This window comes from Hyperoodon ampullatus, assembly GCF_949752795.1.
Source record: "Hyperoodon ampullatus genome assembly, chromosome: 13".
Lineage (NCBI taxonomy): Eukaryota > Metazoa > Chordata > Mammalia > Artiodactyla > Ziphiidae > Hyperoodon > Hyperoodon ampullatus.
The window spans coordinates 40,779,326-41,237,304 of record NC_136926.1 but is presented as its reverse complement, the minus strand read 5'-3'; the positions used below and the strand labels follow the sequence as shown (position 1 = coordinate 41,237,304).

At 44.1% G+C, this 457,979-nt stretch overlaps 4 protein-coding genes and 1 long non-coding RNA gene across 12 annotated transcripts; 2 read left to right on the top strand and 3 right to left on the bottom strand.

Moving 5' to 3' along the window:
• Positions 1 to 40,026: 40,026 nt before the first annotated feature.
• Positions 40,027 to 294,715, bottom strand: LAMA3 (laminin subunit alpha 3; the record flags this gene model as incomplete). Of its 4 annotated transcripts, XM_079717942.1 has the most annotated exons (75): positions 40,027 to 40,569; positions 41,563 to 41,682; positions 42,927 to 43,020; positions 44,817 to 44,947; positions 45,063 to 45,222; positions 47,808 to 47,948; positions 50,155 to 50,338; positions 54,504 to 54,673; positions 58,763 to 58,916; positions 59,740 to 59,871; positions 61,297 to 61,436; positions 63,903 to 64,043; positions 64,418 to 64,535; positions 70,399 to 70,532; positions 71,296 to 71,415; positions 73,471 to 73,615; positions 74,467 to 74,600; positions 75,030 to 75,192; positions 75,352 to 75,503; positions 77,404 to 77,574; positions 86,220 to 86,362; positions 86,913 to 87,092; positions 87,178 to 87,294; positions 89,255 to 89,357; positions 90,201 to 90,342; positions 90,621 to 90,775; positions 91,757 to 91,873; positions 92,923 to 93,119; positions 94,567 to 94,734; positions 94,946 to 95,057; positions 95,169 to 95,279; positions 100,446 to 100,597; positions 101,510 to 101,560; positions 104,435 to 104,541; positions 111,172 to 111,252; positions 113,687 to 113,796; positions 117,347 to 117,460; positions 121,460 to 121,690; positions 124,076 to 124,159; positions 126,366 to 126,464; positions 129,337 to 129,498; positions 130,978 to 131,118; positions 131,819 to 131,963; positions 145,108 to 145,312; positions 146,269 to 146,480; positions 147,620 to 147,735; positions 149,242 to 149,381; positions 149,464 to 149,590; positions 151,186 to 151,330; positions 152,212 to 152,309; positions 154,422 to 154,530; positions 157,480 to 157,640; positions 166,001 to 166,154; positions 166,656 to 166,753; positions 169,693 to 169,835; positions 172,320 to 172,452; positions 174,934 to 175,090; positions 181,957 to 182,056; positions 182,801 to 182,906; positions 183,118 to 183,170; positions 183,868 to 183,967; positions 184,910 to 184,956; positions 187,958 to 188,095; positions 195,440 to 195,574; positions 208,735 to 208,797; positions 210,152 to 210,283; positions 212,205 to 212,295; positions 228,541 to 228,659; positions 231,693 to 231,808; positions 235,092 to 235,183; positions 237,702 to 237,872; positions 239,098 to 239,216; positions 240,496 to 240,613; positions 274,914 to 275,066; positions 294,422 to 294,715. In XM_079717942.1, the coding sequence occupies 75 exons, from the start codon at positions 294,713 to 294,715 to the stop codon at positions 40,424 to 40,426; spliced, it is 10,017 nt and encodes a 3,338-aa protein (XP_079574068.1). In that variant the 3' UTR covers positions 40,027 to 40,423. The 4 variants fall into 4 exon arrangements, with proteins under 4 accessions (XP_079574068.1, XP_079574069.1, XP_079574070.1 ...); XM_079717943.1 differs by lacking the exon at positions 94,567 to 94,734; XM_079717944.1 differs by lacking the exons at positions 121,460 to 121,690; positions 124,076 to 124,159; positions 126,366 to 126,464; ... (33 more) ...; positions 274,914 to 275,066; positions 294,422 to 294,715 and adding an exon at positions 120,034 to 120,204.
• A 23,564-nt stretch (positions 294,716 to 318,279) lies between these two features.
• ANKRD29 (ankyrin repeat domain 29) lies at positions 318,280 to 361,747 on the top strand (the record flags this gene model as incomplete). Of its 2 annotated transcripts, none has more annotated exons than XM_079717754.1 (10): positions 318,280 to 318,313; positions 329,316 to 329,426; positions 332,886 to 332,984; positions 335,780 to 335,878; positions 339,303 to 339,401; positions 343,694 to 343,792; positions 351,764 to 351,862; positions 353,479 to 353,574; positions 356,005 to 356,103; positions 361,664 to 361,747. In XM_079717754.1, 10 exons carry the CDS (start codon positions 318,293 to 318,295, stop codon positions 361,745 to 361,747), a joined length of 906 nt encoding a protein of 301 aa, XP_079573880.1. The 2 variants fall into 2 exon arrangements, with proteins under 2 accessions (XP_079573880.1, XP_079573879.1); XM_079717753.1 differs by lacking the exon at positions 318,280 to 318,313 and adding an exon at positions 321,033 to 321,107.
• Positions 361,748 to 370,988: 9,241 nt separating this feature from the next.
• Positions 370,989 to 426,421, top strand: NPC1 (NPC intracellular cholesterol transporter 1; the record flags this gene model as incomplete). The annotated part of the gene is made up of 25 exons (XM_079718251.1): positions 370,989 to 371,045; positions 388,514 to 388,636; positions 389,560 to 389,666; positions 391,646 to 391,821; positions 399,494 to 399,661; positions 400,229 to 400,478; positions 402,696 to 402,769; positions 403,343 to 403,713; positions 405,143 to 405,369; positions 408,093 to 408,193; positions 410,617 to 410,719; positions 413,364 to 413,553; positions 414,010 to 414,192; positions 414,964 to 415,078; positions 416,951 to 417,078; positions 417,174 to 417,314; positions 418,498 to 418,587; positions 418,991 to 419,181; positions 419,499 to 419,614; positions 420,267 to 420,396; positions 422,364 to 422,564; positions 423,441 to 423,672; positions 424,638 to 424,751; positions 425,568 to 425,730; positions 426,339 to 426,421. The coding sequence occupies 25 exons, from the start codon at positions 370,989 to 370,991 to the stop codon at positions 426,419 to 426,421; spliced, it is 3,834 nt and encodes a 1,277-aa protein (XP_079574377.1).
• Positions 425,902 to 448,202, bottom strand: RMC1 (regulator of MON1-CCZ1; the record flags this gene model as incomplete). 4 transcript variants are annotated; one of them, XM_079718253.1, is made up of 21 exons in its annotated part: positions 425,902 to 426,166; positions 426,931 to 427,011; positions 427,751 to 427,976; positions 428,062 to 428,130; positions 428,217 to 428,321; positions 428,621 to 428,698; positions 429,011 to 429,130; positions 430,790 to 430,896; positions 431,388 to 431,516; positions 432,149 to 432,202; positions 432,455 to 432,499; positions 435,425 to 435,536; positions 436,349 to 436,454; positions 436,546 to 436,635; positions 438,210 to 438,313; positions 438,622 to 438,762; positions 442,219 to 442,305; positions 443,646 to 443,702; positions 444,549 to 444,633; positions 447,329 to 447,405; positions 448,101 to 448,202. In XM_079718253.1, the coding sequence occupies 20 exons, from the start codon at positions 448,200 to 448,202 to the stop codon at positions 426,932 to 426,934; spliced, it is 1,974 nt and encodes a 657-aa protein (XP_079574379.1). In that variant the 3' UTR covers positions 425,902 to 426,166; position 426,931. The 4 variants fall into 4 exon arrangements, with proteins under 4 accessions (XP_079574379.1, XP_079574378.1, XP_079574380.1 ...); XM_079718252.1 differs by lacking the exon at positions 425,902 to 426,166 and having other exon boundaries at positions 426,842 to 427,011; XM_079718254.1 differs by lacking the exons at positions 425,902 to 426,166; positions 442,219 to 442,305; positions 443,646 to 443,702 and having other exon boundaries at positions 426,842 to 427,011.
• A 1,842-nt stretch (positions 448,203 to 450,044) lies between these two features.
• On the bottom strand, positions 450,045 to 451,099 carry LOC307061884. The gene is made up of 2 exons (XR_013811204.1): positions 450,937 to 451,099; positions 450,045 to 450,454 (listed from the first exon to the last, which is right to left on the bottom strand). It is a non-coding gene; the product is annotated as an uncharacterized lncRNA (long non-coding RNA).
• Between the last annotated feature and the right edge of the window lie 6,880 nt (positions 451,100 to 457,979).

The window sequence follows — 457,979 nt, the reverse complement described above, 5'->3', positions numbered from 1 at the left end:
GCCTGCCCGGACACGCGCGAAGCCCCTAGGCCCGGCCCTTGACCCCCTCCTCCAAAAGGGCCGGACCCGGGAGTCGCACGGAAGCTGGAGAGGGCAGGCGGGTTCGGAGAGCGGACAGGGAACTCCGCCCGGGCCGCAGCGAGAGCGCGCCTCGCTTTTGCCCCGAGTGACTGAAACCCCATGCAGGCGGCGCCCGCGACCCGCAACTTTATCCGCACCCTTGGGCCGCCTACTAGCCCGCGGCAGCCAATCCCCGAGGAGGTGGGCGGCGGGGACGGGGCCTCCGGGCACCTGCGCGACAGCTGCTCCGAGCCCAGCGTTGAAGAACTGGAGCGCCGAGGTCCTGGGTGTGTGGCACCCACCCTCTCCGGCCCGCCACCAGCATTTGCGCGATGGGGCAAGAAGGCAAATGGTGGCCCAGATGGCATATACCTAAATATTTAGGAGTTATAAATTAAGCTGTTCTCGTGCGTTCTACTCTCACCCTGACAATTATGCTTTCTTACCAATGGAAGAGAAAAATAAGTGTAAAGCTGTGGTTTCCGTAAGACCGAATGTCAGTAAAACGCCAAAGATAACTGAATTTAGCCATTATTGACTAAATTCTGATGATGGGCTGGTGATGTGTGTGTGTGTGCGTAATATTAGGGAGGCAAACAATCCATAAATTGATTTTTGTCATTTTTCCATAAATTAATTTTTCTCACCTTTATCTTAGCAAAATCACTATGTATGTTGTTACAATCAAGATTATGTTATTCATGTCAAATTAAACCACCTTTCTTAAATCGTCGTAGTTCTTAAAGTGTAGTTTATTAAATTCAATTTGGAGAAACTTTGCTCTGCCAAAGCATTTACAATTGTAAATTACAATCGAAATTGTCTTTAAAAATTAAAACGATGTTCAGGTTTCGAAATAACCCATGAATTGTAAATATCATGTCCAGCATTATAATGGGATCAATAAGATAAATGATCCCAGAAAATATTACAAAATAATATAATTTCATCCTGTAAGTAGCTATCACTTCTTTTGTGATTTGTGCCATTCCTTACATGAATATCTCAATCTATTCTATATTCCCGACATTCATCTATACAAATTTAAGAGTAATGTGAATTGTTGTCACTCCTTCACTGCCGTGTATAACTGTAACAAAGCCATGCTAATTCTTGAGTACATCTGGAGCCACAAATTAGAACACCAAAAGAAGCATGATGGATGATTCTCAGCCCTGGGAAATAATACTTTGTAAGGGAGGAATCATTGCCTTCATGTGCTCTGAGAAGGATATGACAAGTTGACCAATATTTTTTTTAATCCAAGCACTACTGGATTTAAAATAGTGTTAGTTGCAAACATCAGCACTGCCACAGGTTATAGGTGCCACTGAGCCAGCACTGAGTGCCAGATCCCCAGTGATAGAGGTGCCTATGTGTTCCTTAATAAATGTGTGTGTGTGTGTGTGTATGTTGTGGTGAGCAGGGCCCTCTAACATGGGTGTTAGGTACCATACCGTCCATGGGGCTCACATGGGCCTCTGGCACAGAAAGGAACCCCACTGGAACATACTGCCAGTGGTTACGGGAGCTGACAACATGCCCAGTGCTTACAAGCTGCCTGAACTTTGGATCTGTGGAACCATCCACCCCCAAATCCCTGAAACAATCTAGTCAACAAGGGAGGGAAACCAGGAGAGCAATACCAAACTTAGCAGATAGCCTGTACTCCCCCAGCTGGAGAAGGGAGCCTCACACAGTTCTCTATGTCCCTCTATGTCCCTATGTCTCTATGTCCTATTACTTGAGGAGAGGGGGGAAACAGTCAAGGCATTGACGGCACCATGGGTGTTGTTAACAAGTTGTTCCTGGGACCCTGCAGCTGAGGATGGGGGGAGGGGTGAGCAAAATCAAAGCCACATTTGTGGGGCTAGTTCCATCTCAAGAACCTAGCACAATCAGTGACGCAGACTTAAGTGAAATTAAACTGTTGAAAGACTGAGGCAAGGTCCAGTGCAACTTCCCAGCACCCCATAATAGGCAAGGGAGGGGCAATATGGATAGAGGATAACTCTGCCAGGTAATATACACCAGATACGTGTCATGCTGGATTTAACCACATACCAAAACAATCAGATTAGCAGCAGCAGCATGAATGGACATTTTCAAATATTTGCTCTGTAATGAGGGACACAAAGAGGATTCAAAACGGGCCCCATGATCCTGAAGGGAGACAACACACGGACCAGTAATTATGCTTGCTGCTGTAGTTGGCAATGACACCTGCCCAAGGTTCACCTAGCAGGTGGGGAATTAAGGCTGATTGTGCTTTCTTCACTGGATAATAATGGCAGCTAATGATGGATATTTAAGGGGTCATGGTGTATATTATCTACAAAAGGAAAAGAAATCTAGATTACGAACACGTTAGGGCATGATGCACTTGAAATTGCGAGATTCTCAGCACCCTCTGCAGAACTAATGCAGTCTTCAGTGCGTTTTCCTCTCAAGGGGAGGAAAGAACCTATTTTCCTTCCATAGACCTCTTGTGAGCATTGTCAGTACTTTGTGGTTCCTCATGAGATTTCATTATTAAAATGAAACTCCAAGTTCAAATGATCACTGAAAAGTTTTAGACATGTGTATTATCCTTTACACGGTAGATTTTTAAAATAAGATGTCTTGGTTGCAAGTAACAGAAAAACCTGACCCAAATTGGCTCAGAATAGCAAACGTATTGATTCATGAATGGAGTTTTCCAAAATGAGGCTGTCCAGGGCTGAAACACTATGACTAGGACCCAGTTTCTCCCCCTGTCCACCTCTCAGCTCTACCATTTTGGTGCTTGGTGACTCTATTCTCAGACAGGCCCTCCTCTCCTGGTCCCCAAACAGCTGGAAGCTCCCATGGCTACCTGCTTGCCTCTTCACATCCAGTAGGAAGGCATTGCTTCTTGAATGCTTAACTACAACCAAAATCCCCTAATTGAACCACATTGGCTTTGATTGGCCTGTGGTCAGGTTCTCATTCTTAAACCAATCAGTGTGTGTATGTGTGTGGGGGGGTGGGGGGGAATGGCATTATAATTGAATTAAGCCAATCAGAGCCTTCTCCAGCATCTGGGAGGTGGAACCAATTCCATCCAAAGTCCTTGGCTGGGAAATTCCACATCTATTAGGAAAAGGAAGTCAGGAAATGGATGTCAGAAAGACAACCAACAAACATCCCTTAACCTTGTCTTCCTAAACATGTTTTGGGATTTTGGAATTACATTTTAAATGCCTTTAGAGACTATATTACTTTAAGAAAATCTTGCATGTGCTTCAGTTATATTCAAATTCTTTAGTAATGCTAATAACCATGCCTTAATGTATCTCTGTAAATCTGCACTACCAATTGAAATAAAGACAGGTTTCCAGAATGTCTGGAACTCTAAAAAGGAGGAGAGCTGGGAAATTAATGTCACTACATTTTCATGTTACTCTAGCTTTGATATCAAACTTAGTCTTTACTGAAGATTTAGTCGGGTAGCCTTGTGAGGGTAGATTTAGTTAACTGCTTTTAATTAGAAGGCAAATCAGGTCAAGGGTTGATATGCAAAACTTTGTGGCAGGTTCCTTTCTTTTCTGCTCACAGGTGGATCACTAGCTGGTCTCTAAGGGGGGGAGCACCCATGGGGGTCCACCTGGCTGTTTCTCCAGCAGGATGGATGACTCCGACAAGATACTCACGCTGCCCTGGAAACTACAGCAGTGACCACGGAGCAGAAAACCGTTCCCTTCTCATTGGATACCTTCTCATCTGTCTTTCCCCAAATCAAATACCCAATGGACCACATATGGGGCTTAAGCAGGTGTTTACTAGAGTTTAGATCATTGTTCTGCTGCTGTCTAGATTCCTCCCCTGGGTGGCTCAAGCAGTGAGGCCTCCTGTCCAAGCTCTTGATTGGGATGTGTCTTTGAGTGGAAATTCAGGTCCTCTCCTGGTCTTCAGAGGCTCTCCCTCTCCCTCCCTCCCCCATTCCTTTTGCCTTTCTTCCTGCGTCCCATCCCTTTAACCTCTCTGCTTGCTAGTCACTGGTTCTTGCTGTTCCTTAATCTACCATCCCTCTCTCCTCCTTACAGAAATAATCAAGCCTCCCTGTCCCTTAGTCCCTCTCATGCCTTGAGCACTCTGCAGCCTCTGGTGAACGTCCACGGCTTCTCTTCTCTGTCTGCCGACTGTTGCTCTATAGAGGGAGAGGTTGTCTCTGATTTCAAGGTCTGTGGGTCTGCTGAGTCCTGCAGGGGGGTTGGGCGTGGGAGGCAGAGGAGCTCTGGTCCCATGGATGAGGGAGGGGAAAGGTGCCAAAAGGTCAGGGAGTGCCCTGGTGGGTTTTCTCCTGGAGTACCTAAAACCAAATATACCTTCCACTGTGATTAATTTCTATCTGGAATCCCCATTTTTATCTAAATAAGGAAATTATTTGCCTTCACTTCATTTAACGTTACCCATTTCTTACTAACCATCCTGGCCTTATTATGCTAACATTAAGCCTTTCCTACACTAACTGACAACACATGGCATGGCTCAGTTCTCTCTAACCTCTATGCTTCTCCCCTGACTAGAGGAGGGAGGGGACTCCTTTCCACTTACATAACCAATGTATATGAATCTGTTTAAGTGGAAGCAGCAGCGGCTCATCACTGGCTTCCCAGAGTGGATTTGTTCCAAATCATAAAGTGTAGTCAGATTCACTTGGACTGTCTAGAGCATGCAGTAGGTGCTCAATCCCTGTTTGTCAATTGTATGGTGAGTTGGAAGTGTAGGGAGACTGAGATTGGGCTTAAATCATAGACTATGATTTGGGTTCTGCAAAGCATTACCTTTGTGACGTGGGGCAATTTTACTTAACCTCTTTCAGCCTCAGTTTCCCCATTTATGATATGAAGACAATCAGTACCTTCAAGGCAAGTAGCTGCAAGAGTGGGCACATGAATAAGCTGTAATAGCAAGATATTATCTGAATCCATACAATTAGTTTTCTAATATTAATGAAAGCTAGTGGATCCTTCTGTTCTTATATTGTCAATGGCATTATCTTTTTTTCCCAACAACATTATCTTGAAATATCCAGCTACAAGAAAACCTGTGCAATTAAATAACCAATGCATCATACGGAGATGATTAATTTAAACCATTTCTAATATAAACAGCATATGTTTGCTATTTTAATGCAGCCTGAGGAAGAAGTGTCAATTTTCTTCAGAGGGTATAAAAAGTATAAAGTAAAAATATCTAGGTCTTAGAGTTCTTCATTTGGGTCTGAATTGTGTTTGCTTTAATAACCCATTAATATGTTTTTGACACTGCCTGAATGGCTGGACAAGGAAATCAATAATATTTAGTATGAACATTTAAAAAACGCATCTTCTATATATCCTGTGTGTGTAACATGTTTTGCAGTCAGCTATGGTTGGTTTATCTCTGCAAGAAGAGACACGTTGTTAATATAAAGTAATGCCTTATTCATTTAATCACTTGTGTTTTGCTCTGGGGTTAAGTTAGCAGTCTGGGTGCCCCAACCGAGAACTCAGCACCACTGAATTCCCCGTGGTAAATTAAGGAACTAGTTGAAAAAGTTTTCTATCCATGTGGGTAATCCACACAGGTTTTACTTGTGCAATGTATGGACACCACTGAGTAGGGTGCCCTGGCCTTCTGGTTTTCACAGGGCACTCACTGTGTGTTCTCACTGTGTCAGAACAGGGGGAAGTGCTGGCAATATTTAGACAAATATTACAAGGCTTCTCAACGCTGAGGCTAAAACATATAGCCAGATACACATCCATAGTACAATATGGTAAGTATCATAGTAGACCTCACTATAAAGTTTGTCAGAATCCATTTAATTCCTGGATTTGCTCCTTAAATGGTTATAACAGATATTTACCTTATGAACTGATATTCACTGATTTTCTATTCATTTGTTGATTCTTTACCCCTTCAGAGTTAGCATATGGGCCACATTGGAATACCTCTATCACTAATTTCTAGCCAGTCCTTGATTTTTGAGCCCCCAAATAGTATTACCCAGTTTGGGTTCCCCCATTAGTTATCAAAGGAAGCTAATCCCTATTTCTGATTACTTTCACATCTTTCTTCAAAAGAAGATCCACCACAAGTGACGATATTTTTAAGAACCTAAAAAGGGACTTCCCTGGTGGCGTAGTGGTTAAGACACTGTGTTCCCATTGCAGGGGGCCCGGGTTCGTTCCCTGGTCAGGGAACTAGATCCCACATGCATGCCACAACTAAAGAGTTCGCCTGCCACAACTAAGACCCAGTGCAACCAAATAAATAAATATCAAAAAAAAAAAAGAAACTGAATACAATTTTGAAGACAATTCCAGAAAAGGAATTAGATGAAAAAATAATATCTTTAAAAAAAAGCTTCGTATGTAAAGGAGAAAACATCCACTACAGTATATAACATTGGAGATTTGTTTTTAAAGATTCTATTAAACAAGCTTGCTTCCCTATGAAGGGTACACACACACACACATGCTAAGAAATTTATTTTGAAAATCTTCTATAATTAGAAAACAGTGATGGCTGCACAACTCTGCAGATATACTAAAAACTATTGAATTGTACACTGTAAATGGTGAATTTTACAGTATGTAAATCATACCTCAATAAAGCTGTTAAATTAAAAATTTTTTAAGTCATTCTAAATGACAAAGTGAAAAACAGTAGGAGAAGGGAGTTCATGTTTTGAATCTTCGATTTCATATATCTGGGGCAGAAAAAATGTTTATTATTAAAAAAAAAGAAATCTCATCTTGAAGAGTGTCCATAAATCAGGATGGATGCTGGCTACCATCACAACACACCTGGTGCTGGGTTAAGACTTTACCTATGTTGTTCCACTTAATTCTCAAAGTAACCCTGTGAGGTGGGCTTTATCCCAAGTTTACGGATGTGAAAACAAGTACAAACAAGTCGGATAATTTTCTCAAGCCCATGCAACCAGTAAGAGTTCAAGTGAGGTTTAAACATGGGTCTTATTGCATAGAGTGGGTAAGTCTTAGTTGTTAAAGTAAAACCTAGTACCTGCTGAAGGCCTGAGTGAGGGAGTACATACATACATACATACACACACACACACACACACACACACACCATTGTGAGTTTCATATGGCCATTATCATCATCTCTTCCTGAAAGTAAGAATATCACTTACATTTAGAAGGTATTTTGAATACAGGTAAATATATGATCTCATATGTGATCTGAGTCACTAAAACTGGGGTGGAGCCCAGGTGTCTGCATTTATTGAAAACTCCAGGTGAGTCTAATGTCAGGGAACAGCCCTATGTGAAAGAGTCATCTGAGTGACAACTCTGGAAAGCAGAGAAGCTACTGTTCATCTTTGTGTACATTTCTTACCCGTAGTATATGTTTCAGAAATATTGCACAAATAAATGAATGAAAGTGTAGCTTAATGTATGATTTTGATGGTAAATCATCTTTATGTCCTTGGATATGAACAGTTGTGTTATGAACCTGAGGATAAAGGTATATACTTAGAGTTTTAAAACAAAAGCGTGTCATGTAATACCTTAAGAAATTCTGTGCATTTCATCAGCTAGTGGTCGATACATCTGGAGTTGAAAGACACACTCTGCAGAGGGTAACCAATCAGAAGAAGACAGGCCCTCATTAAGGAGAAAAGGAGGATGTGGACACCGAGAAATCACTTAAATCCTAACTCTTGACATTTATTTTTAAATGTGGTTGTAAAAGAAGACTCAGAACATTCAGCTGTGTCATGGCTAAAAATACACATTTCTTCACTTCTCCTCACCTTCTTCACCCTGCCATCTCCTCTGAGACAAAAACAGTGAAAACGGGGATAACTGTGAGATGGAAAAGGGAAAATGAGAACCAGTTTATATCCACCGATAGGGAACTGGATGCCCAGATACCACAGGGACTAGTTTCCTCATTCCCCAAGTCGGGCCAAAGAACAACCGCTTTCTGGGCTCAGGATCAATCTTCTTTTCTCTACCTTTCTGAAAGGAAACCACCTCTAGTGGGAGGCCCTTCACCTCTGCCCAATAGCAAAGTTATGGTTTCCACACCCCTGCCCCACTAGACTTGCCTGGGGAACAAAAATGGCCTTGTGTAAATAAAAAAAGCTTTCATTCCTCTAGACTTAAGATAACAATTCTATTGTTTTTCTTTGTTCAATTCAGTCATTCAAGCAATTCTAAAAACTATTTGCCTGTGAAGAGCTCTTTTTCACACATGTCATACCAATGGTCATAGGTCCACTAGTGATTCACTCCAAGAAGGACACTACATAAATTGCAGGTTATCCCAGATGTTGTCTAAGATGAATTAATTACCGGATACTTCACAAAGACTACCATATTTTTCTTAGAACAAGGACCCATTCAGTTCAACAGTATGTGCCAGCCACTGTATGCTAGGTGCACTGGAAGAGAAAACTGAAGAAGATACAAACCCTGAATCTGAGAACCTTCTAGTCTAGTGGGTGAGACAGACACACCAACAGAACATCTAACATAAAATGGTCATAAGATAGGGGTATATGGGTGCTGTGGGAGCACAGAGAAGAGGTATTAGTCCACTTGGGGGCTTCATAGGCGGCTTTCTGTGAGGGATTTGATAACTGAGAAGAGTAGAAAATGTATCCCAGGCAGAGGGACCAGCATGAGCAAAGCCATGGCCACGTGAAACAGCAGACATCTCCAAACAGTGTAGTTGCTCTAGAGTGTAGGGTGAGGCAGGGATGGGTGAGGAATGAGGCTGGGGAGGGGGGCAGGAGTCACAGCAGCAGGGCTTTCTATGCCTTGCTAAGGAACGTATGGGCAATGAGGAGCCAATAAAGAATTTGGGCACCCGAACGACATCACCCGACTATGAACAGCTAATTTAATGTGAAGAAGACTAGAGACTTACGAGAGGCAACTGCAGGAAACCAGAGCACTTGTTACTCCCTGGTAACAAGGAGGAGTAACAAGTGTCCTGAGTAACAAGAGTCCCAGTGTCCCTGAGCGAGCACCTGTATCCAGCTGCACCCTTTCCTTCAAAGGAAATGTTGATGTTCCTTCAAAGGAAAGGGTGCAGCTGGACACAGGTGCTCGCTCAGGGACACCGGGACTCTGCTTCTCTCTACAGGTTGACCTTTGTCTCTCCTGCAGTGCGACAGAGGGTAGCAGGGCAATTCTTCATTCTGTAGGACTGTCCTGTACATTGCCAGAGTCTAGGATTCCCGTCTCCCAATGCCAAAAGCACCTCCCAAGCATTTGTAACAACCCAGGATTCCTCACACATTAAAAAAAAAAAAGTGCTGAGAGTGGTACTGTCCCCCGTCTTGAACCACGGCTCTGAGGTATAAGCAACTCAAGGTCCCTGTTTGCCAGATTTGAGTTTTCTCTACCACCACCAGCCTTTATAACTAAACAGATGCTGGCCAATTCAATCTCTATTGACTTTGAGCTAGTAACCGACATAAGAGATCTTCTCAAGTTGTCTTTAAATCTAGATCCCACTCCCCACTTTTAGCTTTCTTCTGTCAGCATTGGTCTCCACACTTGCCCATTCCCAGAGGAAGAGAGACCTCCCTCTCCAGTTTCTATATAGCCATTGTCAAGGATGGTTCTGTTGCTTGAGTCACATGGCAATCCCTGACCCACTCACTGGAGGACAGAATACTCTGATTGGCCAGCCTTGGTCATGTGGGGAGGCAGCTAGGAGGGTAGAGCATCCTGGCTAATAGCCCCACATGCAATGAGGAGAAGTTGTTTCCAAAGAGAGAAGTGTAGGCCAGCAACTTATATCTGCCTCAGAGAATGAATAAACAACACAATATATTATTGCACACCTCACCCTCCAATGTTCCATTCCATAATAAAGGGAAAAAAAGAAACATTTTAAAACCCTAAAACCTCTTACTTCTTCCAAAAATTTGATGGATTTGGAAAAATGATCTACTTGAGTGGAACCCAAGAGTAAATTAAGCACAACTTTATTCAGTGTTTCTTTAGGACACTGATGATGTAACTGACTTGGAAATCTCCAGAGTGTGTTGGTGATGCTGGGGGCAGAGCTGTGAAGAACAGAGGGACAATGAGAAAACTGTGGTAGAACAGGGGCTGGGGGAAAAGGTAAGGAAATCAAAGGACAGTCTAAGGACTTTACTGAGAGCAGAGAATCAGTAAAGCAAGGAGAGAATAGAGGAAGAGAGGAGAAGGAGCAGGTAGGCAAGGAGAGATGGTGGAACTCCATGATACACAGTTTAGAAGGGTTGGTTTATCCTGGGAAAGCCAAGAGGCTGAATATCTAGAACCGAGCAAGAGGTCAATCAATTGATTCTTGAAGGTATTTCTCAATATCCACGACCAAGGGCACAGATCCAGTGGCCTGAGGTCAACAGTTTCTATCTAAACCCAAACTAGGTCGACCTGGGGCCCCAGGCAGACAAGAACCTGCCTCTTCAGAGATTCAGAATCTAATAGAAAAACAGATAAGGGTAGACTAAAGGGGACCAGCAAAAAAGACAGTATCACCAGTTGAGGCTGGTAGAGGAGCTTCTCAACTAGGAGACCATCAAGGGTCATCCAGAAGACACTGAGCCTGGCTTCGTGTGTTGAACCTTAGTCAAGATAACTGAGTGAAGACAAGGAAACTGTGTAAAGGTTTTATCTTCAAATTTTCTTGTTTTTCAGGCGAGTTCTAGAGTTAACAGATTCTCAGATTGGAGGAACACAGAGGTCATTGCACCAGAAACCTCAGTTCCTGATCCAACTCTGGGCAGTTCTGTTGACCGTGATCAAGCTGCTTAACCTCTTTCAGCTTCAGTTTCATCATCAATAAACACAAATCATGATAAAGTCCCTGTTTATCTCATAGGTAAACACAGGCTGCTGTGACATCCAGGGGACAGGAACAGCTACATAACTTGTAGGGCTCAGTGCAAAATGAAAATGTGGGGTTCCTTGTTTAAAAAGCATGAAGAATTTCAAGATGACAACAGCAGAGCATTAAACCGGGCTTCTGAGAGCAGAGCCCTGCGTGACTGTACATGTCCCAGCCCTGCCAGGTGGGATAATGTATATCAAAGTGCCTTAGCAATCTACAAAGAGTTCAGCAGAGTGGTGAGGATTTTCTTTCTTTTTTTTTTTTTCCTCCTCTTGACACTCCAGCATTATATTAGTTTGCTAGGGCTAACAAGGAAATTTATTGTCTCTCAGATCTGGGAGCCAGAAATCGAAAATCAAGGTGTCGGCAGGGTTTGCTCCTTCTGAGGGCCGTGAGGGAAGGCTCTATTCTAGGCCCCTCTCCTTGGCTTGCAGATGGCTATCTCTTTACCTTGTCTTCCCTCCGGGCATGTCTCTGTGTCCAAATTTCCCATGCTTATGAGGACACCAGTCATACTGCACTAGGGCCCATGCTAATGACCTCATTTCAATTTGATGAGCTCTGCAAACACCCTATCGCCAAATAAGGTCACATGGTGAGGTACTGGGAGGTTAGGACTTCAACATACGAACTTGGGAGGGGGATACAATTCAAGCCATTACAAGCATCACCCTTTCTCTACTATTTTGGAGGCATGTCTAGTGGTGTACAGTCTCATGGGGAGGCAGTGATGTTGGGCCATGGTAGGGGGACAGTTCTGCCACCGTGACAGGGGTGCACGGGCCACTGTTTCGGCTAACTGATGCAACAGGTCCCACTGCCTGTTCTATGACCCACTCTCCAGTCTCTGAAAGCTCTTAAATGTGCACCCAATAAATTCCCTTCTGGCTCAAGAAAGCTGGAGTATGTTCCTGTGGCTGGCAACCAAGAAACCCAATACTCAAACACTGTGTTAAAATTGGAAATGGTATTGTATGGGACCCGAGTTCTGTGCCCCGTCCCCAGATTTGCTTGGCCCTTTCTGCTGGCTGGGCCCTGGCTGCTAGCTTCCCACTGTGGCCTCATCTCTGCCACCATCGGCACAGGCAGCCTCCCCGAAGGCGAGGGCTAAGGGCCGGCTCCGGCACAGCTGGTCCCCTGCCCACCACGGGAGTGGCCGCAGCCCTGCAGCCTGACCCAGGCCTCTGAGGAGCCTGCAGAGAAGCTGCTCTTCCTGCCACTTGAAGGCTTACCCCTGCCACCTTGCTGAGGGCACAGAGGAGGGCTGTCCCACAGCTGCCTGGGGAGGAGGGGTGACAACCGGAAGTGAGGGAGCGCTGAATCCCCGTGGCACCAGCTTTGACCAGTGAGAGTCAAGAGACAGAGGGAACCAGCAGATAAACTCCGTGCCCTTCCTCCCCGTGACCAACAATTCCAAGATGCGGTGGTTCCATCTGACCTCCGCACGGAGTCCTGCCGGCTGAGCGTCGGGCATGGTTTTCGTGGCACGTGGCCAGCGCGGTCTGGCCTCCACCTGCACTTGCTTCCGCGCTCTCCTTTCCCCGTCACTCTTCCCTTCTGGAACAGAGCCTTGCACCTTAAGCTTTGCTTCAGGCTCTGCCTTCTATCCACTTTGATTCCCAAAGACCAGCTGCGGCCTTGCAGGAAGCCTTTGGTTTGGAACCTGGGGAGGCAGAGGAGGAAACCATTTCCTCACACCCGTATGCCCACAGCTCTCAACTGACCCGAGGCTCAGGGACACGGCACGCTCGAAGGCAGGCAACCGGGGATTACGAACAATGATCCTGGGTATATTATGAAAACACCAGTTATGTCAAAGCCACTCAGAGAACTGAGGCCATCATGCAAGATGATGCAGGATGTCAGCTGGAAAACAAAAGAGCTTTCACCTGAACCAGCCATGCGCAGGTGGCTGTGAAAATGGGGCCAGGGCCACATGAGTGTATTTAAAGGGTGTGGCTTATTCTCCCCTAATTACAGGTTCCTGAGGAGCAGGATGGAAATAATTTCTTCCTCTGTACAGTAGTTACCACCTCAGTGCCCCTGAGAGCTTCACTGCCTCCATTTAGAACCAGCTTGATGTTTACAGTCCACATTGCAGGGCTGCACCAGAGAGATCCTTAGAAATGCAACTTTTGTGAAGCATTTATTCTGGCTACACAAATGGTGGCCCGTTAGGCTATTCAGAGCTCTGTAGATATATTTATAAATTCTTAGTGCTTCTTTTTTTCCAATGAGGTTTAAGTAGGTCTGAAAAAATTTATAAAAACTGGAGTTTGGGGCTTCCCTGGTGGCGCAGTGATTGAGAGTCCGCCTGCCGATGCCGGGGACACGGGTTCGTGCCCCGGTCCGGGAAGATCCCACATGCCGCGGAGCGGCTGGGCCCGTGAGCCATGGCCGCTGAGCCTGCGCGTCCGGAGCCTGTGCTCCACAACGGGAGAGGCCACAACAGTGAGAGGCCCGCGTACCACAAAAACAAAACAAAACAAAACAAAACTGGAGTTTGGGACAACCAGGGACAAAAATAAGAGGGAATTCCAGAAGGAAAAACAGTTCTGTCATCTACTAGCTTTACGACCTTGGGCAAATGACCCGACCTCTCTGAACCTCAGTTTCCTCTTCTACAAAATGGAGAATATAATAACCTGTCTGTAAGTTGTTATAAGAATTAAGAGCACTAGTGTGTGGGAGAAGTCTAGCACATAATTAGTGCTCCATAAATGTTAATTATTGTTATTAATGTTATTGATTACTATAAGTGATTACTTCTCAACACAGAGTGAGATTACAGGTGAGAATTGCTTCTGGAATACCAGAATGGAAGTATGCAAACACCATCCTAGCTCTCTCGGTTCCCCCAGGTTTCTGATGGAGAACACAAGTTTCTATGCCCAAACTGGCTCAAGGGAATTCCTCTTGAAACCAATTTCTTAGTAGAAGGGCATCCATCCGTGCCCTGAAGTGCCCTCAGTGGAAAGTGGGGCCCCTAATCTTCCCTGAGCAAAAGGCAGGTCTCAAATTTTTGATAGAACAGCAACCACCTGTTCTATATATGCAGAGTCCCAGGCCCCATTCTTAAAAGTTCTGATTCTGTAGGTCCAGGGTTTGAGACCTGGGAATTACCATTTTACACACATGTGCACATGTGCAGGCATGCACAGTACATGCACACCATGATTCTGAGGCAGAAGGTATTATACTTTGTCCATATTTCCAGAATTATCCTTTGGAGCTCTCAGACACCCTTCCAGCCCTGTGGTGAGCATATGCAAAGAAGCTGAGCTCCCAGAAAACACTTCCAGCTCCCTTCCCTGGGACTTCAGGCATATTTAATCGTCCCATCCTGACCATACAGGCCTTATTTTAAGGTTACCACAGGTGCAACAGCTTAAGTTTAGCATTTACACCACACAGAGACGCTATGAGACAGTGTTTCCCAAACTGAGCTGCATATTAGAAATACCTGGAGAACTTCTAAACCTGCCTCCCACCCGCCACGTCCAAACCCAGCTGAAAAATGGGCCAAAGACGTAAAGAGACATTTCACTGCAAAGGATATACAGACGGCAAATAAGCACATGCAAAGATATTCAACATCACTAGCCGCAAAGGAAATGAAAATTAAGCCACAGTGAGATATCACTATACACCTATCTGAACGGCTAAAATAAAACATAGTGATAATACCAAATGCTGGCAAGAATGTAGAGAAACTGGATCTCTCATACGTTACTGGTGGAAATGTAAAATGGTACAGCGACTCTGGAAAACAGTTTGCCAGTTTCTAAAAAACTGAACAGATAATGAACACACGACCTAGCAGTTGTGCTCCTGGCATTTATCCCAGAGAAATGAAATCTTATGTTCACACAAAAACCTTTATACAAATGTTCTTGGCTGCTTTATTTGTAATAGCCCCAAACTGTAAACCACCAAAATGTCTTACAATAGATGAATATTAAACAGATTACATCCATATGATGAAGTACAACCTAGCAATAAAAAGTAACGAACTATTGATACACACAACTTGGATGGGTCTCAAGAACATTATGCTGAGTGAAAAAGCCAGTCTCAAAGGTTACATACTGCAGAATACCATTAAGATAACATTCCTGAAATGACAAAAAACATGGAGAACAGATTAGTGTTTGTTGGAATGGTAGGGAAAAACAGGGGTAGGTGATACCATACAGCGGTAGTACAAGGGTGATCTTTGTGAGGATGGAATAGTTCTGCATCTTAATTACATTGGTGGCTACACAATCTACACGTGTGATAAAATGTCATAGAATTATGCACACACGTTACACTAATGCCAATTTCGTGGTTTTGATATTGTAACTATAGTTATGTAAGATATAACCATTAGGGAAAACTTTGCAACCTCCTGTGAATCTAAAATTATTTTAAAAGAATAAGGAAAAAAAATCCTGAGGCCCTGGATGCTCCCCAGACCAATGAAATCAGGATCTCTGGTGACAGATGGGGTGGGACAAGTCCAGGAGCCAGCATGTGGCAAAGCTCCCAGGTGATGACCCAGGGCAGCCCAGGTTGAGGTCGACTGTAACAAGGCATCTCAGAGCTTCTGCTGCCACTAATTTGACATCTGCTCAGCACTGTGCTCGGTACAAACAGTCATCCAATGTACAGCAATGCAATGCGGGCCAACACTGGTTACATAATGATGAGGCTTTTTGAAAGCCCTGAATCTGGACCAGTTGATGATATTTCCAACCCGGCAATGGGACGTGCAGGGCAGATGGGGGCTGAGTGGCAAATGGCATTAAACTAGGCTACAGAAGACCCTGGGTTTCATTTCCCTTTGTTCCCCCAGATTTCTGGACAAATACAAAATGCTCTCTTGGTTTTCTATTTGAACTTCACAACAGATTCCCTAAGTGTTTGTAAAACATCTGCCAACCACACTGATGGACTCTGGCACAAGATTTTAGAGCTACAGACTGGTTTCCTTTTATTACTATAATTGGTTCCATCTCTGTAACTTTTTCCCTATCATCGTACTGTAAATAAATGAAAACCACTGCACAAAACAAACGGACAGTTCTTGAGGGGAACATATTTATTTTTCTTTTTGTGTCTTCAGCCAAAATATCTAAGGACTGATCATGAAAACAAAAGAACACTTTTTGCACTGATTGTCTTCCCAATTTTAGCCTCCATTTACTTCTTGCTGTTTTATTGCCACAGCTTCATATTGGTTCAGAGATTCATGTACCTAATAGTTGTAAATGCTTTCCAAAATGAACTTCTCCAGCTGAATCTCAGATACAAAAGCTTTGTTAAGTGTAATGTTTCATTTAAGATTAAAATGAAGCTTTCTGGCTGAGTCTTGGTGAAGTCATATGAATTACCAAAACCTCTGAGGTCAAACTGTGTTCCTTTCCCACTACATTTCCCCATATACTTAAACTGGTGTATCATTTTTAAAAAGTGGATTTCTGGTTTATAATATGAAGTGCCTGTAAATTATTATCCAGATTGGTGTTGCTAATTGTGACATTACTTAAATATTTATGAAAAGTGAACTTTGATCTGCCATTTCACTCACAATAGTTCAAGAAGAGTGGAAGATTAGATTCCAAACCTCACAGCTGGAGGGGTATATTTTGCTCTTTATATAAGCTTTAACTGGCATTCACAGTGAACATTTGGGTCGTTTTTATATATTCTCAATCAAGTAAAGGGTCAAGAACTATAAGTGGGGGTCTACTAAATTATTTGATGTCAACATAATTCATAATAATTAGACACATTACAAATGCAGTGGGCATTTGATAGATACACATTTAATATGTGCAGATATTATATGATAGTAGATATTTTCTGCTAATCTGATGTGAAAGCATGGTTAATGCAATCCTGCATGAGAACCCCTGGAATCCCGTAAGGTCTGGTATTTGTTCAGATATCAGCAGATGTTTTTAAGAATGGCACTGAGAAAGTCTTGTCACATTCTGTGAAATCCATTCTGGAAGCATCTCTTTCAATTACATATTTTGTCCATTTCATATTGAAAGGCCTTTTATCATGTCCTTGATTTGCAGTAGTATTTTAACATCAAAGATGAACGTAACTAGTGCAATGAGATGCGTGATAAAAACATAAAATGAGATAACAGTTTGATTTTTCTTAACAGTCACGCTTTCTCATTAAGCCACTATCACAAAAGGAACTTGGGACTTCTTAGGAGCAAGACAGGAGAATTCTTAGGACTCAAGCTTTCTGAGCTGGACTGCTCCTGCAAACGATACAGTGAATGCAGCTCAGGGGGAGCCAGGTATTCAGGAAGGACAAGGAAAGAACCTGAAACTAAATGCAGATATCTGCCACTATCTTGACAAAACTCTCCTTCCTATTCCTCAGTTTTGCTCAGAACCTGCTGACATCATTGTGGTTCACCTAGATGTGTTAGTGGGATTGAGAAGGCTACGTGTCTCTTCTGTGCTGTGTGCCCACGAGCACAGTGGTTGAAGAGGTTGGCTGCGGGCTCCACCCCTGTGCGTGGCACGTCGGTCTGGCCCGCCTGACAGGTACTCAAGAGTTAGCCTCGGGAGAAGCAGGCCGTGCTTGTTGAGCAAGTTGCTGCACTCCAAGCACAGAAATGTCAGCTGCACATTGACATTTCGAACTACTACTAATTTGAAACCAGAGAAAAGCTGCTACAATTAGGGGGCAGTGGAGCAATGCCTTTCTTGCTTCTGGAGAGAAATAAAATGACAGCGAGGCAGTGTATTGAGTTTTCTCGGCCACTTGTATACACACCTTTTTGACTAATTACGATGTGCAATTATATATTTCTTTTTGGATTTACCCTCGCCCCATAGGCTTCACGAGGGTAAAGACCATATGTCTGTTTTGTTTACCATTGCACACACCCAGGACAATGTATGAACTCAGGAACTGTTTGTTTAATGAATGGATGACCACAGTGTTTCATTTGTAGGAAGGAACTTCCAAATACATTTTCCCCATTCATTGGGACCTTATTCAACCAAGTTAACTGGACACTCAGTATAACCTCTACATTGTTCATGTTGACTTACTGGGCCAGACGTGGGGGAAATGACATGGTGGCTATTAATGTTTCAGGTAAGGCATGATGGCAAAAAAAGCTTGCATTTAAAAAGTCATAGACAAGGAAGCACCCTAGCTGGTAATCGTTTCCATTTCTTTGTCTCTCGAACGTTCTACACTTATCTCAATCTGATTGGGCATATGCCATACCAAATAATAAAGACTTCTTGGAAAAGAGATTTCATTGCCTCCGTAATTTACTCTAGTACATAAAAGTCTTAAAGATGACTGCCACACTGTTGGCACCTAACAGATGGTAAATAAATATTGTTGTTTTTGTGAATTGAACTCTGCAGTGAAAAACGTAAACTGCAGCTACTAAATATTTGGTGTGAGTTACAGCCGCTCTCTTTAATCTCTGTTTTTAGTTCAGTTGTGTTTGCATGAGTTAAACTGCTTTCCTTCTAGTAACCAATTTCCATGCAGCTTTTTACCAGAGGCAAGCATTCTCCCAACCATTTTGATTTTGCCCTGCTCAGCATTTTGAGGTAGATGGCTCCCAGCATCAAGTCAAATTCTGAGTCACTGGCTGGACCATTGGTCCAGGACGTTTTGCAGGAGAGGCCTTGATACGTGGTTCCTCCATTTTCTTCTTTGTATTTGGAAGAAATACATACTCTTGGCATATGCAGTGTTTCATAGATATCACCTCTTAAATAAAACTTATTGGAAAATCACATTTCTATACATCTTTGGTTAATGAACTTTTAAACCAATATAACTACTAAGCATGAAGTATTACTGTTACACACACGTTAAGCACTCCTAAGAGCCAGGGACTAGAACTACAGCTACTATTATGATTAAAGTGTTTGCTCACCACTTGGCTTAATACCAGAGGTGAAGGAGACATTGCCTCCTCTGCAGAGAATTATGTAAAAGAAGTCATCTTGGTTAAGGCGAAGGGCTTTAGCTCTTGGTACAGTTAATCAGTTTATCTGGATGGAAATTTCCGTCCTTTCTAGTTTTTCTCTTACAAATAAAGCTGCTGTGAACATTCATGTACATGTTTTTGTACAGACACATATTTCCTTTCCTCTTGGTTAAACACCTAGAAGCAGGATGGCTGGATAATATAGTAGGTGCATGTTTAACTTTTAAAGAATCTGTCAGTTGTCTTCCAAAGTGTCTGTATCCTTCTCCATTTCCAACAGTAGTATATAAGAATTCCATCCTCACCTGTACTTGGCACGGTTAATCTTTTTAAGTTTAGTCATTCTAATAGGTATGTAGTGGTACCTCATTGTGGTTGTAGTTTGTATTTCCCTAATGGATAATGATGTCGAGCATCTTTTCGTGTACTTATTATCAGTCTTCTTTGGTGAAGTGTCTGTTCAAATTCTTTGCCCCAGTTTCTACTGAGTTGTTTGTTTTCTTCTAATACAGTTTTGAGAGTTCTTTGTATATTCTGGATCCAATTCCTTCATCAGGTATATGACTTGCAAACAACTTCTCCCAGTCCTTGGCCTGTCTTTTTATTCTTTGGAAGAACAGAAGTTTTTAATTCTGATGAAGTCCAACTTACCAATTTGTTCTTTTTTGGACTGTACTTTTAGTATTGTTATCTATGGGATCTTTGTCTAACCCAAGGTTAAAATGCTTTTTCTAACGTTTTCTTATGGAAGTTGTCTACTTTTAAGTTTTACATTTAGATCTATGACCCATTTTGAGTTAATTTTTGTACATTATGTACAGTGATAGAAGAAATGTTCACATATTGAACATTTTTATACATGATTTAACTTAAACTTTAACTTTATACATGATTTAACTTAAACTTTATGCTAACTAGAACAGCCTGTTTTGTGGCCTGTCCAACAGGCATTGTACAATCTGCTTTAATTGAAGAAAAGGATGCATTTAAAAAATCATAATGGAGTAACTGTGGTTCAGGCATCCAAAATGGAGCTGGGTGGCCATTGTGGATGTGGTTTTGTACACATTCCTGCATCACTGGGAACTTGAATTTCATGAACTGTATCAAACTCAAGTACACCACCAGCAATTCTTGAAACAATATCCACTAGCGGCTGCCAGCTGTAAGCTGATGGTCTCAAGGTCTCCCCTTACAACTGTGCAACCACTTCAGACCCCGACCAATCCTTGCTTAACAAGCTCCCTTACTTCTTGCCACCTCCAATCCTAATTCCTGACAAGCAGCTGAGGGGTAAATACTGTTTCTGTCTACTTTTTATAGATGAGGAAACTGAGACACTGAGCAGTTAAGTAATAAGCCCAAGGCCATACTCCTTGCTCTGGTTAAAGGGCAAAGTCATTGAAGTTCATACCTTGACCACATATTCGATAACCATATTTCTTTTTATGGTAGTTAGTAGCATATTTATCAGCAGCAGACTATTCCTTTTGAAAGAATTTGCCACATACTATGTAGAATGCAAACCAAATAATCTGTACCTGAAAACAGTCTGCAATCTTTTTTCTTCCTAGAGCATCTTCTGGCAAAAGATAAATCCTCATAGATGTTTCTATTTTTATTCCAGTTTCCTCTTCTCTGTGGTAAAGCAAAGGTTACCCTTCACTTTCACTGAGTACTTGGTCCTCTGATCTCTTTCTCTGGCTATCTTGTTAGAATAACCACCGGCTTCTTTCCCCTCAGAATTTTCCCTTCTGGCCCTGGCTCTGCTGTAGAAAATGCTAGTCTAAGTTTTAGAGAATGGGAGATTTTACAAACCTCCAGAATTTTTTTTAGGTGCTTGAATTTCACCTGGAGAATGCAATTTGTTTCAAAAGACTTGTGATCTCCTCATTCATGCTATAGGTTTTCAAGTGCCTTCTATGTTCCAGGCTCTAATAATACAGCAGTGCACAAAGCAAAAAATAAATCATGCCCATAAGGAGCTTACATTCTAGTGTGTGTGGGGGGGAGGGTGTGTAGACTATGAATAAATAATTAATATATAGTAAGCTAAATGAAAAGTATGAAAAACAAAGAACAAAGCAGAATGCAGTGTGTTTGTGGGTATAGCGTCTTCATATCTGCCTATAATTATTTATTTGCAACAAACAGGCATAAATTAATTGGGGCTTCTCCTGATCTCAGATCTAGGTCAGGTGATCCCACAAGAAAAGTTGAGAAAATTGCTTTCATTAATGTTTTATATTTTATTTACCTCTGTATTTTCACTTGCCTTGAAATGTTTTGTTGTAAACCATTTAGACTCTTTTTACGGAGTTTCCACAATCAGCCTGAAACTCAGTATTTGCCTTAGAAATATAATTGAAGACAAAAATGCCCTGGATCACTTTATCTCTGGGATATTTTTGCCTATGTTGGATGAATCTCTTGAATGGTATTATTGTTCAAGTAGTAACTCAGTTGAGGGTAGATTAATGCTTACTTTGAGTATGTTCCTTCTTGGAGATTAAGATCAAGACTACGTAAATAAAAGGGTTGTAAACATAAGTGTGTCCAACCTTCTACTTTGTCTACTCAAAGTCTTAGGACTTCCCTGGTGGTGCAGTGGTTAAGAATCCACCTGCCAATGCAGGGGACACGGGTTTGATCCCTCATCCGGGAAGATCCCACATGCCGCGGAGCAACTAAGCCCGTGCGCCAGAGCTACTGAGACTGTGCTCTAGAGCCCACGAGCCACAACTACTGAGCCCGCATGCCTAGAGCCCGTGCTCTGCAACAAGAGAAGCCACCACAATGAGAAGCCTGCACACCGCAATGAAGAGTAGCCCCCGCTCGCCGCAACTAGAGAAAGAAAGGAAGGAAGGAAGGAAGGAAGGAAGGAAGGAAAGAAAGACGAAGTCTTCTTGGCTAAAGGGAATCAGAAACTTGAGGTAGTTATCCAAAGAAATTTGGTAAAAATTCCACTGATACTTGTACTGTTTCAGAAAATGGTGTAAATAACAAAGCATCCACTACTGGGCAGAGGAGGGAACCGAGGAGGGAAGTCAGTGGTTGGTGGAGTTTGTTTTCAGGACTCTCCTCCGCATTCCTCTTCCTCCACGCCCACGCCCTGCTGTCTGCACCCATGAAATGAGTGGGCACCTGTAGTGTGACTGCAGGGGAAAGAGGCATTTGTAACTTTGTACCTGGCCACCATCTGTGACTGACACTCAACGTGCCCATTTACTGAATCCCTGCTTTGCAGATACTGAGAATTCAGGTAACAAGAATAACATTAGCCAAAATACTCACGGGGTACATACTACGTGGTAGGTACCAGTCGAAGTACTTTACATATGTTAGCCCTCTTAATCATCACTACAGCAATGAGTTAGGTACTATCATCATCTTCATTTTGCAGCAAACCGAGGCAAAGTTAGCTTCTAAGTGGTGGAATTTGGATTTTACCCAGGGAGTCTGGCTGCTGAGTTTTACCTCAACTAGACAACGCTGCCTTTCAAACTGAAAGGTAAATAAGATACCACTTCTGCCCCTGAGGTGGTCCTAGTCCAGCAGGGGAAACAGATGCGGTCATCCATGCATTTGTTCCTTCCTTCATCAGTGTTTATTAAGCACCTGCTCCATATTGAGAACTATATGTCTTGAAGCTTGTCATACCCTCTGCCCCTGTGGAACTCACAGGCACACAACCTACTACACAACATGGCACATGCAAGATGGAGACGTGTACAGAGTGTTACGGGAGCCTCAATTGGGAGCAATTAATAAGGTGTTGGGGGGAGTATGGAGGGCTTCCTACAGAATGTGATTATTTGAGCTTCACTTCTAAGGATGGACTTTATGTCTCCTGTTTAAAACACAACTCCTGGGAGACTTGACATTTTAAGTTGGGTCAGTCATTCTACAACTGTGGCGATACATTCTTTCCCGGACAGCAGAGGGCGAAGAGGACGGGTGAACAGTAGATGAGAAAGAGATGTTATTGGCATTGGCAGCTGGGGCCAGGGAGACGGGTCCCGCTGGGTGGAGAAGGGGAGGCAGAAACTTCCGGAAGAGACTTCTCTTGCTCCTCAACTTCCCATTTCTAACCCCTTCTCCAACTGGTCCTCCAGGGACCCAAAGCTGTGTGGATCCACCCAGGCTTGCCTGCCCAGAGAATGGCTATAGAGCTCCAGGGTGGCTATGTCCCTTGCTCTTTATTCTTGGTCAAATTGTCAGTCCCTGATGGAGAAACCCACTCTTTTAAATCTGTATGGGCTTGTTTAAAAGTACTTTTTAATACTGTGTTTTGGGGATATGATCATCCCTTTGAAATCAGAGATTATTTTCAGAGTTCTAACTGTAAAAAGGCAGAAGTTACTCAAGAAACCGTTTGTCTATAACTCCAAGCTATCCATGGGTTGGGAACTTAGGCTGCCACAAAAAATCATTACTTTCTGATGAGAGGGATGCCAACACAGGGAGTCTTCTGCCCGAATTATGTGTGTGACCTCTCTCTTCTGAGAGAGGATAAGAAAGATGGTTTTCTCTCTTAGCTAAAGAGAGCATGTGGATTGTTACATGGAGCTTATATTCTTTATATTCTAGAGAGGATACAAACAGACCTTTATTAGCATATAACTATTTGATATAAAGTTAAGCAGGCATTAGTATAAGGAAGGAAAACAAAGCATGTCAATAAATATTACAACAAATAATAACCTTACACATCAAGGGGAAGGAATACAGATGGATGGGATGCAATTTTAGGTGGTGCAGACAGGAGAGTACCTTCTGAGGGGGAGACATTTAAGCAGAGCCCTGCATAAGGTAAAAGAGCAAAGCCATTGCCAAGACGTGTGGGGAGAAGGAAGAGTCAGGACAGGCCGGAGGCAGAGCCGTGCCTGGTGTGGGCCCTTCACTGCACAAGCTGTGGGGAGCAGTGTAACACGTTTTGTGTAGCTTTGCCTGAAAACAGAAACTGTCTTCTCTAAGAGACGTACCATCTTGGCCGGTTGCCAGTATGTCTTTATCTGCCCATCACTACTCCGCTGTTAGCAGGCAGACCTCAGGGCATGGAGAACAGATTCGGGGGTGCAGGAGAGGCTGATCTGGGTAAGGAGGAAAGGCTGGAAGTGGGACACGATCTGACTCAAATAAGGTTGCCACAGCTGTGGGCCCCGGGAGGGCTGCAAAACTCAACACGGTGAGGTGGGAAGGCAACGAAGACGAACTTCATATGTTTCAAAATTTCACTGCAGACTCTGGAGCAGAGCCGCCCTCCCTTTCCTTCTGCCTCCCGCCGTCCACTTCTCCTTCCCTGACTTTCCCTTGGGCGCACAAACATGTAGAAGTCCCAGCCTGTTCACGGCACTGTCTCACCACCGGCCCAGGCAGTGTCTCGGAGAAGAGCATTTCACAGGCTCGGCGTTTCCCTGCTTCTCTTCTTGCTCTTGAATGGACTGCCAGCTTTAGTTCTTCGGTTTCCTGAAGCTGACAGTGAGACAGACACGGACTGCAGCTGCCTGGTGACTGTGGATGGGGGACTTATATGCTTACTTATTTGTCATCTAATTCCGGGGAGACCTAAGTCTCCTCTGAATAACCTTTGCTTTCAGAGCCCACACTGTCCAAAGATACACTGTGTCAAGTCGTGAGAAGCGCTGGGTCGCTGCAGTGAGGCAGCTCCGCCAGGTCAGGGGCTCCCCACACCTTGCATCCCCGCTGCCCAGCTGTCAGTCCGAATGAGCCCTGCAGACAGCTGCCCACCGCCGCCGCCACTCAGGGAATCAATTGCAGAAGTCCTGCGTCACAGAAGCACTAAGGCAGAGCCCCGCCAGCTCCTGCCCGGCCTGCTGTTTATAGAAATCTCTCTCTAATGGCAGATGTATGTACACAAGAGGATATCCGAGCCAGAATTAGGTTTCCTGACATGAACGGCTTCCAATAGGCCTTTGTTACTAATCCTCCTGAAGAACGTGACCTGCACCTTTTCAGACTTTAGCAGGGTAACAAGTAGTTACTGGGAAAGGAACGTAAAGGGGGTAGGGACTCAGTTATACAGTTAAGGCTCTTGTACTGTGTCCACCACCAGATCTGCCGCAATCTCAGAATTCATGCTGCCTTGTGAATTACCACACAACTCCCTCATGTGGGTTAGAATTCCTTTAAAGACACACTAACAAACTCTTGAGGTTGTGAAAATAGAAGGAAGGTGAATCAGTGAACAATTGTGTATCACAAAGACATGTACTTAGAGGAGCCTGCAAAGCTCCCCGTGAGGACAACTTTTGATAATAGTGTTCTTTCTAATACAGGTGATATTTATTACAGGTGATCATATAGGTAATATTTCCTTTACAGTATCAATTCCATCATCAGGTAATATAGCACATTTTCAAAAGATCTTAGCTCATTAAAATAGCTGAGCTCCACTTCATTTTAATAATGTTTCTTTAGGGCATTGCGTTCCTTCCACATAGCATAAATCATGGTGACAGCATTTAGAAATAATCAATCAATAATATGTGTAATTTGGGGCTTCCCTGGTGGCGCAGTGGTTGAGAGTCCGCCTGCCGATGCAGGGGATGCGGGTTCGTGCCCCGGTCCGGGAAGATCCCACATGCCGCAGAGCGGCTGGGCCCGTGGGCCATGGCCGCTGAGCCTGCGCATCCGGAGCCTGCGCATCCGGAGCCTGTGCTCCACAACGGGAGAGGCCACAACAGGGAGAGGCCCTCATACCGCAAATAAAAAAAAATAATAATAATAATATGTGTAATTTGAAATGATTACATAATTCTTAAATTATGAGAAGCCAAGAGCATGTTAATTATTCATTTGAGAAAGCTGTGGGTTTATTACAACTTAAAAATTTGCCTAGAAGCCTGGAGTTTCAAGACTCTTAGCTGCCCTCTGAATCAATTCCAGAATCACTGAAGACTAGGAAGAGGGTTGCAGTGGGGTGAGGATATGAGAACTACAAGGTCAGTAAAAAGTGTATCCAGCGTCTTGGTTTGGGTGCCCTATTAAACAACACCTGAGACAAGTACTTGGCTGTAGGTAATTATCATCCTGGGAAGTAGGAGTTAAGGAGCGGGGAGAGACAGGGAAGAAGGAAAAATTGATATAAGTGCATGTGATTAAGGGGATGGAGTGTATTTGTTATCATTGTAGTTTGTGGTCAACTATAAGTGGCCATAGATACAGTGGTGGAACACAATGCAGTATAACACAATAAGACTGTACTATCCTATAGCTCTGAAGAGCAGAAGTCCAACTCGGGGCTCACTGGGCTCAAATCAAGGTCTCAGCAAGGCTACGTTCCTTTCTGGAGGCTCCAGGGGACCATCCATTTCCCTCCCTTTCTTTCCCAGAGGCAGGCTACATCACTTGGCTGGCGGCCCTTTCCTCCATCTTCACAGTTGGCAACATCAAATCTCTCTGACACTTCTTCTGTCATCACGGCTCTTTCTGACCACAGCTGGGAAAAATTCTCTGCTTGTAAGGACTCACGTGATGAGACCGAGTCCACCTGGATAATTCAGGATACTCTTCCCAGCTCAAGGTCTGCATTTAATCCCATCTGCAAAGTCCCTTTTGCCAGTAAAGTTAACATCCACAGGTTCTGGGGTTTGGAAGTGGACATCCTTGGGGCCGTTATTCTGTCCGCAAGGCGGGGCAGGGGGTGCCAGGCAGTGAGGGGAGGGCTCTCTTCCCCTGGAAATCTGAGGAGCACACGGAATGTCAGAACCGTCCACCTGAAGGAAGAGGCTGGAGACTCTGTCTACCAGCTCCCAAGCCCTGTTGGTTGCAGGTTCCTCCTGAAGATAACTCACCAGCACCTCCAGGCTACATACCTGGATGGGGCAAGTAGGCTCTGGTGTGTTGGGACATGGAGCGTACTGGACCCTATGAGCACAATGTGAGAAGAGCTTCCAAGGAAGGGTCTTGGCCCAGAAAACAGAGACAGCCAAGAGGATGTGAATCGAGCAGCTGCTACATCATGGAATGGTGGCATTTAGTGACCTAAGAATCACTTCCGCCTGGAGCTTGGCTACTAGCTCAAACCAGGCTCCACCACTCCCTGTGCGGTCTTCACAAGTGTTAGACCTTTCCTAAGCTTCAGTGTTCCCCAACTGTTAGATGGAGAGGCTACTCTGAACCCCCGGGAGTGTGATGAGAATGAAATGCACTAACATGTGCAGAGCTGCTGATGTGTAGTGAGTGGTCATAAAAATGGCAGCAGGAATTTTTACTTATTGATCCAAAGGAACACTTACTGGTTGCCAGACACTGGGGATGCACTGTGAACAAGACTGACAAGGTCCCCGCCCTCATGGAGCTTCTCTTCCGGTGGAGGACACAGGCAACAGACAAGTTAATAAATAAATATACAGGGCCTCACAGATTACAGTTGCTGCAATAAAGGACATGAATAGGGTGACACGATAAAAGTAAAGGGGCAGGGATGGGGCAGACGCTGTCCAGTGCCCCTCCACTGTCCCCCTCTTTCCCTTCTAGCAGAACCTAGTGCATCCAGGTGGCACATAGGGGTTCCTCGATTGTGGGAGGGTAGCCCCTACTCCAACCCCAGGGGTGAATCGTGCCTGGTCTAAATCACTGACTGGTGATCTCACTCCCCTGGCTGAGTAACTGGCATAAAAGCAGACCCGAGAGCCAGTAAGATTCAAGAAGCAGGCTGCGTCTGGGGGTAAGTGAGGACTTGCCCGGTGAGGAGAACGCCTTTTGTCTTTCCCCCCATTTTTCCTGCCTCAGACAAAATGAATGAGCCGTCTGGACTGGCAACGGCCTTTCTGAGATCACAAACCAGCAAGGATGAAGATAAAAGTCTGACAGAGTAGAAGCCTCTGAAAGGCTGCGTCCTTGATGACGTCATGGAGCAGCTAAACCACAGGCAGAAACTACCTCCCAAGATGGCTCACGTAGGAAAAATAAGCCTCTATTGTTTCTCTATTTTTTATAATGCTAAAACTAGCATTTTTTTGCTGTTGCCTGCAGCTGAACACGTTCTTAGCTGATGGAGGTAGTCCAGAAGGGATGTTTAATTTGAGGCCGGAAGGGTCAACTCTGAAAAGAGCCAGGGAAGAGCACTTAGGCAAGGGAAGAAGTGGAGTATGGGACAAGGACAGGGCAGACCTGTGGGTGACCTGGGGTCAGGGAAGAAGGGACGAGTGAGGTGGCCAGAGGGCACCCTTCCATGGCCTTGACTTCGGGATGAGGACTTTCAGAAACCAAGAGAAGCTACATAATGGCTTTAAGCAAGGGAGGAACATATGGTCACAGGAGGTTTCAAATCCCACATTCTCTGATGTAGAAATGGGAAACCATAAAGATCTATAATTCTGAAAAGGATTTTAAAATGGAGTTATTAAAAATTATGCTGAAGCCAGAAACTGCAGGCCGCTAATAAGCAGCTGTTAGCAAAGAACGTTGAAAAGGTAGGCGGCAGATGACTCAGATGTCTTTGGGGGGATGATGCTCTGAGCTGTAAAGCCTTTAACAGCCAATTGCTAAGGAGAAAGGCTAGCAATGTTTACAGGACATCTGACTTGGCCAGCCTTAGACTATAAATCCTAACTCAGCAGGGTGAATCCTAAACACCACTGTGTCAGACTCACTTGTTTTCATATTTGGTTTTATGAAAATGTGCTGTCTGGTTTCTAAGAACTATTCTAGAGACATCAGGGCTTTAAAAGTGTAACCTAGCTCCTTTAGAAACAAGCCATCAATCCTAAAGCAACATGTTAATTGACTGGCACAGAAAATTGTACTCAGCCCACTATTTATAATTCCTATGGGACTTGAATTCTTTTTTTTTTTTTCTCCTAAGAAAGTATCAAGGCTTTGGCTTTCTCCCTTCCACCTTGATTGAAATAAATGACTAACACATTCATTGGAATAGGTGTCTCTAACATTTATTTATTAATAAAGAATTCTTCTGACAGATGTGATCTGTCTGTTGCATTAAAAAAAAAAATCATCACTGGCCGCAATGTGAACAATGATTTGTAAGGGAGCCGGAGATTATGCTACTGTGATAGGAGGAAGATGGACAGCCTGATGTGGGGAGGGCGGGTAGTGAAGACACACACTTGTGGACAGACTAGAGATGTTTGCAGGAGTTAGAACTGAAAGGATTGGCTGGAGGAACCAAAAATGACTGAAGATGACTCAGAGGGTTTTGGCTTGAGCAACGAGCTAGATAGTGATACTGAAATTGGGACATTCAGGAGGTGCACAGCTTTGGGTGAATCAACAGTTCAGATTCGGGCATATTCGGCTTAAGGTATCGAGTTGGTATCCAAGTGGAGCTACAGAGTAGGCAGCTGGATGTACGTAAGTCTGGGGTTCAGCACAGAAGAAGCGTCTGCACAGAGAAAGGAGCTCAGGTGGGTCACCAGGACACTCCAGTGTTTACAGAAGTAACACCACCCTCATTTACAGATAATAGGCGTTTGATACCAAAAAGAATAATGCCCACCAATTTGTCTGGGCTGCTTCTCTTGGAAGCCCTGCACATGAAACATTTGGTTTAGGTGTACCCTACTATAGAAACTGCCACTCCATGGTCCCCAAAAGACACTTCATCAATTACTTAGGTACAAATAATACAAGCTCTCAATGACAGTGACCACCCAGGGTCAAACCACGGACGGCAAGGCCGTGTTAACGGTGTGACTCATGTCACTGAAAGCTGGCTCTGTCTCGGGTGACTAAGTCTCCTTTGAAAAGTGTGCCTTTGATAGAAGATGTGGGGTCTGGGTGGTGATTTAGTGCTTGGATTTTAGAGCATTATGTGGTATTTTTCTATTTGTGTACAGAAGTCACTTCAAGCAAGAGAGGATGAGAGAGATCAGGGCCACGCCAAAGCCTTAAGATCACTCGTGTGTCAGCTGCTTTCTTTCGTAGATGAGGTATTGGGTGAGAAGGGCTCCAGGAAGTGCACACTCCTGTGTGTGTCAGCCCAGAATGGTGTGGAGGGAACCAGGCTGAATAAAGTTATTTTGGTGATTAATTACTATTTTCACCTGAAGTCTTGGCTTAATTATCTGCTGTAAGTATGCTAATTTGGCCAGCTGTCTCCAGGTAGCTAACTTTACCCTTCATTTAAGAGCTTCCATCCAGAATGGAAGAAGCCTTTCTGGAGGAAGGAAGAATGCCCATCACCAGAGGGGAAGTATGACTTTGTTTCAGGGCAGTGTTCACTGTCTTTTCTAACCCCCTTTGGATGAATGTGCAAATCAGGGTCCCCCAGATATTCTGACACTCCCCTTCCCCATCACCATGATGCCACCAAAACAAAGGGGGAAACAGATGGCTGCCGTCTGGGGCTTGAGAGGGTTAGTGGGTGAGATTAGCAGTGGCCCTTCATGCCCTTGGAATATACTCTTGAAGGCTTTCATTTGTCTTTGAGCACAGCAATACTACTAACATACTCCTAGTACATGAGATACGATGTTTCTCTCTTGTGGTTCGGCCTTCTTGAGGGAAGTTAATGCAGGGATAACCCTGGATGTGTGTACTAAAATGTAGGTCTTAGTCTCTTCAGCAAGTGGTGTTGGGAAAGCCGGACAGTCACACATAATTCAATGAAGTTAGAATACACCCCCTCACCATACAGAAAAACAAGCTCAACATGGCTTAAAGACTTACACATAAGATATGATACCATGAAACTCCTAGAAGAGAACATAGGCAAAACATTCTCTGACATAAATCATACCAATATTTGCTTAGGTCAGTCTCCCAAGGCAATAGAAATAAAGACAAAAATAAACAATGGGACCTAATCAAACTTACAAGCTTTTGCACAGCAAAGGAAACCATAAACAAAGTGAAAAGACAACCTACAGAATGGGAGAAAATATTTGCAAACGATGTGACCAACAAGGGCTTAATTTCCAAAATATACAAACAGTTTATACAACTCAACAACAAAAAAACAAACAACCCAGTCGAAAAATGGGCAGAAGACCAAAAGAGACATTTCTCCAAAGAAGAAATACAGATGGCCAATAGGCAAATGAAAAGATACTCAACCTCATTAATTATTAGAGAAATGCAAATTAAAACTACAATGAGGTACCATTTTGCGCTGGTCAGAATGGCCATAATTAAAAAGTCTACAAATAACAAATGCTAGAGACGGTGTGGAGAAAAGGGAACCCTCCTACACTGTTGGTGGGAATGTAAGTTGGTGGAGCCACTGTGGAAAACAGTATGGAGGTTCCTCAGAAAACTAAAAATACAATTACCATAAGATCCAGCCATCCCACTCTTGGGCATATATCCAGACAAAACTATAATACAAAAAGATACATGCACCCCGATGTTCACAGCAGCACTATTTGCAATAGCCAAGGCATGGAAACAACCTAAATGTCCATCAACAAATGAATGGATAAAGATGTGCATATATACAATGGAACATTACTCTGCCATAAAAAAGAACAAAATAATGCCATTTGCAGCAACATGGATGCAACTAGAGATTATCATACTGAGAGAAGTGAGACAGAGAAAGACAAATACCATATGATTTCACTTATATGTGGAATCTAAAATATGACACAAATGAACTTATCTATGAAACAGAAACACGGACATAGAGAACAGACTTGTGGTTGCCAAGGGGGAGGGGGTTGGGAGAGGGATGGATGGAGAGTTTGGGATTAGCAGATGCAAACTGGTATATAGAGAATGGATAAACAACGAGGTCCTACTGTATAGCACAGGGAACTATATTCAATATCCTATGATAAACCATAAGGGAAAAGAATATGAAACAGAATGTATACATATATAACTGAGTCACTTTGTTGTACAGCAGAGACTGCCACAACATATTAATTCAACTATACTTCAAAGAAAAAAAATAATTGCTTAGTGGAAAAAACAAAAGCAAAAAAACAAGAAAAGGAGGTCTTATTATTATTATGCAGGTGAGATCAGGAGACAACTGCCACTGAGAACAGCTTGTTATACTCACGGATCCCAATAGGAGGGGACACAGGGGAGCCACATGAGGAAGATTCAGGGTCTGTCAGGAGGCAGAAGAAGGGAACAATGTGGGCAAGGACCCTTCACTGTGGTTTCTGTGGAAGAATGGGTGACGCAGATAAACACGGTTAGGATTGGCTAGCTTGAATAATTTCAGTAGACCCTGGGGCACAGGAGCTGTCCCTAGTTGTCTGCTACCTGGCCCCAAGGTGATTATGGTGGGGGGGCACGGGGAGGTGGGCAGGGAATGGCCGAGTGTGAGAGGCGCAGAGGAAGTGGTGAGGGTGTGGGCTCTGGCTTGGTTGGTTAGCATATGAAAGGCACAGTGCTCACAGCTGAGCCCTCCACTCTCTCTAGGAATCAGCTAACCATGGGAGGGGCAGCCCCTCCAGGGTCAGTCAGCAGGCCCCTACCTCCCCTAGGTCAAAGCATCAGAAATACACGGTTAACATAATGTGGTCAGCATTCTGTGAGGACTGGACGTGTAACCTTGGGGCTTACTCGCTGAGTCTCAGTTTACTTCTCTCCTAAATGGAGTAATAATACCTGACTCTACTGTAATTGTTGAGATTGAATGAGACTGTGTGGGCGAGAGGTTGGCACAGTGGCACCTGCCAAGTGCTTAATAAATGGCACACGTTTGTTAGTGGGGTGATTGTGAGCTCTGGTTACAGAGTTTGAGTTGTTCTGGTTACAGAAGTTTGGGGGTTGTTTTGGCACTGAATGAGGAAGGGTGGATATGTTCCTTCAACACCTGATTCTCCTAGTTGGAAAGCAGCTCCCATCTGTACCCAGAAGTTTCTTTTTTCTTTTTAATTATTTTAAATACTTGAAGGGATGCTTTGCATATAGGTGATGGTCTCACCTTCATGAATCCATAGGTTGAAATGAATCCGTTTACCCCAGAGAAACTTTGAACCCAGGAGGGTAAGAGGTTCCCTTAGTTTTCACCAAATAGATGAGTAGCCAAGTCATTTCTGAAAAGTCTTCCATGGATTGATTAATGGATCAATTTCCCATTAACCTTTAGTAATAAAATCCATGATGCTAGAGACAGTGAGGTTTGGGAATCTCTACATTTTTAGTTCATCTCCCACTTGTGTAATTTCTTTCCTTCCTTCCATGAGTATTTATTATGTCTGAGGCACAGGGAGGAAGCAATTTACATAAAAGAATTTTGTGGAAGGAAGCAGGGCAAACGAAGCTCAGGATGCCTCATATTTTCTTGCTATGTAACCAGGGTTTGCTTCTAGTTTAGATTTATCTCCATTTTTGTGAGTGTGTAAATGAAAATACCAAAAGAAGAAAATAAAGTCTGAGGCCAGAGAACGGCTGCCCTGAATAGTAATTAGTTTTAATTTTCCTTTCATTCCACCTGAGGGCTTTATCCAGCTTGTAATTATTCTGCAGTGTCTTCAGAACAAAGGGATGTTAGCTCTTGGATTTGTGGAACAATTGACAGCTCAACAACAGCAGATAATTAGGACTTGAAATAGTCCCCGCTCAGCTGACCCTGGCAGCCAGTCATCTTTTTCTGCCGCCCCACCTTCTCCTGATCCAAGGTCAGCAGCCGGTCAGGTTCAGATGCAGAGAGACTTCATACTACTACTTCCCTTCATGGACCCTCCGGCTTGCTCTTTCCAGTTTTTGTCCCAGTTCTATAACCCAGAACCTGGCTTTGAATTTGGCCCATCGCTCAAGCATTCTGAGCCTGAGCTTCCTGGGGCAAGATGGGGCTAACGCACCCACAGTCAGATGTACTCCTGAAAGAGATGAGGTCAGAGCGCCCCCGTCCCCCCGACTCTGGCCAAGCCTCCTCTTGGGCTGTGGTTGGGTCCCTCGGTGTACAGAGCACAGAGGGCGTCCTAGGCAAACGCACTCTCTTCCGTATCAGGCAGAGCTTTGACTTCTGCTCTGCTAACGCGTACTGTGTGAGTCTCAAGAAGTCTTTTGCCTTTTTTATCTTAAAGCTACAGGTGGGCCAGGTGAGAAAACCTGCCCAAGATTATAGCTCCAATCAGAACCAGGGCCAGGCCACCAGCCCTTCTGCTGAGCTCACAACCCAGCCTCTTTCCTCTGTATCTCCATTTTATCCCTGTGGGGGGCATGAAACCCAAAGGGACCCACTTTAGTGGTTGAGATATTAGTGAGAACTCAACAACAGAGCAAACACAAACAGTAACAACAAACAAAACGAGAACGCTCCAACTGACGCTGGAGAAGATGCTCCAAGGACCTTCCGCCTTTCGAACCCTTCGGTTTAGATCATCAAGGCAGACGGCCCACCCCGACCCATCTGCTCCTGGACTTGCTGGATCCTCAGCTACTGCATTCCCCACTGCAGCTCTGCCCTGTGGCCCCTCCCTCACCAAAGACTAACCTCTTGTGGCCAAAACGAGTGACAAGTGTAGTGGGACAGGGCAGCATCCAGCATGCACCTTGCTCGCTCTGCAACTCCTGGAGAAATCGGGATGGCGTCCGGGAGGCGGGGCTTAACGATGCTGCACAGCGCCCCCTCTGGTCACCTGTGGGACTGCAGGCTCAGCGGTGGGAAAGCAGGCAAGTTGCCTGCTCAGCTGCCTCCTCCTCCCCAACTGTCTCCAACCCACAGCCAACACCATTGCTCCCGCTCTCAGGGGATCCCGTGGTGGCAACTCCTATAAGCTCCCTGGTTACAGCCTTTCAATGTCCCTGAGGTAAAAGCAGAGCCTTTAACGTGCAACAGCGGTAGAAACTGGGCAACTACTTTGCAAAGAGCGCCCACAGCGGGTGGCAAGACATAGTCAAGGTCAGAGGAAGGCAAGGGGTCATCTTCCCCTTCCCTGAACCAGAGTAAGGGTCAGCCTGTGGTAAGGGTCAAAGGTGAGAAGAGACGTGAAAATGTGGTGTAAATGGTAACGCGTGAGACAGGCCCTCGGAATGGTTGTTATCCTAAAATCTTCAACTAAATCCTTTGCTAGGCAACCAGCCATGGAGGTGACTGCCACAAGGTCAGAAGCAGCTGATTCTACTCAGACGGCTGCGGAGTTCCCGGACCACATCCCTCAGCAGAGACAGGGAGACAATTTAGTGGCCCTTCACTTCCCTCAATTGAAACATAACTGCAAAGGGCACGTTCAGCACGTTCTATGCTCTCCCTGTCACACACCTCCTGTTTCCACTTCTGCATGTTGAAGGCCTAACCCCCAATGTAACTGTATTTGGAAATACTGTCCTTATGGAGGTAATTAGGGTTAAATGAGGTCATAATAGTGGAGCCCTGATCCAAGAGGATTAATCTCCTTATAAGAAGAGACACCGAAGGGCTCCCTGCCTTCCCCACCGTGTACACACACCAAGGAAGGGCCATGTGAAGACACAGCAAGAAGGTGACCAGGTACAAGCCAGGAAGAGCTCTCACCAGAAACCAAACAGGCCAGAACCTTGCTCTTGGAATTCTAGCCTCCAGAATTGCAAGAAAATAAATTTTTATTGTTTAAGCCAGCCAGTCTGTGGTGTTTTGTTATGGAAACTTAGCTGATTAAGATAAAGGTTAAAGGCGGGAGACACTTGTCCAAGTTGGGGGACAAGAAATGGGACTGGAGTAAAGACAGTAGCCTGTTGAGCAGATGGGAGATGGTAACCTGTTTTCAGAAAGACCTGGACACAATGAGGTACCATCACCCCACTCTGGGTCAGCGCTTTCTCAGAGGCACCCCGGCTTTCATGCTTTTAGACATTTGAATTCCTCTCCTAGAGTAACTAAAGCCATAAGGAAGTACTAACTTTGGATACCTCTGCTCCATGTTTTGCAGTGTTCTTAACAGTGGTAAAATTAACAATGATATTCTCCCAACATTCTTACATCTATCATCTCAGTTAACGCTGAGAGAAGACCTCTGAAGTAAAAGACTTAATTTTTTTTTTTTTTTTTTTTTTTTGCGGTACGCAGGCATCTCACTGTTGTGGCCTCTCCCGTTGCGGAGCACAGGCTCCGGACGCGCAGGCTCAGCGGCCGTGGCTCACGGGCCCAGCCGCTCTGCGGCATGTGGGATCTTCCCGGACTGGGGCACGAACCCGTGTCCCCTGCATCGGCAGGCGGACTCTCAACCACTGCACCACCAGAGAAGCCCAAAGACTTAATTTTTTATCCCTCAAACTTCTAGAATATTCGAAACCACATGACAAAAAGCTTGCATGCTTGAAATGCAACTGGAATTATAGGACTAAGGGAATGAGAAGTAGCTCAGAGCCAAGTGATTTCCAAGAGCAAAGGTTTTTCCTGAAGGTGGAGGTGGCTTTCCTTAGGGGCTTTGCTCTTATGGAGGGGAAGTGGGACGAGATGGATGACAAGGGAACAGTGCAGCAGGAGACAAATCCTTCTGGGGTCTGGTCTTGTCAGGAGCTATCACAGCGGCAGGTGGACTTTTTGGTCCAGAAAGCTGCCCCGAAGTCCCATGAGACACTTTCTTCCCTGTCAGGGGCCTGGCCCTCACCACGGACATTGTAAAAACATGACATTAAGGATCTCATTTTGTTGACAGCACTGCAGTTGAATGCTAGATAATGCAGTCACTTATTTTCCAGAATATAGACTTTATTTCTGAGGAAGCATATTTCCTGTAGGAATACTAAATTCCTACTGAGATTTGCCTTTGGAATGGACAACACACCAAGCTACATCACCAGACACCCAGCTCCATTATGACTGTCCAGGAATGCATGCTCCCTGAGTATGGAACGATTCGTTACTGATTAATTAGCAAAAGCCTTTTGAGCCAGGGGTGGTTTAATCAGTAAGTGTGTGCTGTGCTATCATGTGCATGCATGAAGACTGAAGTTCCAGCCTTTCCCCCCTGAAACTCCCAAGTCTCATTTTATCAAGGACTCAATGTAGAGCAAAATAAACCACACATTCAAAATTTATGGGAAATAAAACCTTCTGGCAATGGAAAGGTACGCTTTACATTCTGGGGTCATAGAACTCTTCATGAGCCAAGGAGAAAAAAAAAGCATTTTCAGTAAATAGTATTCATCATCTCAGGACCCTGCCCTTTACTCTGGGAGAATAATTGTTTCTCACTCTGAGAATGATTAACAGGGATATTCCAATTCTGTCTCTGCCTTCCATACAAAGGCATGAGGACATTATGCTAGAATTTTTATGCTGAGAAGTTATATTGTTTGGCAAATTAAGAAACTTGAGAAACCATGACACACCTGTCACCGACCACCACTGTTATTACCATAATCACTCATGTTAAGAAACACGAGTTCCTGTTTTGGATTTCTATTGGGGGGCAGGGTGATGGGAGGGGTGGGGACTTGAGCTTTTGCCCCGGAAATTTTGCCTGAGCAAATCCTTATGAACGTTTCAATCACAAAGAAAGCAAACTTACAAGGTGGAGGAGGAAGAAGCTGCTACGGCTGCGGTCTGGCGGCTGCTCAGGGAGCACAGTCCACTCGTCCAAGCCTCCGAGGAGTGCCCTGCTCCTTTCCAGAAGGACTGAACTGCTCCCTCCCTTAAGGCGTTTTGCGGAATCACCCATCAAAGCCCATCAGCTGCCCCTGTATTTCCAGGTGGTGTGCATTTGGCTCAGATGAGCCTGGAGCATGGCGGATCCAGGTGAGCTGACTTGATCCAAACACTGCTCCCTGTTTTGAAGACCATGAGCTGACCTTGGTGAGTTTATATTTAGTGATGTCAGGGGCTAAAGTCAGTTAAAAAAAGATTTGAATGTAAGGGGATAGAACATTTTAGGAAGCAATTTGACAATAGCTAACAACAAATATAAAAAGGTTCATGTATTTTGACTTAGTAGTTTTACTTCTAAGAATTTATCCTAAGAAAATAAGTAAGTTTACATTCCAGGACTTATTCATTATGGTGTTGCTTATAATTGCAAAAATTTGAAATGACCCAGTTGCCTAATAATTGGAGGTTGGTTAAATATATTATAATAAATTCATCTGATGGAATGTTCCACAAAGACTTGGGAAACACCATATAGTTTTAAAAAACATAAAAAGTAACATTTACAGTATAATTGTCATTTTGTAAGGAACTATACATGCATTTAGAATCGAATAACAGACATGTAACCAAATTCAAATAGAATTCTGAGTGATGAGATTATGGGTGATTTTATAATTTTTCTATAACCGATATTTATACCATTTGTATTCAGTATCATAATGTTATTTGAAAGTGGTTCCACTCATATGCTGGCTTTAAGTTCTCATTCCTGAGAGAGAACCTGGCCTTTCTGGGGCTAGCATGGACCCACCCAAAGTTGGAATTAGTAAAAAGAGAACCGGGGAGCTGGAAGAGAGGGGAGTGAATGTGGTGGGAATGGCAGAATTTGGGGTTCTTTACAGGGCAGCACTGGGCAGGGTTGGTCGGAGGGAGAAAGGTGCTGACTCAAAGTTCTCTGTGGGGAAGTGAGGTGACTTCCTTTCTGGGAGGATGGGAAGGTCAGCATGTTCTGCCTGGGGCCGCCGTCCTCTGACATGGGGTTACCATGAGTGTGGCAAAAACCCAACCGCCCTACATCCTGAGGAATGGGGTCAAGAGGTGAAGGAGGCAGCCCATGAAGGCACACGATTGCTCCATAGTCCCTGGGTGCCCCTGAAGTGACTGTCACCTCGGGAGATGTGAGTTGATTTTCTCACAATCCAGGCCCCACTCATCTGGACCAGAATGACACCAACTGTGGAGGTGTCGTGAACGGGTCAGGGTCAACCACCGGTGATCCTGCTGACCCCTAAGCCTCTCACCCCAAGGTCAGCCCAATTTGTGATAGGCTGTGAGCCACGAGGAAGATAATAGCGATGATATTTATATGCACTTCATGGTTTACACATAATTCCCGTGAGGGTCCAGGTGGGGAGCTGTGGCATTCCTTTCAGAGAACAGACATTTACAATCTGAGAAGAGCCACGCTGAGGGCTCTGGGTCTCAAACTCCATCTGTGACACCCTCTGCTGCCTTCTGGTGGCTGGGATTATATTCAGCAAACGGAGAGGGACAGCTGTTCTTTCAGCCACCACAAAATGGAGGGAAGAGCAGTGGTATTAATGAAGACTCAACTGCTCCTTTAAAATGAATCTGGGAAGTACTAATGAATAACTCTGTAGATTCACTTAAGTCAACACCAGGAACCCGGAACAGAGAATCAGCCATTTAGTGTAGACCTGCCAAAGGCAGGTGAAATGGATGTTCTTCACACAGACTCAGGGTCTGGGTGGTCATCACCTGGTTGAATTTTCATTTGAAAATCAATGATTTTGGAAAGCACATGACTTAAGGTCATGAAATTCAGCCTCTGACCCAGCATAGCATCCCTAAAGCCCACCAACCAGCCTCTGTTGAATACCCCCTGTGATGGGGACCTTGCTACCTGTCCAGGAGAACGGTTCATGTTTGCATAGGTATGGCAGGTAGAAAGCATGCCCACGAGACTGCAGTGTGAGGGTCATAAAAGAGCACTGGCTTGAAGGGAACGTGCCTCAGTTTCCCTCCTGGAGGTGGAGGGCAGGTAGCTGTAAGAATACCACATAGGATTACTACATCCAAATTTTAGAATTGTTGTTTTAATCCTGATGAGCAAATGCTATGTAGGAGATACAGAAGTGCTTGGATAGCCTTCTTTGCTAGTGAGAGTGGTGCTGGGTAATAATATTGGTCTAGTACATGGTTCATTATTTTGTAGATAAAACTAGATTCCTACCTCCCATTGACTTCTGTTAGCTTCTCATGCAAGGCTTTAATTATAGTATATACAGTACATCCATCTCAGCTCCTCTACTAGACAGTTTTTGCCCTCAAGGAATTGATAATCATAATCTAGACTTAGTTGGTAGCAGACTGTACGTGGGAAGCCAAGTGGAGTTACAGGTTCATTTATTCACTTTGTTACTTACTATTTTATGAATAGTATGTGTCTCCCCGATTGGATTGCATATTCCTTGACTGTAGATCCAACACTGAGCACACACAGTACCTCACCAGCATGTACTTGGTAATTATTTGTAGAAAACTGCATTCTACATAGCACATTGAACAGGTGCTGAAGAATTAATGCAATTAAAAATGACCAGCAAGCCAACCGTTTTATGTGAATAAAACATCATAATTTGAAGAGTACACTGCATTTATTTAACCCCATAAATTATAACATCTTAACACATGTAAAACTTTTGTATTTTTAAAGTGCTTTGAAAGATATTTATTTTTGTTAACAAGTGGAAAATAATGTTCTTTAAAAGACATCAAACTTTTAGTGGAAAATGATACTACCAGAAGCATGTAAGGATTTGTTCATCCTCTTCAAGAAATGGGATTTTTATGTAAAATATATATGTAGCACTGAATGCCAAAATGATGGGTATGTGTGGTTGGAATTAAAAATGAGATTTGCTAATAAACCCATCGGGATGGTGTCTTAAGTCAAGAACGACCTTGAGAGGGGAGAGGGAAGGGCGTTGGGTAATCAGTGCTTCTGCAGGTGAACTTCCCTGCCTTGTGATGGGTTTGAGTTAGTGGTCAGGACAGCCATTCAGACTCACAGTCCCCCGAACTTCTGCAGCTTCAGTGACAGGGACAGGAATGTGGTTGACTTGAATATTCTTCAGGCAGCCAAAAAAGGATTTCGACACGGGAAGCTTCAGGGTTTTCAAAGTAGCTGAAAGGCAAAAGGAGAGGCATTTGATGGCTCATTCATACTGTCAAGTGAACGCACTCCGTTAAGAAACGGTCTTGGGCTTCTCTGGTGGCGCAGTGGTTGAGAGTCCACCTGCCGATGCAGGGGACACGGTTTCGTGCCCCGGTCCGGGAAGATCCCACATGCCGCGGAGTGGCTGGGCCCGTGAGCCATGGCCGCTGAGCCTGCGAGTCCGGAGCCTGTGCTCCGCAACGGGAGAGGCCACAACAGTGAGAGGCCCGCATACAGCAAAAAAAAAAAAAAAAAAGAAAAGAAAGAAACGGAAGAAACGGTCTTATTAGAGCTAAAGGGACCCAGGCTCTCAGTCCAGCCAGTCCTCTCCTGCTTTAAGCAGGCACCCAGCACATCCCCTGCTGTGAAAGGTCAGCCACAAGGCTACTCTGCACATCCTTCAGAGAAGGGGATTCCACAGCCCAAATCAATAGATAATGACTCTGAACTCTAGTGCTTTTCATGGGTCATGGAAGACCTATAACATTAACAACCAGACCATTTGGAGGCACATAAATCAACGAAGGCTGACAAGGCTCTTTCCACGCAAAATTCCAGTCTTGAACTTGACTCCATCTCAGCCTGCCTGATTCCCCCACAAAGCTTAATAAGTCACCAAAACTAAGTGCCTGGAGGGGAGAGACCAGTTTCTCAGGCCCTTTTCTGATTCTTTATGATATCAGGCTTCTAGGTTCATGCAGCCTCTTAGGAGAGGCTTATAAATTATAGGCTTGGGACAAGAGGAAGCAGCAGCCACGTGGCCTGGGCTGCTGGGAAACGTTCTGTTGCTGGCACTCGGGTTTCCCCACAAGCTGGAGAAAGAGTCTCACTGTCTACACGGTCCAGCCAATGGCTGCCCTGCTGATAACCCAACAAATGTGATGCCCCCACCCACGGGTTAAGATGGAGATGTTAAGAGTTGACATGGGACAACATGGGTGTAGAAGTCAGCACAGGAGTTACCTGGGACACCTCCAATGTGCAGATGCTCCCGCGTGCGGGCAGTGGGGACGGGGTGCCGTACAGCGGTGGAACTATAGTCTGCGTCCAGTTTCAGGTGCAGGATGTGCTGTTTTATGGTGACTGCAGGGAAAGAAAGCAGGTCAGGTCTATCACCTGAGAGCCCTGCCCACTGTATAATGTCTACACCGTGCATCATCATCGGCTTCTTTCTCACTCCTGTTGGACCTGAGGGAGCGCGGCTCGCAGGAATTCCGTCAACCTAAACACAAATTCAACTAATTTCTCCCCGCCAGGTGCTGTTTAGGTGCTTCCACATATATTACAGAATTTAATCCTTAAAATGAATCTGTGAGGAAGATATCATCACTCTCGTTTCTCAGATAAGAGACTGTGACCCTCAATCATTGAGGAGCTTGGCAACATGGCTTGGTTATAAATTAAACAAGTTGGGATTCAAGCCCTGGTTTCCTGTCTCCAGAGGCCAGGGCTTATTTCACATGATCTCTGGTTCCTTCCAAGAAGACACTGACTGACTGCTGAAAACAGACTCCAAAGACAGTGGCTTTTGACCCTCCCAAATAAAACTCCTCCAGCGTCAACAATCTTAACCAACTGCAATGCAGTTAGCTTTCAAATTAGCCAAGAGGCAGCTACTTTTAACAAAAGATATTTTAGCCAATACAGGTTAATATATCTCCAAACGTGTATGCTCAAGTTATTCCTAAAATAGCAGATTCGACTTGAGAGTTTATGCCTGTTCCCCATCAAGTGGTTTGTCTAAATCGTTGGCATTAATATTAAATGTTGTTGAAAAAAACAACCCAACAATGAACTTTACCGATAGTAAGAGCAAATATTTACTGAGCACTTAGTATGTACTGGACACTGCTAAGCACTTCACACGCATTATCCCATTCATTTTCACAACCTTGGGAGGTGTACACTATTTTTACCTCCATTGTACAGATGAGAAAACTGAAGATAAAGAGAAACTAAGTAGCTTGCCCAAGGTCTCACAGGGCTGGAACTTAGACCTGACCTGTGTTCTCTTTGACTTCAGAGCCAAAATCTCAATCACAATGTTATGTTACCTTGAAAACAAACATAGCTTATCAGTTTGCTGGGTTCCACCCCCCCCCCCCCAAAAAAAAAAAAACTCAGTGTGTTATGGAGAACTGGAGCCATGAATTACATAAATACGACTGGAGTTGAGAATAGACATGTTCCCAGCACCTTAACCTGGTGGGCTGACCCTGGTCAGACGCTAATGGATGGATGAACTGAGGGAGCGTTTGGGATGTTCGAGTCCAGATGGAAAGGGAGACTGTTTCCGTCTGTGAACAATAGGCTACTGGACGTCGTACCTGTCACTGAGTGCCACTGTCCATCACACAGGGATTGCTTTGGTGTGACCGATGTCAGGATCCCACCTGCCACACTGCCCACAGAGGCCGTGACCTGAAACACACATGCATTTTCCTATTTCCTTCAGAAAGGCAGGTGGAGCCCACTTCCTGCCATCTTCCCTTCCCAGCCCTTGCACCCTGACCGCCCAAGAGCACTTGAAATATGGGTACACCCTCCTGCACCAGGTGACCATAGAGGGACTAAGGCTTTGCAGAAATCTCTCTGTTGCACCCCTTTCCAGGCAAGCGAGCTGCAAACCCAGGGCCTGGCCTGAAGTTACTGCCAAAGGTAAGGAGCCTTTCCCACCAACTCCCTACCCCAGTCCCATCAGGCCCGACTCAAAGGTTACTGATTAGCATCGAAGATCTGCCTTAGTTATTAGCATGTGACAGTAGCTCTGTTTAGGAGGACGTGTACAATTTGGAAGGCAAAAACGTTGGCTGAGGCCTACATCCAGCTGCAGGGGGCAGCCAATTATAATAATTCCACGAACGCAGGACTTAAAGAGGGTTCTCGTCCAAGGAATTCAGCAAGCTAACTGAGTTTGCACTGGGCATGTGTCAGGGGTCAGGCACTCAACGTGCTGTTGTGCAGAATCCCGCATTCCCACTCTGGGCCAGGATTCTCCAGGGGCTGAATCAAGGTCAATGAAATGAGAGGACTAAAATAAGCATGTTGATAAATAATTTACATCTAATTTGCATGTAAGCAGACAGTGCGGCCTTTTCTCAGGCAATTTTCAAGCTAAACGGTGTCACAGCTGTTAGGAAGGTTATCAGGTCTTGATTTCGTTTTGGGGGGATTATTTCCTATCCAGAAGCTCTCACCAAAGACGCTCCCCAAACCCTCCCCTGAAAAGTCAGCTTTGTCTGAACCACCATTAAGCGTAGTTCTTTGCTTCTCGGGCCCGCAAGAGGCCTGCTCAGACTTAAAGCTGTAACTTAAATAAAAAGTGTCCAAGAGTTTTGATTACTGTATTTTATTCTGAGAGTTTTCCCTCACATTCAATAAACTGGAAGGATGAAGGTAAAAGAAAATGCTATATTATCAATCTCTGCTTTAAGGCCTTAACTAAGAGAGACTTCCTGGAAGGATTTGGTTTGAAAGAGATTGTTTTGAAAAGGAAAGAGATTAAAAGTTGGTGGTGAACATAAGATATTGAGTAGGCCTGTGAGCAACAGGAAAGATGGAGCAGCAAAAGCACATGGCTGAAGAAGGAAGCCATGAAAAGCTAAAGGAAGGCTGGGGGGAGACCCTGTGGCCAGCTTGGCTGCACGGACCAGAAGGGCTTGGTGAGCTGTGTAGAGAGGATAAAGGGAATCTGAAACTGACCCAGCGGATGTGGGGCAGGGACAAGGGTGTGACATGGTGTAGACGGCTGGTGAGAAAATCCATCCCATGAATTCTGGTGCTGCCCTTATAAATAAAAGTAGAGGTGTGACAAGCGTGAAGGGGAGGTGAGAAAAATGAACATTTATTGAGTATATGGCAGCTTCTCTTCTCTTGACAAAAGCCCTTAAATATAAGCATCATTCTCCACATTGTAAAGATAAAGAAATTGAGTCTGAGAGAGGTTAGGTAACTTCCCAAGGGCCCTATAACTAAGTGGTGGAGCTGGAATTCAGCCCAACTTGTTTGAATTTGCCCAATTTTAAAGATGAAGAACAGAAAACATGATGACCAAATTACTTAAGGAAAAGGGTAAGTTAGCCCTGAAGTCAGGCCTCTTAAATACAAGATTGGATTCCATTCTCTACCATAACTCCACCTACCATGGTCTCCAGAAGTGGAATCTGGTTCTAATATAAATTCACACACCCTTCCCATGTCATCCGACAGCTACACACCTTTCCTGCCTCCATATAAACACATAAGTGCTCCCCGGGTTGACTTCCGATGTGAATTAGAATTCCAGTGAGACTTCTCGGGCGAATGCTGAAAACAAGCTTAAATTCTGGCCCCAAAAGCACGGAGTTAGCTTTCAAAACAAAAATAAACAAATAATAGTTTAAACATCATAATCCCAAAAAAAGGATAAGAGTTCTTCAGAATCAAAGCTATAAAGATATAAAGTCTTCCAAACTGCTCCTTACCTAGGATGACATGACCTCCTTCTTGAGAAAAATAGATGCCTTTCTCCAAAGAGCCATCCAAGCAGGGAGACACCCCAAAGCTTGCAGAAGCCGTGTCCAGGGGTTTCAAATCCAACTGAAAGTTCCTCAGGCATCCCACAAAGCTGTTTTGGGGGAGGGTCTGCAACCAAGCAGAAGAGAAAGCAAACTGTATTACCCACAACTCCCAGAAATCCATGCGCAGCCAAGGTTAAGGGCAGGGGCAGTTGTCCAAAAAAGGAGGAAGGAGGGGGATTCATCCATCCTGCTTCCAAGAGTCAGGTGGGCCTGACTGGCTCCATTTTGGCTCCCTCCACAGTGCCAAAAACCCAGATACCAGGTGTTTGGTGGGTGGTCGAAGTTTGAAGGTGCCACCAAACCAAGGGCAGGGGCAGTGGAGATGGCTACCTAGCGTGGAAACAAGCATACAGAGGGTGACTTGACCCTGGGCCACAGTCAGAGCTGCAACAGGGGATATTTCCACCTTGCTGTTCACAGATCTCACCGTCTCTTTGCAGGTACAAAATACTTCTTAGGGTTTCATGAGCCCGTGTGATAGCTTAATGCAGGGCGGCTGGCTGAAAAAAGAGGCCAAAACATTCCTAAAATAATGAAGTGTAAAAAAGCTCCCTAGGGCTTCCCTGGTGGCGTAGTGGTTGAAAGTCCGCCTGCCGATGCAGGAGACGCGGGTTTGTGCCCCGGTCCGGGAGGATCCCGCGTGCCGCGGAGCGGCTAGGCCCGTGAGCCATGGCCGCTGAGCCTGAGCGTCCAGAGCCTGTGCTCCGCAACGGGAGAGGCCACAACAGTGAGAGGCCCGCGTACCGCCAAAAAAAAAAAAAAAAAAAAAAAAAAAAGCTCCCTACACTGTTGGGCCCAGTGCACCATCAACAAATCATGAATGTCACAGGGTTAAGATCAGACACAGGGTGCGGGATCAGGGGGCTTGCGTGGAGCTCAGGGATGAGCTTCTGGGGTTCTCTGATCCCTTAAATTATATACCAGATGTCTGTGTATTTTCCTGGAGAAAGGGGCTATAGCTTTCATGAAATTCTCAAAAAAGTTAATAAATCACTGAACAAAATCCCTCTACTCTCTTCTGGAGTAAATGCCTTTAGGACTCTAGAATCGTACACGATGGATGCAAGCCATGATAATTTTAAGGGAATCTAGTGGTATTATAGATGCATGTGGTGTCAGCGTCAACTATAAAGTACTGATTGGGGCCCCTAAGAAATGTTAGTTTCTTCAGATTTGCCATCATGTATAACAAAGAGTCTGTATCTGACACCACGCTCCGGCTCTCCAGTTCACGCCATAACCCAACACGGAATCACCAAAGACTGGCTGCATGTTTTGGTACTTGGAGGCAGCCACTGGTTGATTGGATGTTGCCTGCCCTTTGAAAGGATATGGAGGAGGGTATTCAGTGGTTTGCACCCTCAGGTTGAAGGAAGGCTGCGAATAGGACCTTGCTTGTAAAGGATGTTGTAAATGGGGTGCCACTGATTGTCTCAGATTTTAGGATGTTGAGTGTGATTTACCCAAGTCAAAAGAGCACCCAGGGCTTCCCTGGTGGCGCAGTGGTTGAGAGTCTGCCTGCTGATGCAGGGGACGCAGGTTCATGCCCCGGTCTGGGAAGATCCCACATTCCGGGGAGCGGCTGGGCCCATGAGCCATGGCCGCTGAGCCTGCGCGTCTGGAGCCTGTGCTCCGCAATGGGAGAGGCCACAGCAATGAGAGGCCCATGTACCACAAAAAAAAAAAAAAAAAAAAAAAAAAAGAGCACCCAAATTGTGCCCCTGGATCACTACCCCATCCTGTGATTTCTCTGAGAGGGAAAAAGGTACAGAGGTTGCAGAAAAGCAAACATTGAGTATCCTCTTGAGCAATTATTAATATGTTATACGTTACATATGTATTAGAGACCATAATACATATACTATACTATGTTATATATTATTTATGATACATATATAAAAGTTATTACATACAACAAAGTAAAACAGTACTTTGACTTGCTGGGGCTTTGGCCCAAACCACAGTGCAAAACTCAAGTGGGCCAGGCTGAGCCCTGTGGAGACACCAAGGTCAAGGCCAGGTTAGCCTGACCGCCTAGAATCCACGCTGGCAGAAGTGACCTGCTTTGATTACATCCATTTCTGGCCCAGATTTGAGTCTCGGCCCTTCCCCCCAGCTGCTAGCACACATCACACCAGAATGGGCACCAGCGGAGTGGGAAGGGGCAGGAGGGGCTCAGCGCCTGGCAGCGCATTTGGAGGAGGACAGTTCCTGGGCTGGAGCTGTTGACGGGCCATCTTCACTTTGTGGGCAAAAAAGGCAAATTTGGGAGAAGAGTGACAGGTGGGTTCAGACACGCCAAGTAATCAGGGGCAGTGAGCCCTCTGGCCATGTGGAGAAGACAGGGGGAGGGCACCCACAGAACGCCACCCTGGGGCCACGGTCCCATCAGAGCCTTTGAACCTGACAAATCCTGGTACGCACCCCTCCTTCTTGGGGACAGACAGACTTGTGACTTTCTCCTTAGCCCAAATTTTCCCCAAGTTTGGTTCTTGAGATAATTTTATTTCAGTCACCAAATAACATTAAAATACAGATTCAGTTATTAAAATAATTTAAAGTATTTTGATATCCTTGAATATATGGTATAATTATAAAGCTTATAGGGAAACTTGTTCTTATCTGTGGCTCTGAAGCGTAACTATTTACCTTTGGTTTCCCTGATGGAGACGATCCCAGGTAAACTGGTCCTCTGAGGCTGACGGTGGAAGTTCCAGGCAAACTTCCCTCCCGGGCCCTCAGACCATCCACAACCAAGCGCCCCCTTTCTCCATCTTGCCCAAATGCCACCTTAAGGATAAAGAAAATACATTAATCATATTCTTACCTTTGACAACTAGCACTGTAGTTTATTAGTGGTCACAGGAAATTGTTTTTTAAACTTTTTCTGTCCCTTCAAGTAGCTTTGAAAAATCAGAGTTTTCTCCACAGTGTCATCATCATCATCATTTTGTGAGATTATGTCAGATATTAAACAGTGAGCTTAAAACATGAACTAAAAAAAGATTTCTCAGAAGTGAACAAAAATATATAAGTGACTGGAAACTTATACAAAAGGTAAATAACTGAAGAACCAAAGGATCATAAATAAACATACATCCATGCAACAGAGAGGAAGGAAGAGAGTGTACAGAGCTGAGACGGGAGAAAGTCACATGCTCCTCTGAGCAGGGGTCCTGGAGCAAGGGGCCAATGGCAACTCCTCTTCCAACAAGAGGATCAAGTGTTTTAAACTCTTTGCTAAAAGTCGGGATCCCTGGGCTCTGGTGTGGACTCTGCCACCTCATGGCTACGAGACTATTCACTAATGACTCCCCAGTGTAGATGCCCAGCTGTGACCTCTGGCCTCTACTATCTACTGACACCTGGGCTTGAATGTCTGATAGGCAGCTCAACCGCAGGATGTTGACAACAGAGCTCCCACTCTTGCCCAGCGACACCCACCTCCTGCCCATCTTCTCCCTCTCAGCAAAGGTTCCACTATTGACCCAATCACTGGTCCCAAATCACAGGACTTGATGTTGACTCCTCTCTTTCCATCAGCCAACCCTCTTGGCTCTGCCTTTAGAACACATCCTGGGTGGTCTACTCTCTCCCCCTCTACCTCAGCCTCTTGAACCAAAGGCAATAGCATCCATCTGGTCTACTTACTTCTATTTTTACTCCCTTTTAGACACTTTAGCTAAGGAGGGTTTTGAAAATATCAATCTGTTTGTGTAACGCTTTTTTAGTTTTAGACTCTCTAAAAGCTTCAGAGAGACTCAGAATAAAATCCCAAATCCTCACCTTGGCCTTCAATGCTTAAATGACCTGGGCCTCCCTCTTTTTTTTTTTAAATTAATTAATGTATTTATTTTTGGCTGCGTTGGGTCTTCGTTGCTGTGCATGGGCTTCCTCTAGTTGTTGCGAGTGGGGGCTACTCTTCATTGTGGTGCGCTGGCTTCTCATTGCGGTGGCTTCTCTTGTTACAGAGCATGGGCTCTAGGCGTATGAGCTTCAGTAGTTGTGGCTCACAGGCTCTAGAGCACAGGCTCAGTAGTTGTGGCGCACGGGCTTAGTTGCTTCGCGGCATGTGGGCTCTTCCTGGACAAGGGCTCGAACCCGTGTCCCCTGCATTGGCAGGTGGATTCTTAACCACTGTGCCAGCAGGGAAGTCCCCCTGCCTCACTCTTGAATCCCACTTCTTATCCTTTCTGTTCTGTTCATTCAGCTAATTCCTAACTTAGGGTCTTTGTACTTGCTCTTCCCTCTACCTGGAAATCCTTCCTATAACTTTATATGATTGTCATCTCTTGGAGGAGGCCTTCTTTTATTGCGCTATTTGAAACAGTCTCCCTACTCGGCCACTTCCTTACCTTGCTTTAGTGTTTTCTCAAAGCAGTAGCTGACATTATGTTGGGGATTTTTTTGTTTAAGTGCTCCAGGATGGCAGCTTATTACATATTTGTTGAATAACTGAGTGAGTGTAACTTATCAAGTCACTTAAGTTTTCTGAGTTCCAATTCCCTCATCAGTAAAAAAAAAAATATAGGTCCCTTCTTGCCTTAAACTGTATTTCTTTAACCCTGGGATGCCTTCAGGCAAGAGCTGAGATGCTAGGGATGTGGGTGCTTACACCTGAGCTACAGAGAAGGCATTCCAGACTCACAGGGGACCTGGAGACTGGAAACTGTCCTGAAGGAGAGAAATGGTCCAGGGAGCAAAGGGTGGGAATAGGCAAGGGGAGTGGTGCAGCCCAGGGAGGTGCATGGGGGGTTGGGGGTGGCGGGTAAAGAAGCAGGGAGGAAAGTCCGTCTTGGCATTTAGGATGACATCCACACACGGCATGTGCAGGAGTCTCTGGGGCTGAGGCGCTGGGGCGCTCAGTGCCTCTGACCCCATGAGCTCTCCCAGTGCTTGTGCCCTCTTGTTGGGAAGAACGCTGAGACTCCCGTCTTCAGCTATTCAGCAGTGAACTTGGCCCCAGCAGAGGTTCTAGGACAGCCCCAGCTCTCACCGTGTGCCACTTCCCGTCACTGTACTTCTCTTTGCTTTTGAGCTTCAGTTGTTTCCCTCCTGCCCCCAGTGCAAAGACCAGACGTCCTTTCGAAAGATAAAGAGCCATAAAGGAGTTCTTAGTGCCTGTGTAAAACACGAGCCCTCTGGACGCCGTTGTCTGCAAGTCCACAGCAAACTGTGACCTGTGGGGAAAAGAAAGCAAAAGGTGAAGATGGAAAATAAGAGGTTTTTAGTGTTTCTTCAAATCTCCATAGCTGGGAGAGACAGTGAGGAACAAAACCCTACAACCTCATTATTTAAATGAATAAACTAAGGCACTTCTTGATTAAACGGCCCATCTCTTTGGGAATTTTTAAAAGCCATTGTATTTCAGCTGCTAAAAGTTTTGTTGTATAATTTCCTTACCATATTGGGAGATAAGAGGAAGTTTTATGACAAACTCAGCTAGTGGCGGTAAGTCCCAGCACATGGCAAGAAGGAAGATGCCTTACTTTAAAAAAAAATCTACATTTTAGGGCTTCCCTGGTGGCACCATGGTTGAGAGTCCGCCTGCCGATGCAGGGGACACGGGTTCGTGCCCTGGTCCGGGAAGATGCCACATGCCGCGGAGCGGCTGGGCCCGTGAGCCATGGCCGCTGGGCCTGCACGTCCAGAGCCTGTGCTCCTCAACGGGAGAGGCCACAACAGTGAGAGGCCTGCGTACCAAAAAAAAAAAAAAAAAATCTACATTTTAGAAAATTATGGTAAAATATACCAAACATAAAGTTTACCATCTTAACCATTTTTAAGAGTACAGTTCAGTAGTGTTAAGTACCTTCACACTGTTGTGCAGCCAATCTCCGGAACTCTTTTCATCTTGTAAAACTGAAACTCTCTACACATTAAACAACAACTCTGCATTCTCTCCTCCCACCAGCACCTGGTAACCACCATTCTGCTTTCTGTCTCTATCAATTTGACTATTCTAGGTGCTTCATAGAAGTGGAATCACACAGTATTTGTCTTTTTTGCAACTGGCTTATTTCACCAAGCAGCCTCGATTGTTAAACCCAGTGAATATGCTTCCTACTTTGTATACATGCAGGGAGAGGAAAGTCGTGAGGAGAAGTCGGGGGACAACTTGAATAACAAGGATTTGATTTAAGCATCAGGTAAGCATTTTCTTCCCGTAAGACATATTTAACACAGTGGCGCAGAAGTCCAGATCCACCTTCTCCCACCTACCCTTAACGTTTCTCGGACCTTAATACCTCATCTATGGTGGAACAGGAATTAAGCAAGCATCATGCAGTAAAAGCAGAGAGTGAAAGTTAATATTCCTTTGCATGATGGTTACATATCATAGGTACATGTGGCTAAGCAAGCTTTACTTTCTATGAAAACTCACATCCATCCATCCATCCATCCATCCATTTATTCATTCATTCAACAAATATTTAATGAGTGGGCTGTATGTACAAGGCACCATGGTGGGCACTGGGAACGCAGCAATGGATGGTTCATTCTTTGAGTGGTTTGTGGTGTGTAGGTGCCTGAGGGGGTGCCTAAAAGTGTACTGGGAAAAGGTAATGGGAGATATGGGTGTCAACAGGCTACCATCAGGGACTTCCCTGGTGGTCCAGTGGTTAAGACTCTGCGCTACCACTGCAGGGGGCATGGGTTCCATCCCTGGTTGGGGACTAAGTTTCCGCATGCCACGTGGCGCAGCCAAAAAAAGAAAAAAAAAAAAAAAGGCTGTCATCACCCATTCCTTGTGGTTTGTGTCCAAGTGCACACCAGACAGAGGGCAGGAACGGGGTCTATCCTGCTTAAAGCTGTATCCCCAGTGCATGATACACAGGAGGCCCTCAAGAAATAGTTACTGAATTGAATTAAATGGCAAATGGAAAATGCGGAGGCAGAATCAGGAAGTGGAAGAAATAATTACACTGCTACATCTGTTTGCTTTTTAATACTGAGCCAACACGGACATGCACTTTCATTCTTCAGACCTGCAAGTCTCCTTGAGGGTATAGTTCTTCAAAATGCAAAAGAAATCTATATTTGTGAAATTAAACCAACCCGATGGTGACACGGCTCAGTAGTTCTCTTGGTGTAGCTGTGTATTAGTGCGGAGGTTTGGAGAACGAGGGTTAGCCAATTTAAGGACAGTAGAACTTGCTACAGAATGAAAGTACTTTACATATGCGGGCTTGGTTATTAGACTTGACATTTGCTTTCCAGAATTATTTCTTAAAGCAATTTTCTTTCAGAAAAGACTAACTGACTAACACCCAAAAATGACATCAGTAGCTTCAAATCCTGGCATATGACACTGTAGCTATGAGTCTTTATTGCTAGAGGATAGGAGGGAAAGGCAGAGAGCAAAGTAGCATTTTTATACATTCACCAAGAGGTTAAAATAGTGGTACAGGGTTTTACAGGAGAGGCCAAAAGTTTCTAGAATAGAAACCAGAATGAGAATAATAGAATAATCCAAATCTTGCAACATCCTGAAAATATACTCTGATTGCTACAATACTGGGGACTAAAATAATCTTTAAATTATATTTACTAAGGATTATTTTCTTCCTGCTTTCCTTTAAGAATGTTACTTTTTCCATTTATCATATATAATTCAGTTTTGGACAGGAAGATGCTGGGGTCGAATCATCAGAAGAAGCCGGATAACTCACCACAGTGAATGTGCTGAGAGAGAAGATGTAAGAAAGGGGCCACGGAGGGAGGGGGAGGGCAGAGGTGGGGGGGCGGAGGGTCGGGAGGCCGGGAAGAGGACAGCGTGGGCAGCATCTGCAGGGAGACTGTTGTCATTACGGTCATCTTGACCAACAGAGCAGTGATGTGGAGTGGAACAGTCCCGGGAGGGGCTGAGAGGGTCACCGCTTCTGCCATCTGTCTGTCTCCGACTAGCACAGTTTTGGCAAATCAGGGATCCCCAGAATTGCCATGGATCTACTGGAGATGCCAGCAGCTGGCCAAGGGTCTCCTTTAGAACTCGGCCCCTCCCCTTTCCAGCCTTCACACCTGCCTGTGAATCATGCACTTGCTTACTGAGTGCACCTCCAAGGGCCAGCTCATTACAAGCAATGACCTCTCCTCCCTGCAAGGGAAACATTATCAACCCCACTTAACTGATGAGAAAACTGAGGTTCGAAGAGGTGTGGCAATTTGCAAAAACAGGCATAATTATGCCAAGGTTATGGAGAGGAAGCTGAGGCTTAGAAAAGTTGAACAGCAGCCTGCGGCGGCCGTGGAGCTGCAGCTCAGAATTCCCTTCAGGAGACCCTGCTGCAGGGGCATGGCGGCCTGGCAGCCCGCAGCTGCCACGCTCTCAGAACCTCAGTGGCACACAGGTGACCCCCAGCCAAGCACCGAGCTCAGCGGCAGAACTAGAGCCGGGCCATGGTGCCCAACGCTGGACTCTTCTACAGGGTGATCTTTGCCTGTGATGCCCACCGGCCTGCCTGACTCCCTTGGAGCTTCCCTGCTGTCTGAGGCTTGTCCCACCCACGCCTGCCTTTCCCTCTCCTTTCACAGGCCTCAGGCCTGTGTCTCAGCTGAAGGCTCTCCTTGCCAGCTCCTGCTCTCCCCCTTTTATTCTGCACAGGAATAATAACTCCGTTGCACATCTGATCCCATCTTGACCTCTGCATCCCCAGGACCTGAACTGGCCTGTGGCCTGAGGTCATGCAGCCAGCAAGTGGCTAAGTGGGTGGATTGAAAGCCAAGGTCTTAAAGCCAGGTCTTTTGGACCGCTGGGCCATTCTGCCTCTGTAGAGAAGTCGTAAAGGAATTTTGGGCACCTTTTTATTTATGTCTCCTTCGAATCACATGAAAATGACAAGCCTTGTTTTCCTACTTTTTTTTTCTGACAGAATTAATATAATATCTCTGCTCATTCCCTCCTCCCCAAAAGAGATCCAACTTGTTAGCACAAAAAATCCAAATGTATTCTCTAAAAATGATGGATCTGGCACCGAGTCTTCCTAAAAGAATGATTTTCCTCTAACTGTAGAATGCAGGAGAAGAAAGGTGATTTATCATAGAAATAAATAGCACCTTTGGAAAGAAATATCAGCCTTATTTTTAGAACGCTGTCAATTCTAAACCAGAGCCGAGCTGATTGTTTCAGCCTCTGAGCAGCATGTGTCATGTGTGCCTCCCAGTTGCGGGGAGGAAGCAGGCTCGGGCCCCCAGGCTCTGTGTCTCAGGTAGGCCAGCACCTCTTTTCGCAAACGTGGTAGTGCCCCCTTCATTGGTGACAGGTGCCTGCTGTCGTGCTGGCTAGCCTGCCCTAGGGTAGAATCAGATTCTGAGTTGGCTTGGGACAGGAAAATGAAATAATACCTGGGTTTCAGCAACTCCTGGGGAAGCATGAATAGCAAGTGGCTGGTGGGACTGCCCCCAAACCTGAGGGCTCCGTGGCTGGCCTGGGTCTCTGGAAGTGGTGGGCAAGACTGGGCATCTCCCCTCACCTTCAAGCTCCTTGGGGAGGCGGCTGGCGTGTCACACAATGGCTGTGTGGGAGAGAAACAAAAAAATCAGGACAGCTGATTATCAGGGGCAAGAGTTGGAAAATGCCTATCTTGCTAAGTGCCTTGCTCAGTTTTGACTTTTGATCCTAAGAGCTGAATTCAATAGAGATGAATTCATCCTTAGGGAGGATGCATGTTATTCCCATCCTACACAGGTCTGCTATACGTAGGACCAGTGGACACCCAGAGCACCTCTCCTCCATGGAGCTTCGGAAGAACCACAGTGTCCCTCAGGAGGGCCAGCAGATGGCCAGCAGCACTGAGGCCCACACAGACAGCCAGGGGACCTGGAGCCGCCAATCTGCCATCTCCCCTCCAGGCCATTCACTTGGGCTTTAGCATCAGGGCCATGAAAGAACCCAGAGAACAGGAGGGGACCACAGCCTGTCCCCGCTTTCCTCAGAGTTGACCCACACACAGAAGTCTCTCCTGACCTGGACGATGCTTTGAACTTTTTAACAGGAATGAGTTTTAATGCAGAAAAACAAGCATAATAAACATCACATGAGACTAGAAAAGTTGTTGGAAGGAACTGAGACTCTCCAGCCCTTCCCCCTCTTTTCTCTGCTGCAAAGCCCAGATTTTGATGAGGGGTCCACGGTCCCTCCCATGGGGCTCAGGGCTCAGTGGGGCTCTCCATTCATGGAAGCCAGTGATGGGAATTCTCCCTGCTGGGGATTGGTTCAGGAATGAGCATGTGACACCCTCCTGGCCAATGTGCCTTAAGAGGTGGTCAGGGGGCGGGGCCTCTGAGAAATGTTTCCTTCCAGAATTGAGAGAAAGCCACAGATCTGTGCTTCTGGTGAGGGAACGCCCTGTCCGTAGCCCCGAACTGTGCGGGATGGAGCTGGGATGGAGCCAGGATGGCTATGGGGAAGCAGAGCCCAGTCCCGTGGGCCAGGCCTGCAGCACACTCATCCTCAAGCTGTCCCTTAATGTGACACTATAGATCCCCACAGAGGGTTAAGCCCTAGCAGCTGAAATCTTCCTAACAGATTCAGATTCCTTCAGGATCAGGTTTTCCAACCTGACCAGATTCCTGGATAGGGTGCTTGGGATGCAGACTTAATACCAGTTATCTGCTGAGTGGAGATGTTCCATCACCAGAAAGTTAAGTGAGTTGTTTAAAATCACAGCCAGACCTGGATCCTCCAGGAGCTTCCTGCCGGGGGCTCACACCAGTGGGGCCCACTCCCTTCCTGAAAGATTCTTGTGTGTCAGCAGCAGTAACATCAAGATGAACAGTTTTCATAGACACTCTTGGTACCAACTTCTCCTTAATTCTCTTAATGGCAGCATCATCCTTCAAGGCACCCAGGCCTCACACCTTGGTCATCATGGACACCCTCCTACCTGGCCTCTTGCACGTGCTCTGTTTCCATGTCCTACTGTTCATCTCCGGGACATATTTTGTTTCCACTCCTTCCCTTTCACTCCCAGTCCCTCTACCTGAAAGTCAGGCTGCTGACTGTCTTGCCTGGACCATTCCAGTACTTTGCCAGTTTGATGTTACGTCTGTAGAACTTTCCTAGGCCAAACCATTCCATAGGCTGCTGCCAGTTTATTAGTCTTTAAACATGGCTTAAAGCACTCCTTTCAATGGCTTCACACTGACTACAGAAAAAATGTCAAAATTACATCAGGCCACCTGAGGCTTGTCTGATCCGGCTGCAGCATGGGACTCTGAGCTTACCTCCCCCTGAGCAAGTGCCTATGAAGAGCACATTCTTTGGGGTTCCGTAGCCCTGAGTTTCAATTCTGACTCTACAGTTTACTTACTGGGTGCCCTTGGGCAAATTTTTCTTTTAACCTCTCTGAGACTCAATTTCCTGATGTGTAAAGTTGGCATTCTATTCTGCTCTCACAGGGGTGTGGTGGGAACTGAAAGAGAGAGAGTGAAGGCTTGTGAAGATCAGAGAGAATGCATGTAGAGCATCTACACCTGCGAGTTCCACCACACCCTGCCTCCCAGCTTTGGGCTTCTGCTCACGTAGCAACAACATTCACTCATCTAAACTCAACCCATGCTCCAGACCCAGTCTCTGTCTCACCTCCTCCAGAGGAACCCCCCTGATCTCTGTAGCAGGAAAATACCTGGCGTGCCACTCCTGTAGCACGTTTTGTCCCCTTCACTTAGGTTATTAGTGTGCATAATAATGATAACAGCTAATAGTTATTGCACGCCTACCGCGCGCCACGCATTTTATATTTATTACCTCATGAACCCTCACAACACCATGAGATCGTACTGTTCTACATCCTCATTTACGCTGCAGGAAATAGACCCACAGGGAGGTTAGATAATCATTCAAGATCACACACGTAGTAAGTGACAAAGCCAGGAAGTCTGACACCAAAATCCAGTACTTAACCACAAAGCTTAGTTGCCTTGTCTCTGTCATTGGGCTTTTGGAGGCAGAATTAATGTCTTATTCCACCTAATCTGGGGGCTTGCATGGAACAGGGGGAACATTAAATACAGTGTATTCACTGGGGCTCCCACATCAATAGCCCCAGTCCCACTCTCTCTGCTGAGGCCCCCAGAGACACCTGACAGTCTCCCACCAGCTTTCCACGTGGTTGAGGCACCTGTCACTCAATATGCCACAAACTCCACTCATTCTCGTTCCCTCCAAAGGCTTGTCTTTTTCATCTCTTCATAACTGGCTTCTCCCTCCATCCAGATGCCTCAGAATTATATTAACTCCCACCTCTCCCTTGCCGCCCACCTTCAATTATTATATGAGTCTCGTACATTCCATCTTCTATATAGCTTTGAATCCATTCCTTCGCTCCATCTCCACCATCACTGTGCTAATTTAATCTCTCAGTAACTCTCAGCATTACAGGGAAATAAATGAATCTATGACTTCATTCCTGAGCGGGCAGGTCTAAAGGTGTTCTTTTCCTAAGAGTAAAATGACAACCCTTTGGGATTTATGAAATATATTTCTTCTTAAAGCATAAAACACTTCTTTTTATGTACTATCTCTTCATCTCCCCAAATCATTGTGCAGCAGGAGAAATATTGGCAGACAAGCAGCATGTGATTGATGTTAAGTGAAACGTGGGTTGAATGGAAGTGCATTGCTCTCGAGAGGGCCTGGGCTTTGGGGTCAGGCTGCCTGGGTTTGAATTCCAACTCTGCCTTCCATCTGTGGGAGCCTGGGCAAACTGCTCACCTTTCTAAGCCACAGCATCCTTTTCTGTGAGATGTGGCTGGTAATAGTACTTCTCCTATACGGTTACGTGCGGATTTAGTAAGAAAATCCACTTAAAGAGCTCAGCGTAGCACCTGGCACATTGGAGGTATTCAGTGTTATCCATTAATCATATTAATTGTAACCTCAGGTATGTGGAGGTCACATTGTAGACCTCAGGCAGAGCAAGGAATTTTTTAAGTTCTAACCCTGTGTTCAGTGTATGACAAAGCTTGCACTCCTCCAAACAAGGAATTTCCTTTCCTTTCAGCCTCTCTTAGTTCTACACACTAGAATCACCCGGGAGCTTTACAAACTCCTGCCGCTTGGACCTACCCGAAGAGCATCTGACTTAATTGAGTGGAATGCAACCCAAGCATTGGGATTTTAAAAGCTCCCCAGGTGTCTCCAATGTGCAGTCAAGGTCAAGCCACACTGGTCTTGGCAAGGCCTGGGGGCATGTGTATATCTTGTCATAGGATGCAGGCAGAGGAATGTCTGTGGGCAGGAGAAGGGTCGTGAGCCCTGTATCCTAGAGACAATCATTGTACTTGCTGGAGACACAGCAGAAGTGTCAAAAGAGCAAGACATCAGCTGCAGACATTGAGAAACCGCAGTCAAGGTTCTATTTGTTCTATGACTGCAAAAATTGTCAGACGTTCAAGATACAAAATAAAAGCTAAAACAAAAACCACTTTGACCTTTTGGTGTAATCCAACTGTTGATGACCCATTATTCCTGGAGGCACTGGCCACCACCGGATCAGGTGACCTACATCCCTCCCTCCCCAACATCTCCGGTGAGGCAGGACTCTCTTATGAGAATCATCTGGAAAGAAGCAAAACCCAGGGTAAGGTTTTTTGATACTCACCTGGTGGATATTGAAAGTCTCGGCTTTGTTAAACCTTGTAGACCCTTTAAGCAACGTTAGAAAAGGTGATTCGTTTAAACTGCAGCCTCCCAGGGACACATCTCTCTTGGTGGATTTACTGGCCAAATCTAGGACTTCGGGACTCTCTGATAATCTGGAATGAGGGCAGAAACGAACGCTGACATATCAAGGAAAACACACTAGCGGGGAGGATTTGTTTCAAAACTACACATTCTTACTGTCCTGATTTCTGGATAAACTTTCATCTCCTCCCCGTACAGGATATCTAGAGGAAACACCAGGCTCATAGCGGATGAGAATGTGCTGTGCCCACCTCTGCCTTCCCTTAAATATCCAGCACCATGCCTCGCCAGCAGGGAAGCCCTGGGAAACTTTTATTGCCTTGAACAGCCAGTGTTGCAGCAAAGCCAGAATATTATAGTTCTTTGGAGTGGGAGCCACATAGAAGTATGAAAATGAAATATGCAGAGAGGACAAACACAGACACTGGATGACCTAGAATGACGGTGAACAAGAGGAAACCTCAGAAGTGAGTTTGTGGGAGGATTTATCTCACTGCATTTCAGTAGGAAAATCTCACGGGTAAATCTGCTTTATCTGATGATTATTGCTGAGCCCTGATGGCAGCTCACAAGCTTGTAACAGGCTGCCTAAGGTTCATGACCAGTCCCGGGCTCTCCCTCTGCCCAGGGTAGAGTTTTGCTCTTATCTAAAAAGGCCATAATCTGAAAGTAAATTTTAATTAAACCTCTTCCAAGGTTGTGTTCCAAGGCTGCTCCTACGAAGGTAGGATGAGCCCAGAAGCTTTCAGTTAGTTTGCTTTTAATGTGTGTATCGTGCCAAAGAGGGCATCTTGAAAGTCAGCGGGATGAGAGCGGCGTGCAGCCCGCCATGACAAGTCCCCTGGGTCGCAGGCCATTCTCATCAGCTGTACATGCACAGAAAACGGCACCCACCTCTGGATGAAAACGTTGCTGATGCAGCCCTCAAATTGACTCCCGCCCAGACGCAGGGATTGCTGGGAATTTGAAAAGCCTAGCAGCCTTTGGTTATTTTTCAGAGGCTGGTCATCAATGAGGAGCCGGAGCCTAAAAAAAGAGGAGGAAAACAAAACAGGAGTGAGAACAGCTGTGGAAAACGATTCTCGCCAGGTGGGCAACTGAGTGTCTTTGATTCAGACTCAAAATCTTTTACCTGAAATAACTCACTAAACTATTTTTAAAGAGCATTTAAATTTTTTTCACGTGTTTCATTTTGCACATAACATTTTTATTAAAGTACTCTACAGGCATACCTTGTTTTATTGCACTTCATTTTAAAAGTATGCTTCGCAGATATTGCGGTTTCTTACAAACTGAACGTCTGTGGCAACCCTGCCTCAAGCAAGTCTATTGACACCATTTTTCCAACAGCATTTGCTTACTCTGTGTCTTGGTGTCACATTTTGGTAATTTTCACAATATTTCAAACCCTTCACCAGCAAAAAGATCACAACCCCCTGAAGGCTCAAATGATGGTTAGCATTTTTTAGCAACAAAGTTTTTTTTTTTTTTTTTTTTTTTGAGGTACGCGGGCCTCTCACTGTGGTGGCCTCTCCCGTTGCGGAGCACAGGCTCCGGATGCGCAGGCTGAGTGGCCATGGCTCACGGGCCCAGCCGCTCTGCGGCACGTGGGATCCTCCCGGACCGGGGCACGAACCCGTGTCCCCTGCATCGGCAGGCGGACTCTCAACCACTGCACCACCAGGGAAGCCCACAACAAAGTATTTTTTAAGTAAGGTATGTACATCGGGGATTTTTTAAGACATGATGCTACTGCACACTTAATAGACAGTACAGTGTAAATATAACTTTCATATGCACTGGGAAACCAAAAATTTTGTGTGGCTTGCTTTACTGTGACACTTGCTTTATTGTGACATTTGCTTTATTGTGGTGCTCTGGAACCAAACCTGCAGATATCTCCGAGGTGTGCCTATATACGTACAGAAAGCACACATCTTAAGTGCACAGCTCAATGAATCTTTGAAATGTGAAAACACCAACATCGCCAGAAGCAGAACCAGCCAGCACCCCAGGCACCCCGCCTGGGCTCCCTTTCATCTCTAGACTTCCTCCCCTTCCAAGAGTAACCACTATCCTGAATTCTGATAGAATAGATTGATTTTGCTTGCTTCTGAATTTTGTATAAATGAAATCATGGGAGACAAACTCTTTCACGTGTGACCTGTTTCACTCAGGCTTTAGTGCAAGGTTCATCCGTGTCGTCGTGCACAATTGTAGATCTTTCATTCTCATTCTCCCATTTTGAATGTACCTCAATTTATTTATCCATCCAACTGTTGATTTTTTAAATGAGAAAATTGATATAAAACCAGGAAGAAGGCCAAGATTTACTAGTAAAATAGTGTCAATGCTAAGGACAAATATTTCTCAGAAAAGATACTAGAAGATTCCATTAAACAAAATAAAGTAAAATTCTTCGTGCTCTGGCAGAAGAGCCATTCCACTCACCCAGAGTTGTCGCTTATTACGGACACGTAATGCAGTAAACCATCCATGTACGTCTGTGGAGATGTGAAAATTGGGCTGCTGCTGTCCCTGCGGCTCAGTTCAATGTGGCCATCTTCCAGGGTGACCTGTAGGCTGCTTGCCTGAAATCATCACAGAACGTACCCATCAGTGCAATCCATCCGCAGTTAATGATTATGAATGTATTAATACTGAATATATGATCAAAACTAGGTACACAGGATGTTTTGACCCCAATGTTTTGACTTTGCTCTTTTGATCTAAAGATTATTTTTGGATATTTGGACTCCATATTTATGAATATAAAAATCTTAAGCAAATTATTCCAACACTGATGAATCTGTCAAAAGCATTTTATGGACCTACATTCATAAACCACCTTAATTTCTCCATCAAATTTTTAAAATAAATTGATCCAGGCATTCCTTTTTTAAAATTTTATTTATTTAATTGATTGATTGATTGATTGACTGGCTGCGTTGGGTCTTAGTTGCGGCACGCAGGCTCTTTGTTGCGGCACGTGGGCTTCTCTCTAGTTGTGGCTTGCGGGTTTTTCTCTCTCTAGTTGTGACACACAGCCTCCAGGGCACGTGGGCTCTGTAGTTGTGGTGCATGAGCTCAGTAGCTGTGGCGTGGCAGGCTTAGTTGCTCCATGGCATGTGGGATCTTAGTTCCCTGACCAGGGATCGAACCCGCATCCCCTGGATTGGAGGGCAGATTCTTTACCACTGGACCACCAGGGAAGTCCCTTAATTTCTCCCTCAATTATACAAAACAGTTAAAATATTTCTAAATTTTCCTATTTTCACTTTCATTTTGCTGAAGTTATTTTCATCAGCATCGATGTTCTTCTGAATACATTTTTACAACGAAGACTTGATTCATCAATTTTTTTTCATAGATAACTACAACGATAGCTTCTCTTCAGTCATGAATTTTTTACTTTCGGATCCTAATTTCTAGGACGTTCAATTTTCCAAGGTCAAACTCTGAAGATCCAAATTTTGGCAAGATGATTTGATTCTTTCTGTCAACTCTTTTTTTTTTTTTTTTTTTTTTTTTTTTTTTTTTTTTTTTGTGGTATGCGGGCCTCTCACTGTTGTGGCCTCTCCCGTTGCGGAGCACAGGCTCCGGATGCGCAGGCTCAGCAGCCATGGCTCACGGGCCCAGCCGCTCCGCGGCATATGGGATCCTCCCAGACCGGGGCACGAACCCGTATCCCCTGCATCGGCAGGCGGACTCTCAACCACTGCGCCACCAGGGAGGCCCTGTCAACTCTTAATTTTTAAAAATGTGTGTAGTTTTAGCAGTTGTCATTTTAATTTTGTTAATTTTTTTTCCTACCATGTACGATTTTTGCAGTTTTCAACCAGATGTGATTCGTCAGTGAGCTTTTAGCCTAAAACAATTTTTATAGTGTGTGGTTATAGCCATTGTCAATTTCACTTTATGTTGATTTTTTTTTCAATTGGCAATATTCATCATAAACTGGATAAAAGAAGGCTAATTGAAATGTATTCCTTAGCTAATCCATTAAGAAGTTGAGGGCAGTGTTCCTAGGATATTTGAAGGGTTCCTGCATTGTCCAGGAGTGATCTCATCTTTTTTTTTTTTTTTTTAATCTCATCTTTTGCTAAGCCCATTCTTCCCCCTGTTTTGGACCATTTTGTATATTGGGTACTAAGTGTCCCCACTCTTGGTAGAGGAAACAAGGAGTGTGTGTCAAAAGAGCTGGGTCAAAACATCCTGCTCTGATGGAAAAGCCACTCTCACAATCTAAATGTTGGCATGTGCTTTTTCAGGGGTATTTTTATTGGTTTTGTTTTTAAAAAAAGATCTCGAACTGCTGATGAACAAAGATAGCAAGAGAGGAGAAGCGTTCTACTACGACATAACCACAGAGGCAGCTACGTCCTTCCTTTCAACATATACTAGTTGTCCATTGTGCTGGCAATCCTGAAGAAACAAATCCAAGAAGAACAGTGTCCTACTTCTACTTCTATTTTAAAATCCCACTCGTTCCGCCAGGCGATTTCTGAGTATTAGCTGACTTTTACGCTTACATGACCACACCGGCTAAATCCTCTTAAGTTATAGAATCTCTGTGGCTTGTTGTACAGGAACAAAGAGCAAAGGACCTTACTCTCTCCCATTCTCCGATGTAAATATTGTCCAACTAGCTGCTGCTAAAAAAGGAATCTGAAGAGCTACCTTTTGTGGAATAACAAAGGAATAATGGGGGTACATTCTGATTTTTTTCTTAGATCTAAAAATTAAAGCTACATTATTACTTGTAACAGTTCTAATTCACCTTCACTCACAAAATATACCTAAAAGAATGAAAATGAGTTCAAGAATACACACAAATTCAATTCTGTAAACGATAATGTATTTTCTAAGCCTGATTTCTTTTAGGACCTACCCCAGGATGGGCAACAGCTTCCATGTTTGAAATCCACAATAGCCTTTACTGTGTGAGGATAGATAAAATGCCTAACAAATTTACCTTCAAAATCCCTCTATTGTTTTTGACATCAAACCTTGAGTCAGGTTTAAATCTTGTTCAGTATTCATGCAATATTTCATACCCCTGTCTGATGATTTAATAAGATGCCACTGGGTTGAAAGGTCTGAAACCCAAAGGAGGCCTGGAAGTGGCTGGGCAATGGGAAGTCCAAATTGGTGAAGCTCAAGTGTCCTCCCCTGGAGAATGAGGCAGATCGCACGAGCTGAAACGAAAACACGGAATAAATTACTGGCACTGTAATCATGTCATGGCTGAAATACAGTATCTTAACCTATGTCACCTCACTTGAACCAATCCACGTGATCCATGGGAAGAAATAGTTTGCTTGTCTGCATGATAATTTACCAATCATCTGTACGTTTTTGTGTGTACAGCTGGTATTCCTACTTTCCTACAAATTTAATATGCAAGCCTGAAGAGGTTTTGCAAGTACGTGGGGAGTGTAATAAATGAACCAGTTCACAGTAACACTGTGTGCTACCAGAAAACGTCAAAAGTTGGTGTGTTAACGAATGCCAAGCACGGGTTAGCTGGGGAGCATTCCTTTGCGAGGTTTTGAATGAACTCTTCACTTACCTTCCAGTCTTCCGAGCACTTTTTTGTTACGCCCACAGTATCATTCAGTCTAACGACACCAGTGGTCTTCTTCAGGTTTTTCACGCAGCCTCGGAAAGCAGGTGTAGAAATGTTAAACCTGATGTAGGATTCGAGAAAAGGGAGAGATGGACCACAGCAGGCTTGACGGGGAACTGGAGCTGAAACACGGCGCTCATTCCCTACTACTTGTCACCCACGAACAAGTACGTGTTTTACGGTTATCTCTTCTCATGGGATTTCTAGAATGCTACTTATTTTGTGATGCTGGGAAATCTATTTCCTTTCTGTGTGATTTGCATTCTCAGCTTTAAAAGTGAACACAACAATGTTGACAGAAGAATGGCCAGCGTCCCCAAAAGGTATAGAGACATAGAAGATGTACAATATCTGGAATTGCTCCTCCATCCCCTCCCGGAGTCATGGTAATGCATCATGCATTAAAAGTATATTGGGCTTCCCTGGTGGCGCAGTGTTGAGAGTCCACCTGCCGATGCAGGGGACACGGGTTCGTGCCCCGGTCCGGGAAGATCTCACATGCCGCGGAGAGGCTGGGCCCGTGAGCCATGGCCGCTGAGCCTGCGCGTCTGGAGCCTGTGCTCCCCAACGGGAGAGGCCACAACAGTGAGAGGCCCGCGTACCACAAAAAAAAAAAGTATATTAATAACTTAATATACTATAAATATTATATAAATATATATTCAATATTAATAACCTAATAAGTAACTTATAAGAGCCAGAAATACTGTGGAAAACTGTTTGCTCTTTTTTTCCTGTCCACATTTAAGTCAGCCACTGTAAATGCAGAAGAAACAAACTGTTACTTTTTGGTCCTAGTCAATTATGAAAAATGCGGCTTGGTATTTAATCAGTGCCAGGCTGGAACAATGGAAAGCATTGTCTGGCCTCATATGCTGTATCCACCACCTCCTAACTGTGCAAGCTGGGCAAGAGGTCATTGTGAGGATTAAACAAGTTAACATCCGGGAAGTGCTTGGAACCCTCCGTGGCATGTGGTCATGAACATGCACTCAGGAGGTGCTTCTAAGAGGGGCTGCTCTGGAGCCATGGACTCTGGAGCCAGGCTGCGTGGGTTCGAGTCCTGTCCCTGCTGCCTTCTCTGTGCTTCTGTTTCCTCGCTTATACAATGTGCATGTGGTCATCTGCTTCCCAGGGTTGTCCTGAGTTTAAATGAGATATTACGCATTAACACACTCAAGTGGTAGCCGGTACAGAGCAAGGACTCAGTGTGAGATGGCATAGTCTGTAACTATCCCCATATCAGCACATCATTATAACGAAACAATTTCTAAAGCAGCTCTTCCTACGTGGCTGCTTTGACATTTCCCCTTCTATTTGACTTTTGGATCTGTCTGGAGCTGACGTCACATAAAAACATTCACATACATGAAATGACTGAAGTCCGGGCAAATATTTGTGTTTCTTAAGCAAATGGTGTACTAAGATAAACACAAAGCTGACTTCATTATAAATCCCTAAAGCAGCTCACTTTTCTAAATGGAAAGGCGTCTGCCTTCATTTTTATTCAATTCTTTGTAAAGAGTTGAGCTACATGTAATATGCATAAAATTAAATTTCATTAAAAGGAAAAGGAAGAAATGAATCCTCACTGGCATTACAGCACGAGCTTGATTATTTTATTAAGTTGGCTTCCTGCCTCAGGAAAGGAGGAAAGTTCATAGCCATTGCTGGAGCTTGTCTATTTATACATATATTTAGATGCATTCTCTCTTGGGTTTCAACATGTTTTAGACTCATCAACATCTCCTGATTCCTTTTTTCCATAAAGCATAGGTTGGAGGAAGAATAAGGTGGCAGAAAAGTAAAGGGGAAAGAAAGGCCACCGACAGATATGGAGCACCTGTTTTGTGCAAGGTACTATTATCTGATCCTCACAATAAACTTTTGAGAGAGATATTTTCTTACCTGACATTATTAAGCACTTATCATGTGCCAGGCACCGCGCTAACTCCTTTACTCTGAATCTCACAACCACTCTAAGAGTTAGACCATCACTGTGCCCACATTACAGATGTACAAGGAGGCTCAGGAAGGTTAAGTGACTTGCACGAAGTCATACAGCAGGAAGCGGGCAGCACTGGGATCTGTGTGGTCAGGGTGTCGCACAAACTTGTGTGACTTGAAGCCCTTGCTCTTTACGCTTATACAGTCGTGTACCCACAGCACTGGGATGATCCTGACTCTTTCTTTAAGGAACAGTTATCTACAGCAGAGGTGTTAAGAGGAAAGATTTATTTCCACTATTTTTTGAGGTGTTCTTGTTACCCTGGCTCATCTGAGGGCCTAGAGTTCCACGTTTGCTCCAGGATTCTGGGTCTGAGCACACTTGCTAGGGGAACATGACTGCGGAGGAGTGCAGGTTGTGGTATGAATGGGTTAGTACGCTAGGGTATGTGTACACACCACGGGCCAATCGGTTCACAAAGGCTTAGCCAGGTCCAACCTGCCGTGGGCAGATCTCAGAGAGCGGAAGAGCAAAATCTAATCCCAAACTCCAGGTTGGATTTTAGTAAATGCCCAACAGATCCCTGCCTGATGTTTACTTTTTGAATTATTTTCATTTTAATGTTATATTATGATACTCTGTGATGCAATGATGTAGGTCCGCAGGAAGTATTTCTTGTTGGTCTGAGGCCCTCTGGCATTCTTAGGGAGGATTTGCTCTTCTCATGGGAAGCAGATGGGATTAACAGATTGTGACTTCTGACTGTAATCCTAAACAAGTCATTCCAAGATCTGGGTCCCCATTCCCAGAAGGTACACGACAGGGAGAGAGGAGAAAACACCACACCCACAAGCTCTCTTGTCAAAGCTACTGTATTTAGAGATTACACAAGGCTTGCTTCTCTCCACATTAGGTTCAAGCACTGACTGTCTTCCACTAACGCCAAGGGTCGGGGCGTCTCCCTCCTTTGAAAGAATTGCTGGGTTCTCAGGAGAAATCCTCTGTGACCCATGTCAGAGGGGGTTCTCAGGACTCTGAACCAAACCAGGGGGATGAAGCAGGGCCAGAAACAGCTGAATATTGTTTAGCATGTTACTTTTGAGAGAGTAAAAGCTCAGTGAAATCTTTCAATTGGCCTCTATCTCCTGTATGTTCCATGTCATTGTGGTTTGAATCAAAAATCGAAGTATAAACTTGCCCAGAAAAAGGAAACAGTCCCTGTTTGGAAGACCTTAAAACAAATGACTAGGAAGATTCTATATGTCTATCTGTACATATACATATAACGATAGCCATGTGTATTTCTTTAATGGACAGAGATAAAAAGTCAAAGAAAGGTTGAATGTTGACTTAACCCAAGGTCACCCCGCTATTTGGTGGCTGAGCCGAAACTAGATCCATTTCTTTGGATCCTCACCCATTACTTTTCTCTAGTAAACCTTGCTTGGTTGGCACCCACATTGCTGTCTGTGGACCTTCTGCTGACACCACACAGACGCAAACCACCAACCAGTGGCTCTCGTACCGCCGCTGAGATCCCTCACGGCTCTGGGAGCCCACCTGCCTGCCTAATCTCAATGGCCACCTGTTCCCAAGCTTCGTTCATCCTTTCTCCAGCCTGGTCTTCTCTGCAAAGGTCCAGGCCTTCTGTCCAACCCCTTCTTGGCATCTCCACCTGCTGTCTCCTGGGCTCTTGGGACTCAGCCTGTCTGAGACTGAACTCACTGCCCTGTTTCTCTGCTGGTGCTGGCCATGTGTCCAAGCACTAGATCAAAGCCCAGGTGTCCCTCTTGGGTGCTCCCCGAACCCAAGCAACCATTTAGCACTGCCCATCCACTGCCCTGAGTATATTGGGACTCCACTTCCTTTTCCCCAGCTGCGCTGTCATTTCCGTGGTCAGGCCACCCGCCTCTCTCACCTCTGTTACACTCACCTTCCAACCTTTCTACCTGCCTCTGCCTTTTCCCTCTTAATCCAGTCTCCTCCCTGCACCAGAACAAGCTACTGAAAACCCAAATCTGATCATGTCCTTTCTCTGCTGGAGCCCCCAATGGTTCCTTACTGTGACTTTCAAGATCCTCTGTGGTCTGGCCCCTGCTTCCCACACCAGCCATGCGTGGCATCCCTGGCCTGCTTCATGGTACCCTCTGGAGAGTTCACACTTTCTCCGATTCTTATCTCCTCACATATGTTGACTTTCATATGTCAGTGTCTTTCGGGTCTAGCCAGAGACCACTTTCCTGATACCCCAACTGCGTGGATTCCCTCTCCGGGCCCTCTATCACCCTGAGCTTCCCCTCTGATTGCACTGGCCTCAGCCTACTGTCTCCCTTCCGCTATACTTGAGGCTCTGCCCTGTTCATCGTTGTCATCCCAACACCGACCACACTGCCTGATGCCACTTGACACCCAGTGAATGCTTGTATAATGAACAAATAAATGATAGCCTCAGATGTGTGCCATGGTGCTACCTGAGGTAACTCTATTTATTACACTTCATTGAATAAAACCAAGATTATTGGCCATTCATAACTAGCTATTCATGGTTGAATTGCTATTTAACACTGATAATATTAAATATTAATATCACCTCTTTGACTCTCAATTTCTTCATTAAAGTTCAGAGGTGACATACCATGATCTGCACGGTCCCTTCCACTTCAAGTAATCTAGGGAGTAAAGACACTCACTCCCAAACTCTATCAAAGTGCTGAACTCTCTAACCCACATTTCTGTCTTGGGGGGCAACCCCTAACAACTGTAACACAAAGATTAGCGCCTCCGTCCTGAGGCTGGACAGCTGCTCAAACATAGAAGGAATTGAGAAGAAAGACCGCCTTTGCACAAGGCCTCATACATCACAGCCAGTGCTCCTTCCAACTGACTAATAACAGCAAGAGAGTTAACTTGCCTCAGATCTTGTATAAAAGTAATCATCACCAAACATTTTGGGAGTGCTCTTAGCTTAGTCATGAGGCTGTACCACACACATCATTGTCAGCTATCTAAAAGCCTTTTTTGTAGGATGCAAACATATTAATAAAATGTAGAAGTTATTTTTAAGTGTATCCTCAAAGTGGTGTTCGTTTTTCTCATTCAGATTAAGCTTTACTTCCATTCAAATTAATTTAATTCATTCATGTATTCATTCATCCGAGAAACAGTTAGGCCCCTAGTCCATGCTCAATAAACGTAAGGGGGCGGGTGATACAGATGTGCCTTCCATCCTAGGAGGTGCTTCCTGAAGGAGTGGCCCCAGCTTTCAGTGTCCAGGGCCGCCTGTCAGGCCAGGGGCTACCTGCTCTCTCCTCTGTGTCTTCAAGGGCCCCAGGCCACAGCCCCTGTTCTTACTGGCAGCGTTGTCAACACCAAGCCTACGCCTCGTGGATTCTCTCCTCCCAGGAATGACAATGGGGGGGTGGCACACAATTCCTCCCCCTGCCGCCCCCCCCAGGCTCTTTCAAATGGCCAGTCCAGTTATCCAGTATTCACAGCCTGTTCTACTCTGTTGGCTAACACTGTAAATACTGAAAAGTTAATTCTTTGTGTTTGCTTTTTGCTAGAATTAAAAAAAGGTAGACCCCACCACTTCCCTGGTGGCGCTGTGGTTAAGAATCCACCTGCCAGTGCAGGGGACTTGGGTTCAAGCCAGGGAAGATCCCACATGCCACAGAGTAACTAAGCCCGTGAGCCACAACTACTGAGCCCACACACCACAGCAACTGAAGCCCACACACCTAGAGCCTGTGCTCTGCAGCAAGAGAAGCCACTGCAATGAGAAGCCTGCACGCTGCAAGAAAGAGTAGCCCCCGCTCGCCGCAACTAGAGAAAGACCGCACGCAGCAATGAAGACCCAATGCAGCCAAAAATAAATAAATAAAATCTACGTTAAAAAAAAAAAAAGGTAGACTAATCAGTGTCAATCATAACTCTTAAGAGAAGTGATTTGCTTCTTTAAAAGAAAAAATCACCTTACCTTTCCCTGATTGTAATTGGAATTCCTCCCAGATAATATGTGCTGAAATCAAGTATATCACCTTCAATTTTAATGTTTTGAGAATCCACGTTTATCCGCATAACTTTTTGGGCTTTTCCAATTTTGATCAGAATCTGAAATAAAGGAGAGATGAATCAGCAAGCAATGAGAAATAAAAGAATCCTATTCACAGTGGTTCAGAGCTATTATGTGTTTGCCTTCCTTCAGGTTCATTTATATACATGGTATATATACATGGGCTCTGAGCAGTAGCTCATTTGCATAAAATTATACTATTAAAACACTTAAATAGAAATGTTTGCTTTTTTTTTTCAATTTTGTTATTTTGTTATTTTTGGCTGTGCCATGCGGCTTGCGGGATCTTAGTTCTTTGACCAGGGATCAAAACTGTGCCCTCGGCAGTGAAAGCGCAGAGTCCTAACCACTGGACCACCAAGGAATTCCCAAAATGTTTGCATTTGAAATTAATCATGTTTTATCTGTGCCACACAGATGTTACATATTTCATGCCCAAAATGTTCAGATTTTAAAAGGACGTGTCGGGCTTCCCTGGTGGCGCAGTGGTTGAGAGTCTGCCTGCTGATGCAGGGGACACGGGTTTGTGCCTCGGTCTAGGAGGATCCCACATGCCGCGGAAAGGCTGGGCCCGTGAGCCATGGCCGCTAAGCCTGCGCGTCCAGAGCCTGTGCTCTGCAACGGGAGAGGCCACAGCAGTGAGAGGCCCGCGTACCGCAAAAAAAAAAAAAAAAAAAAAAAAAGGACGTGTCTCTCAGTTAATAACTATAAGTTCATCTGGTAATAGAAAAGGGTTCTGAGCACTGACCTAAAGGACTAAGAACATTTAACAGTTCAAATAAACAGACTCGAAGGATATACCAAATGATCTTTCCCGTCGTTTATGATGCCTCTAATTCCTTTTTCTTTTGGTTGCTCTGAATTCAGTTTGTATCGCACCATGAGACTACCATCTTCTATATTGAGAGATATGAAGCGATCCTAGAGCACAGAAACAATGTAGATTACCATAAGACCCAGGAAGAGCTAGAACGCTGGAACCAGGGATGCTTTCAAATTCCAGACTGCCCTCAGCTTCAGCTGCCTCCTCAGTCCAAAGGAACAATAGTGCTGTAATATCCAACTCCGAGGACGGGTATGACAGTTAAATCTTGCAAATCATGTTAAACATTATATACAGTGGTTGGCACACAGGAAGGAAACAATAAATGCTAGCTATTGTCATGATTTTGTTTTATAACAATCTATACCCAGCAGGCAAAAATGGAAACTGAAAAGATACAGATCATTAATATCGTTTGAAAATATGACTGCTACCTGTTGGAGAGAGGTAGGGTCTTCCTCAAACCCCAAACATTTTCCACCATGTGTTTTCTGACATATTCCTATGTCTCCTCTAGCTTTCACTTAAGTGTTGCTTGGGGACCCCAAATAGGGCCTCTTCCCTCCCGCTACTCTCTTTGCCTTGGCAATCACAGTCGCTTCTGTGGTTCCAATTCAGGTGTGCCCATGAGCCCAAATATTTTTCTCCAGCCTAGACCTGTCTTTTCAGGGCCAGGTCTGTACATCTGATTGCCTATTTGCTATTGCTTGCATGCCTCACAGATATCTCAAATTCAGAATATCTCTAACAGAACTTATGTTCTACATGACTCCCAAGCCTGTCTCTCTGTCCTTCACCCTGTTCTCTTCTTCTTTTTCTCTCTCTCTCTCGTCACTAATCACCTTGCTTAGCCAGCCACAAACCTACTAGGGGTCATAATTGCATCCCCATCATGGTGTAAGGCACATACTTGAGCCAACCATTTCCTTAGTGGAAGGGTAAGCTGAGGAATGTCTGGTATAGGACTTGAAAGTTGGCTCTTACACAGTTTCCTAATGAAACTCTCTTTGAAGTCTACTTCCAGAGTCCTTACCTAAAAGGAAAATCAGTCCTTATCTGGACCCTAAACCTTGCTCTTAGAAGCCAGTGAGGGTTCATCACACTCATAAATAACAGAATAGCATCCTACTTAACAGCAGCACTGGAGATAATTTTCTCTTATCTGGTTCCTAATGGCATTTCATAAGTTTTCTTCTACTATAAGTAGTATTTCTGGTTCTTAGTCTCCCAGAACTTCAAAATGTAATACAAAGGAGACCTTGTTCTGGAAAACAACTGCCTTGCTCTGAAGATGCTGTGTGACTGCTCAGCTCTCTGCATTCTTCAGGCAGGTCAGGACCTCCCCAAACCATCACAACTGGTTCAGCCTTGGAATCTCCTGAGGGGTCCAGACCAACCCCAGAGAGGAGAGTTGGACCAGGTCTGTGTCCCTACCCTGCAGACAGAAGGGTCTGGTAAAATCCCAAACTCCATATCAATCCTGCATTCTCAGACGGGAGATCCCACGGGCTGATCCACATTTCTCCACAAATACTACCTACACAGCAGCTACAGAAGCACTCTACTCTCAGGAGAGGTTAAGTCCCGCACCACCTACCAGCAGATGGCGCTGACGATCACTCATAGATGGTCACTTTTGGCCTTTTCTAAACTAGGAGACTTAAGTATGGCCTCTAGGAACCTCAGCTGCTTGAAAACAGAGAAGCTTCCTAGACCTGGCAAGTCAAGGGTCAGACAGAGACAAAATCCCATACAGCCTGGAAACAGTCCGACCAAGAATCAAACAGCAGGAGGTCAAACAGTCTAGCTTTCAGAGACCCCCCAGGAGGTCTTAACGTTTTTTAGGCAGAAAATAAGTAGATTACTAGGCAAATAGTAGTTTTCAAAGAATAAAACTGACAACACAAAAGAATGGGAAAGGGACAATTTCTCCCACATTTTGGTGGCATCTTCTCAAATTACGGATTACTTGCCTTACTAAAACACACACTCGCACAGGCAAAGGAAGTAGAATTGGGCCAAGGAAAAGAATGCAGCTAACATTTGCACATTGTTTTTCAGATCCGTTGGTTGTTTGTAATAACCCAGTTACCCCCAAATTGCTCAAATGAATGGACATATTTGGTAGTATTTGGATGCTTGTTATAGATTACCTGGTTTTCTGCAAAGAACAGCAAACCTCTATCCATGGTGGTCTGAATTGTCTGTCCAAATATTGGGAAGGGGGCATTTGGTTGAGTTGGAACTCGAGCATAGCCTGTACCTTCAAAATAATTTTTGTCTGATTCTTCCTTTCTCCTGTGAACACCAATCATCGTAAGTTAGAACACAGCAGCAAAGGACTGCCAGGAAAGCACTCTTATTAATACGAGAGGAAAAAGGAAGCAAAGCCCATGCAATCGAGTTGCCACGATTTTGTTAAAGAGGAAACATCTTTTTTAAAAAATTTTTGTTGGAGTATAGTTGCTTTACAATGTTGTATTAGTTTCTACTGTACAGCAAAGTAAATCAGCTATACGTATACATATATTCCCTCTTTTTTGGATTTCCTTCCCATTTAGTTCACCACAGCCCACTATTTCTCCTGGATGTGCCCTTATACTCTATGATGATCAAACCCTAGCTCAACCCTAGAGATACTATTCAGGAGTCCCTTTTGAAAATGTCTACTTAGGAAGATGTGGCCCAGCAGCTGAAGATCTTGTAATATAAGGAATTATTAACTTGAAATATAATTTTATTCTGAGTAGCAAATACTCAGTCTGTCTCGTATTAGAATCTTCCAAATCTTTTAAACTATAGGGTAGGTCAGGAGCTCAAGGCAGCAACTTTCAAATAGGTTCATATGCCAAAGTCATGGTGTACTGACCACGATTTTTTTTTTGAAGTTTACAGTAAATAAATAGTCTGTGCCTAAATCAGGTACCAACTAATGCTGAATATTTTGTGGTAGGAGGCATCAAAAATTGAAGAAAGATTTATTTTTTCAAAATCGAGAAAATTCTATAATCTAATATTTTATACAAATAAGGAAAAGACTTTTTCTTATTTAATTTATATTCCTTAAATATCAATTACACATATTTAATGTAATATAACTGCAAGCTACCGAAATCACAAAGAGACACCAGTTTATAGGTTTTATTTACCTTCTACAAGGCTCCACTTTTGTCGTGTTGAGATTGAAGGTCTTTTTGAAGTTGTACAAGCTCAGAACATTTTCATTGAGGTCATCTAATTCAATACAACCTTTGTATGGAGGGAATCTCAGACTACTAGGAAGCTAAAAAAAAAAAAAAATCAAAAAATCTTCCACTAATTGAACAAAGGACAATGAACAGGCTGACCAGGAAACAGTATAACTTTTATCACTTTTAACCATCAACATAGCATAGGGGGTAAGCATGGGGACCCTAGAGCCAGATACTCTGGCTTTGTTATTTTCTAGCTGTCTGATCTTGGGCAAGTTATTCAACCTCTCTGTTTCAGTTTCCTCATCTGTGAAACAGGAATGATAGTGATGCTTGTTTAAGTTAATATACTTAAGCCTAGATCACTGCACATTAAAGAACTCAATAAGTGTTAGCCATTGTCACTGGATATCCTGTAAGAATACATAGTTAAATCCATTTTGTATATAATTGATTAAAACATCATTATGCCAAATTAAATTTTAAATATTTTCATTCCACGAAAAAACATTCACACTTACTCTAAAATCAGATGGGTAACCTCCAACATAAAATACAACATTTTCAGGATCCAAATCGAGGAGCGTGTTGCTATTCCCACTATCCATGTCATGGAACTGAGGAGTTTCTGGCTTACTGGATGTGGCTTTTCGGGTGTAATTAAGCCTTGCAAACTGATAAATTCTGTTTAAAAATAAATTAGATAATAAAGTTATATAAAAATTTATGAGATGAAAGAAATCAAAGCCAAAATACTAAAAATGGGGTTCAGCAATGCATACAATGAAAGTTTGGCGAGTGTAGGTCAGATGAACAAACAGCAGTAATCAATCAGACTCGCACCTCTGGAATTTCACCCGGTCCATAACTGCCTCCTGAGTTTCGCTCTTGGTCAACGTCTGGTCCACTTGGAGTTCAGCCTCACGTTCTCCCAGGTTGTAGACGCTCGTGAGCTGGCCATCTACGACTGCCATGCCTATGTAGTCCCTGGAGGCCTGGAGACAAAAAGGCCACCTCAGAGCACTTCACATACTGAATTCTCTCAACTTCCCATCCCAAGAGAGCGCATTTCTGATAACTAACAGCTTTCATTCAGTTCACCCTGGGCAGACAGAATGAATGAGGCGCATCCTGGTATAAGATAAGACAGACAGCACAGTTAATTAACAATGTCTGGGCTGTTCTTGCTCACGTTATCACGAGGGCACTCATTTATCCACTCCTCCATTCTCTCAATCTGCAAATATTTGCCAAGCACCTGACATAAAGATGAACCATATATGGGTTCAGGCCTCCATTTGATTTTGTTCTGGCAAGGGAGATAAACCATTTATGTTATTCCTGCCCCATACAAGGTCCCCTCAACACTCTGGGCACGCCTGTTTACCCTATGTTATCACGGTCAGCTACGTATGTACCTTACTTCCCTGTTAGAATGTGAGCACCTTAGGTAAAAACGAATTTTTGAAAATGGTGGTAAAATATCTAACAACATGAAATTTACCATTTTAACCTGTTTTAAGTGTACATTAAGTACATTCAGGAAACAAATTTTTGTGTATCATCAATACAGGGTATGGTACCTAGTAGGTATATGGTAAACACTTGCTGAGGGAGCAGAGTCATGTGCATTTTGCCGTAATACAGAGCAAAAGGTCACGTCGTAAGAAAGTTACAAGTGAAGTCCCAATACCTTGAAGCATGACCGGGTGACCAGTAACAGTGCTGATTTTAGGAATCCTTAAATACGAAGTCCACAGTGACAGCCAACCATTTCCTAATTGCCCAGAATTTTTTTTTTTTTTTTTTTTTTTTTTTTTTTTTTGCGTTACGCGGGCTTCTCACTGCTGTGGCCTCTCCCATTGCGGAGCACAGGCTCCTGGATGCGCAGGCTCAGCGGCCATGGCGCACGGACCCAGCCGCTCCGCGGCATGTGGGATCTTCCCAGACCGGGGCACGAACCCGCATCCCCTGCATCGGCAGGCGGACTCTCAACCACTGCGCCACCAGGGAAGCCCTGCCCAGAATTTTTGAGAACAATGTTTCAGGAATTTCTTTTCCAATCATGTAGAATAACCTAGTCAGTGATGACCTTTTCCTCTGACACTTAGGTGGAATAGATGTATTTTAAGAGGAGGGATTCAAAGCTAAAATAAACTATTTTAAATGCCTGTAATGGTGGTGGTTTAACGAATTTAGAATTATAGAGATGGGGCAACTCTATTTCTTACTAATGAGGCAGGAGAGGCTGCATTTCACTCCAGGCCTCATTCACAGATGGTCCCCACCCCAGACACATGGAAGGGTCTGCGGCTGGGTGCCCTGAGAAGAGGACAGAGTCCAGTGCTATGAGGAAAAACTACTCTGATCTCCATGAAGCCTTGGTACTGCTGCCCTGGTTTTAAGGGGAGGGGTGCTGATCTTCAAGCCCAGGTGTGGACATGCTCACGTGTACACACATGTGTGCCCACATGCCGGGCCCATCAGGCCAGGCCTCTAGATCCCCCAGCCAAGGACAATCGGTAATTGACGGGAGATCCCCCTGTGGAGCCATCAGAGGCGGCGGGATTTCCTCCTGCTGTGCCAATGGCAGTGACACAGTCGTGTCACGCATCTCAAAAACCATATTCTGTTTTTTTGTTTGTTTGTTTGTTTTTTGCGGTACGCAGGCCTCTCACTGTTGCGGCCTCTCCCGTTGCAGAGCACAGGCTCCGGACGCGCAGGCTCAGCGGCCATGGCTCACAGGCCCAGCCGCTCTGCGGCATGTGGGATCTTCCCGGACCGGGGCACGAACCCGTGTCCCCTGCATCGGCAGGCGGACTCTCAACCACTGTGCCACCAGGGAAGCCCCATATTCTGTTTTAAAAACAAGAGGAACGTCAAAGCAATACTTACATCTTTATTTCCGAGGTACATCACAAACATATTCTCGGTCCTCCCACTTTCTGTTGATTCAGGTCTTTGGAGAAACAAAGAAAGAGATGTGTATCCTTTCAAATCCTCCAGGTCATTTGGCAGACGCACTTCCACTCCAGATTTACCGTTGAACCTCATGGGGATGGCAACCTGCAAGGGACAAGATCCAGGGTGTTAGCTGTTCCAGATGAGGAAGGTGAGGGTGCTCAAGGTGGTGGCTTGTGACTGCGTAGCTGCTCCCAAGTTGCTATGATAGGGAGCAAAGGAGTGTGGATGCCTCCTAGGCCTGGAGTCTACACTCAGCTGCATGAGGAATAAAGCATTTGTGCTCTTCCTGCCTCGGCCGAGGGGCTTTGGGAAGCACGTTTAGTCCTCTGTGCCAGCAACAGTAATCATCATAATAAATTATTACTATTATTATCACTATGATGGTTATAATATTAATTTGTATTAACCCTATTGTTATAATATTTCTATCATAATAATAATATAATATATTAATATAGAGAATAATATGGGCTTTAGATAATATATTATTATAATATAGGGTATTATATTTATAGGGTTATAATACATATTAATAGGGTTAATATAATATTAATATTATAATCCCATTATTAATATTATTATACATTATAGTATAATATAAAACTACATTATATGCAAAGTATTATTAATAATAGGGTTATTATATTAATATTATATTAGCCTTACTAATAGGTAGTATAGCCCTATTAATATATAAGATTAATAGTATATAAATATAATAATTATTATTATTACTCCAAGCCTAGAAGATTTTTGTGCAAATGAGCTAACATATATGGAAGCACTTAGCATGATGCCTGGCATAGAGTAGATATACAACACATCAAAAATATTTTTTAAAAAAAAGAACTCTTGGGCTTCCCTGGTGGCGCAGTGGTTGAGAGTCCGCCTGCCAATGCAGGGGACACGGGTTTGTGCCCCGGTCTGGGAGGATCCCACATGCCGCGGAGCGGCTGGGCCCGTGAGCCATGGCCGCTGGGCCTGTGCGTCCGGAGCCTGTGCTCCACAACGGGAGAGGCCACAACAGTGAGAGGCCCACATACCGCAAAAAAAAAAAAAAAAAAAAAAAAACAACTCTTTAAGGAACCACTTGCCATTAACATATTACATGTTATGTCTGCATTTATTAAAGGCATTCAGTCCTTAAAAATATGTGCATCAGGGTTCTCTAGAATATGTTTCTTAAACTCAGGGTGAAGGACTATTTTTTTCCCTCTACTCTTCCCTGGATCAATACTTTTATAAAATATATGAGAAATTAAATTACTAAAAAATGAAATAAAGGAGGTATGCAAAATACACATCCACTGATCCCATGCTTGGATATTGAAGCAATTCAAATTATTGAAAGTTTCTAAACATTTACTCTCAATTTTGTACGTATATATAACGGAACAGTAATAAAAGTTTTCTGACTAGCTCTGGTCTTTGGAACCCCTTGGGTAGCTCTGCATTAAAAACACAGAAAATAAATATTCTCTAACAATCTAAAGAATAACTCTAGGAATGATACTTACACCAACTCTACATTTTATCTCCCAAGCATTTAAGTATTTATGGAGGACCTTGTATATGCAAGGCATCAGGCAGGGGGCTTAGTGATGCATGAGCTGTAGTCTCTCCAAGGTGCCCATGACTGATGGAGCTCCCCTCCCCTACACTCACAGGCTCATTTTATGCCCTTCTCTTCTACTAGCCCTCTACCCTCCATATACCCCACACATCCTGAGTCTATCCATGCCCTTCTGCTTTCTGTCACCTGGAAAACTCCTACTCATTAAAAAAATTTTTTAATTAAGAAAACATTTTATGGACAAGCCTCTTAGATAGCCTCATCCACCAGAGGGCAGACAACAGAAGCAAGAAGAACTACAATCCTGCGGCCTGTGCAGCAAAAACCACATTCACAGAAAGACAGACAAGATGAAAAGGCAGAGGGCTATGTACCAGATGAAGGAACAAGATAAAACCCCAGAAAAACAACTAAATGAAGTGGAGATAGGCAACCTTCCAGAAAAAGAATTCAGAATGATAGTGAAGATGATCCAGGACCTCAGAAAAACAATGCAGGCAAAAATCGAGAAGATGCAAGAAATGTTTAACAAAGACCTGGAAGAATTAAATAATAAATACCTAGAAGAATTAAAGAACAAACAAACAGAGATGAACAATACAATCAGTGAAATGAAAAATACACTAGAAGGAATCAACAGCAGAATAACTGAGGCAGAAGAACGGATAAGTGACCTGGAAGACAGCATGGTGAAATTCACTGCCACGGAACAGAATAAAGAAAAAAGAATGAAAAGAAATGAAGACAGCATAAGAGACTTCTGGGACAATATTAAATGCAACAACATTTCCATTATAGGGGTCCCAGAAGGAGAAGAGAGAGAGAAAGGACCTGAGAAAATATTTGAAGAGATTATAATTGAAAACTTCCCTAACATGGGCAAGGAAATAGCCACTCAAGTCCAGGAAGCGCAGAGAGTCCCATGCAGGATAAACCCAAGGAGAAACATGCTGAGACACATAATAATCAAACTGACAAAAATTAAAGAGAAAGAATAATTATTGAAAGCAACAAGAGAAAAATGACAAATAACATACAAGGGAATTCCCATAAGCTTAACAGCTGATTTCCCAGCAGAAACTCTACAAGCCAGAAGGGAGTGGCATGATATATTTAAAGTGATGAAAGGGAAGAACCTACAACCAAGATTACTCTACCCAGCAAGGATCTCATTCAGATTCGACAGAGAAATCAAAAGCTTTACAGACAAGCAAAAGCTAAGAGAATTCAGCACCACCAAACCAGCTCTACAACAAATGCTAAAGGAACTTCTCTAAGTGGGAAACACAAGAGAAGAAAAGGACCTACACAAACAAACCCATAACAACTATGAAAATGGTAATAGGAACATACATATCAATAATTACCTTAAACATGAATTGATTAAATTCTCCAACCAAAAGACACAGGCTCGCTGAATGGATACAAAGACAAGACCCATATATATGCTGTCTACAAGAGACCCACTTCAGACCTAGGGACACATACAGACTGAAAGTGAGGGGATGGAAAAAGATTTTCCATGCAAATGGAAATCAAAAGAAAGCTGGAGTAGCAATACTCATGTCAGATAAAATAGACTTTAAAATAAAGAATGTTATAAGAGACAAGGAAGGACACTACATAATGATCAAGGGATCAATCCATGAAGAAGATATAACAATTATGAATATATATGCACCCAACATAGGAGCACCTCAATACATAAGGCAACTGCTAAGAGCTCTAAAAGAGGAAATCGACAGTAACAGAATAATAGGGGGAGACTTTAACATCTCACTTACATGAATGGACAGATCATCCAAACAGAAAATTAATAAGGAAACACAAGCTTTAAATGACACAACAGACCAGAGAGATTTAATTGATATTTATAGGACATTCCATCCAAAAACAGCAGATTACACTTTCTTCTCAAGTGCGCAAGGAACATTCTCCAGGATAGTTCACATCTTGGGCCACAAATCAAGACTCAGTAAATTTAAGAAAATTGAAATCATATCAAGCATCTTTTCTGACCACAACGCTATGAGATTATAAATCAATTACAGGGAAAAAATGTAAAAAACACAAACACATGGAGGCTAAACAATACATTACTAAATAACCAAGAGATCACTGAGGAAATCAAAGAGGGAATCAAAAATGCCTAGAGACAAATTACAACGAAAACACAATGATCCAAAGCCTATGGGATGCAGCAAAAGCAGTTCTAAGAGGGAAGTTTATAGCAATACAAGCCTACCTCAAGAAACAAGAAAAATCTCAAATAAACAATCTAAACTTACACCTAAAGGAACTAGGGAAAGAAGAACAAACAAAACCTAAAGTTAATAGAAGGAAGGAAATCATAAAGACCAGAGCAGAAATAAATGAAATACAAACAAAGAAAACAATAGCAAAGATCAATAAAACTAAAAGCTGGTTCTTTGAGAAGATAAACAAAATTGATAAACCATTAGCCAGACTCATCAAGAAAAAGAGGGAGAGGACTCAAATCAATAAAATTAGAAATGAAAAAGGAGAAGTTACAGCAGAAATACAAATCATCCTAAGAGACTACTACAAGCAACTCTATGCCAATAAAGTGGACAACCTGGAAGAAATGGACAAATTCTTAGAAAGGTATAACCTTCCAAGACTGAACCAGGAAGAAATAGAAAATATGAACAGACCAATCACAAGCACTGAAATTGAAAATGTCTTTCAAAATCTTCCAACAAACAAAAGTCCAGGAACAGGGCTTCCCTGGTGGCGCAGTGGTTGAGAGTCCGCCTGCCGATGCAGGGGACGCGGGTTCGTGCCCCGGTCCGGGAGGATCCCACATGCCGCGGAGCGGCTGGGCCCATGGGCCATGGCCGCTGAGCCTGCACATCTGGAGCCTGCGCATCCGGAGCCTGTGCTCCACAATGGGAGAGGCCACAACAGTGAGAGGCCCGCATACCACAAAAAAAAAAAAAAAAAAAAAAAAAAGTCCAGGAACAGATGGCTTCACAGGTGAATTCTATCAAACATATAGAGAAGAGATAACACCCATCCTTCTCAAGCTCTTCCAGAAAATTGCAGAGGAAGGAACACTCCCAAACTCATTCTATGAGGCCACCATCACCCTGATACCAAAACCAGACAAAGACACTACAAAAAAAAGAAAATTACAGACCAATAGCACTCATGAACAAAGATGCAAAAATCCTCAACAAAATACCAGCAAACAGAATCCAGCAACACATTAAAAAGATCATACACCGTGATCAAGTGGGATTTATCCCAGGGATGCAAGGATTCTTCAGTATACGCAAATCAATCAATGTGATACACCATATTAACAAATAAAAACCATATGATCATCTCAGTAGATGCAGAAAAGCTTTTGACAAAATTCAACACCCATTTATGATAAAAACTCTCCAGGAAGTGGGCACAGAGGGAACCTACCTCAACATAATAAAGGCCATATAAAACAAACCCACAGCAAACATCATTCTCAATGGTGAAAAACTGAAAGCATTTCCTCTAAGATCAGGAGCAAGACAAGGATGTCCACTCTCACCACTATTATTCAACATTGTTTTGGAAGTCCCAGCCACGGCAATCAGAGAAGAAAAAGAAATAAAAGGAATACAAATTGGAAAAGAAGAAGTAAAGCTGTCACTGTTTGCAGATGACATGATACTATACATAGAGAATCCTAAAGATGCCATCAGAAAACTACTAGAGCTAATCAATGAATTTGGTAAAGTTGCAGGATACAAAATTAATACACAGAAATCTCTTGCATTCCTATACACTAATGATGAAAAATCTGAAAGAGAAATTAAGGAAACACTCTCATTTACTATTGCAACAAAAAGAATAAAATACCTAGGAATAAACCTACCTAGGGAGACAAAAGACCTGTATGCAGAAAACTATAAGACACTGATGAAAGAAATTAAAGATGATACCAACAGATGGAGAGATATACCATATTCTTGGATTGGAAGAATCAATATTGTGAAAATGACTACACTACCCAAAGCAATCTACAGATTCAATGCAATCCCTATCAAATTACCAATGACATTTTTTACAGAACTAGAACAAAAAATTTTTAAATTTGTATGGAGACACAGAAGACCCCAAATAGCCAAAGCAGCCTTGAGGGAAAAAAATGGAGCTGGAGGACTCAGACTCCCTGACTTCAGACTATACTACAAACCTACTGTAATAAAGACAGTATGGTACTGGCACAAAAACAGAAATATAGATCAATGGAACAAGATAGAAATCCCAGAGATAAACCCACGCACCTATGGTCAACTAATCTATGAAAAGGAGGCAAGGATATACAATGGAGAAAAGACAGTCTCTTCAATAAGTGGTGCTGGGAAAACTGGACAGCTACATGTAAAAGAATTAGAACACTCCCTAACACCATACACAAAAATAAACTCAAAATGGATTAGAGACCTAAATATAAGACTGGACACTATAAAACTCTTAGAGGAAAACATAGGCAGAACACTCTTTGACATAAATCACAGCAAGATCTTTTTTGATCTACTTCCTAGAGTAATGGAAATAAAAACAAAAATAAACAAATGGGACCTAATGAAACTTAAAAGCTTTTGCACAGCAAAGGAAATCATAAACAAGACGTAAAGACAATCCTCAGAATGGGAGAAAATATTTGCAAATGAATCAATGGACAAAGGATTAATCTCCAAAATATATAAACAGCCCATGCAGCTCAATATTACAAAAACAAACAACCCAATCAAAAAATGGACAGAAGACCTAAATAGACATTTCTCCAAAGAAGCCATACAGGTGGCCAAGAAGCACTTGAAAAGCTGCTCAACATCACTAATTATTAGAGAAATGCAAATCAAAACTACAATGAGGTATCACCTCACACCAGTTAGAAAAGGCAACATCAGAAAATCTACAAACAACAAATGCTGGAGAGGGTGTGGAGAAACGGGAACACTCTTGTGCTGTTGGTGGGAATGTTAATTGATACAGCCACTATGGAGAACAGTATGGAGGGTCCTTAAAAAACTAAAAATAGAACTACCATATGACCCAGCAATCCCACTACTGGGCATATACCCAGAGAAAACCATAATTCAAAAAGACACATGCACCCCAATGTTCACTGCAGCACTAGTTACAATAGCCAGGTCATGGAAGCAACCTAAATGCCCATCGACAGACGAATGGATAAAGAAGTTGTGGTACTTATATACAATGGAATATTACTCAGCCATAAAAAGGAACGAAATTGGGTTATTTGTAGAGATGCGGCTGGATCTAGAGACTGTCATACAGAGTGAAGTAAGTCAGAAAGAGAAAAACAAATATCGTATATTAACGCATATATGTGGAACCTAGAAAAATGGTACAGCTGAACCGGTTTGCAGGGCAGAAATAGAAACACAGATGTAGAGAACAAACGTATGGACACCAAGGGGGGAAAGTGGTGGTGGTGGTGGGGGGTGGTGTGATGAATTGGGAGATTAGGATTGACATATATATACTAATATGTATAAAATTGATAAGTAATAAGAACCTGCTGTATAAAAAAATAAATAAAATTAAAAAAAAGAAAACATTTTATGAACACAAAAAAAGAGACTATACCTGCATATGCATGACCTTCTTAAGAAATTAAGCATTGCTGCTATGACTGAATCCTATCATGTATCCCACCCTGTTCCCAGTCTGCTCTCCCTTCTCAGAGGTCACCACTATGCTGGATTTGGATACCCATGCCCAGCTTCTTATGTGTGTTTTAATATTTTTACTAAATATCATTTATCTATAAACTGTAACTAGTCTTATTTTCATAAGTGACAGAGCAGAGATCAAAACAAGGCAGCCTGCCTCGGTTAACCAGTTCTAAGCCACTGTGCTATTTACACACTTCAAATTATGTTCAGTAAATTAGTGAATGAACATAGAAGGGCAAAAGCTAGAAACATGCTTTTTCATTGGCTTTTTAAAAGATGTGTATGGGTATGAAGAGGGTAGTTTCTGCCAAACTGTGCCTTAGGCTCTTTGTTTTTCTGCTAAAAATTTTGGGTTGGGAGTCATTCTCTTTCCTAAAAGAAAAGGCAGATTTTGAGGCTCAAAAGACATAATATTGAGCCTGGAAATCAACCATGGTGCCTCCAGGGCAGTGATATTCTGACTTGGCCTTCCAACTCTCTATCTCCAAATATCTCATAGGGAGGCGGCTGAAAAATACAAGATATTTCATTTACATTATTTTAGGATAAAACAAATTGTGAGGGAGAAGCATAAGGAATTCAAGTAAATAATGTCAGATTAAAATTAGAAAGGCTGATGGAATTTTCCAATGAAGGAAAATTGCTGTAATCTCCTATTCAGAACACTGCTCATGTTGGTAGGAACCATTCCTCCATCCTCAATAAAAGTGGATTCTACAACTTCCAAGTTAAAATGAGAAGGTAGGTCTTGTTCAATATCATATCTGCACATTCCAATCACAGAACCCTTACTCAAACTTGCAATAACACTTTACCAACTGGAGCCTGGAGGAGAATCCTGCTTCCTGTCTGCATGAGTCAGTGAGAAGGAAACTGCTCCAGGTCCTTGATGTACCAGATCATCTAAGGGATGAAGATGATGTGTATTTTTGAAGGATGACAGGAGGAAATGAACTTGCACCTTGGGAGCAACCAAAGAATTATGGCAAGAAAGAGAACCAGGGGACTTGGGCGCAGTGGTTGAGAATCTGCCTGCCAATGGAGGGGACACAGGTTCGATTCCTGGTCCAGGAAGATCCCACATGCTGCGGAGCAACTAAGCCCATACACCACAACTACTGGGCATGTGCTCTAGAGCCGGTGAGCCTCAACTACTGAGCCCACGCACCACAGCTACTGAAGCCTGCGCACCTAGAGCCCATGCTCCGCAAAGAGAGAAGCCACCACAATAAGAAGCTCACGCACTGCAACAAAGAGTGGCCCCCGCTCGCCTCAACTAGAGAAAGCTTGCGCACAGCAACAAAGACATAACGCAGCCAAAATAAATAAATAAATAAATAAATAAATAAATTAAAAAAAAGACAACCGGTTCTTGAGTACATAGATACCTTTCCTTTCTTAATGAATGGAGTAACTTATCAAAGAATGATCCTTGGTGCCTGGCAATGTGGGGACACACCCACCTTATTCGCAGCATCTCTGGCCTGCTGAATTAGCTCCCGTATGCGGTCCATGTTGTCAGAGATGTTGCCCAGTGGCAACAGCTGTTGGTTGATACTTTCAATTTTGCTCAAAAGATCAGGCAGTTTGTTGGTTAATTTCTTTACTGTTGGTGAGATTACAAAACAGAAATTTATCATTGTGAGTTGAGAAAAGGTTAAATACAGATGTTCTCATTGATAGTACTTGTCAAGTGGTATGTCTGGGTCCCAAACGTTGGACAGGATGGCTCAGAATCAGGTAATACAGTTTCTATATTATAGAAATATATATTATACATATTTCTATAGAAATACAGCATGGATCTTATTCTGCAATCTAGATATCAAATCATCTTTCTTGACCACTATAAAAAAATAAATCTTTGCTTTTTGATCTTTAATATTAATAATAATTCAATTCCTCATGATTCAGGGACCTATATCTCCACTCTATAAAAGGGAAAATCAATAGCAATGTTCATGGATTTTTTTCAAAAATCCTACTTGGTCCTTTTAACTAACAGAATAGCCATACTCTTTGAATGGATTATGTGAAGTTGTTTTTAACATTTTAATTTCTAAGATCAGACTTTACCAGGGAAAAATTAAAACTGACCAAAGCACATACTGATGGAGAAAATGGATAATATGTCCTGGGCAGTGTATGCCTGCTACCTGAATTATCTGCATCAGTGAGAGCCTTGTTGAAGTCTTCACTCCCGGTGCTCCCATAGGTACCCTTAATTCTTTCCACGTCTGTCTGAATGGGGTTGAGCCCATCTAGAACATCATTTGTGATGTCGTTGGCATTTCTGACCATGCTCTTTGCACTATTGATTATACCATCGATGTCATCTAATGCACACACAAACAGGGAGGGTTAAGTATCTAAAATGTTTGACAAAAGAAGCCAAGTCCAGTGGGTTAGGGAGCTGCTGACCTCTCTGTATCCCACGAAGATCATCGCGGATGGTTGTGAGATTGGTGTCTACCAGCCCTTTCTGAATGGTCATAATTTTCAGAGTTTGCTGCAGGTTGTTGAGAGCCGGACTGATTTCTAAAATAAAATAAAGCAGCAAGAGGCAATTACCCTAAAGATCTTGATCCTCCGTGGGTATTGGTGACCCCTGAAGTAGCCAAGGTCTGCACAGCATTGAGCAGGCCTGCATCTTAGCAGTCATCCCCGAGATGCCCACTGCATGCACCTAGACCCACAGGTCCTCCAGTTACAGAGGCCAGGAGCATATAGAGCCTGTGGTACCAGTCTCCTTGGAAATGCACATGAGGAAATGGAGAGGCGTAATAACTCAGAGGGAGGCTTAACTTCCACTCTGCTCAGGGCAGAGTCTCTGCTTAGTAAAGAAAAGGGATGTGTCTGTCTTGTTCGCTGCTGTGTCCCAGCACATAGTGCCATGTCTGGCACTCACTGGGGCTTAATATTAGTGTGTATTTATGGAAGAAATGAATGAATGAACAAATGAATGAATAATGCATAAGGGATGCCCCTTCAGTCAAAAGTACAGTAAAGGAGTGTTGTTAAGAGAGCCTCACTGAAGCAAACTCACACAAACAGTAGGCATTGTTTCTGCTCATTTCCAAACAAATTTAAGGATATTTAGTGAAAGGAACAGAGTTCATAGACATTCCTAGCTGATAATATTGCCACTTTGGGGTCATGGAAAATGACCAGTGAATGCTTTAAGATCAAGTGGACGATATATGGCTTAAACTGTGATTCCAGGACTGGTTTAAATAACAATGTAGTTAGTATCCTAATCCTTTTCTTTTTAAGTTCATATGCATGCATGCATGCATTCATGCATTCATTTATTGGCTGCGTTGGGTCTTCGTTGCTGCCCGTGGGCTTTCTCTAGTTGCAGCAAGGGGGGCTACTCTTCATTGAGGTGAGCGGTCTTCTCACTGCAGTGGCTTCTCTTGTTGTGGAGCACGGACTCTAGGCACGCGGGCTTCAGTAGTTGTGGCATGCGGGCTCAGCAGTTGTGGCTCGTGGGCTCTAGAGCACAGGCTCAGTAGTTGTGGCACACGGGCTTAGTTGCTCCGCAGCATGTGGGATCTTCCCAGGCCAGGGCTCGAACCCATGTCCCCTGCATTGGCAGGCAGATTCTCAACCACTGGGCCGCCAGGGAAGTCCAGTATCCTAATCCTTTTAAAAACACATATCTTCACCTCTTAGCTCAAATTTTATAAAGAGAGCAAACGTCATACCAGGAAATTTTAATTTTTGAAATTTGCTAGGCAAATGACTACATATTGTTTTGTATTTTTTTTCCTGTTTTCATATTTATTTTTCATTTTAATTTTTAAAAATGAAAAAAGATAAATAAATAATTGTATTTATTTACTGGTAGAAGGCATCTAACTGCTTTGAAAGGATTAAGAAGGTAAGTGAGGGCTATGAGCTTGCATGGCTGCTCAGCTATGAATGACCACAGGAGACCAGAGAAAATCGACACAGCATTTTCTGAACACAGGAATTTGGTGAGATCGAAAGAGTTTAATTATTAAAAAAAAAAAATCAAATTAAATAAGTAGAAAAAGTTTAAAGACAAAAATTTTAAAATCTTCATGCTCCATAGTGGTAGTGATTTTTGGTACTTTCAGTTGCTAAGATTTTAGGGCTTAAGAAATTTTGAAGCATTTGCTCTAATGACCTGAAACTAATTACCTGGGCCTAAAGAAAAGAAAGCAGCACTGTACATACCTCAATGCTATGTGGGGCCACACGGGGTTAAACTAAGAATCCCCTCCCCCAAACCCAAGGCCAGGCCGAAGCAGGCCTATCAGCCTCAAGATTTACTTAGATTTATGAGGTTCTAGTTAATTTGGTATATGTTAGAATATTGGGTAGAAACATCCCAGCTATGAGTTTGCAAAGTATCATTTGCATGGACACTGAGATTCAAGAAGTGCGTTTGCTTCTAGGGCTGCCTCTCCTGGTCTCATAGGTTTGTTTCCAAGTCTTTGACTATCCCAGCCTCCACCCTAACCCTCAATACCTTGCTGTAGCTTCTTCTGGGTTATCTTGGCTTCATTTAACAGATTATCGCTGTTGGAACTCAGGGTTTTAGCTTTTCTTGGAACATCTTCCTTTATCACTGTCTGAAAGCAAAGTGTTTATCAGCTTTAAATGTGATACACCTTAGGAAATATAGTGTAAGAGTTTTCATCCTACCCCAAAGCCCTTATCTTTAATCTTTAAAGAATGAGGTTAGAAGGTAAGGAGGAGGTTTAAAAAGACTGTTCCTTAAAAGATACAGTCAGGGCTATAAGAAGACATCTGTGGCTTGGGGAGGCGGACCCATCTCTGCTGATATAATGACAAATTGTGTGACACCTTCTCCTTTTCTCACTGTCACTTGTACAATACCCTCTGCAATAATGGAGGACTGAGCTAAAATGTTTTTAGGCTTTTAATCTTCGGGAGATAAAAATCTTCAACCTTCTGAGGTCTGTCCCCTAATTCTCTCATAGTTAATAATTTGTTCTTTATTTTTAGACATAGGAATATTCTATGATGCATTTAAGATCCCATAGGACTCCACAGACATGCCCAGGTGTAAGACAAATGACAGGAAATAAATGGTTATAAAATTGTGTACAAAAATTTCTCTTCTTTGGTAAATGTTAATACTCAATACTCAATCACAGCATAAAAACATACCTGGTAAGAAGCAGGGTATAATACTTTCATGGTTCAAAATCAATAATCAGTGTGATTTCTATCTGGTTTTACAAATGATTTTTAAAAGTGGGCTACATTTATCAAACGGCCAAGTATATACAGAAATGACTTATATCTAGAGCAAGTCCGAGTCTATTCTATATAACAAATTCTAGTCTAAAATAATGCTTTTTTCTATTCCTTGGTGCACACAGAAAGAAGATAGGAAAATGAGTCGTCTCCAGAGTGCCTGGAGAGAAGGTACCAGTGCAGGTGCTCACCTGGAGGGCAGCCTCAGACGCGCTGGTGGCCTTGTCCGCTGCATCCTCGGCTGCTTTGATGGCATTGAGGATGTTCTCATAGGCGGTGGCAGCGTCCACGGCACAGCGTACCAGCTCATCCCCACTGGTGTTCCTCTTGATCCTAGAAAATGGTACAGGAGACGGCTCCAGTGGCCTCCCTGCCTGCAGCTGAGCCCCCTAACCTCCCGATTCATTTGACAGATGGAGACTTGGGGCTGCAGGCTCTGCAGCTCTGCCCCTAAGATGCAGCTGGGAATCAGGCCCCTGCGGCTGGTCGGGTTCGGACCTGGGCCCTGGGTGCCGCCCTCCACCCTGGTCTGGAGACCCCACTCCCCCTGAGAGGCCTTCCCACCAGGCTCCAGCGCCCCTGCAGTTAGACCCGTCAGGCCGGTCACTCACTCCTCCAGCTGCCTTGCCAGCTCCTGTAAAGACTGCGCGTGCTTCTCTGCCTCCCCCACCAGGGATGCTTTACTGGACGATTTGGAAAGTTCTCTCACTTTGTCATTTAGTTCGTGTCTTGCTTCATTTAAAGTGACAGCTAGTTTTTCATATTCCTATATTTTCCAAGTAAACAAGAGGTAGTGTCAACTTAAGCAAAGCATGTATATGCCATTTTCTTGACCTCTGTCGTAAATGACGTTTCCAGGAAGCAACAATGAGAAACTGTTTTCTGAGCCCACTCAGCACACCAATTACTCCTTGGTTACTTGAGATATTGACACTGATAATATTCTTCCAAGTTTTACCGCCATTTTGAACATTTTCCATATGGTGGGTACCCACTTTGATAGATTTTATAAAAGCTCATTATTATCATTAGTGTATAGTTGTACTAAACCAAAATACCTTTTTTCTGATTTAGAAATAGTGATAATAAAAGATATTTTCAAAATGACCAATGGGCTGCTAAGAAATGTTGTCCATCTTTTACCAGTCCTAAATGTCTTCTGTTAATAATGTATGCCTGATATTTTATTTTATTTTTTAATTGTTTTTCAGCTTTACTGAGGTATCATTGACATATGATTGTAAGATATTTAAAGTGCACAAAGTGATGATTTGATATACACATACATTGTGAAAGGATTCCCCCACTGAGTTAACACATCAATCAGCTCATATTTTATCCTCTTAACTTTTTTGGGAGTGGGGGTGAGAACATTTAAATTCTCTTCTAGCGAATTTCAATTATACAATATAGTGTTATTAACCAGAGTCATATTGCTTTACATTAGATCCTCAGACCTTATTCATCTTATAGATGAAAATGATATTTTAAAAACAGCACCACATTTTTTTTGTTATCACAAAAGTAACATTCACTCACTGCAGGCAAATTAGATAATAGAGATAGATATAAAGAAGATACATCATTCACCCCTCCCCCAAGGGACAACCACTCTTAACATTCTGGTATATTTTCTTCCACCTAAAAGACATTTATTGGAGAAAAAATTGGTTAGCCGATCTCATAGTTTCCTCAAAACATAATTTAAATGCTTTTTGATTTTCTAGAGAACAAGTTTTGCCTCTACCTCATGGCTTTTACTCATCAGCTGCAAGGCAACATTAGTTTGCAGTAAGGAAGAGTCTGCAGTGGCTAGATGCTTGGTGAAGTCACTCTGGAGGGAATTCATTTCTTTAAGTTGTCTCTGGAGAGAATAAAAAGAATGTCTGTGAGCTTCATGATATATTGTCAGAAGGCACAGGCATATTTATTGGACAACAGCATAGAAGTAATTTCAGAGTCAGAATGTCTTCTTGCACTTAAAGGTCATCTAGGAAACTCCAAAGCCGTGAGATATCAGTTCAATTTGTTGTGTAGGTGTGTTGTCATTGTTCCCACAGACAACATGCCAATGAAACAATGGTTGTCACCTTGGAGAAGGTTTCTACACTGGGGTCAACCAGGCCCATGAGGTGGATATATGATTAAGCTCTGGCTAGTGGATCAGAATGAGGGATTTTAACTAAGGAAATCAGCACCAACCATCAGCACACTCTACATGCCGGTCCCAACTAAGATGTTGGGACGCTTCAATAAGGAAACACACAGGACTTTAGGATGCCAGGGTGGAGGCTGCCAGAGTTCAGGGACCCGTAAAATTGGACCCTGCTCCCTTCCCCTTGGCAAAATCAGTGACTTCCAACAGAGGTGTTACTACCTGAAGAGGCTTTGGGAGTTAACCATATTACCATCTGTGAAGATATTAATCATTGTCTTTTACGAAATTCTTGGGGGTTTTTTTGGGGGGGGTGTTCAGTCCTATGTTATTCCACTTTGATCTTACTGTCATTTCATAGCCCCTCACACTTTTGTTGTTGTTTTAGCCTACGGTGTTCACCATTGAAATACACACTATAGGATTCGAGCTTTAAATCCTCATACATTGTACACTTTGAATTAATTATAACAATATTAATTTCTCACCTATTTGGCAACATTATTGGTCCAGCACTCTATCAGCCAAGGGTGGGGGTGAAGCGATTTGCTCTGCTTTCTGTGGTTTAAGTTCAGAAACTTTTCTGGCCGCTGAGGAGTACCAACTACTTTGATTTTGCATTTAATGCCTCGCTCCTATTTGATTAGGGCTTCCCGTACAGACAGCTGCCTGGCTCTGCCACTTTATTAACGATAAAGATTCCTGTTCCCTCATCCTTGTCATTAACCAAACCATGCAGATTCTGACCGTGACCTCACCTTGATGGATTCCAAAGCCCTCTCGTTTTCTCGGTTGAGGCCGGTGGCCTGCTTTGCTTGGGCACTGGCCTCCTGTAGAGCGGCACGGAGGTCACTGAGTTTGGCTTCGTATTCATTTAAAGAATCTCGTATATTCTTAACAAGCCCATTGTTCTCCACCTGGTGGTTTTCCAGCCAGCTCCTTATCCGAATCAGCACTGTAATACATCACCTTTTTGTTTTCCACTTGAGAGATGAGTACATTGGAAGCTAACTTATAAAGACTACAGAAGCAGAATTGAGTTTCTACTCACTTCATGGTTTTCCTTGAACTTGCAAGGGAACAGGAAAGGAAACTAGCATTTATATTATGTTATACACACACTGTCTCATTTCACTTTCGTGACAACCACATGAAAACAGTAATTATCATCCTCATGTTTCAGATAGGAAAATGGATGGCCTGAGAAATTGGGTGACAAGGTTTCAGCCTTGGGACTTGAACTTGACCTGCAGAGCACAAAGCACATGCTCCTTCTACTACTAACACCGTCTCCTTGCAGCTAAAAGCCAAGGCTAATATTAAATTTAAACAATACAAATGCTAAAAGAGAACTGCTACTATCTGTAACCACTGACACATCATTTTACTAGAGAATAAAGGTCAGTATTTGGAAAAATATACACCAAATTATTATTTCTTACAGTTTTGAGCTAATGAGGCTTTTTCCCTAACCCAAACCTTTAGATATATTCAGTTAATTTCTAGTATATTCATTTCTGGAGGTAACAGTAGTGCTGATATCAATGTATGATTCAAAAGTTCAATGGTGATAAGGTGACCATTAAAAACAATATGAGAGAGCTGAGTGGAGATGAATGAAAGAAGAATGAAAATGCAGTTAAAAAGGAACAAGAGGTATCAGTGTCTAATATCTAAGAAGAAACTTTTTTTTTTTTGCATGATGGTAAGATATTCTATTCTATGGATAAAGAAGATGTGGTACGTATATACAATGGAATATTACTCAGCCTTTAAAAAGAATGAAATAATGCCATTTGAAGCAACATGGATGGACCTAGAAATTGTCATACTAAGCGAAGTAAGCCAAACAAAGACAAATACCATATGATATCACTTATATGTGGAATCTAAAATATGACACAAATGAACATATCTATGAAAAAGAGACAGACTCACAGACATAGAGGAGACTTGTGATTGCCAAGGAGTGGGGAGGGAGGAAAGGATTGAGAGTCTGGGATTGGTAGATGTAAACTATTATACATAGGATGGATAACAACAAGGTTCTACTGTAGAGTACAGGTAACTATATTCAATATCCTGTGATAAACCATAATGGGAAATAACGTGAAAAAGAATGTATATATATGTATAACTGAAGTCACTTTGCTGTACAGCAGAAATTAACACATTGTAAATCAACTATACTTCAATAAACTAAAAAAAAATGTTGTTCTGTCCTACGGCTTCTCAGTAATCTGAAGGGGCTACCTATTTTCACCACATGATCCTCTACCAGTAATATATGCTGAAAAGACGAGCCCCTCCACCTGGCACCGGTGACTAGATATTGCACTCTGCACACTGTATTTCAAACCAATTAGAACAGATTGTATGTAAGAATTTGGGAGGGTCCTTACAAAGCTGAGCCTCTCTTTTTTCAGCTTCTGCTTCCCTCAGGTTCTTCCCAAAGTTGCGGTTCCTCAGTTCCCTCAACATGCGTTCCGCTTCAGCCAGCTTTCTGGAAAAATCTTCCAAAGGCAAGTTGTTTCCTTCTCCTTCTGTCCCAGAGATCTGCTTCACAAGAACTGGAAAACATCAAGCAGTTTATTAAACTGGGAATTCTGGACTCCAGCAGACTACTAAAAAAAAAAAAGGCCGAGATTTTTATGGAGGGTTCATATTGGTTTTTTAGTATCACTACAGGCTCTTTTTCATAATGTTGAACTTTTTCTTTGTACAACAAAGGCTACAAAGTAATACAAAAGATGTATAATTGGGCTGAGTAACTCTTCTTACTGTGCACATTCCGGATGACATTTTTAATCTTTGTGTCCAGCTCTTTGGCACTTTGGGTTATCCGATCAACATTGTTATATAATGTTTGAGCTTTTCTGGAATTTATTTGAACCTATATGAAAAACAAATTGATGAGCAACAAAGTAAGTTGATGGGAGGAAAAAACTAACAATATTCTGAAAGCAAAAAAAAAAAAGGTAATGTTATTGACCTAACACATTACCTTTTCTTGCAGAGTTTCAAATTCGCGATTCAAGTTACTCAGTTCTTTTCCCAAGCCATCCAGTTTTGATTTATGGTTTGAAATGGTGGAACTGTAGCTGAGCAACTGGCTCTGAAAGTAATATACAAAGTTAATTTCACTTTAGAGTAGAAATTTGGAGGGAAGTCTTACCAACTTGGTAAACCTGGTGATGATGTGAAAAGATTCATTTAGCAAGACCAATGCTGATCCTTCGGGAAAAAAATACAGTTCTTTGAAATAGGCCACATGAAGAATAAATTTCTGATGTAAGTTGCGATATGGCTCTAAAATAAAGTAGTAAAATTTAAAAACATGAAGAAACAAGAGATACTTTACTTGAATTAACGATCTAACCTTATAGAAATGAGGGTGATCCCACTTACTTGATGTATTAAGGTTTAGATTCTATTATAAAGAATTGTTCAGTTATTTTTAACCTATATGTTACCTGATAATACTAAAAAGAAGTGCCTATGGCTACTCCGTTCAAGGACTCATTAGATTCAAAGAATTATAGAGCAGGAGAGAAATTTGTAGCTCCTTTAATTGTATACCCTTATTCAATATGAAAAAAAATGAGAAAACAGAAGCCCAAAGAAGTTGGGTGACCTATCCATGCCACAGCAGTACAGGTGATTACTGACTGCTTCAGGACTCAAATCCTGGTCCCCTGTCCTTTTTGGGGAACTCAACATCCTCGTTACTTTTAGAGGGTGACATTGCCTCATATAATATCTAGAGTAGTAAATATATTCAATTTTTGGGAAAAAATATGTTAACACCTTGAGAATTTTTACAAGAAAAAGCAAAATTATTATCTCTATTTGCACACAAGAACCAGCGTTGGGTAAAAGAGCACAGGCTTTCCAGCTCAGGTCCACACCCTAGGTTCACCACTTAATAGATAAGTTCACTGGACTTTATCTCCTTCATCTGTATATGGGTGATTATAATATTAAGCTGCTGGGTTGTTTTCAGTGGTAAGTGGGCTAATGCATTATAAAATGTCACATACATATAACCGTTCAAAAAATTAGTTGCTTTCTCATACATATTCCTACTGAATTTTCATAGTGTTTGTGTGATATTGCAAGAAGATAGTTCTATTTTAATTTTGTTGTAGGCAAATGAGGCACATCGTTCTAAAGAGTGTTAGTAGAAGTATCAGAAGTAAGAAGTATAGTGGGTAAAGTATGGTCTTTAGAATTTCATCTTGTGTATGAATAATGGTTGACAATCAATCACCCTACTTTCAAAACCCTCACCAATCCCAGACATCAGAGGTAGGTTACAGAGAACAAAATTATCTGTTGGATCTTTTTTACACTTTCCTCAAGTTCATACAAATCTATAAAAACAGACTGACATTTTCCTGAGTAGATATTCTTTTAGTTTGTCAAAAAAAGTTTACAATTTTCTGTGACTTTCTACATTCACAGAGCAGGTTAACACGTGTAGATTTTACTAATTCTGTTTTATTATAATCTGCACTAGGGGACAAACTGGAATTTATGGGCAGGAATCAGGGCAACAATGCCCTGATTGTTTCAGATGTTTTATTTTTAATTTTTGCAGACAGGAAGACAAAAGTCATTCTTACCTTTGCTCCCCTTTCTGTAATGCATCTTTTTATTTTCAGCCTGCTTTTAAGTATGTCAACTTATTTTTGTTTTTAAAGCAATTAATTAATGGTGGGCTTTAGTGAGACTTTTATTCTGTATCCTGCTTGGAATTCACAGGACTTCTTAGAGCTGTGAGTTAATAGTTTTGCCTCAAAATTGGAACATTTTCTACTGTTAAATGCACAAATATTTTTCTGCCCCTTACTCACTTATTTTTTCTTCAGTGACAACAATTACATATAGGTTTGGTGACTTGATGTTGTCCCACAGGTCAATGAGGCTCTTTCTGTTTTTGTTCATTTGATTTTTTAAAAGCTTTACTGAGGTATAACTGACATACAACAAAAGGCACGTGTTTAAAGTATACAATTTGATATGTTTTGACACATGACCCATGAAATTATCTCCACAATTAAGATAAGAAACATTTCCTCATGCCCCTTGTAACCCCTCCCCCCGATTCTCCCTGACACACTTCCTTCCCCATCACCAGGAACAAACACTATTAGATTACTTGTCATTTTCTAGAACTGTGCACAACTTATGATTGTCACACATAAACACACACACACTCATTAGGATATGAACTTTTCTTGGTCTGGCTTCTTTCAGTTAGAGTAATTATTCTGAGATTCACCCATGCATCAGTATTTCACTACAATTTATTACAAACTAGTATTCTACTTTGTAGATGTACAGCCATTTATTTATGCCTTCACCTGCTGACAGACTTTTGGGATGCTTCTGATTTTTGCTTATTGCAAATAAAGTTGCCAAAAGAAAAAAAAAAGGAATTTCACCTTGGCTTGAATTCTTCTGGAACCACCACATACTAGCTGTGTGATTGAAGGCAAGTTACTTAGCTTTTACAGGCCTGTTAAATAAAAATAACACTATTTTCCTCATAGGATGTTGTGAGATGTAGAAAAGCACTTAGCACAGAGCTTGGCACATAGGTGGATACCAAAATGTTGGTTTCCTTCCCTTCATTGAAAAAATGCAGGGTTGTACTGATGACATCAAAGTAACCCGAGTGGCTTTTCTTTTTCTCTGAAAACTTAAAGACTTTCCCCTCTCCTCTCCATGTTAAGCCTGCAAACCATGCACTAAAATTACCCTAATGGGATGGAAAAGAACAAGTTTTCTAGCATTAGTTTTTGCTGTATGTACTCAACCATAGCCACTAATGGTTTACAATCAGCCCTGATTCCAAAAGCACTTATTAAACTTTTCCCAAACCCTCTTTCATTATGTCTAGCTTAGGGTTTATCTCATCTACTGATTTGTTTTACTTTGAGTATATTTTTTCATTTCCACGAGTTTTACTTAGATCTTTTCATATTTACCTCTTCTTGTTTGGTTTCTGGTGTTTTAAATTTTTTTCTAATTTCTTGTTCCTTCTACTGGATGTTATTCTTTAAAGTAATTTTCAGATTGTCCTATGATTTTCATTTTCTCTAAAGGGAACTCATCACTTGACTGTTGCTTCTGCTGTATGCCTTTCTTATTATCTGTCTGTTACAGTGTTTGCAGGCTCCTTCCGAGAGGGAGATTTCTTCTTCTCCCTGCACTCTCTGTGCCCTATCCAGTGATCTTGTGGTCATCATCACTCCCACCCCAGACCCCCCAGCCCAGGACCAAGTGTTATATTGATAGCTTAGGACTTGCACATTATGGTGATAGTGAGAATGTCACATTTCAGCACAGATCCTGGTTTGTGAGTCTTGTCCACATACTGCTGCAAGGCTGTCCTTTCTTAGGTTCTCATACAGCCATTGTCCAACAATGGGAATTGGAAAGTTTCAAGGTTGCTTTTTCAGCCTCCATTTATAGGCAGAAGAGCCCCCGTTTTCCCCCCAGGGAGCCTGACTCTGGCCCGTGGGGCATTTTCGGCCCTAGTACTTCTTAGGATACCCTCTTGACCAATTTCTTTCCAACTGTACATAGTACATGTTCTGAGCTATGAAACAGACATCAACACATTTAAGAGAACTGGAATCATAAAGTATGTTCTCTGACCCCAAAAGAGTTAAACTAGAAATCAATAACAGAGAGTTATCTGGAAGATCCCCAATTCAGAAATTAAACAATATAGTTCTAGTCACAAGAGGAATTAGAAAATTTTTCTTTTTTCTTTGGCCACACTGCATGGCTTGTGGGATCTCAGTTCCCAACCAGGGATTGAACCTGGGCCACAGCAGTGAAAGCCCAGAATCCTAACCACTAGGCCACTAGGGAGCCCCCTAGAAAATCTTTTGAATTGAATGAAAATGAAAACACAACATTTTAAAATGTGTGGAATACAGCTAAAGCGGTGCTAAGGGGAAAACTTATAGCACTAAAGGCTTATATTAAGAAAGGTTTGGGATCAGTAAATAAGCTTTTATCTTAAGAAACTAGAAAATGAATGGCAAACTAAACCCAAAGCAAGCAGAAGGAAGAAAAGATATGGATAAGAACAGAAGTCAATGAAATTGAAAACTGAAGAAAAGCAGAGAGAAATCAATGAAATAAAAAGATCAATAAAATTGATAAACCTCTAGCCAGAATAATCAAAAAAAGAGATAAGGGCTTCCCTGGTGGCGCAGCGGTTGAGAGTCTGCCTGCCAATGCAGGGGACACGGGTTTGTGCCCCTGTCTGGGAAGATCCCACATGCCGCAGAGCGGCTAGGCCCATGAGCCATGGCCGCTGAGCCTGCGCATCCAGAGCCTGTGCTCCGCAACGGGAGAGGCCACAGCAGTGAGAGGCCCACATACCGCAAAAAAAAAAAAAAAAAAAGAGATAAGACACAAATGACCAATAACCAGAATGAAGGAGAAAGCATCACTACAGATTTTACAGATATTAAAAGGATAAGGAAAAATTATAAACAACTGTATTGCAATACATTTGGTAATTTAGATGAAATAGAAAAATTGTTTGAAAGGCACAAATTACTAAATATCACTCAGGAAGAAATAGATAAATCCTAATTGTCCCATATCTATTTTTTAATTGAACTTATAGCTTAATTAAAAAAAAACTTTTGGGGCTTCCCTGGTGGCGCAGTGGTTGAGAGTCCGCCTGCCGATGCAGGGGACACGGGTTCATGCCCCGGTCCGGGAAGATCCCACATACCACGGAGCGGCTGGGCCCATGAGCCATGGCCACTGAGCCTGCGCGTCCAGAGCCTGTGCTCCGCAACGGGAGAGGCCACAGCAGTGAGAGGCCCATGTACCGCAAAAAAAAAAACAAAAAAAACTTTCAACAAAGAAAATCCCAGGCCCACATGGCTTCACTGGAAAATTCCATCAAACATTTAAAGAAGAATTAATAACAACTGTACTCAAATTCGTACGAGTCTTCCGAATGCAAAACAGCAAGCTAAAAGATTATGAGAAAAATGAGCCCAGAAATATTCAGTACGTAAGGAATGTTCACTTAGAAGTGTTAGTTTTGTGTGTTCACTGGTACTTTTCACCAGTAAAAATCTAATCTTCATTTAGATCAGAGGAAGGAGGACAGCCCCCCTGAGACTTAAGTGGAGTCAAGTTCCCCCCTTTCTCACATGAGGAGTATTCGTTCATGCAGCATTTCTCTCCACCAAGTATCTGCTCTGGGCCGGGCATCATGCTGGACCCACAGAGTACTTACCCTCAGGTCCTTGGTCTGGGTCTCCAAGTGCCTCATCTGTTCCAGGCTCCCCACGCTGGCACTCAGGCCCTGCAGCTGAGACTTGACCAGGAGGAGCTCATCCTCCATGGTGGCCAGGTCGTTCAAGAGCGTCATCACACAGCTGTCACAATCTGTGGGGGCCACAATCAAAGGCACATGTGCTGTGGGCTGGAGCCACAGGAATGCAAACAGAGCCCCAGGGCTGTGCCGCCCAGTTAATACACACATAGGCCATCACAGGCAAAAATCACAATCCTGGACTTCTCCGGGAAAGATGCAAATTCTGAAAAAGGAAGATCTCTAGACAGGGGGCATTTGACAAAGAAATGGTGGAATGTGGAAAAAGGGTGAGGGTGGTCAAAAGGCACAAACTTTCAGTTACACGATAAGTAAGTTCTTGGGATGTAACGTACAGCACAGTGACTATAGTTAACGACACTGTATTATATACTTAAAAATCGCTAGAAGAGTAGATCTTAAAAATTCCTAATGCAAGACAGAAAATTTGTAACTGTGTGAGGTGATGGATGGCAACTAAGTTAATTGCGGTGATCATTTCACAACATATACAGATATCAAATCATCATGTTATATACTTTAATACAACGTTGCATGTCAATTATATCTCCATAAAACTGGGCAAAAAAAGAAATGGTGAATCTGTTCAACTTGTTGCTTATTTTGTATGTGGGAAAAGAGTAATAAATAGTTTTTATTTCTTGAGTGCTTGCTATTTACCAAGAATCATGATAAGGGATTTATAAGCATGTTTTCAACAGCTCTATGAGGTTGGTATAGTTATTACCAACCTCAGTTTTACCATTTGACAGATGATGAAACCAAGGCTTGAAGAAGTAAGGTCATTTGCACGAGGTCATATGGATTTTAGTTGACAGAGGCTGGATGTGACTCTAAGTAGCCCTCCTTCCACCACCTCCCACCACTGCTCCCCCAGACTCGAAACTGCACGTCCCAGTGTAGGGCTCACGGATTTTAAGCTGAACCCCACAACTTGGAAAGGAGGGGGCCCTTTCTCTTCTCACCGTCACATTCTTCTCCAGGGCCACCATCTTTGGGTTCTTGGTTTATGCAGTCTGAAATGAGGAGTAACCAGAGAAGACAGCGTTATTAAACTAACTCTTCATGTGCTTTTTAACTTGGCTTTCGGGAAAGCTAGTTTTGTGTTCAGTCACCCAACCACACAGCATTGCCGGCTCTTCCCTTCTCCCTCCCTCCTCGGTGCCACTGCTTGGGGAGCTGTCTCATCTCCCAACAATCTTGCTACAGGAAGTTCGCTTGTGGCCTCTCTGATTATATATTCAGTTTCTTCTCTACAAAGGGTCATGCCATTCTTATGAAATGAAAATTCCTAATCGTTGGCGTTGTCCTCATTTGGTAGCCTACTATACAACTGCTGATGTCTCTTCTAATACCATTCAAGAACATGCAATAAACACTGAGCACCTTTGAGCATTCCCAGTGTGCCATGGCCCTGTGCTAGGGGCAGGAATACAAAGATAGCAAGGCCAAACTCTCTGGTGTCCTGTAGTTTAATGGTCCTATGGGGGAGACAGGCACATTTCACAACAGTGTGACAGATGCTGTAAGTGAGATATGCACACAAAGTTAGTGGACCGACTCCACCACCTACCGCTCACATATGCTGAATATTGAGGTTCTCAGCTATAGACAGGAAAGCCTAATGGTCATCCCTGGATATTCTTTACTCCTCCCACTTCTACTCCTTTCCCCATACCATGCATTCTTACACGGAAATGCCCTCTCATTTTCCTGTGAAAAATCATCTGACTTTATTAAAGGAAAACTCTAAGCTTGAAACTTTCCTAGACATGCTACAGGCAGGCTTTCAGGTGTGTTCTCAGCAGCCACACCTTGTGTGTATAAACATACGTTTTGAACCACATTTATATTTAATTGTAAAAAAATATATAAGTTCACTATGAAAACTTTGGGAAAATCAGCAAAATGAGATAAAACATTATCTTTGATCCTACCACTCAAAGACGATAAGTGTGTCCTCACAGTATATTTGTAGCCATTTTATTATATGTAATCATAGGTTTCTCTTACTCATCCTTTTAAAAAAGTCTTTTACTCACTCTTATATGGACATATAGCTGTGTCACTTTTATTTCCTCAATTAGACCGTAAATGCCTTACAGGCAGGAAACATGGTTTTATTTCCTTCACAAACTCCTGCAAACACAGTATATGGGGGACTTGGCTTATGAAGAGGACTGACTTATCAGTGCAATTTTCTCAACAAGTTTGAGTTTTGACCACCAAGGAATCTGTACGTTATTAATTGAAAGAAAGGATGAAAAAGAGGGAAAAAAGCTCACAGGAACAAACGTGTCTCACAGGTGAGCATTTTCTTCCATTTCTGGAACAAAGAGTTCCCATCCTCATTTTAGGTTGGTTACTTTTGCTATTAGAAAAAGCATTCATCTCGCGAGTACGATGTGTCTGATGTCGAAACTTCTCCTGAACACCTCCTGTGACAGTAGAACTCATCTCCTTTTAAACCAGTCCGTCTCATCTTTAAACATTTGACACTTCTTCTTCAGAATGATTTAAAATAGATCTCCCTCTAGCTTCCACTCCTGGATGTGAGTTCTCCATACCTTAAGCCACAGAGAATAAGACCCACCCTTCTCCCACACATGTGCCTTTCAGATCCATCCTTTCCAAGTCTCCTTTCCACCGTCCTGGTCTGTCAGTCCTTCCTCATGTCACAGGGCTCCAAGTCCCTTCACATCCTCTCACCTTTCTGAACAAACTTGTAGCTTGTCTATTGCCTTGTAAAGACACGGGCCCCTCGTGGGGACTTGCATGGGCAGCAGACCAGGGAACAGTGGCAGGCCACCTGGTTTTGGACACTAGAACTCAGTGGAGATAGTACAAGGCACCTAAGGGGCCACGTTACCCTCTTGATTCATATTGAACTCACCGCTGACTGAAACCTTAGCCACGTCTCATTTATCACAAACTTATTTTTTTTTCCATTCAACTATAGGACCGACTGCACGCTTACCCCAACATAATTTTGTCTGGTTAGAACTGGCTCCTCATTCCAGGCTGTTGAGGCCCTATTTTATTCTAAATGTGTCATAGGAGGCATTTGCTAGCTCCTCCAACTTTGTGTCACCTGATAACTGGGTGGGCAGGCCTTCTATATTTCCATTCAAGTCAATGATGTTGAACAAGACAGAGCCCAGATGAAGCCCCCAACATGACAACAGACACCTCGTTCTAGACTGATAAGGCTCCATTTACTCTGCATTCCTTTGGGAACAGTCACTTGACTGGATCTAATCCACACATCCAGGGTTTAGTTCTTCATCTTGTCTACGAGATGAGAGATTTTATCTAAGGATTTGGCATTACACTATATCAATGGCATTTTCCTGATAAACCACATTAATATTCTCCATCAAAGAAGGACGTGGAGAGTCTACCTGTTTTTCGAACTTCCTTTTTTTCCTAATGAACCTATACTAACTCCCAGTTAATGTTTTTTTTTTTTTGGTATGTAAAATCCATCTCAATTACACATCCACATCCTAGAACAGTTACTGCTTTAAGAGAAAGAACACTCTGACTTCTTCAGATACATACACGAAGGAAGCTAATGAGATGATTACCTTATAATGTCAAAGGGAGATCTCAGCAAAAATCACCAAAATAGGGTCTGAAATTATTTTGGCTATAATTAGTGAAGTTTTAAAAACAATTTACCTAAAAAAAAAAAAAAAACCTACTTGAAGTAAGTTATTCACCAAACCTGTGAATACTACCTAAGCATTCCCAACTTTGTCAAAACGAGGGGACAACTTGTTAGCTGGAATTGTGCATGTGCTTGCTGAAAATGTTTGTTTGGCTTCTTTGCCGGCTATTTTATACCAGTTTGAAAAAGGTAGGTTAACAGAGGTGTGAGACGATCTTACCTCCCGTCAGGGGGTCACAACTGCCCAAATGGCCGTTGCTGTTACAGCTGCATGGTTGGCAGCTGCCTCCAAATTTCTGGGGATTTCCAAAATATCCTGGTGCACACCTACACAGAATACAGAAAAAGAGGGGAAACACCCAAAGGGCTCATCATTTATTCCACCCAGTTTCTCAACTTCTAGCTCCCTGTTGGGATATTGTAACCCTATGAGAAGAAGGGCTGACATAGATTTGCAAGAGTGAATGTGTCTCAGTACTGAGCCATTTATGACTTGAATGAGAATGCTGAGGAGGGGGAGGCAGGCAGAGATTGCTCCCTTCCTCCAAAGGACACAGATGACACCCCAGATGACAAGGTCCTCAATCATCCCGACGGCCAAATGGCAGATGAACAAAATGCATACAGGAGCCACTGGTTTGACCAATATGGAAATCAGGGGTGGGTGAATTTTACGCAAGAGTTGTGTTCCTGAAGATATCACACAAATACACACTGCTTAATTTATGGCTAATTTCCTCCAAGAAACAAATTAAAGTAAAATTCATATAATTTCAATATTTTGCATAAAGGGGGATTTTATTAATATTTCCTATTGTACTATTTCAAGTCTGCATAATTCACATTTATTTGCACTAATTGCTGCAGTGATGTACATAAGAGGCTTAAACAACTGAGCAGTTACAACTGCCACCTTAGCCTGAGCCTTTACTATTCTAGATGATTTAGTGATGAGAACTCAGTTCCTTATTTATAAGGTAAAAGATCATATTTCCTTGATTGTGAGTTTCTGTTTTCTTCAAAAAATAACACAAACACATGTTAATGTTTCTGGAACTGGGATGTAAATTAAAATATTTCTGTTCATTAGCAAAATTCCACTTCCACTCTATCCCCCCTAAATTGTCATTAAATTTATGTGTGTGTGGTGTTTTATCATCAATGGAATTGATAGAATCAAGGAAATATGGCATTTGACTTTCTCATATTTAAGCTTTTCATCAAAGAACTTTGAGACAATTTAAATATGCTTTACCAATGGATAAACTGGTGATATAGTGCAAAGGACACAGATTTTTTTGGTTTTTTTTTTTAACATCTTTATTGGAGTATAATTGTTTTACAATGGTGTGTTAGTTTCTGCTGTATAACAAAGTGAATGGGAGATCTTTTTTTTTTAATTTATTTTGGCTGCACCGGGTCTTAGTTGCAGCACGCAGGGTTGCGGATTTCTTAGTTGTGGCTGGCATGTGGGATCTAGTTCCCTGGCCAGGGATTGAACCTGGGCCCCCTGCACTGGGAGCGCAGAGTCTTACCGACTGGACCACCAGGGAAGTCAGGACACGGGTTTTGAATCAGGAAGATCTGGCTAGACCTCCGTCTCCACCACAGTCCATGTAATATTGGGCTGTTATCTTAACCCCTCAAGCTTCCGTTTCTTCATCTGTTCCTCTTATGAAAATGTTAAGCTCCATGAGGCTGTGGATTTTTTTGGGTGGGCTGTTTTGCTCACTGATGCATCCCTAGCACCTGGGATAATGCCTGGATCCATATTAGGTGTCAGATGTAAGTATATGCTGAATGAATGAATGAAAAATTGTACTAACAATACCTATTTTGGTGGGTGGATATAAGATAAAAGATAATATAGTAAAGAATCTAGTACAATGCCTGCACATAGTAGACATTCAGTAAAAGGTAGCTACTGCTACTTTAAGACATGATAAAATATTCATATATATGTATGTATGTGTAATTGGTGTCATTTGGAATTCTACATTTCGGAAAATGGATAGGAAGCAGAAAACCCATGTATTCCCTAAATATCAAGAAGGTAACTAAGCTGAAGTGGCTTATCCAAGTCTACTAAGCAGGTTGTCCTAATAATAGGGCTTTATTTGAAGTGATCAGCCCCAGATTCTGCCTAACAAACCATGCTACACAAAAGATCTCGGTTTAAAATACTTTTTCTTTAGATGTCTCACCTACATCTAAACTTTCTATGTAAAAGATACATATTTAAAAAATACCTTATTTAAAGTTACATAAATATTCAGGAAGTTTGATTCTGCTTCTTCCTTAATCTTGCAAAACATTAGTTACCGATTATGAAATAACTGGTTCTTTTATTCTCATTTTATGGTAGTGCTAAACACAATGGACTAAACTAAAACTTCCTGATTTCATAGATGACATTGGTACAGCAAATAAAGAGCAGACAGCACGTCTGTCACCTGTGGCTCTGTGTGGCCAAGGGAGAAATGTGTCCCAGAGCACGGGATGAGGAGGGAAGCCTTTCCTATTCCCTCCCCACCTCTGCCCAGCTAGCTCCTGCATATATGCTTACTTTTTTTTTTTTTTTTGCGGTACACAGGCCTCTCACTGCTGTGGCCTCTCCCGCTGCAGACCACAGGCTCCGGACGTGCAGGCCCAGTGGCCATGGCTCACGGGCCCAGCCACTCCGTGGCATGTGGGATCCTCCCGGACCGGGGCATGAACCCGTGTCCCCCGCATCGGCAGGTGGACTCTCAACCACTGCGCCACCAGGGAAGCCCTATGCTTACTTTTCACCTTACTCTGTGCTTGTATTTATCATTGCATAGTTAACCACTAGTGCCAGATGACGCCTGGCAGCCTGGCACAGAGTGGATGCTCAGTAAGTGTTAACAAATGAAAAAATTCGACATTAAAATGGCATTAAGCTGTGGAAAAGTTTAAAAGAAAAACAAAAAAACAATAGCTTGCTTTCCTGAGACATCAAACTTAACAAACCTAAGCTGAGAAAACTGTTAATTAAGAATTTCCCTTTTCAGGGCTTCCCTGGTGGCGCAGTGGTTGAGAGTCCGCCTGCCGATGCAGGTGACACGGGTTCGTGCCCCGGTTCTGGAAGATCCCACATGCCGCGGAGTGGCTGGGCCCGTGAGCCATGGCCGCTGAGCCTGCGCATCCGGAGCCTGTGCTCCGCAACGGGAGAGGCCCGCGTACTGGGGAAAAAAAAAAAAAAAAAGAATTTCCCTTTTCAAATCAGTTGCCTGTCAAATGGATGTCTCCTCTAGCCTGGTGCCGTTTTCCACTTCACTGTCTGTGCAAAACCATAAGGAGGATTAAATTAGGAAGCCTCTCCCAGGTGGGAGTCGCATAGCTTTTAAATCATGGAGCCTGGAAGACCCTCCCAAGCCCATTCCCCACCCCACCTGTCCTTCCTGTCTCAGTGTAGCTGCACCTTCCGTCCCTCACCCTTCAGGGCTGGTTGATGCCCCTCCCGCTGCAGCCTGATGCAGCCCAGTTATGTTCTCTCTCTATTTTAACAGTTTATTTGTACATCTGTCCACCACTAGACTGGAAAACCCTTGAGGGCAGAGTCTGTGCTCTGGTTGCTGATGTGTTTCTAATGCTTAGCACAGGGCCAGGCTTACACTAGGATCTCCATCCATTTTTCATCGAAGGAAAAAATGAATAAGTGTGAGCAATTTTCCTCCGGCAGAAATGAAAAATAGAAGAACTTTGAATTGCTCCTTTTTACCATAGGATGGTATCCAGACTCTCAGCTGATGCCCATAACAAGGCACTGCCTCCTTCCGCCCGTGGCAGGTACACTCTAGGCCCTTGGACTTTCTGGCATTACTTCCCTGACCTGAGCTGCCTTCCCCCTCCACCTCCCAGGTCCACTGGGTTCTAGTCATCCCTTTGACATACCTAAGTCCCACCTTGTCCATAAAATGTTTCAGATAACCCCAGTCTAGAGTAGCCCTCCCTTACTATGAAATCCAGTTGAATTAATTTTGTTTTTTTTTAACTAAAATTCTTCTAAAGTTATCCAGAAAAATAATATGCCAGAATGGTCCAGGAAAAAAATTAAATAAGGGTTACGAGGGGAGACTTGCTTAACCAAATAGTCAAAGTCATTTTATAGTTTCAGAAATGATACAGAAGTGATAATGGCACAAGAACCAAATAAAATGTACAAAACAAATCCAAGTTTGTATAGAAATTTCGTACACATTTACAGGGCTTCCCTGGTGGCACAGTGGTTAAGAATCCACCTGCCAATGCAGGGGACAGGGGTTCAAGCCCTGGTCCGGGAAGATACCACATGCCGTGGAGCAACTAAGCCCGTGCACCACAACTACTGAGCCTGCGCTCTAGAGCCCATGAGCCACAACTGCTGAGCCCGCGTGCCACAACTACTGCGCCACCTAGAGCCCATGCTCTGCAACAAGAGAAGCCACCGCAATGAGAAGCCCGTGCACCACAGCGAAGAGTAGCCCGCGCTCACCACAACTAGAAAAAGCCTGCGCTCAGCAACAAAGATCCAACACACCCAAAAAATAAATAAAAACTAAAATATAAAATAAAATCTGAAATCAAACCCCTAATTAAAAAAAAAAATTCTGTACACATTTAGCTTTAGTGAATTCAACTAAAGGTACTTAGCCAAAGATGGATGAGAGGATGAGAGCATGAGTGTAAGGGAAAAACAGCTAGAGTGACTGTCCCCATCTCTCAGTGAGCACACGTCCTGCAGTGAGCATGACATGAGAGGTGTGAACCTGCTATTCCCCCAGCTGGTCTAGTTTCCCTGTGCATCTCCTAGAGTGACTGTTTCACCCTACAGGGTGTGATTCTGGGTGTAACCAAATGACATATGCATTTCATGCAACATGGCCCCTGTATTACTGAGACATGGGACACTGGGATACTCAAGGTTATGCCAGCTCCGGTCAAGGTTATGCCAGCTCTGGTCAATTTTTGCCTGACATGTAGACCCTAAATCTATCTGCCCTGTGAGATGCAACACCACAAAAAAGTTGAGGTTCCAAATTTTCACCATCAAGATTTGAATGTAAGAAATAAAACCAGAAAAGTACTAAAACAAAATATGCATAAACATTTGCATATGGATAAACCTCTCTAAGCATGACACTAATGGCTGAAACCCTAAAAAATAAAAGAGTAGGTACAAATATAATAAAACTTAACTACTGCAGATCTAGAATTGACAAAACCACACCAAAAAATATACAAATGAAAAACAAAACAGAGAAGTATATTTGCAATATATAGTATGAAGCATTAGTTTCCTCTAAAAGATTTGTACAAATCAACAAAAAAATAAAAGAACATTCCACTAGAAAAAAAATGGGTAAAAGACCTGGAAAGCAATTCAAAAAACATTTATAAACGGTCAATAAGCACATGAAAAAATCCAATCTAATTATTACCAAAAAATGTAAAATAAAATGACATACAATGTTTCCCTATCAAACTGGCAATATTTTAAAAAAGTGAACAGTCTTAGTATCCACTGGAGGCAGGCAGTTGCTTTTTTGCTGCTAGTAGGATGGTAAACAGATACAATCTTTCTGGAGGGCAATTTTGCAAAATGTATCGAAAGCCTGAAAAATGTCCCTATGCTTTGGCCCAAGGGATCGCTTCTATAATTACATCTTGAGGATTTATGTACACAAATATTTAGCTAAAAGGATTCACTTTTAGTGCTGCTTTGAATGGAAAACAGTAAAACTATTTCAAAGGCCAATAGTGGGGGATTATGGAACTTCAGTGGAACTTCCTGGTCCTGACATGATCAATGAACACTTATTGATATGGAAATATACTATTAACATACTATTAGATGAGAAAACAAAACAGAAAGCAAAATAGGAATCTACCTTTTTCTTTTAAGAAAAATCTGTGCATATAGAACTGATCTGTAAGAACATACAACAAGCACTGTAGGTGGGCAGGCATGAGCATAGGGCAATTGCAGGGGTATGGTACATATTAGTTCTTTGCTCACCTGTATTATATCATTTCTATAATAATTAAGTATTGATCTTATATTAAAGTTAATTTAAATTTTAAAATGTTATCCATATGATTCATTTGTTATATATACTGTTACGTAATTTTCCAGATATACGTGTGCTCTCTTCCCCTCTAGATGACAAGTACCTTCTATAGCCTTCACAATACTTGGCAGTGCCCTGGGCATAGTAGCTAATCATGAAATACTGTTCAGGAAAAACTAAAGCTTGGCTCTGTGGCCCTTTACGATCAAGTATGTACTTCCCATTTTGTAACATGAATTCTTTTGTTTCACAAACACCTATTGCATGAATAGTACCACACTAGGCACTGGGGGTTCAGAAATGAGTGAGACACAGGCTGTCCTCCAAGTGTCCATAATGTCATGTGGGCATTAAGAGGGGTGTGTGTGTGTAGGAATACCTAGGGCTGCTGATATGTGTGCGTGTGTAGGAGTATGCAGAGTTGTACGTTTGTGTACAGGCAAGTAGGGATGTGTATATGTGAGGATAGGAGTATGTAGGGATGAGTTTATATGGTGGTACAAGTATATAGATACATGTTGGGGGGGGTTGTAGGGGTGTGCCCGGGAGTAGGGGTATGTAGGGATATATATATAGGTATGTAGAGGGGTGTTTGCTGGAGCGTATAGGACTATGACATATTGGATCTCATTCTCAAATGGCTAAAACAGGTACAAAACAAGAAAGAGAAGGAAGTTAATGATTCACCAAGTGAGCACACTTGTATTTTTCCCAAGAGACTTTTTTCCAGCCTCAATGAAACCAGCAGCCCCAGCCCTAGCTCTGAGCCTCAACCCAGCAGAGCCCCACTTACAGCCAGGGTGCCTGCAGCAGCCTGCCGGAAGAGCCCACCCCTACCTGCAAGATGGGGGAGGAGAGAAGGGGGTGGGGGAGGGGTGGCACCCACCTTTCGCATTGTGTTCCTGTGTATCCAGCTTTGCAGGAGCACTTCACGTTTCCCCCAGTCACAACACAGCCGGTGGCAAAACTTGAAGACAGAGAAAAGCCCCAGTAAAAACGTAAGCTGATAGACTTTACACTCATTATTTTTTGCCACAAAGAACCTGACTTGCCTTAAGTGAAATTGGAAACCAAGTGTCTGGCTACCTTTTGTGTGAAGAAAATTTTGCCCATCAAGACTTGTAGAGATAATAATGAATGCCTTTAGCTGACATCAGGCAAATTTGGCTGAATAAGGACTGAAGGCATTTACTTTGTTTCATTTTTTGGCTTGGAGAAATACATTCCTTCCCTTAAGACAGAGTAAAGCAACGCACTTTGGAAGAGATGATTAGACAGCATTTTTCCAGAACTAACAAGGAAGGAATAAAACAAGTCTAGGCAGAAAAAAAAGAACAGAGAGTTCTGGTTCTTTAAAGAAAAAATTTTTTCTCCTTGTTTATTCTAGCTCTTTTATATTGGGCACAATCTCTTCTGGGAAGAAACAGTGGTAGGTGGGCCAGGCCCTCAGAGCCTCAGAGGCGACTGAAGCACAGAGCATGCTCAATGCCCAGGTATTTCTGTGGGCACAGCCGTTGGTGATTTCCACACTTTTCCAATCAGGCTGTTGGAATTTCAATTCCCTTTTAGTTCTTAACTGGTGTATTTTGAGAAGCTCATTTAAAAAAAAAATTAAACGAAGAGACCATGAAAAAGTCTTGTGCCTTAGGAAATGACTGTGACTACTGAACATTACACTGACCTAAATCTGAGGGGAAATAACTCCATTTATCTTTGGCTGGTAAAAGAATTCTTATTGCGGGAGCTTCTCTTGGCCAATTAGATACAGTTACATCTCTAAAGGGACAGTTAGAAATTTGTCAGCAGTATTAATATCGCCAGAAGGAGAATTAGAAAAAATAGTGTTTTACTGATAAATCTTAGGAACTGAATGTTACTTAAACTGCACAGACGCTAGAAGCTGACCTTGATGATAATATGCTTTGCAACTAAAGATGAACAGCTTTCCCCCCAAAATTTCACCCCGTGAAAATCTTGCTTTTTATTCTCTCTAGCTTCTGTTCAAACAAGCCTGGGCAACTGTCAAGTGATAGATCCCTTTACAAATAAAGCCACAGGACTGGGCAGGTTTAACGAGTATCAAATATACAGAGAGCAAACCAGGATGCACATTTCAAATATGCATCTCCAGAAAAGCCACATTGGCAGGTGACCTCTGATAATTTTGACTTGCCCAATTTCTCTGCTAACTCGGCTAATATCAGTCAGCCTTGTGGTCCATAACTGTTCCAGAGCCTGTGCACTACTGATACTTTATCAGCATCATTCTGATTTTCAAACCAAATCTTGCTTCACTTAGTTACCTGTTATATTTTGTTTGGACCCACAGTGAACATGTCATGATGAGCAAGACCATGACGAAGTGCCAAGGCCAAGCAGAACCTGGATTATCGTGAAAGGAAAATGGTGGCTTTCTACCCACAGCGTCTACTGGCCTTACTGGAGCCTGGATGACGATGCAGATCACACCTCTCTGCGGCTCAGAACTGTCCTGTGGCTTCCATCACACTGAGGATAAAATCCATAAAATCCAGGTGCCTTACTCTAGCCTGCAAGGTACAGGATCTGAATCCTGGTTGCCCCGCCAACCTCATCTCCTGGCTGTCTCTCTCTCACTGCCATCCAGCCACACTTGCTTTCTTACTGTCCACAAACCCATCATCACAGGAGCTTTCTCGTCTGTTTTTTTTTTTTCTTTCTTCCTTGCCTTGGACCCTCATCATAATGCCATGGCTTACTCCATCTCATTGTTCATTGGTCCCTGTCCAACAACTCCAGAAAGCCCTCCTACCACCCTCTGTAAAGAATCTACTCACTAGATAACCCATAACATAACCCTTTTATCAAGGGCATAACCTATCTCTGTCTGAAATTATACTTCAGCTTGATCTGTGCACGTATCTACTGAGTGTGATGGTTACCCCACCCCTCTCCCCATACTCTCCAGGTAAAGCCTCATGAGATCGGAGTCTCTGCCAGCCTTTTTACAGCAGTTTCCCCGGCATCTAGAGAAGGGCAGCCTCATGATGGGGCTGAATGAACAGCAAAAGAAAAGAGGAAAAGGCAAAACCCAGAAGCATACAACTGGGAAAGTCTGTTTTTGTCTTGGTTCTGGTTTGCATTTCTTGTTTATTCTTTTTTTAATAGAACGGTTTTATTAAGATAGCATTCACATACCATAAAATTCACTCATCTCAAATGTTCAATTCAATGGCTTTTAGTATGTTCACACAATTGTACAATCATGACTGCAATTTTTGAGCGTTTTCATCACCCCTCAAAGAAACCTCATACCTTTCAATAGTCACTTCCCATTTCCCTCCCACCGCCCCCTCCCCAGTCCTAGGCACCCACCAAACTACCTCCTGTCTCTATAGATTATTTTCAAACTCCCACAGTACCTGTTTGAATGAGGACACTGGCAGACCCTACAGGATCCGTGGACAGCGTTCCCATAGTAACCCTCTTTGCAGCGCTCACAGTGTTCCCCGGCAGTGTTATGCTGGCAGTTCTTGGGACAGATAAAGAGTAACATTAATAACAGCTTTACTGCTGTTTACCTTTACTGCTATTGAGATCATTGTCTTCTTAATTACTCACACAATTATAACTCAAATCTGCTGACACTACAGAGTGATATTGGTTTTGCTAACCACATGCTTTTCCTATCTAGCCAATGATGGTTGGTGCTAAAAAAAGGAAGTGCCCTTCTGTTAGCTATTTGGTGTTACCATCGGGAGGCAGGATGAAATGAAGTGAGACCAGCTGGGTTCAAATCCCACTCTAACATTTAGTAGCTGTGGGATCTTGGGCAAGTCCCTTCACCTCTCTGGGCCTCAGTGTTTTTTTTATAAATCAATATTACTGGTGTGTGATTTACATACAATTCTCATTTTCTTAAAATGTACAGTTAAAATAATACCCACTTTCCAAGGCTGTTGGGAGGATTTGTGGGATCCACAGGGGAGTCTCTCAGGGCATCAGGTGAGGGTGCTGGCAGCTTCCTTTACTTTGCTGGGCTGCCCTGACTCTCTCAGAAACATCTGTTCTTTTGAACTAAGTGTTTACCTTTCCACATTAGTTTCCTTTCTTTTATAACTCCAAATGACAATTTTAAAGAAGAACTTCCTGGAGAGAGCTATTTTAGTCCTGTCTCTACTTAGTTCTGAGCTGAAAACACTGGGGAAACAAGAATGTGGAGAAACAAGAATTGCAGTGAGGCCACCTGTATCCTAGGAAAAATCCCTCTGAACGCTGGTCCTTTATGGGGGCACAGGGAGAGGAGTGTAGGAGGGGGTTAGAACATGAGTTGCTTGCTAAAGTCCCATAAGAATGTCTGAAATGCCCCTCAACCTCAGGTGAAAGTATCTGCCCCGGAATCTGTCTTCAGCAGTCCTGCAAATTTGAGGCATCTGCCCATCAGGTTTCCTTGTTTTACTGTGAATAAGTAAATGAGTGAATGAATGAATGAATCCATATCCACTCCCACAGCATGTGCTCTCCGAACTCCATGGGACACCAAACATCTACTGGGCACGAACTAGATGCCCAACTATGCTAGGTACCAGGGATGCAAAGACGGATCAGTACCCTGACTCAGGGGTAGACAGAAGCCTGTGAATAGACATCTTCAATATAATGTGGGAAAGACGATGACAAACGTGTGGCAGCATGTCAAAAGAGCAGGAGGAACCTCAGGGGAGGTGATGATGCCTGCGTGGGGGACAGAGGAGAGGAATGAACTGGGTGGAGAAGTGTGGAAGGGCATTCTGGGCACATGGATCAGTGTGCACAGAACCTCAGTCTTGCAGGAGCGCAGCGGCGTGTGTGGGCAATGCGAAGCAGTTGGTATTCCCCAGGGTGAAGTGCAAGGGGGCGGGATGCGGCTGGAGAGGCAGCAGCGCAGATCAAGGGGGCCCTGAGGCCTCCCAAGGAGTGTGGACATCTGGCTGTGAGCCTCAGGGGAGCCCCGAGTCAGCTGTGAGTTTCAGATAAATCATCCTGGGGGCAGGGGGAGACAGGCTCCAGCAACAGGGAATAAAAAGGAGGAAAACTGAAGAGAGAGGATGAGAAGAGAAAGGGGAAGGGACTGGGAACCGAAGGGAAGATGAGGGGTGACTGGGCACAGAAGGCAGGGGAAGTGGGGAGAAAGCAGGCCAGGAGAAGAGGGCGAGGCAGGGCCTTGGGTGGAGAGAAGGGAGCCCGTCATCAGAGCTCCCTCCAGCCCACAGCACCCTCGGGATGCATCACCACCTCCAGCTCCCTCCCCACTGGACACACACTGCTTTACTGGCCAGGGGTTGGGCTGGTTTCTTTTCACACGTCAAAGCTTATATTCTTGAAACGACAGGGAGATTTGCACATGTGTGAAGGCCCCAGATTTTAAAATTGACTCTGGACCTTGAGAGGCAAAGGCCAATCTGCAGATCGTCCCATCTGCCAGTGGAAGGTGCTTGGTTTCCTCATTTCTGTTCTATGAGGATGAGGGCTGCATCCTCAGCTCCCACACGAAGGCCACGACGGAGAGCAGTGCCAGCAATCACTGCCTGCCACTGAGCGGCACCTGTGTGCCTGTACACGTGTGTGTACATGTGTGCAGGTGCATACATGCATGTGTGCACACAGGTACATCCCCCCACGAGACAGCAAGCCTCCTGAGACTAGGGATTATGGCCGACGGTTTTAACCCCCAGCACTTTGCTCAGTCCCTCCCACAAGAGCAAATACTGAGGAAGCGTTCCCTGAATGAATTGTTTCTAGAGGCTACATGGCCATTAGGGACAAGTGTAGACGGAGCTACAAAGAAAAGTGGGAAAGAAAATCTTGTTGTTTGATTAAAACATGAATTACGACTCTCACGAGTGATCTTTTCACCGGTGGCTGAACCACAGAGAAAACTCCCTTTTTTCTTAGGCAGTTTTTATAAAGTGGACTCGACATCTAGCAATGGTTTAACGACGAGATAAGTATTTTTCATGAAATTGTCTACCTGTGTTACACACATCATACAGTATGAAACACAAACTATTATTTGAGATACCTAAGAGCTGGAAGACAACATCACCCAACATCTTTTATTCCTTTTGAACTCATACGGTTAAAATCCTACAGAATATTCCATCAGGCTCTTTACAACAATTTCCTGTCCTGGCCTGTCCCGTCTTGCAGAAGAAGCAGCTCCCCGGGACATGCCAAACGCGCATAAAATAGTCTAGGAACTCAGAGAGCTGAAACACACTCTAGTTGCCTTACACAATGCAGAGGAAACCTGCGTCAGGAGAATGGATCTCCAAACGGCACAACGGAAGCGGGGGTTCTGGTTTCCTGGGGGCACCGGTGAGCTCTCCTTTCCTTGGAACTGTCCGTCCTCCCTCTAATGGGGAGGCCCTGGCCCCCAGGAAGAGGACCTCTGAGGACAGGGAGGAAGCCAGCAGAATAAAAACTGTTCTGCATCAGGATGCATGAGAAAAATCTCCTGAGAATTTAATTTCCTGTGCGAGAATTTTCTAACATGTTCCAAAACAAGAAAGTTTTCCGGTGGCTAAGTCGTAAACCACTGGGACTCCCCTCGCCGGTCTTCCCCCATAAACCCACTGCCTTGGCGGCCGTGGCGGTGAGTGAGTGTGTGCCCTCAGCCCTTCTTAGCATCTCCTCCTCCTCTCATCGCTTTCTGGAGCTACCTGACAGCAATGAGGTCTCCTCTCGCGACCTCCTGTCACCCCAGCAAAACTGGGGTCCAAAGTAGTAGCTCTGGTTTATTATACCCTGGCAAGAGTTAAGCCCCAGGATCTACCCACTACCATCATCTAATGAGAGAGATTTAGAATCTAAGGTATAAGTCAATTGCTCAGACAGGTGCTCTCTGACGGTACACGTTAAAATGGAGGGAAAAGTGAGTGGGAAATAATTCAGCTTGGTTACCTGGAGACCCCTGGGTTCACACGGCAACCTTTATCTAGGGTTTGGTAGGAGATGCGACATTTGATATCTCAGGGCCTAGTAGAGGGGGATGGGGAGACATAGATTGTCTGCTGGTAGCATGAGAGCATCAATTTACTCACAATGCATATTCCCGAGCCATCCTGGCAGCGATGTGAATGTCCGTTGCAACTGCAGGGAACACACCGTCCGGTATATAAGCCTTTGTTATCCCGATAGTATCCAGGGCTACAACCCTATTTTTCAAACAGAGCATTTAGTCAATACAGAGAAAGAAATTATCATCCAAAGCAGGTGACCATTCTGACTGCCAAGGATTCACCTTTCTATCTTCGCTCCTTTAGTTGGTATGTGGATTTCTACTTTCAAATGTGAGCCAGGTCCACTTGCTATTTTGGTCAGCTTCTCTGTTGTTTTCACACCATGGTAGGTGTGTGTGTTGGTGCCCGCGTTGGAGACGTGTGGTGGGGAAATCAGAGCAGGGGGAGGGGTGGGGGGGAGTATGGAAGTAGGATGCCTCTCTCCTCCCACCAGTGGTTTTGAGGGCCAGTGGAGGGGTGGAGCGCTGAAAAAGCAGAGGATCAGGACCTCAGTCCTTCTGGGGGAGGGCCTCTGAGCAAATCCCTTCAAGTTCAAGTTCTCTTTGGGCAGCCAGTCCCTCTCCAAGTGTGGGTTTGGGCTGGTGGGGAGCAGTATGGGAGGAGGAGGAAAGACGGGGTTTTCACTGGGATCTATACAACAGTGGCAGAACTGGTGGGACCCTTTCACTGCCACTCACTGGTCTATGGGCTACAGGGAACCCCAGGGAAAGCAACCAGCTTGCATCCTAGTACAGAACTTGGCAGGGATGTCTCGTTCCGATTGAACACCAAGACCCAGCCTGAGGAAATCTCCAGAGTGTGGTCTCCTCTTGTTCAATACTGCTTCGATTAATTCTATCTCCACGAATTGTCTTTCCAGTGTAACACACGTGATTATTTTTCATGTGGATGAAAAGAATTACGGTTTTCTTTTGATGAACAGATATTTTTTAAAAGGATTCTAGTGAAGAATGTCCCCAATAGAAAAAAAAGCAAGTATCATTATACCAGCCATTAAAAATTATTTAGATTTCTGTCTTTAAAGAGAATGATAGGCATTTTCTTTATTTTGGCAGAGCCAATCAGTGCACTGATTAAAGTCAGATGTTAACCCTAGTTTCTTTCATTGATCTCCTATACAGCTTTTTTTTTAAAGCATCAGGAAAAATTAATACTTCAACATAAAAGATCATCTTTTATCTAATCTCTTTAAACAGCATGTATGTCTATGAGACTCTGAGGTTACAGTCAAGGGAAATCTGCTCTCATTCATCCATGGCCTTAAAGGTCTCTAGCTGGCCAGGTTGGGGAGAAGAAGAAGCCAATGTGTTGGGGGAGAAAGAAGTTCACATCTTCCCTAGAGTGGAATATTCCAGTTTTGGCTAGAATCTCCTTCCAAAAATGACACAGTGATGCCAAATCGTATACAATAACAATACTATAATTTACAATATAATTTTCCCTTCAGCTATTAAGAACCATGTTTAGGCAAAAGAATGCATTGCAAAAACTTAGATTACTTTATGTGTTCTATGAATAGGCTTGTCTAAAGGAGAATCCAAATATGAAAGGAATGTTCTTGAGCTGAAAGCACGACTGAGAGATACATTTGAATGAAATTCAGCCAGTGGTGGTGTGATCCTATCTACAATCTCTACTAACAAGGGACAAGTGCCTTATAATTATCACCATATATCACATTAGATGCTTATAAAATAATCCAATTTGGTAAAGAACAAATTATCCAAATAAATAAATATATCTGGTTTGATTATGACAACATGTCCAGTAAAAGCCTTAATTAACTATGCTTTGGGGGGTAGGATGGTCTATCCTGGTTAAAGTAAATCACCCATCTTAATTTGCTCTTGATTAGAAACAGAAAAGTACTCTGCAAGTTATTCATCGTGTGACCCGCAGAACGTTTGTCAGTTACTGAAATATAATCATTTTCTCACCTCTATAAGGCAAACAAACTCCAGATTTAACATAAAATGCCATTCAACTAATTAGATTGTACTGAAGACTTATTCTAAGTGGAAAGGAATGTATCCTAATATATTATTTCAGTAAAGAGGCTTTGCAACTGATCATTTTCTTAAGTGATAATTTTTCAGGATAACTTTTCCAATAAACGTTTATAGTACAAATGATAAAATTACGTCTCTATCAAGTTTCCAGGGCTACTTCCACAGCCATACGATCTATTTCTCTGTGAATATACATGTACCATCCGGGAAGTTTAAAGACAGTGAAAGCAGAATTTATGAGTGTTTAATGCCTGGCAAATTGAAGCACATCTGTTAGGTATTGAAGAAAATTGATCTCATCACTTTCTTAAAAAGGGATTTCACTGATTCTCATGGTTAACTTTGTGGGTAATTTCTCTCCCAAGCAGAATTCGGAAGCCTATAGGCAACAGACTCTTTTGTCCTGAGGCTTGGGTTACTCTCAAAAGGGCACAAAGTTTCATAGATATTAACATCCCACAGGCATTCAAACTCTAGCTGTCTCAGTACTTCCAGGTGGGCTGATGTTTATAGGATTTGTGGTTAACAGCTCAGGAGAGCAATCTGTCAGGCACCGTCATAAACACTGCCTGTCAACGGGATGGGGAGCCATCAGCCCTTCCTCCAGCCCACCCTCTCCTCACTCATCGCGGTAACTTAAAATCTCACGGAGCTGGGAACCCTTCCCCATCCCAACCCAAAATGTAAAAGGGACGTTACCTGGCTGGGTTTAAACTCCACATAACTTGCTTGCCGTTGGCTTTGACCGGGAAGCTGAGGAAGCACTACCCTTTGCTGCTGTGAATTGTATCCCAGACACTGTCCCAGGGCTGCCCCAAAGATCCACAGCCATCCCGCGCTCCGGGTGGACCCCCACACTGCCGGGGGCATCCTGGTCTCTGGGTGTCCTGCTGGCTGCACGCAGACCTCTGCCTCTTCCTCTTATACCTGCCCTTCCCACTCAGTGCCCAGGCCCGGCTGACTCAGGTAAGGCAGGCTGTCTGCGGCAGGAGGCCCCACCTGTAAACTTCACCCATGAGTCAGCCTGTGAGAGAGCGCACATAACAGTCCCGTGGGGAAGCGCGCCGCTCTGTAATTCCTGCCAGGTGGGGCAGGCATCACCTTCTACCCACCTCACCCCCCAGACAGCACAGGCCGCTGTAAATCACAGGCTGAGTCATGCACCAAGGACACGCCCTGGCAGGAGGGTGGTAATCCAGAGGTCCCTCTCTTTCCCTTGGGCTCCGAATTTCTTTTAATCGGGCTAGAAAAGAGGGAGAAGGCAGGGGGAAGAAGAATAGAAGCACCTGTGGACTAAAAGTTACATGGTAGGGGTCCTGAGAAAACCACGGTGGATAGATCATATTTTAACCTGCAAAATATATTATAATTTTAACCTGCAAATACATTGTATTTGCAGGTTAAAAAAGAAACTGACGTGCAGATCACCTTGGGATTTTCTGCAATCCAGGGGTCAGGATGCAAAGTGAAGGTTGTCGCTAAACCCACATCCGAGGCATGTCTGGAATTCTCAGAGTGACAATGCCTGCTATTTCCTGTTAATTGTACTAACCACTGTGGTTTTTTCCCCTCTCTTCAGGAAGAGAACATTATTTGCAGTTTGAGACATGAAATGGTTTCATTTTGCGGCACCTTTTAATCACTTGAGGACAGTCAGGTTGACTGGGCCTCAAATGAGGATCTGCTGTGAGCTGGAAACTTGGACTGCAATTTCCTTTGAATAATCAGGATATTCAGTGGGCTGTAACTGTTGGGGTGGGTGGTGGAGGGAGGCTCTGGATTAGAGAAAGGCTTGAGAACCCTGGGTTAGCTACTGGGAAAGCAGTGGCCCACATACTGGGATGCCCATGGGCGGGGTCCTTCCTGCTTCCCAGAAAGTCCAGATTTCTGCAACCCCCAGGATCCACCGAGCTTCTGTGGCTTTCCGATGGATTTTGAGACATTTGTGATTTCTTTTTCATATTTAACACCTGCAAGTGGTCCAGGTAAGATAGAAGCTAGAGCCCAGCAGAAATTTGTTCGATGGTCAGGGGGCCCCAAATCGTCCAGCAGTGCTGGACAGCAGACAGGAACACCAGCCAAAGGAGACCCTGGGGGGATTTTATGGTTTAGGAGCATTTCCTACCTGACATGAGTCACCTGTGTAGTCAGGGGGGCAGGCACACATCTCTACGTTCTGTGCTCGACGTCCACTTCCTGTTTCCGAGGCCTCCTCCAGCCCCACCCCGCTCAGGGTGAGCCGCTGTGTCTCGGTGAAGAAGAGGCCCCGGAGATGCACACCTTGCAGTCTAGACAGCACCATCATCAACTCTTCCCGAGACACGGGGGCACCGCTGCTGGCGCATCTGAAGTTTCCCTGTATGTGAAAGCAGAGAGGCAAGGTCTCCCTGTGGTAAGCTCACTCCCAGGGCCTTCAGAGACAGCCAGCCAGAAGGAATCCAATAAAGCCATTTAAAATGCATCAGGGGAAAAATAAATAAAATGCATCAGGAAAAATACTAAAATAAGATAGGTAAGTAGACACAGTGGATTTATATTCAGAAGTCACATGTCCTGGGTTATTTCCAAGAAGGGAGAAGGCCACGAGGAAGGGGGAAGAAAGGAAGGCAGGAAATAAGGAGCAATAAAATGAAATCAGATTTCCCAGTGTTAGGCTTATTGTAAAATGCACTTTTATTTGTGCAAGCAGTGAGAGTGAGAAAGATACAGGAGAGAGACATGGAAGCTGAATAAGTCACACAGCTCAGATCATTCATTAAATGTTCATAATTGTGATAGTACAATTTTTTCTTGCACACACACATTCATATTATTTTATTTTTATGATGGTAAATAACATGTAACATAAAATTTACCATCTTAACCATTTTTAACAGTAGGGTACAAGAGTGTTAATCATATTTACGTCATTGTGCAACAGATCTTTAGAAGTTTATCATCTTGCAAAACTGAAACTCTGCACCTATTAAGCAATAACTCCCGTTTCCTCCTCCCGCAGCCCTTGGCAACCACCATTCTCCTTTCTGTTTCTATGAATCTGAGTACTTTTTTAAAATATAAATTTATTTATTTTTATTTTTGGCTGCGTTGGGTCTTTGTTGCTGCACGTGGGCTTTCTCTAGTTGCGGCGAGCGGGGGCTACTCTTCCTTCCATTGCACAGGCCTCTCACTGGGTGGCTTCTCTTGTTGCAGAGCACGGGCTCTAGGCACGCGGGCTTCAGTAGTTGTGGCTCACGGGCTCTAGAGCGCAGGCTCAGTAGTTGTGGCGCACGGGCTTAGTTGCTCTGCAGCATGTGGGATCTTCCCAGACCAGGGCTTTAACCCATGTCCCCTGCATTGGCAGGCGGATTCTTAACCACTTCGCCACCAGGGAAGCCCTGAATCTGAGTGCTTTAAATACCTCATACAAGTGGAATCACACAGTATTTGTCTTTTTGTGACTTGCTTATTTCACTTAGTGTACTGTCCTCAAGTTTCATTCATGTTCTAGCAAGTGACAGGATTTTCTTCTTTTTGAAGGCTGGATTATATTCCAGTGTATGTACATACCACATTTTCTTCATCCATTCACCTATCAATAGACATTTCAGTTGCTTCTACCTTTTGGCTATCGCGAGTAGTGCTGCAATGAACATGGGTGTGCAAATATCTTCAAAATCCTGTTTTCAGTTCTTTTGAACATAGAGTTGACCCTTGAATAATGCAGGCGCCAACCTTATAAGCAGTCAAAATTCTGCGTATAACTTCACAGTTGGCTCTCCATACCTGTGGTTACAAATTCGCAAAGTCAACCAACTGCAGGTCATGTAGTAGTGTGCATTTACTGGAAAAAGATTCAGCCATTTTTCTTGAATAAATGCTTTTCAGATTCCACAAGCCTTTGGTTAATTGTCAGAGTTCTAAAATAGTTGATTTTGACCATTTCTGCCACATTGCTTTTATGGAGGAAAAACAGGTTCTTCACCATTTTTGCTGGCATCACCTCTCTCATATAAACAGAATCACACAATAGATGGGCTTTTGTGTCTTGCTTCTTTCCCTCAGTATAATGTTTTTGAGGTGCATCCACAGTGTGGAAAGTATCCATACTTTGTTCCATTTATTGCCAAATAGTATTCCATTGTATGGGTGGACCAGTACAGAAATGTTACAGTGTGTCTGGGAGTTCAAGGTACTTGAAAAAGTATCACCTTGAGGATGTATTTACTAATCCTCACTGGACGTATTTAATAATATAATTGGAACACTCTAAAGGAATAATTGTAACCATGTAGGTTTAACACGATGCTTTATAATTTGATGAGCTTTCCTTTATTTAGCTATATTATTCTTACTTCTTTTGGTGTTAGATTAGATGTTTTTGTGACTTTTCTTTTTATTCACCCAAGCATTTGTTGGACAGTCACCAGGTCCCAGGCACTGAGGGAGGCCTGAGGATGACAGGGAACTACGTCGTAGCATTTACAGACTCACAGAGTTGACAAAACAAGGATATTTAGGTGTAAAACAGGAGAGACAGTGGTAAGAGCCATAAAGATGGTTCAACAAAGCCCTGTGAGGATGGAGCCCTGTATATTTTATATAATTTATATTTTTAATTTAGATATCTAAATTACATTTATATAAATATAGTTAATATTTTAAATTCATAAAATAAGTCAGAAAAACAACTCTTTGAAAGAACTAAATCGTGGGACAAAAAGGCTCCTCAAGAAGAATTTCATGCTTGCTTTTCCATTACCTCTACCACCTGCACTCGCCCATGATGCAGCCGGTCTGGCCGGGGGTGATTTGGCCCCTCATAGATGACGGACATGTGCTGACCCTGTTTAAAGAAACGCATGAATGTGTTAGTGGCTTGGTTGGGATATTTTGAGGTTTATGATTGATCTAGGAACAAATGTCTATGGACCTGCATTACGTGAGATGCCTGATTCTAAAAATGTAGCTGCAAAATGAACTGACTGGCCAAAGGAGTAGTAATGTGGAAATGGAATAATAAGCCCTAACACGGTTCATTTTCACAAATAGGAAACCAGGAAAATTCTCTTGACTGAAAGTGGCTTAAAAAGATGGAAACAGTTTTTCTTTTTTTTTTTTTTTTTTTAATGATGCTTTGTAGTCAATGCATGAGGTGCTGGTTTCCTTACTGCCTACAGGACCGCATGGGTAGCGAGAAAGTGCTTTGGGGGGTGGGTTAGTGGGGAGGGCGGGGAGGGTAGAAAGTTGGCAGGGCTGCCTGTGCAGGCTGCATAGATAGGGAGTGGCAGAGCTGGCACGTGGGGGAGGAATTAGCCCTGCAGCCCATACCCTGCAGGACCCAGCCCTGCTCACTTAGCCTCCGCACGCTCGTCCCCATTATGGTGGCTCTCGAGGTCCCATGGGAGGGTCAGCACCCACGAGCAGCACTCTCACCCCACACCCACACACACAAGTACAGCTTTTCTGTTGTAGCACCAAACCCCAAAGGGTTTCATTCATTAGAGCCAGTTTTCAGAAAGAAAAGCATTATCTGCGATCACTAATTGAAAACCTTAATCTAAGAAACATGCCCATAGGCTTTTAACTTCAGTGGTTTGGAACAAATCAGCGGAGTAAATGTTTCATGAGCCTAAAGTACTTTCCATGTTTGAAGATAAATTAAGAAGAAATTTTGGTCATCACTTCTCCATGAATTCCAACAGTCTGCATAACAATACAGGCAGTAAAATATAGGCATACTAATGGCCTGAATTTGAGATGCTCTGCAAAAATAATGAAGCTGAAATACAACTTGTCCTAACAGTATTTTTATCATGGAACTATTTTTCCTTAGACTATAACTCTAAAATCTTGAATGCTTCCTTTTCAAGTTGTTTTGCAAAGGTTCCTTTGAGAACCTTTTAAAACAACAATTCAATACACTTGGGTGCCAGTAGAAACAAAACACAACACGGCCATGCCTGAACACAAAAGCTACCAGAATGCGAGGCCCTCATCTGGGATGAGGCATGTGGGATTTTCCAGTCCCCTCTTATACCGTGAATGACACAAGAAAACCCTTCACGAAGCTGGAATTGCATCGCATTAATTATAGCACAAGTTCAGGCTATGGCACCTCACCCCATGTGCAAGGCTCTGTATATTGTAGGGGATTCAATGCAGGATGTGATATCACCCCTTACCTCAAGGAAATTTTCCAGATTGCAGTTCTGGACTGTGTGCCTGGCACATAGCATGCAGGTGTCACTTCTCTTCTCAGAAAACCAAAGGGGCTCTCCACTGTCTACCTCAGGCCAAATTCCTCATCATGGCATTAAACACCCGCCTTCCTACCCTTCCAGGCTTGTTTTCAATGGCCCGGCACATGCTGATCACACAGCCAACTTGGACTGCTCACCCCTGGAGCGCTGCTCCTCTGCCTAGGTTCAACTTACTCTCTGCCGGGGAAGGGGAAGGGTGTTTCTCCTCTCACGCTCATTCTTAAAGGCGTGGCTCAAAACTAACCTTTTCCATGAACTCTTCTGAGGGCACCGACTACATAAGCCCCCACTTGGACTCCAGCTCCCACAGAGTCTTGTCTGGACTTTGTCTCAAAGGCTTACTGTTCAGTGGACTGTAGGTCTTTGGTCATTTCTCTCATCTCCCCTCCTGGTTACACTTTTTTTTGAGGGCAGGGATCACCTGTCCTTTATGAGCCCAGCAATGTGACTTGGCAAACAGGGAGGTCTCAAAAATGTTTGTGAGACAAAATTGAAAGACAGAAACATAAAACAAGTTTATGATGAGGCAGTGATTGTGAGACTCCAAGTGAGAGATGGTTAAGTTCTCTGGAAGGGAAGAAAAGAGAAATCATTTGGGGCTGGGATGGTCAGGGACCAAGGATCCTGAGGAGGTGCCACATGCTCTAAACTTCCCTTTGAGTTTCTACAAAATATTGGAAATGACTTAATCCAAACTTTCTGTAGGCCACTTATCAAGATATCCTAAAATTGGACTGGCTCCAATTGCAACCGCCACTTTCTGCTACTTGGGTTGTGTCTGACACCTACGGTGAGCTGCACATCTGGCTTCTTTTCCAGAAGAACCATGTCACCAGGCAGTCCAAAGGACTTCATTTGGTAGGTGAGGTAGCCACCATATGAGGAAACCTGAAATTGAAATAGTAGGATTAATAGCACAAGCATTAAAAGAGAACATGGCAACATTAACTCATCTACGAAGTACACTGGCACATAGATCTGGAAAGATACACAATCAGCCTGTTAACAATGGTCATTTCTACTGAGTGGAATTGAAGGTGGCATTTTAACTTTCTACTTTATACCATTTTATATCAATTAAAATGTTTAATATGAACATGATTGAGTTTTACAAGCAAGAAGATACTTCTGTTAAAAAGAAAAATAATCACACAGAAACAAATAAGATCCTTTTATTCTAGATGATGACTAAACCAAAATGTCTATTTAATCCATGGCTATTCTAAGAAATCTAGGCCATTGCTTTCCTATTTAATGGAGAGAATTGGTTAATATCTATCAGTTACAAAATGAACCTCTAAAAATAAATTGTCAAAAAAAAAACTTCCCGGGCTTCCCTGGGGGCGCAGTGGTTGAGAGTCCACCTGCTGATGCAGGGGACGCGGGTTCGTGCCCCGGTCTGGGAAGATCCCACATGCCGCAGAGCGGCTGGGCCCGTGAGCCATGGCCGCTGAGCCTGCGTGTCCGGAGCCTGTGCTCCGCAACGGGAGAGGCCACAGCATACCACACACAAAAAAAAAAACCCAAAAAAACAAAAAAAAACCTTCCCCTGAGGGCAGATGGTGAATATTTCCTAAGTGATTCTGCATTCTCCTGGATGCATAGGCCATGTCCCCCTGTACCACCAGGTATACGGGCCTCATCTCAGGGCTGCCTCTGCGGCATGATGGTGGTGGAAACATGGAGGTGAATGATCATGGGTTTTTTAGACAGCGACTTCACCTCTGGTCCTGATATCTCCCACCCTTAAAGTAAAAACTGATCGAGAAGGAAGGAGTGACTGAAAGATGGAAATCAGAGGCAACATCATCTCAGGGAAGGCAGACAAAATACCCTTACTGGAGATGCAAATAAGCTGGAGCAGGGAGGAGGGGCAGCCCTTAAGGGCTCCCAATCCACTGAAGTTCTTCCCTAGAATCTACAGCCTACACAGCTTCACAGAGTTATGACCTTAGAATCTGGAAGTATTCCAAGGTAACATCTTGAATCATCTTATTGAGATTAAGTATTGTCTTTCTGATGGACTGAGGAGGTTAAAAATATGTCTACATATTCTTTGATATTCTTGCTTTCAAGAGGTGGAGCTTAATTCTCCTCCCAGAGTGTGGGCTGGGCTTTGTGACTGGGTTCTAATGAACAAAATATGTTAGAAGTGACGGTGTGTCATTTCTGAAATGAGGTTACAAAAATGTTGTTCTCCCTCCCTGTCTCTCTCTTTCTCTCTCCTCTCCTCTCCCACCCACCTCTTTCTCTCTCCCTCATTTGCTTTGGAGGAAGCCAGCTGCCATGTCATGAGGACCCTCAGGCAGCCTATGGTGGGCCTCACGTGAATAGGAACTGAGGCCTCTGACCACCAGCCAGCCAGGAACACTGGCCTGCTGACAACCACGCCAGTGAGCTTGGAAGTGGATCCTCCAGTCCCAGATGCCTGCAGCCCTGGCTGACATCTTGACCACAACCGCATGAAAGACCCTGAGCCATCCACTCCTGGATTCCTGATCCATGGAAACTGGGCAAGAAAATAATGGTCTGTTGCTTTAAGCTTCCAAGTTTGTGGGTCATTTGTTAGCCAGGACTAGATGACCAGTAAGTACAGGGCTCGCCATGTGGATGTGAAGAGGCATATCACATGAGGGAGAAGTGGGGATATATGAGAGGAGCAACATGCCCCATACTCAGAGGTCAAAATCCATAGTCCTTCAACCTGAAGACAGAATCAGAGAGCTCAGGCTGCCAAGGGATGAATATTTAGTCATTGTAGATGTGAGACTACGGCATCACCTGGGCTGGGCCCTGTGAGATCCACCCCTTCTCCAAAGCTCTATCCTGGGCCACCAGGTGCATATGTCACCTGAGGATGTCTCTATGGGATGCTCACACTTCTGTCCGTATAAATGAGTGTAGGTGGTCAGATCCTGGAATAATAATTTACGCAGCAAAGGAAAAGCAACTCCTTTATAAGCTCCCCAAGGAGCGTCTAACCACACGTGACTCCCAGTCTCCCAGTTTATCCCTCTTGTCCCCCTTCCCCCCTTGGTAACCATAAGTTTGTTTTTTACATCTGTGACATATACACACTACTACATATAAAACAGATAACTAGTAAGGACTTACTGTACAGCACAGGGAACTCCACTCAATACTCTGTAATGACTTATATGGGAAAAGAATCTAATAAAAGAGTGGGTATATGTATACGTATAACTGATCCACTCTGCTGTACACCTGAAACTAACACAACATTGTAAATCAACTATACTCCAATAAACATTTTTTAAAAAGAAATAAAATGTATTCATAACCACACGTGACTCTACTAATGAAAGCCGTGCTGTCACTGGATCCTGTGCTTCTTTTAATAAGCTCATGAGTCACTTCTCAGCTTTTGTTTTCCTGACAAGGGGCCCTTCTTCTGCTTTAAAACAAAGAATTCTCAGCATTGGCATTTAAATGCATACATGTGCCATTCGCGGCAGATATTATTTAAATGGTTATTTCCCCAGAGGAAATTTCTTTGGCATTAAGTGAAAATCAGGAAGAACGTGGTGCAGGATTTCCTTTGCTGGTGAGCAACCATGTGGGCCCCTGAGGCCCGTACACCCTCAGCCTCTCCATCTTCTGCATTTGTGATTAACTGAAGTTCTTCAGTTTTAGTAACCTGAACTTCCGGAACCTTCCTTCCAGACATCCAGTAAATGATGCCCGTGCAGTGATGGAGGAGATCCAGCAAGAGTGCAGGAGAACAGCAGGACATGGTTACCTTGTCCCCCAGGTAGGAAGCAGGGGCGACCCACGACACGCTGTGAACCGTTGAGGGCAGCTCCTGGAGGTCGGCCACCACGCTGCTGCTGCCCGGGTTGAAGGAGATGGGGATGTCCACTCCGTCTGCCGTCTCCAGGCGCCAGCCCATCATATCCACAAACTGAAACACAGAGGCAACGGATGGAAACGTGTGCCCATGGCGTCTTTGGCGATGGTTGAATTATGCAGAGTAGGAAGAGCTGTGGGGCAGCCACCTTACTTCAAAGGCTTCCCTCCGGTATCTCCTCTCGTGTCTGACTCCAGTGAGGGAGCCCACTCCCACTCAGCCCCCACCTGACCCATCGCAACTAGGAATTCTCAAAGGGTAGTGACCAGATGCACATGGGACTTATCCTTGTAGCCCAGCACACATCCTGGTTCCTGACATTTAGTAGGTGATATATTCAGAAAATATATTCAGAAAATATTCAAATAATACACAAATAAGGGTGTGAATAATAACGAGGACTGTGGGCGCATTTTAATGGTGAGCTCCTTAGAAAATGTGATGTGGAATACAGTGGACCGCTGTCATTATTTTTCTCTAAATGGAGCATCAAAATTATTATTATTTTTAAATATTTATTTACTCATTGGGCTGTGTTGGGTCTTAAGGTGCGGCAGGCAGGATCTTTAGTTGCAGCATGAGAACTCTTAGTTGTGGCATGTGGGATCTAGTTCCCTGACCAGGGATCAAACCCAGGCCCCCTGCATTGGGAGCACGGAGTCTTAGCCACTGGACCACTAGGGAAGTCCCAAGAAGCATCAAAATTAAATATTCCCCAGATCACAAAGGAAGCCAGGAGTTAAACTATGAGGGGAAGAAAAAGAAGGAACTGACAAGACATAGAGTCAGAATAATGCTTCCGGGTTCCCCTGAGGGTAAGAAGAGGAGACTTCAGGGTGGATTTACAAACTTTTTTCCCCCCCATTACAAGCCTGCATTCCTTTCAGGAGGCAGGCAGTAAAATAGAGAAAACAATCTTTCTCTGAATATTTGTTGGACATTAAGACATGTCACACAAGAAAGCAAGCATGAGACTAATGGTTCATGGAATCATGAAGGCAACAAAAGTTTTAGTTTCCTGGAGTTAATTTTAAAAGTGGCTAAAGAGAAGATGTGGTTAAAACAGGTGAGAAGGAAAGTAAAACCGGAAGATAAGCAGATAAGAAGAAACAAGGGCAAGAACAACTAACTCCATTTATTTAATGAGTTTTTATTGAGCATCTACTATGTTTCAGATCCTACTCAAGGCACTGGGATTGTATCAAGGAGCTTACATGTGAGTGGTGGAGAAAATAGATACGTAATAAACAACCTTTAGAACTGTGATACATGCTATGAAGTACACAGAGAAGGGTGAAGCCACAGAGTGAGGGATGGCATCTCTAAGCACTTGAGCAGAGAGCTGATGAACTGAGGGACATGAGGACATCTGGGGACAGAACACTGCAGGCTGAGGACCAGCGAGCACAACGCTTAACATTCTAACCAAGCAAGATGCTAAAAACCCCACAACCCTTCACGTTTCATGCCAATGCATTACTTCCTCATTTGGAAGTACTAAATAGAAACAAAGGAGTCTAATGCCCTGCCTACCTTAGCTCTTCTCTTATGTGAGCTGTGACAATGATGACTGACTCCGAAACAAAAGCAGCTGGTACAACCTTTGGGGTTCGCTGGGTCCAGGTAGAATGACCCTTCCTGACACACGTTACATTCTGTACCTTCCACATTTTCCTATTGAAGAAAAACATGAAACGTGATCATTCCTTCTAAAGGTTCTCTGATTGGAGAGAGCTACGTGCACAAATTTAAGTATCAACATAAGATGATAGAACATGGATGCTAACAAAGCAAGCACAGTTACATGGCTGTTAAGCTTTTTACCACATTCATTATTTAAACTTTTATACCATGTACAAACGGAAGAGAGGATTTCCTAAATTTCATAAGATGCCCTTTGGCAACCTGAAGGTAGAGAAAGAGCACCAGAAGGATTCACAATATGGGGGGAACTACCTTGAGAACATCCACTGGGACTCGGGAGCTCCCCTACACCCTGCAGAATGCCTTGGAGCAGAGATGATTAACCTGGGGTGCATGGGACAGGAATAGGCTTCAGGGGAACCCACAAACCTCTTGAGATTATAGACAAACGTTTGTGTCGAATTTTCTGAAGACAGTATATATCTGTCATCAGATTCTTAAGGAGGTCTGTGGCCTCTTCAAAGGACAAGAGCAGTGCGGGGGTGGGTGGGGAGGTCTTCGCTTCTGACTATTTCTATCCAATGAGAATGACTAGAAAATGCTATAGTCATTATGGAAATCTATCTTGGGTCAATCCCATTTCCCACCGATTTTTATACAATGACTCAGCATGAAGAACCTCCACAATGGTCAGTGGCCAACGTCCCCAGCGTTGCACATTCCGTCTTACCTTGCAGAGGCAAGACCCTGTCTCCGGGTCACAGCCTGCTGGCTCAGTCCCATCTCTGTTGCACTGGCAGGGGAGGCACTCAGGGAAGCGGTAGAAGCCGGAAGCACACCGGTCACACTGCCGCCCTGTGATTCTGGGCTTGCATCTGTACTTAAGCAAAGGAAGCAAACGTCCTCGTCATCTTTCTACACACACTTCTAAACCTGGCCTGCACTGCCGCAAAGCAGTTGCTGTATGAAGTCAGTTAAATAGACAAAGGGCCTGTCCACAGGGTGCTAGCGTCCAAGGCAGAATGGAGAGAAGCGGATACAAGGCACTCACACAAAGTAGTTCAAGGTGACCGTCATCCTGATGATGAAAGGGGTCAAAAGATACACACTTCCAGTTATAAAATGAACAGGTCCTGGGATGTCATGGACAGCATGGCAACTGTAGTTAATAACACCGCATTGCATATGTGAAAGTTGGTAAGAGAGAAAATCTTAAGAATAGTTATCATGAGAAAAAAAAATTTGTAACTGTACGGTGACGGGTGCTAACTAGACTTACCGTGGTGATCATTTCACAATGTACGCAAATAGCGAATCATTATGTATACACCTGAAACTAATATAATGTTACATGTCAGTTATACCTTAATTAAAAAAAAACAATGACCATCATTGATGTGATTCCAAGGGCCAGGCTTGGTACTAGGCTCTGGGGTGCACAGAAGGACACAGTCTCTGGGCCTGAGAGCTCTTGAGTGTTGAGGTGGAAATGTGAACGATATACACACAGGATCTAAACAGGGGTTAGAGGGCCAGCTCAGACCCAGCATCCCTGGGGGAGGTGATGCCTGAGCTGAGTGTAAAAGGCCAAGTGTCCCGGGGTAGGAGGTGGGGCAGGCGTTCCAGACAGCAGGAACAGGGGGACACGGCGTGGCATGTGCAGGGAACACAGCAGGTGCTCCTGGAGCAGGGCTATGAGCAGGGGTGCTGAACCACGAGCCTGGAGAGGCGGGAGGGGGCCGGCTCATGTGGACGGAGGTGCTGGCCATTGTGACACTGTCCCGGGGCCCTGGAGCGCGGGGCTGAGTCCTGCACACTGAACGCGGACTGGCCGGAGTTCCACCCCCGCTCTCACATGTATTAGAGACAGCGTCTCAGCAAGTTATCCAACTTCTCAAGGCCTTGCTTTCTCGTCTGAGGGAGACGGGAAGCAGTAGCCGCTGCCTCCCAGGACCACCGTCATCTTGAAAAGCTTTCAGAGAGGAAGGAGGGCGGCTGGCTGTGTGTGAAGGACTGAGCTGAGATCGGTTCCACGGCAGGTAGATGAGGGGCCCGAACGAGGGCAGAGGTTCTCAGTATGGATGGGGGGATGGGTTCCAAACTATCTTGGGGGAGGATGCTGGGGCCCGTCGTGATCTGGGTGAGAGGACAGAAGGCAAGGAGGACCCCCAGTGGTCTGGCTGGACAGGGAGGGAGGGGGGCAACGGCCTGTGTGGGGCTGGGCTCCAAGGAGGCTGCAGGGAGCTCTGAGCACAAGAGTGGCTGAGAAAACACTAGAGGCTTCTCAGGGCTGAGAAGCCCAACACCCGAGAGGTGAGGAGAGGAAGAGGCAGCTTGGTCACTGAGCTCCACAGCTGAAGCCTGATGGATCTACATACTGACTTTTTCTTGTGGGTCCGAAGAAAGTATTAGGAAATCTGCTTTCTATTAGACTGTTAGGAGTACAATCTGATTTGAAATATTTTCTCGTTAACTTGCTACCAAATGTAAGCTATCACCTATCTCACTCGAGGATGATGAAGATATGATATCTATATACAATGGAATACTACTCAGCCATAAAAAGGAATGAAATCTTGTCATCTGCAGCAACATGGATGGACTTGGAGAGTGTTCTGCTAAGTGAAATAAGTCAGACAGAGAAATGCAAATACTGTATCATCTCACTTATGTATGGAATCTAAAAAATACAACAAACTAGTGAATATAACAAAAAAGCAGCAGACTCCCAGATATAGAGAACAAACTGGTAGCTATCAGTGGGGAGAGGGAAGTGGGGAGTAAATGGTACAAACTATTATGTATAAAATAAGCTGTAAGGATATATTGTACAACACCAATATTTTATAATAACTGTAAGTGGAGTATAACGTTTAAAAATTGTGAATCACTATATTGTACACCTGTAGTTTATATAATATTGTGCATCAACTATACTTCAATTTAAAAAATAATCTCACCCCAGGGACCATCCCCAAAAAAGACAAATATAACTTTATATCCCAGTAAGTTTGCCTTGGGCAAATATCTGCTTATAATTAAGTAAAGAATTCTGTACGTGATTAAGAACATAAACTTGGGACCAGGTGGCCTAGGTTTGAATCCAAACTCTGCTACTTACAGGAAGCTCGAGCAATTAATCTCTTTACAACTGACTTTCCTCATCTGTAGCTCATAATACCCACTTCATAGGATTACCGTGAGAATTTAATAAAATAAAAATCTAAAAACCTTAGAAGAGTGCCGTGCACATGTAAGTATTTGCTATCATTACTCCTGTTATGGTATCAGCTAAGGGGAGCAGATGTGTTTCCCTTTATCCCACTCACCACACCTAAAAAGACAAAATCACTTTTACCCGCAAGGCCTGCTGACAGGTCAAATGTCATTCAGCACAGCCCCACCCCCTCATCTCCCTCCCTCCCTGATACCTGCAGGGACTGTTTCCGTGAGGAAGAAAAGTATTCTCCATATCACACCTCTAGTGGTTTAGGTGGAAGGTGGAAGCAGTCTCCTTGGAGCGGTTGCTGCAGACTCAGGACTGCAAACTCTGGAAGAGGTCAGGGACCCTCTGGGAAGCTGGAGAAACTATGGGCCATCTCAGAAAAGTACTTCCACCCACTCACAGGTTACATCACCTCTCTCTCTCTTTCTAGCGCACACAATTTTGTTCCTAGGCCCAGGTTAATAACACGTACTCTCTTCTCGTGAGTCCCAAACTAAATGCAATCACGGGCCAGCAGAAAATTGACTGTTCCCAGATGACTCCGTATTTCTGGAGCACAAGAACTCTGGTGGGTGAGAGATGGGAAGGCAGAGTACAGATAACCCCTCCAAATAAAATGGTCTGGAAGAAGAAACCTAGGTCAGAGGAGGAACTTTGGTAGTGACCCGACTCAGCCTGGGCGTTCCCTGCTCCTCCCACCCGGCAGTGAGGAAAAGGATGCTGTGCTCAGTGCTCTTGTCACAAAGTGCCATCCAGGCAGCCTGTCGTCCTGAAGTCCAGGACGCTTCTTTGAGCAAACACACACGGCTGCTGGCCATCAGGTGCATTCACGGAAGGCTGGTGCCCAGGAGCCTCTCACACCCTGAGTGCCTCCGGGGGACAAGTGACCCTGAGCGCTGACCTGGACCTGGGCCTTGAAGGTGAGGACAGGCAGACAGGAGCCTCTTTCTTATATTTTCACTTCACTGGAAAAGAAAGGAAGGGGAGTATTTTGCAGGGTGGACAGCTGCACAAGCCCCTTGTCGAGACCAGGAGAAACGTCCTTCTGTTTATTTCAGGGCGTCCGTGGGATGACGTGGTGGGAGGGAGAGCTGGGCAGAGAGGGTGTAACCGCGTCGGTAACCTGGGATGAAGCGCTGAGTCTCACTCAGCACGTAGGTAGCAAGCGAGCACAGAAGAGTGGATAGAAAAAAGCAAAAAGCTGAACAGAGTGATAGCAGCAGTGGCCTGGGAGCTGAACCCGGGGACCTCGGGTGGGACTGATGGGCGAGGGTTCACCACAACGTGGAAAACACGATGTCTGGATTCTGTGTAGTGCAACGCCGAGAGCAATGAACACGTGAATCCTGCGCCAAAACAGGCCACCAAAGGAGTTTTGGGTGGGGCCATGACAACAGGGAATAAAAAGGAAACTTCCTCCTCCAGGTCCGGCTGAATGCCTTTTTTTTTTTTTTTTTTTGGCTGCGCTGCCACACAGCTTTTGGGATCTCAGTTCCCTGACTAGGGATTGAACTGGGCCACAGCAGTGAATGCCCAGAATCCTAAGCACTAGGCCACCAGGGAACCCCCAGATTGGTGTTAGTTTTTTTGGTGGTACACGGGCCTCTCACTGTTGTGGCCTCTCCCATTGCGGAGTGCAGGCTCAGCGGCCGTGGCTCACGGGCCCAGCCACTCCGCGGCATGTGGGATCTTCCCGGACCAGGGCACGAACCCGTGTCCCCTGCGTCGGCAGGCGGACTCTCAACCACTGCACCACCAGGGAAGCCCTGGCTGAATGTCTTTTAAAAACGACCTAAAGTCAGCCTGACCTTGCACATGCCTCCAGGGAGACACTGTGCTACTTGGGGAGCTGGCCTTCCTGCAACGGCAAGGAGGTTCCAGTTGCTGCCGCCAGGAGGTGAGGAGGAGCAGCACTGAGCATGCGGGTCCAGTGAAGTCATCTCCACGGCAATGAGCTCAGGGCCAAACATTACGAAATGACACCTGCACGTGTGTGGGTGCTCGTGTGTCTCACAGGTCACCAGAACTTCAGGCGTTAGGGTGAACTCTACCCTTTGCTCATTAAATACCAGGGATCCCTTAATACTGCATTCCATTCAAGTCCAGTTTTCAACTAGAATCCAAAGTCTACCTTACAGTCATTCATGTATTCATCCTATAATTACTGAGTGCCTTCTATTGATATATTCACATCCTCGTGTTAGGGGACATGGGAGGGAGGGGAAAAAGTAGAATAAGCCAGTCTTGACCTTCATGCATTTTCACTGAGGACATGGGACATAGAGATGCAGAAAGTTAGGTAATCACGTGAGAGATGGGACGGCTAAGCTTAGAACTAGCTTTCGGCAAGGAGATGACAAGGGTACCTCTGTAGGCTTGCAGTGGCTTCATGCCTTCTTCGCATTTGTACCTTTCATACAGAATCCTTGAAGGATGTGGATAATTTGGGGGTAACAGAAGAGGGGAAAGGAGAGCTGATAACTGAAGAACTGAACTTAGGCAAATAGTGTCTAGAGAAAGTGAGAAAAACCAGAGAAGCTGAAAAAAGGCTTAAGTTAGGTAAGTGGAGGCCAGATCACCACGGAACGCTGGTCTTTATTTTCTCAGACAATGGAGACTCGAGGAAGGTTCTTATGCAAAGGGTAATGTGATGGACCTGGTGCCAGTCAGAGCCACTTCCACCCCCCAGCAGCCTGCCCACAGTATGGCACTCATTATGTTGCACTGTCATTATTGATTAGTAGAGGGTCCCCTACCAGACCATGACCCCTCGTTAGCAGGTATGTGTGCCTTCGGGACAAAGCACAGCACCCAGACTGGAGTAGGCGCTGGATATGGTTTGAGTCATAAAACATACTAACTGATAAAATAGAATTTAAAGCCAAAAAAAAAAAAAAATCACAGGGACTGAAGGAAATGTTTCATCCTAGTTTTTAAAAAACCCACACACCAAGAAGATGAAATCATAAACATACGTGCATTTATCAACATTCTCTATGCACTAATAAAAACATTATGGAGAAAAGCGATTTTTAAATCCCAGTATAATTGTGTATTAGCATATTCCCCTTCAATTAAGGAGAAAAGAAGGAAGGAAGGAAGGAAGGAAGGAAAGGTGAAGGGAGGAAGGAAGGAAGCCAGGAAAAGGAAGGTCAGTTTGGAGACTGTCAAGGTCATTCACACAGGAAGTGGTAATAAAGGACTTCACCAGGTGGAAGTACCTGCAGGAGGCCATCGAAGGAAAGGGGATAATACACACTTTGTTAGAAGTTGACACCCGATTGACTGTAGGAAAAAGGAATTGACTCTAAGGTGATGCTGAGATTTCAGGCTTTGGGGACCAGGAGGAGGCTGTCACCAATATGTAGAATTTTTTTAAAAAAATTCAAAGAGAGGAATGGCCTGAAAGGCAAGACAATGGCAAGGGTTTCAGATATGGAATCAGTGTAGAATTTAGGAGTTGAGAGGGCCCTTAAAGATCATCTCATCTAACACTTCATTATACATGTGAGGGGACAGGAGCTCAAAGAGGTCAGGGGACTTGTCCGCCAAGGCCCCCCCTAAGGAAAGCCAATAGGGGAACCCAGGTAGAACTGATTTTCAATGAATGTGGGATAAGACAGCCGTCAGGGACCAGAACTGGAGCTCTGGATCTGGGAATCATCAAGGGTCGGGTGGTTGAAGCCAGGAGAATGGGTGGGGCTTCAGGAGGACAAAGTATAAAGGGCAGAAGGCCAAGTGCCTGGCAAATAATAACAACAGCTAATACTGGGTGCAAGTGTGTGTCAGGTACTATTCTAAGGGTTTTTACACAGGATATTTAATCCTCTAAAGAACTTTAAAAGGTAGGTGCCTCTGGGACAGAGGAAACGTAAGTGAGAACTCTGAGCTCTGTCCATCCCCATCCGCCCTGCTCACCACCGTGTCCCAGCACCTGCCTGCACGCCGTCTGGAATTTACCATTCCTATTATTTGATGAGGTGCATCAAAGGGATTGCTTCTCCAGGTTGTTAGGGCTTGTGGATTTCTGCCGACCTGGAAGTACTTCTGTTCCCAGAATGCCAAGTCTACGACCTTTTTCTGGTATTTTGTTTCTCCATCTAACACATTTAGTAAATCTGTGAGACTGGCTGAGATAGAGGTCCCCCCAAAACGGCTTTCCTTTTGCTGCTGCTCTTCTGAAGAGGCACGTTTGCACATGTGGTTTCACTGGACGTCCAGGTGAACTGCCATCTCCTATAATGGATCTTAACATGACTTGAAAGTCATCGACGTAACGATAGTCTTTTTTTTTTTTTTTTTGTGGTACGCGGGCCTCTCACTGCTGTGGCCTCTCCCGTTGTGGAGCACAGGCTCCAGATGCGCAGGCTCAGCGGCCATGGCTCACGGGCCCAGCCGCTCCGTGGCATGTGGGATCTTCCCAGACCGAGGCACAAACCCGTGTCCCCTGCATCGGCAGGCAGACTCTCAACCACTGTGCCACCAGGGAAGCCCACGATAGTCTTTTAAAGCAGTGATTCCCAGCATCTGTGTATCTGATTGATAAAATCTTCTGAGGCTATTTTAGCTCTTTCATTTGTTCAAAGAATCTGATGGCACAATCATCCACTATTAAAAGCAGATGCAAATGTACTTTTTCATTGCTATTATATCTGATTCAATTACTGTGATGCTATAAAAAAATGAAATTTTGATCAATATAAGCATCTTTAAGACCACAATCCCGATTGAGTTGTGCCAAACAATGGACTTTTTATCATTTATACAATATACTTTTGTAATATTTTCCATGATACAATCAGAGATTGAAGAAGAAATAGAATCAGAGTTTTTTGACAGTTTTGCTTTATTTATTTATTTATTTATGGCTGTGTTGGGTCTTCGTTTCTGTGCGAGGGCTTTCTCTAGTTGTGGCAAGCGGGGGCCACTCTTCATCACGGTGCGCGGGCCTCTCACTGTCGCGGCCTGTCTTGTTGCGGAGCACAGGCTCCAGACGCGCAGGCTCAGTAGCCGTGGCTCACGGACCCAGTTGCTCTGCGGCATGTGGGATCTTCCCGGACCAGGACTCAAACCCGTGTCCCCTGCATTGGCAGGCAGACTCTCAACCACTGCGCCACCAGGGAAGCCCCAGAGTTTTAAATTTAGGTGGGAAGTTGGAGATGATTTTACCAAGCTTCATTTTATAGATTAGGAAGCTGAGACCAAGGAAGGCAAAGCAACTTGCCCAGAGTCTCCTGGCTAGTTCATGACAAAGATAAGCAAGAACTCAATTTTATGGCTCCAATTGAATTTATTTCCAATTGTGTCTAAAATTACAGCACTAGTTTTAATTATGAACAAATTGAGTATTGTGGATTGCTGCAATTATTTCTGTAATTCATTTTAAAGGAGATTAATATTTGTAATAGTTTGATTTCCCTTTAGTATGATAAACTTTAACACTTCTAAATAGTCAAATAAAATTTGAAAATTCAAATTTTTCAGCTTTGTGATTTGTGATAACTTGTACAACTGTAAGAGAGTCTGTTGTATCACTGAGAAAGGATATGTTTTTCTTTTTATTACAAGTTCCAGGTATCTTTGATTACTTCTTTTACTTGAATGTTAGGTTCCTCTAAACACATTCTTCATTTTCATTAGGATATTTTCAGGGGCAGCAGGGAGCATTCTTTCCTCTAATATTTTCTAAAGAAATAATCCTTTAGGCAATCAAAAGCTTTTTTGGCATCAACACTGGAATTATCATGGGTAATTTGTGCAATTTACAGTCATGTAATAAACTGAAGTTTTTCTTACATTACCTGCCAAGGCCCTTTCATGACAAATCCACTTTGATCATGGAAAGATGTGTCATCCCATTAGGTGATTACAGTCTTTTTGGTAATGTCAGGATAAATAATTTCACATCTTGGTTTGGGCGTCATACAGGTCAATGAGATTCCATTTCTGTTGATGTTCCCTCGGGTGTGGGCAAAACTACTATACAACATGTCTCAGTCCTGAGTTAGGAATTTTCTAGTCTACTAAACTGTCATTGGCTAGTGAAGGTTTGTTATATTCTCCTTAGAATTTGTACCTAACATCCTATGGTAAATCTCTCTCTCATAGATGATGCCTTAACTGATTTTTACAGTTTATAATACGTTCTCAGTTTCCTTTTTCTGTGGTGGCAGCATTGAGAAACTGTGTGTGAGGTCCTGTTTGCAGCAATTTCTTCTGCTGACCATCCACGTCCTTTTAAAACTCTCCCATTGGTTCTCGGACAGTGAATTCTCCTGCTTCTCTTCCTGCCTGAAAACTGCTTCTCCACCTCCTTGGCTCCTTTGCCTCCTATGATTAAACATAGGGACCCCCTCCAGGACCCACACCTGTTTTCCCTCCTGTGTGTCCACACCTTCTCCTTGGGGTCCTCCCTCACTCTAACCCATGTACATGGTTCCCCAACCTCTACCCCCAGCCCCAAACTCTTCACGTGGGTGTTCTGTTTTCAAAAGAAAAACTGAAGTAGTCACTATGGAAAAACAGAACTTTGTTGGACTTGTTGGCACTTATTTTGTGGCTTGGTGAGTTTTTATTTTTAATTAAATATGGAGGCACTGTAATGTTTTCAGTATTTAGGGCTCTGAGTGTCTTCATGCAGCTGTGATTAGAGCCACTACAGAGTCTTGGGCTTCGTCCTCTGCCAGGATTCCATCTCCCAATAACTGTTCCACGTCCCCTTGTTTATCTCCTCTCCTGTTCTGTCGTCTAGTTTTTTTCTTTATTTTTCCCAAGGTTATGTATGCATTGCTCATTCTGCTGTTCAAACGGGACCTTGTTCTTTCAGCCTTTCTTATACCCAGATTCCTAGTCCCTTGAGTCAGCAAAGTATTTTAATGCTAAGACCTCCCTCTCTGCTTATCCCGCTTATTTGTCAGACTATTCTTTCCTCTGAAGGATTCATGCAAACCCATTCCACGTAAAGACGTTGGATTCTTTCCTTAGACTTGTTTTTCAAATATATGAAAAGGAATATTATTCCTAGTTCAATCTGTTTCCCTTTTTATAACACCCTGGATTTCCTTTTCTGAAGCCAGTTCTAATTCTACAGTTTCTTTAGGTCTGGTCTCTCACTTCTTCTACAAAGTTGATTGGGTCATGACTGGCACATCTAGGTCCTTTGAGCTTCCCACTTATCCATCTTCTCCAGCCACAAGACAGCAAGCAACTCCTGGGCACAGTGCATCTTTTTGTTCTGTAGCATCCCTGCAGGTCCTGGTAGAAGCCTGTGCTTCCACACTAAGTGTCCATGAATCAGGAATTTACTGGAAATAGGTCAGACATTTTCACAAGCCTATTGGTGCATTCGACACCCAATGCAAAGTCTTTAGTAATGAACTAAGTGCCTGACTTCCTTCCAGAGCATAGCGTAAGCACTGGAGGGACCAGAACCAAATGTATGTGATGAAAACTCTCTGATAACACCTCAAAATTCTTTGTACCAGTCACATTCCATTTAGGCTCATAGTTGGAGAAGGATAGGCAACTGACTTGACTCACGGAGGACTCACAACCTGTGGTTTTAAAGACTTGGAATCTTCCATGACTCAAATTCTCACTCAGCTTCCTTCCCAGAGGACAAAGGAACTGTTAGACGTTGGGCAACAATCAGAAGTGTGGTTAAAGGTCCTTCCTCAGGAAAAGAAAACGTTGCTGCTATAGAGAGTTGAATTTTGTCCCCAGAAGGTACGTTCAAGTTCTAATCCCCAGTACCTAGATTGTGACCTCATTTGGAAATAGGGTTTTTGCAGACACAATCAAGTTAAGATGAGGTCATACTGGAGTAAGGCGGGCCCTAGTCCAATAGGACTGGTGTCCTTATAAAAAAAGAAAGACACAGGTATATACACAATGGAATACTACTCAGCCATAAAAAAGAATGAAATTTTGCATTTGCAACAGCATGGATGGACTTGGAGGGTATTATGCTAAGTGAAATAAGTCAGACAGAGAAAGACAAATACTGTATATCACTTATACGGGGAGTCTAAAAACTAGAACAAATTAGTGAATATGACAAAACAGAAACAGACTCACAGATATAGAGAACAAACTAGAGGCTACCAGTGGGGAGAGGGAAGAAGGGGCAAGACAGGAGTAGGGGATTAAGAGGTACAAACTACTATATACAAAATAAATAAGGGAACCCTCCTACACTGTTGGTGGGAAAGTAAACTGGTGCAGCCACTATGGAAAACAGTATGGAGGTTTCTCAAAAACTAAAAATAGAGTTATCATATGATCCAGCAATCCCATGCCTGGACATATATTTGGAAAAGACGAAAACTCTAATTCGACAAGATACATGCACCCTAATGTTCATAGCAGCACTATTTACAATAGCCAGGACATGGAAGCAACCTAAGCGTCCGTCAACAGATGAATGGATAGAGAAGATGTGGTGTATATAATATATGCAATGGAATATCACTCAGCCATAAAAAAAGAATGAAATAATGCCTTTTGCCACAACATGGACGGACCCAGAGCGTATCATACTAAGTAAAGTCAGACAGAGAAAGACAAATATTATATGACATCACTTATATGTGGAATCTAAAAAAAATAGTACTTATTTACGAAACAGAAACAGATTCACAGACATAAAAAACAAACTTATGGTTACCACTGGGGAAGGAGAGAGGGATAAGTTGAGAGTATGGGATTAACAGATGCACACTACCATATATAAAGTAGATAAATAACAAGGTCCTACTGTATAGCGCAGGGGACTATATTCAATATCTTGTGATAAACTATAATGGAAAAAATAGAAAAAATATAGAAATACATATATGTGTATAACCGAATCACTCCCCTGTACACCTGAAACTAACACAACATTGTAAATCAACTATACTTCAAAAAAGAAAAATAGGAAAAAAAGATAAAATAAATAAGCTACAAGGATATATTGTACAGCGCAGTGAATATAGCCAATATTTTAAAATAATTATAAACAGAGTATAACTTTTAAAAATTGTGAATCACTATGTGGTACACCTGAAACTTAGACAATACGCATTGCACATCAACTATACGTCAATCTTTTTTAATTAAAGTTTTAAAAAATTCAGAGGCTAAAAAAAAAAAAAAGAAAAAGAAAAGAAAGACACAGACCCACACAGAGAGGAGAAAGCCATGTGAAGACAGAGACACACAAGGAGAATCCATGAGACGACAGAGGCAGAACCAAGGAATTCCAAGGACTGCCGGCAACACAGGAAGGTAAGAGGCAGGCAGGGAACAGTCTCTCCTAGAGCTTTTAGAAAGAACAACACCTTGATTTCAGACGTTTAGCCTTTCGAACCATGAAAGAATAAATTTCTGTTGTTTGAAGACACCCAGTTTGTGGCCATTTGTCAGCAGCCACGGGAAACGAACACAGCTGCCCTGGAGCTGGAGAAGCAGGCGCCTGCCACTCATAGCCACGGCCCCTCCTGGCTCTCTCACTGGGATCACAGGCACCGACGCCTACGTCCACGTGCCTGGGTTGGGGGGAGGGGGGAGTGCAGGGCGGGGGCAAGCCTCACGTTTTCTGCTGCACAGGTCACACCGGCCTGGATGGCAGAAGCTCTGCTTCAGCTTTCCTGCCACATAACCCCTATCAGATTCTTTCCAACCTTTTCTTCTAGGAGACTGGATCCTGTTCTTCACCCCCTGTGGCCACCCTCTGGTCCTGCCGAGATCAGGCTGATGACCTGGTATCACGTGACAACACCCTCTGGTTTCCAATGCAGAGCTGACCTGCTGAGCGAACCTCTTGGCCCCCTGGCATCTGTTTGCGCCGCAGTTTGCCTCTTGTCTCTCAGCAGCTGTGTGCTGGACCTCGGTGGCCCCGGAGGCTGCCCCGCCTCTCAGGTCAGGCTGTCCAGCGGGTACTGCCCACTCTGCCGCCCTACCCAAATGGAGCCCCCCTGTGGAGGCCCCTGCACCGCCTCCGGCTCCCCCATCTGAGTCAGGGCAGCAGGCTAGGGATTTTAGACTACATCAAGCACCATCCTTAACAAAACTACCAGCCCTTGAGGATATGGGGAGGGGGAAGGGTAAGCTGTGACAAAGCGAGAGAGTGGCATGGACATATATACACTACCAAACGTAAAATAGCTAGTGGGAAGCAGCCGCAGAGATCAGCTCGGTGCTTTGTGACCACCTAGAGGGGTGGGATAGGGAGGGTGGGAGGGAGGGAGACGCAAGAGGGAAGAGATATGGGAACATATGTATATGTATAACTGATTCACTTTGTTATAAAGCAGAAACTAACACACCATTGTAAAGCAATTATACTCCAATAAAGATGTTAAAAAAAAAAAAAAAAAAAGAGAAGAGGAAAGATATACATGACTGAAAAAAAAAACAAAAAAACTACCAGCTTATGAGAGTGAAGGTTTGGAGCCCAGACCTCAGTACAAACGAACAGATGGCTCACCACCCGGTGACCAAGGAGATGGAACTGATCACGTAATCATGCACGTATCGCATGCACACGCGGAACGAGGCTGGAGTGGACGGCGAGGCTGCTTGGGCCTCGGGAGACAGCCATCTGCCCACCTAGGCTCTGCCAAGCCACCCGAGCCTGAGGGGACCAGACACTCCACACACCATGCCCATCCCAGGTGGGAGCAACACTCTGAGGTCAACTCAAGCAGTCTCGGGGCCCATGTGAAGCGGGAAGTAATGGGGACCGGTGTGGGGACGGACAGCATCTTCCCTTCCCACCGTAGGATGCAACAGGTTAGTCCTCCAGGCCTCACCTGCACTGTCCATGGTCCCTGTCACATTCTGGGATGGCAGCCCCGTCGGTGCCTGTCCTGGAACAGTTGCAGCCTTCGCAGCCGGCCAGCGGGTGGAAGCTGAAGGAATGTGTCTCACACGCATCACACTGGGGCCTGACCGTGCGGGGCGGGCAAAGGCACATCCCCATCGTCTCCTCACAAAGGCGCCGGCCGCAGGTGCATGCTGGCCAGGAATGAAGAGACACGGTGAAAGGGTTAGATGCCCCTGACCTCCAGCAGGACTGCACCAGGGTTTCCAGAACATTCCAAGGGGTCTGGGAGAAAGGTCTTGCTTTTCTTCCCTTATGGTATTATTGAGTGTGGTTTATCTGAAAGGCCCCTTTCTTGGGGCCAAGACCGACCACACCCAATGCTCATGGTGGACACAACGTGCAGAAGCTGAGTGAGGCACAGCTGGAGCTACTGACACCAAGGTAGACACCCTAAGGCGTCCCCCGACCCCGAGCTGCAGTTACATGTCATTCTTATGTGAGGCCTGTCCTCCGTCAGAGGGTCAGCTCTTCTCAGGCTCCCTGAAGGGCCTCCACGTCACCCCAGTGCACTGAGCCCAAGGTCAGGACAGGATGCAGCAGCGGGGCCCTTGTTAGGCAAAGGCTGGCCTCCATGCGGGGACTCTGCCCCCTTCACATGGCCTGGGCTGACCCTCATCAAGGGCTGCAGCACATTTCCTAGATAAAGATCCATGGCCTCCTCATTCAGTGAGGAGTACGCCCTGTGACCCTGGCTCTCCTCCCACCTCAGCTGAGCTTTGGTTAGGCTGCAAAAACTGAAGCCTAACCTATTCCACTAAGAAGAGAACTGAGCTGTCCAATATTTTGATGCTTAAGGCTATCTACCTTCACCTGCTTTACCAAGCGTATGGGTCACATAGCATGGGAAACATAAATATTTATCTTCTAGAACCTTGCTACTCATAGTGTGGTCCCTAGACCAGCAGCATGGGTATACTCTGAGTGGTTACTGGAAATGCAGACTCTCAGGCCTGAGAGTCAGAATCTGCATTTTCACAAGATTCCCAGGTGAGTCTCCAGCACAGTGAAATTCAAGAAACCTGGCCCTAGGTGAGCTTCATCCACCTGGGACCAGAGATGACCTTGGCTGACCTGAACATGCACTTACGCTTGCAGTGCGGGAATCCGTAGTAGCCCATCTGACAGCGGGTACACTGCCGCCCAATGACATGGGGCCGGCATGGGCACTGCCCGCCCTCTGGGCTGCAGTGATGGCCAATGGCCCCGGCGGCGTGGCACTCACAAGGCAGTGCACCGTCATGGTAAAGGGCCACCAGGGACCTGGCAGAATCCTTACAGAATCCAGAGGCTTTCTGGGGGCTGTGGAAACAAAAACTCATGGTGAGATCCTGGGAGGCGTGCCCAGAAACAGTCCCAACCTTCCTCTTCCCACATGCCTCACCAAGCAGTGTTTTGGGGGAGGGGCTCTGGAGTTTGGATGGAAGTTAGAGAAAACCCCACCCCTGGACTCACAGTGGGTGCCAGCCACCCCTCCTCCCATCCCCATCCACTCCAGGACACATCACAGGATGGTGGGTGGGAACTTTCAGTGGCTGGAATAAATGGGTGAAAATTCACCTATGGGATGAATTGTATGGTGTGTGGATTATATCTCAATAAAGTAGTCACCAAAAAAATTTACACCTACGTGTGTAATGATACACCAATTAGAATAATAATGAGGAGGAGGTGAATTGCCAACATTTATTGAACATGTGTGTTAGAATTTTTGCCTACACCTCACTTAACCTCACAACCACCCAACCAATTAGTCCCTAAGCCCCATTTCACAGATAAGGCAACTGAGGGTTCTAGAAATTAGGCAACATTCCCGAGGCCACAGAGCTACGAAGTGGTCGAGCAGGTACTCAAACCCATAGCTGTTTGACCTCAGAGCCTTTGTTCTTAATATTTTTTATGCAGGAGGCATCTGGCCCCCAGCAGCCTCAGTTCCTCGGGAAACCTACAAGGGGGCAGGGTGGGTCTGCAGAAAAGAATGGCAGGAGTTGATACTCAGGGCTGTTCTAGGCTCTTAGCATTCAGGGACCCACAGAGGGAAGACGGGGAGGTCCACCCCTCTGTATGCTCCCCACTCAATCAGAGGGCAAAGGAGAGTGGGAATCAGGGCTCACATGCCTCCCCGTGGAGGAAGCCCTGTGTGGTATCTTAGGAATCTGAGTCGGCCAAGAGGAAGCAGGGAAGAGGAAGAGAAACTCCCAAGCAGCCTGTGAATCCCAGCTTGGAAGGTGATCTGCTGAGATCAAAGTTGAGGGGGGAATCTCGCCCAGATGTGCACAACGGCTATAGCGTGTGCCGAGGACCCGGGACTCAGTGCCCCTCCCTCAGGCTCCCAGAGGAAGAGACAGACCCAAGGGCCACCCTTCCCCGGGCCTCTTGCTCTGGTCGGGAATGTGGGAGAGCTGCATGCCTCCCAGGGCCTTTCCACAAAGGATACTTACTCAATATAAAAACTGTCCCCTCCACAATTGGTGACAAACTCAAATGACTTGTCCACTGATTTTCTGTGAAGGATTTGGTAGTCGTAATTCTCCGCAGGCACCACTAGGACACGGACCTAAAGGGAAGCTGTCGGCATGTCTTTGGATTTCCAACAGCACGGCATACCTACGGCTCTGCATCACACTTTCTCTTCGCTAAGATCAACGTTCTTTATTGTTAAGCCCAAGACCATATGAAACAGGGTTTATGAAAAAAGAATCACAAAATAACCCTAAGCCAGTGTTGAAGGCTCAGGCCATGTTTCCGTGCAGGAAATGATAACAAGTTGGGGGCAGACCTCCTGGAGCACCTGCTCAGAGAAGCAACAGCCTCAGGTGCTGGGTGGGGACAGGAGACGTCAGGGGTGAGCAGGACAGCCAGGGCCCTGTGTGATCCATGCCTGGGATGACCCTGGATCTCCAGAGGTTGCATTTTGTGTTTTTAAATCTGAGCGAACCGAAATGGCAGGACCAATAGGGAAACTCACATGGTGGCTTGTCCCTGAAATTCATATCCTATCAGATACTCTATCATGAATAATTGTAGCCCCAGTCTTTAAAAATACTGCTCAATTCTCTGCACCTGTATAAACCAGACTGCGCCAGTAACAAATGTTGCAGGAAATTTCAAACATCTTCGTCAACTACTCACCAACTTACAGCTTACAGAGTCTACTGCTCTCATGTTATTCAGTTCAATAAACATTGCCAAGTCCCTGTGCCAGACGGTGTTTCAGGCACAGGGGATACAAAAATGAATAAAGTCAGGCCCCTGTCCCTAGGAGATGACATCCTCAGAGAGAGAAGAGGTGTGAGCAAGAACTGGAGGGCCACAGAGCAGTCCTGGGCAGTGCTTCCTGGCTCTCCAAGGCTTTACAGGCATTGGGTGACCACGATTCCATCAACCAAGGTAATGAACAGGGTAGAGGATGACCAGGACTGGGCTGGTAAAAGGCTAAGCTGGAGGGACTTGTGAGCTCTCTGGCTATGGGGATGTGCAGTAGATGGTCTGAGAGCTCAGGAAAGATGAGAAATGAGTTCACAGATGTGGGTGTCATTCTCACAGAGGAGAGAACAGAATCGACAGGCGCAGACGATGTTATTCAAAGAGAAATCTTAGAACAAGGGGGCTCACCATCGAGCCCAAGGGAACAGTGACATATGGGGATGAAGGGAAAGAGAAATCACTGAAGGAGCAGTGGAGAAAGTGGGGAAAAAAAAAAACAAGAGAAAGTAGCTATGGAAGCCAAAAAGAAAGAAATTTTCAAGAACAAATGAGTGTTCAAGGCTTCAGAGAGAGACCTGTCAGAGGAGACTGAGGAGGGGCTGAAGGAGAGGGCTCCGGGCTCGTGCAGGGACGTTTTTCTTCCCAGTCACTTCTCTATTATTCTGCTTTCCCTTGATTTTAATTGTCAAAGAAAGACGTTTTTTTTTGGTAAAGTTAGCTGCAAAATTTAAACACTTTTTTATAAATCTGGCTTCAATTCCTTGGAGGAATTATTGTCACGAGCCAAAACTGACACACAGAGCAGCCAACCAAGGCAACCACGTGAAGAGCAAGCTGAAAAATAAGCAGAACGCACCCAAACTAAGGACTTTCCTTCTGGAACCTTCACAGTCACGGCCACCTCCGGCTCCGAGATGTCAAACTCAACCTGATCTCCGGCGATCACTTGGTCCCAGCAGCCAAGCACATGGGGGCAAAAAGAGGCACGGAAGATGCCTGGGGGCAGAGAGAGGCATTCCTATCACACTCCTGCCAAGGCAGGTGAGCCCTGCAGCCCGCCCCGCTCCCCGCAGCTCACCTGGCTGCAGCCGCCCTCTGTCCACAGACACCTGTGCCAGGAACGTCGGATGCACTGGTTGATAAAAATGGACCACAATGACATATCGACCCGGACGCGGTACGAGTCCTCGCAAGGTCACTTGGTTCTGGGTGGGAAAAAAAATATTCCTCCAGCTGCAGAGTTATGAATAATTAGAATCACAGGATATTTTGAGGTTAAAAACCAAAACAACCTCAGTATTTACCCAAGAGAAGTGAAAATCCACATTCACACAAAACCTTCCCTTGAACGTTTGGAGCAGCTTTATTTGTGATCACAAACACTGGAAACAAACCAAATAACCCTCGGCTGCAGAATGGACAAACCAACCGTGGGACAACCATAAATGATGCTGGAGGGAGTGGCTTTTGGTAAAATCACTTTGGAAAACTATGCGGTGGTTTTTACCAAAGTTGAACATATAACTGAGCAATTGCATTCCTAGGTATTTAACAACAGAAAGGCACACTGTGTGTGCAAAAGGCCATACAAGAATGTTCCTAGCATTCAAGCACTACTTGTAATAACTGTGTAACAAAGGGTCAGACTCCATTTTTTATGTTTGACAGTTTTCAAGCTCCATCACTCACCTATTGCCTTTTGTCCTACACCTGGACAAGCTGATAAGCCCAGGTGTTCATCCCTTGGCACACGTGGGAAGTTCTAACCACAGAAATTCCAGCCCATCGGAGAGGGAGCCCTCACCCAGACTCCCCCCACCACCCCCTCCTAACCACAACGAAAACCAGATTCAGACCCCAATGCTTGCTCAGGTTTGAGTGTGAGCCCTGCTTTCCCCAGAAAGCCTCACTATGTGAGTAATAAGTCTTTTCAAACCGCAAAAAAAACCTACAGGAATAACAACAATAAAAGGTTATCTTTCAGATGAGAGCTGTGCCTTGGAGGGTGACTGACTAATTTTATAGCAAAACCAGGAGTACAGCTCTATTGTCATGATTTCAATTCATTTCCCCTACTATTCTAGGTTGCCTTGCCCATACGGGATCTTAAGAAATTTTCTCTCCCAAATCCTGTTAATTTCCTATCTTGATGCAATGTGAACTGACACAAGCCATCTCTAGGATTAGAAGGACATAACGGCATCAGAACAAACATTAAGTACTGCAATTCTGTAGTTTACAATGAAAAAAAGGTGTATTCCCTTCATATAATTCACCTTTGTGCTCTAGATGATTAATCAATATGTGTTTATTGGGAATGTCCTGCCTACAAGTTGGGGACGCAAAAATTTTGTTAAGAGTTCTAAAAGCGCTCATGTTCTGATTTGGGAAGATAATTAATGACTCAACAACGTTAAGTAGCACTAGCCCATGAAAATATGACCTATCCTAAGATGGGTCATGAAAAATTGCCAAATGACTATGTAGACAGCGATGCAGGAGGGAAAAGGAGCGTCAGGATGGGGCGGCCACAGACAGGATTAACTGGATGCCTCATGCCTGGGATTCTCCACAGTTGAGAGCAGAGGTGCTCAAACTTTAGGGGCATCCAAATCCCCTGGAGGATTTGTTAAAGCACAGATTCCTGGGCCCCTCTTCAGAGTTTCTAATTCAAGAGTTCTGGGGTGATGCCTGCAGATTTGCATTTCTAACAAGTTCCCAGGGGATGGGGATGCTGCTGGTTGGGATCACACTTTGAGAACCACTGGTTTACGAGCAACACACTGAGAGGGAGCCCTACCTGTGGGGCCTTCAAGGTGACTCCAGTAACAGCATCAGCAGAAGGTAAAGGGTCCTGGGGCAGGAGAGGGGAAGACCCACCACTCGGAACATCCAAAATTAATGCTGTTGGAGGAGCTTCAGGGACCAAGGAGATACAGGTGGCACTGAAAAAGAGAATACTGAAAAATAACCAAAACCCGAAGAACTGTCCCCCGGTGAAGATACAGAGTCTAAGCATCAAAAGGACCCAGAGAACCACCAGCCTGTGGAGATCTTTATACAAACATACTCAGTGCTCTGGATTGGCCAAGTGTATTCCGGCTGCCCGCTTAATACAATAAGCTAAGACAGAAAAAAAAAAAAATCTTAATTTTGAAGGAAAGTAAGCTAGATGGAAACTTTTTAAAACTTCCCTATCTAGGACTAAAATTCATTGTTAAATGAGATCAATGCAATGAAACATTATTATTCACCTCTAAACATCAATGTTGACGTAAAACTATACAAAAACAAAGAGAACACATGCCTATCATTTCTTTTAGGCACAGCCAGATTTCATTGTCTTGGTGGTTTCAACCATATGCATAAGATGTCATGACTGTATCCATAAATTATCTTTGAATCTACATCCAAACAACCTTCCCAAAATCCCAATAATCATTGGTTAGCTAATTCTCATAACAGAGTTATGAGATGGGTCATTATTTTCATGTTTTTTTAAATGAGTAGTCTCAGACATAGAGATTAAAGGATTGGAACAAAGTTGAGTCTTGACGAAGGCTCAGAATAGAACTTCAGAGTAACTGCCCTCAAGGGTGAGGCTTAAACATTTCCCCCAGTTGCTACTGTGTCAGCTTCCTGATATAATGGAATTCTGGAAAGATTGCTGGGATGAATGATTTAGCTCTTTTTTTTTTTTTAATGCATCACCAGCCTTTAGCACCTTGGCCTGTGATCACTTCTGAAGTCAAATATAAATCTACAGCCTTAAAAGCATTAGGTATCACTCAGCACAAACAAGGGATAAAGGAAGGAAACACATTACCTTTCATTAACAAATCTCCCATAACTGGCAATGCATTTGACATGAGGTCTCAAATATTCCACTGAGAATTCTTCAGTGGGTATGATACAAATTTGATGCTGTTGAGCAAATACAAGAAGGTACAACCCAGTTATCAGCAAAGTCAAGGTTATAGCCAAACACATTCTTTTAAAAAGCTGTTGAGGGCTTCCCTGGTGGTGCAGTGGTTAAGAATCTGCCTGCCAATGCAGGGGACATGGGTTCAAGCCCTGGTCCAGGAGGATCCCACATGCTGTGGAGCAACTAAGACCGTGCGCCACAATTACTTAAGCCTGCACGCCCGCAGCTAGAGAAAAGTCTGCACGCAGCAACGAAGACCCAACAACAACAACAACAAAAAGTCGTTAAGAATTCATCCAGAGGAATTATAACTATTATTGTAAAGCAGTAAAAATCATAGGAGAGCACTCCCTCTGGCATCATTACGTCCAACAAATCCTTTTTACTATTATGCAGGATCACTGACTAAATTGCTCTTGGAATAATTATACGAATAAATAAAATCATGTGAAAGTTCAAAAACAACTCTCTGTCAGTGACTTTTGACAGTTTTTTCTCTCCTGCCTTGGGCCGATGCTGGTTCTTCAGACCCCTTGGCAGGGAGAGGCAGGGATGTGGTGGGCAACCAGGGAGCCTGCTGTTCAGAAAGAGGGTTGCTCCTGCTACAAACAATCCTTCTCAATAGAGGATGACTTTATCTCAGGCACATTTGGGCTCTGTGTCCAGAGCTAGTTTCTGAGTCACACAAGAAATTCAGTCATTAACTTAATACCTTTTATTTTATTTTATTTTATTTTATTTTATTTATTTATTTTTGTGGTACGCGGGCCTCTCACTGCTGTGGCCTCTCCCGTTGTGGAGCACAGGCTCCGGGTGCGCAGGATCAGCGGCCATGGCTCACGGGCCTAGCCGCTCCGCGGCATGTGGGATCTTCCCGGACCGGGGCACGAACCCGTGTCCCCTGCATCGGCAGGCGGACTCTCAACCACTGCGCCACCAGGGAAGCCCATACCTTTTATTTTAAATCAAAACGATTACCAGCTTGATCACAAAGCTATTCGGTAACAACAAAATTTTAATTGAACAACTACTATATGCTAGGCACTGGGACGGTGGGATTCTGCAAGACCAAGATGGACACATTCCTGCTTTCATGGAGCTTATTTTCCAGTCAGCCTTGACTCTGAATGACATCTGACTATTTCAGAAAGGGCAAACTTATGCTTAAAAGAAGGACGTTCAGCCCCATTATAATTTCCAAAAATGAAGAGGTTAAGATTCACTTGACTTATTATGTTTAGTCATCATTTTAAAAAGTCTTAAATTATATAGTTTATATAATAATGATTAAAAACTAAACTCCAGATAGTTCTTAAGAGAAAGCTCAACATTTTTAATACTGTCAAGCACGAATAACTAAAACATATTAGAACAGGCTGGCCTGGCATTTCCCAGAGTGATACATGCTTAATATTAGCAGTATCAGGAAGTTGCTTCATGCTTAGATAATCTTATGTTCCCTGAGATATTTACTGTAAACCTGACCACTCCTTCATAGCCCAGATCCCACTGCCTCTGTTTATCACAATTTTCAATATTTAAGTTATGCTATTAAAAGGGTATTTAATCTGCCAAAGCTGGCATTTTAACTCTTAATAGTATATATCTAATTAATTGAAAATACTCTTCTTGGAATTGAGTAACAATGGTCTCAATGAAAAAAAATACCAGGTGATTACAACCTTGAAAATTCTGAAGGAATCTGCCAAGAAGCTAATAGACATAATAAAATAGTAAAGTGGAAAGAAAATAAACAGTAACTAATGGCATTTCTATACACCAGCAATAAAAATAAACTAGGAAATATAACAACAAAAGATAGTTCGTTCCTAATAGTAACAACAAATACAAATGAATGAAATGGCGTTTTGTGAAATGTGTTCAAATTTGATGACTAAACTTTATTGGATGCTATAGAAAAGGCTCCAACAAATGAAGAGGCAAAACAGATTTCTAGATGGGAAAATAAACATCATAACACTGGCAATTCTCTGCAGGTTAACTTTATAGATGTAACACAAACCCAGCCAAAACTTTAATAAGCTTTTAAAAATATACATGGTTACCAATAAAAATACTTCTAAAATTCAGTGGTCAAAACAGAAGCGTACCAGAAGGAATCGAGCCATCCGTGCTTTGAGCCAAACGTCTGCATCTTCTAACAGCTCGTACACAGCAAGGCGACTCCTGCTGTCGGTCACAGCGCTCCGGCAGAGGACGCTACAAGAGGAAACAGTTTCCTTAACCTTACTCCCCTGGTTTCCCTCACTTTATGCCCTGTGGGGTTGCTGATTGCGCTTCAGTTTCTCCTGTTGTCAACCAGGCCACTGACAATGAATTTCCCTGGAGGTGGAGCTTAGGAGGGATGCGGCCCATGATCAGCAGGGGAAAAAGAACCTTCCCACTGTGCTCTGAGTTGCACCTCTCAGGGCTGACGGCCTTGCGCACCTTCTCCACCCAGCTTTATAATACTTGGTTTGGTCATCTGGAGAAAGAGCCCCAGGGCCAGTAATGTCTGATGTCTAAGACACAGCCTTCTTGGAAATTTACCGATATCATTGGTACTGTTGGAGATTAAAGTTGCCTACTGACCTCACAATGACCATCTCATGCCGCGTCAGTAATGAGGCTGAGAAGCCCCGAGTTTGCCTTTAGAAGCTCGGTCTGTTTCTCCTAATGCTCCTTCCTCATTCTACCAGTGGCGCTCCTTCCCTCCACGGCATCAGAGGACATACAGAGCTCAGGAACGTTTAAAGTAAGATTTTGAACTAAAGAATACAGCCTCGTAGTAAAACCCATAAAGTAAGTATTATGTGAGGAATGCTTCTGACTTCATCCTCTAAAGTAGCAACTTTTCGGTCTATAAATATAATTTGGAACTAGAGACATACTAAAAGAAAATGACCATCTCTGCAAAACGTTTGAAATAATTAATGCAATACTTTTGAGCTGAGAATTAAAATGAGATAGCGTATAAAGATCCATGGTTTGTGGCATACATTAGAAACTCAATAAATAGCTGTTTTCTTTTCCCTTTTGTGCATGTGTGTGGGTGTGAATACATGTGTCAATTAAAATGCATTTCTATTGGATTCAACCATAACTCTGGGAGTTAAATATATCAAGTGATTATATTAAGTGACTCCCTTAGATTGAGTTTTATCCTCTATTCAGTTCTTACTAAGAGTAGACTAACAGTAATAACTGGATTGATTGGATCATTAGTGATCGCCTCTCTTATGGACGGCAGATCAGATTTATCAGTTATCACAGCACTATTTTGGAAAGCGGTGTTCCTACGAGCACCACTACTTTTCTGTTGGGATATTGTTTTATAACAACATAGTTAGACCTCACTTGAGAAATGCTGGGAAAGGTTCAAACCTCAGCAGGAGAAGCTGCCATGTTGAAAGGGTCTGTCATTGAAATAGGTTTTTATGGGTCAAATATTTTCCAAGTGCATCATATTTTTGGACTCTATTACTTGCAGCCTGGTCATTTTCACTTATCCACATGACATGCAAAGTAGAGAAAAAGGACATATTTTAGACAAGTGAAAAGATACCATGGGACTTCCCTAGGAGTGGTGAAATACAATAATAGTAATTCCTAGTCTAATGCAGTATTGTCTTGGAAATCTAATGATTGAGAACTTTGGTGTTGTCACTACGTCCAAAGTCCAAATGATCTGCAGAATATCAGGTACTTCTCTCCTTAAAACACCATTCAGACAAAGGTCCTGAAACAATGCTTATGGCTTGCAGAACCCTGGAAGGGTGTTCTTTCTTTCTTTAGTTTTGAAATCACTCCTCTGCTTGGCATAGATAGTCTCAGCCTCTTCTGAGATAGTCAAGAGTCATGAAGGTCATTAAGAATGTTTCCTCCTGTTTGCTGGGCCATCTCCACTTTGTACCCTGTGGAGCAGGGATCAAGCCCTGATCTGCAAGGTGGAAGGGGTCAGATAGCTGAACTGGAGGGTGGGTTTGGATGGATGGGGTATGGAGAAGCCATGCCCTAGGCCCTGTGGCCAACAGTCTCCAGGACTCAGGGGGTGAGTGTACATCCCAGTGGTGGCTGATGTCACCTATAGAGGAAACTAGTATTTTTAGAAAATGACAGAACATTCTAGGGAGCTTTTCTGGGCCATCTGGTGTTCCTATTAAAAATGCATATATAATTACGTTCTTTGTTTCTTTTTTTAATCATTATCCCAGAGAAAAGGGAAGATTAGATTTTTTAAGGTTTTGAAAAGAAACTTTCACAGTTTATTTTGTAGGGTTGCCAAGAGTGTGATATTAATTTAATAACCATTTCATCAAGTCTCATAAAATTTTCCATTCTAAGCTACCAAAAGTAATATTTTTCATAAGTTCTTTTATTTGAAAAACAGGGAAAATGTCCAACTACCTCAAGTCATCTTGGGTTTGACAAAAAGCACATAAACATAGAGGTTATAAAATGTTCAAGGTCTTGGCCAAGAATTGGGAGGGTTCACTGTAGTTATCGCCCCCTGCCCTCTCAGGAGCCTCTGCCTTCCAGTGCCATTTATTCTACAATTAATTTCATGGGGAAACATCCCTTGCACTGATTCTTTAATTAAAGTATACTCTGAACATTTGCATACATCTTTAAACATTATGCAAAGAAAACAATTTTTAATAAACCTTTGTCAGCGCTCTTGGAAGAGATGAACTTTGTCAGGGTGAATCTGAGATTCCTTTGTCAAATTATTTTTCACCTGACGATCATCAAACATTAATGATCCCCAGTTCTGAAGGGCGTGTTGTGAAGGCAGGAGTAGTGGAGAATGTGCCAGGCACCCATGTACTCTACACGGTGTTTGAGGGGAGAGCCCTGGGTTCACTGCCCCCCATAGGGTGACACAGAGTAAAGCAAAAAGGTTGTGCTGCTTCATGTGAATCTGAGCCAAAATGGTAAGTAGAACATATAGCTTTTCAAGAAAATGCAAGATTTTCAAGGTACTGCCTAGGGAGAAGCCTTCTGATACCACACTGGGGAAGATGCTGGGTCGCACAACTACTCCCCGGCTGGTTTTCAAGCTCAGCCTCCAAAAGGAAACAACTTTCCAAGTTAGATAAAAACTAAAGTCCCCACAGCTGACCTCCTGCCTGTCCAGTTACAGAGGACTCACCCAGGCAGGATGGTTACCTGTATTTGCAGCTGTAGATGTTCACCCGGCCTGCCAGGTCAGCCCCGGGGCCCTGCACGTGCACGTCGGCCTCAGACAGCTGGTCTGCTTCCGTGGCATACTCGACCACGACCACGTAGTGGCCGACCCTCGGGACCCGTAGCTGCAGGCGCAGCTCCACCTGTCGGAGAGCCCAAGTGGACAGATGTGAGACGTACTGGATGCGTTTCCATAGGCAACAGTGAAACTGGGGCTGAGCAGACCCCAGGAAGAGTTTTATATGTCATCAGACTAAGAAATGTGGTCCTGTAGGTAGGGATGCCCAATAAAATACAGGACGCTCCGTTAAGTTTGAAATGCAGATAAGAAACACACAATTATAGTTGAACTGCAATTCAAATTTATTGGGGCATCTGGTATTTTTATTGTCTAAATCTGGCGACCCTAGTCTCTACTCCTTCTACCCATATATTTGCCTTGTTTCCCAAGGCCAAAGATCCTCCAAAACTTGAAGTAAAAAGGAATTTCCGGGCCTCCCTGGTGGCGCAGTGGTTGAGAGTCCGCCTGCCAATGCAGGGGATACGGGTTCGTGCCCCGGTCTGGGAGGATCCCATATGCCGCGGAGCGGCTGGGCCCGTGAGCCATGGCCGCTGAGCCTGTGCATCCGGAGCCTGTGCTCCGCAATGGGAGAGGCCACAACAGTGAGAGGCCCGCGTACCGCAAAAAAAAAAAAAAAAAAGAAATTTCCAATGGGAGATAAAAGAAATGAAAGTATGCCTTGAAGCTCTTTAACTGTTCTTTGATTAAAAGAGACTTTTATGAATGCAAATAATGACTTGTATGAATGCAAATAATGTAAAGTGATACACACACCCCTCTCCTGAGATGATGACTAATAATAGCTTGGTTTTCATACTTCCAAACCATTTTCTACATCTGAAAATGCACAATGCACACATATGTACTTTATTTTTTAAAGAAAATCTGTAGGCAAACATGGATGCTTTCGTACCATCACAGCAGAGCTGAGTAGTTGCGACAGGGTCCATATGGGCCACAAAACTGAAAATACTTACTACCTGGCCCTCTACAGATAAAGCACATCCACCCCTGACATTGCCTAGTGGTTAGGAGCATGCAGTCTGGAATCACTGTGCCTCCAGCTGTGTGACCTTGAGCAAGTTACTTAACATCTGTATGCCTCAGTATCCCCCTGGGTAAAAATGAGGATAACATAGTACCCACCTCTGAAGATTATGAGGATTAAGTGAGTTAATATGTGAAGAGCTCTTAAAACTGTATCTGCATGTTGTAAGCACTATATAAACGATGATTACAACTCTGGTTCTTGCTTTTTGCCACGACTTCTTTTTTACTCAGTAGTATTTAGTGTGTCTATACCAGTACATACAGATATACTTCATTTTTCTAATGGCTGCCTACCATTCCATAGTATGAATGTAAAATCATTTATTTAACTAATCCCCTATGGATAGACACTTAGGTTGTCTCTAATTTTTCCTAAAACATATAAGGCTATATGATCATCTATCTATATCTATATATCTATGGATATATCTGAATCTATATCTATATTTATATCCTTATGCTAGTATTTCTGTAAGATTCCTAGAAGGGGAATTAGAATTGCTGGATCAAAGTGTATGTGCATATTTAATGCCTGAGCCAATATTAGAACTACACTCCTTAGCAGTTTAACCCACTTCAGCCCATAAGCGCAGGCCCAGACAAGCTTCACTACACTTAATTAAAATCCTCTTATCCCGTGCCTTCAGGAAATTCACATTTACTGTTCCTTCTGTACAGCTCTGAAGCCCACAACTGCTATTTTCCACAGTGATTTTTCTATCACTTAAATATAGAAAGACTTCCCTCAGGGAGAAAATGTGGATTATCCATACCACTTTTCCACTCTGTGTTTTACAGTGAAATATGATGCTGCCATTGGTCCATGTGGGGAGGTTATTGCCAGCATCTCTCCCCTGGGCACCTCCAAACCAGGGCTTGTCTGTCTTCACCCCACCATGAAACACACACAGGCCAATGATGAGCTTTCTCCCAGGAGTTATCATTGGCTGCCAGTTCTATCATAGCACTCTATTATAAATTTCTATTACTCTTCCTACTCTGAGTCCTATGGGTTGATTTTTGGAAGACTTGTTGGAAGGGTTTTGAATGTATTTGATGGTAATGGGTTTTGACAAGTCAGACAAAAGATGTAAATGATGGAAAACAGAAACCCTACTGTCGCTATTTGTTATCAGTTATTATCTTTGAAAAAGGGAACTTTAATGAAACCAGTGTCACTCTGGAGGGATCGTTCCCATTTTATGGCACAAAACTGTCTTCACCTAGTTATCAGTGTCTCAGGGTAAAGACATTAAAGGTGGGTGTATCAAATCTGTTGCTTACACAAAGCTAAGAGGGATAACTAACCTGCCTGATGTCAAAGTAAGGATTCAAAATGATTTGGTCAACATATACTTACTAAACACCTACTCTATGTTTGACCACCAGCAAAGTGATGGACATGCAATGGTAAACAAGACAGATCCGGTCTCTGCCCTCAGACAGACTTTAATCAAATAATTAGATAACTGGACAAATGCAATGTGAAATTACATGTATGACAAATGCTCTGAAGCTAGTCAGGAAGATGAGGGGGGAGGGGAAGACTTCCCTGAAGAAGCAACAACCAAGCTGAGTGCTGGAGGACAAGGAACAGACAGCCAGACCAAGAGGGGAGGGAAAAGCATTCAGGCATAGGGAACAGCCTACGACATAAAGGTAGCCTATAATGTACGTCCAAGTGACTGAAGGTAGGCCACAGTGACAAGGAACAGAGAGCAAGAGGAGGTATGATAAAATTGGGAGGTAAAAGGGGCAACCTTAGAGGACATTACAAATTTTTGTCTCTATCCTAAGAGCAATAAGATGTTATTGTAACGTTCCAACTGTGTATGTGTGAGGGTGGGGTGAGAAAGTCAGTGATGATTAGGTACTTCTATCACAATGAGCATGCTGACTACAGTATGGAGAATGAGGTGAGAGATGCAATAAGCAGAAGCTGATGTGAGTGAGCTAATGGGGAGGTTACAACAGAGATCTTTATGAAAGATGGCGGGGTATTGGGCAAGAAAGACAGATGGAGAGAAGTGGGGATTATTTTAAAAAGTTTGGGGAGTACACTCAGGAATGGGTTGGCTTTGGTGGGGGAGAGAATGGAAGAAGTCATGCATGACCCTGAGAAATCTGGTTTGTGCATTTAGATGGATGGTGGTGCCATTTACTTAGGTAGGAACACTAAAATGGAATTTGAGATCCCTCTGAGATATCTAAGAGGTAATGTCAAGAAGGAAGTTGGCTGTGCTACTCTGCATATAAAAGGGGAGGTGTGACTGGACATACCAATTTGGGAGTTATCTGTGTAGAGTTGGTACCTAACATGACAGACATGGAGGAGACTGCTTAGGGACAGACTACAGCATAAAAAGACAAGGGCTAAGGGGACTTCCCTGGTGGTCCAGTGGTTGAGAATCCATCTTGCAATGCAGGGGATGCCAGTTCAATTCCTGGTTGGGGAACTAAGATCCCACATGCCGCGGGGCAACTAAGACCATGTGCCACAACTAGAGAGCCCGTGTGCCGCAACTACAGAGCCCCCATGCAGCAATTACAGAGCCCATGTGCCGCAACTAAGACCTGACACAGCCAAATAAATAAACAAATATTAAAAAAAAAAAAGACAAGGGCTAAGACTGAGCCTCAACAAATTCTAACATTTAATGGCTAGACAGAGGAGGATAAGTCTGCAAATGATATTTTGAGGAGGCGGCCGGAGAGGCAGGAAGAGGCCCAGACTACTCTTAAATTCTGGAAAACAAGGCAAGAGAGTGGTTTTTTTGGTTGGTTTGTTTGTTTTTGGCTGCATCTGGTCTTAGTTGTGGCATACAGGCTCTCTAGTTGCGGGCTGTCTAGTTGCTTGCCCCGCAGCACATGGGATCTTCGTTCCCCGATCAGGGACTGAACCGGCATCCCCTGCTGTTCAAGATGGATTCTCAACCACTGGACCACCAGGGAAGTCCTGAGAGTGTTTTTAAATGGAAGGAGTATTCAACAAGTATTGAAAGCTGCTGAGAAGTTAAATAGATGAATAGATGAAGACTGAAAAATATCCATGGGATTTAGCAACAAGGGTATCATTGGAAACCTTGGCCAAAAAAAAAAAAGAAAAGAATTAATGGAGTGGGAGGTGAAAGCCAGAGTGGTGTGATTTGAGGTGTGAGTAGAAGGTAAACAATTAGAAATCGTGAGTCTAGACAATTCTTGGTTTTGAAGGGGTGAAGAGTTATGGAGGAGTGGCTGAAGGATTGTGGGAGGGGGAAGGAGGGTTTTAATCAAAATAGGATAGAATTTAGCACTTTTTAAAATGTAGGGTGGCTTCCAATTCAGATGGCACAGGAATTCACATTTGCTGTACCCGATCTGCTCCAAGACACAGCAACCATGGATAAAATGTTTTAATAGAAAAACAAAAATTATGTTTGGGATTAAAAGTAGACAGATAATGGAACATAAGTAAAAGAAAAACTTCAAATAGCATGGTCCTCTTGTCCTTCAGGTCTGGAAGCAGGCTGTTTGGGTCAGCAGTTCAGCATATGCAGAGTAAGGAGAATTAAAAATGCTTCATATGAGACAGTGGCCAGATCCAGGCTCATTTTTTGAAGCCAAAGGATGAGGGTTCCTTCAAATCATGAAAAGCTGGAAAAAATTGCTGAAAATCTGCCACCTGGGTTTCAACTTTATAAAAAACTGTGGAATTTGGGAACCAAAGATCAAAGATGAGGCTTCATGACCAAGAACTGAGTTAAGCACCCACTGGCTCAGTGTCTGAATCTGTACTATCCCCAGTATCACAATAATAGAGGTTGGCACATCATAATGTCTCACTCTGGGCTAAGGGTACAGAGGACCAGACAGACACTGCAAAACTACTAGGCTGAGATAGATGTGGAGAAAGACAGAGAAGATAAAAAAGAACCTCTCATTCAAAGTAAGCCAATAAGCAAACAAAATAAGCCTCCACAACATAAAGAAATCTAATGTTAAGAAAGACAGGCAGGGCTTCCCTGGTGGCGCAGTGGTTGAGAGTCCGCCTGCTGATGCAGGGGACATGGGTTCGTGCCCGGTCCGGGAAGATCCCACATGACGCAGAGCGGCTGGGCCCGTGAGCCATGGCCGCTGAGCCTGCGCGTCGGGAGCCTGTGCTCCACAACGGGAGAGGCCACAACAGTGAGAGGTCCGCGTACCCCCCCCAAAAAAAAAAAAAAAAAAAAAAGACAGGCAACAATATCATCAACTGAAGATGAGTTCACTTCAGATGAAATGAACTTTATGAAACAGTCTGACAAAGGCTTTAAAATAAGTATACTGGTCCCTTATCTGGAACCCCCAAAATCTGAAAAGGAAATCCTGTTTTTGTAACTCATTTGATGGCAAAACCTAACCTAACCCTAACCAGGCAGCACTTGGTGGCAAAATCTGACCTGAACTGATATAAGTCCATGTATATAGTCTTCATGTATCTCCCTTGGTGTGCCTACTCATGCTTTTCATTGGAGAAATATTAACCTGTTTGATTACAAGGTGCTGTCCCGGACCCCACTATGGATGTTATGCATGTGTGTATCATTTTATCTTTTTAATACCTTAAAAATTCTGAATTCTGAAATATACCTTGCTCCAAGGGTGTTCAGATATTCAAAAAGATCAATAGAGTAACTCCTCTTTGAAAAGCAAATGAAGCTATGAAATAAAAATTGGCAGCAGAGAAACAAGAAAAAGTAAATATGAGAAAGAGCCAATGAGAAATTTTTTGAGACTAAAAGTACAAATTACATGGAATTGGTAGGCTGAATAAAATCTAGACTGGAGATAGTGAAACAGAGCATTCATGTATTCTAACAGAGTCTTGAGGATGTCATCAAGAAAGCATCACAAAGAGCCAAAGAGATATAAAAATACGAAAGAGCAGTCTGGAGACAGATTGAGAGGCTCCAACATTCTTCCAGTCTGACTTTCAGAAAAGAAGATGTAAGGACAAGCAGCAAAGTAATATCTGTAGAGATACTAACTGATAATTTCCCAGGATGAAAGACATGACTCTTCATATTGAAAGTGCACTTTGAGTATTAAACTAATAAACAAAAATAAATCTGCACCTAAACATATCATAATAAAACTTCAGAATATCACAAATAGAAGTCCATCTTAGAACTTATGGTTAAACATACTGGATTTAGCACACATATTTATTGATCCTCCCTCTCAGAAATCCACAAAAATAAGAGTAAATATTTTTTGAATCATAAACCCACAAAGAAAAGAGAATTGAGAAAAGGAAAAGAACAGACCAGAGATATACAAAAGTTTGGAAGCTAGAAAGCAAATGGATGTTAACTAATTGAACAGACCAAAGAAAGTTGGAACCTAAGTGTGTGTGTGTGTGTGTGTGTGTGTGTGTGTGTGTGTAGGGTTGAGTTGGGGTTGGGGTTGGAAAAAAATCTAGGAAATCTCCCAAAACATAAAACTAGATAAAGAGATTGGAAAGGTAGACGAAAGATAAAGAAATAAATTATCAAAGAAATAACTCAAGAAAGTTTCCCAGAGAAGTTTCTAGGCTAAAAGGGTCTGCCGAGAGCCCAGCACACTGGCTGAAACTACCTATAACAAGGCACATCCTTATGAAATTTCAGAATACAAAAAAATAAAAAGATGATGCCAAAAGGTTTAGGAAAGGAAAAGAAGGTTGCATCCAAAGAGCTGGGAATCAGAAGGTACCACAGGTACTGGATTAGGCTACCTCTAGACGAAGTGAGTCCCCCATCAATTTAAGTATTCAACAGAGGATAAATGAATAAATATCTGACAAGGATAATGTAGAAAGAATTCTTTCACAGGAAGGGAAATCAGACGATTCCTAAGACCTCTTCTAACTCCATTTGTCTCTCAGTTTTAGCACAGTGATCTATTAATGCTGTGCAATAGAGCTTTCTGTGATGGCAAAATATTCTGTAATCTGTGCTGTCCAACAGGGTGATGACTAGACATATATGATTACTGAGCACTTGAAATGTGATTAGTGCAACCACGGAACTGAATTTTTAGCTTTACTTAAGATTAATTAATTTAAATGTATATAGCCACATGGGGCTAGTGGCTACTGCATCAGACAGCACAGGTCTGTAAGCACTCAGATAAAACAGTAAAAATGACCGTTAAATAAAACTGGACAGCCCAGGGCTTAGTTTTGTGCATCATGCAAATAGAATAGCTCAGTGCTGTAGCTCTGGGCTAAGTCAGAGGTAGGGACAGCCCTGATGAATCATCAGCATCACTTCTTGGAGATCAGCCCTTCCCAACTGTACCTCCCTGCTGTGTGGGGAACACACACACACACGCATGCTCACGCACACACACACATGTTTGTATATATGCGTAGGCATGTATATGCATCTGTATACACACAGAGCATGGGTAGGGAGAGAGACAGTGGACTGAATATTAGAATGGAGAGGAAGTAAGATCGCTTCGTTTTTCTTTATGCATATTGTTTTACTTTTTATAACAAGTATATATTTTTGTAAAATAAAAACTCAAATAAAATAAAATGAAATGAAGACTAAATTTAAGAAATATCCTTAAAATCCTATAACTTCTACCTTGAAAATGTTAGGAATGTAGTTTACAAAAAGGTACACATCTAAACGGTCAGTGAGAATACCATATATATTTTCATTCCACAGATTTAATCCCCCAAATAAACATTTTCCTCAAGGGTACGAAACAGAGAACATTGTAGAAAGTAAGGAATGGAAATATTGTGGAGGAAGTTTTCTTTTCAGTGTCTTCGTTTTCAGGTAATGAGTTCTAATTGTTGATACACAATACTTCTAACTCAATCTTAAAACAGTGTAGTCTTAAATTGTTTTGAGGCTCAGAGAACTCCCGGAAGGAAAGTAATGCCAAGATCTGTACTAACCGGTCCTCTGAGCCATGAAGGAGGTCCCTTTGGGAGTAGCAGTTCCAGATTATGAGCTCAAGGAATTCAGCTGCTACAAATCACCTAGCCTGAGGGGATGAACAGTCAGGGAGCATTGTATCCTTTTAGGGTAAGCTGTGTAATTTCTGGAAGCCTTGTAGAGAGATCTTGCCCTGAATCAGACAGAACAGGATGCCCCCTTATAAGCCCAGAGGATCAGAAGGAAAGGATTCTGTGGTCGTCCATGTTCCCCAGCACATCTGCTGCAGAATGTGCTCAGAGACTAGCCCTCTCATGGGTCAGTGCGCTGGACCACCCAGCCCCAGCCCGAACCAGAGAACTCAGCACACCTTTAATTAACACCTCTGAGGAAGTCTTCCAGGTTCCCCTGAATGTGAGAAGCAATTACAGCCAAGGGTTTTCAGCAGACGGACTGGGAAGTAATAATAGTTTTGACAGTAAAGAAAAGGTTGCCCCACCTCTCTCCCACTGAGGTCCGCCATGACTGGGTGTTCAGGGGTGGGCTGCCTCACTGCCAAGGGTCTTGGCTCCCCGTCAAGCAGGAAGTGTCTGGCCTCAGAAGCCAGGGCACAGGGGAATCGGGTCACTGGCAAGTGCTGGTAAAGCAAGCAACTTCAACAACAACAATAAAACACGACAGTTACGACCGAGAACAGAACACAGAACATCACAGTGCATCCCCGGTGCTCTTATCCTTTCCGTCTTTCATTCATTCACTCATCATTCTTCAACAAACTCTTACTAAGTGCTTACTACAGGAATCGGATGGTCCATTTTCATCTGCATGAGGAATGGGAGAAGCAAAGGTCCACAAACCTAGATACCATTTTAAGCGCTTCCCCTCACCGGATGCATGACCCTGAGGGTATTACTTGGGCATGCGTCGCCACTTCCTCATGCGAGAGGGTGAGTCACTCTTACTTGCCAGAAACTGTGTGCAAAGTACTTTGTGAATCTTACACAAAAGACAGTCACTGCCACAGAGAAAAACCACAATTAAGGAATTAACCAGAGCACTCTGTTCAGTCGTGACCCTGAAGCCTATTGAAAATCCTTGCACCCAAGGCTCCTGAGTTAGAGGCCCCCGACAATGCACCCGCTGCCCATACTAACTTCTCTCGGGGAGGGCCTACGTCGGCGCACGGCTCTGTGACCGACAGCTGCAGTGAGGGAGCCTCATAGTAGTCCCTGGGGAGCAGCACCAGGTAGTCCTAGGAAATAAAGACCGAAAGGACGATTACTCATTAGGAGGGTGGCCGTACGTTAGTAATAAAATAGCTACACATACTAGCTAAACTAATAATAACCAAGTGAAGCACTCTAGTTAAACTGTCCGCATCAACTGCTTTGTTCCGCCCCCTGATTCACCGGAACACACAAAGCAACCTCTCACAGGAGCTTCAAGCATTGGAGATAAGCGCCTTAGGCAAACATTTTTATTTTCAAATCTCAGGGGACGTTTTACCGGTTCTTCTGGGTTGTTAATAAATTCAGAAATAAAGACAATAATAACCTGTCAATTGATGAGACATTCCTTTGACATGCTGGTTGCCTTCATCCCTATAGAACCCTGAGCTGTAGGGTCATGTATTCTGGCTTTTTATTCCCACACCAGAGCAACGCTCTCCTGGTTTCGTGTAAAAAAGTGATGTTTTGCGATCCTGGTAAATCATAGCGTGAAACTGGCCCACTGCCTGTCCTAGGTCAGGAGAGGAAGAACATCTTCCACTGAGGGTGCCACGTGGAGCCCACAGCGGGAATTCAGAAGCAGCTCTTCCGGAAAGGGCAGAGTTTGGGCTTCTGCAAATCCTGGCATCACTGACTGTCTGCCGAGGGAAGAAGGGAGGGAATGCTTGCCACAGTAGTGAGAGACTTGTACACGGGCCATGAGGCTTTTGTCTCTTCACAGCCCTCAATATGTCTACAGCAGAGAGGAGGAGACTGTACAGGAGAGGAAAAGTAGGGGCTCAGCAGGCTTCTATCTGAGTGGGGTTTAATTTAATTAAAAAAAATTTTTAATTGAAGTATAGTTGATTTACAGTGTTGTGTTAGTCGCTGGTGTAGAGCAAAGTGATTCATATGTGTATTGATATATTCTTTTTCATATTCTTTTCCATTACGGTTTACTACAAGATACTGAATATGGTTCCCTGTGCTATACAGTAGGACCTTGCTGTTTATCTATTTTATATACTGTAGCTTGTATCTGTTGATCCCAAACTCCTCATTTATCCTTCCCCCACCCCCTTTCCCCTTTGGTGACCATAAAGTTTTCTATGTCTGTGAGTCTGTTTCTCTTTTGTAAATAAGTTCCTTTGTATCATATTTTAGATTCCACACATAAGTTATACCATATGGTATTTGTCTTTCTCTTTCCAACTTACTTCACTTAGTATGATAATCTCTAGGTCCATCTGTGTTGCTGCAAATGGCATTATTTCAATTCTTTTTTATGGCTGAGTAGTATTCCATTGAAAAAAATATATATGTGTATATATATATATATACCACATCTTCTTTATCCATACATCTGTCAATCGACATTTAGGTTCCCTCCATGTCCTGGCTATTGTAAATAATGCTGTTAGGAACATTGGGGTGCATGTATCTTTTCAAATTAGAGTTTTCTCTGGATATATGCCCAGGAGTGGAATTTCTGGATCATATGGCAACTCTATTTTTGTTTTTTTAAGGAACCTCCATACTGTTTTCCATAGCGGCTGCATCAATTTACATTCCAACCAACAGAGTACAAGGGCTCCCTTTTCTCCACACCCTTTTCAGCATTTGTTATTTGTAGACTTTTTAATAATGGCCATTCTGACAGGTGTGAGGTGATACCTCATTACAGTTTTGATTTACATTTCTCTAATATTAATTTTTAAATGGCTATTGCTCTATTAGTAAGCTTCTTTTGGTTGGGACCATATCTCCTCATTACTTTATGGTCCCAAAGATGCTAAAACAGTAAAGGTTGATAATAAGTGCTCAATAAAATATTTTTAGAGAAAATGAGATCATAATATGGAAGCATACATATGAATTATGACACAACTGCAGTGGCTAAAGGTCATGAACACTCTTTCATGCCTATGCAGTAATTTTACCATGAACTTCTTCTTTCCATTAGTCCAACTTTGTGCCTTGTTACTGGACTCAATGGAATTTTCCTCTTCCTCATGTCTAATATCTGTGAAACATTCAGAAACTTTAGTAAAGCAACAAACCTTTCTACCAAGAAGTGCAAGAAAAATAGGGACTGAATGAACAGCTTAAACCTTCACATTATAAGATCTCAGATTTGGAAAGGACCTACATGGATAAGCATGGTCTCTACTGTATGGGGCAGACTTGGAGTTAAGGGACTTGCCTGATATCTGCTCATTTAGCCAATCAAAAGAGTTGTGCCAGAAGGAAAAGCTTTCTGTTTTCCACTCTGAGTGCATGAAACCAAGTATTGCCAAAGACGATTTTGAAAAGACCTTGCTATAAGTGAAAGCAGACATCAAAGAGGGGTACCTGAAATAGCAGGTTTCATCCCTACAACTCCCCTGGCCTCTCTGGCTATTCTATTAATGCGCGAGGACACAGCCCTTTCCCTGATGAAGAGTTCTTTGTCCAAGGCAATCTGTTTGATGATGCTACTGCCACAGTCAAGGCAGAAGGAGGCAGGAAGCATGTCACAGAGAGGCACTGGCTCTTCGTCTCTCCCTTCGCTTTTCACCACCAAGAACTTCACTCATGTTAGGATCTTCTCTTCCTCTAGCTCCTTCTGATTCATTGTGAACAGTTCCCAGAGAGGTTAATTTTTTTCTTACTGCCCTTCTGATTCATGATGAAAAATCCCAAAGAAACTTTTGAAAGGCTGGGACATACGCCCATAAAGGTTGTGCATTTATTTTAATATCTTTGAGTCATTCTGAGTAAAAAATTTCTTTTTTTTTAGCCTGTGAGAAGTTGGCTGGAAGAATATAAAAGCTATTTTAAGTTGGCTCCTATGTCATTATGTCATGTGAGGGCAAATGTCACCATAGGTTCCTGTGTCTAAAAGGGAACCAGCTATGATTTTTCTATCTTCTGGTCACTGTGGGTCACTGTGGATGGACCCTCTCTAAGAGGGGAAGAATCTCCCCTCAGAACCATCTCTTACCAGGAGGACTCCTTCCGCCTTAATACAAGCGATCCATGTTCCTGGTACAATTGAAAATGGATCTGCAAAACCATTTCCGGGTACGGTGACAAAGGCCGGCTCCTTATTCGGCTGAAAGATGGTCTCTTTGCTTTGAGCAGCATCTATCAGAAATAAAAAGAATTGCTTAGGGCATTTTTCTAGCAGCCAGTGTTCTGACTTTAGATACTCAGCTTTGAACATTCAGTTGACATCTTAAAAGGTTTCAGATAGTTTACTGATCATATGAACTGATCAGATTTACTGATCTTATTTTCAACAATTGCATGAATGCATATATCTATGTATAAAATAGACTAGAAAGATATCACTGATAAGATGTTAGCAGTGGCTATCTATGCTGGGATTGTAATCTTTAAATTTATAAAGTATATTAAGACATGTAAACTGCTTAGAAAAGTTCTTTGCACATAGTAAGTATTCAGTATATTACATTAGATATTAAACTATTTTTTTCCTTTTTTGTTTATATGTAATTAAAATTTTTTTGATTTCTGTTGAAGAACAGGCAATCATTTTGAAATAAGAAAAAGTTTCGGTTTTCTTTTGTTTTCAGGATGCAATGTTTTCTTCTGCATTAAACAAACAGAGGACCTTCTGTAGAAGGTTCAGAAACAAAACTGTTGCATCAGAGTCCAATGGAGGCTTCTTCTTTAGAAGAAATGTTTACTCCAAATACCTGCATTCACTCTCCTGTTCTACAAACATCTACGGGGCCCACTATGTGTCAGGGCTGGAACTAGGTTCTGGGGACCAGGCAGTGAACACAGCCAGCATGGCCTTTGCTCCCTGACAGTGGGGACAGGGGAGGTGGTGGGTTGCAGACCAGAAGAAAATACGGTACAGCGTGGACAGTGGCATCTGGGAGGAGGCATAGGTTACTAAGGAATAAATACACAACTGGGCTCCTGACTCAGACATGGGGGCTTAGGAAAGGTGTCCCAGAGAACAAGAAAACAAACCTGTCTGAGTTAACGGAGGGCAAATTGCTGATGGCATTGTCCCCTGGGAGGCAGTGGGTCCATTAGAAAGGGTTTGGGCGTCCATCAACAGATGAATGGATAAAGAAAATGTGGCCCATATATACAATGGAATATTACTCAGCCATAAAAAGAAACGAAATTGAGTTATTTGATAGTGAGGTGGATGGACCTAGAGTCTGTCATACAGAGTGAAGTAAGTCAGAAAGAGAAAAACAAATACCGTATGCTAACACATATATATGGAATCTAAGAGAAAAAAAAAAAGGTCATGAAGAACCTAGGGGCAGGACGGGAATAAAGACACAGACCTACTAGAGAATGGACTTGAGGATATGGGGAGGGGGAAGGGTAAGCTGTGACAAAGTGAAAGAGCAGCATGGACATATATACACTACCAAACGTAAAATAGATAGTGGGAAGCAGCCGCATAGCACAGAGAGATCAGTTCGGTGCTTTGTGACCACCTAGAGGGGTGGGATAGGGAGGGTGGGAGGGAGGGAGATGCAAGAGGGAAGAGATATGGGAACATATGTATATGTATAACTGATTCACTTTGTTATAAAGCCGAAACTAACACACCATTGTAAAGCAATTATACTCCAATAAAGATGTTAAAAAAAAAAAAAAGAAAAAAAAGAAAGGGCTTGGGGTCTGAAGATTGGGTCTTGTCTACAAAGAGCAGCTGTGTGCTTAGAAAATTTACTACGCCTCTCAGCTGTTTCCCTCCTCAACCTTCTTCGGTTTCACAAAGTTCTTATCATGTGAGGAAATGGGTGCCAAAGTACTCTGTAAATGATAAAGCAAGCTTGCCAGTTCTTCCTAGTAGTTACTGTCTAATCAGCCTCCAGCCTTACAAGCTTGGCTGACACAACTGGGTACATCATTTCTTCCCCAAGTCCGACTCTGCCATGGATACTAAACGAAGGCGCTTAAATTTCGCACCTAAATTAGATTTCTACTGGCGCCATTTTGTGTCCTTGTGGAATTCCCAGTAGTCTGTTCCTGGACTAGTGGAAGCCCTCACTCCTTGCAGAGCAGACTTCCAGGCCTCATCCCTGACTGTGGTGAGATCTGCCCTCTGACTGCGGCTCCTCGTCTGCCCTCAGGAATCCCTCACCCCTGAATGAGGTTGGCATATTCCTCCCTGGAGCTCTCTTGGGCTTTATGCTTTACCCCATTCAACTTAAGAATTCCTGTCCTCACCTATTTCTCCTTGAATTACTTGGTTTGCCTGAAACAATGGGAGAATTTAGGGCAGTAGGCCAGGGGCTCTCAAGTAACACCACAAAGGTGACACCCACTTTACCTGAATGAGTTATAAATTAGCTTTGCCCTGTGGTGATATCATAACCCATGGGGTTCAGCCAAGGTACATAGGTTGTTACGCTGATTTCTTTTATGACAGTTAATAACAAATTTAACAGTAAAATTTAAATACTCAGAACATTTAGAGGTTGAAAAGGTACAAAGGACAGGGCATCTGTGTCTCAATCAGACTATATCCCAGGCTTCGTGTTTTCTAAAGATCAACTCTGTGAAAATTAGAGAAAATGTTTCACTAATTAATCACTTCTTTATCCAAAAGAGGCTTGAAAATTTACTCACCTGCCTTAGCCCAGGATGGATAAATAGTTACACGGCCAGATACTGCTTCAGCTCCAGGGTTAATATATCTCAGAACAACCCAAAACAAGGAGAGACTTGACTTCCCCACATTCAACACGATCCTTACTTCATTCTGAAAAATACCCAAAACCCATAAAGTATAGAAGAGACAGCTGGTTAAAAGAAATGTTAGCCAAACAGTGATGGCATTCCAGTTTCACTACTGAGCTTGTAGTGAAACCACACACACACACACACACTCATATACACACACATTCACACCCACTCAACAAACACCAAGTGACTAACTCTGCGGAAGATGAACACAGGCAAGTCAGCCAATAAATTAAAATCACTTACAATTAAAGGTTCAGTGAAAACACACTCCCTCAGCAACCGAGATCCTCTTTTGACCTTTTAGTAATCAGGCAGACAGAGCGGAATGTTAGATGGATTAGTTCAGGGAAAGAAGCAGTGACGGGGCAACCACCACTAGCTGGGAGAAATAAAAAGGCAGAACAGAAGGAAAAGAAAGTATGTTATTTAACACCACCAGCCCCAGAGAGACAGCACTCCAGAGTCCACTTCACATACGTAACGTCTGAAACAGTCACAGAAACCAGTGGTGGCTAAGGAGAGGTTATAAGATCCCAAACACATTAGCGATGAAATCTAGATGTAACTAAAATCTGCCTGCTAAATCATATGGAATTTATCTCAGTCCCTGTCTAAGAAGAATGTGGGCTCTCTGCTGGGGACAAGGGTTCTTGCTGGTCCCCAGGTCCCGTTGCCAACACAGTGCTCTGTAAGTGTTGCTGGGCCCATGATCTTGAAGGAGACACTAGACTATTTCAATTCTGAACCACAGACCACATGTCCAGATCCAGCTGTGGCCCAAGGAAAGTTCATGAAACATGGAAATTTCTAAACCAGTAGTTCTTTAGGTCTTTCCTCCAACTCCTTTGGTTGAAATGAAGGGGACTTTTGTTGAACAAGACATCCATGGCAATAAAGACTGGCATTGGGTAGAATCCTTTGCTCTGGAAGCAGGAGTTGCAGCTGACCCACACTAAGGAACTCCAACTGGCCCTCTCAGTTTGACAGAATTCATCTTTAAGGGTTAGTTCCACGTCGGAAAATAAAAATGCAAGAACGTATTAAGGGCAGAGTAAAGTAAGTGGTGATTCCAGGGAACACCACCCAAGTCCTCTGACTAAAAATACTTACAGAAAAATCCATCATTAGAAATTCATTCCTTTGTGTTTACCAGCTATTCTTTCAAACTGCAAACACCTGTGAGGAGGTATATACCTTGATTGGGCTCTTAGTCATTCGCATCCTATTATGACTCAGTGGAATGCACTGCTTTTTTCTGAATAATGAAGTAAAAGCAGAGAACTAAAGAAACTGAATTGCTGTATTTGGGGAGAAGGAGAAAACAGTCAAGTGTCTTAAGATCCCAGGTACTGTTAGCGAAAGGCATCTTAGATGGGGCACTTTGCCAGGCAAGAAGCAACATTAGAATCAATGGGGGCTCCTAGGGAACTGTGACCCCGCCCCTGTTTCTCTAAGGGCTGCCTGATTTAGAAATAGCAAGCACTAGTCCTGGATCTGCTAAGGAAACATACTGAGCTACCATCGTCATCAACTTGCCTCTTTTATTCTGAATTTCTCCACTGAGAAACAGCTTGAAGAGAGCAACCTCAAAGAGAAATTCTGAGGATAAAACTACTCAATGACTATGAAGAAATGTTTAGTTATAAATGTTGTATAAGTTCTAAAGGTAAACAGACAATGTGTAAATTCCTTAATTATTATTATTATTATTCCACTGCAAAACCAAGAGAGATGGATACGGTAGAGAAGACTGAAGGACAGGAGAAATATGGGAAAGAAAAATTAAATAGCACTGACTAAAACTCCTCCTTTATCTTAGTTTCTGTTCATATAGTAATTCGGAGTTATAAAAAGTAAAAAACAAAAAAAGCCTTGTTCAAAATTCAGCAACACAAGCTTTACTGGAATTAAGTTAACTCATTTTTTTTTTTTTTTTTTTTTTTTTTGCGGTACGCGGGCTTCTCACTGTCGTGGCCTCTCCCGTTGCGGAGCACAGGCTCCAGACGCGCAGGCTCAGTGGCCATGGCTCACGGGCCCAGCCGCTCCGGCATGTGGGATCTTCCCGGACCGGGGCACAAACCCGTGTCTCCTACATCGGCAGGAGGACTCTCAACCACTGCGCCACCAGGGAAGCCCAAGTTAACTCATTTTTATTCTCCACAAATGGCTTTAAAGAAAAATGTCTCTCATGTTAAAATACAGCCTAATTTCATCTGGAAAACTTCTTATAAAAAGTCTCCAGAGATAAGCACCATCTTTCTTTAGTCCCTTCATTTTCTGATTTGGTGACCAAATTAAAGCAACAATAAGCTGTGAAATCGATATATATGCTTATCAGTTAAAATCCAACCTTACCCAGCACCCCATCTACCCTCTCAAGAACAACAGTCCTGGAATGAGTTTTGAGAGAGTTCACCTTTTGGGGGTCTTGCTGAGAGGGCTGTGGGCAAGTGTATGGGCTGCTCTACCCGGAGGCTGCTTCCTCCTGGCTGCTCACCTGTACCGAGGTCATCTGAGCATACCCTCTCCAGCTGAACTCAGGAAACTCCAGGGGATCAAATCCAAACCGAAGCGCTCTTCCGTTGGGTGTAGTGCCATCTTCAATCTCATACCTCATATGATGCAAATCCGGGAAATAGTAGTTGTTTTCAGGTCTTTTATAAACAAAATGTAAATGTGGATACAGAAAGTGAGGTTCATTGATAATCTGGATATCCTTTAATCCCAATAGCTATCAGTGAGAGAACTCCCACCAAATTGACAGAGCACATTAAATAAGGACAAATTGGGGGGGCTGCTTTTTCTCTAAATTATTGCTTTCGCTCATGTAAACATTCACAGAAAACACCCAACACTACTCATTCCAAGCAGTCAAATGAGAAAAGCATTTAGAACAGCCCATAGTGGTAGCACCCTTTAAAATGTTTTAAATGGTTGCCAACGATTTAGCAAAAAGTCAAATTGGGCTATTTACCATAAATTCGTTCATTTATACTCATATTCACTGATTACACAAATATTAGTATCTTTGCCAGGCACTGTTGCTAAGCACTGCAGATATAATAGTGAACACGACATAAAATACGTCGTATGCCAAGTTTACAAATTAGATACATTTTCTCTACATATACATATATATTTTGATCATTAGAATGACTTTTCTATGTCTTGTTTTCTCTTAAACTATATGCTTATAAATGGATTCCTTTCAAGAGTCTGGTAATGGTGGTCACAGAGAGGGATCAAAAATATTCTAATGCTTGTGTGACATTTTATATTCAAACTACTTGAAGGTCTTCAAAATGGCACATTTTGACAATCCAGTCCCAAGCTAATAGCTGTTAGTGGATTTAAAGCCATAAAGACCAATTAGTCAAGGGAAATAAAAGGGCATGCTCCTATATTGCAAGTAGAATTAGGAGTGCTTACAATTTATGAAGGTAATTTATGAATGTAATTTATGGAGGTAATTTATGAAGATCCCTAAAAATGTTCATTCCCATTGACATAGAAATTCTACTTCAGGGAATATATTCTAAAGAATGCTTTCTATAGGGTCAAAAATTAACATAGGGCTTGCCTGGTGGCACAGTGGTTAAGAATCTGCCTGCCAATGCAGGGGACTTGGGTTCGAGCCCTGGTCTGGGAAGATCCCACATTCCATGGAGCAACTAAGCCAGCGTGCCACAACTACTGAGCCCACGTGCCTAGAGCCCATGCTCCACTACAAGAGAAGCCACCGCAATGAGAAGCCCACTCACTGCAACGAAGACAACAGCAACTAGAGACAAGCCCACGTGCAGCAAAGAAGAGCCAACACAGCCAAAAAAAAAAAAAAAAAAATTAACATAAAAGAATGTATACAACAGTGAAAACTTGGAAACAAAATATATGTACAATTATGAAATAAAGAAATTATTAAATATTATATAACCATTAAATATTTTGAACACTACTTAATTACAATGGAAAATGTTCATGATATGTGAAAAAATTGATATAAATTATATGATAAAATACAATACTAATTTTTATTCATAGAAAAAGCCTAGAAAATATACAAAATATATTAAAAGGGGTTATCTGCTCATGGAACATTCTCCAGGATAGATCATATCTTGGGTCACAAATCAAGCCTTGGTAAATTTAAGAAAATTGAAATTGTATCAAGTATCTTTTCCGACCACAATGCTATGAGACTAGACATCAATTACAGGAAAAGATCTGTAAAAAATACAAACACATGGAGGCTAAACAATACACTACTCAATAATGAAGTGATCACTGAAGAAATCAAAGAGGAAATTAAGAAATACTTAGAAACAAATGACAATGGAGACACGACGACCCAAAACCTATGGGACGCAGCAAAAGCAGTTCTAAGGGGGAAGTTTATAGCAATACAATCCCACCTTAAGAAACAGGAAACATTTCGAGTAAACAACCTGACCCTGCACCTAAAGCAATTAGAGAAAGGAGAACAAAAAACCCCCAAAGTTAGCAGAAGGAAAGAAATCATAAAGATCAGATCAGAAATAAATGAAAAAGAAATGAAGGAAACGATAGCAAAGATCAACCAAACTAAAAGCTGGTTCTTTGAGAAGATAAACAAAATTGACAAACCATTAGCCAGACTCATCAAGAAAAGAAGGGAGAAGACTCAAATCAGTAGAATTAGAAATGAAAAAGGAGAAGTAACAACTGACACTGCAGAAATACAAAAGATCATGAGAGATTACTATAAGCAACTCTATGCCAATAAAATGGACAACCTGGAAGAAATGGACAAATTCTTAGAAATGCACAACCTACCAAGACTGACTCAGGAAGAAATAGAAAATATGAATAGACCAATCACAAGCACTGAAATTGAAACTGTGATTAAAAATCTTCCATCAAACAAAAGCCCAGGACCAGATGGCTTCACAGGCGAATTCTATCAAACATTTAGAGAAGAGCTAACACCCATCCTTCTCAAACTCTTCCAAACAATATCAGAGGAAGGAACACTCCCAAACCCATTCTACGAGGCCACCATCACCTTGATACCAAAACCAGACAAGGATGTCACAAAGAAAGAAAACTACAGGCCAATATCACTGATGAACATAGATGCAAAAATCCTCAACAAAATACTAGCAAACAGAATCCAACAGCACATTAAAAGGATCATACACCATGATCAAGTGGGGTTTATTCCAGGAATGCAAGGATTCTTCAATATATGCAAATCAATCAATGTGATACACCATATTAACAAGTTGAAGGAGAAAAACCATATGATCATCTCAATAGATGCAGAGAAAGCTTTCGACAAAATTCAACACCCATTTATGATAAAAACCCTGCAGAAAGTAGGCATAGAGGGAACTTTCCTCAACATAATAAAGGCCATATATGACAAACCCACAGCCAACATTGTCCTCAATGGTGAAAAACTGAAACCATTTCCACTAAGATCAGGAACAAGACAAGGCTGCCCACTCTCACCACTCTTATTCAACATAGTTTTGGAAGTTTTAGCCACAGCAATCAGAGAAGAAAAGGAAATAAAAGGAATCCAAATTGGAAAAGAAGAAGTAAAGCTGTCACTGTTTGCAGATGACATGATACTATACATAGAGAATCCTAAAGATGCTACCGAAAAACTACTAGAGCTAATCAATGAATTTGGTAAAGTAGCAGGATACAAAATTAATGCACAGAAATCTCTGGCATTCCTGTACACTAATGATGAAAAATCTGAAAATGAAATCAAGAAAACACTCCCATTTACCATTGCAACAAAAAGAATAAAATATCTAGGAATAAACCTACCTAAGGAGACAAAAGACCTGTATGCAGAAAATTATAAGACACTGATGAAAGAAATTAAAGATGATATAAATAGATGGAGAGATATACCATGCTCCTGGATTGGAAGAATCAATATTGTGAAAATGACTCTACTACCCAAAGCAATCTACAGATTCAATGCAATCCCTATCAAACTACCACTGGCATTTTTCACAGAAGTAGAACAAAAAATTTCAAAATTTGTTTGGAAAAACAAAAGACCCCGAATAGCCAAAGCAATCTTGAGAACGAAAAACGGAGCTGGAGGAATCAGGCTCCCTGACTTCAGACTATACTACAAAGCTACAGTAATTAAGACAGTGTGGTACTGGCATAAAAACAGAAAGATAGATCAGTGGATCAGGATAGAAAGCCCAGAGATAAACCCACGCACATATGGCCAACTTATCTTTGATAAAGGAGGCAGGAATGTACAGTGGAGAAAGGACAGCCTCTTCAATAAGTGGTGCTGGGAAAACTGGACAGGGACATGTAAAAGTATGAGATTAGATCATTCCCTAACACCATACACAAAAATAAGCTCAAAATGGATTAAAGACCTAAATGTAAGGCCAGAAACTATCAAACTCTTAGAGGAAAACATAGGTAGAACACTCTATGACATAAATCACAGCAAGATCCTTTTGGACCCACCTCCTAGAGAAATGGAAATAAAAACAAAGATAAACAAATGGGACCTAATGAAACTTCAAAGCTTTTGCACAGCAAAGGAAACCATAAACAAGACCAAAAGACAACCCTCAGAATGGGAGAAAATATTTGCAAATGAAGCAACTGACAAAGGATTAATCTCCAAAATTTATAAACAGCTCATGCAGCTCAATAGCAAAAAAACAAACAACCCAATCCAAAAATGGGCAGAAGACTTAAATAGGCATTTCTCCAAAGAAGATATACAGACTGCCAACAAACACATGAAAGAATGCTCAACATCATTAATCATTAGAGAAATGCAAATCAAAACTACAATGAGATATCATCTCACACCAGTCAGAATGGCCATCATCAAGATATCTAGAAACAATAAATGCTGGAGAGGGTGTGGAGAAAAGGGAACACTCTTGCACTGCTGGTGGGAATGTGAATTGGTACAGCCACTATGGAGAACAGTATGGAGGTTCCTTAAAAAACTAAAAATAGAACTACCATATGACCCAGCAATCCCACTACTAGGCATATACCCTGAGAAAACCATAATTCAAAAAGAGACATGTACCAAAATGTTCATTGCAGCTCTATTCACAATAGCCCGGAGCTGGAAACAACCTAAGTGTCCATCATCGGATGAATGGATAAAGAAGATGTGGCACATATATACAATGGAATATTACTCAGCCATAAAAAGAAACGAAACTGAGCTATTTGTAATGAGGTGGATAGACCTAGAGTCTGTCATACAGAGTGAAGTAAGTCAGAAAGAGAAAGACAAATACCGTATGCTAACACATATATATGGAATTTAAAAAAAAAAAATGTCATGAAGAACCTAGGGGTAAAACGGGAATAAAGACACAGACCTACTTGAGAATGGACTTGAGGATATGGGGAAGGGGAAGGGTAAGCTGTGACAAAGGGAAAGAGAGGCATGGACATATATACACTACCAAACGTAAGGTAGATAGATAGTGGGAAGCAGCCGCAGAGCACAGGGAGATCAGCTCGGTGCTTTGTGACCGCCTGGAGGGGTGGGATGGGGAGGGTGGGAGGGAGGGAGATGCATGAGGGAGGGGATGTGGGAACAGATGTATATGTATGACTGATTCACTTTGTTATAAAGCAGAAACTAATAAAAAAAAAAAAAAAAAAAGGGGTTATCTCTGGGCAGCGGAATGAAGATTTTCCTTTGCCTTTTTACTTTTAGGTACTTATTAAAATTTTACAATGTAACACATATTACATTATCATAAAAACTATTTAGAAAATAAAGTGAATGTGAATGCTTTCTAAACTTGTAAGAAAAACTAAAAATACACAAATAATACCGTAAACAAACATTTGGAGGAATTTAGGACAAAAAGACGCAAGATTTATCTTGCATCTGGAAAAAGGTGCTGTGACATCCATGTTGTTGGTGTGCTATCCTTTTATGTCATTTATCATTTACTACTAAATCAAAGGATAATCTAAATTCCATATATATATATGTATTGACTGTAATGTCAATATTTTGGCCTCAGGGTGGGTAATTTATTCTGATGCATTATTTCAACCCCCAAATTAGCCAATCACCTACATAGTTGGAAGGAGAAAAAACTCATGCTGATTAAGTAGGGGGAAAGCTCACTTTATCAACAGGAAGGCGGGAAGAGGTAAAATATGGATAGAAAATGTTTCTGAGCCAATTTATGAAGTTCCTCTGGTCGATGGTGAACCTTGCTCATGTGCAGGAAAAGAAAACTACAGACGTGTCTTTCTTCACATACATTTTACTATGAGGCCCCTTTTACTGTCATTTAGAAACAATGGAAGAAAGCACAGCTGAGCTGCTCTGATCCTGAGAATTCAAATGTTGGAAACATCGAGGAAAAGGAGAGACGCGTCATTCTAAGTACTGGGTTGGCCAGAAAGTTCGTTTGGGTTTTTCTGTAAGACGTTACAGAAAAACATGAATGAACTTTTTGGCCAGCCCAATACATATGGTTCGCCTTGATTACATTAAAGATCTCTTTATTAACCTGTTGACAATGCAGAAGTAGTGAAGGTACTTGAGATTTAGAAGTTGCATTTCACAAGAGTTTCAGTGTATGATTAAAAGTCAGAGGGCTGGGCTTCCCTGGTGGCGCAGTGGTTGAGAGTCCGCCTGCCGATGCAGGGAACACGGGTTCGTGCCCCAGTTTGGGAAGATCCCACATGCTGCGGAGCAACTAAGCCTGTGCGCCACAACTACAGAGCCTGCGCTCTAGAGCCCGCGAGCCACAACTACTGAATCCCCTGCGCCTAGAGCCCGTGCTCTGCAACAAGAGAAGCCACCGCAGTGAGAAGCCCGCGCACCGCAATGAAGACCCAACGCAGCCAAAAATAAATAAAATAAAAATTTTTTAAAAGTCAGAATATTAAAAATTTTCTTCCTTCCACTATTGGACAATTATGGATGGATCATGGTTTCATATAAATATAGAAACTGCTAAACAGGCAGGACAGAGGCAGCGTGCTCCATACTTGCTATAGCCCCTCTGGGACCTCAGTCTCCACTTGGCTCCCTTGCTCCTTCCGTTCATTTTGATTTGCTTCTGCATGAGATGAGGGACTTCCTCCCACTTCTAAAGTTGTCTTAACCCCCAGCCCCACAGTCACGGATCCCGTGGGAGAAGCAGGAGCTGCATCTGCTGGGCTCCTCCAGGCTGTGACTTCCACGTGGAGGTTCAGCTGTGGGAACCCACCTCATGCATCCAGCCTAAGTCTCGCTCACCTGGCTTTTTGCACCTCTGGGAACTTTCCAGTGAGGCCACTCTGTGATCTACAAAGTGGAACCATTTTTAGGGCAACTTTACCTCCTGTTTTAATTGGCCTCACTGACAAGTGTCCAGATTGCAAACGACAGTACAGCTTCACTGGCCCTCTTACCTTGGGACCGCTTCTCTCTCCCCCAGAACTGTCGGCACAGACAGGACTCTGAGAGAGGCTTCACGACGTCAGTATGGAGGGGACCTCCGTGGAGACTCACCGCTGGCAGGTCTTCCCCATGATGTGCTCTCGGCACCGGCAGACTCCAGAAGGTCCGCTGCACACAGGGGTGACGGCTCCACCAATGTCACACTGACACCCTGAGAGTCGGGAAACAGCAGTGGTCACCCATCAAAGCATCTCCATGCTGGAGGCTTCCCCTCCCTCTACAAGAAGTGGAAATCAGGAAGCCCGGGGTTGCAGGGCTGCGCCTTCTTTCCCTTGCCACACCTTACATCTGGCAGGTATTTGAAATACGTAGGAACCTCCCAAAGTAAGACAGCAAGTCCCCCCAAGAGTCCACCTGAAAGTTGGAGGTGCACTTGTAGACCAGTTCCAACACTGTTGTCCCACGTAAGGCGACAGCAGCCCAGGAGCTAAACACGATTTCACAGCATAGTGCTACTGTAAACAGTGGGTGCTAAGGAGAGGCTGCTTGAAAGATACCAGAGTAGCCTTGTGGGGCTCCTGCAACTTCATTATTTAACACAATATTATCACACAATATTATTGTGTGAGCTTTTTTAATATTTCAAAATTTATCTTTAAAATCTCTAAGTCTTGATGTTATTTACATCTCCCCTATGGCTCCCCCGCATCCCAATTATGATTTTTTATAATTAAACCAACAGTGTGCTGGTAGAAGAAAAGTGGAAGCAGCCCTGTTTGCAATTTATTTCTAGTTTTAAGGGAATGTTTGGTCAATTTCCCTGGACAGATCTTTTCAGTCCCATCCCATCAGAAAGTCTGCAAGAAGACAGTGAACTCAGAAGCAAGGTTACTCTGCCAGTCTTTGTCCATCTTTTGTCCTTTTGCCTTACTCAGGACCCCCTGGAAGGATTTACCTTGACATCCAAAGTAACTGCTCTTTTCCAAAGCAAAATATCCATCTTCGCACGTGTCACAGGAATCACCACCGACGTGGGACTTACAGTGACAGTCACCATCTAACTGCAGAACAATGAGCGGATGACAAAATTTGGTGAGATTACAGAATTTGCTAATCTTCAAGATTTCAAACTGGCTCATTGTGTCATATGAAGCAGGGTAGCTGGGATCTGAAAACTTCCATGAAGATGGCACTAACACCCTCCTGCAGAAACCCCACCATTAACTGCTAGTATATTCTACTGGCATCCCAGGAAAAATAGGCCCACATTACCTGCCCGCACTCTCCAATTCCGCTCACGGTTCCTGCCACATGGCATTGGCATTCTGGGAAGATAAGAGAGCATTCTTGGACCAAGGTTACAAAAAGGACAGTTCCGGCTCTGGGAACAGGACACACCAGCAATACTACAATCACTTTCTAGCATGCTTCAGCAGAACTCCACTTTGCACCAGTCAGGCCTAAAACTGAATTGCTTTCTGGGGTCAGCAGAACCCAGGAGCCAGATCAATACCATCTACCTACAAGGAGTACTGGTTTGTTCATGAGCACTCATAAAACACAAAAGCTGCAACATCATGGGATTTTTAAATGATTCTTATGTCAAGGTCATTATCGATATGCTTACATGAAAATATACCCTATTAAAAGATATTCACTCGACTTAGCCGTCTTAAGCTTGGTATTTCCAAGTTCCTATACTGGCTTCAATCTAAGCATAAAATGAAAATAAAATTAAACTGGGAAGTGTGGATTATAAAAACAAGGCGGAAAAACCATTTATCAAGCAGCTGCCTTCTCAAACATGATACATATGGAAACAGGATATAAATCCCTTGCTGAGATTTTGAAAATGACAGAAGTTCTGCCAAAAGTGGGGGGAAAAAATCGAGACATTTATACAGAATTTCAAACAAACTGAACAGATTAAATCAATAGCTCTTTTGTGAGTTTAGTCATTGAGGTAAAGAAAATCAAGAGGAAGTTACAATATAGTAAAATATTGTTCGTAGGAAACCTCACCTGAACATCCACTGGGGTTTTCTTTGGCCAGATTCCAATATAATGGTTTGCAGATGCTACAAGTAGGACTTTCAACATGAAGCTTGCATCGGCAATGCCCCTTTAAAAGAATTTCAAACTAATGCTTGACATCTCAGAATTAAGAGGTTTCCAAACAAGTGTTCTGAACAAAGCTTGTCACAGAAATATATTTTGGTCACGAAATGTAAATTAAGTGTATCCAGGCGGAATAAAAGTACTGGGTTGGTTTCAACAGTCTGCTAATTGATTTTGTTTTATTATTTATTTATTTGTTACACACATAAGCCATATACGTGGTTAAAGCAAAATTGGAAAATTCAGAAAAAGAAAAAAAATTTTAACGACTCATTTATAACATTGTCATTATTTGTTGATTCTGTTACAGCATGGACTATAAATCTTAACGGAAAATATCTGAATATTTAACGTGCTGAGAGGTAGTAGAAAATTATGTTTATCTGCAAGTGTGTCTATAATATGCCAGAGTCACTGCCTTGCTTAAACATAGTGAAGCCCCACAGTGAAAAGGCAAGATGTCTCTCCCCTTTCCCTCCAGGGCCTGGAGTTCCAGCTTCTCCAAGCTCTGAGGCCAAGAAGACAGATAATTTCTAAAGTGCTTAGAAAATGAATCAGAATGCCATGGTATTGTGCTTGGAGTAATAGCAAATAAATTGCAATTACTTTGTACAGAGCTTAATTAAATGTGTACTGGCCTCTGATTTTCTTAATTTTAATTATGTATGGCAGGCTTATGTGCAGGTTTCCAGGGTGGCAATGCCCTCAGAGTAAAGCTAGGACTCTACAATTCAAAGTTTAAATAAACCATATTCTTTTTGTTTTGGGCAGAAAATCACAATATCACATATGCACTTTGAGAACGAGCAATGGTCTCTTCAAGCTATTTGGCCTCAGGTCTTATTTTAATTTATTTTTAATTTCAGGAAGCTCCCAAATGTGTCGGTCTCAAATAAGTATCAGAACAATAGTTAGAATTGCAACCCTTTTACAATCCTCTACTTACCAAACTGGAGTCCAAGGTTCCGGCTGGGTCACAGACACTGCTGGAGCCTGTATATGATTTAGAAGTGGTGTAAATGTCTGGGGTTTTAATGTTTGTTTGTCCCTTTGTTTTGATGTTTTGAGGGGTTTCTTTGTTCTGTTTTTATTTTTTAAGTTTTACTTGTTTTTAAAACTGGTGCATCTACATTTGTATTTTTTGATAGATGGGTGGCAAGGACTTTGCATGTAATTCAGAAAAAGACACCTTGAACAATCTTCATGGTCCTTAATCCCCAAATCACCCCTTTGGCCACTGAACAACTTTCTTCCCTGCCTACTACTAAAAGTTCACTTCCAACTGATAACAAAGGAGACTGGGGAAAGGAGTCTAGAATTTTGAACATCGTTAGGGTTATCCAGAAGAGGGCAGCATTGTACCAAGAGATTTTTCAATTGTCCAATTAGATGTCACAAAATTTGTGAGTATATTTTTTAGTTACTCAAGACAATTCTTTAACTATCACAGCCCCCTTGTTCTCCACTTGTATTAAAATTATTTCTAAAATTAATTAATTTTCTTTCTTGCCTTAGTCAATATAGTATTACAAACCCAATGTAATAATCTCCTTTCAACAAATTAGGGTCTTGCAGTGTCTCAGCATTACTATCACACGGCATTAAAAATGAAGAGGAAACTCCCTGCCGGTCCAGTGGTTTGGACTCGGCACTGTCACTGCCGAGGGCCTGGGTTCAATCCCTGGTTGGGGAACTAATATCCCACAAGCTGTGAGGCCAAAAAAATAAATAAATAAATAATAAAAATGAGAGTTTGGGTAAGCCTGCTCTGAGCCTTTTTCAAATAATTTAAATAAACCCATAATATGATCTTGTTTTCTTACATGTTGCTCCCTAGACTTTCTGCCTTTATTGTCTCCTCTCTGTTTCAACTTTCCCCTTGATGATATTCTCTCTCTGTCTCTTCCATTTTTTTCTTTTTACAAATTTATTTATTTATTTTTGGCTGAGTTAGGTCTTTGTTCCTGCACGCGGGCTTTCTCTAGTTGCGGCAAGTGGGGTCTACTCTTCGTTGCGGTGCACGGGCTTCTCACTGCGGTGGCTTCTCTTGTTGCGGAGCACGGGCTCTAGGCGTGCAGGTTTCAGTAGTTGTGGCTCGCGGGCTCAGTAGTTGTGGCTCACAGGCTCTAGAGCGCAGGCTCAGTAGTTGTGGCGCACGGGCTTAGTTGCTCCGCAGCATGTGGGATCTTCCCGGACCAGGGCTCGAACCCGTGTCCCCTGCATCGGCAGGCGGATTCTTAACCACTGCGCCACCAGGGAAGCCTGGGAAGCCCTCTGTCTCTTCCTTTTTTGATGCTCCTGAATTCTTCTGTAACAAGCCAACACAACCTTCCAGCTCCTTGTTGCTTTCCAACCTGGCCCCGCCCAGCCCTTGGCTCCTCCCCAAGCTGCCCAGCAGCCCATCCAGCTCCAGGGAACTTGTCCTGGCTGACCAGCCCCTCTGCCCACTGCTCAGCACTTCCTTCCACTCCCGACCCCGGGGAGGTGAGGACACCCAGCCTGGGACAGCCTCCCTCTCCAGGGACCTCCAGGCCTTCTCCAAAGTGAGCAGTCCCCTCTGACTGCTGGCTACTGTTGCCACCGGCAAGAAAGCCTGGTCTCTTGAGGATACTGGTCAGCGAGGTTCTGGGGAATCAAGTTGGAGCTGCAGCCCTGTCTTCAGATGGTCCCGCGTGCCAGGCTCCAAGCGCCATCAAGAGCAGGAAGGGGTGTGAGAAAACCAGTCTCCTGACGCAAAGTCTGGGTCAGCCTTTCACAAACACCCGCTTCTCAACAGAGAAAGGGTCTCTGAAAGCAGCAGTCAGGAGCTACGTGCCACTGGGGGCTGCACCCTCCAGGGGCACAAGGAGATTCCTGGGCATCTTTTTTTGTTTGTTTTTTTTTTTGCGGTACGCGGGCCTCTCACTGTTGTGGCCTCTCCCATTGCAGAGCACAGGCTCCAGACGTGCAGGCTCAGCGGCCATGGCTCACGGGCCTAGCCGCTCCGCGGCATGTGGGATCTTCCCAGACCGGGGAAGAACCCACGGGGCACGAACCCACATCCCCTGCATCAGCAGGCGGAGTCTCAACCACTGCGCCACCAGGGAAGCCCATCCTGGGCATCTTTGGTCTGTGCCCTGAGTCACCGAGCCTGGCACACTCTCATCTCTCGTCTCATTGCAGGCACGAGGACCGACCCAGGACAGTGTTTCAATCCTTGGCTCACTCTTTCCAAACTGAATGGACTCTGGTCCACCCCACTCCCCGGCCCCTCACACCTGGGCTGATGTGGGATGACACCATCCCCCAGGAGGCCAGGGGCAGGCAAGAGAGGGGAGCAGAACCCCAGCAAAGCCCTGCTCTGCCTGCCTGCAGGGGGACCTGTTAGAACACCTGCAGGAAATTACGGAACAGACATATCGGTGCCGCCACCCAGGACCAGAGAGAAGTCACTTTGCCTTGGGAAGGGGGACAAGATTGCTCAGCTTAGCTAAAAGGGGTCACCTCTGCCACACTGCTACACAGAGAATTTACTTGCAAATCAAGAAACACAAGTTTATGGGGACTTCCCTGGTGGCGCAGTGGTTAAGCCTCCACGCTCCCAGTGCAGGGGGCCAGGGTTAGACCTCTGGTCAGGGAACTAGATCCCACATGCATGCCACAACTAAGAGTTCATATGCCACAACTAAGGAGCCTGCGAGCCACAACTAAGACCCAGTGCAACCAAATAAATATTTAAAAAAAAAAGAAAAAGAAAAGAAGAAACACAAATTTATAGCACATGAAATAATTTTTAAAATTTTAGGAATAAGTCATTTTTAGATTTCTTTTAAGATGTATAACTGGTATACCCATTTTCAATGGACTCAAATTGGGGAGGAACCAGGCAGATTAGGGTCAAAAGTGTAGCAGTGACCAGTGGTGGGTCTACAGGGGTCTGCAGGCTTCTTTGGGATGCTGCCCACACATACTTTAGAGAGGAACCCGCCCTCCGGCATTCTGATGTCTTCCCTACTTTGGCAGTGGGGGAAATCAGAGGCGTCTGGGAGACACCTGTCACACCATTGTCCTGTGATCCCCAGCTGACACTCGCACTGTCCAGTCACTGGGCTGCACAGCGTCTGGTAGGAGCCAAGGGCTGAACACTGGCAGGCTGGATGAAAAGACCTCAGTAAGACCCAGGGCAGGGGGGCACAGGACCCGGATAAGAGTATGGAGGCGGGGCCAGAAAGACCCAAATGCAAGTTCCAGCTCCACCTCTTATCAGACATGGAACTTGAAACAAGTCGCTCAATTGCTCTAAGCCTCAGTTTCCCCTTTCTTAAATGGGAATAATATTAGCATCTACTTGACAAGATTGTTGCCAGGATTAGATAAAGATAATACTTGAAAGAGCTGGGTCCAATGCCTGTCTCATACCGAGCAATCAATAAATGCTGTTTTTTTTCTGTTGTTAATTTCGTACTGACCAAGACTGGCTGGTTGTGGATGAGGATTTGGGGGATGCTTCTTGCATTCAGTAACGGTGCTCATCAGAGGAAGACGCAGGGAACAGCTGACTGGGGATGTGAGTCAATGGAGAGGCCACATTAATTCTGCATCCCACTGGGGATCAAATGCAAACCATTCCAGCCCAGATTGGCCTACAGTGATCCCCTCCTTTTTCCCCTCGCCTCATACTTAGTTTCTCAAGGTGAGGTGTAACTGAATAATCACGAAAAAAGTGATGCAGGCAGGGTTGGGAATGGACAGGAAAAGCATCCCAGGTTCCCTTCTTCCCCCTCAAGCAGGTGACTAAACACGCGTGGATGGAGAGAAGAGATTCTGGACATTCCCCTCTCTGCTCCTTCCTACTGGGTCAGGTTCCTACCGGTCCCTGCAGCTAACCTCCCACAAGGTGGCAGTTACTCAGCGTCACTCAGCACTCACTCTGCGAGGACCAGCTTCTGGGGAAGAGGAGAGCGGTGGAAATGGCCCACTATTTCCTGAGCTGGAGGGTTTCACACCTTAAGAACTGGAAGGGACTGGAGAGATTATCTCGTTGAATTCCAGGGTTACATAGTGAAGTTCAGAAGTTCAGTGACATGTCTGTCCAAGGTCACCGAATGAGCCTGTAGCAAAGGGCGTCAGTCTCCGGGGCAGACACATCCAGATTCAAGTAACAGCTCTGCCACTTAACAGCTGTGTGATCACGGGCATGTTGCTTAGCCTCTCCAAGCCTCAGTTTCCTCTTCTAGAAACGAGCTGATGACGGTACCCACCCCATGAGGTCACTAGAGAACCAGCAGCCACAGACAAGAAGGGCAGTGTGCGCAGGGCTTGCTCAGGGAGCATTCACTCTTGCTAACATTCCTACCGTGACCATCCGAGTCCCCCAGTGCTCGGGATGTGCTCTGCACACCATCCCATGATGCATTAATGGGAATCAGTGGATTAGTGTTCCCGACTTCCAAATTTATATTCGGTGTATGCAGTAAAAAAAAAAAAAAAAAAAAACCTACTTAACTATATATATATATATATATACACACACACACACACACACACACACACACACACCCTTGTTTGCAAGGTTTCAAAATTTCCACACTTGTTGAGGCCTTGGGAAAGAAAAGATGAGATAAACTGCCAATTCCAGTGATCTCTTTGCAGGCCTCCTTAGGATCTGTAAAGGCCCACATCGTTAAGCCCTGGAGCCCAGAGCTCCCCCAGGGACGAGCCCATGCCATTTTCATTCTCTTTGACAGCACTCAGCCCAGGCCCGTAAGCGGTGAGTTACCCTGATAGCGCTTTTCTGTGATAATAACAGTGGTAGCGTTTACCCGAGTTGTCACTAGAATCACAAAATAAACTCACTGCTGGAAGGGAATTTGGCTCGTTTTCTCATTTACAAGTTACCTGGGACTTCAATGGGCTATGTGACTTGTTCTGAGAGGCCCAGTTAGGAAGTGGCAGGCCTAGGAGCGTTTACCATCCTTCCACCCTCCTATTTTACATGCATCCATCCAGCAGACCTTGATTGAAGCCCTATTGTGTTCTACGGCCCCGTGACCGGGTGTCAGGGTGGAGGCAAATATAAGAAACACACATTCCCTGACCACATCGAGCTAGAACTCCAGGAGAGGGGCTAGAGCATGACTGACACGGTGCCGAGAAACTAAACATAAGACAGAGGAAGAAACGGGCCAAGTGCCCCTCAACCAGCTCTTGGCAGGCAGCAGGACAAGGACTCGGCTCTTCTGCCGTCTAGGTCAGCATTCCTTCATGACCCCATGTTCCCCGCAGGCCTGTCTGCAGAGATCAAGTCCCTCCCCAGGGTCAGATTACTGAGGAAATGTTCTTGGGCTTTGTGATGGTTAATGTTTTCATGTCAACTAGGCTATAGGGCTCAGATGTTTGCACAACACCAGTCTAGATGGTGCTGTAAAGGTGTTTTGTTAGATGTGACAAACATTTAAATCAGCTGACCTTGAGTAAAGCAGGTTACTCTCCACGAAGTGGGTGGGCCTCATCCCATCAGTTGCAGACATTAACGAGAAAAGCGGGAGGTCCCAGAGGAAGAAGAAATTCCGCCTCCAGAAGGCCTGTGGGCTCCAGCTGCAGCATCAGCTCCTTCCTAGTCTCCAGCCTGCTGCCCTGCAGACTTTAGCCTTGTCAGCCCCCGCAATCCGGGAGCTGAGTCCTTAAAATAAATCTATCTATCTATCCCCACATCTATCTATATATACAGACACATATCCTGTGGGTTCTGTTCCTCTGGAGAACCCTAACACAGGTTCTTTCTGCTATTCTTCCTTTAAGGAAAGTGAAGGCAGAGAGGACCCACTCGTGCAGGCAGTCGGGGTAGCAGCAGCAGGAGCCTGGAGCACAGAGGTGGCAGCTCCAGCCAGCATCACGTGGGTGACACCGACCCTGACTCCCAGGGCCAAAGGGGTTGTCCAGGCAGCCTCAGGAGACGCAGTTACACTCCAGAAGTGAAAACAAAGATGCAGCCTTAAACGCAGGTACATTATTTTAAGTCCTGAATTCCTCAATCTGGCATCACACTTCGCATTTCAATCCAACTATCAGCGAAAGTTGCCAGATCCCAAACCCGAACCCCAACATTGGCAGCCTTTTCTCACTCTTGGAAATACTACAAGTCTTTGTGAATGTTTTAATTCTGCTCTTTGTTTTGAGCCAGGTCCTTCGGAGTTTCTGGAGTATTTTCTTCTCGTCTGCTCCGCATTGTGCTTTTGCTTTAAGACACTTTTATTCCCAAAGAGTATTAAAAAAAAAAAAAGATAATAAAGGTCCAGGGAATCAGGGAGCTTGTCTGCTGTGCTCCCCCCAAATCTTCCAGCATCAAGCACAGTCCTGGTCCCTAGTACATGCCAAACAGATGTCTGTTAAATGAAGGGATAAGAGCTATTGAAATGCTCTTCCACGTCCAGCCCTGTAGTTCTACTGATGTGCATTCTCTCCTTGACTCTTGCAGCGCTGCTGTGAGAGGTACTGCTCTGAGGGAGACCAGCTTCTTCCCCTGCAGTGAATAAGCTCACAGAGTGAGGCGACAGTACTAGACAACACAGAAATTGCAAGGGAAACAGAACTCCTTATTGTTTCAGGGGTGCTCTCGTCACACGTGATTTTAGAGCTTTTCCTTCTGTTGGAAAAGCAGGCTGGTGCCTTCTTTGGCGCTCTTGACTCAGAGCCGCAAAACCAACATTTCAGTTCCACGATACTTAGCACCCTCCACTTCTCTGGCTAACTGGGCTGAGAGCAGATCAGATCTACAGAAAATCCCAAGGCTTCTTGCAATCACCTCAATGTTCTCCTAGATACACGTTGAATTACAAAGCAAAATTGCACAGAACTTGGCCCAGACCTATGGATTTTGTTTTCCCCCTTGGAAAGGCCGGGAGGGCTCTCCCGGGAGCATCTCAGGTCAGAAACTTTCCCCTGCGGTGCCTTCTGCCATCTGCCGGTGCATTTGGCTTCTTCCTGGGGCCAGTTTGTCGGATTCATGAGAATATGCTGACACTCAGAAGGAGGTTAATCTTGCACTGGCAACATATGTTGCCAGGACTTTTTTAAGGAAAAGTCTGCAACTACAACCCAAGGACTAGAGCAAACTCCAATGGGGACAGTTCGGGCCCTGGGCCACTGCGGTTTGGGGACAGCTGCACTTTGAGTGCCTTCAGTGCCAAGTCATGGGAGGACTGCTGTCTCCACACTCCCACCCTCCTGGCCTCTGTTCTAAGTGCTGACTAGTTGCGACTTAGCAAACTGCACCAGAAGAAAAAGGGGGGAGGAGGAAGGAAAGAAGAGGAAGTGAAAGATGAAGGACAGGAAGGCAGGAATGACGATGGACAGGACGGAGAGGAGGAAGAGGAACAGCAAACCCCCAAAGGACCAAGTTCCCAGAGAGTCGTGCGTGGTGTGTTTTGTGGTTTCACATAAAGAGCTGAGTCAGACGTCAACACAAACATAAAACTGAAATACACAGAGACAATTCTCTATGTGGCCTCACATCTACGATTTGACTTTCAGCTACAAGAAAGAAAACTGCAGGGCACCTGAGTGAGTCAAAAATAAACTGAGGGCTTCCCTGGTGGCGCAGTGGTTGAGAGTCCGCCTGCCAATGCAGGGGACACGGGTTCGTGCCCCGGTCCGGGAAGATCCTACATGCCGCACAGCGGCTGGGCCCGTGAGCCATGGCCTCTGAGCCTGCGCGTCCAGAGCCTGTGCTCCGCAACGGGAGAGGCCACAACAGTGACAGGCCCACGTACCACCAAAAAAAAAAAAAAAACTGAGAAGGAGATGGCCTTGTGCTTAAAGTCTGGAGTAAATTAAGTTAATGCAAAACATAAACGCTGGACTGCAGTTGGCAAGCGCAACTGAGAAGGGTTTTAGACTTCTTTTTAAGAAGACTTTTTAAATTTTTAAAGCAACATAGAACAAAGCCACACAAACGTTTTTTGGCTAGAATATACCAGACCATCTGATGTAGCATTTGGGGCCACACTGGTTTGATTCTAAAACTCCATGGGCCAAGCAATCAACTTCATCTAAGAAATATCACAAAACACTGGGTCCGACCTTGATGCTAGACCAGATTCAGATTTCAGCATGTCTGGGCTTCAGCCACTGGCTTCAACGCTGCCCCCGAGGAAAAAATTTTAAAGATCACAAAAGCTGTTAGAAAAAGTAAGCACTAGAGAAGGGAGACCATCACTGACAGAATGTAGGAACATCCAAAACGCTTCCAGAGCCTAATGGTTCAAACCTGGAAGAACAAACTTTAGGGCACACCTCTACACCCCACCAGGAAGGAGGCTGACCTGAACCTTCTCCTCCTGCTTTTGTCCGACAGACCTCGTCTTCACTACTCTTAACCTTGCCTGCTCCCCACAGAGGTCCCTCTAGACTTGGCCCCTAGTGGACCCTGAAGTGGAAGGCCTCCATCCCGTCTCCCTCCTGATAGTTCTTCTTCATTTGGTCAATGAGAGATTCAGTGCCTCCAGCTTGAAACAGAAATGTAAGCACCCCCAGCTCGTGCTCCAAAACTTCATTATTTGGGACATCTTTCAACAGAAACAATATATGTACAAGGACAAGGTGACCACACCAGACCATAGCGCCAGCTCAGCACTGAATCTGCCTCTAGAATGATTCATAAAACTCCAACATAGGGGCTTCCCTGGTGGTGCAGTGGTTGAGAGTCCGCCTGCCGATGCAGGGGACACGGGTTCGTGCCCCGGTCCGGGAAGATCCCACATGCCGCGGAGCAGCTGGGCCCATGAGCCATGGCCGCTGAGCCTGCGCGTCCGGAGCCTGTGCTCCGCAACGGGAGAGGCCACAGCAGTGAGAGGCCCGCGTACCGCAAAAGGGAAAAAAAACCCCTCCAACATAAGCATCACCTGTACTGAGGTTTCCACAGGAAATGTGCTGGGCATTCCAAATTCTAATACTGAACTTCTCTGGTTGAAGTCAAGGCAGGGAAACAAAAGATACCCCTTCCTTTCCTTACCCTTCCACCTGCCAGGTGACCTAAATCTCTGGGCAGGGACTGCAGAGAGCTTCTGTGGCCCGAGAGGCAAAGGCTGAGAAGTGGGGCAGAGGACAGAGGTCCAGGACATGTCAGGGGATCAGGAGGAAAAAGAAGGGCTTGGGATACGGCACACAGGCATCTATGCAGACAGGGAGATCAACCAGGATTGAGGCTACAGGCTCTTAAAATGATGTAGAGGGAAGTATGAGGCAGAGAAAGGAGGGTTAAAGGAACAGCAGCTACCATACAGGTGAGTGCTTCCCGGGCTCTGAGAATTTTACACATCAGTACACACGTAACCCACACGACATGTCACAGGGCGGGCACTATTACCAGGAAACTGAGGAACAGAGCGGGTAAGAACTTGCCCAGGTTGATAGCTAGTGTGAACCTTGTTCTTTGCCACTTTGTCTCCTGCTTCGGGGAGGGACCTTCCTGCTCCTGCCCCACTCTCCCAGCTCCTTAGCGTGGCCGCCCTCATGGGTGACATGCCTCCGTACCGATGCTACCCTCCTCCTGTGCTCAGAAGCTGGAAGCTAGAAACAGCACTTCCCAGATTCTCCTGGAGCTGGGCTCTGGATGCCAATCGGGTTTTGCAAATAACTACTTGAATAAGATTAGAAAGGCTGAGCATTTCTGCTGCTGTGCCCTGGCTGGCTTCCTGGGGGCCTTGGATGGCCATGGAGGCAGAAGGACCGCAGTACCCCTGTCCCTGAGCTGCATGGCAGGAGTCTAGGCTTGACACCAGGAGCCTCCTTGGAAGCCCAGCCTGGAGGCTAACTGAGTCGGTCAGCACCTAGTAACCCACAGCAAGTCCCTGCTGGGTTTAGTTCCGGCCCTGAGCCCTGACTGATCACCTTCCCTTCTTCTCTCCCCTCGTTTTCCCTACGACATTAGCCACCGAGGAGAACAATGGCAGGCAATGGGAAGGAGGCGGAGGAGGAGAACGGGGGCAAATTCATTCATTCATTTGCCGGTCGCCCAACATGTACCGCACACCCATCATGCTCTAGGGACTGGGCCAGACTCCTCCCCTTCCCCTCCGGCGCCTTCAGTGACTCTTACTAGGATGGGGGACTAAGAGGCCAACCAAGTCTGTGGCTTCGTGTGTGCCGTTCCCTCTCCCGAAACACCCTGCTCCCTGCCCTTGTCTCCTTGGCAGTTTCCTCAACACGATCCAGGTACCACTTCCTGCCCAGAGCCTGGATTTGTACCCAGGTGCTGACTCCAGAGCCCATGGGCTTGACCACCTGGGAGGAGGAAGAGTAAGGCTGAAAAGGCAAAGGAGGGGAGGTGACATGGCCTGGCCCTGAGGACTGTCACGTGTAACATACATATATAGACCAGGGGCTCATTTATTAAACAATAGGCCACACAGCTCTGCCCAAAGGAGCCTCTGCATTTCCTCAGGGGGAAACTTACCTCGGGGGACTGATGATCACTACGAACGTGTGGCCCACTTACCTTGGCAAACAGGGAAGGAGTAGAAACCCCGGCGGCAGGCATCGCACCGAGGGCCCCCCACCCCGGGGCGGCACAGACACCGCCCGTGGGCATCACATATCTCGGGGAGCACTCCTGCCAGGTTACAGTCACAGCCTGCGAAGGGAAGAGGTTTTCAGAGGGGTCTCCATCCTCCATCCCCTCCCCCACAGATTCTGAGTCATCTATGGTCTACATACATTCCTAACCCAGAAGACTGCATCTTAAGGGGAGTAAAACAGCTCTCCTGGCAAGATCAGAGATACCATTCAGAAACATCCAGGGCAGGCACTGGTTTGCAAAGTACCTACAATCTTCTAGCATCTACCCCCGTGGGAACAATTCTTTTTCCCCAAACTGAGCCTTGTTTAGAAAAACTTCAACTTCATAGATTCCCAACGAATGACAATCTTCAATTAAACATATTCCTACCTCCATTTTTCAGAAGCAAAGAGATGAACATACATTTAGCCCTAATACGTGCCAGATGTGGCTTTGGGGGACCTCACTCGGCTTGTCTCAATCCTCCAGGCATGAGCCCTTCCCAGCAGGCAGGCTGCTTCCAGTCCTACCTCAGCACCTCTGCTCTGGCCGGCAGGTAACACGCCTCCCCTGGTTCCCTCTCAACCCTCAGGCCTCGGTCAGGAAGGCCCTCCCCACCCAGTCTGTACCAGCAGCTCCCCCTTCCCTCTCCCACTCTCTATTAAGCCGTGTTTGTCTTTCACACTTTAATTATTGAAACCATTTAATTGGCCTCATGACTGACTTTGACCAGTGGAATGAGAGGAAAGTGCTGTTGTGGGATTTCAGAGCCCAGGTCACAGCAGGCTTTGTGGTTTCCATTCTCACCCTCTGGGAATCCTGAGACCACCAGGGAGGTATCCTGTCTGACCTCATCGAGGATAAAAGGCCACATGGAGAGAGACACCGAGCCCCAGCAGACCTTCCAGAAAGTCCGGCAGAAAGACTGCCCAGCCAAGCCACAGGATTGCGAGAAATGAACCTTATTGTTTTAAGCCACTACATTTTGGGGTGATTTATTACATAGCAATAGAAGAAGGAAACACCTATCAAACTGAAAACTTAGGGAGAGCTCACCTCAGGACTCCCACTGCCATGTACAGTATGTCTCAATCAATCAATACTTCCCAAGAAGACAGGGCTCTTGCTTGACTTTATTATGGATGGATTAAATAATGAAGTCAAGCAAAAGCCCTGCAAGATAGGTAAGCATTTTATAGTTGAGGAAAAAGACACTCAGAAAGTTTTTTTTTTAATAGATCTTTCTTTTTTTTTTTTTTTTTTTTTTTGTGGTACGTGGGCCTCTCACTGTTGTGGCCTCTCCCGTTGCGGAGCACAGGCTCTGGACGCGCAGGCTCAGCGGCCATGGCTCACGGGCCCAGCCGCTCCACGGCATGTGGGATCTTCCCGGACCGGGGCATGAACCCGTGTCCCCTGCATCGGCAGGTGGACTCTCAACCACTGCGCCACCAGGGAAGCCCTTTAATAGATCTTTATTGGAGTATAATTGCTTCGCAATACTGTGTTAGTTTCTGTTGTACAACAAAGTGAATCAGCCATACGCATACAAATATCCCCATGTCCCCTCCCTCCCGCCCTCCCTATCCCACCCTTCAAGGTCGTCGCAAAGCACCGAGCTGATCTCCCTGTGCTATGCAGCTGCTTCCCACTAGCTATTGTACATTCCATAGTGTATATATGTCGATGCTACTCTCACTTCGCCCCAGCTTCCCCCTCTCCCCACCCTGTGTCTTCAACTCCATTCTCTATGGCTACATCTTTATTCCTGCCCTGCCACTAGGTTCATCAGTACCATTTTTTTTTTTTTAGATTCCATATATGTGCGTTAGCATATGGTATTTGTTTTTCTCTTTCTGACTTACTTCACTCTGTATGACAGACTCTAGGTCCATCCACCTCACTACAAATAACTCAATTTCGTTTATCTTTATGCCTGAGTAATATTCTATTGTATATATGTGCCACATCTTCTTTCTCCATTTGTGTGTCGATGGACATTTAGGTTGCTAGAAAGGTTAATTAAGTTGCCCAAGGTCACACAGCCAGAGGAGCTAAGTAGGGCTTTGAACCCAGGTCTGTCTGATTCTAAAGCCCATGCCCTTTCTATGATGCCAAGAATACAAGCTGATAACTGATTTTCAAAGCTGTGTTCAAGGTATGTTCCAGATTAGTGTATGTATTCAAACCATTCTCATATTTAAAACATCTACATTTCTATCAAGAACACTAGCATCAGTGGGAAGCAGCTGCGTAGCACAGGGAGCTCAGCTTGGTGCTCTGTGACCACCTAGAGGGGATACGGAGGGTGGGAGGGAGACTCAAGAGGGATGGGATATGGGGATATATGTATACATATAGCTGACTCACTTTGTTGTACAGCAGAAACTAACACAACATTGTAAAGCAATTATACTTAATAAAGATTTAAAAAAACCAAGAACACTAGCATCTAAACCTGCAACATGGTCCCTTGAGGAAGATCCTGAAAGACTCAAAGATTTGACTGGGTTCCCCCTACTTCTCAAGGAAGGGAAGTCTCATGCATTTCAGAAAGGTTTTCTACAAGGGTTAGAATAATAGATAATCTGAAAAGTTAGCTAAATCCCACTCCTTCCCTTTGTCCTTTTTCAGGTAAAAGGTTAGTAACAAAGTTGTGGAATTATTTTTTTTGCAATAATTAAGAAAAAAAGATGAGGTTAAATCAGAGCAACTTTACAGTCTTTGCATAATCTCTAACTTGTTTATACTTCAACAGTCACCTAACTTGACAAGAAGGGCACTGGATGTGTCCAAGGGCGTGTTCATCACAAGAGAAGCCTTGGAACCCAGGCTGGCACGAGCACCACCCTGACTGTCCATCACAGCAGCTGTCCACCACAGCAGCTGTCCACCACAGCTGCCATACAAGGTCCCAATGCCAGGGCCCCACAGGCTGAGAACACCGCAGGGAAATGCAAAGGTTTACTGTCAATTACAGTCTTGGCATTAGACCAGGCATTGGAATTCAGTAAGAAACTTGAAATTTACAATGGCATTGAAGTCCAAGGAATCCGGGTTTACAACCACTTGTAAACAGAAAGGAAGCATCTAGTGCCTATGCATTTCTAAATTTGTTTCTGAAATTCACTTTTTAACTTAGGCATGGTTTCCATAGTGTAGTGGTTACCACGTTCACCTGACACTTAACTTATCTGGCAAATACTCCTACACGGTGCAGAAGCCAGAAACCTCTGAGGTCCCTCACTTCTCCCCCACCCTCACCTCCCACACCTCCTCACCAGGCCGTAGTGCTTATATCTCAGGAAGGCGCCCGCAATCCTCCTCTCCTTCCAGACTTCCAGAGCCTTCCTCCAGGACCTCATCCTCATTTGCCTGGATTATTTCAAGAGCCTCCTGACAAGGCTGTCTGCTTCCTGTCTTCTTCCAACCCACTCTCCACACTGGTGTCAGAAGTGATCTTTCTAGAATGCCAATCTTTGCATATCAATTTCCAGATTAACCCCTCAACGGTGACCCAATGCCTTCAGTACACAATCCAAAGTCCTCGACATGTGTGACACAGCAGACCCTTCAAAATCTTCAGGCTGCCAGAGCCCATGTGGCACCTCTATGCAAACTAGAAAAAGGTGTCTCTTCCTCAAGATGCTTTCCTGTCACTTGCTGTAAAATCGTCACCATATATATACAGATCTGCCACATCCTCAATGCCCCCTCCTCCTGGTCCCAGGAAGCCCTTCTAGAACCTCTACCTTTTCCCTTCCTCCTTTCCTTCCCTCCTCCTTCCACTGTTCCTTCCATCCTTCCTTCTCTCCTTCCCACCTGCCTTCCTGCCTTCCCTCCCTCCCTTCTGTAAGGAGCTGTAAGGATGCCCCTTGTGTTTGCTCCCATGGCTCTGTGTTCTTGCCCTGTCATAGCATCAACTCCTGCTGTTCTAACTGTTTGTCTGTGTGTCTCCCACAGGCCTGGGGGCTTCCAGGGAGCAGGGACCGTGAGAGGCAGCTGCCTTGGCCATGCCTAGTATAGAGGAGGCACTTAATAGGAGTTTAATGATTGAAGAATATGCTAAATATTCAAGACGACAATTCTCTCGGGTAAACACCATTCCTTGAATTTTATTTTATTGGCACAGAGCTGCCAAACGGAGATATCAGAATTCACCTGTTCATCTCTAAGCTGTATCTGGCTTGTCTCCATGCCAACAATGAATGCCCCACCCTGCCAGGCAGGTGAAATGCCCAGCCTGGGGAGAGACAGCAGGAAGGCATGCCCTAGTGGCGGTCGCCCCATCTCTCAGAGTTCTCATCATTAGCGCGTGCCCCGGCCCCGATCACACTGACGCAATACTTCGGCAATGGCAAGCAGCTCCTTACAAAGTGATGGAGGAATCAAAACCTTTTCATGGTATTTGTCAAGAAACCTCTGGGCAGCCATGTCTTCAGGCCAAATGGGCTGCTTTACAAAATCATCCTAAGACTGTATCAATCTCCTAAGGTAAGCACCTGGATTTTTCCTGCAGCTGTTGATTTTGCATGTCACCGCTCTTTGACTGAACTTGGAGGAATAAAACTGTGCCCATGCCTAGAGGCCAGTGTCCCTCTAGAGTGAATGTTTTGTGTATCCTGTTATTTTCAAAAAGAGCCCTTGAAGATGTGTCTACTAAACACTGACTTCCTAACAATAAATGTTAAGTGGTTATAAATGATCACTTGGACCCAGAAAATCCAAATAATATCCAGTCATGAAATACAACGAAAAAGCTAAAAACATTCTGATCTGCAAAATTGTTCTGTCCTTTTGCTTCACGTCCCCTTTGGTTCAAGTGTCTGGAATTGAGCCTATGGATTTTCTAAACCAGTAGTTCTCAATTGGGGCTGCACACTGGAATCTCCTGGTAAAAGATCATTGCCTAGCTGTGGAATCCCAAACTCAGAGATGCTGATATAATCCCAGGATCTATAAACTATGGCCTGAGGGCCAGATCCATCCCTGTTTTAGTAAACAAAGTTTTATTGGAACACAGCCAAGCTCATTCATCTATTATACATACTGTCCATAATTCTTTTCATGTTACAACAGCAGATTTGAATACTCGCAACTTTGCCTACAAAGATGGAAATATTTACTATCTTTATCTTTACACGAAAGTCTGCCAACCTCTGAACAGGAATTTCTACTAACTAGAGCAGTTGTTCTTAACAAGAGACATATAACAGAATCATCCGGAAAACCTGTGCAAAATACCAGCCTAAACTTCACCCTCGAAATCTAGATTTAAGATCTGGGGGTGATATATGCCATCTACAAGAGACCCACTTCAGACCTAGGGACACATACAGACTGAAAATGAGAGTAGGGAAAAAGATATTCCATGCAAATGGAAATCAAAAGAAAGCTGGAGTAGCAATTCTCATATCAGACAAAAAAGACTTTAAAATAAAGACTATTACAAGAGACTAAGAATAACACTACATAATGATCAATGGATCAATCCAAGAAGAAGATATAACAATTGTAAATATTTATGTACCCAACATAGGAGCACCTCAATACATAAGGCAAACACTAACAGCCATAATAGGGGAAATCGACTTTAGTACCCCACTTTCACAAATGGACAGATCATCCAAAATGAAAATAAATAAAGAAACACAAGCTTTAAATGACACATTAGACAAGATGGATTTAATTGATATTTATAGGACATTCCATCCAAAACCAACAGAATAGGGCTTCTCTGGTGGCGCAGTGGTTAAGAATCTGCCTGCAAATGCAGGAGACATGGGTTCGAGCCCTGGTCTGGGGAGATCCCACATGCCACGGAGCAACTAAGCCCATGTGCCACAACTACTGAGTCTGCACTCTAGAGCCCGCGAGCCACAACTACTGAGCCCGCGGGCCACAACTACTGAAGCCTGTGTGCTCTAGGGCCCGTGTGCCACAACTACTGAGCCCGCGTGCTGCAACTACTGAAGCCCATGTGCCTGGAGCCCACGCTCCACAACAAGAGAAGCCACCGCAATGAGAAACCCACGCACCGCAATGAAGAGGAGACTCCACTCGCTGCAACTAGAGAAAGCCCGCATGCAGCAACAAAGACCCAACGCAGCCAAAAATAAATAAAATAAATAAATTTATAAACAAAACAAAACAAAACAACAGAACACACTTTCTTCTCAAGTGTTCATGGAACATTCTCCAGGACAGATCATATCTTGGGTCACAAATCAAGCCCTGGTAAATTTAAGAAAATGGAAATCGCATCAAGTATCTTTCCCGACCACAATGCTATGAGACTAGATATCAATTACAGGAAAAAACTATAAAAAATACAAACACATGGAGGCTAAACAATATGCTACTAAATAACCAAGAGATCACTGAAGAAATCAAAGAGGAAATCAAAAAATACCTAGAAACAAATGACAATGAAAACACGGTGACCCAAAACCTATGGGATGCAGCAAACACAGTTCTAAGAGGGAAGGTTATAGCAATACAATCCTACCTCAAGAAACAAGAAAAATCTCTAATAAACAATGTAACCTTACACCTAAAGCAATTAGAGAAAGAAGAACAAAAATACCTATAGTTAGCAGAAGGAAAGAAATCATAAAGATTAGATCAGAAATAAATGAAAAAGAAATGAAGGAAACAATAGCAAAGATAAAAAAAACTAAAAGATGGTTCTTTGAGAAGATAAACAAAATGATAAACCATTAGCCAGACTCATGAAGAAAAAAAGGGAGAAGACTCAAATCAACAGAATTAGAAATGAAAAAGGAGAAGTAACAACTGACACTGCAGAAATACAAAGGATCATGAGAGATTACTACAAGCAACTATATGCCAATGAAACGGACAACCTGGAAGGAATGGACAAATTCTTAGAAAAGTACAACCTTCCAAGACTGAACCAGGAAGAACTAGGAAATATAAACAGACCAATCACAAGCACTGAAATTGAAACTGTGATTAAAAATCTTCCAACAAACAAAAGCCCAGGACCAGATGGCTTCACAGGCGAATTCTATCAAACATTTCGAGAAGAGCTAACACCTATCCTTCTCAAACTATTCCAAAATATAGCAGAGGGAGGAACACCTCCCAAACTCATTCTACGAGGCTACCATCACCCTGACACCAAAACCAGACAAAGATGTCACAAAAAAAGAAAACTACAGGCCAATATCACTGATGAACACAGATGCAAAAATCCTCAACAAAATACTAGCAAACAGAATCCATCAGCACATTAAAAGGATCATAGACCATGATCAAGTGGGGTTTATCCCGGGAACACAAGGATTCTTCAATACACGCAAATCAATCAATGTGATACACATTAACAAACTGAAGAATAAAAACCATATGATCATCTCAATAGATGCAGAAAAAGCTTTCGACAAAATTCAACACCCATTTATGATAAAAACTCTAGAGAAAGTAGGCATAGAGAGAACCTACCTCAACATAATAAAGGCCATATATGACAAACACACAGCCAACATTGTTCTCAATGGTGAAAAATTGAAACCATCTCTTGTAAGATCAGGAACAAGACAAGGTTGCCCACTCTCACCAATACTATTCAACATAGTATTGGAAGTTTCAGCCATGGCAATCAGAGAAGAAAAAGAAATAAATGGAATCCAAATCGGAAAAGAAGTAAAACTGTCACTGTTTGCAGATAACATGATAGTATAACATGATAGTATAGAATCCTAAAGATGCTACCAGAAAACTACTAGAGCCAATCAACGAATTTGGTAAAGTAACAGGATACAAAATTAATGCACAGAAATCTCTTGCATTCCTGTACACTAATGATGAAAAATCTGAAAGAGAAATTAAGGAAACACTCCCATTTACCATTGCAACAAAAAGAATAAAATACCTAGGAATAAACCTACCTAAGAAGACAAAAGACCTCTACGCAGAAAACTATAAGGCACTGATGAAAGAAATTAAGGATGATACAAACAGATGGAGAGATATACCATGTTCTTGGACTGGAAGAATCAACATTGTGGAAATGACTATACTACCCAAAACAATCCACAGATTCAATGCAATCCCTATCAAACTACCAATGGCATTTTTCACAGAACTAGAACAAAAAATTTCATGATTTGTATGGAAACACAAAAGACCCCGAATAACCAAAGCAGTCTTGAGAAAGAAAAGTGGAGCTGGAGGAATCAGGCTCCCTGACTTCAGACTATGCTACAAAGCTACAGTAATCAAGACATTACGGTACTGGCACAGAAACAGAAATATAGATCAATGGAAAAGGATAGAAAGCCCAGAGATAAACCCACGCACATATGGTCACCTTATCTTTGATAAAGGAGGCAAGAATATACAATGGAGAAAAGACATCCTCTTCAATAAGGGGTGCTGGGAAAACTGGACAGCTAAATGTAAAAGAATGAAATTAGAACACTTCCTAACACCATACACAAAAATAAACTCAGAATGGATTAAGATCTAAATGTAAGACCAGACACTATAAAACTCTTAGAGGAAAACATAGGCAGAACACTCTATGACATAAATCACAGCAAGATCCTTTTTGACCCACCTCCTAGAGAAAGGGAAATAACAAAAATAAAGAAACGGGACCTAATGAAACTTAAAAGCTTGTGCACAGCAAAGGAAACCATAAACAAGACAAAAAGGTAACCGTCAGAATGGGAGAAAATATTTGCAAACGAAGCAACTGACAAAGGATTAATCTCCAAAATACACAAGCAGCTCATGCAGCTTAATATCAAAAAAACAAACAACCCAATCCAAAAATGGGTAAGAGACCTAAAAAGACATTTCTCCAAAGAAGATATACAGATTGCCAACAAACACATGAAAGGATGCTCAACATCACTAATCATTAGAGAAATGCAAATCAAAACCACAATGAGGTATCACCTCACACCAGTCAGAATGGCCATCATCAAAAAATCTACAAACAATAAATGCTGGAGAGGGTGTGGAGAAAAGGGAACCCTCTTGCACTGTTGGTGGGAATGTAAATTGATACAGTCACTATGGAGAACAGTATGGAGGGTCCTTAAAAAACTAAAAATAGAACTACCATATGACCCAGCAATCCCACTACTGGGCATATACCCAGAGAAAACCATAATTCAAAAAGAGACATGTACCATAATATTCACTGCAGCACTGTTTACAATAGCCAGGACATGGAAGCAACCTAAGTGTCCATCGACAGATGAATGGATAAAGAAGATGTGGCACATATATACAATGGAATATTACTCAGCCATAAAAAGAAACGAAATTGAGTTATTTGTACTGAGGTGGATGGACCTAGAGTCTGTCATACAGAGTGAAGTAAGTCAGAAAGAGAAAAACAAATACCGTACGCTAACACATATATATGGAATCTAAAAAAAAATAAAAAGGTTCTGTTGAACGTAGGGGCAGGACAGGAATAAAGACACAGACATAGAGAATGGACTTGAGGACACAAGGAGAGGGACTGGTAAGCTGGGACGAAGTGAGAGAGTGGCATGGACATATATACACCACCAAACGTAAAATAGATAGCTAGTGGGAAGCAGCCGCATAGCACAGGGAGGTCAGTTCGGTGCTTTGTGATCACCTAGAGGGGTGGGATAGGTAGGGTGGGAGGGAGACGCAAGAGGGAGAGGAGATGGGGATATATGTATACATATAGCTGATTCACTTTGTTATACAGCAGAAACTAACACAACACTGGAAAGCAATTATACTCCAATAAAGATGTTAAAAAATAATTTTTAAAAAAAAGAATGAACTATGCTACATGTGCTTTGAGTATGCAAAGATTCATTCCAAAAATAGCCTCTCAGAGATTGTGTAGCTGACCTCAGGCCCAACTAACCTATAAGAATGCAAGAACATTTATGTTAGCTAAATAGTTAGATATTTGCCTAGTAAAATCTTTTAGGATAATTAGAAAATTATACTATTTTTTTTAGAAAAAAGCATCACTATTATTAACATAACATGGAATTGGTATGTGCAGAAGCTAAAAAAAAAAGAGTAAAAGAAAAAAGAACACTGGAACTTCAAAGGAACAAATACATAAGAAATTTATAAACAAACTTTAGGAAATTATATGTATATATGGAAAACTTTAAATAAAATATTTAATTGGGGAAAAAAAAGATCTGGGGGTGAAACACAGGAATTTATACTTTGTAAAAGCATGGGGTTCTAAAACATAGCCCTGTTTAAGAACCACTATATCAGAAGACACAAAAGCATTAATGAGCCTTAATGAAATAAAATTCTCTGGGGTGGGAGGGACTTGGTATCATCCAGTGCTGTGTATCTCCTGGCAGTTGAGATGTCTGTGCTTCTAATGTTCACTGCCAGAAGTTAGGCCCCGAATTGGGTGTTTTTAAAATGCATTAGTGGAAACCAAATTGAAGTGGGTATCTGTGCCTTCAAATGCCCAAATAAATCTAATTGCACTAATTGAAACTTCTTTTCTCGAGGCTGTGTTCTGAGGCTTCCCTAATATTTTGTAATAGATGTCTGAACTTCCCTTCAAGTTCAGTTAAAGTTCCTTCCCTGAAGTCACCACCAATCTAGTTGGGGAGAAAAAAGAATGGGATGACAAAGGGATTACTGGAAACAGACCAGAAATGAAAGATCTAAAACGTGTTCGTGGAAGGAAACCAGAGATGTGTGTCATAATCCAGGCTCAAAAGCTGAGTCCCATTCTAGTCAAATGACAAACATTTAAGCAAGCACTTGCTGATACCCGCTGTGGGCAGGATACCACGGCAGGTGCTATGGGGATTAGAAAGCGAGTCAGGCACAGCTACTCTCCCCAGATGACCAAGTATCTGAGGAAAGCTAAAGACAATACCCCGCATAATACCCCAGCACTGTGGTCTGCTCAGAGGAGCTGGGTGTGGGCAGGGCACAAGCAGGAAACGGCACAGGATGGTAAAGTGGGTCACGTGAGAGCTGACCTCAGGTGAGCCCTTGTGCTGCCCCAAATCCCGTGACACTCCCCAAGCCCATTCACTCCCCCACGTTCCAGGATGCCTCTTTCATACCTTCTCTCTCCTCAACTCCAAGGCCTTCTCCCCAGCCTCAATTTCTGCCCCCATCTTGATTCTTATTTTGCAAAGAAAAAGAGAGAAAGACCAGAAGAGAGCATCCACGTGCTCCCGCCACGGGTCTGCAGGCCCTTGCCCAGCCCGTCCCCGCGCTCCGCCTTCTCCTTTCTGACGGCCTTTCCCGCTCAACAAATGGCACCCCCTCCCCTTCGCTCCTTGTGTGCTCCATCCAGAAGCCGGGAGCCACCCCCAGTCCTCTTGCTCTCACAGTCCACCTCTGCCCAGTAACTCCCAGGCAAGTCCTGTGGGTTGCATTCTCAGATTATATCCACGGTCTGTGCACTGCTGGTCACCTCCACTGACACCTCCGGCGTCCCAGCCACCACCATCTCTTCCTCACGGATCATCATCGTGATGGCTTCCCTGCTTCTTCTCTCCTCCTCCTACAGTTGGTCTTCCACACAGTTGCCACACCCCAATGCAACGTCGTTTCCCTGTGCCGAACTCTCCTGGCTCATCAGAGTAGAGGCTACGTCCGCGCGGTGGCTGACGAGGGCCTGCGATCTGGTCCCCGGGTTGCCCCCCCACCCCCTCCCCTTCTGCTTTCACACCCCTGGTCTCTCTCTGTTCAGGGAATACCCCTGGCATGTCCTGCCCCAGGGACTTTGCACTTGCTCTTTCCTGCATCTAGATGCTTCTCCCCAGACACCTGCAGAGCTCAGCCCTCAGCCCCCTGATGACCCTGCTTAATCATCTCTTCAGCGAGGCCTTCCCTGACAGCCTACTTACATGTGCAAACCTCACGTTCCTACCCTCTCTCTCTCGGCCTTATTTATTCCACAGCACTGATGGCCAATGCACCGGGAGCTAATATACTGTTGTACAACCTGAATTCCTTGGCCAAGGATGGCCCTCTAGAGACCATGTTCTTGTCTGGCCACCAGTGCCCCTCCCCTGCCCACTCACACTCCAGACACACCAGGAAGAGGGGTCCATGTGCTCCCAGTGAGATGAGCACGGGACCATCAGGCCTTTCCCCATCCTGGGGGACGAGACCAGGTGGGTTACCCAAGCCTGACCCAGATGGTCGTGGGCTGTGTGCATGCAACGTGCCGCGCCCTTCTGAGCATGTGTGTCCCTGTGAGCACCACTGTGGGTTCACATAGCAAACTGCTCACAGCTCCAGAATCGAACCCAAAGGCCTGGAATACTCTCCTATGGGTTAATTTACACCTACAATGTGGATGACTCCCATTTAAAAGTAACACCTTGTGCAGGACACAACCCTGCATATCATAATCTATCACGTTAGTGATTTTACTTGTTTGTATATTAAATATGTTATTGTAGGAGTCACCCCCACACCCGACTGAAATATAAGCTCCAGGAGAGTTGGGAAATTCGTTTCACTAAGTCCCCAGCAGCCAGAACAGTGCGATGCACATAGCAGGTGGTCATAAAATACTTGCAGAACCAGGGATTAGGTAGGTGTAGCACCTCTCCACCCCAAAGGCTGCTTCCTGCATACCCCTGCCACTCTCTTCCCTGGGTGTTTTTCTGGCTGCAGGAGCTCCTCTGACCCCCTGCAGGCCGGGCCCAGAAAGTTAATGCCCCAGAGGTAGCCCTCCATGCACATCAGGTGACTGAAGTTATCCGTTCCATTGGGATAACGCTGAGCAAGTTCTCTGCTGCCTCCCAGAGTTGTTCCGAGGGCTGCAGCTCCAGGAGCTACAGCAGGACCATGCCCGCTAACACATCTTCATCAGGGTTCCCTTCAATCTCAGACTCATTCCTTTACTGATGTTTCCTGGTGTCACCTCCCAAATTAACTACTTGCACTCAATTCTTTTCTCAGAGTCCCTTTATGGAGAACCAAATAACACAGCAGGCAACCGACCGCTACTGAAGGTTTTTGAGCAATCTAGCAACATACAATCTAAAAACTCTTCTTAGTCTCCATCAGGTGGTGCCATTGCAAAGGACAGACTGGAGTAGAGAATGGTGGGAGGTGAGAAGCCCAAATACGACACACCTGCAAGGCACCACCATGGTCCCATGAGGATGACTTGAACTTGGACATAGCCATGTGCACAGGAAGTAGAAAAGGGATATGGAGCATAACATCTTCACTGAAGTTAAACCAAAAGAGAAGTTACTTGCCTTTTATATCTCCAGCTACTGGATCTTCTGAACTTGGTGTAGAAATAGGGAAAATGGGAATTCCTAGAAAAATAGTTTATCAAAAAATACAGAGAAGGATGATTAAGGAGACAGTAAAGTAAAACATTAAATTGCACTACCTAGGAAGACGCCCTCTCAGACTTAGTGAAAGTAGCATGTGGAAACTAACTGAAAGAAAGGAAATGTTGCTACACTTAAAATGCATCTAGTAATAGAACCAGGATGGTCAGACATTCTGATTTGTATATTAATGAACAAAAATGGAGATTTCGTGCTCACAATAGCTCAGACATTCTAATTTGTTTATTAATGAACAGAAAGGGATATTTCGTGCTCACAGTAGCTAAGTCCCAGTCTAGCAGGGCTGAGCTGGACTTCTTTAGTATCTTTATTGTTTTTTAATGTAACATCGAGACTAGCTTTTTAAAAATGTTTTCTTTCAAGTCTTTTTCCTTCTAAAACTTTGCTTATGAAAATGCAATTTCTGCTCAGCCTCTATCCAGTCATTATAGATTCTAAACTGATTGAGCCCTGATGCAGTGTCACTATGTTTGGGCTTAAAAACTGGTTCCTTTAACTTTAAGATGATCATGTAATTCATCCTCCAAACTGGGACACTTGACAGTGGAAGTGGGTGCTCGTTTAACAATGACCCTGGGACAGCAGGTGGGAGCCAGGACACGGGCACTCCTGTCCACAGAGCCCCACAACTCAACATGGTTTTCCGGGGATGGCAGAGTTGTGAGGTGGGAATGGGCAAGAACTAACGCAGCAATGGGGTAGCTTCTTCCTGAGAGCGTGTTTCTCCGTTCTGACCCCAAAGTCCAGGTTTTACACTAATTGCAGAACAAATAGGGCCATGGCTCTTGGAACAGTCTGCACAGCTGGCTTCACACACTCCCCTGTTCCACGTTCTACGCTGTTTCTAACAGACACGTGTATTTCTCTCCAAGATGCCGAGATGTTCTCTTAGATCACGGCAGTGGGATAAGAACAGACACATCCCCCCGGCCACTGGAACTACAACACACACTACGTGTGCCCACGCGAACATCTGGAAGCCTGCGACATTTACTCTAGGTTTATGAAGAAAAACCCCACACATGGATTCCTATTACGTTGAAACTGCCACTATCTGACCCTTTGACCTGCTGAGATGGTAATGTCTATGGTACAGCCTAACACTCTGGAGATAAATAACACTATAAAACATACTTATAAAAATGTAATGTTCCCAACTTTGGGGAACATTTTCACACAAATAGAACCTTCCTGGCCCTATTTCTGTCCCTCTACCACCCCCCTGCCCCATGCCTGCCATGCACTCAGGGATCGATGCACAAAGCCCAGGTCAGCGCCAAGAAGCCAGGCCTCTCCTTCCGCAGCTGGGACTTACTGGAGCAAACCGGGAAACGGTGGTAGCCGGCCGCACACTCCTCACAGTGGTCTCCGCGGAAGTTGGGCCTGCAGGTGCAGCGGCCCGAGCCCTGCTGACAGTCCTCCGCGTGGTCGGGGTGACAGCTGCAGGCTAAGAGAAATCCCCAAGAGTCCGTCCTTCACTGCACCTCTTAAGGCAAATACGTCCTAATCCTTCTCAGGCAATGTTTACTACTTTATCACTGGCTTCCAGGGATTCTTGAAAGGGCACAGCCTGTTTTTCACTTCACACCTGGTTGATGGTTTGCATTGACTGAACCCCATGGACCCTCAGAGACAAGCTTTAATGAGCAGTCACACCGAGAAGTTCTCGAGGATGTGGTTTATTACACTGAGCACCGCCCAGTTCACCGTGTAGGGGGCAACCCTGCACAAGCCACCACCGGAGGGGTGGGGTGGGCGCATACTATGGCTCCTGGCAGGGCTGTTAGGCACAGCCTCTCCCAGCTATAAGCCAACTATGAATGTCCACAGAGTGGTCGTCATTACACAGCTGTGATGTGGACACAAGTGTGGGATGCCTAGACATTGATATATGATCTGTGCACAGCACAGCAAGATCGTGCCCATAACCCAAATGTTAGAATCAAGTGATACAGCTCACTGAAAGCAGTTTTTGCAACCAGCCTGACTATTGGGTTTGCATTCCAGAGGGACACACTTGGGTGTAAAACACTCGGGAACCCCCTCACTTGGGAGCTTCCCTTGACCTGGCAAAAGTCCTCACCTTGGACAGCAAAAACACTGTCATAGCTCAGCTGAGTCCCTGTCCTGTGAGGAACTGGGAGGCTGGAGAAGTCGTGAGCACCAAGCAACCCCCTAGCCTGGCTTCTCCTGGTGTCCTTTGCTTAATTTGTTTAGGATTTACGTGTCCTGTGGATTCTTTATGCTAAGCCTCTAATATCTCCACGAGACCACTTCAGTGATGAAGGAAGAAACGAGAAAAGTGATGGAAAACTGAGCCTCCTAATAAGGCATGAGTTTATTCACGATGTCCTGTTTTCCTTTGCCAAAGCTGATTCTTCGTGGGCACAAGATAAATCATGGGCATACTTCATAGGATGATGTGGAAAAGCAAGGGAAAACAAGGACACACTTTTAGTAACTAAGATGCCCTACAGAGGAACAAATCAGAGTTTACACGTTCTTTGGATTTTGATGCTCTCAAACATTAATGATATGATGAATGAATTTGGGGGGGAAGGTGGGCACAGAAGCCAATTTCAGGACTGGAACTGTTTTCTAACTGCCATAGCCAGAGAACATAAAAGAACCAAATAAAATACACATACAGAACAAAGTCTATAATCTGATCTACGACTGATAATTCCACAGGAAAAAAAAAAAACAGTGGCATTCTTCTGTATAATGGAAGTGGTATGTTACAGCAGCGCTAGACAGATATGAACTATACCCTGGACCTACCAGTTAGTAGTTCTCTCACCTGGGCCAAAATATTTAACTGCTCAGACCCTTTGATTTCTTGATATCTAAAAATGAGACTAATAATACATTATCTTAAGTTTGTTATGATAATTAGATAAGACATTTGTGAAATTATTTAGGCAATGCCTTGCATATAGCAAGTGCTCAATAAATCATAACTATTTTGAATATTATGACTATTATTACATCCTTGTGTAATCATTACTATGTTGCCTTGAGTCTAATTCTGATGAAATTTAAAATTACCGGAGATCATAGAAACGTGTCAAAACAACAGAAAACATTTGTTGCAGGCCTAGTATGCGACAAGCCCAATGCTCAGTATTTTCCTAGGTGGTTTTGATTGCATTTCATTTAATCTTAGAGACTAGATTATCATTTCCATTTATATATATGAAATCTGATTCTCAGAGAGACTATGTAACTGCCTGAAGTCACACAGCTAGTAAGGAGTAGAACCAATAATATGAAGAGAGAGAGAAAATGAAGGAAATTACTAGCCAATCAGAATTTAGCCTGATGACCTCCCTGAAGTCTAAGACACACCAAGTTGGAATGAAACTTACGGATGCAGCCGTCGGGGGCACGGACCGGAACGCCGTAAGGGCGGTAATAGCCCTTAGCACACTTTTCACAGTTTACACCAGCTGTGTTATGCTAGAAAGAAACAAAAGAAACTTAGGGGGAAGAGTAGTGGACAAGCGCTATTCATCCAGAGAAATAATTCTGTCATACACAATTGTAATGTAAAAGTCACCACAAAAAAAAAAAAAAAAAAAAAAAAAAAAAAAAAGCACTGATCTTGACCTTGAATCTCTAAGATTTACCACAGGACACTGGCTTGAACTTGGCTCTGGGATTTTTTTTCCCATTGGAAGAGGAAATGAGGGTAAGTTCCATGAACTGGACAACCCAAGTTTTCCTCTCTACCACTTAATGAAGCACCTGACATTTGAGTGAGCAAAAATTCTAGAGGACCACTCTTCAAAGCTTCATTCGGTAGTGATGAATGGATCATACATCACCCTTAGGTTTAACCCAAGGAATAAAGGGTTATGTGTGTATTTTTATCTTCTCCAATTTTGGAAAAGACTGCACGTACAGATCCTCTTCTCTCGTCATTCCAAAATTTTATCTCTGCTTTAGTCTGAAACCATTTCTCAAACATTTCTGCTACGGGAATGGAAAATGTAGGCATGTGCTTCATACAGAGAGCTCATTTTAAAGTACAATACAAGGCAGGCTTTCATATTTCACGGCTAATCCTTGTAATTGCCAGAAAATCAAATTACCCAACATGCATCATCAATTTCCAAGAACTATATACCATGGATCTAGCTCAATTCCACCTCTCTCTCTCTAATTTGGAAACAGTTAGAAGGACAGTGTTCTTTCACTAATGAAAGGAAAGGCAATAGGAAGTTAAAAAGAACAAATATAACACACTGACTTAAAAGGAGTCTGCATAGAAACACAGAGAGGAGAACAAAGACCCTTTCTGTATCCTCTACCCTTTTAGATGATTTTATTAATTACAGAATTGTATTTATTACCACTCCTTGTCCTGCGGGCTAAAATCTGAATTCACTTTAACATTGAGGTCTAAAACCATACTGGCCACTTCTCTGACCTAAGGTTTACATGCATAAACATCTTGGACAAACGGGAAACAGCTGTAGTCCACCCTCTCTTCCATCAAATGCCAATGAACCTCTCAACTCTGTTGTTTGCTACTGTGGCTTATAATACACAGAGGACATCAGGTTAACCTTGGCTCCCAATTTTTTTCCCACTGGAGTAGGAAATGAGAAAAAGTTCTCTCAAGTGGGTACCCTGGGTTCTCCCCTTTACCACAAGGTTTGTCTAATGAAGCACCTGCCACAAAGAAGTTATATTTTTAAAACACAAAGAACAGCAACAGATCACCCTAAGAATACCTGTAGTTTACCTTCAAGTTTTGGGTGGTTCTCTAGGACCCGCACCACCTGAGGGCAAGATACATCACTTATCCATGGACACCAAGGTCATGGTTGGACCAATACCAGACGGAGACTCAAGGACAGTAGTGGCTCCAGATTTCAACGTTGGAGGTACCTAGGAAGCACTCCTGCCAGGAGGAGTGGGTGTCTGGATTTGCATACGTACGACACAACACGAGATGAGAAAGCCTCCATTACCCCAGCTAAAGAGTGGGGTGGGCACCGATGGGATCTGTGCAGGAGGTAAGCCCACCCCCACTTACTCCTTTTCCCTTGGCACCATCTAGAGAGGCTTTCTAAGGAACGCCCACCTAGAAACCTCAGGCCCTGCTCTGATAATTCTCAGGTCCTAATTCCTCCAAGCAAAACTTTTCCTACATGCTTTTCAATCTTCAGTTAAACGCCATCTCTCTCTGACTCTGTCTCTTTCCCTCAACTCCTTGACCACACCTACAACACTGTTGCTGACTTCTACTTCCGTGAACCTCAAGTACAACAAGACTATTGGCTAGTCCACTTGTTGGCCACACTCTCCTGGGAAGACCCCATCTGATATTCCATCTGAAGGTCAAAGTGATCTGGCCTCTGTGACCTCTCTGACGCATCTAGCCCTGCTCACTCCCCTCCAGCCACGAGGGCCCCTTGGTCCCTCTCAAGGCCCTTTGCCCTGCCGTCCCCTCCACCTGGAAAGCTGTCCCCCAGACAGATGCCTGGTCCATTCTCTCGCTTCTTTCAGGTCTTTACTCAAATGCCATATCCCAGAGAACGGACCACCCTATTTAAAATGTCACATACCCCCAAACCAACACTTAAAATAGTAAACCCAAGAAACAAAAGCGAAATCAATACCACGTGAGAAAACAGCCATCTCTGACAACCACGTGCCCTGCAGGATAACGATCTGGCTCTTACATGCTGGCTGCTTGGCTACCTGAAAGTCCCCAGGCCCAGCCTGCCTGTGATGTTCCCACTTCCTGTTACCTGCCCAGACTGATGGCAGAGATTTCATCATTCTCCCATTACCAGCACTGCACAGAAAAGGCAGGAAACAGTCAGGTTAGCTGGTGCTGTGGAATAAATGTTTGTGTTCCCCCCAAGTTCATTTGTGGAAGCCTAATCCCCAATGTATTTGGAGATGGGGCCTGGGGAGGCAATCAGATCATGAGGATTGAGCCCTCATGATGGGATTAGTGCCCTTATAAGAAGAGACAGAGAGAGCTTCCTTCCTTTCTCTCTCTCTCCTCCATGTGAGAGTACAAGACAATGGCCATCAGCCAGCCAGGAAGAGGGCTCTCACCAGACACTGGATGTGCTGGCACCTTGATCTTGAACTTCACAGCCTCCAGAACTATGAGAAATAATGGTTTATTGTGTAAGCTACCCAGTCTATGGTATATTTGTTATAACGGCCTGAAGTGACTAAGGCAACTGGGTTTCTGATAGGCAGACCTTGCTGTACGGTATGCGTGTTCTACCAGCAAACTCAAATTTCATCTTGAAGCATCACCACGTAGCTCACCAAATCATCTGCCCTGCTGTAGCTGCACCCGTTCTCCTCCCTTCCTGTGCAAGAGTCCCCATGTCCCTCTGTATATGGCATAAGATAGGGTTACATTTTCTTCCCAAATGAAGAGCCAATTATTCAACATCATTTATGTACTATCCATCTTTCTCTTCCATCAGAAATGCCAATTTTACCACAAACCAAATTTTAATATCTGCATGAATTTGTTTCTAAATTCTCTATTAGGCTCTATTGAATTATCTATCCTTGCATTGAGTCCACACTCAATTAATACAGATTCACAGTATATTCTGATATCTCGCAAGACAAATTTCTCCCGTCATTGTTCATCTTTTCTAAGCTACTTGTCTATTCTCATATATTCTTTTATTGATAAGAACTTTAGAATCAGTCTGTCAATCTTCATTAAAAATCTGATTGAGGGCTTCCCTGGTGGTGCAGTGGTTGAGAATCTGTCTGCTAGTGCGGGGGACACAGGTTCGAGCCCTGGTCTGGGAAGATCCCACATGCCACGGAGCAACTGGGCCCATGAGCCACAACTACTGAGCCTGCGTATCTGGAGCCTGTGCTCTGCAACAAGAGAGGCCGCAGCCCGCGCACTGCGATGAAGAGTGGCCCCCGCTTGCCGCAACTGGAGAAAGCTCTCGCACAGAAACGAAGACCCAACACAGCCATAAATAAATAAATAAATAAATAAATAAATAAATAAATAAATAAATAAATAAATAAATAAAATCTGATTAAAATTGCACTGAATTTATAGATTGGTTTTGAAAAAATGGTATATTTATAATACTGAGTCTGGAAACATATTATGCCTTTCCATATAGGTCTTCTTTTATAAACTTCAATAATGTTTTATAGGTTTAAATGTAGCTCCACAGTTAATTTCTTCTATCTGTTGCCTCTTGGAGTACCTCCAAATTGTTCCAATAATCACAGCTGTGTTCTCCTGCATGTATCTGTTTCTGCTTTCTATCTTTCAGGAATCTTTTGAAACTGCTGGTCTGTTGATAACACTCTTTCTTATTTTTCATGCTATTGTGGATTCTGGAAGGAGAGAGTATTTTGCTTGTTTGGTATCTTTCCTGTCATTTTGTAGGATTTGTTGCAGAAGGGAATGTAGCCATATGTGCTCCGTCTGTTTCTTGATCCCATCTCTTAGCTTTGTGTGGTACGTGTATGTGTGTGAAAGAGAGAGAAAAACAAGCAGTTTGGAAATAGTGAGACGAACACATTAGGGACACAAACAGTTCAAGACTTAGATTAGAAGTCGTGTCTCCATGGAAGAAGCTAAAGACTCTGTTTTAGTTAATGGAGATAAAGTATCTTCCAGCATCATCTAAAATAACATGGGTAATCTTCAACCTTAATTAAGAGCAACAATATTTTATCAAACAGAAAGGAATCAAGGAGTCAATCCAGAAATGTTGTGCTCTTGCCTTCTTTCATTGCTCTTTCCCCCAATATTTTATGACCAAAAAATTCAAATTTCACAATAAACACCTATACCCCCTCTACTAGAGTGTACCATTAACATTTTACTACACTTGTTTTTTCACATAATTATCCATTTACTCATTCTTCTATTCATCCATTAATCCATCTTATTTATGCATTTCAAAATAAATTGCAGATATCAGTTACCGTCCCCTAAATACTTTAGCTATTTATAGTAACTGTTATTATAATAACTCCAGTTAATTATATGCATAGCTAAAGTTATGCATATAATTAACTGGAGTTTAATGTTTGTTCATAGTTTTTTTCTTTTGGTATAAAATTTATACACGGGGCTTCCCTGGTGGTGCAGTGGTTGAGAGTCCGCCTGCTGATGCAGGGAACACGGGTTCGTGCCCCGGTCCGGGAAGATCCCACATGCCGCGGAGCGGCTGGGCCCGTGAGCCATGGCCGCTGAGCCTGTGCGTCTGGAGCCTGTGCTCCGCAACGGGAGAGGCCACAATAGTGAGAGGCCCGCGTACCGCAAAATAAATAAATAAATAAATAAATAAAATAAAATTTATACACAAGGGCAAAACTCTTGTACATTCACTGAGTTATAACAAATGCATATATCTGTGAAACTCAGATGTCTATCTAGATACAGAACAATATTACCACCCCTGAAAATGTCCCCATGCCTCTTCCCAGTCAATCCCCACCACCAGCTCCGACAGTCAACCACAGTTCTGATTTTTTCCACTTTTTTTTTTTTTTTTTTTTTGCGGTACGCGGGCCTCTCACTTTTGTGGCCTCTCCCGTTGCGGAGCACAGGCTCTGGAAGCGCAGGCTCAGTGGCCATGGCTCACGGGCCCAGCCGCTCCGCAGCATGTGGGATCTTCCCAGACCGGGGCACGAACCCGTGTGCCCTGCATTGGCAGGTGGAATCTCAACCACTGCGCCACCAGGGAAGCCCTCCACTATTGATTAGTTTTGCCTGTCCCAAAATTTCATCTAAATGGTCTTCATACTATCGGTATTCTTTTGGGGAAGGCTTTTTTTCACTTAACACGATGCTGTTAAGATTCTTGCACGTTGTTGCACCATCAATAGGTTGTTGCTTCCTACTGCCCATTGGTATTCCACTGTATAAATATGCCAGAGTGTGCTCCTCCATTCTACTACTGAAGGCCACCAGGGCTATTTCCAGTTTGGGGCTATTGTGCATAAAGCTGCTATAAACTTTTTGTAAACACACATTTCCATTTCTCATGGATAAACGCCTAAGCATGGAATTTGTGAGTCATGGTGTAGGTGTATGTTTAATTATATTTTTTAAACTGCCAGATATTTTCCCAAAGTGATTGTACCACTTTTCACTCACACCAACAATGCATGATAGGTACGGTTGCTCCACATCCTCACCAAAATTGGGGGTAAGTCATTGTAACTATAATTTACATTTCTCTGATGACTCATGATGTTAAGCCCTTTGTTGTATGCTCATTGGCCATTCATACATCCACTTTTGTGAAGTGGCTATTCACATCATTTGCAATTGTATTGGGTTATTTGTCTTTCCATTATTGAGCTGCGGGAGTTCTTTATATTGTGTATCCTGGATACCAACCATTTGTCAGATTTATGTTTTCTGAATATTTTCTCCCTATTCATGGCTTGCCTATTCATTTTCTTCAGTGTCTTTGGTGAGCAGAAGTTTTTAATTTTGATGAAGTCTAATTTGTCAATTTTTCATGGTTATTGCTTCCTATGAACTAAGAAAACTTTGTTCCTCCTCGAATCACAAAGATATCTGCCTATATTTTTCTCAAAAGCTTTAATTTTATCATATCAATTTAGTTTTTGTGTATGATTTGTGTATGATTTGAGGTCGGGGTCCGAGTTAATTTTTTTCCCATATAAATCCAGTTACTCCAGAACCATTTGTTGAAAGGACTTTTCTCTTCTCTCCCCAACCCGTCACTGGATTGCTTTGGTACTTTTATCAAAAATAAAATGTCCAGGGGTTTTCCTGGTGGCGCAGTGGCTAAGAATCCACCTGCCAATGCAGGGGACACGGGCTCGGCCCTGGTCCGGGAGGATACCACATGCCACGGAGCAACTAATCCTGTGCACCACAACTACTGAGCCTGTGCTGTAGAGCCCACGAGCCACAACTACTGAAGCCTGCGCACCTAGAGCCTGTGCTCCACAACAAGAGAAGCCATCGCAAAAAGAAGCCCGTGCACCACAACGAAGAGTAGCCCCTGCTCGCCACAACTAGAGAAAGCCCGTGGGCAGCAATGAAGACCCAACGCAGCCAAAAATAAATAAAATAAAATAAATTAATAAAATAAAATGTCCACGTGTGAGTCTGTTTCTGTGCTCCCTGTTCTGCTACACTGATCTATTCTTCTAGTCTTATGTCAATAGCACCATGTTTTCATTACTGTAGCTTTATAGTTAATCTTGAAGTAAGATAATATAAGTCCTCCAATTTTATTCTGTTTCTTCAAGATGGTTTTGGATATTCTAGGTCGTTTACATAACCATATAAATTTTAGAATCCATTTGTCAACTTCTTTAAAAAAAAAAAGAACCTGAATTAACTCTGTAGAGCAATTTGGGGAGAACTGGTATCTTAATAATACTGAATCTTCCAATCCACAAATATATTACATCTTTCTATCTATTTAGTCTTTCTAGATTTCTCTCAGAAAAGTTTTTTTAGCTTTAATATAGAGGTCTTGCATGTCTTTTGCTAAATTTAGTCCTAAGCATTTTATGTTCTTTGTTACTGTTTTTAATTGAATTTTAATTTCATTTTCCTATTGTTTGCTACTAGTATATATAGCTGGTTTTTCTATATTATCATTGTATCCTGCAATATTACTAAATTCAATTAGTTCTAGTAATTATTTTGTACATTCCTTAGGTTTTACATAAAGAATCATGTCATCTACAAATAGAAACAGTTCTGCTTCTTCCTTTCCAATCTTAATACCTTTTGTTTCTTTTTCTTGTCTTATGCAGAGGTTAGGCCCTCCAGGGCACTGTTTCACAAAAGTGGTGAGAGCAAGCATCCTTCCTTGTTCCCAATCTTTAGAAGGAAACAGTTCAATATTTCATCACTTATATGATGCTAGTTGTAGGGTTTTCATAAATACCCTTCATCAGATTGCAGACAGTCCAGTGCTTCTGCAACTTTAATGTGCATGCAAATCACCTGAAGGTCTTGTAATGCATAGCTTTAAGAAGATCCTGGGATCTTTCACTTATCCGTGAAACCCTGTGATTTGTAACAAACCTATGACTTATATTTACTTGTATTTTAATTAACTGTGGTGACAGATGATATAAAATGTGTGGGCTACCCAAGGAGAGGAGGACGGTGATGGCAACCGTGGCGGAACTGGGGGTGTCAGTTATGAGGGCCCGTATAATATTGTAAATCAAGGTCCCGGAGGAAGATGGCGGAAGAGTAAGACGCGGAGATCACCTTCCTCCCCACAGATACATCAGAAATTCATTTACACGTGGAACAACTCCTACAGAACACCTACTGAACGCTGACAGAAGACCTCAGACCCCCCAAAAGGCAAGAAACTCCCCACATACCTGGGTAGGACAAAAGAATAAACAGAGACAATAGGATAGGGACGGGACCTGCACCAGTGGGAGGGAGCCGTGAAGGAGGAAAGGTTTCCACACACTAGAAGCCCCTTCGCGGGCGGAGACTGCAGGTGGCGGAGGGGGAAAGCTTCGGAGTAGCGGAGGAGAGCACAGCAACAGGGGTGCGGAGGGCAAAGCGGAGAGATTCCGGCACAGAGGATCGGTGCCCTCAGGCACACACCAGCCCGAGAAGCTTGTCTGCTCGGCCGCCGGGGCGGGCGGGGCTGGGAGCTGAGGCTCGGGTATCGGCTTTCAGTCGGAGCGCAGGGAGAGGACTGGGGCTGGCGGCAGGAAGAGAGCCTGAAGGGGTTAGTGCACCACGGCTAGCCCGAAGGGAGTCCGGGGAAAAAGTCTGGAGCTGCCGAAGAGGCAAGAGACTTTTTCTTCCCTTTTGTTTCCTGGTGGGCGAGGAGAGGGCATTAAGAGAGCTGCTTAAAGAAGCACCAGAGACGGCCGCGAGCCGCGGCTAAAGGCGTGGACCCCGGAGACGGGCGTGGGAGACGGGCGTGGGACGCTGGGGCTGCTGCTGCCGCCACCACAAGGCCTGTGTGCGAGCGCAGGTCACTGTCCACCCCGCCTTCCGGGGAGCCTGTGCACCCCGCCACTGCCGGGGTCCCGGGTCCCAGGGACGGCTTTCCCGGGAAAGCTCACAGAGCGCCTCGGGCTGGTGCAACGTCACGCCGGCCTCTGCCGCCGCAGGCCCGCCCCACACTGCGCGCCCCTCCCTCCCCTCTGCCTGAGTGAGCCAGAGCCCCCGAATCAGCGGCTCCTTTAAACCCGTCCTGTCTGAGCGAAGAACGGACGCCCTCCGGCGACCTACGCGCAGAGGCAGGGCCAGGTCCAAGGCTGAGACCCGGGAGCTGTGAGAGCAGAGAAGAGACAGGGAAATCTCTCTGTGCAGCCTCGGAGGCAGCGGATTAAAGCTCCACGGTCCACTTGATGTGCCCTGCGTCTGTGGAGTGCATGAATGGACAGCGAATCATCCCAAATTGAGGAAGTGGACTTTGAGGACAAGATTTAAGACTTTTTCCCCTTTTCCTCTTTTTACAATGAATTATCCCAAATTAAGGAGGTGGACTTTGAGAGCAAGATTTTTGATTTTTCCCCCTGCTCTCTTTTTGTGAATGTGTATATGTATGCTTCTGTGTGAGATTTTCTCTGTATAGTTTTGCTTCCACCATATGTCCCAGGGTTCTATCTGTCCGTTTTTTTTTTTCATTAATTACTTTTTAATTTTAATAACGCTACTATATTTTATACTTTATTCTATTTTACTTTACCTGCTCTTTCTTTTTTTCCTACCTTCCCTTCCTCCCTCCCTCCCTCCGCCCCTCCTTTCCTTCTTTCTCTCTTTCTTTCCTTCCTCCCTCTCTCCCTCCCTTCTTCCTTTCACTCTTTCTTTTTCTTTCCTTCCTCCCTCCCTCCCTCCCTCCTGTCTGTCTTTCTTTCCTTCCTCCCTCCCTCCCACCCTTCTTCCTTTCACTCTTTCTTTTTCTTTCCTCCCTCCCTCCTGTCTTTCTTTCTTTCCGTCCTTCCTCCCTCCCTCCCTCCTTTCTTTCTTTCTTCCTTCCTTTCTTTCCTTCTTCCTTTCTTTCTCTCTCTCTTTCTTTCTTCTACTAATTCTTTCTTTCTACTTTTTCTCCCTTTTATTCTGAGCCGGGTAGATGAAAGGCTCTTGGTGCTGCAGCCAGGAGTCAGTGCTGTGCCTCTGAAGTGGGAGAGCCAACTTCAGGACACGGGTCCACAAGAGACCTCCCAGCTCCACATAATATCAAGCGGCAAAAATCTCCCAGAGATCTCCATCTCAACACCAGCACCCAGCTTCAGTCAACGACCAGAAAGCTACAGTGCTGGTCACCCTATGCCAAGCAACTAGCAAGGCAGGAACACAACCCCACCCATTAGCAGAGAGGCTGCCTAAAAACATAATAAGGCCACAGGCACCCCAAAACACACCACCAGACGTGGACCTGTCCACCAGAAAGACAAGATCGAGCCTCAACCACCAGAACACAGGCACTAGTCCCCCCCACCAGGAAGCCTACACAACCTACTGAAACAACCTTAGCCACTGGGGACAGACACCAAAAACAACGGGAACTACGAATCTGCACCCTGCAAAAAGGAGACCCCAAACACAGTAACATAAGCAAAATGAGAAGACAGAAAAACACACAGCAGGTGAAGGAGCAAGATAAAAACCTACCAGACCTAACAAATGAAGAGGTAATAGGCAGTCTACCTGAAAAAGAATTCAGAATAATGATGGTAAAGATGATCCAAGATTCTATTTCCAAGATCCAAAATCTTGGAAATAGAATAGACAAAATGCAAGAAACAGTTAACAAGGACCTAGGAGAACTAAAGATGAATCAAGCATCGATTAAAAACACAATAAATGAAATGAAAAATACTCTAGGTGGGATCAATAGCAGAATAACTGAGGCAGAAGAACGGATAAGTGAGGTGGAAGATAAAATAGTGGAAATAACTGATGCAGAGCAAAATAAAGAAAAAAGAATGAAAAGAACAGAGGACAGTCTCAGAGACCTCTGGGACAACATTAAATGCACCAACATTCGAATTATAGGGGTTCCAGAAGAAGAAGAGAAAAAGAAAGAAACTGAGAAAATACTTGAAGAGATTACAGTTGAAAACTTCCCTAATATGGGAAAGGAAATAGTTAATCAAGTCCAGGAGGCACAGAGAGTCCCATACAGAATAAATCCAAGGAGAAATACGCCAAGACACATATTAATCAAACTGTCAAAAATTAAACACAAATCATATTAAAAGCAGCAAGGGGAAAACAACAAATAACACACAAGGGAATCCCCATCAGGTTAACAGCTGATCTCTCAGCAGAAACTCTACAAGCCAGAAGGGAGTGGCAGGACATACTTAAAGCGATGAAGGAGAGAAAACTGCAACCAAGATTACTCTACCCAGCAAGGATCTCATTCAGATTTGATGGAGAAATTAAAACCTTTACAGACAAGCAAAAGCTGAGAGAGTTCAGCACCACCAAACCAGCTTTACAACAAATGCTAAAGGAACTTCTCTAGGCAAGAAACACAACAGAAGGAATATACCTACAATAACGAACCCAAAGCAATTAAGGAAATGGGAATAGGAACATACATATCAATAATTACCTTAAATGTAAATGGACTAAATGCTCCCACCAAAAGACACAGAGTGGCTGAATGGATACAAAAACAAGACCCATATATATGCTGTCTACAAGAGACCCACTTCAGACCTAGAGACACATACAGATTGAAAGGGGATGGAAAAAGATATTCCATGCAAATGGAAATCAAAAGAAAGCTGGAGTAGCAATTCTTATATCAGACAAAATAGACTTTAAAATAAAGACTATCAGAAGAGACAAAGAAGGACACTACATAATGATCAAGGGATCAATCCAAGAAGAAGATATAACAATTGTAAATATTTATGCACCCAACATAGGAGCACCTCAATACATAAGGCAAATACTAACAGCCATAAAAGGGGAAATCGACAGTAACACGCTCATAGTAGGGGACTTTAACACCCCACTTTCACCAATGGACAGATCATCCAAAATGAAAATAAATAAGGAAACACAAGCTTTAAATGATACTTTAAACAAGATGGACTTAATTGATATTTATAGGACATTCCATCCAAAAAGAACAGAATACACATTTTTCTCAAGTGCTCGTGGAACATTCTCCAGGATAGATCATATCTTGGGTCACAAATCAAGCCTTGGTAAATTTAAGAAAATTGAAATTGTATCAAGTATCTTTTCCGACCACAATGCTATGAGACTAGACATCAATTACAGGAAAAGATCTGTAAAAAATACAAATACGTGGAGGCTAAACAATACACTACTCAATAACGAAGTGATCACTGAAGAAGTCAAAGAGGAAATAAAAAAATACCTAGAAACAAATGACAATGGAGACACGACAACCCAAAACCTATGGGACGCAGCAAAAGCAGTTCTAAGGGGGAAGTTTATAGCAATACAATCCCACCTTAAGAAACAGGAAACATCTCGAGTAAACAACCTGATCCTGCACCTAAAGCAATTAGAGAAAGAAGAACAAAAAAAAACCCAAAGTTAGCAGAAGGAAAGAAATCATAAAGATCAGATCAGAAATAAATGAAAAAGAAATGAAGGAAATGATAGCAAAGATCAATAAAACTAAAAGCTGGTTCTTTGAGAAGATAAACAAAATTGACAAACCATTAGCCAGACTCATCAAGAAAAAAAGGGAGAAGACTCAAATCAATAGAATTAGAAATGAAAAAGGAGAAGTAACAACTGACACTGCAGAAATACAAAAGATCATGAGAGATTACTACAAGAAACTCTATGCCAATAAAATGGACAACCTGGAAGAAATGGACAAATTCTTAGAAATGCACAACCTGCCAAGACTGAATCAGGAAGAAATAGAAAATATGAACAGACCAATCACAAGCACTGAAATTGAAACTGTGATAAAAAATCTTCCAACAAACAAAAGCCCAGGACCAGATGGCTTCACAGGCGAATTCTATCAAACATTTAGAGAAGAGCTAACACCTATCCTTCTCAAACTCTTCCAAACAATTTCAGAGGAAGGAACACTCCCAAACTCATTCTACGAGGCCACCATCACCTTGATACCAAAACCAGGCAAGGATGTCACAAAGAAAGAAAACTACAGGCCAATATCACTGATGAACATAGATGCAAAAATCCTCAACAAAATACTAGCAAACAGAATCCAACAGCACATTAAAAGGATCATACACCATGATCAAGTGGGGTTTATTCCACGAATGCAAGGATTCTTCAATATACGCAAATCAATCAATGTGATACACCATATTAACAAATTGAAGGAGAAAAACCATATGATCATCTCAATAGATGCAGAGAAAGCTTTCGACAAAATTCAACACCCATTTATGATAAAAACCCTGCAGAAAGTAGGCATAGAGGGAACTTCCCTCAACATAATAAAGGCCATATATGACAAACCCACAGCCAACATTGTCCTCAATGATGAAAAACTGAAACCATTTCCACTAAGATCAGGAACAAGACAAGGCTGCCCACTCTCACCACTCTTATTCAACCTAGTTTTGGAAGTTTTAGCCGCAGCAATCAGAGAAGAAAAGGAAATAAAAGGAATCCAAATTGGAAAAGAAGAAGTAAAGCTGTCACTGTTTGCAGATGACATGATACTATACATAGAGAATCCTAAAGATGCTACCAGAAAACTACTAGAGCTAATCAATGAATTTGGTAAAGTAGCAGGATACAAAATTAATGCACAGAAATCTCTGGCATTCCTGTACACTAATGATGAAAAATCTGAAAATGAAATCAAGAAAACACTCCCATTTACCACTGCAACAAAAAGAATAAAATATCTAGGAATAAACCTACCTAAGGAGACAAAAGACCTGTATGCAGAAAATTATAAGACACTGATGAAAGAAATTAAAGATGATACAAATAGATGGAGAGATATACCATGCTCCTGGATTGGAAGAATCAATATTGTGAAAATGACTCTACTACCCAAAGCAATCTACAGATTCAATGCAATCCCTATCAAACTACCACAGGCATTTTTCACAGAACTAGAACAAAAAATTTCAAAATTTGTTTGGAAAAACAAAAGACCCCGAATAGCCAAAGCAATCTTGAGAACGAAAAACGGAGCTGGAGGAATCAGGCTCCCTGACTTCAGACTATACTACAAAGCTACAGTAATCAAGACAGTGTGGTACTGGCACAAAAACAGAAAGATAGATCAATGGAACAGAATAGAAAGCCCAGAGATAAACCCATGCACATATGGTCAACTTATCTTTGATAAAGGAGGCAGGAATGTACAGTGGAGAAAGGACAGCCTCTTCAATAAGTGGTGCTGGGAAAACTGGACAGGGACATGTAAAAGTATGAGATTAGATCATTCCCTAACACCATACACAAAAATAAGCTCAAAATGGATTAAAGACCTAAATGTAAGGCCAGAAACTATCAAACTCTTAGAGGAAAACATAGGCAGAACACTCTATGACATAAATCACAGCAAGATCCTTTTGGACCCACCTCCTAGAGAAATGGAAATAAAAACAAAGATAAACAAATGGGACCTAATGAAACTTCAAAGCTTTTGCACAGCAAAGGAAACCATAAATAAGACCAAAAGACAACCCTCAGAATGGGAAAAAATATTTGCAAATGAAGCAACTACAAAGGATTAATCTCCAAAATTTATAAACAGCTCATGCAGCTCAATAGCAAAAAAACAAACAACCCAATCCAAAAATGGGCAGAAGACTTAAATAGGCATTTCTCCAAAGAAGATATACAGACTGCCAACAAACACATTAGAGAAATGCAAATCAAAATCACAATGAGATATCATCTCACACCAGTCAGAATGGCCATCATCAAGAAATCTAGAAACAATAAATGCTGGAGAGGGTATGGAGAAAAGGGAACACTCTTGCACTGCTGGTGGGAATGTGAATTGGTACAGCCACTATGGAGAACAGTATGGAGGTTCCTTAAAAAACTAAAAATAGAACTACCATATGACCCAGCAATCCCACTACTAGGCATATACCCTGAGAAAACCATAATTCAAAAAGAGACATGTACCAAAATGTTCATTGCAGCTCTATTCACAATAGCCCGGAGCTGGAAACAACCTAAGTGTCCATCATCGGATGAATGGATAAAGAAGATGTGGCACATATATACAATGGAATATTACTCAGCCATAAAAAGAAATGAAACTGAGCTATTTGTAATGAGGTGGATAGACCTAGAGTCTGTCATACAGAGTGAAGTAAGTCAGAAAGAGAAAGACAAATACCGTATGCTAACACATATATATGGAATTAAAAAATGTCATGAAGAACCTAGGGGTAAAACGGGAATAAAGACACAGACCTACTTGAGAATGGACTTGAGGATATGGGGAGGGGGAAGGGTAAGCTGTGACAAAGCGAAAGAGAGGCATGGACATATATACACTACCAAACGTAAGGTAGATATATAGTGGAAAGCAGCCGCAGAGCACAGGGAGATCAGCTCGGTGCTTTGTGACCGCCTGGAGGGGTGGGATGGGGAGGGTGGGAGGGAGGGAGATGCATGAGGGAAGGGATGTGGGAACAGATGTATATGTATGACTGATTCACTCTGTTATAAAGCAGAAACTAATAAAAAAATTAAAAATAATAATAATAATAAAATACTGTAAACCAACTATACTTCAATTAAAAAATAATAAAGATCTTCAGCCCATTTAAAAAAATAATAAAATAAAATAAAAAAATAAAATGTGTGGAGTGGGAGACAGGTGGAGAATGGTGGGTCAATCTAAGGGTGTGTAGCCCTGGTTCCACATAAATGGGCATCTCACATAAAGAGTGCCTCCTTACTGGCAACGTTAATGAAACATCACTCTAAAAGCACACAAGACAGAATGACAATATAAACCAAACTCATGAACATTTTACACAATTATTATTATTATTATTATTATTTTTTTGGTACGCGGGCCTCTCACTGTTGTGGCCTCTCCCATTGCGGAGCACAGGCTCCTGACGCGCAGGCTCAGCGGCCATGGCTCACGGGCCCAGCCGCTCCACGGCATGTGGGATCTTCCCGGACTGGGGCACGAACCCGTGTCCCCTGCATTGGCAGGCGGACTCTCAACCACTGCGCCACCAGGGAAGCCCTCATTTTACACAATTTTTAATGAATATCTCAAGGCAGATATACATATACCCTCCTCTGCCATACACTCCTCTTACCTAAATTCCAGTGAACCCAATCGTCCTTATAGGAGGGATGAAAAATCCATTTTTCTTATTTAGTGTCAACAGCAGACATCATTAATTGATCATGATATACTTCCTCTAGATTCAGAATCCATTTGAAAATAGGATTTAGAGTCAGCACAGAAGTTGATACCTATTTGCCCTCCTGTCTTAGAGCCTTTCTAATATAAGATGGATAGCAGTCAGGATGACAGCCAGGAATTCTCCCCTCCATTTAGGCAAAGACCCAAATGAAGAATGTAATCAATGGAGTTTGGACAAACATGCGTCAGTCCGTTTTCCCTAAATTACATCCAGCTAACGAAGCTTTCTGTGTACAAAAGTGGAGAAATGGCATCAGAAAACCCTTAGAATTACATATCACTTTCTTGACATCTTTTTAGAGCAGGGCTTACTGAGTGTTCATTTCCTACTTTGACTTAAATAGTGCCTCACCTGACAGTCAATGCAAACCCCTCCACCTGCATAGATGCCTTGGCTATTCAAGCTTGCCTGCTGCCTCTCAACTTCTGGATCATAGTAGCAGTCGATGGCGTGGCCATGGCAGTTGCATGCTGAAAAAAGAGCATTCTAAGTTAGTACTGCACCGTGACTATGAGACCCTTAGTAAATTCCCCCAGAGAGTATTGTTGCTCACTGAGCTACAAGAATGTCTATTCTGGAACACCAGGGATACCCCCAGTGGAAAATTTGGGGGATTTTTACACAAAGACCCGCCTATAATCATATGCAATTTATACCTTCTTTTATCTGATATTAAGTGAGAGAGGTTTCTCTTTTTTAAAAAATAAGATATATAATTACAAATTAAGTTAAACCAAAATGCCAATTAAGCTTTATGCACAAAGAGAATATTACTACTACTGCTATTGTCAAGAATAACTGAGGGACTTCCCTGGTGGTCCAGTGGTAAAGAATCCGCCTTACAATGCAGGGGACGCAGGTTCAATCCCTGGTCAGAGAACTAAGATCCCACATGCCGCAGAGCAACTAAAGCCCGAGTGCCACAACTACTGAGCTCGTGCACCTCAACTACTGCCTGCATTGCCACAAACTACAGAGGCCATGCGCTCTGGAACCCACGCACCACAACTAGAGAAGAGAAAAACCACACTCCACAGCTAGAGAGTAGCCCACACACCACAACAAAGAGCCTACGCACTGCAACGAAAAAAGATCCCGCGTGCCTCAACAAAGATCCCGTGTGCCACAACTAAGACTCAAGGCAGCCTATAAATAAATAAATAAATAAATAAATAAATAAATAAATAAATAAATAAGAATAACTGAGTTCTTGGTACACTGTGAAAAGCATTTTACATGCATTATCTCATTTAATCTGCACAATAACTTTCTAAGGGTGGTGCTATTATGCCTGTAGCCCAGACGGGGAGGCTGAGGCTTAGAGAGGTTAAGGGACGTGCACGTAGTCACAGACTTCACGAGTAAGAGAGGCAGGATCCTGACTTGTCTTTCTGTGACTCCAAAACCTATTCCCAGTCAACACTCTAAGCCTTTCATCCCAGCACTATCTATAATAGTGATCAATTGGAAATAATCCTAACATCTAATTATAGGGAAATGACTAAGCAAACAACAGTATATTTGCTTGCCTGTCAGTTCTGTGAAGTCAAGAACTGCTCCTGTGTTGTCTGTAATAGAGCATCGTCCCCAGCACACAGTAAGTACTCAAACACTTTTTAGATACACTTGAATCCAGAGAACGACAATACTATTGAATATGTGCCATCAAAAAAGATGTCAAAGAGTTTTTAATGATATGGGAAAATATTTTAAAATATCAAGTGAAAAAGCTCAGGATATAAAATTGTATAAATAATATACCCTTGAGCATTTAAAGTATGCATGAAAAAAATACCTAACAAAATATTAATAGTGGTTCTCTTTGGGTAGTAAAAGTATTAATGATTTTACTTAAAAAAAAATTCCAAGTTATCTACAAGTACTGTATGATGCTTCTAAAATTAGGAAATATAATTTAAACCCCATTTAGGATTTTCATCATTGCCAAGATGAAAAAAGGTCTAACAAGTAAAACACTCATTCTCTCTTAGGCAGAATATATATTCACTACTTTCCACCTAGATCCAATTTTCCAAGTCTTTCTAGGAATTTATGTGTTTTAACCAAGTTCTCGGATAAATCTATTAGGATTAGGTTTTCAAGTTACCCTGTTTTTAACAGACTAAGCCCTTTCTTATTTTCATTTCCTCAGTGGTGCCATGATTTTTTTTAAAATTCTAAGCATTTACATTTACTATGTCAGTTATTTCTTAAGAAGTCTATTTATTTTGAATTGCAGTAACTCAAATGGAATTTAGAAAGCATCTAACAAATATCTTAACAGGTCTGATTTCCATAGGCTGTTTATAATTTTTAACCATTTTGGCAAGTGTAAAAAGAAAAGTGTACTTATTCAGTCAAAGTATCCTAAACCAGCACCTGAAGGTATTGGAAGAAACAACCCCCGATTATTACTTTTCCCTCTTTGGGGCCCTGTTATCTAGGGGTGAGGACTCAGGAATTCACTGCACAGGAACCTGTTAACTATGACTCTAAAGTGAGAATGGCCATCCGGGTAACAACCTGGACCTAGAGATCACCTGAGCGTTCACCTTGGGCAACACCTTCCAACAATGTTAGCATCTCTCAAAGCGTGCTCAGAATTCCCCACTGGAAATGCATTTTCAGTAATTTTGCTGGTCACAGAGATCATCAGTCTCATCTCTTAAAATTACAAGAACTATTTGGCCATAAAGTATAAAGTACAGATTCTTTCTTACACATCTAGTTCAACACACCTGGATCCAAACGCCTTTTGGTCACTTCAAAAAAACAAATCCGTCTTCAAATGCTAAGAATATTCAGAAAAAATAGGCCACAGTCTCCAAAGCCAATAACTAAAAGTTCCAAAAATGTTTCCAGCAATTGGAATAAATATATGGCCTTCTAAGAAGATGGGTTTAAAAGAAAATCTTCAGTTGGATGTCATGGGCTTGTTTGTTTAAATAACAGTCTTCTTACTTTATATTGTGCCCATAGTTAAAAGCAGCCTCTACTCTTTCTTCCTTCCTTCTCTGGTCCCCTCCATCCTGCATCCCCCTCAGTCCTATTCCCTCAATACTTCCAGCTCTCTGTTTAGACATCAATCTCACCACCTTCTCTGAATCTCGGTCCTCAGAATAATTAGGATTCCAATCCAGTATCACATCCTAAGAAATGATAAGGGTTTACCATTTAATAGTGGCTGCAACACATTTTAGATTGCTAAAAAGAAAGGCCAATTGTCAAAGCCCAATCCTTGCATATAGTGAATGCTTAATATATATTAACGAGCGTTACTGTTGTTATTTTTGTTCTCATATTTGTATCTGAATTTAGAGTGGGGCACTGTTACCTCCAGTCTGTGAGTTATTTGCTGCATCAGACAGTTCTGAGCCCCTAAGACTGACATGATCTCACCCTCTTCATGAGCACAGGGAAAACACTGCATCAGTCCTTAGAGATGGGGGGGATGGGGACCATGGGTGGGGCCTCGCTTCCTAGCACCCCTCCCCCACACTCACCTTCACACTCATTGCTCTGTTCCCGCGTGGCAGGCCGCCAGTGCCTCTGATTGTACCCTGCACAACAGCGATCACATGTCTCCCCACAGGTGTGGTGCTGGCATTCACACCGAAACCTGGGCATGTAGCAAAGCACACCTCAGTTACTGAAAAGTTGTTTGTTTGTTTGTTTGTTTAACTGAAGTATAAGATCCGTTGCTCCTGTGTGAAAAACTGAGTCAGCATGGTCACCCATGGTACCATTGAGTGATTATGAGAACAAAGCACTTTGCAGACGCTATTTCAAGTCCCCCGATCTCGCTTACTATCTCCATTTTACAGGTGGTGACACTAAGATCCGGAGATATTTAAACACTTGCCAAAGGTCAGGAGATGATAAACCGAGGGCCAGATTTCTAACTTAAGTTTGTCTGACTCCAAAGTCCCAGCTGTTTCTTCTCTATTATGTTATATAATGATAAATCAACACAGGAGCAAGCAAGTGTTGAGTGTACTGAGGTGTGTTGAATATCAACATCTTCACAAAAATCTAGAGTAGTCCTGTGAGAGGGGTCAGGTTTTTTACTTTCAACCCGGGGTCTAGTGCAGAGATTCACCAAATCCAAGAGACAGTTACTAACAAGATCTCAGAGGACCCTGCTACAAGAGTCCATGCTAGCTCCAATAAACAGCTCCATCACAGGAACCAAAGCTCAGATTACTCAACAAGGCAATGGGGTAAAGACAAAACTCGACATTCAAAGAACTATACACCTGCCTTAGAATGTTTCTGAGCTAAAATGAAATCGTTGTAGCCATGGTGTTGGATGAGAACTCCACACTCTGAGCTTCCATTCGTCTGTGCTTGAAAGAGGATTCAAAACAGAGTCTAAGAAGACTCTTAGCTGTGCCCATGGGGATCCCCTCAGCTGTTCTGAGGGGAGGTGGGATGGTTATGCTCCTACGGGAAGGTGTCATCCCTCTCCCAACTCAGATCCCCGTTAAAGCAAATGGACATAGATTTAACTGGCAGCACAGAACAGCTGGAGTCCAAATGGGCTTTTGTCAGAGATGCAATTTCAGCTCATTGCCAATGACGTGTTTATTTGCAAGCTGAACTGAAAGAATATTTAGGGGAAATTGCTTGAAGAACATATAGCCCTACTACGTTTTTTTTTTTTTTTTTGGAGGAGGGGTTTATTGTGGAGCCCAACTACTCTTATAGGAAGATTCACATTGAGCACTGAAAAAGAAAACAGAGCTGGGAACTTGTCTGAATCATATTGTCACTCCCAAATAATTGCTTTTTCTGACTCTCAGCCCAGGTTGATGGTTGATGTAGAAAATTTGTCCTTGCATCAGTTGTAAGGATGTTATTGAAGATGTTGACTGGAAAATCCTCTTCGCGATGGCCACTCCATCCACCTCCAGGTAGATTTCTCATCTGGCCCTAGCATCAACACTCATCTTCTCCTACACAACTGATTACTTTTTAGATTATGATCATAGTGAAATATGAAACTGAGCAGGTCTCCCTTTTTGAGTTGACTGCCAGGAAGCTCAGAATTAAATCTGTGATCCATCCATGTTCCCATACATCAAAGTCAGCATGGTACCCATGCTTGATTAAATCCTCCTCTGCCTCATCAATAGGTTCTGCTTGATTTCTGATTGTCCAGCCATGGCTCCCTCCATTGTCACTGAATCCCCTTCAATATAAGATTCTTTCCTTTTCATGGAGGCCTCCATGAGTCATTTGTGCAGGTCACAACAGGCAGGGGGAGGCAAGGCAGTTGTGTTGATATAGACCAGTGGAAAACGGAGCCTTTCACTGAGGGATGGGGAGACAGCCTCTCCACTCACACACACTGGGAGCAGTAAACTGCTCAGTGCAGAACCCCCCAGGTCTGCCAAGGGCACAGGGCTCGGCAGCTCTTCCAAGTGGGAAGCTCAACCCCTCTCCGATGGCTTCTCCTCCTCTCCCAGGTGGCACCACTTTATCTCAGGCTCAGGGACCAAGAGTGACCTCTTTTCTCCCCTCTTGTTCCAACTCAGGTCTTCCCTGACCCGGTTTCTAGTGCCTTAGGGCCTACCCTTCAGGAGTCTACATGGCAGTGATGGTTTAATCATTAATAAGCTCCTTGCTGATTAAGGGCTAGTCAGTTGATGGATTCACACTGCTATCTCAGAGAGCACCACCGGATCCCTGAAGGAGGGCTGACAGCCTTAGGGATTGTTTCTAGACAGGGAGAAGGGCGCCACAAACTTACCACACAAGTTGGTAGCTGGCACCTCTGCCTGACCATGAACTAGGCCTTATGATGTACAAACCTGAATTTGACTAACAGTAAAATGTACCCCTGGTAAATGCTGCTCATGTGGAATTGGAGACTTTAAATAAAACACTGAGAGACGATCATTACTATATCCAGTGTCTGGTAATTTCCAGCCCTTCAAAGTATCCTTCCTAAGGTGATAACACGAGTGTATACAATTGCATAACACAATATTTGAGATCCATGCATCTTACTGTATGTGAAATATACCTCAGTTAAAAGCAAAACAGTGTTACACCCATGTTCATAGCAGAATTATTCACAATAGCTAAAAGATGGCAGTAACCTAAGTGTCCATCAACAGATGAACAGGTAAGCAAAACGTGGTGTATATATAATGAAATATTATTCAGCCTTAAAAAGGAAGGAAATTCTGACACGTGCTATAGTGAGGACAGTATGCGAAGTGAAATAAACCAGTCACAAAAAGACAAATATTGTGTGATTCCACTTCTACAAGGCACTTAAGAGTAGTCAAATTCATTGAGTAGAATGGTGTTGCCAGGGGTTGCTGGGAGGAGGGAATGCAGAGCTGCTGTTTAATGTGTACAGAGTTTCAGTTCTGCACAATGAAAAGAGTTCTTGGCTGCACAACAATGTGAAGGAACTGAACACTAGTGAACTTAAACCACCCCCACTTAAGAAAGGTTAAGGCGGTAAACTTTATATTATGTACACTTCACCACAATTTTAAAGATGAAAAAGGATTTGAAAACATATACCCCTGATCTCACTAGACCAGGGATGACAAACAAATATTATTTTTCTTGCCAACTCTACTCAATTATTTGTGGCTGCCTGGGGCACTGTCTGGAGCAGGGGTGGGGGAAGGGGGTTTGGGTGGCTTTGTACCTGATCATGCAGAGAGTGCTGTGATTGATTAACTATGTCTGCTACGGGCTGGTTGCAGGTGAGAGGGAAATGTGGGGGTGGAGGAGGGGAGACATACACATCACCTACTTGTTGACATTGCAACATTCTTATTGCGGCCAGGAACTTAGGAAGTATTTAATAGGATGTAAACATCTACTGAAACAATTAGATTTATTCATAGAAAGCTGAAAAATGTGTACAATGTACTCACAGTTTTTCAGGATTGTTTGCACTGCACACTTCAGCATGGCCATTGCAAACACACCGCCCACCAATGCTGATATCCTTTATGCTATAATAATACTATAGAACAGAAAACAGAACGTGTCAGTTTTACTAAACCCCAATGTAAACTTTCCTTTACTAACCTTTAACATACATCTGTATTGACCCTGCTTCCTTCCATCCTGTACTCCTGAGCCTCCCTCAAAACAAAAGGAGCCACGTTTGGGTGTAACTTTTCTTACAAAGCAAATACATTCCCCAATCAAATTTAATAGCACACTGCTGAATTTGCCCATTTTTAAAAATCAAATGCTTTAAATGCACAGAGGGAAATTACCTCGGAAAAGAATCATACCCTATAGCCTTTGGGAAAGGGATTAAGTGCTTCCTAGTTTCTCTCTTTTTTAAATGTAAATCTGAGTTCCATAAATTGGACATATCTATTTACCAAAAAACATAATTTTTATAATAAAAATTTTGTAACTACTGTGTTTAGGCTTCAGGAAAGGAGAGAATATTCACAAAGATGGATCAGATACAGCGCTGAGACTGGCAGGACCCGCTAGCAGTTGCAGAAGCCTTGCTAGGTCAGGGTTAATAAAGCCAAAGGCAGAGGTTCAAGCTCCAAAAGGCCAGACAGTTTCAGACCCAGCTGAGGCTCGGTCCCTAGACCAGGCCAACGATATGCATAGGCCATCTCATGGACAAGGCATGTCTCCAGCATGGTGGAGGCCTCTCCACTTGTGACCATAGGTGGCACCATCCGCCAGCTCCCTTACTTCTCAGACTCGGCAGGAGGCACAGGACTCAGTAAGGAATTCAGAGGGTGTGAAATCATCTTTCTCACTGAGGTCATGCCACCAGTGAGAATATCTGTCAGTGAGGAAGTCTGTGAATTCACAGGGACAAGAGGGGTTTTGTATCTTTTTGTTGTTGCTGAGATTAGTCATCCTAAACCTTCCCACAGTCACTCAGGGTTGGGGTTCTGTTCTGATCTCCCTAAAAGCTGTTAAGTATCTTAGCTTCCCGGCAACGTCTTACTTAGTCTAAAGGCATCAACAATCCCTCTTGTTCACATGGATACAATTCAGTATTGGAGGGCTTCTGTGACAAGTTCACACTCAGAAGCTTTCATGCTGATCACCACAGAAATTTTTCTCTACACATGGGTTAGGGCAGCAGCGGCAAGAGAGAAGCCCTCCATCAGCCTTCACCCCAGCACACATGATACGTGTGATAGGACACCTGGTATTCTGGCTCGTCCACTTAAAGAAGCAACCTAGACCGCTGGGGAGGGAGTGTCAAGATTATATATGTGATGCGTTCCACAAAAAATTACTTCATAGAGAAGACTACGTTCACCTAAGTGAAAAGAAATCTACATGCATACGAGTACCAATCTCTCAACCCTAAAAAGACAAAAAAAAAAGTGGTGAGGTACATTTGTGGCGAGGCTCCAAAACACCTGGAGGAATGGAAACGCAGTCTGGCTACAGTTGATCAGAAAGCCCGGCTCGCCCTTGTAAATTGTGTTCTTGGATCCAGCTGTAGTTCCCACATACAACGGCTCAGAGGGAGCTAAGGGGGCTTAAAAAGTCAGAAAACAGGCCACCTACACTCCAGATGACTGGTCTTTTTGGAAAATGCTCAAAACTGTAGCAAAACTTAACTTTTCTCTCTCCCTTCCTTTCCCAGCTCCCTGACTTACTTCCCTAAGAAGCCAAACTCTATAAGGTAAGCTGGCATCTTCCATTCACCCTCCCAGGTCCACTCTCCACCCCTCTCCACCCTGCCCTTTGCCCTAGGGCTAAACTTTATGGGATGACAAGGGCCTCTTGCTCTCTGGCCTCCTGTTAGGTTTGACCATTGGGAGGAACTGGGAGGGAATGGGAGGGTGGGAGAAGAGTGAGCTCAGGGTATTTATTCTGCTGGTTCCCTCTGTGCCCAGGTGACAGGATACCGTCCTGACACTGAGAGTAAACGATGTTCATCTAACCCTAGTGGAGGGTACTTCTGCTCACCGACGCCCACACCCCTCTGCTTTGGCTCGATTACATTACCCAGCCTCCTGCATCTCCACGGGGCTCTACGACCAGTTCCTGCCAATGGAAGTGAGCTCTGCGGTTAGGAGATGGTTCCTCCCTATGCTCTTTCTCTCTTCCCTCATCTGCTGACCAGGCGCAGGAGGTGCAGAGGAGGACCGAGGTCCTACAGGATGGCTGTGCCTCTACAGAGAAACAGCCTCGTTCCCTGAATAACTGTGTGGAGCTGATCCCACCTGCTGAACCACATTAGACTGTGACAAGAGCAAAAAATTAACCTTTATTGTGTTCGCCTCTGAGACTTGGGGATTATTTGTCATAATAGCAGACTAATACCAGGGTGGCTGTCCTCTTTTGCCTTTCATCTTCTCTGAGTATGATCTGTCTTTAACCACCAAACTTCTAAGCTATACCTAGTATTTCAGACAAGAACAACTCTTACGCCTATGCCATTACTGGCTATAAAGTTTACTTGAAGGAGTTCGAGGCAATGAATTTGATAAGCAAACAAGGTACCAAAAGCTGCTGTCTTGGCACTTAAAAGCACTACTCACCCGCCGAGTGACGGTTGGATCTCTCTGTGCTTTGGAGATGAGGTGTCCAAGAAGAGTGTTGGTTCGGAGGAAACGCAGGCGGATGTTTGTTGCCTTGGTGAACTCCCTCAGGGTGTGAGAGAAAGTAAAATTTTTTGCACCTGGACGACCATTTATCAAGGACACCACAACCTAAAAGAACCACACACAGATAGAGGGGGAAAAATCCTTTTATCAAAACTTAGCTGCAAGTAGCTAAAAATAACTCACATGCCCCCAAACACTTAACTTGGTTTCTCTGAGTCATTAGATGTTTCAAAACTTGGGCTCTCAGGTTTTGTAAATCATTTCATTTACAAACCCTTTGTTCTATCACTGTCATTGTGGGGCTATAAACACTATGAAATGTTCAAAGTATAACATTAAAATCTACAAATATAAAGAAACAATTTTTGTCAAGCTGCATCAAAGAAACAAAGCTAAAGTAATCTAAAATCCCGAAAGAGGGTGAAAAAAGGAAGTCTTTGGATATAAAGTTGGCAGTGAACAGGACAAAAAAAAAATCTATATAAAACCCAGGTTTAGGTTTTTTGTTTTTTTTTTTGCCCACACCACGCAGCATGCGAGATCTTAGTTCCCCGACCAGGGATCGCAACCCCTGCAGTGGAATCGCGAAGTCTTAACCACTGGACCGTCAGGGAAGTCCCCCAGGTTTTGTTTTAAAGCTTGAGGCGATGAAGTCCAAGTCCCAACCAGTTACTGAGACATGGAACACTGACCAATCACTGGAAGATACTAGATACAGCTGCTCAAGAAAGATCCCTCTACCTAAGGAGAATGAGACTGACACCCTTTAAAGAAGTTCATTGGAAACTCACTCCATGGGATGCTTCTCTGATCTTCCCCACTCCCTTTTCTCATCTTCCCTAACAACAGCCTGGGTGACTTCACAAGGACCACATGCAACCCCAATGAGACAGCAATTGTTTTCTCCCCTATAGATGATGCCCATCCTGCCAAAAAGGATCAGGGATTAGTTCTGCCATCAACCCCTCCTCTCCCCACTCTTACGGGAGGCAATGTGCTTGTGAAGCAGTGGGAGAGGTCTTCACCACAATCACCAGTGACCCACTTTCTAAATAGTCCACCAGAAAAAAGAGTTCAAGACCTGGGGGCCGTGAATCCAGAATCCTGAATTCCCAAGGAAAATTAGACCTCAAATAGAATTTGCAATGTCAATTATACCTCAATTAAAAAAAAAAAGATATCCAACCCAACTCAATCTGAGTCTTTGATGTGATTCCTTTCCATCTAGGTTAGATTTCCTTGAAAGTGCAAGTTTCACAATTATGAAAAATGTGGCATCTTCATGTTCATTTCTGAGTCTTATCTCTCAAGGCCTCCCAAATCTACTTACCTCACCATTCTCCAATGGCACGATCCGGGAATAATAAGTAGTACAAAGTACATCATCGTCTCGCGTGATCGCCCTATTTGCTTCCTGTCCAAACTGTTCCAAACAGTCTACTTTAGAATCTAGGAAGGAAACATGTTAATATTGTAAAATAAAATATTATCATCTTGCTGTAAATCTCTTAAGAAATCTTATGTTTACTTAAGAATATACATGAAAAGGGGAAGAACAGAGAAGCATTTAAGATTTTTAGACAGAAGCTTAGAATGAAATTCTTAATTCACGAAAGAAAATACCAAGCCATTTCAGGCCACGTGACTTTCAACAGAAATGTTTGGAGATCTGGCTCTAAATCCTCACTCCTCATTAGGCAAGTTTACCCTCTAAGGAGCATTCCTGGAAAACCCAATGCCTTTGTAAGCCAAATTCCTGTCCACCTCAATTTGTCACAGGGTTCAGAGACCCAGACATTCTTCATTAGTGAAAAAGACAAGGTCAAGGTAAGTAATGTGAAAGGCAGGATCCATAAAGATGGAGCTTAGTTCCTAATTCTACATAAAAGGGAATGGACTGGGACTTCCCTGGTGGTGCAGTGGTTAAGACTCCACGGTCCCAAGGCAGGGGGCCCGGGTTTGCTTCCTGGTCAGGGAGCTAGATCCCACATGAATTGCCACAACTAAGAGCCCACATGCCTCAACTAAGGAGCCCGCCTGCTGCAACTAAGACCCGGCACAACCAAATTAATAAATAAATAAATAAAATATTTTTAAAAATAGGGACTTCCCTGGTGGCACAGTGGTTAAGAATCCACCTGCCAATGCAGGGGACACGGGTTGGATCCCTGGTCCAGGAAGATCCCACGTGCCGCGGAGCAACTAAGCCCATACGCCACAACTAATGAGCTCTCGTGCCACAACTACTGAAGCCCGTGCGCTTAGAGCCCGTGCTCCACAACAGAAGCCACCGCAATGAGAAGCACACATACTGCAACAAACAGTAGCCCCCGCTCGCAGCAACTAGAGAAAGCCCACATGCAGCAACGAAGACCCAACGCAGCTAAAAACAAATAAATACAATAAATAAAAATTTTTAAATATATATATATTAAAAAAAGAAAATGGACTGAAGCTATGGCCCAGTTATAGGTACACTGCTTCCCCCTAAATAGTAGCAAGAACCATTATCATAAGAGGTGTTTCAACCCCAGTTATACATGTGTATCCTTGGAATTCATGCAAATGCGCTTGAGAAACAGGGATGTTCCAAGGGTAACCTAGAAAGTTAAAATTGATCAGCCCCTGACTAGCCACACTGAGAGACTAATTTTCTACTTAAACCCACAGTCTTGATCTGCTGCCAATAATTCAAACCCCTCATAACATGGTAGGCTAGATTACTTACGAGCAAAATATTGCCAAGGTGAGTAGGTGCTTCCGAAGTCGACAGATCTTTCCAAGACCCAAAGATCAGGGCGAGGAGAATTTGCAAATTTGATTAAAATATAGGCCACCTGGAAAAGCTGATAAAGCAAAGGACATACAGTTACTCAGGTCGCTGCATCTGTCCACACCCTCCATCACCTCTATATGATGCTGGTTCCCAAGGCAACACATCTAGCCACACCTCTCCCAAGATCCAGATCCCATTTCTAACTGCCTACTGGACATCTCTAATTGGATGCAGCCTCTCAAGCTTATCATGTTCAAAACCAAAATAATCATTTTTTCTCTTTCCACCGAATCTATACATTAATCTTTGTCACATCTTAATCATTATACCCTTGAATTTCAACCAGCCTACACAGCACCTTCAAGTCTGTACATTCAGAGAAGTCTGATGTCAAACAACAATCATCGTGGGCTAAGCTCTTCCAGGAGCAAGAGCCAATAGTACAGCCCTGAGCGTCTCCCGCGAGTGACACAGCCCTGGTTCCAGATCTTGGAGAGCTCACGGCTGCAGAACTGAGACCTGAGCGGCTGCTTGGTAGAGTGTAGCACCTCCTTCTCCTGTGCCATCTCGACTCACCCCCTCTTTTCCTGATTTCTCTCCCTCTTACTGATTTTCTTGTTCATCCTCATCACTCTTTGCCCATGGCCAGGACAATGCAAACGTATGGGAGAGATGAAGCACGGCTTTGGTCCAGTTTCTTCATCCTCCCACTCTTGAATCCCAGTATGCCTCCATGATGGACCCCAGGAGTCCCTGCAGTCCACTCCCACCCCCTTCCCTCAAAACTTATATCTGGCTTGACTTGTGAACCCTGAGAGTCTATATGCTTAGCAAAATGCCTAGTATGAGTTCATTGTTCATGAACATGGGTGTTAAACAAATCTGCTAACATGTTAAGAAGTGGGGCTTATCCTCACCCCCCCTCACTCCCCAACCCCAAGGAAGAGATTTCATAGTGACTTTCACAAGAAGACTCTGCCACCTTACTAACTAGCCCAGTAGAGCCATTTGAACAATGAGCTCATCTAGTTAGAGAGAGAGGCAGTACTCAGACCCTGTGGGATCCTTTTATTTCCTAGGGGAAAAAAAATAAGGGATTTTCATCTGTATATTTTTCACATAAAATAGTATGGTAAGAGTCATATATATATATATATATATATATATATATATATATGTAATTTTTTTTTTTTTTTTTGCGGTACGTGGGCCTCTCACTGTTGTGGCCTCTCCCGTTGCAGAGCACAGGCTCCGGACATGCAGGCTCAGCAGCCATGGCTCATGCGCCCAGCCGCCCCATGGCATGTAGGATCTTCCTGGACCGGGGCACGATCCCGTGTCCCCTGCATCGGCAGGCGGACTCTCAACCACTGTGCCACCACAGAAGCCCCCATATATATTTTTTAAAGTCTCAGAGCTACTAGTTGATTGTGAATGTTCCCAACTCGACACTAGAAGCCAAAATCTCTAGGGCAATTGTTCTCAAATTTTAGTCTCAAGATACCTTTACATTTTTAAAAATTATGGAGGACTTTCAAAAGCTTTTCTTTACGTGGGCTATGTCTATTAATTAAGAAATACCATATTAAAAATTAAGGCTGAGAAATATTTTAAATACATATTACTAATTCATTTAAAATAATAAACCATTACATGCTAACATAAATACCATATTTTATGAAAAAAAACTATATTTTCCAAAACATAAAAATTATAGTGAGAAGAGTGGCTTTGATTTACATTTTTAAAATCTCATTCAATGTCTGCCTTCATAGAAAACATCTGGATTCTCATAGCCACTTCTTCAGTTTGTTGTAATATGTTGTTTTGTTTGAAGTATTTGAAGAAAATCTGGCCTCCCATAGATCTGTAATAGGAAAAAGGACCTAAGAGCTTGTGGACCTCCTGAAAGGTCTTGGGAACCCCATGGGTTCTCAACCGCACTTTGAGAACCACTGATCTTGGTCACAGAGATTATCCTTTGCTCTAAGAAGCCCCTTTGCTTACTTCACTGTGGAAGGAAGAATTGTCACACCAATTACTGAAAACCCTAAGTTCAGCCAGTTTTGTCTCAAACACTTGCTCTTTGATCTTGAAAAATCTGCTTCCCTGGGTTCAGATTAATGCTCTCAGATTGTCTACCGATCCTTGGAAAAAAATGATCCAACCTCATGTAAAGTAGTAGGATACAAAATTAATGTACAGAAATCTCTTGCATTCCTATACACTAATGACAAAAAATTTGAAAGAGAAATTAAGGAAACACTCCCATTTATCATTGCAACAAAGAGAATAAAATATCTAGGAATAAACTTACCTAAGTAGACAAAAGACCTGTATGCAGAAAACTATAAGACACTGATGAAAGAAATTAAAGATGATACAAACAGATGGAGAGATATACCATGTTCTTGGATTGGAAGAATCAACACTGTAAAAATGACTGTACTACCCAAGACTATCTACAGAGTCAATGCATCCCTATCAAACTACCAATGGCATTTTTCACAGAACTAGAATAAAAAATTTCACAATTTGTATGAAAACACAAAAGACCCCGAATAGCCAAAGCAATCTTGAGAAAGAAAAATGGAACTGGAGGAATCAGGCTCCCTGGCTTCAGACTATACTACAAAGCTACAGTAATCAAGACAGTATGGTAGTGGCACAAAAAAAGAAATATAGATCAATGGAACAGGATAGAAAGGCCAGAGATAAACCCATGCACATATGGTCACCTTATCTTTGATAAAGGAGGCAAGAATATACAATGGAGAAAAGACAGCCTCTTCAGTAAGTGGTACTGAGAAAACTGGACAGCTACATGTAAAAGAATGAAATTAGAACACTTCCTAACATCATACACAAAAATAAACTCAGAATGGATTAAGATCTAAATGTAAGACCAGACACTATAAAACTCTTAGAGGAAAACATAGGCAGAACACTCTATGACATAAATCACAGCAAGATCCATTTTGACCCACCTCCTAGAGGAATGGAAATAAAAACAAAAATAAACAAATGGGACCTAATGAAACTTAAAAGCTTTTGCACAGCAAAGGAAACCATAAATAAGACCAAAAGACAACCCTCAGAATGGGAGAAAATATTTGCAAATGAAGCAACTGACAAAGGATTAATCTCCAAAATATACAAGCAGGTCATGCAGCTCAATATCAGAAAACCAAACAACCGAATCCAAAAATGGGCAGAAGACCTAAATAGACATTTCTCCAAAGAAGATATACAGATTGCCAACAAACACATGAAAGGATGCTCAACATCACTAATCATTAGAGAAATGCAAATCAAAACCACAATGAGGTATCACTTCACATCAGTCAGAATGGCCATCATCAAAAAAATCTACAAACAATAAATACTGGAGAGGGTGTGGAGAAAAAGGAACCCTCTTGCACTGTTGGTGGGAATGTAAATTGATACAGCCACTATGGAGAACAGTACGGAGGTTCCTTAAAAAACTAAAAATAGAACTACCATATGACCCAGCAATCACACTACTGGGCATATACCATGAGAAAACCATAATTCAAAAGGAGTCATGTACCACAATGTTCATTGAAGCACTATTTACAATAGCCAGGACATGGAAGCAACCTAAGTGTCCATCGACAGATGAATGGAGAAAGAAGATGTAGCACATATATACAATGGAATATTACTCAGCCATAAAAGGAAACGAAATTGAGTTATTTGTAGTGAGGTGAATGGACCTAGAGTCTGTCATACAGAGTGAAGTAATACAGAGTGAAGTCAGAAAGAGAAAAACAAATACCCAATGCTAACACATATATATGGAATCTAAAAAAAAAAAAAAGGTTCTGCTGAACCTAGGGGCAGGACAGGAATAAAGACGCAGAACAGAGAATGGACTTGAGGACACAGGGAGGGGAAGGGTAAGCTGGGACGAAGGGACGAAGTGAGAGAGTAGCATTGACATATATACACTACTAAATGTAAAACAGATAGCTAGTGGGAAGCAGCTGCATAGCACAGGGAGGTCAGCTCGGTGCTTTGTGACCACCTAGAGGGGTGGGATAGGGAGGGTGGGAGGGAGATGTGAGAGGGAGGGGAGATGGGGATATATGTATACGTATAGCTGATTCACTTTGTTATACAGCAAAAACTGACACAACATTTAAAGCAATTATACTCCAATAAAGATGCTAAAGAAAAAAAAAAGCTAGTTAGGAATTGTAAGGTACTCTGAAAACCATAAAGCAATACCTAAAGGAAGGAGAAATAATTTCCAGAATACATGTACCATTATTACATAGTGAAGGAATTCATAGGAAATCCAAGAACTCCCAGTTTAGAAAATCAGAACAAATATATTTCCCTAAAGACTGCACATCTCTCTTAGACCACATCAAAATAAGACTGCTTTTAGATATGTAAGAGAGAATACAAATGAAATATTTTTGGATACAGGAATCATTAAAAACATTCTTAATCTCTTCCATCAAAATCCTATAATCAAAGCATGTCCCCTAAAAACCCTATTTATTTAATAGTGTGTGACCTAATGGTTACTATGTTCTAGGTACTATGTCAAGCACCTCAGAAACATTCTCACAATGAAAGTGGGATTTTATTAACCCCACTTTACAGATGAGGAATGTGTGACTTCGAGAGGTGAAATAATGTGTCCACATCTTGCAGGTATAAAAGTCTACCACCTTTGTATATTCTACTCACTGATCATTAGCCATGCCACTGAACCTGATAGATACTTAACATTTAACCTGTTTCATCCTGGGGAAAATAACTGTCAAAGAAGTTCCAAACATCATTATTTCCAAATATGCTAAAAGTCCATTACAGGGAGCCCGGAGGTAGGGAGCTATGTGATAATACACCTCGATGGTTATTTGAGCACGTTGATTTCTAAAGCTGCACTTTCTGCTAGTACAAATCCCCATAAATGAAATAGCCTTGGTAGCTCAGAGGGAACCTTTCTTTGTTTTGTTTCATCCTGTCTGAGATAACATGTGATCCCTTTAAGGCAGCACATCAGTTAAAAATCCCACATCTAGCAGCAAGGGGAGGCATGCCACAGTGTGTCCCCTCTGCATGTTACATAAACCTGCCACTCGGACCTAATTTAACAAGCTCTGGGATTCCACCAACTCATCTTCCAGCACCTACCAGACAGGACTTTCCACTCCAAAATGCTTCCCTCCCATTTTCATCTTACGAGCTTGATTCTGAGATTCCTCAGCACAGGATTATGTGTCCTGACACTGGGAGGCTGCCTTTCATTCTTGCTGAGCCCATCTGCACTGACAGACTCTGTTTCTCTCTCGCTACCACTGTGGTGCAACTTGCCAAGCACTCCAGCTCTGCAGTCAATCTCCCCTCGATGTATAGATTCAAAATGGTGCTGAGAGGCGGCCTCCGGAGTGGGTTCACAGGGGGGGTCACGTGTGTTAAACCAACAGGTATGGATTTATTCTCTTCTACTTGATAATTTTAAATGCTGTGCCTTCTAAATGGCTCCTTCTGTTAAACCCCTGTTATCGGTTACTTATGTTTGCTCTTTGATCACTCAACATACTTCAAAGCACACCTGAGTGACACTTGAGATGCATGGATGTAAATGAGGGCCCTTTAGGAAACAAGAAAGCACCAGGCGATGGAGTCACTAGAAGCAGAAAAGCAAAGGCCAAGTTGTGCATCTTCGGAGAAATAACGTTTGGGAGTTAAGGTAAGGAGGGAAGAGTGACCGAGAAGGATTGAGTTGCATCCTCTCTCCACATGCTTCTGAAACAAGCTAAAGATGGCTTGACCTTTGCTGATGAGCATTTAGATGGAGGTACAAAGTAGTCTTTTAAATAATGTTTTAATGAAGCAGATAATAGTCATAAAAGGTGCAGCAAGAGGCACTTTGACTTCAAAAGCCTTCAGGGGGAACAGGTGAGACAAGCCAGCCCCTTCTGATCCTCATGCTCGTCACGCTGAAGCCTCTGAGATTCCAGCTCCTACAGCCCAGCATCTATTTCATTCCATGGCCTTCCCAGATGCAGGTAGTAGCTGTTCAAAAAATGCCATGAATGAATGGATGAATATTAAAGTTGTGCAGTCACCACCAAGTTTGGAAGTGGGCACCAGTTAGCACCGTTGGGTGCCATGCTCAGCAGTGGACTGATAATGGCAGAGGAGAATCAACTCCTGGTGGCAAATCTTTGCTCTGCTACCCACCAGCCATGTGACTCTAAGTCTATCACTGAAGCATTTTGCGACTTTATTTCCTTGCCCATAAAATAATAACATAAAACAATCAAAAAAGATATTTAAGTACACAGGTGAGGGACAGTAATATCCACTTCATACAAATCTTACATCCTCCATCTGAAAGAGCACTTACTATGCTCTGTGACATATATGTGTTTTCATATGTCATTTCCACTAGACTGACATCTTTGTGTCTCAATCACTCCTGTTTCCTCAGAGTAGATGCTTAATAAATGTCATTGAATTGCAATTAAATTTAATAAATGGGACACGTGAAACTGCAAAATATTATGCACATGTATTTAAAGTCACATCCAAAATTAGCTTCTTACTCAACTAAACAGCACTCTCTCCTCCAAAAGAGTCTAAGTTATAATGTGAAATAAATCTATTATCATAGCCTTATAATTGATAAACATACTGTTCCACAATGCAGTGTTTCCTGATTTGCTTCTTCCAACTTTTTATTTTGCATAATTTTCAAACCTATAGGAAAGCTCAAAGAACAGTACAATGAATATCCCTACACTTTTCGCTTAGATTCACCAAATGTTAACATTTTGCCACATTCGTACTTTCTCTCTCTCTCTCTCTCTGTCTACACAACACACACACACCTTTTTGTAACCTCTGAAAGCAAGTTTCAGACATCATTATGCTTCAACCCTAAATATTTCACCATGTACCTCCCAAGAACATGGACATTTCTTCTACATAAACTCAACATTTTGATGCCTAGGAACTTTTACCATTCATACAAAAATCTTACACAACACACTGTACATATTAGAATTACCCTGATCCTCTTAATACCGCCCATTGCATTTTTCCAATCTGGGATGCAATCAAGGATTATATATAGCATTTACTTGCCAAGTCTCTTGTCTCCTTTAATCTAGAGCAGTCCTCCCACGATTTTTCTTTCCTGACATTGGCATCTTTCCATAACAGAATATTCCCCCACCTGAATGTGTTTGATTATTTTCTCATCATCTGATTCAGGGTAAACATTTTGGCAGGATTACTACCCATGGGACATCCTCTTCTCATGGCATCACGCCAGGGAGCACGGGATGCCAGGTTGTCCTGTTATCAGTGATGCTATGTTTGATCACTTGCTTGAGAAGATGTACACCAGATTTCCCCTTTACAAAGTTATCTTTCTACCTTTGTCATTAATAAGTAACCCATGGAGAGACATTTTGAAACACTTATTTTTATTAACTAAATTACAAACGTTCCTACTATCCATGTAAAAATACAAATAAGAGTTAAGAAAAGTAAGTCCCAAGATACAGAATCAAACAGTTATAGTTCCTTTAAGGTTGATGCCCATTTGAAAAACTTATCTAATGAGCTAATTTTATAAAAACTTTTTAAAATATTTATTTATTTATTTGGGTGCACTGGGTCTTAGTTGCAGGCTGGCTCCTTAGTTGTGGCATGCGAACTCTTAGTTGCAGCATGCATGTGGGATCTAGTTCCCTGACCAGGGATTGAACCCGGGCCCCCCGCATTGGGAGCGCAGAGTCTTAACCACTGCACCACCAGGGAAGTCCCTATAGAAACTTTTTAATTGAGAAGGAAATATGCAGGTCAAGGAATTAAACTCCATTTTAGTAAACTTGTTTGAAAACTTCTTATAAAATGAAGTACAATCCTCATTAAACGATCAAGGCCAGTGATGAAAATATGACTCAGCTGGCCTGAAAAAGGATCCTTTTAATCCTGGTGCAAAGAGCACATCGGCCAATGGCTTGGCGAGGGCACTTCTTTCGGGTTTATCATCATCCTGTCCTATAAAACCCAGAACTTGGCACCATCGAAAAGAGAGTGCTTAGGAGGGAAGTCACTGTGTCCTTCAGGTCCTCTTACTGTTTCCCCAAAGCACCTGCTCACCGTTGAGGGAAGGTCGATCATTCCAGAAACTTACAGGAAGGGACTCAAGAGGTCCCAGGTCAATCTCCTACCCAGGGTAAGAACCTTCACGCTAGAATCTCCTTTTCAGAGGAAAGGAGACCCACTGCGTTGTTAAGTTCTGGCCACTGCATGCTTCCTCGCTGTCCTGAAAATTTTTCCTCATAATTCCCCCACCTACCCTTTGGGATAGCACAGATTTCTACCATTTATCCCACGTGACAGCCTGCCCAGAATTTAAATACCAACACCACATCTCCCTAGGTTCTTTTTAATGAATTAAGATTCAAGTCAGCAGGAGGCAAGGATTAGGGTAGGAACTGGAAAGGGGAAGAGAATTAAAGTACCTCGCTTCCTCATTAAAAATAACTACAATAACCTTAGAAATAAAAATCCTGAACCAAAATCGAGTCTAAAGTGTTGGATCACTCCAATAACTTGGAAAATGACAAGCCCGCTATTTTTTAATGGAAGATTTCAAGAAAAAAATCAAAAGACAAGGAGAAGGTGAAACATGTGCATCTGTATTCTATGACTGATGAGTTCTTAACTTTGGAGGAAAAAAGAGATTGAAGACATATAGCATGGTTTTCAGTCCTCGTGGACATTATTATTCCCCAAGTAGACTCAAAGGGCAGAGCTTGAAACGAACCTATGTTACTCAAGAGCATTTTATCCACAACTAACAATTTACAGATAGATTTGGTGGTGATTTTAAATAAGTTGAAGCCCATTGGAATCCAAGAACTGAGCTCAATTTCACAATGAAGTCTAATATTTTATCCAACGCTTTACAGCTACACTCAACTGTCAGGGAATTTTTTTTGTCCAGGATCTGATTCTCCCTATAAAACTCACTTTCCCTCATTCACACTTTTTTTTGTTGTTGTTGTTAATTTATAATAAAATTGGGTATGACATTTAGTTCACTCACTGAACTGATCAACAGCCTAAGAATTTGTCTGACAAACTATACAGGACAAGGGAAATGATAATCTTGTTCTTCCAAGGCAAAGAGATATAACTAACTCAACTTTCGTAACGAGCAAACCAAGTTATCTAATTCCTCCTTTAATCTAAATTTTTTTAACTCAACAACTCCTAAAAAATATGTTGATTTCTACAGGTGACTCACACTGTGATAAAGTTCAGCAAAGTATTGCTCAATGATGATTTACCCTAAATCAGATTCTAAATGATGTTATTTATCAGCATTTTCATAAATGAGTCCACTTCCTTCATAATGTTCCAGTCCTCCTCTTGGCCAATATCTTTTTCCCTAAAGGGTATTCTCGTTTCTAACCTGCACTCATAATGGTCCTTTCCTAATTTTAGTCACATCTCTTCCTTTCTCCCTGTGACATCTTTCCTGAGATTTAGCATCCATGGTTAAATCAGAGTGTTACCTAAAGCTAAAATTTTCCTTTTGGCTGTGTTTCCATTGCTCTTATTAATGGCAGGGCACTTCGGAGACATTTTTGACAATAGCTATGCATATCTGTAAAGCATAATGCTGGTCACTTAAATTGACTCAGCATATTCATTTTTATTAGTCAGCTTTTTTTTTTTTTTTTTTTGGAATAAGGTTTAGGCTGAAGTGTGGTTTCAAATCAGCTGGGCTATAGATTAAATATTTGTCTTAGAACTTGTCCTTTGGCCAAAAGCTGTCCTTACTTTCTGAACACTAAATTCCCTAGCGAGGCAGTTCTCCAAATGGATGGTATCACCATCTGGGGTATTTTATGGGTTGTCACAATAACAAACCCAAATAAGGAGAGAGACCATGCACCTGAAGAGGCATCAACCTCCACCCTGAGAAAGACCACTGCCAGTTCTGGGTGAGGAGGCTGGAGAAAGGGCCCTGTTGGAGGTTTTGTCTTTTATCTGTTGGACTTTTTGAGGATCCAAATGCCCTTCCACCTTATGAATCCTGCTGGGAACAGAATGCACCCCCACCTTTACAAGCTGAAAATGCCAGTTTTTCCAGCTCTCCTGGCAGGTAAGGCAGCACGGGTACCTGACCCAGGCTCAGTGAATTGGATGTCTCCTTCCGAGATTTTGCATCTAGAGCAAATGATACAAAAAGGCAGGGACACTGAAGAATTGTTTCTAGAAGCAACAAATATGGCAGCCCCCTCTGGCTTCTGGGGACAGTGGTTGACCCCAGCAGGGACATACTGAGTCCAGGATCCGGGCTGACTGTGTCGTCACCAGCTGCAGCAACCAGCATTCAGCCACAGCTCTGTCCTCGCAGAGGGACCTGTGATTCTGACTGTGCTGCCTCCTTTGCTTCTGCCCATTTCCTGAACCTGATTCTCTACGATCCTTAGATCCTCACCCACTACCCCCCGTCCTCTCCTTCCACCCTCAAAGGTGACTTTTTCTCTTTCACCAGTACAATTAGAACTATCGAAAAGGAACCCCTTGCCTTCCCATCCCAAATCCACGAGCACTTTTGCATCTGCGCATCCTCCTCCCTTCCCTCTGGACCAATGGAACAGGAGCCTCCTCCCTCTGCGCTCTGGATCTCATTCCCCTCCTGCCTTCTCCTGGATCCTCCCCATCAGCTTTTATCTTAGGTATTTATTTTTTAATTAAAGTACAGTTGACTTACAATATTCTATTAGTTTCAGGTGTACAACATAATGATTCAATACTTTTATAGATTATATTCCTTATAAAGTTATTATAAAATATTGACTATATTCCCTATGCTGCACCTTACACCTTTGATTGTTATTCATTTTATACCCAGTAGTTTGTACCTCTTAATCCCCTTTTCCTATCTTGCCCCTACCCCACCCCCTTCCCAACGGTAACCACTAGTTTATTCTCTGTATATGTGAATCTGTTTCTATTTTATTATATTCACTCATTTCATTTTTTAGACTTCAACTATTAGTGAAAACATATAGTATTTGTCTTTCTCTGTCTGACTTATCTCACTAAGCATAATACCCTCCAGCCATCAGCTTTCAACTGACTCTTCCATCCGAAGTCAAGAAAATCCCTCTCCTTCCATCCAAACCCTCCTCTAGGTCCACCTACCTCCTTCTTCCCGATGCAGCCACACTTCAGCAAAGGGTAGAGCATCCCCCTTCCTCACCTCTCCTCTAGTTCACCCAGAGTTCAGTTCTCAGCCTTCTCTCACCTCACTCCACGCTATTTCCATCTTACACCACTGACTCCCGATTTATACCTGTAGCCCAGACTTCTCACATAAACTTCAGACCCAACAGCCTAGTTAATCTCTACTTGAGATACCTCACCACCACCTCAACTCAATGTGACCCAACTGAAGCCTCATCCTGGCCCTCTGGAGCCTGCTGATTCCTATGGAAACTGTAGGTCTCAATGCAGCTTTCCTCCCCTTCAGTGAGATACCTGTGTTTGATGCTTCCTGGAACATTGTACTTTTCCTTTAAAACACTCATCCCAGGAGTAATTAAATAAATACTCCTGGCTCGAGTGCACATGGCCTGTAAATACCGAATGTGAGCTTGATTATCCTGCCCACTCACGAACTGCAGCAGGAATACTCTGGCTACAGGTAGCTGTAGGCCAGGCCAGGGCCCACCCTTGGCCTGGATCAAGGTGATGCTGGTAGTCGGCCAAAACCCTAAGGATTGCACTTATTTGGCAAAAAACGGGATGCTCAAAGTCACTTTCACTGTGATAAAAAGGTGCATCCCCAGCTGAACTCTCAGATCTGGACGTGAGATGCCCTCCTGTGTCCCAAATGCTCCCCACTTAATGCTCTGGCTCCCGCAAGGACCCCGAGCAGCCATCCTTCATAGCAGGGCGAATGGGGAGGCCTGGGTGTGAAGGGTCAGAGTTGGGTGGGTGAGGGACAGTGGCCGGGCAGCAGAGAGCAGTGTGGCCGGGCTGACGGGCATCAGGAGAACTGGAGCGTCCTGTGCCTGGCTCGGAATCAGTGGGGAACCAGATGACCTTGGGTGAGTGAGCTGAACTTTGAGCCTCAGTTTCCTGAAATCCAGCTCCTCCAGGCAAGACACTGTTAGGAACTAGGGCAGGGATTCAAGCCTGCCCCAGAGGGGGTGAGAAGTGGAACACGAGCCAGGGAAGTGGGCAGGGCAGCCAGACGGATCCTCCACCGCAGGTGGGTTAAACGGAAGAACGGGGCTAATCAGGTCCAGGCACGCCTGGTGGGCAGGGGCGCAGCACACTCCCCGCTCTGCCCACTGGCGGAGAAGGGGAGTGACGTGGGAAAAACACCTTAAGTGCCAGCAGGAACCATCCCACTAAAAGCAATCTGGCCACCTCGCCAGGAGTGAGGTCTGAGTCTGAAGATGGTAGACGGGGGTGAGCGGCCAGGCTCCGGAAAGGAGAGTCTGGAGCTGGAGGGTGGGTGGAGCCCCAAAGTTCCATCATCCCAATGCCACACAATGGCCTGCCCACCCCCTCACTTCCTGGGGGTCCACTTCTGCCCCTCCCCCGCTCTCTTACTCTCTGGTCTTTCTTCCCCAATCCGGGGCCCCTTTTCTCCCCATACCCCAGAAGCTACACAGAGCGGGGAGGATTATACCATAATGTTTATACCACCCGTCTTGCAAATGTGGAATATGACACTATTATAAATACACTAGGGACTAAGTGGGTTTTAAGGCATAGCTTAGAGCTCCTTATTTATAAATTTTTCTGGGAAATAAAAATGCAAAATAAGTTCTAAATATCTGATGTAACTGCTGGTGCACCTCATTTACACCCATATATGACTCCCCCAGGCAATATTCTATTAAATAAAATCAACGTGAAAGACAATCTAACTAATGACCATACAAATACCAACCATGTAGTGGTGAGAAGCAAGGAAATAGATACACAGACACCATCCATGAACCTTCATAACATGAACATAACATGGCCAGTGTTGGGGCCAGAACGTCTCGCTCCAGGTTCTGAGCTGGGCAATCTGGGCGATTCCCTTCATCTTTTTATGCCTTGGTACCCTCATGTGTGCAAAGGTATAATAATAGTGCTTAAAGTGGGAGTGTTTGAAAGGGCCCAATGAACAGCATCCCGCTTCCCTATCTGGCTCAGAACCAGCTGAGACGTAAGACACAGGAAGAAGGGCAATGGGGACAAAATATCGCCTTTACTTCTGGTGAAGCTCATCCTGGAGGACACAGGTTGCGTCTGCTGGTGGTGACCGCCAGGTGAGATGTCCCGGGCCGGTGGCCCATGTGTCTCAGGCAGGAGAAGCAGAGAAGGGCACGTGCCTGCCTCTGGACACCTGCTCCCAAGGGACAGGACAGAGCCGTGCATGACCAGTTCCTGATTCACACTCACCACCCAGAAGAGGGGCCTGATAGAGGCTGGCAGCATGACCCAGGAGGAATGTCGGTGACCACGTCCCACAGAGGGCTGGTGTGAGGGGTAAAAGAGCCGATGCCCGGAGAGCACTCAGCACAGAGCCCGGCACGTGTGAGGACCTAACCTGTGGAAGTGAGTGTGTCTTAAGGGCACAAGTGTATTTCAGATTAAGTAGCAAAGATGTTAGAACAGATGCTTGCGAAGGGCCATGGAACAGGAGTGGGAATTGAGGATGATAGGGGAAATAGAAGAATAAAGCACGAGAGGGGCACAGTTCATAACATGCTGTGCGCTCATCTCCAAGTGGGGACCATATCTCTAAAATCCTCCAACAACTGCTTCCCAAGGAGATGAGACAATACAAACCTAAATGGAACGTCAGCCTTTAGTCATCACAAAATATATATTGCCTCCTGTCCTGGTCAAGTGACTTGGCAAAAATCTCAAAGAACCATTCGAAATGGCCACGAGCACCTTGTGCCCTGGTTCCAGGCTGGCAGCAGGAGTGGCCTCTTGTTCGGGAGGCGGGGAGATGCCCTGACCAGGGTGATCCTTATGAATGCAGACACCAGCGTGCACAGGCACCCTAGAAGGAATTGTTTTCTTGTGGTTTGGGCCGCCAGTAATGAAGAGGGTTGTTTTCTCCTCATGCCCACTGGCTAAGACATGTGGGTCCCTTCACTGCCAGACTTGCAAGAAAAGAAAGCTGATTCCACTTGAACTGCAATTCCACTAATGGGCCCCAGGGAATAAATCCACCCCAAATCTGGGAAAACACCCTGAGCTTGAAACTATCCATTTGGACGGCTCGGTCCTGCTCCTGCCTTACAGCTCCATGACCTTGTAACCTCTGGCACCTTCCTTTCTCGGTGTTCCTTTGAGGGTGGCAAGACCTTTCCATGAGCCAAGCCTGCAACTGGTCACTTCTTGAAACTGCTGGTGCAGGTGGGAGGGCACAAAGGCCTGAGGATGGGCACGTGGGGCTATCTCAGCATCAGAATCGAAGTTTCTGTTCAGGGACTTTTAAAAGGAAATCCTTGCTTTTTTCTCCCCCATTCCAGGAAATCAATGAGGGAAGTTCTGTGCACCCGCCTTTTGCTTTACAGTCAAGGACTTGAAAATGGTTAGAGAGTCACAGTCATTAGAATGGAGCCCAGTCCATTGGAGTGGGCTGGTTGCGTTGCAGTGGCAACACCAAAATCTCAGTGGTTCAAAGCTATACATCTGTTTGTATCTCGTCCGTGTGACATGTCTCTTGAGGGTGGACCCTGCTCCATGTCCTCCTCACACAGGGACACAAACCAATGGAGTCCGTATGTCTGGAACGCCACTGAGGCAGGAAGGGAATGTGGTATGTCATGCACCAAGGCTGGTCCTGCCCCCAAACTTTCCTTCAAAGACACAGGCAGGTGCGGCCCTGTCCTGAGCCTGGAAGAAGAACTGGGGGGCTTCCCTGGTGGCACAGTGGTTGAGAGTCCGCCTGCCGATGCAGGGGACACGGGTTTGTGCCCCGGTCCGGGAAGATCCCACATGCCGCAGAGCAGCTGAGCCCGTGAGCCATGGCCGCTGAGCCTGCACGTCCGGAGCCTGTGCTCCGCAACGGGAGAGAGGCCACAGCAGTGAGAGGCTCGCGTACCGCAAAAAAAAAAAAAATAAAAGAAGAAGAAGAACTGGGAATCCTGCTGAGCCAGGAACGCAGAGGTGCTGATGCTGAGAGGACCCTGGTTCAGGCCAATTTGGCCCTGCTGTTCCTGCTAAGTCGGGAATTAATGGTGGTGGAGGTTGAGATTTCAAAGGGGTTGGGTTCTTTCTTTTATCACCCAGGCTACCTACACTGGCCATAGAGGATGACAGTGGCTGAGAGAAGACAAGATCAATTCTGGGCATTCGGCCAAACTAGGGGCAAAATGTCACTACTGCACCCTCAGACTCAGGTGTGCATTAGAAGCACCTGGGGGTGTGTCACAGTGAAGATTCCCAGGCTACAATTCGAGACATTCCAGTTCAGTAGGTCTGCAGTGAGGCCTAGAAACAAGGCCAGCTGTACAATTTGCAGAGCTCAGAGCAAAATGAAAACACAGGGGTCCTTGATTAAAGGCAGGAAAAAAGTGCTTTTAAAGGTACTAAAATATGCTTTTTCCTTTCTTCCACAGTTCCTCTCTTGACCTATCATGGTGACTTTTATTTGCTATTTAACGTTGCACTCCCTTGGGCAAGGGTGAATGCAGACCCGCACAGGGACCCCACTCTGCCGCTGGCGGTGCACACGCCAGGATCCCCTCCCGATCGCTGCTGGGTTGACGTGACGCACCGTGCCCTGGTCAAAGGCGAGGTCAATCTCCCCTTCCCTCCCCTTCTCATGGGCCCACCGCCCAACCCACACAGACAGACGATCCCCAAGGGACTGAAACCTCCACACTGGGCTGAGCTTGGTACCTGGATGCAGGATGGACAAGAGGCTCGTCGCTGTCAAGTCGCCCATTGTTCTGCTAGCTTGGGATGGAGATAGCACCGCCCTGCCCCTCCCCCTCACGGTGTGCATGCAGCCAACCTTCCCTGCACCTGCTCCCAGACCCCAGCCAAAGGGTGGCAGGGTGGGGACAGGGAGGAAGAGGATTGGAGGAATCGAGGCACCAGGACTTGGGGGAGCAGGTGGCCTAGAACCTGTCGGGAGGCAGGATGGCTCATGAGCCAGCACACACTGCGTGATGGACTGGACTTCACTTACAAAACACAAACTCAAACATAAAGTTATTAAGGATTTCAAGACGGCATTAAGCCCCAAGCTTGGGTCCCCCTCCTTAGCACAGGGATTCAAGGACCAACTCTGAGAAGCACTGACTCAAAGACAGACTGACCCAGTTGAAGCAGGTAATCAAGACAGGTCCCAGCACCCAGGAGAGGGACAAAAGGGTTGCCACTCTGAGAGCTGGTGCCGCTCCAGGCAGGAAGTCTCCCCGTGTTCTAGAATTAGATATCAGGGTCCCAGCCACAGACTACATGCTCTCAGATAACTGATGAAAGAGAATAAGACTCTCAAGATCCAGACAGATCATCATAATGAACTCGTAGGGTAACCAGCCATTCTGGTTTGCCTGGGACTGTTCTGGTTTTAGTAACAAAAATCCTGCATCCCAGAAAAGCCCTTCGACTCCAGCAAAGTGGGACGGTTGGTCACGTTATGACCAGGCCTAGTACTGACCCAACGAACTCCTTTTTATCTTTGAAAGACCAGTGGAAAGGCTGCTGCCTTGTGAAATCTTCCCCACACTCCCCAAGCAGAGGTCGTAGCTCACTCCATGGTGGTTACACTTCTCAGGGTGCACGCTGATTCTGCATTCGTGCATTTGACTCCTCAAGAAGCACGTGAAATCCCAGAATTTTATGTGAATATACCGGAGGGAACCTGTCATAAATGCCGGGGAAGGAGAAGAGAGGTGGAGGGGACCCCGTTGCTAAGGTGTGACGTGGGGACCTGATGTTAGTGGGGCCCCAGGACAGCTCAAGGCCAACCAAGTGCGGTCCCCGAGCCAGAAACCCGGGCTCCTCTGCTTTGCTCACTGGCCTGCAGCTCAGTCCACAACCTGAAGCTCCATCTGCTGGGATTAGTGCCCCAAGATTGAGGAAATGCAGGGCCACGAAACAGGAAAACGGAGCAGGTGGCTGCAGTCACAGGAAGAAGAGGGAGAGGTGACACCTGTGAGAAGGATTCGTCAAGTCGAATTATTACCATAATAGTAAGGAGGAGGGAGAGAAAAACTAGCATTTGTTGAGGATTTATGATGTACCGGGTACTAATGCCTCTGTGTTTCGGTAGCCTTTACAATAACCCTAGTGTTTTGGTACTAATATTCTCTCCACTTCATAGACGCAGAAACTAAAGTTTGCAGAAGACGCGGAACGTGTTTATGGTCACAGAGAGTTGGTGACAAAGCCAGGACTCAAACCCACGTCTGATTCCAAAGCCCAGGCTGGTATGCAGTTAGCTGTGCAGGCAGCCCCGGGGCCAGGCGGGGCCAAAGGAGGAGTGTGGTCCCCTCCCTGGTTGTCCTGCCAGAGTCAGAAGTTGCTGCACAGCCTGATTTTCTGACCCTGTGTGTACCACGCACAAGAAAGCCAGCAACTGGAGGAACACAAAGAGTTACCTGGCTGTGAGGACGTTTGCCCCAATCTCCAGGTCTGTGTGTCCCTAGCATAGTATCTCTTATCACTGGCGATGGGAGGCTTTGCCCCCCGCCCCGGACCTCATCTTCTCCACTGCCCGCCCTGCTTCTGGCTCAGCCTACGCCCTGCTCTTCACTCCCCAGGGAGGCCAGCTGATGAGCAGAGAGCCCTTCCGGCCCCTCCCTGCTCAGAGTGTGGCCCCCAGGCCAGCAGCCAGGCATCACTGGGAGCATCTCAGAAATGCAGAATCTAGAGGCACGCCTGCAACTTCTGAGTCAGACCTGTCATTTGAAGAGATGATTCAGATGTACATTCAAGTCGAGAGGCACTGGCCCAGCCCACAACATATATCCTTTTTTCCATCAGGCGCACATTTCCAGCGCTGTTCTTTCTCCTGTGGAAACCCAGTCTCAAGTGAGTTTTAAGTCAATGTATTACGTTTCCCAACAGCATTAGCCTTTGAACAGCTTTATCCTCGGTGAAAGGAATTCCAGGGGTGGGTGGACAGGCTGCTCTACACCCTGAAATCACACCATGCCCACAGCCGCCAAACCATCTCCATAGAAAGCTGGCCCAGTTTTTCCAGCAATGGACTATGTCTTCTCCATGCTATGATTACAGACCAGTTTGGGGGACAAAATAAGTATTTCAGGTAGCCAAATTACAAGCTAATTGTGCGAGTCTATCTTCTGTAGGATAACATGTCGAGCAAGAAATTTCAGCAAAGAACATGCTTTATTAAATAAGCTCCAATTGTTCTCCAAAGTAAGCAATAACTCTTAGCAACAGTAGCAATAATGGTAGGAAGAGGTACAATGTGGGTGAGAAGGGGTCTTTTGAAAGAATGCCTTGAGGAGGTGTTATGAGTCATGATATGCATGCTTAGGATAAATCCCCATATATTTAGAAATGAACCCTCTCTCAGCTGTCAACACACACATTATTATCCTACTGTCACTGGAAACATTTAGGGGCAAAAGAAAAAATATTTGGGAATGAAATAGTACAATAGCTAATGAGGCCTTATAATTAAAGGATATATTTGCTCAAGGGAAAAAGAACATATCACATCAGTTCTGAAAGGAAATAGCTTAGTAAAAGCAGGTTCTTTGTCAGTTACGTATTGTAAAAGGAAAATTATAACCTGGCATGCTCTTCAGACAGCATTTAATGCTTGGTCATTCTGCTTGACTCTGAGCTTCTCTGTGACAATCCACTTAAGAAGAAGAAGAATCGAAAACTGAACCTTAGCCAGCTTACAAAGTCCGAGTGTTTTCTATAGAATCTCACTGTACTTCTCAGAATGACTCAGAAATATCATTAACACTATAAAATAAGAAATGCTTCTACATGAATATACAAATCTTTCAGGCTTAGAATAATCATGAAGTCAGGTAAAATACGTCTTGACAGTTTATTCTAAGTGTTAACCAAATGTATGACTGGAATGAAAACAGTGATTATATTTTTACTGTTTCATCAGTATACTGCTTGTCTTCATCTACATCCCATTTTGTTTAAGAAAAAAGGGTTGGGAGGGATTTAGAACCCTAAATCCTAAAAGATGTACAGAAAACAGCAATATGAAATTACCCAAGAGCAAAACAAACAAACAAAAGGAGTGAAAGGAAAATGATCAATAGTGATGAAATCTTGAGCCCACAGTGAAGTTTGCACACAAAATACGGGTCATGAAGTTCTATACACTTGCACAGCGTAGCCATAAATTTGCTTTTAGTAGCCAATATAAATAGGGAAACAGGATCCCAGTGTCCATATGTTTTGTTTAGTTTTGGTTTTTGTTTTATTTTGTTTTGTTTTGTTTTGTTTTGCAGTACGCAGGCCTCTCACTGTTGTGGCCTCTCCCGTTGCGGAGCACAGGCTCCGGACGCGCAGGCTCAGCGGCCATGGCTCACAGACCCAGCCGCTCCGCGGCATGTGGGATCTTCCCGGACCGGGGCACGAACCCGTGTCCCCTGCATCGGCAGGCGGACTCTCAACCACTGCGCCACCAGGGAAGCCCTAGTTTTGTTTTTTAATGCCCCCAAAGAAGCACAATTATTTCAGGGACTAAAGGGACTTCTCAAATGGATCTTCTTAGGGGAACACTCTGGAAGGTGATGGACAACATCCTGAGAGAGGGACATGGTTCTAACCAAACACACACACACACCCCAGCCCAGGGGCCATAGAGGTTCATAGAACTGGAGCAGGGACAGAACGGGAGCATCACGTGCAACATCATCCCACAGCACCTAAGGTCGGCTCTGCAGCCAGACTGCACAGGTGCCAACCCTGTGTCTACTGAGTGCTCACCTGTGACCATCAGTCATAGGGTCAGGAGGCTACATAACATCCCTGAGCTTCTGTTTCCTCTTCTAGGAAATAGGAACCTACCCTACAAGGCTGTAGTGAGGATGAAATGAGTTCATACTTGAAAAGTGCTTAGGGCTTCCCTGGTGGCGCAGTTGTTGAGAGTCCGCCTGCTGATGCAGGGGACGCGGGTTCGTGCCCCGGTCCGGGGGGATCCCACATGCCGTGGAGCGGCTGGGCCCGTGAGCCATGGCCACTGAGCCTGTGCGTCCGGAGCCTGTGCTCCACAACGGGAGAGGCCACAGGAGTGAGAGGCCCGCGTACCGCAAAAAAAAAAAAAAAAAAAAAAAAAGTGCTTAGAACGGTTTCCAGCATAGGAAGGATGTTAGCATTAAATTCACATTATAGCTGCCATAGAACTTAAGGTTCTCAATTCTAAATTATTCATCTTGTGAAGCAAGGTGTTATGACTGTTGCTTCATCTTGTGAAGCAGATGTTGAAGAATTTTCTAAGACTCATAAGTGGATCTACCACAAGGAAAAGGGCAACAGACCTTCTTACCACCTGTTTTTTCTAAATGTTTCAATGAATACTCTAAATGTAAGTGACCAAAAATCCAACTTTTTCATTATGTCTTCAATATGCTCCAAATTGCAAGGGATAAATATTTTACAATCTGTTGCATATGTATGGCTTTTGGTGTACGAGGGACATGTGTACACTGGACAGATATAGTAAGGAACTCTCTGGACACTCATTCATTCATACATTAAACATACATTCACTGAGTTATTTCTGTGTACCAGGCATTCTCTATAGGAAGGAACACAGTACTGTTCCTTATTTCATGGTCATAATTCAGCTGAGCCCTCTCCCTCTCTTCCTCTCTCTCTCTCTCTCACTCTCTCTCTCTCTCTCTCTCTCTCTCTCACACACACACACACACACACACACACACACACACACTTACATTATATGTACTTTCTAAAAATTTACAGTTAGTCACCTCCTCAATAATTCCCCTTCATTCTTTCAGAGGTGACAACTGGGGGGATTTTGGTCACTTTCAACCAGTCAAAAAGCATCCTTCGAAAGTCAGAGTGCTGGTGTCACTCAGAGCCCCAGCGGGAGACGGAGGACCTACTAGAACGAAGTACTTGAGGAGACTTTCATAAAGCAGCTTTCTACGACGGAGTGAGCAGGGGTGACAGCTAAGAGCATCTGAGCGCCGTTCCCACCCTGGACCTGAAGGGCAAGGACAGGAAGCTGACACAGAGCTGTTGCTGTAGGAGCCAAGCGCCTCAGCAGAAGCACTGAGATCCTGCAGTCGGTGGGGGATAGACGCCCCAGCCTCACTCTCCTCCTGCCCTCTGAGCTGAGCACGTGCGTGCACATCCCACTGGCCAGACTCTGCCAGAAGCCCAAGGGCAGGGAGAATATAGATTCTGCCCATGAAGGTCAGCTGCTTCGGGCACTGAGCAGGGCGGAGGGTGGCTGGAGGGAGGGGAGGGAGACCATCCCGGTCACAGGGGGACTCGAGGCTACAGTCTTAGACAATTAGCAAACGCACCTTGACCTGCGTAACCAAGTCTGAGCCAGAGAAGAGACTCATGGTCACAGAAAGGAGAAGCAGACTTTTCAGGGCCAGCATCGATAACGCTGAAGAAAAATGACAGTTCATGGTCTAGAGCAGCGCTACTCAGAGTGTGGTCCGTGGACTGCTTGTGACTCATCCACAGTGAAACAAGGACAGAAACCAAGGGTGAGCACTGAGAAACCTTCATAACAATTGGAAAGGACAAGTTGGCATCTATTGAATCTGATTTTATTAAAGGAGGCTTATATTTTGTGTCTTTAGGCTTTATTTTTCAATTCATTTTTCTAAGAATTTCTTTTTATTGTATTTTACAAAGGTACTGGTCTGTGACAGCTTAGAAATGTTTAAAAAAAAAATGGGTCCCTTGTAACAGACGGTTTGAGGAGCCCTGGTCTAAGCAGTGCTTCTCGAATCTTCATGTGCCCTTGGATTGGGCGGTGGTTTTTGCAGCCTTGGGGAGAGGAGGGGACACACACGGATGGAGGAAGTGACAAGAGAAGGGAGGAGAGCAGAATCTGGGGCTGAGGTGGAGGCTGGCTGGGAGAGTAATAAAAGGAGTTCAAACCATAGCAACCTAGCAACGGGGGCAAGCCGGGAAGCCCGGGCAACTTGTCAAACCCACCTGTCTTAAACACCAGACGCTTCCAGGTCCAGCCCTGCCCAGGCCGCGCAGAGCTGGGGAGATACCCTCGCCCTGAAACACAGGAATTTGCAAAATGGCTGCCCTCTACCCAGTCTCCCTGCCCTGGCCTCCCTCCGCAGTAAGGAGGCTGGGCTCTGCTTTCCTTGTGGTCCACCTGACCTCAGCCAGGCCCTGGGCTCTGCTCTCTCGCACGCTGATGCTACCTGCCCCCTGGCTCTGCCCACCTGCATCCTCTGATAGAGACACCAGCCTGAATTCGTGCTGCTGGGCGCCACCCCCCGCCGATGGTGGTGAAGCAGGACGAGGTCCCGAAGCAGGAGGAGGGCGCTGCATCTCCCCGCCCCTGGTGAGCCCCCTCCATCTCGCTGGAGCTCCTGGGACACCGTGTGCTTAGAACAGGCCATGCGGGGATGGCGAGAGGCTGCTGGGCCAGAGTGATTGCGAGAGGCAGGGGAAAGACCCCAAGGTTCATCCCGGTTATTCCGCAATGTTGAGGAACTGTAAAGGTAAACATGCAATCTCATCGCTCAGGGTGCTTAAAGTATATGGCACAGAGCTCGTCATGCAGGATGTACTGAATCGGGAAATTCCTACACCGCAGGACATTGCCGTTAGTGGTTTGAGAGTTAAAGAGAGGAGTGCAAATAGCACGGGAGCTTGCTGTTGAGTTAGAGAGACAAAGGAGCGAGCATGAAGCATCTCATCTGCAGGCTGCATGCCAAGGAGACCTCGCGAGGAAGAGTGGCAGAAACTTCGGGGTGGGATGGGGGCACGTAAAGCTGGGCCCCTGTGGTCTGGAGGGAGCTGCAGAGGTCCCAGAAGGTAGGATGTCCATGCTGCCCACGTCGTGAGGCCATAGGAGGCTGGGCCAGTGGGTACGGCTGGAGCCAGGCAGGGAGTCTGGTCCCGGTGGAGCCCTAACCCTCCCACCTGGCTCCTTGGGCCACCACTCTGGGGCTGGGAGGGGCGGCCGGGAACATGCACAGCACCCTTCCTGAAGGTGGGCAGGAAAACCAGGAAAAGGTGGTGGTTTGATGTGGTTCTAGTTTTTCTCTAAAGGAAGGAAATGCGATGGAAGAACGGAAAGTGAAAAGCACAGAAACAGGACTAGGGAAAGGAGAGGCTTCAGGAACAAAAGAGTGAAGGAAAATGTTTGGTGGCACAGGAAGGCTCCAGGGCCACCAGCAGAAAGAGGGGCAGAGGCTCTGGTGCGGGCCCTGGAGGACGGCGGGCACAGGAGGGAAGGCGCCGGGGCGAGGGATGCCCCGAGACGTTACATTTAACACAAGCTCTCGTTGGAACCCTTGTGAAGAATTCATGAAATTCAGTTTTTCCTTATATATGCTTGCCATTAATAGTAATAGGAAAGCTGCCATGATTTAAAGCTAAAATAAGCCTGAAATCACGAAAGTTTCACAAGGGAAGAAACAGTTTTCAAGATTAGCTAAAGAATAAAAGAGGCTCTTTTTAAAAAATTTCCATTTACTGGGCATTTCTCTGATTCTGTTGGCATTTGAAGATCTCTAGCAGGCCGACCTCACTGAGGGAGGAAATGGTCAGAAGTTTGTATGTGGGGGATGGAGGGCATCAGGAAAGCTCCAAGTGAGCTTTTCCATCAATACCTCCAATCCCACCGGGAATAACTGTGCCTTTTGCCCTCTCTGTATTGAACTCTTCTTCTTTCCCCAAAAGGAGAGATTTTCCCAATTGTCTTTACTGTCTTTCTAACTCTAAAAGTAATACATGTTCAGTGAAAAAAAGTACAGATATAATAGCTAACATGGACTGAGTTCCCATAGTGCATGAGGCATAATTTTAAGAGCTTTTCTGTATGACCTTATTAATTCCTCACAACAACCCTAAGAGGGTGGTTCTAGATTCATCCCCAAATCTCAGATGAAGAAACTGACCCCGAGACATTAACTAGAGGGCCCAGTGTCACACAGCTGGAAAGTTCTGGAGCCAGATTTGTACCTATGTAACAACCCAGAGCCATGCAGCTGAATCACACTGTAAAAGAGATTCACAGAAGAAAGTAAAAATCAATCATTGCTCCATCCAGAAAAAGCACTCAGCATTTTAGATTCCCTCTTTCCTGACTTTTTGCTTTGCTTATACACACAAAGAAAATGAAATCATACCACGCTATATATACAGCTTACATATAGTTTGCTTTTTTTTCTTCACACTATAGCACGAACATATGTCAGATCAACAAAGACCCCCTCTGTGGCACCCTTCCAATGGTTGCCAGTTAATCCATTCAATGAATCAGTCCCCTTTTACTGGACGTGAGATGGTTTCCCACGTTATATAATTATAAACAATGCTCCCAAGAATATCTTTGCTCAAACATTTTAAGCACTTATTTCATTATTTCCTTAGGATAAATTCCTAGAAGTACTAGTTCCATGGCAAACGTAGATAATAATTTTTTAAGATGCAAACGTTCTGGGAAGACGTAACATCAGTATTGAGCTTCCAGAACTTTACTGTGAATATATTTATAGATCCTTCACTCACTTGGAAGAGATAAGACAGTGTAAGCTTATTGGAAGCCTAGAAAAGGAGAGAAGGAGGGGTGTCAGTGACAATTTCTCTAAGCAATGATAGTACTAGTCTATGTTTGCCTAGTGCTTCACAAGGATCAAAGCACGTTCACCAACACTGTTCACAAGCGTCTCCAGCCATAGCAGGGAGTCCTCCCCACACACACGGGGGAGGGCCTGCCAGGACACTCCAACCCCAGCCTGCCCGGGTTCTATGCCTCAGTCAGTCTCTTCTCCACCCTGACCACCCTGCTGGGGCCAAAGGCTGGCACAGCAGCCTGGATCCTTCCCAAGAAACCAAGTGGTTCTCCTTCTGGTCAATTCCCAGTTCCACAGAACTCAATACCAGTGCCTTGGCATGCCATCTTCCTCCTATCTTCTTAACTGCATGGCCAGTCCTCAAAGAAAGAGGATTAACCTTTTCTAGAAGGTACCAAGGGCTTTGTTTCTGTTTATTTTTCTCTCGGCAGCTTGAGCCGTGATCCAGGGAGTTTTCAAGAAATGAACCCCGGTGCGTGTTTGGCGTCTAGCTCTTTGAGAGACGAATTCGATGGGGGCTGACCCACAGCCGGGGGGCTACCCCCTCTAGTGCCTCTTCCTGGACTGTAGACCTCAGCCTCCCATGGGAGGCCAAACCCTGGTTATCACCTTTCCTGACAAGAAAGATCCCTCTGACCACTCTGCCATGGCCTTAATCCTGGCACACAGCTGAACACCAGAGTCACAATGGTGTGAGACTCAGGGTGACCTGGTAAGAGTCCCAAGAAAGTCACAGTGACCTCTGTTTAGCACTTTATCATATTAACATATATTCATAGAGAGTTTGGGAGAAAATTCCAGTAGAAAAGTATTGCTGCTTTCTAGTACAATTCCTATCCCTGCTTCTGCTTCTTGGTTTTATTTTGTCTGACTACAGCCTACTGAATGTTTTGGAAGGAAACATATTTAACTCATTTTCTGTTATGTCTGTTATACTTGTGGTGCTGGTTATATGGGAACTAGCAAATGTAAATGTAAATAGGGATATTTAAAAAATAGAGCCCAGCTGTTCGTGGTTAGAGCAAGACACATAATCAAATGGGATACTATAAAAAGAATAGTATTGAAATGTTTCTTTCCATTTAATTCATCATGTATTGAGGATGTAGGACCTACCAGGACTTTTTTTTTTTTTTTTTTTTTTTTTGCGGTATGTGGGCCTCTCACTGTTGTGGCCTCTCCTGTTGCAGAGCACAGGGTCCAGACGCGCAGGCTCAGCGGCCATGGCTCACGGGCCCAGCCGCTCCGCGGCATGTGGGATCTTCCCGGACTGGGGCACGAACCCGTGTCCCCTGCACCGGCAGGCGGACTCTCAACTACTGCGCCACCAGGGAAGCCCCCTTCCAGGACTTTTAAGGTCCATGGAGAAAAAGAAGACTATGATACGCTCCTTGACCTTAAAGGAGCTCACGGTGTACCAAGCCTTCGTGACAGAGCGTAGCAACTGCCTCAGAGTAAACAGAAACAGAAGGGAGGGAAGCAAGCAGTCAGGGAAGGTTTCCAGCAGGTGATACCTGAGTTACCTTGGGAAGGAAGTAGCCAGACCAGGTGGTGAGCATGAACAGCACCCAAACAAGGCCACAAAGCAGGAAATGTCATGGAGTGTTTAGGGAATTACCAATAGGTCCCTACTGATGTGACGTAGAGTCTGCGGGAGAAAGTGGCATCTAGAAAAGAGGCTGGTGAAAAGGCAGGAGCTAGACTGTGAGGGGACTTATATGCCATGCCAAGAAACTTGGACTTTATTCTGAAGGTAATGCGGAGCCAACTAGAGGATGTTCATCAGGAAGAAGGACACGTTTAAACCTTTGTTTCGCTCTGGAAGCAGTGAGAAAGATTGACAGGTAGATGCCTGGAAAACAGCCAACCTCAGTCATCTCTACTGTTTCTCAGCTCATCTTTCTGCACCATGAGTGACTGCAGAACTAGGGGAGGGACCTGAGAGCAGAGGCTGGGAGATGGGTTAGAAGGCTGGTGGACTAATCACAGGTAAAGCTGTCAAAGGACCAACTAGGGTAGCATGGTATCGATGAGAGGAGGAACGGGACTCCAGGGTATTAAGAATCAAGACATAATAATTAATCAGCTGGTAAGGAGCCGCAGGAGGGGGAAATGCAGGAATGTGGAAGAGACTCAGTGAGTCGTATGCTGGTGTACTGACTCCTGGAAAGAAGCCTTGATGTGTAACGTTGGTTAATTCCTGTGGTGTAAATGCTCCCACCACGGCTGATGTCAGTGGATACAGAGCTGGGAAGAGATACACAATCTCAGCTTTCACCACAGGTAGGAGCCGCCTGCAGCACACAGAAGAGACTGCCTGGCTGACTAGAAAGCTTGCTTCCCTTCTAGGGCAACAGCTAGACTACGTTTCCTGCCTTCTCTGTAGTTAGTTAGTCTAAGTCTTTGAACCATTGTTTGGAGGGGGTGACCAGGCCAGGATGGGTTACGCTTCAACTATTCATGAATGAGAAATAAACTAGCATTGTGTTTAGCCACTAGCATCAGATCTATGTTTCAATCTTAAGTAACCTTAGGTAATAATCTTATGTAATACATGGAGTCAATGTGAATTCAACTTTATGGCTTGAGGAAATGGGTAGATGGTGGAAAATATATTGAGAAAAAAGAATACATCAATTGAGGAAAAAAATACTGAAAACAACCAACATGGCCAGAGAATACACCGTTTTTAGGTCAGAAACTATTTCCCAGGCATTATTTTCTATAGTAGTGTTTAAAGATCTTGGAATCTATTCACTAACATACATTACCGATGTTGTTTGGGATAGTGATTCAGAGAACTAAGCAAAGTTGACATCTCAGGACTCTATTCTGTTGCTGTGGGTCCACTTAGCTTCTTTGAGTTTTTCACACATAAAAAAAAAATGCCAGGGCTTCCCTGGTGGCGCAGTGGTTGAGAGTCCGCCTGCCGATGCAGGGGACGCGGGTTCGTGCCCCAGTCCAGGAAGATCCCACATGCCGTGGAGCGGCTGGGCCCGTGAGCCATGGCCACTGAGCCTGTGCGTCCGGAGCCTGTGCTCCGCAACAGGAGAGGCCACAAGAGTGAGAGGCCCGCGTACCGCAAAAAAAAAAAAAAAAGAAAGAAAGAAAATGCCAGACTGCCAGATTCTTCCTAATGTGTAAGTTCCTTAAAAAGCACTTCAAAGGTAAATTGCCATTTTTAGGTTATTACAGTAGCATAAAGAATAAAATTGCATCCCTAGTAGCTCAGGAGATTTTATCAGTCCCTATTTTTCTACCCACTAACAAATTATTTGCTTTCAAGGGTTGAGTCTCAAGATTATATGTTCATTAATAGAATATTTATTAATTATAAATTTGCTCTGAATAAGACATGTATCTTGTGTTATTCCTCTAAAATACTTAAATGATGTTGCAAAGAGACCCAAGTATTATAAGTGGAACCAATTATCTAGTTAATTACAGGGCCAATGCTGGTCCACTCCCACCCAGAGATTTGGTCTCATAGCAATATGCTTCCACTGGTACTACATGCCCAGGAAATTCAGACCAACCCTGAGTCATCCTTGGCTCATTCTACATTCACTTGACAAATATTTATTGAGCATCTACTATGTGCTGAACACTATGCAAGATGTTGGGAGCAGAATATCATGTAGTGAACACAAGAAGACATTGTCCCTGGCTTCCTGAAGCTTACAGGCTAGAGAATTCCTAGAAATTCTAGAAATTCTAGAAGACTGAGTCAAATCCAATAGTCATCCACTTTCTGGATTGAACTGTATCCACCCAGGGACCCAACTGAGTCAGACTCTTAATGACTCAGGCAACCCGAGAACCAATTTAATCCCCCAAACCCACACACTCAGGAAGAATCAGAAAGTAGCCCAGGCCTTCCTCCCATCTGAGTCAGAACTGACAAGGGCTACAAAGAATGTTTTGGATTCATCCACCAAAGTCTCATAAAAGTTGAAGAGGACCAGGAAAAAAAAAAAAAAAAAGCTCCTAAAAGGCATCTGAATACTAAATTCACTCTCAGATGCATCTGGACCCTGAGGAGTTCACAATCTATGCTGAGTTCATGAAAAAATAGGTAGACTAATGGGAAATTTCTCTGTGACCTATTTTTTTTCTTTAAAAGTTATAATGCTGTTTCCTTCGTTACTCTTAATCTGAGAGCTTTAGAAACATTTTTCTGGATTTTCTACTTACTGCATTTTAAATAACTTGTTCATAGTATTTGCTTGTGTGGACGCCTAGTGGGGTTTCTGGACCTCAGTCTTGGCCCCTTCCTTCCCTGTCTTAGTTTGGGTCCTCTCTAAAGCCAATTCTGGGGCTTCCCTGGTGGCTCAGTGGTTAAGAATCCGCCTGTCAATGCAGGGGACACAGGTTTGAGCCCTGGTCTGGGGAGATCCCACGTGCCATGGAGCAACTCAGCCCGTGCACCACAACTACTGAAGCCTGTGCACCTAGAGCCCATGCTCTGCAACAAGAGAAGCCACCACAATGAGAAGCCCACGCACCGCAACAAAGAGTAGCCCCCACTCACCACAACTAGAGAAAGCCTGTGCGCAGCAACGAAGACCCAACACAGCCAAAAATAAATATATAAATAACTTTAAAAAGTAAATAAATAAAACCAATTCTGAGATCAAGACTTGGGTACAGGTAGTTGATCTGGGAGTTGATCTCAAGAAGTATAAATGGGGAGAGGGACACAGAGGAGGGAGAAAAGCCAGTGACTGAGGTGTTAACAGGCAGATTCCACCAGAGCCTACTGGGGCTCGGTCCTGGTGGAGACTCTGAAGAACTGTGAAGAAAGCTCCTCGGAATTGTCCCAAGAAGAGGCAGGGAAATGAGGGGATTTTCCACCAACTCCTGTCTCTTCTGGGCTGAGGGTTGCCTTGGGGGCATTAAATCCTGCACTTCACAGCTAGCTACTCTAAACACAGGCTAAGAAAACTCCCAGGGCCTGGAAAGAGCCCTCAGGCAGGAAGCAGGGAGTCAGCTGGAGGCCCTGGAGATGGTGCATGTGTGAACCGGCACAGGAGCTGTGGTCCGGGCTGCATACTCAGAGGTCCCGGAGGGCTGAGGGCAGGGCCTGGCCTCAAAGCCTTTGCCTCTAACGAGGCCCTTTAAAGGACTGTCTTATCTACGGTAAGATAAGATAAGGGGTCTGTGTTATCCAGCCAGGCCCCTTTCCCCAGCAACCCTGCAGAACAGGGCGCAATGGCATCTTTTCATACCTCCAGCCTCTGCAGCAAACATTCATTCCTTTTGCGGTTTTGGGGGGGAGGGGTGTTTGTTTGCTTTGTCTTTGTTTATTTCTACTACTAATAGGTTAAAAACAGTACTCTTGAAGGCATGACAAGTTGTGTAAAAGCCTTAAAATTCTTCTTGAGACCGTTTTCCTGTTGTTCCCTGGAACCCATGAGTCAGGCTTGTTCTGCTGGGGATCCTGTCTCGCCCCTGTGCTGGTCCCCCTCTTCCTTCCCACCTGAGATCCAGCCCCTCCCAACCTCCCGGCCACCTTGACTTCAAGGGACCATGAGAACCCCTGCTTCACCCACATTCACGTGTTTTTCCTTATACCTCACCCTGGGGGAGGAAAAGCAGAGTGAATATAGGGAGTCCACAGAGTAAGATTCGTTCTGATTCTGAAGGAAATCCAGGAGCGTAACTCAAGCCCATTGCTACACCTTCTTATCTCCAAGGGGGAGATGGCCAGAGGTCACGCCCCACCAGGAAGAAACAAATGTCCCTACATTCCAAAAATTCCCCTTTTAAAAACTGGACATCCACATTTTGCTTCAAATGTCAAAATGAACTCATTATACTTGGCCGGACAAGACGAAAGTTTCCAGTAACACATTCTGTTCTTATTCTGTAGCCTGAAACTGATTAGTAATATATAATGTAATGAACTTGAACGGCCCCAGAATATGCCACTGCCCCTGGAGAATTGCAGAACCTTCCTACGTTTGCCACCTTGTAAGGAGGAAAACTGCCCTTCAAGATCAAGTCCTGAAGGCAATGTTGTCACTTGTCAAACTGTGTTGGCCAAGAAAAACAACAATGAAAACCACCAAGCAGTCCAAAACACAACAGAGAAAAGTAACCACCTCGCGACAACGTAAGCTGTCAAACTGACTACAGCACATCAAATTGCAGTTCTCAATAGCTAGAAAAAAAGTGGTTTCGTAATAACAAGTTCATGGCCTATATTTGATTTCCCAACTGTGCATCAAGATTCATACTTCCTTAAGTCAGAAGGAGAAAGACAAATACCACATGATATCACTTATACGTGAATCTAAAATATGACACAAATGAACCTATCTATGAAACAGAAACAGAATCATGGACATAGAGAACAGACTGGTGGTTGCCAGGTGGGAAAGGGTTGGGGGAGGGATGGAGCGGGAGGTTGGGGTTAGCAGATGTAAGCTTTTATATACAGGATGGATAAACAACAAGGTCCTACTGTATAGCACACAGAACTAGCACACAGAACTATATTCAATATCCTATGATAAACCATAGTGGAAAAGAATATTAAAAAAAGAATGTATATATATGTATAACTGAATCACTTTGCTGTACAGCAGTAATTAACACAACATTGTAAATCAACTATACTTCAATTAAAAAATAAATTTAAAGAACTAAGAAAAAGAAAGATTTGCACTTCCTAAATCTAAGGTCTGTAGGTCGCTATTCAATTATGAAATCTAACCTCTCAGTGACACTTTCATGGTTAATTCCAGCAAAAAAGGAGAAAATACAGATCCCACTACTGGGGCATAAAATGATTCTTACAAGATAAAACATGCTTGTTAAAGCACGTGTTGCTCCAACACAAGGAAAAAGAAAGATCCTCAGTTTGACATAATGTATATTGTGTTCCCTGCTTCTAGACTTTTCTAGAGTATTTTCTACAGGATTATATACAGTATTTTCTAGAGGAGCAGAAGTTAGGAGTCAGTCTGTTTTAATAATGAGTGTTTACTAAAGTTCACTTTATTTTATTAAATAAAAACTTACTTAAAAACCACCAGCCTGAAGAGGTTTAGAAACAAAGTAGTCAACTCATTCAAACCTCACGGCAATCCTATGAGTTGAGCACTAGTATCATCTCACTTTATAAATGTGGAAACTGCAAGAGAGAGCAGTGAAGTCTGTGGCTCAGGGTCACATAGAGAGTAAGCAGTGCATCAGGGCATGAACCGGGGTGGGCTGACCCTAGGACCTACACTCTCAGTCACCTACAGAGGAGCATCCCAGCCAGGATGGAGGTGGGTGGGCACAGTCTTCATGAAGATGTTTACCATGGCTCATGTCTGTCAGCAACCAGCAAATTACTAAATTGTTCCTATGCTGGTGTTTTTTTAATTCATCTATCTTAATTAAGGATTTTTTGATACATCAAAAGGGTACTTTTAAAAGGTAGGTTTTTAAAAAAAATAGCCTTAAGGGAAAAAAAGCAAATCCACAAGGCACTGGTATGTTCAGTGAACATCATTTAATGGGTTAAAATTCCCAGCTAACTACAGAAATCCTCAGTTTAAAAAGTGCTATGACAGGTAAATCCTAGTCATTATAGGCAAAATCTCTACTGAATTAATGCTAGAAGGATAAGACTAATTCATAGTTGAAACTGGGGTTATGGAGTCTTTCACACCATGACAGATCTCCCCGAATTATCTCAGATGCAAACTGACAGTGAAAATATTCTCAGGAGAGGCCTGATTTAACAAAACATATGGGCAGAAGAGGTGGAAAACCCTTCTATCACCAAACTGAAGATAGCATGTTCATTGGAAGGAATCTCAGTATCATTCGATTTCCAGTCTGTGGGATGCATTTCCCTTTTGTATTTCTTATGTATCCCAAACACCAAGAACAGTACCTGGAACATAGTAGGTACTCAAGAAATATTTGTTGAAGGAATAGGGTGAAATATATGGGAGGCATTGCCTGGTCTGAAGGAGGAAAAAAGAAGGTGCATTAATTTTCTACTGCTGTTTAACAAATTACCGCAAACTTAGTGGCATAAAACAACACCATTTATTATCTTGTAGTTCTTTATGTCAGGAGTCTGGGCATGATGCAGCCAGGTTCTCTGCCCAGGGTCAAGGCTGCAATCAAGGTAATCACCAAATGCCTGGGAAGACCCACTTCCGAGTTTGCACATGTTGTTAGCAGAATCCATATCCTTAAGGTTGCAGGACTGAGGTTCCTGCTTTTTTTTGCTGGCTGTTGGCTGGGGCCTCTCTCAGTTTCTAGAACCCACTCTTAGGTCCTTGCCATGTGGCCATCACCACAGGCAGCTTTCCCCTTCAAGGTCAGCAGGAAAATTTCTCATGTTTCAAATCTCTTCCTTGGGGTAGGACTCAGTCACTTTTAAGAGCTCCCTTAATTAGGAGAGGTCCCTCAGGATAGTCTCCCTTTTGAGCAGCTGACTTGGGACCTTAAACGTATCTGCAAAATCCCTTCATCTTTGTCATATGATGCCACTTTATCAAGGAAGTGACATCCATCGTATTTCTAGTGCTGTCCACAGTCAAAAGAGAGGGCCATGTACACCAGGAGGGAAGCATTGTGGGGACCATCTTAGCCTACCACAGGAGGACAGGTCTGAGTCAGGTACCCTCGTGGACCAGCTGGCCAAACAAGGACAAAAACTGTGGTAGTCAGTGTCCACAGAGTCAGAATTTCCAGGAAAGAGAATGCTATAAAAACATCTCTGCCATACCCATGTTCATAGTAGCATTATTCACAATAGCATAAGGGTGGAAGCAACCCAAGTGTCCATTGATGGATGAATGGATAAACAAAATGTGATACCCATACAATGGAATATTATTCAGCCTTTAAAAGAAAGGAAATTCTGACACATGCTGCAACATGGATGAACCCTGAAGACATTCTAAGTGAAATAAGCCAGTCACAAAAGGACAAATACGGTATGATTCCACTTATATGAGGTACCAAAGGTAGTCAAATTCATAGAGATAGAAAGTAGAATGGGGAGTTGGTGTTTAATGAGTACAGAGGGCCAGTTCTGCAAGATAAAAAAGAGTTCTGGAGATTGATTTCACAACCATGTGAATCTGTTTAACACTACTGAAGTGTACTCTTAAAAATGGCTAACATGTTAAATTTTATGTTATATGTACTTTACCACAGCCAAAAATAATAATAAAAAATACCTTTGCCAATTATACTACTTACAGCTATTTTTTAACTCATTTAATAGACGGGTATGGGTGTCTGCCTCGTGACAGGCACTGTGCTGGGTGTCAAGGGACACAAATATTAATGTAACAGGTTTCACAGTGATTAGTGAACTGAAACTGAAGTTTGTTTTTAAAATAATCATTATTATATCAGAAATAACCACAGAGGATATATGTATATGTATGACTGATTCACTTTGCTGTACAGCAGAAACTAACACAACATTGTAAATCAACTATACTCCAATAAAAAATTAATTAAAAAAAGAAATAACCACAGAAACAATGATCCAAACTGATTTTTCCTCATTCCAGATGAAATGCCCCAACTCACCTGCCCCAGATCCAAGGTGACGTTGACTTTGTTGTATCGCGTGCCTGAGGAGAGAGGAGGGCTTTGCCACCAAAGTTCAGATCCATCAATTGCGTTGGTGATGGGGTGTGCTTTCCTGGGGTCCTCGGAATTGCAATAGTCACAGAACTGGCCCTGAAATAATAAAGCTCTTGTTTTATTGTCAAGTAGTTTTTTCTTATCAATTTAGTAGAAGAGGTAATTGAAACAAAGACTGTTTTCTATAGCTTAGATAATTCAGCTATTGAATTTCATCATAATGTTTTCTGAAGACAGTAGTAAGGCTTTCTCTTTCTCATTCAGTCTTAAACCATATCACCTGTTTATACCTCTGTTTATCGTGTTTCTAGGATACACATTATATTTATCTTCCATCAGTTAGAGCTATGTTTTTCTTGTCTTGTATGACACTTTAAGAAGAGCCTGCTGGGCCTGGGATGCAATGATGTTCTCCTTCAGCAAATCCTTTTTGCTCTTTACATCCTCCTCTGCAAGTTCTGTGTCAAGCCCTGGGATACAAAGAGGATCCCTGCTCACAGCCCCGGTGGAGGTGATACGCATACAAGTAACCATAAAGGAAGTAGGTTTGGCAAGAGTATAGAGCGCTGGGTCTAAGGCAGGGCAGAAGAGGTGGGATTTCATCTGCCTGTGAGGATGGAGAGGAGGTTGGTGTCAGTGAGCAGTCAACAAGGAAGGTGTTCCAGGTGGAGGAACGAGCACCAGCAAAGGCACAGAGACCAGCTGGTCCATTTGAACAAGAGCATAAGTAATGGAAAACCACACCTGAGGGGTAAGTGGGGGAGATGTGGCTGGGCTGTGGATACCGGAGTGAGAAGTCGGCAGTTAATTTAGTAGGTAAGTGGGAATCCATTTTTACCTGGAGTGGTATTTATTTGATATTCTCATCTCTACTGAATTCTGATTCTACTGATATCATCTCATCTTCTTACTGAATTACTCTTTTTTAGTAGGCAGATTCTCTTGATTCTATTTTGTTTTGTTTTTGTTATGAGTTTTAGCACCATTACCACTCAAAAAGCTGAACATAGGCCTTTCTTATATATTGAATATACTTTTAACTGGTTCAAAGCCTCGTGCTTACCCAGTAGTGGATGTCACATATTGAACTGCTTTGCTCCCCAATTAAATGATCTAAGGGCATAACTACCACATAGGAGAAGGATAGAGAAGCAAACTTAGACCCGCAGCCCCTCCAGAAACGTGCTGTGACAAAAGGGTAACTCTGCCCCAGACAAGCGTCTTGGAAGTTAATTTTTTAATGCTCAAGAATAAATTCAATCCTGGTGTGGAACTAAATGTGTGGCCGAATGTTTTCATCGAGTGTGTTACAGAGGGTTCTTTCATATGTGGTGATATATTATGTACAACTTTATCTTTTGACCCTTCATGAAGATACTTCTGTAACTCAGAAGCAGCACCGTGGGGTATGCAGTCCCATCAGTTCACGAGCCCAGAGTTCACATGTGTCTTGCCTTCCCTATATCACTTCAGCTTAGACTGTCATAGAAGCCCAATAAAGGAATAAACCCCTCAGGGTTTTTCAAAAAACTGTTTGAGTCCTTTCTATAAAATTTTATTATTATAGTAAGTATAATTGATAACTATTTAAGCTAGGACATACTAACATTTATGAGTATTTTGCCCTTTAATGATTTTTATTTTTCCCATTTTCTCCCTAGAAATCATTTTACCAGTTAAGTATTTGGTGAGGGAATTAAATTATTATTTCTTCAAGTTTAGAAGATTTACATGTGATAGAAGCAAATCTCCTCCAAGGATGTGGATGCTTATAATCTACATTCATTTCCATCTCCAGAGTATAGATATGAGGAATGCAGATGTTCCTTTTTTGTTGTTATAGATGAATTAAGGACTCACCATTAGAAATAAAAGTTTAAAATCTCTCAGTGGAAAATAAAGGTGAATACCTTTAAGAACTTGGAGCAAGGAATGAGTTCTTAAACAAGATTCAGAAAGCACTGACCACAAAGGAAGAGACAGATTTGAGTACATTAAAATTAAGAACATTGGGTCCATCAACAGATGAATGGATAAAGATGTGGTATATATATACATATGCACATACACACACACAATGGAATACTACTCAGCCATAAAAAAGAGTGAAATAATGTCATTTGCTGTAACATGGATGGACCTAGAGATTATCATACTAAGTGAAGAAGTCAGACAAAGAAAGACAAATATGATATCACATCGAATCTAAAAAAATGATACAAATGAACTTATTTACAACACAGAAATAGACTCACAGACATAGAAAACAAACTTATGGTTAACAAAGGGGAAGGGGGGAGAGATAAATTGGAAATTTGGGCAGATACACACTACTATATATAAAATAGATAAACAACAAGGACCTACTGTAGAACACAGGAAACTATATTCAATATCTTATAATAACCTATAATGGATAAGAATCTGAAAAAAAAATATATGTGTGTATATATATATATATATATATATATATATATATATAATTGAATCACCTTGCTGTACACCTGAAACATTGTAAATCAACTATATTTCAATTATTTTTAAAAAAGAAATTAATGTTAAACAATAAAATCATTCTCTCCCCCCAAAAATTGATTAATTAATTTAAAAAAATTAAGAACACTGGTTCATCAAAGGCACCTTCAAGAAGTAGAAAGAAAAATTAATAACTGAATGATAGTCACAATACACAGTGGCAGATAATCCCCAATGATGGCTGCCATCAATTCCTTCTCTGTGTGTGTCTGCTGCTTCACCTATCAACAGGTGGAGGCTATTTACCCTGGAGGTTATTGTCTCCCCTTGAATCCAGACTGACTTTATTATTTGCTTTGCTATAGCAGAAGCATCATTCTGGGATTTTCAAGCAGAGGCCTTAAGAGGACTGACAGATTCTACTTCCTTCCTCTTGGAAGACAGCCTCCAGGTAAGAAGTTCAACCACTCCCAATCACCACGCCATGAGAAAGCCCAAGCTAACCAAGTGGAGAGGACATATGGAAGAACACAGGGGCACTCAGCATGTTAGTGAAGCCCTGGACTGTCCAGTCTACCCTAGCCAGCTGCTGACTACAACTCAGTGAGTCTCCCCAGCTGACAACACATGGAGGAGAAGAACCGCCCAGCTGAGCCCAGTCATCCCACACAATTATAAGAAAAACATTGTTTTCATTTTAAACCACTAAGTTTGGGGATGGTTTGTTACACAGGAACCAATAACTGAACAAAGAGCACAAAATCAACAAGGAATTCTCATCAGAAATACATATCAAACTCCTACAAATCAATAAGGAAAGTATAAACAACAGTTCAATAGAAAAAATGAGCAAAAGAAAGAAAACGCATTTTACACAAGAGGAAACACATTTGTCAATAAACATTTGAAGAAATGTTCACCATTACCATCACTAGTGATCAGAGCAGACCACAGTGTAATACTGTTTTTTATACCCAATCAATAGGCCCAAATTTAAAGTCTGAGAATAACAAGAATTGGAAAGGGTGTGATAGGAGTATGAATTGGTGCAAAGACTTTGGGAACTATTTTGGCATTACCTCCTAAAGTTGAAAATTCACATTTCCTATAACCCAAGAATTCTACCCTCGAGCTCACAACCTAAAAAGAAACTTCTGCACAAACTTGATGCATCATGTTTAAGAATATACATGGCAGCACTGTTCACAAAAACAAAAAACAAAATCCTGGGAGTAGCCTAATTACCCAGCCACAGGAGTGTGAATGAATCAACAGAGGTATATTCACACAACAAATGAATACATGAACAATGATGGATAAATGAATATACACAACAACATGCAACAATACAGATGAATCTTAGCAATAGAACATTCAACAATGATATACTTTTTATACAGTTAAGAACAACCAAAATGAAAAGCACTTACTTTTTAGGAATATGCATATAGATGTAATAAAAACTATATAGAAAGGAAAAATTAATAAAGGATTCAGGATGATGGTTACCCCAGATTGAGAGAAAAAGAGAGACAGGAGGTGGGGAAACCATATGGTTAGGCATAAGTTATTGCTAAGGCCCTATTTTGAGTTTTGGTAGCAAGTTCATGGGTGCTTATTATACTATTAAAATTTTTATTTTGGCTGCACTGCACAGCATGAGGAATCTCAGTTCCCCGACCAGGGATCGAACCCGTGCCCCCTGCTGTGGAAGGGTGGAGTCTTAACCGCTGGACCACCAGAGAAGTCCCTTGTTATACTATTTAAAATCCATCCATCCACATACACATTAAGGCATATCATGCAAGGACCAATGAGGAAAGCATGTCTTAAACTGAGGGTCATGAACAATCCATAATCTAATCTAATTCTGCACCTGAGGTCAAATATTTTTTAAATAACCATAAATAAATAAAAGCAAGACAAAAACTGGTAGAAGTCAGAGAAGAGGGGGACAGACAGAGTACAAACAGGATTCTTACATCCTTGTGTTCAGTTATTCATCCATCCAGGCAACAAACCGGTACTGACCATGTACTCTGTACCAGAAGCTATTCCAGACAGAGATGAGAATATTGAAAGATAAACAAGACAAGGGACTCACGCTCTGAATTGTGTCAAAGCTATTATTAGCCTAGTCGTGTGGGAAACAGCAAATGTAATAGAAGGGGCTAGAAGGAAAGGGGACAAAACTGTTCAAATAAACAAAAAAAAGAGAGTTGAGATCCAAGGCTGGAGGTCCCCAGAGGACACGCTAGTGTTTGCCCAGAAGCCCACAGAGTGACCTACCCTCTTTTAGAAAGATGGAAAAAAAAAATAGTCTCTCCTAATTGCTCACATTTTTGATGATTTTCCTTAACCAAAAGCCTCTCGTATATAATACTGTGCAGCTGAATTCACAGCATAAACACTGTCTTGTTCTAAGAAACTAGAAGTTGATTACAGCACCACTCCCTAACACGACTTCTTTTATTGTCCGAACAGTCATTCATTTATTCAACTTTTCCAAATCGCCACCAATGTGTGGAGCACTGTGTTGGATGCTGGGGTAAAAACAAAGGAACAAACGCTAAGAGCTGGACCTGGCCCCGGAAGAAATTCAGTGGGATAGAAGAGAAGTAACTCAAACACAGCCTGTCACCAGCAGGTGCTGGGATCAAGCGAGCGTGTGGGGCGTGGGAGCCCAGGAGAGACACGCCACGCCTTCCCTGCCAAATCTCCACCACATTCTCAGATTCGTATCAAATCAGGACCTAAAGACCCAGAAGTGAAGGCTCACAGAGGTGAAGGGCCTCACCTCACACCACACAGCCGGGACGTGCAGGAACCAGGACCCGTGTGTGGGTCTGGCCACAGTACTTACAGCTCAGAATGCTTTCCATCCTGGCCTGGCTGCTCTGGAAGCTGCATCAAAGAGCCCCATCTTAGATTTGGATGGAGTGTGAGGCCGTTTTCCAAACACCTGCCCACGACCAGATGTGTGGGAAGAGATCCAGCTGAGGAGAGAACCCCGTCTGACAGAAGCTTAGCTGCACCCATGCCCTGCGGCAGGCACAGAAAACACGGCAAGATCTAACCACGCTCACCCATCGACAGCCCTGTTTCATGATCACCACGTTTGCGCTACCACGAACCCTCCTCCTCACCATCACTCACCGAGGCTCCTGAGGTTACGGGCCTTAAAGGCACTGTCTCAAGTGGCCAGACCCAAGCCAGCTGGAGCCCTGATGTGGAGGACATTCTGGAGTGCGCCCATTCCAAACTTGGGATTGCTCCTTTACCAAAACCTTGTTCAGAACGTTCTCCTTTCTGAGAGGCACAAAGCACGTGGGCGTGGTTACCTACAACTAAGACAAGCATCTTGTAAATGTCCTGAGCACCTAAACATCTGCACAGAGTGGGGTGAAGGGCAATCACACAGCCCAGGAGAGCGCCCAGCTCTGTGGCCCACACACAGCTTTCACCCCACCAGAAGGGGGCGCTTTGCCCTCTAGTGTGCCGGGTAGTGGAGGAAGAGATTTGAGAGACCAAACAAGGGGCTCCAGGTTGGTTCCAGGTACGTATATTTTAATTAATTTATTTTTTATTTCTTTATTTTTGGCTGTGTTGGGTCTCCGTTACTGTGTGCGGGCTTTCTATAGTTGTGGCGAGCGGCGGCTGCTTTTCTTTGCGGTGTGCAGGCTTCTCATTGCACTGGCTTCTCTTGTTGCAGAGCATGGGCTCTAGGCACATGGGCTTCAGTAGTTGCAGCACGTGGGCTCAGTAGTTGTGGCTGGCGGGCTCTAGAGCGCAGGCTCAGCAGTTGTGGCGCACAGGCTTAGTTGCTCAACAGCATGTGGGATCTTCCCGGACCAGGGCTCGAACCCGTGTCCCCTGCATTGACAGGCAGATTCTTAACCACTGTGCCACCAGGGAAGCCCAGGTATGTATTTTTTAAGGCAGATAAGCAAATATCTGCAAAATGTATACCTATTACTCAAAAACTATGTCCACTCAGACCAAATTCCAGAGGGTTTTTCTTTTAATTTGTTTCAAAGAGATGCATTTTGGAGTAGAATGATGGAGGTCTAAATCCTGCCTCTACCAGTTACAGCTTCAAAATGTTAGTCAAATTATTTAGTCTCCCTTGGGTTCCATTTTCTGTTTGTTAAAACGGGCTAACACCACCAACCTTACGTGGTGATTTTGATGATTCAATGAGGCGCCATCCATAAAGTGATCACACCGCCATCAGAACCACTGGGGTGTTTATCCATTCATCTGTTCATCAACACTTAGGTTGCTTCCATATCTTGGCAATTGTAAATAATGCTGCTCTGAACACTGAGGTGCATGTATCTTTTCAAATTAGTTTTTGTTTTTTTCAGATATATACCTAAGAGTGGAATTGCTGGGTCATATGGTAGTTCTATTTTTAGTTTTTTGAGAAACCTCCATACTATTTTCCACAGTGGCTGCACCAATTTAGAGTCCCACCAACAGTGTACAAGTAAAGCCCATCTTTTTAATGGTTTCCATATAATCCTCTTCCTTCTACTTCTCCCTCTATTCTCTTGTTCCTTATACGTAGTGTTGGCATATCACTGGCAATAAGGGGTCGCTTGGTACCTGTAGTTGCAGGTAAGTGGCCTGCTCGCAAATAAACTCAGGTTTCTGAGGTGGGCCAGGCCACACTTAGGCCTGTCCGCTCAATGCCCCAAATCTAAAGCGCTTCATCCCAAAGCCTAGATTTACAAAAGCAGCTCTGCCTTGACAGTTTATTCGTCCAACCGTCAACTATGGACCTGCTAAGGGCCAGATACTGTCCTCAGGAGGGAGTCTGACCTGGACCTGATGCATTCCTCAAACCAAATATTTCCCCCTCAGTTCCATGTCAGTTATTAATCTCCTTATGAAATAACTACATTCTTTACCACTTTATTTTCTCATTGTCCTAATGCCCTCAACTCTCTCATTCATCCTTTTAAAATTTTATCAGTCACCTAAATTCTTTTGAGAACCAGAAAGGGAATACATACATACAAAAATAAAATGAAGTATTTATAAATTCTGGAAAGTGGTCTCACTCAGAGGTAACATTCAAAACATATAACAACTAGGGCAGCGTGGCTTTCTGAGTTCCTAGAAACACCAAACATGTTCCCACCTTAGGGCCCTTGCACCTGCTGGTCCTCTGCCGGGAACACATTTTCCCAGCCTTTTCTTGGGGCTGGCTTCCTCTCAACCCTCAGCTTTCTGTACCAATAACACTCCTTAGAAAAGCTTCTCCAACTACTTGACCTATAGAAGCTTCCCTCTTTAATCTCTATCGCAAAATCCCGTTTATTCTCTCCAAGACACAATAACAATCTATAATTATCATATGAGTTTGCTCACTGGTTACAGTCTCCCCATAGAAGGTTAGCTGCTTAAAAGCAGGGACCTTTTCTGCCTTGTTAGGAATTGTACTCCCAGCCCATCATAACCCTGTCCTCTGTGTCTGGCACATAGATGTCAATAAATATTTGTTAATATGGTAGTGGATGAATATTGCACACAAGTATGTGTACATGCATGCTTCCAGGTGGCAGTTCTTTCCTTAGGTGATAAAAAGCTACAATAGGGATCATCCACAAAAGACAGGCTGCCAGCTCTGGGTGAGCTGCCAGGTGTTAGGTAGTCAAGGAGGACAAGGGGCTAATTTGAAAGCAGCAATCAAGACCATTCGCTTCCTGTGCCTGACGGTGCAGGCAAAAGGCAAAGGAGAAAGGTGCCAGCTCCCCAGGGTTCCACTTCCCCCATGGAAGGGCACCAGGCAAGGGTCAGATGACGGGAGAATGATCTCACTGCTCAGGAACCACAAACAAAAGGCTCCTGCCTTCTTATGCACTCAGGGAGTTGGGAGGGGGCTGCAGAGAGGAGTACAACAGTACCGAGTCGGAGTGGGGGAAAGGGCCTCACCCATAGCACCCCGATAGCGCCCCAAAAAGGAGTCTCAGTGGAGGCCTCCGAACAGAGGCTCTAAGGCGGAGAATGCAGATAAGTACGTGAGCATGGCTGGTCCACGGGGGCTTGACTCCTTGACTGCAGCTCCCTCCAGAAGACTGCAATGCACTGGTATAGGGAGGGCAGCTGTCCCTGCTAGGCCCCAATTAAAGCCTTTGGATTGCCTATGATGCAACCTAAAATCACACAGACGATTCTGACCTGGAGACAGCCTTCTCGCCCTCCTCTTTGAAAATCCTTTCAGTGGTGCAGTGCACTGAAGGCAGTCCTTCTCCACAGCTGAACTCAATCCTTCGCTCTGCAAAGCTACACCACCCTTTGTATTTTGTCTTCAGTGAAGATGGAGAACCATTGGTTACAAACATTCCTATCATGATTGTGAAGGCCCTTGGCCTCATCTTCCTTGTGGTTAATCAAGCAGATTTACTCTTTCAGCTATGGTCTTCCTAAACTACAGTGACAGTTGCTATCTATTACAGCTAGGGAAAAACCACACTCCAGAACCAAAGCAAGCAACTGATCAAAGAAAAAGGTGGCTGCATGTAACACCAAGTATGTGAGGGGTACAAAGAGTTACTTCAAAGCCAGCATGGTGCTCAGAGAAAGGGAATGAAAACTTTATCAGGTCCTGGTATTTCTATTAGAAAAAGTGCCTTCAAGGTATATTTTTATTTAAATAAAAGTCTACTATTTGACCTAAAAGATAATGAAATAAAACAACAGAAAAAAAAATCAACTAGTTTCTGGCAATCTTACTAAAAGATTTTCCTAAAGAGGTCTCTCAGCAACTTCTGCTATTTTTTCCGGTACATTAAAAACATTCGAAATTCAATGTCACATTAAAGATACATTAAGTGATCAACTGTCACAATGAAATAGGAACATCACTTAGAAACAGATAAGACATATAGGAAAGTTTGAAAGTCTAAAATTTTTGTGTTCTCATCAAATCACTAGGCAAACTACCTTGCATAGAATCTTTGCCACCAATGTCTTTTGTACACACAAATCCTCAGCCATATTCAGTCTCTGCAGAGCCAATCTCAGGAAACAAGGAGCTGGGCCTTTCATTTCACAATCCCACCCCATCCTTCCCCTGATGCAGCCCCCAGAGTCCTCACTAGCAAAGGAATCACCCAGCCACTGGGCTGTGTGCAGCTCACTGTGTCCAGAGCCCCCAGACTCCCACCACCCCGTCTGTGTTACTAGGCAATCCTTATTTTATGCCCCACTGATACGTTCTTCGTATTTAAGGATTACTCTCAATATGGGTGATCCCTAAATATTTGTTCAACCAAGAGCTCTCCTTATTCTGTTCAGGGACTAATTTTGAATATCAGATTGCAAAGTCTCAAAAGCAGAGACCCTAGGACCACCCAAGAGCTTCATGTAGTCCCCCCATCCTCCACCCTCCCATACACAGATAACTCACACGCTGGTCAATAAACACTGCTGACTGACCGAGAGGTTGGTTATCTGGCTCAAAGCTGAAGCTACTGCTAGGGACTGAATATCTGTGTCCCTCCCCCAAATTCATATGTTAAGACCTAACCCACTAGATGATGGTATTAGGATGAGGGTTCCACCTACATGAACGGAATTAGTGCCCTTATAAAAGCGGCCCTGGAGAGATCCCTCACCCCTCCCACCTTGTGAGGACAGTGAAAAAACAGCAATCAGCGAACAGGAAGTGGGTCCTCAGGAGACACTGAATCTGCCCACACTTTGACCTTGGATTTCCCAGCCTCCAGAACTGTGAGAAATAAATTTCTGTTGTTTATAAACTATCAATCTATTTTTTGTTACGGCAGCCCAAACGGACTAAGCTGAGCTGCTGTAACAAAGTACCACAAACTGGGTGGCTTAGAACAAGAGAAAGTTATTCAGTTCTGGAAGCTGAAAGTCTGAAATCAAGGCATTGGCAGGGCCCCTTTCCCTCTGAAACCTGTAGAGGAAGGATCCTTCCTTGCCTCTTCCAGCTTCTGGTGGCCCAGTCCTAGTCATTGGTCTCTGCCACTACATTAGGCACTACTTTGAAATTCAACACACCAGGGCCACAACTGTCTTCCAAAGGCAGGTTGTTGAAAGTCAGGTATTTTTTTTGTCAAACGGCACTTCCATCAAGGTGTTGCTCTAGTAGGAAAATTCTATGATGGTGTTGCCCTTTGAACATTTCTCCAAAAAGCATCTATGAAGTGTCTGTGATAAGCTGCAGCAGGGAAGACAAACAACAGGAAAATGTGGCCTCACACTCAGGAATCTCATGAATTAATAAGGATACAGACATGAAAATCAATGGCTCCAAGGCCATGAATGGAGTTAGGGAGGTGGCACAGAGTTTGGCTGGAACTCTGAGGGAAGAGTAGTTGGCTCGGCAGTGGCAGCATAGCACAGCAGGTAAAGGCATGAACTCTGCAGCCAGAGTACCTGGCTTTTCCACGTACTAGCTGCATGACCTTGAACAAATCACTTAACCTCTCTGTGCTTCAGTTTCCTCATCTGTGCATTGAGTATGCTAAGAGTACCTCCTTTATAAATTGTTGTGAGGATTAAGAAGTTTGTGAAAGGGGCTTTAGAACAGTGCCAGGTATCGGTTAAGTGTTAAATTAATACTCCACATTAAACACGGGAGCTATTGAACCAAAAAAAGAAAAAAACAACAGGGGAGCAAGTCTCCTGGTTACTAGGCTGTTCTCCCTATTCCCCATTCTGCCCGTCCCCCTTAATTTGGTATCACTCCTGTACACAGTATATAGTGCAACTTGAAAGTAATGGAGAATTACATCTATACCCCACAGTTAAGATATGCATAGATAATCTAATTAAAACCCATATTTCTCTCAAGCTAATATTCATTTATTACTTCCACATGTATTTTCTAAACATCTAGGATGGGGAAACCAAGAGAATACAATATGCTTATGATATTGAGAAACGGGCAGGACACATGGGACTCAATGAGTTGGCTCTCCCCAGGGCAGGTTCCACCCTGTTGGCAGGAGGGATCTAATCAAGGATCTGCTAGCTCATGCAAACAGCTCTTTTTTGAGAAGCAGAAAAAGGCTCCAGGCTCCCTGCCTCTGAGCAGACACAGCCTTGCCCGGGCTGGATTTTCAGCCCCCTTGGCCAGGAGCCCATGTATACAGCACAATACAGGCAGTTCTATTGACTGAGACCACTGAGGTATCATTTAATAAATCTTTTCCTCACTAGGCAAATGGTTCCAGAATGTTGAGCAAAAGTTAACACAGATTTCGTGAAAGCCTAAATCACAACAGGAAATAAATTTATGATCTGGAAGAATGTATTAGTGCTACCAAAATTCACCTTAAAAAATTAATACCTCCCCAAAAATGTTAGCTTGGCTGATAAAAATGAGTGTATATATGATGTGTGTGTATATAGGAATTAGTAGATATACATATAACTCCTGGCTCTGTCCCCTGAAAGGGTCTAGAAGCAATGACACACCGGTAACAATGAGCACACCTCATATCTAGACTTGGTTTCTACATACCACACTCAATTTTAAAAAAAAAAACAAAACAGAGCTTCTTGGAAAAGTAGTTAGTTCCAACACTGGAGCAAAGAAAATTAAAAGTGACCCTGGAATATCTTGTGGTACCAGAAAGTACATAAATAAATGAAGTCCCTACATAAATAATATCTGAACTAGTTATTAACACATTACCAAAACAATTCAACATTGCTATTCTATAGAAGGCTATAAATGTCTTTATGCCTGTGGATTATTCAGCTTGCCAAACGTGTTCAGTGTATAATGCACTGTACACTTCATCATTAAAAGAACTTTTTACTCAAAAATTTAAAATGACTATTGTGATAAATCATTTTTGTAGCTTACCACTTTAGAAGTCTTAAAAAGAATTTTTTCTCTCCATGAAAAAACACATTTATTGAGCACTAACTATGTGCCAAGAAAAATACTAAGTGCTTTTATCCTCCAAATAAACCTGTGAGATACACAGGTTTATTAATCCTGTTTTATATATAAGAAAACAGAGATTTTGCAATTTTCCAAGGTCAGAGAGCTGGTAGAGTTAGAATTCAAACTCAGGTCTACATGATTGTAGAGCCACAGTTCTTCATCTCTAAGTGAGAGTAGTTTGATAATATCTACAGTGAGATGATGTTGTATTTTCCCTCACAGGAGTTTCCCTGGTCTGTTAAGAAAATTGGGCCATAAAAAGGCTAGTCATCTACAGAAAGATCCACACTGAGACACATTATAAACAAACTGTCAAAAGACAAAGAGAAAATCTTGAAAGCAACATGAGAGAAGCAATTTATCACATATAAGGTATCCTCAATAAGATTAACAACTTATTTTTCACTGGAAACCATGGAAGCCAGATGGCAGTGAGATGATAAAGTGCTGAAAGAAAAAAACTGTCAATCAAGAATTCTATACCTGGTAAAATTATTCTTCAAAAATGAAGGAGAAATTAAGACATTCCCAAAGAAAAGCTGAAGGAGTTTGTTGCTAGTAGACCTGCCCGACAAGAAATGTTAAAGGGAGTCCTTCATACTGAAATAAAGGACATTAGACAGTAACTCAAAGCCATACAAAGAAATACAGAACACCAGTACAAGTAACTACATAGGTAAATTAAAAAGCCAGCATTATTGTATTTTTGGTTTGTAACTCTTTTTTTCCTATATGATTTAAAACAAAAATGCACAGAACAATAATTATGTTTTTATCTTAAGGGGCAACAATGTATAAAGATGTAATTTGTGACAATAACATCATAAAAGGGGGGACAGACCTATATAGGAGCAGAGTTTTAGATGCTACTGAAATTAAGTTAATATCAACTTAAATTGGATTGTTATAAATTTAGGATGTTAATTGTAATCCTCAGAGTAAGCACTAAGAAAATTACTTTTAAAAATTTACAGGGGACTTCCCTGGCAGTCCAGTGGTTAAGACTCCAGCTTCCACTGCAGGGGGCACAGGTTCAATCCCTGGTCAGGGAACTAAGATCCCGCATGCTGCATGGCACAGCCAAAATATAAATTAAAAAAAAAAAAATTAACAGAACAGGAAATGAGGAGGAAATCAAAATGACACATTAGAAAAATTAATTAAACACAAAAGAAAACAGTAATAGAAGAACTGAGGAACCAAAAAATATATAATGCATATATATATGACATATATAAGACATTTGTCTTATATATAAGACAAATAGCAAAATGGCAGAAATAAGTCCTTCATTATCAATAATCACTTTAAATGTAAATGGATTAGACTTAGTTAAAAGCAGAGACTGGCAGAATGGATTTATATATATATATATATGTTCTAAAACTAGACTCTAGTAATAGTTGCACAACTCTATAAACTTTCTAAAAATTATTGAATTCACACTTAAAATGGATGCATGGTATGGTATTTAAATTATGCCTCAGGGCTTCCCTGGTGGCGCAGTGGTTAAGAATCTGCCTGCCAATGCAGGGGACATGGGTTCAAGCTCTGGTCTGGGAAGATCCCACATGCCACAGAGCAACTAAGCCTGTGCGCCACAACTACTGAGCCTGCGCTCCAGAGCCCCTGAGCAACAACTACTGAGCCCTCGTGCCAAAACTACTGAAGACCACATGCCTAGAGCCGTGCTCCGCAACAAGAGAAGCCACCACAATGAGAAGCCCGCGCACCACAACCAAGAGTAGCCCCCACTTGCCACAACTGGAGAAAACCCGCGCGCAGCAACAAGACCCAGTGCAGCCAAAAATAAATAAATAAATTTATTTAAAAAAAAGAATCATTTGTCCTTCAACTGCTGACTGTAATCATCTGAAGTTTTGAAATCACTCTATTAATAATTGTTACAAATATATCAATGGACATAGTAAATGTTTTAGATATCCCCCAAATTTTCACATCTATATCACAAAGGAAAAGGCCCTTGTTGAAGTTAACAAGGGGCTCTCTTTCACAGTAGTTCTATAAACAGAGCCTTAGTGAAGTTGAGTCTCCTTTATGGCTATTAGTGCAAGTTACACAAACACACAACTGGGACTGCTTTGTGGCAAGCATGCTCGCTCTTAGCCATAACTCGGGTGAGTGTACTTCTCTCTCAATATCATTTAGGTTAAATACAAATTCTTATGCATAAATCAAAGTGCACTGAAAGAACTTATAAAAATATGTTGAACTGTAGATGTACAAAATCAAGATTATATGTTTGCTGGGACTTTCCTGGCGGTCCAGTGGTAACTCTGTACTTCCACTGCAGGGGACACGGGTTTGATCCCTGGTCGGGGAACTAAGATCCCACAAGCGGCACAGTGTGGCCAGAAAAAAGAAAAAAAAAGATCATATGTTTGGTAAATACGTGCAGGTCATTTCTTGTGAGCATAGTGTTTATGTCAAGCTAAACCAAACCCAAGGTTATATTTTCAACACAGCCTTCCACTTCCATTTTATCATCACCTCTATCAGATGTCAGTAAGTTCAGTCCTCCCCTGGTATTTGTGAAGGACTGGTTCCAGGAACCCTACAGATACCAAAATCTGCAGATGCTCGAGCCCCTTATATAAAATGGCATCATAGTATTTGCATATAACGTACATATATTCTCCCACGTACTTTAAATCATCTCCAGATTACTTATAATACCTAATACAATGTAAATACTATGTAAATAGTTGCCAGCATAGGGCAAATTTAAGTTTTGCTTTGGGGAACTTTCTGGATTCTCTTTCTCCCGAGTATTTTTGACCCACAGTTAGTTAAATCTGTGGATGCGAAACCCAAGGATACTGAGGGCCGACTGTAATAATGTCTTTACACTCCATAGGTAAGTAAACATTTAAAGTGCAAATTGTGACATATTTCGGTTATAATTACTTTTCATCAGAACAGAACTAATTTGCATATTTTTCTTGTCTGCTCTTTATATTAACTTCAACTGTACCTTCACTCCACCATCCTTTCATTCAGTATTTTGCAACCACCTATTCCGTTCCAGGCTTTTGTGCTCAGCACTGGAGAGATAGCTGTGAACCAGACAGATAGGATCCCTGAATCACAGAGCTCTCAAACACCAAAAACTTAATGTCTGAGCAGTAGCAAGTATATAAAATCTTATTTAATGAATCTTAAGTCCAGAGAAACCACAGCAAACATTTTTCGCCCAACAAACAAAATGCAGACTTTTTAAATGCTCTGCCTGTTGACACATGCTACCGTTCAAGCAGCAGCATTGTTATTATAGAATCAGGACCATAAACCCTGGGTTTTTTTCTAAGATGTGACTTTTATCCATTTTTTTACATTTTTTGCATCCTTTTGGCCTGAAATTCTAAACTCTGGCTGGCTCCCAAAGATCTATTTTTAGAAAGTTCAAAGAAATAGAACTTTTTTTGTTAACTCTTCTCCATTCCCCATCTTGAGCTGTACATGAGCAGATTCAAAATGATTATCACTCAGGTACAGCCACATGATTAATCACAATCTCTCTTCCTTTCCTCCACCCGTCTCCCACCACACCCACTTTTCTGAAAGGCAGGTCTGCACCAGCTGCTGCCAACACTGGGTTAGAACAAGTGTCTAACAGCCCAGCTTCTGGAATTTGCCTTCTCCTTGTCTCCAACATGCTTCTCTCCTCATTACATGAGAACCTCTCACATCAGCAATCAGTGCACCTGCTCAGGCCCTCAACTGTGAAAGCAGAAAGCACTTTTGTTCACCCTGTTTTTAGAGAAAGAATAAGGCAAAACACCAGATAGCACCCTTTTCCTGCAGGCTACACCTTGGCCTAGAAATGCAGTCTGTTGAGTGAGCTCAGAAAGGCACTTCCTACTCTATCTAGGCCTGTGGACCCAGGTTTAAGCACCTATTCCGGAAACTCAATCGGAACAAGAAACGTGACTTTTCTGGACTTCCCAAAACAGTAGTGCCAACTTATGACACAATAAAAATTCCAGCTGAGGAGAATGAGTTGGCCCATTTCTAAGCAAATCTGGGGAGAAGAGACGGCTGAAAATTTCCTCGATAACATCCTTCTCCTTACATTTACTCTCACCATAATTAGAACAATTCTCTCCAAAGTTGGGTGTGCCAGGCAATCTAGTGGGGTGCAAGAAGGGAATATTAAAACTGTTTATTTTGGGCTTCCCTGGTGGCGCAGTGGTTGAGAGTCCGCCTGCCGAGGCAGGGGACACGGGTTCGTGCCCCGGTCCGGGAAGATCCCACATGCCGCAGAGCGGCTGGGCCCGTGAGCCATGGCCGCTGAGCCTGCGCGTCTGGAGCCTGTGCTCCGCAACGGGAGAGGCCACAACAGTGAGAGGCCCGCGTACCACACACACAAAAAAAAACTGTTTATTTTACTTAAAGTGAAGAAATTCAATTTTTCTAATATTTAATATACAGATTGCCTAAAGGCCTTCATCCAGTCCACAAGTTAGCAGGTCACAAGGGTCCTGAGTGTCTGTGCAAGGGAAGAGGAGAGATTTCACCAGGCTATCATCTGATCAGGACACACGAAGCGTATGTGCACCTGGCAAAGTGGACATGTGGATTCTATTCTCCTAAGTAGCAGAACAGTTAAAACCTTGTACTGAAATGGGGAGTGATTATGAAATACTTTTGACTACACAGGCTCACTGGTTTTCTCATGGAAAAGTACTTAAAAGACCCCTTAAGTTTAAAGATGAGTTATACATTTTTTTTCACAAAAATTCCAAATTGGCTGACTTTTGCTGGGATGACAAGTGACTGCCAGTAATATACTACCTGATAGATATTTACAAAATAATAGAAGTTCTTTGTTCCATCAAAGAAAAGGTGTTGTTTTAAAAGTGTGTGAAAAAGTAAATACTGTTCTAAAGAAATGCATACTTTGGAAAGAGCATTTCGTAAAACAGATGTTTGGAAATGTGTCATCTTTTGTTGCTGAAAAGATGGAACTGTGTTACTCTAAAAGTTCTTATATTTGCACATTTTAAAAACACGGAAACAGAATTTTGTAACTTTTTTCCAAATGAAGAGTGAACTTCGAATCTATTGTTTATAGCATTAAAACACAACACTTTCCTATCAGGAAGTATTGAATTCCACTTGAAAAATGAACATATACTGGCCAAGTTTCTACTTTAAAAAACTGTTAGAATAATTGGAGGATGGAGCAGAAGTATGAGTCCCACAATTTAGGAAATTCTCACAGGGTCCCACTCCTAGAAAGGCCCCTCACTTAGTTTAATGCTCTGCTATCCCCACATCTTGAAATTCATAATTTTTGAACAAGCAGCTCCATTTCATTTTGCAATAGACTGTAAATTATGCAGCTGGTTCTGGAACTCAGGAGTCAATGCAGTTCTTTCATTTGAATTTATATATTTTTGAGGTATTTTTTCAGTGATGACAACTACTAAATTCCAGTATCAATGTAAAACTAACTATGAATGGCTATATCATATGTGCTAAACTACACTTGTCAAAAATAATTATACATATGATTAACATTTGAATATTTGTTTATAACTAGTTATACAAAGTCACAAAACATTTAGAGAAAGCAAAATTATTTGGGGCTTTTTTTGTTTTTTAAGGGAGGTTGCAATTTTTAATTAATTAATTAATTAATTTATGGCTGTGTTGGACCTTCATTTCTGTGCGAGGGCTTTCTCTAGTTGTGGCGAGCGGGGGCCACTCTTCATCGCGGTGCGTGGGCCTCTCACTATCGCGGCCTCTCTTGTTGTGGAGCACGGGCTCCAGACGCGCAGGCTCAGTAATTGTGAGCCACAGGCCCAGTTGCTCCGCGGCATGTGGGATCTTCCCAGACCAGGGCTCGAACCCATGTCCCCTGCATTGGCAGGCAGATTCTCAACCACTGCGCCACCAGGGAAGCCCTATTTGGGGCTCTTAATAAAGAGAAAAGCATTTTCATCATTATTATTTTTATTTCTATTTTTGTATATTTTATAGTACACACAAATTAATAAAGTCATACATGCATGTAATTTATAAATAAATTAGCATCTATCACATAAGAATATACTGCATGTTCAACAACCTGTCATTTATGGGAGTGCTTAGTCAAAAGACCTTCTAAACTACTGAACTAGACTCGGAATGATAATCTTTCGCTTTTGGAGCCCAAACTCCAAAATTACTCCCTCTTCTGGCAACAATTTCCTCAGCAATACTTCCCGGGAGAGGGAGGGAGGCAACGACGTCTTAGTGTAAAGAGGATTTGGAGTCAGGACTGGGTTCAAATCCAGATGTCCTCCATGATGACGTAGGCACATTTCTTAACCTGGTCACCTGATCCAGTGCCCAGCGCTGTTGTGAGGCTCGTGTGTAAGGACCTGGCGTATTTCCAGATGCCGATGAAGCACCAGCGACACTAGCATTTACACAGGTGTTCGCAGGAGTCCGATGGACTCTGAGCACCGTGTCTCTGTCCACTCACGCCTAATGGCTCTGGATGGTGGCACTTCAGGCTGTGGGGTGAGGCGCGTTTTTCTGGTGAGATGGGAGTGGTACTACTGATACAATCTAAAAGTTCTCTCTTTAAATACACCACGAAATCTAACTGCTACCAGCTTCTCTGCATAAGGCCGGGGAGATGAAGGGCCTCGAAGGAGGGGCGCCGGTGAAGCCCAGCGGGGCTCAAGCCCTGGCCAGGCGCTACCTGGGTGACGGAGGCAGGACAGGACCACAGTTCAATACATCCCGAAAGCGCAGCTTCGGACTTCCTCCTGGGCAAGCCCAAACTTAACCTCAGCCTGCATTCACCTCGGGATGGGCAAAGAATACCCATCCCGGCCCCGAGCGGCGCATCGGCGGAGGCGGTGCTCCCCAGTACCACTCCCGGGGTCGCCGACCCGCGCAGGGGTTGGGGGAGCCCTTCCCGGTCGCCTCGGGTCCCGGGAGTGCGGGGAAAAGGCCCGACCCCTTCGCCCAGGGTGGCTGGCCAGCGCGGGGAGGGAGCCCGCCCGGGAGGGACCTGGGACCTTACCTGGATGGTATGGCCGCTGCTCTGGACGGTGGGCCCCCCCACCAACTTGCAGTAGAGCTCGGGCCGGGGCCGCGTGCTGCCGGGCTCCTGCTCCCCGCAGGTGGCGGTGGCCCAAATCCTCGCCGCCTCGGCCAGGTTGAAGTAGGGCGGATGCAGGCTGAGCCGCGCCGGGACCGCGGGGTCCCGAGCGGTCGCGCACCCGGCGGGGGGCGGCGGCGGCAGCAGCAGCAGCAGCGGCAGCAGTGGCAGCACTGACCGCGGTGCCCAGCCCCGAGCCCGCCCGGCTGCCGCCATCTGGCCGCGCGCGGTCCTCCTGCCTCGGCGGCCTGCGAAGGGGCTAGGGGACACCGCGTTCCCGGCGGACGATCCTCGAGCGCGGCCCGAGTGTGGGCGGTGTCGGCGGAGGCGCGCCCGCGCCCCACGCGCCGGGAGCCCGCGGCGAGGGGGCGGCTCCTCCGGTTTGGAACGTGCTGCGGCCGCAGCGGGCACCCGCCGGATGAGGAACTGACAGCGCCCGGCCTCGGCCCGCAGACGTTGTCTCCGCCAGCGCGCTGCGCGCTGCCAGCTTTGCGGGCTGGGAAGGCGAAAGGCGTGTCCCCGGCCCCCACCCCCGCGGCTGAAGCGGGGACCTGGACCGCCCCACCTCCCCACGGCCGGGGCAGAGATCCGAGAGTCCTCTTCTCCGGAGCCTCACGCTGGATCTCGGACTAGCGGGAAGGAGGCTCGCGGCGAATGGGGTGAGACAGCAGAGGCAACTGCCACTGCCTGCAGAACTTACACCAAAGACACTGTGGTTTCCCAGATGAGTTTCAGTTGTCAAAGGACAAGTCCCGTCAATCCTCAGACCCTGGGCGCCAACGATACCTATGGCACGGCACACGCGTACTGAGTGTGGGATCAAAGGAGCTCTGGGGAACTGGGAGTGGCAGAACGTACACAATTTAAAGACAGCCACTAGTGCAAGTTGTAGTGTGCCCAGAGGTAAAGGTACTTGGAGGAAATTCTTCAGATGCCCCATCTGCTATATTTTACAGGTGAACAGAGACGTCGAGTGTATTACTCGAGCTGTCACGTTGGCCTCTGGGGAGAAGGATGCGAACCCCCCACCTCCCAGGGCTGAGGCTTGGTCTTGCACGCAGGACACCTCACCAAAACGGAGCCCTCAGAGGCCTCTAACAATTAGAGGGAGGTGTCATTGCTGCAGGCCAGGACGGACGCAAGTGCCCCAGAGGAAGAAGGACGAGAGCTTCGAAAGATGGAGAAGGAAAAACGAGGGAGTGTGTGAGAGCACTGCTCGGACAAAGACTGAGATGGGGATTGAGCGGGAACAGTTGAAAGAAGAGAGAACTAACCAGTCACGAACCTACACTGCTTTGCCCTAATAAGAACATTCATATTTTAATAAAGCAACTGAACGAGTGCCCAGCACTACCTGGAATAGTCCTGCAGAGGTGGTATGGTCCTATCTAAACTGATGAAAGAAGATTGCAGAAAAGTGAGAAAGCTTTTACATTCTTTTTATAAAGTCCTTCCCGACAAGATCATTTGCAGGAAAACGTTCAACAAACAGCTAAGATTCCAAAATTACTTTATCAATAGGCAAATAAGAAGGCAAAATCTACATTGAAGTAACTGTTCTCGACCCAGCCAGTAACTCCCCACGCTGCCAGGCCTGTTCACTGAGAGGTTCTGATGTCAGAATCCTCAGCAGCAGAACTGACCATCTGTGGATTCACAACAACGCTTCTTCCTCATAGAACTTCGCATTTTGCTCCAAAAGGCAAAAATTACGAGCATGACATACAAATTGCTGTATTGTACCTGACAACATTTCTCTTTGGTATGTTTTATTACACTCCCTAGTCAGAAGGTATATAATATCATTGCAATTGAAAAATAACTTTGTGAAGTCAGGGCACAAAAGGTGTTTTTGCCCACTGAGAATAGCTTTAAAGATGAGCAAATAAAAGGTACATATCTAAAGTTCATATTTGTTAGTAAAGTTCTCTCTGTAAAGGCTATGTATCCAGAACAAACATCCCGGGAGCACCGACCCTCTGTGGTTCTAGATATGGGAAATATGATGGGAATAATGATACTTTGGTTGGGAGAGGGAAGAAAGGCTGCTCTGAAGTTTAAATGAAGAAATGTATGAGCAAGTGCTTTTAAACACTAAGGCAACAAACACAAGGCACACTTGTGTTTTTAAGGCAAAATGGGGCTCTTATGTTTTCATGGGGAAAGATGATGCTTGAAGAAATTAAATGACTTGCCCATGTTTTAAGAAAAATAGGAATAATAAGCAGGACCCATAGCTTCCGATTCTTAGTTCATGCTCCTATGAGGACTCGGGGTGGGGGGGAAGCCACCTGGGTGAGGCCCATGTGAGGTGTGAAGGCTTCAGAAGTGTCCCAAGCACAAGAGGAGCTATTGGTTTACTTAGCTCTAGAGGGGTGGGTGCGAAAGACATGCATAGTTGGGTGTAAACAAACCCAAACTAACACAGTGAATTTGGGGTTTGGCTGACCTCTCAATACTTCAGTAGTGATTCATGCATAGCTGTGTCCTTCAGATCTTAAGATAGAAATGCAACTTGCCATGCCATTGTCACAAAGAATTTCCCTAGAATCAAGAATGTAGACACGCAAGGGTGGTAAACTCACTGTCTTGCAAGGGCATAGTCAGACTCGATCATGTGCCATTAATACAGTGATGGACCTAACATTATCCTCATGACTGATGTTTCTTTAGGTGAAAGCATAGATTTTCTCCTTCTCCTTCTTTTCTACCCCCTCCCCAATATGGCAGCTTTTCCTTCTGCCCTCCCAAGTCGTCCTAGGAATATGAACTGGGATTATATAAATCTTGGGTCCTGCTTATTATTACTGTTCTTCTTAAAATTGTATTGTTAAACTACACCTTACCATTGGTTGGTCTCACTTTAAAAACAAGTTGCACTTTTCCTCTTGTATCATCACTTCACAGAGAAAACAATGACATTGTTCTAAACCAACAGCAGTATGTGGGTCACCAACAGCAGTGAAAAGAATACAAACAAAACAGAAAAACAGAAGGTGTTACTGCTTTTTGTAATACCACACAAGAGCCCGGCGAGAGCTCCCCCTGAAAGCCAGGGGTAACTAAACGATGAGGGAAGTTCTGCTGTCCAACTGGCCAGCTTCACTGCAAACCCAAAAATCAACAGCATCTTTTGGAACCCAACCATTCTATCATAAAATATAGGAATATAAGGATATATATTAATATCCTTTTATTACTCTTCTCCCATGACCTCCTGCTTGGAAAGAATTTCACAAACTGTATTTCTTAAATGTATTCCATGTTATCAAAGATCTATATAACTGTCAATATAGGCTTTGGCTTATCATGAAGTAATTAGCATGACCACCCTGAGCTTTAATCATTCCAGCTCAAAGTGGAGAAAGTGAGCTTCCATCCACCTATGTGGCTAAATAAAGGCAGGGTTTCTACTGGTCATTTTGAAAACTGAGAATTGCCCCTAGACCCCTGGGCTTTGGAAAACATGAATCTAACACCACCCACTTTTACGTATAGATCAGAAGTCAAGGTTAAGGGACTTGACCAAGTCCTCATTACCACAAAATGGTGTCCAGAGCCCAGCCTGTGCCTGCCTGGGATTACAGCACCCCCACTGCCTTTTGTGGTGGGCCCCCTGCTCCAGACCCCTAATCTAATGGCTCCTTGCAAAGTAGTGATGCTCCCTTGGCACATGGCCTGTGTCTGATTCATCGTCTCAGCTCAGAAACCCCAGTGTTAACCGAAGTGGAGCGGAAGTCTCAGTAGCCAATGTTTCTGCTCACTGCAGGCAGATCCCAGCTTCGGTTGGAACCTTGACACTGGTACGTTGCATTAGGGCACTCTCTGATAGTTAGCTCCACCGAAGGCCCTATGAAGCATTCACATTCCAATTACATGAATTTCCTCTCCAGCTCTTGCTACACACACTCCAGTTTGGCCTTTATGTGAAATATGCAGTTGGGCAGAGGAGGTAATTTTATACATTTGTTATTAAGGAGGATTCCTTTTTCCACCCCAAGTGTGTGTTACTACAAGCAGTAGTGCTAGGATAAAAGAAAGGCTAAACCTAGGTAACAGTGCCTTTTCTTTACAATGAAATTTTTTCCTATCAGCCCAGAGCTAACCCTGAAAGGTAAGTGGGCCATTATTCTCATTATTATTATTCTCATTCTCTAGATGAGTGAAAATAAGGTAGTGAGTAATTAAATCATCTGCCTCACTAAGTGGAGATTTAAGAAATGGAGCCTTGGGCTTCCCTGGTGGCGCAGTGCTTGAGAGTCCGCCTGCCGATGCAGGGGACACGGGTCCGTGCCCCGGTCCGGGAAGATCCCACATGCCGCGGAGCGGCTGGGCCCGTGAGCCATGGCCGCTGAGCCTGCGCGTCCGGAGCCTGTGCTCCGCAACGGGATAGGCCACAACAGTGAGAGGCCCGCGTACCGCAAAAAAAAAAAAAAAAAGAAAAGAAATGGAGACTTCATTCTCTTGACATGAAGGTTAAGTAACTTATCTGGCAGAGATTTTGAGTGAAAATTAGAAAGCAGCCTCTAAATTATCTTCTTGAGTCATTTGCACATTTTCTCCTTTTGGGCCACCCTAAGTTTAAGGATTTGAACCCAGTTGAATTATCTCTGTGACCACAGGAGGCAACACTACTGGCAATGTTCAACCATACTGCACTTTGTTTCCATGTCCAAAATACCTCACTTCGACAAGGATTAAATAAAAAAATGATTGGAGCTATCTCAGCCCAATGATGGTACCCAGAGAAGACCAGCAAGAGTTTTTGCCATGTAGAAAGAATCTCAGAATATTGAGTAGAGTTCCCTGTGTTATACAGTAGGTCCTTGTTGATTATAATCTAAATGGGAAAAGAATCTGAAAAAGAATGGATATATGTATAACTGAATCACTTTGCTGTACACCTGAAACTAACACAACATTGTAAATCAACTGTACTCCAATATAAAATAAAAATTAAATTAAGAAGAAAAAAAATACCTAACTTCAGAGACGTATTTTGGTAAGAATTTGCCCAAAAGATCCAATAAAAGGTTATTTCATAATAAAAGACAAAAACTCTGGTGGTCAGAGGCTGGCCCAAAGATTTTTTTCTTGGTATCCTTTGAGATCTCTATAGGAGTACCTTATACAGAGCAGCAGGTTGGTAAATACCTGTCAAAATTTACCAAGATGGAATTAATTTCACTTGAGCCCTAGAACACAGGGTTAATAGGTAATTTTGTAACCATATAATCACTGAAATCTCTCATCTCTTTAATAACCCTCTTAATGCTGAGCAGTTCACAGAACAAATTGGGGTGCTAACTTCAATACTTTTTTTTAATTGAAATTTAGTTAATTTACAATGTTTTGTTAGTTTCAAGTGTACAGAAGTGTGATTCAGTTATACATATATATTCTTTTACAGATTCTTTTCCATTATAAGTTATTATAAGACATTGAGTATAATTCCCTGTGTTATACAGTAGGTCCTTGTTGTTAACCTATTTTATATATAATAGTGTATATATGTTATTCCCAAACTCCTAATTTATCTCTCCCCCACTACCCGCTATCCCCTTTGGAAATCATAAGTTTGTTTTCTATGTCTGCGAGTCTATTTGTTTTATAAATAAGTTCATTTGTATCATTTTTTTAGATTCCACATATAGGTGATATCATATGATACAATACTTAATTGTTAAGAAGTCAATGTAGATTCAACTTGCTCATTTCTCTACTTTTTTACTCTAGATTTATAGTAGAGTACTGAATGATGTTTATGTGACTCACAAGCTATTTCCTTATCTCAGACACTGCATTCTTCATGGATGATTCTGAGAGTGGCTGGTTAGACAACCAGGCCTATAAATCAACTGGAAAATATGAGTGAACTTCATGCGTGGCTCTGAGGAGGTGGGAGGAGATGAGGGAGGGACAGAGTCAATGGTACGTACATAATACGAAGAGGTGAGGAAAAGAAACACCAAAGAGTCATGGGGACTCTCAACATAATCTAGTCTGGTGGGATAAAATGACTATCTGCCCACCAAGGAGCAGTTCTCCCTTTCCATAGTGTAGAGTTGTTCTGAGAAGTGGCTGGTGGCTCCAGGGATACATTTCCCACCCGACTTGCATCTAGGTGTGGTCCTTGACTGATTCTGAACCAATGAAAAAGTGAGGAGTGGTCCATAAAAACCTCTTGCATGATCCTTCATGCTTTACCTCTTTTCCTGCCTGGAAGCCCAGGGCTCCAAAGCCCTAGAAGGTGGAGGACCACAGGATGGAAGGAGCCTGGGTCCCATGTGGGAGTCTGCTTCCTACATACCCACACTGCACTCTTATAAATGAGAAACAGACTTTCATTAAATTAAGCCACCAAGATTTGGGAGGTTTTCTGAAGTTAAAGTAGTGTTACCTTAACTAATACATCTGAATTATTATTGTTGTAATATTTTTACATATACGGGAGCAGAAAGAAGACCCTCCTAATGAAATGTTCAATGGTAAATAAGAAGCTAACCAAGGCCTTACAACTAAGTTATCACATGGGTCATGACTCCATTTTTCTCATCTCACAAACTAAGTAGGTTTATTGTTTTATTTTAAAATTATGTTGGGACTTCCCTGGTGGCGCAGTGGTTGAGAGTCTGCCTGCCGATGCAGGGGACATGGGTTCATGCCCCAGTCCGGGAAGATCCCACATGCCACAGAGCGGCTGGGCCCGTGAGCCATGGCCGCTGAGCCTGCGCGTCCAGAGCCTGTGCTCCACAACAGGAGAGGCCACAACAGTGAGAGGCCCACGTACGGCAAAAAAAAAAAAAAAAAAAAAAAAAAAAAAAAAAAAAATTATGTTGGAATATTGAACTGGGTTCACTTGGGTTTAGCTGGACCAATAACATTAAACACCTGTTTGGTTTAGTTGTTGCCTGTTGCTTGCACTCTATTATGCTTAGCATTCTTTATTTTCCTATTAACTCTGAAGGCCAAAGTCCTTTTCGCTATTTCCATTTATGTGGGCCAGCAAATAAAATAATATGAGATCTGTTACCTTGAAACTACCCACTATCAAAGAAATCTCTTAAAACTGTTCATAATTTTTTTAATCCTACGGTTTAGACATCCTTAATTGTCTTTTCTCACCTCCTCAAAAAACATACACAGAAAAAGATCTTCCACTTAGGATATACCTCATTTTCAAAATATATGCAGTGGGACCTACCAACATGCCCCCTTCTTAACTGATCCATTTCCATCAGTGACAACACCAATTTGTCTAGTATCCCAGAGAAAAATTTTTGTGAACATATATACCATAGCGCTAATTAATAGATGCTTAACAATCATTAATTCACTTGTCCCTTTTCTTTCCTCTATCAGACTGGAAAACATGGCCTTCTCATTGATTATTCTTTTTCCATGATCCCTTATGTTTAAATGACATCAGTTACCATTCACCTGAATTCACTTACTTATCTTCCCTCCTGCTATCTCTACCTTCATCCAGACCACCCTCAACCATGCCAAGAGCAGCTACCCTGCTGCTCTCGCTGCCTCCAGTCTCTCTCTCTTACAATCTATTTTGCGTAACAGTGGAAGACCAGGATTATGTGCCAGATCAAGGTGTTGCCCAACTTCCTACTGCTCCACAGACTCTGGATTTGGCCTCATCCTCCTAAGTGTACTTATTTGTCCCTACTCTTGAGTACCCATCTTCTTCTCATGATCAGGGCTGCTCCCTCCTGTCAAATAAGATACAAAATTCTGTCCATTTCATTTCCTAAATAGTTCTCAATTTGGTTGCCTCAACTGCATTTCCATGGCCCCAGCCTTAATTCAAGACCACATTTTTCCCACCTGAGTTGTTACAGTCTTCCAACTCCCTCCAGTCTTGTCCACATCCAATCCATCCTCCACACTGCTGCCAGAGGGATTTTTCTGAAGTTGACATGTCCAATATGGTAGCCAAGAGCTACATGTGGCTATCTAAATTTAAGTTTAAAAATTAAAAATTTAGGGCTTCCCTGGTGGTGCAGTGGTTGGGAGTCTGCCTGCTGATGCAGGGGACACGGGTTCATGCCCCGGTCCGGGAAGATTCCACATGCCACGGAGCGGCTGGGCCCGTGAGCCATGGCCACTGAGCCTGCGTGTCCGGAGGCTGTGCTCCGCAACGGGAGAGGCCAGAACAGTGAGAGGCCCGCGTACCACAAAAAAAAAAAAATTTAGTTCCTCGGTACACTGGCTGCATTTCAAGTGTTCAATAACCGCATGTGGTTAGTGGTTACCATATTAAACAGAGAAGATTATAGAACATTTTCATCACTGCAGAAATTTCCTTTGGGCAGTGCTGTTGCTAGAATGTAAATTTGATCATCTCTCTACCCTGCTTAACACATTTAATGTTTCTCATTGCTTAGGATAAAGTCTAAATTCCTTAGTAGGTTGGTTTGTAAGTTGGTCCATAAGCTGGTCCTAGGCTTCCATTCTGCCCTATCTCCTTATTACTTGCCTGCATTGGACCATAGTCTTCAGCCTTATTGAACGATTTCCTGTTCCTCAGCGAGTCTCCATGACTTTGCACACGGCTATATCTTATGTCAGGAATGTCCTTCTCCACCTAGGTGACAAGTATACTCCAATTTGCTCTTGAAACTTCACTTCAAGCATCATCTTACTCAGCAGACTTTCCATAGTCTTACCCAGGACTCTCCCTTTACTCTCAGAGTTGGCTGCTCCTGTCACTGTGCCCACACAGCATACTATCCACACCTCTATGGAGCATTTAGACCTGCCTACTTATGAGACAGGGAGCTCTTTGGGGACAGGCACCAGGTTTAATTCACTTTGTATCCCCAGGGTCTAGCAGAGTGTCTGGAACAGAAGCAGGTGCCTAGAGGAGAATCAGTGTTCTTTCTTCCCTGCTCTTCAGCTGCTCCAAATGTCGTCACGTTCTCCACAATTCGGTGTAACTATCCAGCTGTTATCCCCTCCCAGTGCACTTGAACGTAGCCCTGTGGCCAGACTGTAGGTTACTAACAAAAAGGAGAACCAGGAAGATGCTGACAAATTGACTTGCAAGGCACCTGCCTTCTGAAAGGACAAGGACTCAGCCTTGAGAACGTATAACCACCTTTCTTTAAGTGTCTGAGTGCCCTTGTTCTCTGCATTCATAAAACCAGTGTCCTCCACCCCGGAGAGGAGTACTAGTAGAGCCAAACAGGTATTGTAGTCAAGTCTGCATGCACAGACTTGGATTAGTAATGGATTGTTCCAATTCTGAGACCATATCTCCTATATTGAAAGGAGGTGACTAAAAGTCTGAAATTCTTTACTGCTTTGTAGTCTATATTGCACAATTTAACACATGGTTATATTGTCTTACACTGTTTCCAACATTAAATATTATTTGTATTCAACTCCATCATAGGTACCCTGAATGCAAGAAAAATGTGTCTTCCATACCACCTTGCATAGTGATAATAACTTAATAGGTGCTCAGTAAATATTTACTATTGATCGGTTGGCTTGGTTGGTGTAATCTGGTGAGTTTTTATAGTCCTTCATGCCATTAAGAGTGTTTCCAAATACTGATGCCACTTTACAATCTCTAGAACATCAGCTGGATTTTCCAAGTAATGTAATTCTGCCTTATTCAGAAAAACAGAATTTGTATTTATATAACTTTTAAACATAATTTAGTTTAAAAAATTTTTATTTTATAATTAACTGTTACATCAGTGGCCCCCAATGAACCACGCCTCTCAGAACTCCTGCCCTTGTGTTGTTCCTTCCCACCTTGAGTCTGAGTTTGGTCCAGTGACTTGCTTTAGCAAATGAGATATTAGCAAGTTTGATGCAAGAAGAGATTTGGCAAGTGCTTGTCATCTTAGAATTCTCCCTCTTGGAACATAGACTGCATACTGTAAGGAAGTCCAACCATACCGCTGGAGAAAGAAGGTATGTAGAGAGAGATTCTGGAATATGTGAGACCATGCAAAGCATGTGAGCAAAGCCAGCTTGGTCTTAAAAGACCTATTCAAGCCATCAGATCAACCTGCATGAGAGATCCTAGGTGAGACCAGCAGAACTGTCTAGCTGATTCCAGCCCAGGTTGCTGAATCATGAACAAATGAAGAGTTGTTGCTTTAAGCCACTGGCTTATGGTCTCTTACACAACAGTAGACAACCACAACAGTCAGAAATTTGTCTCTTCTTATTCATCAATATGAGCTGATCAGTATCACCTACTACTTGCAGATTCTATTTTTAAGCGCCTTGAGTTAGCATTAAAAGTGAAATATGAATACTCTTTCCAATTAGAGTGAGAAAGTTTTTATTTCTAGACACTTCTGGGAAACTGAAATTTTAGAATTTGACTTTTGCATTTAGAATTTTTTTCTATGTAGTTGATGTCTTTAAGACAAATTAAGTTTAAGTTTATCTCTCCTAATTTTTTTTCCTGGCTTTTGCCCCTGGGTAAGCATCTAGGGAAAAGAAAAATTTGACCTCATGAATTTTAGGCCCTGTTTTTTGCTCTTGCCAAAATGCTCTGTTAACTTCATTCCAAGTAAAAGAAAAAAAGTTCTTGTGAATATGATTTCTGCCACGGCATCAAGAACTGTGCCAGAAAGGACAATTCTATAAAAATAGGTTTCTTCATTCTGTATCTACGTGAATTCCACGCAGTCAGATACTCCTTTAGCAGCTATCTTGTAAATCATAGTTTTTCTGTGAAAGCAGGATTTTTACCATTTGTGAGACCTCGGCCTCCCTTTTTCCCCTCAGCTTGGGTTTATATTTTATATTTCCTTCTTTCATTCTTTATGTACCTTTCATAGGTTGGTCTCCAAAGGAACTATTTCTCCCTTATCTCTCAGTTGGTAAAAATGTGGTTTACCTTGAATAATAGTTTCTTTAATAGGTTCATCAAGCATAGGAAGGTCCACTAACATGATAAGCAAAAAGAATTCTAAAACTGGAAGAAAAAGCAAAAGCTCGTTTTTCAGTTGTTGGATGGTTTCAGAATGATCATGCCTTGTTTAAATCATTACTGATCAAAGCGTGGTCTGTGGACCACTTCCAGTCCATGAACTGTTATTGCAATGAGAAAAAGAGCGAAAACTAGAGTGTTTATAAACGTTTTTAGCAATTTCATATTGCCATGACATGTGATCGTTTTTCTCATAACCCAGTTTTATTGTGTATTACAAAATATTGGTCAACGATGGATTGGAATTTTTTTTAATGGTCTTTCTTCACAGATGGTTTAAAAAGCACTAGTCTAAATGATCTCTCCAAGTGACCTTCCAGCCTCAGGCCTAGAACACTGTGGGACACAGAGTGGACAGTTAAGAAACATTTGTTGATTTATTGATGGTTACCTGATGAGTAGTTTCTAATCCTATGATGCTCTAATATTGTGTTAAATCTTTACCATTCACTAAACAGTACATACAACAAATGTACTGTTTTAGTCAGAGTTTTACAACCTTTTTTTTTTTTTTTTGCTGTACGCGGGCCACTCACTGTTGTGGCCTCTCCTGTTGCAGAGCACAGACTCCGGATGCGCAGACTCAGCGGCCATGGCTCACAGGCCCAGCCGCTCCACGGTATGTGGGATCTTCCCGGACCGGGGCACGAACCCATGTCGCCTGCATCGGCAGGCAGACTCTCAACCACTGCACCACCAGGGAAGCCCTACAACCTTTTTTTAAAAGGGCATGATAACCTGCCTAATTCTCTTGGCTTGGTATGACTAATTAATGATACCCAAATTTAGAGAACTCAAAAGAAAGGACACATATGCTAAAGTTAAAATTAGCTTTCACTTACTCCATAATAGCACTGACGGATTCAGCTGTCTTTGAGCAGGGAGATGGTGTAAGGTGCTGAGCTCAATGTAAGGACTAAATCCATGACTCATTCCTTATGAAGAATAAATGCATCATTGGGTTATATCAGGTGAAAGCCTCTCCTTACACCTAGTACAGGAAGTCAGACTCCTTGAAGTTGTCTGTCTTTAAAATCACTCCCTATCCTAGGGGATCTTTACTAACTCAGAGTCCGGATTAAGAAGGTCTGAATGCACAGTAGGTATTACATTCTTGATGTGTAGATCTCTTCCTTCCCCACAGCACATCAGCTTCAGGGCAGCCTTGCTGCTGGTTTTGCTCTGACCTGTGCCCCAGTCCCATTAATTGGGCTATTGCCTCCTTCCTGTGTGATTTTAGGCAAGCCACTTAGTCTCTGTGTGCTTCAGATCACTCATTGGAACATTTTTTTTTTTTAATGAGGACAAGGGCACTGTAAAGAGTAAATGATATAACGCATGTGAACGCATCTGTGGCAGCCCTGGACCGGCCCCTGTTGGAGTTCACTGTCATTCACCCTTCACCTTGACGCTGCTCCCCAACCAAACTTTCACCATGCAGTGCAGTGTAGTAGTTAAGCCCACAAACTGCAGAGCTCTAGACTTGGGTTTAAGTCCCAGCTCCCCCATCTACTAGCTTCTGTGACCTCATGACTTTGGTCAAGTTCTTTAGGCTCTTTAAGTCTCAGTTCCTTCATCTGAAAAATTTTACCCATGGTGAGAGATTTGTGACTATTGAATGAAGTCATCCTTCTCAAGGATCAAAAGCAATGACAGGGCCTCCCTGGTGGCGCAGTGGTTGAGAGTCCGCCTGCCGATGCAGGGGATACGGGTTCGTGCCCCGGTCTGGGAGGATCCCATGTGCCGCGGAGCGGCTGGGCCCGTGGGCCATGGCTGCTGAGCCTGCGCGTCCGGAGCCTGTGCTCCGCGACGGGAGAGGCCACAGCAGTGAGAGGCCCGCGTACCACAAAAAAAAAAAAAAAAAAGCAATGACAGCACATAGCACGCCTCGAATTAAGCCAGCTATTGTTATTTTACGCCCAGTTCCAGAAACAAGTTTTGACCGATTGTGTCTGCATATCCGCCCCAGGGCCTGCCTAGGATCCTGATTCTCAGAACCTGGAGCTTTCTTTGCTCTTGCCATTAAGCATCCGTCCTTAGCGATCGCATTTCTGCTTCTACCTGCTGACCATCTCTGCTGCTGCCCTTTTTACCTCGCCAGAGCCCCAGCGTCCTAGAGGGCTGTCAGGAGTCCTATGGAAGCTCTCACAGCCTTCGGATCCTCTGGTCAGCTGGTCTGCCTTGCCGACCACCTACGGTCTGCCTCCAGATTCCCCAGGACACGGCACTGGTCCCCAGGCTTCTTCACTTTCTGTTGGGAGCTTCTGGATCCCTGCCCCCTCAGTGAGTCCGACTAGCCCCGGGATTGAGCCAGAGTGGCCTGGCCCTCAGGCCACCTGCTGAGCCCCAGCTCTGACAGGACTTGCTACGCAACAAGTCAAGGCCTTGGTCCCATCCTGAGATTGGTACATCACCTCCGGGTCAGAATGCTGGCACAAGACTGAAGGCAGATATTACAAGACCCGTTTTTTGTTTTTTTGCGGTACGCGGGCCTCTCACTGTTGTGGCCTCTCCCGTTGCGGAGCACAGGCTCCGGACGCGCAGGCTCAGCGGCCATGGCTCACGGGCCCAGCCGCTCCACAGCATGTGGGATCCCCCCGGACCGGGGCACGAACCCGCGTCCCCTGCATCAGCAGGCGGACTCTCAACCACTGCGCCACCAGGGAAGCCCTACAAGACCCATTTTGTCTAGAAACCATGTTTGATCGTGGCTCTCCTGGGAACTTCTGCTGACATTTCTCTTTCCAATGAAATCCTTTGGATTTCCCCACACACACTCCCTACCACTTTTTGTTTAGGGTTCCTTCTTCAGCCCCATCCCACTTTCTGGGGGAAGTGAGAATCCTATACCTGCATAAAAGGCATCAAAGCCAGCAGTGGCCAGTGAGGGGCTGTGACCTAAGTTTGTTTGAGCTGCACCTTGTGGGGAGTGGCGGGGTGGGTGGGTGATGGGAGTGTCCCATACCAGCACAACGTCCCTCATTCAACTCAAAATTCCAGAGCACACCCCCACTCACACACACAGAGCACACACACACATACATGGAGTATCAGTTCATTTAAACACACACAGACACACAAAGATGGAGTCACAGCCCCTTAGTGCAAAAAAGGGACTTTTTTTTTTTTTGCCTGCCCAATGGCCTCCCTTACAGGCTAGTAGCTACATGCCTTAGATTCCTGAGTAAGAGAAGAACCTCACAAACACAGACTCCAAATCTCATTAGAGAAAAGAGCATCAGAAGCTTTGATTCCGTATCTGAGAAGCTTGTAGATCCTCAGGTAATCTGAGAGAATTCCTTCAAAAATATTCAGTGAGCACCTACTTTATGCCAGGGCCTGGACTTGGCATTGGAGCTACAAAGAGAATGAGGCAAATATGGTTTCTAATTTAAAGTGGCTCACCGTCTAATTTTCAGTCTCAATGAAGTTCCCGTAACCTTATGCTGCCTTGCAGCGTAACCCTAGACTTACCTCTAAGCTGTGAGAAGCCAACTAAGAAATCTTCACTGAAAGAATGAAGCTCCTGCCACACTCGAAACTTGCACAATTTTAAGACACAGTTTGGTACATTACTATATAATTGCCAAACAAGGGCTCCAAAAGTCATTCTGTTATCTCCACAAACAAAATTAAACTTGAAGTCCACTCTTGCTCCCATGTAAGACTGTGAGAGAATTTCCATAGCAAGGGAGTCTTCTAGTCCATCTTCCCTAAGGATTGAACTCAGCCTTTTTGGCTTCTCTTAAATGGTTTTCGTTCAATTAAAGATTAAGTGAGGGACTTCCCTGGTGGCACAGTGGTTAAGAATCTGCCTGCCAATGCAGGGGACACAGGTTCGAGCTCTGGTCCGGGAAGATCCCACACGCTGCAGAGCAACTAAGCCCGTGCACCACAACTACTGAGCTTGCGCTCTAGAGCCCAAGAGCCACAACTACTCAGCCCACATGCCACAGCTACTGAAGCCCATGCTCCTAGAGTCCTCACTCCACAACAAGGGAAGCCACCACAATGAGAAGCACATGCACCACGACGAAGAGCAGCCCCTGCTCGCCACAACTAGAGAAAGCCAGCACGCAGCAATGAAGACCCAATGCAGCCATAAATAAATAAATATATATATTTATTTTAAAAATAAATAAATAATTTTTTTTTTTTTTTTTGCCGTACGCGGGCCTCTCACTGTTGTGGCCTCTCCCGTTGCGGAGAACAGGCTCTGGACGTGCAGGCTCAGCGGCCACGGCTCACAGGCCCAGCCGCTCCGCGGCACGCGGGATCCTCCCGGACCGGAGCACGAACCCGCGTCCCCTGCATCGGCAGGCGGACTCCCAACCACTGCGCCACCAGGGAAGCCCTGAATTTATTTTTTAAATAAGTAAATAATAAAGATTAAGTGAAACCAGTCACAACTTTGGAAACAATTTAACCTGTGTGCACATTTCTGCTGCACTTTTGCCCCTATGGGTTTAACAACTTGGTAATAAAGTGTAAGGACTGAGATTTCAGCTGATCAGCATTCAGGGTCCTCCAAACATTAAAAAATAAAGCCCTTGCATGGTACTGCAAAGCCTCAGCGGAATGCTGAAGGCAGCTTCACTTAGGATGCACCTCCTCTGGGCCCACCCATAATACATGCTTTTATTACCAAGGGCCAGATTACCAGCCCAGTGATAGAGTACTTCCCAGTCACTAACCCAGACTCTCTTTAAACAAATGTTGGAAACCGAGGCAGCTGAGAGAGTTACACGGTAATGCTAGACATAAAATAAAAATCAAACACTTCAAGCAAAATCTGGACATCTGACCAAGGGATGAGGGCTCCTGGGTTGGCATTTCGACCCCAGCACTTAGTCCACTGGGTCGGAGTAGCGCTGCGTAGGCGTAAGAAGGCTGGGTCTTTATACTCCCATGTCAATGTCATGAGATGTGGGCCCCAGGAAGACAGCATGACCTTAGCAAGGTGGCTCTCTGTAGCTGAGGCCGTCCCAGAGGGCTAGCAGCTGAGAGTTATCTGCCGACAGCACTTGAATAACTGGGGTGACAAGTCCTTCTGCAGAAGAATCCAGTTAGGGAGACACATGTCCCAGACAGCCCCCCCCACCCTTGTACATTCAGAACCACTGCATACGCGTGCCCGGAGCAGCTCCTCTAGGATTCTGGGGGGCCCCTCTTCCTGGGAGGAAACATGGAAGAGGAAAGTTGGTGAGACACATCACAGCCCCCGCTGCTGAAGCTGGTCTCAGGACTGCAGCTAACGCTCCTCATCTCACTCCTCGAACATCTGTTCCAGATTCCCCTCATCCTCAGCCAGCATGTCTGCCCATCCTGAAGACTTCTCAGGCTGGAGTTTCATCCTTTGTCCATTTACCATCAAAAAATGGTCAAGAGATACCCAGGTAGAGCATCTGAATTCCGTAAGTATTCCCCTGGCCCCACTGTGTAACTGCAGCCCTCCCTCCTCCTGATGACAGTGGTCAATTACACCTGCCAAGATGGTGACTCCCCTGCTCACCTGCTGCCCCTGGACACAAAGAACCTAAAGTGCCCAAGCAGTGGCCATAGGTTATAGTTCAATAGAACTATTACTATGTCCATTGGTAGAAGTCTTCCCCTTTTCGGAAACCAGAACTTGGAACCTGGCAGAGCCTAGAGTTGCAGAGACAGGAAACACAAGTGGATCACGGGAGTGATGGTAAGTGGGGCCACTCCTGCTCCCCACCCCCCGGTCTGCAGACCCTCATATTCTTTCTATGGGACACAGCGCCATAGACAGCTCTTTGATCCAAACTGTATATTGTGTCCTGGAAGATGGTACCCTATGCTTGTAAAATACCATCTCCAAATTGGTCCTTCAGCTATGACTTCAACAAGCCACCCCCAACACTGAAATGTGTGTCAGCTATGGGTAATGTGAATGCCATGGGCTTCAGCCCATGACGGTACCTCCTTTGCTATAAAGTGGGTCTCTTGGTTTAACATAACATTATTCTGGATCCTGTGCTAGTCTACTAGTCCAACAAACACTCCATAAGCTCCCAGATAGTGGTGCTGGCTGACACCCCACAGGCAGGAGTAAGGGCAAACCCATACCTAGAATGTGTCTATTCTTATCAAAAGAAAGCATTGGCTTTCTAGGATGAAACATGTCCAATATAGTCAATGTGCCAGCAAATGACCAGGCGATCTCCTCAAGGGATGACGGCATACTGGAGGCTCAGTATTGAGGCCTGTTATTTGCCATGTAGTGGCCACAGTAGCTAGATCAGGCTTGGTAAGTGGAAGCCCATACCCTTGGGCCCATTCAATGACCTTCATCCCTGCCACCACAGCTGCTTCACTCACAAGCCCATCATGCCAGCACTGGGGAGGCCAATGAGAGAGGCTGGTTGATGTCAACTGGTAAGTTATTTTTTCTGTTTCGTCATTGAGTGCCTTTCTTGTGGTGAATGCTCTCTGTTGAGCATTAATATGTATTACAAATCTCTTCTTACTTTCTGCCCACTCTCATGAGTCACCCACAGGACTCCTCCAGAGCTCCTTCTCCCCCCTCCTCCAACACTTCTTCTTCCTGGGACATGACCACAAGTCCAGCCATTCTCCTCTGCCGTGAGTCATAGATAGACTCACCTTGGGCCACTTCTCTTTCCATGCAAAGTGGATGACCATGTCCTCCACCTGCAGTTCTGTTTTTCAAGCCACCTCTGAATGGGACTACAATGCAGCCACCATCCATATTAGCTTATACTCATATACATCCCCCATCCTACCAGGCAGGCCAAGACCCAGGCTTCAGTTCATTCCTGATCCATCTGGTTGGCCAAAGGGCTTCCCCATAGATCAGCAAGTATAAGCTGAGAGAGGTACAGTCGTACAGGTTTGCTTGTGCCCTCTGATCCTGCTCAGACTCAACCTCAGATGTACCACTTCCACCTTATGATGAATTATTGCTGGGTCCACTCAAGCTTATGACAGAACCTAGCTCATGATGGAAACTTCTGGCCATATTGATACTTGATGTTCATGGTCAAGCACTCTGTCTTTACCAGGGCTCAGTAGCATCCATCTTGGGTTCTTCCAGGGCTTTATCTACTCTCTGGCTGGGTGGGTAGTCTCCCGTTTAAGTTCATGTCAGGTTTCTGAGCTATTATTAGAAAGGAGTTCTCATTTCCATGTTTACATGATTTAACTCCATGCCTAAGCCAACTGAGCTCCAGGTACCTGCTGGAAAATGAACCTCAAACTGAGCCATTCAATGACTTGAGAAGAACAGTATTTATAGAGGATCATTTAAGGGTCAGTGGTCCCCCCCAGCCTCCTGGAAGCCAACCCAGCAGATGCTGTACCTAAGCTGCACTATTTTGAGTTCTCCTGAATTCCTCTGATGTTAGGTTGTCAGCCTGCATGAAGGAATAGCCCCAAATCAGCTCTGTGAAATTTACCAATGCATTTACCATAATGATAATGCTGAGGAAGTTGTGCATTGCTCTGTATAGTTTTAGTTCTGCCTGTAATAGCTGACCGTTTCACAGGCAACTGGAGAGTTTTGATCTTAGGGACACTCATGAACCATAAAAATGATGGTGTTCCAGCTCTGTGTTGGTTGTTGAAAAGCGAAGTGTGTCCCTCATGCCTCCCCTTTTGTGTTCTCTCTTATTCCTGGCTTTGTGTTATCTTTCCTGTTTTCAATTTCTCTTTGTCCCATTTTTTTAATTTCTTATTTTATTTTTACCTTGTTTTATTCTATGCAATTGTTTAAGAGAATTTAAATAATGTCTGGCAGGGGTATAAATAAGCAAACAAATAACTAGAAAGCTTAGTGCATATAATGTTTGCCTACACAGTCAGCATTCAGAAAAATCCAAAATAATAATTTAATCACCCCGGATGGAGGTATAAAACTGCCAGAGAATTTCTGTAAAGCAATTGGTAGATATGAATTAGCAGCTTTACAATGTTCATATGTTTTGGCTCTGGAATTCTAGAAATTTATCCTAGTATGAAATAATGAGAGGTGTGGATAAAATTTAGGTATGAAATAACTATTCTAGGATTATTTTTAACAGCAAAAATAAAAGCAATGAAAAGTCTTGTAATAGGATAAAGGTTAAATCAATTATAGTATACCTCAATTTTAAATGCAGTCATTAAAAGCAAGATTTTCAAAGATTTTTTATGCCAGAGGAAAATGTCCTTTTTAGCATGTTTGTAAAAAAGCAGAATACACATGATTCCAATTATGTTATTACATGCTTTTTAAAAGATCAGGGACATAGTTAGCAACTGATAACTCTAGGAAGTTGTATTAAAGGTCATTGTTATATATCTTTGTTCTATATCATTGTTCTATATCTATATCTATATCTATATCATTGTTATGTACAGACCTGGAAAGATAGCATAGTGGAGAGAGCAGGAGTTTTACTCTCAAATTTTCCTGGGTTCAAATACCACTTTCTTACTTTTCATCCCTGTGATTATAAACAAGTTCTCACCCACTCTGAGTCTCAGTTTCATCATCAAGAATGCTTTCATATAAAGCTGGAATGAGAGTAAAATTTAATGACACATTTAAAATGCCAGCACGTAATGGACATTAATTAACATGGGTTAAGTTCCTGACCCTTTGCCCCCCACCCCTTGCTTTCATTCTCACCCAGGATCAGAATACTTTCAATGGAAAGTAGCTTAAACAGCAAGAAATCCTGGGACAGGGCAGCCCCAGATGGTCAACACAGACCTTAGTGACACCATCTCTTTGCTCTGCCACGCTCAGAAGATAGCTCCCCTCGTGGTCACGAGACGATTGCAGCAATTCCAGGCATCACATCCATTCAGGACAGCATCACAAGGAAGAAAAGACTTTCTCCTCCTGGGTATCTCTCTTAGAAGCAAGGAAATCTTTCTCAGAAGCCCCCAGCACACCTCCTCTCATGTCTCAGAGACCAAAATATGCCACACGCCCACACCCAAACCAAGCACTGTCACTAGCTTAGATTAGAAAGTTTTGGACAGAAAATAGGGCTGGGGTCCCTGAAGCATATCCCAAGGTGCAGTACAGTAGATGCCTGAGCAAAATTGGTGTCTTGATCAGGAAAGAGAGGGGCAATGGGTGTTGGGCAGATTGTTCAATGCCGTGTCTGCTACACTCCCAGCTGTAGGAAGCCTTGTCTGGTGTAAATTCCAAAAGGAGAGACTGAGTTAACCAGCTGGAGATGTGGGGTGGGAATGTAGATGGGGGATGTAGACAGGCAAATTGTCCAGGTAGACTCTTAATTGGGGTGAAGGGGCCTCATGACAAAAAGAGGAGCAAGAGGGCTCAGTAGACCAGCCTGACCTACTAGAGCAAGTCCTGCTAGGGCGTAAACTGAGAGTGCAAAATCGAGAACAAACACATTACAGTCTGTGCTGGTATAAACCGCGGTGATAACAAACATGGCCTCATTTGAAATGTACTCAGATGGCTGTGCTTATGTGTCATGGGTGTCTGCAAAGGAGTGGTGGGCTTTCTGACCGTGTAGATGTGGAGAACATAATTCCTGAATCTCCTATTCAATCAACAATGAACACATTTCAACCACCTACCATATCTCCATAAACTAACCCCTGAAAAAAATAAAAGACATATTATAAGACTCAGAGTCTGGCTTTGAAGAATTTAGACTCCGCTGGAGGAGTCAAGAGTAACAGAAGCAAAGTCTAGAGAAATACCTCGGGCTAACGGATGTGGTGCAGAAAAGAATTACAGCAAGAACTCAACAAAGTTGGGAGAGAGATGGCTGAGGGGCAGGGTGCAGGAAGGGACTGGAGCTGGGAGCCTGGAGCTGGGAGTAACTCCGCTAGGTCAAGATTGGGGTTAGGGCAGACAGAAGAGGGAAGACACGAGCGAGCCATGGGGACAGGAGGGAGGATGATAACAAGGAAACGCCTAGGACAAGTGTGGAGCCCTTCTTTTGGGGAGTGAGAAAGTATTTGAATATGGAGGGTGGGGCTACAGGGATTGAATTTCCTGTGTTAGGCCTGGTGGGTTCCTGCTAAGTTCCAGAGTAGAAGACTTTAGAAGGAGATGCCTGGCTCTGGCCATGAGAGTTTTGCTCTGTTTGGGGGCTTTTTCATGAAGACAGGCTGAACCATGTGTATGGGATGGTGTATATGCACATTCTTTTTTTTTTTTTTTTTTTTACCATTTAAACTTTTTATTCAGTCACTTTCTTTCCTTTGACAAGAATCCCATCAGCAGCCTGACCAGAGACAATGCCCAAAACAACTCTGAGTGGAAAGGAAACAGGCTTTGAAGCCAGAAAGACTTTTTTTTTTTTGGCTGTGTTGGGTCTTCGTTGCTGCACGCGGGCTTTCTCTAGTTGCGGCGAGCCGGGGCCAGTCTTGGCTGCGGCGCATAGGCCTCTCATTGCGGTGGCTTCTCCCGCAGCGGAACACGGGCTCCAGGCACGCGGGTTTCAGCAGTTGTGGCACGCAGGCTCAGTAGTTGTGGCTCGCGGGCTCTGCAGTGCAGGCTCAAGAGCTGTGGCACACAAGCCCAGTTGCTCCGCGGCATGTGGGATCCTCCCAGACCAGGGCTCGAACCCGTGTCCCCTGCATTGGCAGGCAGATTCTTAACCACTGTACCACCAGGGAAGCCCACAGAAAGACCTAATTAAAGGTCTAGCCTGACCACTCATTAGCAAATTACTTCATCTTTCAGAAACAGTTTTTTCCAGCTGTGGACTGAGCATAATACACACCTCATAGCATTCTTACAAGGGAAGGTCCTGGTACATAGCACTCAAAATATTAATTCTTTCCCTTCCTCTTTTTGTTTATCAAAACTATTAATAAAGTAAAACTTCCAATGCTTGATTTTATATAATAATGTCATGTAGCTACTTCAAAACTATCTCATCCATAGGCACCCAGGGCAGGGGAAAAGCTTTGAGTCTTTTTTTTTTTTTACTTTTTGGCAGCACAATGCAGCACGTGGGATCTTAGTTCCCCGACCAGGAATGGAAACCGCGCCCCCTGCAGTGGAAAGGAGGAGTCTTAACCACTGGACGGCCAGGGAAGTCCCTGAGTCTAACTTGATTTTAAAAATTAGAAATTCCTATCAAATTTTGGAACTTTCCTTAAAATTGTTTTAAACACAAAGTAATACAATTTATCCATACAAGATAAACATTTTTATGTTCTTTATGAACTTTAATTTTTAGTTATTTTTTAACTTTTAAATTAAAAAATCATTACAAATTGATTGGAAAAAAGAAGGAGGCTCAAACAGAGGTGAGGGGGAGGATGAGTGGATTCCTGTAGTGTGAGGGTGTGAGACGTTCACTTTTACTTTAGCATTCGAATTTTCTAGAAAGGATATTATTGCTGTTTATACTTTAAAAATAATATATTTTTTAATAAAAAAAATATGACTCTCCCACTTTTACTCCCCTCAGACCAACCCTGGGCAATTAGCAAGCAGTACGTTCGAGGGAGTGGACAGCTCCTGTGATACTGCAGGTGTGCAGGATAAGGCCAAGAGGAGGAGGTGATCGGTGTGGTAAAAAGATAGAGTAATATGTGTCTATTTCAAACTGTGCCCTTCACCTTCAAAAAGGAAAATACCACTTATCATTCCTTTAGTCAAAAGGCTTGTTTCCCAGCTCTTTCCCCAGGAGGAAAAATCCCAGATTCTTATAAAAGAAAAATAAGAAAAAGAAAAGAAAACCTAGAAGGTCAGAAACAAAAATGAAAATAGTTATTTGAAAGAGTGGTGGGATGATGGGTGAATATTTTTCTTATGTTTCATTTCCATCATCATCATATTTGTGCTGTAATGAAGGTTAAGAGTCATCTGATGAAGACCATGCCTTTCTGGAGGATGTGGGTGTGTGTGGATTTGTGTGTGGATGTGTGTGTACTGTGTATACATGGATGTGAGTGTGGAATTATGTATTGTGTGTGAACCTGTGTGTGTGGAATGTAGAGTCTGTGTAGAGACTGCAGTGTATGTGTGTGAGGAATGTGGATGTGCATGGAGTGTGTGCATGAGAGAGAAGGTGGGTGTGTGAGGGGTGTGGGTGTGTTTTTTTTTTTCCTCCTGAACCAAAATTTTATTTTAAATTAAGTTTTTAGTGCATACGAAAATTTTTCATAACACATGACATATAAAGATGTTAGCACATTGAACTACAACAGAAAACATTTTTATCCAACTTTTGAATCATTAATATGCTTATTTCTCCTGTGAATAAATGCAGTTAGCTTAAATCAACTTTGTCACGGAGTATCAAGTAGGTTTAAAACGTGGGGCTAGGGTTGAGTGTGTGTAACCTGGAAAGTGTGCACAGTGTGAGGTGTACAGTTTGGAGTGGGAGAGAGTGAGCCTGGATGTGTGAAGAGTGATGTGAGGTTGTGAGCGTGCAGTGGCGTGTGTGTGAACCTGTGTGTGTGTAGAGTGTGCACAGTGCGTGCGGAATTGGGAGTGTGTGTGTGGTAGGTACGCGGAGGGCGGTCGCGTGTGAGCCCCCTCCCCTCCCCTCCCCTCCCCTCCCCTCCGCTCCCCTCCCCTCCCCTCCCCTCCCCTCCGCTCCCCTCCCCTCCCCTCCGCTCCCCTCCCCCTTCCCCTCCCCTCCCCCTTCCCCTCCCCTCCCCCTTCCCTCCCCTCCCCTCCCCTCCCCCCTTCCCCTCTTCTCTCCTCCCGCCCCGGCCCCGTCTGCGGCGGCGAGAGCGCGCAGCGCCGGGAAGGCCGCCCCTCTGCGGAAGGCGGCGGGAGAGTGGGGGAGGGCCGGGCCGGGCGTCCGGGCCGGAAGCGCGCCGGTCCCGGCGGGGCGGCCGCGGACATGTGCAGGATGTCGTTCAAGGTGAGCGCCGTGGGCTCCGGGAGGGCGCGCCGGGCGGGCGGCAGACCTGCGGCGGCGGGGCCCGCACCCACCGTCCGCCCGGACCCGCCGCGGGCCCGCAGGGTGGGGTGGCCGCCGCCCCGGGGGTGCTGGCGGGGGACGGGAGGGAGCGACCAGGCCTGGATGGCTCCTGTGGTTTGTGGTCTAGGGGTGCGCTTTTTGCCCGAAAGGCTTTCAGTACTTCTGGCTGCAGGTGCGGTGAGCCCGCCCGCGGGGCGCAGGGGCGGCGAGGACTGTCGCCGGGGTAACAGTCGGGCGGGGGCGGGGAAGAAGCCCCGGGTCCGCGCTCCTCTGCGGCCGCCCCTCTTAGGAACCAGGGCTGCGGCACCGATGCCCGATCCTGCGTCCGCGTTCCCGAACGCCAGCCGCACCACTGCTGCCTCCTCCCCACAGGACTTTTTTTGACCCTGAAGCTGAGTGACCAGCGCAGAGTGGAGCTGCGACTGATTACCAGACTTCAGTGTTCAAAGAGGTTATTAAAGTCATTCATTTAACGCCCACATTTTAGGATGAAAATGAGTTCATTGATATGCCTCTATTGAAGGGTTTAATAAAAATAGTAGTTAAAATGTATTGAGCACATAAAATGTGCCCGACTCTGAACCAAGGGCATCATGGTGCATCTTCTGAATCCTCAGGGGGACCCACGAGATGGTACTTTGGTGCCCCCCACTTTTTTTTTTTTTCCAAATAAAAAAACTAAAACATGGAGAAGTTAAATAACTCCTCCCACAGCCGTGCAGCCAGTGTGTGAATGGTGTTCAGATTGAAACCCAGGTGTGTCTGGCTTCAAAGCCAGTGTAATCCCACCTTTTACAGTAGCTCGTGTAAGCAGAAGAATGACACGGTGAGATTTGCATGTTAGAAAGATCTCTGGCTATGGTTCGGAGAAGAGAATGGAGCTGGGAGACCAGTCAGGATGATGTTGGGGTCATCTTGTTAAATGGTACCAGACTAGGGCACAGCTTTTGAGGATGGGAGGAAGCAGACAAATGTGAGTGACAAAAAAATTTTTAATCAGAAGAATTCGGTAATTGATGTTATTCACTGAGTTAGAGAAGGCCAGAGAAGTAAAGATAAAATGTTTGGGGTGGGACATGTCAAGTTTAAGGATGGATAGGAGTCCAAGTAGAGATGTTGGTTAGACAGATGTACAAACTGGGAGCCCAGGAGAGTAGTCTAGGCAGGAGATAGAGATGAGATTTAGGAGTGAGCAGTGTTAAGTGGTCATTGAACCCTTGGGGATGAATGTGATTGCCCAGTGAGATCACGTAAAGGTAGAAAATAAGAGGACTGGGCTTCCCTGGTGGCGCAGTGGTTAAGAATCCACCTGCCAATGCAGGGTACACAGGTTCAATCCCTGGTCCGGGAAGATCGCACATGCCACGGAGCAGCTAAGCCCGTGTGCCACAGCTATGGAGCCTGTGCTGTAGAGGCCGTGTGCCACAACTACTAAAGCCTGTGAGCCTAGAGCCCGTGCTCCACAGCAAGAGAAGCCACTGCAATGAGAAGTCCGCGCACCGCGACGAAGAGTAGCCCCCGCTCACTACAACTAGAGAAAGCCAACGCGCAGCAACCAAGACCCAAATAAAATTTATTAAAAAAAAAAAAAAAAAAAAGAGGACTGAGGACAAAATCTTAAAGAAGCTCAAGACTTTAAGAATGAGCAGAATAAAGGAAACCCATTGAGAAAATAGAGGAGCAGACAGAAATGTATGAGAAAAATCAGAAGCATGTGCTATCATTAAGCCAAGAATCTGTAGTCTTTCCATAAAGGCAGAGAGGGATGCAGAGTTAAATACCACAGAGAAATCAAACAAGCTTAGAATCAAAAAGTGCCCCTTGAATTTAGTAACAAAACAGGCTCTGGTGACCTTGCTGAGAGCAGTTTTAATGTAATGTTGAGTTCAGAAGCCAGATTGTAATAGCTTGAAAAGAGAGTGGGTGGAAACCACAAGTGGAGAGAACTCTTTCAAAAAATTCTTCGGGAAACAGTGGCTGCAGCAGGAATCCAGACTTGGCCAAGGGTTTGTTTGCTTTAAAATGGTAGAGACTTGAGCATCTTTAAATGATAATAGACATCTCAACAATAAACAAGACAACCCAATTTTAAAATGGTCAAAGGATCTGAATAGACGTTTGTCCCAAGGAGATATACAAATGGCCAATAAGCCACTGAAAGGATATTTGACATCATTAGCCAACAGGGAAATGCAAATCAAAACCACAATGAGGGCTTCCCTGGTGGCGCAGTGGTTGAGAGTCCGCCTGCTGATGCAGGGGACACCGGTTCGTGCCCCGGTCCGGGAAGATCCCACATGCCGCAGAGCGGCTGGGCCTGTGAGCCATGGCAGCTGAGCCTGCGCGTCTGGAGCCTGTGCTCTGCAACGGGAGAGGCCACAACAGTGAGAGGCCTGCGTACCACAAAAAACAAACAAAAAAACCACAATGAGATACCACTTCACACCCATTAAGATGATTACAGTCAACAGGACAGACAGTGACAAGTGTTGGCAAGGATGTGGAGAAATTGGAACCCTCATACATTACTGGTAGGAATAGAAAATGATGCAGAAATAATAGAAAACAGTCTAGTCATCCTTCAAAGAGTTAAACATAGAGCTACCATATGATCCAACAATTCTGCTTTTAGGTGTATATGCACAAGAAATGAAAACATATGTCAGGAATTTATATCTCATGGTGCTGGAGCCTGGGAAGTCCACAATCAAGCTGTTGGCAGGTTCAGTGTCTGGTGAGAACCCTCTTCCTGGCTTGCAAACAGCCACCTTCTGGCTATCTCCTCAGAAAGGGGAGAGAAGGAGCTCTAATGTCTTCCTTTTCTTGTAAGGGCACTAACCCCATGATGGGGGCTCCACCCTCAGGACCTAATCTAAACCTAATTATCTCCAAATGCCCCACCTCCAAATATCATCACAATGAGGGTTAGGAATTCAACATAGTAACTTGGAGGGGGGAGGACACAGTCATGCAGTCCATAACATGGTATATCCATATAATGGAATATCATACAACCAACAAAAAGAATGAATCACTCATACATAGCAACATGCATAGACCTTGAAAACATTATGTTAAGTGCAAAAAGCCAGATACAGAAGGCCAGGTATTATCTGGTTCCATTTATACAAAATGTCCAGAATAGGCAAACCCATAGTGACAGAAAGTAACTTAGTGGTTGCCAGGGACTGGGGGAAGAAGGGGGTGATGGGGAGTGATTGTTAATAGGTACGAGGTTTCTCCTGGTTGATGAAAATGTTCTGGAATAGTGGTGATGGTTGTGAAACCTTGAGATTAAACTAAAAACCACTGAATTATATGCTTTAAAAGGATGAATTTTATAGTATGTACATTATATCTCAATAAAAAAGTATTTTATTTTTTTTTTTTTTTTTTTTTTTTTTTTTTTTTTTTTTTTTTTTTTTGCGGTACGCGGGCCTCTCACTGCCGTGGTCTCTCCCGTTGCGGAGCACAGGCTCCGGACGCGCAGGCTCAGCGGCCATGGCTCACGGGCCCAGCCGCTCCGCGGCATATGGGATCCTCCCGGACCGGGGCACGAACCCGTGTCCCCTGCATCGGCAGGCGGACTCTTCAACCACTGCGCCACCAGGGAGGCCCTAAAAAAGTATTTTAAGATGACAACAGGGAGTGCTGAGAAGGCTTGCGCACAGAGGGGATGATTGAGCTGAGTGCTGAAGTTCTCAGGAGGTGGGGGGGCAGAGATATTGATGTTTTGTAAAGTGAAGGCCAGGATGCGGTCAGAATTTGGGGTGGGCAGAAAGGAAGGTGCCAACATTTTCAGTGAAGAAAATGTTCATTTTCAGTGAAGAAAATGTCAGGAGGCGACAACTACCTTGAGGTGAGGCAGAGGATGAGAAGGTGGGATGGCCTGAGTCTTGAAGCAGCAGAGATGTACACCTGGTGAGAAGGGCAGTGTCTGGAAGCCAGGTGAGGAGGGCCCAGCCCCATTCTCCACCCTAGGACTGGGGTGGGAGCAGGCCCAGCCTCCCCCAGGGAGGCAGAGGAAGCTCGGTGCTAAGTGAAGGAGAAAGACGGTTGATTTTCCAGCAAGTGGAGGAGTTCCAAAAGGCACAGAGGGAAGGCTTGAGGGGGAGTGGGGGAGGGGAGCAGAGTCACAGGACGGTGACTAACCCTGCACTAGCCCCAGCTCCCATCATACCAAACACATTAAAATGTACTCTCAGCCCACAATGAGAATAGCAACTTTTGGGAATTCCCTGGCAGTCCAGTGGTTTGGACTCAGCACTTTCACCGCCAGGGGCCCAGGTTCATTCCGTTTGGGGAACTAAGATCCCACAAGCACTTTTGTTGTACATTTTTGGAAGGATTTGTATACTATTGCTTTTTAAATTATTTAGCAACAAATAACATTTAATTTACATTTGTCCAGGATTTTTCTGCAATTCAGTAGTTCTTGTATAGTGAGAAAATCAGACCTGCCGATTATATTCATGTGTCAGCGACATTTTATGAATACCAATTTTAGCAATTAGTAAAGTTGACAACATGTTACATTTCGTACATACTGAATCAAGTTTTCATTAACTTTGATTTTGGAGCCATAGATTAACTGTTTCATTTTCATCGGCAGCTGAAAGGCTTGTAGGCCCGAGGCCCTGGATCTCCAAGGCCTGCATTGAAAAGACCCAGCATTGTTGGCTGAGTCTGTGGGAGGATAAACAGAGCGTTAGAAGCCACAATTTTGCTTCTTCTCGATGACTGAGTCACCACTTGTAGGGCTATTTGCTTCTGAACCACGTGGACACCCTTTTTTTTTTTTTTACAACTTTATTGGAGTATAATTTGCTTCACAATGGTGTGTTAGTTTCTGCTTTATAACAAAGTGAATCAGTTATACATATACATCTGTTCCCATATCCCTTCCCTCTTGCATCTCCCTCCCTCCCACCCTCCCTATCCCACCCCTCCAGGCGGTCACAAAGCACTTAGCTGATCTCCCTGTGCTATGCGGCTGCTTCCCACTAGCTATCTATTTTACATTTGGTAGTGTATATATCACGTGGACACCCTTTTTTATCCTTTGTCCATTATGCTGTCAGCAGTCCCTTCTTGCTGGTAGCCTTTGCCTCTCCAGTAAACTTCCTGTTTCACGCTTGGCAACTCCCAATTTGTTCTGGTTGGGAAAAGAGATACATGTTTGTTGGGATTGTTTTTAAAGTAAAAGCAAACTCAAAGTGCAGGTCTGAGTCTTTTTGTGGAATGAAGCTCGTAGATTTCAGTACATTAACTTTTGTCTTTATAACAACTATTTCTCCAAGGCTGAGGTTGCCAAAAGTCTGGCACAATTTGGGGGTTAGACCCTAACCCAATGAGGGAGGTCACCATCCCAGGGGAATCATCACTAGATAAAGAATAATACCTAGGTCTTTCTTGTCTTACCCAAGAGGATAAAGCATCTCAATACCAGGCTTTATCTTGGTGATGGAAATTGCTCATGTCTTGGCCAGACGTACAGGAACTTGTATGTTTCATCTATGTTCTGAAGGTATGTAAATTATCTCAAAATCAACTCCAGTTCATCAATCACCTGAAATTTTTTGGATGAGCCACAGGAGAATAAATTAACAAAGCCATGTATTTTTTTAACAGCTTTATTGAAATACAGATCACATACCATATAATTCACCAAGCTAAAGTGTTCGTTTCAGTGGTTTTTAGCATATTCACAGAGTTGTGCACCCACTAGCACAATCAATTTTAGAATATTTTAATCACCCCAAAAAGAAACTATATACCTCTTAGCAGTCACTGTATTCCTCCAAACACCCTTGTTTCAGAAAACTGCGAAACTACTTTCTACCTCTATCGATTGGCCTATTCGGAACATATATGTGTTAAACAGACCTTAAACGTGGTCTTGAGTTCTGAGTTTGGAAACACCAGTGTTATACAGGCCTACCTCTTAGGCAGAATGCCTGGGTGAATAAATCACTTACTTTTTCCTCTTAGGTTTCCTATCACTTACAGAAGTGTAATGATGCTTACAACACAGGGTTAACTCTCAGTTAATGTTTATTAAGCAATTCTGTAAATTTCAGCCATTTAGCACAAAGTGGAATGGTGACATATCCAAAGCCTCCTCCTGCCCCGTGGTCCCTCAACCCTCCTTATCCCCTTGTTTAATGCGGCTTCGAACATCAGAGAAATTCATCGTTGAACAAAGCTAATGTTCTCTTGATTAGATTAATTATACAAATGAAATCCAAATTATTCTCAACCCTTTTTTAAACCAGTAGTTTAGATCTCTACCACCTCTTAGCTTTTAATCAGAATTCCAGTTCTGTACAAGTAACAACTTCCCTTCTGTGTTTCTCTCCCCTTCCTTCCCGGATTTAATTTCTGGTAGTGTGCTGATGACCACTGTGTGAGCCAAAATTCTGGCAGTAAATAGGGGGAAAAAAGAGAAGGGAAGGTGGCATATGTGGAAGATTATACTCAGGTTTTCTCACAGCGGATAAGATTTAGGATCTCAGACTCTGGACCCAAACAGACTTGGGTTTGAATCCCGTTACTTCCTAGCTGGATGACCTTACATAAGTCACTTCTGTGCCTCAGTTTCCTCATCTTAAAAATGGAAACAGTAACACCTACCTCATGGGGTTTTTCTGGGAATTAAAAGCGTTAGAACAGTGAGAGTACTCAGCACACCGCCTGATACAGAGCAAGAACCCAACGTAGGTTGTCACTGCTGTGATGACAGTGTCACAGCCAACAGCCTGCTTGCAGAGACCCGAAAAACCAAGGAAGAGGTTAACTAGTAATCACACGATTGGTGAAGTGCCTTAAGATTTGTGTGAAGCATTTTCACGTGCATCAGCTCCTTTAAAGGCTTAAAGGGCTGCCCTTTGTAAACAGCATTTTATGATTATGTGCAGATTGTACCCAGAGGAGGTTTGGAAGTTAACCAGGCAATGTGGTCTGTAGACCCCAAAGAGAAAGAAGGTCGTGGGACTTTCCATCTTGGCAGAAGAGGACTTGGAATGAGGGTAGGAAGGAGGTCACTGGGGTCCACACTGCCTATTCCTTGCTGTCTCAGGAGGAGAATTCCTCAGGAGGCAGGACGATAGGGTGGCTGAAAGCCCAGCCTCAAGCACCAGACTGCCTGGGGCTGAAGCCTGCCTTGTTGCTTCTCACTTCTCACTTACGTCATCTGAGCAGTGGGATAATAATGCACCCACTTCCCCGAGCTGTGATGAGCATTAAATGAGCTAGTCTGCAGAGGATGTGCCACTGGTACAGAATAAGCACTTGGTAAGTATTAGCTCAGGATTCCTGCACTCCAGTAAAACGGGTTGGCCACAGTGTGATAGGAGAACTTATGCATTGCTTTGCTGGACATTTCCACCTTGATGCCCCATAGGCATCTGAAACTCGGCATGTGCAAAGTTGAACTCATCACTTTTCCCATAATCTGCCTTTCAACCGGAGCTTCCGACTTCCATGAGTGGCACCACGTCTGCCAGGCTTCCTCTCCCTCTGCTCCTGCACAAACAGTCACACCGAGACTATTCAGTTTAGCTCCTTGAAATTTCTCCCGTCTGTCTCATCCTGCTGTCCCCACGATCGTAGCCTCAGCTCACCATCTCTTCCCTGTCTGTACAGTTTCTCCTAACCTTGTAGACACCAGTCTCAGTCTGGCTCCAGTCCTCAGACCGGCTCCAGTCCTTCCTTGACTCCCTGGTACCCACCGGATGAAGTCCAAGCTCCATTACATAGCACAGCAAGTCCTTCAGGATGTGGCCCTGACTACCTGCCCTACAGCATCTCCTGCCCTCTCTCCCCCCACGTCCTTCACTCCAGCCCTTCCGAGCTAGTGACGGTTCCCAGGATGCCCCCATGTCATTGCATCAGCACCCTGCATGCCTGGGATGCTCGTTTCCTACTGGCCCATAAAGCCATTGGAGCAGAGATCAAGGTTGACTGGTACCTCTAGTTCTAGCCCCTGGCCAGTGCCACTGTCCCAAGCACATGCCAGTGACCAAGCAAATGAATTCTCCTGGACAAGTCTTAAAGGGCTGTGAGGACTGTGCATCTAGAGCTCACATCTCTTGAGCGTTTGCTGTCAAAGTGCATTTGCACGTATTACTTCATTTAGCCTCTAACAGCCCATGACAGAGGTACAGTTGACCCTCCGTGTCTTCAGGTTCCACATTTGCCTATTCAACCACAGATCAAAAGTATTCAGAAAAAAAATTCCAGAAAGTTCCAAAAAGCAGAACTTGAATTTGACCTGCACTGGCAACTATTTACATAGCATTTACATGTGTAAGATATCACAAGTAATCTCGAGATGATTTAAAGTATGTGGGAGGAGATACATAGGTTATATGCAAGTACTGTGCTGATATATATAAGAGACTTGAGCATCCACAGAGTTCAGTATCTGCAGGGGGTCTAATCCCCCGAGGATGCTGACTATACCACCACTATTAATATCATTCTCGCTTTCCTAGGGCAGAGATAAATTAAATAACCTGCCCAAGGTCCCAGAACCGGGAAGTAGCAGGGCCAGGACTTGAACTCACCTCTCTCTCACCCCAAATCAACTACTCTATCATGCCTCCACCTCCCAGTATATCAAGCTCTTGAGGGAAAATGAAGGATTTACACCTTTTCCCAAAGCTCAGTTTCTAGAACCTTGTAGGAAACCAGGATGTCTAACCCGTGCAGGAGAGGAATCCCTGAGGCCATCCTAAAGGCAGGAGAGGCTCCTGGCTGGAGAGCTTGTTATGACAATAGAAGTTTGGGGCTTGCAAATGGTTTTTTGAAAGGTATTTGGGGTTAAAGGGAAACAACAAAATCATTGAAAATGATTTAGTTTATGACTCTCAAGTTTTCATGTTTCCAGAAAAGCCAACAAAGCTGTTCCATGGTGCATATTAAATTGTCTTCCTGATTCACCCTCCCAAACTTCATCTTGGCTTTGTGCAATCTCTCTATTTAAGGGGCATTGTTTCATGACTTATTATACAAGTCAAACCAGCCTTGCCATTGCTTCACACACTTACTAACAACTGTAACATCAGACCCAGCCTGGTTCAAAAACCACAGACACTGGGTGTGAAAACTCCTGGGACAGTAAAACTTACAGCTTCAGGGGAAGCAAATTATTCACCTGGAATTTAAGGTGAACTTTTTCCTCCTCACTGAGCCAGGGAAGCATTCCAAGTATGTTTGTCATCTGCTTATCACTCCCCACTTTGCCACGCTCTTGTCCAAGAATGCACAAGAACACTAAGTTGTGTTGTGCATGTGCTGAAGAGCTCCTGAAATTAAATCCTCACACCCACGGGTGCTGTCACCACTCTGCTGCCACTGGACTTTCACTTGTGATGGTTCGGTGAAGCAGGTGAAATTGTCGGTGTTTTCTTTTTAACTTAGCATTGGTGAGTTAGGTTTTGTATGTAATACCTTATACATATACTTAGAAGACGTATTGCATAAAAGACCCTCTGGGTCAGATATGTGCTTTGAGCCCACCCCAAAAAGTGTTTTTGTTAAACAATTTGAATACTAGAAAATTTCCTGAGACCAGCAGAATTCTTTATTAGTACCAATACTCTGAGTTCAGTTTTGCCTGTTGATTCTAACTTTGTAAAGAAAGTGAACAGAAGGAAAGAAACTAGTATTTGTAAGCATGGATGATGTGCTGGGCACCGTAATAGCCAATTAACCTGCATCATTTAATTTTTACCATAAACTTCAAGGCGGTAATGTGATCTCCATCTGAGCAAGAGGAATCCAGGCCTCAGCGGGGCCAAGTCCGTTGCCCAGGGCTGGGGTGGAAACCCTGAGCTGTCTGGTTCTGTCTGTCCCTGACCCCCACCAGGTACTGTTCTCTGCAAATTCAAATTGATCTGTTTTAGAGAAGGTGGTGGTACTACAGTCAACTCTGCAGCTCTGATTCAGGAGAACTCTTCTCCAGCTCTGTTCCTTCCGTAGTTGTTCCAATGTTAACTTAGCAACTTTAAAATAACCCAGGAGCGGAGTGAAGGATCCACTGGAGAGAACTGGAGTGGGAATGCCCGTTTTCATGGTGGCCTCACCCACTGACCATGTGGCTGACCACTTTACTCCTTTTTCTTTCTTTCTTTTTTTTTTTTTTTTTTGCGGTATGCGAGCCTCTCACTGTTGTGGCCTCTCCCGTTGCGAAGCACAGGCTCCGGACGTGCAGGTTCAGCAGCCATGGCTCATGGGCCCAGCTGCTCTGCGGCATGTGGGATCTTCCCAGACCGGGGCACGAACCCGTGTCCCCTGCATCGGCAGGCGGACTCTCAACCACTGCACCACCAGGGAAGCCCCTACTCCTTTTTCTTAAAGGACTCACAGCAACATTTTCTGCCCAGAGTTCCTTGTTCTCAGCAGAAACCTCTGGCAAGTTCCAGCTGAAACAGAGAAAATTTGGTGGAGGGAAAGTGAGGCATTTACCCAGGCAGCTGGAATCAGGTAGAAAGTATTGAGGGCACAGAAAAGGTACCTGTAAACTCAGAATTGGGAGAGATTTCCCTCTGCTTAGAGGCAAAGAGAGATTTGGGAACACTTCAGGGAGGAAATAACCTTTAAGCAGAACCTTGGCCGTGAAGGATGGGGGAAAATTCATTTCACACAAAAAGGAAACTGTGAACAAAGACACAGAGGCAGGAAAGTGAGGACATTGGTGGGAAATAGGGTATTAATAGTGCTGTGTAATCAAAAACACGGCTCTTCATCACAGCCCCATGGCTCGGGTATCTGCATCCCATAACCAAGTACACGACAATCACCTGTTGCCAGAGGAGCACTCTCAAATGATCAGACACATCTGGAAGGTCTCCCTTTTGAATGGTAGTGCGTACTTGCGTAGAAGTGGTCGTGTTAATGAAAGTCGATTTTAAGATTCTGTTTTGTTTTGCTTCTGCAGAAGGAAACCCCACTTGCCAACGCCGTGTTCTGGGCAGCGAGGAGGGGCAACTTGGCTCTGCTCAGGCTGCTGCTGAACAGTGGCCGAGTGGACGTGGACTGCAGGGACAGTGTATGGACCTGTCCATTCGGTACACGCATGCTGGGAGCTTGCCATCCCCCGCTGGCATGAGAGCGCCTGCTGAATACCCTTCCTTCACAGTGTTTGTCCGCTTTTTCATGTGTTTGCTTGCTTCATCCTTTTCAAAAAGTCCGAAGTACCATGGGGAACTTCAAAACATACTGGGGGGCTTCCCTGGTGGCGCAGTGGTTGAGAGTCCATCTGCCGATGCAGGGGACGCGGGTTCGTGCCCCGGTCCGGGAGGATCCCACATGCCGCGGAGCGGCTGGGCCCGTGAGCCATGGCCGCTGAGCCTGCGCGTCCGGAGCCTGTGCTCCGCAACGGGAGAGGCCACAGCAGTGGGAGACCCGCATACCACAAAAACAAACAAACAAACATACTGGGAAAGCCATTACCTGCATAAAACAGGAGGGGCCACAATAGGGGAAGAGACACGTCACTGGGAATCAGAATCGGCCAAGTCCAAGAAGAAAAGGGGGAGATGATTCAGAACGGAAGGGGGCTGCCGCGGATGTGGGAGTTGGGTTTTTTCTACTGAGAGACGGAAGCCTCCACCCAGCCTCTTATCCCTTCCTTACCTTTGCAAACACCAGTACCCTCATCGGCAATGAAGGGGAACTAAAAACAGGTCCTCCCACCTACTTTCAGGCATCACTGCGAGAGCCCTTTCTTCCCTGGCTAGAGGCAGCAATTTCTCTGTTCTCAGCAGGATGTCGCATCTCTGGGGACTAAGAGGACCTCAGATGAGGAGAGAGGAGATGTTTTGATTTTAGGGATTAAATAGAAATGTTTTCACGGGAGCCTTCTTGTTTTCCTGATAACAGGGTGTGCCATTTCCAGCTTTTATTGCGCAAATTTGGTAGGTGATGTCAGCCACCAGCCCAAGCGAGGTATCAAAGTTTGCTCCACTTTGCCCCACCCCGGGCATCAGTGCAGGACAGCTTGGGGTGCACCTCCAGACCCACTTGTAACTTTCTCCAGCTTGCTCTATGTCCCAGAGTTGGAGCTGTCTGGCCTGCCCCAGGGGACTGACTTCCCTCTGGCCTCCAGTAGGGTTTGGCCAGTGGGAGCGTTGGCAGGAATCAGAGGGAGGGAGGACAGGGATGTTGAGGAGTCTAGACCCCCCCATCCTGTCTGGCAGCAGGACTCTCACCCTCTCCGTCCTGGGAGCCACCACCTGTCCCTCGCGCCTTCGGGCCTGGGCTAGCAGTGCAGCTCCGCTGTTACTAGCTCCCAGTACTGTTCTTTGTGGTTTCCCTACATCCAGAGCATAGCCTTATAAATAGTCTCTTTATTAAACTTTCGTCCAGTTATCCCAGTTTGAATGTACCATCTGTTCTTTGCCAGGACCCAAACTGATATGGGGTCTTGGGCATCTGTGAACTGGTCGTCGGGTCTTACTTGGGTCTTGCTGGGCAGCAGTGCCACACTGGATAGAACTGGAGTGGGAGTGCCCGTTTTCATTGTGGCCTCACCCACTGACCATGTTGATGACCACTTTACTCCTTTTTCTTAAAGTCACCCCTTTTCAGACACCCCCTATGACCTTCTCCTGACTTCCAGCTTTGTGTAGCTTAATACATCCACAGATCCCTCCTCTTTTTTAAATTAATTTATTTGTTTATATTTTTGGCTGCGTTGGGTCTTTGTTGCTGCACACGGGCTTTCTCTGGTTGCGGCTAGCGGGGGCTACTCTTCGTTGCAGTGTGCGGGCTTCTCATTGCAGTGGCTTCTCTTGTGGAGCGCAGGCTGTAGGCGTGCGGGCTTTGTATTCTATTTCTCCTTTGTCCCAACCTCTGACTTTTCCTCAGTCGACCATGATGTAGAAGTGAAATACAGTGTATAAAGGAGCATTTTGGTTATTTGTTTCATTCATCTTCCCTTACTGTAAAATAGATGAGCCTGATGTTTTTTATTTTCTTTTTAAAATATCCAAGTTAAGTGCTCTGTGGTTCCTCTAGCTCATGATTGATTTGTATTTTGAGACCAGTGTGACCCATGATGAAAAAATTTTCTCATCTCTCATGCAAAGGATACATTCATAGCTTGCCTGTTCAGACTGGCTTTAAATCAAGGAATCTTCTGTCTGAATGCTGAATAAAAATGTTCTCACATTCAACAGGAAGTTGGTAACTCCAAGTTTGCTACTCTAATCTTGAAGAACATGGAGGAAGGCGTCCCCCTGAATGACAGGTGGTACAGCCGACATGAAGGTCTTAACATTCAAATACCAAATGCGGTCACATGGGGTAGAAGAATATCATAAAGCACTTCTGTGAAGCCACTAGCTCTTCTTGATTCTACCTGTACTTTTACTTTTAGCAAACAAGACTTTCCCCAAACTAGGATTGTCTTTCACACGAGTCAACAAAAACCAAATAATAATCTAACATTTACTGAGGCATCATAATATTATTTTAACATCTAACTCTTACTGAATATTTAACATTACTAAGCTAAGCACATCGCCTGAATTATTGCTTTTTCCCATTTAATTTAACCAGGCAGATACTTTTACTATTCCGCATTACGGATGAGGTGAATGAGCCTTTGAAAGCTCAGATAACCAGCCCAGAATCATACTGTCAGTGACCACTCAACTATACTGCCTTCCTACAAAATCCCACAGATGTATTGAATATATAGCACGAGGCTTCTAAGAATCACCACCCCGTACCTAGTGAGGCTTCCTCACAGGCAGAGCCGTCTGTCTCTCTCTTATCCTCTCCACAGAAGCAGGCTGCTGACCACACAGAAGAGGTGGTTCAGATTACAGTTTCGAGCCCTTGAAAACAAATGTAAATTAAACCACAAAAGTCCACTTGAATTGGAATATCAGGTGGTACGTCTCAAGTCCTTGAATCTTAAAGCTGGCAGGGACCTTGGCAATCATGTCATCCAGCTCCTCATTTTAAAGCTGAAGTAAATGAGCCCCAGGAATTGTGAGCAGTATGCCCCAGGTTACGCTGCTGGTTGATGACAGAGATGGACCCCGGGGCTCCTGACTCGCACTTCTGTAATCTCTCGTTGCATCTTTACCTGAATCAGTTTGAAAATAAAGAATTCTAAACTCAGAAAACCAACTAGTACCACTTAACCCACTTTTTTGCATTAGTAACAGTGTTTTGGCTCAGGAATCATAAAAAGAGGCCACTACATCACAGCCGCCTCAAAATGCAGTAACCATGGTTCACTTGGACTGCGTGTCTGAGGGTAATGGAAGTACGTGAATGTTTGAACTGAAAATTCCAGCCTCAGCAATTTGTCACTTTGCTTTTTCCTGTTTGGTCTGCATTATAAGATTATTCACGAGACACTTTTATTTACTGCGGGAGATGTTGCGCTCAGCTCGGACGTGTCCTGGGAAGAGCTGACGTCTGCGGCATCTTCTCCAGGCCACCTCTCTGGTGTCATGTGGCCTGACTGCTCATCTGTCTCTCCCCCACCCAGCACGGCACAACACTCCTCATGGTCGCCTCCTATGCTGGCCACATAGGCTGTGTGAGGGAGCTCGTCCTGCAGGGAGCTGACATCAATCTCCAGAGAGAGGTAAGTCAGGTTTTGCATGTGAATAAGAATAACGCAGCTCTATTTACAATAGCCAGGACATGGAAGCAACCTAAGTGTCCATCGACAGTTGAGTGGAGAAAGATGTGGCACATATATACAATGGAATATTACTCAACCATAAAAAGAAACGAAATTGAGTTACTTGTAGTGAGGTGGATGGACCTAGAGCCTGTCATACGGAGTGAAGTAAGTCAGAAAGAGAAAAACAAATACCGTATGCTAACACATATATATATATGGAATCTAAAAAAAAAAAAAAAAAAGTGGTCATGAAGAACCTAGGGGCAAGATGGGAATAAAGACACAGACCTACTAGAGAATGGACTTGAGGACACAGGGAGGGGGAAAGGTAAGCTGGGACGAAGCGAGAGAGTGGCATGGACATATATACACTACCAAACGTAAAATAGATAGCTAGTGGAAAGCAGCCGCATAGCACAGGGAGATCAGCTTGGTGCTTTGTGACCACCTAGAGGGGTGGGATAGGGAGGGTGGGAGGGAGGGAGATGCAAGAGGGAAGAGATATGGGGACATATGTATATGTATAACTGATTCACTTGGTTATAAAGCAGAAACTAACACACCATTGTAAAGCAATTATACTCCAATAAAGATGTTAAAAAAAAAAATAATAATGCTGGTGGCAGAGATGCGAAGTTCTCACAATAGTGAATTGTTAAAAAGGACTATAGAGTACAGTCATCCCTCCGAATACGCAGGGGATTGGGTCCAGGACCCCCCGTGGATACCAAAATCTGCAGATACTCAAGTTCCTTATGTGAAATGGCATAGTATTTGCACATGGCCTACGCATATCCTCCCATGTACTTTAAATCATCTCTAGGGTACTTATAATATCTAATACGATGTAAATGCTATGTAAATAGTTGCTGGTGCATGGCAAGTTGGAACTTTATGGAATTTTTCTTAAATTTTATTGGAGTATAGTTGATTTACAGTGTTGTGTTAGTTTCAGGTGTACAGCAAAGTGATTCAGTTATACATATACATATATTCTTTCTTTTTCAGATTCTTTTCCCGTATAGGTTATTACGGAATACTGAATAGAGTTCCCTGTGCTATACATTAGGTCCTTGTTGGTCACCTATTTTACATAAAGTAGTGTGTATATGTTAATCCCAAACTCCTAATTTATTCCTCCGCACCCACCACATTTCCCCTTTGGTAACTGTAAGTTTGTTTTTGAAATCTGTGTCTGTTTCTATTTATAAATAAGTTCATTTGTATCATTTTTTAATTAGATTCCACATATGAGTGATATCATATGATGTTTGTTTTTCTCTGTCTGACTTACTTCACTTAGTATGATAATCTCTAGGTCCATCCATGATGCTACAAATGGCATTATTTCATTCTTTTTTATGGCTGAGTAATATTCCATTGTATATATGTACCACATCTTCTTTATCCATTCCTCCGTTGATGGACATTTAGGTTGCTTCCATATCTTGGCTATTGTAATAGTGCTGCATCGAACACTGGGGTGCATGTATCTTTTCGAATTATGGTTTTCTCTGGATATATGCCCAGGAGTGGGATTGCCAGATCATATGGTAGCTCTATTTTTAGTTTTTTAAGGAACTCAGATTCTTCTGAGTAATTTCCACAACACTGAATCATCGTTTTAGGTCATTTTCACTTCAGTAGTTGATTTTCTTCTGGAAGGAAGATGTTTGGGCCCCCTTAGAATTCTACTTTAAAACTTCCCTAATCTTTTTATTTTTCCTCTCTGCTTTACAGCCTTTGTTTATTTTAACTTTAAAGAAAAGACAGATTTTCTCTAATAAAAAACAATACAGTCCAGATCTGCTTACTCAAAGACTTTATTGTGAAGGGCTAGTTCAACATACACAAAAATCTCTTAAGAAAAACGGAGAGAAGCTGGGAGAAGAAGAGAAACGTTTGTTTGATTTCCACCCAATGTATGGTTCTTATGGTCTTTATATTTATCTGTTTGGTTCCAACTGCTCAACTAATGTTCTTGGAGATGAAAACTATTGTGCATTGAACACAGTGGCCCTTGAGGACTTAAGTGTGTTGGGTTTAGAGGTAACCTGTGTGGCGCAAATAACGATGACGTGTAGGTCCCCGGTGACCCCCTGAATTCCCTAAGCCAGGTCAGTCTGGAAAAATAGCCAAAGAGAGGCCCTGACCTCACCCCGCGTATTTTGGAAGCTGGAAGAGAGTGCCTGGCAGTGCTGTGGAACTGACGCTTAGAGCAGACTTCTTCCTCGGTTCATCTGTAATCCATTTTGCAATATCAGAATATTTGTCTCCTGAAGATGTACCTGCCATTGTTTTCTTTAGTTGGCTCTCTAGACACATAGCATTTGCACACTTTGGTAGTCTCTAAAATTCATGTCTATTAAGAAGGTGAGGGATTTCCATGGCAGTCCAGTGGTTAGGAGTCCACGTTTCCACTGCAGGGGACACGGGTTTGATCCCTGGTCAGGGAACTAAGATCCCGCATGTGCACAGAGCAGCCAAAAAAAAAAAAAAAAAAAAAAAAAAAGATGAGAATTTTCCTATTCTAGCCCAGTTTCCTCATCCAGACCTTGTTACATCTTAACATTTCTGGAACCCAGCAGCCTCGACACTGGTCACTTACCTGAACAAGGAATACAGTCTGTTCAAATATAGCCCCCTCCTAGGCTGGAAGTTTATATGCAAGGATTTTGTTTTGTTTACAAGAATATAAATCAAATGTAATGTAGCCAAATATCTTTTAAAACCAGCCTCTCTCTCTCTCTCAGTCAGGTACAACTGCCCTGTTCTTCGCTGCTCAACAAGGACATAATGATGTTGTGAGATTTCTCTTTGAATTTGGAGCATCCACTGAATTCAGGACCAAAGTAAGAGAATTTTCCTGATTTTATACCTTGTTGAAGACTTTCAGCAGTCATGAGTTTTCATTTCTCTTCATCTATAGTATGAATTTTTGCTTTGCTTTTTACAAGATTTTCAAGCCTAAGAAGGTGGGTTTCACAAGGTTAAGTTGTAATGATTCAGGGGTAGTCCTAGGAATCCAATTCAAAACATGACATTTTTACTTTGGGCTCACAATTGGAGAACTCGGGGTGGGAGGAATTGCTTAGATTCTTTCTTGTACTGGTAACTTTCTACTCTGGGACACTAAATTTTGTTATCAGGATGGATACAGTAGCAGGTGCTTTATAACTTTCCCTGTTTTCATATGCTTTTTTCTGCTTCAAGGTTAATCCCAGTGCTATGATAGGAATTGTTGGAAGTATTAAGCCAATCCTAGTGAATCTGAGAGATTTCTAAGGAGGGTTTGGCAGGCAGTTTACTCTCTGAAATGTCCTCACTGAAATATATAACATATGATTACAGTTTATATAGTTTATATAGTTTTTACAGTTTATATAGTTTAACTGTAAACTATAAACTAAAAACTGTAAACAGTTTATATAGTTTATATAGTTGGGCAAGTTGTGGTTCTTCCTTTGAAGAAGTCATTGATTCTTCATGTTTGACATGTGGATAAGAAAACTGAGGCTGCAGAAAGATAAATTTTGTGTTCACAACATGACTTTTCATGATAATGCTTTGTAGTAGAAGAATTTGAACTGCCATCACATTGTAATTGAAAACTTATTTCTGTCATAAAAAATTACTTCAGTCATAAAAAATTCCTAAAAATTTGCCCTAGTTGGAAACTTTTAGGTTTTCTTAATTCATTGTATGTGATATTTTGATATCAAGGGAGTTTCCAGTGGAGTTTTTTTTCCTGTTAAAACACTATCAAGTAGATCTGAATTTCAGAAAGGGTTTCTGTCTTTTCTAAAACCTACTGTTGGACTGTGTACATGCCTCCAGACATGCTGAATATAATATACAGTAATCCAAAATACATGTGTACAAATATTTTATATTAAATATCATTTTATTTTTAATTATAAAAGCGATACAACTAAAAATAAAAAGTTCTACAAACCTGACTCAACTCTGAACTACGTCAAATGATCGTGTGTGACCACATGGCTGCTTCATTCTTCTTAGCTAACAAGTTATGCTGGCCTTTGTACACGAGCCAGTTTGTGCTGTCCCAGAAATCCATGGAACATGGGACCCAGGGCGAGCAGTTCCACATGTTTCCATTAGGTCAACTGCAGGTGGCCAAGAGTTTTCCATGGGAAGAAGACAGTGTCAGGACGCTTTGAGTTTTAATATGATCCTGTCATCAAAACTGACTTTGTGGGCTTCCTTGGTGGTGCAGTGGTTGAGAGTCCGCCTGCCGATGCAGGGGACGCGGGTTTGTGCCCCGGTCCGGGAAGATCCCAAATGCCGCGGAGCGGCTGGGCCCGTGAGCCATAGCCGCTGAGCCTGCGCGTCTGGAGCCTGTGCCCCGCAACGGGAGAGGCCACAACAGTGAGAGGCCCGCATACTGCAAAAAAAAAAAAAAAAGACCAAACTGACTTTGTGTCAACTGTTCTCATTGTAATTGAACCTATGTCCCCAAAAATGTGTTTTTTAAAATAAAAGGTATCAGCTCTTCTATGACGATCATCATGTTTTATCTGTTCTCTAAACCCATTAGGCAAAGAGCTGGGAAGATTGACACAACAAAACTTGGAAACGTTGGTGCTCGTTGCTGCTAATAGCTTAATAAGCAACTTCTTAGTGCCCACCAGCCTCCACCTCCACCCACCCCCACCAACCTCAGCCCTCCAGTCTCTCTCCTCCATTCCCCACCCTTCAAAACGCAGCTCTTCCCACCACATAGCCAGGCCCTTGCTGAAGCCTTACTCAGCCATGTGCATCCCCCAGCACCTTGCCTACCTGTGAATGCAGGACCATGTGCAGCAGTGTTTCTCCAAAGGAGGCCCACCTGCCTCCTGCACCTCTCGGTCACCTCACATGGCTGGTCAGATGCCCCTTTCTGGGCCTCACTCCAAACCTACTGAATCTGAGGGTGGGGCTGCGAGGGTAGCCATTTTGAATAAACACTCTATGCCCAAATTTAGAAACCACACTATCTTATATCTATGACTTGTATTTTAGAACCACATTCCACGTTCTTCGATTGTTTACAGTTGGCTCAAATGTCCACATACCCATTCACAGAGCCAAAGAAACAACACAATAATCCTAGATGGGAAAAGAGAAAGCCTCAGCCCAGCACATGAGAAAAACCATTAAGGGCTTAACGGACTTGCCTGGTGGCGCTGTGGTTAAGAATCCGCCTGCCAATGCAGGGGACATGGGTTCGAGCCCTGGTCCGGGAAGATCCCACATGCCGCGGAGCAACTAAGCCCGTGCACCACAACTACTGAGCCTGCGCTCTAGAGCCCACGAGCCACAAGTACTGAGCCCGCATGCCGCAACTACTGAAGCCTGCGTGCCTAGAGCCTGTGCTCCACAACAAGAGAAGCCACGGCAATGAGAAGCCAGCGCACTGCAACGAAGAGTAGCCCCGCTCCCCACAACTGGAGAAAGCCCACACGCAGCAATGAAGACCCAACGCAGCCAAAAAAAAAAAAAAAAAAAAAAGGGTTTCAGTTGACCACAAACTCAGTGAGTCAGTATTTGGTGTGGTTGGCGTAAAAGCTAATTCTAATTTAGGCACAGAGATAAAAGTAGAGGAGAGGGAACCGAGGAATGTCCCATCAGGCCGCATCTACTTTGCAGTGCTCTGTTGAGTCCTAGCGCCCACATTTTAAAAGAGGTCTGGACAAATTGGCACATGTTCAAAGGAAAATGCAAAGCAGGAGAGTGAGAAGCACATGGAATAGGCTGCAGTTATCCCCGCTTTCAGTGCATGCAGATCTCGTCCCGTGAAGGCAGGGGCCCAAGAGGTCTACTACCTAAAAACACCTTAATCTCAGAGACCTACAACTGGGTGGACCCACAGGGAGAAGCCGATGTTTGTCAGTTGGGTCTCTGGTGAAACCACAGGAGATGATTCTGGTGATTCCAAGATACAATTGGTACAGACTTCCTGTTCTGTTTCCTTTATTGAGAGGCAAAGAGATGATTCTGCGTTTGACATGAGAAACTTCTAAATTAATTATAATAACTTAGCAAATAGCTATAATATATCTCAAACAAGTCACCCCAGTATACAACATAATGATGCCCTTAAGATGAACTCTGTCATGATTATAAAGAAAAAGTAAAAGAGATAAAAGAGGAAAAGTGTGTTTGTTATTATGTATGGGAAGTTCTTTTCCAAAGTTCTCACCATGTGAAGAGCATCTGCTGGTAAGATGTGTGCTCTCACTGTTTCTAACGCGTTTATACTTCTCATGACCGCAGGACGGGGGCACTGCCCTGCTGGCCGCCAGTCAGTATGGGCACATGAAGGTGGTGGAGACCTTGCTGAAGCACGGAGCCAACATCCACGACCAACTTTATGTGAGTGTGTTTCAAGGGGGCTCTTGGAGGACACTTGCTCATTCCCTCATCACACATAGCATCGCAGTCTATGCCAGAAGTGGCATCTGATATAAATTATTAACAGTTATCAGAGAACTTCAGGGGAGTTGTAAACAGTGTAGAATGATAGAGAAATTAAGAAAGTTGGTGATTAAGATATGACCAGTGGATTTAGGCATTAGGATATATGTATTAAAAGAGCAAAACACTCAGAGGTCACCAAATAGACCAGTACTGAAGTCAGAATGTCAAGGGTTAAGAGAATGGGAGGTCAGTGAGTGATAGTAGAAGGACAGCACTCACCTGAGAAGTATTAAAACAAAAAAGAGAGAAAGTTGATGCAAGATAGAAGTTTCACTCATTAGTTATATGCTCCTTTCCATCTTGACAACCATAGACAATATAAATGCATTTATGTTTTACTGGCATCATAATCAAAGATGTCATTAAAGATGTCAATCTACTGTATCATTAAATTTTTTTTCCAGGACCAAAAGCATTATGACATTTAAATAAAAATGTTCCTGACAACTTTATCCACCCTTCCAAAGTTCAATACCTATGAAATGAGTGATGGGGGAGGATCCTCTGGTAAAAACCCTGTTGAGGACTTGCTCCAGAATTTCTTGTCTGATCATCTCATGGATCTAAAAAGAACAGAAGAACCAATAAAATATTCCTTGGTGACCTTTAGCTTACAATTGTATCAATGCATGTTAGGCAGAATAAAGAACGGTTTGAATATGGGTAAAAAAAAAAAAAGAATTGGCGTCTGAGACATCAAAGGAAAAAGATAGAGTTAAACCAGGTGAGCTTTTTCTATGTAGAAACCCATAATCTTATTTACCCATCTTTGCTCTGCCCTTTTAAATCTCTTGCACATATATTTCATGTACCTATGTAATTAAGAGCTTCAAAAATAATGTGATAGGGCTTCCCTGGTGGTGCAGTGGTTGAGAGTCCGCCTGCCGATGCAGGGGACACGGGTTCGTGCCCCGGTCTGGGAAGATCCCACATGCCGCAGAGCGGCTGGGCCCGTGAGCCATGGCCGCTGAGCCTGTGCTCCGGAGCCTGTGCTCCGCAAGGGGAGAGGCCACAACAGTGAGAGGCCCGCGTACCGCAAAAAAAAAAATAATAATAATGTGATACATACTTATTTGTAACATGACAAGCCCAGTGTATGGACTTGCTGAAAACCAACAAAAGTCCTCCTGTTGTAGAGTTATTTGGGAGGAAGAACACAAAAAAGGAGAAATCAAGTTATTTGGAAGAGAAGTGAGGATGGTTGAATGCAGACCTCTGAAATACATGCACGCCATTGACCCTGAAAGGCATTCACTGCCAGTGTGGGTCTGTTTGCAGCTAATTGACAATTAGCACATTACCCAAGCATTTTTTTTTTTTTTTGTGGTACACGGGCCTCTCACTGTTGTGGCCTCTCCCGTTGCGGAGCACAGGCTCCGGACGCGCAGGCTCAGCGGCCATGGCTCACGGGCCCAGCCACTCCGCAGCATGTGGGATCCTCCTGGACCGGGGCACGAACCCGTGTCCGCTGCATTGGCAGGCAGACTCTCAACCACTGCGCCACCAGGGAAGCCCCACCCAAGCATTTTTAATGGTCACTCTAATTCCGTAGAATTTATGGCAAATGTTATTCTGGTTTTGGAGGAAAAAATAAAATATGGGGAGATAAAGTGACTTGACAGTCTCATGGTGAGGAGTGGAAGAATTCCTGCTTCCATTTGTCTAGGAACCATATTTTAGGCTATTGTACCACTAGACATGAGCCCTATGCCCAGGGGTGCTATACTTTCATAGACGTGTAATGAGATGAGTAAGTGTGAACTTTTCCACTTGAACACCCTTTCCAGAGTTTACACAGATACCTCTGACAAATCACCGGCCTCTTTGAAATCCATAGAAACTAGCCTTAGGCTTTGCACTTCAAAATCTGTTACCACTCTGTGAACCTGTAGCATTCCTGGTTCAATGACTAAACTACTTGACTGTGGTCTGAAGGAGTGATTCTCAACTCTGGCTGTCCATTAGAACCAGGGATCATTAAAAAACAATTCCACTTCCTGGGCCCACCCCTGACCAACTAAACTGGATTCTCTGAGGGCAGCTTGGGCAACAGGTGGTTCTGACATGTGGCCACATCTGAGAAACAGGGGTCTGCAGCTCTGTATTTCTTCAACTGTATATAGTGAAGTTGTATCTGAGAGTGTGTATGAGTATATGTATGTGCAGGTTGAATAGGAAGAGCCCCTGTCTTTGGAAAAGGAAAATGGGTTATGATTTTCATAGCATTACCATTAATAGTCAGCAACCCAAATTGACTGTGGGTATAGATTTTGTACTGTTAGATAACATTCTTCCATAAGGCTCCTTGAAGCAACACTTAATTTTAGAAATGTAGAGTTTGGGGAGATCCCATTCCCATGGTAAATTCCTCTCTGTTACAAGGTAACCTAGAAATTTCATGCACCAGAACTTCCATTTTGTATTAAGACTTTTACCCTTACCTAAACAGTCCAAATATAAATGTTTCCATTAAAAACAGTTGAAATACAGGGCAGGGGGCAGGGAGTGTCAATGATTCTTGAAAACTTCTAGGAACAGAAATGTGTAACGCACAGTAAAAAAAAAAATCCAATGCATGGAGATCCGTCTTGGAAAATTCCTAAGAGTTATCAGCTGCTAAGGGCAGGGAAGACTTTCTGTGGCAACACAGTAAGGAACAGCTGAAAATTGTATCCCCATATCAAACATTTGCTTAAAAATCTGTACAGGCTGAGGCTTCCCTGGCGGTCCAGTGGTTAAGACTCCGAGCTTCCACTGCAGGGGTGCGGGTTTGATCCCTGGTCAGGGAACTAGGATCCCACATGCCGAGTGGCATGGCCAAAAACAAAGAAAGAATCTGTACAGGCTGATTACTTTTTTAATGATTGCGTTGAGGGCAATCTGGCAGCTCAGCTGACACCCACTGGAAATTCAGCACCCTCTGCCTGGTTGGACTTGTAGGGAAGGTGCTTTGATCCTGTGGTTAGTGTTCCTGACCGAGAGGGGTGGTAATTAGCTGGGTTAAGTAGTTTTCCACTTAGGTCTGAAAGTAATGAGGCTCACTCTGTCCTGTGAATGCTGTCTGTGTGAAGTAAGCACCTGGACAGGAGGTGTGCTCTCGACTGACCGATGTACTTGCTGAAATTAACCAATGATACATCTTCAAGAAAAAAGAAAGGCCCAAAAGATGTACAGGCCCAGTTAAAAAGAAAACTAAAGAAAATTGGAAACAAGCACTTGCTTTGGGCTTTTTATGCACGACTGCTTAGTTGTGTATATAGGTATTGTTGGCATCCGCTGGGCTGGCACGGAGAGAATTCATGGACATTCTTACCAGGGTGGGTATTCTGGAAGCATCTTGTGTTTTAAAGCTTAGAGGAACTGCATGTTGGGAGAACATGGATAAGGGAGCACAAAAGAGAAAGGAGTAGGGAATATCTAATTACAAGGATACTTTTCATTCCCAATTCATTAGAGCACACAAAATAGATTTGAGGGATTTGTTTTTTGGGTTTTTTTTTTTTGTTTTTTTGAGGTACGCGGGCCTCTCACTGTTGTGGCCTCTCCCGTTGCGGAGCACAGGCTCTGGACGCGCAGGCTCAGCGGCCATGGCTCACGGGCCCAGCCGTTCTGCGGCATGTGGGATCTTCCCAGACCAGGGCACGAACCCGTGTCCCCTGCATCGGCAGGCGGACTCTCAACCACTGTGCCACCAGGGAAGCCCTGTTTTTTATTAACAGATTTTATTTTGTTTTTTGTTTTTTAATGAACATTTAGCTCTTAGTGACAAAAGGATTGCAATGGAAAATTGTATTAAATGTGTATATTTTTTAAAATCTAAATACAAGAGGGTGGACTCTGAGATCATGCAACAAAAGCAGAAGGCAGCTAATGAGAAACCTATGCAGACAGAGGAAAATGATGATTATTTGGAAAACCTGAGTTTTCCAACTAGATGTATCATAAGCTGTATGACCAAGATTTTATAGAGTGAATAGTCATTACATATGTCGTAACTCATCCTTATACAACTGTCTATTTTAAACTTTACCTTTCAGCCTGACTTAGTGTGATGTTTTAGAATGGTTCTTCAATGAAGAAAACGCCACACATGTTAAAAGGGGGGAGGGGAGGAAATAAAAATCTAATTTCTTTTATAATAAATGTGAAAGATGACTTGTTAACACTTTCAATTTGCTATCTGTCAGGATGGAGCCACCGCACTCTTCCTAGCTGCCCAAGGTGGTTATTTGGATGTGATTCGATTACTGTTGTCCTCAGGAGCAAAAGTCAACCAGCCGAGGCAGGTAATGTTTGCGCGTGCTGCATGGGGCGGTAGGCGGGGGCGGGCCTGTGGTCCTGTGGCAGCACGTGCCTAAGATAACCAGTCAGCACCGGGCGTCTCTAAACCCTTTTGCCTCTGGGTAAAAGTTCATCTTTGATTAGGGTTTTCCCTGTTCTTTGCCTTGGGCTCACCCGAAAGGTTAGGAAATCAGGCTGACGCCACTATTCAGATGTTTGGCGTCTGAGGTCAAGTACATACTCTGCCACCTCCTGTTCAAATAAATGATGGCTGTACTGGGGTCAGGAGAGTAGGCTAGCCTGGGACATAGGTAAATAGAGGCGGGTCAGGTAGCCTTGCCCTTGCTCAGTCCCTCTGCTGATATGCTGCCTTATCTCCTACCCACCACTTCTTGTGCTGAGCCAAAGAGGAGTCCATGTTCTTGGAATTATTACTGGGTTCCGCACCTTCATCTATCACGATTACAACACCATTGAGACTTCATTTACCAAAAGAAGTTATCTGGCAAATCAATTAACTGATACTTAAAGGAACAGGACTACAAGGTAATACAGGACACATTTATAAATGGTATAGAACCATCCAAATTATATAATTTATTATATAGTTATTATAAATTATAATAAATTATATATTTATAAATATATAATTATATAAATTATAAATATAATTTGTATAATTTATATAATTATATATATTATATAATTATAAATATATAATTATATATTTATAAAATATATAAAATTATATATTTATAATATATTTATTATTTATTATAATTATAATTAGCCTCTCATAACTATTTCTGCACTAATCCATTTGTTTTTAACGAAACATTTCAGATTAAGGTAACATTACTTTAAAGGTAGTTTTCTAGGGAAAAGTCAAGCTGATAACTTACCAGTAAATGACATGCAGGCAGATTCCCACTGTCATGTGGCCTGATGTGGGAAGACCTGTATGCTCGTTAGTGAATAGCTATAGGAACCTTAAGGTCGGCCTGAGCTCTTGGCCACAGGCTTCTTCAGACTTTAGAAATCCAAGTGCATAAGCAACCTGAGAAAAGAAAGAGCCTTTGGGCAAAGTGGATTGGAGGTCAGGAATCCTGAGTTTTAGATCCAGCTCTGCCACTAACTAGCTGTGTGGTTTTGAACAAGTAAATGAACCTCTCTGGACCTCTGTTACTTTATCTGAAAATTAGAAGGCTGGACAAAATGATCCTGATAATATCTTCAAGTTCCCAAATTTTGATAATTGTTTTATTCAATGTTCAATCTGTATTTCTTGAGCACTTGTCACGTGACAGACACTGCTATGAATATAAGATCATAATTTTAAACATGTTCTTAGGTTTGGATGGCCCCAGTAATACTCCTGGGAAAGGATGCTTTTAGAAAAAAACAGCACTTCCATACCTTCCAATGTTGACATTTGGGAATTGGAATTTAGTATTTTCTTGTTGGTCCTTCTTATTTTGAAATCATTGATTGATTCTGAATCAGAGTCTTCATTTTTGAAAATTAATGAAAGGAATTTATTTTAGATTGCTTAAGTTTGATTTGGAGGCCATTATTGAGGGTACCACTGTGAATTTAGAAATGAGAGATTATCAAGATGGTCAAGTCTCTCTGTACATCTGGCACTTCAAAAACTCTGGTTGTAAAGATGCATTATTTGTATGCCTAAGGTACTGTTTGTAAAAAACCAAGTTGACATAAGAGATCATATTTCAAATGTTGCCTGAATTATGTCCATTTAACCCTAAATTGAGTCGTGTGATGGCATTAAAGCCAAGAAGTTAAAGAGTAAGCCATCAGCGCCGTGGTAGCCACAACACACCGCAGCTGTATTTCATCCCTCAGGAGTGAGGATAACCTGGGCAAAGTGGGCTACCCAGCCTGGGAACGGGAGGAGCCCACCCTTGGGTCAAGGAGCAAGTGACATGCCCTTCCAACAACTGCATCTCGAATGCAACTGTTTGGAATTGTGAGTGTCCAGATCTGAAAAGATGGTTATTTAGGGAGAGGTGTTTTATAAAATAAGAATTGCTTTAGGGGGGGAAAGCGATGAAATTTTTCCTTTTCATAGAGTGCAGTAACCCCTTTGTACCCTCACACCATAATCTTTTTACTACCACAAGCTTATAGTTAAAGGTGATCTAGCCAGGTCAGACTAGTCCAAGTTCTGTCTTCTGTAAAAGAGTAAACTTTGCATGTTTAATTCCATTCCAAGAAAACAAGAAGTGTCAGGAATACAGCAAAAGTGATATCAACCCCAGCTGACTTTGTCACAAGTTATGAAGAGGTTAAAAAAAAAGTCTAATTAAAACTTTCCATTAAAATGGCCTGTACGTGGTAGACGGTTATATAGGTAGGACATTTGGAAGCCAATATTTTATTCTGAAATCTCAGCTGACACATTGAATCATTGTCAGAAAATTCTTGAATTTACAAAATGAGGACAAGGATATTTGCCTGGTTTAATTTCTTAATATTTTTAGATAAATCTGATTTCTAATTTTTGCTTTGCCATTCCAAAGAGTCCTGACATTTTATGGTACACTGTGCCAGGATGTGAATGAAGCTGCACTGAAATTATTCAGCTAACATTTGATCTGAGCTTCAGGGAACCTGAACGGTAGTAGAAATGACTTTTCCTCGTAATTCTATCACTGAAGAACTAACTGAAAACCTTCTTAGTACTCTTGTAGAAGGAATCATATGCATAAAGCAAGCCATAGGCAGATTTTGGAATGACTAATTTCGTTTTTTTTTCTTTCTTTCTTTTTAATTTTTTATCCCTGGAAAGACTAAATTACTTTTGAAACTTGAAAAATTTACCTTCTAAGCTGTCCTGAATAAAGAGGTCAAGAGTCACAGACATAATTGAAATCCACAGCCATTTAAAACCTCATTTCCAGTTCTTTCTATGTGTCCTCACCAAGTAGAGTTGATATGACTCAAACCTTTTTAATCACTAGCTGAGATGGCTAGTTAGTCTGTTTTCCTACCAACAAAATGCTTTGACATACACTTTTCCCAACTCAACTCACGCAGCCCATTAACATGATGCTTTTATAGAGAGGCGAAGGTCGGGCTCTGTTTACCTGGGGCTGAGGTTGGCCTGTCATCACTCATCTCTGTCTAGTCCTCTTAATATGCTAATCAGCATTTCTTTGAAGCCTGACCAAAACGCCATCTCATAAAGTGCCTTCTCTATCAGAAGCCTTGGTTTGGACTTGTATGCAGAGATGCTGGGACCCAGACAGTATCCTTTCTCCCAGGTTGTAAGCTTGGAGGGCAACCCAGTGGTGGGCAACGGGCAACATAGAGTCAGCAGATGGGTGCAGTGTCCTGAGGGTTCCGAGAAGGGAGCGGACCACAGTAGGGAGGCCCTGCTGCTTGCATGCCCTCTACTCTCAGAAAAACCATGTTGACCGCCAGAGGGCACCCTGTGGCCTGGGCAGAGCGCCCATAAGGCCTGGAAGGCTGCAGGGCATGGTGATCAGTACTGGGAACTGGAACAAGGCTCCGAATCAGGGCCCGGGCTCCTGAGCAGGACAGGAGGATTCTAAGAGCCAGCTAGGAAGCCAGAGCCACGTCTCGGGGCTGGGACTGTGGATGGGGCAAGTGGGCAACTTTGTAGTTACAGGGATATGGTTAAGAAAATGAAACACAGTCCCAGTTTTGCTTATGCACTGTGTGACCTTGAACAAATCGCTTTCTCTCCCTGAATCTCATTTTTTTCATCTGTAAAACCATGATAATGATGGTACCTTTGCTATAGGAATACTGTGAGAATTAAAAAAATAAACAATCCCTGCAAAACTCTTCATGCAGTGGCCAGTATAAACCGAGTACCTAGTAAATGTTAGGTATGGTATTATCATTTCTATTCCATCCAGGCCTTCCTGGAATAGAAAACCCATCAGAAATCAAGGCTGCTCTCTTTCCCTCGTAAGCCAAGTTGTCTCTGTCATCTCAAAGTCCCTTCTTTCCTCTCTTTCTCTCTCCCTACTCCTTTTCATTTGGATCAGCTTCTTCTGCCTACGTATCTTGTATGCGGTCCCCAAGTTTACAGGTCAGGCTCCCAGACTCTTGGCGTAGCCATGTCACTGTCGCAGCTCATCCCTGCCCTCCAGGCCACAGTGGACTGGCTGGCCTGCCCATCCTCAGTCTGATCACTTGTGGCTGGGAGAATGGGTCAGGGTGTGGGCAATGAAGGCATCTAGTAACATATTTTACAGGTTCATTTGCTGGACCAAGGACACAGAGTAGAGGGACCCAGTACTGAGAAATGGGCTCCAGGGCCGGTAGCAAAGGTGTCTCCATATTGAACCCCCTGTGTTACTGATGAGGTTCCTTATAATCTCTTGAACCCCCAACTTAGAATAGAATTGGTCCCCAGCACTTGTTGTCTGGCTCAAGCCTGCAGGTGAAGTAGTCTAAGTATAGGTACTGGAAGGCAGTAGAAGCAAAGAGCTAGTGCCACTTAATACACTTATTGCCATGGGAGAGAATGGCTTTATGGTTTTAATTCTTTTTTCTAAATCATCTTTAGGAGCCTAAATAAGACCAAATAAAATTTAGTCTCTAATACAAGTCACATCATATACTCCATCTCATGCTGTGACCTCCCTATAAAAATATATTAGAGGAGACTTGAAAATATTATCTCAAATGGAATGAGGGAATAACAGAGCTGGAAGGAACTGCAAAGGTCCCCTATTTAACCATCCATCAGGTACTAGAAGCTGATTGGTAATCAGCCACTGTCAAACCTCTCCAGGCCTGGGGAACTCATTACTACCTCATCAGCTCATTTAGTCTTTAACCAGCCCTCCTTATCATTCCTTTCTTACATTGAGCCAGTGTACCACTTGGTATGCAAAATAAGTCTAAATTTTTTTCCGCTTGTCATGCACACAAATAGTAAACAACAGCTGTCATAACCCAGGTGAATCCCATCTTCTTCAAGCTAAATGTTCTATTTCTTCAAAAAAAAAAAGTACAGCTGAGATTGTAACGTCTACTTCATGACAATTTCTTTGATTTAATATACTTTAAAACTGTATATTTTTGTCAAGAAGTATTTTAAAACTTACATAAATATTTTCAGACGTTTTTCCTATTCCGATTCTCTCCAAAGCTCTACAAAAAAGAAGCTAAATCGACTTAATTGCCCTCATTTTTATTATGAAGGCATCTTCACAATGAAGATTCTGACTATTGTAATAGAAGGGAAATATATGACAAAGCAGAAATTGAGGTGTACGGAAGAGGAAAACCTCTCCTCTTCACAAACTAGATAATCAACTGATAAGTAATTGGATCTGACAAGAGTTCTCTAATTCACATTCAACTTCCTGGGTTCAAAAATCAGCTTTGGGGCTTCCCTGGTGGCACAGTGGTTGAGAGTCTGCCTGCCACTGCAGGGGACACGGGTTCGTGCCCCAGTCTGGGAAGATCCCACATGCCGCGGAGCGGCTGGGCCCGTGAGCCACGGCCGCTGAGCCTGCGCGTCCGGAGCCTGTGCTCCGCAACGGGAGAGGCCACAGCAGTGAGAGACCCGCGTACTGCAAAAAAAAGAAAAAAAAAAAATCAGCTTTGGAGAAGTAAGCACCAGTAAGGAAATACACAGGTTTTCCCCAAATCTCATTTTCCCAATCGTTCCTACCTGCTCTATCAGTTATCTCACAGGGTAACTGGGAGAATCAAATTAAATAAAGCACACGGAATGCTTTGTAGACAAAAGTACAAATTAAATTACTTACTGTTTTTCATGATAAATAATATTCAGATCCATTTTCTAAGCATCTGTTGGCCACTCCTTGTGCTTAGCACATTTCTGTATGTTTTCTCCTTCACAAGTATCTCTGTGAGGCTAATGTTTTTGCAGAAGGGGACAATGAGGCTCAGAGGGATTTCCCTAAGTTCTCACAACCAGGAAGTGGTGACTTCTTTTTCCACTTACTATGACTATTGCAATTAAGGTGATAACATTTGATAAAATATAGAGACATTGCTGTTATGATATTAATAGTTGTTGCTAATATAGCACCTCTCAGCACTCTCCCACATATTAGTGTCAATTAATAGAATTTAACTAAAAACAACCAAACCCTTGGAAAGCGCAGGGAACAGCCTGCTGGCTGCCTTTCCTTGCCTGCCCTCTGGCGGTGATGACAAAGAACAGATGAACCCCCAGCGGGCAGGAGGGGAAAGTGGATCCGCACCTGAGCCCAGGAAAATCCTTTGTGGAGCCCAGACCCTCTGTCCGGCCTCCCGGGGCCCTGCCCACAACCCTTGGGCTGTAGCCAGCTGGATTTCCCCCAGATCCTTCTAGGCTCCTGATTTGCCATCACCCCACTCAAAGGTCTTGGTCCTCTGTCCCTTTGCCAGGACAGCAGTGGGCAGTGACCCTGTGCCTGCTGCAGGTGGTTCACTGGAGCTGAAATGATATCCTCCAGCAGAAAGTGACACTTTAGCTTCTGTACCTGAATCATCTTGCTCTTCAGCCTGCAGTCCCACTGATGAATAATTCAGTCTTATCTGACTAAGGCAGTCTCTCTGGGTCCCATTACCTTAATTGAGTTTGAGGTTAAGGTTAGTCAGTTCTGGGTTCTCCCTCTTCCTGACCTTCTCTCCAGGTGACCCAAGTTCTCAGAGGTCAGACTATCACCCTGGCATTGGAGTTGGGGTGGGGATGCTCGTGTCTGCTCCCTGTGCTGGCTTGTCAGCCTCCCTGGTCCCTGAGCATCCTGTATTGGTCCCCGAAGGCGCAGCTGGTCCACCATATGTGGGCCCTGCCGTCATCTATGTTCCTGACGTCCCGTGGCCTTATCTCCCCAACCCAGGCTTACTCCAGGCCGCTGTTCAGCCAGCACTTCTGATTTCCTGCAGGCAGGCAGGTAGGGACTCCTGGGGGGATGTGGGCCCGGGGTATTGGGGGCGTGTCCAACATGGGTCCAGACGGCTTCCACGGCCGTTTCTCTTCTACCTGTGAGGCACCAGCCAAGGGCAGAGCTCCTTAGGGGGCTTGCAGTGTTCCTGGGTTTCATTCCAAGAACAGGAGAAAATCCTTTCCTAACTGGAATTCACTATAATTTATCTGGGTGTTTCTAGCACCCTAGCTTACCCAACCCAGATTCAACCCAGAGCAGGAGGAAAACATAGACACTCATGATGCTGCCTCCCCAATTCCTCTCTAGTGCCTCCCTCCTGCACTAGAAGGGTTTTCTAGTTTCCTTTCTGTCCAGCAGGAACCACCCTCCTTCCTGTCAGCTCCTTCTCTGTCCCTTGGATGTTTCACCTCTTCTCCTCTGGAGCAACATACCTCAGCTTCATGGCCCAGTGTTCACAGAAAAAGGGTCACTGGGCGCATAATACACAGCAAGTTTTACCAAAACTATCAGTCTGCTGTAGCTGGGCACTGTGCAGCAGCCCCCAGAAGACACAGTATCACATCCTGCATAAAATTATGGTCCCTGAGAATGACATGGCTTGGAGGCATTCTGGACACAAGAGCAGAGTGGGAGCAATGTCTTTAGCTTTCTGACCCTCAGACCGGCCTCAGAGGAAATCGCCCCCTCTCCTGTAGGAATGAGGGGGCCCCACGAAGCAGGGTGTGTTGTGTGAACCCACCAGTAAAGCAAGCAGGCAGAGTCTGGGCAAAATAAGGACAGGCTGGCTTCTCCCCGGGTTTGTCGAATTTGGTTCTGCTTGGTATGCCTGCAACACAGCCGCTTCCCACGCGTGTTCCCTGGAGCCCGGCAGCACACTCGGCCATGAAAGGTCCTGCCGTGCAATGGCTTTTATAAGCCAAGATCTGAATACTGGCACTTACCCAAGTAGTTCGGGCACTGCCAAATGCCAGCCTACTTACGTGGGTTAGAATCACCCTCGTCGTGGGCCGTTGGGAGCCCTCCCCTGGGCGTAACCCGCCATCCCGTGGATGCTGTGTCCTCTCCCTGCAGGACGGCACGGCGCCGCTGTGGATCGCGTCGCAGATGGGCCACAGCGAGGTGGTACGGGTGATGCTGCTGCGCGGAGCCGACCGAGACGCCGCCCGCCACGTGAGTGCGAGGACGGCCGCATGCGCGGGCTCGGATGGGGACGCCTTCCTTTGAAGCCTTGACCTCCGAGTTTAACTCAGCCGAAACGTGCGGAGACGCAGCTTTATTCTGTCTCTTCCTCACCGGGGTTTTCTCCCAACCTCCTCCTGCTCTTCAGCAGGAAAACAAAGTTCTGAATCAGTTGAAACCTAGCAACTGCTGCTCAGTCCCTCTAAGGGGAAAGTGTTGAATTTCTTGAGATCCTCCTCCACCTGGGCTGACCTCTGGATGACCCGGGAGGACCAGGTAGGAGACTCAGGCCTCGGCTGCCCTTGGGGATGTGTCCCCCAGAGGCTGCTGGTCTGCCTGACGCTGCGCCTCCTGTTGGCCTCCAAGCCACAGTGCAGCTGGCTCGCGGGGTCTGTGGTTTGGGGTCCTCGGTGCCCCGGCTCCCCGAGCTGCAGACCCCCGCACCACATCCCCCATCGGCCTCCACTTAGCCTCCGTTGGGGTCACTTCATTTTTTTCTTTTTTCTTTTTTCTTTTTCTTTTTTTTACAGTATCTGGCCTTTTTGCCCTTAATATTACCCTTGCCTGTGTGACCCACCTCCACTCTCCCAGGTCTGAGCCCACAAAGGGGGAAACCAAAAGACACATTCCCGACCACTTCTCTGTCCTCTCTCCCCTCTCTTTTTTCCTTCCCACAATCTCTGAAGTCAGAAAGGAAAAATCCTCTATTCTCATCTTCCTCCTGATTCCAGCTAAACCTTTAGAGCAGCCTGGGGTGTTTCCTTTACTACAGGAGAACTCTGTGAGCAAAATCCTCCAAACACAGAAATTGATGCGTGAAAGTAGGAGAAAGGGGGAATTGGAAAATCTCTTCTCAGGCCAGAAGAGGATGACAAAGCTTAATATTAATTTTTGAACTTGTCTTTGCATTCTTTTTTAACATTTCAATCTATCCCCTTCCTACTCTCCCCCCAACACCACTACCACAGGCAGGCAGGTACCCAGGACAGACTAGAGCAAGGCTGTATACACAGGAAGGCAAAAAGAAAAGCAATTTAAAATTTTAAAACGGTAGATACAGTTCAACAATTATTTAAATCATTAAAAACAGTTCAACTGGGAATTCCCTGGCGGTCCAGTGGTGAGGACTCCGCACTTTTACTGCCGAGGGCACAGGTTCAATCCTTGGCAGGAAACTAAGATCCCACAAGCCGCACAGTGAAAAAAACTTAAAAAAAAAAACAAAACAGTTCAACAATTAATTTCTAAGTCATGAATTGCAGAGAATGCCTCTTTAGTCCATCTATGTTCTAAAAATATTCTCCTGAAATTCCCCTTGTTTCTGTACCCAATATTCTAAGGGACTAGAAGACCATGAATTCCCAGATGGCAGGGTTTGAAGATAATGTAATAAGTCACATATTTTGTCTGGTATTCTTTCACGCAGAATTAACTGTTTAATATGCTCTAAAATGATTTTAGATTAAGAGACACTGCAGGCCTCTGCTTTAGTTTACACATTTTGCCTCCTTCTGACAAGCACGTTCCCAGTTCTCAACCAACATTTCATTATTATCCAACACACACATATGTTAATAATCAACTTTTCTTTTCCTCTCTCTGTAAAGGATGGTACAACAGCATTACTGAAAGCAGCCAACAAAGGGTATAATGATGTTATAAAAGAGTTGCTGAAATTCTCACCCACCCTCGGTATTTTGAAGGTAAGACCTACAGAGAAAATTTTACCAACCTGTAAAAGAGAGAGGTTAGAAATTTAAGAAGTCCACACTGGGGACTGCAGTCGAATCTGGGTACCATTTGCATGGTTAGTTGTATTACTGAGAGAATATGCCTACAACTTATCCATGTTAGAGATTCCTGGGCACTGGTAGAAATGGGAAGGTAATAAGAAGAGTGAACCGGAGTCTGTAGGTACCTAGTTTTCTAGGGGGGAAAAAAATTAAACAATAGTACTGAAATTGCTAAATTGGAAATCACCCATATTGATATATCATTGGAAGATTTGTGAAATCCTCCACAAATGAAACACATGATTTGTGTCCCAGAAAACATGAGAGATAGGAACTCACATTCCTTCTCTTCATTATCTGGGGCAAAGAACCACATTGTTACCTTAGGTGGAATGAAAAAAGCCTCAAACATCTGGACACGTCAGAGAATGTGTCATTCTGGAGGGCTGTGCCTTCCAGAAAACAGAGAACCAAAACTCCTGTTTTAAGTTGTAATCATTTTGGATTAAAATATTCCTCAACTAGAGTATCTACCAGAGGTTGGCAGTCTTTTTCAATAAAGGACCAGGTACAAATATTTTAGTCTTTGTGGGCCATACAGTCTGTGTTGGAACCGCTCCACTCAGCCATTGTAGAAAGCAAGCAGCCATAGAAAACACGGCAACAGCAAACAGTTTGGCTGCATCCAATCAGACTTTATTTATGGATGTTGTGTTTCTAAAATTTTATATTTTTATGTGTCACAAAATAGTCTTCTTTTTTAAATTTTAAACTGCTGAGCTCATCAGGATGTAGAAAAACAGGCGGGGCAGAGGGAGGGGCAGCTAGATTTGTCCTGCGGGCCGTAGTTTGCTGACTCCTGGTATAGACTCCAGTGTTTTGTTTTGTTTTTCTTTTTTTGCGGTACGCGGGCCTCTCACTGTTGTGGCCTCTCCCGTTGCGGAGCACAGGCTCCGGACGCGCAGGCTCAGCGGCCATGGCTCACGGGCCCAGCCGCCCCGCGGCATGTGGGATCTTCCCGGACCGGGGCACGAACCCGTGTCCCCTGCCTCGGCAGGCGGACTCTCAACCACTGCGCCACCAGGGAAGCCCTAGTGTTTTGTTAAATAGAGGACACCAAACCTGCTCTAAACTTGGGATAGTAGTTTAGCACTTTTTTGGATTTACTGATCTATCTGACGTCTACTTGCCCTTTGGATGCCTTCTGTCTGATCTTTATGTGTTTAGGCTCCGTTGTTGCTGTCAGCTGATACGGAGCTGCTGTTGGTATGCCGTTCTCTCTTGCCCCAGTGAGCTAATTCTAATCTTCCATGAGCTTGCGAGTCAAAAAATCTGTACTTTGTCCTTGTAAAAATTGTTTGGAAAGTAAGAATAAACAGTCTGTGAAAATGAATTCAGAAATGGACTTTGCAGTAACTAGTCGTGTTGCAGACAGCTCTTTTTAGGCTTGGTTTTTTATTCTTAGCCACACTGCACTTTGGCAACACTGATAAGTTGGTTAAGATTTTGATAGGTGAAATATTACCAGATTAGTGTATTGCTGCACATGGCAAACATGGTAAAGCAAGCAGGATAAATGGCTACTTTGCTGGAGTTTTTCTCTGGGTATGATATTCAACATGCCTACAAGATCAGAAAGTGTTTTACGTATATATATGAAGTAGTGAATTTGAAAACTAAGCTTGCATTTAGGTACTATTCACAGACATATGTACCTTCTAGAACAGATGTCTTGTGACTGCCCATCGTTCTTATATTGGGTTTGTTATATTCTCTTTTCCCCTCCCAGAATCCAGCTACATGCTGCGCATAGCTGCTTCCTTATGTCAATAAATATTTGCAGTAAATTCCATGAAATGTCAGCAACCTATCCACTAGACCCCTCAGTACACAGAAATGCTCCAACTCAGGGCTGGGGTCGGGGGTGGTCCTCAATGCACCTACTCTTACTCTTAAGCCATGTAGCTCCCAGTCGCTCTCCTGCCCACCTGTGCATGTGGAGTGTGTACAGCTGGGTTGACAACTCGGCCCATAGGTGAGCAGGCTATTCCTCCAGCCTTGCAGAAGTGTGCTCACCAAAAGCACAAAGACCTTAAGAAAAAAAAAATGTTTGACGTAGCATTGTTGTTTTTCCCACAGCAAGTTCTGATGCCTCTACAACAGACCAAGTGAGCATGAAGTCATGTACATGCTGGGCAGATGCCTTATTTCACTTGCAAAAGGTTATTGGCAATATTTATACTGACCGTACACAGTGTCCCTGAGGACACTGTACTAGGTGCTGATGTGACTTTGAAAAGGGAAGATAAGGATGAGCAAGGCTCTAGCATTACAGTCTCATCAGGCCGAGTGCTGATGGCTGTGAGCTCTCTCCTGACACACACTGTCCTTTTCTCCTAGAATGGGACCTCGGCACTCCACGTGGCAGTGCTCAGCGGAAATATTAAGGCAGTCGCGCTGCTCCTGGAAGCAGGGGCAGACCCAGCCCTGAGAAACAAGGTACCGTGTTAGTCATCTTTTCCCTCCATCGGGCGCCTGTGCAAAGAGATAAGGCGGCGTCTACTGAAGCCAAGACAGCATCTCTGGCTCCAGTCACTATCCTCATCCTTGGGCATAGTAAGGGCATAAAATGTTGTCATTATAGGTTATGAGTGAGCAGTACATTTGGACCCAGAGGATTATACTAAAACCCCTATATTATCAGTGATTTTCAGCTAACAGTGGAGCAGGGGTAGGGGGCAGTGGTTGTGGGGAGTAAGGTTATAAGGATTCTATCATCAGAGAAGTGTCCTAAAAATGTCAAAGTTCCGGTAGTTTAATCACCATCCTCCGTGAGTTGGATACTGGTACCTTGAGAACTGCCTGTGCTCTATTTGGTGACCTCATGGGGAAGATGTTGCTTTTTATATTGTTAACAGGACTTTGCCCCACAGTTCCAAAAACAACCCTTTTTTTTTTTTTTTTTGCTGTACGCGGGCCTCTCACTGTTGTGGCCTCTCCTGTTGCGGAGCACAGGCTCCGGACACGCAGGCTCAGCGGGCCCAGCCGCTCCGCGGCATGTGGGATCTTCCCGGACCAGGGCATGAACCTGCGTCCCCTGCATCGGCAGGCGGACTCTCAACCACTGCGCCACCAGGGAAGCCCCCATATTTTTTTAAATTGAAGTATAGTTGAGCAAAACCAACCCATATTTTTTTATAGCTCAAAAATTTTCTTAGTTTTCAATTAAGCCAAACTTGGAGGTGGGAGGATGCCCAGTAAAAAATGACTGTCATTGTATTTCCTCCTACTCAAGAGCTGCATAAGCAGTCACATGTAGAGACTGGGGGTGGGAGAGTAGCCTAGGAAAGGTCTAGAGGAAGCACACTGAAACTACTGACTTTTGAAGGAGGAAGTATGGTGGGGACTTATTAACAGGGGAGAGTATGAAAAGCAACTTTCACTTTATACTTAGATAGTGTTTGAATTTTTATAAGCATCTATTACTGTGTTAGATTTTATTAATAATAAAACCAAAATCATATAACATTTCATGATATTTTTAAAAGAAACTATTAAGAAGTGCAATTAGACAACATGCCAAGAGCCGCTTTTTCTCATTCCACTTAGCACGTGGAATTATTACTTCCCCTGTTCCTACCATTGAACTGCTTGAAGACAACATTTCTGTTTATTTCTTCTGAGATACATGGGTTTGTTTTCCATTAGCTGGTCTGGCTGTGTGATGAGCCCGCTGAAATCACAATTGCTCTCTTATCTTTGCACCTTGGACACAGATGTCCTAAAAAGATCAGTCTTCATTGCTAAGCCACCCAGTACTGAATTAAGGCAGCTTCTTTACATAGAAACTGAAAGATGCAATTCCTTGTGTGTCTTGTGGAATCTCGGCAATAATGGTTATGGGGAATTTCCAGTGACCAAAATGCTGGTCTTTGGAGTGTCTGTGTAGCTGCCTGTGTTGGAGTTTCATCCTGCAGAAGCCCTTGGAGAGCTGGGAGTGGCTGCCAGGAAGCTGCCCGCCTGCACTCCAGGCAGCCTGTAGAAGCCAGGCTCTTCAGAGGCAGCTCCAGAAGCAAGGGTGTTGGGATTCCAGCAGCCACTCAGGACTCTTGAGGGGGTATCCTTGACCTTTATTCATTCATCCCACAAACACTTATTGAGTGCCTGCTAGATGCCATGCACTGTGCTGTGAACATTGTCTATGGGGAGATAATAGTGAAAGAGATTCACATAGTGTCTGTCTTCATGCGGCTCAGAGTTTACTGGGGAATAAAGATAATTAAACAAGCAATTGCAACACACAGTGACAAGGGCTGTCAGCAGGAAGTGAAGAATGCTATCGAAGGCTTCCTGGAGAGAGTCACTTTTCAGCTAGTACAGAAGCACCCTTCTGCTCTAGGGGCTCCAGGACTTCTGCTCTGGGGCAGATGCCAGAGGAGAGGGTAACCAATGGCCCAGTACCTCCCCCCACACCGTAGCCATCCCCATGGGTGTGGGGATCCTATGTTCCTGATACCCCCAACTGAGGACTCAGAACACATCTTCTCCCAGGAGCAGTAGGGACAGAGAGTGGTGTGATGCTGTGGGTCATGAGGATGGACCTATGGTCCTGCTCCATAATGAATAAGATGGCCTTTAGGGGCTAGCCTGGGCACTAGCCATCATTACCTGAGCAACTTGAGAATTCGGTGGGGACCCTCCTGAGAGAGGAGGAGTGAGACCAGGTTTTTAAAACTATGTGGATGACACACAGAACAGTGATGTGATTGACTGAAACAACACAATTTGAGAGTATAAAGCCTATTTTAATGGTAATGGGTATGGACATTCATGGAGATGGTCACACACACTGTAACTTAACAAGCTTGTAGACAGAGGTACAGCTTCTTAGATCCACTCCTCTCCCTGACTGTAGAGAATCCTCTGGCTACCTGCCAGCCTGTCACCAAGGACCAGTAACCGATGCAAAACACTTAGTTCTTCCTGAGGGTACTCTGACTGGATGGTGCTCAGGTCCATTCTCCAGGAGCATTATTCTTAGCCCCAGGCATTAGGCCTGTACAACATCTGCTCCTGCAGGAACTAAGCTAATACCAGAATTAACCCCACAGAGGGGTCTCTGGTCTAAGGCAGCATCGAATAGCACCTCTTGTTAGAGTCAGTCCAGCACCAGCATCAAGGGTCCTTTGGGTGGGCAGGAGTGCAGCTGCAGGACATGCTGCACAGCAGACCACCGTGGCAAACTCATCATTCCCAGCAAGTGAGGTCCCAGCCAGTAGGTGGGGGTCAGAGAGCAGGATCCAGCCTAGAAGGTAGGTATTGCAGGAGCTTCACCTAAGATCAGGGTTTCAGATAGAGCAGCTGGGGTTCCAGGTTTAACTGCAGGGGAAAAAAAAAACTACATCCAAGTTCTCTCCCTGATTTGGTTGCCTTTCTACCCTTTAATTGCCTCTCCCCTGAATTCCCAAGAACATCCTTTTATTCATCTGTAACAACTGTTCTCAAAGTGTGGTCGGTGGACCCTTGGGGTGTCCTCAAAACCCTTTCAAGGGTTCTAATAGGTTGAAACAATATTCTTAATAATACAGAGACGCTATTTGCCCTTTTTCACTGTGCTGACATTTGCCGTAATGGTGCAAAGGCAATGGCAGATGAAACTGTTGGCACCTTAACACACATCAAAGCAGGGTCACAAACTGTAGTGGCAAATGATTTTACAAACCTCTAATTCATTTTACACGTTGTAGATTATTTTATAAAAATACCAGTTTTACCTAAGAATGTCTTTGATGAAGCAGTAAACAATTTTAATTTTATGAAACCTTGACCCTTGCTGTATGTCTTTTTACTATGTAACAAAATTCGAAGTTTGCACCAAGCACTTCTGCTGTAGGCTGGGGCACATGGTTGTCTCAGGGAAAGCACTTGTGCCATTGTTTGAATTGCAAAGGGAGCCAGCCACTTTTTGGGGGGATCTCCACTTTTCCTTGAAAGAACGGGCTTGTATCCATCACATGAGCCTGACAGCTTCCTGATACCTGTAGCTTTTCTGATGAATCAGTGATAATATTAATGAATGATGTGAGCTTTGAGGATTGTATAATGAAATGTGTCAACATTTGGAAGATCTGTATAACTCAGTGAGCTACTATTTTCTAAATGGCCGGTACATGATGTTACAAACATGCATAGGTAAAAAATCCACCTGCAGATAGATAGACCTATGGATTTTAATGCAACAGAGTAGAAAAATTCATTGATGTGGTTTCAAATTCCACGTGGCAATTTAGCTTTAAGATAATTGATTGGATACAGAAGCAAATATAAGAATCCAATTATCTTCTTTTAAGCTACACAGTAAAGAAATATGCAAAACTGTTAACAGTGCTACACTTCTAACTTTTCTGTTTTTGAAAATTTAGTTCTTTTTCATAAATATGTTATTTATGTTAACCTGTAATGTAATGGGGTTATTATTTTTAATGAATTAATAAATATACTTAATTTTTTTTCATTTTTGATTAGTTAAAAACAAAAGCTCTTTGGGGTCCTCAATAATTTTTAAGAGTGTACAGAAGTCTTGAGACTAAAAAGTTTGGGAACCATTGCCCTATAATGTCTATTTCTTAAGATAGGGACTCGCTCACAAAGTAAACACTTACAGAATGTGTCTCAGCAGCACTGTGAAAAGAAAGGACGTAGAGTGAGGCTGGATCAGGTGGGGTGTCGGGCCACTGGAGCTGTTCTTCCCCATGTGTCTTATGCTCTGGATGTTTCCTAATTCTGCCTTCTCATCAAAAGATGAGTCTCGGGGCTTCCCTGGTGGCACACTGGTTGAGAGTCCGCCTGCCGATGCAGGGGACACACGGGTTCGTGCCCCGGTCCGGGAAGATCCCACATGCCGCGGAGCGGCTGGGCCCGTGAGCCATGGCCGCTGAGCCTGCGCGTCCGGAGCCTGTGCTCCGCAACGGGAGAGGCCACGGCGGTGGGAGGCCCGCGTACCGAAAAAAAAAAAAAAAAAAAAAAAAAAGATGAGTCTCAAGTCCCTAGCAGAGAGACTGCCTTATATAATAAACAAACAAGTTATCAAATCTATGTATTGACAACATACTAGATAAGCTAGGCATTGTGCTAGAAATGAGGATACAGTGATTAATAAGATATGGACCCCGGCCTCCTGGAGATTATAGCCTAGTAATGGATATGGCTAGATAGAAAACTCTAAAAGACAAATATCACATGATATCACTTATAGGTCAAATCTGAAATATGATACAAATGAACTTATTAATAAAACAGAAACAGACTCACAGACATAGAAAACAAACTTATGGTTACTAAAGGAGAAAGGGAGGGAAGGATAAATTAGGAGTTTGGGGGGCTTCCCTGGTGGCGCAGTGGTTGAGAGTCCGCCTGCCGATGGAGGGGACACGGGTTCGTGCCCCGGTCCGGGAGGATCCCACATGCCGTGGAGCGGCTGGGCCCGTGAGCCATGGCCGCTGAGCCTGCGCGTCCGGAGCCTGTGCTCCGCAATGGGAGAGGCCACAGCAGTGAAAGGCCCGCGTACCGCAAGAAAAAAAAAAAATTAGGAGTTTGGGATTAGCAGATATAAACTACCATATATAAAATAAATAAACAATAAGATCCTACTGTATAGCACGGGGAACCATATTCAATATCTTGTAATAAACCATAATGGAAAAGAACATGAAAAAGAATATATGTATATGTGTTTGTGTGTGTGTGTGTGTGTGTGTGTGTGTGTGTATGTATCTGAATCACTGTGCTGTACCCCTGAAACTAACACAACATTGTAAATCAACTATACTCCAAAAAATTTTTAAAAGAAAAATAACTAACAATGAGATAAGAAAGTAACTGGTGATATTTATATTTAAATATATCTAAAGAAAACCTTTAATGCCTTGATACAAAAGACTGAGTCCAGTGGGGTTTTTCATCAGTGGAGGAGCAAGTGTGGGTCAGGGGCCCCTCTTTGGAGTCCCTGAAACCACACCAACTGTGGGAACTCACTCATACCTATCTTACCTTCTTTCAGGCCAATGAACTTCCAGCAGAACTAACCAAAAATGAACGTATATTGCATCTCCTCCGAAGTAAAGAAGGACACAGGAAGAGCTAACTTAGTTTTATATTAGACTGAAAGATAGAAAGCTTAATCATATTGTCCAAAAAGAAATTGCTTTTCAAATAGTGTTGGAAATTCCTAGAAGAAAGAAAATGCCCAGAATGCCCATGCTGGGTCCCTGACCAAGAAGAGCTGTGCTTCGTGCCCTGAGTCAAAAACAGAGCAGCTCAGGGGCCCCTTCCTCTCATGTAGTGGACTTCTCACACTGGCCTGTAGCCCCACTCCAGGGGGCCTGGCATGTTCGTGTATTCCACAGAAACTCGTTTTAAACTACATCAACTTGGGTCTTTCAGTTAAACTCTAAGATAGAGCTAAACCCTCTGTCTTAAAAATAGAAACAGAAAGGAAGCAGAAAGCTTTGTTCCTTTAAAAAGACTGAAAGTCTGACCTTCAGTGAATTGGTGCACTTTTGCTTTTGTGTTAAATGTATGTGTGCTCAAAGATATGGCTCCATCGTATTTTACATATATATGTATGTCATTCCAGTGTAAAATGTTCTCCTCTATGAATCAATAATGTATAAAGTTATATTATTGAAAAGCCACTTCTGACATTCCACCATGTGCTTTTCAATGATGGACTGTTGAACTATAAAAAAAAGAAAAATCGTTCATTTTTACCTGGAGTCAATGTTGTAGGTATGGTAGGATACAAGTGGCAAATTTGGAAATTCAGAAAGTTACAAACCACAAGAAATGTAGGCTTGTCTCTTTGAACCATTACTTTGGGTCTATTGCTGGGAATCTATTTCCTGTGCCGTAACTAAGTATGCTGTGGAATCTTGAGCTTCCAACACCAATTGCTCGATACAATAACTTTGGAGTCCTTGGATAAAATGTGATATAATATGTTGCTATTACTATTGCAGAAGTATAAGTAATAAAAGACTGTTACTAGTATTTAATAAGTGTTCATCTATGCGTGTTTTTGGGCTGATTGATTCCAAGAAAGAAACCTGGGTTTTGTTGAATTATTCCTTTGAGGGGGGTCAAAATTTATACTCAATGCACTTTATAATCAATGGTGTCTAAATGCCTCAGTCAGTGCCTAATTGCACACACAAAAATTAAACCTTCTCTCTATAATCTACCATAATAAACACTGATGGCATTTTGTTATTTAAACACATCTTTAGTTTTCTTGTTCATGTTCTGCTCTGTTTTCCAGCCAATGTTCTATGTTAAGATGGAGGGAAATGTTCTAAACCATATATATATATTTTTTTCAACCAACTTGCAGTGGTACTAAAAGTATTATCTTTATGTCAGTAAATGAATTATAATTTTGAAATTAGAAGATATTCTCTTAAAGTTTGTTATGATCAGTAAAACAATCAATCAACAAAGATCAGCTTATTTTAATCCATGTCACAAGTGAAGCCAGTAATGATCAACCCACAGGGCCCCCAGAGAAGCCTACAGCCCAATCAGCCAGGCAACGAGCCTGCAATCTAATTTCTGGATTAAAAAATTAGAAAGCTGTCTGTATTGCTAAAACATCCAGATATAAACATTTTAGTAGTTAAAAAGCAGTGCCCATCTCCTCGCTGGCTTTCTTTTATTCAACAACGTTGTACAAATACATCTTCTTTTATGGGAATTTCAAAAAGCTATATTCATTTCGAAGAGGAAAATAATGTGGCCTGAAGTGCTTTATTTTTTTCCCCAACCAAAAAAAAAAAAAGGTTGCTCATCACTGATATAAATCAAAACAATATAATGGGTACTGATAACAAAGTTCCAAAAGACAAAATGGGATGAAGTGACAAATTTAATGTTGACAAACTTAATGTTTTTCACTAGAGCATGTTGTCCTGGGCCTATTTGTTAGATCCTTTAAAATAGATAATGTTCTTGACCAATATTAGGGGCATAAAGAATGAATTCAGTAGCTTTAACAATATTGAAAGGAGGCCTTCTTAACTGTAGCTAAGAGGTCTCTAGCTTAGAAGGATCACATTTAGTCTAAATGAGATGAGATGACAATATTATCCATAGCAGGGAAGAAGATTGTATTAATCCCTCACCAAAGACTGAACAAAAGTTCTGTTATTTAACATTAAATTGCGTTTTTAACTTTTTTTAATACAGTTGAATTGCATTTATTTTGCACACAGGTAGATGATTCTTACTTTATGTTCATCTAATTCACAGTTCAGTGCTCAGCATCTGAAAACGTAGAAGCAGCAATTCCTATGCAAATCGTTTGCTTAATTGAACCCCCAAAGCTTTTCATTACATTCGTTTGTTTGATGACAAATTCCATGTTATAATTCAAAATAAAGTTAACGTACTACCCAGTCTGCCTTTGCTGATTTTTCCTGTTTGTTTTTAATCAGAAGTTCTTTCAGTGTGATTTTTAATAGTATGGAATTTTAGAGTGGATAATTCCGCTCTGTTGATAAATATATTGATATTTGGAAACTGAATAGGATTGTTAAGCTTTATGGACCTATGATTTCATTACTTCTACCATGGAGAACTTTTGTAATGATCCCAAAAGGTTTTTTATTCAAACAAAAATTCCTGGGATAGTCATGAAAGGTACTGAAAGGTACCTGAAGGTACTGGAAGGTACTGAAAATGAAACTCTAAGCTGTACGTCCGGACGATTTGATATTTGTAGATGCTGTGAAAGTATTCCCCCAGCTAGGTAATTAACACATCCATCACCTCACATATCGATCTTTATGTGTGTGTGTGTGAGAACGTCTTAATATCCATTTGTATTATCTATGATGCTCCTGGCTCTTCAGTCCTTTGCACTGGCTCTTTCTTCTGCAATAGTTGAGGATTTTTGCACAACTTCATATTTAGGAAACAAGTATTTGCAACGGTAACTCTAGGAATCTGGAGCACTCCGTGGCCGTTCTGGGGTCCTCCCCTGTTCCATCCACCCTCTGCAACTGAAACCACACAACTCAGATGGGACTCAAACCCAGCCAAAACCCAGATGGAGACTTGAATCCTGTCGTTTAATTAAGATTGCACACGTGGTCTAATGCTCACGTGGACTTAATGAAGCTCAGGTTCTTTATGTCTCAGCACAGAAGGAATTCAGGGAGAGGCAAAGTGGTAGGTAAGAAGTGGATTTATTTAGAGAGATACACATTCCATAGACAGAATGCGGTCTGTCTCAAAAGGCAAGAGCAGCCCTGGGAGAAATGCATGCCACATATAGAGTGTGGGCCATCTCAGAAGACAAGAGGCCCCGAAATATGGGGCGGTTAGTTTTTACGGGCTGGGTAATTTCACAGGCTAAGGAGTGGGAGGATTATTTCAACTATTTGGGGGAAGGGGCCGGGATTTCCAGGAATTGGGCCACCGCCCACTCTTTGGCTTTTTATTGGAAGCCTCAGAACTGTCAGGGTGCCTGTCAGTATGTCATTTAATATGCTGATGTATTACAATGAGCGTATGACGAGGTTCACTGCGAATCTTCCGCTATCTTGGACCGAATCGGTTCTAACCAGTTTTTGTCGTATTCTCAACAGCTATGTTATTCTTTTATTTTATTTTGTTTTATTTTAAGAGAGCTTGGGAATAGGCTATTTTATTTTACTTATTTATTTATTTATTCCTTTTTTTTTACCATGCCCCGCGGCATGTGCACTGGAAGCGCGGAGTCCCAACCGCTGGACCGCTAGGGGAGTCCCCTTAACTGCTGTGCCCTGCCCCCTCCCTCCTCTTTCACAACCACAGAAGAGTTATGTCTCATCATTACCCCACACTGGGGCACCTACTCAGAGGAAAAGAGAACCCCCCAAAGCCAGGCTACTTGGAAACTGACGGCGATGCCTGCATTTCGGGGTGGGCCTGCGCTGCAGATTACAGGGGTGAGAAGCTGAGGTCCTAATTTCATTATGAAGTGGTTTTGGTGCTGGAACTGGCTGAGCCTCACAAGAAGCATTAACTCAAGGTCTCCTATATTTCACCAAAATGTGTTCGCAGTGTGTAGCCGGACGGAGGGAGACAGGTGTGAGCTGGTCACCTTCTCCTGTTCCCTGTGTTGAACTGGTCATCCTCCGACTGTCTACAGGTGGTGCTTTTAGAGTCAGCTCTAGCTGCTCTTCCTGGACCTTTTTGGGGGCTGTTAGCAAAATTTACAATGTCTACAAAAGTGGGGCCGACTTCTCCATTAAGCCCAGTAGGCCTAGTGCCTAGGACCCCTGACACTTTCAAGGTCTCATAAAATGTTTTAACATCAATTTATTTTAAAATCGAAGAAAAATAAAAATATAATAATAATAAATATATAATAATGAAATCAGCTTGGACTATATCCATCTTTATACCAAATGCAGTTGTAAAATATAATTTTAAATGTTTTTTTTTAAGGAGGGAGGGGCCCCCAAAGGCAAAGGTACTTAGAGCCAACAAAAGTCATAACCCAGCCCTGAGCACAAGGAGGCGTGCTATGGACTGAGCAGTTCCTCCCCCAAATTTATATGTCCCCCTAACCCCCAATATAACTATTTAGAGACAGGGTTTTAGGAGGTAATGAAGGTCAGGTAAGGTCATAAGGGTGTAACCTTAACCCGATAGGATTCCGTGACTTTCTACAAAGAGGAAGAGATTTCTCTCTCCACATACGTTCACCAAGGAAAGACCATGTGAACACACAATGAGAAGCCAGCCGTCTGCAAGCCAGCAAGTGGAGGCTCACCAGAAATAGAACTCACTGGCAGCTTGATCTTAGACTTCTCTGTCTCCATAACCGTGGGATATAAATTCCAGATGTTTAAGCCATCCAGTCCATGGTATTTTGTTATGGCAGCCTAAGCTGACTAATACAAGGAGGGAAAAGTGGAAAAAAAAAAAAAAGAGCAAAGTGAAGACATGCTGAGTCCAACAGGAACGGTCTCAGGTATCAACAGATTAAGTCAGTTGCATCCTAGTACCCCAAAGGCCCAGCTCTATCTTCATTTCCTATTATTGAATTTCAGCCTTCAAGTTAGAAACTAGGCAAGCTTGCGATCTGTGCAGAGGTTAGGCATTCTTTTTCCTTTGCCTACTTGAATCACTGCCTACTTTGCAGTTCCAAGTTAGCAGCAGCAGCAGCAAAAAAAAAAAAAAAAAAAGTTTCTATATTAGAAGAACTCAAAGTTATTTTATTGGAATAAAATTTTATTAACATGAATATCCTGCTCAAATCACATCCCTAGTCTAGAAAATGAGATGCAGTCGTTGCTTAGCCAATGAGGTAACCCAGGAGAATGAGGGTTAAAGAAGACTATGTTTTATGAAGAGTATGTGATCATCTGCTGAATGTTACTAAGAGGGCAAGTGAGATGAGAACAAAGGAGTTGTCATTGATTTGGCAACACAAAAACCAGTGATGACTTTTAGAAGAGCAGGTGTCCATCTGATTGCTGAGGCTCTGGGGGGAGGTGGAGAGCCAGATCTTTACATCACTCCTTGCAGCAAAATAATTCCAGATGGATCATTATCTTCATGAAATCATTAAAACTCTAAAGGAAAACATGGAATAATTTTTTATAACCCTGTAAACTAGTAAATTAGTAAAAGTTTCTGCACTGCATTTGCTAGATCAACAGGTGAATTTTCTTAATAAATAGTTTTTACAAATCAATATAAAAAAACTAACAGAAAATGAAGAATACAGAAAAAGAAATAAAATTTATAAGTGTATGAAAAGATTCTTAATCTCACTTATAATTAATAAAATACAAATTAAAGCATCATAATAAGAAACAAAATAATTAAAATCACAGATACTATTTTTCACCTAACAGAATGGCAAAGATAAGTGTTGGCAAAGAGGTGGAATCAAGTACTTCCATATGTTGTTAGCAAAAGTGTAAATTGCAATCTCTTTGGAGGGCAATTTGGCAATAATCAAAACTAAAAGACACATTTCCTTTGATCCAACAATATATGCATTTTTCTGACAGTTCTATTTGTATATGATTGTAAAGATTTAGGTACAAGGATGTTCACTGCATCATTGTTTCCTGTAACAAAAGTGACAAACCAAACATAAAACAGGAGATTGATTAAATAAATTATGTAATGGATCAAAAACTATTAACAGACTATTTCTAGCCTTCCCCTTCCATCTGCTAGGTAAAAAGAAATTTGTTTTGGGTTAACGTTCTCATCTCTCTCCCTAAGGAAAATGTTCAATAGCTTTTAGACTTCTGTGATGCAATACCATGAGGAAAGCAGAGGGCACAGAAAGATGCAAAGCTTTGTGGAATCCAGACAAGCTCAGGAATGTGAGGAGGCATAAGAAAGAGAAAGGTGAATTTATACAATATTACTAGAGATATACAAACCCTTCCCATGTTTCAGAAATGCAATTTTGAGGCTTAAGTCATTTTGAAATACTTTTTGGTGGTGAACTCTATTTCACTGACTTAGGCACAGCTCTGAGACTGGCCTACAGTGTTAGCTTCAGAAATGTCATATACACACAATGAAATCCATAAAGCTAGTAAAAGTATTGAGGTGGAAAAGCATATTGCTAAATGTAAAAAAACACAAGCTGTAAACTGTATACCGTATGTTCCCACTTGTTTAAAAAGCCCATCCATATATTATTCACGTACATGTTTTCGAATACATAGATGTTTTCTGGAGGATGTTTCTGCACATTTATAAAGATGCATACATGTAATAATTTCATTGACCCTCTTGTTTTGTCCTTTATTTTTATGCAATCAATGCTGAATGGTGTTTATAATGATAGAGGTATTGAGTATTATTTAAACAAAAAGTCTCTCTTAGGACCTCAACCATGTGTCAACTGAAATAAAAACGCACAATGTAGGACTTCCCTGGTGGCGCAGTGGTAAAGAATCCACCTGCCAATGCAGGGGACACTGGAAGATCCCACATGTCACAGAGCAACTAAGCCCATGAACCACAACTACTGAGCCTGAGCTCTAGAGCCCTCGTGCCACAACTACAGAAGCCCGCGCACCTAGAGCCCATGCTCTGCAACAGGAGAAGTCACTGCAGTGAGAAGCCCGCGCACCGCAATGAAGAGTAGACCCCCACCCCACCCCGCTCACCGCAACTAGAGAAAACCCATGGGCAGCAATGAAGACCTAACACAGCCAAAAATAAATAAATCTATATTTTTTTAAAAAATGCACAATGTAAATGTTGTGAGTCAAGTTTTGTTTGGGGACCTTCCTGAGGACCAGAGCCTGGGAGACAGCCTCTCAGAGAGCTCTGAGAAACTGCTCTAAAGAGGTAAGGGAGGAACCAGGATGTATGTGAACTTTTCTGCTTGGAAAAAAACTTGTAATCAAGCATAAAAAGATCACTGCTAATCACAAAGAACGGACATTTCAAGTTAATGATTTTAGTGCTTTTCTAAGTAGGGGAAGATGAAAGAATCTAGGGTCTTTTTGAAACTTTTCCTTAGCTACGTATCTTAGCTACCTAGTGGTCAGTATATCCAATGCACAGAATACTTCCAGTTTTTCTCCATCCTGAATGCCCCTCAGGGTGCACACATTAGCAACTGCAGTGGTTAAAGGCTTCATTCTTGTAGAATTGGGATGGCAGGCAACTTTTTTTTTCTTTACATGAGTGAAAACAATTTTCAGAGAAGAAGAAAATACACCATGATGTGACATAGATTATCCATAATGGTGGAATTATATATGACTTTTTTACTCTTGTCTGTAAACTTTTGTGTATTTTCAAAGTTTCCACCATGAGCATGGATTACTTTATCAGCAAAACAAATTTCTCTTCAAAATATGATAGTTTATTTTTAAAATATATTCTAGCCTTTTGGATATTGTCAAAGCTGTACAAAAAAACAGAACCAGAAAAAATATATATAGTTAAAAGATCTTTTAGTTACTATTTTGGTGAATAGTAGACATAATTTGTTGGGTATCAAAATTTCTGCCCATCCCAGAAATGTTTCATGTGGTGCTTAAAATTACCTTTATTCAAGTCAATTATTTAGTAAAGGTTGTTTGTTTCCCCCATAAGGACTGTGGTGAAATTGGAAGGGTAACCCACCAGGATCCAGGGAATACATTACAGAGGTAGTTCTTGAATTGGAATGTGAATTGGAACAATCAGGAGGGCTTGTTAAACTAAAAAGGGCAGCTTCATCCCCTAGGCTTTCTGATTCGGTGGGTCCAGGGTGGGACCCATAATTTGCATTTCTAACAAATTCCCAGGTGGTGGTGCTGCCAGCTGGTTCAGTGACAACTATTTGAGTATCTCTGCATGAAGCATACTACCTTATGATACATATAACAAAAATAAGTGTAGAAAGATATAATAAGTGTAAGACTTAAAAACGTAGATGCTTCTTTATCTTTGTGTTACTTCAGTTCACCTAGAACTTAACGGACTCTGGTCCCACCTCTGGGTCAAACCTCCCCCCGGGCTGGTGGCGGGCTCTTCTGACGTCCGCACATTCCCTGCCACGCTTGGCTCCGCCAGCAGATGGTGCGGTTCTAGCGCTTTTCCAAAAGTGGGCTGAGAGGACAGAAAACAGAGATTGGGTAGCTCTGAGGCATCGTCCACAGCCACGCACCGCCCGTGGAGCTCTCGGATCACAACACTGTCAGGCCACTGCGTGGCGCCGCCCCCCGCTTTGCTAGAAGTGCCCAGGCATGGATTCCTTTTGGGTTACTGGGTTTGGAAGGAGAACTTGCTTAGGGTGCTAACTGGACCCGCTGAGAAGTGGGGTCTTAATTGGGAAGATAGTCCGCACGCAATCCCATGTGCTAAAACCTCGCCCACCGTCTCCAATCGAGGAAAGACAAAAAGGGGAGAAAGGAGTTAAACCATCAAAACCACACGCCGTTGGGACAGCTCCAGAAGTATCCTTCCCGGGCCGGATTCCAAATGTTCAGGGGCCCGGGTCCGCGAGTCACTGGCCTGAGGCTGCGCCCCCAAGCGCCGCAAGGCGGACAAGTGCCGAGCTGGGACTGGGGAGGGCGCTGTGGGATCCGGCGGTGGGGTCCCGACTAGCCCCGCCCCTGTCCCGCTCCCCACCCCGGGCCGGCCCCGCCCCAGGACAGGTCTAGGGCGGGTCCAGGCAGTGCTGGCAACGGCCCCACCCAAAAGTGGGAGGAGCCGACGACGCCTTCGTCCTTCCTGACCTGCGCGCGCAATCAGCCGCAGCTGGCGCTTGTTCACTCCCTCCGCCGGCGCCGGACCCAGACAGACCCGGACGCTGAGCGGAGCCTGCTAGCCGACTCTCACCGACGTCTGCAGCCCGGCGCCACGGCAGCATGAGTGCGTGCGGCCCGGCCCTCGGTCTCCTCCTGCTGCTGCTCTGCCCGGCGCAGGTGAGCGGCCGCCGGCGACCCGGGCAGGCTGTGGGGGACGTAGTGAGGCCGCGAGGCGGGGAGGGCGGCGGGCTGTCCAGCGGCTCAGGCGTCCCCGGCCCCAGAGAGGACCAAATGCGGGTCCAGCGGGTCCCGGGGAAGTTGGTCTAGTGATGGAGCCCCTGGAGGTCCCCCCCAGCTCTCCGGTGCCTTTCTCCGGCCACGCAGTTTTCCCTGTGGTCTGGAAGAAGGTGGCAACTGGGGGCTGCTTGTTTGACCTGTTTGGAGCTCCTTTCACCTGTGGTCACCTCGTTTCTGGATTTAGGGTGTGGGGTGAAGAGAGGAGGAAGAACATGGGCAGAGAGGAAATAGGGTTCGTATTATTTAACCTGCCTTTCCCCCCGTAATTCTGCCAGATGCACGCGAATTCTTTGTAAATGTGTTTAGAAGATCTGACCACTTCATTTCTTCTCCTCTTCCCCTAAAGGTGAAGGAGGGAGGGGAGATAAAGTTAGCAGTCCGTCAGGCCCCAGATTGGAACAGCCCTAAGTACTTTACAGAAGGCAGCTTGGTCTTCTAAAGAGTGCAAGTTACCTCTTACCGACTCCCTTTACATCTCTAGAAGCTGAGGCCGACAGGTGCACGTGTTAATTGGATTTCGCAATACCAGCCGTGGAGAGGATGGGGCCTGGAACTCCCTGGGTCGGCTCTCCCCTGGTTTGGTAGAAGCCCTGGGCATGAGCGCCTCGCTGCTATTTGTGTGTCTTCAGTTTTATCCTTTAAAACTGTGGGTGTTCGGAGGGATGTCTAAGGATTTAGTGCTGTTTAAACCAGATCCGGATGGGAATCCCAGGTTCTCGTGCCCACTCATAGATGTGTCAGTGATGAGGGGGCAGTGAGCCCCAGGGGAAGGCAGATCAAGGGGTTTCCTGCACCAGAAAAAGCTCTCCTGAGACGTCTGCATAGTTCTCAGCAGGGGGGTAGGTGTGGCTGACCCGGGAAGGGCCTCCTGTATGTGCGTGTGGGCGTCGCCAGGGGTGTGGGCTTGTGGAAGAGCACACACCTGGTGGGGAGGGGAGGCAGAGGAAAGCAGGTTTCGGGGAGGTGCTTTGGAATGGGGTCAACCGGTAGACCGCCTGCTCGCCCTGTGGCTTTGGGGTCATTACTCTTTCAAGCCTCACTTTTTCTGAAGATAAGCAATACCTCGTACGATTATTGAGGTCCCTCCATGTATAATGATGTTTGGAGAGACCGCATCACTGTAGTAAAAACTCAAGAAATAGCAGCAGTTATTTGCTTTGAAAATACAACTATTCAATTTCCCGAGAGTTTCAGGTTAGGATCTAACAGGCAGACTTCACGTGGTTAAGTAGCTTTAATTTATCTCTGAAATCCTTTTACCTCAAGGTAGCAGCCAGGGCTGATGGTAAATGAGTGCCTCTCCTCCTAGGACTTTTGGGATAGGTCAGGGGTTGGTCACAGGTTTCTTGCAAAACGCCTGGAAGCCTTGAGAAGGTTTGCAAATATGAACTGGAGACCCTCGTGTTGATATTTTTAAGATTAGCTCCCTCATGTCTGCAGAGGCTTTCAGTACCTGCATTTCTTCACACCTGCAATGTGATGGGGCGGGCGGTTCCCACTTTTAGAATTCTCACCAGTGATAAGCAGCTCGTCTGGGTTCAGTCTGAGCACCAGTAAAGTTCTGTCACGGAATTGCAGACTAACTGTCCTTCATAAAGTCTGAAATACCTTTGGGGGGTGGGGGATTTTTGCTTTCCTTAACTTTTAAGTTTTACAGATGTTGAAATCACATTACTAAGACTGCGTGGTTTTTTTTTTTTTTTTTTTTTTTTTGTTTTTTTTGTTTTTGTTTTTGTTTTTTATGCGGTACGCGGGCCTCTCACTGTTGTGGCCTCTCCTGTTGCGGAGCACAGGCTCCGGAAGCGCAGGCTCAGCGGCCATGGCTCACGGGCCCAGCCACTCCGCGGCATGTGGGATCTTCCCAGACCGGGGCATGAACCTGCGTCCCCTGCATCAGCAGGCGGACTCTCAACCACTGCGCCACCAGGGAAGCCCAGACTGCGTGGTTTTTAAACCTTGTGCTCATCCAAATAATGTGTGCAGTTTTGAGAAGTAGTACACATTTCTCCTGACTGTAATATTTATAAGCTTTTTCCTGAGGGAATTGCACCATAATGAGGCCTGGGTAGGAATTAAGCCATTAAAACTGCTTTTCCTGAGGAGATCGGGAACGGGTTAATCTTTCAGCCTGAGAGCATTGAAGAATAACTTTCTGAAATTGGAGCGAATGTGGGTAGTCTTCCCCAGTCTCTCCCATTCCTTGATTGATGCTGTGATCAGTTATTTTACTAACATAAGCAATCAAGGGAAAATGAGGCTTTTTATTATTAGCAAGTGGGCAGAAAGAAAACGCCTTGCTGAATAGGTCTTTGTATTCCTTCAGTGTTTGTCATATTACCCAGAACAAAGAATCCTCTTTCCTGGGTAACCCTTCCCCTCCCTCCACTCTTCCTAAAAGGGATGCTTTTCAGGGGTGTTTTACAGATGACACATTACCTGTGCGGAAGCCTGGAGTGGGCCGTCTCTAACCTGAGCTCAGGTGCCTCGTCTGCTCTTCCACCCACAGATCTGTGAAGGGCACCAGCTCTCCAGCCAAATAAACTACTTGCTGTCAAAACCCTGCCCATCTTCCAAGGCCCAGTTCAAAAGTATCTTCATCTGTGACATTGTCATTCTGTTCCCCCAACTAGAATGCCTTCCCTCTGAAGTTCTCAATCTTTGTTTAAACTGCTGCAGCAGCAGCGGCGTTTACGGCCTGGCACAAGACTTGGAGTTAAAAGACCTGGTGTGGGTCTTGACTCTTCCTCTTACCAGGAGTGATCTTGGGCAAAGGCAGTCTCCTCCTCTGTAAAAGGGGGTTAACAACTTCGCCTGCTTCTCAGGGTGCTTGTGGAAAGACCGAGAAATATTGTTTGAATTGAACTACCGTGCTGCAGGCTCCCTGAGGGCAAGTACTATATTTTCCCATCTCCAGCATGGCCTGAATCAACAAATCATTGGGCCTTCATGGATTTGGGTGAAGGGATAAGATCGGTAAGGCATTCAGAGGCTGGTAGAGATCAGAATTGGATTTGCATTTGTTGTCTGGGTGTTTGCGAAGATCAACGGTGGCCCGACAGGCTTTCCTTTGCTTGCAACATGCTTGTTATTTTCAGTCTTTAGAATATTTGCTTTGGCAAGAAAACTTTAAAACACACACACACACACAAACCCAAAAAACCCCTGCTCTCTCTGATGCAAGTGTGCTCTTGGGGGATTTGAGAGGGAATCTTTAGAATTGGGCCACGGAGGAACTCAAATTACCGTCATTCAGTAATTTCATAAATGTGAAGTGAGTGCAGTGTAGGATACAATAGTAGATCGAAAGAATCACCTAGCCAGAAAGTGGTCTGTCTATAAACTGTAAAGTGCTATGTAAAAGTTAGTAGTTACTACCCCTGTCTTGTTCATAGTTGATGGGAGGACGAGTGGATACATAAAAAAAAATTACAGTGCAAAGAAAAGTGTGCTCTAATAAAGGGACAGAATGTGATGGGGAGTCCATTTTTTTTTTTTTTTTTGCTTTATAACAAATTTAATCAGTTATACATATACATATGTTCCCATATCCCCTCCCTTTTGCGTCTCCCTCCCACCCTCCCTATCCCACCCCTCCAGGCGGTCACAAAGCACCCAGCTGATCTCCCTGTGCTATGCGGCTGCTTCCCACTAGCTATCTACCTTACGTTTGGTAGTGTATATATGTCCATGCCGCTCTTTCACTTTGTCACAGCTTACCCATCCCCCTCCCCATATCCTCAAGTCCATTCTCTAGTAGGTCTGTGTCTTTATTCCCGTCTTGCCCCTATGTTCTTCATGACATTTTTTTTTTCTTAAATTCCATATATATGTGTCAGCATACAGTATTTGTCTTTCTCTTTCTGACTTACTTCACTCTGTATGACAGACTCTAGGTCCATCCACCTCATTACAAATAGCTCAATTTCATTTCTTTTTATGGCTGAGTAATATTCCATTGTATATATGTGCCACATCTTCTTTACCCATTCATCCGATGATGGACACTTAGGTTGTTTCCATCTCTGGGCTATTGTAAATAGGGCTGCTATGAACATTTTGGTACATGTCTCTTTTTGAATTATGGTTTTCTCAGGGTATATGCCCAGTAGTGGGATTGCTGGGTCATATGGTAGTTCTATTTGTAGTTTCTTAAGGAACCTCCATACCGTTCTCCACAGTGGCTGTACCAATTCACATTCCCACCAGCAGTGCAAGAGTGTTCCCTTTTTTCCACACCCTCTCCAGCATTTATTGTTTCTAGATTTTTTGATGATGGCCATTCTGACTGGTGTGAGATGATATCTCATTGTAGTTTTGATTTGCATTTCTCTAATGAGTAAAGATGTTGAGCATCCTTTCATGTGTTTGTTGGCAGTCTGTATATCTTCTTTGGAGAAATGTCTATTTAGGTCTTCTGCCCATTTTTGGATTGGGCTGTTTGTATTTTTGTTATTGAGCTGCATGAGCTGCTTATAAATTTTGGAGATTAATCCTTTGTCAGTTGCTTCATTTGCAAATATTTTCTCCCATTCTGAGGGCTGTCTTTTGGTCTTGTTTATGGTTTCCTTTGCTGTGCAAAAGCTTTTAAGTTTCATTAGGTCCCATGTGTTTATTTTTGTCTTTATTTCCATTTCTCTAGGAGGTGGGTCAAAAAGGATCTTGCTGTGATTTATGTCATAGAGTGTTCTGCCTATGTTTTCCTCTAAGAGTTTGATAGTGTCTGGCCTTACATTTAGGTCTTTAATCCATTTTGAGCTTATTTTTGTGTATGGTGTTAGGGAGTGATCTAATCTCATACTTTTACATGTCCCTATCCAGTTTTCCCAGCACCACTTATTGAAGAGACTGTCCTTTCTCCACTGTACATTCCTGCCTCCTTTATCAAAGATAAGATGACCATATGTCTGTGGGTTTATCTCTGGGCTTTCTATCCTGTTCCATTGATCTATCTTTCTGTTTTTGTGCCAGTACCATACTGTCTTGATTACTGTAGCTTTGTAGTATAGTCTGAAGTCAGGGAGCCTGATTCCTCCAGCTCCATTTTTCGTTCTCAAGATTGCTTTGGCTATTCGGGGTCTTTTGTGTTTCCATACAAATTGTGAAATTTTTTGCTCTAGTTCTGTGAAAAATGCCATTGGTAGTTTGATAGGGATTGCATTGAATCTGTAGATTGCTTTGGGTAGTAGAGTCATTTTCACAATGTTGATTCTTCCAATCCAAGAACATGGTACATCTCTCCATCTATTTGTATCCTCTTTAATTTCTTTCATCAGTGTCTTATAATTTTCTGCATACAGGTCTTTTGTCTCCTTAGGTAGGTTTATTCCTAGATATTTTATTCTTTTTGTTGCAATGGTAAATGGGAGTGTTTCCTTGATTTCACTTTCAGATTTTTCATCATTAGTATATAGGAATGCCAGAGAATTCTGTGCATTAATTTTGTATCCTGCAACTTTACCAAATTCATTGATTAGCTCTAATAGTTTTCTGGTAGCATCTTTAGGATTCTCTATGTATAGTATCATGTCATCTGCAAACAGTGACAGCTTTACTTCTTCTTTTCCGATTTGGATTCCTTTTATTTCCTTTTCTTCTCTGATTGCTGTGGCTAAAACTTCCAAAACTAGGTTGAATAAGAGTGGTGAGAGTGGGCAACCTTGTCTTGTTCCTGATCTTAGTGGAAATGGTTTCAGTTTTTCACCATTGAGGACGATGCTGGCTGTGGGTTTGTCATATATGGCCTTTATTATGTTGAGGAAAGTTCCCTCTGTGCCTACTTTCTGCAGGGTTTTTATCATAAATGGGTGTTGAATTTTGTCAAAAGCTTTCTCTGCATCTATTGAGATGATCATATGGTTTTTCTCCTTCAATTTGTTAATATGGTGTATCACGTTGATTGATTTGCGTATATTGAAGAATCCTTGCATTCCTGGAATAAACCCCACTTGATCATGGTGTATGATCCTTTTAATGTGCTGTTGGATTCTGTTTGCTAGTATTTTGTTGAGGATTTTTGCATCTATGTTCATCAGTGATATTGGCCTGTAGTTTTCTTTCTTTGTGACATCCTTGTCTGGTTTTGGTATCAAGGTGATGGTGGCCTCGTAGAATGAGTTTGGGAGTGTTCCTCCCTCTGCTATATTTTGGAAGAGTTTGAGAAGGATAGGTGTTAGCTCTTCTCTAAATGCTTGATAGAATTCGCCTGTGAAGCCATCTGGTCCTGGGCTTTTGTTTGTTGGAAGATTTTTTATCACAGTTTCAATTTCAGTGCTTGTGATTGGTCTGTTCATATTTTGTATTTCTTCCTGATTCAGTCTTGGCAGGTTGTGCATTTCTAAGAATTTGTCCATTTCTTCCAGGTTGTCCATTTTATTGGCATAGAGTTGCTTGTAGTAATCTCTCATGATCTTTTGTATTTCTGCAGTGTCCGTTGTTACTTCTCCTTTTTCATTTCTAATTCTATTGATTTGAGTCTTCTCCCTTTTTTTCTTGATGAGTCTGGCTAATGGTTTGTCAATTTTGTTTATCTTCTCAAAGAACCAGCTTTTAGTTTTATTGATCTTTGCTATCGTTTCCTTCATTTCTTTTTCATTTATTTCTGATCTGATCTTTATGATTTCTTTCCTTCTGCTAACTTTGGGGGTTTTTTGTTCTTCTTTCTCTAATTGCTTTAGGTGCAGGGTCAGTTTGTTTACTCGAAATGTTTCCTGTTTCTTAAGGTGGGATTGTATTGCTATAAACTTCCCCCTTAGAACTGCTTTTGCTGCATCCCATAGGTTTTGGGTTGTCGTGTCTCCATTGTCATTTGTTTCTAGGTATTTTTTAATTTCCTCTTTGATTTCTTCAGTGATCACTTCGTTATTAAGTAGTGTATTGTTTAGCCTCCATGTGTTTGTATTTTTTACAGCTCTTTTCCTGTAATTGATATCTAGTCTCATAGCATTGTGGTCGGAAAAGATACTTGATACAATTTCAATTTTCTTAAATTTACCAAGGCTTGATTTGTGACCCAAGATATGATCTATCCTGGAGAATGTTCCATGAGCACTTGAGAAAAATGTGTATTCTGTTGTTTTTGGATGGAATGTCCTATAAATATCAATTAAGTCCATCTTGTTTAATGTATCATTTAAAGCTTGGGTTTCCTTATTTATTTTCATTTTGGATGATCTGTCCATTGGTGAAAGTGGGGTGTTAAAGTCCCCTACTATGATTGTGTTACTGTCGATTTCTCCTTTTATGGCTGTTAGTATTTGCCTTATGTATTGAGGTGCTCCTATGTTGGGTGCATAAATATTTACAATTGTTATATCTTCTTCTTGGATCGATCCCTTGATCATTATGTAGTGTCCTTCTTTGTCTCTTCTAGTAGTCTTTATTTTAAAGTCTATTTTGTCTGATATGAGAATTGCTACTCCAGCTTTCTTTTGGTTTCCATTTGCATGGAATATCCTTTTCCATCCCCTTACTTTCAGTCTGTATGTGTCTCTAGGTCTGAAGTGGGTCTCTTGTAGACAGCATATATATGGGTCTTGTTTTTGTATCCATTCAGCCACTCTGTGTCTTTTGGTGGGAGCATTTAGTCCATTTACATTTAAGGTAATTATCGATATGTGTGTTCCTATTCCCATTTTCTTAATTGTTTTGGGTTCGTTATTGTAGGTCTTTTCCTTCTGTTGTGTTTCTTGCTTAGAGAAGTTCCTTTAGCATTTGTTGTAAAGCTGGTTTGGTGGTGCTGAACTCTCTCAGCTTTTGCTTGTCTGTAAACGTTTTAATTTCTCCATCAAATCTGAATGAGATCCTTGCTGGGTACAGTAGTCTTGGTTGCAGGTTTTTCTCCTTCATCACTTTAATTATGTCCTGCCACTCCCTTCTGGCTTGTAGAGTTTCTGCTGAGAGATCAGCTGTTATCCTGATGAGGATTCCCTTGTGTGTTACTTGTTGTTTTTGCCTTGCTGCTTTTAATATGATTTCTTTGTGTTTAATTTTTGACAGTTTGATTAATATGTGTCTTGGCGTATTTCTCCTTGGATTTATTCTGTATGGGACTCTCTGTGCCTCCTGGACTTGATTAACTATTTCCTTTCCCATATTAGGGAAGTTTTCAACTATAATCTCTTCAAATATTTTCTCAGTCCCTTTCTTTTTCTCTTCTTCTTCTGGAACCCCTATGATTCGAATGTTGGTGTGTTTAATGTTGTCCCAGAGGTCTCTGAGACTGTCCTCTGTTCTTTTCATTCTTTTTTCTTTATTTTGCTCTGCAGCAGTTATTTCCGCTATTTTATCTTCCACCTCACTTATCCGTTCTTCTGCCTCAGTTATTCTGCTATTGATCCCATCTAGAGTATTTTTTATTTCATTTATTGTGTTTTTAATCGATGCTTGATTCATCTTTAGTTCTTCTAGGTCCTTGTTAACTGTTTCTTGCATTTTGTCTATTCTATTTCCAAGATTTTGGATCTGGGAAATAGAATCTTGGATCATCTTTACCATCATTATTCTGAATTCTTTTTCAGGTAGACTGCCTATTACCTCTTCATTTGTTAGGTCTGGTGGGTTTTTATCTTGCTCCTTCTTCTGCTGTGTGTTTTTCTGTCTTCTCATTTTGCTTATGTTACTGTGTTTGGGGTCTCCTTTTTGCAGGCTGCAGGTTCGTAGTTCCCGTTGTTTTTGGTGTCTGTCCCCAGTGGCTAAGGTTGGTTTAGTGGGTTGTGTAGGCTTCTTGGTGGAGGGGACTAGTGCCTGTGTTCTGGTGGATGAGGCTGGATCTTGTCTTTCTGGTGGGCAGGTCCACGTCTGGTGGTGTGTTTTGGGGTGTCTGCGGACTTTTTATGATTTTAGGCCACCTCTCTGCTAATGGGTGGCGTTGTGTTCCTGTCTTGCTAGTTGTTTGGCACAGGGTGTCCAGCACTGTAGCTTGCTGGTCGTTGAGTGAAGCTGGGTGCTGGTGTTGAGATGGAGATCTCTGGAAGATTTTCGCCGTTTGATATTGTGTGGAGCTGGGAGGTCTCTTGTGGACCAGTGTCCTGAGGTTGGCTCTCCCACCTCAGAGGCACAGCACTGACTCCTGGCTCCTCAATTTGGGATGATTTGTTGTCTATTCATGTATTCCACAGATGCAGGGTACATCAAGTTGATTATGGAGCTTTAATCCGCTGCTTCTGAGGCTGCTGGGAGAGGTTTCCCTTTCTCTTCTTTGTTCTCACAGCCCCTGGGTCTCAGCTTTGGATTTGGCCCCGCCTCTGCGTGTAGGTCGCCGGAGGGCGTCTGTTCTTCGCTCAGCCAGGACAGGGTCAAAGGAGCAGCCTCCTCGGGGACTCTGGCCCACTCAGGCCGGGCGGGAGGGAGGGGCACGGAGTGCGGGGCGAGCCTGCAGCGGCAGAGGTCGGCGTGACGTTGCACCAGCCCGAGGCGCGCCGTGCGTTCTCCCAGGGAAGCCGCCCCTGGATCCCGGGACCCCGGCAGTGGCGGGCTGCACAGGCTCCCGGAAGGGCGGTGTGGACAGTGACCTGCGCTCGCACACAGGCTTCTTGGCGGCGGCAGCAGCAGCCCCAGCGTCCCACGCCCGTCACTGGGCTCCGCGCATTCAGTCCTGACTCGCGCCCGTCTGTGGAGCCCCTTTAAGCAGCGCTCTTAATCCCCTCTCCTCGCGCACCAGGAAACCAAGAGGGAAGAAAAAGTCTCTTGCCTCTTCGGCAGCTCCAGAGTTTTCCCGGACTCCCTTCCGGCTAGCTGTGGCACACCAGCCCCCCCCAGGCCGAGTTCTCGCCGCCAGCCCCAGTCCTCTCCCCGCGCCCTGACCAAAGCCCGAGCCTCAGCTTCCAGCGCCGCCCGCCCCGGCGGGCGAGCAGACAAGCCTCTCGGGCTGGTGAGTGCCGCTCGGCACCGATCCTCTGTGCGGGAATCTCTCCGCTTTGCCCTACCCAGGTATGTGGGGAGTTTCTTGCCTTTTGGGAGGTCTGGGGTCTTCTGCCAGCGTTCAGTAGGTGTTCTGTAGGAGTTGTTCCACGTGTAGCTGTATTTCTGGTGTATCCGTGGGGAGGAAGGTAATCTCCGCGTCTTACTCTTCCGCCATCTTACTCGCAAGTCGGGAGTCCATTTTTGAGCTGAGTGTTGGAGGGTGAATTAATGCTTATCAGGTGGATGAAAGGAAGACTGGAGAAAATAGGGGGGAAAGTTACCCAGTTGTTACTAAAAACCATTAAGCTGTACACTTCAACGGTGAATTTACGGTATGTAAATTATCTCAGTATTTTTAAATGGCATCCTGGATTACAAGAGACTAAGGAAAAAGGAATTACCTAATTTTTGCACAGTACTCCATTGCGATGACACCTCTGGTCTTGTTTTAACCTCCCAAGACTCCTTAAGATAGGTGTGATGCTGTTTTTCCTGTTTTACAGATGTGGATATTAAGGCTGAAGTTTGTTTCAAGATCATAGTTGGTAAATGGCAGACTGGGGCTTGAGCCACTGTCTTCTGACTTCCGGGCTCTATTCAAATTCAGAATATTGCTGCCAGGTTATTCATATTTAGCAAGCTCTGTTGAATGGGTGTTTAGCAGATATTCTACTTGGTCAGTAACATTCAAGGCATGTTCCTGGCTCCAGTGTGGCTTCTCCAAAAGCCTGTGATAGATCAGGTGTGGATTTAGCCTACTGGCCTGACCCTTGGTTCAATTGTCACGTTGTGTGAACATTCCTTAGGAAAAAACCTGCGGACAGTATACACCCCCATCCACTTTCATGGTTTTGATTTAGCCTTGTGGCTTTTGGATTATTTTTCAAACTCATGAGTGTGGGAGCTCAGAAATGTCTAAGACTAACTAATAGTGTGACCTTGGGCAGGTCAGTTAAACGGCAAGCTGGAGGGGTTATCTGTAAAGTGAAGATTGGCTGAGCCCATCTAACTCGAAAAATATATCTAAAATACCCATCTAAAGGCGTGCCTGGTGCTCACACAAATTATCCTTTGTTATGTGGATATGTTTACTCCAGGTTGGCTATAAAACAGAGTTCCAGAGAATTCCGTCAATAAAAGTCAGAGCAGACCAGCCTCCACCCCAAATGTCCTGTCATATTTGTTTGGTCTGTGTACCTGACCCCAAAGGACACAGCAGGCAGCTTAATCTCTGGACAGGATTCTCTGGGCCACCGCCTCCTGGGTTATCCTGACTGGCCAGGCCAGCCCCTCAGCTCCGCCCCTCGCCAGAGCTGCAGCTGGGTGTGTCTCCAGGTTCCATCGTGAGCTTTACTCATCCAGGACAGCAGCAGAGGTGAGGGGCCCAGGCCCTGCACTGCATCTGCATGGGATGGCCAGGTACAGGCCTGGAGCTGAGGACAGTCACAGGTCCTGAGAAAGTGAGTCAGGACTTGACAGCTGCCTAGAGTTGTATGTAAATGGTAGTCATTGGTCCTGTAGCTGAACAAGGCTGTGTGGAAAGAGGAACACCTGTGTAGGATGATAGTGGAGGGGACAGCCCATCCCTAGCACATTGTCACAATCTAAGGATATGTCCGTGTACAAACTGAGCTGAAGTTTGAACAGTGCAGCAGCTGGTGGGGTGGGCATGGGGGTGAATAGGAGGGAGAATGCTTAACTTGGCGTTCAAAATCTTGTTTCTCATTACTGGTTTTGTCACTTATGAGCCATGTGACCTCAGAGAATCCTTTCTGAGCTCCAGTTTCCTTACCTGTAAAATTCTGTGATACTACTCCATGGGGTGTCCGAGAAATAAACGAGGCAATGAGGGAGAAATCACTCAACTTTGTGCCTGGCACTCGGTTGATGTTCATTAAGCATTTGAACATGAGTTAATATTCACCCTGGAGTATAGAATTCTGTTGCTGATGTTCAGAGCTTCTCCATGTGATAAGATGTGCTTTCAGGGAGCTCCCAATTAGAGTCTGTTTAGCAGCTGCTAGAGTTGCTGACATGTAGCAGAAGGGGCATTTTTTTTTAACTTTCCTGAACTATTCCTATTATTATTGAAAGATGCTTCCCTGTGCAGTCATATATCCAATAATTAAACTCTAGAGCATGTTGTGAAATAAAGCAGAGACGGCCTAGGCTTGTAACTACTAAATTCTGGGTTAAAGTCAAAGCAACTTCCTACATAATCCAGTCAAGCTCCTTTAACTCATCTTGTACGGTTTGATAGTTTCTGAATCAGTGAACACTGGATGCAATACTATAGAAAATTTCAAAGGAAGTATAACACCTGGGCTTTGCCCTTTAGGATTCTGTGGTCTTACAGGGCATTCGAGACAAACACAAGAAAATACTCTTGCAACCTCTGCCTTCATGCACAACTTTGTGATACTCATAAATTCTCCTTGATCTTAGAGCAGGAGCCAGCAAATTATGACCTGGCTAGAGCCTGTAGTTGTGGATAGTTTTCTTGGGACACACCCACGCCCATCTTTTACCCATTGTCTGTGGTTACTTTTGAGCTACAGAAGACAAGGTTGAGTATGTAGCACAGAGACCTTAGGGCCCACAAACCTATCATATTTAATATTTGGCCCTCTAAGGAAAGGTTTATCCACCGCGTCCTGGTGGATCCCCAGGGGAGCTTGTGGAATGTAAGTCACAAAGAAATGGTTCGCCTGAGCTCTGGGTGCAGGACACCTGCTGACTCAGTGAGGATGGATGCCTGTGAGCACCAGCCACGTGTTGCCTGGGGCCAACCTGCCTCTGCCCCAGGACAGCTCACCCGACGGGGGAGCACCGTGACCAGATCCAGGTGATAGGAGTCAGAGTTAAATTTAGTGGAGGCAGTGAGTCTTGGGTGAGGCTTGTAAAAAGGGAGGCCGTTCCAAGATTGGGGGGGGACTGAAATGTGTGGAGAAAACGAGGGACAGCAGACAAGGGCTGGAGTCCGGCCTTGGGGACCCCGATAAATACAGTTACAGGCAGTTCAGGTAGAGTCAACAGCCAGTCACGGAGGGTAGTAGAGATTATGTAAAAGTTACTGCATTTGTGTGTGTTTGCGTGGATATATCTCTACAGGTTTGCCTGTGGGAGGGAATTGAAAGCCCGGAAGACCTAGATCTAATAAGTTAGCATTGGTTAAGTCTGAGGAATGGGGTGGCAGTGGAGAGGTAAGGGGGAGCTTCCGGTGTTATCTCATACACCCGTAATGTTTGAATATTTGTGATGGGTGGGTACTCTGTAATTAAGGAAAATAAAATCTACACTCATTTAACATTTTAGGAATCGGTCAAATGTTTAAATGCTTAAATAAGACAGTTCTTGTGGTCATGAATAGCTCTGTAAGACTGGTCGGTGCCCATGAGATGAACTGTGAAGAATTAGCATCCTTTGGACTTGTCCCCCACGACCCCAAGTGGAGCTTTGGCAACACCTGTTATTAGAGGCTCTGGCTGTGTTGCATGACACTCAGACCCATGGTGTTTCAAGTGACGGTCACCCTTCTCTGTTTAATCTCAGTATAACCAAGAACGTGCTGTCTGCAGTCCTTGCCACTGGGCTTTTCTCTTCCATGGTGAAGGGCATCCGAGCTCATGTTTTGTGATAAAATACACATAAAATCGACCATTTTAAGTTAAAGTACAGTTCAAGGACATTAGGTACATCACATGTTGTGCAACTACCGCCACCGTCCATCTCTGGAGCTGAGCTCACATGCAGTCTGGTGCCCTTTGGGCTCTGGCAGACCTCCAGCCTTGGTGGGTTTATTTCAGTATCGGGCAGGAGATGGCCTTCCCCAGGTGAGTATCATTGGTGTGAAGTCAGCACCAGTTGTTCTTGTATCAGAGTGAAGGCAGCTTTCACCCAGACACCTTGCTTCCCTGAGAAAGGAAGTACGTGGTCTGTACCTGAGCCCTTGATTGCTCGGCGTGCCCTTGGTCTTGGTGTCGGCTTGTGCCGCCCTGACATTCCAGGAAATCTTCCAGGGATCTTGAGGTGAGCCGTTGTCTTCGTTGATGAAGTCTGACCGCTGGGCCCTGGCGCTTTGGAGCCTGGAAGCCCCAGTTGTTCGGATGTCGGCTAGGTTCTTGACGGGCTGCATAGATGAGCTCGGCCTAGTCAGTGGTCTGCTGAGGAGTGACCCTCGTGCAGCATGAGGAGTAAGAGCTCCAGCTTCCAAACCAGCCAGGCCTTGGGTCGGGTCTGGCTCTGCCGTTCTCACATGTGGCCTCAGATGGGTCACCTTACCTGTGTAACCCTCAGTTTCCTCATATGTGAAGTGGTGTTATTTTAGTGCCAGCCTCACAGATCTGCTGCGGGATTGAGGTGACAGGGGCACCCTTATCCAGTGCCTGGGCGCCGTGGGCGTGGTGTACCCCCATGGGAGCAGACCACGTGGTGGGAGGTGATGAGGTGGACAGAGGATGGCTGTGGGCTCGCAGGGAAGGGGTCGGGGGGGAAGGGGTGAGGGAGGCTGCACCGGCGAGGCTTCCCGGGAGGTTGGTGGGAAAGGTACCTGGGCCTGAGCCCCTGATGAAGAGGGCCTGGCGATGGAGGAAAGACTGGTTTCCTTTTGAGCACCTGGGCTGTGCAGCAGGTGGTTGGAGGTGCAGCTGGAGAGGAGTTGTGGGTGGTCTGACTGAGCGGGAGGGTGAAATGGAGCAGCCTTCGTGGGCAGGAGCAGGTGAAGGGACCAACACAGAGATGAGGTTGAACATGTGGATGAGGAGGAAGCCAGGTGGTGGAGGTCCCCAGGGGGGCTCAGCACCAGCCAGGCCCTGCGGTTGAAGGAGATGCTCGGGTTTCAGCTGTAGGTAAGCCGAGGGGAGGCTGGGAGAGAGACTTGAGGTGGGGAAGAGGCCTCCCCACCTGTGCAGCCATGTGAGTGAGTGCACAGGCGCACAGGCCTGCACAAGGGATGGGTGATGGACCCCCTTGAGGGAGGACCTTAATTATATATTGAGAGTCTGTTTCTGGAACTAGAATGTTCTGGTTTGAATCCTGGCTCTGCTGCTTTTGGACAAGTTATTTAGCCTCTCTGCCTCTGTTTGCTCATCTGTAAATTGGGCATAATAGCACCTCCCAGGACTTCCCTGGCGGTCCAGTGGTTAAGACTCTGTGCTTCTACTGCAGGGGGTGCGGGTTCCATCCCTGGTCGGGGAACTAGGATCACGCACGCCGCGTGGTGTGGCCAAAAAAAGAAAAAACGTTCCCTCATGCATTTGTTGTAAGGATTCATTGGGTTAATATGTAAGAACAGTTAAAACAGTGCCTGGCACACAGCGAGTGGCCTGTGAGTACCTTTGGGCCCCGCCGGTTCATGCTTCTTTAGGTAGGTGACTTGGGAAAGCAAACCTAAGAGCAGTGACTCAAGCCCAGTTTTTTCCTGGCCCCAAAGAAACCATGAGCAGTTTATCTTCTTCAGGTCTTTGGATCCTCTTTGGTGAGGTCCCAAACAGTTGGAAGGCATTAAGAATAATTCCTTACGTTTGAGTGGTAGTGCTTTCTAGTTTCCTAAGCACTTGCTCCTTTATTCCCGCATTCAGTGTTCACACCAGAACTGTGACGTAAGCGGGGTTATGAGTGCAGTTCACAGGTGGGAGACGCCTGCTCTGCTCAGCCAGGTTACCTGCTCCAGGTGCAGCCGGGCTCAGCATTTATTGAGGAACCCAGGACTCCTGATCTCCCGCCCCTCAAGCTCAACCCTCAGCCCTTCCTCCCTACCCGCCCCCCGCCCCATCTCTTCTACTTGGTGGGTGGAAACAACTTTGCTTTGAAACAAATGGTGTAGATTATAAAGGACGATCTTGTAAATAGGGACCAAACAGCATTGGGTCATCTTTATTTTCCCGTAGAATGCTAAGTGCTGAGGAAGGGGAACTTAGACTCCAGATGCCCGTCCTGTTAGTCATGCCAGAGTTGCAGTTTTATGACTGGATTCCTGCCACACCTGTGGATGACGTGCCAGAGTGCCCCCTGGCCGGGACCTGCTTGCCCTGTTGGTCTGTTGAGAATTCTGTGAGGGGGAGTCCAAGGGACGGGTCCCTTGTATGTAAATTATGGGTCAGTATCAGCAGTTGTCACCCCTTCTTAGCTTATTTGCCTTTTCAAACTTCAGTAGATGGATAATGACCTTTTAGTGGGAAACCCAGAGTTTTGGAAAGAGCAGTACTTTCTCTAGATTCGCTAGGTTTATGGACATAATTATGAGTCTTTTTATACAGAAATGGTGGAATTTTGCAACTTCTTGCCAAAGGTTTGGGATATGACGTTAAATGCTTGTTGCTTCCTCATTTGTATAATTTCCCTTCCTTGTGGCCTAAACATATGACTTTTAATGAAACAAGATGGGGTAAGTCATAATTTCTGTTTTAAAATATCTGAAGAATGAATTCAGAGACAAGTCATTTGGGCCTTTAGATTTCCCCTCAACACCCCTCAACCTCCTGCCTGTTTTTCCTTTCATGTTTTCAGGGCCTGTTGTGGGATTTGTGTCTTGCTGCCGGCGACCAACAGCCCAGCTTAACTCCTTGCGGTGTGCGGCCCACGTGCCACTGCCCCTGGAGAGAATTCACTCTCTTGCTTCTATGCCGATATTTCTTTAATGGCTTTTCCACCAGGTATCTTGGGATCCATGGTTGCGTCTCGACAGTCCCTGTTTCCCTACACGATAGCTGATTGCAAGGTCACGCTGGCCGTGACCCTGGCCAGCTTGGTGGAGCTCGGTGGCCTTGCTGATGGGATGAGTCACGTGGTGCCCTCCTCCCCCCAGCCCCACTGCCAGTGTGACTCTCACGTGGGGAATAGGAGTGGCTCTTGAGAAATCTTTACACAAGAGGTTTTATATTTTTAATATTCTGAGGGGATTTTCCTTAAAGTGAGCACATTTCTTGCCTTTTACTTAAATCTCAAGGACAAGGTATTCATTCTTCTCCTCCTTACGGTCTTTTCTTCACATTACTCATGGTGTGCTGATATTAATTAACCTTAACAGATACGCAAATGATCTTTCATTATTTAGACCTGACACAGTTCCTTATACAGATGTGCAAAAATAGAGCCTTAGTAATCACAGACTCACATACTATCTTGCTTTCTTCTACACTGATTGTTAGTGACTCTTATGTGGAACTGTAGCTTCCTCTTGTTAATAAATAATCTAGCAGGAAGTAGAAATCATGTAAACAAGGAATTTCTATTACCTCCTTCGCTGACTGACTTGACAAGTCCATTTTGGTCTATTTTAATTAATATTTGTCAAAATGTTAAACTAACCAGTGCCTCTTGCTGTTACTTGGCTTTGCAGGTAACCTTGGAAGCTCCTGTGAATGGGGCTTGAGTGGGTGCCCTTTGCTGTTGAACTTTGTGTTATCCCTGAGGCCCTAATGAAGCGAGTTTTGGCTTGACTTTTGTAGGTATTTTCACAGTCCTGTGTTTGGTATGGAGAGTGTGGAATTGCATCTGGAGATAAGAGGTACAATTGCAGATATTCTGGGCTACCAAAGCCGTTGCCAGAGGATGGCTATGACCTGGTGCAGGTGAGTTAGTTGTCTTGGGCGTTGGGAACACAAAATGCTAATCAGAGATCCTCTGCAATTATACCTTAAATATTACCGTGGGGTGGGGATAGAGATGAAATGAATGGGCTTTTCTTATCCCAAACTCTTATCTGTAGCACAAAGAAGATAACATAACTCCAGAGGCGTAATTTGGGGGGGCTGACTATACCTTGCTCATAAAGTTTCCCATTATCAGGTTACCACTTAGGAACTGATCTTGGTACCTCAGATGTTGCTTTAGCAGCTTCTTCAAAATACACTCAAAGTTACCTCTTTTTGTTCCTAGATTTCAGGACTTGAGTGGACGAGGCTGCTAAGTGGCTGTGACTCCCTTGTCCTTTGTTCACTCTAGTGATTCCTCCGGTTTCCACTAAGAGCCTATGAACTTTGGCTGCTACCAGGAATCTGTTTCCTGTTGTCTCTTTCCCCATCCCTGATACACAGGGATATTAGAAAAGAACTGGAAAAATCCAGGTGGAAAGACGGGTCTTAGAGGCTGCAGTTGACACAATAGCGGGTCACCTGGACTTACTCCTTTCATCAGAATTATTAAAGGCATTCGACATTCCCTGGAGTGACTGAGGGAAAGAGTAAATAGCATTCTGGTTAAACTTAACCAAATAACCTAAAAAGAGGTAAAATGATGGTCAAGGGAGGAAAGTGAGCTTCCCAATTAGAAAAAAAAAATTAAAATGCTTCTACTGCCTCTACTCTTGTGAATCCCTAGTTACAAACAGTAAATCTGATAACCTTTTAAAGGAATTCTGCAAGCACTTTGCATATAGGTGTCTCACCCTTGTGTACCTAAAAAGGGCGATATAAATAAAATGGTCTTATATTTGAGGAATGCTTGTCCTTATTTAACTGTGCTCCTCTGATGTCCGTGCTTTCTTACTCGAAAGGAACTCTGTCCAGGGTTCTTCTTCGGCAACGTCAGTCTTTGCTGTGATGTTCAGCAGCTTCGGACACTGAAAGACAACCTGCAGCTGCCTCTGCAGTTTCTGTCCAGGTGGGTTGACCGCCAGGCATGCAGGAAAAATGGGTTTAAAAGTTAGTTCTTGTTTTAAGAATGCTATCTTACGACTTCTCAGAAATAAACAGTAACTTCTGATAAAGTAATAATTATCAGACTCAGTTCTCTCTTTACATTCAGAGTTGCTACTTGGTTTTCCTCTGAGATGTCTTCATCCCAAAGGGGACCTGCACTGGGGTCTGGGTCCTTTCAGACTTGAGCCCCTTCGCGCTGTGGGGAGGAGAGGGGTTCCTGCCCATTTCTCTGACCTGAGACCCTCCTCCGTACAGTCCTCTGCATTGCCTCCCTCCCCTGCTTTGTGCGTGGTTCTCTCTTCCTGTGGTGACCCAGGCCTCGGTAGAGCCGGCCTTTGGTAACTGCTGAAAGCTTGTTTTGGCAGAGTCGGCTGGTTTTGTCAAAATTAGTTTGCCATCCAGTGTGTTCTGTGTGACCCGGGCAGTGAAAAGGGCTTCGTAATACATGTTCTCTAAGCTTACCCAGCAGTTCTCGAATGTGCAGAAGAACGAACTGGTGGTGGTCTTTAGAACAGCACGTTGAGCACCGTGATAAAGGCGGATGGGAAGGACATGCGCTTCTCCATGCAGGTGTCACTGCAGGTGACAGGGCACAAGTCGGTGTCCGCTAGGAAACCTTGCTGCTTCTCAAATTTTCAGTTGGCAATATAGAGTGGAAAACCATCTGTAAATTGTTCTCTGAGGACAACAAACAATATATTAGATCAGAAAGTTGAGACTCTAATCAGGCCAGCTTATCTTGTGGAAGGAAGCCTAGTGGATGTTGCTGTAGCCAGATTGGAGCTGTCAGTTAGCCAAAATACATTTATCTAGCACCTGCTCTACGTGAGGTATTATGGGCATAAGTGAGGTATTATGGGCGTAAACATCAAAAGATAACCAAGTTTTCCTCGTGTTGTCAGAGGTAGCAAAGCTTTATTTATAATAGCAAACAGTGAGATGCTAATATGGAATACTATGCAGCTGTCCAAACTGATGACTGTAGAGATTAAATGGAGTAACATAGAAAGAGGTTTGTAATTTATGGAAAGTAGTAGAAAACTGTGCACCCCAAGAGTGAATTCTGTTTGAATGGTGTAATTGTTGTTCCTGTTTGTCACAGTAAAGCACGGAACTCCTGAAAGCAAGTCAGTGTGGGTGTCTGCTCCTTCACTAGACCAGAGGCTTTGAAGGCTGGGACCACAACTTCCTTGTTCTGTGTCGCCGCGTGTGGTCGTCTGGATGGGTTCAGAGTAGAGAGCAATCTTGATTGGTTTTGTTGCAAGAATGCAAGTCTGATGAAGCAATAGCGTTTGCAGATAATGGTGAACCAAAGAGGAGAGAGAGGTCTTCTGCCACATAACTGGTCAACATTAGAAGCTTAAACTTTGAACCTGGAAGACAGCAGACAGTTGTGGTTCTTATGAAAACCCGGGTGCTTCTGAAATGCATGCAGCCAGAGGATACCACTGCTGTTCTCTTTATCTTTTCATGTCACGGGGAAATCCTCTTGTGTTTAGAGAGAGCCTAGGATTATCTGGGGATCGGAAGAGAGTCCTTCAGTAGGTCATAAGATGAAAACTAATGTGTAAATCTCATTTTTTCCCTTTTTTCTTCTCAATCAGAACTGTCACCATGATGCTTCTAAGTCCTTCTAACTTCAAGACAGAGAAAACATGTCTGAATTATAAAGTGCAGAATTCAGAGAGCATTTGTCTCTTTTTGAAATTACATCTGGCAGACCTCTCTCGATCTGGGCAGTAGTAATTAGGGCAGTTTCTAAACAGGTGTCTATTTTAACATGAGGTTTTAGGTTTGGAATTGCTGGGTTTAATATGTCCTCATGTTAATCCATTTGCCATTTTATAATAAATTTTAAACATTCTTTGTCTCTTTTAAATCATCTTTTTGCTGGCCCTATTATCCGTGAAATCATATACAATAGTTTACTTTTCCATTTAGATGTCCATCCTGTTTTTATAACCTAATGAACCTGTTTTGTGAGCTGACATGTAGCCCTCGACAAAGTCAGTTTCTGAACGTTACAGCAATGGAAGATTATGTTGATCCTGTTACAAACCAGACAAAAACAAACGTAAAAGAATTACAATACTATGTTGGAGAGAGTTTTGCCAATGGTAAGTAAACTTTTAAATTATTCCTCTTTTATATTTGGTATCAGGACAGTGGATCAAATTGTCCCTTTTTGTTGTCCTGTCAACTCTGTGAAAATGACAGTTTTTAGTTCCATTGGCCTTGAAATGTGAGTTGTTGCTTTGCTTGTATCCTGGGACTTGAGCTACAACCTTTTATACAATCTCCTTAAAGTATTTGCTTTAACGCCTTCCTAAGTATAAGTTCCCACATGGAAATTTTTAGTATGTACAAGCTTATTTCTATACATTTTAGAAACCATTGGAACTTTGGTTCTAGTGGACATGAAAGGCATAACTTCATGAATTACTGCAAGACTGAGGAGATGGGATGGAAGGTAGAACTAGTTGGCAGAGGAGAGATTTTTGACCTTAAAGAAACAGATCACGAGAAGGGAAAGTAAGCAGGTATAACAAATAGGAGGAAGGGTACCCCAGCAACTAGAAATCATAGAACACTCTGAAAAAGACCATGTCATGTTTGTTGAAAATGACTGAAATGAAAGAATTCTAAAAGAATAGGACACTAAGGAAAAAGAATGAACAGATTAGGAATAGAACTGTAGGGCTTCCCTGGTGGCACAGTGGTTAAGATATATAACAGGCAGGCAGTGGTTAAGAATCCACCTGCCAATGCATGGGACACAGGTTCAAGCCCTGGTCTGGGAAGATCCCTCATGCCACGGAGCAACTCATCCTGTGCACCACAACTACTAGGCCTGCGCTCTAGAGCTGCGCGCCACAACTACTGAGCCTGTGTGCCACAATTACTGAAGCCTGCGTACCTAGAGCCTGTGCTCCGCAACAAGAGAAGCCACTGCAATGAGAAGCGCACACACTGCAACGAAGAGTAGCCCCCACTTGCCACAACTGGAGAAAAGCCCACGTGCTGCAACAATGACCCAATGCAGCCAAAAATTAAAAAAAAAAAAAAAGGAATAGTCATTTAAGTGGATTAAAAGAAGATTAGATGCAGCTGAATAAAGAATGTGCCCAAAAACAATAAATAAAATAAGAAAATAATTCATCAAAGTTGTTGACTATAAGAGCAACATATAAATTTAATTATAATGATCAGTTAAAAACGTAACAAAAAAAACTTACTAGAAAAAAGATACCATTCACAAAAGCAACAAAAAGTAGGGTACCTAGGAATAAATCTACCAAAAGATGTGACGTAAAAGACACTCTGACAGGATGAAGAGAGATCATTCTGTGTAGAAACAGAACCATCCATGTGGACAGTTGATACAGGTGTGTTGTTATAAATCATTAAGGGAAAGAGTGGGCTAGTTGATAAATGGAGTGAGAAATTAATTATTCATCTAATTTTTATTTTTGATTAACAAAGTAAAAATCCTAATCTTGGAAATTTTTAGAAGTAAGTATAGAATGTCTTTATGACTTTAAGGTAAGAAAGGATTCTAGACAAGAGAGGAAAAGCAGAAACCAGAAGTGAAAGGATTTATAAATACAGTTAATTAGCATCTGTAGCAATCAGTGAAATGCAGATTAAAACAGTGAGCTACCATTTCACATATCAGATTGGCACAGATTTAAAAGTTGGTCAATTCGAAATATTGGTGAGGATGTGGAGGCAGAGGAATGCTAATATGCTACTCCACTGGAAACTGTAACTCGGTGTGAGTGTTTGAAACCCATTTGAAAAATAGTTTTGCAATACCTGGTAAACTTGAAGATAAATATACCCTCACCGCAGAAATTCCACTTAGAGGTGCCTACCTTAGAGAAACTCTTAACGCATGTAAGGAGGGAGAACCATATAAAAACGTTCATTGTAGCATTTCTGTGATCATGAAAAATTGGAGACATCAAGAGAATGAGAAGACAAGCACAGACAGGGAGAAAATATTTGCAAAAGAGATAATCTCATAAAGGACTGTTACCCAAAATATATGAAGAATTCTTAAAACTCAACGATAAGGAAGTGAACAACCTGATTGAAAAGTGGACAAGAGACCTGAACAGACACCTTACCAAAGAAGATACATGAATAGCAGATAAGCATGTGAAAAGATGTTCAACATCATGTCATTAGGGAATTCTAAACTAAAACAACAACGAGGGACTTCACTGGTGTCACAGTGGTTAAGAATCCGCCTGCCAACACAGGGGACACGGGTTCAATCCCTGGTCCAGGAAGATCCCACATGCCTTGGGGCAACTAAGCCCATGCGCCACAATTACCGAGCCTGTGCTCTAGAGCCTGCGTGCCCCAACTGCTGAAACCCACGTGCTCTAGGGCCCGTGTACTGCAGCTGTTGAGCCATGTGCTGCAACTACTGAAGCTCACACGCCTAGAGCCCATGCTCTGTGCACCACAATGAAGGGTAGCCCCCGTTTGCTGCAACTAGGGAAAGTGTGCACGCAGCAATGAAGACCCAATGCAGCCACAAAAAAACTAAAAAACAACGATACCACTACACACCTATTAGAATGGCCAAAATCCAAAACCCTGACACCCCCAAATGCTAGCGAGGATGTGGAGCCACGGGAACTCTCATTCATTGCTGCTGGGAATGCAAAATGGTACGGCCACTTTGGAAGACAATTTGGCAACTTCTTAGAAAATGAAAAATATTCTTTTTTTAACATCTTTATTGGAGTATAATTGCTTTACAGTGTTAGTTTGTGGTGTATAACAAAGTGAATCAGTTATATGTATACTGAAAAACATTCTTACCACACATTCTAGTAATCATGCTCCTTGGTTTTCACCCAAAAGAGTTGAAAATACATATCCACATGAAAACCCACACGTGGATGTTTGTAGCAGCTTTATGCATAACTGCTAAACTTGGAAGCAACCAATAATGTCTTTCAGTAGGTGAATGGAGAAACCGTGGTACCTCCAGACAACAGAATATTATTCAGCACTGAAAAGAAACAAGCTATCAAACCATGGAGAGACATGGAGGAGCCTTAAATGCATGTTACTAAGTGAAAGAAGCCAACCTGAAAAGACTACATACTGTGCGATTCCAACTCTCTGACACTTTGGAAAAGGCAAAACTATGGAGACCGTAAAAAGATCAGTGGTTGCCAGGGGTTGGGGACAGGGAGAGACGAATAGGTGGAGCACAGGGATTATTAGGGCAGTAAAACTAATAGTTGATACTATAATGGTGGATGTGTGTCATTATATGTTTGCCAAAACTCTAAAGAATGTACAGTACCTAGAGTCAACCGTAACAAACTGTGGACTTTGGTCGAATATGATGTCAATGTAGATTCATCATTTGTAACAGATGCACAACTCTGGTGCTGCTGATAGTGGGGAGGTTGTGCTTGTGTAGAGGCAGTGGTTATATGGGAACCCTCTGTGCTCCCTGCTCAGTTTTACTGTGAACCTAAAATGCTCTAAAAAATAAAGGCCATTTAAAAAAAAAACATTGGAGACACTAAATGCTAATTAAGAGGAGAACAGATCAGTATACTGGAGCATAGTCATAGTCTGTTATGTTAAAATGGATGAATTAGGATTGTGTCAGTCATGTGAATGACACTTAAAAATACTGACTGAAAGTAACAGAACATATGTAGTATGTTTATATTAAACAGTACTACATATTTATGGATACAGTATATCATAAAGGTACACAAACGTGCATGGGAAAAATAAACATCAAACTCAGGATTGTGATTACCTTGGAGAAGGGGGGCTGCCCATAGGAAGGGATAGTGAGGGAGCTTCAGCTATATCTATAATGTGTTTTTGTTAATGTTGAGGCAAATGTTGTAAAATAGTAAGATCGGTAGAGATGGGTGGCAAGTACGTGAGATCATATTCTCCATATTTTCCGTATCCTTGAACTATTTGATAAATTAAAACCTGAAAACCAAATGGTTAGCTGGAAGATATGAGGGAATTACTCAGAAAACAGCATAGAGATATAAAGTTCTGGAAATCATTAAAAGTGACATATGGGGGTAAGAGAGCTGGGGAGAGACAGTAAGCAAAAGGATAATGGCTGGGGATTTTCCAGAATGGATGAGAGATGAATCTTCAGACTTAGGAAAAGAAAATGAATCCTTAAACCAGATAAATTAAGAAGAAATAGAATAGGGGCTTACCCGGCAGTCCAGTGGTTAAGACTCCTTGTTTCTACTGCAGGGGGCGTGGATTTCATCCCTGGTCGCAGAACTAAGATCCCACACACTGCATGGCGTGGCCAAAAAAAAAAAAAAAAAGAGAGAATATATATATATAAATCAGTTGTATTTCTATACACTTGAAATGGACAATCTGGAAGTGAAATTTTAAAAAAAATTCCATTTACAATAGTATCAAAAAGAATAAAATATTTAGGAATAAATTTAACAAAAACAGTGTGAAACATATTCTAAAAGCTAAAGAACATTATTAAAAGAAATTAAAGAGGATCTTTATAAATGGAAAGGCATCTTGTGTTCATGGATCAAAGACTTAATATTGTTATAAGATGGCAGTACTCCCCAAATTGATCTATAGAGCCAGTGCAATCCCTATCAGAATCCCAACTGACTTCTTTGTAGAAATGGACAGGCTGATTTTTAAATTCACATGAAATTACAGGGGACCCAGAATAGCCAAAACAATCCTAAAAAAGAAGAACAAAATAGGAGGAATCACACTTCCCAGTTTCAAAATTTACTAACCAACGAGTGGAAATCAAGATGGTATGGTACTGGTATAAGGATAGACATACAAAGAAATGAGACAGAATTGACAATAATCCCATACATCTATGGTCATCTGATTTTTGACAAGGGTGTCAAGACCATTCAATGGGGGAAAGAATAGTCTGCAACAAGTGGTCTTGGACAATTGGATAGCCACGTGTAAAAGAACAAAGTTGTACCCTTACCTCACACCATATACAAAAATTAACTTAAAATGTTTGCAGCAACATGGATGGACGCATTATGCTAAGTGAAATAAGTCAGACAGACAAAATTAAATACTGTATTATCTCACTTATATATGTGGGATCTAAAAAATACAACAAACTAGTGAATATAACAAAAAAGAAGGAGACTCAGATATAGAGAACAAACTAGTGGTTACCAGTGGCGAGCGGGGGCGGGGCAGCATATAAACCTGGGGGAGTGGGAGGTACAAAATATTGGGTATAAGATAGACTCAAAGATGTACTGTACAGCATGAGGAATATAGCCAGTATTTTGCAATAATTTTAAATGGAGTGTATCCTTTAAACATTGCATTTAAAAACTTAAAATGGATCAAAGACCTAAATGTAAGAGCTAAAACTAGAAAACTCTTAGAAGAAAACATCAGGATTAAAAATTTAAAAAAAAGAAAAAACCATCAGGATAAATCTTCATGACCTCAGATTTGGCGATGAATTCTTAGATATGACAGCAAAAACATGAGCAAACAAAAGGAAGAAATAGATATCTTGGACTTGATCAAAATAAAAAACTTGGGCTTCCCTGGTGGCGCAGTGGTTGAGAGTCCGCCTGCCGATGCAGGGGACACGGGTTCGTGCCCCGGTCCAGGAAGATCCCACATGCCGCGGAGCGGCTGGGCCCGTGAGCCATGGCCGCTGAGCCTGCACGTCCGGAGCCTGTGCTCCACAACGGGAGAGGCCACAACAGTGAGGGGCCCGTGTACCGCAAAAAAAAAATAATAATAAATAAAAAACTTGTGCTTCAAAGAACACCATCAAAAAGAGGTGAAACCTGATGGTGCCTTGGGAGGGGACAGGATACCGCAGGGTGGCCCCGAGCTCCTCCTGGGCTTCCGTCGCCGTGTCCCCCCAGCAGTGACCCTGATGCTGCTTGTCTGGGTGCTCCGAGGGCAGCGGGGAGTGAGACAGATTGCTACGGAATGCTGGGTATCTTAAAGAATTAAAAATATCTTGAGTAAATAAAAAAAAAAAGGTGAAAGCAATATTTGCAAATCATGTATTTAATAAAGGATTTGTATCTAGAATATACAGAGACTTCTAACAACTCAATAAGTAGATAACCCAATTTAAAAATGGGCAAACGAGTAAACATTTCTCCAACATGTTATACAAATGGTCAATAAACTCATGGAAAGATGCTTGAGATCATTAGTCATCAAGGAAATGCAAATCAAAACCACAATGAGGTACCGCTTCACACCCACTAGGGTGGCTAGAATCAAAAAGATAACAAATGTTGGTGGAGATGTAGAGAAATTAGAACCTTCATACACTGCTGGTGGGGATGTAAAATGGTGCAGTCACTTTGGAAAACAGTCTGGCAGTTCCTGAAACAATTAAACACAGAGTTACCATATGACCCAGCAGTTCCACTCACAAGAGAAATGAAAACATATGTTCATAATAGGTGGAAACAACGAAGATATCCATCAACTGATACATAGATAAACAAAATGTGGTACATCCATATGACGCAATATTATTTGACCATAAAAGGAATGAAATATGGATCCATGCTGCGACATGGATGGACCTTGAAAACATCATGCTAAGTTGTAGAAGCCAGTCAAAAGACTGTATATTGTATGATTACATTTATATGAAATGTCCAAAATAGGCAAATCTATAGAGACAAAAGTAGATGAATGGTTGCTTAGGGCTTGAGGGGATGGGGAGATAAGGGAGCATTAGTTAAAGATACCAGGTTTCTTTTTTTAAGGTGATGAAAGTGTTTTAAAATTGACTGTGGTGGTGATTGCACATATCTATGAGTATGCTGAAAGCCATTATATTTTAACTTTAGATTGATGAATTGTATGGTATGTGAATTATCTCAATAAAGCTATTTAAAAAAGGAATCCATACCTAAACATAGCTCATAAAAACTATAAAATTCCAAAGACAAATATCAAGTAGAGAAAAGATAGAAATCACTTCCAAGCAAGTAGAGAAAAGATAGAAATCACTTCAAAAGAATGACAATTGGAGATTTTCTAACCAGCAATGATAGAGGCCTGAAGGCAATGGAATTATCATAGTTCTAAAGAAGCTACTATCGCTCTAGCTAAATTGTCTTTCAAGAGTGAGGGTAAAACACAATGAATTTATAAGTATCTCCTTAAAGTTTAGGGGAAGAAGGTCCTGGGAGGTTTCTAACAAGCAGGGACGGGTAATTGAATATTAAGATAGGACCCGTTACCACTGCTTCCTTATGTGCAAAATGTCATTGACATTCTTACTTCATGTGTTGTCTTTATGCATACTAAAATAAAACCCCAAAAGAGAGTGGTATTAGGGTCATTCACATGTGAAGTCTGTCCTGAAACCAATTTTTACCCTGGAAGTGCCAGCATTCTCCAGCTGTAGAGCTTCCTGGAACCAGCTTTGCTGGCTGAAGAGGCACTCAGATCCTTCGCTTCTCCTTGCTCGGCCTTCAGGATGCTGTTGCATGCACTGGGGGTGATACCGGGATGACGTAAGCCTTTACTGTCTTTGACTTTTAAGTTGCTTGGAACCTGGCCTGATGTTACTTGTAGAGTGACAAGCTGGTTTCAGAGGTGACCTCCGATCCTGCCCTTAGTGTTTACTGTCCCGAGTCCCAGCCCGCGGCTCCCGCTTGCAGTGTGTCTGGATTTCCAAGGTCACACATGAGAGGCCTCTGGTAAGACCTCGTCTGGTGAATTAAAGCAGCGCAGCTTCAGCCTTTTCCCTTACTCCCCTGCCAGCCATGTACAATGCCTGCAGGGACGTGGAGGCCCCCTCGAGTAACGAGAAAGCCCTGGGGCTGCTGTGCGGGAAGGAGGCCGAAGCCTGCAACGCCACCAACTGGATCGAGTACATGTTCAACAAGGACAACGGCCAGGCGCCCTTCACCATCACGCCCGTCTTTTCAGGTGGGGATGAAGACCTCCACGTTTGGTGTGTTAGGATTTCTTTTAAAGCGCAGGAACCTTAACCTGCAGTAGGAAGATAAATTCAGATCCCTAGGTCCTAGAATTTCCTCCAGCGAGAGAGGTAACTAGAGCATTTATCCTACCCCTGGTTGGTTAGGGGCTGGGCATGGGAGTGGAGATAGAAGAATTGCCTTCAGGTGTTGCTACAGAATTGAAGGAATAAGCTGTTTTTTAAAAAAAAGTTTTTTCAAAAGCTCTGCCATTGCATTAGACTAGCTCCTCAGTGGAGATAAAACTTGATTGAAGGTTTACTGTGGAATGTGGTGGACTTGGATCTCGGTGACAAACCCTATGCCCAGAGTTATTGAGGTTAACTTAAAATTTTACAGGACTAAGCAGCAAAACATAACTTGATCCCCCAGAAACCTCCAGTCCTTTTTATTCTTCCATTTGTGTTACTTCTTTCAGTGTGCTTGTCATTGGGTTTAAATAGAATTTACTACAAGCCTTGTAGTGTTTGCTTTTTTTTAATGGAAATTTTCTCACTCAACACAATCCTTCCCACAGATCTTCCAGCCCATGGGATGGAGCCCATGAACAATGCCACCAAGGGCTGTGACGAATCCGTGGATGAGGTCACGGGGCCCTGCAGCTGCCAGGACTGCTCGATCGTCTGTGGGCCCAAGCCCCAGCCCCCAGCCCCTCCTGTTCCCTGGAGGATCCTGGGTCTGGACGCCATGTACGTCATCATGTGGAGCACCTACATGGCATTCCTGCTCGTGTTTTTTGGTGCATTCTTTGCCGTGTGGTGCTACAGGTAATCCGTTTTGTTTTTCCTCTAGGACAAGAAGAGCAAAATTACCCAAGTGGCACTTCTAGCTTTCGCTCAGTAGACTTTGGTTCATTAGAATAGGAAACAAATACCTGCATGAATACCATTCCACGAATTGCTTATGCCCTGCAGCTAGTCAATAATCAAAAGCCTATTTAGCCGTTGAAACATTTGAAGTCAGTTTCATTGATTTATTCAAAATGGCATGTGATTTAAAGCAGCCATTCTTTTTTTTTTTTTTTTTTTTTTTTTTTTTGCTGTAGGTGGGCCTCTCACTGTTGTGGCCTCTCCCCCTGCGGAGCACAGGCTCCGGACGCGCAGGCTCAGCGGCCATGGCTCACGGGCCCAGCCGCTCTGCGGCATGTGGGATCTTCCCAGACCGGGGCACGAACCCGTGTCCCCTGCATCGGCAGGCGGACCCTCAACCACTGCGCCACCAGGGAAGCCCAAAGCAGCCATTCTTTAACAAAGTCTCATGAGCCAAATCTGATTCAGATCCTTTCAAATGCAATACTGTAGTCCTTTTAGATATCTGCGTCTTGACTTAGGACAACACATGTTTTTAAAACTTTTTATTTTGAAATAATTTTAGACTCACCAAAAGGGTACAAAAATAGTAGAGTTCATTTATATCCTCTACTGGCTTCCTCTAGTGTTACAACGCACATCACCCATGGGATATAATTTAATCAAAACCATGAAAATAACATTGGTTTACTGTTGTTGGCTAAACCACAGTCTTCTTTCAAGTTTCACCAGTTTTTTCTCTAACACCCTTTTTCTGTTTCAGGATCCCATGTCACGTTCACTCTTTGTTTTATTCATCTCCTCCAATCTGTGACAGTTTCTCATCTTTCCTTTTCTCTTATGGCCTTGACACTTTTGATGAGTGCTGGTCAGTTATTTTGTAAAATGTGCCCCAGTTTGGCTTTATCTGATATTTTCTCGTGATTAGGTTGAGGTTAGGTGTTTTTGACAATATCACAGAAGTGACGTGTCTTTCTCAATGTATCATATGATGTCAATATGTCTCATCACTGGTGAGGTTAGCCTCGATCACTTGGTTAAGAAGGTGTCTGCTGGGTTTCTCCACTACAGTAATAGTGAAGTTACTATTTCTCCCTTTGGAGTTGATAAATATCTTAGAGGAGGTATGTTGAGACTATCTTAATACCTTGTTTCTCCTCAAACTGTCGCCCACTGATTTTAGCATCCATCCGTGGATCTTGTCTTCAACACTTATTTCCTGTGGTGTTTGCCTGCTGGTGCCTTTGTATTTCCCTCGTTCCTTCTCCATTTACTAACTGGGCTTACTCTGTACAGAGTTATCCCTTCTCCTCTACTTATTTATTTATTCAGTTACTTTTACATCATGGACTTTAAAAAAAAATTCTGTGGTCTCTGTTCAGTATCATCATTTATCTTATTGCTCAAATTTTCCCAGTTTCAACCACTGGGAGCATCTTCTGGTGGCTCCTATGCTTTTTTTTTTTTTTTTTTTTTGCTGTATGCGGGCCTCTCACTGTTGTGGCCTCTCCCGTTGCGGAGCACAGGCTCCGGACGCACAGGCTCAGTGGCCATGGCTCACGGGCCCAGCCACTCCGCGGCATGTGGGATCCTCCCAGACCGGGGCACGAACCCGCATCCCCTGCATCGGCAGGCGGACTCTCAACCACTGCGCCACCAGGGAAGCCCTCCTATGCTTTTTTAAGCATGCCCCACCCCACCCCACCCCGCCAATTCTCAAGCTTGTTCTTATTTTCTGGAATCACAAGATGTTCTCTTATTTTCCCTGCTCCAGCCCTAGAAGCATCCTCTTCTGCAAGGAGTCCTGGTTCCTTTCATTGGAGAATGGTGTTTAGAAACCAAGATCTAGGCACTAGATGTACTCATGGCTCCTGCAATATAGTGTTTACTGTGTTTTTAAAGAACCTAAAACTTCTAAATGTAAATGAGGGCTACAAGGTGAAATTATCCTGTATTAATTTTTTTTCTAATACCCTCATAAATTCTCCCCTGAGACTGATGAGCAGAGAGAGACCCAGAGCAAGAGAACTTAAGGGAAGGCAGGCACCAATTAGGGAGGAAGCAGACAGGATGAGTAAGTGAGCTTTCAATGGGAGAGCTCACGTGGGAACGTCAGAAGAACAGCCTCACTGTGCCGAGGTCCACGAACACGACTTGCATGCTTTTATTTTCCAGAAAACGGTATTTTGTCTCCGAGTACACCCCCATTGATGGCAATATTGCTTTCTCTGTAAATGCCAGTGACAAAGGTAGGCACGTTGGTACTTAACTAAAAGGGTTGGGACCATTTTGGCACGAGAGCGTTCGTTTCCTTGACAAACGTTTATATGCCTGTTCCAGGAGAGGCCCTGAGCCCGTGCCGAGGACACGGCTGTGATGGAGGCAGGGTCCTTGCCTTTGTGGCACTAACAACCTGGTCAGGGTGGCAGATCAGAGCCACGCAGTTAATAATAGCAGTAGAATGATCCTTCCCTGGGCTGTGGAGGCGCCAGTGTGGCGGGCTGAGAGCCAGGGTAGCAGGAAAGGTTGGAGGGAACTGCTCTGGACAGAGTGCTGAGAGCACTTTGCTTTTCCGAGGCTTGTGTGTGAGCACCGTTCCTCTAGGGGTGGGGATAGGTGTGGGCAGGTGAGCAGGGCCGCTTCCAGAGCAGACAAGTAGCTGGTGGGGGGCGGGCAGGGGATCGTCCTGTGCACATCCCGGTGTGTCCTGTGTGGGCGCGAGTTCCGTTATGGGCAGTGGTAGCTGATGCTCTCCCCGTTCCGACTTTCAGGAATGGCTTGGCTCTTAACCTCCACCCTCTCTTCCTCTCCCGCTCTTCCAGGGGGGCCGTCCTGCTGTGACTCTCTGGGTGCCGCCTTCGAAGCCCGTCTCCAGCGGCTCTTTGCACAGTGGGGCTCATTCTGCGTCCGACACCCCGGCTGCATCGTGTTCTTCTCCGTGGCCTTCATCGCCGCCTGTTCTTCGGGCCTGGTGTTTGTGCAGGTCACAACAGACCCGGTGGACCTCTGGTCTGCGCCCGGCAGCCAGGCACGCCGGGAGAAGGAGTACTTCGACACACACTTCGGACCTTTCTTCCGCACCGAGCAGCTCATCATCCAAGCCCCTCTCACTCAGCCGCACGTGTACCAGCCCTACCCCTCTGGAGCCGACGTGCCCTTTGGGCCTCCACTTGCCATAGACATCTTGCACCAGGTAATCTGCTCTTTGCAGAAATCAATTCCGGGGGACATGGCACTTTGTCAGCTTTTGACCAGTTTACTTGATGTGGGTTTGAGGCTGAGTGTGGTGGTTTATCTTGTGAACCTTAATGATAAAAGTAAAGGCGCTTTTCACTTACTTTTCAAAAAAGTGATAGCTGTTGAATTTAATGAAAAATTTACTGTAGACCGCTTTGGTATTTATTTCATACAGATGGTCTTGCTTGAAATTGAGATGAGCGTTTTTCTTTTGAAACAGAATGTATTTATAATTCACCTAAGAACTTACGGATTTTTTCCCGTGATAATTAAAAAGTAATACACCAGGACCTAAAGGGATAAAGCCTCTTACGCTGTCCTGGGGACCTAGGAAGGAGCTGCTGGATCACTGCTGATCCACCTGCAGGAATGAACTTAGTGTTGCCTGAATGTGGGCTCCCTGCCTGCGTTTGGTGGGAGGTGCATTTGGAACGAGATCCATCCCGTGCTCTTACAGAGGCTTTTAAACCTGCCCGTTCTCCCTTATCACACTTATCTGTAAATAAACTGCATCCACTTATTTTTTAATGAACAATTGCACAGTTGCATGGTTTTTCCTATAAACATTGCTCTTGCCCTACAGAAAGTCTTGATAGCTTGAAAAAACATCAAAATATTCTCAAGACTTCAGTAGGATCTTTTTTCCACCCAATGACTGTCTGTTGCTTTTTCCCAGCTTGTTGCAAAAGGTGCAAATGTTGTCATTTACCTCCTGGAATATATTCTCTATTAGAAAGTACGAGAATATACATAAATAATCATAGTATGGAGGAAGGTGGTATTTGTTTGTGAGGGGAGGGAGTGTCAGGAAGATCAGGCAGATGACCCCAGGCTCCCCTCTGTGGCCTCGTGGGTCCCTGTGGAGAAGGGTGGGAGGGCAGATGTTCGTGTGTCCTGCGCTGGGATCTGACCTGTCGTGGTGCCCCCTCCTCTCTCTGGGTGCCTGTAGGTGGGGTCTCCATCCCAGTTTGCTGTTCCTCAGCAAAAATATGTTTGTTTTTTTTTTTAAGATTTTTTTTTTGACGTGGACCATTTTCAAAGTCTTTATTGAATTTGTTACAGTATCGCTTCTGTTTTATGTTTTGGTTTTTTGGCTGCAAGGCATGTGGGATCTTAGCTCCCCAACCAGGGATTGAACCCTCACCCCCTGCATTGGAAGGTGAAGTCTTACCCACTGGACCGCCAGGGAAGTCACCAAAAATATGTTTAAAGACAAAATTTTTTTTTTTTTTTAACCAGCGTGTGTCTCAGCCTTCCCTGTCTCAGGAAGGAGTTTCGCCAAATACTCTTTACCTTCTGACCCCTCCGGGCAATAACGGTTAGTCAACCTCTGAGGGAAAACTGATACATTTCTGGGTTTGTTTATTTTAAAAATCATCCTTCAGGTTCTTGACTTACAGACGGCCATCGAGAACATTACTGCATCTTACGACAATGAGACTGTGACACTCCAGGACATCTGCTTGGCACCCCTCTCACCATATAACAAGCACTGCACCATCATGAGCGTGTTAAATTACTTCCAGAACAGCCATTCCGTGCTGGACCACAGAGTAGGAGACTACTACTTCGCGTACGCGGATTACCACACACACTTCCTGTACTGCGTTCGGTAAGTGGCGGGGACAGTCCTTCCTTCCTTCCTCCAACATTGGAGCCCTTGCTGTGGCCACACGCCGCTGTAGGTACTGGAGCCCCAGCAGGGATAAACAGCGGGATCCTCCCGGCAAAGCCTTCGTTCTAATGAAGGGAGGCAGAGGGTGAACGGTAGCCGCTGGCCCTGACGCCGGGTTGAGATGGTGCCAGGTCGAGGCGATGCCGTGGGGAAAGGAAGCTGGGCGAGGGCGGGGAGTGCAGGGGGCGTGCTGCTCTCGGTGCAGCGGAGACCTGCTCAGCAGAAGGGAAGACGGAGGCCTGGGAGAGTTGGGGTGGGGGGGTGGGGCGAGTGTTCCGTGTAGACGGGCAGCAGGTACAAAGGCCCTGGGGCGGGGCGTTCATGGTGTGTCATTGAGGAACAGCAGGTACCACTCAGCCCCTGACTCCCGCCTGGATTGATAACACATAGTTGCATCTACCACACCACCCCAGGCATTCCTGAGCTGGTTAAATAGTGCAAAAATAGAAGCCTGTAGTGCTTTTTCTTGTCTTTCAAGTATAAATTTATTTCATGATACTGAGTTTTTAGAACGTGCAGCATCCCCTTGAGGAGTGGGGGCTGGATTAGAGTGCAGTTAGATCGGAGGGCACTGAAGCTGCTTCCCCTCGGAGGCTCGACTGGCTGGGCAGGGTGCATGTGTGGTTTGAATTAGACACAGAGAAGCCGTGCTTGGTGACCTGTGAGGTGATCTTTAGGCCTGTCCCGCGGCAGGAGGAGCGGCTTGCGGCTTGCAGCTGCCGTCTCTGGATGCCATGTACCTTGGCCTGCTATCTGGCCCAGAGACAGTTGTTCAGCCAATCAGACCACCACTGTGGCTGTTTCTTTTTCTTTTTTTTTTTTTTTTGCGGTACGCGGGCCTCTCACTGTTGTGGCTTCTCCCGTTGCGGAGCACAGGCTCCAGACGCGCAGGCTCAGTGGCCATGGCTCACGGGCCCAGCCGCTCCGCGGCATGTGGGATCTTCCCGGACTGGGGCACGAACCCGTGTCCCCTGCATTGGCAGGTGGACCCTCAACCACTGCGCCACCAGGGAAGCCCTGGCTGTTTCTTCATTATGGAAGCAGAGAAATTATTCCTTGTCACCTGTGGTTTGGTGACCTTAGGTTCCGTCTTTTTTGTTACTGGAATATGACTGACTCTGGGTGGTTGGGCTGTGTTTACTCTCTTCAGGATGTCACATCTATAAACACAAGCCCGTGAAACAATAAGTGTAGCCCGTGTACCCAAAGCAGTGTTCTCCGAAAGACAGGTGGTACAGGGCAGCCACAGGCAATTGGAAAAAAAGGTTCAGTATTATTTAACTTTAATTTTTAAAGAAAAAAGTTATTTTCTCTTTGTTTTACAAAATAAAAATCAACAGAATTTTGGCCGCAGGGGAGACGCATGAGATGGATGTTTTGCCCGAGGGGAGTGTGGTTCACACAGGTGTGGAAACACCACCGTGAGCACCTCCTCTCCTGCGCAGCAGGGGTGTGTGTTGTCTGTGGTTCCGCTTGTGCGTCCCCAGCTCTCAGCTCCCTCCTCACCCTCCACCTTTCCCTGGGCTGTTCCCCCTGGGGGCACGGAGGCCCTGCAGGAGCCCGGCTGGCCCAGAACCAAGCACAGACCTCCTGCTTCCTCCGCATCACATGATGGCATCAACGCCTACCGCTTATGGGATGCCTGGACTCTTCCTCATGTAACTCTTGTGGGTTTTAACCTCAGCATGAGCCCTCAAGCCCGCAGTGTGGCGGCAGAGCCCCACATGTGTGGGTTGACAGGACTCAGCGTCTGTGCAGCCCTGCAGCCCTGCTGTTCGCCCCCAGCAGTGACCTGACCTCCAGGACCTGAGCCTGTCCCTTGTCCCTCGGCGCTGAAGGACGGTGGTTCACATTATATACACATTATTATATATATATATATATACCTTCACGTGTGCCCAGGGTCCGCCTGACTTCTGTGCTAAAATGCTGGTTCCCTGTCACCGGTTGTCTGTCTGTCTCTCGTGCACTGCTGGCGTCCCTGGCCTGGTCTCCCTGCTTCTTTCTTTCCTACTTCCAGACCTCCTTCCACTTTGCCACCGGAGTTATCTTTGTCAAACAGCTCATGACCTCCCTTTTGCCCAAACCTGGTTGTTCCCCAGTGCCTACAGGATAAAAATCCAAACTGCTTAACACGGCGCCTACCCCTTTTTTCCACTGCTTCCCTCTTCCTTCCTAGCCCCACCCCCTGCCTGGGAGGCCCCCCTTCATGGGTACCCCATGCTCTAGACCCAGGACTTCCTGTGGTCCCTCAGGCCACCGTCCACTCTATCCTCTCCTGTACCTGTCCTCACGCTCTTTCTTCTCTTCCCGCCAGTGTGGTGTGTGGAAGCCCTCACTTCCTCCCTCCCAGGTGAAGCCCCCCTCAGCCTTAGAGACCTGGTCTGTACAGCTCTTCTCTTTACGGTGGCGGTTTTCCCCACGGATTAGCGGCCCCCTCCTCTGTGCAGCAGGTGACATCAACCACATTGCGCTGCATGTGCCTGCCTCTCAGTGATGCTGAGCTCCCAAAAGCAACTACTGAACTGTTGTTATTCATCCAGGGAACCAACCTCAGGCCCACATTCTTAATCCGCCTCATGACTGCTGCGTAAACGTTTAGGTCTCTGTGACGTCTTAAGGTTGTTCTAATCGGGTGGTGTTTTCTGAATTCTTGGCAGGGCTCCCGCCTCCCTGAATGACACCAGTTTGCTCCACGATCCTTGCCTGGGGACCTTTGGTGGACCAGTGTTCCCGTGGCTTGTGTTAGGAGGCTATGATGGTGAGAGAAGCTTTTACTTTTCCTGCTAGATAACGTAGTCTTGGTTCTGTCATTAACAGTCAAGTGGTAATTACGAAGATTTCATCAATCGAGCACTCTTATTATTTACCCAGTATATTGGGTCCCAAATATAATATCTCCTTTGGCTTTGGGTTTTATTGTGCATTTGAAGGAAGTGGTGTTAGCCATTTTTAGGTTGCTCTTGGGATAGCTGTCGACAGCTAAGGACGTTTTCCCAGAGTAATGCCATTGTGTACATCCACGTAATACGTTGCTCCATTTCAGGGAGTTCATGGAACCCTTGAAACTCCTTGAGAGAGCCCCTGTGGAGTCTGTGGCCCTCTGGTTAAGAACATCTGTAATGGGGGAGAGATAATATGTGAGATGGGGGGAAAGAAACAAAGTGGATAGGTTTTTTCCTTCTAAACCAGTTGGCTAAGAATTCAAACACTTTTATAGTGGGAGAGGCTGTTGGTTTGCTCTTTGCTGGTTCCTGCAGCACCTTGGAGCAGATTATATTAGGTATGATGGGGTAATGAATCATGTGACAGCTTTGGCATCTGAAGCCTAATTACAGGCAGCCTAACAGGTTTTTCTCCAGCCTAATGAAGAAGCCAGATGTTCTTCTCCTCATCCAGTGGGAAGGGAGAAGTTGTGAGCTGTATTTAAATTTTACTCTGCCTTATGTAACACAATGTGGTTTCTACTCAGTGGGGAAAAGATGGTGTCACCAGCTGGGTAGCCACAGCCATCAAAATTAAATTTGTTCTCTACCTTATTCCTTCCACCAGAGTAAATTCCGATGGAACAAAGATTACAATATAAGAAGTGAAACTATTAAAGTACTAGAAGAGAATGCAGGATGAATTTTTTTAAATAATTTTTAAATGGAGAAGGCATTTCTAAGCAGGACAGACAATGCAGAAGCCACAGAAGGAAACACTGATGAATCCGACTGCATGAGAATTTAAAATTCCTGTGTAGAGAACAAACATAAAGTTTAAAAAACAGACAAACAGCCAACTGGAGAGAAAAAAAAAGTTAGTATTCATAACAGACAGCATTTCCTTAATACGTGGAGAGCTCTTGGAGAAAAGAGAGAAGGTCAGCCACCCAAAAGAAAAGTGGGCAGAGCCGTATGAGTGTTAACAAAAGAAGAAATACAAGTGGCTTTCAGTTATATGGGGAAAATGCTGAACCTCACTGCAAATTAGTGAAATGCCTCTCACTTCAATCTTTTACATAAGAGATTAGCAAAGATCTAAGTGTCTGATAAAATCTTTTGTGGATGAATGTGGGGAAACCACATTGTTGGTGGAAGTATAAATGGTTGCTAGAATATAAGCTCCAGGAAGACCGAGATTTTTTTGTGTGTGTGTGCGGCACGCGGGCCTCTCACTGTTGTGGCTTCTCCCGTTGCGAAGCACAGGCTCCGGACGCGCAGGCCCAGCGGCCAGGGCTCACGGGCCCAGCCGCTCCGCGGCATGTGGGATCTTCCCAGACTGGGGCACGAACCCGTGTCCCCTGCACCGGCAGGCGGACTCTCAACCACTGCGCCACCAGGGAAGCCCTAGACCGAGATTTTTATCTCCTTTGCTCACTGATGTATCCATGGTCTCTAAGATAATGTCTGGCACAGAGTAGGTCTCAGTAAATATATTGTTGAAGAAAGAAATGAAAAACAGGATGGCCTCTTTGGAGGGCAGTTGGGGGGAATCTATCAAAATTAGAAATGCACATATTTTTTGATTCTGTGATGGTACTTATAAGAATTGATTCTACAAATTACATCTTACATATTGGAAATATCAGGTTATTCTTTGTAGTAATTCTGTATATAATACCAAAAACATTTGCAAAGATAGCCATCAACTGGAGATTGGTTAAATTACACTAGGAAATATCATACAGCAGAAAAAAGAATAAGGACGCTCTCTGTGTAGTAAAACAGAGCATTCTCAGGATATGACTTTAAAAGCAGCATTTGCAGAAGGGTGTGTCACTGCTTGTGTAAACAAGGAGGGAAGGGGAGACTGTGCTTATGCACGTGGACCGTGGCTGGAAGGAGTCACAGTGCCATGGTGTGGGGAGGAGAGCTGAGACACAGACGGGGGCTGAGGGAGGAGAGAGGCTTGTCCCTGAACACCTTTCCACTCTGTTTGAAATTGTCACCATGCACGTGCCGTGTAGTAATGATGATATGAATGACAACTGTGCCTACTTCCACACGAGGGTCCTTTTTCTTCATTAGCTGAACCACACGGGCACCAGATCTCCTGTTGTGTTCCTCGAGCTCAGGTGTGTATAGGCTTCAGCCCCATGAGAAACCAGGCACCTAACTGGCTTGTGATTTTCCCCCCGTATTGATCTAGTTTTCTGCAAGCTTGTAATCTGCTTTTTGATGTCACCTTTTTCCTTTCTAGATCAAAACTACAATAACGCCACAGCCCTTGTGATTACCTTTCCTGTCAATAATTACCGTAATGATACAGAGAAGCTCCAGAGGGCCCAGGCCTGGGAAAGAGAGTGAGTTGCTCACACGGTCTAAACAAGCTGTTCTTTCTGTGGGGAGGTGGACCGTAGCAGAAAGCATTTACACTTAGTTCAACTAAATTAACCAACAGTAGATCTAAGTTATGCCATTTTTTTCACTTGGTACTGGTGGTGCTATGAAAAAAAAAATCTATAAATAAATTTACCTATAAACATTCTTTTAATACATATCCCTGCAACAAGAATGCAAAAGTATCCATGCAGAAATGTTCCTTGCATTATTTTCTAACAGCAAAACCTGAGCAAGCTGAGTGTATATTAGTAGGGAGAAGTACAGTAGAATATTATTTCGTCATTAATGATGGTGAGATAAATAAATGGTTCAAGATAGTAAATAAAAACTGCAGTCAGCATGTTTGGACAAATATATGCTATGCATGCCATCCGTGCCTAGAAAAGATATCAAACAAATGACCTGGGAACCGGTTAGCTGTGGTATAACCTCTAGAGAATGGGAAGAGGGGACCGAGGAGGACAGGGACTCTGAACAGCTTTGTTGGGATATAATTCATATACCATACAGTTCACCCATTTAAAGCGTACAGTTCAGTAGCTTTTAGTATATTCACAGATGTGTGCAAACATCACCATGGTCAATTTTAGAACATTTTCTTTACCACAGAAAGAAATCCCGTCTCCTTTAGTGGTCACCCTCCTAACACCCAGCCCTACACAGCCACCAATCTACTCTCTGTCTCTAGATTTTCCTATTCCAGACTTTTATATGAATGGAATCATGTACGTGGACTTTTGGGTCTGGCTTCTTTCAGTTAGAATAATGTTTTCAAGATTCATCCAAGTTGAAGCATGTGTCAGTACTTCGTTCCTTTTTATGGCTGAAGAATATCCCATCCTATGGATATACCACATTTTGTTTATTTATTCATCAGTTGATGAACATTTGAGCTGTTTCTACCTTTTGGCTATTAGGAATAATACTACAAACATTCGTATACAAGTTTTTGTGTGAACATGTTTTCATTTCTCTTGGTTGGTATATATCCAGGAGTAGAATTGCTGGGTCGTACGGTAACTCTGAGGAACTGGCAGACTTTTTTCCAAAGCGACTGCACTGATTGGACTTCCCTGGCAGTCCAGTGGTTAAGGCTCTGCTTCCACAGGTTGGGGAACTAAGATCCCACATGCTGTGTGGCGCAGCCAAAAAAAAAAGTGACTGCACCATTTTACATTCCCATCAGCAGTGTATGGAGGTTTCAGATTCTCCACACCTCACCAACACTTGTTTATTATTTGACTTTTTGATTCTAGCTATTGTAGTGGGTGTGAAGTGGTATCTCATTGCAGTTTTTTTGTTTTGTTTTTTCGTCCACACTGCACAGCTTGCGGGATCTTAGTTCCCCAACCAGGGCTTGAACCGGGCCACGGCAGTGAAAGCACCAAGTCCTAAGCACTGGACCACCAGGGAATTCCCTCATTGCAGTTTTTATTTGCATTTCCCTGATGACTAATGAATTTGAGCATCTTTTCATGCACCGATTTGTATAACTTCTTTGGAAAAATGTTTCTTCATATCCTTTGCCCATTTTTTTGACTGGGTTATTTGTAGTTTTATTATCAAATTATAAGAATTGCTATATATTCTACAAGTCCCTTATCAGATGTATGATTTTCAAATATTTTCTCCCATTCTCCAGTCTGTGTTTTTGCCTTTCTTGATGGTATCCTCTGAAACACAGAAGTTTTTAATTTCAGTAAAGTCCAATTTATCTATCTTCTCTTTTGTTATTCATACTTTTGGTGTCATAGCCAAGAAACCATTGCCTAACCCAAGGACCTAGACATTTACACCTTTGTGTTCTTCTGAGAGTTTTATAGTTTTAGCTCTTACATTTAAAAGGTCTTTTATCCATTGAGTTAAGAGTTAATCTTTATACATGGTGTGAGGTAAGGGTCCAACTGCATTTATTTGTATATGGCTCTCCAGTTGCCCCAGACCATTTGTTGAAAAGATATTCTTTCCCCCATTAATAGTCTTGCCACCTTTATTGAAAATTAGGTGAAGGCAGATACATGGCATATTTCTGGACTCTTAGTTCTGATCCTTTGATCTGTATGCCTGTCTTGCCTTGTGCTGGTAACCACACTGTCTTGCTTACTGTTGGTTTGTAGTAAGTTTGAAATTGGGAAAGTGTGAATCTTCCGACTTTGTTCTTCTTGAAAAAGAAGATTTGGGCTATTCTGGGCCCCTCGCAATTCCATGTGAATTTTAGAACAGCTTGTCTTTCTACAAAAAAGTCAGCTGGGATTCTGATAGGGATTGCATTGAATCTGTAGATCAACTTTTAAAATTTTTGCTCCATGAGCATATGTCTGTAGTATAATATACTTCATTTAGAAATCTTTTTTAGTAAAAAAGAAGTGAGACCATGAAGCAGTTTTTAAACTTGTTCTAAACCTGTTTTAAATACCGGAAAACTCAGCATGTCTGGAACTTCGTAATCTGGAAGTGTCCTACCTTCTCCTTGCCAGTGTAGAAGGTCCTAATGAGGTATAAGGGTTAAGTGTGGCTTTTGTGTCATAGAAGTTACGAAGAAGTTCCTTACTTAGTTGTCACTAAGTTTTAACTAAAAATACGAAATTTTGCTTACCCTTTTAGGTTTATTAATTTTGTGAAAAACTACAAGAATCCAAATCTGACCATTTCTTTTAAGGCTGAACGAAGTATTGAAGATGAAATAAACCGTGAAAGTAACAGTGATGTCTTCACTGTTCTAATCAGCTATGGCATCATGTTTTTATATATTTCCATAGCCTTGGGGCATATCAAAAGCTGTAGCACGTTTCTGGTAAGTGGGGTGTGTAGGTGTGTGTGTGTGCATGTGTGTGTGTGTGTGTGTGTTAGAGGGAAATGGCAGTACACAGCGTGATGGCATGTTTTTGCCTCTGCTTAATCCTAATTCATTATGTTCAAAACTGCCTTAAATTGTCCTGTGTTTTACTTGTTTGTCACATTTTCTGCTTCCTGCATCTGTTTTCTTCAGTTCCAATTTCTTATCTTCAACTTAAAGTTTATTTCACATAAGCCAGTTTTTTTTCTAACATGCCATCACCTAAGAATGTAGGCTGATAAAATATGTTGCTAGGGAAGACCTAGACAACTTTTCCTATCTTCTCTCAAACCGGGAACTGTACTTTTAAATCTAGATGGGCAGTATCCAGGTAAAGAGGTGAAAATGAAGACCTTTTAGGAACAGGACAAAAAACACCCTAAATGAGAATTTATGTCTTTGTGGCATCTGCAGGTGGATTCGAAAATCTCCCTGGGCATCGCGGGCATCCTGATCGTGCTGAGCTCGGTGGTGTGCTCCTTGGGCATCTTCAGCTACATCGGGATCCCCTTCACCCTCATTGTGATAGAAGTCATCCCGTTCCTGGTGCTGGCTGTGGGAGTGGACAACATCTTCATTCTGGTCCAGACCTACCAGGTGCGTTTCAGAGTCTCACAGAGTCTGACCGAGTACCAGACTCCACATACGGCTGTTCAGCTCCATGCGGAGTATTTGAGTGTGACACGTGGAGACGTCGTTTCCGTTCCTCTGTGTTGCTTATTGGTGCCTGTAACTTGTTCTGGACATTTTGAGACCAAGAAGATTGAGACCAACATTCTCTTTGGTTGGTGGCATAGATATAAAGTGAGAATTTGGTTTTAAAATATGTGCAACGTGTGCAAAAAGGGCTAACACACTTGTGGAAAATATTTTGGGCACAACAGCTATTAAAATGATTCTCAATATAGTGTAGAAGAATGAGGGATTTGTCAGAGGTGCCACTAAAAGGCAAAAGGTCAACACAGCACCCACTGATGTAAAAAATGACGTCAATCCGTTGGTTCTCCCAGGGTCCCTTGTCCTGTAGCGCTTACCTGGGCAGAGACCCAGTGGCATGTAGGAGTGTTATTTAAAGGTCCAGCCACCTGCAGCCTGCGTTGCATGTATTTTCCTGATAACCTGATGCAGTCCTTCCTTTAGATTCTCACCTGTTACCTGGCTCCGGGCTTCAGAAATATCCCGAATGAATCAACATGAGAAGTTTGGGGTCCTCCGCTTTATTGTATAAAGTTTACAAACAACAAGTAGATGCTACTAATCATTATTTTTTATCATCAGGTTAACACAAGGCACCAAAGAAGCAAAAAGGTGGCATTGTAATTGAGAAACTTTAATGTCGTGTGTTTAACTTTTTTTTTTATTTTTAAGAGAGATGAACGCCTCCAAGGGGAGACGCTGGACCAGCAGGTGGGCCGGGTCCTGGGAGAAGTGGCTCCAAGTATTTTCCTGTCGTCCTTTTCAGAGACGGTAGCATTTTTCTTAGGTAATTACTCTTTGAATCTGCCAACCCTGAGGTTTGCTGAGCCTGGGTGTATCAGTATATGACCCTTTGCGTTCTTTTTTAAGTTTTATTCTGTGATTGGAAAGTGTCAGAGTGGAGCACGAGAAAAATTGGTGGCAGTATCCCGGGTGCCATTAGCAAGTGTCTTCTTTTTTTAAACTACATTATTTATTTATTTTTAATTTTTAATTTCTTCAAATTTTGGCCACACCACGTGGCATGCAGGATCCTAGTTCCCCCACCAGGGATCGGACCCGTGCCCCAACCTGTGCCCCTCCCCCCCCAGTGGAAACATGGCATCCTAACCACTGGACCACCAGGGAATTTCCAGCAAGTGTCTTCCTTATCACATTGTTTCAGGACGGCGTTGATGTTGGGGTTCAGATACCTAGGACTCCTCCCCCTCCACGTTTAGGGCACCCATGGCGAGTGCTGGGGTTTGAAAATAGCACTCTTGAAGGACAGCCACAGAGTCCTTCCTGTCACAGCACTCTCGGCAGCAACTCCAAAATCACAGGCGTTATTAGCTCGCAAGGTGTTTGCCACTGTTCCGAAAGGCAGTCTCCCCACCTCTGCACACACAGGTCACTGGGAAGCAGCCTCGTAAATGAGCAGAAGTTCTTCAATCTTTCCTCAATACAAGGAGCCAGAATAAGCTGGCACAAAACCCAGCACTTCTGTATTCTTTCATGTGGAGAAATCGGTAGTCTTACTAGCAGGGCACTCCCCACCCCCATGTATGGCATGTAGTAAGAGAAAACTGATCACATCCTCTGCAGAGGATGCTGATTAGAATCGCCCAGTAAGTCCAGGGAAGACACACGATCCGTGGGTTCCAATGGAAATGCCTGCAGGGGCCACCAGGTCATCTTACAAGGGGCCATGGGAGGGACATCGTATGTGTGGTCTTTGGACACAGACACGCCATTAGCATATATCATCCCCCATTTCCACAAAGCAGTGCACTGTGAAACAAACCTGTGGCTCTTGTGGTTTCTTTTTATGGATACAGATGCAAAACAGTTACTTCCTCTTTTTCTATTATAAAAAAAACCCAGTGCAAGTGTGTTGGTGATAGCAGCTGACCCTGGGCCTCAAGGTTGGAGTGACTTTGGGGGGACAGGAGGAGCAGCGGGGACCGTGGCACCCAGAGTCTGGGGTCCCATCTGCAAGAGGCAGCTATGTGTTGCTGGCCCAGTGCTGCCAGGTCCAATTTTTTTCTCAAGCGACGCTGTGAATCTAGATTTTTTTTCTCTCAAGTGACACTGTGAATCTCATTGTTAAATATTGGCTATTTATTTTTTTTAAAACTTTTTAAATTCTAAAATGGGTTTATATATATCTGGCCCATGGGCAGCCAGTTTTCAGCTTCTGAGTCTTAGCCTGGAGGACGCTTGGAGCATCCTCATTTGTAACTAAACCGAGAGACTGACTGGATGATATAATAGCAGATGGGAAATACCATCCCTCTTGTGGACTGAAACATAGCAGGTACTATAAAAAATGGCCTGTGTTAATGGATCTCAAATGTGAAAGTGCATGCACTTGCTTGGAGAGCTTGTTAAATTATAGAGTTGGGATCATAGAATTCTGAACAGTAGAATTGGGGTTGAATTCCCATTGTCTTGATAAAGTAGGATGGGGCCCGGTCCCTGGAACGTACATTTTAACCTCCCCAGGTGGTTCTGGTGTGACACCCGCAGACTGCGCAGAGTGCCTTTGGGTGGGAGGATTGGGGGGATTCTTCTTGTGGGATTGGCCTGCTCTGGTGCTGCGTGTTCATACGTGCATGTGCCTGTGAGGCCTGCTGAGCCCTCAGCTGGGAAGGACGTGGCTGCTCTCTTCTCCCCGCAGGAGGCCTGTCCGTGATGCCGGCTGTGCACACCTTCTCTCTCTTTGCGGGGATGGCGGTCCTCATTGACTTCCTCCTTCAGATTACCTGCTTTGTGAGTCTCTTGGGGTTAGACATAAAGCGGCAAGAGGTAAGTTGTCATCAGGCGTGCAGCCTGTTTCATCTGAGTCTAGAATCTAGATGAGGCGGCTGGAGGGTGACCTCTGTTCCTCTTCATCCCCTCAGAAGAACCGGCTGGATGTCCTCTGCTGTGTCGGGGGTGCGGCAGACAGAGCAGGCATCCAGGCCTCGGAGAGTTGCTTATTTCGCTTCTTCAGAGACGCCTATGCTCCACTTCTGCTTAAGGACTGGATGCGGCCCATTGTGGTAGGAGCCTGTCTGTGGTTTTTCTCCCCAAACAAAGTTGTCACATGCCTTCTAAGAAATCAGAGTGCTTGGGAAGGATTCTGACAGCTGTTAAGCTGTTAAGTGTGTGTGTGTGTGTGTGTGTGTGTGTGTGTGTGTATACAAGAATGCAGAAGCAAATATATACAAATATATAAAATATTTTTAGCAGGCAGTATAAGCAAGAGTTTCTGTTTTAAGTTGGTTGTTTTGTTTTTAAATAATTACAGATTCATAGAAAGTCACAGAGGTAGTGCAGAGAAGGACCCAGCTGCCCTTTGCCAGTTTCCTCCCAAGGTCTTACATAATTGTAGTTCAATATCAAAACCAAGAGTTCGACATTGGCACAATGTATGTGTCCAGTTCTGTGTCAGTTTATCACATGTGCAGATTCGTGTAAGCACCAAGATATAGATCTGTTCCATCCCCCTCGTCCTGCACCTTCAGTGTCACCCACCTCCCTCCCCTGCACTGTCCCTCATCCCCAGCAACCATGCAAGAGCATTTTGTAGTACAGTTTACACACTGGATATAACCAACAGCTATAATCTATCACATTTCCACTAAAAGAATGTAAATTCATTCCAGTAAAAGTAATAGTAACACCTAACATTTACTGAACACTTAATATCTGGTATTGTGCTCAGAACCAGGTACTACGCTAAATTCTGGATTATCCCTAGAATTTTCTCATTTAATCCACAAAATTATCTCATGTTACAAGTCTTATTTTTCCTGTTCTATTGAGGAGGAAATAGAAGCTAAGAGAGGTTAAGTGACTTCCTCAGGGTCACTCAGCTTGTAAGTGGCAGAGCCAGGATTTGAACCCAGGTGGCTTGACTATTGAGACCGTGACCTCGGCTACTGTCCCAGACTCCTTGTTTTCTTAGCGTGTCATTTAAACTTGCTTTTCGTTTAGGAAAGTCCTGTTTTGCGTGTTTAAGATTTGATTTAGGGAGTTCCCTGGTGGTCCAGTGGGTAGGACTCAGCGCTCCCAGTGCAGGGGGCCCGGGTTCAATCCCTGGTCGGGGAAGTAAATCCTGCATGCATGCTGCAACTAAGACCCAGTGCAGCCATAAATAAATAAAATAGATAAATAGATAAATAAATGATTTATGTTTTTAATCATGATAACTCTAACTCTGTAACTCACTTCGCATTCCAGGTAGCGGTATTTGTGGGTGTTCTGTCATTCAGTATCGCAGTCCTGAACAAAGTAGAAATCGGCTTGGATCAGTCTCTGTCAATGCCGGATGTAAGACGCTTTCTTTTTTATTCTAACTCATTTAGCCCGTGGTGAATGCATTTTTCAAAATACTCACGCGGGTGTTTCAGCTGATGTCCGCTTCTAAATGTGGGTGCTGGCAGGCTCTCCCGCACTGCAGGAACCTCGCCAGAGCTCTAACCATGAGGCCCGGGCCTTCTGAGCTCACAGGCCTTGGGCATGGCTGCAGAACGCGAGCAGCCGGTCTTGACCTCCTGAGGTGCCCTCCTGACGGTGGGACCAACTGGAAAAGCCCCTGGGCCCAGGGTGGGGAGGGGGCGCTGGCTGTGGAGGGAGTCAGGAACCTGGGCTCGAGGCATCTCGGCCAGGAGCCCCTCTCTCGCTTGCACAGGACGTTCACACTGTGTCCTGTTGTCCTCTCTCTCTCTCTCAGGACTCCTACGTGACGGATTATTTCCAGTCCCTCAATCGCTACCTGCACGCGGGCCCGCCCGTGTACTTTGTCGTGGAGGGAGGGCACGACTACGCTTCTCTGAAAGGGCAGAACATGGTGTGCGGGGGCCTGGGCTGCAACAATGACTCGTTGGTGCAGCAGATCTTCACCGCCGCCCAGCTGGACAACTAGTCAGTACCCCAGCCGCGGACGGGCTCCTGGCCCGGGACCTCGGCCTGAAACCTCTCTCTAAAGATAGCTTTTCCTGGAAAATCTATCTTGTACAATGTGGGTTGAATCTAGCTTTACCTAAGCAAAACCTTTTAAAGGGCAAATTTACCACCTCATATTCTGAAGCTTTTCCCATTAAGCACTAATGTGGTTTGTCTTCTGACTGGGTGGCATTAAAAGGTGTAGAAAAGGAAGTTTTGGATTTCAAGAAAAGGGACTGAAACTGAAGACTTCCTCCCTGTGGGGGCATCAGTAACCCTTTCTCTCCTTTCTCTAGTACCCGGATAGGCTTTGCTCCCTCGTCCTGGATTGACGATTATTTTGACTGGGTCAAGCCACAGTCGTCTTGCTGTAGAGTCTACAACAGCACAGATCGGTTCTGCAATGCGTCAGGTACTTGATCCTTTTCCAGATCTTTCCCTCTTTTCTGAAGAACTTTAACATTATAATTTAAAAATCATTTGCATTTTACCTCCACGTCCACCTGTTTGTCTGCCATTGCTGCATCTCATTCCCCTTGTCATCATCCCCTTCCTCCATTGTTCACTCTGGAGATACCTTGTTGTCCCCTTTCCAGCCCCCCATGAGGCTGCAGGCTGAACAAGGCCCAGGTCAGGGGACTCTGGTTTTCAGGTTTGTCATCTTTTCCCGGCAATGCTGTTGGTCTCTCTTGATTGGTATCTGGCTGTAGCTTCTCATGGGAGTGCTTTTCTTTGTTTATCACTGTTGCCATATGGTTTTGTAAAAGCGTTGAGTCTGTCCCTAGGATTTTCTTGATAAAAACATGGATGTCCTGGGCTCTGATAATAACATACTGAGGTCGTCCTTAAAGCAGGAAACCTGCTTTGGGGAAGAAAATTTGTATAGCCTGTGTTAGATGAAGATGGGACCTCAAGTTTGACTGTGAAAACCATGTGTTTGAAGCTTTTGGATAAACAGAAGGATTCAGGAAAAGAATTCCCGTCACTTCTTTATCATTATTTTTAAATGTTTTAATATGGAGACCCATCCTTCTCACCGTGGCTCCCCCAACCTGTTTGCACAGTGGTTGACCCTGCCTGCGTCCACTGCCGGCCTCTGACTCCAGAGGGCAAGCAGAGGCCTCAGGGCGCAGACTTCATGAGGTTCCTGCCCATGTTCCTCTCCGATAACCCGAACCCCAAGTGTGGCAAAGGGTAAGTGACACGGAACCATTCAGCTCTGTGCCCGCTTCCCCTTTAATTTGCACTGGGAAGCTGGGGAGGGCTGGGGTGGGAATGGTGGGCGGGAAGGTCCTCTTCTCTGCCACTCCCCACCCTGCCCCGCAGAAAAACCAAAACGCCTTTAAAGAAAACTCCTCATCTTAAAAGAAAATGGTTCTGGAGAAATTAGGGGCAGGATAGGAATAAAGACGCAGACGTAGAGAATGGACTTGAGGACCCGGGGAGGGGGAGGGGTAAGCTGGGATGAAGTGACAGAGTGGCATGGACATATATACACTATCAAATGTAAAATAGAGAGCTAGTGGGAAGCAGCCGCATAGCACAGGGAGATCAGCTCGGTGCTTTGTGTCCCACTAGAGGGGTGGAATAGGGAGGGTGGGAGGGAGATGCAAGAGGGAAGAGATATGGGGATATATGTATACGTATAGCTGATTCACTTTGTTATACAGCAGAAACTAACACAACATTGTAAAGCAATTATACTCCAGTAAAGATGTTAAAAAAAAGAAAACTCCTCCTCATTCTGGCCCGATTCCATCCTGGCCTGAGCATTCTGTCTCACGCGCCCCTCCTGGCGGCGTGAAGGACACAGTCCTGTGCAGACCACCGGCAGGGCAGATCGCGGGGAGGGATGTGGGCGATTCAGGATGGGAAAGGGTTTGTCCAGTTGTGTGTGGGGCATATGGGGCCCTGCACCTCTGCTCTGGTGACGTCACCCGGGATGAAGGTTTAGATTTTTTTTTTTAATTTATTTTTGGCGGCATTGGGTCTTTGTTGCTGGGCGCGGGCTTTCTCTAGTTGTGGCGAGTGGGGGCTGCTCTTCGTTGTGGTGCTTGGGCCTCTCATTGCGGTGGTTTCTCTTGTTGCGGTGCATGGGCTCCAGTAGTTGTGGCCCACAGGCTTAGTTGCTCCGCGGCATGTGGGATCTTCCCGGACCAGGGCTCGAACCCGTGTCCCCCGCATTGGCAGGTGGATTCTTAACCACTGAGCCACCAGGGAAGCCCCAAAGGTTTAGATTCTTTTAGCCCCACTGTGCTTCTTGCCAGCCTGTCTGTACATGAGGTTATGGGCTGTCTGACTCCCCCATCTAGCCAGGCAGCCAGCTACCGTGGAAACAGGATCTCTGGCCCAGAAATAGCAAAGATGACTGAAGTCTGGAGTTGGGCAGATTTGGATGTTTTGGTAGGAAGGTGAGTGTCCAGGTGTACATTAGGTAAATGCTGGATATCCCTGTTCTTCATAAGAATACATAATGTGATCAGAGTCCCGTCAGTCATACATCTCACGTCTGTGTTTTGAGACCTAGACTAGGTACCATGGGAGGACTGTCCCTAAAAATAAAGAAGAAATGAACCCTGTGTAGCTTGGTCTCCTGGCAGACTGAATGCTCGGCTACATAAAAGAAGTCAGAATGAATTCAACTCGTAGGAGGGCAACAGACAGGGAGCCTCCTGTGTGCCAGGATTGTGCCAGGCACCTCACCGACACTATTTCACTGACTCACCACACAGCCCCATGAGTAGGTGGTGGTATACCCTTTGCAGATGACACTGCAGCCCAAATTTAGTAATTCTACCCAGGGCTCCAGCGCTGAGGCCGACCTCATGGCGGTCTGACTCCAGGGCCCTTGTCCATTCGCGCCTCCTGTTACACAGCACTGCTGAGCAAACCCTGTAGAAGAACACACTGGGCTGTGAGCAGAACCAGCTACAGAAACAGTAGCAGCTACGCATCAAAGAAACCAAAGCAGCAAAGAAAAGCCAGTGTGGGAAAGAATGAGCTAAACCTTCATCGCGCCTTTTCAGGGGCTTCCCTGTCCCTGAAATTGACAGCTGGTCTGATCCCTGAGTCCAGGGTCAGGTGACACCACTCAGCCTTGATGCTCAGATTCTGCAGGTACGGCACGAGGTGTGGCCTTTGATACCATTGTCTTCTCCCAGGGGACACGCCGCTTACAGCGCGGCAGTTAACATCCTCGGCAACGGCACAGGCGTCGGAGCCACTTACTTCATGACCTACCACACGGTGCTCAAGACCTCCGCTGACTTCATCGATGCCATGGAAAAGGCCCGCCTCATCGCCAGCAACATCACCAGAACCATGGGCCTGGAAGGAAGTGATCACCGTGTGTTCCCATACAGGTAACGTGTGGATTTTGTAAATGAGGGTACCCTGGGGTTCCCTTGCTGGGGGGCCGACACTCAGCTTTCCTTCTGAACCCGGCTCCGTCCTGAGCACAGGTGAAGCCTGTCTCAGGAAACGGCACCTGGGCCAGAATCTGCAGCACCTACTGAGGTCTCGGGGCTGGAGCTCACACCCTGCAAAACAGGCGGGGGACAGGGGTCACGGTGCCTGGGGAGCAGCTTCACAGAGAGGGCCCGGCAACTGATGGCTGGGGACAGTGCCTTTATGGAGGTTTCTCTTTTTTCATTTATTGTTTTTCTTTTTTTTCCTCATAAAGAAAATATTTTATGAAATATTGAATTTGGAACATATAGAAAAGTAGGAGAAACAAGTGATTTTCCCCCCAACCCCTTTAATCTCATTGAAGGGAGTCTGGACCTGTTCCTGGCAGGAGGACAGCCTGTTTTCCTGTGGAAGGAGTTCTTGGAGTGGGTGTCCTGACTCCTTAGAGGAGCTGGTTAACTTTGCCAAAAAAGCATTTTCTTCTCAGGCCCCGCATAGACCTTGTTTGGCTGGGGGTAGCCCTCAGGATAAACCAGGGCTTGTTTTCCCAAAATACCATGGAATATTCTTTGTCGATAAATGCCTATAAAGCAGAATGGATTGGGCACATGAACAAAAACCTTATATAAAATACACACCTCGGAGGCCCTTCTTTGGGTGTCAGTGGTCAGAGGTCCAGCTTAACTGCTGGAGGTGAGTCTTGCACAAACGGAGGTTTTATGTGAGGATGTCTCTCAAGGTAGTTTCCGTTTTGCAGTTGTGGCAGGATGAGGAGGAAAGATTCCAGAAGCAAAAACCAAGCTGTAACAGAACCTTCTCCCCCTCTCCAGTGTGTTCTACGTCTTCTACGAACAGTACCTGACCGTGATTGATGACACTATCTTTAACCTCGGTGTGTCCCTGGGTGCCATCTTTTTGGTGACCGTGGTTCTCCTGGGCTGTGAGCTGTGGTCGGCGGTGATCATGTGCATCACCATCGCTATGATCTTGGTCAACATGTTCGGTGTCATGTGGCTCTGGGGCATCAGTTTGAATGCGGTTTCTTTGGTCAACTTGGTTATGGTGAGTTCTGGTCCACTCAGTTTGTCCCTCACTCCTTATGTCACTGCTGTGAATTGTTTCTTGGGGTGAGAGATCAAGGCCAGCTCTTGGCGCACATGGTCAGGTGGGGTCAGTGGCAGGTGGAGTTGGACGTGGGTGATACGTATAGCAATGGAAATGTGAGGTCATGGTCTGGCTTAGGCATTCTGCCTTTAAGTTATTATTCTGGGGCTTCCCTGGCGGCGCAGTGGTTGAGAGTCCACCTGCCGATGCAGGGGACACGGGTTCGTGCCCCGGTCCGGGAAGATCCCACATGCCGCGGAGCGGCTGGGCCCGTGAGCCATGGCCGCTGAGCCTGCGCGTCCGGAGCCTGTGCTCCGCAACGGGAGAGGCCACAGCAGTGAGAGGCCCGTGTACCGCAAAAAAAAAAATTATTATTCTGAAGGGTGTTTTGCCAAAGTATGTAGCCTGATGACAGCATGATGTTCAGTTTTCAGTTAGAAAAACTGCCCCTTCTCAATGGAATTTTCTGACCAAGACCTTTTGCCTTCCACGTGGTTGCCAGGTGCATTTTAATAGTCTTGAATACGTGCACATTTGAGAAAGTATTAACAGAAAACAGACACAGTGCATCTGCTCTTCAGATACGAACGGAATGTGGCTTCAGGGGGAGTGGTAGTGAGGCCCAGCTAAAGAAATGACAGTGTGCTGTCTGGCTGGGGGTTGGGGGGACCTTGAGAGGTTTCAGCTGCTTCCCCCTAATAGAGGCAGATCTGCTGGAGGAAACTGTGCCTGGAGGGTTCCACAAGCTTTCTGGGACAGTTTAAGTTGGTGTGATGGGAGCTTCGTCTTACAAGTTAGAGGGGGTGCTCCAGGCTCCTTTACCTCCCAGGTGCCCTGATAACCACAGATCCCGGGAAAAGGGTGGTTGTTTTTACTGTTTTTAACTGGAGAAGGGCACTTGTAAAGGAAGCACTTTATTTCAGAGCTGTGGCATCTCCGTGGAGTTCTGCAGCCACATCACGAGAGCGTTCACGGTGAGCACGAAGGGAAGCCGCACGGAACGGGCGGAAGAGGCGCTCTCCCACATGGGCAGCTCTGTGAGTACAGCCCGAGCAGGTGACTCGGGCAGGTACCTCACCGTGAAGTACCCAGCTTGGTGACTGAGTGTTTCTCAGGAGAAGGAACTGTAAGATTCAGTAGGGAAAGCAGAATTTGTATCTTTTACTTAGCAGCAGCTCCTAAGGATTCCAAGTTTTCAGGCAATTAATGAAATAGCTGTATCCTGCATAGAGAGCTCCACCCTGAAATTCTTTACAACTGTTACTGCTGGAGCCTCCTTTGCAGACGACAGTATGGCTGAAGCAGGAAAACAGAGAAGTTTGATTTGAGAGCCGTTTAAAACCCAGGCCAGCCATGTGTGTTGAAAAGCAGGGGAGCTGCCATGCTTGGAGCCCAGTGTGCAGTTTGTGGTTCACATTTGGAGAATCTTCTCAGGCTAAACCAGGATACAGGGCTGAACTATGAACCAGTTACTTTACCACCAGACAACATTGTTACAGAGTAACAACAAAAAGTGTGTAATAAATAGCATTGTCTAAAAAAATAGTACATATCTTAATTGAAAAATAATGCTGTTGGAAAAATGGCACTGTTAGACTTGCAGGGCTGCCATGGGGTCTATGCAGAATACACAGCTTTTACCCTTATTACACCTTTTTTTTCCCCCTCAGATTCATAAGTAGCAAATAAAACAATTTAGGCAGAGCCTAATGCTACTTATCAGTAAATCTGAAAGCTGGGGTTCGGTCCCCCATTACTTTGGACCTTGGCTTTTAAGAAATCCCTCTATGAGGAAGTGTTCAATTACGGTAGGTTGATAAAAGTTGCTTCTAACCCCATCTCTCTTCTCTTAGGTATTCAGTGGAATCACACTAACAAAATTTGGAGGCATTATGGTTTTGGCCTTTGCCAAATCTCAAATTTTCCAGATATTTTACTTCAGGATGTATTTAGCTATGGTCTTACTGGGAGCCACTCATGGATTAATATTCCTCCCTGTCTTGCTCAGTTACATAGGTAAGAGTTTTTATTTTTAACCTAGTGGGATGGAGGACGCATGATACTAAAGGAAAAGGATACCCTGAAACATTCTTTTGAAGTATTTAAATGTACTTATACTGATGGTCATTTGATAAATAACACTGAGTAAAAAAACTTCTAAGAGAAGAACTTCAATCCTGGGGCTTCATGTTCGTCCATACTACTTCATTAGAGAACTGGAGGCCTCGCGTCATCAGATTGGAAGTGAGTTTGTGCGTCAGCAGCCCAGGGCTCCTCGCTGCTGAGGTGAAGGACACGAGTCCAGCCACAGCCCAGCGGTGCCCTGGAACAGCTTTCATTTCCGTTTGCTGTTCTAGCAGAACACTGCCTCTGCTGTTCATCTCTAATTTGGAGTTCTCCTTAGGATCTTTTTCCCTCTGTGGTCACTTCAGCTTCTGTAAATGACCTGTGGCTGAAAGAATAGTACTAATTTGCTTGATTTATAGCTTTGTGATTAAGAAAATGAGGTTTGTTTTTTTTTTCCCCCTTAATCTCTGGGGGATAGAAAGTTGTGTTACAGTAGAAACTATCTCCTTTTCTCCTAAAGAAATGATCTGAAAGTTCATTCTTTTTATCCCTCACAGGACCATCGATAAATAAAGCCAAAAGTTTGGCCGCTCAAGAGCGATACAGAGGTACAGAGCGAGAGCAGCTCCTCAATTTCTAGCCCACTCACACGGGCTTCGGAGACTCTGCAGGTCAGTTGGTCGGTTTACCACTGGACAGCAGCTGCATTGTCAAGGCTCGGTTGAACCCTGAGTGCGAGCAGATGTCAGGCTATTTAACAGCAGCAGCTTCGGCCATAGCGCTTTTAAACTCAGGAATGCAGACTCTGCCTTGAAGCAGTATTACTGAGCCTGGAGGTAGCCCCAAGACGCTGGAGCGCCTTCCGGTTCTCCAGGAACGAAGCCTGGTTCTCGGGCAGGCAGAAGGGGACGCTAGGAAGGCTGCTATCTGCTCACTGACACTTTCTAAAGGCCAGTCAATGCAGTGTTTCTCCTTTTGTAGGAGTAAGCCATCACACAAGTTCTATACCATATTTTTAGTAACATTTGAGGATGTCGTAGATATACTTTATTACGACATCTTGTAGTTTAAAGAGCTTTATTAACGCAATAAATTAACTTTGTACACATTTTATATATATATATATATAAAAAAAAACTAGCAAGTGACCTCAGAACGTCGTAGGCCTCATTAGAGCTTGGTCTCCAAAAATCTGTTTGAAAAAAGCAACGTGTTCTTCACAGTGTTCTCCTGTAAAGGAAAATACAGGTTTAATCTGTTAGACAAGGCACGAAAGGAGGAAAACAAGAAGGAACACTTTGCAGCTCCTAGATGTGGATACTGGGTTTTAACTTATTTTTCTTTCATAAAATACTTTGTTTTCCTAAGCTCTTGAGTTGTCCTTTCTGTTTACCCAGCTTGTGCCACTACAGAACCTTTACAGCCTCCAGCAAACTGCCCTCTGCCCTGAGAGATGGGGGAGACGCAGGGTGATCAGTAAATGCTGGGAGCCCTCAAAGAGTTACAGGTTCCTCCCCGTCCTAAGGAAGAGGGTGCTTTAGATTTCATAACTTTGGAGGTAAGAGTGATTAGCCAATGCTTTCTGCCTAAAGCTAAAACATCAACAAGCCCCGGGCCATTTACAACCCTCCGCAGGGCAGCCATTTCCTGTCTCGTTCCTAATTCTTCAGAAAGGGCCATTCCAGGCCCAGATGTCAGACAGAGCTGGGCCCAGGTTACCCTACCTTCCACCCCGACACCCCACTGCAGTTCCAGAGCAGAACTCCAGTTCCATCAGCACCTTGAATCCACTCTCACTACAACAGGCTAAGGATTATGCGGGCTGGTACGAAATTTTGTCTTTTAAAAACTAAGCTGAGAGTTCTCCAAACCGAAAGGCTTCCCGCACACCCCTCAGCTGCCAGTGCTCGCCTGCTACTGTCCGAGTCTGCGGCCGCCCCAGGCCTTTTCCCTGCAGCTATATTCTCACCTGGTGTGAAACTAGGGTTCCCTCGCAAACGCTGGTTTCGCTGTTCAAAAAACCGGAATATAGTGTAGAAAAGCATGTGGTCTTCAGTCTGCTTTGCAGCATCTAAAAATTTTCGTGCAGAGATGTTGTCATGGCCACCAATGCCCCGGATAAACCTTAAGGCAGCTAACACTTGGTGTTTGGAAAGGAGAACTTCTACTATTTCATCATTTGCTGTGGAAAGTCGCTAGAAGTAAGGGAGAAAGAGAAATCCGGGTCAGCAATAGGAACAGCCTTCTATGGGGTTTAAAACTCTGCTGTATCAGAGTTACCTTCAACATATCCAGAGACAGCTGATGAGCAGGAGGGTAAAAACTTTCCAGGGAGAGCAGCAGACAAGCCTGGAAGACCCATTTTCAGATTAGATTTGCCATATGTTGAAAGGTCAAATTTTAAGTTACAAAAGTAAAAATCGGGTGGTACTTACCAAAGGCTTCGAGTCGCTGAGGACATGGTACTGCAGGAACTGGTGCAGCGTGTAGAAGAGGTTGTGCTGGACGAGCGTCTTGATGACAAGCTCGTGCAAATAATGCTGAGACAGAGACAGAAGGAGAGACGGTGTCCATGTCGCTCAACTACGACAGACTAGAGGCTCAGCATGCCGAGACCACGGCTGCTCTAAGTGACAGGTGAAAGAACCCGACCTGGCCTGAAACTGATCATCCCACCTGAGAACGTGGGGTCACGTGAGGAGGGTCACTGAGTCTGAGACAGGTGTGCAGACTCTTGTGGCGTACAGAGAGTCATCTCAGTTAAGGCACTGACAGTGCTTTTACTTTAATAACCCCCTGCCCCTCTAACGTGGGACCACAGATGCTGGCTTGAAGGTACCTGTACTGTGATCTGAAACTGGTTCAGAGAGCGGATGTATTCCATGAGCACGGCTATCACGAATTTCTGAGGCATCTCCTACAGAGGGGAAAAGTGTTTAGAACCCGAGTGGCAGAGGAGGCTCCGTGTAACAGCTCCTTGTTTATCTGCCCCCTTGCTTCCAGGGTTCTACTTGGCTGCTTTTGCACAAACCCCTCCAGAACCTCCCGGGTCGGGGATCATCTTTGGGCCTGAGTCTTAGAAGCCAAACCATGAGCATTCAGTCCTCACCCAAGATAACCCGGTTACTCTAATCACATTCTGAGTTCTACTCATTTTCCTCCGTCCCCTTCAAATGAGATCCTTGTTTTGGGAATCTTCAGTCCAGAAGGGGCGGCGAGCCTCCCCTACCTTCTTCTCCGCAAACGCCGACAGCACGTGGGTGTACATGTCAGACTGGTCGACCACGGCCTGGGTGCGCGCCGGCCTCCTGAGGAACGGGCCGCTCCGGCTCTGCCCTGCTTCCAGTGCCTGCACAATACATCACAGACGGGACCTCAGTCGTCTTCCGGGACATGGCGTGTTCGCAGTTAATCCAAAAAGACTGAACCCCTAGATGCTGGGAGCCTAAGACGTGAGCAGAGGATGACACTTCATTACTTGGACAAAACTCTTTCCTGTGCTGGCCGGGGAGGAGTTTAGGAGGTCAGGAAATACACCAGTGTTCACGGGTGGAACTAAAAAGCCTAAGTCATAGTTTTATCGAGACTTTTTTTTTTTAATTTTTGGCTGCACCGCACTGCATGCAGGGATCCTAGTTCCCCGACCAGGGATCAAACCTGCGCCCCCTGCAGAGGAAGCGCAGAGTCTTAACCACTGGACTACCAGGGAGACTTTTTTTTTTTAACCTCTTAAAATAACTCCCTAATTTTATTAATCACAGACCATCTAGCATTTGGGTTATCCCTGAGTAAGCTGAAGGGGACGGGCGTTCTGGGGTTTTTGTTATTGTTTAAAACCACTTCCATTTTTAGCCTTTGGACTAATCAGATTCTTGAAGTGGAATCATTCATTCCACTTGTCCTGAACTTCTACCTTCAGAAGATACAATAAGAAACAGTACAGCAGACCCTGATAAGCCATGTTAGTTTTTTCCAGCCCTTCACAACAAACACTTGAGCCTACTATAGGAAAAGCACAGTGCTAATACTGAGTCATCACAGTCCTAAGGGGATCTTGACTGAATGCCAGGACACGTCTTATTTTTTATAGCTTTTACATCCTCAAAGGAAGGGAAGAACAAGCGGCAAAATGATTATATTTCTGATTTACTGAGTCTAGGCTCTGGATAGGCAGAAAGACATAAAATAACCAAACTGAGACTGATTTTCTTATCCATAAAATGAAGGCAGAGCAAGGAGCTATCTACGTGTAAGATCAAACATAGATTAAAAACAACAAAAGAGGGCTTCCCTGGTGGCGCAGTGGTTGAGAGTCCGCCTGCCGATGCAGGGGACATGGGTTCGTGCCCCGGGCTGGGAGGATCCCACATGCCGCGGAGCGGCTAGGCCCGTGAGCTGTGGCCGCTGGGCCTGCGCGTCCGGAGCCTGTGCTCCGCAACGGGAGAGGCCATAACTGAGAGGCCCGCGTACCGGAAAAACAACAACAACAACAACAACAACAGGTGGCGCAGTGGTTAAGAATCTGCCTGCCAATGCAGGGGACACAGGTTTGATCCCTGGCCCGGGAAGATCCCACATTGCTGCGGAGCAGCTAAGCCCATGCTCTGGGCCGCAGCTACTGAGCCTGCACTCTAGAGCCTGTGCTCTGCAACAAGAGAAGCCACCGCAATGAGAAGCCCGCACCCCGCAATGAAGAGTAGCCCCTGCTCGCTGCAACTAGAGAAAGCCTGCACGCAGCAACAAAGACCCAACACGGCCAAAAGAAAAAATAATAATTTATTTTTAAAAAACAACAAAAGAAGGTGAAGACATTAAGTGATGTTCAGCCTCTAGCTCGTGGGACACAGGGACTCTGGATTTACGTTCTCCCTACAGCCGGCCACCTTGCCCTCTGGCACACAGCAAACCTCAGTGGTGTCATTCTGTCAGAATCTTGTGTCATAATTACACAGACAATATACCCGGGGTGGGGTGGGGAGGAGGCCCTCATCACGTACATACAACTTACCAGCGTGTAACTCTGCTCGGCGTCCAGGTACTTCTTATACTCCTGGTTGAGTTTATCAAAAACAGTGGCTATCACAGGCAGCGTTGCTCTGTCTGACTCTGTCAACACTGGAAGGAGTCAAGGTTCACAAAGGTCGGCCAACCTTGTGTCAACGTTAGAACTTAAACACTGTGAGAGAAATGACTCATTTCCTGCGGTCGCCAGGGCATTCGGAGAAACGGTGTAGAGACTGGGGCCCAAGGGCACTCGCCAGCCCTTGCCGGTTACTAACGTAGCTACGGAGGGCGTCAGAAGATTCTCAAAGTAGGTATAAATGTCGTGAGTGACTTGGATTCTGAAAAAGGTTTGTTTTCAAGCTGGGGAGGGCAGCCTCTACCCTCATGTGTGCCCATGTTTAGGTCTGCTTTATTTAGTCTTTACCCAGGAAATGTCTCGTAGAGACAAGTCATTTTTATACTGAGCAGCCTTTCCAGGTGGTTAAGTAATCCACTTGTCACTGAGCCTACCGGCTGCAGACAAGATAAAAATGTGGCCCGTCTCCCAGGGGGCGGCACAGGCAGTGTCAGGAATCAGACCGCAGGGTGAGGACCCCACTTACTCTGCGAGCACACCGACAGGACGACGGTCTTGCATTCCCTTCTCTGGAGGAGGAAGTCCATGAGCCTTCCTTTATCTGGCAAGAGGTTTACTATGGGCTGAAGTTTCACTTGGAGGTTCCAGAGGTAACCTGGATTGAGAGGCAGCAAATTTAATAGTGGGATGCAAACCAAAACAAAAGCCGCAAAGCTGGTTCCCCTCAACATTCATGGGGGCAAGTGCTGCAAAGCACAGCCAGTGGCTGCTTCTCACGCCAAAGCACAGGCTGCAATGTTCAGACACGTCTGACAACAGTGGGACTGGCAGCCAAAGCACCTCTGCGTGTCGGCTGACTCCTCACAGTGACCCTCCAACGTGTACCCGTGGAGTGTCTACTGCATACAGACAGGCGACCCCTCCCCGCACCTGACCAACTCCCTTTGACCTTGAAGGGAGAACGGGTGTCTGCAGGGCACGAACTTCGGTCCTGGGCTCCGGTTTCTCCTGCTCTGGCTCATTGGTCAAAAGGCAATTCCTGAGGCTCCCAAAGGAGCTCCGTAACTCAGCCATCCACCAGCCCTGAACCTCCTGACACCCACACTGCCGGGCAGGCGGGCAGAGCCCTTCTCAACTGGGGTTCCAGGAGAGAAGAACCAAAGGCTTCACTGGAAATGATCTGAGTCACCCCCTTCTCAACCCTCCCAGGGCTGGCACCCCTCAAGACAGACGGGAGACCATCAGCAAGCACAGCTTTCTAACAGGGTGACCCCCACCCCGACCCACCTTGGCTTGCACTGATGATGATGTCAGGTTGAAAGACAATCCAGGATGAAGAATCTACATGTTATAGGAAATTCTAAACCAGGAGGAGATGAAGACAAAAGGCAAACCCAGCTCCGATTAGCATCCTCCCACCCTGTTTGCTGAGGCCGCCCTAGGTGCCCGGCCCTCGATGGGAAGGAAACCCCACAGGCGCTTCCCACGACATTATTCACACCTGACCGGGGGCTCGGACCACCCTCAGACCCCAGTGTAAGGAGAGGTGACAGCTCCCCTGTTGTGCCCGGCCAAGGCCTTCGGAAAGGATACAGAGTTTACACGGGATGGGGGACTGGCTGGTCACGGGAGCAGGACCTACAAAGAGAGAAGACGCGCGTGTGTGAGGGCTGGTGATGCGGCCAGAAAGTGCTGCCAACACTGGGACGTAAAGGCAACACTTAATACTTCCTTCAGTAACTGTTCATTCGACTGTAGTTAAATAACGAAGAAGTGAACTGTTGTGTCCCACTGATAACACCTATAAGGAGGAAGGGGAAAGTCGAGAACCATCCATGAAGATGTCTCGCCAAGGAGAAAGCAGGTCAAGGTTCAATTCACAGCGTTTTCTTTTTTACACACATGCACATTAAAGAACTGAGAAATTCATCTGAGTGATTCAGAATCAAATACTCAGATAATTCACTGAGACTATTTCAAATAAAGTGTTTTGTGGCTTAATTATCTAAATAATGAGCTCAATTCTCCACTGCACAGAGTAGGTCCGGGCAGAGATCTCACCTGGGAAGCAGACCCCCCCCCAAAAAACCCTCACGTGATAGGGACTCACAACGACCAGTGACATTGCTCGAGTGTGTATGTCTGTGGGGGAAGCCCACAGTGACCTTGAGAAATGCAGCCTGCAAACTGAACATGACTATTCCTAGTTCTGTTCCAATTACCCAGGTACAATCGGAAAATAGGTTTCAATCGGCAGGTTGGAAAAGGTGGTAATTTTGCACAGACCCCCCAGTAGAGGACAGGGCCAGACAAGCTGAGGCAAAGAACACTTGCATTTGAAACCTACAAGTGAGGGTCCTACACGTGGGCCTTGATTGGCTACTCATCACGTTGACTTAATGCGCTCAGGTGACAGCCAGATGGCTTCGGTTTTGAAAGCCCCCCAGGTGATCCTAATGTGTAGCCGGCTCGAGAGCCACTGGTCGAACAGACCAAAACCAGAAGGGGAAATGACGGAGGCTGGCTCTTCCCCAAGTTGCTGGTCTCGTCTTTCAAAATAGTCCAACAAGCTCTTCCTGACCTGCGACAGCACACCTGTGACAGCACACCTGCAACAGCTCAGGTGGGCAAGATACAAAGATGCTACAAACCTGTGAGGGGCTTGGAGTCTAGCAGGAAAAACAAAAAGTCATTAACCACAAAAAACGCTTTGCCAACCCACTCTAGAAGCCCAGAGATTCACGGACTCTTGAATTCTTATTAATCTCTGGGCTCTTGTTTTAGCCACACCTGGCCTTTGCTTTATATAAACAGCCAATCAGAACCCTGACTACCTTCTTACTGGTCCTAAACAACTGGAACAGAGCTGAAGGGCTGAAACGTTTATAGTTGTTTCTGCCCCAATTCGCCAGCAGTTACCTTCATGCTGAGTGAGCAGCAGATACAAGCCAATCATCTGACACACTCTACCCTTTTAAACATCACTACCCTGGGAAAAGGAAGAAGCTGGAAAGAACAGAGGGCCAAGAGACCTAATCAAACGTGCGAACTACAGCTGACCCTCAAACAAGGCGGGTTAGAACTGCATGTATCCACTTATACAGGGATATTTTTTTTTCTTTTTTTTTTAAGTTATTTATTTTTGGCTGTGTTGGGTCTTCGTTGCAGTGCGCAGGTTTCTCATTGCGGTGGCTTCTCTCGTTTTGGAGCACGGGCTCTAGGCACATGGGCTTCAGCAGTTACGGCACGTGGGCTCCAGTAGTTGTGGCTCGCAGGCTCTAGAGCACAAGCTCAGTAGTTGTGGCTTACGGGCTTAGTTGCCCCGTGGCATGTGGGATCCTCCTGGACCAGGGCTCGAACCCGTGTCCCCTCCATTGGCAGGCGGATTCTCAACCACTGCGCCACCTGGGAAGTCCAGGAATATTTTTCAACAGTAAAAACCACTGTGGTTGGTTGAATCCTTGTATGCAGAACCTCGGCTATGGAGGGCTGACCATAAATTATATGTGGATTAACCCCACTGTTCAAGGTTCCACTGTAGCTTATTCTCAACCTCTGCTCAGCTTCTGGCTGATCTGGCAAGACTGGGCGGGCAGGCAAGAGGCAGTGCTCTTGCTAAACTATCAGCCAGAGCCTGATCTGATTCTTCCCTGTGACAGGTACAAGGATATCCTGCCAGCAGGCGAGGCTGACACACCAAAGCTATCTGACGGGGATTCCTTTTAAGAAAACACTCCTCCCAGAGTTCCAAATGTGTACCATCTGACTACGGTTTACACACTGAAAGGTCAACTAGCTTACTCTAGACTCCAATCTCCTTAAAAAGAAGAGAATATGATTTGAGTTCTACCTTAAAATCGATTACACTGGGAAAAAGCAAAAGGAACCAAATGGTTTCTTTCCCTTTTTCTGAAATCCCGACCCTCTCTCTTCTCTGACTTCCTACTGCCACCTCTTCAGGTTGGAGGAGTGGTTCAGAATAACCTCAGAACCACGGCCTAAGTACTTACTGTGACCATCAGCCAAGGGAAAACACAGCATTTATTATAATTATGACGCAGAATGTGAGAAAGATAAGGAAAAGTGATCCCAGGTTAAAATAACAGCCATAAGCAGCCAAATTTAACCTCAGGGCTACAGAGCACAGACCAACAGAAATGTCAAGGTCTTATTCAACATTAAAAAAATCTTTGGGCTTCAATGGGTAATCACAACTCTCCATTTTAAAGCTCAGAGAAGAGAATCATTCTATTTTCTTCAAAGGAAGATTCTTCTCTCTTATAAAACACTTTTCACGGGACTTCCCTGGCGATCCAGCGGTTAAGACTCTGCACCTCCACTGCAGGGGGCGCAGGTTTGATCCCTGGTCAGGGAACTAAGATCCCACAGGACCAAAAAATAAATAAACACTTTCACAAGAACACAATTTTAAAGAATCAGCAGAAGTATCATTTAAAAAACAAAACAAAACAAAAAACAGAATCACCCCTTACAAAAGCAAACAGATCTGGCAAGCCCTTTATCTACTCCCCCATCCATGCACACACAGAGATTCCCTTTTACCTGCCACAGGGATCTGATAGGGCTGAATGGATCGAGCTGGAAGCACCGGGTGATGGAGGGTAATGGTGCCATCGAACTCCCCCCTCAGCTTGATATCAAATATCACTGATGTCTGAGGGGGAGAAAGACAAGACTGGTATCAGCCCAGACAAACCACGGTTCCACCCGTCCCTCTCGTGACCTCACATCTGCTGTTTGGGATGAGCTGAAGGAGCCCCGTGTCTGCGTTCCACCCGTCCCTCTCGTGACCTCACATCTGCTGTTTGGGATGAGCTGAAGGAGCCCCGTGTCTGCGTTCCACCCCTGCACGCTGGTTCTTATTTGAGGAGGAACCTGCTGGAACATCCCAGCTCTCTGGTACATGTCTATCAGCTCTCAGAAGTATTCCTGGAATCTATGACATGCTGCCTCTGAAGAGCTCCAGTGACTTGAACAGATCTTTTTCACTTTAACTTGCAACATCTTTATTAGTTATCGACACGGGTGTTACCAGCCTCCAGGAGGCAAGGAGGGAAGTGGCTTGTCTCCCACCAGACACCCAGCTGATGGGGTAGAAGCAGCAGGATCATTCTAGTTCTTTCTCTGTGGCCACAGAGCCTCAAAGCCATCATCATCTACACTCACAGAGGAAGTACAGGGCTCACGTGCTCACACGACACACTGGCTCGGCAGGGAATCCCCAGCTTAGATGATTCGACCAAATAGTTGTTCCAAAGTCCAATCTCCTCCCATGTGTTACTTTGTGAAACAGTTTTTAATTATGCTAATCAACTGGTAGGGTTTTCCTAAACCATCTAGAAATCCAAACCCATTTCCACCTGGAAGATCAAAACTTTGAGCATAAAAAGCACTTTCTAGTCTCTTTCAGAATATTTTGTCCATTTTCACAGCTCTTTCAAGCAGGACACCCCCCAACACTCGTACCTCCGTGTCCTGATGATGAACGACCACCAGGTTGTCCACCACGTTCAGGGCGAACTTCCCTGTCCGGTTTAACTTCAATATGTGCATCTTTTTACAGGCGCCTTCTCTGTAGGACAACAGAAAGGTCAAAAGATAGATCGACAAGCTTTAGTTCATATTTTACAATCAGAGAAGAGGGAAGAAAGCATTAAATATACCGTGGTAGGTGATATAGGACTACCTCCGCTCCAGTACTATTGGAGGTCCGAGAATGATGCCTCAGGAAGAGAACATATAGCTGTCCGTATCTAATCACAGAACAAAGAGACGTAAGTCAGGCTGGCTGTTTGACGTCCCTCCATTCTAACTGCAGAGTTATAAGGCCATAGTTAAGTAAATTAAGAGATATTCACTTAATGGGGTATTTCGCAACCAACAGAAATATTTACAAAGACAGTGCAGTTAGCTTAAAAAAAAAAGCCTATTATAAAGTTAAGTGAAAAGGGGGGATGCAAAACTAAATATAGCTTGGGCTTCCCTGGTGGTGCAGTGGTTAAGAATCTGCCTGCCAATTCAGGGGACACGGGTTTGAGCCCTGGTCCGGGAAGATCCCACGTGCTGTGGAGCAACTAAGCCCGTGCACCACAACTACTGAGCCTGTGCTCTACAGCCCACGAGCCACAACTACTGAAGCCTGTGCATCTAGAGCCTGTGCTCCGCAACAAGAGAAGCCACCGCAGTGAGAAGCCTGCACACCGCAACTAGAGAAAGCCCACGCGCAGCAACGAAGACCCAACACAGCCAAAAGTAAAATTAAAAAAACAAAACTAAATATAGCTTGATCACAATATTTCAAAAGAAAAACACAAACTTATGCAGAATGACATGCAGAATGTCCAAAACTACTGGAATGAAATACATGTTGTCAATAGCTGCCCTTGAGTAATATGCTAAGTCCATTTTCTTTGTAACTTTCTGTAATTTCCCAGTTTTATATAATGAGTACATTCCTTAATCACAGGAAAATATTATCACTCTTGATTTTGAAGCCTCATCTGATAAATGTTGCCGTGACCAGTTCCTGCATGTACATTTTTATTCCAGGAGTTCACACTTCGCTGGGGCTGCCTCAGGGACAAGGAGGAGACTGGGGGAAGGGTCTCCCCCTTTGCAAGGACTGTTCTCATTTTATCTTTTTCTAAACCAGGATGCCGCAGATTTCTTAAAAGAAAGCATTCTAAATGCTAAAAAATTTTACTGTTTGGAAACCACTGTTTTAGGCCATAGAAGAACCATAGAAGAATCAGAAGTAATTTAGGAGCAAACTGTTTATATTTTGTTGAATATGGGTATATAGGAGATTCTTTGTATCAGTTTCTATTTTTGTGTGTTTGATACTTTCATAATAAAGTTTTAAAAGTTGAGATACCTGCATTTCCAAATGAAAATATACCTTCCTACATAAGTAATTCAGGTCTACATTTGTTAGATCAAAAATGTAAACTGTTTTTCTTTAGAACAAGTATGATATATTTTAGCTAAAAAATAATGTGTGATAAGTTTTGACTCACCAATTGAAAAGAAATTTCTAAAACTAAGAAACCTAAGAAATAAATCGGTTCAATGTTCTCATTTTATCAGACTAGAACGGTGAAAAATTCCCTAAGATCACAGTTAATAAAATCAAAAAAGAATGTCAAGAAGATGATGGGCTTTCTACATTCATAAGATCTGGGTACAAAGCAGGGAAGGCGGAGTCCTTATCATGTGTTCCAAGGCTACTGGAGCACGGGCAGCCCTGGAGTTCTTACAACATGCTTCTTCTATCATGATATCCCTGAAAGCAATTACGAGAAGGAATTCTCTCAAAGAACAGACATACATCGTCACCATGGCAATGTCTCTCTCTGAGAGGCTCAGTTTAGTTGACTTAGGTGCAGCTGGTAATTCGATCTCAAACTTGGGCAGCTTTGACATAGTGCCAGCCTGTTTGGGGAAGAAAAAAGTTTTAAGAAAAGCTTATTAACCCCCCTCTGATGTTTTAGCACTCCCCACATCAAATCATTGAGGATATACACGCACTATGTCTTTCCATCCTTTCCAGGGTCCCAGGGGCCTGTCCCCAGAAGGACTCATTCTTGGCGGTGATGGGATGGTACGGGGTGCCCTCTGGTGGTTGGAAGTGGCAAGGCTCTTGTTGGAGGACCGTGCCCCTTTGAAGTTACTGGATCAGTTAGGATGTTAGAGGAACAAGGTAGGAGGGGACATTTTTTTAAAGGGAAGCTGACTCTCACCCGGAAATAGAAGGGCTGCAGCACATTTCCAAGCACCGTGGTGGACAGCAGAATCACAGCACTCTCAGGACAGTACATGTACCAGTTCACGTTGATGTTCTGGCTCTTCAGGAGTTTCAGATTCCGTTTCTCTGGTAGTACCTGATGCAAAGTTCAAGAAAGAGAGCCTTCATTTAAAAACAGCAAATGGGGAATTCCCTGGTCGTTCAGAGGTTAGGATTCCATGCCTCCACTACAGGGGACACGGGTTCAATCCCTGGTTGGGGAACTAAGATCCTGCATGCCACGCGGCTTGGCCAAAAACAAACAAACAAACACAACAGCAAAGTGTCTGAAGACTGGGACTTCCCTGGTGGCACAGTGGTTGGGAGTCTGCCTGCCAATGCAGGGGACACGGGTTCGAGCCCTGGTCTGGGAAGATCCCACATGCCACGGAGCAGCTAAGCCCATGCACTACAACTACCGAGCCTGCGCTCTACAGCCCACGAGCCACAACTACTGAGCCTGCACGCCATAACTACTGAAGCCCGCGCGCCTAGAGCCTGTGCTCTGCAGCAGGAGAGGCCACTGCAATGAGAAACCAGTGCACAGCCATGAAGAGGGGCCCCCACTTGCCGCAAATAGAGAAAGCAGCAATGAAGACCCAGCGCAGCCATAAATTAAAAAAAAAAAAAGTCTTAAGACTGACACAGTAAATAAAGAAAATAATAAAAAGCAGAAGAAAAAACCCAGTAGGTTAAACAGAAGAAAATAATCATTTTTATTTATCACAGCTACCATTTATCCAGCCCTGTGCTTAGCGCTTCCAAATCTTAGCTCATTTACCCTCTCCACAACGCTGAGAGCTGGGCATCATTAGGCCAATTTGAGGGGAGAAAATAAGGCTCGGAGAGGCGAGGGGACCTGCCTCCCCAGTGACAGCCTAGGCAGCCCACTTCATTGCAGGGCAGGGCTGAGCCTCCTCATTCCCAGGCACCGTCCACCGAAGGGCAGGGAGGAGCAGCATCCTCACTCGTCATGGAAACGGTTAAAACAAACCCGAGCCCCTGGAGCCACGTGTACCAAACCAGGCACCACCCAGCCTGCAGTCTCAATTTGAGGCTGGGAGGGGCTCCCTTCTTCTAACAGACATGTTCATGAGACTCCGCATGCAAACCTAGCATTTTATAATCAAGGCACATTTCAAATATACTCTCAATCTTCTGATACATTAAGGAATGCTGAATACAGCCCCAAGATGTTAATGCTCCCAGAACACTGCCCTGCAGAACAGACCTGGAAGTCAGGGTTGGGGGCGTGGGTTTCTCGATAATCCAGGTACAATAAAATAAAGATGTGCTAGAGTCCTCTTTCTTTCTAACTTATTTCTTGAAGATCTGAAAACCATCTAGATGACCTGAGTGTACACTTTTCTACTACTGAGAACAGAAAGCTATACTTTTAAATGACTGCCCCAGAGAAGCCCTCTGTAAAGCAAGCAGTCATTTGCTATCATAGGTACAAAATTCTATTTCTGTACATATGGGATTCGTGTAGTTTTTCTTTCTTTCTGCTGGTCAGCTAAGGTTCTGATTACAGCCCTACAGCAAAACACCACAACATTCACTTTGCACACTGTTACACGGGTGTATCTCCTCCATTTGTACATTCTAAATTACACTGCTTTCATTAGGGCAACAAAGTTAACACCTGAAAGACTACTAACACTCTCCACATTGGCTCCACCTAGCGAGATCTCAGAGGCTTTCCCAATAGGTCAGGCAGCTAGAACATATTAGAAGATAAAGAGGAAGGTGCAAAGTAAAAAATCAGTAGAGTGAAAAGGCAACCTACGGAACGGGAGAAAACATTTGCAAATCATCTATCTGATAAAGGGTTAATATACAGAATATATGAAGAACTCCTACAACTCAACAACAAAAAGAAATAACCCAAATAACAAAGCACTTGAATAGAGATTGTCCAGAGCACATGCAAATGGCCAACAAGTCATGAAAAGTTGTTCAGTATCACTAATCAGAGAAATGCAAATCAAAACCACAATGAGATACCGTCTCACAACCAGCAGGATGGCCGCTATCAATAAAACAGAAAACAACTAGTGTTGGTGGTGATGTGTAGAAACTGGAACCCTGTGCTCTGTTGGTGGGGAAGTAAAATGGCATAACTGCCACTGGAAACAGTATGGAAACAGTATGGTAACCCCTCAAAAATTAAAAACAGAATTACCATGTGATCCAACAATCCCATTTTAGGGGTATATACTCAAAAGAATTGAAAGCAGGGTCTCAAAGAGATACTTACACACTCGTGTTTATAGCAGCATTATTCACAACAGCCAAAAAAATGGAAGCAATCCAAGTGTCCATCAGTGGAAGAATGGATAAACAAAATGTGGTGTATGTATAACAATGGAATATTATTCAGCCTTAAAAAGGAAGAAAATTCTGACACATGCTATAACATGGATAAACCTTGAGGACATTATGCTAAGTGAGATAAGACAGCCAGAAAAAGACCAACATTGTATGATTCCACTCATATGAGGCAGAGGTCCTTAAAGCAGACAAATTCATAGAAACAGGGGAACAACAGTGGTTACCACAGGCTGGGAAAGGGGAAACGGGGGAGTTGTTGTTTAATAGGTACAGAGTTTCAGTTTTACAAGATGAAAGTTCTAGAGATCTGTTTCACTACAATGTGAATATATTTAACACTAATGAATTGTACACTTAAAAAATGGTTACGACGGTAAATTTCACGTTATGTGCTTCTTATCACAATTAAAAAAAATTCTTTTTGAGAGGAAGAGGCAGTTCAAGAGGAAACACAATACACAAAAGATGCCTACCTCCCTCATAATGAAACCTACAAATTAAAATGGCTTTCCACCTCTCAGATTGGCAAATGTCTACAGACTTATAACATCCAGTTCTGCTAAAGGTTTGGAAAACGGAGATTCCTACATTGCTAGTGAGAATGCAACTTCTAGAAGAAATTCAGTGATATCTTTTCAGCTTTCTAGATGTTCGTACCTAGGCTGTTATTTCCCTTCCAACAACTGACTCACCTAAGAATATAAAACAATGGTTACAAACCCGTTCACTGCTTGAAATCACTGTAGAATTGTTTGTAATCACTAAATAATGAAAGCAAGCATGAAGTTCAACAGGAACTGGTTGAACTGTAGCAGGTCCACACGACAGAATACCAGCCAGAACAAATATGGAAAGACATCTAATGACAGCTATGCCCAAAATAAATAAATAAATAAAGCCAGCCACAAGCTTATATACAACATAACCATTTCTGTAAAATAAATGTTGCTACCTGTGTAGGAATGAAATGGAGGAACATGCATCAAATGGTTCATAATGGTTACTTCTAGGGACTATGGGGGACTTTTACCTTCCATATATCTTGGTAACGTTCGAATGTTTTACAAAAAACATGTATTACTTGTAATTAGAAAAAAATAATAAAAACCCAAACGAAAGATTAAAGCTCTGGAATCTCAAAATATCTATCTAGTGAATTCAAAAGGCGGCCAAAACATGACCACAGACCTCTCTCTAGCACACGTAAGTAATATAGTACCTGGTAAAATTCGATTCCTTGATCTGTGATGAAGACAATTTCAGTAGAACTGGTCCAGCAGAATCCTAGTATGTTGGCATTCTTGGTCTGAAAAGAATTGTAAAAGATTTTTTTTAATTAAAAGAAAAAAAATGTATGTATAATTCTCTTCAAAAGCTTAAAATACCTTGTTGTTTGTATTGCTCTTTAATTAAAGTTACCGAGATTTGATTACTTATGAACAAATCAAACTTTCTTTTAAATACACCGCTCCCAGGTTTTCACCTGTAACGCCTCACTGAAGCACTTGAATCTGAAGTCCTTCTCGTCAACAGGACAGAGGGAAAGGCAACTGCCCAGCACTCACCGATACCAACCTCTACTTTAGGAATCAAAGGACAGCTGACACTCTGAGTCAAACACATCATAAAAGCTGGCGTTATAAAAGTATAAAGTCCTAGGGCTTCCCTGGTGGCGCAGTGGTTGAGAGTCCGCCTGCCAATGCAGGGGACGCGGGTTCGTGCCCCGGTCCGGGAAGATGCCGCGGAGCGGCTGGGCCCGTGAGCCGTGGCCACTGAGCCTGCGCGTCCAGAGCCTGTGCTCCGCAACGGGAGAGGCCACAACAGTGAGAGGCCCGCATACCGCAAAAAAAAAAAAAAAAAAAAGTATAAAGGCCTAAAGATTCTCTGTGGCTCTTGCCCCAAATGGGGTTGGAGGCCTTGAGCCCTGTCCCAAGTCACGTGGTGAAGAGCAGCGCTGGGAGCCAAGGGGCAGCTGGGCCAGGGCTCTGCTGCACACAGAGGACCCAGAGCTCTGCCAGGGGCTCAGGCATTTGCAGATGGGCCCCTCCTTGCTGAGGGACCCACCTGGATCCCCAATCAGCAAAACTGTCACAAAAATGAAAAAGCTATACCCTGTCCACCTGCAGCTTCTGCGGGTTTCCCAGGTGCCGCGATGCCCACTGAGCTGAGCCCCCACTAGCCTAGTTCATCATAGCCGGCAAATCTAATTAAAATGGATTAGAATCTCCACCGAGGGAAGGAAGGGAGGGAGGAGGGAAGGGGAAGGACACGAAGAGCACAAGTCGAGAAAAGAAAACATCGTCAGGAAAAAGGGAAAAAGAACTCCTTTTCCAAAAACCTCCGAAGAGGCTGCTATCGCCGCCCAGCAGAGGAGGGCAGGGGCAACAGGAAAACAACAGCCACCAAGTGCTGACGTGGCTCGGTGTTCAGCATCCTGCATCCATTTAATTCTTCCAGCTCCATCTTACAGACGAAGAAACAGGCTTTAAAAACTTTAAGAAGTGTCCAAAGTCAGAGCCAACGTGAGGCAGATCCCGGCATTCAAGCACAACCTGCTTCCAAGTTCGTGCTCTAAATTACCACGCTACCCTGCGCCTCTACCCCCGGAGTTAACGCTCACCAGCTGGGAAAGGATCAGGCCCATACCTTGCACTCCTGAGTGTACTCCAGCTGAGGACCATCTGTGGTGAAATTAGAAAAATCCTGGAAAACAAAAACACACACGAGGAGAAATGTGGATTGGGCAGCATACTGCCGACCTACTTTGGTATACAATGAGACAAGAGAAAAAGACAAATAAATTTAAAAAGTGATCAGAAAAAAAAACTTGACAAAACCCAAAGACAGGAAAAATAAAAAGACTGATTTGGACAAGCTGCCCCCTTAATAGCAGCAGGTCGACAATTCAATTTTTTAAAAACGAGTTAATCCAAATACTGTTCGGGTTTAGAAACTGATTTTGAGAGTTCATTCCTCAAATGGTTGATTTCAGAGAAATGGTTGCTGTATTTTACTAGGGGCTTTCCAAAAATTTTAGTAATTAATACTGACAGAAGGAAACAGGATTCTGCCTCCTTCCCGACAGCTTTTCCTCTACTTCACAAATGGCGATGGTGAAGATTTATGAAGACTAAAATGCCGACAGGCTGCTCCAGCTTTGAATATCTGCTCCTATTAGGTTGAGCATTCAAAGATGAGAGAATTGAATAAATGGAGTTACTCTGGTAAGCTTAACTCACAAAGTCACCAAAGATATGCTTCGCATAACTTATGGTGCTGGATCTTAATCAATACAAAAGATACCTGAGGTTCCAACTTACTTAAAAAAAAATTAAGTAAAAAAAAACTAAGGCCATAAGTATTTACCCATTTAAATGTCTTTCTCACCTTCAAGAATCCAAAGGCTCAAATACAATGCAGCATAACTATAGCTTCCATGACATTAAAATAATAAATGGTTCCTTTAACACTGGAATTTTGCAATTCATTCTCTTCCAAATGTATTTCTAATGTCCTTTTCTTCATACTGTATTTAAAGATATGTCTTACCACGGTCTTTGAGGTCCTCTGAACAGCCAATATCTTATTTTCTAAGGAAAACTTAATGCACTTCACTTCTCCTTTGTCCTCCATTCTTTAAAAGAAGAGAGAGCAGGTTATGAGTTACACTTCAAAACTGCATTCTAGCATCTATCATTTTGTGAGAAGAAAAAAGACAAGTTAAATATTCAGGAAGGGACTTCCCTGGTGGTGCAGTGGTTGAGAATCTGCCCGCCAATGCAGGGGACATGGGTTCGAGCCCTGGTCCAGGAAGATCCCACATGACGCGGAGCAACCAAGCCCGTGCACCACAGCTACCGAGCCTGTGCTCTAGAGCCCACGAGCCACAACTACTGAAGCCCACGCGCCTAGAGCCTGTGCTCCGCAACAAGAGAAGCCACCGCAATGAGAAGCTCACGCACCGCAAGGAAGAGTAGCCCCCGCTTGCCACAGCTAGAGAAAGCCCACATGCAGTAAGGAAGACACAACGCAGCCACAAAAAAAAAAAAAAAAAAAAAAAATTCGGGAAGCAGCAAATCTTAGTTTAAAATTAAAACTATGTTTCTGAAGCTATCAGTAGGACTGCTTTTCAAAGAACAAAGTCCAACTGGCAACGGGTGTGGCGGGAAAAATCGACAGAATTGCAGGTAACAAGAGACTGAGGTGTTGAGAACACTGCACTTTCACCTGAGCCTCCCTTTAGGCGTAACTAAGTCTAGACCCATGCAGTAACCTTCTCCACACACTGCCGCCTTCCCTCTCCATCGCCCTCACAGCAGCACTTTCTTTTTTCTTTGAGATGCTGGCAGCTGTGAAATATTTACTTACTTACTTTTTTTTTTTTTTTTTGCGGTACGCGGGCCTCTCACTGCTGTGGCCTCTCCCGTTGCGGAGCACAGGCTCCGAACGCGCAGGCTCAGCGGCCATGGTTCATGGGCCCAGCCGCTCCGCGGCATGTGGGATCCTCCTGGACCGGGGCACGAACCTGTATCCCCTGCATCGGCAGGCGGACTCTCAACCACTGCGCCACCAGGGAAGCCCTCCTTACTTATTTTTGATTGACGTACAGCAGTGCTTTTGAAAGGAGTCTGCTCTTTGCCACCCAGTACCCAATGGGCTGCACCACCAGGTGGGCTCCACCTCGGGTCTCACAACTGCCTCAATCGGACGTTACATGGGAAGTTAAGAAATGGACCACAGAGGAAACTCTCAGAGGAAAGGGGATGTTCACTGTCCTGACTGGTGATGGTTTCATGGATACACGTGTCGAAATTCATCAACTGCATATGTCAAATATATGCAATTAATGATAAGCAGACCACAATAAAGCTATTAAAAGTAAATAAGATGTTTTGTTAAAAGAGGGTTAAGTTCAGTATCTCCCCCCTCAAGCCTTCCTGAGCCCCTTAATCTGGATAATCATGGCCTCACCCTCACTTTCCACACCCAAGAGACCACCAAGTGTTACCCCAGACCTTCTTAAGCAACCCTTGAGTGCCTATCGTTTGCTGGTCTACAGTGCCTTCAGGCTGGTCTTCCCTGCGCCTGCTCAGGTTATAGCAATTGTCTCTTAATGGGATCCCTGACTGATAGGCTCCCAATAATCAAGCTTCAATGCTGCAACAGTGCGCTCTTTCCAAACATTGATCTCATCAAGCCACGCCCCACCTTTACCTTCAGGAACGAGATAAAGCCCGAAATCCACAGCAGAATATAGCTGACTGCTGCCAGAGGTCACACCACCACCCACCCCTTCCCTGCATGAAACCTCATTTTTAGTCACACAGACTCGGAGTTCCCCCCAACACGGTGCCTGCATGCCTTCTTGTTCTCTCCATCCAGAAGTTTCTTCTCTTCTCTACCTAGAATCTTCTCTTTCAAGCCTCGCTCCACTCTGAGGCCTTCCCCCGCCTGGGCAGTGGTCTTCCCCAGCCCATCCCAAGACCAATGTCCATCTCTTCTCTGTGGCCACATTCTGAACAGACCACCACTACAGCACCTACCACAGTCAACTGTATGAGTCCACTCACCTGCCTCCCACACTAAATGTATGACTTTTCCAGAAGGGAGCCAAGTTAACTCAAAGCCCTCCCACGCCTGGTGCCCAGCACAGGGGCTGCAATCAGTGTTTTCCAAATGATGATCAAAGAAAAAGAGGCTGATTCATTTTCTGCTTCAAAAACTGTTTCCTATTTACACAAGCCAATTGTAAACTGTAACATGAGGGCACACACTGTACTTTCCCCTTCTGTAATCAAAAGAGTTAAGGTGACCAGACAGTTTATCATGCAAACTGAGATATCTCTGAAAGTGAAAGAGGCTGCTATTCATTCCCCTTAAGTATAGTGGAAGCTGAGATTTTAATGCACTGTATTAGATGGGAAACACTGACCTAGGGATCTTCTCCACCTCCCAAACGCTCTGCAAAGACCCTGGGCCCAAAGAGGAAATGAAGGCCCTCCCCTCAAGAAACCGGAAATAGGCACATAAACGCACCGACCGGCTAATTTCAAGTGCCAGGAAGTAGGTGCCCTGCGCTGGAGTATCTGGATCCCAAAACAACAGGGAAGGCCTCCACACATTCACTCTGCAGGAGGTACTGAGATGTGCCACCAAGACTGCACAGCAGGTGTCTGCTTCCCTTTTCCTACAGACTGGGATATGCCCCCCACTTCAGCCCTCTTAGGGGAGACAAGGACAAAATTTAAAACAATCTTCTGAATGACAACAGAAAAATACCATTTTGTTTCCATGCTGAAATATTCTGAAAACGTCAATACAATCATTACCTAAATGAGATGGGATTCCTGTCATCTGGGCCTTTAACTACCACTCCAGTAGCTCCACCGGATCGAACAGCAAAAACCTGAGAGGGAAAAGCAGCAACGTTTTAACGGCCTGAACTTTTAAGGGCTTTAGGCACATATACCAACCTGCAACGATGATTTCTGCTACACCCTACCCTTGGTTCAACTAAACTAACGTGGCGCATAGCAAAGTGCAGAGGCTTGGTGTCCACATGAATCTTCAGAAACAAGAGAGTAGAGACCAAAAAAGTCTCCCATTCCGAGAGCAGCCCGCCGAGCAAGGCTCCAAGTTTTCATCCGTTTCGGCAAAGGCGACGCGGCGGCACTTGCGCACACCCTGCTCCTCCGCCCCGCTGCCCCCCGTACCCCGCCCCTTTACAAGATTCCGAGAATAATGAAAATCTCAACGTCTACATCTTTGAATGCAAGGGAAACTAATGACAAATACAGACAACAAAAGGAGCCGAGGAAACACCGGAGTGCTACCAGCTGACCACACCGGCCGAGGGGCGCAGGGTCGGCGCGGGGGATGGGGTCCGCCCCGCTGTCACTTCGAGGGGGAAAGCCCCGGCCGCGGCGGAGCCTGGTCCCACAGGAAGGGACTGGCGCGGATCCCGCGCCCGCACGGCAGGAGAGGCCCCAGGCCTGGTCCCCGGGCTCCCGGCCCCAGCGCGCGGGACACCCAGGGGCACCGGGGGCGGCGGGCAGGGCGCGCCGGGCCGCGCGGGGGAGGAGGGCGCGGGCCTGCCCGCACCTGCTTGTTGGCCTCATCGAAGAAGACACAGTTGACCGGGTTCGCCTTCTCAAAGTGCACCGGCCGCTCGCACAGCTCCAGGTAGTAGTCCTCCTCGCCCATGGCGGGCGCCGCAGCGGCGGCAGTGGGCCCGGGGGCGGCCGCCAGCGTGGAGCTGAGCTAGCGGCGCCGGGCGCGGGGACTCCAGCAGTGCTGCTGCGGCGGCGGCGGCGATCTCGCGGGCGCTGAGGCCGCTTCCTGGTGCCACGCCCCCAGCACTCCGGCACGTGACTCGCGGCGCCTGCCCCCTGGCCGCGGGAGGGGGGGCCCGCCCCACCGGCCGAGACCACGGCCCCCTCTCCGCTAGAGGTTCCTCCCCTTTCCGGGAGGGCGGGGTCCCACTGCGGCCCACCGGGCGGAGGGCGGAGGGCGGAGGGCCGAGGGGCGACCCGGAAGCCTGTCGGGTGCCGAGGGAGGGCGTCGGCGCCCTGGATCCCAGCCGTACCTTCGCTGACACGTTCCGGGCCTGGCTTCCACTCCGTTCCGGGAGGCTTGCTCAGGGCCGCGTGCTCGCGTGGGGCAAGGCTGCCCCCGGATCTAGGGAAAGCTCATCCTTTCTCTTGGGAGGGCTTCTTTGAGCCTGCCTCTGAGGGAGCTTAGTAAGGGAGAACAGTACTGTGGTCAGCACCTGAACGCTGTGAGCTTGTAACAGGGAAACCTAGTTTAGCTTGCAGGTCTGAAGGCCTCTTTTGATGGCTTTGATAGTTGAGGGGGAGGGCGGGGGTAGGTGGGGGTAGCTCCTCATTCAAGAGATAGAAGAGAGAGATGGGAGGGAAGAAGGGAGGATCACGGATGACGCCCTAGGTGTCCATTCTCGACAACCAGATGGATTTTGGCACCATTCTCCAAGATACAGAGGCTTGAGAAGTTTGGCAGGGAAGTGGGAAATATCAAGAGTTGGGTTTTCAACATGTGAATCCAAAGAGAAATGACAGCTAGACAGATGGATATGTAGGTCTGAAGCTCATCAGAAGAGTAACAAAACTGGAGATAGCAATTGGGAGTTATTGGAATATTTGAAGCAGTGGAATTGGGTGGGATCACCTGAGACAGGGACATAAAGGAAAACACACACACAACCAGCCTTTAGAGGCCAGGACCAGGAATCAGCAAAGGAGGACAAGCAGAGCCTGCCAGAGAAGTAGACAGAAAACCAGGGAGAGGGTTGTTTCTGGAGCTGCGTGTGGAGACTGTTTCAGGAAGCGGGTGCTGTCCGCTTTGACAAAGGCGCTGGCAAGTCGGCTAGAGAGAGCACTGAAAATGTTCCGGAGCAGGACCCTACTGAGCCTTCCTGGGATAGACCCCCTCCCCCATATCCCCTACTGAAGCTCCTCTCTTAAGTACCCAGATAATAGTATCTCATGCATATTTCCTGCGTTTTTCAGATGCTGCCCCATCAATTTGAACAAAACACGGCTCCTCAGGGTCCCCAGAGACCTCCATGTCACTATGTTTGTGAAGATTTTTCGGCCATTGTATGTTATTTCCCAGAAGCGTTCAGTGCCTCTTAATCACTCCCTCACTCTCTTGAAACTTTGTTGATATTTATTTTTGTAATTATTTGATTATAATCTGTTCCTGTTGCACTGTGAGATCCGTGAGAGTAGGGGCTGTGTCATTTGTATCACAGTCTCTCAGCCCCTTACATCAGTAGCCTACTTCCTCATCTCCCCTTGGATGTCTCAAAGCACCTGGAAATCAACATCTCTAAAATAAAACTCCTGATCAACCTCCACCAGGGTGTTCTCCAAGGGTCCCCTATCCCAGTAAATGGCACTGTTACTGAACTGGTTGACTGGACCCACTCCGGGGTCCTAGCCCGGGTGAGACCCCTTGTCTTGACCACAGAGGAGGCTCTTTTTCCAATCAGATTCGCGTAGCCAACAGTGAAACTGATGCTGAGACTGGAGCAGCACAAGCTTTATTCAATGGCCAGAGAATGGAGAAGCAAGAACCTAGTTTGCAAATCAACCTCTCAACCCAATTTGGGCAGACACACCAAAATTATAGAAGGGTTGAGGTAAAACAGAGGGAATTGGGAAGAGTGGGAGGAATATTCATGAGTTATTCAAGAACAGGGGTCTTATTTGGACCCAGAACTGATGCAACTCTCCTTCTCAGTCCTTATGTGGGCTTTTCCGGTTGTTGTCATGGCAGGTGTCAACTGTCTTGCTGCTGGTGGGCATGGCATTTAGCTAACGTATTATCATGAGCAGGTAATGAGGCTTAAGGTCCACAGGAAGTCAAATCTGCCGCCATCTTGGGCCTAGGTGGTTCTAACCAGTTCTTGTTTTTTTTCTCTTTGCAGCTTTCTCCTGAAACTCAGATACGAGTAATTGGTTTCTAGTCGAGGGAGGGGCAGGGGGGTAATTCTGGGGTAACAGCCTTGGTAACAGCACCTCCATCCATCCAGTTGCACAAACCAAGAAGCTGGAGTCCTCCTGGTCACTTCCCCCTCTCTCACCATCCCCATGCCCTAACACCAACAGGCCATCAATTGGGAATGAGAAAAGTTTGGAGATTGAAGGGGCTCCCAAGGGAACCCAGGCTTCTCCACAGAAGAGCATATTTTGAACACAACTCCCACAGGGATGCTGGCCAAACACAAGCAAGGGAGGCAGTAGTGCACTGTGTTGGCACGGGGTGGGGGGCTGGGGGATGAGGGTTGCTCTGAAAAGACTGTTGTGTCTCTTTGACTCTGGGGAACTTATCCCTTTTCCCTGAGAGGTAGCTTCAGTCGATTATGGCAGACTTTTGCTCCTGACAGACAACGAGGCTTAATTCTTGCGCAGCTTACCTTGGGTCTGCAAGCAGCATTGAGATCTGCCCGGCTGTGGGCAAGAGGCCCAGGAACACAGTGATCTCGACAGCGGCTGTGGCCCGGGAAATGCTGAGCACGTGGGCAGCCACTGCAGGCCACAAAGAATCCAGAGGATCCAGAAATGCCCTGGGCAAACCAAGTCTTTGCCTCTCCATCTCTTTCAGTCGCAAACTTAGGTTTTTCTGTAGAGTTCAGCATTAAAGACAATTTGAATATTTGTCCCATACTCATACAGGATTCCCTATTCTTCCCAGATTTAAAAAAGTTATCTTTTCATTGGGAAACAACAAGACTCTTTAAAAATGGACCAGCAGACATTTCTAGAGTTTTGAGGTTCCACATGTTACCGGGACTCAAATCTGTAGGTGCCCAGCATCAGCTTGGAAATCACCATGAATGACGGGCCGGCATTAGAATCGAGAGTCTCCCCTGTCTTGCGTCCCCTCACCCCCACACCTGATAATTACTTCTGTTACCAGAAAGTTCTTTCCATTGATTTCCTTTGTTACTTAGGTAAATGTTTCCTTCCTCATTTCAGTTATTTGTGTAACAGTTTGTTTCCATTGTTTCTTTTAAAGATTAAATCGAAGAAGGAATGCAAAGCTCTACCTCTGTGTTGGTGTCTTTTCATTGCTGCCACACTTTTTCTCTGCTCAATTTGATTTTCAGAGAAAAATAAAACTTCATTATACAAATCAGAATAATTTTAATATCTAAAATTCACTTTTGGGCTTCCCTGGTGGCGTAGTAGTTAAGAATCCGCCTGCCAGTGCAGGGCACATGGGTTTGAGCCCTAGTCCAGGAAGATCCCACATGCTGCGGAGCAACTAAGCCCGTGCGCCACAACTACTGAGCCCGTGCGCCACAACTACTGAGCCTGCGTGCTCTAGGGCCTGTGCTCTGCAACAAGAGAAGCCACCGTAATGAGAAGCCCACGCACCGCAATGAAGAGTAGCCCCTGCTCGCTGCAACTAGAGAAAGCCCGCATGCAGCAACAAAGACCCAACGCAGCAAAAAATAAAATTAGAAAAAAAAATTCCTGGTTTCCTTTAGAAAAATAAAATAAAATTCACTTTTATTGGGAATTAAAAGTTGTATTTTTAAATAATTCATTAAACAATTTCAAAGCATTGTTCTTTTAACTGTATTGCGTTGTTTTAGAAGATAATTGGAGCCAAAATTTCCTAAAAACTTGCTTTTACGTTGAAACCCATGGAAGGACAGTAGGCCTCTTGCCCACCCTGCTTGCGACTCTCCTGGAGTAAAAGCTCACAGGAGTGTTTGAGGTCAAAGACTTTTCCCAAGACTGTCTAGTTCAATGGCTCCATGAACCAACCAGCTGGTTGTCAGAATCAGGAGTTAAAATAGGGCTTCCCTGGTGGCGCAGTGGTTGGGAGTCCGCCTGCTGATGAAGGGGACCCGGGTTCGTGCCCCGGTCCGGGAAGATCCCACATGCTGCAGAGCGGCTGGGCCCATGAGCCATGGCCGCCGAGCCTGCACGTCCAGAGCCTGTGCTCCGCAACGGGAGAGGCCACAACAGTGAGAGGCCCATGTACCGCAAAAAAAAAAAAAAAAAAAAGTTAAAATAATCAACAAAAACATGCTGTCATACGAAAGGAGTGCATTATGGGGGTTAAAATAATTCCAATAGTACAGAAGATATAGAGTGAAAAAAAATCCCCTTATTCCTCCTCCCCAGCAATTCTCAAGGCCACAGCCCAGAGGAAGCCACTGTTACTAATTTCTCTTTCTAGCTCTGATGATAACACCGTTAACTCTCAGATACTTACCTTGTTTTATCAGCTTCACGTAGTATATGTTACTTTCTGCTCTGAAAAAGATGAGGAATTTAGCACGTTGTCTGACTCTCACCTCCCTTTCCCCCATACTTCTCAATTTTTGTTACTTGCATTATTTTTAGTTCTAGAATTTACTTGTGTAACTTTATATACCAAAAAAGGTTACCTAAATAAGAAAGGTGTTTTGCTACTTCAAATATCTGGAAGAGGAGCGACTCTTCAAGCACTGTGAAAAAAAAACACAGTAACACGGTATCACAGAAAGAAAATGACAGTTCTCCAGAAACCAAACTTAAAGTCATAGAAGTTTGTGAATTATTATTATTTATATTTAGCAAAAAGATTAGGATCTTTGTTTTCATTATTTGGGGAAAGCAGATCTTGTATCTTCCCTGAAGGCGCTGGAGAACTACCAAGGCAGCTGGAGCCCAAGAAGTCATGATCCTGGGGAGCAGGGAGGCCAGAGATGAGAGTCCAGCATTGCTGCCACTTTGTTCCACAATGAAACTGCTGCTTTGAAAGCGATGGCTGAGAGGCTGAGGCACTGAGCGGAAGGGGAAAGATAAGACGCTGAGAAGCTGAGCAAACTGTATTTTTAGATACCTTCGGGGCTGCAGTGGAGGAGTGGTGCTGGTACCCACCAGGCTTTCAGTGATGCCCTAAAGGGCACGCCTACCCAGGAGGAGTAGGTAAACTACAAAATCGGCAGAAGGGAAAACAGGGGTGGCCTCCAATCAGCTCAACCCCTAATGGGCTTAGGGTCACCTGCCCAGCCCTGACTGCCCCAGTGTTAGTGAATCAGCTGTAAGTTCATAATTGGTTTATTTTTTTCTTCTTTCTTATTTTACTGTGGGCTTGTGTTTTCCAGAGCCACAGAAAGCTCAGTGTAACTCCTGGTGTTTAAGATAAGCAGCTTTGGGCTTCCCTGGTGGCGCAGAGGTTGAGAGTCCGCCTGCCGATGCAGGGGACGCGGGTTCGTGCCCCAGTCTGGGAGGATCCCACGTGCCACGGAGCGGCTGGGCCCGTGAGCTATGGCCGCTGAGCCTGCGCGTCCGGAGCCTGTGCTCCGCAACAGGAAAGGCCACAACAGTGAGAGGCCCACATACCACAAAAAAAAAAAAAAAAAAAGATAAGCAGCTTTACAAGCTTGTGTTCCTCCCGTAGTAGCTTAAAAGGTGCTTCTGACAGCTTCTAAAACCTAAACACAAAACACACAGGCTTTTCTGTTTGTCTGAGTTTTGTTTTTGCTTTGTCTTGTTTTTTAATTTTTTCAGGCTTTATGACACATCTGGAAGGATATGTATCAACATTTTTATATCAGTTCTCACGGCCTGTGACTTTCACTTTCGTCTTTGACCTTTTCAAATTCCCCTTGGTTTTTACAGTGAGTGTAATTTTTATAAAAGGAACTATCTTTAAAAGTTTGTATGCCTATATTTACTGGCAAATCTTGACTATCACTGTTTCACAACCTACTTTTCATTTTGTATTTCGTGTGTGAATTCATGTTTCCTTACATATATGTATTTGCATGTATATGTGTATACAAGAAGTGTCAGGAATAGTATTGATGGTGGCTGTCTCGTACTGTGGGTAATTTCTGGTTTTTTTCTACCTTTAGCATTATTTGCATTAAAAAAATAAATGTGCATCATCTTCATAAACAGAAAAATTTCTTTTTAAGTTTAGGGTAATAGAAGATATAGAAAAGTCGCTAACAATTAACTAATCTAACCAACCATCTCATGCCCCTCTATACCCCACCATGAGGTCATCCAGCCCCTGTATCTACAACTCAGGTAGTAAGAAGCTCATATCCTGCCAAAGAACTTGTTCCCTTCTTGAACAGCTAGTAAAGACTTGTTTTAAACTGAACCCGATTGCATGTAATTTGAACAAAAAAGTGACCTGATTTAACTTCTGTTTAAAAAAGATCACTCTGGGGCTTCCCTGGTGGCACAGTGGTTGAGACTCTGCCTGCCGAGGCAGGGGACATGGGTTCATGCTCCGGTCCGGGAAGATCCCACATGCCACGGAGCGGCTGGGCCCATGAGCCATGGCCGCTGAGCCTGTGCGTCCGGAGCCTGTGCTCCGAAACGGGAGAGGCTACAACAGTGAGAGGCCCGCATACCACAAAAAAAAAAAAAAAAAAAAAAAGATCACTCTGGCTGTTGTGTTGAGACTTGTTCGAAACAGGAAGAGAGACAGGCAAGAACAGAAGCAGGGAGACCAGTTAAAAGACTAACTTGAACTAGGGAGGTAGCAGTGGATGCAATGAAAAGTGGTCAGATTCTAGATACATTTTAATTAGATGTGGAGCACAAAAGAAAGTTTGAGATGCCCACCAGATGTCCAAGTAAAGATGTTGGGTATAAAAACTGGAAAATGTTGTACAGCGTTAAGTTCCCTTCCTCCACTCATTATTTAGTTAGGCATTCATTCATTCACTCATTCATTCAAAAATTAATTGAGCACCTATTGTATGCAAGACAATTCAGGGTGCTGGAATTCCAGTGAAAAAACATAAAAATCCCTCCCTCCATAAAGCTTACATTTTAGTGGAGCCTCACCTATATTATGACATATAAGACTCATAAAACAGTATATACTACAGTTATCTTTATTTTTTTAATGCAAACAAGGAGACCTAATATGTCTAAGTGGGGCACTTCTAGATTAAGAAAAACTAAAGAGATATAACAGTCATATTCAATGAGTGAAACATGTTTGAATCCTACATACAAAAAAAACCCTATAAAACATTTTTGGGGACAACTGGGGAAATCTGAATGTAAACTGCATATTTATTAGACAATATATATTGGGTTGGCCAAAAAGTTCGTTGGGGTTTTTCCATAAGATATTACCGAAAAACCTCAATGAAGTTTTTGGCCAACCCAATAGAAGTATGTTAATTTGTAGACTATCCTTCTTAAGTGATCCACACTTGAAGGACAGTTCTTGGGCATGAAGAAGCATGATGTCCGCAATGTCCTTTAAATGATTCAGGAAAACAACAATGAAGAATATAAAGAGACAGGCAAATGTGGTTAAATGTTAACAGGTGAATCTAGGAGACTGGCATACAACTTTTCTGTAAGTTTGAGGTTTTTCAAAATAAAGTTGGAAAACTTAAATTTCAAACAATCACGGATTCACACCCATTTGGATGGCTATTAAAAATATATATGGCAAGTGCTGGTGAGGATGAGAAAAAATTGGAACCCTTCTGCATTGCTGGTGGGAATGTAAAATGGTTCAGTGGCTATGGAAAACAGTAAGGAGATTCCTCAAAAAATTAAACAGGATTACTAAATGATTCAGCAATTCCACTTTTTGGTATATACACACAAAAAAAGCAGGGACACAAACAGATATTTGTGCACCCACGTTCACAGCAGCATTATTCAGAATAGCCAAGAGGTGGATACAACCCAAGTGTCTATTGACAGATGAATGGATAAAGGAAATGCGCTATGTCCATACAATGGACTATTATCCAGCCTTAAAAACAATGAAATTCTGACACATGCTACAACCTGGATGAACCTTGAAGACATTACACTAAGTGAAATAAGCCAGGCACAAACTGACTAATATTTATACGAGGTACCTAGAGTACCCAAATTCAGAGAAACAGAGTAAAATTGTGGTTGCCAGAGACTGGGGGAAAGGGGAGTTTAGTGTTTGACGGATACAGAGTTTCAGTTTGGGAAGATGAAAAAATTCTGGAGATGGATGGTGGTGATAGTTGCATAAAAATGTGAATGCACTTGGGCTTCCCTGGTGGCACAGTGGTTAAGAATCCACCTGCCAATGCAGGGGTCATGGGTTCAAGCCCTGGTCCGGGAAAATCCCACATGCCACGGAGCAACTAAGTCTGTGCGTCACAACTACTGAGCCTGCGAGCCACAACTACTGAAGCCCGCATGCCTAGAGCCCGTGCTCCGCAACAAGAGAAGCCACCGCAATGAGAAGCCCATACACCACCATGAAGAGTAGCCCCTGCTCGCCACAACTAGAGAAAGCCCATGTGCAGCAACAAAGACCCAACGCAGCCAAAAATAAATAAAATAAATTAATTAATTAAAAAATAAATGTGAACGCAGTTAATGCCACTGAACTGTATGGCTTTTTTTTTTTTTTTTTTTTTGGCTGCATCGGGTCTTAGTTGAGGCGGGCAGGATCTTTCACTGTGGTGCTCGGGCTTCTCTCTGGTTGCGGTGCACAGGCTTCTCTCTAGTTGTGGCCTGCAGGGTTTTCTCTCTCTAGTTGTGGCATACGGGGGCTCCAGAGTGTGTGGGCTCTGTAGTTTGCAGCACGCAGGCTCTCTCTTTAAGGCGCGCGAGCTTAGTAGTTGTGGCATGTGGGCTTAGCTGCCCCACAGCATGTGGGTCTTAATTCCCAACCAGGGATCAAATCCACATCCCCTGCATTGGAAGGCGGATTCTTCACCACTGGACCACCAGGGAAGTCCCTGAACTGTATGTTTTAAAATGGTTAAAATGGTAAATTTTATGATATGTATGTTTAATCACAATTTAAAAAATCAAATTAAAAAAAAGAGGAAGGAAAGGGCTTCCCTAGTGGCGCAGTGGTTAAGAGTCCGTCTGCCGTTGCAGAGGACACGGGTTCGTGCCCCGGTCCGGGAAGATCCCACATGCCGCGGAGCGGCTGGGCCCGTGAGCCATGGCCGCTGAGCCTGTGCGTCCGGAGCCTGTGCTCCGCAACGGGAGGCCACAACAGTGAGAGGCCCGCATACCAAAAAAAAAAAAAAAAAAAAAAAAGAGGAAGGAAAAACATGATTTAATTGCTCAAACCACAGAGCTTAATACCATAAATGGGTCTCAAACACAGGTCTGTTTGATTACCAAACTCCTGCTGTTAACTCCCATTCTACATTGCCTTTATAACAAATCAATGCTTCTTTCCTTTTAGAAGATAGACATTAGGTCCTAAATCTTTTCCAGGCTAACCACCTTGAAATTCTTTGGCTAACCCACATAAAACATGATATGATTTCTAGCCCAATTCAAGCTGCTTTCCTTTAGGTACATTCTCATGCTTGTATCCGTTAGAGCAGCAGTTCTCAAACTTTTGGCCTCAAGACACCTTTTTACTTTCAAAAATTACTGAAGACTTCAATGAGCTTTTGTTTATGTGAGTTAAATATATTGATATTCAAAATTAAAACTGAGAAATTAAAAAAACTTAAAAATA